Source organism: Phyllobates terribilis, unplaced genomic scaffold (assembly GCF_046119375.1).
Source record: "Phyllobates terribilis strain yellow unplaced genomic scaffold, ASM4611937v1 Scaffold_5__5_contigs__length_657084704, whole genome shotgun sequence".
In the NCBI taxonomy this organism is placed as follows: Eukaryota; Metazoa; Chordata; class Amphibia; order Anura; family Dendrobatidae; genus Phyllobates; species Phyllobates terribilis.
The window spans coordinates 524,186,060-524,762,775 of record NW_027362765.1 but is presented as its reverse complement, the minus strand read 5'-3'; the positions used below and the strand labels follow the sequence as shown (position 1 = coordinate 524,762,775).

The following is a 576,716-nucleotide window of genomic DNA, read 5'->3' as shown; positions in this document are numbered from 1 at the left end:
GTAGCCTATCTGTGTTGCAAGATATACCACCTGTGTATAGAATACCAATTTTTTTACTGCACCTAGTGAAGTAAAATCTTTTGGGCATAGCATCATTCTATTAGTCCATCTATACTGACCTCCATCAGGTTACAAATTGAATATAATTTTTTTCTGCATCTAGCTCAGAAAAAATATTTGGGCTTCTAGCAGTGTGTGGGACTTGTTCTATTAGTCCATCTATACTGACCTCCATCAGGTTGCAAACTGAATATAATTTTTTTCTGCATCTAGCTCTGAAAAAATATTTGGCCTTCTAGCAGTGTGTGGGACTTGTTCTATTAGTCCATCTATACTGACCTCCATCACGCTGCAAATTCAAAATAATTTTTTGTCTGCATCTAGCTCTGAAAAAATATTTGGCCTTCTAGCAGTGTGTGGGACTTTCTCTATTAGTCCATCTATACTGACCTCCATCAGGTTGCAAATTAAAAATAATTTTTATCTGCATCTACCTCTGAAAAAATATTTGGGCTTCTAGCTGTGTATGGGACTTGTTCTATTAGTCCATCTATACTGACCTCCATCAGGTTGCAAACTGAATATAATTTTTTTCTGCATCTAGCTCTGAAAAAATATTTGGCCTTCTAGCAGTGTGTGGGACTTTCTCTATTAGTCCATCTATACTGACCTCCATCAGGTTGCAAATTAAAAATAATTTTTATCTGCATCTAGCTCTGAAAAAATATTTGGCCTTCTAGCAGTGTGTGGGACTTTCTCTATTAGTCCATCTATACTGACCTCCATCAGGTTGCAAATTAAAAATAATTTTTTGTCTGCATCTAGCTCTGAAAAAATATTTGGCCTTCTAGCAGTGTGTGGGACTTTCTCTATTAGTCCATCTATACTGACCTCCATCAGGTTGCAAACTGAATATATTTTTTTTCTGCATCTACCTATGAAAAAATATTGGGCTTCTAGCTGTGTGTGGGACTTGTTCTATTAATCCATCTATACAGACCTCCATCAGGTTGCAAACTGAATATAATTTTTTTCTGCATCTACCTATGAAAAAATATTTGGGCTTCTAGCTGTGTGTGGGACTTGCTCTATTAGTCCATCTATACTGACCTCCATCAGGTTGCAAACTGAATATAATTTTTTTCTGCATCTAGCTCTGAAAAAATATTTGGCCTTCTAGCAGTGTGTGGGACTTTCTCTTTTAGTCCATCTATACTGACCTCCATCAGGTTGCAAATTAAAAATAATTTTTTGTCTGCATCTAGCTCTGAAAAAATATTTGGCCTTCTAGCAGTGTGTGGGACTTTCTCTATTAGTCCATCTATACTGACCTAAATCAGGTTGCAAACTGAATATATTTTTTTTCTGCATCTACCTCTGAAAAAATATTGAGCTTCTAGCTGTGTGTGGGACTTGTTCTATTAATCCATCTATACAGACCTCCATCAGGTTGCAAACTGAATATAATTTTTTTCTGCATCTACCTCTGAAAAAATATTTGGGCTTCTAGCTGTGTGTGGGACTTGTTCTATTAGTCCATCTATACTGACCTCCATCAGGTTGCAAACTGAATATAATTTTTTTCTGCATCTAGCTCTGAAAAAATATTTGGCCTTCTAGCAGTGTGTGGGACTTTCTCTATTAGTCCATCTATACTGACCTCCATCAGGTTGCAAACTGAATATAATTTTTTTATGCATCTAGCTCTGAAAAAATATTTGGCCTTCTAGCAGTGTGTGGGACTTTCTCTATTAGTCCATCTATACTGACCTCCATCAGGCTGCAAATTAAAAATAATTTTTATCTGCATCTACCTCTGAAGAAATATTTGGCCTTCTAGCTGTGTGTGGGACTTGTTCTATTAGTCCATCTATACTGACCTCCATCAGGATGCAAACTGAATATAATTTTTTTCTGCATCTAGCTCTGAAAAAATATTTGGCCTTCTAGCAGTGTGTGGGACTTTCTCTATTAGTCCATCTATACTGACCTCCATCAGGTTGCAAATTAAAAATAATTTATATCTGCATCTAGCTCTGAAAAAATATTTGGCCTTCTAGCAGTGTGTGGGACTTTCTCTATTAGTCCATCTATACTGACCTCCATCAGGTTGCAAATTAAAAATAATTTTTTGTCTGCATCTAGCTCTGAAAAAATATTTGGCCTTCTAGCAGTGTGTGGGACTTTCTCTATTAGTCCATCTATACTGACCTCCATCAGGTTGCAAACTGAATATATTTTTTTTCTGCATCTACCTCTGAAAAAATATTGGGCTTCTAGCTGTGTGTGGGACTTGTTCTATTAATCCATCTATACAGACCTCCATCAGGTTGCAAACTGAATATAATTTTTTTCTGCATCTACCTCTGAAAAAATATTTGGGCTTCTAGCAGTGTGTGGGACTTTCTCTATTAGTCCATCTATACTGACCTCCATCAGGCTGCAAATTAAAAATAATTTTTATCTGCATCTACCTCTGAAAAAATATTTGGCCTTCTAGCTGTGTGTGGGACTTGTTCTATTAGTCCATCCATACTGACCTCCATCAGGTTGCAAACTGAATATAATTTTTTTCTGCATCTAGCTCTGAAAAAATATTTGGCCTTCTAGCAGTGTGTGGGACTTTCTCTATTAGTCCATCTATACTGACCTCCATCAGGTTGCAAGCTGAATATAATTTTTTTATGCATCTAGCTCTGAAAAAATATTTGGCCTTCTAGCAGTGTGTGGGACTTTCTCTATTAGTCCATCTATACTGACCTCCATCAGGTTGCAAATTAAAAATAATTTATATCTTTATCTAGCTCTGAAAAAATATTTGGCCTTCTAGCAGTGTGTGGGACTTTCTCTATTAGTCCATCTATACTGACCTCCATCAGGTTGCAAACTGAATATATTTTTTTTCTGCATCTACCTCTGAAAAAATATTTGGGCTTCTAGCTGTGTGTAGGACTTGTTCTATTAGTCCATCTATACTGACCTCCATCAGGTTGCAAACTGAATACAATTTTTTTCTGCATCTACCTCTGAAAAAATATTTGGGCTTCTAGCTGTGTGTGGGACTTGTTCTATTAGTCCATCTATACTGACCTCCATCAGGTTGCAAATTGAATATAATTTTTTTCTGCATCTAACCCAGCCAATAGTTTTGGCCTAATACCACAGTTTGGCCACTCAGCTCTGCTCGGTTCCCATCCATTGTTTTTTTTTGCAAACAACTCCAGAGTTGTGAATTAGTTAACCACCAAAATGAGTGGAAAAAGGCCTGCTGCTGGTGGAAAGGGGAATAGGCGTGTTGGGAAGGGGAAAAAAGGTTGTGTCCGTGGGGTAGGTGTTAAAGCAACAGTAACATCTGCAGAAGAAAGACCATCTTCCAGCCAAACTAAAATGTCTACTTCTTTTAGCGTACAATGTGATAAGATCCCTTTCTTACGGCCACGCCAATCGCTACAAATTCCAGATGAGGCACAAAAACAGCAGGTGCTTCAACGGATATCAAGTGCTCCTCTAAGTGGGCTCTCCTCCACATCAACTTCAACGTCACAAATACTCCAGTCCTCAAAGGTGTCACCCCAATCGCACTTGCTTCCTCACAGCTCCCAAATCTCCAGCTGCCCGTCTGAGTATGAGGTAGAACAGATGGTTGAGTCTGCAGAGCTGTTTACTCATACTATAGCCTGGGAATCAGAGGTCGACTCCAGCGCTTCTGTGAATCCAGATGAGGAAATGATCTGCACTGATGCCCAGAATCTTTATGAGTCGGATCCAGGACCAGACGCAGAAGGTTCTGACCATAATGTAGACCCTCATTCCCAAACTGTAACTCCTGTTGGTGGAGACAATGAGGAAGACGATGATGAGACTCAAATACCTGATTGGAGCGACAACTTTAGTTTTTTGTCAGGGCAGGAACAGGTTGGCTCTGAGGACGACGGGTGTGATAACGCACAGGGTGATGATGATGAGGTTGGAGATCCCACTTACTGTCAACCCACAGTCAGCCAAGAGATGAGGTCAGCAGAGGAGGTGGAGGAAGATGCTAGTGACGACGAGGTCAGGTTGCGCCTTCCTGGACAGAGACGTAGTACTGGAAGCACGTCAACAACTGCATCCTCAAACACAACTCTGCCTCTCACCACAAGTCGTGGTGGCTCTTCAGGTCGCATGGGTGCTAAGCCTTGCATAGCCTGGGCATTTTTTCAGATCGATAAAGATGACCCAACTCGTGTTATCTGTAACATTTGTCAGCAAAAGCTAAGTAGAGGTCAAAAAATACATAGTTTGAGTACTTCATGCATGAACCGGCACATGGACATGAAGCATAAGTTGCAGTGGGAAGCTCAGTGTGCTACAATGCGGCCTAGCCGGCCGGGCCAACCACCGTCTGCCATATCTTGTGCATCCGCGGCCTCTTCATCCTCTGTGACTGGCGGGACAGCAGTCACACCTGTTTTGGGGCGCAGACCTGCCACCTCTTTACCCGCAACAGCCAGCGTGATTGGCAGGTCATCATTTTCTTTGGAGGTGGTAACACCAGCTGGTCTTGAGCGCTGTCCGACATCGATAGCACCACCTTTGGATCAAGGCAACCTAACATGTCCGCCTGCATCTTCCTCACAGACCGGCAGTTTGCCGGGGACACCCTTATCAACCCCGTCTAAGCACAATAGCCAGCCCTCGGTCCCTCAGATGTGGACAAGTAAAAGACCATTTCCTCCTAGCCATGAGAAAGCTAAGAGGTTGAATTTCACCATCTGCAAGCTCTTGGCTACAGAAATGCTGCCTTTCCGCCTGGTGGACACAGAGGATTTTCGAGACCTTATGTCCGTCGCAGTGCCCCAGTACCAGATGCCCAGTCGGCACTACTTCTCAAAGAAAGGTGTGCCTGCGCTCCACCAGCATGTCGCACACAACATCACCGCTTCTTTGAGAAACTCTGTGTGTGACAGGGTGCATTTCACCACAGACACTTGGACGAGTAGGCATGGACAGGGGCGTTACATGTCGCTGACTGGGCACTGGGTAACTATGGTGACAGCAGGACAAGGGGCTGCTGTCCAAGTCTTGCCGTCCCCACGAGTTGTGCGTCAATCCTCTTTATGTCAAAGTTCCTCCACTGCTTCTGCCTCCTCAACCTCCTCTCGGTCTTCCACCTGCACCCAAAGCCTGTCTGGTCATGCCACAAGCTTTCTAACTGCGCAGAAGGGATCCTGCACACCTCCTTACTATGCTGGCAGTAGGGCTCAACGTCATCAGGCGGTTTTTACTTTGAAATGTCTGGGAAATGTGAGTCACACAGCTGAGGAGTTGTGGTCAGCTCTGGAGAACCAATTTCATGAATGGTTGTCTCCACAGGACCTGAAACCAGGGAAGGCCGTGTGCGACAATGCTGCAAACCTGGGTGCGGCCCTTCGCCGGGGCAATGTCACACACGTGCCTTGTATGGCTCACGTGTTGAACCTGGTTGTCCAGCAATTTTTAGCCCACTATCCCAGACTAGATGCCCTTCTGCAGAGGGCACGGTCGCTGTGTGCTCACTTCCGCCGTTCGCACCCCGCAGCTCAGCGACTTACATCTCTACAGAAGTCGTTGGGCCTGCCACTTCACCGGCTAAAATGCGATGTGCCTATGTAGCACCCCGAGGACTCGGCTGCTACAGGAGTATTGCACCTCAAACCAGAGGTGTGGTATTCCACTCCCGGGTAAGGATGGAGTGTGGGACAGAGCTCAGATAGCTGCATGCACTACACTCACCCCATTTCCGGGGGACAGAACAACGGTACTCCCACCAGATAGATGTGCAGGTACGACAGCGTCTGTCCCTGGCTGGAGTGTGGGGGGGGGAGGAACATCCCAGTAGTGTAGGAGCAGACAGGGGAGGGACTCTGGGCATAGGTAGGAGCCCATTGGGTGCTAGTCACCTGGGCTCGGGTGTCAGAGGGAGTATATAAGGTGGGCACCATCTTTAGACAGAGTCCTGTTCAGCCTGGAGGAGTGGAGAAAGGAGCTCAGCCAGAGAGGGCTGAGGGGGAGCTGTGGCTCCGTCTGGGCCCAGCTCCAGAGCCAGGCCTGAAGCAAAGAGAGGGAAGGAAGAAGAGGAACACTAGGAAAGGCCCAGAGACGCAAGCAGAAGGAACCCTGAGATCCCATGAGTGAACTAAAACGGGTGAAGGGTTGGCAGAGAAGGGTACCGGATCCCAAACTGGTGGAGGTCAATCATCCTTAGCCAGGAACCGGAGGTCGTGGTCAAGCTTTGGCACGACCCCTCGCCACATCCACCAGGAAGGCACGCCACATAGGGTCAGGAAAGCCGGAGAGAGGTTTTGCCCCATAAGGCCCGAGGAAGCCGGACATAGGTGGGTCCCTGGTGAGGACGGCCAGTAGGAAGGAAGAAAGGGGAGCTCTGGACCACGCTCTGGAATCGCCTGGGAGTTGGCCGAGTCCCTGACCTGGTGGACGCAGCACGGCTCGGGTGGTCCTACTGTGCACAAGGATCTGATAAAGAACTGTGAGTAAAGCTTTTGAAACTGCACTTCCCGCCTCTGTGTTCCTGCCGTCACACCTGCACCCTCAGCACTGGGACACCCGCACCATCACTCCCATCATCATCTCTAACAGATCTGCCCTGAGGCCATACTCCTCCCGTGGGGAGTCATCTCATTCTCAGCTGCACAAACAACACCGGCCTCAGCGGACTGCCGTGCAGCGGCGGTTCCGTGACCGCAATCCATGGGTGGCGTAGTCGAACATTCTAACATCTACTGCTAAATACTGCCGCTCAGTTTGACTCCCTGGGCACGGACCGGGTCACCGCCACGAGACTACTACCCCCATCTGATCCGGCTCCGGGTAAGCCCCCGTGCGCGCAATGCCGCACGACACAGCAGGCCCAGGGGCGCGTCAACTTTGGCGTAGTCGGCAGGATCACATGCCCGCAACCGACGGGTACTGCGTGCCTGAAGAAAAGTTCACATTTACCGTAAAAAGGAGTCTCCCGCCAATTCCGGAGGGTCCCCGCCATCGGACGCCATCTCGGATCGTTTCCCGCCGTTTGCCCGCCATCTGCAGCCTTTTCCCGCCACCCACGGAGTTTCCCGCCATAAGGAGATGATTCCCGCTAACTGAGACGATTTCCCGCCCTGGCAGAGCGGACTCCATTATGGGCGTGCCAGAGGGTGGCAAGAGGCCACCTCCCATCGTGGGCCAGGTCCAGGAATGGCGCCAAAAGCGGAAACCGCCCCCACCAGCAGAGACTGCAATGATAGAAATGTCCATCAGCGTGAGAGGGCTGCCCCTGGAACTGACAATCACTAAGTTGCCACGGGACCACCCTCAATGGGGGCGGACACAGAACAAAACAGAGAAGATGGGTGCGGCCTGGAGGAGTCTGGACAGATCGCACCCGGAGATGGAGGAACAGTCAATCAGCACCGACCCTGTGGTCCGGAACCTGTTGCAGGCTGCCACCCCAGAAGGCCTGGTGGAGATCCTGGCACAGCTCCCCAGAAATCGGGAGCGTGCACAGACCGCGCTGGAGGCCTTGGCCCGGAAGATGGCCCGAGTGCAGCAAGAAGCACTGGCCGAGTGGAGGAGAGAGATGGTCCAGCAGGCTGGAACCCGCCAGCAGAGGATGCCACCCGCAACGTGGAGCGTGTCTGCCCCTGAGGATGGTGCAGGAGGAACGGAGGCCGGAGACGACGCCGCGGAGGGAGCCGCAGAGATGGAAGCAGGTAATGGGGACGTCATCACCCCGAGCTCCGTAGCCGTAAGCCTGCCCCAGCTCCCCGTCGCAGAGCCCGAAGTTCCACTCACCGCGCCCGTTGCCGCACCACCGCTGCTTCCAACTAGGCCTCAAGCGGCAGGAGCCGCGGTCGCGCCCTCTGTTACGCCACGCCCCTTGACTCTGAGCGCGGCAAAAGAGGAAGTGCCCCCGGCCTGGTCGCAGGGCCGAGTACCTCCGGGCGCCGCTGCCCCCACCGCGCCCTCAACCTCCACAGTGCTGCCCCTGGGCGAAGATCTGTTTGCGCAGCATACTAGCCCGGACGGGCTGCCCTTCGTGTGGCCACCGGAGTACATCAACCCCCGACTCCGGAGGGAACGGCCCCTGTGTGAGCCTCTAATCCCGGCTCCGGCGCCCGCCAAAATTGTTCCGCTCCCGCTGGAGGAGGCTCAATTTGCATGGGACCCCACCGGTGAAAACCTCATGGGGTTCACCCAAGAGACCCGGGCGGCCGCAGCCCAACGTGAGGAGTGTTGCCGACAACAACTGGAAGTCTTTCAGAGGGAACGGCGAGAGAGGCGGGTCCGCGAGGAACGGCTGCAGGTCCAAAGCGCGGAGCAGAAAAGCCGGACCCGACGAAACCGCCGTGCGGCCCACGGTCCCCGCGCCACCGAGACTGTAATAAAGTTTCAAATGGAGCACGGCTGGGGCTTTATCCGGGATCACCGAACCCCCGGCGACGTCTTTGTCACCCGCAGGGATGTCGAGTCTCACCTGCCGGAGGGACACCGAGGACGTGACCTTTACTCAGGTGATGAGGTCACCTTCACCCGGCACCAGTGTGCCAAAGGACCATACGCCCTTCACGTGCACCGGTTGACGGAGGAGGAGATACAGGATGAGGAAGATCAAGAGGACCCGGACGGGTCTGAAGACTACCCTCAGGAGGGGACAAGGAGAGGACATCGCTACTAAAGGGGAGTAGAATAAGCAAAGTACTGTAAATAAGTTACCCGTATGGGTATTCGATAAGCTGCTAAGTGAAGTGTGGTCCCCGTTGGGACTAGTGTGGAACTGTTTAAAGGAACTGTTTCCTGTGTGCCCCTATCCCTTACCAGGCTGAGGACTGTGAGCAGCCATTTCCTTATTTCCCACTGGCCGAGGACTGAGAGCGGCCATACCCTGTAAATAGTTGCGCTTCCTAAGGCGCCCCCTACTGGTTTTATAAGGAACTGTTTTTTTTTCTATTAGTGACTGTTGCACTTTACCCGGTCACAAGTTGCACCGTGGCCGGAAGAACAAGAACGTTTTATATAAAAGAGTTTTATATTGAAAGTTTATACTGCTAAAATGATAATATAAGAAGTTACCTGTAACGTTATATTTTCTGATAATGTTTTTTATAATGTTTTATATGTTAGTGTGTACTTTAAAAAAAAAAATTTTGTATGTTTTATAATGTTATGCTCTTTTCCAGCCCGAGGACGTGCTGTGGTTTACCAGGGGGGAATGTAGCACCCCGAGGACTCGGCTGCTACAGGAGTATTGCACCTCAAACCAGAGGTGTGGTATTCCACTCCCGGGTAAGGATGGAGTGTGGGACAGAGCTCAGATAGCTGCATGCACTACGCTCACCCCATTTCCGGGGGACAGAACAACGGTACTCCCACCAGATAGATGTGCAGGTATGACAGCGTCTGTCCCTGGCTGGAGTGGGGGGGGGGGAGGAACATCCCAGTAGTGTAGGAGCAGACAGGGGAGCGACTCTGGGCATAGGTAGGAGCCCATTGGGTGCTAGTCACCTGGGCTCGGGTGTCAGAGGGAGTATATAAGGTGGGCACCATCTTTAGACAGAGTCCTGTTCAGCCTGGAGGAGTGGAGAAAGGAGCTCAGCCAGAGAGGGCTGAGGGGGAGCTGTGGCTCCGTCTGGGCCCAGCTCCAGAGCCAGGCCTCAAGCAAAGAGAGGGAAGGAAGAAGAGGAACACTAGAAAAGGCCCAGAGACGCAAGCAGAAGGAACCCTGAGATCCCATGAGTGAACTAAAACGGGTGAAGGGTTGGCAGAGAAGGGTACCGGATCCCAAACTGGTGGAGGTCAATCATCCTTAGCCAGGAACCGGAGGTCGTGGTCAAGCTTTGGCACGACCCCTCGCCACATCCACCAGGAAGGCACGCCACATAGGGTCAGGAAAGCCGGAGAGAGGTTTTGCCCCATAAGGCCCGAGGAAGCCGGACATAGGTGGGTCCCTGGTGAGGACGGCCAGTAGGAAGGAAGAGAGGGGAGCTCTGGACCACGCTCTGGAATCGCCTGGGAGTTGGCCGAGTCCCTGACCTGGTGGACGCAGCACGGCTCGGGTGGTCCTACTGTGCACAAGGATCTGATAAAGAACTGTGAGTAAAGCTTTTGAAACTGCACTTCCCGCCTCTGTGTTCCTGCCGTCACACCTGCACCCTCAGCACTGGGACACCCGCACCATCACTCCCATCATCATCTCTAACAGATCTGCCCTGAGGCCATACTCCTCCCGTGGGGAGTCATCTCATTCTCAGCTGCACAAACAACACCGGCCTCAGCGGACTGCCGTGCAGCGGCGGTTCCGTGACCGCAATCCACGGGTGGCGTAGTCGAACATTCTAACATCTACTGCTAAATACTGCCGCTCAGTTTGACTCCCTGGGCACGGACCGGGTCACCGCCACGAGACTACTACCCCCATCTGATCCGGCTCCGGGTAAGCCCCCGTGCGCGCGATGCCGCACGACACAGCAGGCCCAGGGGCGCGTCACCTACCCGGTGGAATTCAACTCTGCACATGTTGCAGCGACTGTGGCAGCACCGACAAGCCCTGGTGCAATACGTTCTGACGTATAGCCTGGGCCAACGAGATCCAGAGGTGGGGCAAATCACGCTGGAGGAGTGGTCTCAGATCAGGGACCTATGCAACCTTCTGCACAGTTTTGAAATGGCGACGAAGATGTTTAGTGCTGACGATGCCATTATCAGCATGACTATTCCGGTGATTTACATGCTGGAGCACATGTTAAACAGAATTCGGAGTCAGGTGGTGGCACAAGAGGAGGTGGAGGAAGTAGAGGAGGAGGAGTTGTATGCGGAAGGGCTAACATCTGCAAGGTCCAGACGGTCGGCAGCACCAAGGCGGCAGGCATGTGAGGGTGGGGGAGATGGTTTTACCAGGGCGCATGGTAGCAGCCAAACTAGTGAGGAAGGTGCAGGAGCCCAGGAAGAAGTGGAGGACGAACTGATGGAAGACTCATCAGATGAGGGAGACCTTGATCACATTTCTGTGGTGCGAGGTTGGGGGGAGAGGACAGAGGAAGGAAGCATGATTGTTACCTCGCCACCAACACAACAGGGACTTGGTGCTCCTGGATGCGCAACACACATGAGTGCCTTCTTGCTGCACTACCTGCAACATGACCCTCGAATTGTGAGAATTAGAAATAATCCTGACTATTGGGTTGCCACACTGTTAGATCCCCGGTACAAAAGTAAATTTGCAGAAATTATTCCTGCCATAGAAAGGGATGCACGCATGCAGGAGTATCAGCAGAGACTGTTGCAGAATCTTACATGTGCTTTTCCACAAAACACCAGTGGTGCACGTAGTGAATCTCACAGTTCCAACTTGCCAACCGTGGGACCGTCAAGTGTTCAGCACTCAAACCGTAACAGAACCACAGTATCTGCTGGTAACATCAATTTTGAGGAATCATTTCACCACTTTTTTAGCCCATCCTTTGCAAGGCCACAGGAGACAAGAAGTCTGACACATAGTCAACGCCTAGAGACGATGGTACAGGAGTATCTCCAAGTAAACATTGAAGCCATGACTCTGTCACTGTACCCTTGCTCTTTTTGGGCTTCCAATCTGGATAAATGGCCGGAGCTAGCCACTTACGCCTTGGAGATCTTGTCATGCCCCGCAGCCAGCGTTCTGTCTGAACGTGTGTTCAGCGCTGCTGGTGGTGTGCTGACAGATAAGCGCACGCGGCTCTCCACTGATAATGTAGACAGACTCACGTTCATAAAGATGAACAAATCATGGATCCGAAACGACTTTTCTACCCCTGTGTCATCCTGGGGAGAGTAAAAGCTTGATGATTGGTTAAAATCACCCTACCAACCGTTTTAAGCTTTCAAATTACTAATCATGTTTATCTGTATCTTGGCTGGAAAATAATTTGGGCTTTGTAGCAGTGTGCAGCACTGATTCTATTAGGCCATCTATAATAAGCTCCACCAGATTTAAAATTACTAATCATGTTTATCTGTATCTTGACTGGAAAATAATTTGGGCTTTGTAGCAGTGTGCAGCACTGATCCTATTAGGCCATCTATACTAAGCTCCACCAGATTTAAAATTAATAATAATTTTTAGCTGCATCTAGCCCGGAAAATAATTTTGGGGCTCCGAGATGCGCAAGACACATAAGTGCCTTCTTGCTGCACTAACTGCAACATGACCCTCATATTGTCAGAATTCGAAGTAATCATGACTACTGGGTTGCCACACTCTTAGATCCCCCAAACTTTTCGATCAACCTTTTCATTTTAATAAAGACCAAAAAATGGTCATTTTTGAAATTATAAGCATTAGCAGGTTATTACAAACTGAAATCAAACAATTTTCAACTCAAAACTTTATTCTAGGTGATGTTACATTTTCACATAGGACCCCTTGTTCGAAAGGAGCTTCTGAACTCTCTCGTCCATTGAATTTGTCAGGTTTTGGATGGTTTCTGCTTCAATTGTTTTGCATGAGGACAGAATACCCTCCCAGAGCTGTTGCTTAGATGTGAACTGCCTCCCGCCATCATAGACACTCCTTTTGATGATGCTCCAGAGGTTCTGAATGGGGTAGAGGTCAGGGGAGCATGGGGGTCACACCATAAGTTTGTCACCTTTTATGCCCATATCAGCCAGAGATGCAGATGTTTTATGTGCAGCATGAGATGGTGCATTATCATGCAAAAAAATGATCTTGCTGTGAAATACACGGTTCTTCTTCTTGAACCATGGCAGGAAGTGCTGTTTGAGAAAATCCACATACATTATGGAGTTCATCTTTAGCGCCTTCAGGGATCCTAAAGGGGCCGACAATCTCTCTCCCCATGATTCCAGCCCAAAACATTACTCCACCTCCTCCTTGTTGGCGCTGTAGCCGTGTTTGCGTGGGGTGTCCATCAACCAGCCATCCTCCACTCCATCCATCTGGACCATCGAGCGCTGCACGGCACTCATTCGTGAACAAAACAGTTTTGAAATCATTCTTCATGTAATGTTTGGCCCACTGGAGCCATTTCTGCTTGTGTGAAGTGGATAGAGGAGGTCGACAGGATGGCGTATGCATAGCTGCAAACCTCTGAAGGACCCTGCATCTTGTTGTTCGGGGGACGTTGGAGGCACCAGCAGCTTCAAAAACTTGTCTGCTGCTATGACAAGGCTTTTTTGCCGCTGCTCTTTTAACCTGACGTAATTGCCTGTAGGAAAGAGTCCTCAATTTGCCCTTATCAGCATGCACACATGTGTACTGTGAATCAGCTACATACTTCTTGATTGTGCGATGATCAGGATGAAGTGTCTTGGCAATGTTGATTGTAGTCATGCCTTGACCTAAACACTCCACAATTTGTTGCTTCTCAGCAGCCGACACATCCTTTTTCTTTCCCATTTTGGCAGAAAATGTAGGCTGCTTAATAATGTGAGACAGCCTTCTTAAGTAGTCTTGCCTTTCATTGGACACACCTGCCAAACTAATTATCACAGGTGTCTGCAATTGCTTACAGTGATATAAAGAGCCCTGACACACATCGCCATCAATGAGTTTAACTGACAAACAAACAAATTCTTCCCTTATCACTCCTAAACACTTTTTTGCATAATAATTTGGAACACAGTGTACATGTGCTTTTCCACAAAACACCAGTGGTTCACGTAGTGAATCTTACAGTTCTAACTTGCCAACCGTGGTCTGTATGGAGTTGTTCAATAAAGGGCCCAAAATTAAGATAACATAGATGGGAGAGGTCTCTATGAATAGGAATTCCTAAGTATTTGATACCCTGTGAGGGCCAGGCAAAGGGAAAGTTGGACTGGATGGAATCCTATATGGATTTGGGGAGGGAGACATCGAGGGCCTCAGACTTCGCTGCATTGATTTTAAAATTTGACCATGTAACAAAGTGATCTATTTCAGCCATAACAGCATGGATGGATATATGTGATTGAGTGATATATACTAGGACATCATCAGCAAATAGAGAGCACTTGTACTCGGTGCCTCCCACCTCAATCCACCTAATATTGGGGTTATGGCGAATTGATGAGAGCAGGTGCTCCGTCACTAGGATGTATAAGAGAGGGGACAGAGGACATCCCTGCCTTGTCCCATTGGTGATTGTGAAAGGTGATGAAAATGTTCTGATGCACCCCCTGGGCCTTGGGACACCCGGAGCCGGACCCTTTTTGGTGGATGCTGGTGGTTGTAGTCTTCGTGGCGGCGACCCGGTTCCGTGGCTCTGGGTGGTCAAACCAGTGGCGGAACTATTTATGTGGTTTTGATGTTTAAATGTCCGACTACGCCACCCGTGGATTGCGGTCAGAGTGAACCGCCGCTGCAGGGCAGACCGCTGAGGCTGCTGTTGTGGGTGCAGCAGAGCGTAGCATAACTCCCCACGGGAGGAGTATAGCCTCAGGGCAGTGTATGCGGAGGATGGGGGTGATGGTGCAGGGCAGCAGCAGTAACGACACGGAGTCAGTGATGCAGTCCAGGGCCTTTACTCACAGTTCTTATTATCCAGACCACGTCTGCAGGTAACGGCTGCCCACGTCGTACTGTGCTCACCAGGTGAGGGGCTCAGACAACTCCCAGATAACTTTGGAGCACTTCACAGGACCCCCTTTGTGTGTCCTTTGTCTGGCCTTTCTTACCAACCCTTCTGTCCGGCTGCCTCGGGCCTCCTCTTGGTAAACTTGGCGCCAGTTTCCCTGACCCTATGTGGTGCCTTCCTAGTGGGTGTAGCGAGGGGCTGCGCCACATAAAATGTCACAGCCTCCGGTTTCTAGCTGAGGGTCGTTTCCTGCCTCAACTAGTTTCGGGGACCGGTCTCCCCCTTTGGCCTGACCCCTCCACGCAGGTGGATTCGGGCGTGCGGTGGCGACTCGCCCGTCCGCACCCCTGGGATCCCTTCATTCCTCGTTCCTGGAGCCTTCTCCGCTCCTCTTCCTTCCTTCTCCCTTTTCCAGGCCTGGGCCTCTGTTACTAGGCCCGCCTCCGGAGCAGAACTCATGCAGAGCCCCTGCTCCCTGCCACTTCTGCTCAGACTTCTCTGCACTGAACTAAGATTGTGCCCACCTTTTATACTCCCTTCTCAATGCACCCAGGAACTGCTTCCTCCCTGCTCCTGCACTACAGGGTTCCCCTTCCTCAGTGTTCCCTCCCCCCACTCCAGCCAGGGACAGAGACTGTCGTGCCCATCTCAGAGGCATATTGGTCGCTCTGCCCCACGGCAATGTGGTGTAATGCATGCAGGTGTCGGGTCCTGATCCACACTCCATCCTTACCTGAGAGTGAGATATCACACCTCTGGGTGAGGTGCAATACCTCTGTAGCAACCGAGCCCTCAGGGTGCTACAGTTCCATTTATCTTCAGCCTAGGTGACGTATTGTGATACAGGGCCGTGATTTTGGCTATAAAAGGGTCCCCTAGACCCCTACCCCAAGCTTTTTAAGAGAATCATATATGGCGTGCCAGGAGACTCTATGGAATGCTTTCTCAGCATCCAACGAGAGTATCTAATTACAAATTTTTAACTGCATCTAGCCCAGGAAATACTTTGTGCCTAGTAGCAGTGTCTGCTAGTCAGCGGATTATCCCGGCTGTTAAGCAAGCTACACCACCTGTAGTTTGGACACTTAATTTTTTCAAAGCAAATGCTTCGGGACCACGGGATACTCAGTGAAGAGCATCAGGAGGCACCCCAAGGCATAGGGGCTGGGACTGGCACTAGGATGCCTTGCGGTGGACAGCCGAGCTCGATCCTTATAAAAGCTTTTTAACTGCAGCAGCTTTAGTGGACGCTACTGGAGCTGGAATTACGCGGCTGCTGGCATGAGACTTGCCCTCCAATAGATCCTTGTAAATGGATTTAAAGTGTATTCATTCAAATTAGAGCGACAATTTAAATTAAAAAGCTTAGAGCTGCCTCCACCACAGGGGGGCTCGCTCGACCCACCAGCGGACAGGCACCAGTATTGGGAGAGGGGGGCTGGCCGTCAGGGTTCACCGCGGCTCTGGCACAAACCCGGCGACACGGAGGTGGCACGGGCAGGAGCGGACTGAACGTGTCGGCTTCTCACTTTTTGGATTTTAGAAGGGCATGACATGCCTATATCTGTGTCTCCCCCTCCTTTTACTCCTCCACCTCTTTTCTTTTCGCATGACTATATGTACTTGTCACTTTTCCATGTGTTAGTTGTGTCTTCTGAGCAGTTTGTCAGCTTTTGGACACCTTTGAAGGTGTTTTCTATGTGTTTCTATGTGTTTTTGTTTGCCTGCCATTGGTTTTAACGGTGTTCGAAGGTGTTCGACGAACAGTTCGACGAACAGTTCGGCGAACACACGGGTGTTCGACGAACCGAACCGAACTCGAACACTACGGGGGTGGCCCAACACTACTTTTCACACAAAACTAAATAAAATTTAGAAAAAAATTATATTTAAAAAAAAAAAAAAGCTGCTGGAATGGGTCTCCATTGGAAAAGATTAGTGCCACAGGTACTATAACATATCAAAATTTATTTATTTATTTTTTTTGGAGTTACGCTTTAAATATATTGTTCTGCAATGTTGGTTGGTTTGACCATTTGTTAATATTTTTCTGTCTGTAAAGTTTCTTATCTAGAAAATTTACAGTTTTGGAATTAAAAAAAAATGTAACTTGACCACATTTATACATCTTAGACCCACAATATGATTAGTGAGAAGTGAACCTGCTAAAGTTCAGTTCGGGCAGTTCCGTCCCAAACACACAAGAAAATCCGGGTTTGGGTTCAGCACCCCCAAACTATCATCTCCATTGAACTCAATGGGTATGGAGACTCAGAGGAGTGGAGGATCTGTCCACCACATCCTCATCACTGACCAGATAGTAAAAAGAAAATATATATATTGCTACTTACCCCCTTGCTGAGGTACCGGCAGACGCGGAGGGTCCTCTTCCATGCACTTCCACATTGTGTGAATATGTCATCGTACCCGAGGGAATCCCTTTCAGGATTCCTAGCAAGGGATCCCCTTGATCAAGAAGACTCTCCATGCAGGTCGGGACCTCAGTGAAGGGGAGAGAAGCGATTTTTATTTTCTGATGAGCAAACTCTGAACATTGCCTGTTTGGGGTAGGTGTGGTTGAACCCGAGCAGATAATGTTTGATACGAACCCTGAACTTTCCAGATCGGGTTTGCTCATCACTAGATACAGTATGATATGTAATGGATGACAAAAAGAAGCCATTAAATGTAACACCAGATCTCATCGCGGCACTGCGCATGCGCAGCAGTGTCTTGGTGAGAGGAGAGGCATCCTGCCCCCGGGATTGACTGATAAATGGGGCAGGAGTGACATCATGTCAGTGAGCAGCCGGGAGACATTCAGCCTCACTGCCACGGCATTCATCATGCTTCATGGATCAGTGATCCAGGCAAGATGAAAAGACAGCCGGAAGCAGGAGAAGACGTCACGGGGAACCGCTAGACTGCACTCCGGGACCCAAGGAGCTGCAGCTGCGACAGGTAAGTATGTCAGTTTTTTTGTGTTCTAGGGTGATAATACTCCTTTATGGCCAGCCAGAAGAGACACTGGGTGAGCTGCTGAAAAGGCAGCCACAGGTTCCACTGGAGCACAATTCTACAGCCTGCCACTGCTACTCACCGAGCCCAGGTTTTAGAAAGTTTCTTACCCAGCAATTGTGGTCCTGTATATTTTACCCCCAGGTAAGTTCAGCCCTAGATGTTTTGTTCCATGCATGTTGACCTCAAAAGCTTAGGGTGAAACATCTGGGGTCAAAATGCTAGGGGCGAAACATCAGATGGCGACACATCCATCGACAAAATGCTGTATGTGAAACATCCGTGACGAAAAGTGCAGAGTGAAACGTGCGGGAGGGAAACATACGAGGGCGAAACATCCAGGGGCGAAATGTGCAGGGGCGAATCTTCCTGGGGGGAAATGATAGGGGCGAAAAGTGCGGGGGCGAAATGTGTGGGGGCGAAATGTACCTGGGGGCAAACTGATGGGGGCAAACTGCTGTGGCAAATTGCTGGGGGCGAACTGCTGGGGGCGAAACTTCCTATAACCATACATTACATCATACTGAAGAATAACCCAGAGTTTCACACCAGGAACATGTTTTCAGCCTGAAGAACTTGTTGCCATAATACATAACAATGTTTATGAAACTCATATAGCATGAAAAAAGTCTAATATAATAAGAGCCTGCAGTGCGGTTCTTTCTCTCTATGCTTTCAAAGACCATGGGCACTGTGGACCAGAATTCGCACCCAGCAGCACGCTACTATTGTTCCAAAAACAATCATTGAATACTATTGGGAGAGCACAGTTATTCTTTGTGGGAGCAGATTTTCATGATCAGAGGGAGATTTTTCGTGCAGCCATGTTGCCTCAAAGCTTAGAGGCGATGTCCAGTATTAGGAAACCATGGTTAGTTTCTTTTAACCCCTTTACAACATCCATCGCACATGTACAGAGCAAGTCAAAAGCGGGTGTATAGAGTGGGCACACGGGGTGAGCTCATCCCATACTAGGTGTGTGGTCTGCGCCTAATATACAGGTGCATGTCTCCAGAAGCACGAGCTGGGCATAATGTACTGGTCACTACAATGGCAGTTTGCAATTTTCACTCAGCTGCATCCACTGCTGCTTGTTTCTGGAAAACACCCATATAGTTAAAGTCCTCACCACACCTGTAGATAAATTCCCAAAGGGGTATAATTTCCAAAATGGGGTCACTTGAGAGGGAATTCTGCTCTTCTAGCACTTAGGAGCTGTGTATGTGGAGTTTGCATACTATTCTAGGAAAATATGCGCTCCAGGAGGCAAATAGCACTTCTGAGTGTCGCGGTATGGCTAAGCAGTACTGCACAGCCACATATGGGGTATTTCTACACTCAGCAAAAATTGTATGACAAATTTTGGTGCCATTTTTATCCATTTCCCAGTGTGAAAATGTAAAATCTATGGCTAAAACAAAACAAAACTTTCGTGGTAAAAATGTAATTATTTTTTCTTCACCGCCCGATGGTGTAAAATTCTGTGAGGCACATGTGGTGTCAACATGCTCACTGCACCACTAGATGAATTCATTGAGAGGTGTAGTTTGTAAAATGGTTTCTCTTATGGGGGTTCTGCTTTTCTGGCAGCTTAGGGGCTCTGTCAATGTGACATGGCACCGAGAAACCAGCCCAGCAAAATATGAACTCCAATATGGCACTTCCCTTCTGAGCTTTGCACTGTGCCTCAAAAGTAGTTTTTGACCACATATGGGGTATCTGTGTCTGTTTTTTTAGATTTTCAAAAGTCAACGTTATCATTTTCTGTGAAGCACCTGGGGATTCAAGGTGCTCACCACACATCTAGATAAATTCATTGGGGGGTTTTGTTTCCAAAAAGGGGCACCTGTTGGGCATTTCCACTGTTTAGGCACATCATGGGCTCTGCAAACACGACATGACGCCCGCAGACCATTCCAAGGTCTGCATTCCAAAGCATCACTCCTTCCCCTCCAAGCCCTTCCATGTGCCCAAACAATTTCTTCTGTTACCCTTGTGAAAATAAAAAATTGGGGCTAAAAGATCATTTTTGTGGAAAAAAAGTGATTTTTTTATTTTCATGGCTCTACGTTATAAACTTTTGTGAAACACTTGGGGGTTCAAAGTGCTCAACACACATCTAAATAAGTTCCTTAAGGGGTCTAATTTCCAAAATGGTGTCACTTGTGGGGGTTTGTCACTGTTTTAGGGCTCCCCAAACTCGACATGGCGTCCGCTAATTATTCAAGCAAATTTTACATTCAAAAAGTCAAATGGTGCGTCTTCACTTCCAAGCCAATGCCGTGCGCCCAAGCAGTGGTTTTCCCCCACAAATGGGGTATCAGCATGCTCAGGAGAAATTGCACAACACATTTCCGGGTCCATTTTTTCCTGTTACCCTTCCAAAAATAAAAAAAATTGAGTCTAAAGTAAAATATTTGTGAAAAAAAGCTAAATGTTCATTGTTTTCTTGCACATTCCAAAATTTCCTGTGAAACACCTGAAGGGTTAATAAACTTCATGAATGTGGTTTTGAGCACCTTCAGGGGTGTAGTATTAGAATGGTGTCACTTTTGGGTATTTTCTGTCATAAAGGCCCTTCAAAGTGACTTCAAATGTGATGTGGTCCCTAAAAAAATGGTTTTGTCAATTTTGTTGTAAAAATGAGAAATCGCTGGTCAACTTTTAATCCTTATAACTTCCTAAAAAAAAAATTGGGGGTTTCAAAATTGTGCTGATGTAAATAGACATGAGGGAAATGTTATTTATTGACTATTTTGTTTGACATTTCTCTCTGATTTAAGGCCATGAAAATTCAAAGTTTGAAAATTGCAACATTTTCAAAATTTTCGCCAAATTTCAAATTTTCTCACAAATAACGCCAGTCATATCAAATAAATTTTACCACAATCTTGAAGTACAATATGTCACGGAAAAAACATTCTCAGAACCAGTGGGATCCGTTGAAACGTTCTAGAGTTATTACCTCATAAAATAACACTGGTCTGAATTGAAAAAATTGGCCTGGTCATTAATGTGCAAACAGCCTTCGGGGGTAAAGGGGTTAAACTGCACCAGTTGTGGGTTATAAACATACAGCCAGACTTGGTCAAAGAACAAGTGCTGTTCGAAACGCGTATGGTAACCAGCATTGTATCCCAAGTTTTCCTAATATCAGATATGGATTTCTGATTGTTCACACTATCAAGATGAATTTTTTAATATAAATAAAATAAAATATTTTGAATTTTAAATTTTGGACGTTTGATGAGCTGGATCTATTTCTCCTATACCTCTGTATCCTAGCGCTGGCAGAGCACTTGATTGTGTGCTCCTGGACGGACTGAAGTCACTGGAGGGTGAGCCAGTTAAACTCCTTTTTTTCTGTATGCTACTGCAGTGTAACAAGTCCATCTGAGGTGGAAAATTTTTCTGCCGATACTATTCCTGCAAAGTTTTTGAAACATCGAAATATTATACGCCATTTAAACTGTGCCAGTTCTACGTTAGAAACATACAGCCAGACTTGGTCGGTTACCAAGAGCATCACTATATTGCTACTGCAGTGTAACAAGTCGATCTGAGGTGGCCAAATTTTCCTGTGATAATAATCCTGTAAAGTTTTTGAAGCATCAAAATATTATATACCATTTAAACTGTGCCAGTTCTACGTTAAAAACATACAGCCAGACTTGGTCGGTTACCAAGAGCATCACTATATTGCTACTGCAGTGTAACAAATCCATCTGAGGTGGGCACATTTTCCTGTGATAATAATCCTGCAAAGTTTTTGAAGCATCAAAATATTATATGCCATTTAAATTGTGCCAGTTCTACGTTAAAAACATACAGCCAGACTTGGTCGGTTACCAAGAGCATGGCTATATTGCTACTGCTATGTATCAAAGCTATCTGAGGTGGGCAAATTTTCCTGCCATAATAATCCTGCAAAGTTTTGCAGCATCAAAATATTATATTTAATTTAAACTGCGCCTGTTGTGCGTTAAAAACATACAGCCAGACTTTGTCGGCTACTAATAGCATCGCTATATTGCTACTGCAGTGTAACAAGTCCATCTGAGGTGGGCAAATTTTCCTGCGATAATAATCCTGCAAAGTTTTTGAAGCATCAAACTATTGTGCGTCATTTATACTGCACCAGTTGTGCGTTAAAAACATAAAGCCAGACTGGGTCGGTTGCCAATATCATCGCTATATTGCTACTACAGTGTAACAAGTCCATTTAAGGTGGGCATTTTTCCTGCGTTAATAATCCTGCAAAGTTTTTGAAGTTTTTGAAGCAGGGAAATATCATATGTAATTTAAAATGGGCAAGGCGCGTGATAAGGGACGGGGAAGTGGACTTCATGCTAATGGTGAACGCAGAGGCAGAGGCCGTGAGCAAAGTGAAACTGCGCTTGCTGCATGAGCACAACAAACACACACATCATGTCGATCTAGCTTCCTGTCACGCTTTTTAGGGGGGAGCGGAACACCACTCTTGAAGCCTGACCAATTTAAAAGGTTGTTGGTTGGATAGCAGATAATGCTTCCAGTCTTCCACATGGTCCAGTCTCAGTAGACGTGATTGTGGACCACACCCTGATCCTCCTTCTTCCCACCGTGCCTGGAGACAAGTGATCCCACACTTGGACACTCCAAAGTGCTATTCACTTTTCCATTTATAGATTATGGCCTCTCACCATGCCCGTTTCAAATGGGACATGAGTTGATCGCAGGTAGTGATGCCCAAATATTTGAGCAGCCACGCTCATAAGCAAGCTACGGTGGGAAACTGCGATTACTATCGCAAGAGGTGGATGATGATCAGACACAATTGCCAACAAGTGATGTTGCTAAGTCAGCAAGTCAGAGGAGGACCAGGGTGCGGAAGTGGAAAACCAGGTGGTGGGTGATGAAGTCACTGACCCAACCTGGGAAAATGAAATGCAGAGCAAGGACAGCAGCGCAGAGGGGGAGAGATCCGCAGCACCATAACAGGCAGGAAGAGGCAGTGAGGAGGCCTGAAACACAAGGCAGGCAACTGTTCCCCGGAACACAAACATGGTGGAAGTTGCCAGGCCAAGGGTTAGGTCACGGTGTTCCCGAGTCTGGCACTTTTTTAAAGACCATCCAGTTAACCCAAAAAAGGCAATTTGCAATATCCAGCAAAAGCAGGTGCAGCACAACTACCAGCCTGACCACCACCAGCATGCTCAGGTGCATGACAGAAAAGCACCCAACTAGTTGGGCTGAATGTCAGGGTCCAGAAACAGTGTCTGCGGGTGACACCACTGCCTTGTTCTACGTGCACTTCAATCCCCAGTACATGACAGGGGCAAAGATGCCTTCTACACTGCACCTGTAATTGCACAAAAGCATCCACCATCAGCAACCAAGTCCACATCCTTGTCCACATCCTTGTCCAAGCACAGAGTTCAATTGTTTCTACCTCAGTCCTTGGAACGCAAGCGTAATTACGTAGCTACCCACCCACAGGCTACAATACTAAACTGCCACATTTCCAGACTGCTTGTACTGGAAAAGGTTTGGGGTCATTGTCTTGCTGAAAGACTCATGACCTAGGATGCAAACCCAGCTTTCTAACACTGGGCACTACATTGCCACCCAAAATCCTTTGGGAATCTTCACATTTCATTATGCCTTGCACAGAGTCAAGGTAACCAGTGCCTTTATTTGCAGGCCTCACTCGATATACAGTAAACAGTTGACTGATGTGTTTTAACAAAAAGCTCTATCTTGGTCTCATCTGTCCACAGAGAAGCAAACTCCTAGTGGTAGGCGGTGCTCAAGTAGGGTTCAAAGCCTTTTGAATATATAGAAAAACTTGGCACTCAGCAAAACATTGCAAATCTTGAACACTTTTAATAATGATACAGTAGTACAATGAGACATGTCTCATTGTACTACTGCATAACTATTAAAAGTGTTCAAGATTTGCAAAGTTTTCCTGAGTGGCATATTTTTCTTTATATTCACCTGTCCACAAGACGCCTGCTGGCCGTCTAAAAATAGTGGAGGCAGCCTGCAGGCTCTTTATAAATTGCGAGGGCCGTCTGCTGGCACTCCAAGTTTCAAACTTTACAGAATATATATGAAAAAGAAAATCTGACCACCTCAGATGGATATATTATATTGAAGTAGCAACAAACAGCTGTACAAAGCATAGCCGGCAGCTGGCCCTCCAAAAATGCTTAGTGAGGGCTGGCTGCTGGCCCTCTAAAAATGTTAAGTGAGGGACGGCTGCTGAACTTCCAAGTTTCAAACTTTACAGAATATATACGAAAAAGAAAATTTGACCACCTCAGATGGATACATTATATTGCATCAGCAATATACGGCTATACAAAGCATAGCCGGCAGCTGGCCCTTCCAAAACGCTTAGTGAGGGCAGTCTTCTGGCCCTCTAAAATAAGAGTGAGGGCTGCCAAATGGCCCTGTGACAATAGTGAGAGCCACCTGCTGGACCTCTAACAATAGTGAGGGCCGACTGCTGGCCCTCTAACAATAGTAAGGGACACCTGATGGCTTTCTACGAATAGTGAGGGCTGCCTGATGGCCCTGAAAAAAAATTGGACTTTCAGAGTCCTTGCTTCATAAATGAAACAGGATGTGTCTGTTCATGTCTCACAGACCACATGGCCAGATAAAGTATTAAAATGTTAAAATAGCATTTACTGGTAAATGTTTTCTTTTACTGTTGAAAGCAAGGCGAACATTTAAAAATGCAGCAAAAACACTACTTGTGAACATAGCCCAAGGTGTGAAGGAGTATTTTTTTTCACTTATTTATTTTGCCTCATATGCAAGTCATTATCCTGGAAAGAATGTTCCTTAACATTCTTTCCAGTAAAATCCATTTTAGCTTCGGTTTTGTTTGTTTTAATATCAGTCCATGAAAATGGCATAATACTCTGACAACATTGTTCCCAGCAGTGACCTGGGAATCATAGAGTTTAGTGATGATCGAGCACTAAAATGCTCGGGTGCTCGATGCTCAGGGTGAGCACATTGGAATACTCGGGTGCTAAGACCCGAGCAACGAGCCCCATGTAAGTCTATGGGTAACTCGAGTATTTTTCAGGCGGCTCCCCCCGGCGGTCTGCAGAGGGCCTAAAAATTGCCCAAATCGATGGGAACAGTGCTCAAATGACATGGGGACAGCATGGGGAAGACCCCTGGAAGCATTTCTGACTCCCAGGTCACTTCTGTCAACAACGTTGTCAGTGTATTACGCCACTTTTACGGACTCACAATAAAACATACCAAAACGAAACCAAAATGGATTTTCCTGGGAAATATGTTAAGGAATATCATTCCAGGGTAATGACTTGTATATAAAGCAAAATAAATAACCAAAAACAAAAATGCTCCTTCACACCTTGGGCTATGTTCACATGTAGCGTTTTTGATGCATTTTTTTCACTGTTGCATTCAACCATGACAAATGCATTCACCAGGAAATGTCATTTTAACATTTTACAACCTTATCTGCCCATGTGGTGTGTGAGATATCATCAGACACATTGTGTTTCATTTATGAAGGAGGGACAGAAAGTCACAAAGCCTATTTTTATAGGGCCATCAAGAGGCCTTTACTATTCTTAAAGGACCAGCAGTCGGCCCTCACTATTCTTAGAGAGCCATCAGCCGGCTATGTTTTATTGTTCCCATTACTAAAGAGTGGGTCTCCTATACTGTAAATGCGCATGCAGTGAGTGCCAGGGCTGCCCAAAATTTGGACGCACTCCAATACCACTTTGAAAATTTGGATGCAACCCAATACCCCTTTGAAGTGACTTAGAGGAGGGCCTCTTGAAAACAATGTTCCCATTATTAGGAAGTGGGTCTCCCATTGTGTATGCCTATGCAGTGAATGCAAGGGTTGCCAAAATTTTGGCGGCACTTCAATGCCCCTTGTAAGAGACATAGAGGTCAGAGGGCCTCCTCAAAACAATGTTCCCATTATTAGGAAGTGGGTCTCCCATAGTGCTGGCCTGTGCAGTGAATGCAAGGGTTGCCAAAAATTTGAAGGCACTCCAATGCCCCATGGAAGAGAAGTGGAGGAGGGCCTCATAAAAAAATGTTCCCATTAGAAAGGAGAGGGCCTCCTATACTTGTAATTAGAGATGAGCGTTGTTCTACTCGAACTGTTCGCCAATCTCAAATTCGAGCTGTTTTGGGCGGTGTTCGAGCCGGTCGGCGAACACGAACAATTTGAGAAAAATTCGGCTGTTCGAGGTTATGTTCGATAACTGTTCGTGCACCAAAATCATAACTGGATTTTTTCTCAGTAATGATGAAAATTAATGTTAATACGCAGTTTGAGTGTACAGCGGGACGGGGGGAGGGGCAGGGGATGGATCTCTGCAGGAACAATGAAGATCTCCATTTTTTTTTCTCTTTCCCGCATTTGCAGTGGGGAGGTGCAATCTGTCAGCCTATCAGCAGCGCACACACGGAGCGAAGTGCTTTTTTTCACACAAGCAAGGGCATGTGTGATTGGCAGTGTATGTCACATGTCCTTGCCCTATAAGACCAAGCCATTTTCCCCGTCGCCACCATTTTCTCACTGCTGCAGCTGCGTGTTAGACGGCACCGCTGTTGCTGTGTGCGCTATACCTTGTTAATTTCAAGCCAATTTTCGCACAAATATACAGATAGCTTGGGAGTAGGGAATAGTTGTGATTGCAGTCCTTTTAAGGACTAGGTTACAGCATTTCCTACGACTTTTATCAAGCAGGTCTGTGCTCTTAAATAGATAGATTGTGGGAGTAAAGACTAATTGTAATTGGAGTCCTTTTCAGGACTAGGTTACATCAGTTCCTATCAGTTTTTGCCAGGCAGGTCTGTGCCAGTGCTGTGCAAGTTTTTTTCACAGCATTTGGCTGAATCTAGCAAACCTAATCCTTTTTGGCCTATTGCAGAGTGTGTTAGTCAGTGGAGTAGCCTATCTGTGTTGCAAGATATACCACCTGTGTATAGAATACCAATTTTTTTACTGCACCTAGTGAAGTAAAATCTTTTGGGCATAGCATCATTCTATTAGTCCATCTATACTGACCTCCATCAGGTTGCAAACTGAATATAATTTTTTTCTGCATCTAGCTCTGAAAAAATATTTGGGCTTCTAGCAGTGTGTGGGACTTGGTCTATTAGTCCATCTATACTGACCTCCATCAGGTTGCAAATTAAAAATATTTTTTTTCTTCATTTAGCTCTGAAAAAATATTTGGGCTTCTAGCAGTGTGTGGGACTTGTTCTATTAGTCCTTCTATACTGACCTCCAGCAGGTTGCAAATTGAATATAATTTTTTTCTGCATCTAGCTCTGAAAAAATATTTGGGCTTCTAGCGGTGTGTGGGACTTGGTCTATTAGTCCATCTATACTGACCTCCATCAGGTTGCAAATTAAAAATAATTTTTTTCTGCATCTAGCTCTGAAAAAATATTTGGGCTTCTAGCAGTGTGTGGGACTTGGTCTATTAGTCCATCTATACTGACCTCCATCAGGTTGCAAATTAAAAATAATTTTTTTCTTCATTTATCTCTGAAAAAATATTTGGGCTTCTAGCAGCGTGTGGGACTTGTTCTATTAGTCCATCTATACTGACCTCCATCAGGTTGCAAATTAAAAATAATTTTTTTCTGCATCTAGCTCTGAAAAAATATTTGGGCTTCTAGCAGTGTGTGGGACTTGGTCTATTAGTCCATCTATACTGACCTCCATCAGGTTGCAAATTAAAAATAATTTTTTTCTGCATCTAGCTCTGAAAAAATATTTGGGCTTCTAGCAGTGTGTGGGACTTGGTCTATTAGTCCATCTATACTGACCTCCATCAGGTTGCAAATTGAATAAAAAAAATTTCTGCATCTAGCTCTGAAAAAATATTTGGGCTTCTAGCGGGGTGTGGGACTTGGTCTATTAGTCCATCTATACTGACCTCCATCAGGTTGCAAATTAAAAATAATTTTTTTCTGCATCTAGCTCTGAAAAAATATTTGGGCTTCTAGCAGTGTGTGGGACTTGGTCTATTAGTCCATCTATACTGACCTCCATCAGGTTGCAAATTAAAAATAATTTTTTTCTTCATTTAGCTCTGAAAAAATATTTGGGCTTCTAGCAGTGTGTGGGACTTGTTCTATTAGTCCTTCTATACTGACCTCCAGCAGGTTGCAAATTGAATATAATTTTTTTCTGCATCTAGCTCTGAAAAAATATTTGGGCTTCTAGCGGTGTGTGGGACTTGGTCTATTAGTCCATCTATACTGACCTCCATCAGGTTGCAAATTAAAAATAATTTTTTTCTGCATCTAGCTCTGAAAAAATATTTGGGCTTCTAGCAGTGTGTGGGACTTGGTCTATTAGTCCATCTATACTGACCTCCATCAGGTTGCAAATTAAAAATAATTTTTTTCTGCATCTAGCTCTGAAAAAATATTTGGGCTTCTAGCAGTGTGTGGGACTTGGTCTATTAGTCCATCTATACTGACCTCCATCAGGTTGCAAATTGAATAAAAAAAATTTCTGCATCTAGCTCTGAAAAAATATTTGGGCTTCTAGCGGTGTGTGGGACTTGGTCTATTAGTCCATCTATACTGACCTCCATCAGGTTGCAAATTAAAAATAATTTTTTTCTGCATCTAGCTCTGAAAAACTATTTGGGCTTCTAGCAGTGTGTGGGACTTGGTCTATTAGTCCATCTATACTGACCTCCATCAGGTTGCAAATTAAAAATAATTTTTTTCTTCATTTAGCTCTGAAAAAATATTTGGGCTTCTAGCAGTGTGTGGGACTTGTTCTATTAGTCCTTCTATACTGACCTCCAGCAGGTTGCAAATTGAATATAATTTTTTTCTGCATCTAGCTCTGAAAAAATATTTGGGCTTCTAGCGGTGTGTGGGACTTGGTCTATTAGTCCATCTATACTGACCTCCATCAGGTTGCAAATTAAAAATAATTTTTTTCTGCATCTAGCTCTGAAAAAATATTTGGGCTTCTAGCAGTGTGTGGGACTTGGTCTATTAGTCCATCTATACTGACCTCCATCAGGTTGCAAATTGAATAAAAACATTTTCTGCATCTAGCTCTGAAAAAATATTTGGGCTTCTAGCGGTGTGTGGGACTTGGTCTATTAGTCCATCTATACTGACCTCCATCAGGTTGCAAATTAAAAATAATTTTTTTCTGCATCTAACCCAGCCAATAGTTTTGGCCTAATACCACAGTTTGGCCACTCAGCTCTGCTCGGTTACCATCCATTGTTTTTTTGTGCAAACAACTCCAGAGTTGTGAATTAGTTAACCACCAAAATGAGTGGAAAAAGGCCTGCTGCTGGTGGAAAGGGGAATAGGCGTGTTGGGAAGGGGAAAAAAGGTTGTGTCCGTGGGGTAGGTGCAGAAGAAAGACCATCTTCCAGCCAAACTAAAATGTCTACTTCTTTTAGCGGACAATGTGATAAGATCCCTTTCTTACGGCCACGCCAATCGCTACAAATTCCAGATGAGGCACAAAAACAGCAGGTGCTTCAACGGATATCAAGTGCTCCTTTAAGTGGGCTCTCCTCCACATCAACTTCAACATCACAAATACTCCAGTCCTCAAAGGTGTCACCCAAATCGCACTTGCTTCCTCACAGCTCCCAAATCTCCAGCTGCCCGTCTGAGTATGAGGTAGAACAGATGGTTGAGTCTGCAGAGCTGTTTACTCATACTATAGCCTGGGAATCAGAGGTCGACTCCAGCGCTTCTGTGAATCCAGACGAGGAAATGATCTGCACTGATGCCCAGAATCTTTATGAGTCGGATCCAGGACCAGACGCAGAAGGTTCTGACCATAATGTAGACCCTCATTCCCAAACTGTAACTCCTGTTGGTGGAGACAATGAGGAAGACGATGATAAGACTCAAATACCTGATTGGAGCGACAACTTTAGTTTTTTGTCAGGGCAGGAACAGGTTGGCTCTGAGGACGACGGGTGTGATAACGCACAGGGTGATGATGATGAGGTCGGAGATCCCACTTACTGTGAACCCACAGTCAGCCAAGAGATGAGGTCAGCAGAGGAGGTGGAGGAAGATGCTAGTGACGACGAGGTCAGGTTGCGCCTTCCTGGACAGAGACGTAGTACTGGAAGCACGTCAACAACTGCATCCTCAAACACAACTCTGCCTCTCACCACAAGTCGTGGTGGCTCTTCAGGTCGCATGGGTGCTAAGCCTTGCATAGCCTGGGCATTTTTTCAGATCGATAAAGATGACCCAACTCGTGTTATCTGTAACATTTGTCAGCAAAAGCTAAGTAGAGGCCAAAAAATACATAGTTTGAGTACTTCATGCATGAACCGGCACATGGACATGAAGCATAAGTTGCAGTGGGAAGCTCAGTGTGCTACAATGCGGCCTAGCCGGCCGGGCCAACCACCGTCTGCCATATCTTGTGCATCCGCGGCCTCTTCATCCTCTGTGACTGGGGGGACAGCAGTCACACCTGTTTTGGGGCGCAGACCTGCCACCTCTTTACCCGCAACAGCCAGCGTGATTGGCAGGTCATCATTTTCTTTGGAGGTGGTAACACCAGCTGGTGTTGAGCGCTGTCCGACATCGATAGCACCACCTTTGGATCAAGGCAACCTAACATGTCCGCCTGCATCTTCCTCACAGACCGGCAGTTTGCCGGGGACACCCTTATCAACCCCGTCTAAGCACAATAGCCAGCCCTCGGTCCCTCAGATGTGGACAAGTAAAAGACCATTTCCTCCTAGCCATGAGAAAGCTAAGAGGTTGAATTTCACCATCTGCAAGCTCTTGGCTACAGAAATGCTGCCTTTCCGCCTGGTGGACACAGAGGATTTTCGAGACCTTATGTCCGTCGCAGTGCCCCAGTACCAGATGCCCAGTCGGCACTACTTCTCAAAGAAAGGTGTGCCTGCGCTCCACCAGCATGTCGCACACAACATCACCGCTTCTTTGAGAAACTCTGTGTGTGACAGGGTGCATTTCACCACAGACACTTGGACGAGTAGGCATGGACAGGGGCGTTACATGTCGCTGACTGGGCACTGGGTAACTATGGTGACAGCAGGACAAGGGGCTGCTGTCCAAGTCTTGCCGTCCCCACGAGTTGTGCGTCAATCCTCTTTATGTCAAAGTTCCTCCACTGCTTCTGCCTCCTCAACCTCCTCTCGGTCTTCCACCTGCACCCAAAGCCTGTCTGGTCATGCCACAAGCTTTCTAACTGCGCAGAAGGGATCCTGCACACCTCCTTACTATGCTGGCAGTAGGGCTCAACGTCATCAGGCGGTTTTTACATTGAAATGTCTGGGAAATGTGAGTCACACAGCTGAGGAGTTGTGGTCAGCTCTGGAGAACCAATTTCATGAATGGTTGTCTCCACTGGACCTGAAACCAGGGAAGGCCGTGTGCGACAATGCTGCAAACCTGGGTGCGGCCCTTCGCCGGGGCAATGTCACACACGTGCCTTGTATGGCTCACGTGTTGAACCTGGTTGTCCAGCAATTTTTAGCCCACTATCCCAGACTAGATGGCCTTCTGCAGAGGGCACGGTCGCTGTGTGCTCACTTCCGCCGTTCGCATCCCGCAGCTCAGCGACTTACATCTCTACAGAAGTCGTTGGGCCTGCCACTTCACCGGCTAAAATGCGATGTGCCTACCCGGTGGAATTCAACTCTGCACATGTTGCAGCGACTGTGGCAGCACCGACAAGCCCTGGTGCAATACGTTCTGACGTATAGCCTGGGCCAACGAGATTCAGAGGTGGGGCAAATCACGCTGGAGGAGTGGTCTCAGATCAGGGACCTATGCACCCTTCTGCACAGTTTTGAAATGGCGACGAAGATGTTTAGTGCTGACGATGCCATTATCAGCATGACTATTCCGGTGATTTACATGCTGGAGCACATGTTAAACAGAATTCGGAGTCAGGTGGTGGCACAAGAGGAGGTGGAGGAAGTAGAGGAGGAGTTGTATGCGGAAGGGCTAACATCTGCAAGGTCCAGACGGTCGGCAGCACCAAGGCGGCAGGCATGTGAGGGTGGGGGAGATGATTTTACCAGGGCGCATGGTAGCAGCCAAACTAGTGAGGAAGGTGCAAGAGCCCAGGAAGAAGTGGAGGACGAACTGATGGAAGACTCATCAGATGAGGGAGACCTTGATCACATTTCTGTTGTGCGAGGTTGGGGGGAGAGGACAGAGGAAGGAAGCATGATTGTTACCTCGCCACCAACACAACAGGGACTTGGTGCTCCTGGATGCGCAACACACATGAGTGCCTTCTTGCTGCACTACCTGCAACATGACCCTCGAATTGTGAGAATTAGAAATAATCCTGACTACTGGGTTGCCACACTGTTAGATCCCCGGTACAAAAGTAAATTTGCAGAAATTATTCCTGCCATAGAAAGGGATGCACGCATGCAGGAGTATCAGCAGAGACTGTTGCAGAATCTTACATGTGCTTTTCCACAAAATACCAGTGGTGCACGTAGTGAATCTCACAGTTCCAACTTGCCAACCGTGGGACCGTCAAGTGTTCAGCACTCAAACCGTAACAGAACCACAGTATCTGCTGGTAACATCAATTTTGCGGAATCATTTCACCACTTTTTTAGCCCATCCTTTGCAAGGCCACAGGAGACAAGAAGTCTGACACATAGTCAACGCCTAGAGACGATGGTACAGGAGTATCTCCAAGTAAACATTGAAGCCACGACTGTGTCACTGGACCCTTGCTCTTTTTGGGCTTCCAATCTGGATAAATGGCCGGAGCTAGCCACTTACGCCTTGGAGATCTTGTCATGCCCCGCAGCCAGCGTTCTGTCTGAACGTGTGTTCAGCGCTGCTGGTGGTGTGCTGACAGATAAGCGCACGCGGCTCTCCACTGATAATGTAGACAGACTCACGTTCATAAAGATGAACAAATCATGGATCCGAAACGACTTTTCTACCCCTGTGTCATCCTGGGGAGAGTAAAAGCTTGATGATTGGTTAAAATCACCCTACCAACCGTTTTAAGCTTTCAAATTACTAATCATGTTTATCTGTATCTTGACTGGAAAATAATTTGGGCTTTGTAGCAGTGTGCAGCACTGATCCTATTAGGCCATCTATAATAAGCTTCACCAGATTTAAAATTAAAAATAATTTTTAGCTGCATCTAGCCCGGAAAATAATTTTGGGGCTCCGAGATGCGCAAGACACATAAGTGCCTTCTTGCTGCACTACCTGCAGCATGACCCTCATATTGTCAGAATTCGAAGTAATCATGACTACTGGGTTGCCACACTCTTAGATCCCCCAAACTTTTCGATCAACCTTTTCATTTTAATAAAGACCAAAAAAATGGTCATTTTTGAAATTATAAGCATTAGCAGGTTGTTAGAAACTGAAATCAAACAGTTTTCAACTCAAAACTTTATTCTAGGTGATGTTACATTTTCACATAGGACCCCTTGTTCGAAAGGAGCTTCTGAACTCTCTCGTCCATTGAATTTGTCAGGTTTTGGATGGTTTCTGCTTCAATTGTTTTGCATGAGGACAGAATACCCTCCCAGAGCTGTTGCTTAGATGTGAACTGCCTCCCGCCATCATAGACACTCCTTTTAATGATGCTCCAAAGGTTCTGAATGGGGTAGAGGTCAGGGGAGCATGGGGGTCACACCATAAGTTTGTCCCCTTTTATGCCCATATCAGCCAGAGATGCAGATGTTTTATGTGCAGCATGAGATGGTGCATTATCATGCAGAAAAATGATCTTGCTGTGAAATACACGGTTCTTCTTCTTGAACCATGGCAGGAAGTGCTGTTTGAGAAAATCCACATACATTATGGAGTTCATCTTTAGCGCCTTCAGGTATCCTAAAGGGGCCGACAATCTCTCTCCCCATGATTCCAGCCCAAAACATTACTCCACCTCCTCCTTGTTGGCGCTGTAGCCGTGTTTGCGTGGGGTGTCCATCAACCAGCCATCCTCCACTCCATTCATCTGGACCATCGAGCGCTGCACGGCACTCATCCGTGAACAAAACAGTTTTGAAATCAGTCTTCATGTAATGTTTGGCCCACTGGAGCCGTTTCTGCTTGTGTGAAGTGGATAGAGGAGGTCGACAGGATGGCGTATGCACAGCTGCAAACCTCTGAAGGACCCTGCATCTTGTTGTTCGGGGGACGTTGGAGGCACAAGCAGCTTCAAAAACTTGTCTGCTGCTATGACAAGGCTTTTTTGCCGCTGCTCTTTCAACCTGACGTAATTGCCTGTAGGAAAGAGTCCTCAATTTGCCCTTATCAGCACGCACACGTGTGTACTGTGAATCAGCTACATACTTCTTGATTGCCAAGACACTTCATCCTGATCATCGCACAATGTTAATTGTAGTCATGCCTTGACCTAAACACTCCACAATTTGTTGCTTCTCAGCAGCCGACACATCCTTTTTCTTTCCCATTTTGGCAGAAAATGTAGGCTGCTTAATAATGTGAGAGAGCCTTCTTAAGTAGTCTTGCCTTTCATTGGACACACCTGCCAAACTAATTAGCACAGGTGTCTGCAATTGCTTACAGTGATATAAAGAGCCCTGACACACATCACCATCAATGAGTTTAACTGACAAACAAACAAATTCTTCCCTTATCACTCCTAAACACTTTTTGCATAATAATTTGGAACGCGGTGTACATGTGCTTTTCCACAAAACACCAGTGGTTCACGTAGTGAATCTTACAGTTCTAACTTGCCAACCGTGGTCTGTATGGAATTGTTCAATAAAGGGCCCAAAATTAAGATAACATAGATGGGAGAGGTCTCTATGAATAGGAATTCCTAAGTATTTGATACCCTGTGAGGGCCAGGCAAAGGGAAAGTTGGACTGGATGGAATCCTATATGGATTTAGGGAGGGAGACATCGAGGGCCTCAGACTTCGCTGCATTGATTTTAAAATTTTACCATGTAACAAAGTGATCTATTTCAGCCATAACAGCAGGGATGGATATATCTGATTGAGTGATATATACTAGGACATCATCAGCAAATAGAGAGCACTTGTACTCGGTGCCTCCCACCTCAATCCACCTAATATTGGGGTTATGGCGAATTGATGAGAGCAGGTGCTCCGTCACTAGGATGTATAAGAGAGGGGACAGAGGACATCCCTGCCTTGTCCCATTGGTGATTGTGAAAGGTGATGAAAATGTTCTGACGCACCCCCTGGGCCTTGGGACACCCGGAGCCGGACCCTTTTTGGTGGATGCTGGTGGTTGTAGTCTTCGTGGCGGCGATCCGGTTCCGAGGCTCAGGGCGGTCAAACCAGTGGCGGAACTATTTATGTGGTTTTGATGTTTAAATGTCCGACTACGCCACCCGTGGATTGCGGTCAGAGTGAACCGCCGCTACAGGGCAGACCGCTAAGGCTGGTGTTGTGGGTGCAGCAGAGCGTAGCATAACTCCCCACGGGAGGAGTATAGCCTCAGGGCAGTGTATGCGGAGGATGGGGGTGATGGTGCAGGGCAGCAGCAGTAACGACACGGAGTCAGTGATGCAGTTCAGGGCCTTTACTCACAGTTCTTATTATCCAGACCACGTCTGCAGGTAACGGCTGCCCACGTCGTACTGTGCTCACCAGGTGAGGGGCTCAGACAACTCCCAGATAACTTTGGAGCACTTCACAGGACCCCCTTTGTGTGTCCTTTGTCTGACCTTTCTTACCAACACTTCTGTCCGGCTGCCTCGGGCCTCCTCTTGGTAAACTTGGCGCCAGTTTCCCTGACCCTATGTGGTGCCTTCCTAGCGGGTGGAGCAAGGGGCTGCGCCACATAAAATGTCAGAGCCTCCGGTTTCTAGCTGAGGGTCGTTTCCTGCCTCCACTAGTTCGGGGACCGGTCTCCCCCTTTGGCCTGACCCCTCCACGCAGGTGGATTCGGGCGTGCGGTGGCGACTCGCCCGTCCGCACCCCTGGGATCCCTTCATTCCTCGTTCCTGGAGCCTTCTCCGCTCCTCTTCCTTCCTTCTCCCTCTTGCAGGCCTGGGCCTCTGTTACTAGGCCCGCCTCCGGAGCAGAGCTCATGCAGAGCCCCTGCTCCCTGCCACTTCTGCTCAGACTTCTCTGCACTGAACTAAGATGGTGCCCACCTTTTATACTCCCTTCTCAATGCACCCAGGAACTGCTTCCTCCCTGCTCCTGCACTGCAGGGTTCCCCTTCCTCAGTGTTCCCTCCCCCCACTCCAGCCAGGGACAGGGACTGTCGTGCCCATCTCAGGGGCATATTGGTCGCCCTGCCCCACGGCAATGTGGTGTAATGCATGCAGGTGTCGGGTCCTGATCCACACTCCATCCTTATCTGAGAGTGAGATATCACACCTCTGGGTGAGGTGCAATACGTCTGTAGCAACCGAGCCCTCGGTGCTACAGTTCCATTTATCTTCAGCCTAGGCGACGTATTGTGATACAGGGCCGTGATTTTGGCTATAAAAGGGTCCCCTAGACCCCTACCCCAAGCTTTTTAAGAGAATCATATATGGCGTGCCAGGAGACTCTATGGAATGCTTTCTCAGCATCCAACGAGAGTATCTACTTACAAATTTTTAACTGCATCTAGCCCAGGAAATACTTTGTGCCTAGTAGCAGTGTCTGCTAGTCAGCGGATTATCCCGGCTGTTAAGCAAGCTACACCACCTGTAGTTTGGACACTTAATTTTTTCAAAGGAAATGCTTCGGGACCACGGGATACTCAGTGAAGAGCATCAGGAGGCACCCCAAGGCATAGGGGCTGGGACTGGCACTAGGATGCCTTGCGGTGGACAGCCGAGCTTGATCCTTATAAAAGCTTTTTAACTGCAGCAGCTTTAGTGGACGCTACTGGAGCTGGAATTACGCGGCTGCTGGCATGAGACTTGCCCTCCAATAGATCCTTGTAAATGGATTTAAAGTGTATTCATTCAAATTAGAGGGACAATTTAAATTAAAAAGCTTAGAGCTGCCTCCACCACAGGGGGGCTCTCTCGACCCACCAGCGGACAGGCACCAGTATTGGGAGAGGGGGGCTGGCCGTCAGGGTTCACCGCGGCTCTGGCACAAACCCGGCGACACGGAGGTGGCACGGGCAGGAGCGGACTGGCCGACTAGGCTTCTCACTTTTTGGATTTTAGAAGGGCATGACATGCCTATATCTGTGTCTCCCCCTCCTTTTACTCCTCCACCTCTTTTCTTTTCGCATGACTATATGTACTTGTCACTTTTCCATGTGTTAGTTGTGTCTTCTGAGCAGTTTGTCAGCTTTTGGACACCTTTGAAGGTGTTTTCTATGTGTTTCTATGTGTTTTTGTTTGCCTGCCATTGGTTTTAACGGTGTTCGAAGGTGTTCGACGAACAGTTCGACGAACAGTTCGGCGAACACACGGGTGTTCGACGAACCGAACCGAACTCGAACACTACGGGGGTGGCTCAACACTACTTGTAATGCCCATACTGTTATGATCTGCTACAAGCACTAAGGAAAGACAGGAGATCTGTCCCTACAATAGAACTAAGCTGAATCCCTATGATGTAATGGGGAACCTGATCCTGCGATCAGACCCGCTAAAGTCCGCGGCAAGTCTGAACGAAGACCTATAGATGTGAGGAAGGAATCCCTACCAGAACTAGGGACTGGGAGAAAGATAGACACCTCCTAGCAGAAATTGTAGCAGAAATAAGACAAACAAACAACATAGAACATAGAGGTCCGAAGACCTAGCAAAACTGACTGAGAAAGGTAACAGAGCACCAAGCTAGCTCAAGAGTATAAATTACAATGAAGTCCAGCAAGGCCAGGAGGGCGGAACAGGATTAAATAGGCAAAAAAGGTCATGTGACCAGCAAACTAGAAAAAACCTAACAGGAGAGTTCTAACAGTACCCCCTCTTCTAAGAGGATCCTCCGGATCCCCAAGGCCCGGGCTTATCAGGAAACCTCCTGTGAAACGCTCTGACAAGTCTGGAAGCAGAAACATCATCCGCCCTCATCCATGAGTTATCCTCGGGTCTGAAACCCTTCCAAGCGACGAGATACTGCAAACTCCCTCTATACTGTCTAGAATTTAGGATGCGGGAAATTTCATATTCCCCGTCCTCCACCACCAGAGGAACAGTGGCAGAATCGTCACCATCCGACACATCAGCTCTTTTCAACAGAGAAACATGAAACACCGGATTAATCTTCCAGGAGGTAGGAACCTCCAACCTAACAGCAGATTGGTTAACTATCTGAAGCACCTTAAAGGGTATTACAAACTTGGGACCCAATTTTTTAGAAGGAATCCTCAATCGCAGATTCTTAGAGGACAACCAAACCATGTCACCAATAGCAAACAAAACCTCTTGCCGTTTCCTATCAAAGTACCTCTTAGATTATTTGTTAGCCTCCTGAAGATTACCACGCACATCCGTCCAAACTCTCTCCAAATCACAGGAAAAACTCTCCTCCTCAGGCACAGCCGATACCAATTTGGAGAATGACCCAAAAGACGGATGTCTCCCAGAACAACAAAAAAAAGGCGAACACCCAGCAGAAGAGGATGTATGGTTGTTAAGAGCAAATTCAGCAAGTGGCAGAAACTCAGACCACCCCTCTTGATTGTCTGCCACAAAACAACGCAAGAACTGCTCAACATCCTGGTTCTTTCTTTCTGTCTGGCCATTAGACTCAGGATGATATCCGGATGAAAACGACAAATGAACTCCCAACCTGTCACAAAAGGCACGCCAAAAACGAGCCACGAACTGAGGTCCCCTATCAGAAACAATGTCAGTAGGAATGCCATGTAGTCTGACAATTTCCTTGACAAAGGCCTTAGCGAGTGTCTTAGCGCAGGGCAGTTTGATGAAGGGAACCAAGTGACACATCTTGCTAAAATGGTCCACGACCACCCAGATGACCGTGAAACCCTCAGAGGGGGGAAGGTAAGTAATAAAGTCCATAGCCAGATGTGTCCAAGGTGCACTAGGAACCTCCAGAGGGCAAAGCAACCCCGCAGCAGGAGCATGCAAAGACTTAGATCTAGCACACACAATACATTGACGCACCCACTTAATGACTTCCTTCTGCCATCCAGGCCACCAAAAACTGCGACCCACAAGTCTCTTGGTCTCAGAAATTCCTGGATGACCTGCCAACCGAGACTCATGACACTCAATAAACAAATCTCTCCTAAAGGTCCTAGGCACAAACAACTTCCCATGGGGAGTGTTTGATAGGGCATTCTCCTGCGCTTTAAGAATCTCATCCTCCAAAATGGAGTCCAAAGCAGCAATCACAACACCTTCTTGTAAAATGCTCTCCTCCTCCTCAGCACCGACCATGGGAGCAAAGCTGCGAGACAAACCATCAGCTTTAACATTCTTGGTACCCAGGATGTAAGTAACGGAAAAATTAAACCGCGAGAAAAAAAGTGCCCACCTAGCCTGACGGGCATTCAAGCGCTTGGCAGCATCAAGATAGATCAGATTTTTATGATCAGTGAAAACCTGAATGGGAAATTCAGCACCTTCCAAGAGATGACGCCAGTGTTCAAATGTGAGTTTAATAGCCAGAAATTCCCGATTACCAATATCGTAATTAAGTTCAGTCTCAGAAAATTTTTTTGAAAAAAAGGCACAGGGATGTACTCCATCCTTGTTTTCCTGAGACAACACCGCACCGACCCCCACAGAAAAAGCATCAACCTCAACCAAAAACGGCTTAGTCACATCAGGCTGCATAAGGATGGGAGCAGAGGTGAACCTCTCCTTTAGAAACACAAAAGCTTCAATGACCTCAGAAGTCCACTGAACCGTATTAGCACCTTTCCTGGTGAGATCGGTCAGTGGTTTGACAATAATAGAAATTTTTTTAATGAATTTTCTGTAATAATTGGCGAAACCCAAAAACCTCTGTATCGATTTCAAACCAATAGGCCTAGGCCATTCCTGTACAGCTTGAACTTTCACCGGGTCCATATCAAAGCCCTCGCTGGAGATAATGTAGCCCAAAAAACGAATTCTCTGAACAGCGAACTCACATTTCTCCAGCTTAGCAAAAAGCGAATTGTCAATCAATAACTGCAATACCTCACGTACGCTCCGCCAATGAGACTCCAGATCCGGCGAATAAATCAAAATGTCATCCAAATACACAACCACATTTTTGCCGATCAAAGGTCTAAGGATGTCATTAATAAGATTCTGAAAAAATGCTGGAGCATTGGTAAGACCAAAAGGCATAACCAGATTCTCAAAATGACCCACAGGAGTGTTAAAAGCAGTCTTCCATTCATCACCCTCCTTCATGCGCAACAAATTGTATGCCGCCCGGAGATCAATTTTAGAGAACCACCTGGCCCCCACTAACTGGTTAAACAAATCAGGAATCAATGGCAGTGGGTAAGGATTGCGTACAGTAATTTTATTAATCTCGCGAAAGTCCAGACAAGGACGTAAACCGCCGTCCTTTTTTTTAACAAAAAAAAATCCAACAGCCACAGGAGACTTGGAAGGCCTAATGTGACCAGCGGCCAAGCTTGTCTGTATGTATTCCTCCAAAGCCTTTCTCTCAGGAATAGTAAGATTAAATAAACGACTTTTAGGAAGAGTCGCTCCAGGGACAAATTCAATGGTACAATCATAGTCTCTATGGGGAGGCATAATTTGCGATTCCTTCTCATAAAAAACTTTCCAAAAATCCTGAATAGGTACAGGTAATTCCCCTTTATCCACAGCAGCAATGCGCCCGTTACAACACTTGTCATAACACTTAGGGCTCCAGGACTTAATTTCATTGGTAGACCAATCCAGTACAGGATTGTGCAATTTTAACCAGGGTAACCCCAACACTACTGGAGAAGGCAAATTATTTAATACTAGCAAATCCAAATTCTCTTGGTGAATACCATTAATAGTGAGGGGAAATTCACAGACCTTGTGAGTAACACTCTTTAAGGGAGAGCCATCGACAGAAACCACGGCAATAGGGGATGACAAAGGTTTGGGTTTTAATTTAAGTTTTTCCAAGAATCCCCCATCAATCACATTCAGAGTAGAACCACAATCCACAAATACCCGAAATTCAATTAATTCTTCCTGAGCAGTAGTAGTAGCAGAAAGAAATACACCCTTAGTATTTAAACAGGCTATACGGGCGTAACTGACCTTTTTTTTGTCTTTGTTCATACGAAGCACACAGTTCTTAATGAAATGGTTAGATCAACCGCAATAAAAGCACAAACCTTCTTTTTCCTGAGAGCGGGGTGACATCGCCCCAATCTCTATCGGCTCTCCAATGTCAGTACAGACCCTCTCAAGACTCGGAGCTGACATGGCAGAGGATTTACTCTCATTAACCCTTGCACGCAGTCTCCTGTCCACCCGTATAGCTAATTGCATTGCCTCCTGCAAGTTTCCAGGTGAAGGATAAGCAATCAGCAGATCCTTAACCCTTTCACCTAGCCCCGCAAGAAACAAACTTTTCAAAGCTGAATCGTTCCACCCCACCTGAGCAGACCACCGACGGAAGTGAGTACAATAATTTTCCACATTGCCTGATCCCTGCCTCAAACGTCTTAATTCAGACTCAGCAGATGAGACACGATCAGGATCATCATACAACAACCCCAAAGCAGAAAAAAAACGATCCACTGATCTAAAGCACGGATCACTAGGTTGGAGAGAAAAGGCACATCCCTGAGGTTCTTTGCGCAAAAGTGACATTATGAACCCTATGCGCTGTGATTCATCACCAGAGGATCTGGGCCTCAAACGAAAATACAGCAAACAAGCATTTTTAAAGGAAAAAAAATCTTGTTGTTCACCAAAAAATAGATCAGGCAGACGTACCTTTGGCTCCACAAAATGCGCTCCAGAACAGCTACTCTCGTGTTGTTGGAGCTCGGCCACCTCCAGAGAGAGTCCCTGCAAGCTTTGAGCCAAATCCTGAACCGAGACCATGATGGAAACTGGAGGTCTTTCCTTAGAGAAATTTTTTGGGCTGGACTTACTGTTATGATCTACTACAAGCACTAAGGAAAGACAGGAGATCTGTCCCTACAATAGAACTAAGCTGAATCCCTACGATGTAACGTGGAACCTGATCCTGCGATCAGACCCGCTAAAGTCCTCAGCAAGTCTGAACGAAGACCAATAGATGTGAGGAAGGGATCCCTACCAGAACTAGGGACTGGGAGAAAGATGGACACCTCCTAGCAGAAATTGTAGCAGAAATAAGACAAACAAACAACATAGAACATAGAGGTCTGAAGACCTAGCAAAACTGACTGAGAAAGGTAACAGAGCACCAAGCTAGCTCAAGAGTAGAAATTACAATGAAGTCCAGCAAGGCCAGGAGGGCGGAGCAGGATTAAATAGGCAAAAAAGGTCATGTGACCAGCAAACTAGAAAAAACCTAACAGGAGAGTTCTAACACATACACTAAGTGTATGGGCTGACAAACATTTACCCCTGGGGGGTATACATGAACATAATGTATAAAATGTCTTTTTAGGGGCATCATAAACACCCTTTAAAAAAATGATGTGGGTGTTGTATTACGGACCACGGTCACCCTGCTGATATGGTGGTGGAGGATGAGGAGAATGAGGAGGACAAGAGCAAATAGCCAAAATCAGGAAGCGTATACCCATGTCTGGGTGTGAAAAGGTGCATGGGAATGCACCTTCCAAGAAAAGACACTGGATTTGAGTTTATGTTACGCTGCTATCATTCAGTGGTGTTAAGAAGTCTGGCCCAATCCAGCCCTTGTTCATTTTTATAAGAGTCAGCCTGTCAGCATTTTCAGTTGACAGGCGGATGCGCTTATCAGTTATAATTCCAGCAGAGGCACTAACACCCCGCTCTGATAAACGCTGGCGGCAGGGCAGGCCAGGACCTCCAAGGCATAGAGAGCCAGTTCATTCCACGTATCCAGCTTGGATACCCAATAATTATAAGGCACAGAAGAATCATGGAGGACGTTGGTACGGTTGGCAAGGTACTCCCTCAGCATCTTCCCAAACTTTGCACTCCTTCTGAGAGTACCCCACGCCTCAGGGCCTGTGCGATGGGAAGGGCTGAGAAAACTCTCCCAGAACTTTGACAGTGTTCCCCTGCCTCTGCTGGATAGAAGTTGTGTCTCTCTTGCCTGTACTCCTTAGTTGTCCAACGAAGTTTGCCCTCTGCCGCCAGCATTTTCAGATGGGAATTTTTTTAATAGTTCCACAACAAGGGCCTTCTGGTACAGCCCCATTTTTGTAGACCTGTCCGCCTCAAGAATAAGAGATATAAAGTTCTCCTTGTAGAGTGGGTCTAGAAGTGTCACCAACCAGTAATGACTGTCATCCAAAATTTTGAGAACCTAAGGGTCATGGGAAAGGCAGCGTAACATAAACTCAGCCATGCGTGCCAGACTACTAACAGGCAAGATTTCTGTGTCCTCACCAAGAGGATGACTGACCATGCTCTCCTCCTCCTCCTCCTCTCTGTACTCTGGCCATCCACGCTGAACAGACGGTATTGACAGATGTGCAGGTAGTACCGTCTATAGCGCATGAAACTAGCTCCTGTCCTTCCTCCTCCTCCTCCTCCTCTTCCTCACTGTCACCCAAACCACGTTGGGATGAGATGAGGCTGGGCTGTGTGTAATCACCCTTTATGGATCCTTGCTCCATCTCATCGTGCTCCGCCTGCAATGCATCTTCTTTGATTGTGAGCAGAGAGCATTTCAGAAGACAGAGAAGCAGGATGGTGACACTAATTATGGTGTCATCGCCGCTCACCATCTTGGTGGAGTCCTCAAAGTTTTGGAGGATGATACATATGTCTGACATCCTTGTCCACTCCTGAGGTCTTATGTGTGGAGTCTTAACTGAATACCGATGGCCCTGTTGATGCTGGTACTCAACAACTGCCCTCTTCTGCTCAAAAATCCTTCCCAACACGTGAGGACATGACACACCAGTCTGTGAGCCGGAAGCTGCAAACGCTGCTGAAATACAGCAAGGGAGGCGGAAGCTGTAGGTGACTTTCTAAAATGGGCACACAGGCGGCGTACTTTAATAAGCAGATCCAGCAGCTCCGGGTAGGATTTGAGAAACCGCTGAACCACGAGGTTAAGCACATGGGCAAGGCATGGTACGTGTGTGAGCTCACCTTGCCTCAGAGCCGCCACAAGGTTCTGGCCATTGTCACACATGACCATGCCTGGCTGTAGGTTCAGCGGTGTGAGCCACAGATCTGCCTGCTCTTTCAGAGCTGTCCATAACTCTTCAGCATTGTGTGGTTTGTCACCTAAGCATATTAGCTTCAGCACAGCCTGTTGCCGATTGGCCGAGGCAGTGCTGCAGTGCTTCCAGCTTCTGACTGATGTGGTCATTTCGGAGATGGAGGCTGAAGAGGAGGAGGATGCTGAGGAGGATGAGGTGCAGGAGCTGTAGACCGTGGGGGCAACCCTGATTGACCTAGGGCCCACAATCCTTGGCATCGGGAGGACGTGTTCCGTCTCAAGGTCCGACTGGGTCCCGGCTTCCACTATGTTAACCCAGTGTGCCATCAGCAAGATGTACCATCCTTGCCCACAAGCACTTGTCCACGTGTCTGTGGTTAGGTGGACTTTCCCGGTAACTGCGTTGTTGAGGGCACGGCTAATCTTTTGGGACACGTGCTTGTGTAATGTGGGGACGGCACACCAGGAGAGATAGTGGCAGCTGGGGACCGATTACCAAGGGACGGCCGCCGAAACCAGGTTGCGGAATGCTTCCGTCTCCCCGAGCCTAAAAGGCAACATTTAGAACGCAAGCAGTCGTGAAATGTGAGAATTTAGTAGTGTGGCCTGTGGGGCGTTGGCTGCATATTTGCACTTGTGTTCCAAGGACTGGGGTATGGACAACTGAACGCTGCGCTGGGACAAGGACGTGAACGTGCTTCCTGATGCTGCTACTTGAGAGTGTGCAACAACAGGTGCAGGGCAGGAGGCATCTTCACATGCACCATGGACAGGGGATTGGCTTGCATGCACAACAGCAGAAGAAGCAATGGTGCCACCCGCAGACACTGTTCCTGGACCCTGGGGTTCGGCCCACAAAGTCAGGTGCTTTGCTGCCATGTGCTTGTGACGCGCCCCTGGGCCTGTGTCGCGCTGCGTTGCGCACGCGGGAGCTTACCCGGAGCCGGATCTCTTGAGGGTTGTAGTCTCGTGGCGGTGATCCGGTCCGTGCCCAGGGAGTCAGACTAAGTGGCGCTGTATTAGCGGTAGATGTTGGACGACTACGCCACCCGTTGAGTACAGCTAAGGAGCTGCTGCTGCAGGGCAGACCGCTGAGGCCGGTGGTAGGATTGTGCAGCGTGATAGTATAACCCCCAACGGGAGGGGTATGGCCTCAGGGCAGCCGACGTGGATGATGGGGGTAGCAGGAACCACTCGGAGACGGTACGGTGTAGTTCAGGGTCTTTACTGGTGACAAAGATAGACCCTCCCGGAGTACTGGCTAGCGATTGGGGCCTGGTCAGTCCTTAAGCAGATGGGATCTCCCCTGGCCAGGCGGAGTTGTAGGCCTCCCAAACTAACGATACTCTTCCGGCTACCTTGCTAGAGGCGGGTATAAGTAGCCCACGTCCCTGAGTGTACCGTGTGGTGCTCACCCGTATGGCCGGTGACTCGGGGCCTTCTAGTAGCTTCCGCTCCACGACAGCGGTGCTGGTCCCACGCGTGTGACCGTGCCTTCGGGTTTCTGGGCCAGAGGACCTGCAATCCCCTGCCGGTCGGTTTCTGCTGCTGGATAGGAGTTAGTCCCCACAGCCTCGGACTCCGGGTCCGGTGATAACTTCTCAGTCAGGGCGAGCTCTGCAGCTGCCAGCCCCTGACTCCTTGTAGCACTGCTCCCACAGAGCTCCTGATGTTCTTTTCCTATATCTGCTTCTCTGTCTCTACTTCTTCTCTACTCCCTAACCCTGCCTCAGCCCTAGGTTTATATAGGGGAAGTTCTTCCCCTCCCAGGACTGGGCAGGAGGTGTGGCATGCATAGGATCCCTGACCAAGAGACCTCCCACCTGCTCTCAGACATAACATTGCTGTTACTGTGGAAACCAGACCCCTGGGGTGCCACATTCCCCCCTAGTGAAATTTAGTACTCCGGGACTAAACATATTTTTAGAAAAACATAACAAGGTATAAACAATAATAATACAACAAGAAAAACACATAAGGATGGTCACGGCGTGTCCGCAACCGGGTGCAGTTTTTGAAGAAAAGCAAGGTGTCCATTTCACCAAAACAGGGAGACGTAACCAGGTAGGGGTCTGTCCTGCCCCGAGTCCTTAACAGTCTTTAGTCCATTCCTAGGTTACGCTCCAACCAATTGTACAAGGATTCCCGGTAAATCCACCAAGGACTCCTAAAAATAACTAGAAACACATAATTATACACAAGCAACAAGAAAAACAGGTAACCATAAATAAAACAACTTATACACTTCAAATCCTCCAACGTGCGGGTAACTGGCCTCTAGTGGCCCTAGTGGACCTACGGAGCTGACTGTCTAGCCCCGAACTACAGGGTGTAGGAACTGTCAAGGGTAAACTGGGCAGCTGTCCACGGGCCCTTTGGCTCACTAGAGGCATGGCAGGTTCACTATAAGCAGAGGGTTGATCCTCCTGGTCTGCTGGTGTGGGGTCTTCTGCCTCCTGGACCGGCTGTTCTTCCAGCTCTACCTGTTGCTCCGTAGGTGCTTGGGATGCTGGTTGGAGGAAGGTGAGTACGGGTACCACAACTGCGCCATTGACTTGAGTCCAAGACCGAGGGAAGTCTCCGAGCACAGTACTAACCATATCTTCCCTTTCCTCTACGGGTCGAGGGTCTTCTTGTTCCTCTTCAGGGTTCCGTAGCTGTTCGGGACACTTCTTCAGGTGATCCCGGGATACAATGGTTGTGGTTTCCCCTCCGTCTTTACTGATGGTACAGACCTTTGGGTTGTCGTGGCTTGAGGGCAGTACGATGTACGGGTCCTTCTCCCACTGGTCGTCCAACTTGTGGAGCCGCCTTTTCCTCTTCAAGACCTGCTCTCCGGGTACCAGGGGAACAGCGGGAGCATACTGGTTGTAAGTTTTCTCTTGTCTTTCCCTAGCTTGACAGAGACTTCGCTCCACGCTCTCCTGTACTTTCCGGTACTGCTGCTGCCTCTCTGTGTCCCAGTCTGCTTCTGGTGAAGTGTCCTCGGGTGTCAGGACTCCCATCTCCAGGTCAACAGGTAGCTTACCAGGTCTTGCCCTCATCAGGTAAGCCGGGGTACAGTTGGTGGAACCTACCGGGATGTGGTTGTATAGGTCCACTAGGTCGGGCAGCCTCTCAGGCCACAGACTGCGTTCTTCCAGGGGCAATGTTTTCAGAAGATCTATCACCACCTGGTTCATTTTCTCACAAAGTCCATTAGTTTGCGGATGATAGGGTGTCGTCCTTATCTTCCGGCAGCCATACAGAGTGCAGAATTCTTGGAAGACCTCCGCTTCAAAGGCAGGTCCCTGGTCTGTCAACACTTGGTCCGGGTACCCGTGTGAACGGCAGAAATGCTGCTGGAAGGCTCTAGCTGCTGTTCGAGCGGTTAAGTCCTTGACGGGGACGACAACCAAGAACCGGGAGTAGTGATCCACGATGGTTAGTGCGTAGACGTAGCCACTTCTGCTTGGGGTCAGTTTTACATGATCCAAGGCTACTGTTATGCACACGCCCGGGCTGAGCGGCGTGTGCGTGTGATTGTAGTGATTCCACTGGACCATGAACCGGAGAGTGCCTGGAGGGGCGTGACTAAGTATCTGGCCGATCCGACCAAGATGGCACGACGGCATACGACGCCAGTGCACCAGGGAGAAACCGGGCAGAGGGACCAGGTGCTACTCCAGGTCAAACTCCGGACACGGGGGTTGACCCACACAGGGATTACTGGATCAGGCTGGTTAGGCTGGCGCACAGACTGGAGGGTATAGGCAGGCACGACTGGTATGCAGGCAGGCGGGTAAAGGCAAGCGCAGCTAGAGTGCAGACAGGGAGGCACTAGCAGGTAGGAACACAGGCGGGATAGGACCCAGTACACACTGGGACTCAGGAACAATACAGGTAGAGGGGTACAGGCAAGCACAGCTAGAGTGCAGACAGGGAGGCACTAGCAGGTAGGAACACAGGCGGGATAGGACCCAGTACACACTGGGACTCAGGAACAGGCAGGTTAGGCTGGCACAGACTGGTGGATATAAGCAAACACGGCAGGTATGCAGATGGGTGGATACAGGCGAGTATGCAGGCAGGGAGGTACTGGCCGAAAGGACGGGCTGGAGCACAGAAAGGTTAAGACCCAGTACAGACTGGGTCACAGAACCGCAGATGCGGTAGACAACCACAGCAGAGAGGGAACGCCCGAAGCGGTGGGCAAGAACAGAGCAAGACAGGGCTGCAGGAGCAGCGGGCACAAGCAGGGCAGGACAGGACTGCCGAAGCAGCGGGCAGAAGCAGGGCAGGACAGGACTGCCGGAGCAGCGGGCAGAAGCAGGGCAGGACAGGACTGCCGGAGCAGCGGGCAGAAGCAGGGCAGGACAGGACTGCCGGAGCAGCGGGCAGAAGCAGGGCAGGACAGGACTGCCGGAGCAGCGGGCAGAAGCAGGGCAGGACAGGACTGCCGGAGCAGTGAGCAAGGAGTCAGAGCAGACTAGAACCGCCGGAGCGGTGAGCAAAGGAGTCAGAGCAGGCTAGAACCGCCGGAGCGGTGAGCAAAGGAGTCAGAGCAGGCTAGAACCGCCGGAGCGGTGAGCAAAGGAGTCAGAGCAGGCTAGGCTGAGTAGGGGGGACAGGGCTCTGTTCACACGGAACAGACAGGAAGGGAAAGGCAGAGCCAGACACCCACAGGGTACTTGCAGTGAAGTAGCGAGTGGACCACAAACTCACAAACGGGAGTACAGAGACAACAAGCAGGAGTTAGGTACGAGTTCAGACTCTGCAGAAAAAGGAAGGGAACGGACATAGAGGCAAAACAGGTAAAGGATAGGAGAGAGTTCAGACTGGAACTGAGTGTACGGAGGAGACCGACACTGCAGCGGGATACAGGAGCGGGTCTGGGAATACGGCCCCCAGAGAGGCAGGACGAACAGGCAAGGAGCGTGTTCAGACAGGACAGACAAGATACAGGAGCGGGTCTAGGTAATCAGCCCCTAGAAGGCGAGAGGAACAGGCTAGGAGCGTGTTCAGACAGGTCAGACAAGATACAGGAACAGGTCTAGGTAATCGGCCCCTAGAAGGCAGGAGGAACAGGCTAGGAGCGTGTTCAGACAGGTCAGACAAGATACAGGAACAGGTCTAGGTAATCGGCCCCTAGAAGGCAGGAGGAACAGGCTAGGAGCGTGTTCGGACAGGCCTGGAAATACAGCCTCCAGGATAGGCAGACAAGAGAACACAGAACGGGACCTGGCACCTTCAGAGTGCAAGCACACACTGAAAGAAACACTATGCTCAGGCAGGGATAGATGGGCGCAGCTGAGCTATATACCAGGTGACAGACAGCAATAGGCTGAGGACGCACAAGAGGTGTGACCCACAGCAGGTACAAAAAGCAGGAAGTGATCGGGCGCCGCCCTTAAGCAGCAGAAACAGACACAAACAGACAGCATGGAGGGAAGCCAGAGAGACATTCTGGACAGGAGATCAAGTGCGCGCTCTTGCACAGTGGGAGATGGACCACTATGCAAGGACGCCGCCAGGTATGTTACAGTACCCCCCCCCTTACGCCCCCTCTTCTTCAGGCCTGCCAGAATCTTCCGCAGGGAATTCGAGGGCCAATTCTTCACTTCGAAGAGATCACTTCCACTGTCCACCGGAAAAACTGGTCTCCTCTGGGTAGCTAGGATGCTACCTCCCATCCAGCCACCCTTAGCAACAGACGAAACGGGTGGAGTACCAGGAACAGCACACAAGGAAGTCTCTCTCCACATATTTTCAGGTGGCACCCCAGAGGGTACAGGAGACAACTGGAAGTCCTCCACCGGGTTGGAGGGGGACAGAGACTTGGGGGTAATCTCTGCTTCGAGGTACATCTTGTCAAGCTCACAGGAAGAAATAGACGGGTTATCAGGTACATAGTGAGGAAAAGTCACTGTCTCTTTGTTTTCTGGTGGTACCCCGGAGGACTCAGGAAACAACTGGAGGTCCTCCGCCGGGTCAGAAGAGTGCAGAGGCTCAGAGAAAACATCTGCTTCAGAGTACACTAGGTCGGACTCACTGGACGAAGCAGGCGAGGTATCGGGTACCGAGTATAGGAAAGTCTCTGTCCATTCTCCACCAGGTGGCACCCCGAAGGGTTCTGGAGACAACTGGCGGTCCTCCGCCTGGTCAGAGGGGTGTAGAGACTCACGGGTAACCTCTGCTTCAGAGTACACTAGGTCGGACTCACTGGACGAAGCAAGCGAGGTATCAGATCCAGGATATAGGAAAGTCTCTGTCCATTTACCACCAGGTGGCACCCCGAAGGGTTCTGGAGACAACTGGAGGTCCTCCGCCTGGTCAGAGGAGTGTAGAGACTCGGGAGTAACCACTGCTTCAGAGTACACTAGGTTGGACTCACTGGACGAAGCGAGCGAGGTATCAGGTACAGAGTATAGGAGAGTCTCTGTCCTTTCGCTACCAGGTAGCACCCCGAAGGGTTCAGGAGACAACTGGAGGTCCTCCGCCTGGTTGGAGGGGTGTAGAGACTCGGGAGTAACCTCTGCTTCGGAGTACACTAGGTTGGACTCACTGGACGAAGCGAGCGAGGTATCAGGTACAGAGTATAGGAGAGTCTCTGTCCTTTCGCTACCAGGTAGCACCCCGAAGGGTTCAGGAGACAACTGGAGGTCCTCCGCCTGGTCGGAGGGGTGTAGAGACTCGGGGGTAACTACCACTTTGGGGTACCCATTGTCAGGCTCACAGGACGAAGCGGACAAAGTATCGAGTACCGGGTGTAGAGAATTCTCTCTCCATTTGTCATCGAGTGGTATCCCGGAGGATTCAGGAGGCAACAGGGGGTCCTCCGCCAGGTAGTAGAGGTGCACAGACTCTGAGGTAACCACAGCTTTGGAGCATCCTTGGACATGCACACCGGTTAAAGTGGGTGAAGCATCTGATGCCGGGTGCAGGAAGTTCTCCTGTGTGGAGTCTGGATGGGCAAAAGTCTCTTCGGGCAGGAGAACTGGTGCACTACCCACACACATTACCCGTTGGGGCTTCTCCGGGATACAGGGAGATGAAGCTTCAGTAGGGACTTCAAGGTTGGGGTCAGAAGGTCTCAGGGAGGACAGACCCTGGCGTGACGGCTTGCCTCTACGTCTAGCACGTCTGGACTGCCTCTTGAGGTTGGGAGAAGTATTCCAGTAAGCGTAGTCACCCTGTGAGGATTCTGGGTGGGCAGTAGTCTCATTGGGCTGGAGGACTATTGCGCTACCCACACACATTACCCATTGGGGCTGCTCCGGGATATTGGGAAGTGAAGCTTCAGCAGGAGCCTCCGGGTTAGGATCATCGAAGACCATTAGAAAGGCCACCAGGAAGGCCATTAGGTCCAGGAGGATCGGATCCTGTGTTTCATATAGGGGGTTGATCCATTCCAAGGCATCACCCGCCAGGTAAGACATAATGAATGCCACCTTAACCCGATCGGTGGGAAAACATAGAGGGTAGAACTTGAAGTGTAGCATGCATTGCTCCACAAATGCACGACTTTGTCTAGGATCCCCATAATAACGTAGCGGATCCGCGGGAACGAGAGCAGATAGATCCATCTGGACGGGTGCGTAATTCGCCTGGAACTCAGCTAAAGGAAAAAAAAAAAAAAATTTATTTATTTATTTTAATGCATGTATTCGCTGGAAAACTTCTCAGAGAGCGAAGGCCGTGGGGCTCAAGGGGAACCATGGCCTGAGCATGCTGTTATGCACACGCCCGGGCTGAGCGGCGTGTGCGTGTGATTGTAGTGATTCCACTGGACCATGAACCGGAGAGTGCCTGGAGGGGCGTGACTAAGTATCTGGCCGATCCGACCAAGATGGCACGACGGCATACGACGCCAGTGCACCAGGGAGAAACCGGGCAGAGGGACCAGGTGCTACTCCAGGTCAAACTCCGGACACGGGGGTTGACCCACACAGGGATTACTGGATCAGGCTGGTTAGGCTGGCGCACAGACTGGAGGGTATAGGCAGGCACGACTGGTATGCAGGCAGGCGGGTAAAGGCAAGCGCAGCTAGAGTGCAGACAGGGAGGCACTAGCAGGTAGGAACACAGGCGGGATAGGACCCAGTACACACTGGGACTCAGGAACAATACAGGTAGAGGGGTACAGGCAAGCACAGCTAGAGTGCAGACAGGGAGGCACTAGCAGGTAGGAACACAGGCGGGATAGGACCCAGTACACACTGGGACTCAGGAACAGGCAGGTTAGGCTGGCACAGACTGGTGGATATAAGCAAACACGGCAGGTATGCAGATGGGTGGATACAGGCGAGTATGCAGGCAGGGAGGTACTGGCCGAAAGGACGGGCTGGAGCACAGAAAGGTTAAGACCCAGTACAGACTGGGTCACAGAACCGCAGATGCGGTAGACAACCACAGCAGAGAGGGAACGCCCGAAGCGGTGGGCAAGAACAGAGCAGGACAGGGCTGCAGGAGCAGCGGGCACAAGCAGGGCAGGACAGGACTGCCGAAGCAGCGGGCAGAAGCAGGGCAGGACAGGACTGCCGGAGCAGCGGGCAGAAGCAGGGCAGGACAGGACTGCCGGAGCAGCGGGCAGAAGCAGGGCAGGACAGGACTGCCGGAGCAGCGGGCAGAAGCAGGGCAGGACAGGACTGCCGGAGCAGCGGGCAGAAGCAGGGCAGGACAGGACTGCCGGAGCAGTGAGCAAGGAGTCAGAGCAGACTAGAACCGCCGGAGCGGTGAGCAAAGGAGTCAGAGCAGGCTAGAACCGCCGGAGCGGTGAGCAAAGGAGTTAGAGCAGGCTAGAACCGCCGGAGCGGTGAGCAAAGGAGTCAGAGCAGGCTAGGCTGAGTAGGGGGGACAGGGCTCTGTTCACACGGAACAGACAGGAAGGGAAAGGCAGAGCCAGACACCCACAGGGTACTTGCAGTGAAGTAGCGAGTGGACCACAAACTCACAAACGGGAGTACAGAGACAACAAGCAGGAGTTAGGTACGAGTTCAGACTCTGCAGAAAAAGGAAGGGAACGGACATAGAGGCAAAACAGGTAAAGGATAGGAGAGAGTTCAGACTGGAACTGAGTGTACGGAGGAGACCGACACTGCAGCGGGATACAGGAGCGGGTCTGGGAATACGGCCCCCAGAGAGGCAGGACGAACAGGCAAGGAGCGTGTTCAGACAGGACAGACAAGATACAGGAACAGGTCTAGGTAATCGGCCCCTAGAAGGCAGGAGGAACAGGCTAGGAGCGTGTTCAGACAGGTCAGACAAGATACAGGAACAGGTCTAGGTAATCGGCCCCTAGAAGGCAGGAGGAACAGGCTAGGAGCGTGTTCAGACAGGTCAGACAAGATACAGGAACAGGTCTAGGTAATCGGCCCCTAGAAGGCAGGAGGAACAGGCTAGGAGCGTGTTCAGACAGGTCAGACAAGATACAGGAACAGGTCTAGGTAATCGGCCCCTAGAAGGCAGGAGGAACAGGCTAGGAGCGTGTTCAGACAGGCCTGGAAATACAGCCTCCAGGATAGGCAGACAAGAGAACACAGAACGGGACCTGGCACCTTCAGAGTGCAAGCACACACTGAAAGAAACACTATGCTCAGGCAGGGATAGATGGGCGCAGCTGAGCTATATACCAGGTGACAGACAGCAATAGGCTGAGGACGCACAAGAGGTGTGACCCACAGCAGGTACAAAAAGCAGGAAGTGATCGGGCGCCGCCCTTAAGCAGCAGAAACAGACACAAACAGACAGCATGGAGGGAAGCCAGAGAGACATTCTGGACAGGAGATCAAGTGCGCGCTCTTGCACAGTGGGAGATGGACCACTATGCAAGGACGCCGCCAGGTATGTTACAGCTACCAGTTCCAACGGCTGCCGGGTGACGATGGACTGCAGGGGAGTCTTCTGGCTGGCACGGTCCTTCCTTCTTAGGTTGCACGGGCCACAGTCTCTGCACCACCTCTCGATGGTTCCCCTCATGCCTACCCAGTGGAACCGCCCGCGCAGCAGGAACTCCAGCTTCTTCCATCCGAAGTGTCCAGCCCCGTCGTGGTATGCCTCCATCACCACGGCTGCGTCTCTTCGTGGCACCACTACTTGCCAGATTAGTTCATGCGTCCGGGAGTTAACCATTCGGCGGCACAACTTCCCCTTATAAAGGAACAGTCGACTCTTCTCAGCCCACAGTTGCTTGGCTTCCTCCGGAGCGTCTGGGTCAAGGCGAGCCTCTGGCCGAGTCAGCATCTCCTTCACCAGTCGGACGGCAGGGTCACTGTCTTGCGTTTCCGCCCAGTTGTAGTGAGGCAAGGGATTAAACGTAGCAGCTTGCTTACTCCTTACCCGGTGGGAATACTGGATAGTCCCATGACGGTGGAACGCGGGGAGTTCGACTTCTTCCAGTCCCTCTGGATCTTCTCCTATGTCCGGTAGGTTTGGCATCCTGGACAGGGCGTCCGCGTTGGTATTGGAGCGTCCTGCCCGGTATTTGATTGTGAACTCGTAGTTGGACAGACGGGCCATCCATCTCTGCTCTAGGGCACCGAGTCTTGCTGTGTCCAGGTGTGTCAACGGGTTGTTATCCGTGTACACGGTGAACCGGGAGGAAGCGAGGTAGTGCTTAAAGCGTTCGGTGACTGCCCACACCACTGCCAGGAACTCTAGCTTAAATGAGCTGTAATTCTCAGGGTTTCTCTCGGTGGGTCGCAGTTTTCGGCTGGCGTAAGCGATTACTCGTTCTTTCCCCTGCTGGATCTGGGACAGCACGGCTCCTAGCCCGATGTTACTTGCGTCGGTGTAGAGGATAAAGGGCTGGCTGTAATCAGGGTACGCCAGGATTTCATCCCCCGTGAGGGCCATCTTCAGCTGGCGGAAGGACTCTTCTTCTAACTTCTCCCATCTGAAGGGTGGCTTCTGGTTCTTGGCCTTCCGGGACTGGCCTATCAGGAGGTCCTGCATAGGAGCTGCCTTTTTGGTGAAACCGGGGATGAATCTGCGGTAATAGCCTACCAACCCGAGGAACTGCCGCACTTCCTTTACACTGGAGGGACTTGGCCATTCCTTAATTGCGGTGATCTTATCAGGGTCGGGAGCCACTCCATCAGCGCTCACCACGTGTCCCAGGTACTGCACCTTTGGTTTCAGGAGGTGACACTTGGAGGGTTTCACCTTTAGGCCGTAGCTTGCCAGAGCTTCGAACACTTCCGCCAGGTGTTTCAGGTGGTCCTCATACGTCTTGGAATATACGATGACATCGTCCAGGTACAGCAGGACCGTCTCGAAGTTTCTGTGGCCCAGACAGCACTCCATTAAACGTTGGAAGGTTCCTGGTGCGTTGCAGAGTCCGAACGGCATGCAGGTAAACTCGCTAAGTCCCATCGGGGTGGTGAATGCGGTCTTCTCCCGGTCCGCCTCTGCTACAGGAACCTGCCAGTACCCACTAGTGAGATCCAAGGTAGAGAAGAAGTTAGCAGATCTTAAAGCAGCCAAAGACTCCTCTATCCTTGGTAAGGGGTACGCATCCTTGTGTGTGATACGGTTGATTTTCCGGTAATCTACACACATCCTCATGGTGTTGTCTTTCTTTTTGACTAAGACTAGTGGAGCTGCCCAGGGGCTACAGCTATCCCTGATCACCCCAGCCTCCTTCATGTCTCTAAGCATCCCCTTGGCGTGTTGGTAGTGTGCAGGGGGTACGGGTCGATACCTCTCTTTTATGGGAGGATGGTCTCCCGTGGGGATGTGGTGTTCTACCCCCTTGACTCGCCCGAAGTCTAACGGGTGTTTACTAAACACTCTCTCGTACTCTTGAACCACCCGATAGACTCCCTGTTTCTGGTGTGAGGGAGTGGAGTCAGTACCCAAATGTAGTTGCTGACACCAGTCCTCCATTGTTTTCTGAGAGCCGTTACCTTCCTCCGGGGAAGATGGAGGCAAGGGTTCTACGGACTGTATGGAATCTTGATTGATGGTATACAATTTGGCTAGCGTGGCATACCGGGGCAGGTACACTTCCCTCTTCCCGATATTTATTATGCGAACGGGCACCCTCCCATGGCGTACATTGACCACCCCCCGTGCTGTCAAAATGGTGGGCCTACTGTCTGAGTAAACTGGTTCTACCATTGCCTGGTAATCTCTACCTCTCAGACCAATAGCTGCCCGGCACCAAATCATCATTTCACTTTTCGGGGGCATGGCAATAGGGAAAGGGTCACACATTCGCACGCTACCAATCTCACCACCGGAGAGTTCTAGCTGTTGCCGTCGCATCAGTGCCCGGATCTCTTTCTGGAGCACTCGCTGCTGGCCGGAGCTGGCGTTCTTGGCAACCTGCTGTAAAAGGAAAATCACCTCTGCAAGACAATTTTCAATTACATTAGTTCCTAGAGTTATCTTTGGGTGACTCTCGTGTTTGTCAATGTCTACAATGATCAGTCCCTGTGCTGCCAGTTCGACTCTACCGATTTTAATGGTCACCTCTTTAAATCCAATCTGTGGCACGGGCTGACCATTGCTGGCGATGATACTCAAGTCGTCGTCAGGGTAGCGGGTGATATCCAAGTCATTCCAGTACTGCTTGAAGAGCACGTACGGGATGGTGGTGACCTGTGACCCGGTGTCCAGTAGGGCACTCATAGGAATGCCATCCAGTACCATGGGTAAGACTGGACGTCCTCCCACATATTTGTCGCGCCAGTTCGATGGGCCTGGTGATCTTTTTCCTGGGGGTTGGCCCTCTACCCCAGGTTGTGCCAGTTTAAAGGACAGTACCTTGCCATATGTCCGGGTTGATTGCAGCGGCGGCAGATGGGTCGTCCGTCCTCGTTGTATCGGTCACTGGGTCTTCCTCTGGCCGGTGGGGTCCTCCTTGGTCGACGCCACGGGATGTCCTCCGGTCCGGATGCCAGCTGGATCTTCCCTGGAGTGGAAACCTGTAAAGACTGCACAGTTCGGGTTAGCGCAGCAACGCTTTTAGCTAGCTCTTGGACCTGATGGTGCAGGTCTGGAGCCGGGTCATTGTTCAAAGCCTGCGCACCAGCTCCCACAGGCCCTGCCGACAAGGGCGCCGCCTCCTGGTGGTAAGTGGTAGTGGGGCGTCTGGGGGTCACAACGCCACCTGGTGCCGGTTCTCGAAGCACCCGGATGGCTCTGTCCTTGAACTGTGCAAATCCCAGATGAGGGTCCTGTAAGGCCATTGCCCGCAACTGGGTTCGGTGGGCATTGCAATATAAACCCTCTATAAATTGTTCAGTCAACAGCCTGTCCTCGTCTCCCACGCCGTCAGGGTCGGTCTGCTTAATGGCTCTCAGGGCCTCTTGTAGGTTCAGGGCATAGTCCCTTATACTCTCATGTGCCCGCTGTTTGCACCCGTAGAATCTAAGCTTGATCTCGGCTGAGGTGCGGGTATCAAAGGTGTCCCTCAGCCGGGTTAGTATCCCTGCGACAGTCCTCCCCCCAGGTGGCCAGGACTTTACCTCCCTTTGGGCTGCCCCGGTTAATTGGGCCACCAGGATGCTCACTTTTTGCTCCTCTGTGAGGGGGTACACCTGGAAGAGGCTATCCAGCTTTTCTCTAAAGTCATGCAGGGTATGTGACTCCCCTGAGTACTGGGGTAGCCAGGCTGCCCCCGGGATATAGGGCATGGTGAAAGGCATGACCGCAACAGCGGTGGCGCTGGCGGGGGTTGAAGCGGTGAAGCTCTCCTCCGTATCCGACATCCTTCTCCCCCCTAGTGGACCGTGGCCTACCTTGCGATGATCCTCTTCCGTAGGCCGCGGCTCCGCAGTGGATCGTCAGGGTTGAGGACCTTCCGTCGCGCTCCTGTGACGTCGGCGTCTGCTGGGCTCCTTCCAGGACCTTACGCAACGTCCGGACGTGAGGCGGGGCTTCAGTTCTCGCGCGCTTTCGGAGTCCACGCCCCTCTTCTTCCCGCGCGGCGTCCTCAAGATGGCGTCCAATGGCGGGAAAACTCCACGTATGGCGGGAAGAAGGCCGAAGATGGCGCCGGATGGCGGGAAAACTCCACCGATGGCGGGAAGGAAGCGGAAGATGGCGCCGGATGGCGGGAATCTTCACCACAGGTAAGTTTGAACAGTCTTTTTCAGGCACGCAGTACCCGGTGGTTGCGGGCACGAAATCCTGCCGACCACGCCAAAAGTTGACGCGCCCCTGGGCCTGTGTCGCGCTGCGTTGCGCACGCGGGAGCTTACCCGGAGCCGGATCTCTTGAGGGTTGTAGTCTCGTGGCGGTGATCCGGTCCGTGCCCAGGGAGTCAGACTAAGTGGCGCTGTATTAGCGGTAGATGTTGGACGACTACGCCACCCGTTGAGTACAGCTAAGGAGCTGCTGCTGCAGGGCAGACCGCTGAGGCCGGTGGTAGGATTGTGCAGCGTGATAGTATAACCCCCAACGGGAGGGGTATGGCCTCAGGGCAGCCGACGTGGATGATGGGGGTAGCAGGAACCACTCGGAGACGGTACGGTGTAGTTCAGGGTCTTTACTGGTGACAAAGATAGACCCCCCCGGAGTGCTGGCTAGCGATTGGGGCCTGGTCAGTCCTTGAGCAGATGGGATCTCCCCTGGCCAGGCGGAGTTGTAGGCCTCCCAAACTAACGATACTCTTCCGGCTACCTTGCTAGAGGCGGGTATAAGTAGCCCACGTCCCTGAGTGTACCGTGTGGTGCTCACCCGTATGGCCGGTGACTCGGGGCCTTCTAGTAGCTTCCGCTCCACGACGGCGGTGCTGGTCCCACGCGTGTGACCGTGCCTTCGGGTTTCTGGGCCAGAGGACCTGCAATTCCCTGCCGGTCGGTTTCTGCTGCTGGATAGGAGTTAGTCCCCACAGCCTCGGACTCCGGGTCCGGTGATAACTTCTCAGTCAGGGCGAGCTCTGCAGCTGCCAGCCCCTGACTCCTTGTAGCACTGCTCCCACAGAGCTCCTGATGTTCTTTTCCTATATCTGCTTCTCTGTCTCTACTTCTTCTCTACTCCCTAACCCTGCCTCAGCCCTAGGTTTATATAGGGGAAGTTCTTCCCCTCCCAGGACTGGGCAGGAGGTGTGGCATGCATAGGATCCCTGACCAAGAGACCTCCCACCTGCTCTCAGACATAACATTGCTGTTACTGTGGAAACCAGACCCCTGGGGTGCCACACTTGATCTTGCTGGTGGTGGTCAGGCTGGTCGTTTTGCCACCCCTGATTATTCAGGCCTGGCAGGTGGTGCAAATGGCCTTTTTGGGGTTAACAGCAGAGTCTTTAAAAAACAACCAGACTCGGGAAGACCTAACAGTTGTACTGGCAACTTCCTTTGTGTTGGTGTTACAGGGAACGGTTGCCTGCCTTCTGTCTGCAGCCACCACACTGCTTCTTCCTGCCTGTTGGGGTGCTCTGCCTCCCTCCCCCTGTGTGCTGCTGTTCTCGCTCTGCATGTCCTCTTTCCAGGTTGGGTCAGTTACTATATCATCCACCACCTCGTCTTCCACTTCTGCATCCTGGTCCTCCTCCTCACTTTCTGGCAATTGTGTCTCATCATCGTCCACCTCTTGTGACACTTTCCCACCATTGGCTTCGTGTGACCGTGGCTGCTCAAATATTTGGGCATCGCTACATGCGATCTCCTCTTGCCCCGCTTCAAGTGGACCGGGCGAGAGGCCCGAATCTATAAATCGAAAAGTGAACAGCTCTTCAGAGTGTCCAAGTGTGGAATCGGTTGTCCCATCAGTTGGTGGGAGGAAGGAGGATCAGGGTGAGGAACATGCGGTCCAGACTCACAGCTACTGAGACTTGACCGTGTGGAAGAAAGGGTGGTGGCTAAGTGACTGGAAGCATTGTCCGCTATTCAACCAACAACCTTTTGACACTGCTCTGCGTTCAATAGTGGTGTGCTGCGGTCCCCTAGGAATTGGGACAGAAAGGTCGGACAAGAAGATGTGGGTGTTTGTTGTGGCACAATTTCAGCCTTGTCCTCGGCCTCTGCATGCACCATCACCATCATGTCCAGTTCCCCGTCCCTAGCCATGACCCTTGCCCATTTTAAATGGAGGACAGTATCTTCCACGCTCACTACAAATGACTGAGTTTGGAGCGAACTTATATGTGATCCGTGTGATGGAGAAAACAGAGTTTTAAATACCTGGCCTGTAGGTAACTAGTTTGAATAGCAAACTGGTGTGAATTGCTTCACTGACACACTGAAAGAATTTTTTAATGCAGGCCAGAAATGGAAGTATTTTCTGACAATGTATATGAGATCCATGTGACGGAGAAAACAGAGTTTTAAATACCTGGCCTGTAGGTAACTAGTTTGAACAGCAAACCGGTGTCAAAAACTTCACTGACACAGTGAAAAAAAATGGAATGGAGGCCAGAAATGGCAGTATTTTCTGACAACGTATATGTGATCCGTGTGATGGAGAAAACACAGTTTTAAATAGCTAGATTTCTAGTGCTGTAATATGGAAAGGACCTGGCTGTATTCTTCAGTGCCAACAAGCAAATGGCGCAGAAAAAAGGACCTGAGCCTTTGTACAGAAATGTCTAACAGCAGCAGAAGGCAGAATTTGAATGGAGCCTCTTGTGCTATATGACCTGCAGTCTGCTATATATCCTGCGTGCCTGCCTATATACACTGCCTGCCTGATATCTCTGCAGATGGATTAGTTAGTCCTCAAAAGGACTGTTTGTTAATATGGATATGTGTAATGTACGTTTTTTATCCCTACACTACCTAATACACAAGCAAATCTCTCCCTGACGAAGCAGCACCTCTCCTTACTCTGCCTGATTACGGAGTGACTGTAACGAGCACAGTGGCGCCATGTCTGATATAGACCTGATGACGCTGTGCGGCCATCCAGTCACTGTAATGCCACAACCACCATGGCTGCGGCATTACAATGAGTGGTAGGCAATCCCTGCATGTTGATTGGCGCTCTAAAGAGCGCCAAACATGAAGGGAGGGGACCCGAGCATCCCCCCGAGCATCTCGCAAGTACTCAGCGAGCTCCGAGCATCTCAAGTTCTGAGATGCTCTGGCGAGTACTGAGTACTTGCGAGTATGCTCGCTCATCACTAATAGAGATGCTTCAAGGGGTCTTCCCCATGCTTTTCTCGGGTCATTTCAGCGCTGTTTCCATAGATTTGAGCAATTTTTAGACCCCTCCAGACCCAGAGGGGGGGCGCCGTAAATTGTTTGAGTTTCCTTTTGTCTTCCATTATGCTTCTTTTTCAAGTTGAGCACCCGAGCGTTACAATTTGCTCGACCCGAGTAATGAGTACCCGAGCATTTTAGTGCTCGCTCATCACTAGTGTCGTTTTATTTTTACCTTTTTATATTTAACTTAAAATCTTTAATAAGTTTGATTCTTGTATGCTCTAAATAGCCTATAGCCTTTAAGAGAGTGTGTGACCTTTTGATTGTCTGACAGTAACATAGATTTCGGGGACTCATCACCCCGTGAGTTTGATGAGTGGTGGCAGCGTAAGAATTCGGGTGTGCTCAATGTGTTGGGGTGTTATTCATGCTCACTTTATAGCCTAAAACAGAGGTTGAGAGTTGGATTGAGTGAGAGGAGATAAATTAACCCGTGCAGGCGCACTCCACATCACATGCTGAGAAGTGTGTACGTGACTCTAGGTACGAGTTTTATCTATAAAAAGCAGATAAAATTCATGCGCAAAAAATAGACATTTTAATGAGAATTTAGAATAAGTGGTTGGTGCATGAGGTGCAAAACAGGTACTTTTTTCAGGTTAAATTAATAGTACACTCTCCTTGTTGAAATATGTGGAACAAGTTTCACAGGGAAAGATGTTGGAGCTCTCATTTGGGAACTGGGATGCCAAGAGCCCACCAGAAATGTTGATTCTTGGGAGCATACTCATCATCTACATGCAAGGGGCCCTCTTAACTGTATCAGGAATGGACACTGACAGCTTGGGGCTCCTGTGCAAGAAGTGTGTCAGAGCCCCTCTAATTTTATGGTGACAAATCTACAGATTATATATGCTGTGTGTGTATATACATTCTATAGTATCCTCTGTTATGTATAACACCATCTCTTGTTACATAGCATCCTCTCTAGTTTTGTCAGCACCATCCCTTATTACAAAGCATTCTCTTTAGCTATGTATGGCATCATCCATTATTCCATAGTGTACTCTCTTGATAACATAGTGGTGTTCCATTATTAAATAGTATCATCTCTTGTTTTGCAAATCACCATCCCTTAGCATAATCTCTTCTTATTTGTGTTATTCATAGAGACCTTTTCTATTTGTTAGGATTTATTAGGATTCTTAGCATAACAAGAAAGCATACTATATACTAAGGGACGGTGCTAAACATAACAAAATGGTAAACTCTATACTAATACATATCAAGAGAGTACACTATATGCCAAGAGATGGTGCTATACATAATAAGGCTGGATTCACAAATTCGCGTTTAGTGTCAGTGTTTTCTCTCGGACAAAACAAAGACTCCTTGAGAATATCTTCAAAATCAGATCAAAATATTATATGCTCTGGGTTAGAGATGAGCGTTGTTCTACTCGAACTGTTCGCCAATCTCAAATTCGAGCTGTTTTGGGCGGTGTTCGAGCCGTTCGGCGAACACGAACGATTTGAGAAAAATTCTGCTGTTCGAGGTTATGTTCGATAACTGTTCGTGCACTAAAATCATAACTGGATTTTTTCTCAGTAATGATGAAAATTAATGTTAATACGCAGTTTGAGTGTACAGCGGGGTGGGGGGAGGGGCAGGGGATGGATCCCTGCAGGAATAATGAAGAACTCCATTTTTTTTCTCTTTCCCGCATTTACAGTGGGGAGGTGCAATCTGTCAGCCTATCAGCAGCGCACACACGGAGCGAAGTGCTTTTTTTCACACAAGCAAGGGCATGTGTCATTGGCAGTGTATGTCACATGTCCTTGCCCTATAAAACCCAGCCATTTTCCCTGTCGCCACCATTTTCTCACTGCTGCAGCTGCGTGTTAGACGGCACCGCTGTTGCTGTGTGCGCTATACCTTGTTAATTTCAAGCCAATTTTCGCACAAATCTACAGATAGCTTGGGAGTAGGGAATAGTTGTGATTGCAGTCCTTTTAAGGACTAGGTTACAGCATTTCCTACGACTTTTATCAGGCAGGTCTGTGCTCTTAAATAGATAGATTGTGGGAGTAAAGACTAATTGTAATTGCAGTCCTTTTCAGGACTAGGTTACATCAGTTCTATTAGTCCATCTATACTGACCTCCATCAGGTTGCAAATCGAATATAATTTTTTTCTGCATCTAGCTCTGAAAAAATATTTGGGCTTCTAGCAGTGTGTGGGACTTGTTCTATTAGTCCATCTATACTGACCTCCATCAGGTTGCAAACTGAATATAATTTTTATCTGCATCTAGCTCTGAAAAAGTATTTGGGCTTCTAGCAGTGTGTGGGACTTGGTCTATTAATCCATCTATACTGACCTCCATCAGGTTGCAAATTGAATATCATTTTTTTCTGCATCTAGCTCTGAAAAAATATTTGGGCTTCTAGCAGTGTGTGGGACTTGTTCTATTAGTCCATCTATACTAACCTACACCAGGTTGCAAATTCAATTTAATTTTATTCTGCATCTAGCTCTGAAAAAATATTTGGGCTTCTAGCAGTGTGTGGGACTTGTTCTATTAGTCCATCTATACTGACCTCCATCAGGTTGCAAATTGAATATAATTTTTTTCTGCATCTACTTCTGAAAAAATGTTTGGGCTTCTAGCAGTGTGTGGGACTTGGTCTATTAGTCCATCTATACTGATCTCCATCAGGTTGCAAATTAAAAATAATTTTTATCTGCATCTAGCTCTGAAAAAATATTTGGGCTTCTAGCTGTGTGTGTGACTTGTTCTATTAGTCCATCTATACTGACCTCCATCAGGTTGCAAACTGAATATAATTTTTTCTGCATCTACTTCAGAAAAAAAAATTGGTCTTCTAGCAGTGTGTGGGACTTGTTCTATTAGTCCATCTATACTGACCTCCATCAGGTTGCAAATTGAATATAATTTTTTTCTGCATCTACTTTTGAAAAAATATTTGGGCTTCTAGCAGTGTGTGGGATTTGGTCTATTAGTCCATCTACACTGATCTCCATCAGGTTGCAAATTAAAAATAATTTTTATCTGCATCTAGCTCTGAAAAAATATTTGGGCTTCTAGCAGTGTGTGGGACTTGGTCTATTAGTCCATCTATACTGATCTCCATCAGGTTGCAAATTAAAAATAATTTTTATCTGCATCTAGCTCTGAAAAAGTATTTGGGCTTCTAGCAGTGTGTGGGACTCGGTCTATTAGTCCATCTATACTGACCTCCATCAGGTTGCAAATTGAATATCATTTTTTTCTGCATCTAGCTCTGAAAAAATATTTGGGCTTCTAGCAGTGAGTGGGACTTGTTCTATTAGTCCATCTATACTGACCTCCATCAGGCTGCAAATTGAATATAATTTTTTTCTGCATCTAGCTCTGAAAAAATATTTGGGCTTCTAGCAGTGTGTGGGACTGGGTCTATTATTTCATCTATACTGACCTCCATCAGGTTGCAAATTAAAAATAATTTTTATCTGCATCTAGCTCTGAAAAAATATTTGGGCTTCTAGCAGTGTGTGGGACTCATTGTATTAGGCCATCTATACCAAGCTCCACCAGCTTTGAAATTAATAATAATTTTTAGCTGCATCTATCCCTGAATATAATTTTTCCCAATAGTGGTAGCAATAGAAATATGGGGTGCGCGCCTGGCTAACAATAATATACGCTTCATAACACAAAACACCAGCCTAGCGCACTGCATTAATAAGATGGCATCATCGTCTCTCCCAGTGCTAGGCCTACTACGCAGGCTAGCATTCCTGTGCCTAAAACACAATGTATGGGTCCGCGCTAGCCACTATGCTGAGGGGTATAAAGCTGCTGCTAACGCTTTATAACAATTCAATTTGCAGATTTTCACAGAGCTCTTCCACAACGCCCACCCATCGGGCAACAGTTGCCCACCCTCCCTATGGGATCTAGTGGCGAATAGTTGATGCCATTAATCAGAGCGTCAGAGTGGAACAAGCGTTAAGAGTGATGGGTGGGGGTCAGAGTCCTGCATACGAGTACGCTGGATCCTCCGTGGCCTGGAAATAGAAAGGACATGTTGGAGAGTTACACTTGTTGGCCAACTTGCCGGAGTGGGGACCCAGGGCATGCTGCAACAAGCTGAATTATTTTAGAAATAAAATGCCTTTCTAATGGAATGAGTATAAAGAGTTAATAAAGCTGTGACCGATCCTCACCCATCCAGTTGTAAGAGTTACATTATTGTATTGTCCATGAAAGGGGGGCGGTAGGGGGGCTGAGCGTCTGGGTTTGGTTGGGGGTCCCCACAGTCTGCCTAGGCTAGATTCATTTAAAAATTCTTATTAGATACACAGGCGGTGCAGCTTGCTTCGCAGCTGGGCTACTACGCCCAAAGTATTGCCTAGACTAGATGCAGTTAAAAATTCTACGCTGACTAGCAGACACTGAAGATTTGGAGCAGACCTCTGAGTAAACAGCTCTTCAGACTCAACCATCTGTGTTACCCCCAGCCATAGTGTATGTAGTTTCTTACAGTTAAAAGGGGGGGGTGCGACCCAACCCACCTGGAATTGACGATGCCAACGTCACGTAAGATACAGCAAGGGGACTCCCAAAATTGTGGCACAGACACCACTTAACCCTAGAACGCATACCTGTGGCCTTGCAGGCCCGCCCAGTTAATTGTTTTCTATTTTCTGCAAGATTACTTTAGTTAGAATTTTGAAACTCTAGGTATTCTTCATGTATATAGTTGTTTGTCATTTGAGTTTGAGTTATTCCATGTTATTTGCACACGGGCCTAAAGGGCCCCAGGTATGTGAAAGTGTAGATTTTTATGGTCATGCGTTCTAGGGTTAAGTGGCATCAATTGCCCCACTGTTGCTTAAAACGGTTGGTGAGGTGATTTTACCAAATCCCCAAGCTTTTAGTCTCCCAAGGATGACACAGGGGTAGAAATGTCCTTGCGAATCCATGATTTGTTCATCTTTATGAACGTGAGTCTGTCTACATTCTCAGTGGACAGCCGCGTGCGCTTATCTGTCAGCACACCACCAGCAGCGCTGAACACACGTTCAGAGAGAACGCTGGCTGCATGGCATGACAAGATCTCCAAGGCGTGAGTGGCGAGCTCCGGCGATTATTCCAGATTGGAATACCAAAATGAGCAAGGGTCCAGTGACACAGTCATGGCTTCGATGTTCACTTGGAGATTCTCCTGTACCATCCTCTCTAGGCATTGACTTGTCTCCTGTGGCCTTGCAAAGGATGGTCTAAAAAAGTGGTGAAACGATTCCACAAAATTGCTGTTACCAGCAGATACTGTGTTACTGTTACTGTTTGAGTGATGAAGACTCGACAGTCCCACCGTTGGCAAGTTAGAACTGTGAGATTCACTACGTGCACCACTGGTGTTTTGTGGAAAAGCACATGTAAGATTCTGCAACAGCGTCTGCAGATACTCCTGCATTCGTCAATACCTTTTTATGGCAGGAATTATTTCGGCAAATGTACTTTTGTACCGGGGATCTAAGAGTGTGGCAACCCAGTAGTCGGGATTACTTCGAATTCTGACAATCCGGGGGTCATGTTGCAGGTAGTGCAGCAAGAAGGCACTCATGTGTCTTGCGCATCCAGAAGTACCAAGTCCTTGTTGTGTTGGTAGCGAGGTAAGAATCATGCTTCCTTCCTCTGCCCTCTCCCTCCAACCTCGCACAACAGAAATGTGATCAAGGTCTCCCTCATCTGATGAGTCTTCCATGCCCATCGCCAGTTCGTCCTCCACTTCTTCCTCGGCTCCTGCACCTTCCTCAACAGTTTGGCTGCTACCATGCGCCCTGGTTAATCCCTCTCCCCCACCCTCCCATGCCTGCCGCCTTGGTGCTGCCAACCGTCTGGACCTTGGAGATGTTATCCCTTCCGCATACGACTCCTCCTCTACTTCCTCCGCCTCCTCTTGTCCCACCACCTGACTCTGAATTCTGTTTAATGTGTGCTCCAGCATGTAAATCACCGGAATAGTCATGCTGATAATGGCATCGTCGTCAGCACTAAACATCTTCGTCGCCATTTCAAAACTGTGCAGAAGGGTGTGTGGCGCCCCTGAGGGTTCAGTCGCCACAGAGTTACTGCATCTCACCCAGAGGTGTGGTATCTCACCCTCAGGTAAGGAAGGCGTATGGCTCGGGACCCTGACTCCTGCATCCAACACATACCCGCAGTGGGGGTAGGGCGAGATTGCTCCTAAGGGAGAGCACAGTCCCAGGTCCCTAGCTGGTTTGAGGGTCCTATGTAGTGGGTGCTTAGGGGAGCAGCTTAGGGGAGCACATGACAAGGAGAGTATAAATAGGAAGCCATCTTAGAAAGAGCAAGCCAGACAGAGGAGGAAATGTGACAGGAGCAGAGACTAGGCATGAGCTCTGCTCCGGAGGCGGGCCTAGCTTGGGAGGCCCAGGACTGAAGGAGAGAAGAGAGGAGTGGGAGCTGGAAGGCTCCAGGAACCGAAGGGACCCTACGGCTAAGGGCCGTGCAGAAGGCCACCCGTACTCCCGCTGCTACCAGGAGGTAGAGGGGTCAGGCCAGATAAGGGGAACCGGTCCCTCAACTAGCGGAGAAACAGCAAGGCTCAACTAGAAACCGGAGGCTGCTGCATTTCATGTACTGCAGGCCAAAGTCCACACCAGTCTCACTAAGAAGGTAGCCACATAGGACCCAGGGGACGGAACACACGTCACCCGCCAAGGCCCGAGGATACCGGATAGAAGTGTCACTGGGTGTGAGGTGCAGGGAGAAGGCCAGAGAAAGGACACACAGAAGGGGGTCCTGCTAAGTACTCCGGAGCTATCTGGGGGTGGACTGAGCCCCTCACTGAGTATGCACAGCACGACGGGGGAGATTGCTCTGGTACCTGTAATCTGGACTACAACAACTGTGAGTAATATCTTGAGACGGCATCACACGGACTCTGTGTTCATTACTGACTCCCTGCACTACAACCACCATCATCCACCCACACTGCCCTGAAGCTACACTCTTCCTGTGGTGAGTAATAATACCGTTGCTGCAAAACCACCAGCTTCAGAGGACTGTTCCGCAGCGACGGCCCCTTTGGCCGCACTCCACAGGTGGCGTAGTCAGACATTATAAAATCCATATATACAAATTACCCTTGGATTGACCGCCCTGGGTCACGGACTGGGTCACCGCCACAGTGACTACAACCCCCAGCGTCTACCGGCCCGGCTCAGGGTACCCCATGGCCCAGGGGGCGCGTCAACTTCATAGGTCCCTGATCTGAGACCACTCCTGCAGCGTGATTTGCCCCACCTCTGGATCTCGTTGGCCCAGGCTATACGTCAGAACGTATTGCACCAGGGCTTGTCGGTGCTGCCACAGTCGCTGCAACATGTGCAGAGTTGAATTCCACTGTGTCGGCACATCGCATTTCAGCCAGTGAACTGGCAGGCCCAACGACTTCTGTAGAGATGTAAGTCGTTGAACTGCGGGATGCGAACGGCGGAAGTGAGCACACAGCGACCGTGCCCTCTGCAGAAGGCCATCTAGTCCGGGATAGTAGGCTAAAAATTGCTGGACAACCAGGTTCAACACGTGAGCCATACAAGGCACGTGTGTGACATTGCCCCGGCGAAGTGCCGCACCCAGGTTTGCAGCATTGTCGCACATGGCCTTCCCTGGTTGCAGGTCCAGTGGAGACAACCTTTCATGAAACTGGGTCTCCAGAGCTGACCACAACTCCTCAGCTGTGTGACTCACATTTTCCAGACATTTCAAAGTAAACACTGATGCCGTTGAGCCCTGCTGCCAGCATAGTAAGGAGGTGTGCAGGATTCCTTCTGCGCAGTTAGAAAGCAGGTGGCATTACCAGACAGGCTTTGGGTGCAGGTGGAGGACCGAGAGGAGGTTGAGGAGGCAGAAGCAGTGGAGGAACTTCGAGATAAAGAGGATTGACGCACAACTCGTGGGGACGGTAAGACTTGGACAGCAGCCCCTTGTCCTGCTGTCACCATAGTTACCCAGTGCCCAGTCAGCGACATGTAACGCCCCTGTCCATGCCTTCACGTCCAAGTGTCTGTGGTGAAGTGCACCCTGTCACACACAGAGTTTCTCAACGAAGCGGTGATGTTGTGTGCGACATGCTAGTGGAGCGCAGGCACACCTTTCTTTGAGAAGTAGTGCCGACTGGGCATCTGGTACTGGGGCACTGTGACGGACATAAGGTCTTGAAAATCCTCTGTATCCTCCAGGTGGAAAGGCAGCATTTCTGTAGCCAACAGCTTGCAGATGGTGAAATTCAACCTCTTAGCTTTCTCATGGCTAGGAGGAAATGGTCTTTTACTTTTCCACATCTGAGGGACCGAGGGCTGGCTGTTGTGCTTAGACAGTGTTGAGTAGGGTGTCCCCGGCAAACTGCCGGTCTGTGAGGAAGATGCAGGCGGACATGTTAGGTTGCCTTGATCCAAAGGTGGTGCGCTCGATGTCGGAGAGCGCTCAACTCTAGCAGGTGTTTCCACTTCCCAATGAACTGACGACCTGCCAATCACACTGGCTGTTGCGGGTAAAGAGGTGGCAGGTCTGCGTCCAAAAACATGTGTGACTGCTGTCCCCCCAGTCACAGAGGATGAAGAGGCTGCGGATGCACAAGATGGGGCAGACGGTGGTTGGCCCAGCCGGCTAGGCCGCATTGTAGCACAGTGAGCTTCCCACTGCAACTTATGCTTCATATCCATGTGACGGTACATGCATGAAGTACTCAAACTATGGATTTTTCCCAGGCTATAGTATGAGTAAACAGCTGTGCAGACTCAACCATCTGTGCTACCCCATACTCAGACGGGCAGCTGGAGACTTGGGAGCTTTGAGGAAGCAAGTGCGATTGGGGTGACACCTCTGAGGACTGGAGTATTTGTGATGTTGAAATTGAGGTGATGGAGAGCCCACTTGAAGGAGCACTTGATATCCGTTGAAGCACCTGCTGTTTTTGTGCCTCATTTAGAATTTGTAGCGATGGGCGTGTCCGTAAGAATGGGATCGTATCACATTGTCCACAAAAAGAAGTCGACATCTTAGTTTGGCTGGAAGATGGTCTTTCTTCTGCAGATGTTACTCCCCCCCCATCGTGGGGGGCCTCGACCCACCGGCGGACAGGCACCAGTATTGGGATAGGGGGGCTGGCCGTCAGGGTCCACCGCGGCTCTGGCACAAACCCGGCGACACAGAGGTGGCACGGGCAGGAACGGACTGGCCGTGTCGGCTTCTCACTTTTTGGATTTTAGAAGGGCATGACATGCCTATATCTGTGTCTCCCCCTCCTTTTACTCCTCCACCTCTTTTCTTTTCGCATGACTATATGTACTTGTCACTTTTCCATATGTTAGTTGTGTCTTTTGAGCAGTTTGTCAGCTTTTGGACACCTTTGAAGGTGTTTTCTTTGTGTTTCTATGTGTTTTTGTTTGCCTGCCATTGGTTTTAACGGTGTTCGAAGGTGTTCGACGAACAGTTCGACGAACAGTTCGGCGAACACACGGGTGTTCGACGAACCGAACTCGAACACTACGGGGGTGGCTCAACACTACTCTGGGTATCACGGATCTCATTTTTGGATCTATGATTTTCATGGATGTGCGAATGTATCTATGAAACTCTATGGTTCTGTGCTGACTGATTAAAAAAAAATCAAGCAAAAGGGAGGTTGTTTTACAAACAAGAGTATTACTGCAAGTCATACAGTACAGATACAGAATAAATATTTACATCAGGTGATTTACCAGGGACAACTCATCTGATCAGAGTCTTTCTATTTTGTTTCTTCTTCAACTGGTCTGACCTTCATGTCGACATCTTCCAGCCACAACTTGTCTTGACACACTAATCACCACAGCACTGAAAATAACAAGGGAATATATACATTTGCTTCCTGAATAAAAAATCCAACATACTGAGCCCTTGTATACAAATATACCACACCTTTACTATACAATTAGCCAATATTACAAAATTCAATACAATACAATATTCAAAATTCCAATTCATTTTAAGTTTTTATAGTGCTCTCCACATCTCCCAATTTATTATAAGCCCCTGATAGTGTCCGCCCCCCTCCTTAATTAATTTTAAGTCCTTCTATTGCATCCTCTCCATCCCTGATAGCATTCTCCCCACCCCCCCAATTCATTATATGTCCCTTATGTGTCCTCCCTCACCTTGCCTGCATCATATAGAAACTGCCAGACAGGAAGCTGAGGATAGTTTCCTGCAGCTCTGCTGCCATTTTCTACCTTTCGCAGAGAAGCTCATCATGAGGGTAATCTGTACATGGGCTCTAATTGAGAGGCCAAATTGCCCTCATTATAAGCCCTCCACCTGTGGGCCCCAGTGCAGCTGCACCAGCAGTGTGACCGCCACTGAACTGTATCCTACATGCTCACACAATGGCATTCCACAGGTAACAGCAGGTCTTAAGCAACAGCAATGAGTTGCAGGATAAAGGGGCACCTGTAGGTCCCGATGATGGCGTATATTATATATCTTGTTACTCCTCTCGTCCTATGGTTCTTTATAATAATAAACTGGGTGGATTGTTGAAGAAATGCGATCCTTCCTTTGTCTGTTTATAGTGAATTAAGTGTATTGTGCCAAGCATGTTGACAGGTGGAGGCCGCTTTTGCACAACAGCCCACCAGAGGATTCACTTGTTCTCTTCTGCATCAGTCTAGAAGTGTTGCTCTCCTTATATTCTCTAATAACCCTTTTTTATGATGGACTATTTTAATATACAAATGGTTAAGCAGAGTGATTGTTTCCTCAGGCAAGCGCCTTATATTTTAGCTGAGCAGATTTAATTTCAGATTACTCTCCAGGTAAAGACTGTTTTCTAGGCTTCATTTAGACTTATTTCTTCTAATTGTGAGTTAGATTTTATGTACTATAAAAGCATACAAATAAAAATATAAAATTATAAAATTTTTCACAAATTTACAAATTCTGTTTTAAATAGTCCAATTTTGCTTATATATCAACCAGGATGCAGAAGTTTAGTTTACTCGCATTAGTCAGATTGCAATTTTGTCATTGATTTCTTTTTACATAGTTTTTCTGTTATTTATCATGCTGTGCTAATACCATGCAATGAATGTTTCTTTTATTCTACAGGTTCATCAATGGTTATGAATCAGGCAAAAATATGTTATTTTTTATGTTTTATTAGTTTTGCACTATATACATTTTTTTAATAGAAAAATATAATGTTTGTGTTCTTTATTTTTCTTCTTTTTGTAGTGATTATTTCCAGTAATAATAGTTGCTATAAAGGACATAATGCATTCCATACTGTACTTAAGGACATGTACTGTATGAGGTTTTTGGAGCCCTTAGATTCCTTTTCATTGTCCCATCTCCAAGAAAAGTTCAATATTCATTTTAGACTTAATTAAATGAAACATTTTATGCTGGCTGCATGAGTGCTACTTTCCCAAAGATCCTACTTTTACAAATGTATGTTATATCCTTCCATGCGTGTGAAAACAAACGATATTTTTAAGCTGAAATATTGACACAGCAGCTGGTTATGGTCTGTCGAAGCATCGCTCTCAATTACTACGTCCCTTGAACAGATGCTAAGAAAACACTGGCATGTGGATTGATTTTTACAGAATTATTGCAATACACAATTTTCTCAAGCTATACCTTTAATAGCTAGTTTTCTAACAAAGCACAACCATGACTTTGATGTCTTGAACAAAAGGATTCTTGTTGAAAAGGCTGAAATATAGTCGTGTTTTTATGGTGCATTGGGTCTTATTACTAGGTCATAGAGTGATTTTCCCACGAACAAAAATTCATTTTAAAAATTGGCTGTGTCTGCCCGTGTACAGAACATACCACATCTCCTGAGCAGGGGAGGAAGCAAAAGAGTATACAGACATTACAGCAGGGGATCACAGAGGATTCATTTTGTAAGGTAAAACATTTCATTGCCTGTTTTTAAACAATATTTTACCTCTCAAAATGCATCTTCTGCGATCCCCAGCTGTAATGTCTGCATACTCTTTTGCTTCCTCTCCTGCCCAGGAGCTGTGGTATGTTCCGTACATGGTCAGACACAGACAATTTTTTAAATGAACTTTTGTTCGTGGGAAAATCACTGTAATGGCACAGCCCCACCTTCCCAGTTGTACTGACTGAGCAATGATTTTGGAACACTGCAGAAAGTAAAACATGTTGAATACCTGTTAAATGATGTGTTTTTCTCTACTCAATGTGGCAAATTTCAATAAATATTTGAAATATTTCAAATCTATCAGGATAGGCATAGGCTTTGTTGTTCACGGAGTCTTGAATTAATCCAGTAATCTTTGACACTCCCCAAACTTTGCTACATATCTTTCACAAGTTACAACTTGCAAGAATCTATGAAAGCAGATGCTTTAAGGGCATTGATAAGCAATATATTTTTAAAGAAGCCCTCACATGAAGTTGTTCATTCACTAAATCTACGCATATGAATATGTACTGTATTGTGGGTGTGTTAATATACTCACCCAGCTCCTACTTCTCTGGGATCCAGCGCCTTCTGCTTGTCTTTTCAGTGACATCACCAATCTTCAGACTCTCCGGGGGATACTGCATGACGCAGAAGTGACTTTTACAACTTAAGACTATGGAGCAACAGAACAAGGCTCCGTAGGCTTACACTCAGGGCCGGCATCACCATCCGGTGTACCCAGGCAAGTGCCGGGGCCCTGGACCATCAGAGGTGCCCACTCGCTGTCGGGGCCCAGACCGCTTCCCCGGCACCTGTTCAGGACCACCGGAGCTGCTTGAGTGCACGGCTGGCACTTCACCAGACATGGCCATGCTCAGTGAATGACACATAGCGTCATCAGGTCTATATAAGACCTGGTGCCGGTATGCTCGTCACAGTCTACCCCGGAAACAAGCAGAGTAGGGAGAGCTGCTGCTGAGTCAGGGAGAGATTTGCTTGTTTATAGTTAGTATAGGTATTCCACAGCATATCTATATATCCATCTGAACTAACAGTCCTTCTGAGGACTAATCTAGCTGCATATATTCAGTGATAAATGGTGATAGCAGGATATAATACAGGGGCATGACAGGGTAGAAAGTCTGACCTGGTGAATCAACAGTAACGAAGTGGATCCCCCTGAAACACGACTCCATTGCGGTGAGGAATGGGTGAGATCCATACATGTCTTGTCTGTAAATGCACTATGTCACTTTTTTGCATTTAGCTGTTTATTGGGATTCTTCACTATATGATGTAAGTAAATTTGTGATAATGCTTTATGGGCTTAATTTTGCCTGTGTAGAATGTTTATAAGTGGTATGGGGTTCCCATTGGTTAATTATTAGTGATGAGTGAACGTGCTCGCCACTACTCGGTACTCGTCCGAGCATCAAGATATTTCCGGGTTGCTCGGGCATGTCCCCGCCCTGCATGTTTGGTGCTCTTTAGAGAGCCAATGAACATGCAGGGATGGCTTGCCACGCACTGTAATGCCATAGCCATGTTGTTAGTGGGCATTACAGTGATTGGCTGGCCGCATAGCGTCATCGGGTCTATATAAGACCTGGTGCCGCTATGCACAGGTATTCCACAGCATATCTATATATCCATCTGAACTAACAGTCCTTCTGAGGACTAATCCAGCTGCATATATTCAGTGGTGAATGATGATAGCAGGAGTTAGGCATGCAGGGTTTGTGGCAGACTGCAGTGCATATAGCACAAGGGGGTCCATTGCACGTTCTGTCTGCTTCTGCTGTTGTTACAGATATTTGTAGACATAGCCCCAGATATCAGGGGCCATAGCTATTTTTTTTATCTCAATCCTGGTTATTTGCTTAAAAATCAAGACAGGCAGTATATGTGGCAAACTGCAGTGCATACTGCACAAGAGGGTCCATTGCATGTTCTGACTGATCCTGCTATTACAGATATTTGTAGACATAGCCCCAGATATCAGGGGCCAGAGCGAATTTTTTTCTATCTTAATCCGGATTATTTGCTTAAAAAGCAATCCAGAGTACACAATTTTTCTGCTCCATTTGCTTGTTAGCACTGCAGAATAAAGCCAGATCTTTTCCATATTACAGCGATTAAAATCCAGAAATTTATACTGATCGTGAAAATATTGGCTTCCATTTTTTTGCAGTGTGTCGGTCAAGCTATTCACACGAGGTCGATGTGAAGAATAGTACTAGTACACTACAGGCCCGCTTTTTAAAACCGTGGTTCTCTGTCAGATGTATCACATGTAACTGCATTCCAAAATCAGCCATTTGTAGCGAACGTGGAATATATTCTTCTCCATTTATAGTTTGTAGCAGTGTGTCAGTGTACACCATTTTACAGCTCCATTTGCTTGTTCACAGAATATAGCCAGAATTTTTTAGTTTTATTCATATTACTGTATTATGGATGCAGAGGAACTTTTTTCAATTATCAAACACACGTGATCCATACGACTGCTGTAATAATACAAACATTTTGTGGAGTGTGCCAAATATTTCTCTCTATTTAAAGTCAGACAGCTGTGTTTTGTTGAACCAATTGACACTTGGTCGCTGACAAATACCATACTATTAGGAGACTGCCTGAAACCGTGGCCATCAGACGTGATCCCATTTGACTGCCCTAATAATCCAGCAAATTTTGTGAGCGTGTCAAATTTTACACTCCATTTAAAGTATTGCAGTTGTGGGTTCAAACCTACTCACAGTTGGCCGCTAAAAAATAGCATATCTGTGAACAACGTTGTCAGATTATTATGCCACTTTTACGGACTGACAAAAAAAAAACATACAAAAACAAGCTAAAATGGAAAAAAAACTTAAGAAACATTCTTTCCAAAAATAAAGTTATGGACTGTGGAAGACATTTATGCGACCAGAATGAACACTCATCTGTAGCTGGTGATGATACCACCTAGCAGCACCTGTCTCTATTGTAAATGCATCTAACAGCATTATCGATAGTAAATAGAATAGGTTTGACATTATTTTGGGCAGCACGCAGTAAGAGACAATAATACCTGGCTGGATCGGTGTAATACACTATCCATACTGCGATACGTCACCTGTAAAAGAATTTCAGATAAGACAGTTAATATTCTAGAATATACTGTAGAATATATTTGAATTGTCCTTCCCATTATTAAGGAGTGTTTCTCCTATACTGTTATTGCATATGCAGCAATTTCAAGGGCTGACAAAAATTAGGACGAACTCCAATACACATTTGAAGAGACGTAAATAAATAAATAAATAAATAAATAAAAACACAGTAGGATCTTTCTTTAGTATAAAAACCAGACTCGCCAATGTAACCTCAATGTAATCACATTGTTCAGCTCCTGGACCTCCTCCTCTTGTTCGGCCTCCATCTCTGAAATAGCCACATCAGTCACAAGCTGAAAACACTGCAGCACTGCCTTGGCCAAGCGGCAACAGGCTGTGCTGAAGATAATATGCTTAATGCTTAGGTGACAAACTGCCCACCGCTGTAGAGTTGTTGAAAGCTGTAACACAGCAGCATGATCTGTGGCTCTCACCGCTGAACATATAGTCAGGCATTGTCGTGTGTAACAATGGCCGAATCCTGGTGGCGGAGAAATGACAGCCTGAGTAGATACGGTTTCCCTCTATGCCAGTCCTTTTACCGAGCTAAAGAATGTGGCTGTGGTGAAATACAACTCTCACCGAGAAGCAGTGTCAGACTGAAGAACATTGGGCCCACCAGAGGATTTGATTCTGAAGGCCCACCTTTCTCCCCCACTCAAGAGCCCCATAGCAGCTGCAAAGTTTGCGCTATCATGAACCCTCCTGATGGAGAAGCCAGGGCCCACCGGAGGAGTCTCCGGTTCTCTGGTGGGCATGTCCAACCCTGCCGAGAAGCAGCCCTGGCTAAGAAAAGTCTGTGGGAAGGTTCCCGAACACTCTATGGCTGCTTTTTTTTTTTTACTGTGGACTGGCTCCAGCAATCTATAAGATTGCAATCTATAAGATCCCTTCCTTGGCTTCCCATTGGCCAGAGACTTCAGTTCAAAACCGTAACCAGGATATGGAAAGCCATCCACCATCTGTCTCCTCCATATATCTGTGACCTTGTCTACGGTACATACCTGCATGCAACCTCCGATCCTTACAAGATCTCCTTCTAGTCCCGTCTTATGTCCTTTTCCCACAATCACATACAAGATTTTTCCTGTGCATCCCTTCTACTCTTGAACTCTGTACCTCAACATATCAGACTCTCGCCAACTATTGAAAACTTTAAAAAGAAGCTGAGGACCCACCTCTTCTGACAAGCCTACAACCTGCTGTAAACCTCGCTCCACCATACCACTGCACGACCAGCTGTACTCTCACCTACTGTATCCTCACCCATCCCTTATAGACTGTTTGTGCACCCTCACGGGCAGGGTCGTCTCTGCTCTTGTACCAGTCAGTGACCTCTTTTCACATGTAAAGCACAATGGAATAAATGGCGCTATAATAATAAATAATAATAATTATACTACTTGTACTCTGGGTCAATTGATTGCACTTTCCTGGTGACTGCCTCTAAATTGATGTATTTTGGCAGCTTTTGTCCCGTTTGAAAGTGTTGTGTATGCATTTGGTTTTGGCACCCATTGAATCCAATGGCGTTCAGCAATGTTTGGCGAATATTCAACAATTACATTGGTGAATATTGCAAAAACGGCAATTGTAATCCGAAACAAACATTTAAATATTCGCTCGTCTCTAATCAGAAATGCCCTTAAAAATTATGTGGGTGTTGCATCAGAAGTCACCCTGGTGATATGCTGGTGGAGGATGAGGAGAAGGAGGAGGGCAACATAAAATAGAACAATTCCTGAAGGGTAGACCCATGTCTGGGTGTGAAGGGGTGCAAAGGAATAGACCCCCCAAAAAATAACCACTGGATTTGAGTTTATGTTTGATGCTATCATCTGGTGGTGTTGAGAAGTCTGGCCCAATCCAGCCCTTGTTCATTTTTATAAGAGTCAGCCTGTCAGTATTTTCAGTTGACACGCATATGGATGCGTCTATCAGTTTTATCAGTTATGCCCCCGGTGGAACTATAAACCATCTCTGACAAAACGCTAGGGGCCAGGACCTCCAAGGCATAGAGAGATAGTTGATGCCACGTGTCCAGCTTGGATACCCAACAGTTGTAAGACACAGAGACAGAGAGGAATCATGGAGGACGCTGGTATGGTCACCAAGGTAGTCCTTTAGCATCTTCCAACACTATTCCCTCCTTGTCAGAGTACCCCATGTATCAGGGCCTGGGTCCTGGGAGGGTCTGAGAAAACTGCCCAGACTTTTGATATTGTTCTCCTGCCTCTGCCGCATCTGGTTTATGTCTCCCTCGCTTGTACTCCTTGGTTGTCCAATGAACTGTCTGACTGTGACCACCGCCACCAGCGTTGTCAGATGGGAATTTTATTTTGTTATAATTCTTCAACAAGAGCCTGAACTTAATATCTCCAAAAATGAACTCCTTCATTTTTCTCCCTCTACTAACCTACCTATACCTGACTTTGCAATTTCCTTTAGGTGGTGCCACCATAACGACCCACTCAGCACGCCTGCTGTCTTGGAGTAATATTTGACACACAAATTTTCTTTATTCATCGTGGAAAATCACGTTAAGGTGCTCATGTCACCTGCACCTTAAAAACATCTCTAGAATTAGACCTTATCTCACCTTGGATACTGCAAAAACTCTTACTGTCACTGTTATTCACTACTGCAACTCTCTTCTAAACGGTCTCACTCTAAACAAACTGTCTCCTCTCCAATCCCTTCTGAATGCAGCAGCCAGGGTCATATTTCTATCAAGCCACTTCACCGATGCCTCTATCCTGTGCCAGTCATTGCACTGGTTAGGTTAAACAATCAATCACTACAGAATACAATACAAACTCATCTCTCTCACCCACCAAACTCTCCACAGTTCTGCACTGCCCTATATCTCATCCCTCATTTCTGAGTATCACTCCTCCCATGCCCTCCGTTCTGCAACTGATCTAAGGCTGACATCCTCCTTAATCAGAACCTCACACCTCCGTCTCCAAGAATTTTCTCATGCTGTGCCAGTTTTCTGTAATGCCCAAAATGTGTACAGCACGATGGTCATGGTAAAGGCAGCCATATGTGCCAGACTGCCAACAGCCAAGACTTCCTGTTCTCACCAAGAGGATGACTGTCTATGTTCTTTTCCTCCTCCGCCTCCTCATTATCACCCAATCCGTGTTGAGATGAGATGAGGCTGGGCTGAAAAGCATTACCCTGTATAGTTCCTTGCTCCGTGTGCAATGCCTCCTATTTAATTGTGAGAAAGGAGCATTTCAGTAGACAGAGAAGCGGGATGGTGACGCTTATTATGGCATCATCGCCACTCACCATCTTAGTGGAGTCCTCAAAGTTGTGGAAGATGACACAGATGTCAGACATCCATGCCAACTCATCAGCTCTTATGTGTGGAGGCTGGCCTGAATGCCGACGGACGTGTTGAAGCTGGTACTCAACAACTGCTCTCTGCTGCTCAAAATCATTCCAAACATCTGCAACATTGATTTCCAATGCGTAGTCACATCGCACAACAGTCGGTGAGCCGGAAGCTGCAAACGCTGCTGAAGCACTGCCAGGGTGGTGGAAGCTGTAGCTGACTTTCCGAAATGGGCGCACACGGCGTACTTTCACAAGGCGTTCTGGCAAATCTGGATATGTTTTGAGAAATCGCAGAACCACTAAGTTGAGCATATGAGCCAGGCATGGTATGTGTGCAAGCTTGCCTAGCTTCAGAGCCTCCAACAGGTTCTCTGATACAGCTTTCAACAACTCTGCAACGGTGTGCGGTTTGTCACCTAAGCATACAGTCCTGCATATTGTTATTGGCACACACGAAGTTTAAGTAAATAATCTAGAATATTTCCTGAAAAAATGAATCAAGTGGTGGAGATGAAGGCTGATGAGGAGGAGGAGGAGGTGGTGCAGGAGCTATAGAATGTAGGGGCAACCCTGATTGACCCAGGGCTCGCAATCCTCTGCATCGGGAGGACGTATTCCATCCCACGGTCCTGGCTTCCACAACATTAACACAGTGGAATGTGTCAGTGAGATAAACCATCCCTGGCCATATTCACTTGTCCACATGTTTGTGGTTAAGTGGTCCTTACCACTTAAGTGCACTGGGGAGGGCACGGGTAATGTTCTTTGACCCATGCTTGTGGAAGGCAGAGATGATACCGGGAGAAATAGTGGCGGCTGGGCACAGAGTATTGACACCTGGCTGCCGCCACCATGAGGTTGTGGAAAGCTTCCGCCTCCACGAGCTTAAAAGGCAACATTTCAAGTGTAAGCAGACCAGAAATGTGGCAGTTTAGTATTGCAGCCTGTGGGTGGGTGGTTGGCTGCATACTTGCGCTTGCTTTCCAAGGACTGTGGTAGGGACAACTGAACGCTGCGAACGGACAAGGACGTGGACGGTTACGGTTGCAAGTCTGCAACGACAGGTGCAGGGCGGGAGGCATATTTGCATGCACCATGGACAGGGGATTGGCGTGCATGCACAACAGTGGAAGAGGCAGTTGTGTTACCCGCAGACACTGTTTCTGGACCTTGGCGTTCGGCCCAGCTAGTCGGGTGATTTGCTGTCATGTGCCTGAGCATGCTGGTGTTGGTCAGGCTGGTAGTTTTGGTGCTCTTGCTGAAGCTGGCCTGGAAGATGTTGAAAATGGCCTTTTTGGGGTTATCTGAACAGTCTTTAAAAAAGAACCAAACTCTGGAAGACCTAACAGTTGTACTGGCAACTTCCGTCTTGTTGGTGTTCCGGGAAGCAGTTGCCCCCCTTGTTTCTGTGGCCACCACACTGCTTGTTCCTGCCTGTTGTGGTGCTACGCCTCCCTCCACCTGTGTGCTGCTGTCCTCTCTCTGCATGTCCCCTTGCCAGGATGTGGGTCAGTGACTTCATCGTCTACCGCTTCGTCTTCCACTTCCACACCCTGGTCCTCCTCCTGACTTTCTGTCCATTGTGTCTCATAATTTTCCACCTCTTGCGACAGAAATATCACTTTCCCATCATCACCTTCGGGTGACCGTGGCTGCTCAAATCGCTACATGCGATCTTCTTTTGCCCTGCTCGAAGTTGGCCAGCCAAGAGGCCCGAATCTATCGATGGAAAAGTGAACAGCTCTTGGTGCAACCCTGGACTCTAATCTCTCATTCAAATCACATATCCAAGCTCTTCCCACGTCCAAGTGGACCGAGCGAGAGGCCAGAATCTATAAATGGAAAGATGAACAAAACAGCTCTACCGAGAGTCCAAGTGTGGGATCAGTTGTCTCAGGGCACTCGGAATGGTGGGAGGAAGGAGGAGCAGGGTGAGGAAGATACCGACTCTAAGTAAAAAAAATCTCCCAGATCTGCACATTCCTCAACCACGAATCTACAAAAACACTAGTGCATGCATTCATCATCTCCCTTCTTGACAACTGCAACCTCTTGCTCTGTGGCCTCCCTTCTAACACTCTCGCATTCCTCCAATCTATTATAAACTTTGTTGCCTTATTAATCTACCCTTACCCTCGCTATTCCCTGGCTTCTCCTCTCTGTCAATCCCTTCACTGGCTCCCCATTGCCCAAAGACTCCAGTTCAAAACCCTAACCTTGGCATGCAAAGCCATCCACAACCAGTCTCCTCCATACATCTGTGACCTATTCTCCCGGTACTTACCTGCACGCAACCTCCAATCCTCACAAGATCTCCTTCTCTACTCCACTCTTATCTCCTCTTCCCACAATCGCATACAAGATTTCTCCCATGCATCCCCCCTTCTCTGGAACTCTCTACCCCACCATTTCTGACTCTCGCCTACTATTGAAACCTTCAAAAAGCACCTGAAGACCCACCTCTTCTGACATGCGTACAGCCTGCAGTAACCCTCGCTTCACCATACCGCTGCACAACCAGCTCTATCCTCACCTACTGTATCCTCACCCATCCCTTGTAGACTATGAGCCCTCGCAGGCAGGGTCCTCTCCTCTCCTGTACCAGTCGCTGTCACATTTTTGTTCAAGATTATTGTAATTGTTTTTGCGATGAATACCCCTTTTTCACATGTAAAGCGCCATGGAATAAATGGCGATAAAGTAATAATAATAATGTGGTCCAGACTCACATCTACTGAGACTGGACCATGTGGAACACAGGGTGGTGGTGGTGGCAAACTTAGTGGAAGCTTTATCTACTATCCAACCAATAACCTTTTCACACTGCTCTGGCTTCAATAGTGGCGTTGCGTGGCCCCCTAGAAATTAGGACAGGAAGGTAGTTCGACATGATGTGGGTGTTTGTGGAGATCCCTCAGCAGGCAAAGTTTCATCTTGCCCACAGTCTCTGCATGTACTATCACCATCACCAGTACGTCCACTTCCCCGTCCCTTGCCACACACCTTGCCCATTTTAAATGGAGTTTAATATTTGTCACTTTGCCAAAAGTGTCTGTATTTTTACCACAGTAATATAGGGTCACGTCTGATGAGATGACTACAGTTTTAGGCAGTGACCTGGGAGTCAGAAATGCTTCCAGTGGTCTTCCCCATGCTGTTCTCATGTCTTCTCAGCACTGTATGAATGTGTCTGATCATGTCTCACACACCACATGGCCAGATAAGATAGTAAATAGTGATGGGCGAGCACTAAAATGCACGGGTGCTCGATGCACGGGTCGAGCAAATTGGAATACTCGGGTGCTTGACCCAAGCAACGAGCCCAATGTAAGTCTATGGGAAACTCAAGAATCTTTCAGGCGGCTCTCCCCGGTCGTCTGCAGAGGGCCTAAAATTGCCCAAATCGATGGGAACCGTGCTCAAATGACATGGGAACAGCATGAGAAGACCCCTGGAAGCATTTCTGACTCCCATGTCACTGCTGTCAACAATGTTGTCAGAGTATTACGCCACTTTTACGGACTCACAATAAAACATACAAAAACGAAACCAAAATGGATTTTCCTGGGAAATATGTTAAGGAATATACTTTCCAGGGTAATGACTTGTATATAAGGCAAAATAAATAACCAAATCCAAAAATACTCCTCCACACCTTGGGCTATGTTCACACGTAGTGTTTTTGATGCGTTTTTGCACTTTTGCATTGCTTTCAAACAAGACAATGCATTCACTGGGAAATCTCATTTTAACATTTTACAACATTATCTGGCCATGTGGTGTGTGACACATCATCAGACACATGCATACAGTGCTGAAAAGACATGGGAACAGCATGGGAAAGACCTCTGGAAGCATCTCTGACTCCCAGGTCACTGCCTAAAAGTGTGCCCATCATAAGTGATCCTTGGCGCATGCAAAGATGCCTCCTGCCATGCACCTGTTGTTGCAAACTTGCAACAATCACTGTCCACGTCCTGGTCCCAGTGCAGCGTTCAGTTGTCCCTACCCCATTCCTTGGAATGCAAGTGCAAGTATGCAGCCAGACACCCACCCACCCACAGGCTGCAATACTGTACTGCCAAATTTTTGACAGCTGCTTGCACTTGAAATGTGGACTTTTAGGCTCGTGGAGGCGGAAGCTGTCCACAATCTTATGGCGGCGGCGACCGGGTGTCCATACTCGGTCCCCAGCTGCCACTATTTGTCCCGGTGTCGTCTCCGCCTTCCACAAGCACGGGTCCCACAACATTACCCGTGCCCTTCCCAGTACACTTACTGGGAAGGACCACCTAACAACAAACACGTGGACAGGTGAATGTGGCCAAGGACGGTACGGAGCCAGTCCACAGCTTTTTTTGCTGAGTTGTATTTCACCACAGCCATATTCTTTAGCTTGGTGAAAGAACTTGGGAAACCATATCTACCCAGCTGTAATTTCTCCTAGAAAGTCCTCTAAAGCTGCTTTCACTTGAAATGTAGCCTTTTAGGCTCGTGGAGGCGGAAGCTTTTCATAACCTCATGCAGGAGGCGGCCAGGTGTCCATACTCGGTCCCCAGCCGCCACTGTTTCTCGCGGTATTGTCTTCGCCTTCCACAAGCACGGATCCCACCACTTTACTCCTGCCCTCCCCAGTAGTAATGAGCGAGTATGTTTTGTTAACCCTTTCGCTGAGCATACTCGGCCGAGCACCAAGTAGTTACAGCTGCTCGGTGATATGTTTGAATCACTCCTGTGTGCATGATTTGTGACTGTTACCACCGAGCAGCTGTAACTACTTGGTGCTCGGCTGAGCATACTCGGCAAAAGGGTTAACAAAACATATTCGCTCATCACTACTCACAGTGCACTTACTGAGAAGGACCTCAAAACCACAAACACGTGGTCAAGTGAAAGTGGCCAGGGACGGTACGGAGCCAGTCCACAGCTTTTTTTGCTGAGAGTTGTATTTCACCACACCATATTCTTTAGCTCGGTGAAAGGACTGGCATAGAGGGAAACCGTATCCACTCAGGGTGTCATTTCTCACAGGAAGTCCTCTAATGCAGCTTGTTGCAGAAGCAATGGCAGCCCAGCCAACATCAACTCGCACTTGTCAATGGTGCTTTAACACACAAACATCTTTCTTTGCGCATTTAATTTCATGACTACAGAGTTGGGCAATGGCCTGATCTGCAATGCAGTTTGAGAAATAACATGCATAAGCACGTCCAATCCACATTAAAAAAGCAGCCATAGAGTGTCCGGGAACCTTCCCCGACACTTTCTTAGCCAGGGCTGCTTCTCGGCAGGGTTGGAAAACCGGAGACTCCTCCCATGGGCCCTGGCTTCTCCTTCAGGAGAGTTCATAGTGCCGAGGTGAGGCCATGATGATGATAGAGGCAACCATCTGATTAGTTTTCTGTTACTTGAAATGCAAACGCAAGTATGCAACCAGCCACCCACCCACTTACTGCTGGTACTCTTCTGTAGGAATTTGCTTGCCTTCTACCAGCCTGGAATATTTCCAGCAAACGATGGTACGACTCCATGGTATTAGCACTGCCCCCAGTACCAGTAGCGAAGCCATCCCCAATTTTCGTCTCAGTAATTTTATTTAGTAGACTGAGTGGCTGCCCAAATACATTAGTTTCTCACAAAGGAGCTGAAGATAGAGTGGCAGTAGGTGCAAGTTTCTCCAGCCTGTTAGATATTACAGGGTGAACGGCAGCACATTGGATCAGTGGTTAGCACTGAAGCCTTCCAGCGCTGGGATCCTGGTTTCAAATCCCAGCAAGGACAACATCTGCAAGGATTTTGTATGTTCTCCCCGTGTTTGCATGGGTTTCCACCTCAGTAAGAAAGCAGCCATAGAATGTCCAGGAACCTTCCCACACACTTTTCTTATCCAGGACTGCTTCTCGGCAGGGTTGGACGGTTCCACCAGAGAATCCTCTGGTGTGTCCTGGCTTCTACATCAGGAGAGTTCATGATAGCGCTAACTTTGCAGCTGCTATGGGGCTCTTGAGCAGGGGAGAAAGATGAGCCCTCAGAATCAAATCCTCTGGTGGGCACAATGTTTTTCTATCTGAAACACCTTCTTAGTGGGAGTTGTATTTCACCACAGCCATATTCTTTAGCTCGGTAAAAGGACTGGCATAGAGGGAAACCATATCTAGTCCAGCTGTCATTTCTCCGTCATCAGGTTCCGCCCATTGTCACACACGACCATGCCTAGCTGTATGTTCAGCGGTGAAAGCCACAGATCAGGCTGCTGTGTTACAGCTTTCAACAACTCTGCAGCTCTGGGTGGTTTGTCACCTAAGCATTAAGCGTGTTATCTTCAGCACAGCCTCTTGCCGCTTGGCAAAGGCAGTGCTGCAATGCTTTCAGCTTGTGACTGATGTGGTCATTTTGGAGATGGAGGAGGAAGTGCAGGAGCTGAACAATGTGATTACATTGAGGTTACATTGGCAACTCTGCTTTTTATACTAAAGAAAGATCCTACTTTTTTTTTTACGTTATTTTTTAAGACAAATGTTTTCATCGGGAAATGTCATTTTAACATTTTACAACCTTATCTGGCAATGTGGTGTGTGACACATCATCAGACACATCCTGTTTCATTTATATAAAAGTTTCCCAAAATCATATTAAACTAGGGCACATCAACATGCATAAGTAAGAGTGTGCCCATGCAACTCCAAAAGTATGAAAAAAAACAGAGGAACTAGGAGATTCTTATGCAAAAATATGACAAAATCTTTATTAAATACACATGTATACATATTAGTAAAAAGACAATATAGATAAAAACAGTGTGCATAAGGGCCAGTGTCAGAATCCCCCCCTCCCCAGGGGAAAGCCAGTCAGAGATGCCCTACTTGCCCTATATAGATTACCTGGGTCAACCTGTTACCACTAGCCTAAAAACACTCCATTTTTCCCGGCCTATACCTTGCATAGAGTTACATACTATCTCTGACTGGCTTTCCCCTAGGGAGGGGGGTTTCTGACACTGGCCCTTATGCACACTGTTTTTATCTATATTGTCTTTTTACTAATATGTATACATGTGTATTTAATAAAGATTTTGTCATATTTTTGCATAAGAAACTCCTAGTTCCTCTGTTTTTTTACATCCTGTTTCATTTATGATGGAGGGACTCTGAAAGTCACAAAGCCTATTTTTATAGGGCCATCAGGCAGCCGTTACTATTCTTAAAAGGTCAGCAGTCGGCCCTCGCTATTGTTAGAGTCATCAGCTGGCTATGTTTTGTTGTTCCCATTATTAAGGAGTGGGTCTCCTATACTGCCAAAAATTTGGACGCAACCCAATACCCCTTTGAAGAGACATAGAAGAGGGTCTCAGTAAAAAAAAATGTTCCCATTATAAAGGAGCGGGTCTCGTATAGTGGTAGTGCCCATGCTGTGACTGCAAGGGCTGCCAAAATTTGGGAAAAACCCACTAACAATTTAAAGACACATAGAGCAGGGCCACAGTAACAAGCATGACATGTTCCCATTAGAAAGGAGAGGTTTTGCTATACAGTTATAGGGTATTCAGTGAGTCCAATGGCTGACAAAATTTAGGAAAAACCCCACTAAGATTTTAAAAACAGAAAGTGCAGGGCCACAGTAACGATAAATTTCTATTGGAAAGGAAAGAGTCTGCTATACAGTTATAGAGTATGCAGTGAGTCCAACGGCTGACCAAATTTAGGAAAAACCATACTAACAATTTAAAGACATAAAGAGCAGGGCCACAATAATGACAAATTCCTATTAAAAAGGAGAGGGTCTCCCATAATGTTGGCCTATGCAGCGAATGCAAGGGCTGCCAAAAATTGGGAGGCACTCCAATGCCCCTTGGAAGAGACTTAGAGGGCCTCATAAAAAAAAGTTCCCATTAGAAAGGAGCGGGTCTCCTACACTTGTAATGCCCATGCACTAAGTGTATGGGCTGACAAACATTTACCCCTGGGGGATATACATGAACATACTGTATACATTTTTTTTTACGGGCATCATAAACACCCTTTAAAAAATTATGTGGGTGTTGCATCACGAACCACGGTCACCCTGGTGATATGGTGGTGGAGGTTGAGGATGAGGAGAAGGAGGGGGACAAGAGCAAATAGCCAAAATCAGGAAGCGTATACCCATGTGTGGGTATAAAGAGGTGCATAGGAATACACCTCCCAATAAAAGACACTGGATTTGAGTTTATGTTATGCTGCTATCATTTGGTGGTGTTGAGAAGTCTGACCCAATCCCACCCTTGTTCATTTTTATAAGAGTCAGCCTGGCAGCATTTTCAGTTGACAGGCGGATGCGCTTGTCAGTTATAATTCCACCAGCGGCACTAAAATCCTGCTCTAATAAAACGCTAGCGGCAGGGCAAGCCAGGACCTCCAAGGCGCAGAGAGCCAGTTCATTCCACATATCCAGCTTGGTTACCCAATAATTATAAGTCACAGAGGAATCACGGAGGACGTTGGTACGGTCAACAAGGTTCTTCCTCAGCATCTTCCTAAACTTTACACTCCTAGTGAGAGTACCCCACGCTTCAGGGACTGTGCAATGGGAGGGGCTGAGAAAATTGTCCCAGAACTTTGACAGTGTTCCCCTGCCTCTGCTGGATTGAAGTTGTGTCTCTCTCGCCTGTACTCCTTGGTTGTCCAATGAACTGTGACCTCTGCAGCCAGCGTTTTCAGATGGGAATTTTTTTAATAGTTCCTCAACAAGGGCCTTCTGGTACTGCCCCATTTTTGTAGACCTGTCTGCCTCAGGAATAAGAGATATAAAGTTCTTCTTGTAGCGTGGGTCTAGAAGTGTCACCAACCAGTAATGACTGTCACCCAAAATTTTGAGAACGCGGTGGTCATGGTAAAGGCAACGTAACATAAACTCAGCCATGAGTGCCAGACTACTAACAGGCAAGACTTCCGTGTCCTCACGAAGAGGATGACTGACCATGCTTTCCTCCTCCTCCTCCTCTCTGTCCTCTGGCCATCCACGCTGAACAGACGGTATGACAGCTGTGCAGGTAGTACCGTCTATAGCGCATGAAACTAGCTCCTGTTCTTCGACCTCCTCCTCTTCCTCATTGTCACCCAATCCACATTGGGATGAGATGAGGCTGGGCTGTGTGTAATCACCCTGTATGGTTCCTTGCTCCATCTGATCGTGCTCCGCCTGCAACGCATCCTCTTTGATTGTGAGCAGAGAGCATTTCAGAAGACAGAGAAGCAGGATGGTGACGCAAGTTATGGCGTCATTGCCGCCCACCATCTTGGTGGAGTCCTCAAAGTTTTGGAGGATGGTACATATGTCCACTCCGGAGGTCTTATGTGTGGAGTCTGACCTGAATATTGACGGCCTTGTTGATGCTGGTACTCAACAACTGCCCTCTTCTGCTCACAAATCCTTCCCAACATCTGCAGTGTAGAGTTCCAACGTGTGGGGACATCACATACCAGTCTGTGAGCGCTAAGCTGAAAAAGCTGCTGAAACTCGGCAAGGGCGGCGGAAGCTGTAGGTGACTTTCTAAAATGGGCACACAGGCGGCGTACTTTAACAAGCAAATCCGGCAGCTCCAGGTAGGATTTGAAAAAACACTTAACCACTGTAGCATCGGCGTCTCTGCCCCGTACTAGGCAGAGACGCCGTCCCTCTCACCTCCCCGCTCCTGGCGCGGCGTCCTCCAGCACTTCTCTCCCCGCTGCTTCCGGCACGCGCTCCTTCCCCGGCAGTGTGCTTAGGGCGCGCGCGCACGCGCTCCCCTTCTCTTAATGGGACCGCACGCGCCGTCCTAAGGAGTCCCCGGCCAATTGCCGGAGGACCTCCCATATATAAGGCACCTCCTCCAAAATGGAGGTGCCCGAGCAATGTTGTTGCAAAGCCTTCACTCTGCTTCAGCCCTCAGGTCCCGTTACCAGTTACCTGCCAGTCACCTGCCAGATTCCTGCTTGTTACCTGCCAGTCACCTGCCTGATTCCTGCCTGTTACCTGCCAGTCATCTGCCAGATTCCTGCTTGATACCTGCCTGATATCCGCTTACCAGCTTGCAAGCCTGCGGTCCAACGGTCTGCTCTCCGACACCTGTCAGTCTGTCTATGGACCAGCCTGCCCGCTCACCTGGGAGCGCTCACCTGTTACTTGCCTGCTAGCCTACCTGGAGGCTCTGCCGTCACTTGCCGTGACCACCAGCCTGTCCAGAGACTCTTTCCCGCTCACCTGGGAGCGCTCACCTGCTACCTGCCTGCTAGCCTACCTGGAGGCTCTGCCGTCACTTGCCGTGATCACCAGCCTGTCCAGAGACTCTTGCCCGCTCATCCTAGGAGCGCTCACCAGCCACCAGCCCGCTGCCCTTCTACCCAGAGACTGTCCCTGTCACTTGCCGTGACTGCCTGCCCATCTTCCCTGGGAGCCACCTGCTTCCTCACAAGGACTGCCCCCTTGTATAGTTGCACAGAGGTTCCACCTCCCAGACCCGTTACAACCACGAGGTTAAGCACATGGGCCAGGCATGGTGCGTGTGTGAGCTCGCCTCACCTCACCTCACAGCCGCTACCACGTTCCGGCCATTGTCACACACAGCCATGCCTGGCTGTAGGTTCAGCGGTGAAATCCATAGATCTGCCTGCTCTTTCAGAGCTGTCCACAACTCTTCAGCATTGTGCGGTTTGTCACCTAAGCATATTAGCTTCAGCACAGCCTGTTGCCGCTTGGCCGAGGCAGTGCTGCAGTGCTTCCAGCTTGTGACTGATGTGGTTATTTCGGAGATGGAGGCTGAAGAGGAGGAGGAGGCTGAGGAGGAGGAGGTGCAGGAGCTGTAGAGTGTGGGGGCAACCCTGATTGACCTACGGCCCGCAATCCTTGGCAACGGGAGGACGTGTTTCGTCCCAAGGTCCGACTGGGTCCAGGCTTCCACTATGTTAACCCAGTGTGCCGTCAGTGAGATGTACCGTCCCTGCCCATAAGCACTTGTCTACGTGTTCGTGGTTAGGTGGGCTTTTCCGGTAACTGCATTGTTGAGGGAACGGCTAATGTTTTGGGACACGTGCTTGTGTAATGCGGAGACGGCACACTAGGAGAAATAGTGGCGGCTGGGGACCGAGTACCGATGAATGGCTGCCGCCATCAGGTTGCGGAATGCTTCCGTCTCCACGAGCCTAAAAGGCAACATTTCTAGCGCAAGCAGTTGCGAATTGTGAGAATTTAGTAGTGTGGCCTGTGGGGCGTTGGCTGCGTATTTGCGCTTGCATTCCAAGGACTGGGGTATGGACAACTGAACGCTGCGCTGGGACAAGGACGTCCATCCTGATGCTGCTACTTGAGAGTGTGCAATGACAGGAGGCATCTTCGAATGCACCATGGACAGGGGATTGCCTTGCACAACAGAGGAAGAAGCAGTAGTGCCACCCGTAGACACTGTTCCTGGACCCTCGGGTTCGGCCCACAAAGTCGGGTGCTTCGCTGCCATGTGCCTGATCATGCTGGTAGTGGTCAGGCTGGTCATTTTGCCACCCCTGCTGATGCTGGCCTCGCAGGTGGTGAAAATGGCCTTTTTGGAGTTATCGGCAGAGTCTTTAAAAAACAACCAGACTCGGGAAGACCTAACAGTTGTACTGGCAACTTCCTTTGTGTTGGTGTTCTTTCTGCAGCCACCACACTGCTTCTTTCTGCCTGTTGGGGTGCTCTGCCTTCCACCTCCTGTGTGCTGCTGTCCTCGCTCTGCATGTCCTCCTGCCTGGTTGGGTCAGTTACTATATCCGTCCACCACCTCGTCTTCCACTTCCGCACTCTGTCCTCTTACTGACTTTCAGGCAATTGTGTCTCATCATCATCCACCTCTTGTGACACTTTCCCACCATCACCTTCATGTAACTGTGGCTGCTCAAATATTTGGGCATTGCTACATGGGATCTCCTCTTGCCCCACTTAAAGTGGACCGGGCGAGAGGCCCGAATCTATAAATGGAAAAGTGAACAGCTATTCGGAGTGTCCAAGTGTCGGATCGGTTGTCTCTGGGCACTCTGCATGATGGTAGGAAGGTGGTTCAGGGTGAGGAATATCCAGTCCAGACTCACAGCTACTGAGACTTGACCGTGTGGAAGACAAGGTGGTGGTGGTGACTAAGTGACTGGAAGCATTATCTGCTATCCAACCAATAACCTTTTCACACTGCTCTGTGTTCAATAGTGGTGTTCTGCGGTCCTCTATTAATTGGGACAGGAAGGTCGAGCAAGAAGATGTGGGTGTTTGTTGTGGCATAATTTCAGCTTGCCCACGGCCTCGGCCTCTGCATGCACCACCATCACCATCACGTCCATTTCTCCTTCCCTTGCCACGTGCATTGCCCATTTTATCTTCCATTTTATGACTGAATTTGAAGAGAACATATATGTGATCCGCGTGACTGACAAACCACAGTTTTAAATACCTGGCTTGTAGGTAACTATTTTGAACAGCAAACTGGTGTCAATTGCTTCACTGACACACTGAAACAAATCTTTAATAGAGGTCCGAAATGGCAGTATTTTCAGAAAATGTATATGTGATCCATGTGATGGAGAAAACACAGTTTTAAATACCTAGCTTGTAGGTAACTATTTTGAACAGCAAACAGGTGTCAATTGCTTCACTGACACACTGAAACAAATTTTTAATGGAGGTCAGAAATGGCTAAATTTTCTGAAAATGTATATATGTGATCCATGTGATGGAGAAAACACAGTTTTAAATACCTGGCCTATAGGTAACTATTTTGAATAGCAAACTGGTGTCAATTGCTTCACTGACACACTGAAAAAAATTTTAATGGAGGCCAGAAATGGCAGTATTTTCTGAAAACGTATATGTGATCCGTGTGATGGACAAACCACAGTTTTAAATAGCTGGATTTTTAGCGCTGTAATATGGAAAGGACCTGGCTGTATTCTACAGTGCCAACAAGCAAATGGCGTAGAAAAACTGTGTTCTCTGGATTGCTTTTTAAGCAAATAATGAGGATTAAGATCCAAAAAAAATTATTCCTGGCCTCTGAGACCTTGGCGTATTTCTAGAAATATCTAACAGCAGCAGCAGACAGAACTGGAATGGAGCCTCTTGTGCTATATGCACTGCAGTCTGCTATATACCCTGCCTGCCTATATACACTGCCTTCCTGATATCTCTGCAGATGGATTAGTCCTCAGAAGAACTGTTTGTGGAGATGGATATGTGTCTCTAATATAGTTTGGTATACCTACACTAACTAAAAACAAGCAAATCTCTCCATAGCTCAGCAGCACCTCTCCCTACACGGTTTGATTCCGGAGTGACTGTGATGAGCATGGCGGCGCCAGGTCTGATATAGACCTGATGACGCTGTGCGGCCAGCCAATCACTGTAATGCCACAACCAACATGGCTGCGGCATTACAGTGAGTGGCATGCAATCCCTGCATGTTCATTGGTGCTCTAAAGAGCGCCAAACATGCAGGGAGGAGACCCGAGCTCCCGCCGAGCAACCCCGGAAATACTCGGCAAGCGCCGAGCATCTCGAGCAGTTAGATGCTCGGGCGAGCACCGAGCAGTAGCGAGCATGCTCGCTCATCACTAATAGTAAAATGTTAAAACTACATTTCCTGGTGAATGCATTTTTAACAGTTGAAAGCAATGCAAAAGTGCAAAAACACATCAAAAATGCTACGTGTGGACATAGCCCAAGATGTGGAGTAGCAATTTTGTTTTTGTATATTTATTTTGCCTTATATACAAGACATTACCCTTGAAATGATGTTCCTTAACATTTTTCCAGGGAAAATCCATTATGGTTTTGTTTTTATATGTTTTATTGTGAGTCCGTAAAAGTGGCATAATACCTCTGACAACATTGTTGACAGCATTGACCAGGGAGTCAGAAATGCTTCCAGGGGTCTTCCCCATGCTGTTCCCATGTCATTTGAGCACTTTTCCAAATGATTTGGGCAATTTTGAGGCCCTCTGCAGACCGCCGGGGTGGGAGGGGGCCGCCGGAAAAATGCTTGAGTTTTCCATAGACTTACATTGGGCTCGTTGCTCGGATTTAGCACCCGAGTATTCCAATTTGCTCGACTCGAGCAACGAGTTCCCGAGCATTTTAGTGGTCGCTCATCACTAGCAATTAATGTTGCATTAGGGCGCATATATAAGGTAACATGTTAAGAATATAGATACATCCTCCTATGCTCCCTGAAGAGAATTTTATTAATGTAATTAAGAGTTATATTTTATAGAAGTTTCCTTAAATGCTTGTTGGTTGCATATTCTTAAGGTTGTGTATCCAGTTTTTCTAAATGGATTGTGGTGCTTATTTTTATTTTATGATCCACCATACAACTTGCGCCTGTGAGTCTAAAACTCCATGCACAGCAGTCACGTCACTACATCGCGTCTATAGTGTGGAGCCTCAGTACTCACACTGCACAAACTGGAGCAGTGCACAGGGGTAACAGGGAGAGTTGAGTAGTGCTTTTTTTTTAAAAAAAACAAAACAATGTCAGTAATTGTGAGGGCCATCATACTGAATAAAGGGTTGGAGGGGGGAAACCATACTCAAAGAGTGGCTAGTGGGGACCAATCATACTAATTGGGGGAGTTGGTGGGGGCCATAATACTGAGTTGAGGAGTTGGTGAAGACCATAATAATGAGTGAGGGGCTCGAGGGGGACAATCATACTGATTGGGAGGCTGGTGGGGGCCATAATACTACGTGGGGGGCTGGAAGGGACCATAATACTTAGTGGGGAGGCTGGTGGGGGCCATTATACTGACTGAGGAGGCTGGTGGGAGCCATTATACTAAATGGAGTGCTCTGGAGGCCATAATACAGTATGAAGTGCTATGGGGAACTGTGAGGGTTCCCATACTGGGTGGGAGCAATCATACTGAGTGGGTGAGCTGTGGGAGTCCTCATTCGTTACGGAGGTTCTCATTCTATGTGTGTGTGTGTGTGGGGGGGGGGGTTCATGGCCCTAAAATGTGTGAGGGGCTGTGGGGGCCATCATACTGAGTAGGGAGTTGTAGGTGCCATCATATTAGGTGAGGGGTTGTGGGGGCCATTAAACCAAGTGGGGGGATGAAGGAGGTCCTATACTAAGTGGGGGGCTCCCATACTGCATGGATGTTGTAGGGGCTAACATACTGAGTGGGGAGCTGTGAGGGCTCTCATTCTGTGGGGGGATGTGGGAGTTATCATGCTGTGGGGACCCTCATTCTGTGGGAGGGGAGCTGTGTGGACCCTCATTCTGTGGGGCGACGGTCTATTTGAAACCTCATTCTGTGTGGGGACCCTTAAACTAAGTAGTGAGCTGTTGGGCCATCATGCTGATTTGGGGGCTCTGGGGGCCCTCATGCTGAGTAGAGGGCTGTGGGGGCCCTCATATTGAGTGGGGGCATCATACTGAGAAGTATGACACTGTAAATGTGGGGTGAAACTGTGTAGAGTGGAGGATTCACTGTGGGGATACCGGTCATAAAAGTGGTATTGCTGGTGAGTAGTGTTGAGCATTCCGATACTGAAATATCGGGTATCGGCCGATATTCGCGATATCGGAATTCCGATACTTAATTCCGATACTTTTGCAATATCGTATACCGGAATTGGAAGTTCCCATAATGCAATGAGCCATTTTCATTTTATTCAGCCAATGAGGATCCTAAGAAGTGTGGGCACATCTTGTTAGGCATCTTAACTAATGGCATGGCTGTGATTGGCTGCTGAAATGATGTCATGATGCACTATAAAAGCCGCCGCCGCCATTTTGAGCTCACTCTGCTGTGAATTCAGTTAGGGATAGGACGCTGTTGTTCTGAGGGACAGTTTTAGCTACCTATTTGGTCTATTCTGCTTTACCCAAGCTACTTTATAAATCGCTGTGCCTTGCAGTGCTAGTGCACAGTTCTCTGTGCTGTTCACCGCTTTCTGCAAGGTCTCTGTGTGTGAGTGCAGCTCACCCTGTTGTGTGTGCTTCAGCCACGTCTGGTTATAGTGCACTCAGTGTGTGTCACTGCCTCATACATTGTCCTTTTTTGCCAATTCATAATTTTTCCTGATATCTCCTATTAGTGTGGTGGTTCCATCCGTATTCAGCTAAATTGGTTCCAAACACACTATATAGGAGTAGATAGCGAAATTTTTTTGGTCTTGCAGCACTAGTGCACAGTGCTCTGCATCTGTACTGTTCACCGCTGTCTGCAAGGTCTGGTGTGTGAGTGCAGCTCACCCTGTAGTGTGTGCTTCAACCACGTCTGGTTGTAGTGCACTCAGTGTGTGTCACTGCCTCATACATTGTCCTTTTTTGCCAATTCATAATTTTTCCTGATATCTCCTATTAGTGTGGTGGTTCCATCCGTATTCAGCTAAATTGGTTCCAAACACACTATATAGGAGTAGATAGAGAATTTTTTTTGGTCTTGCAGCGCTAGTGCACAGTGCTCTGCATCTGTACTGTTCACCGGTGTCTGCAAGGTCTGGTGTGTGAGTGCAGCTCACCCTGTAGTGTGTGCTTCAGCCACGTCTGGTTGTAGTGCGCTCAGCGTGCGTCACTGCCTCATACATTGTCCTTTTTTGCCAATTCATAATTTTTCCTGATATCTCCTATTAGTGTGGTGGTTCCATCCGTATTCAGCTAAATTGGTTCCAAACACACTATATAGGAGTAGATAGAGAAATTTTTTTGGTCTTGCAGCGCTAGTGCACAGTGCTCTGCATCTGTACTGTTCACCGCTGTCTGCAAGGTCTGGTGTGTGAGTGCAGCTCACCCTGTAGTGTGTGCTTCAACCACGTCTGGTTGTAGTGCACTCAGTGTGTGTCACTGCCTCATACATTGTCCTTTTTTGCCAATTCATAATTTTTCCTGATATCTCCTATTAGTGTGGTGGTTCCATCCGTATTCAGCTAAATTGGTTCCAAACACACTATATAGGAGTAGATAGAGAAATTTTTTTGGTCTTGCAGCGCTAGTGCACAGTGCTCTGCATCTGTACTGTTCACCGCTGTCTGCAAGGTCTGGTGTGTGAGTGCAGCTCACCCTGTAGTGTGTGCTTCAACCACGTCTGGTTGTAGTGCACTCAGTGTGTGTCACTGCCTCATACATTGTCCTTTTTTGCCAATTCATAATTTTTCCTGATATCTCCTATTAGTGTGGTGGTTCCATCCGTATTCAGCTAAATTGGTTCCAAACACACTATATAGGAGTAGATAGAGAATTTTTTTTGGTCTTGCAGCGCTAGTGCACAGTGCTCTGCATCTGTACTGTTCACCGGTGTCTGCAAGGTCTGGTGTGTGAGTGCAGCTCACCCTGTAGTGTGTGCTTCAGCCACGTCTGGTTGTAGTGCGCTCAGCGTGCGTCACTGCCTCATACATTGTCCTTTTTTGCCAATTCATAATTTTTCCTGATATCTCCTATTAGTGTGGTGGTTCCATCCGTATTCAGCTAAATTGGTTCCAAACACACTATATAGGAGTAGATAGAGAAATTTTTTTGGTCTTGCAGCGCTAGTGCACAGTGCTCTGCATCTGTACTGTTCACCGCTGTCTGCAAGGTCTGGTGTGTGAGTGCAGCTCACCCTGTAGTGTGTGCTTCAACCACGTCTGGTTGTAGTGCACTCAGTGTGTGTCACTGCCTCATACATTGTCCTTTTTTGCCAATTCATAATTTTTCCTGATATCTCCTATTAGTGTGGTGGTTCCATCCGTATTCAGCTAAATTGGTTCCAAACACACTATATAGGAGTAGATAGAGAAATTTTTTTGGTCTTGCAGCGCTAGTGCACAGTGCTCTGCATCTGTACTGTTCACCGCTGTCTGCAAGGTCTGGTGTGTGAGTGCAGCTCACCCTGTAGTGTGTGCTTCAACCACGTCTGGTTGTAGTGCACTCAGTGTGTGTCACTGCCTCATACATTGTCCTTTTTTGCCAATTCATAATTTTTCCTGATATCTCCTATTAGTGTGGTGGTTCCATCCGTATTCAGCTAAATTGGTTCCAAACACACTATATAGGAGTAGTTAGAGGAGCCTTTCTGCAGCATTGGGCCCTGCAGCCCCAGCCAGATTAGTATTAGCCTATTTTTTGTAGCCTCATCTATTGCATTGTAGGTTACCTTCCTACATTGTAATAGCTACAAAAAGTTTGTGATACTATCGTTATTACATCTTTAGGCACATCCAGTGTCTTTTTGTGACAAAAAAACCTAAATAAAGTTCACCAAACACTCCACTTTACAGTTGTGTAGGCCACATTAGCTCATATTAAAGTCTAGTCCACACTTTATAAAATTAGTGTTTCTTATACCTGTTAGCAGCTGTTCAGGAATAAGCACACTAAGCCCTTAGTACTTTTCTGCCTATCTTTATCAATCTACCAAGATGAAGAAGGCAGGGAGTAAGGCATGTGGTCGTGGGCGTGGGCGTGGAGTTTCTGCAGGGAGAGGACGTGAGGATTCTGTGCCTGCAGGGAGAGGACGTGGGGATTCTGTGCCTGCTGCGGGCACCAGTGACTCAGCATCCCCCAGTTTTACCAGGGAACAGTCCTTTATGCGCAGCTTTGTAGGAGCGAGCCGTACCCCACTGCTGCGGGAGGACCAAATTGAAGCCGTTGTCGGATGGATGGCAGCTAACGCATCGACTTCAATTAGTTCCAGATCCTCTCAGGTCCTGAGCACTGAAGAGCACCCATCTGTCTCTTCACCACCTGCCAAATTGCCCAGGCAGTCAGAGAGCCCTGGACAGGAGCCATCTCTACTTCTGTTCTCTGAATCTCTTGGCTTGGAAAGAGGGGGCCAGCCAAGCAGAATTCGAGAATTTGAAGAAGAGGTAGTATGCAGTGATGCGCAACCGTTTTGTCTCTCTGAATCTGAAGAGGCGGGTGGGCCAGTGCCTATGGTCAGCAGCACACCTCAGTACGCATCTGATGATGAGACTCAGGTGCCACTTTCTGGTGTGTACTGTGCTGTCGAGACTACCCAGGAGAAGCAGTTGTTTGAAGAGGGTGGTGTAGATGATGAGGTCCTTGACCCATCATGGCGTGAGGGACAGGAAGGTGGTGGGAGCAGCTCTGAGGAAGAGATTCCCCGAACAGCCCAAAAAGGAGGGAGAGGGAGGGGGCAGACTTGGTTGCCTGTAGCCTCCACTTCGGCACCCATTAGGAGCATGGCTCTTCCAAAATCTAAAGCGGGCGCTCCCAAGACTTGCAGTGCCTGGTCCTTTTTTGACACAGTTGCAGATGACATTTGCTTGTCAAATGCAAGCTGTGTAATCAGAAGGTGAAAAGAGGGAAAAGTGTCAGCAACCTCAATACCACAAATATGTGGAAACATGTGCGGACCAAGCACGTGGTGGAGTTACAAAAACACACTGAAGACCTAGGCCAACCTACAGCGCCACCTACCACCTCTTCAGCTCGTGTTGTAGCCTCTTCCTCCAGCTCACACACAGCTGGTTCGGCTTCCTCACAGAATCGCCATGGAAGAATCTCTGGCACTGTTGTACAGAGACACAGTGTAATTCCACCCACAGCACCACTTTCCCAGTCATCCTCACACTCCCAGGCCAGTCTACAGCCATCGTTAGCACAGGCATGGGAGAAAAGGCGCCCATACTCGGCAAACCACCCCCGAGCACAGGCTCTGAATGCTGGCATTGCTAAACTACTGGCCCTTGAAATGCTATCATTCAGGCTGGTGGAGACTGACACATTCCGTAACTTTATGGCATTGGCAGTCCCACAATACAACGTGCCCAGCCGCTTTTATTTCAGCAGGCAAGCCGTCCCTGCCCTGCAACATCATGTGGAGGGAAAAATTAAACATGCGCTACAAAACGCCGTCAGTAGCAAGGTCCACCTGACCACCGATGCGTGGACCAGTAAGCATGGACAGGGACGATACCTTTCCCTCACTGCCCATTGGGTAAATGTTGTGGAGCCGGGTACAGATCTTGAGAGTGGCGCTGTACGTGTTCTGCCAACTCCAAGGATTGCAGGAATCCAGTCTGTACACATTGACTCCTCCTCATACTCCAGTTCCTCTGAATCAGCGCTGCAGGAGCCGTCACGGTCTACCTCCACATCGACCCGTGAACGGTTACCTGTTATGGTGACCAATATGAGCACAGCCGTGGCCAAACGTCAACAGGCCGTATTAAAATTAATTTCTTTGGGGAATCGAAGCCACACAGCGCAGGAGCTCTGGAATGCCATCAAGCAGCAGAGCGATGTGTGGTTTGTGCCAGCAAATCTCCAGCCAGGCATGGTAGTGTGTGACAATGGCCGAAATCTGGTGGCAGCTCTGGGCCTAGGCAACCTCACTCACATCCCATGTCTGGCACATGTGCTCAACTTGGTCGTGCAGAGTTTTTTGAGGGACTATCCGGATCTTGATGCACTGCTTCACAAGGTCCGCATAGAGTGCGCTCACTTGCGGCGTTCCAGCAAAGCAAGATCACGCATTGCAGCTCTGCAGCGCCGATTACGTCTTCTGGAACATCGCATCATATGTGACCTACCCACCAGGTGGAATTCAACGTTACATATGTTGGAGAGGTTGTGTGAGCAGCAGGCAGCAGTAATGGAGTACCAGCTGCAGCAGGCGCAAACAAGTCGCAGTGCGCGCCATTCACACTTCACCGCCACTGAGTGGGCCTCTATGAAGGACATTTGCCACGTTTTGCGTGCCTTCGATTATTCCACGCGGATGGCGAGTGCAGATGATGCACTAGTCAGCATGACTATCCCCCTTATCTGCCTGCTTGAAAAAACACTGCAAGCACTAAGGGACGAGGTTTTGGAAGAGGTGGAGGATGAGGAGTCACAAATGCCATCTGCTTCTCTACAGTCTGCGCAACGTGGTTCCTCACAAAGGCCTAGGCAGGGGACACTTTGTGAGGAGGATGAGGAGGAGTCAATGGATGAGGAAGACATCTGTCCAGAGGAGGGAGGTACACAATGCTCTAGTAGTCAGTATCTAGAGCGAGGGTGGGGTGATGCAGAGCAGGCAGAGATCACGCCTCAAGCAGGGGACAGCGTTTCTTGGCCAGTTGGCAGTCTGCAGCACATGGTTGATTTCATGCTGCAGTGCCTGAGAAACGACCGCCGCATCGCCCACATTCTCAACACAGCTGATTATTGGGTGTCCACCCTCCTAGATCCTCGCTACCGGGACAACTTACAAAGCCTCATAACACCGAGTACCAAGACGCACTGGTGCATTCCATCATGTTCTCCATTCCAACCGAGAGCAGTGCTGCTAGTGCTTTACAAAGCAGCTCAGTGCGTCGAGGCAGTGGAGGAAGCTCTGCACAAAGAGGGAGCAGAAGCAGCGCCTCAGCACAAGGCAAGACCAGTATGGCCGAAATGTGGCAAAGTTTTGTGTCCCTGCCGCCACAAATGTCTACACCATCACAGACGGCTCCAGTCAGCAGGAGGCAACGTTTCCGTCAGATGGTGACAGACTACATGTCTTGTCCTCTTAGTGTACTCCCAGACGGCTCTTCTCCCTTCAAGTTTTGGGTATGTAAGCTGGATACATGGCCAGAGCTTAGTCAGTATGCATTGGAGGTGCTAGCTTGCCCTGCTGCTAGTGTATTATCGGAACGCGTCTTTAGTGCCGCAGGTGGTGTACTAACAGACCGTCGCATGCGACTATCCTCCGATAACGTTGACCGGCTTACTTTTCTCAAAATGAACAAGGCCTGGATCTCTCATGAATTTGCCAGTCCTCTTCCAGAATAAATAATTGGTTGGCAACAGTATCCAGGTCTCCTGTTCTGTTCATGTTTCTACCACCTGAACTGTAATCCCTGAGCTCCAACACCGCCAGTTGGCGCTCGGAAGTGCCGTCTGCACAGTCAACACTTGCTGCCGTGTCATTGGGGTTCAGTAACGTCAGCTGTTCCCCGGCTGTGCGGACGGCAATTTCTCCTGCTCAGTCCACATTCTCACTACTACAGATTTTAAAGTTGCTTCAATTACACCTCTGGCTCCTCTGTTTTCAGTATTATCCCTGAGCTCCAACACAGCCAGTTGGCGCTCGGAAGTGCCGTCTGCACAGTCAACACTTGCTGCCGTGTTATTGGGGTTCAGTAACGTCAGATGTTCCCCTGCTGTGCGGACGGCAATTTCTCCTGCTCTGTCCACATTCTCACTACTACAGATTTTAAAGTTGCTCCAATTACACCTCTGGCTCCTCTGTTTTCAGTATTATCCCTGAGCTTCAACACCGCCAGTTGGCGCTCAAAAGTGCCGTCTGCACAGTCAACACTTGCTGCCGTGTTATTGGGGTTCAGTAACGTCAGCTGTTCCCCTGCTGTGCGGACGGCAATTTCTCCTGCTCTGTCCACATTCTCACTACTACAGATTTTAAAGTTGCTCCAATTACACCTCTGGCTCCTCTGTTTTCAGTATTATCCCTGAGCTCCAACACCACCAGTTGGCGCTCGGAAGTGCCGTCTGCACAGTCAACACTTGCTGCCGTGTTATTGGGGTTCAGTAACGTCAGCTGTTCCCCTGCTGTGCGGACGGCAATTTCTCCTGCTCTGTCCACATCCACTGTACTACTGATTTAAAACCTCCTCCAAATACACCTCTGGCTCCTCTGTTTTCAATATTATCCCTGAGCTCCAACACCGACAGTTGGCGCTCAGAAGTGCCGTCTGCACAGTCAACACTTGCTGCCATGTTATTGGGGTTCAGTAACGTCAGCTGTTCCCCTGCTGTGCGGACGGCAATTTCTCCTGCTCTGTCCACATTCTCACTACTACAGATTTTAAAGTTGCTCCAATTACACCTCTGGCTCCTCTGTTTTCAGTATTATCCCTGAGCTCCAACACCGCCAGTTGGCGCTCGGAAGTGCCGTCTGCACAGTCAACACTTGCTGCCGTGTTATTGGGGTTCAGTAACGTCAGCTGTTCCCCTGCTGTGCGGACGGCAATTTCTCCTGCTGTGTCCACATCCACTGTACTACTGATTTAAAACCTCCTCCAAATACACCTCTGGCTCCTCTGTTTTCAGTATTATCCCTGAGCTCCAACACCGCCAGTTGGCGCTCGGAAGTGCCGTCTGCACAGTCAACACTTGCTGCCATGTTATTGGGGTTCAGTAACGTCAGCTGTTCCCCTGCTGTGCGGACGGCAATTTCTCCTGCTCTGTCCACATTCTCACTACTACAGATTTTAAAGTTGCTCCAATTACACCTCTGGCTCCTCTGTTTTCAGCATTATCCCTGAGCTCCAACACCACCAGTTGGCGCTCGGAAGTGCCGTCTGCACAGTCAACACTTGCTGCCGTGTTATTGGGGTTCAGTAACGTCAGCTGTTCCCCTGCTATGCGGACGGCAATTTCTCCTGCTTTGTCCACATCCACTGTACTACTGATTTAAAACCTCCTCCAAATGCACCTCTGGCTCCTCTGTTTTCAGTATTATCCCTGAGCTCCAACACCGCCAGTTGGCGCTCGGAAGTGCCGTCTGCACAGTCAACACTTGCTGCCATGTTATTGGGGTTCAGTAACGTCAGCTGTTCCCCTGCTGTGCGGACGGCAATTTCTCCTGCTCTGTCCACATTCTCACTACTACAGATTTTAAAGTTGCTCCAATTACACCTCTGGCTCCTCTGTTTTCAGTATTATCCCTGAGCTCCAACACCGCCAGTTGGCGCTCGGAAGTGCCGTCTGCACAGTCAACACTTGCTGTCGTGTTATTGGGGTTCGGTAACATCAGCTGTTCCCCTGCTGTGCGGACGGCAATTTCTCCTGCTTTGTCCACATCCACTGTACTACTGATTTAAAACCTCCTCCAAATACACCTCTGGCTCCTCTGTTTTTAGTATTTACCCTGGGCTCCATTACCGCTACTTGCTGCTCAGAAGTGCCGTCTGCACAGTCAACGCTTGCTGCCGTGTTATTGGGGTTCAGTAACGTCAGCTGTTCCCCTGCTGTGTGTCCGGCAAATTCTCCTGCTTTGTCCACATCCACTGTACTACTGATTTAAAACTTGCTCCAATTACACCTCTGGCTCCACTCTGTTTTTAGTATTTACCCTGGGTTCCAGCACCGCCAGCTGGTTCTCGGTAGTTCCATTTGCTCTTGTACCTTCTACTACCCATCCGGGTTCCAGTACCGTCAGCTGGTTCTCGGCAGTGCCTTTGGATTAGGTGCCTCCTTCTCGGTATCCAAGTTCCACCAACGTCTGCTGGTCCTTGGTAGTGCTTTCTGGCACAGGTACCTCCTGCTTAGTAACCGAGTTCCAGTACCGTCAGCTTGTCTTCGGCAGTTCCATTGGCTCTTGTACCTTCTGCTACCCATCCGGGTTCCAGTACCGTCAGCTGGTCCTCGGTAGTTCCATTTGCTCTTGTACCTTCTACTACCCATCCGGGTTCCAGTACCGTCAGCTGGTTCTCAGCAGTGACTTTGGCATGGGTCCTCCCTCCTGCCCAGCCTGGTTCCAGCACGCCAGCTGTTTCCGGGTAGTGTCAACGTCACTTTGCCTCCAATGCGTTGTCCTGTCGTGTTGCGGTCGGGTTAGCCGACTCTATGGTGCCTGCAGTTTAGGTGACTCCTATGTGGGCTGCGGGATCTGGCAATGAAGGCTGGTTCCATAGTGCCAATAGGACAAGCACCCCCTGTAGGACTGTAGGTTTTGGTAACTGCGGCCGGCTCGCGGCCTTGAACTTTTTTTTACATGGGTACCTTCTGCTACCCATCCGGGTTCCAGTACCGTCAGCTGGTTCTCGGCAGTGCCTTTGGATTAGGTGCCTCCTTCTCGGTATCCAAGTTCCACCAACATCTGCTGGTCCTTGGTAGTGCTTTCTGGCACAGGTACCTCCTGCTTAGTAACCGAGTTCCAGTACCGTCAGCTTGTCTTCGGCAGTTCCATTGGCTCTTGTACCTTCTGTTACCCATCCAGGTTCCAGTACCGTCAGCTGGTCCTCGGTAGTTCCATTTGCTCTTGTACCTTCTACTACCCATCTGGGTTCCAGTACCGTCAGCTGGTTCTTGGCAGTGACTTTGGCACGGGTCCTCCCTCCTGTCCAGCCTGGTTCCAGCATGCCAGCTGTTTCCGGGTAGTGTCAACGTCACTTTGCCTCCAATGCGTTGTCCTGTCGTGTTGCGGTCGGGTTAGCCGACTCTATGGTGCCTGCAGTTTAGGTGACTCCTATGTGGGCTGCGGGATCTGGCAATGAAGGCTGGTTCCATAGTGCCAATAGGACAAGCACCCCCTGTAGGACTGTGGGTTTTGGTAACTGCGGCCGGCTCGCGGCCTTGAACTTTTTTTTACATGGGTACCTTCTGCTACCCATCCGGGTTCCAGTACCGTCAGCTGGTTCTCGGCAGTGCCTTTGGATTAGGTGCCTCCTTCTCGGTATCCAAGTTCCACCAACGTCTGCTGGTCCTTGGTAGTGCTTTCTGGCACAGGTACCTCCTGCTTAGTAACCGAGTTCCAGTACCGTCAGCTGGTCTTCGGCAGTTCCATTGGCTCTTGTACCTTCTGCTACCCATCCGGGTTCCAGTACCGTCAGCTGGTCCTCGGTAGTTCCATTTGCTCTTGTACCTTCTACTACCCATCCGGGTTCCAGTACCGTCAGCTGGTTCTCGGCAGTGACTTTGGCATGGGTCCTCCCTCCGGTCCAGCCTGGTTCCAGCACGCCAGCTGTTTCCGGGTAGTGTCAACGTCACTTTGCCTCCAATGCGTTGTCCTGTCGTGTTGCGGTCGGGTTAGCCGACTCTATGGTGCCTGCAGTTTAGGTGACTCCTATGTGGGCTGCGGGATCTGGCAATGAAGGCTGGTTCCATAGTGCCAATAGGACAAGCACCCCCTGTAGGACTGTGGGTTTTGGTAACTGCGGCCGGCTCGCGGTCTTGAACTTTTTTTACATGGGTACCTTCTGCTACCCATCCGGGTTCCAGTACCGTCAGCTGGTTCTCGGCAGTGCCTTTGGATTAGGTGCCTCCTTCTCGGTATCCAAGTTCCACCAACGTCTGCTGGTCCTTGGTAGTGCTTTCTGGCACAGGTACCTCCTGCTTAGTAACCGAGTTCCAGTACCGTCAGCTGGTCTTCGGCAGTTCCATTGGCTCTTGTACCTTCTGCTACCCATCCGGGTTCCAGTACAGTCAGCTGGTCCTCGGTAGTTCCTCATCTTTCTTGTACCTTCTGCTACATTTCCAAGTTCAAGCTTTTTGAAATGGTTCTTGGTGATCACTCTGGATCTCCCTGACGAGGACCCTGAAGACGAGGACCCTGAAGACCAACCCTAAGAAGACGAGGACCCCGAAGACGACGACCCTGAAGATGAGGACCCTGAAGACCACCCCGAAGAAGACGAGGACCCTGAAGACCACCCCGAAGAAGACGAGGACCCTGAAGACCACCCCGAAGAAGACGAGGACCCCGAAGACGAGGACCCAGAAGACCAACCCGAAGAAGACGAGGATCCCGAAGACGAGGACCCCCGAAGACAACGACCCTGAAGACCACCCCGAAGAAGACCAAGAAGATGACCATGAAGAAGTTGACCAAGAGGACAAAGAAGAGAAGACAAGCACCAAGATACAGAAGAACAAGAGACAGAAAACCAAGAAGCAGAAATACAAGAAGCTGCAAAACAAAAAGCGGAAGAACATTAAGCATAAGACTAAAAATCAGAGCAAAAGATAATATCTAAATTATAAGCAGAAGATGACTAAGCAGTGTATGGGGGTGAGTCCGTTCCTCCTCGTGGTGCCCCTGGAAAAGACCTGCTGCTGCAGGCCAAACTGAACGCGGACAAATCCTGTTGTAAATCTTTTGTGACGGGCAGAACGAAAGGTGTAATGTCCAACCTTTTATAGATAACAACTACAGGAATGCCTGTCACAAATAAGAATATGATGAAGAAGAAGAATATGAAGAAGATGAAGAAGTAGAATATGAAGAATGAAAAAAAAAGAATAATATGAAGAAGGTGAAGAAGAAGAAGATGAAGAAGGTGAAGAAGAAGTGGATGAAAAAGATGCTGAGGATGATGAAGGAGAAAGTGTGGGAGAAGTAAAAAAGAAGGTGAAGAGCATGGAAGTAGTGAAACATAAATATCTGACAAAATATAAAAATACTTAACATAGTCAATATTTCCGTAACTCAGAACGTCTTAAAAAAAATATTAATTCCTGCTATTCCATTTGATTGGGCTAAACCTCTATGCCTTTATTGTCTCCCCCACCTCCCCCAATACATTCTACATTATTCTTAGTTGTTTTCCTTCATGTAGAATTAACCTACAAGGAAAGAAAGGGTTTATTTTCATTCCGATATTTCTGTCCCATTGACTTGCATTGGTTTCCGGTATCGGAATCGGCGATATCCGATACTTTTTCGGTATCGGTCCGATCCAATCCAATCCGATATTTCCCGATATCGGAAGGTATCGCTCAACACTACTGGTGAGAACTCTAAGGGTCTTCAAGAGTGATAGATATCTAAAATACTTTTTTTGTATGCCACTGCAGAAGATCCACTACAGAATCTATACAACCCTGAATTAATGTCGGCCATATAATCTAAGGAGGCCTTGAATAAACTGTCAGCTTATAAAAAATTTATTGTTAGTTATTTGTTTAAATCATGTAGTTTGTTGTTCCCAAGACAAATCTTGCATTAGTTCAGCTAAACACTGTATTTATATTATTTACAGTACAGACCAAAAGTTTGGACACACCTTCTCATTTAAAGATTTTTCTGTATTTTCATGACTATGAAAATTGTACATTCACACTGAAGGCATCAAAACTATGAATTAACACATGTGGAATTATATACTAACAAAAAAGTGTGAAACAACTGAAAATATGTCTTATATTCTAGGTTCTTCAAAGTAGCCACCTTTTGCTTTGATGACTGCTTTGCACACTCTTGGCATTCTCTTGATGAGCTTCAAGAGGTAGTCACCGGAAATGGTCTTCCAACAATCTTGAAGGAGTTCCCAGAGATACTTAGCACTTGTTGGCCCTTTTGCCTTCACTCTGCGGTCCAGCTCACCCAAAACCATCTCGATTGGGTTCAGGTCTGGTGACTGTGGAGGGCAGGTCATCTGGCGTAACACCCCACTGGGTACCCACCTGTCTGACTAGTCTTCCATGCTGCTTGGTCCTTGGCGGCTATTAAAGGGAATCTGTCAGCAGTTTTTGTTATGTAATCCGAGGACAGCATTGGAAAGGGGTTAAACACTGAATTCAATGATGTGTCACTTATCAAGCTGTGTGCTGTTTACTTACACTGAAGATTTTATCACCAGGAGATTATCATTACCAGGTCTGATGTGCACACGATTGCTGGTCCATCTCTGCCTCTCCTGTGATAAGTGACTCACTGTCAATAGACAATGTACATACAGAGACTGGTGTGGGCGGGGTTAGCTTTCCCAGCTCTGCTGCATTCTACATCTAAAAACTCTGATTGTGTCAGAACTGCTTCACCCAGTAAACTGATACATCTCTGGATTCAGGGTCTCTTTGTCTACATCATGCAACTCTCAGATGAGAAAGCAACAACCTGCTGAGAGATTCCCTTTAAACTATGTTTTTCTCTGAAACATCAAAGCATTTCAGAGTCAAATATACCTGGCTGAGATCAAACAGTCAGTGTCTGATACATGCTGCCCGTGGATTCACTGTCAGGTTCCCTTTAACTATTTTAACAATATAATGTATTTATGCACAGGTCTTGCTGCAAAACTGGTTAAATGATCTCAAATGGAAACACAAAAAAACATTGTCTGAAGGGGCAAAGTTAAACAGCTCTGCCACACAATGATATAATTTGCTTCACTTTCCTTTCTATTTGTGATAGTGAATTACCACTTGTAATATGTTGCTGAATATTAATTTATAGCAATCGGTAAGTAATTTACTGTATGAACAATACAACACATATAGTAATGAGGACCCGCAATCTATAGTCGCACTTGGTCAGTGCACTCTGCTGCTCTCTAGTGTCAGAAAATTATAACTACAGATTCGTCTAAAGTCAAACATTAGCTAGGACATGAATCTTTGGGGTATAACTACTCAAAAGATATGGATTCTGTAGATACATGCTACATATCTGGTGGCACTATTGCACGCTAACTTTGTTATAGAGGTCCCATGGCTATCACTGTAATGGAGACTATGTGATGTACTCTGTTATGGGACGAAGGTACTGAATCTAATGAGGATACTGCAGCTGATTTTGGTATGGAGACAGTATGGCATCTTAAACTATATGAATATCTGTACAGCGCTTTGCATATCTATGTTCCTCTTTTTCACTTCTAGAAGTTAGAGATATACAGTACAATCACCACTTCATGCTTCAGCAATGTTTTAAGACGCTATGTAACTTAAGAAGGCACTGACCTCTTTAATGCAAGAATCAAGGCAAGCCACCAGTTACTAACAGCACCTCTGTCTTACAATTAAAGATAATTAATGTTACTTTTACGTGGTGGCATTTGTGCACTTATAGTAAAGTGTTCGCAGCCATACGATATTTATAACAACAGGTGTATGTAAGCAATATATTTAATTTTAGTATTCATCAATGAATGGTTACATGGTGATGACCTTGTTACAATACTTTCCTAATACCATAGTATTCAAGTGGTTGTACTCTACCTGGACAACCCTTATTTAAATAAAGTGGTCCCCCTTAGAAATCACATCTTGAGAATGTTTTTGTCTCCAGATTCTTTAGCACACTTGCATTCATTCATGGTCGTGAACTAAATTACAGCTCATATAGTCTATTTCCAATTGTTTTAGTACACTACCTAGTCAACCACTTTTTAAATAAAGGAGCACCCCTTATGAAATAAAAATAACATATGGTCATCTTCCTCACTGGCACCGCTCCAGCGATATCGGCGCCGTGTTTCTCGGGGGTTGTATGACATTATTATGTCATGTGAGCCCTGTAGCCAATCAGAGACCATTATTGGGCTGCTGCATGCTCAGTTCCTTCATCCAGACAAGCGGAAGTAGTGAGAATGCAGCAGCCTAAAAGCTGATTGGCTGCAGGGCTCACGTGACATAACAATGTCACACAAGCGCAAGGAGGCCTGGCGCCAGCATCGCTAGAATGATGCCAGTATGGGAGGTGATGGTGAGTGTATGTTACTTTTATTATTGTAAGGGGGGTACTTTATTTAAAAAGGGGGTGTCCAAGTGGTGTACTAAAATAATCGGAAACATACTTGATGAGCTGTAAAGAAAAAAAGGAATCATAGCTTACCACGCTGTGTGAGTTGAAATCCATGGGAGGAAAACCGGTGGGTGCCATGACTTCAGATGGTGTGGCTGAGCAACAATGGAAAAGTGAAAAGAGCGGCACTTCCACAGGTAAAATAAAAACACTGTTTTATTTCTTTTTACCATAAAACCCGACATACAAAGATAAAAAAAAACTGACGTGTTTCCGACGTCCTAGACGCCCTTAATCAGAGCATGATTGGAAACATACTAGATGAGCTGTAGTTTAGCTCATACAAATGAATGAATCTGGCTGCAGGCATAAGTAGTGGGAAAAAAGTGTACTAAAATCTGGAGGCAAAAACGTTCTCAAGATGTGATTTGCAGAGAAAAACATGAATGGGCTTACATGAAAATAACACATTTGGTTTTATTTATTTTTTTCAATGGTTTCAAAACAATAAAGCTCCATCACAAGTATTGATGGGAAAGCATGAATTTACTGTGAACCCAGCCTCATTGTTGTCAAGTGTGATTGTCAGAAATGCCATCAATATACAGTATATTAATCACATTTAATATGTATTCCAGGAAAAATAATTCCCATTTTTCTATTCTATCAATGCTAATTGTACACTCTTGTTTTGATAAAGAACAATGAACGTTGGTCTAATACCTGAAAAGATATTGTAAACTTATATTAGACTAGCAGACACACAATGGATCAAATCTCTTTTTTCCTCACATTATTCTCCACTATTAAAATCGCATGAATCAGTATTGTGCAGATTTCACAAAAGGTTTAACATAGGAAGCAGGATGCAGGTTTAGAGAGGAGGGGGATCAGACTTTCTTATTCTTTGTGGGGTGATGAGATGATTGATAATACAAGATGCTTTTGGGAAACTTAACTGCAATTAAGGACATGAGTTATTAGATAGGACCCCAATACCAACAATGAGAGGTTAGCTGCAAATAGGGGCTTCTATAGTATATGTATCCATAGCAATGGGAAGCATGCAGCAGCAGCAGCTAGTCTGCAGACCCCTGTCTCTTTAGGGAGGTAGCAGCACGCTCTGCATTGACGTTGGTGAGTCAGACAGCTTAATGAAGGGAGGAAATTTGGTGCTGTGAATAAGATGGGGAGGAGATCCCTCGGCTCAGACCGCTAGCTTCCTCCTCAGTATCTCTAGAAGGTATAGAGAGGACCAGGACCACTTCTTTGGTATTCTTTACAGCATCTGCTCCTTTTCCAGGGTTCATATGCATCTAATGGAATAAAAAGAACTGGGGAGTGAATGTTAAAGTTTATGGATATATTAACAAGCAGATATTTTAGTAGTGCCGGCATTATCTACCATAAAGTAACAAGAAACTTTGCAAGATTTGGAAAAGAGGGGAGCCAACAGGGAAAGGGATCCTAAAAGCATCATCTATGATCAGTCTTCTGGATCCCAGAGATTGACTGCAGACAAGGAGATGTGTGGATATGTTACAGTGTGATCACTAAAGACACCAGCAGCACAAAGCACTTCTTATATTGGTGACTGCAGGACTGCAGGGAGACAGCAGTTCAGCACTGTAAGAGTGGACAGCTCTCTCAGCCAAAGCAGCAAAGCAACCAGTGGACTCTCCACAGCACAATGGAAGGTGAGAGCATGAGACTGTATTCGAAACCCAGAATAGATTCATGTTAATGATTTTTCTTATAGTAGCTATTTCTTGCAGAGATGGAACAGGAGAAAACACTGTAGGGCTTTAATTAATCATAGACCGCTCATGAGCTGCAGTAGCATTTATTACTAAGACTTGTGTTATAGACCCTTATCGGGCATAGCAGTACCTCTCCCTACACAGGAGGTGGGATTAGACCTGTTGTCACACTGCCTGTGCCCATACCTGATGTGGATTGAAAGTCCATTTCATCTGTAAAACTTCAGATTTTCTTACCTTTTTTTTTAATTAAAGGGGTTGTCCACTACTTTGTATGATCCCCCAATGTATTCCCCCGGGGCCATAAGTGTTTCTCTAAATACCTTGTGGTGCCTTTTCTGCCTGTGAGCGGCGCTATCACTGGCCAATCACAGGCATCCCGTGACCCACGGCTGCAGCCGGCTCTGACATCCGCTGACGTCACAGCAAGTCCAGGCTGCAGCAGAGGGTCCCTCTTCTGTGTTTCACCGGTGGATGCTGGGTTGTGGCCGGGGTTATTCCCCTGCGTCACACCTGGCATCCACCGCGCGCTCTCCCTCTCCTCATTCACTTTGAAATCGCGCGGTGGATGCCGGGTGTGACACGCAGGGTAACTCCGCCCAGCAGGCAGCGCGGGGAGCGTGTCACTGATGTCATGCCTCACTTGACGTGACATCAGTGACAGGTCACGTGATGCCTCTGAGCGGCCAGCCATAGCGCTGCTCAGAGGCAGAAAAGGTACCGCAAGGTATTTACAAAAACACTTCTGGGCCCCGGGGGATACATTGAGGGGTTCATATAAAGTAGTGGACAACTTCTTTAAGGAATTAATGCGAAATGGGTAAATGGTTAATATTTGTACTAATAATGCATTCTTCTGAGAATTAATCATTGAAAAGTAAGGCTGAGGTCCTGTCATTTTTTAAAGACATTTTCACATTTCTCACTGCAGAGATAGACGGGTCTGTGGACTACGTCCAATATTCTTGATCTTGCTGTTAGCAAATCAGGTTTACTTAAAATAAGAATAAACACCAGTATAGCAATATTGATATTTTTATTATAAGAATACTAAGCCAAATGTTGCTGTTAGAAGGCTACATATATGAAGAAAATGAATGATGTTAGTGTACGTAGAGAGAAGAAATGCACCTTACCTTACCTACAGCTTACTAGACTTCGGTGGAAAATCAGAAATAACAGTGATGTCAGAAAGAGCAGTGCCAAACTGCAAACACAGCTCAGCTGCATCTGTACTGAAAATCTGGTAAAAATTCTTTACTTTGGTTGAAATGAGTTGGCGCTGTAGGGCAATTGAAAGGATATACAAAGTTCATAAGAGATATTGTTGCATGTTTTCTTGTGATGTGGCACATTTATTGATCTCTAGACCTCTTAGGGTCAAATATTCTTATAATTTGCACTATAAGTATGCATGTGTAATGGAAAAAAAGGAATGGATATCCTACAGGTGTGTATTTGTACACTAGTATAATACCAAATATTTAAATTAATACCAAATTGACAAGAAATGATGTTTTTCAACTGCTTGAATATGAAAATCTCCTTTAAGAATCTTGGTGGCAGCATTTTTTGGAAATATAAAGCAAAGGAAAGGAAAACACATACTTGGGTTAATAATTCAACACAGCCATATGACTGCAGCTTTCAAGATAGATCTAGGCAATATTAGGATTATTACCTTATCTATGGCATTCCAACAGTAGCATTGGATTAAGATACTACTATTTTCATTGCCTGAAAGGGGTGTTATGGGCTGAGAAGAAAAGTCTGCAATTTTTCTGCCATGTCAGAAAATGATTTATTATTTTAATCAGGTTTTTGTAGGTTTTTTTTTTTTAATTAGCAATTTTTTCCATATCACAGTATATATTAAAAATATAATTCTTGCTATTGGCCACTGAGGGTTTTTAGACTTCTACTTAATGGGGTATTTTCAGGTTGTGTGTTCAGCGGCACAGAGTTCTGCAGTCTCTTTTCTTCCTGGTTGCTGGCTGGTGGGTGTGATTGGGGGGAAAGCACTCCTCCTTGAGTGACAGTTTTGTTTATGTAGTCCTGCCACTGAGTTTATGTTACTCTGATGCATTAATGGTCTGTCTCTGCATATTCTAAAGTGCACACTGTTATCACTATATGTAAACGCCAATGGTGGGATTTTTGTTATGCATAACTGATACCGTTAGCTCCAGCTCAAAAGTCGAGAAAGAGGGAGAGGAAAGCGAGCAACTAACTGTTGTATAGAAATGAATGGGCTAGAGAGAGCTGACTGGGATTTCACAAGATAACTCCTCATCTTTGGATACAACTACTGTGCATACTTGGCCAGGCTCTGCTTGATGATCTCCTTTGCAACAAGCTGCACAGTATGTAAGATAATAGCTATTTCAGCAGAAGAATAAAAGGAAATAGAAAAAGAAAGTCAATTGCAAACTTGCTTATTTTCATACTAACTAAAGTAATTTAAAGATGAGAATACTCATGTAATGTTGTTACAAGGAATACACATATACATTAGCAGCAGTAGATGGCCTCATACCCTATGTTTTGTATTGAAGCATCTAATGAGCATGTGCATACAGTGGTGGCCAAAAGTATTGGCACCCCTGCAATTCTGCCAGATAATACTCAGTTTCTTCCTGAAAATGATTGCAATCACAAATTCTTTGTATTATTATCTTCATTTAATTTGTCTTCAATGAAAAAACACAAAAAGAATTGTCCTAAAGCCAAATTGGATATAATTCCACACCAAACCTAAAATAGGGGGTGGACAAAAGTATTGGCACTGTTTCAAAAATCATGTGATGCTTCTCTAATTCGTGTAATTAACTGCACCTGTAACTTACCAGTGGCACCTAACAGGTGTTGGCAATAACTAAATCACACTTGCAGCCAGTTAACATGGATTAAAGTTGACTCAACCTCTGTCCTGTGTCCTTGTGTGTACCACATTGAGCATGGAGAAAAGAAAGAAGACCAAAAGGACTGTCTGAGGACTTGAGAAACCAAATTGTGAGGAAGCATGAGCAATCTCAAGGCTACAAGTCCATCTCCAAAGACCTGAATGTTCCTGTGTCTTCCGTGCGCAGTGTCATCAAGAAGTTTAAAGCCCATGGCACTGTGGCTAACCTCCCTAGATGTGGACGGAAAAGGAAAATTGACGAGAGATTTCAACGCAAGATTGTGCAGATGGTGGATAAAGAACCTCAACTAACATCCAAACAAGTTCAAGCTGCCCTGCCGTCCGAGGGTGCAACAGTGTCAACCCGTACTATCTGTCGGCGTCTGAATGAAAAGGGACTGTATGGTAGCATACCCAGGAAGACCCCACTTCTTACCCCGAGACATAAAAAAGCCAGGCTGGAGTTTGCAAAAACTTACCTGAGAAAGCCTAAAACGTTTTGGAAGAATGTTCTCTGGTCAGATGAGACAAAAGTAGAGCTTTTTGGGAAACAGCATCAACATAGAGTGTACAGGAAAAAAAAGAGGCATTCAAAGAAAAGAACACGGTCCCTACAGTCAAACATGGCGGAGGTTCCCTGATGTTTTGGGGTTGCTTTGCTGCCTCTGGCACTGGACTGCTTGACCGTGTGCATGGCATTATGAAGTCTGAAGACTACCAACAAATTTTGCAGCATAATGTAGGGCCCAGTGTGAGAAAGCTGGGTCTCCCTCAGAGGTCATGGGTCTTCCAGCAGGACAATGACCCAAAACACACTTCCAAAAGCACTATAAAATGGTTTGAGAGAAAGCACTGGAGACTTCTAAGGTCCCACCAATGAGTCCAGACCTGAATCCCATAGAACACCTGTGGAAAGATCTCAAAATGACAGTTTGGAGAAGGCACCCTTCAAATATCAGGGACCTGGAGCAGTTTGCCAAAGAAGAATAGTCTACAATTCCAGCAGAGCATTGTAAGAAACTCATTGATGGTTACCGGAAGCGGTTGTTCGCAGTTATTTTGGCTAAAGGTTGTGCAACCAAGTATTAGGCTGAGGGTGCCAATACTTTTGTCTGGCCCATTTTTGCAGTTTTGTGTGAAATGATCAATGATTTGATTTTTGCTTCATTCTCTTTTGTGTTTTTTCCTTGCAAGCAAATTAAATGAAGATAATAATACCAAAGAATTTGTGATTGCAATCATTTTCAGGAAGAAACTGAGTATTATCTGACAGAATTGCAGGGGTGCCAATACTTTTGGCCACCACTGTAGGTCTTTATGAAGGGAGGGGGGAGCCATGACACCACCTATTGTGAAAGCTGAATCCTTTGTTATAAACTCTTTATAGAGGTGTTATCTGTCATTGAAATCCTGCTACTGATGATAAGGAGCCTGCTGAAAACTTTTCCTGAATGAACAGGAAGAATCAGTTCAAAATAAGCCTAGTGGACAGTGTGAAAAATACTAGATTAATAATTTTGCTTTTAATACAGATCATGATATGAAATAATAGTTTTTTTTTATTTTTATACATACTTGTAAGCATTATCAAGCTATTTTATAATTAATGGCATGGACAAGAAAAGCCATATAGTGAAAAAGTTGTTCCTTCACATCAAGCAGCAAATGTCCTGCTCCCCATCAGTAGTCAGCGACAATGTCGAGGACATTTTGCCTGCACTACATTTGGACAAAGTGATAGATACTTCCTGAATGGTGCACTGCACATCTTAAATTTGACTGAGTAAAATTGTAAAAGAAATATACCTGCTTGAAGAAGATGGGGCCTATGATCATTGGAGTGTCTGGGCATTTCAATTGTTTTTATGTGGTGTAGGAAAGCAGGAGGTAAGGTCCTGGATAGTAGATATGTGTAGATAATGTAAGCTGTACCAGTAACACTAAGTTACTGAGAGGGTTTAATGTGACTGGTTATTGAGTCGGGGTTTTTGGAGTAACCAAAAGAATCTTACTGGGAAAAATCGATCATATGATCCAGTCCGGGATTTATAGGCTATTAACAGCAGCTGGGTTAGCTCAGCAGAGTGGAGTATGTTGAGAATGGAGAAAGGCAAAGCTGCTGGTTAACCTGCTCTGCAAAGATAAGTGTGTCTTAGCCAAACAGAATTGTTTGGTGATTGCGTTGAATACAAATGTGAGCTGCTGCTGGGAATACCGAGGTTGATAAGGATGCTACATTTCTGGTGTTTCATTCTGCCTGAAGAAAAGGACTGTTTATGTTATTCATTGATACTGAAGGAAGGCTATTTTTGTTTTGAAGCTATAAAGTTTATGATAATAAACTACATGCTGTTTTGATATAAAACCCTGTGCCACATGAATCCAAGTTGATACACAAGGAGAGTGTGAACCTCTACAATGGGGAAGCATGCCCTTCAGGCTTTGCAGAAGCAAAATGCACTGCCTCATCTCTGCCTGATTTGTGAAGTTGCAATTGCTATGGATTTCATTGCTGCATATACTGGCATATCTGTAGAAGAAAAATAAAGCAGTGCTGATTATATCTTGATGCAAACAAACTGGAGCTTGTGTAACCTTGAAATCTTGCACTTACAACATATTTGTTTATGGCTGGCAATCCACAAGCTGTTTGGAAGCCTCAGGGACATTGTCTTATGTGAAGGAGGAAAAGGAGGAGGAGCAGGTGGATTGGGAGGGGAACATAGAGATATCTGTAGCACCCTGAGGATTCGGCTGCTACAGGGGTATTGCACCTCAAGCCAGAGGTGTGATATTCCACTCCCGGGTAAGGATGGAGTGTGGAACTGAGCTCAGTTAGCTGCATGCACTACACACATCCCATTTCCGGAGGACAGACCAATGGTACTCCCACTTAATAATGTGCAGGTACGACCGAGCCTGTCCTTGGCTGGAGTGGGAGGGGGGTGGTACATCCCAGTAGTGTAGGGGCAGATAGGGGGAGCAGCCTGGGTAAAGTTAGGAGCTCATTGGGTGCTGGTCACCTGAGCTCACACATAGAGGGAGTATTTAAGGTGGGCACCATCTAAGATCAGGGTCAGTCAGTCTGTGAGAAGTCAGTCAGTAAGTCTTTGCAGAGCGGTGGAAGAGAGCAGAGGAGCAGAGCAGCCCCAGAGCCAAGAGTGAGAGAGGAGAAAGAAAGACCCAGAGGGGGAGAAAGAAGGAACTCTGAGAGCCCAAATTAAATCAAAGGGTGAAGAGTTGGCAACAGGGTACCGGATCCCAAGCTGGCAGAGGCTACAGCACACCTTAGCCAGGAACCGGAGGCCGTGGGCAGAATCTGCCACGGCCACCCACTATATCCACCCGGAAGGCAGACCACGCATAGGGTCAGGGAACCCAGAGGCAAGGGTTCACCAACAAGAGGCCCGAGGGAGCCGGACTTAGGTGGATCCCTGGTGGGGAAGGCCAGAGACGAGGACAGGACAGAAAGGGAGCTCAGAACCACGCTCCAGAACTACTTGGGGGTTGGCCGAGTCCAGGACCTGGTGGACGCAGCACGGCTCGGGTGGTCACTCAAGGCCGGAGTGACCGGTACAAGAACAGCAGTAAGTAAAGAACCCTGAACTGCACAACCCGACTCTGACTCTCATTACCATCTTCCCTGCCCTTCCACAACCACCATCCTCTGCACCTGACCCCCTGAGGCTATACCCCTCCCGTTGGGGGTTATACTACCTAAGCTGCACAAACACCATCAGCCTCAGCGGACCCTGCTGCAGCGGCGGCCGTAGTGACCGCAATTCAACGGGTGGCGTAGTCGACATAAAGAACTTTAGTAACATCAGTAAGGACTGCCACACACTGAGCTTGACACCCTGGGCACGGACCGGGTCACAGCCACTCGGAGACTACAACCCCCATCTGATCCGGCTCCGGGTATCCCCAAACAACACTGGCCCAGGGGGCGCGTCAACTTTGGCGTAGTCGGCAGGATTACGTGCCCGCAACAACCGGGTACTGCGTGCCTGAAGAAAAGAACGAGTTTACCTCAAAAAGAAGTCTCCCGCCGATCCCGGAGGGTCCCCGCCATCGGACCCCATCACAGGTCGTTTCCCGCCGGTTGTCCGCCATTAACAGCTTTTTCCCGCCATCTGCAGAGTTTCCCGCCACTGGGAGACGATTCCCGCCATTTCCAAAGGTTTCCCACCTTGGAAGAGCGGACGCCATTATGGGCGTGCCAGAGGGTGGCAAGAGGCCGCCTCCCATCGTGGGCCAGGACCGAAAATGGCGCCAAAAGTGGAAACCGCCCCCACCAACAGAGACTGTGATGCTAGAGGTGTCTGTCAGCGTGAAAGAACTGCCCCTGGAGCTGACAATCACCAAGTGGCCCCGGGACCGCCCTCGAAGTGGGAGGACTGAGAACAAGAGAGCAAAGATGGGTGTCGCCTGGAGCAGTCTGGAGAGAGCGCACCCGGAGACAAGAAGCCTGGAGCAGAGTCCAGAAAGAGCCTACCCGGAGATGGAGGGAGAGCCAGGCAGCACCGACCCAGTGGTCAGGAGCCTGATGCGGGCCGCCACTCCAGGCAGCACCGACCCAGTGGTCAGGAGCCTGTTGCCGGTCGCCACTCCAGAAGACCTGCTGGAGACAACGGAAGGAGAGCAGAGCAGCACCGACCCGTTGGTCAGGAGCCTGCTAGAAGCAACGACCCCACTAGGCTTAGTGGAGGTCTTGGCACAGCTCCCCCGAGATCGGGAGTGTGCACAGACCGCGCTGGAGGGTCTCGCACGGAGGATGGCCCGGGTGCAGCGAGAGACGTTGGCGGCGTGGAGCCGAGAGATGGCCCAGCAGACCAAGACTCGTCAGCGGAGCACGCCACCCGAGACGAGGAGACAGACCGCCTCTGAGGATGGCGCAGGAGGACTGAAGGCCGGAGACGGCGCCGAGAAGGGAGCCGAACGAAAGGAGGCAGGTAAAGGGGACGTCTCTACCCCAAACCGGGAAACCGCGTACCTGCCCCAGCTCCCCGTCGCAGAGCCCGAAGTACCCCCTGCCGTGCCCGTAACCGCAACGTCACCGCCACAGATTAGGCCTCAACCGGAAGCCGCAGCCGCGACCCCTGTGACGTCACACGCCTCGACCCCGAGCGTGACCAAGCAGGAAGTACCACCAGCCTGGTCGCAAGGCCTAGTACCCCCGGGCGCCGCAATACCAACAGCGCCCCCTACCTCCGCGGAGCCACCGGCCTGGTCGCAGGGCCAAGTAGCCCAGGGCGCCGCCGTCCTTACGGTGCCCTTCACTTTCCAGGTGCCCCAGGCCTGGCCGCAAGGCCTGGGCAACCCGGGCGCCACCACCACCGCGCCCATAAAACCAAGAGTGCCGCATCTGGGAGAAGATCTGTTCGCCCAACATACGTGCCCGGATGGGCAGCCCTTTATATGGCCACCGGAGTTTCACCATCCCCGACTCCGGAAAGAGAGACCCCTAGACGAACCCCTGATTCCGGTTCCAAAGCCCGTAAAAAGGACCTCGCCCCCGCTAGAGGAGGCACAGTTTGAGTGGGACCCCACCGGAGAAGATCTCATGGGGTTCACTCAGGAGACCCGGGCAGCTGCAGCGGAGCGTGCAGAGTGCTGCCGCCAGCAACTCGAGGTCTTCGAGAGGGAGCGGAGAGAGAGGCGGGTCCGGGAACAACAAGCCCAAATAAAGAGCGCGGAGCAGAAGAGCCGGGCCAGGAGGAGTCCCCGTGCAGCTCATGGTCCCCCTTCCACCGGGACTGTGATCAAGTTTAATATGCAGCACGGGTGGGGCTTCATCCGAGATCACCGCACCCCAGGCGACGTCTTCGTGACCAGGAGAGACGTTGAGTCCCACCTACCGGAGGGACACAGAGGTCGTGACCTGTATTTAGGGGACGAGGTCACCTTCACCCGGCACAAGTGTGCCAAAGGACCCTACGCCCTCCATGTGCATCGCCTGACGGAGGAGGAGCTGCGGTGTGAAGAGGAGCAAGAGGACCCGGACGGGTCTGAAGCTAAAGTTAATCACAAAGAAAGAGCAGGAGGACGCCGTCGTTGAGTACGGTAGTGAAGAGACTGTATAAAGTTACCCGTTAGGGTATATGCCATGCTGCTAATTTAAATATGGTCCCCGTTGGGACAAGTGTGAACTGTTCCAGTGTGTCCCATTTCCCCACTGACCGAGGACTGAGAGCGGTCATCCCTTTCCTAATACCTGCCCGAGGACTGAGAGCGGCCATAATTCCCTTGTATATAGTTGCGCTTCCTAAAGCGCCCCCTACCGGTTTTATAGGAAACCGTGTTTCTTCAAGAGACTGTCGCACTTTACCCGGTCACAAGTTGCACCGTGACCGGAGGTACCAGAAGACAAGAATGTTTTTATGAAAAGTTTTTATGAAAAGTTTTATATGATAGTTTATTATGTTGTTTATGAAAAATAATTGTATGTTTGTGGATGTTTATATCTTACAGCCCGAGGACGTGCTGTGATTTACCAGGGGGGAATGTAGCACCCTGAGGATTCGGCTGCTACAGGGGTATTGCACCTCAAGCCAGAGGTGTGATATTCCACTCCCGGGTAAGGATGGAGTGTGGAACTGAGCTCAGTTAGCTGCATGCACTACACACATCCCATTTCCGGAGGACAGACCAATGGTACTCCCACTTAATAATGTGCAGGTACGACCGAGTCTGTCCTTGGCTGGAGTGGGAGGGGGGTGGTACATCCCAGTAGTGTAGGGGCAGATAGGGGGAGCAGCCTGGGTAAAGTTAGGAGCTCATTGGGTGCTGGTCACCTGAGCTCACACATAGAGGGAGTATTTAAGGTGGGCACCATCTAAGATCAGGGTCAGTCAGTCTGTGAGAAGTCAGTCAGTAAGTCTTTGCAGAGCGGTGGAAGAGAGCAGAGGAGCAGAGCAGCCCCAGAGCCAAGAGTGAGAGAGGAGAAAGAAAGACCCAGAGGGGGAGAAAGAAGGAACTCTGAGAGCCCAAATTAAATCAAAGGGTGAAGAGTTGGCAACAGGGTACCGGATCCCAAGCTGGCAGAGGCTACAGCACACCTTAGCCAGGAACCGGAGGCCGTGGGCAGAATCTGCCACGGCCACCCACTATATCCACCCGGAAGGCAGACCACGCATAGGGTCAGGGAACCCAGAGGCAAGGGTTCACCAACAAGAGGCCCGAGGGAGCCGGACTTAGGTGGATCCCTGGTGGGGAAGGCCAGAGACGAGGACAGGACAGAAAGGGAGCTCAGAACCACGCTCCAGAACTACTTGGGGGTTGGCCGAGTCCAGGACCTGGTGGACGCAGCACGGCTCGGGTGGTCACTCAAGGCCGGAGTGACCGGTACAAGAACAGCAGTAAGTAAAGAACCCTGAACTGCACAACCCGACTCTGACTCTCATTACCATCTTCCCTGCACTTCCACAACCACCATCCTCTGCACCTGACCCCCTGAGGCTATACCCCTCCCGTTGGGGGTTATACTACCTAAGCTGCACAAACACCATCAGCCTCAGCGGACCCTGCTGCAGCGGCGGCCGTAGTGACCGCAATTCAACGGGTGGCGTAGTCGACATAAAGAACTTTAGTAACATCAGTAAGGACTGCCACACACTGAGCTTGACACCCTGGGCACGGACCGGGTCACAGCCACTCGGAGACTACAACCCCCATCTGATCCGGCTCCGGGTATCCCCAAACAACACTGGCCCAGGGGGCGCGTCATATCCAAGGCACAGTCAGGTGATGAGGCTGTCAGTCACTGTGAAATTTATAATGACATTAGCTATAATTACTAATTGTCACAGCAAAGGGATGGAAAGTGAAAAAACAGGGACTTTGGTTGTGTTGGAGAGGGTTGCAAACTGCATGCCTGATTAACAGGAATATTGCTAACATCAAGCAAACGTATGAGTATTGAATATTGGATAGCCTATGCTTTTAAACCCTTTCAGTCAAAGAAAATGGGGGATTAAAAGGAAGATCACTCTCTGCATCCCGCAGAGTCAATGCTCCCATAACTGTGCTTATGGACATTAGAAAACAGAGATTCACTGTCTGATCAACCAGTCCTTTCTCCCAGAGATGCCATGAACCCTGACCCCCATGAACTTCTAGGTGAGAAAATTGGACCAAGAACTGGCCCAATTTTCCATGGGTGTCCAAAATTCAATGTCAGAGAGGGCATTTAGCACAGCTGGAGACTGGAGGACCAGATTGTCTTCCAAGTGTAGAAAACCCTACATTTGTAAAAATGAATGAGGCATAGATCAGTGAGTATTTTCATTCTTCCTTGAATGATGCCAATGATTAGATAAACCAAAGAATCTGCCTGCCTAGGCCACTTCAAAGTATTAATTTTGTTTTTCTTAAGCCATTCAGAGGTGTACTTGCTGGTGTGTTTTGCATCATTGTCCTGCTGCATAACCCAAGTGCACTTCAAGCTTGAGGTCATGAACAGATGGCCGGACATTCTCCTTCAGGATTTTTTGGTAGACAGCAGAATTTATGGTTCCATTTACCACAGCAAGTCTTCCAGGTCTTGAAGCCGCAAAACAGCCCCAGACCATCAAACTACCATCCCCATATTTTACTGTTGGTATGATGTTCTTTTTCTGAAATGCTGTGTTACTTCTACACAAAATGTAGCTTATTATTCCCTTTATTTTGGGATGTATGCACTGCTTGTACACATTTTTTGTGAGCTCAATACACCTTGAGCACACATCCTGTACTTTCCCACTCACTTTGTTATTTATTATTTATTTATCTACACACACTCACTCACCCATTCACTTACTTGCTCACTCCTTCTTTCTTTTTTATTTACAAATTCACTTTATTTTATTTGTATTTCTACACTACTCACATACACCTTGCTTTATATTTACACAGGTACACTCTACTGCATTTATAATAACAATTTTTTATACTTTAGTATAATAATCTTTTTATATACATATCTTGTAATAACTGTCGTGGAAGTGTGATATTTGTGATATACAATAGGAAATTTATGATATTCGCTACATCCTTTTATATAGATGTATACATGGAAACATGATTTTTCTATATGTAGGAATCTAATTACACTCTTGACTCTATTTATATTTCAGTATGCACTAATGTGTGTCACATCGGTCATATGACAGCTATTGTCACCATGGTTCTTTTTATTTATACAATCTCTCCCTCCTTGATGTATTTACTTTGTTTGAGCCTCGTCAGAAACTTGCAGGACTTCCATTCTTTCTTTACCTTATTAGTTTCTATTATTCCTATTTGTATAGTCACGTCTCCCCTCTCGTCACTATGACATGATAACCACCTGATCAAATAGTGTGCTTGGGATAACTTTCTGGTATCAACTCCACTTGCCGTGTTTGGAGGAAGAAGAAGGATGAGTACAACCCTAGAAACACTGTCTCAACCGTGTTGCATGGTGGGAAAAACATCATACTTTGGGGGTGCGTTTCTGCAAAGGTGACAGGACGACTGCACCATATTGAATGGAGGATGGATGGGGTCATGAATCGCAAGATTTTGGCCAACAACCTCCTTCCCTCAGTAAGAGCATTGAAGATGGGTCGTGGGTGGGTCTTCCAGCATGACAATGACCTGAAACACACAGCCAGGGCAACTAAGGAGTGGCTCCGTAAAAAGCATTTCAAAGTCCTGGAGTGGCCTAGCCAGTCTTCAGACCTGAACCCAATAGAAAATCTTTGGAGGGAGCTGAAACTCATTGTTGTCCAGCGACAGCCCCGAAACCTGAAAGATCTTTAGAAGATCTGTATAGAGGAGTGGGCCAAAATCCCTGCTGCAGTGTGTGCAAACTTGGTCAAGAACTACATGAAACATCTGACCTCTGTAATTGCAAACAAAGGTTTCTGTGCCAAATATTAAGTTCTGTTTTTCTATTGTATCAAATACTTACTTCATGCAATAAAATGCCAATTAAGTAAAAATCATATAATGTGATTTTCTGGATTTTTTTTTAAGATTCTGTCTCTCACAGTTGAAGTGTATCTACGATAAAAATTACAGACCTCTCAATTCTTTGTAGGTGGGAAAACTTGTAAAATTGTCAGTGTATCAAATACTTATTTTCCCTATTGTACATGAAGACACACACACTTTACACAGATATGTGTTTATATAAATAAATACCTGCATTATACCTGTATATATTTATCTCAAAGTACACATTCATTTTGTATGTGATATGTATTTTTAAATAATTAAACTATTTGACATTACACATTCCTACCAATAGACCTCAAACTGAGCAACTTTAGATCTTGTAAACGTACCCAGCATGCCATAGTAGTCAGTATCTTTCATGCTATGTTAGAAAAGCAGGAGAACCACATATTGAGGAACTCATAAATAATTAAATCATAAAGTTTCCTATTTGTAGTATTATGCACTAGGTTAAAATTTGAACACAAAAAAGGAATTATGCTAGTCTATATGTACTAAATGCCCAAACAACATAAAGCCTTGAGATAATCCCTTTTCAAACAATAGAATGGGTGGGAGACAGATGAATTTTTGAACTGCAAGACTTCATGTACAGTCATGGCCAAAAGTTTTGAGAATGACACCAAAATTATATTTTCACATGATCTGCTGGCCTCTGGTTTTTATTAGTGTTTGTCTGATGTTTATATCACATACAGAAATATAATTGCAATCATATTATGAGTACCAATAGGTTATATTGACAGTTATAATGAGTTAATGCAGCAAGTCAATATTTGCAGTTTTGCCCCTTCTTCTTCAAGACCTCTGTAATTCTCCCTGGCATGCTCTCAATCAACTTTTGGACCAAATCCTGACTGATAGCAGTCCATTCTTGCATAATCAATGCTTGCATTTTGCCAGAATTTGTTGGTTTTTGTTTGTCCACCCGTCTCTTGATGATTGACCACAAGTTCTCAATGGGATTAAGATCTGGGGAGTTTCCAGGCCAAGGACCCAAAATCTCTATGTTTTGTTCCATGAGCCATTTAGTTATCACCTTTGCTTTATGGCAAGGTGCTCCATCATGCTGGAAAAGGCATTGTTGGTCGCCAAACTGCTCTTGGACGGTTGGGAGAAGTTGCTCTTGGAGGACATTCTGGTACCATTCTTTATTCATGGCAGTGTTTGTAGGCAAGACTGTGAGTGAGCCAATTCCCTTGGCTGAGAAGCAACCCCACACATGAATGGTTTCAGGATGCTTTACAGTTGGCATGAGACAAGACAGGTGGTAGCGCTCACCTCTTCTTCTCCGAATAAGCTGTTTTCCAGATGTCTCAAACAATTGAAAAGGGGATTCATCAGAGAAAATGACTTTGCCCCAGTCCTCAGCAGTCCACTCCCTGTACCTTTTGCAGAATATCAGTCGGTCCCTGATGTTTTTTCTGGAGAGAAGTGGCTTCCTTGCTGCCCTCCTTGAAACCAGCCCTTGCTCAAAGAGTCTCCGCCTCACAGTGCGTGCAGAAGCACTCACACCAGCCTGCTGCCATTCCTGAGCAAGCTCGGCACTGCTGGTAGTCCGATCCCGCAGCTGAAACAGTTTTAAGATACGGTCCTGGCGCTTGCTGGTCTTTCTTGGGCGCCCTGGAGCCTTTTTGACACCAATGGAAGCTCTCTCCTTGAAGTTCTTGATGATACGATAGATTGTTGACTGAGGTGCAATCTTTGTAGCTGCGATACTCTTCCCTGTTAGGCCATTTTTGTGCAGTGCAATGATGGCTGCACGTGTTTCTTTAGAGATAACCATGGTTAACTGAAGAGAAGCAATGATACCAAGAACCAGCCTCCTTTTAAAGTGTCCAGTGATGTCATTCTTACTTAATCATGACTGATTGATCGCCAGCCCTATCCTCATCAACATCCACACCTGTGTTAATGGATCAATCACTAAAACGATGTTAGCTGCTCCTTTTAAGGCAGGACTGCAATGATGTTGAAATGTGTTTTGGGGGTTAAAGTGCATTTTCTGGGCAAATATTGACTTTGCAAGTACAGTAATTGCTGTTAAGCTGATCACTCTTTGACATTCAGGAGTATATGCAAATTGCCATTACAAAAAATGAAGCAGTAAACTTTGGAAAAATTACTATTTGTCTCATTCTCAATACTTTTGGCCATGACTGTAGCTATTGAACAAAATTTAGATTTTTTTTTGCCTAATGAAATAAGCTGCTGTTTATGGATTTGTGTTTTTGCTGAAGAGATGAATATTATGTAAATATAATTTACATAGGTTTATGTAAACGAGTGAATGCAAGAGCTGCAATTCCTATATGTATGGGGCAGCAAAATAGTTTGTCCCTGAGTCCCTCACTGCGGTGGACACCACTTGTTCACTTTCATTTGAATTGAGGCAGTCTCTCCCTGGCAATCTGTATACTGAGGAAGGTCTACATAGACCGAAACATCTGTTTATTTCTGGATTGCTGTCAGCAATAAAAGAAAATCATCTCTTCACTATATCTGAGTGCCAAGTTTTGTGTCTTCTGTCTCCATCAGCACATGAAGCACCATCACCTGCTCATGTGCCAAAAGCAAGCTGGACAGCAATATGAGCAATTCTCAAACTGTCCGCCTACCCTTTCTCCTTACACTCATCTTTCTGGTAGTCAGGCTGCATCCTCAAGTAGTACCTGCAGAGGTGGGCAATTCATTTTCCTGAGGGACCACAAGGGAGATTCTGACTGTTGTGGGGGGCCGAGCCAATAGGCTAAAATGAATTCTGCTCAATATTAATATTAACATATTAATTATAATTATTTTATAAATATTAATTGCATCACTTAATATTGAGCTGAATTAAGTATGCTGACATTCCCCTAAATACCATTTGAGGCCGCACACAGTCCTCTATATATCATAAGAGCCCCCACACAGCCCCCTATATACTGTAAGAGCCCCCACCTAGCCTCCTATATACAGCATGAGCCCCCACATAACCTCCTATATACAGTATGCACCCAAACATAGCCTCCTATATACCGCATGAGCCCCTACATAGCCTGCCTGTGTACAGCATTAGCCTCCACATAGCCTCCCTGTATACAGCATGAGCCCCCACATAGCCTCCCAGTGTACAGCATGAGCCCCCACATTGCCTCCCTGTATACAGCATGAGCCCCTACCTAGCCTCCCTATATACAGCATGTGCCCCACAAAGCATCCCTATATACACATGTTCCCCACATAGCCTCCCTATAGACAGCATGAGCCTCACTTAGCCTCCCTATATACAGCATGAGCCCCACTTAGCCTTATGTCCAGCGTGAGCCCCACATAGCCTCCGCATGTCCAGTTTGAGCCCCACATAGCCTCCCTATGTCCAGCATGAGCCCCCCACAGCCGCCCCATGTCCAGCATGAGACCACATGGCCTCCCTGTGTCCAGCATGAGACCTCTATAGTTTCCCAATGTCCAGTATGAGACCCTCATAGCCTCCCCATGTCCAGCATGAGGTCCCCATAGCCTCCCCATGTCCAGCATGAGACCCCCATAGCCTCCCCATGTCCAGTATGAGACCCCCATAACCTCCCCATATCCAGCATGAGACCATTATAGCCTCCCCATGTCCAGCATGAGACCACCACAGTCTCCCAATGTCCATCAAGAGACCCACACAGCCTCCTCATGTCCAGCATGAGACCCCCACAGCCTCCCCATGTCCAGCATGAGACCCACACTGTCTCCCCATGTCCATAATGAGACCCACATAGCCTCCCCATGTCCAACCAAACATCCCATACACATGAAAAAAAAAACACTACATACTCACTACGCTCCTGTTCCTCCGGCGCTCTGCTCCTGTGTCCGGTGCACAGTTGACGTGATGAAATGACGTCTTCGCGTAAGCTGTTTCACATACTGACTGGTGGAAAAAGGGTCCGGCAGCCCCTCATCCATCGAAGCATTCACCGCTGTCTGCATCCTGAGGATGCAGACAGCGGACGGGCAGGAGAGGCCATGGTGCGGCCCGTGGGCCAATGTTTTCAGCCTCTCGGCTGTCTCGGCCCGCGGTCTGCACTTTGCCCAGGTCTAAGTTAGTATCATCATCTACTGCTTATCAAACTCCAATGTATTCTTCTCTATTACAACAGCAGATATCTATACCTTACCCACATAAATAAAAACTAGTATGAGTGCGCTTTTATACAGCATGCTAGAACTGTAGTTTCAGATAAGGGCACTTATTTGTTCCCAAAATATTGTCATATTTGGATATCTACACATTATAAAACTCCAATAAAAATGAGTTGCTCGTACTGTCAAAGAGTCCTCCTTGTAGTGGTGTTTCCATCTTGAGTGCAAAAAATAAACATATCTAAAAAAAAAAAAAGGGAAAAAATCTTTGAAATTGCTGTTGAATATGTCCTTTAGTGTTTTGACGCTGTAAAGTCCCATTTAATCAATTACTGAAACAGTCTGCCTCGCCCCAGCCGGTGGAGCCAAGTAAACTGTGTACTGGTCAGGTTGCCACTCTTTGGTTGTAATGTCACAATCTACGGAAAGACCTGCTAGTCAAAATTCAAATAATGCATTTCAGAGAAAACATCTTTCTTCTTAAGGGAGTATGGTTGGTCAGACACATTTGGTTTATTTAGATCCGTGGTGAGAGTAATTCATGGCATTATGGGATCTGTTGTGCACAAATGAAAGGTAAGTATAGGTCAGTTCATAAATTTAAACAATTCAATTTAGCTGTTTAATCCAACTGTTTTAAAATATTTAAACTGAACATCCATCAGGTTTTGACTTTTGACAATTGTAAATAATCCCCCCCCCCACCCACCATCATTTATTTTTCAACAGGACAATGACCTCAAACACATCTCCAGGCTGTGTAAGGGCTATTTGACCAAGAAGGAGAGTGATGGGGTGCTACGCCCGATGACCTGGCCTCCACAGTCACCAAACCTGAACCCAATCGAGATGGTTTGGGGTGAGCTGGACCATAGAGTGAAGGCAAAAGGGCCAACAAGTGCTAAGCACCTCTGGGAACTCCTTCAAGATTGTTGGAAGACCATTTCCGGTGACTACCTCTTGAAGCTCATCAAGAGAATGCCAAGAGTGTGCAAAGCAGTCATCAAAGCAAAAGGTGGCTACTTTGAAGAACCTAGAATATAAGACATATTTTCAGTTGTTTCACACTTTTTTGTATATAATTCCACATGTGTTAATTCATAGTTTTGATGCCTTCAGTGTGAATGTACAATTTTCATAGTCATGAAAATACAGAAAAATCTTTAAATGAGAAGGTGTGTCCAAACTTTTGGTCTGTACTGTATATATGCTGTTCCCCCCCCCATTCCATGTATATATGCTGTTCCCCCCCATTCCATGTATATATACTGACCCCCCCATTCCATGTATATATACTGACCCCCCCCCATTCCATGTATATATGCTGTCCCACCATGCTGCTGGCACTGCTGTTCATATAAAAAAAAAACCATAATAAACACTCCTACTCACCTTCCTTCCTGTCCCGCGCCGCATCCTCTCCTATAGCCGGCAGCTGACTCCAGCGTTCTAGCGACAGGGGCGCATGACATCACTGCCCTGCGCCCAGTCGCGTGTACGCTGACGTCAGCTGCTGGCCTCTGATTGGCCAGCAGCATGTATTGAGGCGCACGGGCCTGGCAACTCATGCGCTGCAATACACTTCAGCTAGATGTGTTTCAGAGAACGCACATCTAGCTGAAGTAGGGGCTGGCGTCGGCGGACTCTGAGTGCGCACTCGCCAGGCGAGTCCAGGAGCGCGAGTGCTGCGGTGATGGCGCGCGTGCCCTTAGGGAGGTCTCTGCGTGCCCCCTCTGACACTTGTGCCATAGGTTCGCCAGCACTGTTCTATACTGTGCAGTTGCTGCCAGTGCCAGTTCATAGCCACAGATTTCCTGCCTTTCCATTGTGCTTTATAGTTATACTGTACTGCTGCTGAGAATATTACCCTACACATGGTAAATAAACGTGAACTGCTTCCAAAAAAAAGGAAACATTTTGAATGGATTTTTAAAAAGCCATTGCTTTTTTATTTTCCAAACAACAAACCTATTGCTGCTCCCAAAATAAGGGATACTTTTTGCAAGGCTTGTTAAAAAAAACTATTGTTTTTTTCATTTTCCAACCAAAAGCCTGTTGCTACATCCCAAATGGAATCATTTTTGGAACACAACATGTTAAAAAGCTATGTCTTCTTCTGTGTACATTGCCTGTGTAAAACAGCATCACATCAAGCATCTAATCCCAAGGTGGAATACATGTTGAACCTTTTTTCCATTTTAAAAAACATGAAAAGTCGGTCACTACAATGTGTTATTAAACAGGTTGCTGGTACCATCGGTTACCATAATTTTACCCATAGCCAGATTTATTAAGGTTATTTTAACATTGCATTAAAGAGCTTCAAAAGGGTTGACATAGTTTTAGGAGACCTCTGAATATTATTCACATCTTTTCAGGGCAATCAGAGACTTTTCAATACTCATAATTTGCCGCAAATCAAACTTTTTGAAGAAATTTGTTGAAACTGGTGTATGTGAATTTCAAAAGATGTGCTCGGCTCTAGTATTTAGTACACTGTTTGAATTGTGCCAATGACAAGGCAACACCTGTACATGGGAATGTACACTAACAGACTTACCTCTCCTGGGCTTAGGCCTACAAATTTAAAAGATAGGTATGATCCAACTCTAATTTAAGAAAGTCTTGGGCAGATTATGGTTGTATTTGTTTGTTTGTGTGCTGCTGTTTCATGTTTTCTTCATTTTATTAGGGGATGTTTGTCAATTTTGTTTTTTACAGTGTGCAATTTCGATGTAAGTGACTATCCAAGGGTCGATTCTTAATGACCACCCAATAAATGGGTCAAATTTCAGAGTGTGCCAATTTTCTACCCGTTTTATTGATTTGATCTATAAGTATTCTAAATTTAGTCATACATGCAAACTTAAAGGGAACCTGTCAGCTGATATATGCCGCCCAAACCATAGGCAGCATGTATCAGCCACTGGCTGTGTGATCACAGCCACATATGTTTGTCTCTGAAACGCTGCAGTGTTTCAAAGACCAACATGCTTTTAATGGCCGCTGGGGACTGAGACGCTCTGTGCACTAATCATAGAGGCGGGTTCATGCCGGTTTCTCCTCCCCTCTCCCTGACCCTGACTGGCAAGCCTCGGCCTATAAGAGCTTGTAGGCAGAGGCTTGTCAGTCACTGTCAGTGGGTAAGAAGCTGCCGGTGACCCGCCTGTATGACTAGTCACCAGCTTGGTCCCCGCTGTCTATCAAAACGCCGCAGTGTTTCAGAGAAAAACATATATGGCTGTGATCACACAGCCAGTGGCTGATACATGCTGCCTATGGTTTGGGCAGCATGTATCTGACGCGCCCCCTGGGCCATATTCTTTTAGGGAGAATATCCGGAGCCGGATCAGATGGGGGTTGTAGTCTTCCGAGTGGCTGTGACCCGGTCCGTGCCCAGGGTGTCAAACTGAGTTGTATGTGGCAGTCATACAGATGTTATAAGTTCTTTATTGTCGACTACGCCACCCGTTGTGTTGCGGTCACTGTGGCCGCCGCTGCAGCAGGGTCCGCTGAGGCTGGTGGTGTAGGTGCAGCTTTGGTGATATAACCCCCAACGGGTGGGGTATAGCCTCAGGGGGATCAGGTGCAGAGGATGGGAGTTGTGGTGATGCAGTGTAGACGGCAATCAGAGACAGAGTCGGGTTATGCAGTTTAGGATGTTTACTCACTGCTGATGTTCTGGTCACTCCAGCTTCGAGTGACCTCCCGAGCCGTGCTGCGTCCACCAGGTTCTGGATCCAGCCAACTCCCAAATAAGTCCGGAGCGTGACCCTGAGCTCTCCTTCTGTCCTTTCTCTGGCCGTCCCCACTATTGATCCACCCAGGTCCAGCTCCCTCGGGCCTTCTGTTGGGAGACCCTTGGCCTTGGGTTCCCTGACCCTCCTCGTGGTATGCCTTCGTGGTGGATGTGGTGGGTGACCGTGGCAAACGCTGCCCACGGTCTCCGGTCTCTGGCTGGGGAGTGTTTTTGCCCCCACCAGCTTGGGTTCCGGTACCCTGATGCCGACTCTTCACCCGGGGATTTAATTTGGGGTCTTAGAGTCCTTTCTTCTGCTTTCCCCTCTGGGTCTCTCTTTCTCCTCTCTCACTCTGGGTCTCTCTTCTCCTCCGCTCGCTGACTTTCTCTCTGCAACTGACCCTGTTCTTAGTTGGTGCCCACCTTATATACACCCTCTATGTGTGAGCTCAGGTGACCAGCACCCAATGAGCTCCTATCTTTACCCAGGCTGCTCCCCCTATCTGCCCCTACACTACTTGGGATGTACCACCCCCCTCCCACTCCAGCCAGGAACAGACTCGGTCGTACCTGCACATTTCTAAGTGGGAGTACCGTCGGTCTGCTCCTCGGAAATGGGATGTATGTAGTGTATGCAGCCTACCGAGCTCAGATCCACACTCCATCCTTACCCGGGAGTGGAATATCACACCTCTGGGTTGAGGTGCAATACCCCTGTAGCAGCCGAATCCTCAGGGTGCTACATTCCCCCCTGGTAAATCACAGCACGTCCTCGGGCTGTAAGACATAACACCAAAACATACAAATTTTTGCATAACATATAAAACATATAAAACAATATATATATATATATATCAATATAAAACATTCTCGTCGCCTCTGGCTCCTCCTCCGGTCACTGTGCAACGTGTGACCGGGTAAAGTGCGACAGTCTCTCTGGAAAACTGGTTTTCCTATAAAACCGGTAGGGGGCGCTTTAGGACGCGCAACTATATACAGGGGATATGGCCGCTCTCAGTCCTCGGCCAGGTATTGGGGAGGAATGACCGTTCTCAGTCCTCGGTCAGTGGGATTTAGGGGTTAAACGGGTAACAGTTCACACTTGCTGGTCCCAACGGGGACTATTTTTAGCAACAGCAACAGTTTCAGTTTCAGTTTATGGTGCCCCGACGGGCAACTATATACAGCTCCTGCTTCGCTGTACTTAACGACGGCGTCCTCCTGCTCTTGCTTTATGGTTACCTTTGGCTTCAGACCCGTCCGGGCACGTATGCTGGGCGAACAGGTCCTCTCCCAGATGCGGCACTCTTGGTCTTATGGGCGCGGTGGTGTTAGCGCCCGGGTTGCCCGGGCCTTGCGGCCAGGCCTGGGGCACCTGTAAGGTGAAGGGCACCGTCAGGACGGCGGCGCCCTGGGCTACCTGGCCTTGCGGCCAGGCCGGAGGCTCCGCGGAGGTAGGGGGCGCTGTTGGTGATGCGACGCCCGGGAATTCTAGGCCCTGCGACCAGGCTGGTGTTACTTCCTGTTTTGCCACGCTCGGGGTCGGTGCGCATGGCGTCACAGGGGTCGCGGCGGCGGCTTCCGGTTGGGGCCTAGTCTGCGTCGGTGACATGGCGTTTTCGGGCACAGCAGGGGGACTTTCGGGCTCTGCGACGGGGAGCTGGGGCAGGTAAGCGGTGTCCTGGCTTGGGGTATAGACGTCCCCTTTACCTGCCTCCATGCGTTCGGCTCCCTTCTCGGCGCCGTCTCCGGCCTTGGGTCCTCCCGCGCCATCCTCAGAGGCGGTCTGTCTCCTCATCTTGGCTGGCGTGCTCCGGGTCTTGGTTTGCTGGGCCATCTCTCGGCTCCACTCCGCCAATGTCTCTCGCTGTACCCGGGCCATCCTCCGTGCGAGGCCCTCCAGGGCAGTCTGTGCACACTCCCGGTCTCGGGGGAGCTGTGCGAGGACCTCCACTAGGCCTAGTGGGGTCGTGGTTTCCAGCAGGCTCCTGACCAACGGGTCGGTGCTGCTCTGCTCTTCTTCCAGCAGGCTCCTGGCCAGCGGGCCGGTTCTGCTCTGCTCTCTGGCCATCTCCGGGTGAGCTTCTTCGCTACTCCTCTCCAGGCTTCTTGCCTCCGGGTGCGCTCACTCCAGACTGCTCCAAGCGACACCCATCTTTGCTCTCTCCTTTCGTCTCCTCCCCCTTCGAGGGCGGTCCCGGGGCCACTTGGTGACTGTCAGCTCCAGGGGCTGTTCTTTCACGCTGACAGACACCTCTAGCATCACAGTCTCTGTTGGTGGGGGCGGTTTCCACTTTTGGCGCCATTTTCGGTCCTGGCCCACGATGGGAGGTGGCCTCTTGCCACCCTCTGGCACGCCCATAATGGCGTCCGCTCTTCCAAGGCGGGAAACCTTTGGAAATGGCGGGAACCGCTTCCCAGTGGCGGGAAACTCTGCAGATGGCGGGAAAAAGCTGTTAATGGCGGACAACCGGCGGGAATCGACTGGTGATGGGGTCCGATGGCGGGGACCCTCCGGAACCGGCAGGAGACTTCTTTTTGAGGTAAACTCGCACTTTTCTTCAGGCACGCAGTACCCGGGTGTTGCGGGCACGTAATCCTGCCGACTACGCCAAAGTTGACGCGCCCCCTGGGCCATATTCTTTTAGGGAGAATATCCGGAGCCGGATCAGATGGGGGTTGTAGTCTTCCGAGTGGCTGTGACCCGGTCCGTGCCCAGGGTGTCAAACTGAGTTGTATGTGGCAGTCATACAGATGTTATAAGTTCTTTATTGTCGACTACGCCACCCGTTGTGTTGCGGTCACTGTGGCCGCCGCTGCAGCAGGGTCCGCTGAGGCTGGTGGTGTAGGTGCAGCTTTGGTGATATAACCCCCAACGGGTGGGGTATAGCCTCAGGGGGATCAGGTGCAGAGGATGGGAGTTGTGGTGATGCAGTGTAGACGGCAATCAGAGACAGAGTCGGGTTATGCAGTTTAGGATGTTTACTCACTGCTGATGTTCTGGTCACTCCAGCTTCGAGTGACCTCCCGAGCTGTGCTGCGTCCACCAGGTTCTGGATCCAGCCAACTCCCAAATAAGTCCGGAGCGTGACCCTGAGCTCTCCTTCTGTCCTTTCTCTGGCCGTCCCCACTATTGATCCACCCAGGTCCAGCTCCCTCGGGCCTTCTGTTGGGAGACCCTTGGCCTTGGGTTCCCTGACCCTCCTCGTGGTATGCCTTCGTGGTGGATGTGGTGGGTGACCGTGGCAAACGCTGCCCACGGTCTCCGGTCTCTGGCTGGGGAGTGTTTTTGCCCCCACCAGCTTGGGTTCCGGTACCCTGATGCCGACTCTTCACCCGGGGATTTAATTTGGGGTCTTAGAGTCCTTTCTTCTGCTTTCCCCTCTGGGTCTCTCTTTCTCCTCTCTCACTCTGGGTCTCTCTTCTCCTCCGCTCGCTGACTTTCTCTCTGCAACTGACCCTGTTCTTAGTTGGTGCCCACCTTATATACACCCTCTATGTGTGAGCTCAGGTGACCAGCACCCAATGAGCTCCTATCTTTACCCAGGCTGCTCCCCCTATCTGCCCCTACACTACTTGGGATGTACCACCCCCCTCCCACTCCAGCCAGGAACAGACTCGGTCGTACCTGCACATTTCTAAGTGGGAGTACCGTCGGTCTGCTCCTCGGAAATGGGATGTATGTAGTGCATGCAGCCTACCGAGCTCAGATCCACACTCCATCCTTACCCGGGAGTGGAATATCACACCTCTGGGTTGAGGTGCAATACCCCTGTAGCAGCCGAATCCTCAGGGTGCTACATATCCATTGACAGGTTCCCTTTAAACCTCAGATTTTTTTCTTTCTTTTCAATTATTTCAGATTATTCCATTGTTGCTAACATCATTAATAGCTTTAGCTATAAAATCTGCCTCATATAACTTTTCTACAAATCTATTTTTAATATTTCACTCTGCATTCTATAATCCTCTACCCTAGAACAATTTGATGCTAGAATTTATCTTTTAGCACTTTCTTAATCCAAATCTGGTGATGGCAACTAGAGACATCAACTCACAGTATGAGTTATCAGTGCTTCAAAAATATGTTCATGTATATTCTGTTATTTTTAATGAAAATAAGGATCTAAAAAATGTCACTCATGAAACTAATTTCTTCATTTAACACTAGATATTATTCATTCCTTTAAGGTGCAGTACTAGTCAAAGGTTTTGAAACAACTGTTCATGAGATGGTTTGCCTTGTTCTAATTACAATGTGTATATTGTAGATTCAGACTGGAAGCAGCAAAACTACAAAGGAACACATTTGGAAACATGGAGTAAAGAAACGTGTGAAACAAAGCAGAATGTGTATTAAACCTTAGATTCCTCAAAGTAGCCCTCTTGTTATTCAATGTCAGCTTTACATACCTTTAGCAGTCTCTCTCTATTAGCGTCATCAAGTAGTTTACCTAGAATGGCTTTAGAACAGTCTTGAAGGAGTTCCCAGAGATGCTGAGCACTTGTTGGCTGCTTTTCCTTAACTCAACGGTCCAATTCATTTCAACCCATCTTCAATTAGGTTGAGGACAGGTGACAGTGGAGGCCATGTAATCAGACGCAGAACTCCATCATTGTTGCTTAGTGATGAGCGAGTGTGCTCACTGCTGCTTGATACTCGGGTACGCTCGTTAATCAATTGAGTATCGCAGGTGCTCGAGTCCCGCCCCACATGTTTTGCAGCTGCTATACAGCCAATAAACGTGGGGATTGCCTGCCATACACGGTAATACCGTTGGCTACTGGCATTACTGTGATTGGCCGATCTCATAGCATCATCGGGTTTTATATAAGTCCAGGTGATGCAATACTCAACACATTCTTCTCTGGAACCAGTTCAGGGAGAGTTGATCTAGGAGGGAGAGCTTAGATTAGAGCAGGCATATAGGCAGTTTTTAATTGCTATTGCAGGGCTTGTATACCGCTGCTGCACCATTAAAACAAAAGTCCTTTTCAGGGCTACATACATTCTTCACCAAACTGTGGAACTGAGTACTACTACTGCCTCTGCAAAACACACCCGATGGTCGCAAAAAGAAAAGGACAGTGTTTTGCCACAAATAAATTCTTAATAAAGGATACCTGTTCTTTGGTAGTTATTCCAGGTAAATACTTATTAAAGCTGCCTTAATTTAACTTGGGAGAGAGAATGAATAAATTAATAGCAGTTCAAAAAAATGTTTATTTTTTCCGTTTTTGACACCAGTCACTATCTGGCATAAGTTGTTTATTCGTTGAGTAACTACAATTACAGTGATACCTGATTTTATAGGTTTTCTTTGATGTTTTCACAAAAAATAATTTTAAGAGCTGTAATTTTTTTACTTTTGTGCTGACAGCGTTGTATGAGAGCTTGTTTTTTGAGTTATGATTTGAAGTCTTTATCGGTACTATTTTTGGATACATAGCATTTTTTGATTGTTTTCTATTTCAATTTTTGGGAGGCAGAATGAATACAAAATAGCAATTCATGTTTTTTTACATCATTCACCGTGTGGTAAAAGTGATAAAACAGATTTATTCTTCAGGTGTGTACAATTACAGTGATACTAGATTTATACAGGTTTTGTTTGTGTTTTCCTACTTTTGCACAAAAAGAACAATTTTGTAGGAAAAAAATTGTTTATACAAAGCCATATTCTGAGAGCTATAACTTTTCTATATTTTTACTGACAGGAATGACGGATAGCCTGTTTTTTCAAGTGAAGATGACATTTTTAATTCTACTACTTTAATTTAGATGCAACTTTTTATCACAGTTTATTCCACTTTTTGTTATGATGAAAAAAAATCAGAATTTTTGCTTTGTTTTATTTTTTTAAGTTTGTTAAATATAAGGGTTAAATAGTGCTTACATAAAGAATGCTTATTTATTGGCAAAACATTTTTCTATGATTTTTACGCTGTTTATTTTGTGTTTTTTTATATTATTCTCACAATTTTTAGAGACTTTTTTTTATTCATTTTTTACTTAGTCTCTATATGGGACTTCAACTTTCATTTGTCTAATACCTGGCCTAATACCATGCAAAACATATATACTGCAGGGTATTAGATCAGTCATATTGACAGGAGGACTGTTATACTCTGCATATGGTAGTGTCTAAGAGGGACCGTGCCATGGAGACCTGGAGGTCAGCGCCAAGACAACCATCAGCTACCTGCGAACATGTCAATGGCGTGAGATAGGGAGCCCCATCTCACGACCATACTGATGCTGCTATTACTTTGCAGCATCTAGAAGGTTAAACAGCTAGAGAAGGTGTTGGTACCTACCCTGGCTCTTGCTAAACAAGCTTGGCTGTAGGTTAAGCTCTTGTGCCTCCATAATTACCATGACATAACTGTAGGTCATAACTCTAGATCATAATTCAGGAACAACTTTCTCATTATGACATGCATTTAAATGCCGGGAAGTGGTTAATCGTATAGTTAACACCCTGCACTACATATGTAGTATGGTGTATTATCCCAGCATATCAATGTTGTAATAACAGGCAGCCTATTGGACCCCACCTCTGAAAGGCTCAAGTAGGCATTTCGACATGTCACACGGTGGCATTGCTTGATCTCCAGTTGCCATAGCAGCCCATTAGTACCCCGTATTTGTGTTGAGTTGGGAAATTCTTTTGTCAGCCTCCTGAGTTAACATAGTCTATGGGACAGTCTTCTCAAACGAGAAAGATGTATGCTTGATGCTGTAGATGAATAAACGTGATTTAAAGATGATATAGAGAACACACAGCCCATCTATTATCTGATGTTTATTAGGTTTACAATATAGAATTGTAAACCTAATAAACATTAGGTTTACTTATAATTATTTAATTTCTAACGTACCCAGCCAAATAGGCATTTCTTGGACCATAAATCCAATCTCTTCAACTGCTGTCCATAGTGCTGAAAAGCTGCAACTCAGAAAATTAAATCAAACTAAATGTCACTCTTGTGGATCATGGACCCACTGCGCCATGGACCGGGAAGAGCCTGGAGGGCATAACTAATCAATCACCTGGGTTTTCACTAGAGCCCCTGATGATATGGTTAGACTTGAGCCACAGGTCAACACCAGATAGTACTCCAGGATAGATCCCGGTACCACAGCAGCTGACCCAAAGGGTCAGAATAGCAGACACAGACATGTAGTCCAAGCAGGACCAGATTCTTGTAGAACAGATATTAGAGCTGGCTTAGACAGAGAAGAGTTTCAAGTACAGGCACTGGATCAGGTACCGCCGAAGTGGTTACAGGTGCAGGTACCGTCAGAGCGGTTTCAGGTTCACGTACTGCTGGAGCGATTTTAGGTTCGGGTACCGCTGGATTGGTTTCAGGTTCAGGTACTGCCGGAGTGGTTTCAGGTTCAGGTAATGCCGGGGGTAATCTGAGACAAGTTCATCTGAGCCACAGTCACCATCCTAGAGGGTAAGAGAAATAAAGGATTTAGACTACGCATCTGCCTTGACTTTCTTGTTGGCTGGACAAAAATGTAGAACAAAGTCAAAGCGGACAAAGAACAATGACCACCTAGCTTGGGGCGGATTCAGCCTTTGTGCAGACTATAGGTAGGCCAAGCTTTTATGGTTGGTGTATATAACGACCAGAGGGACTTCCCCTTCAAATAAATAACGCCTTTCCTCTAGGGCCATCTTGATAGCTAGCAACTCTCTGTTTCCAATTGAGTAGTTTTGTTCAGGAGCAGAGAAGGTCTTGGAGAAAAAAACACAAGTTACCATTTGACCAGAGGTAGACTTCTGTGTGAGAACTGCCCCTGCTCCAGAGGATGAAGTATTCGCTTCCAATAAGAGCTGTTTGCTGATTTCGGGTCTATATAGCACAGGAGAAAAAGCAAAGGCTTGTTGTAGGGTCAGAAATGCGTTCTCAACTTCCAGAGTCCATACCTTAGGATTAGCGCACTTACAGATCAGCGCCAAAATGGAGGCAGTAAGAGAGGAAAACTGGGGAATAAACTGGCGGTAATAGTTGGCAACTCCTAGGAACCGCTGAATTGCCTTAATGCCATCAAGATGAGGTCATTTGAAAATTTAAGACACCTTCTCCGGATCCACCTTCAACCCCATTTGCAAGATGATATATCCTAGAAAAGGCAGAGAGATCTGCTCAAAAACGCATTTCTCATACTAAGCATACAGGCAATTCTCTCTAAGTCTTTGCAGGACTGGATGGACATTTCTCCCATGCGATGGCAGGACTGGAGAGGAAACCAGGATATCGTCCAGGAACACACTACGCATGAGTAAAGGATATCTTGGAAGATGTTATTCACAAATTCTTGGAAGACTGCTGGAGCATTAATGAGCCCAAAACGGCATAACATGGTACTCATAGTGGCCATCTCAGGTACAGTGGGTACGGAAAGTATTCAGACCCCATTACATTTTTTCACTCTTTCTTTCATTGCAGCTATTGGGTAAATTCTAAAAAGTTCATTTTTTTCTCATTAAAGTACACTCTGCACCCCAACTTGACTGAAAAAAAAAACAGAAATGTAGAAATTTTTGCAAATTTATTAAAAAAGAAAAACTGAAATATCACATGGTCATAAGTATGCAGACCCTTTGCTCAGATACTCATATTTAAGTCACATGCTGTCCATTTCCTTGTGATCCTGTTTTTTTTCAGTCAAGATGGTGTGCAGAGTGTACTTTAATGAGAAAAAAAATTTACTTTTTAGAATTTACCAAATGGCTGAAATGAAACAAAAAGTGAAAAATTTAAAGGGATCTGAATACTTTCCGTACCCACTATATTGAAAGTAGTCTTCCACTCATCTCCTTGGCGGATGCGGACTAAATTATAGGCTCCTCTCAGATCCAACTTGGTGAAGATAATGTACCCTGTTAGGCAATCAAACAATTCTGGGATTAGGGGCAGAGGATATTTGTTTTTGATCGTAATCTGGTTGATACCCCTATTGTTGATACAGGGTTGTAGAGTACATTCTTCTTTTTAATAAAAAAGAATTCAGCTCTAGCCAGTGAGGAAGACTTCAGGATGAATCCCCTAGCCAGATTCTCCTTTATATACTCAGACATAGCTAGGGTCTCCGCTTTTGAAGCTCACAGAATTAGTACCTATAGCTTATAAACCATTTAAAAATTAACTTTTAATATATATCTTTAAAATAAAACAACAAACCACGTTATCAGTGCACAATAAAAACGAAGGGAGAATGCCTTACTCTGTTACGACAATACCTGACCCTACCTTGCTGTGGAGGTTGGCACCTTATATCCTGCGCAATGGGGCCCCCGCTCACCGACGACTCACCCTCCTCACCCTATAGTGACAAAAATAGAGGGTCCCAAAAGTGTAAAGTGCAAAAATTGAGGTAGAGACGAAAAAATTCTGTAGCATATGGTAGGAAAAATTGTTTATCAGCAGCTCTGATCAGTTCAATTTAGAAGCAGACATAGTGCAAATAGTAGCAAAAGAAAGAGTTAATCTATGTTGGGAGTCTCAATATCTTTTGATAAGTCTTATGTATGATTCAAAGATATAACATGATCAATTAACATATGTGAATTTCATGATTATTTATGATTATTAATTCCATCATGATAATATTGATAAATTAATTAAAGAGGACCTATCGCCTTCAGACATACTATGGTATATTACAGTAAGGAGACTGTAGATATAAATAAATTACCTTTAGAAGAATAATGACTATAATTACGTAAATTAAGTTATGAGAAAATCAGTTTATGGGAGCCACCATCTTGGGATTGGCAGCTCAGAAGCAGTGTAGCAACCCTAACAGCTCTTTTAGCAAATTGTACCATTATAGAAACACAGAAAGTTTATATAAAGGGTCTACATTGGAGGGTTGTGGTGGGACTGAGTGCCAAATAGAAATACAGAGAGGTGTAGAGAAACCTCCACAGGTGTTCAGTATTGGCTGCATAAAACACTGCATGCGTATCAGCACATACAGTATATGTACACACATACATACATTGTATGTATATATACACACAACGTCTGTGTATGTGTATATGTGCACACATATATACACACACTGTGCGTGTAGATGTGTATAATATATGTACATACACACACCTTCTGTGTGTATATGTGCACACATTTATATATATATATATATATATATATATATATATATATATATATACAGTCTGTGCGCAGCATGTGTGTATGTATGTGTATATACACAGCTCAAAAAAATAAAGGGAACACTTAAACAACAAAATATAACTCCAAGTAAATCAAACTTCTGTGAAATCAAACTGTCCACTTAGGAAGCAACACTGATTGACAATCAATTTCACATGCTGTTGTACAAATGTAATAGGCAATAGATGGAAATTACTGGCAATTATCAAGACACCCTCAATAAAGGAGTGGTTCTGCAGGTGGGGACCACAGACCACATCTCAGTACCAATGCTTTCTGGCTGATGTTTTGGTCACTTTTGAATGTTGGTTGTGCTTTCACACTCGTGGTAGCATGAGACGGACTCTACAACCCACAGAAGTTGCTTAGGTAGTGCAGCTCATCCAGGATGGCACATCAATGCGAGCTGTGGCAAGAAGGTTTGCTGTGTCTGTCAGCGTAGTGTTCAGAGGCTGGAGGCGCTACCAGGAGACAGGTCAGTACACCAGGAGACGTGGAGGGGGCCATAGGAGGGCAACAACCCAGCAGCAGGACCGCTACCTCCGCCTTTGTGCAAGGAGGAACAGGAGGAGCACTTCCAGAACCCTGCAAAATGCCCTTCAGCAGGCCACAAATGTGCATGTGTCTGCATAAACGGTTAGAAACTGACTCCATGAGGGTGGTATGGGGGCCCAACGTCCACAGATGGGGGTTGTGCTCACAGCTCAACATCGTGCAGGACGCTTGGCATTTGCCACAGAACACCAGGACTGGCAAAGTCGCCACTGGCGCCCTGTGCTCTTCACAGATGAAAGCAGGTTCACACTGAGCACATGTGACAGACGTCACAGAGTCTGGAGACGCCATGGAGAGCGATCTGCTGCCTGCAACAACCTTCAGCATGACCGGTTTGGCAGTGGGTCAGTAATGGTGTAGGGTGGCATTTCTTTGGAGGGCCGCACAGCCCTCCATGTGCTCCCCAGAGGTAGGTATTCGAGCAAGTATAGTGGTGCTACAAAAGGTAAAACTTAACATTTATTAGAAATGAATAAAACATGATAAACAAGTCGCAAGGACCTAAAAGCAAGTATATGCCTGCCTGTGGTGGTGAGTAGCCATAATAGTCAGTAACTCATTATGTCCAGGGATGCGAAAATATGTTAAACAGACATAGTCTACCCGTAACATAACACAGATAAAATGGCAAAAAATGTGGAGCTCTCAAGACAATGTCTCAGCATATAGTGTCTCAGCATATAGGAACCTTCGTACATTTGAACAGATTATGGTGAGCATTTAAACCTTACATATACTATCGGAACAGCCTCACCAAATAAAATGTCGGTTCTTGCTCTCTGGCTTTAAGACAGCTCCATGTGGTGGGGCATTTAAACCTTTTCAGCCTCCAACAGACCACAGCACACCGCTCCCGACGCGTTTCATTGCCTCAGCTAATCATCAGGGGAGAAGAGGGTGTCACACAGTATGGAAGCTGGCATCAATCGCTCAGCCTCTCCATTAGACAGCGCAAAAGAACAAACAAATAAGTCCTCCTTTTGAATATGCCCGCGCTGACACACGAGCGCGTCACTTCCGGTTACGGCGGACTCTCGTCCGGTATGTGGAACGCAAGTGCCGGCCGTGACACGCAAACGTCACTTCCGGTGCGCGCGTCCTAAAGAAAACTGACGCGCTGACCAGGTGACGACATATCGGGGGAATGAACGCAGAGTGCCCACACGTAACACACTGCAGTGGGTGGTAACAAACCCCCACCCAAAATCACCCTGGCCCGGAGGAGTGTCCAAAACAGAACAGTATAGGACACTGCTCTGGCTACATACCATATACCGCGCAGTATCCAATAACCACGCGCAGCACACCCCAATGGTCAATAAACCGGAAAAAACTTCACGGGTCAAGTCAAACCAATGGTACTGGGGTAGAGGCAAAGAGCACACATAATACCCAAAAAGAAGCAAAAGTACAGAGAAGTTGAAGCAAAACAATCTCTTAAAGTACAAAAAACGGGGAGGAGACTGGGGAGGACCGCACCTCCAACTACAGGGGGAACAAAGGGGGGGGGAGGAGCGGAGGAGAAGAGAGAAAGAAGTGGGGGAAGAGGGTGGATGACAGGGTATGTTGCAGGAGTAGATATTAGTCATAAACAAAAAATGAGACAAAGATATAAATAGGGGAGGAGGGAAATAACGAGGGGACTATAAGGCCCTATTAATGGACTAGTTAGAACTATCCCTACCTATCAGTGGAGGTTGGCACCCTAAAACCTGCGCAAGTGGCGCCCCCACTCCGCGGCGGCTGCCCCTACTCTCTTCACCCTAACTCACCCTGCACTCATAGAAAAGACCTAAAAGACAACTGTTCATTAAGGCCGTGAGGGGCCATAGTCTGCAACTTAAAAATCCACTTGGTCTCCCTTTGGAGGATCAACTTGTCCCAGTCACCTCCTCTTGGCAGGGCAGTCACTTTATCGATTCCCATGAATTGTATAATATCCGTGCCATTAGGATGCACGTTGTTCACATGCCTTGCCAGGGGGGTGTCCCTTTTCAGGGCGATGTCACGTTGATGTTCCCCCACTCTTCTGCTCAGTTCTCTTTTAGTTTTCCCCACATACTCCACCCCGCACACACATGTGGCCATATAGATTATCCCCTTGGATCTGCAATTGATGAAATGCTTTATGACGAAGGTTTCTCCGGTGACATTACTCTTAAAGTCCTTTCCTTGTACCATTACTTGACATGATGCACATCCACTACATCTGAAACTGCCATTGATCGAGCTTTTTAACCAATTGTTCCCCAGGTGGCCTGTGTAGTGACTGTGGACCAATCTGTCCCTAAGGGATCTGCCCCTTTTATAAGTAATCAGGGGTCTTAAGTCAACCAAATCACCTATGTCTTCATCCATTTGGAGGATCGGCCAATGTTTTTGTAGTATCTCACGAACTGTGTGTGCCTGATTGGAAAAAGTAGTAATAAGCCTAAAGTAGTAATAAGCCTAAATGGAGTACTATCCTTGTTTACTTTGGGAGGTGGGTGTAGTAAGGAGGTGCGGTCACTAGCCATAATCTCACCATAAGCCTCAGCCACCACCCTCCTCGGATAACCCCTCTCATGGAAACGCCAACAAAGGTCACTGGCCTGAGCTCTGAAGGTAACTTCATCGGAACAATTTCTTCGGATCCTCATGAACTGCCCCTTAGGAATACCCCTCTTGAGGGGGACAGGATGGTTACTCTCCCACCTGAGAAGGGAATTCGAAGCAGTCGTTTTTCTATACGTGCTTGTCCCTATCTCGCCATCCATCCCTAACTGAATGAGGACATCAAGAAAAGGCAGTTCATGAGGACCAAACTCGAAGGTAAAGTGTAAGTTGAGGTCGTTGTGGTTCAGTACATCAACGGAGGTCCCCGAAGGATTTTTTGTCTCCCTTCCACAATACCAGGATGTCGTCGATGTACCGAACCCACAACAGGATGTTTTCAGCACCCATGATGGGGATATCCCCAAAAACGACAGTTTCTTCCCACCAGCCCAGGTAAAGATTGGCATACGAAGGGGCACAGGGACTCCCCATCGCGGTGCCCCTGAGCTGGTGGAAGTACTTCCCGCCGAAAAGGAAAACATTTTTCGTCATACAGAATTGAAGGGCCTCCATGACAAATAGATTATGTCTCTCGAATTGCTTGCCCCTCCCGCTGAGAAAAAACCGAATCGCTTCCAAACCCCTATCATGAGGTATTGAAGAGTACAATGACTCGACATCGATACTGGCTAATGTCACATCTTTGTCTACCGTCATACCTTCCAATTTGCGGAGCAGGTCGTTGGTGTCGCCAATGAATGAGTTGAGGCTTAATACAAAAGGTCTGAGTACCTTCTCAAGGTATACTCCCAGATTTTGGGTCAGGTTATTAACCCCCGATACGATTGGGCGTCCTTTAAGTGGACTCAAACCCTTATGCACCTTTGGCAAGCTGTAAAAGGTTGCCATCACTGGGTGAACTGGGCAACTGAAGTCCCTCTCCTGTTTGTTCAAAACACCATCATTTAGGGCCCCATTTGCCAGTTCCACCAACTGTCGAGAAAATCCCTTAGTGGGATCCGCATTCAATATATGGTAACATTCACTGACATTCAGTATTACCGTACACATCGAGTGATACTGATTGGTGTCCATGATCACCACATTACCGCCTTTGTCCAACGGTTTAATAGTGATAGAATGATCATTTTCCAAGGAACTCAGTGCCTGCATCTCACGATGTGTAAGATTATACTTGGCCCATCCTTGATGGCTCTCAGGGTCTCTAAGATCTTTAGTCACCATGCTCAAAAACACATCAATTGGACTCAAATCATTTTGTGGTGGTGGCATTTTAGTACTCTTCAATTTAAGATTGGTAAACGGGCCCTTGCCTTCCCAGTTAGGATCCGAATCACTGAGGTGAAAAAGGGTCCTAATATCGGGCAAAAGTTCCTCACGTACCCCAAGCTCAGCACAGGCCTGTTTATCGTTCCTAATGAAGTGCTTTCGCCACTTCAACTTACGCACGAACAGGTTTACGTCCTTGATGGCATCAAAGGAATTATAGTCCGTTGTCGGTACAAAAGTCAGGCCCTTTCCCAGAACCTCCAATTCTGGAGGATTAAGTCTCCTAGAGGATAGGTTGATGATCTGGGGACTCATTGTGCCAGTGGGGGGTTGCTTACGTTGAGGCGGTTGCGCAGCGGATAACCCTCCTCTAAAAAATGAGTCCTAGGGGGGGGGGGATCTCCTATTACTATTGTTGCTGCCGCGACCCCTTCCGCCCCCTCTCCCCTTCTGTCTACCTCGATGTGATTTGGATCTACCCTCAGACTCAGATAGATCCGTGTCAGTAGACGAGAGGTCTGTGTCTGGATGCCTCAAACCCCTACTGGTAAGAAAGTTGTAAGCCTTATTCTCCTTGAAATCCTGTAAATCCTTAATAAAGAATTTGTGCTTACGTTCCTTCAGGTGATATTGAAATCTTTCTATTGTATTCTGAAGTAGTGTTTCTTTAGTACTAAATTCAGGTTCAAGAGATAATTTTTTTGTTAATTCCACTTGTGTTTTCAGTGATTCATTCAAAGTGGCCAGTGTAATTTTTTCCTCATCCAGGAGAAATTTCATAAGCCTAAGGGAGCTCGCAGTCGCTTCCTTTTCCCAAAGATTTAACAGGGCCTGACTTTTGTACCGAAATGAAGGTAGCAATGTTATCTGAAGATTTCTAGGGACGATACCCGCCCTAAGATAGTTGTCAAGTGTTTGCACTTCCCACCAAGATGTAATCTGCTGTTTGTAGATTTTTGTCAGTTCCTTGAAGGCAGCCGAGAAGGTGGGGGTGTACTTTTTTTGGGCAAAAGTGTGCTCAGAAAAAACCTCTTTAGCCTCAGTGGCCCACTGGCTGGTGTCTATTCCCACTGACAGAAATCCAGCCATACCACTTCTAATTCAAATAACAAAATACAGCAATAGGGTTTCAGAGGTAACCACAAAATAGAGTAGGTATTCGAGCAAGTATAGTGGTGCTACAAAAGGTAAAACTTAACATTTATTAGAAATGAATAAAACATGATAAACAAGTCGCAAGGACCTAAAAGCAAGTATATGCCTGCCTGTGGTGGTGAGTAGCCATAATAGTCAGTAACTCATTATGTCCAGGGATGCGAAAATATGTTAAACAGACATAGTCTACCCGTAACATAACACAGATAAAATGGCAAAAAATGTGGAGCTCTCAAGACAATGTCTCAGCATATAGTGTCTCAGCATATAGGAACCTTCGTACATTTGAACAGATTATGGTGAGCATTTAAACCTTATATATACTATCGGAACAGCCTCACCAAATAAAATGTCGGTTCTTGCTCTCTGGCTTTAAGACAGCTCCATGTGGTGGGGCATTTAAACCTTTTCAGCCTCCAACAGACCACAGCACACCGCTCCCGACGCGTTTCATTGCCTCAGCTAATCATCAGGGGAGAAGAGGGTGTCACACAGCATGGAAGCTGGCATCAATCGCTCAGCCTCTCCATTAGACAGCGCAAAAGAACAAACAAATATGTCCTCCTTTTGAATATGCCCGCGCTGACACGCGAGCGCGTCACTTCCGGTTCCGGCGGACTCACGTCCGGTATGTGGAACGCAAGTGCCGGCCGTGACGCGCAAACGTCACTTCCGGTGCGCGCGTCCTAAAGAAAACTGACGCGCTGACCAGGTGACGACATATCGGGGGAATGAACGCAGAGTGCCCACACGTAACACACTGCAGTGGGTGGTAACAAACCCCCACCCAAAATCACCCCGGCCCGGAGGAGTGTCCAAAACAGAAAAGTATAGGACACTGCTCTGGCTACATACCATATACCGCGCAGTATCCAATAACCACGCGCAGCACACCCCAATGGTAAATAAACCGGAAAAAACTTCACGGGTCAAGTCAAACCAATGGTACTGGGGTAGAGGCAAAGAGCACACATAATACCCAAAAAGAAGCAAAAGTACAGAGAAGTTGAAGCAAAACAATCTCTTAAAGTACAAAAAACGGGGAGGAGACTGGGGAGGACCGCACCTCCAACTACAGGGGGAACAAAGGGGGGGGGGGGAGCGGAGGAGAAGAGAGAAAGAAGTGGGGGAAGAGGGTGGATGACAGGGTATGTTGCAGGAGTAGATATTAGTCATAAACAAAAAATGAGACAAAGATATAAATAGGGGAGGAGGGAAATAACGAGGGGACTATAAGGCCCTATTAATGGACTAGTTAGAACTATCCCTACCTATCAGTGGAGGTTGGCACCCTAAAACCTGCGCAAGTGGCGCCCCCACTCCGCGGCTGCTGCCCCTACTCTCCTCACCCTAACTCACCCTGCACTCATAGAAAAAACCTAAAAGACAACTGTTCATTAATGCCGTGAGGGGCCATAGTCTGCAACTTAAAAATCCACTTGGTCTCCCTTTGGAGGATTAACTTGTCCCAGTCACCTCCTCTTGGCGGGGCAGTCACTTTATCGATTCCCATGAATTGTATAATATTCGAGAGACATAATCTATTTGTCATGGAGGCCCTTCAATTCTGTCTGACGAAAAATGTTTTCCTTTTCGGCGGGAAGTACTTCCACCAGCTCAGGGGCACCGCGATGGGGAGTCCCTGTGCCCCTTCGTATGCCAATCTTTACCTGGGCTGGTGGGAAGAAACTGTCGTTTTTGGGGATATCCCCATCATGGGTGCTGAAAACATCCTTTTGTGGGTTTGGTACATCGACGACGTCCTGGTATTGTGGAAGGGAGACAAAAAATCCTTCGGGGACCTCGTTGATGTACTGAACCACAACGACCTCAACTTACACTTTACCTTCGAGTTTGGTCCTCATGAACTGCCTTTTCTTGATGTCCTCATTCAGTTAGGGATGGATGGCGAGATAGGGACAAGCACGTATAGAAAAACGACTGCTTCAAAATCCCTTCTCAGGTGGGAGAGTAACCATCCTGTCCCCCTCAAGAGGGGTATTCCTAAGGGGCAGTTCATGAGGATCCGAAGAAATTGTTCCGATGACATTACCTTCAGAGCTCAGGCCAGTGACCTTTGTCGGCGTTTCCATGAGAGGGGTTATCCGAGGAGGGTGGTGGCTGAGGCTTATGGTGAGATTATGGCTAGTGACCGCACCTCCTTACTACACCCACCTCCCAAAGTAAACAAGGATAGTACTCCATTTAGGCTTATTACTACTTTTTCCAATCAGGCACACACAGTTCGTGAGATACTACAAAAACATTGGCCGATCCTCCAAATGGATGAAGACATAGGTGATTTGGTTGACTTAAGACCCCTGATTACTTATAAAAGGGGCAGATCCCTTAGGGACAGATTGGTCCACAGTCACTACACAGGCCACCTGGGGAACAATTGGTTAAAAAGCTCGATCAATGGCAGTTTCAGATGTAGTGGATGTGCATCATGTCAAGTAATGGTACAAGGAAAGGACTTTAAGAGTAATGTCACCGGAGAAACCTTCGTCATAAAGCATTTCATCAATTGCAGATCCAAGGGGATAATCTATATGGCCACATGTGTGTGCGGGGTGGAGTATGTGGGGAAAACTAAAAGAGAACTAAGAAGAAGAGTGGGGGAACATCAACGTGACATCGCCCTGAAAAGGGACACCCCCCTGGCAAGGCATGTGAGCAACGTGCATCCTAATGTCACGGATATTATACAATTCATGGGAATCGATAAAGTGACTGCCCTGCCAAGAGGAGGTGACTGGGACAAGTTGATCCTCCAAAGGGAGACCAAGTGGATTTTTAAGTTGCAGACTATGGCCCCTCACGGCCTTAATGAACAGTTGTCTTTTAGGTCTTTTCTATGAGTAAAACCTACAAAAGACAAAAATATATCTCATACCCTACCATCATTATATATAAATGTAAAGCAAAGTTGCATAATAAATATAGGGTACTTAGTGAACTATTTTTGATCAAAAAAAGTATACAAGCCGTCCCACCAGCGGCAAGGTGACCCTAAATTGGGACGGTACCTATACTGCCTATATTAAAAACCTTACTGTATATCAAAGTTGAAGTAATGCATATAAAAGGGTAGACAAATAGGACCGGGTCCCAACTCCAGACCACCTAGGCCCGTGGTAAGCTACATATATACTAATCAGCTCAACAAAGGGGATGCCACACCCTTAAATTGCACAGAATGCAAACAAGACAAAAAACCAAGCAATGTGAACTGAGGTCTAAGATGGTAGACATGCAAGAAATAGGAGCATGTTCACACTAGCAAAAAGAAGCAAAACCTACAAAAGACAAAAATATATCTCATACCCTACCATCATTATATATAAATGTAAAGCAAAGTTGCATAATAAATATAGGGTACTTAGTGAACTATTTTTGATCAAAAAAAGTATACAAGCCGTCCCACCAGCGGCAAGGTGACCCTAAATTGGGACGGTACCTATACTGCCTATATTAAAAACCTTACTGTATATCAAAGTTGAAGTAATGCATATAAAAGGGTAGACAAATAGGACCGGGTCCCAACTCCAGACCACCTAGGCCCGTGGTAAGCTACATATATACTAATCAGCTCAACAAAGGGGATGCCACACCCTTAAATTGCACAGAATGCAAACAAGACAAAAAACCAAGCAATGTGAACTGAGGTCTAAGATGGTAGACATGCAAGAAATAGGAGCATGTTCACACTAGCAAAAAGAAGCAAAACCTACAAAAGACAAAAATATATCTCATACCCTACCATCATTATATATAAATGTAAAGCAAAGTTGCATAATAAATATAGGGTACTTAGTGAACTATTTTTGATCAAAAAAAGTATACAAGCCGTTCCACCAGCGGCAAGGTGACCCTAAATTGGGACGGTACCTATACTGCCTATATTAAAAACCTTACTGTATATCAAAGTTGAAGTAATGCATATAAAAGGGTAGACAAATAGGACCGGGTCCCAACTCCAGACCACCTAGGCCCGTGGTAAGCTACATATATACTAATCAGCTCAACAAAGGGGATGCCACACCCTTAAATTGCACAGAATGCAAACAAGACAAAAAACCAAGCAATGTGAACTGAGGTCTAAGATGGTAGACATGCAAGAAATAGGAGCATGTTCACACTAGCAAAAAGAAGCAAAACCTACAAAAGACAAAAATATATCTCATACCCTACCATCATTATATATAAATGTAAAGCAAAGTTGCATAATAAATATAGGGTACTTAGTGAACGATTTTTGATCAAAAAAAGTATACAAGCCGTCCCACCAGCGGCAAGGTGACCCTAAATTGGGACGGTACCTATACTGCCTATATTAAAAACCTTACTGTATATCAAAGTTGAAGTAATGCATATAAAAGGGTAGACAAATAGGACCGGGTCCCAACTCCAGACCACCTAGGCCCGTGGTAAGCTACATATATACTAATCAGCTCAACAAAGGGGATGCCACACCCTTAAATTCCACAGAATGCAAACAAGACAAAAAACCAAGCAATGTGAACTGAGGTCTAAGATGGTAGACATGCAAGAAATAGGAGCATGTTCACACTAGCAAAAAGAAGCAAAACCTACAAAAGACAAAAATATATCTCATACCCTACCATCATTATATATAAATGTAAAGCAAAGTTGCATAATAAATATAGGGTACTTAGTGAACTATTTTTGATCAAAAAAAGTATACAAGCCGTCCCACCAGCGGCAAGGTGACCCTAAATTGGGATGGTACCTATACTGCCTATATTAAAAACCTTACTGTATATCAAAGTTGAAGTAATGCATATAAAAGGGTAGACAAATAGGACCGGGTCCCAACTCCAGACCACCTAGGCCCGTGGTAAGCTACATATATACTAATCAGCTCAACAAAGGGGATGTCACACCCTTAAATTGCACAGAATGCAAACAAGACAAAAAACCAAGCAATGTGAACTGAGGTCTAAGATGGTAGACATGCAAGAAATAGGAGCATGTTCACACTAGCAAAAAGAAGCAAAACCTACAAAAGACAAAAATATATCTCATACCCTACCATCATTATATATAAATGTAAAGCAAAGTTGCATAATAAATATAGGGTACTTAGTGAACTATTTTTGATCAAAAAAAGTATACAAGCCGTCCCACCAGCGGCAAGGTGACCCTAAATTGGGACGGTACCTATACTGCCTATATTAAAAACCTTACTGTATATCAAAGTGTTACTGACTATTATGGCTACTCACCACCACAGGCAGGCATATACTTGCTTTTAGGTCCTTGCGACTTGTTTATAATGTTTTATTCATTTCTAATAAATATTAAGTTTTACCTTTTGTAGCACCACTATACTTGCTCGAATACCTACTCTATTTTGTGGTTACCTCTGAAACCCTATTGCTGTATTTTGCTCCCCAGAGGTAGCCTGACTGCCATTAGGTACCGAGATGAGATCCTCAGATCCCTTGTGAGACCATATGCTGGTGCGGTTGACCCTGGGTTCCTCCTAATGCAGGACAATGCCAGACGTCATGTGGCTGGAGTGTGTCAGCAGTTTCTGCAAGATAAAGGCATTGAAGCTATGTACTGGCCCGCCCGTTCCCCAGACCTGAATCCGATTGAGCACATCTGGGACATCATGTCTCGCTCCGTCCACCAACGTCACGTTGCACCACAGACTGTCCAGGAGTTGGCGGATGCTTTAGTCCAGGTCTGGGACGAGATCCCACAGGAGACCATCCGCAACCTCATCAGGAGCATGCCCATGGAGTTGTAGGGAGGTGATACAGGCATGTGGAGGCCACACACAATACTGAGCCTCATTTTGACTTGTTTTAAGGACATTACATCAGTTGGATCAGCCTGTAGTGTGTTTTTTTACTTAAATTTTGGGGGTGACTCCAAATCTAGGCCTCCATTGGTTAATAATTTTGATTTCCACTGATGATTTTTGTGAGGTTTTGTTGTCAGCACATTCAACTTTGTACAGAACAAAGTATTCAATGAGAATATTTCATTCATTCAGATCTAGGATGTGTTATTTGAGTGTTCCCTTTATTTTTTTGAGCAGTGTATATATACATATACACACATACACGCGGTGACAGTGTGTGTGTCTATATATATATACATATATATATGTATATATATATATATACAGTGGCATGTAAAAGTTTGGGCACCCCTGGTCAAAGTTAGTGTTATTGTGAATAGTGTTGAGCCACCCCCGTAGTGTTCGAGTTCGGTTCGGTTCGTCGAACACCCGTGTGTTCGCCGAACTGTTCGTCGAACTGTTCGTCGAACACCTTCGAACACCGTTAAAACCAATGGCAGGCAAACAAAAACACATAGAAAACACCTTCAAAGGTGTCCAAAAGCTGACAAACTGCTCAGAAGACACAACTAACACATGGAAAAGTGACAAGTACATATAGTCATGCGAAAAGAAAAGAGGTGGAGGAGTAAAAGGAGGGGGAGACACAGATATAGGCATGTCATGCCCTTCTAAAATCCAAAAAGTGAGAAGCCGAGACGGCCAGTCCGCTCCTGCCCGTGCCACCTCCGTGTCGCCGGGTTTGTGCCAGAGCCGCGGTGAACCCTGACGGCCAGCCCCCCTCTCCCAATACTGGTGCCTGTCCGCTGGTGGGTCGAGAGAGCCCCCCTGTGGTGGAGGCAGCTCTAAGCTTTTTAATTTAAATTGTCCCTCTAATTTGAATGAATACACTTTAAATCCATTTACAAGGATCTATTGGAGGGCAAGTCTCATGCCAGCAGCCGCGTAATTCCAGCTCCAGTAGCGTCCACTAAAGCTGCTGCAGTTAAAAAGCTTTTATAAGGATCGAGCTCGGCTGTCCACCGCAAGGCATCCTAGTGCCAGTCCCAGCCCCTATGCCTTGGGGTGCCTCCTGATGCTCTTCACTGAGTATCCCGTGGTCCCGAAGCATTTCCTTTGAAAAAATTAAGTGTCCAAACTACAGGTGGTGTAGCTTGCTTAACAGCCGGGATAATCCGCTGACTAGCAGACACTGCTACTAGGCACAAAGTATTTCCTGGGCTAGATGCAGTTAAAAATTTGTAAGTAGATACTCTCGTTGGATGCTGAGAAAGCATTCCATAGAGTCTCCTGGCACGCCATATATGATTCTCTTAAAAAGCTTGGGGTAGGGGTCTAGGGGACCCTTTTATAGCCAAAATCACGGCCCTGTATCACAATACGTCACCTAGGCTGAAGATAAATGGAACTGTAGCACCGAGGGCTCGGTTGCTACAGACGTATTGCACCTCACCCAGAGGTGTGATATCTCACTCTCAGATAAGGATGGAGTGTGGATCAGGACCCGACACCTGCATGCATTACACCACATTGCCGTGGGGCAGGGCGACCAATATGCCCCTGAGATGGGCACGACAGTCCCTGTCCCTGGCTGGAGTGGGGGGAGGGAACACTGAGGAAGGGGAACCCTGCAGTGCAGGAGCAGGGAGGAAGCAGTTCCTGGGTGCATTGAGAAGGGAGTATAAAAGGTGGGCACCATCTTAGTTCAGTGCAGAGAAGTCTGAGCAGAAGTGGCAGGGAGCAGGGGCTCTGCATGAGCTCTGCTCCGGAGGCGGGCCTAGTAACAGAGGCCCAGGCCTGCAAGAGGGAGAAGGAAGGAAGAGGAGCGGAGAAGGCTCCAGGAACGAGGAATGAAGGGATCCCAGGGGTGCGGACGGGCGAGTCGCCACCGCACGCCCGAATCCACCTGCGTGGAGGGGTCAGGCCAAAGGGGGAGACCGGTCCCCGAACTAGTGGAGGCAGGAAACGACCCTCAGCTAGAAGCCAGAGGCTCTGACATTTTATGTGGCGCAGCCCCTTGCTCCACCCGCTAGGAAGGCACCACATAGGGTCAGGGAAACTGGCGCCAAGTTTACCAAGAGGAGGCCCGAGGCAGCCGGACAGAAGTGTTGGTAAGAAAGGCCAGACAAAGGACACACAAAGGGGGTCCTGTGAAGCGCTCCAAAGTTATCTGGGAGTTGTCTGAGCCCCTCACCTGGTGAGCACAGTACGACGTGGGCAGCCGTTACCTGCAGACGTGGTCTGGATAATAAGAACTGTGAGTAAAGGCCCTGAACTGCATCACTGACTCCGTGTCGTTACTGCTGCTGCCCTGCACCATCACCCCCATCCTCCGCATACACTGCCCTGAGGCTATACTCCTCCCGTGGGGAGTTATGCTACGCTCTGCTGCACCCACAACACCAGCCTTAGCGGTCTGCCCTGTAGCGGCGGTTCACTCTGACCGCAATCCACGGGTGGCGTAGTCGGACATTTAAACATCAAAACCACATAAATAGTTCCGCCACTGGTTTGACCGCCCTGAGCCACGGAACCGGATCGCCGCCACGAAGACTACAACCACCAGCATCCACCAAAAAGGGTCCGGCTCCGGGTGTCCCAAGGCCCAGGGGGTGCGTCAGAACATTTTCATCACCTTTCACAATCACCAATGGGACAAGGCAGGGATGTCCTCTGTCCCCTCTCTTATACATCCTAGTGACGGAGCACCTGCTCTCATCAATTCGCCATAACCCCAATATTAGGTGGATTGAGGTGGGAGGCACCGAGTACAAGTGCTCTCTATTTGCTGATGATGTCCTAGTATATATCACTCAATCACATATATCCATCCCTGCTGTTATGGCTGAAATAGATCACTTTGTTACATGGTAAAATTTTAAAATCAATGCAGCGAAGTCTGAGGCCCTCGATGTCTCCCTCCCTAAATCCATATAGGATTCCATCCAGTCCAACTTTCCCTTTGCCTGGCCCTCACAGGGTATCAAATACTTAGGAATTCCTATTCATAGAGACCTCTCCCATCTATGTTATCTTAATTTTGGGCCCTTTATTGAACAATTCCATACAGACCACGGTTGGCAAGTTAGAACTGTAAGATTCACTACGTGAACCACTGGTGTTTTGTGGAAAAGCACATGTACACCGCGTTCCAAATTATTATGCAAAAAGTGTTTAGGAGTGATAAGGGAAGAATTTGTTTGTTTGTCAGTTAAACTCATTGATGGTGATGTGTGTCAGGGCTCTTTATATCACTGTAAGCAATTGCAGACACCTGTGCTAATTAGTTTGGCAGGTGTGTCCAATGAAAGGCAAGACTACTTAAGAAGGCTCTCTCACATTATTAAGCAGCCTACATTTTCTGCCAAAATGGGAAAGAAAAAGGATGTGTCGGCTGCTGAGAAGCAACAAATTGTGGAGTGTTTAGGTCAAGGCATGACTACAATCAACATTGTGCGATGATCAGGATGAAGTGTCTTGGCAATCAAGAAGTATGTAGCTGATTCACAGTACACACGTGTGCGTGCTGATAAGGGCAAATTGAGGACTCTTTCCTACAGGCAATTACGTCAGGTTGAAAGAGCAGCGGCAAAAAAGCCTTGTCATAGCAGCAGACAAGTTTTTGAAGCTGCTTGTGCCTCCAACGTCCCCCGAACAACAAGATGCAGGGTCCTTCAGAGGTTTGCAGCTGTGCATACGCCATCCTGTCGACCTCCTCTATCCAGTTCACACAAGCAGAAACGGCTCCAGTGGGCCAAACATTACATGAAGACTGATTTCAAAACTGTTTTGTTCACGGATGAGTGCCGTGCAGCGCTCGATGGTCCAGATGAATGGAGTGGAGGATGGCTGGTTGATGGACACCCCACGCAAACACGGCTACAGCGCCAACAAGGAGGAGGTGGAGTAATGTTTTGGGCTGGAATCATGGGGAGAGAGATTGTCGGCCCCTTTAGGATCCCTGAAGGCGCTAAAGATGAACTCCATAATGTATGTGGATTTTCTCAAACAGCACTTCCTGCCATGGTTCAAGAAGAAGAACCGTGTATTTCACAGCAAGATCATTTTTTTGCATGATAATGCACCATCTCATGCTGCACATAAAACATCTGCATCTCTGGCTGATATGGGCATAAAAGGGGACAAACTTATGGTGTGACCCCCATGCTCCCCTGACCTCTACCCCATTCAGAACCTTTGGAGCATCATTAAAAGGAGTGTCTATGATGGCGGGAGGCAGTTCACATCTAAGCAACAGCTCTGGGAGGGTATTCTGTCCTCATGCAAAACAATTGAAGCAGAAACCATCCAAAACCTGACAAATTCAATGGACGAGAGAGTTCAGAAGCTCCTTTCGAACAAGGGGTCCTATGTGAAAATGTAACATCACCTAGAATAAAGTTTTGAGTTGAAAACTGTTTGATTTCAGTTTCTAACAACCTGCTAATGCTTATAATTTCAAAAATGACCATTTTTTTGGTATTTATTAAAATGAAAAGGTTGATCGAAAAGTTTGGGGGATCTAAGAGTGTGGCAACCCAGTAGTCATGATTACTTCGAATTCTGACAATATGAGGGTCATGCTGCAGGTAGTGCAGCAAGAAGGCACTTATGTGTCTTGCGCATCTCGGAGCCCCAAAATTATTTTCCGGGCTAGATGCAGCTAAAAATTATTTTTAATTTTAAATCTGGTGAAGCTTATTATAGATGGCCTAATAGGATCAGTGCTGCACACTGCTACAAAGCCCAAATTATTTTCCAGTCAAGATACAGATAAACATGATTAGTAATTTGAAAGCTTAAAACGGTTGGTAGGGTGATTTTAACCAATCATCAAGCTTTTACTCTCCCCAGGATGACACAGGGGTAGAAAAGTCGTTTCGGATCCATGATTTGTTCATCTTTATGAACGTGAGTCTGTCTACATTATCAGTGGAGAGCCGCGTGCGCTTATCTGTCAGCACACCACCAGCAGCGCTGAACACACGTTCAGACAGAACGCTGGCTGCGGGGCGTAAGCGGCTAGCTCCGGCCATTTATCCAGATTGGAAGCCCAAAAAGAGCAAGGGTCCAGTGACACAGTCGTGGCTTCAATGTTTACTTGGAGATACTCCTGTACCATCGTCTCTAGGCGTTGACTATGTGTCAGACTTCTTGTCTCCTGTGGCCTTGCAAAGGATGGGCTAAAAAAGTGGTGAAATGATTCCGCAAAATTGATGTTACCAGCAGATACTGTGGTTCTGTTACGGTTTGAGTGCTGAACACTTGACGGTCCCACGGTTGGCAAGTTGGAACTGTGAGATTCACTACGTGCACCACTGGTATTTTGTGGAAAAGCACATGTAAGATTCTGCAACAGTCTCTGCTGATACTCCTGCATGCGTGCATCCCTTTCTATGGCAGGAATAATTTCTGCAAATTTACTTTTGTACCGGGGATCTAACAGTGTGGCAACCCAGTAGTCAGGATTATTTCTAATTCTCACAATTCGAGGGTCATGTTGCAGGTAGTGCAGCAAGAAGGCACTCATGTGTGTTGCGCATCCAGGAGCACCAAGTCCCTGTTGTGTTGGTGGCGAGGTAACAATCATGCTTCCTTCCTCTGTCCTCTCCCCCCAACCTCGCACAACAGAAATGTGATCAAGGTCTCCCTCATCTGATGAGTCTTCCATCAGTTCGTCCTCCACTTCTTCCTGGGCTCCTGCACCTTCCTCACTAGTTTGGCTGCTACCATGCGCCCTGGTAAAATCATCTCCCCCACCCTCACATGCCTGCCGCCTTGGTGCTGCCGACCGTCTGGACCTTGCAGATGTTAGCCCTTCCGCATACAACTCCTCCTCCTCTACTTCCTCCACCTCCTCTTGTGCCACCACCTGACTCCGAATTCTGTTTAACATGTGCTCCAGCATGTAAATCACCGGAATAGTCATGCTGATAATGGCATCGTCAGCACTAAACATCTTCGTCGCCATTTCAAAACTGTGCAGAAGGGTGCATAGGTCCCTGATCTGAGACCACTCCTCCAGCGTGATTTGCCCCACCTCTGAATCTCGTTGGCCCAGGCTATACGTCAGAACGTATTGCACCAGGGCTTGTCGGTGCTGCCACAGTCGCTGCAACATGTGCAGAGTTGAATTCCACCGGGTAGGCACATCGCATTTTAGCCGGTGAAGTGGCAGGCCCAACGACTTCTGTAGAGATGTAAGTCGCTGAGCTGCGGGATGCGAACGGCGGAAGTGAGCACACAGCGACCGTGCCCTCTGCAGAAGGCCATCTAGTCTGGGATAGTGGGCTAAAAATTGCTGGACAACCAGGTTCAACACGTGAGCCATACAAGGCACGTGTGTGACATTGCCCCGGCGAAGGGCCGCACCCAGGTTTGCAGCATTGTCGCACACGGCCTTCCCTGGTTTCAGGTCCAGTGGAGACAACCATTCATGAAATTGGTTCTCCAGAGCTGACCACAACTCCTCAGCTGTGTGACTCACATTTCCCAGACATTTCAATGTAAAAACCGCCTGATGACGTTGAGCCCTACTGCCAGCATAGTAAGGAGGTGTGCAGGATCCCTTCTGCGCAGTTAGAAAGCTTGTGGCATGACCAGACAGGCTTTGGGTGCAGGTGGAAGACCGAGAGGAGGTTGAGGAGGCAGAAGCAGTGGAGGAACTTTGACATAAAGAGGATTGACGCACAACTCGTGGGGACGGCAAGACTTGGACAGCAGCCCCTTGTCCTGCTGTCACCATAGTTACCCAGTGCCCAGTCAGCGACATGTAACGCCCCTGTCCATGCCTACTCGTCCAAGTGTCTGTGGTGAAATGCACTCTGTCACACACAGAGTTTCTCAAAGAAGCGGTGATGTTGTGTGCGACATGCTGGTGGAGCGCAGGCACACCTTTCTTTGAGAAGTAGTGCCGACTGGGCATCTGGTACTGGGGCACTGCGACGGACATAAGGTCTCGAAAATCCTCTGTGTCCACCAGGCAGAAAGGCAGCATTTCTGTAGCCAAGAGCTTGCAGATGGTGAAATTCAACCTCTTAGCTTTCTCATGGCTAGGAGGAAATGGTCTTTTACTTGTCCACATCTGAGGGACCGAGGGCTGGCTATTGTGCTTAGACGGGGTTGATAAGGGTGTCCCCGGCAAACTGCCGGTCTGTGAGGAAGATGCAGGCGGACATGTTAGGTTGCCTTGATCCAAAGGTGGTGCTATCGATGTCGGACAGCGCTCAAGACCAGCTGGTGTTACCACCTCCAAAGAAAATGATGACCTGCCAATCACGCTGGCTGTTGCGGGTAAAGAGGTGGCAGGTCTGCGCCCCAAAACAGGTGTGACTACTGTCCCCCCAGTCACAGAGGATGAAGAGGCCGCGGATGCACAAGATATGGCAGACGGTGGTTGGCCCGGCCGGCTAGGCCGCATTGTAGCACACTGAGCTTCCCACTGCAACTTATGCTTCATGTCCATGTGCCGGTTCATGCATGAAGTACTCAAACTATGTATTTTTTGGCCTCTACTTAGCTTTTGCTGACAAATGTTACAGATAACACGAGTTGGGTCATCTTTATCGATCTGAAAAAATGCCCAGGCTATGCAAGGCTTAGCACCCATATGACCTGAAGAGCCACCACGACTTGTGGTGAGAGGCAGAGTTGTGTTTGAGGATGCAGTTGTTGACGTGCTTCCAGTACTACGTCTCTGTCCAGGAAGGCGCAACCTGACCTCGTCGTCACTAGCATCTTCCTCCACCTCCTCTGCTGACCTCATCTCTTGGCTGACTGTGGGTTGACAGTAAGTGGGATCTCCGACCTCATCATCATCACCCTGTGCGTTATCACACCCGTCGTCCTCAGAGCCAACCTGTTCCTGCCCTGACAAAAAACTAAAGTTGTCGCTCCAATCAGGTATTTGAGTCTTATCATCGTCTTCCTCATTGTCTCCACCAACAGGAGTTACAGTTTGGGAATGAGGGTCTACATTATGGTCAGAACCTTCTGCGTCTGGTCCTGGATCCGACTCATAAAGATTCTGGGCATCAGTGCAGATCATTTCCTCGTCTGGATTCACAGAAGCGCTGGAGTCGACCTCTGATTCCCAGGCTATAGTATGAGTAAACAGCTCTGCAGACTCAACCATCTGTTCTACCTCATACTCAGACGGGCAGCTGGAGATTTGGGAGCTGTGAGGAAGCAAGTGCGATTTGGGTGACACCTTTGAGGACTGGAGTATTTGTGATGTTGAAGTTGATGTGGAGGAGAGCCCACTTAAAGGAGCACTTGATATCCGTTGAAGCACCTGCTGTTTTTGTGCCTCATCTGGAATTTGTAGCGATTGGCGTGGCCGTAAGAAAGGGATCTTATCACATTGTCCGCTAAAAGAAGTAGACATTTTAGTTTGGCTGGAAGATGGTCTTTCTTCTGCACCTACCCCACGGACACAACCTTTTTTCCCCTTCCCAACACGCCTATTCCCCTTTCCACCAGCAGCAGGCCTTTTTCCACTCATTTTGGTGGTTAACTAATTCACAACTCTGGAGTTGTTTGCACAAAAAAACAATGGATGGTAACCGAGCAGAGCTGAGTGGCCAAACTGTGGTATTAGGCCAAAACTATTGGCTGGGTTAGATGCAGAAAAAAATTATTTTTAATTTGCAACCTGATGGAGGTCAGTATAGATGGACTAATAGACCAAGTCCCACACACCGCTAGAAGCCCAAATATTTTTTCAGAGCTAGATGCAGAAAATTTTTTTATTCAATTTGAAACCTGATGGAGGTCAGTATAGATGGACTAATAGACCAAGTCCCACACACTGCTAGAAGCCCAAATATTTTTTCAGAGCTAGATGCAGAAAAAAATTATTTTTAATTTGCAACCTGATGGAGGTCAGTATAGATGGACTAATAGACCAAGTCCCACACACTGCTAGAAGCCCAAATATTTTTTCAGAGCTAAATGAAGAAAAAAATTATTTTTAATTTGCAACCTGATGGAGGTCAGTATAGATGGACTAATAGACCAAGTCCCACACACTGCTAGAAGCCCAAATATTTTTTCAGAGCTAGATGCAGAAAAAAATTATTTTTAATTTGCAACCTGATGGAGGTCAGTATAGATGGACTAATAGAACAAGTCCCACATGCTGCTAGAAGCCCAAATATTTTTTCAGAGATAAATGAAGAAAAAAATTATTTTTAATTTGCAACCTGATGGAGGTCAGTATAGATGGACTAATAGACCAAGTCCCACACACTGCTAGAAGCCCAAATATTTTTTCAGAGCTAGATGCAGAAAAAAATTATTTTTAATTTGCAACCTGATGGAGGTCAGTATAGATGGACTAATAGACCAAGTCCCACACACTGCTAGAAGCCCAAATATTTTTTCAGAGCTAAATGAAGAAAAAAATTATTTTTAATTTGCAACCTGATGGAGGTCAGTATAGATGGACTAATAGACCAAGTCCCACACACTGCTAGAAGCCCAAATATTTTTTCAGAGCTAGATGCAGAAAAAAATTATTTTTAATTTGCAACCTGATGGAGGTCAGTATAGATGGACTAATAGAACAAGTCCCACACTCTGCTAGAAGCCCAAATATTTTTTCAGAGATAAATGAAGAAAAAAATTATTTTTAATTTGCAACCTGATGGAGGTCAGTATAGATGGACTAATAGACCAAGTCCCACACACTGCTAGAAGCCCAAATATTTTTTCAGAGCTAGATGCAGAAAAAAATTATTTTTAATTTGCAACCTGATGGAGGTCAGTATAGATGGACTAATAGACCAAGTCCCACACACCGCTAGAAGCCCAAATATTTTTTCAGAGCTAGATGCAGAAATTTTTTTTATTCAATTTGCAACCTGATGGAGGTCAGTATAGATGGACTAATAGACCAAGTCCCACACACTGCTAGAAGCCCAAATATTTTTTCAGAGCTAGATGCAGAAAAAAATTATTTTTAATTTGCAACCTGATGGAGGTCAGTATAGATGGACTAATAGACCAAGTCCCACACACTGCTAGAAGCCCAAATATTTTTTCAGAGCTAGATGCAGAAAAAAAATATTTTTAATTTGCAACCTGATGGAGGTCAGTATAGATGGACTAATAGACCAAGTCCCACACACCGCTAGAAGCCCAAATATTTTTTCAGAGCTAGATGCAGAAAAAAATTATATTCAATTTGCAACCTGCTGGAGGTCAGTATAGAAGGACTAATAGAACAAGTCCCACACACTGCTAGAAGCCCAAATATTTTTTCAGAGCTAAATGAAGAAAAAAATTATTTTTAATTTGCAACCTGATGGAGGTCAGTATAGATGGACTAATAGACCAAGTCCCACACACTGCTAGAAGCCCAAATATTTTTTCAGAGCTAGATGCAGAAAAAAATTATTTTTAATTTGCAACCTGATGGAGGTCAGTATAGATGGACTAATAGACCAAGTCCCACACACCGCTAGAAGCCCAGATATTTTTTCAGAGCTAGATGCAGAAAATTTTTTTATTCAATTTGCAACCTGATGGAGGTCAGTATAGATGGACTAATAGACCAAGTCCCACACACTGCTAGAAGCCCAAATATTTTTTCAGAGCTAGATGCAGAAAAAAATTATTTTTAATTTGCAACCTGATGGAGGTCAGTATAGATGGACTAATAGACCAAGTCCCACACACTGCTAGAAGCCCAAATATTTTTTCAGAGCTAGATGCAGAAAAAAATTATTTTTAATTTGCAACCTGATGGAGGTCAGTATAGATGGACTAATAGAACAAGTCCCACACGCTGCTAGAAGCCCAAATATTTTTTCAGAGATAAATGAAGAAAAAAATTATTTTTAATTTGCAACCTGATGGAGGTCAGTATAGATGGACTAATAGACCAAGTCCCACACACTGCTAGAAGCCCAAATATTTTTTCAGAGCTAGATGCAGAAAAAAATTATTTTTAATTTGCAACCTGATGGAGGTCAGTATAGATGGACTAATAGACCAAGTCCCACACACCGCTAGAAGCCCAAATATTTTTTCAGAGCTAGATGCAGAAAAAAATTATATTCAATTTGCAACCTGCTGGAGGTCAGTATAGAAGGACTAATAGAACAAGTCCCACACACTGCTAGAAGCCCAAATATTTTTTCAGAGCTAAATGAAGAAAAAAATTATTCTTAATTTGCAACCTGATGGAGGTCAGTATAGATGGACTAATAGACCAAGTCCCACACACTGCTAGAAGCCCAAATATTTTTTCAGAGCTAGATGCAGAAAAAAATTATATTCAGTTTGCAACCTGATGGAGGTCAGTATAGATGGACTAATAGAATGATGCTATGCCCAAAAGATTTTACTTCACTAGGTGCAGTAAAAAAATTGGTATTCTATACACAGGTGGTATATCTTGCAACACAGATAGGCTACTCCACTGACTAACACACTCTGCAATAGGCCAAAAAGGATTAGCTTTGCTAGATTCAGCCAAATGCTGTGAAAAAAACTTGCACAGCACTGGCACAGACCTGCCTGGCAAAAACTGATAGGAACTGATGTAACCTAGTCCTGAAAAGGACTCCAATTACAATTAGTCTTTACTCCCACAATCTATCTATTTAAGAGCACAGACCTGCTTGATAAAAGTCGTAGGAAATGCTGTAACCTAGTCCTTAAAAGGACTGCAATCACAACTATTCCCTACTCCCAAGCTATCTGTATATTTGTGCGAAAATTGGCTTGAAATTAACAAGGTATAGCGCACACAGCAACAGCGGTGCCGTCTAACACGCAGCTGCAGCAGTGAGAAAATGGTGGCGACGGGGAAAATGGCTTGGTCTTATAGGGCAAGGACATGTGACATACACTGCCAATCACACATGCCCTTGCTTGTGTGAAAAAAAGCACTTCGCTCCGTGTGTGCGCTGCTGATAGGCTGACAGATTGCACCTCCCCACTGCAAATGCGGGAAAGAGAAAAAAAAATGGAGATCTTCATTGTTCCTGCAGAGATCCATCCCCTGCCCCTCCCCCCGCCCCGCTGTACACTCAAACTGCGTATTAACATTAATTTTCATCATTACTGAGAAAAAATCCAGTTATGATTTTGGTGCACGAACAGTTATCGAACATAACCTCGAACAGCCGAATTTTTCTCAAATTGTTCGTGTTCGCCGACTGGCTCGAACACCGCCCAAAACAGCTCGAATTTGAGATTGGCGAACAGTTCGAGTAGAACAACGCTCATCTCTAATTGTGAACAGTTAAGCAAGTTGAAGATGAAATGATCTCTAAAAGGCCTGAAGTTAAAGATAACAGATTTCCTTTGTATTTTAGGCAAAAAATATATATTTTTTAATCTTTTACATTTTAAAAATGACAAAAAAGGAAAATTGACCAATGCAAAAGTTTGGGCATCCTGCATGGTTAGTACCTAGTAGCACCCCCTTTTGAAAGTATCACAGCTTGTAAAAGCTTTTTGTAGCAAGACAAGAGTCTTTCAATTTTTGTTTGAGGGATTTTCATCCATTCTTCCTTGGAAAATCCTTCCAGTTCTGTGAGATTCCTTGGTCATCTTGCATGCACTGCTATTTTGAGGTCTAGCCACAGATTTTCATTGATGTTCAGAAGAGGGGACTGTGAGGGCCATTGTAAAACCTTCAGCCTGCTCCTTTTGAGGTAGCCTATTGTGTATTTTGATGTTTGTTTAGCATCATTAACCTTTTGTAGAAGCCATCCTCTTTTCAACTTCAGCTTTTTTACAGATGGTGTTATGTTTGCATCAAGAATTTGTTGAAATTTCATTGAATCCATTGTTCCCTCTACCCGTGAAATGTCCCCTGTACCATTGGCTGCAACACAACCCCAGAGCATGACTGATCCACCCCCATGCTTAATAGTTGGGGAGATGTTATTTTCCTGAAATTTGGTGGCCTTTTTTCTCCACACATACCTTTGATCATTGTGGCCAAAGACTTCTATTTTAACCTTTTCGGTCGACAGAACTTGTTTCCAAAATGTATCAGGCTTGTTTAGATGTTCTTTTGCATACTTCTGATGCTGAATTTTATGGTGAGGCTGCAGGAGAGGTTTTCTTCTGATGTCTCTTCCATGAAGGTCATATTTGTGCAGGTGTCTCTGAACAGTAGAACAATGAACCACAAAGCTAGAGTCAGTTAAATCTTTCTGTAGGTCTCTTGAGGTCAAGCAGGGGTTCTGATTTGCCTCTCTAGCAATCGTACGAACAGCTCTCACTGAAATTTTGCTTGCTCTTCCAGACCTTATCTTGACCTTCACTGTTCCTGTTAACTGCCATTTCTTAATTACATTTCAAACTGAGGAAAGGGCAACTTGAAAACACTTTGCTATTTTCTTATAGCCTTCTCCTGTTTTATGGGCCTCCACCATTTTCATTTTCAGAGTGCTAGGCAGCTGCTTAGGGGAACCCATGGCTGCTGTTTTTTGGGCATAAAGTTAGAGGAGGTTTGGTTTTTATAAAGCTGGGAAATTTTCATCACCTGGCATTTCCTAAAGATGGTAGTGAACAAGCCATAACCCTAACAGGTTAATTAAGGTCAGAAACCTTGGTCAAAATTATCAAAGCACACAAATCTCCAAGGGTGCCCAAACTTTTGCATAGGCCCATTTCCCTTATTGTAATTTTTTAAAATGAAAAAAAAAAGACCATCTATATACTTATTTGCCTAAAATACAACTGAAATATGTCATCTTTAACAATATGCCTTTTAGAGATCATTTCATCTTCAACTTGCTTAACTGTTCACAATAACAGTGATTTTGACCAGGGGTGCCCAAACTTTTACATGCCACTATATAGACACACATTATACACATCTACACACACGCAAGCAGGCAGTGACAGTATGTATATATACAAATACAGTACAGACCAAAAGTTTGGACACACCTTCTCATTTAAAGATTTTTCTGTATTTTCATGACTTTGAAAATTGTACATTCACACTGAAGGCATCAAAACTATGAATTAACACATGTGGAATTATATACTTAACAAAAAAGTGTGAAACAACTGAAAATATGTCTTATATTCTAGGTTCTTCAAAGTAGCCACCTTTTGCTTTGATGACTGCTTTGCACACTCATGGCATTCTCTTGATGAGCTTTAAGAGGTAGTCACCGGAAATGGTTTTCACTTCACAGGTGTGCCCTGTCAGGTTTAATAATTGGGATTTCTTGCCTTATAAATGGGGTTGGGACCATCAGTTGTGTTGTGCAGAAGTCAGGTGGATACACAGCTGATAGTACTACTGAATAGACTGTTAGAATTTGTATTATGGCAAGATAAAAGCAGCTAAGTAAAGAAAAACGAGTGGCCATCATTACTTTAAGAAAAGAAGGTCAGTCAGTCCAAAAAATTGGGCAAACTTTGAATGTGTCCCCAAGTTCAGTTGCAAAAACCATCAAGCGCTACAAAGAAACTGGCTCACATGAGGACCGCCCCAGGAAAGGAAGACCAAGAGTCACCTCTGCTTCTGAGGATAAGTTTATCAAAGTCACCAGCCTCAGAAATCGCAGGTTAATAGCAGCTCAGATTAGAGACCAGGTCAATGCCACACAGAGTTCTAGCAGCAGACACATCTCTACAACAACTGTTAAGAGGAGACTTTGTGCAGCAGGCCTTCATGGTAAAATAGCTGCTAGGAAACCACTGCTAAGGACAGGCAACAAGCAGAAGAGACTTGTTTGGGCTAAAGAACACAAGGAATGGACATTAGACCAGTGGAAATCTGTGCTTTGGTCTGATGAGTCCAAATTTGAGATCTTTGGTTCCAACCACCGTGTCTTTGTGCAACGCAGAAAAGGTGAACGGATGGACTCTACATGCCTGGCTCCCACCGTGAAGCATGGAGGAGGAGGTGTTATGGTGTGGGGGTGCTTTGCTGGTGACACTGTTGGGGATTTATTCAAAATTGAAGGCATACTGAACCAGCATGGCTACCACAGCATCTTGCAGTGGCATGCTATTCCATCCGGTTTGCGTTTAGTTGGACAATCATTTATTTTTCAACAGGACAATGACCCCAAACACACCTCCAGGCTGTATAAGGGCTATTTGACCAAAATAGAGAGTGATGGGGTGCTACGCCAGATGACCTGGCCTCCACAGTCACCAGACCTGAACCCAATCGAGATGGTTTGGGGTGAGCTGGACCGCAGAGTGAAGGCAAAAGGGCCAACAAGTGCTAAGCATCTCTGGGAACTCCTTCAAGATTGTTGGAAGACCATTTCCGGTGACTACCTCTTGAAGCTCATGAAGAGAATGCCAAGAGTGTGCAAAGCAGTCATCAAAGCAAAAGGTGGCTAAGAACCTAGAATATAAGACATATTTTCAGTTGTTTCACACTTTTTTGTTAAGTATATAATTCCACATGTGTTAATTCATAGTTTTGATGCCTTAAGTGTGAATGTACAATTTTCAAAGTCATGAAAATACAGAAAAATCTTTAAATGAGACGGTGTGTCCAAACTTTTGGTCTGTACTGTATACACCCACAAAGTGTGTATATTATATATATATATATATATATATATATATATATATATATATATATATATATACATACATAGGCTGCAGTGTGTGTGTGTGTGTGTATGTGTATATATATAAATATGTATGTGTGCGTGTGTATATACATATACACAAACACAGGCTGCGCAGACAGAGTATGTGTGTGTATATACTATATACAGTCATGGCCAAAAGTTTTGAGAATGACACCAAAATTATATTTTCACATGATCTGCTGGCCTCTGGTTTTTATTAGTGTTTGTCTGATGTTTATATCACATACAGAAATATAATTGCAATCATATTATGAGTATCAATAGGTTATATTGACAGTTAGAATGAGTTAATGCAGCAAGTCAATATTTGCAGTGTTGCCCCTTCTTCTTCAAGACCTCTGTAATTCTCCCTGGCATGCTCTCAATCAACTTTTGGACCAAATCCTGACTGATAGCAGTCCATTCTTGCATAATCAATGCTTGCATTTTGCCAGAATTTGTTGGTTTTTGTTTGTCCACCCGTCTCTAGATGATTGACCACAAGTTCTCAATGGGATTAAGATCTGGGGAGTTTCCAGGCCATGGACCCAAAATCTCTATGGTTTGTTCCATGAGCCATTTAGTTATCACCTTTGCTTTATGGCAAGGTGCTCCATCATGCTGGAAAAGGCATTGTTGGGCGCCAAACTGCTCTTGGACGGTTGGGAGAAGTTGCTCTTGGAGGACATTCTGGTACCATTCTTTATTCATGGCTGTGTTTTTAGGCAAGACTGTGAGTGAGCCGATTCCCTTGGCTGAGAAGCAACCCCACACATGAATGGTTTCAGGATGCTTTACAGTTGGCATGAGACAAGACTGGTGGTAGCGCTCACCTCTTCTTCTCCGAATAAGCTGTTTTCCAGATGTCCCAAACAATCGAAAAGGGGATTCATCAGAGAAAATGACTTTGCCCCAGTCCTCAGCAGTACACTCCATGTAACTTTTGCAGAATATCAGTCAGTCCCTGATGTTTTTTCTGGAGAGAAGTGGCTTCTTTGCTGCCCTCCTTGAAACCAGCCCTTGCTCAAAGAGTCTCCGCCTCACAGTGCGTGCAGAAGCACTCACACCAGCCTGCTGCCATTCCTGAGCAAGCTCGGCACTGCTGGTAGTCCGATCCCGCAGCTGAAACAGTTTTAAGATACGGTCCTGGCGCTTGCTGGTCTTTCTTGGGCACCCTGGAGCCTTTTTGACAACAATGGAAGCTCTCTCCTTGAAGTTCTTGATGATGCGATAGATTGTTGACTGAGGTGCAATCTTTGTAGCTGCGATACTCTTCCCTGTTAGGCCATTTTTGTGCAGTGCAATGATGGCTGCACGTGTTTCTTTAGAGATAACCATGGTTAACTGAAGAGAAACAATGATACCAAGAACCAGCCTCCTTTTAAAGTGTCCAGTGATGTCATTCTTACTTAATCATGACTGATTGATCGCCAGCCCTGTCCTCATCAACACCCACACCTGTGTTAATGGATCAATCACTAAAGCGATGTTAGCTGCTCCTTTTAAGGCAGGACTGCAATGATGTTGAAATGTGTTTTGGGGGTTAAAGTTCATTTTCCGGGCAAATATTGACTTTGCAAGTACAGTAATTGCTGTTAAGCTGATCACTCTTTGACATTCAGGAGTATATGCAAATTGCCATTACAAAAAATTAAGCAGTAAACTTTGCAAAAATTACTATTTGTCTCATTCTCAATATTTTTGGCCATGACTGTATATATAGACATACACGCGCGCTGCGCAGAGTATAATCTATATGCACACATACTAGCTGTGCATACAGTTTATATATGTCTATACACAAGCTGCACGCAGACAGCATATATACACACGCTGCACGCAGACGTGCACATGTTTACATACAGCCCTTGTATACACTTTACACTCACGCATGCACTTTACACATATGCAAACATTTCACAGATGTGTATACTGTATATACACACACAGGCATATACACTGCCCATATACAGGTATTGGAAATAAATAAATCCCATCTTGTCCTGCATGTCACTTCTTTGAGTAGATAGTTTAGTTGCCAGCAACTCACCTCTCACCCCTGTTGGTTGTGCCACAGAGGGGGTGCACAATGAGTACACTGGCAAACTGGAGTCTTTCAGTGGAGGATGGTGTGTGAGGAGGAGGAGGGAGGTAATAGTAGCCCACAAAAAGGACATAAAGAAGGGCTTTACAGAAAAGGGAGGTATAAGGCAGAAACGCAGAGGCAGCAATTAGATTCTTTACAGACACAGAGCTGCGCCCTGATTGATCCACCCAGCAGCTGCAGAGCAGGATCGCTGGGTTACTGCTGATTCACAGCACAATGGCTGCCTTTATATACACCAACCGAGTGACCCTGCTCTGCATCTGGACTAGCACTGCTTACCCTTCACAAAGATGTCAGCAACACTGAGCACAACCAGTATCATCACAGTGCCTGAGCACAGCCCAGCAGACTGCGACTCATTTTCCTTGATGCTATGCTGTTAGGTGTTGGCTAGTGTTGAGCGAGCACTAAAATGCTCGGGTGCTCGAAGCTCGGGCCGAGCTCGCCGTGATACTCGGGTGCTCGACCCGAGCAACGAGCCCAATGTTAGTCTATGGGAGACTCGAGCATTTTTGCGGCGGCTCCCCCGGCAGTCTTTTAAAAGCCTAACAAGTGCCCAAAACGATAGTGACAGTGCTCAAATGACATGAGGACAGCATGGGGATCGCCCCAGGAAGCATTTCTGACCCCCAGGTCACTGCTGTCAACAACGTGGTCAGAGGTATTAAGCCACTTTAACAGGCTCAAAATAAAACGTTCAAAAACGAAAGTGAAAGTGCTTTCCTGTGAAATATGTTAAGGATAGTGTTGAGCGATACCTTCCGATATCAGGAAATATCGTATCGGATTGGATCGGACCGATACCCAAAAAGTATCGGATATCGCAGATTCCGATACCGGAAACCAATGCAAGTCAATGGGACACAAATATCGGAATGAAAATAAACCCTTTCTTTCCTTGTAGGTTAATTCTACATGAAGTAAAACATGAACTCAGCTCACCTCATGCACGTCACTGACAGCGTGGGAGAATTCTCCTGCACTCAGAGCTTCAGCGTGAGAATTTTCCCACGCTGTCAGTGACGTGCATGAGGTGAGCCGAGTTCATTGGACATGACCTCGGCTCATCTTTATGCCGTCACAGAGAGACACTGAGGAGCGCAAGCATGCCTGCGCTTCTCAGTGTCTGTGGGATGACAGGCTGGATGGCAGCGTTCTGCTGCGGTCCAGCCTGTCATCTCGATGTAGCAGAGCTGAAGCTGTCGTGGGAACCATGGAAAGGTATGGATGAGGTTGCTTTATTATTTTTCTTTTATTGCAGGAGATCGTTGGCTTCAGCTGGAATGAGCGTGATGGTAAGTATGGTTTAATTTAGAACAATAAAGAATTGTGTATTTATTTCAATTAAAGGACTTTTTTCTGGGTGTTGTGTTTTTTTTAAATACTTTACTAGAAATTCATGGTGGTCATGTCTAATATTGGCGTGACCCCATGAATTTCGGGCTTAGGGCCAGCTGATAATGCCAAGCTGGCCTTAACCCCTTTATTACCCAGTGAGCCACCGCACCAGGGCCCTGGATGAGTTGGGTACAGCGCCAGAAGATGGCGCTTCTATGAATGTGCCATTTTCCGGGGTGGCTGCGGACTGCAATTTGCAGCGGGTGGGGCCCAGAAAGCTTGGGCCTCCCTGCGCTGCGGATTCCAGCCCCCAGCTGCCTAGTTGTACCTGGCTGGACACAAAAATAGGGCGAAGCCCCACGTATTTTTTTTTTTAATTATTTCATGAAATTCATGAAATAATTAAGAAAAAAAGGGATTCCCTATATTGTTGTGTCCAACCAGGTATAAATAGGCAGCTGGTGGTTGGGGGCAGCCCATTCCTGCCTGCTGTACCTGGCTGGACACAAATATAGTACGAAGCCCCACGTCAATTTTTTTTAAATTATTTCATGAAATAATTTTTTTAAAAAAGGGCTTCCCTATATTGTTGTGTCCAGCCAGGTACAAATAGGCAGCTGGTGGTTGGGCGCAGCCCGTTCCTGCCTGCCTGGCTGGACGCAAATATAGGGCGAAGCCCCACATCAATTTTTTTTAATTATTTCATGAATTTCCTGAAATAATTTAAAAAAAATTGACGTGGGGCTTCGCACTCATGACGGGCTGATCGTCTGGGAGGTGATGCTGTGCGGCCAGCCAATCACTGTAATGCCCACAAACAACATGGCTGTGGCATTACAGTGACTGGCTGGCAATCCCTGCATGTTCCTGCATGTTCATTGGCTCTGTAAAGAGCACCAAACATGCAGGGCAGAGACCCGAGCTCCCGCCCGAGTAACCTGGAAATGCTCGGTGCTTGCTGAACATCCCAAGTAGCGTGATGCTCGGGTGAGTACTGAGCAGTGTTGAGCATGTTTGCTCAACACTAGTGTTGGCTGGATTTGAAATGGGTCCAGAACCTTCTGTGGTTTCCCATTCCAGTCCAGCCAGGGCTGATGCTGCTCAGCATCATCATCAGTCCCAATGCCTAGCTGGTCCACGAGATGTACAGGTTGTCTCTTGGATCTTTGTTCCTAGCAACATGAAGGATAGGTTGCGGAGGGAGACAGGGCTGCTAAAGCCTAAGTCCAGGATTCTCTGTACTGAGCATGCCCGTGACATGGCGGACCGTGATTGGTGGTTTGGGAGTCAGCTGATCCGGTGACCTGGCACCGCTTGAATTGTCGCGGGTGACGTTACCAATGGTGCGACGGTGAGCAGGGCTTAATCTTTAAAAAGCCCGCCCACAAACATGGCGGCGCGCTCTGATCATTGAGCTGTGATGGTGTTGTGTGGACGCTTGGTCTCTTGGGCTCCACGTGTGCTTTAGTTTCTGGCAGGCAGGTTTAGTGGAAATAGGCAGGCTTAGATGAAATAGGCAGGTAGCTTCATCTGACAGTCTGGCTCTGACAAAGGGGGTCGCCTTACAACCTGAGCTGTCTGCAGACACCCTATTTCAGGTACCACCTGTAAAGCCACGTGGAGTGATACTCCTCAGTCCGGTAGCACACCGGCTGGGAGCACGTATTCGCCGGCGTGAGTCACACACGCATCCTAGAGCCAACTGGGTAGTCCCTGTGCTGCAACAGGACTACAGATACATTATTTATTGCACATCTCTCGTGCAGTTAACGGAGATAGTGCGAATCCTTATTCCCGTTCCGGTGTGCTGTAACACGGAGGGGATTGTTATTTAAGTTGGTTGTTTTACCTTCTCACCCGGAAGGTGTTCGGCCGCAGTCCACCCGGCTGCATCGCGGACCCCGGGTTCGGTTGCTTTCCATTATTTAATAAAGTTGTTTGCAACCGTCCCCTTAACATATGCATTATGGGAGAGTGACGTCAGCACTGCAGGGGAAAGTGGGGATTTCCCTGGTGGCGACTTCAGCTGAAGTTGGCTGATCTGAATGAGAGGCTCATTCCAAGAAGAGGAGTTTTTCTCACACTTGGTATATGCCTTGTTTACAATTTTTCTGTCAAATCATAAATCTAATTACTTCTACTTTTAAGTTAAATCATAAAAATTTAATGATAGGTGCACTTTAAATATAGTCAGCTAAACCCAAGCAAAAATTCATTGCATCTAGACTATAGCCTAACTAGCCCATGTATTAACTTGATGCATTTCTCCTTTCATCAGTAGTTAATCAGGCACACATAAATAATATATATATATATATATATATATATATATATATCTCATAGGCTACTTATCTGATTTCATTGTCCAGATAAAGAAAGGTAAAGAAGGACCCAGCCATATGGTGAGGCATTTCACAAATGGTCCAAGGATAATCTCCCCACAGTTTCAATGTCCTGGTGATAGGGCTTCCTTATTATCATGATGGAATTAATAATCAAAAATAATCATGAAATTCATATATGTTAATAGATACATAGAAGTCAATCTTCTCTGTGTGCAGCATTCCTATCTGAAGCTCTAACTCCTCTGTGACAACATGGACGACTTTGAATTGGACCCTCCCATCGACAGATGACACCGTCAAAGGACTCTGGAGGTGTCGAACGGGAATCTGGTAACAATCTAACGCTGCTTGCTGCATGAAGTTTCCAGCCACACCAGAATCCAGGTAAGCCATCTCAACAAACTGCGAACCTCCACATGATATGGATACAGTCTGAATCAATAATGGAGACGAATCACTCTCATCCAGGGAAGCCTCTCCTACCGACACTAAGCTTTGGAGTTTTCCAAATTCTTGGGATCAGATGTTGCATGCTACCATAGTAGTAGCACAGTCCACTTGGCGCGATGATGTTCCTGCCATTGTTCAGCCAGCTTAAGGCGGTTGACCTGCAAGGGTTCAGAGGGCACAGCTGGTGCAGATGGCTGAGTAATAAGCGACCTTTGGAAAGACACAGCTAGACGAAGCGGTTTCTTTTTACGCACCAATTCTCTGGAACGTCCCTCGAGCCTGAGGTCGATAAGAATAGTCAGGGAAATTAGGTCATCGAGAGTAGCAGGGATGTCTCAACCAGGCAGTTCTTCTTTAATCCTTCCGAACAATCCCTTACAGAATGCCGCTACCAGCGTCTCATTGTTCCAGCCGAGTTTGGAAAACTGGGTGCAAAACTGGGCTGCATATTGGCCTATAGTCAGAATTCCTAGATGCAGCCTGAGGAGAGAAGATGCTGCACAAGTGACATGACCCGGCTCCTTGAAGACCTTGTGGAATGCCTCTAAGAAGACCTGCAAATCCGAGGTCACAAGATCACTTCTCTCCCATAGAGGATTGCGCCATGCCAGGGTCTCTCTTCCCAAGTGAGACATAAGGAACACCAATTTAGCCCAATCTGAGGGGAACTGGTGGACCAGCAGTTTAGAGTGCAGAGTACACTGGTTAATAAACCCATGGCACTGTTTGGAATCCCCGTCAAAATGTGACGGTGCAGACAGACGAGGAACAGGTCCAGATGCATGAGTTGAAGGCTTAGTAGTCACTGCCACGGCTGCTGCTACTTGGACTGGGGAGGCTAATGTCAAGACGTCCAAATGAGTATCCACTGTCTCCAGATAGGACAGAATTTTGTTCTGCTGATCACGTTGCTGAAGCATCTCTTGGAACAACACTGAGAGTGGAGAAGTCTTTCGATCAGCGGGGTCAATGGCCTGAGCAAACTGATCGTGGACTCATTGCGCCATGGACCACTGAGACCCTGGAGGGGCGTAACTAAGCCATCACCTGGGTTTTCACTAGAGCCCCTGATAGTGTGATTAGACTTGAGCCAAAGGTGGACGCCAGGTGCTGCTCCAAGACAGATTCCGATACTGCAGCAGCTGACCCCAAAGGTCAGGACAGCAGACACAGAAACCAAGTCCAATGCAGGATCGGGTTCTGGTAGAACAGATATTAGAGCGGGTTCAGACAGAACGGGGTTACATGCACAGTTACTGGATCAGGTACCGCTGGAGCAGATTCAACTTAAGGTACTGCCAAAGTGGTTTCAGATTCAGATACCGCCGGAGCGGTTTCTGGTCCCGCAGGAGCGGTTCCAGATTCAGGTACCGCTTGAGGCTCAAGGTTCAGATTCAGACCAGGCTGGTTCAGATACATAGGACTGGTACAGGTACAGGTTTAACTGGACAGATACAGTGACCTGATAGCAGCTTGCAGACTAAATAAACAATATTGTTCCTCAGGCTCCTCACAACAGGTGGAGCTGCCTTAAGTACTAAGTGCCTCCCAGCTATTGGCTAGGAACACATTAGGAGGGTGAGCGCTATCTCTTTAAGAATCGGGAGCATGCGGACCATAAGCACGCTGCCAGGGACCTGCAGGGTGTGCGCAGGCTCTGGTGCACAAAACCCAGAGCAGGGGACACACTAGGGTAGTCAGTAAGTCATCGTCCCTGCCAGGAGCGATGGACAAAGACATGCAGGAACGTCGATGTTACAGTAAATTAGAGACAAAGTCAAATGTACATAAGGAGTTACTACATTAACATAGTAAATTAGGACACAATTAACTTTTTGTGACCCTAGACATATCCTTATATTTGTTGGTATTAAAATATAATTTAACTAGATTAGATGGTGGCCCGATTCTAACACATCGGTTATTCTAGAATAGGTATGCGGCCGACCGGGCGCAATCAGCAGAGCGGTGTTTAAATTTGGCGCCAAAATCGCTGATTGGTCGAGGCCGGCAACCGCGACCAATCAGCAAAGCAGTGTTAAAATTTGGCGCCTATATCGCAGATTGGTTACGGCCGGCGGTCGCGACTAATCAGCAGAGTGGGGTTTAAATTTGGCACCAATAATGCTGATTGGTCGCGTTCACTGGCCGCGACCAATCAGCAGAGCGGGGTTTAAATTTGGCGGCAATAATGCTGATTGGTTGCGGCTGGCGGTCGCTACCCATCAGCAGAGCGGTATTCAAATTTGTCGCCAATAATGGTGATTGGTCACGGCCGCGACTAATCAGCAGAGAGGTGTTTAAATTTGTCGCCAATAATGCTGGTTATTCGTGACCGGTAACCGCGACCAATGAGCAGAGCGGTGTTTAAATATGGCGCCAATATCGCTGATTGGTCGTGGCCGGCGACCGCGACCAATCAGGGAAGCGGTGTTTAAATTTGTCGCCAATATCGCTGATTGGTCACGGCCGGTGGTTGCGACTAATCAGCAGAGCGGTGTTTAAATTTGGCGCAAATACTGGTCATTGGTCGCGGCCGGCGACCGCGACCAATCAGCAGAGCGGTGTTTAACTTTTGGTCCAAGATCAGTGATTGGTCGCGGTGAGAGATCGCGACCAATCATCGAATCGTATTGCTGAGGACCGGGGAGCGGAATCGTATTGGTGAGGACCGGGGAGCGCCGCTGCCTGTGTGGCTACTTCCGCTGCGAGAACCCGGGACATGAGCGGGCGCTCGCAGCAGAAGTATCCCGCCCCACAGCGCCGCTCCCCGGTCCTCCCTTCACACCCTAGCCGCATGGATGTCAGCGCCGCTGCCTGTGCGGCTACTTCCGCTGCGAGAACCCGGGACATGAGCGGGCGCTCGCAGCAGAAGTATCCCGACCCGCAGCGGCGCTCCCCGGTCCTCCCTTCACACCCTAGCCGCATGGATGTCAGCGCCGCTGCCTGTGCGGCTACTTCCGCTGCGAGAACCCGGGACATGAGCGGGCACTCGCAGCAGAAGTATCCCGACCCGCAGCGCCGCTCCCCGGTTCTCCCTTCACACCCTAGCTGCATGGAGGTCAGCGTCACCGGCGGTCGGGAGATGAGCGCCTCGCGCCGGTCATCTCCCGGCTGCATCGCCGCTGAGCTCCGTCCCGCAGATGAGCCGCTAACGGCCGCCATCTTTTTTCAGAAATCCCGCGGCGCTGATTGGCCGCTGCCGGACCAATGAGCGACGCGGGATTTCCAGGACAGACAGACAGAAAGACAGACAGACAGACAGACAGACAGACGGGATAAGACGATTATATATATAGATAAGATTAACTAATAAATTTAAAGTTTAATTTTGAAAGCTGCACCCTCATCACAATATCAGGGTCCTGGGATCTCAAAACCTCCGCACAGGGGTGTAACTATAGTTCAGTTGACCTCAGGGCATCTATTAGACCTGAGACCTCACCACAACTGCCAGTTTGAAGCTCTGATGAGTGAATCCTTGTGAATTTGCTTGGATTTATAAAGATATGGCCTAAACCACAATGATAAATTCTTCTTGCTTGTGAAGAATGTAACAAACAGAAATCTTTGTCTCATCACTTTTCCAGTACGCTTCTCAGATTTACCCACTTCTAAGTGAACCCCATAGTGCCTGATAATGGCGTAAATAGAGTCCTATGGCCGCCATTTTTTTGAATAGTAATGGGCCATCAAAAGAATAAAAAATAAAAAAAATCCGTAAACTCATCTCTCCGCTCATCTCTTCGGCTCCTTACCATCACCCGTCCAGTCTTTGCAGCAACTTCTTATTCTTCTTAAAGGAAAGGAAGTTGCCTAATAATTAAGCACACCTTATATAGGGTGTTGATGTCATTAGTCAACACCCCTCCTCATTACAGAGATGCACATCACCAGATTTACTTAATTGGTAGTTGGCTCTCAAGCCTATGCAGCTTGGAGAAGGACAACATGTATAAAAAGTATCATGTGATCAAAATATTCATTTGCCTAATAATTCTGCACACAGTGTAAATGAATTTGAATTCTGCCTGATCTGCTCATCTCTAATAATTACGCTATATTAGTAATTCGTATTAAGGCCATGGCCCCATTATCAGTATTTGATCAATTTAGGCCAGGTGAGGAAGAATCAGACAAGAGGTTTAATAGAAACAAGTCACCAATTCTGCATTTATCACCCACTCCTGGTTGTGGCTCCCACTCCTGAGAAAAAATACTGACCGAATACTGACCAAATACTGATAATGGGACCGTGGCCTAAATTACCTTTACAAACCAACAAAAAACTCTGTGGACAAGCCCCCTAGCTATAACTATTACTTCTCTCAGTGATGAGTACCTCCAAACCCTTCAAATGTTATATTCGGAAAAAAAAGGACAAGTTCAGGTTTACCAATTTATTACATTCATTTAACAACTTTTGCTCATGCACCAATTTGTGCATATTTCTGGTATTAATGGTATGTTGAGAACCAGCCAATAATCCATTTGCTTTCTATTAAATATCCCCAGGATATGATCAACAGTTATTGAACAGTCTAATGATCTGATAGAGTTAATTAACTCAGTTCAAAGGAAATAGAAAAATAATAAATTTAACATTGTGCTCAGGAAACTCAAATACCATTTAAAGTTTATAACCTGCTGGCAAATCAGAAGGTCATTCTGTGAGCTGACAAAAAATTGATTTACTAGCAACTTTTGCCTTGTGGATATAACATGTCTGGTTGACATTTGTCAAACAATAACTCATTGATTTTATTGAAGCCTCTCAGCATATTATTGGCTGTATATTAACATCACAAAAAAAATCTGATTTCACTGCTTTGTGTGGTAAACAGGTCTTCTTTCACTGTCTAATGACCACTAATACTCCATTTTACTGCAGTCTATAAGGGTCCTTATTCTAGACAGTTTTAATGACACTTAAGAAAAGACAAACTCAAAATGTGTTCTCATTCTCCACTATTGGGTAAAAATAGTGATTGGCTACATGACCAAGTTGATCATATTATCAGGGATCTTTTCCCTTGTAATTGTGTTTTTTTTCTTTATAGTGATTTCAGTTGCAGTAGAAAAATGTTGAATTAAAAAATACATTAAAGGTGTATTCTTCTTTCAGCCACTCATGGCTGAGATGGAAACTTCTGGCAACTTCTTGCTTGCAACTAGTGTGGCACCCCAGGGGTCTGGTCTCCACAATAATAGCAATATTATGTCTGAGAGCAGGTGGGAGGTCTCTTGGTCAGGGATCCTATGCATGCCACACCTCCTGCCCAGTCCTGGGAGGGGAAGAACTTCCCCTATATAAACCTGGGGCTGAGGCAGGGTTAGGGAGTTCAGAGGGAGAGTGCAGCCAGGAGGGCTGACAGGGAGCTGTGGCTCCGGCTGGGCCCAGCTCCTGGCCCATGCCAGAAGTAGAGACAGAGAAGAGAAGCAGCATAGGAAGAAACAACAGGAGCTCTGTGGGAGCAGTGCTACAAGGAGTCAGGGGCTGGCAGCTGCAGAGCTCGCCCTGACTGAGAAGAGTTATCACCGGACCCGGAGTCCGAGGCTGTGGGGACTAACTCCTACCCAGCAGCAGAATCCGTCAGGCAGGGGATTTCAGGTCCTCTGGCCAAGAAGCCCGAAGGCACGGTCACACGCATGGGACCAGCACCGCCGTCGTGGAGCGGAAGCTACTAGAAGGCCCCGAGTCACCGGCCATACGGGTGAGCACCACACGGTACACTCAGGGACGTGGGCTACTTATACCCGCCTCTAGCAAGGTAGCCAGAAGAGTACAGTTAGTTTGGGAGGCCTACAACTCCGCCTGGCCAGGGGAGATCCCATCTGCTCAAGGACTGACCAGGCCCCAATCGCTAGCCAGTACTCCGGGAGGGTCTATCGTTGTCACCAGTAAAGACCCTGAACTACACCGTACCGTCTCTGAGTGGTTCCTGCTACCCCCATCATCCACGTCGGCTGCCCTGAGGCCATACCCCTCCCGTTGGGGGTTATACTATCACGCTGCACAATCCTACCACCGGCCTCAGCGGTCTGCCCTGCAGCGGCAGCTCCATAGCTGCATTCAACGGGTGGCGTAGTCGTCCTACATCTACTGCTAGTACAGCGCCACTTAGTCTGACTCCCTGGGCACGGACTGGATCACCGCCACGAGACTACAACCCTCAAGAGATCCGGCTCCGGGTAAGCTCCCGCATGCGCAACGCAGCGCGACACAGGCCCAGGGGCGCGTCAACTTTTGGCGTAGTCGGCAGGATTTCGTGCCCGCAACCACCGGGTACTGCGTGCTTAAAAAAGACTGTTCAAACTTACCAGTGGTGAAGATTCCCGCCATCCGGCGCCATCTTCTGTCTTCTTCCCGCCATCCGCGAAGTTTTCCCGCCATCCGGCGCCATCTTCTGCCTTCTTCCCGCCATCCGTGGAGTTTTCCCGCCGTTGGACGCCATCTTGAAGACGCCGCGCGGGAAGAAGAGGGGCGTGGACTCCGAAAACGCGCGAGAACTGAAGCCCCGCCTCACGTCCGGACGTTGCGTAAGGTCCTGGAAGGAGCCCAGCAGACGCCGACGTCACAGGAGCGCGACGGAAGGTCCTCAACCCTGACGATTCACTGCGGAGCCGCAGCCTACGGAAGAGGATCATCGCAAGGTAGGCCACGGTCCACTAGGGGGGAGAAGGATGCCGGATACGGAGGAGAGCTTCACCGCTTCAACCCCCGCCAGCGCCACCGCTGTTGCGGCCATGCCTTTCACCATGCCCTATATCCCGGGGGCAGCCTGGCTACCCCAGTACTCAGGGGAGTCACATACCCTGCATGACTTTAGAGAAAAGCTGGATAGCCTCTTCCAGGTGTATCCCCTCACAGAGGAGCAAAAAGTGAGCATCCTGGTGGCCCAATTAACCGGGGCAGCCCAAAGGGAGGTAAAGTCCTGGCCACCTGGGAGGAGGACTGTCGCAGAGATACTAACCCAGCTAACCGAGGAGGAGCTGCAGTACTACCAATACGAGGAAAGCCAAGAGGACCCGGACGGGTCTGAGGACTACCCTCAGGAGGGAGCACAAAGAGGACATAGCTACTGAAGGGAAGTAGCGTGAATAAAGAGCTGTAAATAGTTACCCGTAAGGGTACAAGGACTGCTGCTAATTAAAATATGGTCCCCGTTGGGATTAGTGAATTGTTCCCCATGTGCCCCTATCTTAAACCAGGCTGAGGACTGTGAGCAGCCATTCCTTATCCCCACTGGCCGAGGACTGAGAGCGGCCATATCCTGTAAATAATTATGTGTTTCTAGTTAATTGTAAGAGTCTTTGGTGGATTTACCGGGAATCCTTTGTGTATATAGTTGGAGCGTAACCCAGGACGGACTGAAAGACTGTTAAGGACTCGGGGCAGGACAGACCCCTACCTGGTTACGTCTCCCTGTTTTTGGTGAAATGGACACCTTTGTTTTCTTCAAAGACTGCACCCGGTTGCGGACACACCGTGACCATCTTTATGTGTTTCCTTATTGTATTTTATTGTTGTTGTAATACCCTGTTATGTTTTTGTAAAATATGTTTAGTCCTGGAGTACTAAATTTCACTAGGGGGGAATGTGGCACCCCAGGGGTCTGGTCTCCACAATAATAGCAATATTATGTCTGAGAGCAGGTGGGAGGTCTCTTGGTCAGGGATCCTATGCATGCCACACCTCCTGCCCAGTCCTGGGAGGGGAAGAACTTCCCCTATATAAACCTGGGGCTGAGGCAGGGTTAGGGAGTTCAGAGGGAGAGTGCAGCCAGGGGGGCTGACAGGGAGCTGTGGCTCCGGCTGGGCCCAGCTCCTGGCCCATGCCAGAAGTAGAGACAGAGAAGAGAAGCAGCATAGGAAGAAACAACAGGAGCTCTGTGGGAGCAGTGCTACAAGGAGTCAGGGGCTGGCAGCTGCAGAGCTCGCCCTGACTGAGAAGAGTTATCACCGGACCCGGAGTCCGAGGCTGTGGGGACTAACTCCTACCCAGCAGCAGAATCCGTCAGGCAGGGGATTTCAGGTCCTCTGGCCAAGAAGCCCGAAGGCACGGTCACACGCATGGGACCAGCACCGCCGTCGTGGAGCGGAAGCTACTAGAAGGCCCCGAGTCACCGGCCATACGGGTGAGCACCACACGGTACACTCAGGGACGTGGGCTACTTATACCCGCCTCTAGCAAGGTAGCCAGAAGAGTACAGTTAGTTTGGGAGGCCTACAACTCCGCCTGGCCAGGGGAGATCCCATCTGCTCAAGGACTGACCAGGCCCCAATCGCTAGCCAGTACTCCGGGAGGGTCTATCGTTGTCACCAGTAAAGACCCTGAACTACACCGTACCGTCTCTGAGTGGTTCCTGCTACCCCCATCATCCACGTCGGCTGCCCTGAGGCCATACCCCTCCCGTTGGGGGTTATACTATCACGCTGCACAATCCTACCACCGGCCTCAGCGGTCTGCCCTGCAGCGGCAGCTCCATAGCTGCATTCAACGGGTGGCGTAGTCGTCCTACATCTACTGCTAGTACAGCGCCACTTAGTCTGACTCCCTGGGCACGGACCGGATCACCGCCACGAGACTACAACCCTCAAGAGATCCGGCTCCGGGTAAGCTCCCGCATGCGCAACGCAGCGCGACACAGGCCCAGGGGCGCGTCACTAGCAGTGAGAGCTATGTAACCAGCTAAGTGAGCTGTCCTACATAGTGATGGGCAAGCAATAAAATGCTCACGTGCTCGATGTTTGGGTTGAGCAAATTGGAATGCTTGGGTGCTCGACCCGAGCAACAAGCCCAATGTAAGTCTATGGGAAACTCAAGCATTTTTCAGGAGGCTCCCCCCGGCGGTCTGCAGAGGGCCTAAAAATTGTCCAAATCGATGGGAACCGTGCTCAAATGACATGGGAACAGCATGGGGAAGACCACTGAAAGCATTTCTGACTCCCAGGTCACTGCTGTCAACAACGTTGTCAGAGGTATTACGCCACTTTTACGGACTCACAATAAAACATACAAAAACAAAACCAAAATGGATTTTCCTGGGAAATATGTTATGGAACATCTTTTCCAGGGTAATGACTTGTATATAAGGCAAAATAAATATACAAAAACAAAAATGCTCCTCCACACCTTGGGCTATGTTCACACGTAGCGTTTTTGATGCGTTTTTGCACTTTTGCATTGCTTTCAACCAAGACAAATGCATTCACTGGGAAATGTCATTTTAATATTTTACAACCTTATCTGGCCATGTGGTGTGTGACACATCATCAGACACATCCTGTTTCATTTATGATGGAGGGACTCTGAAAGTCACAAAGCCTATTTTTATAGGGCCATCAGGTGGCCCTTACTATTCTAAAAGGGCCAGCAGTCGGTCTTCACTATTGTTAGAGAGCCATAATCCGGCTATGCTTTGTTGTTCCCATTATTTATGAGTGGGTCTCCTATACTGTTATTGCGTATGCAGAGACTGCAAGGGCTGCCAAAAATTTGGAGCAACTCCAATGCCCCTTGCGAGAGATGTAGAGATCGGAGAGCCTCCTAAAAACAATGTTCCCATTATTAGGAAGTGGGTCTCCCATAGTGTTTACCTATGCAGTGAAGCAATGACTGCCACAAATTTGGAGGCACTCCAATGCCCCTTGCAAGAGATGTAGAGGTCAGAGAGCCTCCTTAAAACAATGTTCCCATTATTAAGAAGTGGGTCTCCCATAGTGTTTGCCTATGCAGTGAAGCAACGGCTGCCAAAAATTTGGAGGAACTCAAATGCCCCTTGCAAGACATGTAGAGGTCAGAGAGCCTCCTAAAAACAATGTTACCATTATTAGGAAGTGAGTCTTCCAAAGTGTTTACCTATGCAGTGAAGCAACGGCTACCAAAAATTTGGAGGAACTCAAATGCCCCTTGCAAGACACGTAGAGGTCAGAGAGCCTCCTAAAAACAATGTTACCATTATTAGGAAGTGGGTTTCCCATAGGGAAGCATATACCCATGTGTGGGTGTGAATAGGTGCATGGGAATAGACCTCCCAAAAAAGACACTGGATTTGAGTTTATGTTACGCTGCTATCATTCGGTGGTGTTGAGAAGTCTGGTCCAATCCAGCCCTTGTTCATTTTTATAAGAGTCAGCCTGTCAGCATTTTCAGTTGACAGGCGGATGCACTTATCAGTTATAATTCCACCTGCGGCACTAAAAACCCGCTCTGACAAAACGCTAGCGGCAGTGCAGGCCAAGACCTCCAAGGCGTAGAGAGCCAGTTCATGCCACGTGTCCAGCTTGAATACCCAATAATTATAAGGCACAGAGGAATCACGGAGGACGTTGGTACGGTCTGTGTTGTACTCCCTAAGGATCTTCCCAAACTTTGCACTCCTCAGGGCCTGTGCGATGGAAGGGACTGAGAAAACTGTCCCAGAACTTTTACAGCATTCTCCTGCCTCTGCTGGATTGGAGTTATGTTTCTCTCGCCTGTACTCCTTGGTTGTCCAATGAACTGTGACCTCTGCTGCCAGCGTTTTCAGATGGGAATTTTTTTAATAATTCCGCAACAAGGGCTTTGTGGAACTGCACTATTTTAGTAGACCTGTCCTCCTCGGGAATAAGAGATATAAAGTTCTTCTTGTAGCGTGGTTCTAGAAGTGTCACCAACCGGTAATGACTGTCACCAAAAATCTTGAGAATGCGAGGGTCATGGGAAAGGCAGCGTCACATAAACTCAGCCTTGCGTGCCAGACTGCTAACAGGCAAGACTTCCGTGTCCTCACCAAGAGGACGACTGACCATGCTCTCCTCCTCCTCTTCCCTGTCCTCAGGCCATCCACGCTGAACAGACGGTATGACAGTTGTGCAGGTAGTACAGTCTATGGCGCATGAAACTAGCTCCTGTTCTTCCTCCTCTTCCTCCTTTTCTTCATTGTCAGCCAATCCACATTGGGATGAGATGAGACTGGGCTGTGTGTAATCACCCTGTATGGTTCCTTGCTCCATCTCATCGTGCTCCGCAGGCAATGCATCCTCTTTGATTGTGAGAAGAGAGTGTTTCAGAAGACAGAGAAGCAGGATGGTGAGGCTAATTATGGCGTCATCGCTGCTCACCATCTGGGTGGAGTCCTCAAAGTTTTGGAGGATGGTACATATGTCTGACATCCATGTCCACTCTTGAGGTCTTATGTGTGTAGTCTGAACTAAATACCGATGGCCTTGTTGATGCTGGTAGTCAACAACTGCCCTCTTCTCACAAATCCTTCCCAACATCTGCAATGTAGAGTTCCAACATGTGGGGACATCACACACCAGTCAGTGAGCCGGAAGCTGCAAACGCTGCTGAAACACAGCAAGGGCGGCGGAATCTGTCAGTGACTTTCTAAAATGGGCACACAGTCGGCGTACTTTGACAAGCAGATCCGGCAGCTCTGGGTAGGTTTTGAAAAACCGCTGAACCACGAGATTAAGCACATGGGCCAGGCATGGTACGTGTGTTTGCCTTGCCTCAGAGCCGCCACCAGGTTCCGGCCATTGTCACACACGACCATGCCTGGCTGTAGGTTCAGCGGCGTAAGCCACAGATCTGCCTGCTCTTTCAGAGCTGTCCACAACTCTTTAGCATTGTGTGGTTTGTCACCTAAGCATATTAGCTTCAGCACAGCCTGTTGCCGCTTGGCTGAGGTAGTGCAGCAGTGCTTCCAGCTTGTGACTGATATGATCATTTCTGAGATGGAGGCTGAAGAGGAGGAGGAGGATGAGGTGCAGGAGCTGTAGACTGTGGAGGCAACCCTGATTGACCTAGGGCCCGCAATCCTCAGCGTATGGAGGACGTGTTCTGTCCCAAGGTCCGACTGGGTCCCGTCTTCCACTACGTTAACCCAGTGTGCCGTCAGCGAGATGTAACGTCTCTGCCCCCAAGCACTTGTCCACGTGTCCGTGGTTAGGTCGACTCTCCCAGTAACTGCATTGTTGAGGGCACAGCTAAGGTTGTGGGACATGTGCTTGTGTAATGCGGAGATGGCACACTGGGAGAAATAGTGACGACTGGAGACCGAGTACCAAGAAATGGCAGCTTCCATCAGGTTGCAGAAAGCTTTCATCTCCACGAGCTTAAAAGGCAACATTTCGAGCGCAAGCAATCGCGAAATGTGGGAATTTAGTAGTGTGGCCTGTGGGGCGTTGGCTGCGTATTTGCACTTGCGTTCCAAGGACTGGGGTAGGGACAACGAAACACTGCGCTGGGACAAGGACGTGGACGTGCTTGTTGATGGTGCTAGTTGAAAGTGTGCAACGACAGGTGTAGGGCAGGAGGCATCTTCACATGCGCCATGGGCAGGGAATTGGCTTGCACGCACAACAGCGGAAGAAGCAGTGGTGCCACCCGCAGACACTGTTCCTGGATGCTGGGATTCAGCCCACTTAGTCGGGTGCTTTGCTGCCATGTGCCTGATCATGCTGGTGGTGGTCAGGCTGGTAGTTTTGCTACCCCTGCTGATGCTGGCCTGGCACATGGTTAAAATGGCCTTTTTGGGGTTATCGGCAGATAAAAAACAATCAGACTCTGGAACACCTAACAGTTGTACTTGCAACTTCCTTTGTGTTGGTGTTACGGGGAACGATTGCCCGCCTTTTGTCTGCAGCCACCACACTGCTTTTTCCTGCCTTTTGTGGTGCTATACCTCCCTCCCTCTGTGTGCTGCTGTCCTCGCTCTGTATGTCCTCTGCCAGGTTGGGTCAGTTACTATATCATCCACCACCTCGTCTTCCACTTCCGCACCCGGGACCTCCTCCTGACTTTCTGGCAGTTGTGTCTCATCATCATCCACCTCTTGTGACAGTTTTCCACCGTCGCCTTCATGTGACCGTGGCTGCTCAAATATTTGGACATCGCTACATGCGATCTCCTCTTGCCCCGCTTCAAGTGGACCGGGCGAGAGGCTCTTCGGAGTGTCCAATTGTGGGATCAGTTGTCTCCGGGCACTCGGCATGGTGGGAGGAAGGAGGATCAGGGTGAGGAATATGCAATCCAGACTCACGGCTATTGAGGCTTGACCGTGTGGAAGACAGGGTGGTGGTGAAGGGTAAGTGACTGGAAGCATTATCTGCTATCCAACCAATAACCTTTTCCCACTGCTCTGTGTTCAATAATGGTGTTCTGCAGTCCCCTATTAATTGGGACAGGAAGGTTGAGCGAGAAGATGTGGGTGTTTGTTGTGGTACAATTTCAGCTAGCCCACGGCCTCGGCCTCTGCATGCACCATCACCATCACATCCAGTTCCCCGTCCCTGCCACGCGCCTTGCCCATTTTAAAATGAGGACAATATTTTCTACATTCACTACAATTTGGAGTGAACTTATATGTGATAAGTGTGACGGAAAACCACAGTGTTAAATATCTGGCCTGCAGATAACTATTTTTAACAGCGAACTGGTGTCAATAAGTTCGCTAACACACTGCAGAAAAATTTTAATGGAGGCCAGAAATGGCAGAATTTTGAACGCACTTATATGTGATCCGTGTGACGGACAAACCATAGTTTTAAATAGCTGGCCTGTAGGTAACTATTTTTAACAGTGAACTGGTCTCAATAAGTTTGCTAACACACTGCAGAAAAATTTTAATGGAGGCCAGAAATGGCAGAATTTTGAACGCACTTATATGTGATCCGTGTGAAGGACAAACCACAGTTTTAAATAGCTGGCCTGTAGGTAACTATTTTTAGCAGCGAACTGGTGCCAATAACTTCGCTAATACACTTCAACAAAATTTAAATGGAGGCCAGAAATAGCAGAATTTTGAACACACTTATATGTGATCCGTGTGATGGACAAACCACAGTTTTACGTAGATGGATTTTTAGCGCTGTAATATGGAAAGGATCTGGCTGTATTCTGCTGTGCCAACAAGCAAATGGAGCAGAAAAACGGTGTTCTCTGGATTGCTTTTTAAGCAAATAATCAGGATTAAGATCCAAAAAAAAATTATTCCTGGCCCCTGATATCTGGGTCCATTTCTAGAAATATCTGTAAAAACACCAGCAGCAGGCAGAACTGGAATGGACCCTCTTGCTATATGCACTGAAGTCTGCCACATACACTTCCTGCCTGCCTAGCACTGATATCTACAGTACAGACCAAAAGTTTGGACACACCTTCTCATTTAAAGATTTTTCTGTATTTTCATGACTATGAAAATTGTATATTCACACTGAAGGCATCAAAACTATGAATTAACACGTGTGAAACAACTGAAAATATGTCTTATATTCTAGGTTCTTCAAAGTAGCCACCTTTTGCTTTGATGACTGCTTTGCACACTCTTGGCATTGTATTGATGAGCTTCAAAAGGTAGTCACCGGAAATGGTTTTCACTTCACAGGTGTGCCCTGTCAGGTTTAATAAGTGGGATTTCTTGCCTTATAAATGGGGTTGGGACCATCAGTTGTGTTGTGCAGAAGTCTGGTGGATACACAGCTGATAGTCCTACTGAATAGACTGTTAGAATTTGTATTATGGCAAGAAAAAAGCAGCTAAGTAAAGAAAAATGAATGGCCATCATTACTTTAAGAAATGAAGGTCAGTCAGTGCGAAAAATTGGGAAAACTTTGAAAGTGTCCCCAAGTGCAGTTGCAAAAACCATCAAGCGCTACAAAGAAACTGGCTCACATGAGGACCGCTCCAGGAAAGGAAGACCAAGAGTCACCTCTCCTTCTGAGGATAAGTTTATCCGAGTCACCAGCCTCAGAAATCGCAGGTTAAGAGCAGCTCAGATTAGAGACCAGGTCAATGCCACACAGAGTTCTAGCAGCAGACACATTTCTTCAACAACTGTTAAGAGGAGACTTTGTGCAGCAGGCCTTCATGGTAAAATAGCTGCTAGGAAACCACTGCTAAGGACAGGCAGCAAGCAGAAGAGACTTGTTTGGGCTAAAGAACACAAGGAATGGACATTAGACCAGTGGAAATCTGTGCTTTGGTCTGATCAGTCCAAATTTGAGATCTTTGGTTCCAACTACCGTGTCTTTGTGCGACTCAAAAAAGGTTAACGGATGGACTCTACATGCCTGGCTCTCACTGACTCACCCCCTGGGCCATGGGGCACTCGAGACCGGACTTCAGGGCAATGCTGGGAGTAGTAGTGGCGGCCCGGTCCCGTGGCTCAGGGTGGTCAGACCAGTGGCAGCCTTTTTATATGTTTTAGGTAATGTCCGACTACGCCACCCGTGGATTGCGGTCAGGGAGGACCGCCGCTGCAAGGCAGACCGCTGAGGCTGGTGTGGGGGATGCAGCAGGAAATAGTACAACTCCCCACGGGAGGAGTGTAGCCTCAGGGCAGTGTAATAGGATGTTGGGGGTGATGGTGCAGGCGCCGCAGTATTCACACAGAGTCCAGTAATGCAGTCCAGGGTCTTTTACTGCAGAACTTATCACAGACCCACCAGGAGTACAGGGTAGGAATGGACCTGGGTGTCTGAGGGCATTCGGGTGAGCTCCACTGGCCAGGGTGAGTGGGTAGGCCTACCGTTCTCTCTCTGCCCTTGCTGACTATCTCCCCCTTTAGTGGTATGATAGCCCACGTCCCTGAGCTTGCCGTGTACTACGCCTGTATGGCTTGCGACTCGGGCCTTAGGTACCTGTAGCTTCTCCGTGCTGTACCGGTCCCTCTGTGTGGCGGAGCCTCCAGGCTTCTTAGGCCAAGGGACCTGAAATCCCTTGCGGGTTGGTTATCTGCTGCAGGACCTGCAACCCTGACAGCCTTGGACCCCAGTGTCCGGTTGTGTAGTCTCTCTCTGCCAGGACCGGCTCTCGTCGCCTCTGTCCCTGGCTTTCTGTTCCTCCTTTGCCTCCTGGACTCCTCAGCTGCGGCTGACCTATCCCTCTCTTCTGGGAACCCTTCTGGATGCTTCAGAAGTGGGTCCTGGTCTCTCTAACCCTGCCCTCAGTACCAGTTTTTATAGGGGCAGCCTGCTCCCCCTACTGGCCTGGGACAGGAGGTGCTGCATGCAAATGGTCCATGACCAGAGAACCTCCCTCCTGCTCTCAGACACAGCCTTACAAGTTTGTGGCATCCAGGCCTGGGGTGACACACCACCGTGAAGCATGGAGGAAGAGGTGTGATGGTGTGGGGTACTTTGCTGGTGACACTGTTGGGGATTTATTCAAAATTGAAGGCATACTGAACCCGCATGGCTACCACAGCATCTTGCAGCGGCATGCTATTCCATCCGGTTTGCATTTAGTTGGACCATCATTTATTTTTCAACAGGACAATAACCCTAAACACACCTGCAGGCTGTGTAAGGGCTTTTTGACCAAGAAGGAGAGTGATGGGGTGCTACAGCAGATGACCTGGCCTCCACAGTCACCAGACCTGAACCCAATCGAGATGGTTTGGGGTGAGCTGGACCGCAGAGTCAAAAGGGCAGAAGGGCCAACAAGTGCTAAGCATCTCTGGGAACTCCTTCAAGATTGTTGGAAGACCATTTCCGGTGACTACCTCTTGAAGCTCATCAAGAGAATGCCAAGAGTGTGCAAAGCAGTCATCAAAGCAAAACTTTTAAGAACCTAGAATATAAGACATATTTTCAGTTGTTTCTTTAAATGAGAAGGTGTGTCCAAACTTTTGGGTTGTACTGTATATCCAACTGAACTAACAGTCCTTCTGAGGACTAATCCAGCTGCATATATTCAGTGGTAATAGCAGGAGTTAGGCAGGCAGGCAGGGTATGTGGCAAACTGCAGTGCATGATACAGCACAAGACGGTCCATTGAACGAACGTCCTGTTAGTATAGGTATTCCACAACATATATATATATATATATATATATATATATATATCCATCTGAACTAACAGTCCTTCTGAGGATTAATCCAGCTGCATATAATCAGTGCTAGGCAATGTATATAGCAGACTGCAGTGTATGATACAGCACAAGAGGGTCCATTGAACGTCCTGTCTGCTGCTGCTGTAATAATTACAGGTATTTGTAGACATAGCCCCAGATATCAGCGGCCAGGGCAATTTTTTTTATCTTAATCATGGTTATTTTCTTAAAAAGAAATCCAGAGTACACCATTTTTCTGCTCCTTTTTCTTGTTCTCACCGCAGAATAAAGCCAGATCTGTTCCATATTTCAGAGATAAAAATCCAGAAATTTAAACTAAACGTGGAAAATATTGGCCTCCTTTTCCATTCTGTTGCAGTGTGTCGTTCAAGCTATTCACACTAGGTGTCTGTGAAGAATAGTATTAGTAAATTACAGGCCTGCTTTTTAAAACCGTGATTCTCTGTCAGACATATCACTTACAAGACTGTTCCAAAATCAGACATTTCTTCCATTTTCATTTCGTTGCAGTGTGTCGGTCAAGCTATTCACACTAGGTCTCTGTGTAGAATAGTATTAGTAAATTACAGGCCTGCTATTTAAAACCGTGGTTCTCTGTCAGACATATCACCTATAAGATTGTTCCAAAATCAGCCATTTCGTCTATTTTAATTTCGTTGCAGTGTGTTGGTCAAGCCATATTGAAGTCAGCCATTTTGGATTCAACTTTATTTTTTTCAATGGGAAGAGGGTCATGTGACACACCAAACTTATGGAGAATTTCATAAGAAAAACAATGGTGTGCTTGGTTTTAACGTAACTTTATTCTTTTATGAGTTTTTTACATGTTTATGACCACTTATAAAATGTGTTCAAAGTGCTGCCCATTGTGTTGGATTGTCAATGCAACCCTCTTCTCCCACTCTTGACTAGTGTTGAGCCACCCCCGTAGTGTTCGAGTTCGGTTCGGTTCGTCGAACAACCGTGTGTTCGACGAACTGTTCGTCAAACTGTTTGTCGAACACCTTCGAAGACCGTTAAAACCAATGGCAGGCAAACAAAAACACATAGAAACACATGGAAAACACCTTCAAAGGTGTCCAAAAGCTGACAAACTGCTCAGAAGACATAACTGACACATGGAAAAGTGACAAGTACATATAGTCATGCGAAAAGAAAAGAGGTGGAGGAGTAAAAGGAGGGGGAGACACAGATATAGGCATGTCATGCCCTTCTAAAATCCAAAAAGTGAGAAGCTGACACGGCCAGTCCGCTCCTGCCCGTGCCACCTCCGTGTCGCCGGGTTTGTGCCAGAGCCACAGTGGACCCTGACCGCCAGCCCCCCTCTCCCCTCTCCCAATACTGGTGCCTGTCCGCTGGTGGGTCGAGCGAGCCCCCCTGTGGTGGAGGCAGCTCTAAGCTTTTTAATTTAAATTGTCTCTCTAATTTGAATGAATACACTTTAAATCCTTTTGCAAGGATCTATTGGAGGGCAAGTCTCATGCCAGCAGCCGCGTAATTCCAGCTCCAGTAGCGTCCACTAAAGCTGCTGCAGTTAAAAAGCTTTTATAAGGATCGAGCTCAGCTGTCCACCGCAAGGCATCCTACCGCCAGTCCCAGCCCCTATGCCTTGGGGTGCCTCCTGATGCTCTTCACCGAGTATCCCGTGGTCCCGAAGCATTTCCTTTGAAAAAATTAAGTGTCCAAACTACAGGTGGTGTAGCTTGCTTAACCGCCGGGATAATCCGCTGACTAGCAGACACTGCTACTAGGCACAAAGTATTTCCTGGGCTAGATGCAGTTAAAAATTTGTAATTAGATACTCTCGTTGGATGCTGAGAAAGCATTCCATAGAGTCTCCTGGCACGCCATATATGATTCTCTTAAAAAGCTTGGGGTAGGGGTCTAGGGGACCCTTTTATAGCCAAAATCACGGCCCTGTATCACAATACGTCACCTAGGCTGAAGATGAATGGAACTGTAGCACCCTGAGGGCTCGGTTGCTACAGAGGTATTGCACCTCACCCAGAGGTGTGATATCTCACTCTCTGGTAAGGATGGAGTGTGGATCAGGACCCGACACCTGCATGTATTACACCACATTGCCGTGGGGCAGGGCGACCAATATGCCCCTGAGATGGGCACGACAGTCCCTGTCCCTGGCTGGAGTGGGGGGAGGGAACACTGAGGAAGGGGAAGGCCTGGAAGAGGGAGAAGGAAGGAAGAGGAGCGGAGAAGGCTCCAGGAGCGAGGAACGAAGGGATCCCAGGGGTGCGGACGGGCGAGTCGCCAAAGCACGCCCGAATCCACCTGCGTGGAGGGGTCAGGCCAAAGGAGGAGACCGGTCCCCGAAAATAGTGGAGGAGGGAAACGACCCTCAGCTAGAAACCGGAGGCTGTGACATTTTATGTTTTACACACGCTAGGAAGGCACCACATAGGGTCAGGGAAACTGGCGCCAAGTTTACCAAGAGGAGGCCCGAGGCAGCCGGACAGAAGGGTTGGTAAGAAAGGCCAGACAAAGGACACACAAAGGGGGTCCTGTGAAGCGCTCCAAGGTTATCTGGGAGTTGTCTGAGCCCCTCACCTGGTGAGCACAGTACGACGTGGGCAGCCGTTACCTACAGAAGTGGTCTGGATAATAAGAACTGTGAGTAAAGGCCCTGGACTGCATCACTGACTCCGTGTCGTTACTGCTGCTGCCCTGCACCATCACCCCCATCCTCCGCATACACTGCCCTGAGGCTATACTCCTCCCGTGGGGAGTTATGCTACGCTCTGCTGCACCCACAACACCAGCCTCAGCGGTCTGCCCTGCAGCGGAGGTTCACTCTGACCGCAATCCTTGGGTGGCGTAGCCGGACATTTAAACATCAAAACCACATAAATAGTTCCGCCACTGGTTTGACCGCCCTGAGCCACGGAACCGGGTCGCCGCCACGGAGACTACAACCACCAGCATCCACCAAAAAGGGTCCGGCTCTGGGTGTCCCAAGGCCCAGGGGGCGCGTCAGAACATTTTCATCACCTTTCATAATCACCAATGGGACAAGGCAGGGATGTCCTCTGTCCCCTCTCTTATACATCCTAGTGACGGGGTACCTGCTCTCATCAATTCGCCATAACCCCAATATTAGGTGGATTGAGGTGGGAGGCACCGAGTACAAGTGCTCTCTATTTGCTGATGATGTCCTAGCATATATCACTCAATCACATATATCCATCCCTCCTGTTATGGCTGAAATAGATCACTTTGTTACATGGTTAAATTTTAAAATCAATGCAGCGAAGTCTGAGGCCCTCGATGTCTCCCTCCCCAAATCCATACAGGATTCCATCCAGTCCAACTTTCTCTTTGCCTGGCTCTCACAGGGTATCAAATACTTAGGAATTCCTATTCATAGAGACCTCTCCCGTCTATGTTATTTTAATTTTGGGCCCTTTATTGAACAACTCCATACAGACCACGGTTGGCAAGTTAGAACTGTAAGATTCACTACGTGAACCACTGGTGTTTTGTGGAAAAGCACATGTACACTGTGTTCCAAATTATTATGCAAAAAGTGTTTAGGAGTGATAAGGGAAGAATTTGTTTGTTTGTCAGTTAAACTCATTGATGGTGATGTGTGTCAGGGCTCTTTATATCACTGTAAGCAATTGCAGACACCTGTGCTAATTAGTTTGGCAGGTGTGTCCAATGAAAGGCAAGACTACTTAAGAAGGCTGTCCCACATTATTATGCAGCCTACATTTTCTGCCAAAATGGGAAAGAAAAAGGATGTGTCGGCTGCTGAGAAGCAACAAATTGTGGAGAGTTTAGGTCAAGGCATGACTACAATCAACATTGTGCGATGATCAGGATGAAGTGTCTTGGCAATCAAGAAGTATGTAGCTGATTCACAGTACACACGTGTGCGTGCTGATAAGGGCAAATTGAGGACTCTTTTCTACAGGCAATTACGTCAGGTTAAAAGAGCAGCGGCAAAAAAGCCTTGTCATAGCAGCAGACAAGTTTTTGAAGCTGCTGGTGCCTCCAACGTCCCCCGAACAACAAGATGCAGGGTCCTTCAGAGGTTTGCAGCTGTGCGTACGCCATCCTGTCGACCTCCTCTATCCACTGCACACAAGCAGAAAAGGCTCCAGTGGGCCAAACAATACATGAAGACTGATTTCAAAACTGTTTTGTTCACGGATGAGTGCCGTGCAATACTCGATGGTCCAGATGGATGGAGTGGAGGATGGCTGGTTGATGGACACCCCACGCAAACACGGCTACAGCGCCAACAAGGAGGAGGTGGAGTAATGTTTTGGGCTGGAATCATGGGGAGAGAGATTGTCGGCCCCTTTAGGATCCCTGAAGGGGTAAAGATGAACTCCATAATGTATGTGGAGTTTCTCAAACAGCACTTCCTGCCATGGTTCAAGAAGAAGAACCGTGTATTCCACGGCAAGATCATTTTCAGGCATTATAATGCACCATCTCATGCTGCACATAACACATCTGCATCTCTGGCTGATATGGGCATAAAAGGGGATAAACTTATGGTGTGACCCCCATGCTCCCCTGGCCTCTACCCCATTCAGAACCTCTGGAGCATCATCAAAAGGAGTGTCTATGATGACGGAAGGCAGTTCACATCTAAACAACAGCTCTGGGAGGGTATTCTGTCCTCATGCAAAACAATTGAAGCAGAAACCATCCAAAACCTGACAAATTCAATGGACGAGAGAGTTCAGAAGCTCCTTTCGAACAAGGGGTCCTATGTGCAAATGTAACATCACCTAGAATAAAGTTTTGAGTTGAAAACTGTTTGATTTCAGTTTCTAATAACCTGCTAATACTTATAATTTCAAAAATGACCATTTTTTTGGTCTTTATTAAAATGAAAAGGTTGATCGAAGAGTGTGGGGTATCTGAGAGTGTGGCAACCCAGTAGTCAGGATTACTTCGAATTCTGACAATCTGAAGGTCATGTTGCAGGTAGTGCAGCAAGAAGGCACTTATGTGTCTTGCGCATCTCGGAGCCCCAAAATTATTTTCCGGACTAGATGCAGCTAAAAATTATTAATTTTAAAGCTGGTGAAGCTTAGTATAGATGGCCTAATAGAATCAGTACTGCATACTGCTACAAAGCCCAAATTATTTTCCAGCCAAGATACAGATAAACATGATTAGTAATTTTAAATCTGGTGGAGCTTAGTATAGATGGCCTAATAGAATCAGTACTGCACACTGCTACAAAGCCCAAATTATTTTCCAGCCAAGATACAGATAAACATGATTAGTAATTTTAAATCTGGTGGAGCTTAGTATAGATGGCCTAATAGAATCAGTACTGCACACTGCTACAAAGCCCAAATTATTTTCCAGCCAAGATACAGATAAACATGATTAGTAATTTTAAATCTGGTGGAGCTTAGTATAGATGGCCTAATAGAATCAGTACTGCACACTGCTACAAAGCCCAAATTATTTTCCAGCCAAGATACAGATAAACATGATTAGTAATTTGAAAGCTTAAAACGGTTGGTGAGGTGATTTTAACCAATCATCAAGCTTTTACTCTCCCCAGGATGACACAGGGGTTAAAAAGTCATTTTGGATCCATGATTTGTTCATCTTTATGAACGCGAGTCTGTCTACATTATCAGTGGAGAGCCGCGTGCGCTTATCTGTCAGCACACCACCAGCAGCGCTGAACACACGTTCAGACAGAACGCTGGCTGCGGGGCATGACAAGATCTCCAAGGCGTAAGTGGCTAGCTCCAACCATTTATCCAGATTGGAAGCCCAAAAAGAGCAAGGGTCCAGTGACACAGTCATGGCTTCAATGTTTACTTGGAGATACTCCTGTACCATCGTCTCCAGGCGTTGACTATGTGTCAGACTTCTTGTCTCCTGTGGCCTTGCAAAGGATGGGCTAAAAAAGTGGTGAAATGATTCCGCAAAATTGATGTTACCAGCAGATACTGTGGTTCTGTTACGGTTTGAGTGCTGAACACTTGACGGTCCCACGGTTGGCAAGTTGGAACTGTGAGATTCACTACGTGCACCACTGGTGTTTTGTGGAAAAGCACATGTAAGATTCTGCAACAGTCTCTGCTGATACTCCTGCATGCGTACATCCCTTTCTATGGCAGGAATAATTTCTGCAAATTTACTTTTGTACCGGGGATCTAACAGTGTGGCAACCCAGTAGTCAGGATTATTTCTAATTCTCACAATTCGAGGGTCATGTTGCAGGTAGTGCAGCAAGAAGGCACTCATGTGTCTTGCGCATCCAGGAGCACTAAGTCCCTGTTGTGTTGGTGGCGAGGTAACAATCATGCTTCCTTCCTCTGTCCTCTCCCCCCAACCTCGCACAACAGAAATGTGATCAAGGTCTCCCTCATCTGATGAGTCTTCCATCAGTTTGTCCTCCACTTCTTCCTGGGCTCCTGCACCTTCCTTACAAGTCAAGTTGTCGCTCCAATCAGGTATTTGAGTCTCATCATAGTCTTCATCATTGTCTCCACCAACAGGAGTTACAGTTTGGGAACGAGGGTCTACATTATGCTCAGAACCTTCTTCATCTGCTCCTGGATCCGGCAACAGTGCAGATCATTTCCTCGTCTGGATTAACAGAAGCTGTGCAGACTCAACCATCTGTGTTACCCCATACTCAGACGGGCAGCTGGAGATTTGGGAGCTGTGAGGAAGCAAGTGCGATTTGGGTGACACCTCTGAGGACTGGAGTATTTGTGATGTTGAAGTTGATGTGGAGGAGAGCCCATTTAAAGGAGCACTTGATATCCGTTGAAGCACCTGCTGTTTTTGTGCCTCATCTGGAATTTGTAGCGATTGGCGTGGCCGTAAGAAAGGGATCTTATCACATTGTCCGCTCAAAGAAGTAGACATTTTAGTTTGGCTGGAAGATGGTCTTTCTTCTGCAGATGCTAATGTTGCTTTAACACCTACCCCACGGACACAATCTTTTTTCCCCTTCCCAACACGCCTTTTTCCCTTTCCACCAGCAGCAGGCCTTTTTCCACTCATTTTGGTGGTTAACTAATTCACAACTCTGGAGTTGTTTGCACAAAAAAACAATGGATGGGAACCGAGCAGAGCTGAGTGGCCAAACTGTGGTATTAGGCCAAAACTATTGGCTGGGTTAGATGCAGAAAAAAATTATATTGAATTTGCAGCCTGATGGAGGTCAGTATAGATGGACTAATAGACCAAGTTCCACACACTGCTAGAAGCCCAAATATTTTTTCAGAGCTAGGTGCAGATAAAAATTATTTTTAATTTGCAACCTGATGGAGGTCAGTATAGGTGGACTAATAGAACAAGTCCCACACACTGCTAGAAGCCCAAATATTTTTTCAGAGCTAGATGCAGAAAAAAATTATATTCAATTTGCAACCTGATGGAGGTCAGTATAGATGGACTAATAGACCAAGTCACACACACTGCTAGAAGCCCAAATATTTTTTCAGAGCTAGATGCAGATAGAAATTATATTGAATTTGCAACCTGATGGAGGTCAGTTTAGATGGACTAATAGACCAAGTCCCACACACTGCTAGAAGCCCAAATATTTTTTCAGAGCTAGATGCAGATAAAAATTATTTTTAATTTGCAACCTGATGGAGGTCAGTATAGATGGACTAATAGACCAAGTCCCACACACTGCTAGAAGCCCAAATATTTTTTCAGAGCTAGATGCAGAAAAAAATTATATTCAATTTGCAACCTGATAGAGGTCAGTATAGATGGACTAATAGAACAAGTCCCACACACTGCTAGAAGCCCAAATATTTTTTCAGAGCTAGATGCAGATAAAAATTATTTTTAATTTGCAACCTGATGGAGGTCAGTATAGATGAACTAATAGACCAAGTCCCACACACTGCTAGAAGCCCAAATATTTTTTCAGAGATAGACGCAGAAAAAAAATTATATTGAATTTGCAACCTGATGGAGGCCAGTATAGATGGACTAATAGACCAAGTCCCACACACTGCTAGAAGCCCAAATATTTTTTCAGAGCTAGATGCAGGAAAAAATTATATTCAATTTGCAACCTGATGGAGGTCAGTATAGATGGACTAATAAACCAAGAACCACACACTGCTAGAAGCCCAAATATTTTTTCAGAGCTAGATGCAGATAAAAATTATTTTTAATTTGCAACCTGATGGAGGTCAGTATAGATGGACTAATAGACCAAGTCCCACACACTGCTAGAAGCCCAAATATTTTTTCAGAGCTAGATGCAGAAAAAAATTATATTCAATTTGCAACCTGGTGGAGGTCAGTATAGATGGACTAATAGAACAAGTCCCACACACTGCTAGAAGCCCAAATATTTTTTCAGCGCTAGATGCAGATAAAAATGATTTTTAATTTGCAACCTGATGGAGGTCAGTATAGATGGACTAATAGACCAAGTCCCACACACTGCTAGAAGCCCAAATATTTTTTCAGAGCTAGATGCAGAAAAAAATTATATTGAATTTGCAACCTGATGGAGGTCAGTATAGATGGACTAATAGACCAAGTCCCACACACTGATAGAAGCCCAAATAGTTTTTCAGAGCTAGATGCAGATAAAAATTATTTTTAATTTGCAACCTGATGGAGGTCAGTATAGATGGACTTATAGAACAAGTCGCACACACTCCTAGAAGCCCAACTATTTTTTCAGAGCTAAATGTAGAAAAAAATTATATTCAATTTGCAACCTGATGGAGGTCAGTATAGATGGACTAATAGACCAAGTCCCACACACTGCTAGAAGCCCAAATATTTTTTCAGAGTTAGATGCAGATAAAAATTATTTTTAATTTTTAACCTGATGGAGGTCAGTATAGATGGACAAATAGACAAAGTCCCACACACTGCTAGAAGCCCAAATATTTTTTCAGAGCTAGATGCAGAAACAAATTATATTCAATTTGCATCCTGGTGGAGGTCAGTATAGATGGACTAATAGAACAAGTCCGACACACTGCTAGAAGCCCAAATATTTTTTCAGAGCTAGATGCACAAAAAAATTATATTTAATTTGCAACCTGATGGAGGTCAGTATAGATGGACTAATAGAATGATGCTATGCCCAGAAGGTTTTACTTCACTAGGTGCAGTAAACAAATTGGTATTCTATACACAGGTGGTGTAGCTTGCAACACAGATAGGCTACTCCACTGACTAACACACTCTGCAATAGGCCAAAAAGGATTAGCTTTGCTAGATTTAGCCAAATGCTGTGAAAAAAACTTGCACAGCACTGGCACAGACCTGCCTGGCAAAAACTGATAGGAACTGATGTAACTTAGTCCTTTAAAGGACTGCAATTACAATTAGTCTTTACTCCCAACCTAGCTATTTAAGAGCACAGACCTGCCTGATAATAGTCGTAGGAAATGCTGTAACCTAGTCCTTAAAATGACTGCAATCACAACTATTCCCTACTCCCAAGCTATCTGTAGATTTGTGCGAAAATTGGCTTGAAATTAACAAGGTATAGCGCACACAGCAACAGCGGTGCCATCTAACACGCAGCTTCAGCAGTGAGAAAATGGTGGCGACGGGGAAAATGGCTGGGTCTTATAGGGCAAGGACATGTGACATACACTGCCAATGACACATGCCCTTGCTTGTGTGAAAAAAAGCACTTCGCTCCTTGTGTGCACTGCTGATAGGCTGACAGATTGCACCTCCCCACTGTAAATGCGGGAAAGAGAAAAAAAATGGAGATCTTCATTATTCCTGCAGAGATCCATCCCCTGCCCCTCCCCCCGCCCCGCTGTACACTCAAACTGCGTATTATTATTAATTTTCATCATTACTGAGAAAAAAATCCAGTTATGATTTTGGTGCACGAACAGTTATCGAACATAACCTCGAACAGCCGAATTTTTTTCAAATCGTTCGTGTTCGCCGAACGGCTCGAACACCGCCCAAAACAGCACGAATTTGAGATTGGCGAACAGTTCGAGTCGAACAACGCTCATCTCTACTCTTGACACACTGATAGCAACACCACAGAAGAAATGCTAGCACAGGTTTCCAGTATCCGTTGTTTCAGATGCTGCACATCTCGTATCTTCACAGCATAGACAATTGCCTTCAGATGACCCCAAAGTCAAAAGTCTAAGGGGGTCAGATCGGGAGACCTTGGTGGCCATTCAACTGACCAATCCACTTTGCAGGAAACTGTTCATGTAGGAATGCTCAAACCTGAAACCCATAATGTGGTGGTGCACCATCTTGTTGGAAAAACTCAGGGAACGTGCCATCTTCAGTGCATAAAGAGGGCAACACATCATCATGTAGCAATTTCAGATATCCAGTGGCATTGAGGTTTCCATTGATGAAGAATGGCCCCACTATCTTTGTACCCCATATACCACACCATACCATCAATTTTTGTGTTACAACAGTCTTGGAGGGATCTATCCACTGTGGGTTAGTGTCAGACCAATAGCGGTGGTTTAGTTTGTTAACTTCACCATTCACAAAAAAAGTTTGCCTCATTGCTGAACATAATGTTCTGTGTAAACTGAGGGTCCTGTTCCAATTTTTGTTTTGCCCATCCTGAAAATTCAGTGCGCCGATCTGGCTCATCATCATTGAGATGCTGCAGCAGCTGGATTTTGTAAGGGTGCCATTTGTGAGCAGCTAATATCCGCCGAATGGATGTTCGACTGATGCCACTCTCCAGTGACATGCGGCAAGTGCTACACTGTGGGCTCTTGCTGAATGAAGCTAGGACAGCCATTGATGTTTTGTCATTAGTGACAGTTTTCTTGCGTCCCCATTTTGGCAAATCCAACACTGAATCTGTTTCACGAAATTTGGCAAGCAGTTTGCTAAATGTAGTGACGCGTCCCCTGGGCCAGTGTTGTTTGGGGGATACCCGGAGCCGGATCAGATGGGGGTTGTAGTCTCCGAGTGGCGGTGACCCGGTCCGTGCCCAGGGTGTCAAGCTCCGTGTGTGGCAGTCCTACAGATGTTGCTGGATGTTCTTTTGTGTCGACTACGCCACCCGTTGATTTGCGGTCAATACGGCCGCCGCTGCAGCAGGGTCCGCTGAGGCTGGTGATGTGTGTGCAGCTCAGGTAGTATAACCCCCAACGGGAGGGGTATAGCCTCAGGGGGTCAGGTGTAGAGGATGGTGGTTGTGGAGGTGCAGTGAGGATGGTAATGAGACTCAGAGTCGGGCTGTGCAGTTCAGGGTCTTTACTTACTGCTGTTATGCTGGTCACTCCGGCCTTGAGTGACCGCCCGAGCCGTGCTGCGTCCACCAGGTCCTGGACTCGGCCAACTCCCAAGTAATTCTGGAGCGTGATCCTGAGCTCCCTTTCTGACTTGTCCTTCTCTCTGGCCTTCCCCACCAGGGATCCACCTAAGTCCGGCTCCCTCGGGCCTCTTGTTGGTAAACCCTTGTCTCTGGGTTCCCTGACCCTATTCTTGGTTTGCCTTCCGGGTGGATTTAGTGGGTGGTCGTGGCAGATCCTGCCCACGACCTCCGGTCTCTGGCTAAGGATTAGTGCCCTCCACCAGCTTGGGATCCGGTACCCTTGTGCCAACTCTTCACCCTCTGATCTAATCTTGGGTTCTTGGAATTCTCTCTTCTCCCCTTCTGGGTCCTTCTTTCTCCTCTCTCTCTTTGGGCCTTGGAGCTGCTCTTCTCCTCTGCTCTCTTCCTCTGACTCTACTCTGACAAAAGACTGACAGACTGACTGACCCTGATCTAAGATGGTTCCCACCTTATATACTCCCTCTATGTGTGAGCTCAGGTGACCAGCACCCAATGAGCTCCTAGCATTACCCAGACTGCTCCCCCTATCTGCCCCTACACTACTGGGATGTTCCACCCCCCTCCCACTCCAGCCAGGGACAGACACTGTCGTACCTGCACATTTCTCTAGTGGGAGTACCATTGATCTGTCCCCCGGAAATGGGATGTATGTAGTGCATGCAGCCTACTGAGCTCAGTTCCACACTCCATCCTTACCCGGGAGTGGAATACCACACCTCTGGGTCGAGGTGCAATACCCCTGTAGCAGCCGAATCCTCAGGGTGCTACATTCCCCCCTGGTAAATCACAGCACGTCCTCGGGCTGTTAAAGATAAAAACATCCAAAACATACAATTATTTTTCATAAACATCAACATATAAACATATAAAACATCATATATATCATCAGCAGCAATAAACTCTTCATATAAAAACTTTTCATTATAAACATTCTTGTTCCTCCGGCCACGGTGCAACTTGTGACCGGGTAAAGTGCGACAGTCTCTTAAAGAAAATGGTTTCCTATAAAACCAGTAGGGGGCGCTTTAAGAAGCGCAACTATGTACAAGGGGAATATGGCCGCTCTCAGTCCTCGGCCAGGTATTAGAAACTAGGGACACACGGGCATCAGTTCACACTTTGTCCCAACGGGGAACATATTTTAAATAAGTAACAGTTCTTGGTACCCCGACGGGCAACTTTATACAGTCTCTCTCTACCGTACTTCAGCGACGGCGTCCTCCTGCTCCTTCTTTGGATTTAGACCCGTCCGGGTCCTCCTGCTCCTCCTCACACCGCAGCTCCTCCTCCGTCAGGCGATGTACATGGAGGGCGTAGGGTCCTTTGGCACACTTGTGCCGGGTGAAGGTGACCTCGTCCCCTACGTACAGGTCACGACCTCTGTGTCCCTCCGGCAGATGGCTTTCTACGTCTCTGCGTGTGACAAAGACGTCGCCGGGGGTATGATGGTCTTTTATGAAGCCCCACCCATGCTGCAGGTTGAATTTAATCACAGTCCCGGTGGTACGGGGACCATGAGCTGCACGGGGGTTCCTCCTGGTCCGGCTCTTCTGCTCCGCGCTCCTTATCTGTGCTTGCTGTTCCCGGACCCGCCTCTCTCTCCGCTCCTTCTCGAAGACCTCGAGCTGCTGGCGGCAGCACTCTGCACGCTCCGCTGCGGCCGCCCGAGTCTCCTGAGTGAACCCCATGAGGTCTCCTCCGGTGGGGTCCCACTCAAACTGTGCCTCCTCTAGCGGGGGCTGGGTCCTCCTGACGGGCTTCGGAACCGGAATCAGGGGTTCATCTAGGGGTCTTTCTTTCCGGAGTCGGGGATGGTGAAACTCCGGTGGCCATATGAAGGGCTGCCCATCCGGGCACGTATGCTGGGCGAACAGGTCCTCACCCAGGTGCGGTACTTTAGGTGTTATGGGCGCTGTGGTGGTAGCGGCGCCCGGGTTGACCAGGCCTTGCGACCAGGCTTGGGGCACGCTAAAGGAAAAGGGCACTGTAAGAACGGCGGCGCCCGTGGTTACTCGGCCCTGCGACCAGGCTGGTGGCTCCGCGGAGGTAGGGGGCGCTGTTGGAATGGCGGCGCCCGGGGGTACTAGGCCTTGCGACCAGGCCGATGGTATTTCCTGCTTTGCCGCGCTCAGGGTCGAAGCGCGTGACGTCACAGGGGTCGCGGCCGCGGTTTCCGGTTGAGGCCTACTTGGCGGCGGTGACGATGCAGCGATGGGCACGGCAGGGGGAACTTCGGGCTCTGCGACGGGGAGCTGGGGCAGGCACGCGGTTTCCCGGCTCGGGGTAGAGACGTCCCCTTTACCTGCCTCCATCCGTTCAGCTCCCTTCTCGGCGCCGTCTCCGGCCTTCAGTCCTCCTGCACCATCCTCAGAGGCGGTCTGTCTCCTCGTCTCGGGTGGCGTGCTCCGCTGACGGGTTTCGGTCTGCTGGGCCATCTCTCGGCTCCACTCCGCCAACGTCTCTCGCTGTACCCGGGCCATCCTCCGTGCGAGGCTCTCCAGCGCAGTCTGTGCACACTCCCGGTCTCGGGGGAGCTGTGCCAGGATCTCCACTAAGCCTAGTGGGGTCGTTGCTTGCAGCAGGCTCCTGACCACTGGGTCGGTGCTGCCTGACTCTCCCTCCATCTCCGGGTAGGCTTTCTCTGGACCCCTCTCCAGACTTCTTGTCTCCGGGTGCGCTCTCTTCAGACTGCTCCAGGCGACACCCATCTTTGCTCTCTTGTTCTGTCTCCGCCCACATTTAGGGTGGTCCCGGGGCAACTTAGTGATTGTCAGTTCCAGGGGCAGTTCTCTTACGCTGATGGACACTTCCAGCATCACAGTCTCTGTTGGTGGGCGCGGTTTCCGCTTTTGGCGCCATTCTTCGACCTGGCCCACGATGGGAGGTGGCCTCTTGCCACCCTCTGGCACGCCCATAATGGCGTCCGCTTTTCCAAGGCGGGAAATCTTTGGAAATGGCGGGAATCGTCTCCCAGTGGCGGGAAACTCCACGGATGGCGGGAAAAAGCTGCAAATGGCGGACAACCGGCGGGAAACGACCTGTGATGGGGTCCGTTGGCGGGGACCCTCCGGAACCGGCGGGAGACTTCTTTTTAAGGTAACGGTGAACTTTTCTTCAGGCACGCAGTACCCGGTTGTTGCGGGCACGTAATCCTGCCGACTACGCCAAAGTTGACGCGCCCCCTGGGCCAGTGTTGTTTGGGGGATACCCGGAGCCGGATCAGATGGGGGTTGTAGTCTCCGAGTGGCGGTGACCCGGTCCGTGCCCAGGGTGTCAAGCTCCGTGTGTGGCAGTCCTACAGATGTTACTGGATGTTCTTTTGTGTCGACTACGCCACCCGTTGATTTGCGGTCAATACGGCCGCCGCTGCAGCAGGGTCCGCTGAGGCTGGTGATGTGTGTGCAGCTCAGGTAGTATAACCCCCAACGGGAGGGGTATAGCCTCAGGGGGTCAGGTGTAGAGGATGGTGGTTGTGGAGGTGCAGTGAGGATGGTAATGAGACTCAGAGTCGGGCTGTGCAGTTCAGGGTCTTTACTTACTGCTGTTATGCTGGTCACTCCGGCCTTGAGTGACCGCCCGAGCCGTGCTGCGTCCACCAGGTCCTGGACTCGGCCACCTCCCAAGTAATTCTGGAGCGTGATCCTGAGCTCCCTTTCTGACTTGTCCTTCTCTCTGGCCTTCCCCACCAGGGATCCACCTAAGTCCGGCTCCCTCGGGCCTCTTGTTGGTAAACCCTTGTCTCTGGGTTCCCTGACCCTATTCTTGGTTTGCCTTCCGGGTGGATTTAGTGGGTGGTCGTGGCAGATCCTGCCCATGACCTCCGGTCTCTGGCTAAGGATTAGTGCCCTCCACCAGCTTGGGATCCGGTACCCTTGTGCCAACTCTTCACCCTCTGATCTAATCTTGGGTTCTTGGAGTTCTCTCTTCTCCCCTTCTGGGTCCTTCTTTCTCCTCTCTCTCTTTGGGCCTTGGAGCTGCTCTTCTCCTCTGCTCTCTTCCTCTGACTCTACTCTGACAAAAGACTGACAGACTGACTGACCCTGATCTAAGATGGTTCCCACCTTATATACTCCCTCTATGTGTGAGCTCAGGTGACCAGCACCCAATGAGCTCCTAGCATTACCCAGACTGCTCCCCCTATCTGCCCCTACACTACTGGGATGTTCCACCCCCCTCCCACTCCAGCCAGGGACAGACACTGTCGTACCTGCACATTTCTCTAGTGGGAGTACCATTGATCTGTCCCCCGGAAATGGGATGTATGTAGTGCATGCAGCCTACTGAGCTCAGTTCCACACTCCATCCTTACCCGGGAGTGGAATACCACACCTCTGGGTCGAGGTGCAATACCCCTGTAGCAGCCGAATCCTCAGGGTGCTACAGTAGCATGGGAGATGGGTGGTCTCATAGGTTGTCTTGCAATGAAATCTGCTGCAATGACCCGGGTACAGCGTTCACCAAACATCAACACAATTTCTATCTGCTCCTCACGTGTTAACCTCTGTGACATGTCAATGGCTGTAAACAAAGAGAAGCTTGTAAATAACTCCTGAAAGAATAAAGTTAAGTTAAAACCAAGCACACTATTGTTTTTCTTATGAAATTCTCAATAAGTTTGATATGTCACATGTCCCTCTTCCCATTGAAAAAAATAAAGTTGGATCCAAAATGGCCAACTTCAAAATGACCACCATGGTCACCACCCATCTGGAAAAGTTTTCCCCCTCCCATATACTAATGTGCCACAAACAGGAAGTTGATATCACCAACCATTCCCATTTTATTTAGGTGTATCCATATAATTGACCCACCCTGTAGTATTAGTAATAGTAAATTAAAGACCTGCTATTTAAAACCGTGGTTCTCTGTCAGACATATCACCTATAAGACTGTTCCGAAATCAGACATTTCTTCCATTTTCATTCTGTTGCAGTGTGTCGATCAAGTTATTCACACTAAGTGTCTGTGAAGAATAGTATTAGTAAATTACAGGCCTTCTATTTAAAATTGTGGTTCTCTGTCAGACGTATCACATACAACTGTGTTCCAAAATCAGCCTTTTCTCGAGAACGTGGAAAATATTGTCTTCCATTAAAAATTGGCAAGGTGCGTGGCAAGGGACGAGGAAGTGGATTGGATGTGATGGTGATGGCGCATGCAGAGGCCGAGGACGTGGCCGTGGGCAAGCTGAAATTGTGCCACAACAAACACCCACATCTTGTCACTTGACCTTCCTGTCCCAATTACTAGGAGACCGCAGAATACCACTATTGAACACAGAGCAGTGTCAAAAGGTTGTTGGTTGGATAGCAGACAATGCTTCCAAGGAACCATACAGGGTCATTCCACACAGCCTAGCCTCATCTCATCCCAACATGGATTGGGTGACAATGAGGAAGAGGAGGAGGAAGAACAGGAGCTAGTTTCCTGCGCTATAGATGGTACTACCTGCACAACTGTCATACCGTCTGTTCAGTGGCCTGATGACAGGGAGGAGGAGGAAGAGGAGGAGGCTGAGGAGGAGAGCATGGTCAGTCGTCCTCTTGGTGAGGATGTGTGCCTCTTTGCAGTCTGGCACACATGCCTGAGTTTATGTTACGCTGCCTTTCCCGTGACCCTCACGTTGTCCAAATTTTGGATGACAGTCATTATTGGTTTGTGACACTTATAGACCCATGCTACAAGGAGAAGTTTCTGTCTCTTATTCCGACGCAGGACAGACCTAATAAAATGGGGCAGTACGAGACGGCCCTTGTTGCGGAATTATTAAAAAAATTCCCATCTGCAAACACTGGCGGCAGAGGTCACAGTTTGTTGGACAACTAAGGAGTACAGGAGAAAGAGACACAAATGCAATCCAGCAGAGGCAGGGGAACACTGTCAAAGTTCTGGGACAGTGTTCTCAGACCCTCCCATTGCACAAGCCCTGATGCGCGGGGTACTCTCCCAAGGAGGGAAAAGTTGCGGAAGATGATGAGGGAGTACCTTGCCGACTGTACCATCGTCCTCCGTGACTCCTCTGTGCCTTATAATTATTGGGTATCCAAGCTGGACACGTGACATGAACTGGTTCTCTACTCCTTGGAGGTCCTGGCCTGCCCTGCCACTAGGGTTTTGTCAGAGCAGGTTTTTAGTGCAGCTGGTGGAATTATAACCGATAGGCCCATCCGCCTGTCAACTGAAAATGCTGACAGGCTGATTTTTATAAAAATGAACAAGGGCTAGATTGGGCCAGACTTCTCAACACCACCGAATGATAGCAGCTTAACATAAACTCAAATCCAGTGTCTTTTTTTTTGTGAGGTCTAATTCTTTTCCCATGCACTTCTGTCTTCACAACCAGACATGGGTATACGCTTCCTGATTGTGTCTGTTTTCCCCTGTCCTCCTCCTTCTCCGCATCCTCATCCTCCACCACCATATTACCACCATATGTACCATATCAACATATCTACGTCTCTTGCAAGGAACATTGGAGTTCCTCCAAATTTTTGGCAGCCGTTGCTTCACTGCATAGGCAAACAGTATGGGAAACCCACTTCCTAATAATGGGAACATTGTTTTCAGGAGGCCCTCCGACCTCTACGTGTCTTGCAAGGGGCATTGGAGTTCCTCCAAATTTTTGGCAGCCGTTGCTTCACTGCATAGGCAAACAGTATGGGAAACCCACTTCCTAATAATGGGAACATTGTTTCCAAGAGGCCCTCCGACCTGTACGTCTTTTGCAAGGGGCATTTCATTGGAGTGCCTCCAAATTTTTGACAGCCATTGCAGTCATTGCATAGGCAAACAGTATGGAAGACCCTCTCCTTTCTAATGGCAATATGTCGTTACTGAGACCCACCTCTATGTGTCTTTAAATTGTTAGTGGGGTTTTTCCTACATTTTGGCAGCCATTGGACTCACTGCATACTCTTTAATTGTATAGCAGACCCTCTCCTTTTTAATGAGAACATGTCATTTCTGTGGACTAGATCTATGTGTCTTTAAATTGTTAGTATAGTTTTTCCTAAATTTTGGAAGCCGTTGCACTCACTGCATACCCTATAACTGAATAGCAGACCCTCTCCTTTCTAATGTGAACATGTCGTACTCGTTACTGTGGCCCAGCTCTTTGTGTCTTTAAATTGTTAGTGGGGTTTTTAATAAATTTTGGCAGCTGTTGGACTCACTGCATACCCTTTAACTGAATAGCTGACCCTTTCCTTTATAATGGGAACATGTCGTACTTGTTACTGTGGCCCAGCTCTATGTGTCTTTAAATTGTTAGTGGGGTTTTTCCTAAATTTTGGCCGCCATTGGATTCCTGCATATGACGCGCCCCCTGGGCCATGTTCTGTAGCGTTGCGCACGCGGGGAATACCCGGAGCCGGATCTGTTGGGGGTGGTAGTCCTCGTGGCGGTGACCCGGTCCGTGCCCAGGGTGGTCAAACTAAGTGGCAGTGCTCGGCATTAAGATGTTATAGAGTTCGACTACGCCACCCGTTGATTGCGGCTATGAAGCCGCCGCTGCAGGGCAGACCGCTGAGGCCGGTGGTACGGTGGTGCAGCGTGGATGGTATAACCCCCAACGGGAGGGGTATAGCCTCAGGGCAGGTAATGAGGCAGGGAGGAATGATGGTGGTAGTGGTGGTGTGACAAGGAATCACTGAGACGTGCGGTTGCAGTTTTCACAGCTTTACTCACAGTTCTTTATCAGGTCACTTGTGCGCAGTAAGGACCACCCGAGCCGTGCCGCGCCCACCAGGTGAGGGACTCGGTTAACTCCCAGGCAATTCCGGAGCGTGGTCCAGAGCTCCCCTCTCTTCCTTCCTACTGGCCGTCCCCACCAGGGACCCACCTTTGTCCGGCTCCCTCGGGCCTTCTGGTGGTGAAACCTTTCCCGGTTTCCCTGACCCTATATGGTATGCCTTCCTGGTGGATGTGGCGAGGGGTCGCGCCAAAACTTGACCACGACCTCCGGTTCCTGGCTAAGGATAATTGGCCTCCACCAGTTTGGGATCCGGCACCCTGTTCTGCCAACCCTTCACCCGGTATCTTGTGGGATCTCAGGGTTCCCTCTGTGCTTGCGTCTCTGGGCCTTTCCTTGTGTTTCTGTTCCTTCTCTCTCTCTGTCTCAGGTCTCACTTCAGGCTTGCCTCTGGAGCTGGGCCCAGACTGAGCCACAGCTCCCCGTCAGCCCTTTCTGGCTGAGCTCCTCTCCTCTTCTCCTCCTGCCTGAACTGAACCCTGATCTAAGATGGTGCCCACCTTATATACCTCCCTCTATGTGTGAGCCCAGGTGACCAGCACCCAATGGGCTCCTACCTATGCCAAGAGTCCCTCCCCTGTCTGCTCCTACACCACAGGGATATTCCTCCCCCCTCCCCACTCCAGCCGGGGACAGACGCTGTCGTACCTGCACATCTATCTGGTGGGAGTACCGTTGATCTGTCCCCCGAAAATGGGGTGAGTGTAGTGTATGCAGCTAACTGAGCTCCGTTCCACACTCCATCCTTACCCGGGAGTGGAATACCACACCTCTGGTTCGAGGTGCAATACCCCTGTAGCAACCGAGTCCTCAGGGTGCTACATTCCCCCCTGGTAAACCACAGCACGTCCTCGGGCTGGAATGGAATAAAACAATTAGACATACAAAAATTTTTAGAGTGCACTCACATACAGTCATATGAAAAAGTTTGGGCACCCCTATTAATCTTAAGCTTAATGTTTTATAAAAATTGGTGTTTTTGCAACAGCTATTTCAGTTTGATATATGTAATAACTGTTGGACACAGTAATGTTTCTGCCTTGAAATGAGGTTTATTGTACTAACAGAAAATGTGCAATCTGCATTCAAACAAAATTTGACAGGTGCATAAGTATGGGCACCCTTATCATTTTCTTGTTTTAAATACTCCTACCTACTTTTTACTGACTTACTAAAGCACTTTTTTTGGTTTTGTAACCTCATTGAGATTTGAACTTCATAGCCAGGTGTATGCAATCATGAGAAAAGCTACTTAAAGTGGCCACTTGCAAGTTGTTCTCCTGTTTGAATCTCCTCTGAAGAGTGGCATCAGGGGCTCCTCAAAACAACTGTCAAATGATCTGAAAACAAAGATTATTCAACATAGTTGTTCAGGGGAAGGATACATAAAGCTGTCTCAGAGATTTAACCTGTCAGTTTCCACTGTGAGGAACATAGTAAGGATATGGAAGAACACCGGGACAGTTCTTGTTAAGGCCAGAAGTGGCAGGCCAAGAAAAACATCAGAAAGGCAGAGAAGAAGAATGGTGAGATCAGTCAAGGACAATCCTCAGACCACCTCCAGAGAGCTGCAGCATCAACTTACTGCAGATGGTGTCACTGTGCATCGGTCAACTATACAACGCACTTTGCACAAGAAGAAGTTGTATGGGAGAGTGAAGCCATTTCTGCAAGCACGCCACAAACCGAGTCGGCTGAGGTATGCAAAAGCACATTTGGAGAAGCCAATTTCTTATTGGAAGAAGGTTGTGTGGACTGATGAAACCAAGATTGAGTTGTTTGGTCACACAAAAAGGCGTTATGCATGGTGGCAAAAAAACACAGCATTCCAAGAAAAACACTTGCTACCCACAGTAAAATTTGGTGGAGGTTCCATCATGCTTTGGAGCTGTGTGGCCAATGCCGGCACCGGGAATCTTGTTAAAGTCGAGGGACGCATGGATTCCACTCAGTATCAGCAGATTCTTGACAACAATGTTCAAGAATCAGTGATAAAGTTGAAGTTACGCATGGGAAGGATCTTTCAGCAAGACAATGATCCAAAACACCGCTCCAAATCTACTCAGGCATTCATGCAGAGGAACAATTACAATGTTCTGGAATGGCCATCCCAGTCCCCAGACCTGAATATCATTGAACATCTGTGGGATCATTTGAAGAGGGCTGTCCATGCTCGGCGACCATCAAACTTAACTGAACTGGAATTGTTTTGTAAAGATGAATGGTCAAAAATACCTTCATCCAGGATCCAGGAACTCATTAAAAGCTACAGGAAGCGACTAGAGGCTGTTATTTTTGCAAAAGGAGGATCTACTAAATATTAATGTCACTTTTCTGGTGAGGTGCCCATACTTATGCACCTGTCAAATTTTGTTTGAATGCAGATTGCACATTTTCTGTTAGCACAATAAACCTAATTTCAAGGCAGAAACATTACTGTGTCCAACAGTTATTACATATATCAAACTGAAATAGCTGTTGCAAAAACACCAATTTTTATAAAACATTAAGCTTAAGATTAATAGGGGTGCCCAAACTTTTTCATATGGCTGTATAAGATATTAACTATGAACTCATCCCTTTATGGGAGGTACTCTTCTCCTAGAACGTTACAGGTATAAAACATTTTCCTATGACATTATAAAATATCTGGCTAATGCCACCGGAACTCTTTTGTAAAACATTATGCAAGATTTTGGCGCTACTGTTTTAGCAGCATAATAAACTTTCTATTATAAGACATGTTCACATACAACGTTTTCAGAACATATTCTTGATTTCTGGCCACGGTGCAACTTGTGACCAGGTAAAGTGCAACAGTCACCAATTCCGTAGTAGAAAAAACAGTTCCTTATAAAACCAGTAGGGGGCGCTTTAAGAAGCGCAACTATTTACAGGGTGTTGACCGCTCTCAGTCCTCGGCCAGTGGGGAATAAGGAAATGGCTGCTCACAATCCTCAGCCTGGTTAGGGATAGGGGCACACAGGAAACAGTTCTTTAACAGTTCCACACTAGTCCCCACGAGGACCACACTCCAATTAGCAGCATGACAGGTACCCTTACGGGTAACTATATACAGTTTCAGTTACCGTTCATTAGTAACGATATCCTCCTGCTCCTTCCTGAGGGTAGTCTTCAGACCCGTCCGGGTCCTCTTGGTCTTCCTCATACTGCATCTCCTCCTCAGTCAGCCGGTGTACGTGAAGGGCGTACGGTCCTTTAGCACACTGATGCCGGGTGAAGGCGACCACATCACCCGGGTAGAGGTCACGTCCGCGGTGTCCCTCCGGCAGGTGGCTCTCGACATCCCTGCAGGTGACAAAGATGTCGCCGGGGGTTCGGTGATCCCGGATAAAGCCCCAGCCGTTCTCCAGTTGAAACTTTATTACGGTCCCGTTGGCGCGGGGACCGTGGGCCGTACGGGGGTTTCGTCAGGCCCGGCATTTCTGCTCCGCACTTTGGGCCTGCAGCTGTTCCTCGCGGATCCGCCTCTCTCGCCGTTCTCTCCCAAAGACCTCTAGCTGTTGACGGCAGCACTCCTCACGCCGGGCTGCGGCCGCCCGGGTCTCCTTGGTGAACCCCATGAGGTCCTCACCGATCGGATCCTATGCGAATTGGGCGTCCTCCAACGGGAGCGGGACAATTTTGGCGGGCGCCGGTGCCGGGATCAGAGGCTCACACAGGGGCCGTTCCCTCCGGAGTCGGGGGTTGATGTACTCCGGTGGCCACACGAAGGGCAGTCCGTCCGGGCTAGTATGCTGCGCGAAGAGATCTTCGCCCAGGGGCAGCACTGTGGAGGTCGAGGGCGCTGTGGGGGCAGTGGTGCCCGGAGGTACTCGGCCTTGCGTCCAGGCCGGAGGCATCCTCTTTGGGTCCAGGTATGGCACCTTTGGGGAGGAGGGCGCTGGAGGGGCAACGGCGCCCGGATGCACCAGGCCTTGCGACAAGGCCGGTGGCACAGTGAAGGTAGAGGGCGCTGTGGAGACCGCGGCGCCCGGGGGTACTCGGCCTTGCGACCAGGCCGGTGGCACTTCCTGTTTTGCCGCGCTCAGGGTCGAGGGGCGTGGCGTAACAGAGGGCGCGACCGCGGCTCCTGCCGCTTGAGGCCTAGTTGGGAGCAGCGGCGGTGCGGCAACGGGCGCGGTGAGTATGACTTCGGGCTCTGCGACGGGGAGCTGGGGCAGGCTTACGGCTACTGGGCACGAGGTGATGACGTCCCCATTACCTGCTTCAATCCATGCGGCTCCCTCCGCGGCGTCGTCTCCGGCCTTCGTCCCTCCTGCACCATCCTCAGGGGCAGACATGCCCCATGTTGCGGGTGGCGTCCTCTGCTGACGGGTTCCAGCCTGCTGGGCCATCTCCCTTCTCCATTCGGCCAGTGCTTCCTGCTGTACTCGGGCCATCTTCCGGGCCAAGGCCTCCAGCGTGGTCTGTGCACGCTCCCGATCTCTGGGGAGCTGTGCCAGGATCTCCACCAGGCCTTCTGGGGTGGCGGCCTGCAGCAGGCCCCGGACCACGGGGTCGGTACCGCTTGTCTCTTCCTCCATCCCCGGGTGCGATCTGTCCAGACTCCTCCAGGCCGCACCCATCTTCTCAACTTTGTTCTCTATCCGCCCCCATTGGGAGTGGCCCCTGGGCAACTTGGCGACTGTCAGTCTCAGGGGCAGCCCCCCCACGCTGATGGACATTTCTATCATTGCAGTCTCTGCTGGTGGGGGCGGTTCCCGCTTTTGGCGCCCTTCTGGGACCACGCCCACGATGGGAGGTGGTCTCTTGTCACCCTCTGGCACGCCCATAATGGCGTCCGCTCTGCTAGGGCGGGAAATCGTCTCAGATGGCGGGAATCGTCTCCCAATGGCGGGAAACTCCGCGGATGGCGGGCAAAGGCTGCAGATGGCGGGCAAACGGCGGGAAACAACCCGAGATGGCGTCCGATGGCGGGGACCCTCTGGAACTGGCGGGAGACTTTTTCTTACGGTACATGTGAACTTTTCTTCAGGCACGCAGTACCCGGTGGTTGCGGGCACGAGATCCTGCCGACTACGCCAAAGTTGACGCGCCCCCTGGGCCATGTTCTGTAGCGTTGCGCACGCGGGGAATACCCGGAGCCGGATCTGTTGGGGGTGGTAGTCCTCGTGGCGGTGACCCGGTCCGTGCCCAGGGTGGTCAAACTAAGTGGCAGTGCTCGGCATTAAGATGTTATAGAGTTCGACTACGCCACCCGTTGATTGCGGCTATGAAGCCGCCGCTGCAGGGCAGACCGCTGAGGCCGGTGGTACGGTGGTGCAGCGTGGATGGTATAACCCCCAACGGGAGGGGTATAGCCTCAGGGCAGGTAATGAGGCAGGGAGGAATGATGGTGGTAGTGGTGGTGTGACAAGGAATCACTGAGACGTGCGGTTGCAGTTTTCACAGCTTTACTCACAGTTCTTTATCAGGTCACTTGTGCGCAGTAAGGACCACCCGAGCCGTGCCGCGCCCACCAGGTGAGGGACTCGGTTAACTCCCAGGCAATTCCGGAGCGTGGTCCAGAGCTCCCCTCTCTTCCTTCCTACTGGCCGTCCCCACCAGGGACCCACCTTTGTCCGGCTCCCTCGGGCCTTCTGGTGGTGAAACCTTTCCCGGTTTCCCTGACCCTATATGGTATGCCTTCCTGGTGGATGTGGCGAGGGGTCGCGCCAAAACTTGACCACGACCTCCGGTTCCTGGCTAAGGATAATTGGCCTCCACCAGTTTGGGATCCGGCACCCTGTTCTGCCAACCCTTCACCCGGTATCTTGTGGGATCTCAGGGTTCCCTCTGTGCTTGCGTCTCTGGGCCTTTCCTTGTGTTTCTGTTCCTTCTCTCTCTCTGTCTCAGGTCTCACTTCAGGCTTGCCTCTGGAGCTGGGCCCAGACTGAGCCACAGCTCCCCGTCAGCCCTCTCTGGCTGAGCTCCTCTCCTCTTCTCCTCCTGCCTGAACTGAACCCTGATCTAAGATGGTGCCCACCTTATATACCTCCCTCTATGTGTGAGCCCAGGTGACCAGCACCCAATGGGCTCCTACCTATGCCCAGAGTCCCTCCCTTGTCTGCTCCTACACCACAGGGATATTCCTCCCCCCTCCCCACTCCAGCCGGGGACAGACGCTGTCGTACCTGCACATCTATCTGGTGGGAGTACCGTTGATCTGTCCCCCGGAAATGGGGTGAGTGTAGTGTATGCAGCTAACTGAGCTCCGTTCCACACTCCATCCTTACCCGGGAGTGGAATACCACACCTCTGGTTCGAGGTGCAATACCCCTGTAGCAACCGAGTCCTCAGGGTGCTACACATACCCAATAACTAAATAGCAGATCCTCTAATGGGAACATGTCATACTCGTTACTGTGGCGCAGCTCTATGTGTCTTTAAATTATTAGTCGGGTTTTTCCCAAATTTTGGCAGGCCTTGCAGTCACAGCATGGGCATTACCACTATAAGAGACCCACTCCTTTATAATGGGAAATTTTTTTTTACTGAGACTCTCCTCTATGTCTCTTCAAAGGGGTATTGGGTTGCGTCCAAATTTTTGGCAGCCCTTGCAGTCACTGCATATGCAATAACAGTATAGGAGACGCACTTGTTAATAATGGCAACACTAAAGCATAGCCGGCTGATGGCTCTCTAACAATAGCGAGGTCCAACTGCTGGCCCTATAAAAATAGGCTTTGTGACTTTCAGAGCCCTCCATCATAAATGAAACAGGATGTGTGTGATGATGTGTCACACACGACATGGCCAGATAAGGTTGTAAAATGTTAAAATGACATTTCCTGGGGAATGCATTTGTCTGGGTTGAAAGCAATGCAAAAATGCATCAAAAACGCTACGTGTTAACATAGCCCAAGGTGTGGAGGAGCATTTTGATTTTTGTATATGTTACACGCACGCCGCTAGGTTCAGATAGGGGCGAGACAGGTTACATGAATTCTTTGGAATCCTGGGGAAACCGTTACTCAGGGCGACCATAGACCATGTGCTCCAGCTTCTCTCAGGCACACAGGGGTATTGACCCTCAGACACAGACACGTAGGTTGTTTCACTTGCTGACCAGACACACTTGACAAGAGTCCTCATAAATGGTAGAACAGTAGCATTTAATAAGAAGCCACACAGCCAGTGCAAGTTAAGTCTTATGAGCAACAGGCTCCAGTGACAAAAAATACAGTTTCCTTAGCAGCACAGCAGTTCACAGTCTTCACAGTAGTACAGGACAGCAGAGTTCTAATGCCAAGGCACATTAATGAACCCAGCATTCTTTGCATCACAGTGAGATGGAGGAGGGGGGGAGGGTTTGCTGAGGGAGATGATCCCTGTGACACCATTTCTTCCAGTCCTTATATTTCTGCCTGTCAATACTCTGCACCAGGGCTGGCATCAGCACCCTGCGCACCTGTGCAAGTGCCGGGGCCCTGAGCAGGCAGGGGGGCCCACTCACCGTCGGGCACCCCGGCGCGCTATGGGACCCATGAGCGGTGCGGTGCCGGTGTCAGCGCCCGCTCCCCACCCCCCCGCTTGCTCAGGGCCCCGGCACAATACTTACCCCTTTCCGTGCCTCCGCAGCAGCTTGGGTCTCTTCCGCGGCTGCTGCACTGAGCCGTGTCAGGCAGCGCAGAGCAGAAAGACGCCGGCACGGGTGAGGGGTCCGGAGCAGCGACAGCAGGTGAGAAGTGAGGTGAGTATTTGATTTTTTTTTTATATGTATGGATGCATGAGGCATTATATGGTGGGGCGGAAACAAGTGACATCCTGCATGGGGTATTATATGTGGGGGAGGGAACAAGTGACATCCTGCATGGGGCACTATATGGGGGCGTGACATCCTTCATGGGGCATTATATGGGGGGGGAACAAGTGACATCCTGCATGGGGCATTACATGGGGGGGAGGTGACATCCTGCATGGGGCATTATATGGGGAGGAGAGGTGACATCCTGCATGGGGCATTATATGGGGGGAGAGGTGACATCTTGCATGGAGCATTATATGGGGGGGAGGGGTGACATCCTGCATAGGGCATTATATGGGGGGAGAGGTGACATCCTGTATGGGGCATTATATGGGGGGGAGAGGTGACATCCTGCATGGGGCATTGTATGGGAGGGAGAGGTGACATCCTGCATGGGGCATTATATGGGGGGGGAGGTGACATCCTGCATGGGGCATTATATGGGGGGGAGAGGTGACATCCTGCATGGGGCATTATATTGGGGGAGAGGTGACATCCTGCATGGGGCATTATATGGGGGAAAGAGGTGACATCCTGCATGGGGCATTATATGGGGGGGAGAGGTGACATCCTGCATAAGGCATGATATGGTGGCGAGAAGTGACATCCTGCATGGGGCATTATATGGGGGGGAGAGGTGACATCCTGCATGGGGCATTATATGGGGGGAGAGGTGACATCCTGCATGAGGCATTATATGGAGGAAAGAGGTGACATCCTGCATGGGGCATTATATTGGGGGGAAAGGTGACATCCTGTATGGGGCATTATATGGGGGGAGAGGTGACATCCTGTATGGGGCATTATATGGGGGGGAGAGGTGACATCCTGCATGGGGCATTGTATGGGAGGGAGAGGTGACATCCTGCATGGGGCATTATATGGGGGGGTGACATCCTGCATGGGGCATTATATGGGGGGGGAGAGGTGACATCCTGCATGGGGCATTATATTGGGGGGAGAGGTGACATCCTGCATAAGGCATTATATGGGGCAAGAAGTGACATCCTGCATGGGGCATTATATGTGAGGCAGAGGTGACATCCTGTTAGGAGGGCGGTTGCAGACAACTTTAATATAATGGAACGCAACCGACCCCGGGGTCCGCGATGCAGCCTGGTGGACTGCTGCCGAACACTTTCCGGGTGGAAAGGAAAGCAACCAACTTAAATGTAAAACCCTTCCGTGTTTCTGCACACTGGAGTGGGTATAGCAATTCGCACCATCTCCGTTAGCTGCACGAGAGATAGGCAGAGAAAAACTATCTGTAGTCCTGTTACAGCACAGGGACTAGAGTGGCGGCGCTAGGATGCGTGTATGACTACGCCAACGGGTACACGTGCCTCCAGCCAGCATGCTACCGGACTGAAGGGTTCAACTCCACGTGGCTGACAGGCGTTAGCCGTGAACAGGACGCCTGCAGGCTGCTCGGAGTGATAGGTGACCCCTTTGGCTGAGCCAGACTGCTAGACGAAGCTACCTGCCTCTATGAAGCTAACCTGCCTCTATGGAGCTAACCTGCCTAAGCGACCTGTGCTAATTAGCCGAGCGAACTCTGGCATCAGCAGGTCACGGAGTGAACAGCTAGGGAGCACGTGGAACAGAGTTGTCGACACAACAGCATCACTTACTCAAATGATCAGAGCGCGTCGCCATGTTTGTGGGCGGGCCTTTTAAAGACTAAGCCTTGCCCACCGACGCTCCATTGGTGACGTTACCCGTGGACCAATCAGGCGGTGCCAGGTCACCGGGTCAGGTGGGTGCCAACCCACCAATCAAGATCCGCCAGGTCACGGACATGCTCAGTACGGCAAATCCTGGACTTAGATTCCACAAGCCCTGTCTCCCTCTGCAACCCAGGCTTAACATTGCTAGGCACAACTACCTGGGAGACAAACAGTGCTCGCGGACCAGCTAGGCGTTGAGGCTGATGGTGATGCTGAGCAGCATCAGCCCTGGCTGGACCAAAATGGGAGACCATAGAAGGTCCTGGACCCATTTCAAATCCAGCACCAGACTGACACCTAACACATCCTGCATAAGGCATTATAAGGGGAGGAGAGGTGACATCCTGCATGGGGCATTATATGGGGAGGAGAGGTGACATCTTGCATGGGGCATTATATGGGGGCCATAATACTGTATGGAGGTCTGGTCTGGTCTGGTTGTTGAGAGAATTTGCCAGTTTCTGAGCTGTTGTAGAATTTACAATAGATATTGCTCATGTAATGTAAGAGGTGAAATATTTGGCATTGTACTATATATATTTCTGTGCATCATGAATAGTGGTATGTGTTAAAGGGGCCCACTGAGACCTGGAGCTGGCCCTGCTCTGCACTGTTAGTTAAGGAACTCTATCTCACCTGTGCTTAGCTTCACTCCTGACTTGAATACTTTTCACTTGCAGGGGTGCTTTTGTGAGACACAGAATGCACACACCACCTTTCTCTTGGGCTCCAGCCAGACAGTAAACAACTTGCCCACAATCCCACTGGGACTCTGCTAAAACACTCCCTTTCTCCTGTGACTGTGTTGACTCTAGTTGCTGGATGCTTCTGGAGCACAACACTTCCTGTCTCCTGTGCTTGTGTTACTTCTAATAGTTGCTGAATGCTTTTAAAGCAACAGCACTACTTCTGCATGTCACACTCTGCAGCAGCACTACTTCTTTCTGCATGTCACATATATTTATTTTGCCTTATATACAAGTCATTACCCTGGAAAGGATGTTCCTTAACATATTTCCCAAGAAAATCTATTTTGGTTTCGCTTTCGCATTTTTTATTGTGAGTCCGTAAAAGTGGCATAATATCTCTGTCAACATTGTTGACAGCATTGACCTGGGAGTCAGAAATGTTTCCAGGGGTCTTCCCCATGCTGTTCCCATGTCATTTGAGCACTGTTCCCAACGATTTGGGCAATTTTTAGGCCCTCTGCAGACCACCGGAAAAATGCTAGCGTTTCCCATAGACTTACATTGGGCTCGTTACTCGGACCGAGCACTTGAGCATCCCAATTTGCTTGACTCGAACGAGTACCTTAGCATTTTAGTGCTTGCTCATCACTAGTCACTATATATAACTGTACTGTAATCACTTGTATGTTCTGCAGGACTGGTATCTACCACTATATGTCACCATATGGCAGTAATATCAGTGCGCCACCATATTTGTTATCGGGGTTACCGGTTAGAGGCCCACTCAGATGGTTTGCACCCCCTGAGCTGACCCCACCAGCTACTCCTCTTTTTTGGTGATACTGATTATTCATTTTAGCAGCTTTTTGCAGTTTAAACACATTATTTTTGTAGCTTTCTTATATTTCTAATGGTATTATACGATCATGCAACATTGTATATCTTTCTTACCTGTATTATGTATGCGATGGGAACAGTGATTTTTTTTATTCTTTGCTCTAAATATCAATTATGCAAATGTATCCACACTTGCCTTATTTTAATGCACTTGTAACAAAATATGATGGCTTGAAAAAGGTTCCAGGAGGAAATGAAATTTTGCGGTAACCACATGGCTTAAAGGGAATTTGTCACCACATTTGACCTATCTAAACTATTAATATGGGCATACAGGTTATAGACTGCTGAAAAAAAGTCCTGCCTGTATGTCTGATATCATATGTCTTATTGCTGATAAATCATCATTTATCACTTTATATAAATTACCTCTTTCACGCTATGAGGTGGACGCTGTCTGGAAGATAAGTCTGCCTCCAGAGATTATTTTACATGAAGTTGGAGTGATGGATTCCCTATAATAATGGCACATTTTTTCTTTTTACTTGAATCTTGCAGTGCTACAATTTCTTGCATCATATCTACATGTGGATTTTATTGAAATCCCTGGACTTGCATCCTTTGCTACCACGGTGCGAAATGGCTTACCACAGGTCAATTTTCCCTCTAGATTATCCACTTCAATTTATACTTAGCTTCACACTAGTAACAGAAATTTATCGCAGATAACATAAATCAAAGCTTGGATGCCACATCTGTAGATTGCATTTTACTGTTCTCCATTGAGCTGTTAGACTAATAAATACTGCGGGTCACCTATAGTACACTACTGGACACATATAAATGATAGAAAACAAATAGCCTCTGCTTCACTGATATTGTTTAAAGACACACGGACAATAAAATGTTATTTATAGAAATGGATGATGGCAGCATTTTGAAAGCCTTGCCTTGGGCTGCAATTTCCTTTAGCGTATAGAAAGGATGTACACTTACCTACTGTTATTAGTTGTAATCACACAAGAATCACTTGTATGTATGGTTTACCAAAAGTCCACATTGCACTTATTTGCAACAACATACAGTGCTGCTCACCATTATTGGCACCTCTTCATTTTTTTCATAGACTGTACAATATCTTCAGAAATAAATGGAAATGTACCAAAGTTATATCCTCAGGATTTTTTAATTAGTGGCCCAAAGTAATACAACAATAAAGTTTTTCAACTTCCATGTTGTAATTTCAAAGATGAAACAATAAACTGCATGCGCAGCAATAAAGGCACCCCTAATTAATAGAAAATGACTGAAGGAAAAAAATCCAGCTTGATAAAAAGTTCAAAATTTATTTCCAAAGCAGCTTAAAAGATATTAAAATCCATAGTAGGTATAGCATACGCGTTTCGAACGCTCATGGCGTTCTTTATCAGAGCCCTAATTCATAGCTGGTTGCACACTGTGACGGCACAGAATTTATTCCAGTGGTCTATTTCCAGTAGGTCAGGAGACTTTGTCATATTGTCTGATTGTTGCCACTTAAGTTGATATTTACTGCAACTTATTGTCTGTTAATTTTGTAAAACAGAGACGCATGGTCTTTGAGCAATGGATGTTTGCTAATTTTGCTAAATATGTTGATTAACCATTGTGTGGGCCTTGTGGTTTGTTGTCTTAAGAAACAGAGAAGTAAAAACTATGCAAATTGATTAAATACTCAAACAGTGAGACATGAGCCCCTTCCACCTTGCCCCCTGATCTGTGAATGATGATCTGAGCTACAGATGTAAATATAAAAAAGGATTTCTATCAGTCTTCAAGAAAAATCAGAGAGACTCTTCAGAACAGCAGTTAGGACACATGGCTCAATAAAGAGGGATACGGATTTGACTTTACAGGATGTCAGCTAAGGGGACGTCGACCCCAGCTGAAGGGATACAGATCTGCTCCATTGACCATCACTGACCCCATGGAGACGTTTGGGGAAGCCAGGATTGTGACCCTCCAGTCACCTGGTCTCATGGATATTTTCTGAGAAGCCAGGATGGGACCGTCCTGTTGCCTGGCCCATGGAGTAGTTTGGGAAAGCCAGGATTGTGATACTCCAGTCACCTGGTCCCATGGATATGTCCGGAGAAGCCAGGTTGGGACCATCTGGTCACCTGGCCCCGTGGAGATGTTTGGGGAAGCCAGGATTGTGACCCTCCAGTCACCTGATTCCATGAATATGTTCAGAGAAGCCAGGTTGGGATCCTCCGGTCACCTAGAACCCATGGATACACTCGGAGAAAGCCAGGTTGGGTCCATTCGGTCACCTGGTTCCATGGATATGTTCGGAGAAGCCAGGGTGGGACCCTGGGGTCTACTGGCCTTGTACCTCAATGGACTGTCAGCTTCCTAAGCCTGCTGCTACTCTTCTCTGTGGCTGTCCATCCAAAGCGGGGTGCCACTGGTTGAGGTAGTTGGCCCTGGATGTCCCAAAGTCGCAGCTGCTTTATTCCCAATAGGCCAGCGGAAGGGTGAGACTCTGTAATTTTGCACCATCTTGGGTATTTGCTGGGACTGTTCTATATGTTTATTTTCTGTTTGATGGTTCAATAAAGTATTGCCGCACTTTTTTACCCTCACCCTATGTTGTCTGAGTAGTATTATGGCCACAGAAGACCCTGTGTCTTCACACACACCCTTTGGCATTTCTGGCAGCCTCCAAATGTTTCTGGTAGCCATCTAGAACCCCTGGCAAAAATTATGGAATCACCGGGCTCGGAGGATGTTCATTCAGTTGTTTAATGTTGTTGAAAAAAAGCAGATCACAGACATGGCACAAAACTAAAGTAATTTTAAATGGCAACTTTAGGGCTTTAAGAAACACTAAAAGAAATCAAAATAAAAAATGTGGTACTCAGTAAGGGTAATTTTTTTCAGACCAAGCAGAGGGAATCACTCAATTCTGAGGAAAACATTATGAAATCACCCTGTAAATTTTCACTTCCAAAACTAACACCTGTATTAAATTAGATCTGCTTGTTAGTCTGCATCTAAAAAGGAGTGATCACACCTTGGAGAGCTGTTGCATCAAGTGGACTGACATGAATCATGGCTCCAACAAGGAGAGGATTATCAAACTCTTAAAAGAAGGTAAATCATCACGCAATGTTGCAAAAGATGTTGGTTGTTCACAGAGAGCTGTGTCTAAAATCTGGACCAAATGCAAACAACATGGGATGGTTGTTAAAGGCAAACATACTGGTAGACCAAGGAATACATCAAAGTGTCAATACCGGAAACTTAAAGCAATAATGTCTCCAAAACAGGAAATGCCCAACAAAACAAATGAGGAACGAATGGGAGGAAACTGGAGTCAATGTCTGTGACCAAACTATAAGAAACCGTCTAAAGTAAATGGGATTTACATACAGAAAAGCTAAACAAAAGCCATCATTAACACCTAAACAGAAAAAAACAAGGATACAATGGGCTAAGGAAAAGCAATCGTGGACTCTGGATCACTGGATGAAAGTCATATTCAGTGATGAATCGCGAATCTGCATTGGGCAAGGTGATGATGCTGGAACTTTTGTTTGGTGCCGTTCCAATGAGATTTATAAAGATGACTGCATGAAGAGAACATGCAAATTTCTACAGTCATTGATAATATGGGGCTGCATGTCAGTTAAAGGCACTGGGGAGATGGCTGTCATTACATCTTCAATAAATGCCCAAGTTTACATTGATATTTTCGACAGTTTTCTTATCCCATCAATTGAAGGGATGTTTGGGGATGATGACATCATTTTTCAAGATGATAATGCATCCTGCCATAGAGCAAAAATTGTGAAAACATTCCTTGAAAGAAGACACATAAGGTCAATGTCATGGCCTGCAAATAGTCCGGATCTCAATCCAATTGAAAATCTTTGGTGGAAGTTGAAGAAAATTATCCATGACAAGGCTCCAACCTGCAAAGCTGATCTGGCAACAGCAATCAGAGAAAGTTGGAGCAAGATTGATGAAGAGTACTGTTTGTCACTCATTTGTCACTCAAGTCCATGCCTCAGAGACTGCAAGCTGTTATTAAAGCCAGAGGTGGTGCAATAAAATACTAGTGATGTATTGGAGTGTTCTTTTGTGTGTTTGTTTTTCATGATTCCATAATTTTTTTCCTCAGAATTGAGTGATTCCATAATTTTTTCCCTCTGCTTGGTCTGAAAAAAATTACCCTTACTGAGTACCACATTTTTTATCTTGATTTCTTTTAGTGTTTCTTAAAGCCCTAAAGTTGTCATTTGAAATGACTTTAGTTTTGTGCCATGTCTGTGATCTGCTTTTTTCCAACAACATTAAACAACTGAATGAACATCCTCCGAGCCCGGTGATTCCATACTTTTTCCCAGGGGTTGTATAAGCTTCTTGCACTTCTCAGCTGGAATTTTATCCCACTCTTCCTTTACATTTTGTTCAAGCTCTTGAATGTTTGCAGGGTTTTTTTCCCAATGCCAGATTTCAGCTGACCCCAAAGATTTTCAATGGGATTGAGGTCAGGACTCATTGCTGGCCATTTAAAAACAGTCCATTTTTTATTTTTCAACCATTCCTGTGTACTTTTGGATGTGTGCTTTGTATCATTGTCTTGCTGGAGGTCCCATGATCTTCGACTCATACCAAGTTTTCTTACACTGGGTAGGACATTTCACTCTAAAATCTCTTGATAATTCTCTGATTTCATGATTCCTGTGATACGGTCAAGGCCTTAAATACCAGACACAGAAAAACTGTTGCTTTGCATTGCCAAAAAGCTCTATTTTTGTTTCATCTGTCCACAGAACATTTTCCCAGAAGGATTGTGGTTTGTCAAGGTACTCTTTAGCAAAGATCAGTTATTCCTTTTTATTTCTTTTGTTCAGCAGTGGTTTCTTCCTTGGCCTTTGCCAACTCAACATTCAGATAAAAGAGCCATCTTTTTTTTCTTCAACTGATTTATTTTTATATATCCCTTACTATTGAAGACAGTTTTAGTTTTTGTGCTTTTATATTTTTCCTGATCTTTTTCTTGTTCTAAAAACTGCATAGCACTCGGACCAGTGTTATTCTATGGGGTAGCTCAGATCTGTGATTATTTTCTCATGCCGATTCAGCATAAGAGAGCAATTGCAGCATGCTGCGAGTGTATCTGAGAATCGAATCGCACTCACCCATACGAGTCTATGGGTGCGACGGACACATCGAATTGCATTTGGATATCATTTGAGTGCAGTGCGATTACCGTGGATGCCAACAATGAACGAGATGGAGAAAATACTTCCTCTGCACCTGTGCTGCAATTCTGTCATGCGAGAGGATCAGAGCACAGAACACTGACACTCGGATCACTCTCGCAGCAGAGCAGGAGCCGAGTGTCATTAGCATATCACATCCAATACTCTCGCCTAAGAGTGATAACTTTTTTTCTTTCATTATTTTGGTTTTGCCATGCGCACAGACTCCATGGCTGTGTGTCAGAATTTTTATTTAAGTACTGTACCCTTTAGGGGGCAAGCCAGACCTTTATCACTATAGCATTAAGTCTCCGCCCACATATTTCTTGTATCTCTTATCTTTATTTATCCCTTTTTAACTTGTTTTTAATTGTAAATCTTATTTTAAATAAATACAATTTTTATTGCAATCACCTGTAAAGATTAGATCTTTGCTAGAAGGGCAAATTTCCATATAAATTGCGATTTCCTGAGATCCTGCTTTATTTTTCCGGGTACGAAACTGTAAGAGGATTTGTTTGTTGAGTGGTGACTTGTACTTTTTATTGGTATCATATTGTAGTACATACTACATTTGAATCACATTTTATATTTTAATGGGAATGGGTAATGATGACGCGGAAATATTAATTCTGGTATTTCAATTTTATTTACTTACTGTGTTTACCATATAGGTTAACTCATTTTACATTTTGATAAACTGGATTTTTCCAGATATGAGGACACCATATTTCTTATTATTTATTTATTTTCTTATTTTCAGATTGGGAAAAGAAGATGATTCAAACTTTCATGTAAATTTATTTCATATATAATTTTTTTTTCAAGGGAACCTGTCATCAGATTCATGCTGAAGAAAAATATCCAGCTTCATAAAATGCAAACTTTTACTGGAAAATAGGTTAAAAGGATTATGCTATGATTGTCACCAGCAATGCACTTTGAATGCATGCTCCGTTCTTTATCAAAGCTACAAAACTTCAACTCCCATGGTACATTTATGTAGTGAAGCACCAATAAATATGGAAATAAAAATCACATGACAACATTCACTGAAAGCAAATTGCAAATCACAACAATAACATAAAATCAAATACAAAAATGGAAAACACCAAGGGAAGGAATGGTTAGTAATAAAACATCATTTCTTTACGTATATTGAGACCATTAGGACTACAAGTACCAAGATTGTATATCCAGAACAACTACTTGATTCAGGTTGCTCAATTATAGCTAAAAAAGCTAGGACCATAGGCAGCACACTCTCACCAAGTCTATTTAATTCTGATAGACTCAGTCACATCTGGCTAGATTGTGAGGGATTTTATAGATGCGGTACTAATCGATGTAATACATGTCAACATGCATGCGCTACTAAAAATTATACGAACTTTGATGGATCACAACATTTCAAAATCAAACATTACATAAATTGTAATCGGTGGCGTAACTAGAGTCTGATGGGCCCCAGTGCAAGATTTGGATCGCCCCCCCCATCCTGAATAAATTTTATATATGCGCCCTCCATCGTGGTATATATGTCCCTCATCCTGGTATATACAGTACAGACCAAAAGTTTGGACACACCTCATTTAAAGAATGCCAAGAGTGTGCAAAGCAGTCATCAAAGCAAAAGGTGGCTACTTTGAAGAACCTAGAATATAAGACATATTTTCAGTTGTTTCACACTTTTTTGTTAAGTATATAATTCCACATGTGTTAATTCATAGTTTTGATGCCTTCAGTGTGAATGTACAATTTTCATAGTCATGAAAATGCAGAAAAATCTTTAAATGAGAAGGTGTGTCCAAACTTTTGGTCTTTACTATATATATATATATATATATATATATATATATATATATATATACTGTATATATATATATATATATGTACATATAGCCCATTCTGATATATGTCCCTTATCAGGGCCGACTCCAGGTTTTTCTGGGCCCCGGGCGAAAGAGTCTCAGTGGACCCCTATAATACATACCACGATTCATGATGCACAGATACCGCAGAGATATATATATATATATAGTACAGTGCCGAAGATTTCACTTCTTACATTACATGAGTGATATCTATTGTAAATTCTACAATAGCTCAGAAACCGGCGAATCGCTCCATACAGAATACTGGCCCCCATATATCGCTCCATACAGGATACCGGCCCCCATATAACGCTCCATACAGGATACTGGCCCCCATATAACGCTCCACACAGAATACTGGCCACCATAAAATGCTCCATACAGGAGACTGGCCCCCATAAAATGCTCCACACAGAATACTCAGTGAATATGAATAGCGGTACCAGAGCGCCAATAACAGGGCAAAAATATTAAAAGGACTGATTTATTAATACACACACAACGCGTTTCGGTGGACACAGCCACCTACACCTGATGAAGGTGGCTGTGTCCACCGAAACGCGTTGTGTGTGTATTAATAAATCAGTCCTTTTAATATTTTTGCCCTGTTATTGGCGCTCTGGTACTGCTATTCATATTCACTGATTGTCCTTTTCCCCCTGTTGGGGTGCGGTAGAGCTGCCTTTAATCTATTGTTTTTTCACCTGTGGGAGCAATTTAATTAAAATTACTACCCTGGTTTTCCAAGCTGCGCTGCCTTAACCCCTCCGGAATGCTGCCGGGGGAGTTGGTGAAGCTGGGCGTCTATCTCGGCATTACATGCTACTAACCTGACCACGTGATATACCACCAAGAGATCAGGATCTGTGAACGCCGCTGGAAATAGATGACAGCCACCAACAGAGCGGAGCTTGTGGAGCTTTACACTGGGGTTGTGCAGAGGTGCACAACTTCATAAGGTTAGTAGCCATTCCCACACCCCTCTAACAATTGCAATACTGAGTCACCCATTGCGCCTTGTTCTCTCCTCTCTTTCCACACAGAATACTGGCCCCCATAAAATGCTCCATACAGGAGACTGGCCCCCATATAACGCCCCATACGGAATACTGGCCCCCATATAAGGCCCCATACGAAATACTGGCCCCCATATAAGGCCCCATACGGAATACTGGCCCCCATATAAGGCCCCATACGGAATACTGGCCCCCATATAAGGCCCCATACGGAATACTGGCCCTCATATGAGGCTCCATACGGAATACTGGCCCCCATATAAGTCCCCATACGGAATACTGGCCCCCATATAAGGCTCCATACGGAATACTGGCCCCCATATAAGGCTCCATACGGAATACTGGCCCCCATATAAGGCTCCATACGGAATACTGGCCCCCATATAAGGCTCCATACGGAAAACTGGCCCCCATATAAGGCTCCATACAGAATACTGGCCCCCATATAACGCTCCATACAGGATACTGGTCCCCTTATAAAGCTCCATACAGGATACTGGCCCCCATATAACGCTCCATACAGGATACTGGTCCCCTTATAACGCTCCATACAGGATACTGGCCCCCATATAATGCTCCATGCAGGCTGTTACCCCCCACATAATGCCCCATACAGGCTGTCCCCCCCTTATAATGCTCCATGCAGGCTGTTACCCCCCACATAATGCCCCATACAGGCTGTCCCCCCCCCCTTTATAATGCTCCATGCAGGCTGTTCCCCCCACATAAAGCACTATGCAGGCTGTCCCCCCCCCCTTATAATGCCCCATGCAGGCTGTTCCCCCCTTATAATGCCCCATGCAGGCTGTCACCCCTCCTCTTTATAATGCCCCATGCAGGATGTCACCCCCCCTCTTTATAATGCCCCATGCAGGATGTCACCCCCCTCTCTTTATAATGCCCCATGCAGGATGTCACCTCCTCTCTTTATAATGCCCCATGCAGGATGTCACCCCCTCTCTTTATAATGCCCCATGCAGGATGTCACCCCCCTCTCTTTAAAATGCCCCATGCAGGACGTCACCCCCCCTCTCTTTATAATGCTCCATGCAGGATGTACCCCCCCTCTTTATAAGGCCCCATGCAGGCTGTCACCCCCTCTCTCTATAATGCCCCATGCAGGATGTCACCCCCTCTCTCTATAATGCCCCATGCAGGATGTCACCCCCCGTCTCTTTATAATGCCCCATGCAGGATGTCACCCCCTCTCTTTATAAGGCCCCATGCAGGATGTCACCCCCCTTTATAAGGCCCCATGCAGGATGTCACCCCCCCTCTCTTTATAATGCCCCATGCAGGATGTCACCCCCTCTCTTTATAAGGCCCCATGCTGGATGTCACCCCCCCTTTATAAGGTCCCATGCAGGATGTCACCCCCCCCTTTATAATGCCACATGCAGGATGTCACCCCCCCCATATTATGCCCCATGCAGGACGTCACTTGTCCCCCCCCCATATTATGCCCCGTGCCTCCATACATTAAAAAAAAAAATCAAATACTCACCTCCCTCCTCCTCACCTGCTGCCCGCTGCTCGGGTCCGGACTCCAGCGTCGCCAGTATCTTCCCGCTCTGCGCTCCCTGGGACGGCTCAGGGGAGCGCGCGGTGGAAAGACGTCACCGCACCCTCTGACCTGAGAAGTCACAGGGAGCGCAGAGCAGGAAGACAGCGGATCTGCGGAGGCACGGGGAGAGGTAAGTATCCGGCTGCCGGGGCCTTGAGTAAACGGGGGAAGAAGGGCGGGCGCTGACACCGCTCTCCTCCGCCCATAGCCTGGCGGGGTGCGCGACCGCCAGTGGGCCCCTCTGCCTGCTCAGGGCCCCGGCACTTGCCCGAGTGCTGACGCCGGCCCTGTCCCTTATCCTGGGCCCCAACCTGGTATATATATCCCCCATCTTGGTATATGTCCCCCGTTCTGCCACTGTTTTTTAATGTATAGAAAAAAATAAATGATTATACTCACCAGGGGCATACATAGAAGTCAATGCGCTCCATAGCAGAAGTATAATGCACCTCCCATAGTCCTCCATATAGTATAATGCATCCATAGTCCTCCATATAATATATTGCACAGCCCATATCTTTCATATAATGCACAGCCCATAGTCCTCCATATAGTATAATGCACCCCCATAGTCATCCATATAGTATAATGCACCCCATAGTCATCCATAGAGTATAATGCACCCCCACAGTCATCCATAAAGTATAATGCTCAGCCCATAGTCATTTATAAAGTATAATGCAGCCCCATAATCATCCATAAAGTGTAATGCACTTCATAGTCATCAATAAATTATAATGCACCCCACAGTCATCCATAAAGTATAATGCTCAGCCCATAGTCATTTATAAAGTATAATGCAGCCCCATAATCATCCATAAAGTGTAATGCACTTCATAGTCATCAATAAATTATAATGCGCCCCCATAGTCATCCATAAAATATAATGCACCCCATAGTGCACTCCATAGTCATCCATAAAGTATAACGCACCCCCATAGTCATCCATAAAGTATAATGCATATATAGTCATCCAAGTACTAGTGTGGCCACTGATTTAAATATATATATATATATATAAATACTCACCTTCCCTTCGCTCCCCCCACTGCACGTCGTCTTCTTGTGAGTTGTGAAGCTGGCTGCTGACTTCGGCGTGTGATGGGAACAGCACTTCCATGCGCTCCCAGTCATGCCAACGTCAGTTGCTGGAGTTTGATTGGCCGGCAACGTGTATTGCGGCACACAGACCCGATGGGACTGTGCGCCGCAAAACACTTCAACTGGATATGCATCTAGTTGAAGTTTCTGCTGGTGTCGGCAAGCCCCTGACCCGCCGAGCCCGGTCATGGAAGCTGAAGTCAGCTGCCGGCTTCAGAGGAGGATGCCACTTGGCAGATTGCGGATGAGAGGTGAGTACATATATATTTTTTAAATCAGTGAGTACACGGTGGCCATACTACTACATGGATGACTATGGGTTGTGCATTATACTGTATAGATGACTATGGGCTGTGCATTATACTATATGGATGTCTATGGGATGTGCATTATACTACATGGATGACTATGGGCCGTGCATTATACTACATGGAGGACTATGGGCTGTGCATTATAGTACATGTATGACTATGGGCTGTGTATTATAATACATGGATGACTATGGGTTGTGCATTATACTACATGGAGGACTATGGGCTGTGCATTATAGTACATCTATGACTATGGGCTGTGCATTATACTACATGGATGACTATGGGCTGTGCATTATATATGGAGGTTCATTATACTATATGAAGGGCTATGGGCCATGCATTATATTATATGAAGGATATGGGCTGTGTATTATACTAATATGGAGGACTACGGGCTGTGCATTATATATGGAGGTGCATTATACTATACAGAGGACTATGGGCGTGCGTTATATGATATGGAGGACTATGGGCTGTGCATTATACTATATGGAGGACCATGGGCTGTGCAGTATACCATATGGAGGACTATAGGCTGTGCATTATGCTATATGGAGGACTATGGGATGCATTATACTAAATGTATGGTATTGTAGAACTTACAATAGATATCACTCATGTAATGTAAGAAGTTAAATCTTTGGCATCATCACTATACCTATATTTCTCTGCCGTATCTGTGCATCATAAATCATGGTATGTGTTAAAGGGGTTCAGTGAGACTCTTTCGTCTGAGGCCCACGAAAACCTGGAGCCGGCCCTGTCCAAGCACCTCTCTGATATTAACAATATGTCTAATATTCACCATGCTTTTTTACATGCGTCTAGACACTTAATTTACCAGCATCACCGACAAACATCAACTTTGTGAGTGTTTGGAATGAAAAGGGTCAACACAGCAATTAAAGGCAGAGATACCAGGAGACGCCTACTCACTCCTGAGGCGCTCTGGATATACAATCTTGGTACTTGTAATCCTAATGATCTCAATATACGTAAAGAAATGATGTTTCATTACTAACCAGTCCTTCCCTTGGTATTTTCCATTTTTGTACTTGTTTTTAAGTTATTACTGTGATTTGCAATTTGCTTTTAGTGAATGTTGTCATGTTATTTTTATTTCCATTTTTATTGGTACTTAGGTACATAAATATATCATGGGAGTTGAAGTTTTGTAGCTTTGATAAAGAATGGAGAATGAGTTTGAAGGGTTCAAAGCATCTGAAGGGTTAATAAACTTCTTGAATGTGGTTTTGAGGACTTTGAGGGGTGCAGTTTTTAGAATGGTGTCACTTTTTGGTATTTTCTGTCAAATAGGCCCTCCAAAGTCACTTCAAATGTGATGTGGTCCCTAAAAAAATGGTTTTGCACATTTCGTTGGAAAAATGAGAACTCGCTGGTCAACTTTTAACTCTTCTAACTTCCAAACAAAAAAAAATTGTTTCAAAAATTGTGCTGATGTAAAGTAGACATGTGGGAAATGTTATTTATTAACTATTTTGTCTGCCATAACTCTCTGGTTTAAAAGCATAAAATTAAAGGTTTGAAAATTGCAACATTTTCAAAATTTCCTATATTTTCACAAATAAACGCAAGTTGTATCAAAGAAATTTAACTACTGTCATGAAGTACAATATGTCACTAAAAAACAATCTCAGAATAACTGAGTTCCGTTGAAGCATTACAGAGTTATTACCTCATATATTGACACTGGCCAGAATTATAAAATTTGGCTTCGTCATTAAGGTCAAAATTGGCTCTGACACTAAGGGGTTAAAATGATTATCAAGGACTATTTTTTTTTACTATCACTTAAAAACTAACATACAGGAAATTGCTAAAAGAGTCAACTACTGCCTGTTCCTTCTACCCGGTGCAGGACTCAGAGCAGTCACTGACAGCTCCTGCTGGCGATTCAGCTGCTCTTCTTCTTCCTGGCTGCTCTGTCAACAGGGCATGACTGCCGACATCATTCTGATTGGCAACAGGCTCCCCACAATTAGGTAAATGTCCTGAGGAAGAAGTCATTCCAAACTTCTTCCTCAGGACACAAACTGTATATCTTACATATACGGTTTGTGTCCTGAGTAAGAAGTCTGGAATGAATTTGAAACACGTTGACTAAAGAACCTGAAATAAAAATCCTTTATTATACTTCCATTTGGATCTTCATTGCCTACCAGCAGCGCGGATAAACCACATTTGGCTCTTTTTTTTAACAACGGGATGATGTCAGTAGAAGTCGCTGAATCACCGCAAGAGCAGTCAGTGGCAGGGAGTTAGAAATTTAGAGTTAGTACGACACTTAGTTAAACAAATTAAATAGTTCTGGATAACTTCATTGAGTGGTAAAGCAGCAGTTAGAACTAGCTCTGATCATTGTTGTTATATATAGATTCTGGCTGTATAACACAGCTGGCTCTTGCCTTGTATGATGTGGGTTACCTCCTAATCCCACGCACAGTAGGCCTGCACCCAATGTGTAACATAAATCATAAAGAAAAATGTACTCAATGACCAAGTATCCAAAAGTACTACATTTTATTAAGTCCTAACAATACAAAAATAGTATAAAAACAAATAGAAATAGTGGGAAACCACAAAGTGGAGCTACAGTTATGACTTAATGAAATTTAATACTTTTGGATATTCGGTTTTTACGTCCATTTTTCTATGTGATCTATGTTTCCATATATCCTAAACCCATTACCTTGTTCATGCAGAAATCCTAGTCTGGCACATTATATATTATAATATAAATGTATGATTGTATTGTGTTTGTGGACACATTTGCTAACCAACGTGTAACATATTCGGAAGGGGACCCCCAAAATCTCTCAATCCACAGGGCAGAGACAATCAGTTTACTAGGCAGAATCCTCAGCATGTGCTCATGCAGGAGCTGAGTTATCCTGTCTAATGCATTGAATTCTTCTGCCCAGTGGTTTTACCGATTGGGGGGTGCTCAGCTCTGCATCCAACCCAACCAATTTAGAGAACTTAGAAGAAGCACAAATATATAAAGATATTAACAAAAGTTTGTTCAATTTTTAAATATTTCATCTATAATGCCTGTTCTTGCAACACAAAATAATTAAACATTAATTAACTTTCAGCTATTAACATCAAACTGTTAACATTGGAACACAGGTTACATAACAGATTGTAGTTGAAGAACATTTGATGTTCAGGCCATATTGCAATCATTTCAAGTGATTTTAAAGTACCGTATTTGTAGCATGTGGAGGCACAATATTAATAGAAAACAAGCATAATGATAAAAAATAATATAATATTGAGAACCAAAATGGCAAGCAAACAGATTGTTTTTAAGCTCCTGATTGATCGCCTGTTGTTCAGCCTGACTCAAGATTTTTAATTACACAAATCATTTTGCAATTTGCCATTTGAATCAGTTTGCCAGGTTTTTGAATTTAAGAATATAGGGGGTTAAAGGATTAAATCAGCTTTCAGACAATCATGCGATTTATTTCTACAACATTGTTATTCTTTTTATAGGTATTAAAAAAAAAAAAATTAAATTTTCTGATTATTCTAATTTCTGACCGTTTTGCAGCAACCCAGTAGAAGTCTACACCCATATAGGTAATGTCAGAGATGATGTTCTGTATAGTCAGCAACAAAGTACCTGTGATAGACAGAACATCATCAGAAGTAGAGCTCAACTTCACATGTGACATCAAGTGAGGCCTTTTGAGGTGCATTGTAGATTGAAAGTTCAGTAGTTTCAAAAAACCCCTTCAGCCCACTAATTTCAATTGACTGGCCAATCAGCAAATGAGGTTTCTCTAACTATCAGTTCATCTCCCAAATCATTTTAGTCAGTCTAAGCGTACATCTTATGCTCAGCTAGGCAGTCCACAGGTGATGTGGAGGTCAGCTGAAATGAATAAGTGCTGTTCGAAATTATAGTCTGTGAAGATCTCATTTCTTTTCCGGTGTGAAACTCAATAAAGTGGGCGTATGGAGAGTTTTCCACCAGACAATGTTACATCAAAATTTTGACATTCATCTTTAACCTCTTGATTCTGCAGCAATTTTTGTTTAATTCTATTTTATTTGGTTTTCCCACTTTCCAAGATACAGAGAACTCAAAGCAAAGCCACAATAAAAAGAATTAAAATTCCCCCAAGATTCGAGAAAAAAAACACAGCAAAAAATGCAAGAGTGTTTACCTGCCAGATCTCAGAACTAGTGCACTACCAGGATGCAGCAAGCCCATGTAATAAAGATGGCGGCAACACAGGTGCAAAATACTGATGAGACAATCACTCACAGCCTACCATTTCATGGAGGGGGTGACTGCTTAGCATTAGAATTGCACACAAACTTCTAACATCGCTATGTATACATCTGTTCTATATGGTTCCATGGTTTTAGATTTGTTGGCAGTGACATCAGTTATTACATTTCATGAGATAAAAAGCAGAAAAGTGTTTTAGATTGGAATTTTGATTAACATTTTAAAATAAATTGACTGGATTCTAGAGATGAACAAATTGATTCGCAGGACCCAGGTCTAACAGCTAGGTTGGTACTCCATGGCCACTAGCCGCGCAAACTGCCTCATACCTGCTGTCATCCATGACTCCTCTTTTGATTAGCCAATCTGGCTTGACATCGTCATTGAGGTGTAATGCACACATCATTGAGCCAAGCCAGCTAATCAAAAGAGGAGCCACGAATGCTGGCAAGCAAGAGGCCGTCCACAGAGATCTCGTCCAGCGACCACAGAATACTAACCTGCCTAATGGACCAGGGTCCTAAAAATTATTAGGCTCATCTTTATTAGAGTCTCACACGTACTACATGTAAGCACAGTCTCTGAAGAACGCATTGTAAGATCAATGAAAAGAAACATGACAAGGCCATCATTTTCAGACTGGCCACTGGGCTATTTTAGACTCATACTTTCTGATCATGACAGAAGATTTTTTTAGAAATCTCATTATCATCACAGGCAGGATTGACAGATAACACCTCTATACATAGTTAATAACTTTCATTAGACATCCATGTGAAGTTCTTGAAAGAACAGAAAGTATGAGTCTAGAATAGTCCCATTTGCCAGTATGAACATTGGAAGATTTCTATTTTTTTTTCAATACAGATCATGATATGAAAAATAATATAACACAAAAAGCATTATCAAAGTTAAAAAAAATACATTTAACATAAAAACCTGAGTTAAACAGTAGGTTATTTTCTGATGAAACAATCCCTTTAAGTTAATAAGGTGAGAATTTTTTTTTTTTTTAAACTTGGGTGGAGAATAAAGTACTGAACTGCAGAGTAAGCTGTAATAGGTGATAAATATGCTAGAAACATAAAAATACATTTCAAAGTATGGTAGATGTGAAAACAATTACAGGCTCCGCACAGTTGAACTGTTGTGATGCCAGAAGTATTTTTTGCCTAACACTTGTTAAATGCCCGGGATTAGATCTCAGTACAAAGGATGGTGCCAGCTTTGATGTGTTTGTGGGAATATTATCTTCTCTACATATCCTTAAAGAAGTTGTCCACGCTTGGCCTGGATAAAATAAAAAAGTTTATACTCACCTTCTGTGCTGGTGCTGTTCCCACGGTGTCGGCACTCGCTCTCCTGGGGCGCCCGTGCTGTTGTTGTGACACCTGACCCCGGCGCCCAATTAGGGCCGGCGTCACTGTTCCCGCCTGGCCCGCCTGCTTTCGAATTGAACATGAAGAGGAAGTCAGAGATCAGCTGATTTCCTCTTCATGTTTGATTTGTCCGAAGACGGAGACAGTGACGACAGCACTGATTGGTCATTGGCGTCACGTATCATAACAAGTGCACAACAGCTCCGGAACCGCGAATGCTGATACCGCTGGAACAGCGCCGGCACGGGAGGTGAGTATAGACTTTTTTATTTTATCAGGGCCAAACATTTCGATCAAGAAGGGGTTGTCCAAGTAGTGGACAATCCCTTTAAGGTAAACTTTTTCAAAACAGTGTAGTATTAAATTGTTGCTTATAACATAGAGCTAGCTTACCCAAATATTACATTTTGTAAGCTCATAAAAGTAGTAGACGTTAGTGGATCACATCAAATGTGTCAGATTGAAACCATCTCCTCTAAAGCCATCCAAATCTGAATTTGGGCAGAATTGCTCAACTATAAATAAGACCATTCTCCTTCAAAGCTTTCCATCATAAATATGGGATCTGTAAAGGGGATGTCTTACATGTCACATATCATCAGAGATGCAGGGTCTGTCTCACCAAACATATTATAAAATGTGCTGGGTCTGTCTCTCAGGGTGCAGTCATATTTTGTCAGACACGCGGAGCCCGGATCAACAGAAGCAGTCACATATTCGCGGAGGTGCAGCCTGTGTCTCAGCTGCTGCAGCCACATAGTATCAGAGACTGCTTCCCTGAATGACATCACACTGGCTGCATTACTATGCTGGCCGAGCTACAGAATCAATGGAAAGGCAGTCAAATATGTGGAAAGCCATTACATCAAAGGGGTCTGTGAACACGTTCAATATTTGCAACAGAAATGTCTGCACCAAACCTCTGCAACAAAACATTGCAGTTCATGATCCCAGCAAAATGAATGAGATTTCTGAAATGTCATGCACGGTGCATGTCAATTTTGTTCAGCGTGCTCTGAGTGTTTTTCACTCATTTAAATGAATAGGAAAAGAACGCATTCAAAAAAATGCATCAAAAATGCACATATTTTATGCAATGTTTTTACTGCCTAGAAATGCATTTTTGGTGCAGAAATTTATGCTGAAAATACTTTCTGTGTATACATATTCCAAAGGGGATAACAATGTCCTGCTAAAGCAATCATTGGGGGTCCCAGTGGTTGGACACTCACTGATCTAAAGTATATCACCTATCCTGTGGATAAATGATAACTTGTTTCAATTAAATGACCCTTTTAAGACTAAGACCACTTTCATACAGCAGTATTTTGGTCAGTATTTCACAAAAATATTTGAACAAAACCAGAAATGGGTGAAAAATGCGAAAGTGTTGCACATGTTTCTATTATACTTTTCCTGTGATTAGTCCACTCCTGATTTTGGTTTACAAATACTGATGTAAAATACTGACCAAATACTGATCGTGTGCACGTGGCCTTAAAGGGAACCTGTCACCACCAGAGAAAACACTATTAGTCTGAATATATGAGGTTAATCTGCAGGTTAATAGTGTTAATAACCTGCCCGGTGCCCGCACTTAGCCGAACACTGCAGGGCGAGAATCCCCATATCTGCAGGTTAATAGCATTTTTTTCTGGCAACAGGTTCTCTTTAAGGTGAGTTCACAAAAAACTATTTTGCTGCCGGTCAATTCAAAAGGATAATAAACCTGAAACCTGATTATCTAACAAAGTAAAAGTGAGGTTTTGTCTTTCTTAGGAGAATATTTGAGTGCAGAATTATTGGACATCTATTAGTGTTCAGAATTACTATGCAACTAAAAATTTTTACATCTTAATTGTTTATTTTCATCTGTTAAAGTGAGATTAGCAGAGTGAATGATCAAACAAATAGTTGATGGCTCCCTTTTCTATCATTGCTTTCAACTATATTTTCATTCAGGATGCAAATACCATTTAAAGTGTGATGCCGGGCAAGTCTGCACTAAGCCCCATGGACTCAAGGGCCCCATAGCAGCACACCACTGCATGCAGCGGGAAGTGCAGGGTGTACAAGGGGGAGGAGGAAGAGGTGGAGGAGTAGCAGCAGGCGGATATAGAGGGGGACATTGAGTTTGTTTAGGCAGGAAATGAGGCTGACAGAGTGAACATATCAACGACCATGATGACGCTGGTTATGATGACCATCTGTCACGATGTACTCAGAGAGGGTATTCGGTGCAGCTGGTGGCTTTCTCATACCAAAGTGGAACAACTTATCTTCATGGAAAACTTTAACATTTGTCAAAATAATTCAAGCATGGATCAGTGGCTAACTTACCATTCACCTTCGGCTGATGCCAATGATTAAATTGACCATACCTAATGCCTGCCTGTACATTTTCTTCTACACTGTTTTGCTGCCACCAATGCCAAAGACCAACACCGAGCTCGCATCTAAGCTCTGTCTATTTTGTCATCTGTAGTGAACTACTACTACTAATAATCTTTATTTATATAGCGCCAACATATTCCGCAGCGCTTAACAATTCCCAGGTTCATATACAACAGTCATAAGTAACATAGCTATAGATAATACAATAATTACAGCAAAAATAATGACGACCCTGCTCGTAAGAGCTTACAATCTACAATGAGGTGTGGGTGACACAAAGTACAATGGCTTATTTACAAGGATGGTCCAGCCATCTTGAGGGGATGAGGGATAGATAAAGGCTGCATGAGCTCATCACCAGCCAGTATCTGTAGTGCTTTTTGGTTCGGTGTAGAGTTATGTTTAGAGAAATAAGGGATGAGTTATAAGATGATAAAAGGACTTTGATTAGGGAAGGTGATAGGCTGCCCTAAACAGGTGTGTTTTTAGGGAGCGCCTAAAACTGTGTAAGTTATGGGTCATCCTAATTTTTTGGGGTAGAGCATTCCAAAGAATGGCTGCAGCTTGGGAGAAGTCTTGAAGCCGGGAGTGGGAGGTACGAATTAGTGCGGATGTTAGTCGAAAGTCGCTTGCTGAGCATAGAGAATGGGTAGGCCGATAAACAGAAATGAGGGAAGAGATGTAGGGGGTGCCACACTGTGGAGAGCTTTGTGGGTGTGAACAAGCATTTAAATTGGATCCTATAATTCATGGGCAGCCAGTGCAATGACTGGCACAGAGCGGAGGAGTCTGAGTAACGGTTAGCCAAGTAGATGACACTGGCTGCAGCATTAAGGATGGACTGGAGGGGGGAAAGTCGAGTGAGGGGGAGGCCAATTAAAAGAGAGTTAGAGTAGTCAAGGCGGGAGTGGATCAGGGCAACATTGAGGGTTTTTGTTGTTTCCAGGGTGAGAAAGGGGCGGATTCTAGAGATGTTCTTCAGGTGCAAGCGACAAGAGCGGGCAAGAGATTGTATATGGAAGGTGAAGGAAAGATTGGTGTCAAACACAATGCCCAGACAGCGCGCCTGCTGGCTCAGAGTTATTGTGGTGCCACACACAGAGAGAGAGATGTCAGATTTAGAGAGGTGAGTAGATGGCGGGAGCAGAAGAAGTTCAGTTTTGGAAAGGTTGAGTTTCAGGTAGAGAGCAGAAATGATGTTAGAACCTGCGCCAGACAGTCACTGGTGTTCTGTACTACAGCAGGGGTAAGGTCAGGGGATGAGGTGTATAGTTGTGTGTCATCAGCATAAAGATGGTACTGCAAACCAAATTTGCTGATGGTCTGTCCAATTGGGGCTGTGTAGAGAGAGAAGAGAAGAGGGCCAAGGACTGAACCCTGAGGAACCCCAATAGTGAGAGGAAGAGGGGAAGAAGTGGAGCCAGCGAACGATACACTGAAACAGCGGTCAGATAGGTAGGAGGAGAACCAGGAGAGAGCAGTCCTTTATGCCGATTGAGTGGAGCATAGAGAGTAGGAGGTGGTGGTCAATGGTGTTAAAGGCTGCAGAGAGGTCAAGAAGAATGAGCAGAGAGTGGTCACCATTACGTTTTGCTGTCAGAAGGTCATTGGTTACTTTGATGAGTGCAGTTTCTGTAGAATGTAGGGGGCGGAAGCCGGACTGTGATGGGTCTAGAAGAGAGTGAGTGGAGAGGTAACTGGTAAGGCGGGAGTAGATGAGGCGCTCCAAGAGTTTAGAGATGGAGGGAAGATTAGAGACTGGTCTGTAGTTGTTTGTGCAGGAAGGGTCAAGAGAGGGCTTTTTTATTAATGGAGTAATGATGGAGTGTTTGAAGGAGGAGGGGAAGATACCAGAAGAGAGAGAGATGTTGAAGATTTTAGTTAGGTGAGTAGTGACGACTGAAGAAAGAGACTGGAGTAGATGTGAGGGGATGGGGTCAGTGGTGCATGTAGTGGGATGAGAAGAAGAGAGGAGCATGGAGACTTTGTCTTCTGTGACTGGGTCAAATGTGGAGAGTGATCCAGAGGGGATGTGGGGGGGGATGGGAGACACGGCACTTGGTGGCTGGGAGCCGATTTCCTGACGGATGGTGTCTATTAACTACTACTACTGGGGCTACCTTTGCTGGCCCTACACTGCCAGACATCTCCTTGTCTACCACATATTTTTGGACTTAGCAGCTTCCGCAACTTTCACTGAAAGGTCATGCCACTCACATATCTCCTGGCATTTTATTTTATTGTGCTAAACTGCATGAGGTTGGGGCTGCTATTGCAGGCCCTACATTGCCAGAAATCTACTTAACTACTCAGTCATGTTTTTTTACCATGCAGCTTCTGTTGCTGCCATTGCCACTGCTCAACCACACCAGCCACACATCTCCTGGCTGCCAACTGTGTTTTATAATGCCATACTCTACTGCTGATGCTGGGGCTGATGTTGCTGGTCCTACATGGCTAGACGTTTCCTTGCCTACCCTGTCATATTTTTACACAGTGTGGCTTCTGCTATCGCTGCCATCGCACAGCCATGCAAGTCAAACAACTTTTGCTGGCCCATTTCGTTTTATAGTGTGGTATTGTATTGGTGTTGCCAGAGTTAAAATTGCTTTCCGTAAACTGCCAGACATCTCCTTGCATGCCCCATCCAATTCTGTACAGTGCATTTGCTGCTGCTGCTGCCGCTAGATACCCATGAACATCTCCTGTGCTTCTTCATTATGATGTGTATGTATTGCAGCTATCATGTCCACCCACTTCAGGGATACAATCATGTTTGTTAACAAGCCATTGTTTTTTCACTTTCAAAAAAGCTAACCTGTTCCCTAAACTGATGAATAATTTTGGCTGTGAAGCCATTCTTTTTCACTTTTAAAACAGCACATACGTATGTTTCTGCTCCCTAAATATTGGATTAATTTTTGGACAGCTTGAGAAAAAGGTATTACTTCCTCATTTGACAAAGAATGAAGATCTTGAAAATACCCTACAGGGATAATTTTTTCACCACCTCTTATGAAAAACCCACTGCTTTTTTTCCATTTTCAGTAACTGTGTAGAAATGACATCTGTATTTACCTATTTAGATGATTATCATATTTTAGTGGTCATAAATTACACTTATAAATTGTATTTTCCTTTTCCAGTTTATTTGTACTTACTGTATAAACATTTTTGTCTTTTTTTAGTGACCTTGAGATGAATGCTAGGGAGGATGCGAAAAGTCACAATAAGCTTTAAATAAATGAAATATTATTTGTTGTCTTGCCAATAGAATACTCTTCATTACCAAGAATCCTTAATAGGAAAGTGCTGTTTTCCTAAAGTATTGTCAGAGTTAATTCTCCTAAAAAGTATCTCCGCAACTGCTACACTGAGCGCTGACCATTTACTAGCTATTGAACTCGCTCTACGCCCGGGTGGCGAGCATTTTTATTGGTATATGTTCCCCCATCCTGTTATGTGCTGCCCCCATCCTGTTATGTGCTGTCCCCATCCTGCGCCCCCATCCTGTTATGTGCTGTCCCCATCCTGGTATTTGTGCTGCCCCCATCCTGGTATTTGTGCTGCCCCCATCCTGGTATTTGTGCTACCCCCATCCTGGTATTTGTGGCCCTCCATCCTGGTATTTGTGATACCCAATCCTGTTCCCCCATCCTGTTATGTGCTGCCCCCATCCCATCCTGGTATGCATGGCACCCCCTCATATCAATCCTGATATGCATGGCTCCCTCATCCCCAATCCTGGTATGTATGGCCCCCTCAGCCTTATGCTGGTATGCATGGTACCCCTCATCCCCATCCTGGTATGCATGGTACCCCTCATCCCCCAATCCTGGTATGCATGGCACCCCTCATCCCTCAATCCTGGTATGCATGGCACCCCTCATCCCTATCCTGGAATGTATAGTACCCCTCATCCCCAATCCTGGTATGTATGGTACCCCTCATCCCTATCCTGGAATGTATAGTACCCCTCATCCCCAATCCTGGTATGTATGGTACCCCTCATCCCTATCCTGGTATGTATGGTATCACCTCATCCCTAGCCTGGTATGCATGGTATCCCTCATCCATATCACGCTGCACACACAAAAAAATAAACACTTATACTCACCTTTCTTCCCTGTGCTCCAGCGCTGCATTCCGTTCTTCCAGAGGCCGGGGGAGGAGTGTGGTGCCAGAGTACGCGCGTGCTCACACCACGCTGTCCGGCACCATTTTGCTGAAGACACACTGCAAATATGTCTTCAGTAAAATGGCGCCGGATACAGGGGCATACATAGGAATCATGGGGCCCCATAGCAGAAGCTCTAATTGGGCCCCCCACCAAAAAAAAATTTAAATAATTTCCGGGGCCACCAAAGATCAGATCTCACAACTTTCCATCCTTTACATAGTAATTTTCCTCCTGCTGAAGTCCTAGATCTCTCTTTCATTGCCCCATAAAGTGTGATGCCAATAAAAGGGCCCCCAAACACAGTATGATACCCCCATGGTGAATTCCTCCACATGCACAGTATAATGACCCCCATCCTGTTATGTGCTGCCCCCATCCTATCCTGGTATGCATGGCACCCCTCATATCAATCCTGATATGCATGGTTCCCTCATCCCCAATCCTGGTATGTATGGCCCCCTCAGCCTTATGCTGGTATGCATGGTACCCCTCATCTCCATCCTGGTATGCATGGTACCCCTCATCCCCCAATCCTGGTATGCATGGCACCCCTCATCCCTATCCTGGAATGTATAGTACCCCTCATCCCCAATCCTGGTATGTATGGTACCCCTCATCCCTATCCTGGTATGTATGGCACCCCTCATCCCCAATCCTGGTATGCATGGCACCCCTCATCCCCAATCCTGGTATGTATGGTACTCCTCATCCCTATCTTGGTATGCATGCCACCCCTCATCCCAATCATGGTATGCATGGCAACCCTTATCCCTCAGTCCTGGTATGCATGACACCCCCTCATCCCTATCCTGGTATGCATGGTACCCTATCCCTCATCCTAGTATGCATGGTACACCCTCATCTCTATCCTGGTATGCATGGTGCCCCCTCATCCCTATCCTGGTATGCATGGCCCCTCATCCTGGTATGCATGGCACTCCTTATCCCTATCCTGGTATGCATGGTACCCCATCCCTCACCCTGGTATGTATGGTACCCCTCATCCCTATCCTGGTATGCATGGTACCCCATCCCTATCCTTTTATGCATGGTGCCCCCTCATCCCTATCCTGGTATGCATGGTACCTCATCCCTATCCTGGTATGCATGGTATCCCCTCATCCCTATCCTGGTATGCATGGTGCCCCCTCATCCCTATCCTGGTATGCATGGTACCTCATCCCTATCCTGGTATGCATGGTATCACCTCATCCCTAGCCTGGTATGCATGGTATCCCTCATCCGTATCACGCTGCACACACAAAAAAATAAACACTTATACTCACCTTTCTTCCCTGTGCTCCAGCGCTGCATGCCGTTCTTCCAGAGGCCGGGGGAGGAGTGTGGTGCCAGAGTACGCGCGTGCTCACACCACGCTGTCCGGCGCCATTTTGCTGAAGACACACTGCAAATATGTCTCCAGTAAAATGGCGCCGGATACAGGGGCGTACATAGGAATCATGGGGCCCCATAGCAGAAGCTCTAATTGGGCCCCCCCCAAAAAAAAATGTAAATAATTTTCGGGGTCACCAAAGATCAGATCTCACAACTTTCCATCCTTTACATAGTAATTTTCCTCCTGCTGAAGTCCTAGATCTCTCTTTCATTGCCCCAGAAAGTGTGATGCCAATAAAAGGGCCCCTAAACACAGTATGATACCCCCATGGTGAATTCCTCCACATGCACAGTATAATGACCCTACTGTACCCCACCTCAACACCCAGGGTAAAGTATGCTGACCGCAACACAGTATGATCCCCCAACTGTGAGCCGCTAGAGAGGATGGTACATAATAATGGAGGGTGTTATACATAATAAAAGAGGAAACTATATAACTAAGGATGGCGCTATACATAATAAGTGAGTACACTATACACTAAGGGACTGTGCTATACATAATAAGACTACATTCCTGCATCTGTGTGCAGTGTCGGTGTGCTGCCCTGTTTTACTGACGCATTGAGCATATCCTATTCTAATCCTCAAAATCGGATCAGAACAGGACATTCTCTGACCCTCTTAGATCTCATTCTCAGATCCGTGATTTTCATGGATGTGTGAATGGATCTATAAAACTGTACGAGTCCGTGGACCATCCGATAAAAAGATCTGGCAGCACACGGACATTTCACACAAATGTGAGAATGTGGCCTAAGGGATTTTACAGATAACATTATCACTCCAAGTCATACAGCGCAGATACAGAATAATATTTACATCCAGGCACTTACCGCAGACGTGTCATCTGATCAGAGCCGGTTTCTGCTGCTTCTTCTCCATCTGGTCAGACCTTCATGTCGACATCTGCCAGCCACGACTCATCTTGTCACGATGATCTCCAGCCTAGAAAATAACAAGGTCACATATTGTATGTATACATGTGTCTCCCCGCCTCTGCGTCCTTGAATACAGATATGTAACCCCCCCATTAATATACTATTAGCCACTTAGTAATCAAAATATGAAGTGATAAGCAGCACTGTGCCCCCCATTTACTATAATCTGCACCGGCCAATAATATAAATTATTCAGTCTCTGTGACTCTCCCCAATTAACTGTAAGGCTATGTGCACACGGAAAACATACAAGGCTTCACAGTACAAGCAAAGTGAAACCCCCATAATTGCTCTCTCCCAGCACCCCCATCATTGCTCTCTCCCAGCACCTCGTCATTGCTCTCTCCCAGCACCCCCATCATTACTCTCTCCCAGCACCCCCATCATTACTCTCTCCCAGCACCCCCATCATTGCTTCTCCCAGCACTCCCATCATTGCTCTCTCCCAGCACCCCAATCATTGCGCTCTCCCAGCACCCCCATCATTTCCTCTCAGCACCCCCATCATTACTCTGTCCCAGCACCTCCATCATTGCTCTCTCCCAGCCCCACATCATTGCTCTCTCCCAGGCCCCCACCATTGCTCTGTCCCAGCACCCCCATCATTTCTCTCTCCCAGCAACACGTCATTGCTCTCCCCTTCCCCACCATCCCCATCATTGCTCTCCCCAGCCCTATCAGCCCCATTATTGCTCTCCCCAGCCCCATCAACTCCATTATTCCTCTCCCCAGCCCCATCAGCCCCATTATTGCTCACCCCAGCCCCACCATCTTATCATTGCTCTCCCCAGCCCCATCAACCCCATTATTCCTCTCCCCAGTCCCATCATTCCTCTCCTCAGCCCCATTATTTCTCTTCCCAGCCCCATTAGTCCCATTATTCCTATCTCAAGCCCCATCATTCCTCTCCCCAGCCCCATCAGCCCCATTATTGCTCTCCCCAGCCCCATCAACCCCATTATTCCTCTCACCAGCCCCATCAGCCCCATTATTGCTCTCCCCAGCCCCATCAACCCCATTATTCCTTTCCCCAGCCCCATCAGCCCTCTCCCCAGCCCCATCATTGCTCTCCCCAGTCCCATCAGCCCCATTATTGCTCTTCCCAGCCCCATCATTCCTCTCCCCAGCCCCACCATCCCACCATTGCTCTCCCCCCACCTCCCCTCCCCAGCATTTCAGTAAAAAACAAACAAAAAGAAAACAACAACTTACCTCAGCTCGCTGGTTGCCGGCAGCTTTCTTCCTGAACCAGGCGCGCGCTGCATGATGATGTCATCAAGCTGCGCGCGCCTGGGTCAGGGAGGAAGCTGAGGACGAACCCTCCAGCTCCGCTGCTATTCTCCTCCTGACAGCAGCGGAGCTGTAGGGATCGCTCAATGATCGCAGCGTGCAGGGAGCAGCTGCACCTTGCAGGCCCCTTTGTGCAGCTGCATGGTGGGGACCCGGCGCAGCTGCAGTGGCGGCGGTATGTCCACCCCGGGACTGCTATGGGGCCCCCCCGACTCACGGGCCCCATAGCAGTTGCGTGGTCTGCCGCCATTGGCAGTACGCCACTGGCCGGATAGCACACTATGTGCATGCATCGATTACGACACCTCACTCCTGCCCCGGTTTCCGGCCAGAACAGAAGCGCCACGGTAACACTCCTCTCGGTCAGGTAAGTATGTAAGTATGTCACCGGAGATCGCGATATGCGTTCAGTGTCTACGCATACCGCGATCTTTGGCGCCATACACTCCTCTTACCTGTAACGGATCGATGCGTTCTTCTGTCTGGAGCCAGACTGTGCAGGTGCGTTGCACTTGGCAGTCTATAAAGCCTTTGGACAGAGGGACGCATCTACGATTATATTATAGATTTTTCAACCATCTTTACAATTTAAGTAGCTTACAAATCCTGTCAATGCAGTGTGTTATTAAGCTACCTAATGGTTACTTCTAGTTACCATAAATTTACTTATAATTGGCTATGTTTGCATTAACCGCTTCACGCCAGGGCTATTTTCCGTTTTTTAGTTTTCATTTTTCTTCACCTTCTTCCAAAAGCCATAACTTTTTTAGATTTTCGTCAATATGGCCGTATGAGGGCTTGTTTTTTGTAGAGAAAGCAGAAAAATCCAGCTCACAAAGTCCAAAAAAGTGCATTTTTTTTTCCAAGGTACATGAAAAGGTTCACAAAAAAGAGAATACAGGCGTCTTTCGATGCGTTTCGAGCAACAAGCGCTCTTTGTCAAGATACCATCCAAGTGAACTTGCAAGATTTAAAAACAATTTGAACATGTGCACACACCAATTTCCTGATTGCCAAACAAATCAATTAAATCACAGGTGGAAAACCTCTGCAGCTAAACATATATTAGAATTTCCCATGCGTTGCTACAAAAGATTTAAATGTGTTCATTTCTGTGATACAGAATAACATTATACCCAGGGACATTATGATAATAGTTTATATAACCTCTATATTTTACTCTACAACACAAGGAATCAGTATGGAATACATTCCATGACAAGTACCTATTTTTTCAGATAACATGATAAATAACATATAATAATTCTTTCTGACTCTTCTATTTATCTTGGTGTGATGGTTCATTTTCTAGATATATTAGATTACTTTCCTTTCACCAGATATTTATCCCAATTATATATATCAAAGTCAGTGAGATCTCAAAGTGTTTTCCACTAGATTTTATAGAAAAGAGAAAAACAAAGGGTTAACACATGCAGGATTTACACATACTTAAAAATCAGCACTTGCAGAATTTTCACATGCTTATAGTTCAACACCTTCGATTTAAGTATCACATTGCACCAGTACCTCTTTAGAGGAGGAAAAACCTCTCCCTGTAGTGCTTTATTCACACTACAATATCCCCAAATGGTTGTTTGGATTGGGACGTCTATGGAGAAGAAAAACCTCCACCTGTAGTGCTTTGTTCACACTACGCTATCCTCAGCTAGTCCATTTGGATTGGGACATCACAAAAAAGATAATGAGTGCTCTGTTCACACTTCGCTATTTATTTGCACTGAGAATGTCATGGGAGAACAATATTCATACCACATTTAAGCTAGAATAGCATAAAAGGGCAATGTTCACACTATACTTTTAGATGTATTAAATTATTTCTCTCTTACAAGATATTTATCCAGATTATATTCTTACAACCCAGTACGCTCCAAAAAGTTTCCCCCCTGGATTTTGTAGGAAGGAGAAAAAAAAGGGGAACAGGTTAACACCTGCAACATTTTCACATGTTTGTAAACAGCAAATGCAAATTTTTGCAGATTTTTCACATGCTTGTTGATCAACACTTTCAGTTTAAATATCACATTGTACCATTGCCTCTATAGAAAAGTGCTTTATTCACACTACAGTATCAGTATCTCCAACTAGTCACTGGGAGAGACCTCTACCTATAGTGCTTTATTCACACTACCAGTATCCCCAACTAGCCATTTGGACAGGGACATCATAAAAGAGAAACAAGTGCTATGTTCACACTACGATGTCCCTCGCTATTTATTTGCACTGGTATGTCATGAGGAAACAATGATCACACAGCATTTTAACTGGGGTATCATGAAAGGGCAGTGTTCACACTACAATGTCCCCCACTGATCATTTAAGCTGCGATGTAATGGAAAGACAATATTCAAACCACAATACTCCTTGCTAGTCATTTGACCAGGGACGTCACAAGAGGGCAATATTAACACTACAATATCCGTCACCCATCATTAGGGGGGAAAAAAAAAAGAAAACACACCCCAAACAGTGCTATATAATGAAACAGAGAGAAGCTCAGGGACAAGGAGGGCGGAAAACTAATAATGAAACATAATATCTTTCCTGAGATTGAGACCTAGGGGTAATCTGGTGTTTAATTTAAAAATCCACCACGCCTCCTTGTCCCTGAGCTTCTTCACTCAGTGCCCCCCCCCCTCCCTGTGATCTTGAAAACCTTCTTTATAGCATACGTTCTCAGACTTGCAGTATCTCCTAGATGTTTATCCCATTAATTAGTGATGAGCGAGCACTAAAATGCTTGGGCACTCGTTGCTCGGGTTGAGCAAATTGGAATACTCGGGTGCTCGACCCAAGCAACGAGCCCAATGTAAGTCTATGAGAAACTCGAGCATTTTTCAGGTGCTCCCCCCGGCGGTCTGCAGAGGGCCTAAAAATTGCACAAATCGATGGGAATGTAGCGCCCCGAGGGTTCAGCCGCTACAGGGGTATTGCACCTCTGCCAGAGGTGTGGTATTCCACTCCCAGGTAAGGATAGAGTATAGACCAGGGCTCAGTTAGCTGCATACAGCACACACACCCCATTTCCGAGGGACAGCTCAACGGTGCTCCCACTAGACAGAAGTGCAGGCACGACTGACTATGTCCCTGGCTGGAGTGGGGAGGGGGGTGGAACACCCAGTGCTGTAGGGGCAGATAGGGGTTGGTTCCTGAGCGTAGGAAGGAGCCCATTGGTTGCTGGTCACCTGGGCTCATGGTCAGAGGGAGGTATATAAGGTGGGCACCATCTTAGCTCTGGAGAAGTTCAGTCTGTTCAGTCAGTGAGAGGAGAAGACCGGGAGTGGAGGCTCTGTAGGAGCTCCACTCAGGAGCGGGCCTAGAGAGAGGCCGAGGAAGAGAGAGTGGAGGAGAGAGAGAGAGGAGGTGAAAGGGGAGCTGTGATTAAGTCTCATCCCAGCTCCACGAGAAAGGAACAGAAAGGAACAGAGAAGAAGAGAAAGAAACAGAAGGGCTCAGGAATAAGAAGGTGGAAGGGACCCTAAGAACCCACGAGAATACAGGGTGAAGGGTCAGGCAGATTAAGGGTGCCGGATCCTAAGTTGGTGGAGGAGAAACTACCCTCAGCCAAAGACCGGACGTCGTGATCATTTATTGGTGCACCACCTCATCAAACCTGCTAGGAAGGCACCATATAGGACAGCGGAGAACGGGGCCCACGTTTACTCGCACAAGTCCGCGGCAGCTGGACAAAAGTGGGTCACTGGTGAGGCAGGCCAGAGAAAGGAAAGAAGGGGGTCCTGTGCCATATTCCTGAGCTGCCTGGAAGTTGACCGTGCCCCTCACCTGGTGGACGCAGCACGGCTCGGGCGGTCACTACCTGTACAGAAGTGACCCGGAGTACCTGAACTGTGAGTAAAAGACATTGGACTGCAGTACGTTGTCTGTGTGCTCTTTCGCTCCTCCAGCACTAACGGTACTGGGACTCTCACCACCATCACTTCCACCATCCACTACACTGCCCTGGGGCCGCACTCTTCCCGTGGGGAGTCACACCATCCCAGCTGCATACATCATCGGCCCCAGCGGTCTGCCTTGCAGCGGCGGTTCCTAATAACCGCAATCCACGAGTGGCGTAGTTGGACATTATCTAAAACATCTAAGAGACTGCCACTGGTCTGACCACCCTGAGCCATGGGACCGGATCGCCACTACTACCCCCATCGTCTCCCTATTGCCCGGTTCCGAGTGCCCCACGGCCCAGGGGGCGAGTCAGGAACAGTGCTCAAATGACATGGGGACAGCATGGGGAAGACCCCTGGAAGCATTTCTGACTCCCAGGTCACTGCTGTTAACAAAGTTGTCAGAGTATTATGCCACTTTTACGGACTCACAATAAAACAAAAACGAAACCAAAATGGATTTTCCTGGGAAATATGTTAAGGAACATCCTTTCCAGGGTAATGACTTGTATATAAGGCATAATAAATAACCAAAACCAACAATACTCCTCCACAACTTGGGCTATGTTCACACGTAGCGTTTTTGATGCGTTTTTGCACTTTTGCATTGCTTTCAACCAAGACAAATGCATTCACCAGGAAATGTAATTTTAACATTTTACAACCTTATCTGGCCATGTGGTGTGTGACACATCATCAGACACATGCATACAGTGCTGAAAAGACATGGGAACAGCATGAAGAAGACCTCTGGAAGCATCTCTGACTTCCAGGTCACTGCCTAAAAGTGTGCCCATCAAAAGTGATCCTTGGCGCATGCGAAGATGCCTCCAACCATGCACCTGTCATTGCAGACTTGCAACAATCACCATCCACGTCCTTGTCCCACTGCAGTGTTCAGTTGTCCCTACCCCATTCCTTGGAATGTAAGCGCAAGTATGCAGGCAGCCAGCCACCCACCCACCCACAGGCTGCAATACTATACTGCCAAATTTTTGACAGCTGCTTGCACTTGAAATGTGGCCTATTAAGCTCGTGGAGGCGGAAGCTTTTCACAACCTCATGCCGGCAGCGGCCGGGTGTCCATACTCGGTCCCCAGCCTCCACTATATTTCCCGTTATCGCCTCCGCCTTCCACAAGCACGGGTCCCACAACATTACCCTTGCCCTCCCCAGTGCACTTACTGGGAAGGACTGCCTAACAACAAACACGTGGACAGGTGAATGTGGCCAGAGACGGTATGGAGCCAGTCCACAACTTTTTTTGCTGACAGTTGTATTTAGCTCGGTGAAAGGACTGGCATAGAGGGAAACCCTATCTACCCTGCATGTCATTTCTCACAGGAAGTCCTGTAATGCAGCTTGTTGCAGAAGCAATGGCAGCCCGTCCAACATCAACTCGCTCTTGTCGGTGGTGCTTTGACACACACACACATCTTTCTTTGCGCATTTAATTTCTTGAATACAGAGTTGGACAATGGCCTGATCTGTAATGTGGTTTGAGAAATAACATGCATAAGCATGGCCGATCCACATTAAAAAAGCAGCCATAGAGTGTCCGGGAACCTTCCCCCACACTTTTTTTAGCCAGGGCTGCTTTTCGGCAGGGTTGGACGGGCCCACCAGAGAACCAGAGACTCCTCCGGCGGGCCCTGGCTTCTCTTTCAGGAGAGTTCATAGTGCCAAGGTGAGGCCATGATGATGATAGAGGCCACCATCTGCTTAGTTTTCTGTTACTTGGAATGCAAGTGCAAGTATGCAGCCAGCCACCTACCCACCCACAGGCCGCAACTCTAAACTGACAGATTTCTGGGCAGCTTTTTGCACTTGAAATATGGCCTTTTAAGCTCGTGGAGGCTGAAGCTTTTCACAGACTCATGCCGGCGGCGGCCGGGTGTCCATACTCGGTCCCCAGCCGCCACTATATTTCCCGGTATCGCCTCCGCCTTCCACAAGCACGGGTCCCACAACATTACCCGTGCCCTCCCCAGTGCACTTACTGGGTATGACTGCCTAACCACAAACACTTGGACAGGTGAATGTGGCCAGGGACGGTACAGAGCCAGTCCACAACTTTTTTTGCTGACAGTTGTATTTAGCTCGGTGAAAGGACTGGCATAGAGGGAAACCCTATCTAGCCTGCATGTCATTTCTCACAGGAAGTCCTGTAAAGCTGCTTGCACTTGAAATGTGGCCCTTTAGGCTCGTGGAGGTGGAAGCTTTTCACAACCACATGCCTCTTGCCTCGGGTCCATACTCGGTCCCCAGCCGTCACTATTTCTCCCGGTGTTGTCTCCGTCTTCTCAAAGCGCGGGTCCCTGAACATTACTGCTGGTACTTTTCTGTGGGAATTTGCTTGCCTCCTACCAGCCTGGAATATTTCCAGCAAACTATGGTACGACGCCATGGTATTAGCACTGCCCCCAGTACCAGTAGCGAAGCCATCCACACTTTCCTTCTCAGGAATTTTATTTGGTAGACTGAGTGGCTGCCCAAATACATTTTCTCACAAAGGAGCTGAAGATAGAGTGGCAGCAGGTGCAAGTTTCTCCAGCCTGTTTGATATTAGAGGGTGAACGGCAGAACATTGGATCAGTGGTTAGCACTGAAGACTTGCAGCGCTGGGGTCCAGGGTTCAAATCCCAGCAAGGACAACATCTGCAAGGACTTTGTATGTTCTCCCCATGTTTGCGTGGGTTTCCACCTCAGTAAAAACGCAGCCATAGAGTGTCTGGGAACGTTTCCACACACTTGTCTTAGCCAGGACTGCTTCTCGGCAAGGTTGGACAGTCCCACCAGAGAATCCTCTGGTGTGCCTTGGCTTCTACCTCAGGAGAGTTCATGATATCGCTAACTTTGCAGCTGCTATGGGGCTCTTGAGTGGGGGAGAAAGGTGAGCACTCAGAATCAAGTCCTCTGGTGGGCCCAATGTTTTTCAATCTGAAACAGCTTCTCAGTGGGAGTTGTATTTCACCACAGCCATATTATTTAGCTCGGTGAAAGGACTGGCATAGATGGAAACCGTATCTACCCCGGCTGTCATTTCTCCGTCACCAGGTTCCGCCCATTGTCACACACGACCATGCCTGGCTGTATGTTCAGCGGTGAGAGCCACAGATCAGGCTGCTGTGTTACAGCTTTCAACAACTCTGCAGCGCTGGGCGGTTTGTCAATTAAGCATTAAGCATATTATCTTCTGCACAGCCTGTTGCCGCTTGGCCAAGGCAGTGCTGTAGTGCTGTCAGCTTGTGACTGATGTAGTCATTTCGGAGATGGAGGAGGAGGTGCATGAGCTGAACAATGTGATTACATTGTTGTTAAATTGGTGACGCTGTTTTTTATACTAAAGAAAGATCCTATAGTTTTGTTTTTTTAAGGTTTTTTTAAGACAAATCCATTCACCGGGAAATGTCATTTTAACATTTTACAACCTTGGCTGGCAATGTGGTGTGTGACACATCATCAGACACTTCCTGTTTTATTTATGATGGAGGGACTCTGAAAGTCATAAAGCCTATTTTTATAGGGACATCAGACGGCCCTTACTATTCTTAAAAGGCCAGCTGTCGGCTCTTGCTATTGTTAGAGAGCCATCAGCCGTCTATGCTTTGTTGTTCCCATTATTAACAAGTGGGTCTCCTATACTGTTATTGCGTATCCAGTGACTGCAAGGGCTGCCAAAAATTTGGACGCAACCCAATACCCCTTTGAAGAGACATAGAGGAGGGTCTCAGTAAAGAAAATGTTCCCATTATAAAGGAGCGGGTCTCCTATAGTGGTAATGCCCATCCTGTGACTGCAAGGGCTGGCAAAATTTGGGAAAAACCCCACTAAGAATTTAAAGACACACGGCGCAGGGCCACAGTAACAAGGTACGACATGTTCCCATTAGAAAGGAGAGGGTCTGCTATACAGTTATAAGGTATGCAGTGAGTCCAACAGCTGACTAATTTTAGGAAAAACCCCACTAAGTATTCAAAGACACATGGAGCAGGGCCACAGTAACAAGGTACGACATGTTCCCATTAGAAAGGAGAGGGTCTGCTATACAGTTATAGGGTATGCAGTGAGTCCAACGGCTGACCAATTTTAGGAAAAACCCCACTAAGAATTTAAAGACACATAGAGCAGGGCCACAGTAACGACAAATTCCCATTAGAAAGGAGAGAGTCTCCCACAGTGTTGGCCTATGCAGTGAATGCAAGGGCTGCCAAAAATTTGGAGGCACTCAAATGCCCCTTGTAAGAGACGTGGAGGAGGGCCTCATAAAAAAATGTTCCCATTAGAAAGGAGCGGGCCTCCTATACTTGTAATGCCCATGCACTAAGTGTATGGGCTGACAAACATTTACCCCTGGGTGGTATACATGAACATACTGTATCAAAAATTTTTTTTACGGGCATCATAAGCACACTTTAAAAAAATTATGTGGGTATTGCTTCACGGACCACAGTCACCCTGGTGATATGGTGGTGGAGGATGAGGAGAAGGAGGAGGACAAGAGCAAATAGCCAAAATCAGGAAGCATATACCCATGTGTGGGTGTGAAAAAGTGCATGGGAATACACCTCCCAAGAAAAGACACTGAATTGGAGTTTATGTTACGATGCTATTGACGCGCCCCCCTGGGCCATGTTGTGTAGCGTTGCGCACGCGGGGGATACCCGGAGCCGGATCCGATAGGGGTAGTAGTCCTCATGGCGGTGACCCGGTCCGTGCCCAGGGTGTCAAACTAAGTGGCGTTATTGGTATGATGGTATTAGTGTCCGACTACGCCACCCGTTGAATGCGGCTATGAAGCCGCCGCTGCAGGGCAGTCCGCTGAGGCCGGTGGTACGGATGTGCAGCGTGGATGGTATAACCCCCAACGGGAGGGGTATGGCCTCAGGGCAGAGGATGAGAATGATGTTGGGAGAGATGGTGTGTATGTCCCAGCACTGATGGTGCCGGTGCGACGAGGAATCACTGAGACGTGCAATTGCAGTTTTCACAGCTTTACTCACAGTTCTTTATCAGGTCCCTTGTGCACAGTTAGGACCACCCGAGCCGTGCTGCGTCCACCAGGTGCGGGACTCGGCCAACTCCCAGGCAGTTCCAGAGCGTGGTCCTGAGCTCCCCTCTCTTCCTTCCTACTGGCCGTCCCCACCAGGGACCCACCTTTGTCCAGCTCCCTCGGGCCTTCTGGTGGTGAAACCTTTCCCGGTTTCCCTGACCCTATATGGTATGCCTTCCTGGTGGATGTGGTGAGGGGTCGCACCAAAACTTGACCACGACCTCCGGTTCCTGGCTAAGGATGATTTGTCACCACCAGTTTGGGATCCGGTACCCTGTTCTGCCAACCCTTCACCCGATATTCCGTGGGATCTTAGGGTTCCCTCTTTTCTTGCATCTCTGGGCCTTTCCTGGTGTTTCTGTTCCTTTTTCCTCTTACTTCTCTCTCTCCCTCTCTCTGCTTCAGGCCTCCACTCCAGGCCTGGCTCTGGAGCTGGGCCCAGACTGAGCCACAGCTCCCTGTCAGCCCTCTCTGGCTGAGCTCCTCTCTTCTCCTCCTCTCTGAACTGAACCCTGATCTAAGATGGTGCCCACCTTATATACCTCCTTCTGACACCCGAGCCCAGGTGACCAGCACCCAATGGGCTCCTACCTATGCCCAGAGTCCCTCCCCTGTCTGCTCCTACACCACTGGGATGTTCCTCCCCCCCCCCCCACTCCAGCCAGGGACAGACGCTGTCGTACCTGCACATCTATCTGGTGGGAGTACCGTTGGTCTGTCCCCCGGAAATGGGGTGAGTGTAGTGCATGCAGCTAACTGAGCTCCGTTCCACACTCCATCCTTACCCGGGAGTGGAATACCACACCTCTGGTTCGAGGTGCAATACCCCTGTAGCAGCCGAGTCCTCGGGGTGCTACATTCCCCCCTGGTAAACCACAGCACGTCCTCGGGCTGGAATAGAGCAAAAGCAAATTACAACATACAATATTTTCAAAGTGCACTCATATATAAGACGTTAACCAACAACTCATCCCTTTATGGGAGGTACTCTTTTCTTCTTTCTCTTAATGTTACAGGTATAAAACATTTCTATAAAACATTATATAAAACTTTTGGCATTCTTATCTTAGTAGCATTTTAAACTTTCCATATTAAGACATTTTCAAATAAACATTTTCAAAACACATCCTTGATTTCTGGCCACGGTGCAACTTGTGACCAGGTAAAGTGCAACAGTCACTAATTCCAAGGTAGAAAAGTAGTTCTTCTATAAAACCAATAGGGGGCGCTTTAAGAAGCGCAACTATTTACAGGGTGGCCGCTCTCAGTCCTCGGCCAGTGGGAATAGGGGAATGGCTGCTCACAGTCCTCAGCCTGGTAAGGGATTAGGGGCACACAGGTAACAGTTCTTTAATAGTTCCATACTAGTCCCAACGGGAACCACACTCTGATCAGCAGCAACTTAGGTACCCCGACGGGTAACTATATACAGTTCCTTGTTCATGCTACTTCCCTTCAGTAGCTATGTCCTCTCCGTGCTCCCTCCTGAGGGTAGTCTTAAGACCCGTCCGGGTCCTCTTGGCTTTCCTCATACTGCAACTCCTCCTCAGTTAGCCGGTGTACGTGAAGGGCGTACGGTCCTTTAGCACACTGATGCCGGGTGAAGGCGACCACATCACCCGGGTAGAGGTCACGTCCGCGGCGTCCCTCCGGCAGGTGGCTCTCGACATCCCTGCGGGTGACAAAGACGTCGCCGGGGGTTCGGTGATCCCGGATAAAGCCCCAGCCGTTCTCCAGTTGAAACTTTATTACGGTCCCGTTGGCGTGGGGACCGTGGGCCGTACGGGGGTTTCGTCGGGCCCGGCGTTTCTGCTCCGCGCTTTGGGCCTGCAGCTGTTCCTCTCGGATCCGCCTCTCTCGCCGTTCTCTTCCAAAGACCTCCAGCTGTTGACGGCAGCACTCCTCACGCCGGGCTGCATCCGCCCGGGTCTCCTGGGTGAACCCCATGAGATTCTCACCGGTGGGATCCCATGCGAATTGAGTGTCCTCCAGCGGGAGCGGAGCGATTTTGGCGGGCTCCGGAGCCGGGATCAGAGGCTCACACAGGGGCCGTTCCTTCCGGAGTCGGGGGTTGACGTACTCCGGTGGCCACACGAAAGGCAGCCCGTCTGGGCTGGTGTGTTGCGCGAAGAGATCCGCGCCCAGGGGTGGCACTGTTGAGGTAGAGGGCGCTGTGAGGGCCGCGGCGCCCGGGGGTACTCGGCCCTGCGACCAGGCCGGGGGAATCCTATCTGGGTCCAGGGATGGCACCGTTGAGGAGGAGGGCGCTGTAGGGGCAACGGCGCCCGGGTTCACTAGGCCTTGCGACCAGGCCGGTGGCACTTCCTGTTTTGCCGCGCTCAGGGTCGAGGGGCGTGGCGTAACAGAGGGCGCGACCGCGGCTCCTGCCGCTTGAGGCCTAGTTGGGAGCAGCGGCGGTGAGGCAACGGGCGCGGTGAGTATGACTTCGGGCTCTGCGACGGGGAGCTGGGGCAGGCTTACGGCTACTGGGCACGAGGTGATGACGTCCCCATTACCTGCTTCCATCCCTGCGGCTCCCTCCGCGGCGTCGTCTCCGGCCTTCGTCCCTCCTGCACCATCCTCAGGGGCAGACATGCCCCATGTTGCGGGTGGCGTCCTCTGCTGGCGGGTTCCAGCCTGCTGGGCCATCTCCCTTCTCCATTCGGCCAGTGCTTCCTGCTGTACTCGGGCCATCTTCCGGGCCAAGGCCTCCAGCGCGGTCTGTGCACGCTCCCGATCTCTGGGGAGCTGTGCCAGGATCTCCACCAGGCCTTCTGGGGTGGCGGCCTGCAGCAGGCCCCGGACCACGGGGTCGGTACCGCTTGTCTCTTCCTCCATCCCCGGGTGCGATCTGTCCAGACTCCTCCAGGCCGCACCCATCTTCTCAACTTTGTTCTCTATCCGCCCCCATTGGGAGTGGCCCCGGGGCAACTCGGCGACTGTCAGTCTCAGGGGCAGCCCCCCCACGCTGATGGACATTTCTATCATTGCAGTCCCTGCTGGTGGGGGCGGTTCCCGCTTTTGGCGCCCTTCTGGGACCACGCCCACGATGGGAGGTGGTCTCTTGTCACCCTCTGGCACGCCCATAATGGCGTCCGCTCTGCTAGGGCGGGAAATCGTCTCAGATGGCGGGAATCGTCTCCCAATGGCGGAAAACTCCGCGGATGGCGGGAAAAGGCTGCAGATGGCGGGCAAACGGCGGGAAACAACCCGAGATGGCGTCCGATGGCGGGGACCCTCTGGAACTGGCGGGAGACTTCTTCTTACGGTACATGTGAACTTTTCTTCAGGCACGCAGTACCCGGTGGTTGCGGGCACGAGATCCTGCCGACTACGCCAAAGTTGACGCGCCCCCTGGGCCATGTTGTGTAGCGTTGCGCACGCGGGGGATACCCGGAGCCGGATCCGATAGGGGTAGTAGTCCTCGTGGCGGTGACCCGGTCCGTGCCCAGGGTGTCAAACTAAGTGGCGTTATTGGTATGATGGTATTAGTGTCCGACTACGCCACCCGTTGAATGCGGCTATGAAGCCGCCGCTGCAGGGCAGTCCGCTGAGGCCGGTGGTACGGATGTGCAGCGTGGATGGTATAACCCCCAACGGGAGGGGTATGGCCTCAGGGCAGAGGATGAGAATGATGTTGGGAGAGATGGTGTGTATGTCCCAGCACTGATGGTGCCGGTGCGACGAGGAATCACTGAGACGTGCAATTGCAGTTTTCACAGCTTTACTCACAGTTCTTTATCAGGTCCCTTGTGCACAGTTAGGACCACCCGAGCCGTGCTGCGTCCACCAGGTGCGGGACTCGGCCAACTCCCAGGCAGTTCCAGAGCGTGGTCCTGAGCTCCCCTCTCTTCCTTCCTACTGGCCGTCCCCACCAGGGACCCACCTTTGTCCAGCTCCCTCGGGCCTTCTGGTGGTGAAACCTTTCCCGGTTTCCCTGACCCTATATGGTATGCCTTCCTGGTGGATGTGGTGAGGGGTCGCACCAAAACTTGACCATGACCTCCGGTTCCTGGCTAAGGATGATTTGCCTCCACCAGTTTGGGATCCGGTACCCTGTTCTGCCAACCCTTCACCCGATATTCCGTGGGATCTTAGGGTTCCCTCTTTTCTTGCGTCTCTGGGCCTTTCCTGGTGTTTCTGTTCCTTTTTCCTCTTACTTCTCTCTCTCCCTCTCTCTGCTTCAGGCCTCCACTCCAGGCCTGGCTCTGGAGCTGGGCCCAGACTGAGCCACAGCTCCCTGTCAGCCCTCTCTGGCTGAGCTCCTCTCTTCTTCTCCTCCTCTCTGAACTGAACCCTGATCTAAGATGGTGCCCACCTTATATACCTCCTTCTGACACCCGAGCCCAGGTGACCAGCACCCAATGGGCTCCTACCTATGCCCAGAGTCCCTCCCCTGTCTGCTCCTACACCACTGGGATGTTCCTCCCCCCCCCCACTCCAGCCAGGGACAGACGCTGTCATACCTGCACATCTATCTGGTGGGAGTACCGTTGGTCTGTCCCCCGGAAATGGGGTGAGTGTAGTGCATGCAGCTAACTGAGCTCCGTTCCACACTCCATCCTTACCCGGGAGTGGAATACCACACCTCTGTTTCGAGGTGCAATACCCCTGTAGCAGCCGAGTCCTCGGGGTGCTACATTATCATTCGGTGGTGTTGAGAACTCTAGCCCAATCCAGCCCTTGTTTATTTTTATAATGCAAGGGCGGCGGAAGCTGTAGGTGACTTTCTAAAATGGGCACACAGGCGGCGTACTTTAACAAGCAGATCCAGCAGCTCCGGATAGCATTTGAGAAACCGCTGAACCACGAGGTTAAGCACATGGGCCAGGCATGGTACGTGTGTGAGCTTGCCTCGCCTCAGAGCCGCCACCAGGTTCCGGCCATTGTCACACACGACCATGCTTGGCTGTAGGTTCAGCGGTGAGAGCCACAGATCTGCCTGCTCTTTCAGAGATGTCCACAACTCTTCAGCATTGTGTGGTTTGTCACCTAAGCATATTAGCTTCAGCACAGCCTGTTGCCGCTTGACCGAGGCAGTGCTGCAGTGCTTCCAGCTTGTGACTGATGTGGTCATTTCTGAGTTGGAGGCTGAAGAGGAGGAGGAGGCTGAGGAGGATGAGGTGCAGGAGCTGTAGACCATGGGGGCAACCCTGATTGACCTAGGGCTCACAATTCGTGGTGTCGGGAGGACATGTTCCGTCCCAAGGTCCGACTGGGTCCCACCTTCCACTATGTTAACCCAATGTGCCGTCAGTGAGATGTACCGTCCCTGCCCACAATCACTTGTCCACTTGTCCGTGGTTAGGTGGACTTTCCCAGTAACTGCATTGTTGAGGGCACGGCTAATGTTTTGGGACACGTGCTTGTGTAATGCGGGGACGGCACACTGGGAGAAATAGTGGGGGCTAGGGACTGAATACCTAAGGACGGCCACCGCCATCAGGTTGCGGAATGCTTCCATCTCCACGAGCCTAAAAGGCAACATTTCAAGCGCAAGCAGTCGTGAAATGTGAGAATTTAGTAGTGTGGCCTGTGGGGCGTTGGCTGCATATTTGCGCTTGCGTTCCAAGGACTGGGGTATGGACAACTGAACGCTGCGCTGGGACAAGGACGTGAACGTGCTTCCTGATGCTGTTACTTGAGAGTGTGCAACGACAGGCGCAGGGCAGGAGGGATCTTCGCATGCACCATGGACAGGGGATTGGCTTGCATGCAGAACAGCGGAAGAAGCAATGGTGCCACCAGCAGGCACTGTTCCTGGACCCTGGGGTTCGGCCCACAAAGTCGGGTGCTTTGCTGCCATATGCCTGATCATGCTGGTGGTGGTCAGGCTGCTAGTTTTGCCACCCCTGCTGATGCTGGCCTGGCAAGTGGTGCAAATGGCCTTTTTGGGGTTATCGGCATAATCTTTAAAAAACAACCAGACTCTGGAAAACCTAACAGTTGTACTGGCAACTTCCTTCGTGTTGGTGTTACGGGGAATGGTTGCCTACCTTCTGTCTGCGGCCACCACACTGCTTCTTCCTGCCTGTTGGGCTGCCTAACTCCCCCTGTGTGCTGCTGTCATCGCTCTGCATGTCCTCCTCCCAGGTTGAGTCAGTTACTATATCATCCACAATATCGTCTTCCACTTCCGCACCCTGGTCTTCCTCCTGACTTTCTGGCAATTGTGTCTCATTATTGTCCACCTCTTGTGACACTTTCCCACCGTCGCCTTGTTGTGACCGTGGCTGCTCAAATATTTGGGCATCGCTACATGCGATCTCCTCTTGCCCAGCTTCAAGTGTAGATGGAAAAGTGAACAGCTCTTCAGAGTGTCCAAGTGTGGGATCATTTGTCTCCGGGCACTCGGCATGGTGGGAGGAAGGAGGATCAGGCTACTGAGACTTGACCGTGTGGAAGACAGGGTGGTGGTGGTGGTGGCTAAGTGACTGGAAGCATTATCCGCTATCCAACCAACAACCTTTTGACACTGCTCTGGGTTCAATAGTGGTGTGCTGTAGTCCCCTAAGAATTTGGACAGGAAGGTCGGGCGAGAAGATGTGGGTGTTTGTTGTGGCACAATTTCAGCTTGTCAACGGCCTCGGCCTCGGCCTTTGCATGCACCATCACCATCACGTCCAGTTCCCCATCCCTTGCCACGCGCCTTGCCCATTTTAAATGGAGAACAATATCTTCCACGCTCACTACAAGTGACTGAATTTGGAGCGAAGTTATATGTAATCCGTATGATGGAGAAACCACAGTTTTAAATACCTGAACTATTTTGAACAGCAAACCGGTGTCAAAAACTTTGCTGACACACTGAAAAAAAATTTGAATGGAGGCCAAAAATGGCAGTATTTTCAGCGCAATCATATGTGAATGTGATCCGTGTGATGGAGAAACCACAGTTTTAAATACCTGGCCTGTAGGTAAATAGTTTGAACAGCAAACCGGCATCAAAAAATGTTTTGAATGGAGGCCAAAAATGGCAAATTTTTTAGAAAACGTATATGTGATCCGTGTGACGGACAAACCACAGTTCTAAATACCTGGCCTGTAGGTGACTATTTTGAACAGTAAACCAGTGCCAAAAACTTTGCTGACACACTGAAAAAAAATTTGAATGGGGGCCAAAAATGGCAGTATTTTCAGCGTAATTATATGTGAATGTGATCCATGTGACGGAGCAACCACAGTTTTAAATACCTGGCCTGTAGGTAACTATTTTGAACAGCAAACCCGTGTCAAAAACTATGCTGACACACTGAAAAAAAAATTTGAATTGAGGCCAAAAATGGTAGCATTTTCAGCGCAATTATATGTGATCCATGTGACGGACAAACCACAGTTTTAAATAGCTGGATTTTTAGCGCTGTAATATTGAAAGGACTTGGCTGTATTCTGCAGTGCCAACAAGCAAATGGCGCAGAAAAACAGTGTTCTCTGGATTGCTTTTTAAGCAAATAATGAGGATTAAGATCCAGAAAAAATTATTCCTGGCCCGTGGGACCTGGGCCTTTGTCTAGAAATATCTAACAGCAGCAGAAGGCAGAACTGGAATGGAGCCTCTTGTGCTATATGCACTGCAGTCTGCTATATACACTGCCTGCCTGCCTATATACACTGCCTGACTGATATCTCTGCAGAGGGATTAGTCCCCAGAAGGACTGTTTGTTGAGATGGATATGTGTAATGTACTTGTTTTCTCCCTACACTACCTAATACACAACCAAATCTCTCCCTAGCTCAGCAGCACCTCTCCCTACACTGCCTGATTGCGGAGTAGACTGACTAGCACAGCGGCGCCAGGTCTGATAGACCTGGTGACGCTGTTCGACCAGCCAATCACTGTAATGCCACAACCTACATGGCTGCGGCCAAACATGCAGGGAGGGGACCCGAGCATCCGCCCGAGCATCGCGCAAGTACTCGGCGAGCTCCGAGCATCTCGAGTACTGAGATGCTCGGGTGAGTACCGAGTACTTGCGAGTATGTTCGCTCATCACTAGTCTTTATCTGTGAGCTGGATTTTTCTGCTTTCTCTATTGGATGTTGTGCCCTGCCCAGGTGCTATCCGTGCTCCAGAAGTGTGGAACTGCAGGTGGTGAGCTGGATTTACTTCTGTGACTTGTTTTTTGTTGGACAAGTTATACACTGCTCAAAAAAATAAAGAGAACACTCAAATAACACATCCTAGATCTGAATGAATGAAAAATTCTTATTGAATACTTTGTTCTGTACAAAGCTGAATGTGCTGACTATAAAATCACACAAAAATCATCAATGGAAATCAAATTTATTAACCAATGGAGGCCTGGATTTGGAGTCACCCCCAAAATTTAAGTGGAAAAACACACTACAGCCTGATCCAACTTTGATGTAATGTCCTTAAAACAAGTCAAAATGAGGCTTAGTATTGTGTGTGGCCTCCACGTGCCTGTATGATCTCTCTACAATGCCTGGGCATTGTCCTGATGAGGTTGCGGATGGTCTCCTGTGGGATCTCCTCCTAGACCTGGACTAAAGCATCCGCCAACTCCTGGACAGTCTGTGGTGCAACGTGACGTTGGTGGATGGAGCGAGACATGATGTCCCAGATGTGCTCAATCGGATTCAGGTCTGGGGAACGGGCGGGCCAGTCCATAGTTTCAATGCCTTCATCTTGCAGGAACTGCTGACACACTCCAGCCACATGAGGTCTGTCATTGTCCTGCATTAGGAGTAGCCCAGGGCCAACCGCACCAGCATATGGTCTCACAAGGGGTCTGAGGATCTCATTTCGGTACCTAATGGCAGTCAGGCTACCTCTGGCGAGCACATGGAGGGCTGTGCGGCCCTCCAAAGAAATGCCACCACACACCATTACTGACCCACTGCCAAACTGGTCATGCTGAAGGATGTTGCAGGCAGCAGATCACTCTCCATGGCGTCTCCAGACTCTGTCACGTCTGTCACATGTGCTCAGTGTGAACCTGCTTTCATCTGTGAAGAGCCCAGGGCGCCAGTGCGACTTTGCCAATCCTGGTGTTCTGTGGCAAATGCCAAGTGTCCTGCTTGGTGTTGGGCTGTGAGCACAACCCCCATCTGTGGATGTCGGGCCCCCATACCATCCTCATGGAGTCGGTTTCTAACCATTTGTACAGACACATGCACATTTGTGGCCTGCTGGAGGTCATTTTGCAGGGCTCTGGCAGTGCTCCTCCTGTTCCTCCTTGCACAAAGGCGGAGGTAGCGGTCCTGCTGCTGGCTTGTTGCCTTCCTACGGCCCCCTCCACGTCTCCTGGTGTAGTGACCTATCTCCTGGTAGTACCTCCAGCCTCTGGACACTACGCTGACAGACACAGCAAACCTTCTTGCCACAGCTCTCATTGATGTGCCATCCTGGATGAGCTGCACTACCTGAGCAACTTCTGTGGGTTGTAGAGTCCGTCTCATGCTACCACGAGTGTGAAAGCACAACCAACATTCAAAAGTGACCAAAACATCAGCCAGAAAGCATTGGTACTGAGATGTGGTCTGTGGTCCCCACCTGCAGAACCACTCCTTTATTGAGGGTGTCTTGATAATTGCCAATAATTTCCATCTATTGTCTATTCCATTTGCACAACAGCATGTGAAATTGATTGTCAATCAGTGTTGCTTTCTAAGTGGACAGTTTGATTTCAAAGAAGTTTGATTTACTTGGAGTTATGTTCTCTTGTTTAAGTGTTTCCTTTATTTTTTTGAGCAGTGTACTTTTGAATAGCACCTTTGATTTTACCATATAGTTTACTGGAAAATGGGAAAAATTCCAAATGCGGTGAAACTGCAAAAAAAGTGCAATTCCACGATTGTTTTTTTTTTTTTTTTATTTACCATGTTCACTATATGGTAAAACTGACCTAGTAATATGATTCCCTAGGTCAGTATGATTATATAGATGCCAAACATGTATAGTTTATTTTTTATATAAGTGGTGAAAAAAATTCAGGAATTTGTATGTAATAAAGTTTTTGCATTTGTGAACATTTTCCGAGATCCATAGAGTTTTAATTTTTGAGATTTGGGGCTGGGAGATGGCTTATTTTTTGCACCCCGAGATAATGTTTTTTGATACGATTTTAGGTAAGATACAACATTTCAATTGCCTCATATTGCATTTTATTGCAATGTTGCGGCGCCCATAAAAAACGCAATTCTGGCGTTTTGATTTTTTTTCTTGTTATGCTGTTTATTAATCTGATTAATTTACCGTATTTTTCGGACTATAAGATGCACTTTTTTCCTCCAAAATTCTGGAGGAAAGTGGGGAATGCATCTTATAGTCTGAATGTGGTAGATATACAGTACAGATTAAAAGTTTGGACACACATTCTCATTTAAAGATTTTTCTGTATTTTCATGACTATGAAAATTGTACATTCACACTGAAGTCATCAAAACTATGAACACATGTGGAATTATATACTTAACAAAAAAAGTGTGAAACAACTTAAAATATGTATTATATTCTAGGTTGATGCCTTCAGTGTGAATGTAGAATTTTCAAAGTCATGAAAATACAGAAAAATCTTTAAATGAGAAGGTGTGTCCAAACTTTTGGTCTGTACTGTATATACTATGGCTGTGGATAATGGGAGGTGTGGGAGGAGTGGCAGCGACGGACAAACCACCTGCTGCAGCCCACACGTTGCCCACTGCTAAAGAAAGTGAATATTCACTGCTCCCCACGGCCATATGCGTGGGGCGCAGTGAATTTTCATTTTACTTAATAGTGTGCACAGTGTGGAGTGGGGAGTAGTGAATATTCATGCTCTTTAATAGCGGGCACATGTGACTGCCAAGCCGCAGCAGGAGCCGCGGCAACACAGTGCGCGCTATTAATTAGAGTGAATAGTCACTGCTTCCCCTGTCCATAGTCCCGGCATGGAGAGCAGTGACTATTCCAGCAGATCATCTCACCATGTGAGGGCGCATGGCAGTGACATCATGCACGGCTCACACGGTGAGATCAGTGCTGGCAGCAGAGCAGGACGCAGCGTTGGAGCAGAGGGAAGGAAGGTGAGTAGAATTGTTTATTTTTTTGTGTGCAGCGTAATGGGGATGGAGGTGTCATGCATACCAGTATGGAGGGGTGCTATGCATACCAGGAAGAGGGATGAAGGGTGCCATGCACACCAGGAAGATGGATGAGAGGGGCCATGCATGCCGGGATGTGGGGTGCCATGCATACCAAGATGAGGGGTGCCATGCATACCAGGAAGAGGCATGAGGGGTGCCATGCACACCAGGAAGAGGGATAAGGGGGGCTTTGCATACCAGGATGAGGGGTGCCATGCATACCAGGATGAGGGAGGCCATGTATACCAGGAAGAGGGATGAGGGGTGCCATGCATACCAGGATGAGGGGTGCCATGCATACCAGAATGAGAGGGGCCATGCATACCAGGATGATTGATGAGGGGGGCCATGCATACCAGGATGATGGGTGCCATGCATACCAGGATGAGGGGGGCCATGCATACCAGAATGAGGGTTGAGGGATGCCATGCATACCAGGATGAGGGGTGCCATGCATACCAGGATGAGGGGTGCCATGAATACCAGGATGAGGGGGGGCATGCATACCAGAATGAGGGATGAGGTGGGGCCATGCATACCAGGATGAGGGGTGCCATGCATACCAGAATGGGGGGGGCCATACATACCAGGATGATTGATGAGGAGGGCCATGCATACCAGGAAGAGGGATGAGGGGTGCCATGCATACCATGATAGGAGTTGCCATGCATACCAGGATGTGGGGTACCATGCATACCAGGATGAGGGGGGGCATGCTTACCAGGATGAGGGGTGCCATGCATGCCAGAATGAGGGGTACCATGCATACCAGGATGAGAGTGCCATGTATACCAAGATGAGGGGGGCCATGCATACCACGAAGAGAGATGAGGGGTGCCATGCATACCAGGATGAGGGTTCCATGCATACCAGGATGAGAGATGAGGGGTGCCATGCATACCAGGATGAGGGGTGCCATGCATACCAGGATGAGGGGTGCCATGCATACCAGGATGGGGATCAGGGGTGCCATGCATACCAGGATGGGAATCAGGGGGTGCCATGCATACCAGAATGATGGGTGCCTTGCATACCAGGATCGGGATCAGGGGTGTCATGCATACTAGCATGGGGATCAGGGGGTGTCATGCACACCATTATGGAGGGGTGCCATGCATACCAGGATGGGGGATTGGGGTGCCATGCATACCAGGATGGGGAATTGGGGTGACATGCATACCAGGATGGGGAATTGGGGTGCCATGCATACCAAAATGGGGATGGGGGCCACGTATAACAGGAAGGAATGGGCCATATATACCAGGATGGGGGATATTAAAAGAATTGGGGGACATTACCCCTATAACAGTGTCAACAGCAGACCCCCTCCCCCTTAACAGTGCATCATGACCACAATTTTTGCTAAAATTATTTTTTCTATTTTCCTCCTCTAAAACCTAGGTGCATCTTATGGTCCGGTGCATCTTATAGTCTGAAAAATACGGTAATTTATGTTTTGATAGATTGGATAATTCTGAATGCAGCGATACCAAATATGTGTTTTTTATTTTAGTTTTATTTTCAATTAGGCAAAAGTGGGATGATTTGAACTTTTAGTTTTAGTTTTTTTCTTCATATTTTTTTTTTTAAAAAATTCAGTCCCTTAGGAGACTTTAAGCTGTGGTTGTCCAATCACCTGCGCTATACATAACCGTGCTTCAACACTGCTACGTATAGCAGAAATGATGATCTCCTCTGAACGATGGTCACAAGCTGGCATTCACAGGAGTATCATAATGACAGGCATGGGGCTCTTCTGCAGACCCCAGGCTGTCATGACAACCCATAGGTGCCCCACGATCACAAGCTTCCAGTTGGAGCGTGTTAAATCCCACTGTCAGAGATTGACAGCAGGGTTTAACTGATTAACAGCTTCGATCCACCCAAGGCTGTTAAAGGCACATGACTAAATGATTAAATCAGCTGTCATAGATGCGGGCTTAGCGTCGGAGCCTGCATTAAAGTAAATATACGTGATATGTCATGAAGGGGTTAAATATAGTTAGAGGAAACCTCAGAATGTTACACTTATTTTTTCTGGGTAATTTAGAATTTTTGCAGTATTGAGATTTGTGGTCAATTGATTTAGTGTAATTTGAATTTTATTGGACAATTTTTTGAACCCTGCGATTTCGAATTTCAAAAGGTTCATTCTTCTTTAGTAGCTATGTATTTTATCAATTTCACATCAAAAATAAATTACCATAAGATTATTTACATGTCATAAAAAGGATTCAGTTGTACATTACCACATAATCTTGACATAAATTAGGATTATCGCAATGAACTGTATCACTTACATTTTAGAACACTGCAGAAAACAGAAATTATAATCTCTTTTGCTTTCTGAAAAAAATGCTGAAATTAAGAACAAAGCGAACATTAGTAAAGGATGCAAAAGAAAAAAATACACATGTTTATATGTGATCTGAACATTTTATTTAATATGGTAAATAATAGAAAGTAGCAGAAATATATATATAAGTATGGTGCACCAACCTACCCGATTTGCAGCTCTCTTGTAGAACAAAAATATAGAGAATGTGTTGCCTTATTCACACATTTCTTATTAATGGAGTATTCCAGTATAAATATATTGGCTTAACACTGTTAGATTGATTTGTGCATGTCATAAAATGGGTCCCTTGTTCCCAATAGTTGCGAGACCACAGCCATGAGCCGAGCACTGGTCATGCATGTATTCTGCTGCTCCAAAAGTCTAGTGGTTGCCATCATTTGAATCCACATGATTGAACCCTTTTTTTCAATACAAAATGAACCAATTAATATATTCAATTTGTCCAGCAAAAACAAGCTCTCACATTACTATATTGATGAGAAAAAAAGGTTGGATGCAAAAATAAAAAAAATGCCGGCTCCTTAAAGAGGACTTGTCACCACTTTTTTGCATGTTAAACTAGCTACTTCATGATAAAGTGGCTGAAGAGCTAACTACAATGTACTTGTCCTTTTATTATTTCTCCTCTCTGTGCCTAATATGCTAATTTCCCCTTCAACAATGGGGCGATAACAGACATTCTTCTGTAGTCAAATTTACTTTTTCCCCTGTATGACGTTGCCCAATCATTAGATGGTAGTGTCATACAGGGGGGGAAAGTAAATGTCTCCAGAGAAAGTCAAAAACTGCTTTGCCTATGTGAACTGATAAACTGGTGTGTCTTACCTTATCACACTGAGATCTCCTCACTCCCGGTGCTTATTATCATTAAAAGCTCTGGCATTGAGGAGATCTCAATATTAGGTGCCCTAAACTTTAGACACCAATATCTCCTCTTTACCGTGAAGTAGCCAGTTTAACATACAAAAATTGATGAAAGGTCCTCTTACAGTAAGTACTAAACTAGGCACTACCTTTAGGGGTTAAAATAATAATCTGATCATTGTGATGTATATAAAACTATTTTCACTCATTTTGATAATATGGCATATTTAATCGGTAAACTGTAATAATCTTTAATGGGAAAGTACTTTATGAATAAACAAAAAAGTTGCACAAACCAAATCATAAAATAGGGTAACCTGATTCACAGAAACGCAATGGACATCAAAATATTGCTACTCTCCATTATAGTGAAGACTGAAGCGAAATGGTGGCAAGAAAATTTGCACATATCTCTACCACATCCAATTGGCATACCAAAAGTGTCTCTGCTTAGAAAACATTTTAAACTATAAGGAAAATGAAAAGCCATAAAAAGAAACACAAAACCTTAAATGAGATTATCAAAATGCATCAGTTAATGATTCTCAGATTCTAAAATCCATTACAATAAAATAGTAGTGGAACACAAAAGCCATATGAACTGTCAGGTTTGAAAGACAGAAAGTAATTGATTTGTGGAACATTTATCTTATTTTTTAATACAGTATTTGTTCATTTTCAATATCAATAACTAGACATGAGCAAATTTTCCAAGATTCGAATTCTGAAAATCACGTGGATTTTACCTGGAAATTCGATTTGCATCGATCTTATTCTCTGCAAATTGAATCTTCCTTATTATGCTCTGGAGTCTGTCTGTTCCCGCAGTCCACCATCCTGTCCTCCACGCCTTTTCTTTTATCCTTCCCCATCTCATGGATCTTCTCTGGGCTCTTCATTCTAGTCCAGGACTTCCAGAATAACTAAGCCTTTAACGTCACAGTGCGCCATGCTGTCACTTCGGCGATGCGTGATATAATATTGGGACATCATGATGTCATGGCACACAGCCATGTCAAAGGCTTGGTCGTGCAGGAATCCAGGTTGGATTGGTGAGTGGTGAGTAGTTTTTTTTTAACCATTTGCATTGCCCTCTACAGTTAAGCAAACTGGTGGTTGCAGTTAGATGCCATTTTGTTGAATTCGCATGGAGGAAATTACAAAAAAAATAATTTTTTGGGGGAATACATATTTTTGTACAATTTCAGGAGAATTCAATTACACTCAAATAAATTTGCTCATCTCTAATGACCTTAATTGTGTCCAGTTCTATTAAGATTTGCTGTAAATAATAATAAATGATACATCATGGTAATAGAAATAGACAATGAGTAAACAAAGTACCTAAGCAAAAGTTACTTGATGTTAACAAAAGAGTTTATTTTACCTCTTTCCAAGATTCATACATACTTTTTTGTTCAAGAGTTTAGATCTTTGTCAGCTGTTGCAAATCTGATCTCATTAACAAGAATAAGAATAAATTAAAGTGACTAGATTGAGCATTGCACAAAAACAATCTGTCATCCTAATTACATACCTAGCTCTTACTGAGATCCATGAAAATGTGCAAATAAAACTACAGAAGACGCTTATAGTTTCTGTTTGCCATTTTCTGAGGTACATAAATTCTTTAAATGGTGTCATAGTGCCCAGTGTCAACTACTGCTCAATATTTAGGGCTCAGTCCTAGTTTCACCAATAATTTTTCATCAGAACCTCGCCCTAGTTTCGTCCTAGTTTCATCTGTTTTTCTATCTTCTCTACTTCCTCATATCTAGCATATCTGACACATACGCAAATGTATAACGCATGCGGTACACACAAAAGAAGAGCCAAGACAGTTACACACAATGCTCAAATAAATTATACAATGTAGTATCCTAATAAATAGAGTACACATGGTGCAAAATGACTATTTCCTTTCAGTTCTAAATCCCCTTCTCAAAGGGAACTTATCAGCAGGTTTTTGCTATGTAAGCTGAGAACAGCATGAGGTAGGGGTTAAAACACTTAATTCAAAGATGTGTCACTTTTCAGGCAGTGTGCTGTTTACTTACAATGAAGGTTTTATCAATAGGACATTATCAAAGACCAGACTAGCTGCCTCATGCCAAGTCATCTGTTCATGCCCCCTCCTGTGATAAGCAGCTCACTGTCAATAGACAATATACATAGAGAGCCTGGTGTGGACGGGGTTATCTTTCTGATCTCTGCTACATGCAAAAACTCTGATTATGTCACAACTGCTGCACCCAGTAAACTAAATGATACATCGTCAGAATCAGGGTCTTTGCCTACATTATGCTGCTCTCAGGTGAGGTAGGAAAAACCTGGTGACAAATTCCTTTTAATACAAGTAAACCTAATGTTTCTGTAACAGAAGTAGGACAAAAAGTTCATAATCAAACCCTGCAGGCTAATGTAGAGGTCTGAAACTTGGGGGTGAATAATATTATTACAATCTTCATTAAATAGGGGCCAAATTTCAGGCAAATTCATTGATTTCTTTAAATTTTATATACCCCAAAATTGAGTGACGTGACGTAAATCTTTAGAAATGGAGGAAATGGAACTGTGCGGCGCAGTGTTAAATTATCTGTACCTAAAAATGAATCCCTAGAAGAGATCCGCAACAACATGGTGCAGACATGCTTTATTCATCTGTAGTGAAGTGGGGGCAGTTCTCTCCTAGCAGGCAACTGACTCGCCCCCTGGGCCTGTGTTGTGCGTGCACGTGTGTGCGGGGAATGCACGGAGCCGGATCGCTGGGGGGTTGTAGACTCTGTGGCGATGACCCGGTCTGTGCCCAGGGTGGTCAAACCAGTGGCAGACTTAGTAGTATTATAATTGTCCGACTACGCCACCCGTGGATTGCGGTCAGTGGGGACCGCCGCTGCGATGCAGACCACTGAGGCTGATGTTGTATGCGCAGCCAAGTATGGGATGACTCCCCACGGGAGAAGTATAGCCTCAGGGCAGTTAGTGCGGATGATGGGAGTGATGGTGCACGAGCGTCCCAGCACTGGTGGTGCTGGTGCGGTGAAGAAGCACAGAGACGTGTGGTTCCAGTTTCCAATGATTTACTCACAGTTCTTTACTGGTCCTAGTCACCTCGGCACCGGCGGTGACTGCCCAAGCCGTGCTGCGTCCACCAGGCAAGGGGCTCGACCAACTCCCAGGCAATTCCAGAGAGTGGCACAGGGCTCCCTTCTCTTCCCTTCTCTGGCCGTGTCCCACCAGTGACTCTACGTTTATCCGGCTGCCTCGGGCCTTCTCTTGGTATGCTGATTTCTGTGTCCCTGACCCTATGTGGTGTGCCTTCCTGGTAGGTGTAGTGAGGGGTCGCACCGAGATATAGTCACGACCGCCGGTCTTTGGCTGAGGATTAGTCGCCTCCACCAATTTGGGATCCGGTACCCTGTTCTGCCAACCCGTCACCCGCAATCTCCTGGGCCTATGGGGTTCCTTCTTTTCTCGTGTCTCTGGGTCTCTCTTAATGTTCTGTTCCTTGTTTCCTTTCTCTTCTGTTCCTGTTCTCTCTGCTGTTTCTGGCCTCCACTCCAGGCCTGTCTCGTGGAGCTGGGCCCAGACTGAGCCACAGCTCCCTGTCAGCCCTCTCTGGCTGAACTCCTTCTCTCACTCCTCTCCTCTGACTGTCTGAACTTCTAAGATGGTGCCCACCTTATATACCTCCCTCTCTGTGTGAGCCCAGGTGACTAGCAACCAATGGGCTCCTACCTATGCCCAGAGACCCACCCCTATCTGTTCCTACACCACTGGGTTTTCCTTCCCCTCCCTACTACAGCCAGGGACAGATGCTGTCGTGCCTGCACTTCTGTCTAGTGGGAGCACCGTTGAGCTGTCCCTTGGAAATGGGGTGTGTGTGGTGCATGCAGCTTACTGAGTCCTGGTCCACACTCCATCCTTACCCGGGAGTGGAATATCACACCTCTGGTTTGAGGTGCAATACTCCTGTAGCGGCCGAGCCCTCGGGGTGCTACACAACCACTGTTGTCTATTTCCAAGCTTGGTTTGCCAGAAGTGATAGGAACTTTTTGTACCACCCTTGTACTCACCTTCTGTTACTTCCCTGTTTCATGGATGAATGACATCATAAATGAATCTCATTCTTACAGTTGTGTTCACACATTGCGGTCATGTTGTTTTGTTGTTGTTATTTTTTTTGCCATGATTACTGCAGTATGTGAAAGGAGCCTGAAAGTTGGCCCTGGGGCAGCTTCTCCAAGTTCACGCATGGCAGATACTGTATGTTACAAAAAATTTTTGGACTATCTCAGACATCTAAGTAGGTTTGTAAAGTGTGTGAGAAAAAAACTATTCACCAGTATTTAGAGGTGTAGAAATAACATTTACAAAAATGAAGGGAGAAATGATCCAGCTGAAATAGAGACTTTCTTCTAAAAATAAAACTTAACATTTATTCAAGTATAAGAAACTCCAGGTATACAGACAACGTAGTATACAATACCGTTAACAGTACATACTAGTTTCGACACTCTGTCTTACTCATGGTATGTCTTGTCTGCTGGTGTGATATAAACAGCGTAATTCAGACAGAAACCCCATAGGAAGATTCCTTATAATGAGGAAGATGGGGACACTAGACGCAGTCTGGCTTTTGATCCAGCGGTGTCCTTCTTTTTAGGCATGCATAAAAGCATGGTCCGCCACAGTTTTGTGCACCTCTGAAAAGAAGGAAAACCCTGAACAGAGGCCAGACATAGTCAAAAGTAACTCTGTTGCCTCATTATAGTGAATGAATCCCTCGGGGGTTTCATCTGAATCATGTCTCTCGTAGATTTAGATGGAAAACCCAAAGTAAATGCTCAGCATAGAGCGCCGGATAAATGTGATCCCAAATGTTATGTAAAATGTCCCCAATAAAAGCTTCAACTCAATGCACAAAAAAAGCCCCCACTCAGGTCCGTCATCTGTTATCAGAAATATAGGGGGCTTCCACATTACTAGTAGTAGAAAGACACTAGAAAAGCACTATGGCTCCTTGCTCCCCAAAAGAAATCCAGTGAATTCTGTGCTCCCAAATCCAAATGCCCCTCCCTTCTGAGCCCCAGTGTGTCTAAACCACATTTAGTATCCACATGTTTGTAGCGATGAGAGCCCGCCTAATTTATGTGTGCGTGTCTCCAGAAACATTAGTTAGGCACAAAGTACAGGCACTACAATGTACTAGTCACTGCAAATGTACTGGTCCCTATAACAGCAGCATGAAATTTTCACTCACCAACATCCACTGCTGCTTGTCTCTGGAAAACACCCATGGAATCAAAATCGTCATTACACCTGTAGATAAGTTCCCAAAGGGGTATAATTTCTAAAATGTGGTAATTTGAGGGGGGATTCTGCTTTTCTAGCACTTAGGGGCTCTGTATATGGTGTCTGCAAACTATTCTAGGAAAATCTGTGCTCCAGGAGGCAGATAGCGCTCCGTCCCTCCTGAGTCTAGCCGTATGGCTAAGCAGTACTGTACAGCCATATATGGGATATTTCTACATTCAGCAGAAATTTGGGGACAAAATTTGGTACAATTTTTACCCATTTCTCAGTGTGAAAATGTAAAATATGGGGCTAAAACAAAATTTTGGTGGTAAAAATGTTATTATTTTTTCTTCACTGCCCAGTGGTATAAAATGCTGTGACACATCTGTGGTGTCAATATGATCACTGCATCTTTAGATGAATTCACTATGAGATGTAGTTTGTAAAATGGGGTCACTTATTTGGGGTTTGGCTGTTCTGGCACCTCAGGGGCTTTACTAATGTGACATGACACCCTCAAACCAGTCCAGCAAAATCTGAACTCCAATATGGCGCTTCTTCTCTTCTGAGCTTTGCACTGTGCCTCAAAAAAAGTTTTTGACTACATATGGGGTATCGGCATACTCAGGAGAAATTGCACAACAAATTTTGGGGTCCATTTTCTATCCTTGTGAAAATGAAAAGATTTGGGGCTAAAGCAACATTTTTGTGGAAAAAATGTTTTTCTTCGTTTTCACAGATCAACGTTGTGAAATTCTGTGAAGCACCTGTGGGTTCAAGGTGCTCACCACACATCTAGATAAATTCCTTTAGGGGTCTAGTTTCCAAAATGGGGTCACTTGTGGGGGTTTTCCACTTTTTAGGCACATCAGGGGCTCTCCAAAAGTAACATGACACCAGTAGACCATTCCATCAAAATGTGCATTCCAAAACATCACTCCTTCCTTTTTGAGCCCTGCTGTGCGCCCAAACAGTAGTTTTCAGCCACATATGGGGTATCTGCGTGCTTAGAAAAAATTGCACAACAAATTTTGGGTCCATTTTCTCTTGTTACCCTTGTAAAAATGCAAAATGTTTGGCTAAAAAACATTTTTGTGGGAAAAATGTGATTTTTTTATTTTCACTTCTCAACGTTATAAACTTCTGTGAAGCACTTGGGGGTTAAAGGTGCTCACCACACATCTATATAAGTTCCCTGAGGGGTTTAGTTTGCAAAATGGTGTCACTTGTAGGGCGTTGTCACTGTTTAGGCACATCAAGGGCTTTCCAAACCCGACATAGTGTCCGCTAATTATACCAGCAAATTTTGCTTTCAAAAAGTCAAATGGCGCTCCTTCCCTTCTGAACCCTGCTGTATGCCCAAACAGTGGTTTTCCCCCACATATGGGGTATTGGTGTGCTTAGGAGAAATTGCACAACAAATCTTGGGGTCCATTTTCTCCTGTTACCCTTGTGTAAGTAAAAAAAAATGGGTCTAAAGGAAAATTTGTGTGAAAAAAGTTAAATGTTTATTTTTTCCTTCCACATTCCATTAATTTCCGTGAAGCACCTGAATGGTTAATAAACTTCTTGAATATGGTTTTGAGCACCTTGAGGGGTACAGTTTTTAGAATGGTGTCACTTTTGGGTATTTTCTGTCATATAGACCACTCAAAGTCACTTCAAATGTGATGTGGTCTCTAAAAAAATGGTTTGGTAAATTTTGTTGTAAAAATGAGAAATCACTGGTCAACTTTTAATCCTTCTAACTTCCTAACAAAAAAAATTATGTTTCAAAAATTGTGCTGATGTAAAGTAAACTTGTGGGAAATGGTATTTATTAACTATTTTGTGTGACATATCTCTCTGATTTAAGGGCATAAAAATTAAAAGTTTGAAAATTGCAAACGTATCAAAGAAATTTTACCACTATCATGAAGTACAATATGTCACAAAAAAAACTGAGAATCAGTAGGATCCGTTGAAGAATTCCAGAGTTATTACCTTATAAAGTGACACTGGTCAAAATTCAAAAAAATGGCCTTGTCAATAAGATGAAAACAGGCTTCAGGGTGAATGAGTTAAGGTAAAGCATTTTTCATGCTCATAATCAAAATAGAACTAAGACATTCTCCCCACTAATTAGGATATATGCACATGCTGATGAAAGCCTGGGATGGGCTGAAACACGTCCTTATTGGATTTATGTGTTTATTGGATTAAAAGCCTGATTTATCAGTATGTGAGTGCTGGAACCTCTTTGAATTCTATAGTTTATCCTATATGCTGCTGTCTCTCCTATATGGGTGGGAACAGGCAGTGAGAAATGAAAATACAAGTGTTTTTCTCTTCAGAAGACAGGCTTAGCGTCCAGCGACAGTCCAGTTGGGGAGATCATAATGTAGGGTGGCACATTAAGGATTCAATGGTGGAAAGAACCAGAGAGAACTAGAATGGGGATAAAGATTCTCACCAGTTTTGCAAAAGGAAGTCATTTTATTAACAGGTCGGCTGAAATGTGAAGAACAAGTTGAATCCTAACCTTAACTTAGTATTGTCATCTAGTGGGTTTGAACGAAAGACGGGGCACCCTCTTTCATCACTTTTACCCCCTGCAACATAATCGTGGATGGCTGATGCTTTCCTATGGAAGCCATGAACGTAACAATGCATCCCCTTCTGCCATAGTCATGGCCTAATACTGTAGTTTGCTATGCATATAATAAGAGTTTGAATAAATCTAAAAGTGGGAGACAGAGCACACAAGAGGGTGGTACCTTATGGAGGGAGAGAGGGTAAGTTCTGGTTAAGCTCACCTGATAGAGTTGTGAGAGGCACAACTCCAATGTAGACATGAAGAAAAACAGCTGCTGCCCCATGGCTGATGGATAAATCCTCCAGGAGGTATTGGATCCAGTTTTATTGAAAATGTAGGTGGGCTGTTTCAACGTTGTACACGTCTTTATTAAATGAAAAAAATAAATGACTTTTGTTTTATTCACTTGATAGTACAGAGTTGAAATGCGTTGTGAATAAAAAACCTTATTCTCATCATCATTTCTGAAGAATTGATTTACTCCAACAGCACAGTCCACCTATGTGTACAGTAAAACTGGATCCTATAATAAGATTTTCATATACATCATATTTCAGGGCATTATAGAAGTGATTAAAAGTTCATTGCTTCAAGTCCCCTAGCGAGACAAAAGAAACAAAGTAAATGTAATAAAGAAAAACTTCTTCCGCTCATAGTGAAATGTTTAAAAAATATATATTTATGGTCACAATCATAATAACCTGTAGTATAAGATTAACCCCTTTACAACCCAAGGTGGTTTGCACGTTAACAACCAGGCCAATTTTTACAATTCTGACCACTGTCACTTTATGAGGTAATTACTCTGGAACGCTTCAACGGATCCCCCTGATTCTGAGATTGTTTTTTTTGTGACATATTGTACTTCATGATAGTGGTAAAATTTCTTCGATATCACTTGCACTTATTTGTGAAAAAATCGTAAATTTGGCGAAAATTTTGAAAATTTAGCAATTTTCAAAATTTGAATTTTTATGCCCTTAAATCAGAGAGATATGTGTGGCACCCCAGGGGTCTGGTTCCCACAGTAATAGCAATATTACGTCTGTGAGCAGGTGGGAAGTTTCCTGGTCAGACATCCTATGCATGCCACACCTCCTGCCCAGTCCTGGGAGGGGAAGAACTTCCCCTATATAAAGCTGGGGCTGAGGCAGGGTTAGGGAGAAAGAGCAGAGAACACAGACAGAGACACAGTCTGGTCTGGAGTGGAGCAGCTTTAGGAAAAAGAAAGATCAGGAGCTCAGTGGGTGCAGTGCTAAAAAGAGATCAGGGGCTGGAAGCTGTAGAGCTCGCCCTGATTGAAGAGTTCTTACCGGACCCGGAGTCCGAGGCTGTGGGGACTAATCCTTACCCCGCAGCAGAAACCGCCCGGCAGGGGATTTCAGGTCCTCTGGCCAAGAAACCCGAAGGCACGGTCACACGCAAGGGACCAGCACCACGACGTGGAGCGGAAGCTACCAAAAGGCCCCGAGTCACCGGCCATACGGGTGAGCACCACACGGTACACTCAGGGACGTGGGCTACTTTTACCAGCCTCTAGCAAGGTAGCCAGAAGAGTACGATTAGTTGGGGAGGCCTACAACTCCGCCTGGCCAGGGGAGATCCCATCTGCTCGCGGACTGACCAGGCCCCGATCGCTAGCCAGTACTCCGGGAGGGTCTACCTTTGCCACCAGTAAAGACCCTGAACTACACCGCACCGTCTCCGAGTGTTTTTTCATCCACGTCCGCTGCCCTGAGGCCATACCCCTCCCGTTGGGGGTTATACCATCCCCGCTGCACAACCGTATCACCGGCCTCAGCGGTCTGCCCTGCAGCGGCGGTCTCATGACCGCATTCAACGGGTGGCGTAGTCGAACATTCTAACATCTACTGCTAAATACTGCCGCTCAGTTTGACTCCCTGGGCACGGACCGGGTCACCGCCACGAAACTACTACCCCTCTCAGATCCGGCTCCGGGTAGGCCCCCGCGTGCGCAACGCTACTCAGCACAGGCCCAGGGGCGCGTCAACTTTGGCGTAGTCGGCAGGATTTCGTGCCCGCAACCACCGGGTACTGCGTGCCTGAAAAAGAGACTTTTCAACTTACCTGTGGTGAAGATTCCCACCATCCGACGCCATCTTCTACCTTCTTCCCGCCATCCGTGGAGTTTTCCCGCCGTTGGACGCCATCTTCTGCCTTCTTCCCGCCATCCGTGGAGTTTTCCCGCCGTTGGACGCCATCTTGAAGACGCCGCGCGGGAAGAAGAGGGGCGTGGACTCCGAAAAGCCCGCGAGAACTGAAGCCCCGCCTCACGTCCGGACGTTGCGTAAGGTCCTGGAAGGAGCCCAGCAGACGCCGACGTCATAGGAGCGCGACGGAAGGTCCTCGACCCTGACGATCCACTGCGGAGCCGCGGCCTACGGAAGAGGATCATCGCAAGGTAGGCCACGGTCCACTAGGGGGGAGGAAGATGTCGGATATGGAGGAGAGCTTCACTGCCGCAGCCACCGCCAGCGCCACCGCTGCTGCGGTCATGCCTTTCACTATGCCCTATATCCCGGGGGCAGCCTGGCTACCCCAGTACTCAGGGGAGTCACATACCCTGAATGACTTTAGAGAAAAGCTGGATAGCCTCTTCCAGGTGTACCCCCTCACAGAAGAGCAAAAAGTGAGCATCCTGGTGGCCCAACTAACCGGGGCAGCCCAAAGGGAGGTAAAGTCCTGGCCACCTGGGAGGAGGACTGTCGCAGGGATATTAACCCGGCTGAAGGACACCTTTGATACCCGCACCTCAGCTGAGATTAGGCTTAGATTCTACGGGTGCAAACAGCGAGCACATGAGAATATAGAGGGACTATATTGCAATGCCCACCGAACCCAGTTGCGGGCAATGGCCTTACAGGATCCTCATCTGGACTTTGCACAGTTCAAGGACAGAGCCATCCGGGTGCTCCGAGAACCGGCACCGGGTGGCGTTGTGACCCACAGGCGCCCTACTACCGCTTACCACCAGGAGGCGGCGCCCTTGTCGGCAGGGCCTGTGGGGGCTGATGCGCAGGCTTTGAACAATGACCCGGCTCCAGACCTGCACCATCAGGTCCAAGAGCTAGCTAAAAGCGTTGCTGCGCTAACCCGAACTGTGCAGTCGTTACAGGTTTCTGCTCCAGGGAAGATCCAGCTGGCATCCGGACCGGAGGACATCCCGTGGCGTCGACCAAGGAGGACCCCACCGGCCAGAGGAAGACCCAGCGACCGATACAACGAGGACGGACAACCCATCTGCCGCCGCTGCAATCAACCCGGACATATGGCAAGGTACTGTCCTTTAAACTGGCACAACCTGGGGTAGAGGGCCGACCCCTAGGAATAAGATCACCAGGCCCATCGAACTGGCGTGACAAATATGTGGGAGGACGTCCAGTCTTGCCTGTGGTACTGGATGGCATTCCTATGAGTGCCCTACTTGACACCGGGTCACAGGTCACCACCATCCCGTACGTGCTCTTCAAGCAGTACTGGAATGACTCGGATAAAACCCGCTACCCTGACGACGACTTGAGTATCATCGCCAGCAATGGTCAACCCGTGCCACAGATCGGATTCAAAGAGATGACCATTAAAATCGGTAGAGTCGAACTGGCAGCACAGGGACTGATCATTGTAGACATTGACAAGCGCGAGAGTCACCCAAAGATAACGCTAGGAACTAATGTGATTGAAAATTGTCTTGCAGAGGTGATTTTCATTTTACAGCAGGTTGCCAAGAACGCCAGCTCCGGCCAGCAGCGAGTGCTCCAAAAAGAGATCCGGGCACTGATGCGACGGCAACAGGTGGTGAGATTGGAAGCGTGAGAATGTGTGACCCTTTCCCTATTGCCATGCCCCCAAAAAGTGAAATGATGATTTGGTGCCGGGCAGCTATTGGTCTAAGAGGTAGAGACTACCAAGCAATGGTAGAACCCGTCTACTCAGACAGTAGGCCCACCATTTTGACAGCACGGGGGGTGGTTGATGTACGCCATGGGAGGGTGCCCGTTCGCATAATAAACATCGGGAAGAGAGAAGTACACCTGCCCCGGTATGCCACGCTAGCTAAATTGTTCACCATAAACCAGAATTCTGTACAGGCCGTGGAACCCTTGCCTCCACCTCAACCAGAGGAAGGTAACGGCTCTAAGAAAACAATAGAGGACTGGTGTCAGCAACTACATTTGGGTACTGACTCCACTCCCTCACACCAGAAACAGGGAGTCTATCGGGTGGTTCAAGAGTACGAGAGAGTGTTTAGTAAACACCCGTTAGACTTCGGGCGAGTAAAGGGGGTAGAACACCACATCCCCACGGGAGACCATCCTCCCATAAAGGAGAGATACCGACCCGTACCCCCTGCACACTACCAACACGCCAAGGGGATGCTTAGAGACATGAAGGAGGCTGGGGTAATCAGGGATAGCTGTAGCCCCTGGGCAGCTCTACTAGTCTTGGTTAAAAAGAAAGACAACACTATGAGAATGTGTGTAGATTACCGGAAAATCAACCGTATCACACACAAAGATGCGTACCCCTTACCAAGGATAGAGGAGTCTTTGGCTGCTTTAAAATCTGCTAACTTCTTCTCTACTTTGGATCTCACTAGCGGGTACTGGCAGGTTCCTGTAGCAGAGGCGGACCGGGAGAAGACCGCATTCACCACCCCGATGGGACTTAGCGAGTTTACCTGCATGCCGTTCGGACTCTGCAACGCACCAGGAACCTTCCAACGGTTGATGGAATGCTGTCTGGGACACCGAAACTTCGAGACGGTCCTGTTATACCTGGACGATGTCATCGTCTACTCCAAGACCTACGAGGACCACCTGAAACACCTGGCAGAAGTGTTCGAAGCCCTGGCAAACTACGGCCTAAAGGTGAAACCCTCCAAGTGTCACCTCCTGAAACCAAAGTGCAGTACCTGGGACACGTGGTGAGTGCTGACGGAGTGGCTCCCGACCCTGATAAGATCACCGCAATTAAGGAATGGCCAAGCCCCTCCAGCGTAAAGGAAGTGCGGCAGTTCCTCGGGTTGGTAGGCTACTACCGAAGATTCATTCCCGGTTTCACCAAAAAGGCAGCTCCTATGCAGGACCTCCTGATAGGCCAGTCCAGGAAGGCCAAGAACCAGAAGCCACCCTTCAGATGGGAGAAGCTGGAAGAAGAGTCCTTCCGCCAGCTGAAGATGGCCCTCACGGGGGATGAAATCCTGGCGTACCCTGATTACAGCCAGCCCTTTATCCTCTACACCGACGCAAGTAACATCGGGCTAGGAGCCGTACTGTCCCAGATCCAGCAGGGGAAGGAACGGGTAATTGCTTACGCCAGCCGAAAACTGCGACCCACCGAAAGAAACCCTGAGAATTACAGCTCATTCAAGTTAGAATTCCTGGCAGTGGTGTGGGCAGTCACCGAACGCTTTAAGCACTACCTCGCCTCTTCCCGGTTCACCGTGTACACGGATAACAACCTGTTGACACACCTGGATACGGCAAGACTCGGTGCCCTGGAGCAGAGATGGATGGCCCGCCTGTCCAACTATGAGTTCACGATCAAATACCGGGCAGGACGCTCCAATACCAACGCGGATGCCCTGTCCAGAATGCCAAACCTACCGGACGTAGGGGATGATCAAGAGGAATTGGAAGAAGTTGAACTCCCCGCGTTCCTCCGTCATGGGACTATCCAGTATTCCCACCGTGTAAGGGGTAAGCAATCCGCTACGTACCCCTTACCTCATTACAACTGGGCGGAAACGCAAGACAGTGACCCCGCCGTCAGACTGGTGAAGGAGATGCTGACTCAGCCAGATGCCCGCCTTGACCCAGACGCTCCGGAAGAGACCAAGCAACTGTGAGCTGAGAAGAGTCGACTGTTCCTTTACAAGGGGAAGTTGTGCCGCAGAATGGTTAACTCCCGGACGCATGAACTGATCTGGCAAGTAGTGGTGCCAAGAAGAGACGCGGCTATGGTACTGGAGGCATACCACGACGGAGCTGGGCACTTCGGGTGGAAGAAGCTGGAGTTCCTGCTGCGTGGGCGGTTCCACTGGGTAGGCATGAGGGGAACCATCGAGAGGTGGTGCAGAGACTGTGGACCGTGCCACCTAAGAAGGAAGGACCGTGCCAGCCAGAAGACTCCCTTGCAGCCCATCATCACCCGACAGCCACTGGAACTGGTAGCCCTGGACCATGTGAAACTGGCTCCAAGCAGATCTGGGTATGTCTACGCCCTCACAATCGTAGATCATTACTCCCGGTTCCTGGTGGTGGTCCCGGTCAAGGACTTAACGGCTCAAACAGCAGCTAGAGCCTTCCAGCAGCACTTCTGCCATCCACACGGATACCCGGAGCAGGTGCTGACGGACCAGGGACCTGCCTTTGAAGCGGAAGTCTTCCAGGAGTTCTGTACTCTGTATGGCTGCCGGAAGATAAGAACAACACCCTATCATCCGCAAACCAATGGGCTCTGCGAGAAAATGAACCAGGTGGTGATAGATGTTCTGAAAACATTGCCCCTGGAGGAACGCAGTCTGTGGCCTGAGAAACTGCCTGATCTGGTGGACCTATACAACCACATCCCGGTAGGTTCTACCAACTGTACCCCGGCTTACCTAATGAGAGCAAGACCTGGTAAGCTTCCTGTTGATCTGGAGATGGGAGTCCTGACACCCGAGGACACTTCACCAGAAGCAGACTGGGACACAGAAAGGCAGCAGCAGTACCGGAAAGTACAGGAGAGCGTGGAGCGAAGTCTCTGTCAAGCTAGAGAAAGACAGGAGAAGACTTACAACCAGTATGCTCCCGCTGTTCCCCTGGTACCTGGAGAGCAGGTCTTGAAGAGGAAGAGACGCCTCCACAAGTTGGACGACCAGTGGGAGAAGGACCCGTACACCATACTGCCCTCAAGCCATGAGAACCCGAAAGTCTGCATAATCAGTAAGGATGGAGGAGAAACCACAGCCATTGTATCCCGAGATCACCTGAAGAAGTGTCCCGAACAGCTACGAAGCCCTGAAGAAGAACAAGAAGACCCTCGACCCGCAGAGGAAAGGGAAGATATGGTTAGTACTGTGCTCGGAGACTTCCCTCGGTCTTGGACTCAAGTCAATGGCGCAGTTGTGGTACCCGTCCTCACCTTCCTCCAACCAGCATCTCAAGTACCTACGGAGAAACAGGTAGAGCTGGAAGAGCAGCCGGTCCAGGAGGCAGAAGACCCCACACAAGCAGACCAGGAGGATCAACCCTCTGCTTATAGTGAGCCTGCCGTACCCCTAGTGAGCCAAAGAGCCCGTAGACAGCTGCCCAGTTTATCTTTGACAGCTCCTACACCCCGTAGCTCAGGACCAGTCAGTCAGCTCCGTAGGTCCACTAGAGCCACTAGAGGCCAGTTACCCGTACGTTGGAGGATCTAAGTGTTTAGACTGCTTTATTTGTATTTACCTGTTTATTGTTGCCTGTAAATAATTGTGTATTTCTAGTTAGTTTATAGGTGTCGTTTATGGATTATCCGGAATCCTTTGTACATATGTTTGGAGCGTAACCCAGGAATGGACTAAAGACTGTTAAGGACTCGGGGCAGGACAGACCCCTACCTGGTTACGGCTCCCTGTCTCTTGGTGAAATGGACACCTTTGTTTTCTTCAAAGACTGCACCCGGTTGCGGACATGCTGTGACCATCCTAATGTGTTTTTCTTTATTGTACTGTTTCTGTTTTTTTACTTGTTATGTTTTACAAAAATATGTTTAGTCCCGGAGTACTAAATTTCACTAGGGGGGAATGTGGCACCCCAGGGGTCTGGTTCCCACAGTAATAGCAATATTACGTCTGTGAGCAGGTGGGAGGTTTTCTGGTCAGACATCCTATGCATGCCACACCTCCTGCCCAGTCCTGGGAGGGGAAGAACTTCCCCTATATAAAGCTGGGGCTGAGGCAGGGTTAGGGAGAAAGAGCAGAGAACACAGACAGAGACACAGTCTGGTCTGGAGTGGAGCAGCTTTAGGAAAAAGAAAGATCAGGAGCTCAGTGGGAGCAGTGCTAAAAAGAGATCAGGGACTGGAAGCTGTAGAGCTCGCCCTGATTGAAGAGTTCTTACCGGACCCGGAGTCCGAGGCTGTGGGGACTAATCCTTACCCCGCAGCAGAAACCGCCCGGCAGGGGATTTCAGGTCCTCTGGCCAAGAAACCCGAAGGCACGGTCACACGCAAGGGACCAGCACCGCGACGTGGAGCGGAAGCTACCAAAAGGCCCCGAGTCACCGGCCATACGGGTGAGCACCACACGGTACACTCAGGGACGTGGGCTACTTTTACCAGCCTCTAGCAAGGTAGCCAGAAGAGTACGATTAGTTGGGGAGGCCTACAACTCCGCCTGGCCAGGGGAGATCCCATCTGCTCGCAGACTGACCAGGCCCCGATCGCTAGCCAGTACTCCGGGAGGGTCTACCTTTGCCACCAGTAAAGACCCTGAACTACACCGCACCGTCTCCGAGTGTTTCATCATCCACGTCCGCTGCCCTGAGGCCATACCCCTCCCGTTGGGGGTTATACCATCCCCGCTGCACAACCGTATCACCGGCCTCAGCGGTCTGCCCTGCAGCGGCGGTCTCATGACCGCATTCAACGGGTGGCGTAGTCGAACATTCTAACATCTACTGCTAAATACTGCCGCTCAGTTTGACTCCCTGGGCACGGACCGGGTCACCGCCACGAAACTACTACCCCTCTCAGATCCGGCTCCGGGTAAGCCCCCGCGTGCGCAACGCTACTCAGCACAGGCCCAGGGGCGCGTCATATGTAGAGATGAGCGTTGTTCTACTCGAACTGTTCGCCAATCTCAAATTCGAGCTGTTTTGGGCGGTGTTCGAGCCGTTCGGCGAACACGAACAATTTGAGAAAAATTCGGCTGTTCGAGGTTATGTTCGATAACTGTTCGTGCACCAAAATCATAACTGGATTTTTTCTCAGTAATGATGAAAATTAATGTTAATACGCAGTTTGAGTGTACAGCGGGGCGGGGGGAGGGGCAGGGGATGGATCTCTGCAGGAACAATGAAGATCTCCATTTTTTTTTCTCTTTCCCGCATTTGCAGTGGGGAGGTGCAATCTGTCAGCCTATCAGCAGCGCACACACGGAGCGAAGTGCATTTTTTCACACAAGCAAGGGCATGTGTCATTGGCAGTGTATGTCACATGTCCTTGCCCTATAAGACCAAGCCATTTTCCCCGTCGCCACCATTTTCTCACTGCTGCAGCTGCGTGTTAGACGGCACCGCTGTTGCTGTGTGCGCTATACCTTGTTAATTTCAAGCCAATTTTCGCACAAATATACAGATAGCTTGGGAGTAGGGAATAGTTGTGATTGCAGTCCTTTTAAGGACTAGGTTACAGCATTTCCTACGACTTTTATCAGGGAGGTCTGTGCTCTTAAATAGATAGGTTGTGGGAGTAAAGACTAATTGTAATTGGAGTCCTTTTCAGGACTAGGTTACATGAGTTCCTATCAGTTTTTGCCAGGCAGGTCTGTGCCAGTGCTGTGCAAGTTTTTTTCACAGCATTTGGCTGAATCTAGCAAAGCTAATCCTTTTTGGCCTATTGCAGAGTTTGTTAGTCAGTGGAGTAGCCTATCTGTGTTGCAAGATATAACACCTGTGTATAGAATACCAATTTTTTTACTGCACCTAGTGAAGTAAAATCTTTTGGGCATAGCATCATTCTATTAGTCCATCTATACTGACCTCCATCAGGTTGCAAACTGAATATAATTTTTTTCTGCATCTAGCTCTGAAAAAATATTTGGGCTTCTAGCAGTGTGTGGGACTTGGTCTATTAGTCCATCTATACTGACCTCCATCAGGTTGCAAATTAAAAATAATTTTTTTCTTCATTTAGCTCTGAAAAAATATTTGGGCTTCTAGCAGTGTGTGGGACTTGTTCTATTAGTCCTTCTATACTGACCTCCAGCAGGTTGCAAATTGAATATAATTTTTTTCTGCATCTAGCTCTGAAAAAATAGTTGGGCTTCTAGCGGTGTGTGGGACTTGGTCTATTAGTCCATCTATACTGACCTCCATCAGGTTGCAAATTAAAAATAATTTTTTTCTGCATCTAGCTCTGAAAAAATATTTGGGCTTCTAGCAGTGTGTGGGACTTGGTCTATTAGTCCATCTATACTGACCTCCATCAGGTTGCAAATTAAAAATAATTTTTTTCTGCATCTAGCTCTGAAAAAATATTTGGGCTTCTAGCAGTGTGTGGGACTTGGTCTATTAGTCCATCTATACTGACCTCCATCAGGTTGCAAATTAAAAATAATTTTTTTCTGCATCTAGCTCTGAAAAAATATTTGGGCTTCTAGCAGTGTGTGGGACTTGGTCTATTAGTCCATCTATACTGACCTCCATCAGGTTGCAAATTAAAAATAATTTTTTTCTTCATTTAGCTCTGAAAAAATATTTGGGCTTCTAGCAGTGTGTGGGACTTGTTCTATTAGTCCTTCTATACTGACCTCCAGCAGGTTGCAAATTGAATATAATTTTTTTCTGCATCTAGCTCTGAAAAAATATTTGGGCTTCTAGCGGTGTGTGGGACTTGGTCTATTAGTCCATCTATACTGACCTCCATCAGGTTGCAAATTAAAAATAATTTTTTTCTGCATCTAGCTCTGAAAAAATATTTGGGCTTTTAGCAGTGTGTGGGACTTGGTCTATTAGTCCATCTATACTGACCTCCATCAGGTTGCAAATTAAAAATAATTTTTTTCTGCATCTAGCTCTGAAAAAATATTTGGGCTTCTAGCAGTGTGTGGGACTTGTTCTATTAGTCCTTCTATACTGACCTCCAGCAGGTTGCAAATTGAATATAATTTTTTTCTGCATCTAGCTCTGAAAAAATAGTTGGGCTTCTAGCGGTGTGTGGGACTTGGTCTATTAGTCCATCTATACTGACCTCCATCAGGTTGCAAATTAAAAATAATTTTTATCTGCATCTACAGTACCTCTGAAAAAATATTTGGGCTTCTAGCAGTGTGTGGGACTATTTGTATTAGTCCATCTATACTGACCTCCATCAGGTTGCAAATTCAAAATAATTTTTTTCTGCATCTAACCCAGCCAATAGTTTTGGCCTAATACCACAGTTTGGCCACTCAGCTCTGCTCGGTTACCATCCATTGTTTTTTTGTGCAAACAACTCCAGAGTTGTGAATTAGTTAACCACCAAAATGAGTGGAAAAAGGCCTGCTGCTGGTGGAAAGGGGAATAGGTGTGTTGGGAAGGGGAAAAAAGGTTGTGTCCGTGGGGTAGGTGTTAAAGCAACAGTAACATCTGCAGAAGAAAGACCATCTTCCAGCCAAACTAAAATGTCTACTTCTTTTAGCGGGCAATGTGATAAGATCCCTTTCTTACGGCCACGCCAATCGCTACAAATTCCAGATGAGGCACAAAAACAGCAGGTGCTTCAACGGATATCAAGTGCTCCTTTAAGTGGGCTCTCCTCCACATCAACTTCAACATCACAAATACTCCAGTCCTCAAAGGTGTCACCCAAATCGCACTTGCTTCCTCACAGCTCCCAAATCTCCAGCTGCCCGTCTGAGTATGAGGTAGAACAGATGGTTGAGTCTGCAGAGCTGTTTACTCATACTATAGCCTGGGAATCAGAGGTCGACTCCAGCGCTTCTGTGAATCCAGACGAGGAAATGATCTGCACTGATGCCCAGAATCTTTATGAGTCGGATCCAGGACCAGACGCAGAAGGTTCTGACCATAATGTAGACCCTCATTCCCAAACTGTAACTCCTGTTGGTGGAGACAATGAGGAAGACGATGATAAGACTCAAATACCTGATTGGAGCGACAACTTTAGTTTTTTGTCAGGGCAGGAACAGGTTGGCTCTGAGGACGACGGGTGTGATAACGCACAGGGTGATGATGATGAGGTCGGAGATCCCACTTACTGTCAACCCACAGTCAGCCAAGAGATGAGGTCAGCAGAGGAGGTGGAGGAAGATGCTAGTGACGACGAGGTCAGGTTGCGCCTTCCTGGACAGAGACGTAGTACTGGAAGCACGTCAACAACTGCATCCTCAAACACAACTCTGCCTCTCACCACAAGTCGTGGTGGCTCTTCAGGTCGCATGGGTGCTAAGCCTTGCATAGCCTGGGCATTTTTTCAGATCGATAAAGATGACCCAACTCGTGTTATCTGTAACATTTGTCAGCAAAAGCTAAGTAGAGGCCAAAAAATACATAGTTTGAGTACTTCATGCATGAACCGGCACATGGACATGAAGCATAAGTTGCAGTGGGAAGCTCAGTGTGCTACAATGCGGCCTAGCCGGCCGGGCCAACCACCGTCTGCCATATCTTGTGCATCCGCGGCCTCTTCATCCTCTGTGACTGGGGGGACAGCAGTCACACCTGTTTTGGGGCGCAGACCTGCCACCTCTTTACCCGCAACAGCCAGCGTGATTGGCAGGTCATCATTTTCTTTGGAGGTGGTAACACCAGCTGGTCTTGAGCGCTGTCCGACATCGATAGCACCACCTTTGGATCAAGGCAACCTAACATGTCCGCCTGCATCTTCCTCACAGACCGGCAGTTTGCCGGGGACACCCTTATCAACCCCGTCTAAGCACAATAGCCAGCCCTCGGTCCCTCAGATGTGGACAAGTAAAAGACCATTTCCTCCTAGCCATGAGAAAGCTAAGAGGTTGAATTTCACCATCTGCAAGCTCTTGGCTACAGAAATGCTGCCTTTCCGCCTGGTGGACACAGAGGATTTTCGAGACCTTATGTCCGTCGCAGTGCCCCAGTACCAGATGCCCAGTCGGCACTACTTCTCAAAGAAAGGTGTGCCTGCGCTCCACCAGCATGTCGCACACAACATCACCGCTTCTTTGAGAAACTCTGTGTGTGACAGGGTGCATTTCACCACAGACACTTGGACGAGTAGGCATGGACAGGGGCGTTACATGTCGCTGACTGGGCACTGGGTAACTATGGTGACAGCAGGACAAGGGGCTGCTGTCCAAGTCTTGCCGTCCCCACGAGTTGTGCGTCAATCCTCTTTATGTCAAAGTTCCTCCACTGCTTCTGCCTCCTCAACCTCCTCTCGGTCTTCCACCTGCACCCAAAGCCTGTCTGGTCATGCCACAAGCTTTCTAACTGCGCAGAAGGGATCCTGCACACCTCCTTACTATGCTGGCAGTAGGGCTCAACGTCATCAGGCGGTTTTTACATTGAAATGTCTGGGAAATGTGAGTCACACAGCTGAGGAGTTGTGGTCAGCTCTGGAGAACCAATTTCATGAATGGTTGTCTCCACTGGACCTGAAACCAGGGAAGGCCGTGTGCGACAATGCTGCAAACCTGGGTGCGGCCCTTCGCCGGGGCAATGTCACACACGTGCCTTGTATGGCTCACGTGTTGAACCTGGTTGTCCAGCAATTTTTAGCCCACTATCCCAGACTAGATGGCCTTCTGCAGAGGGCACGGTCGCTGTGTGCTCACTTCCGCCGTTCGCATCCCGCAGCTCAGCGACTTACATCTCTACAGACGTCGTTGGGCCTGCCACTTCACCGGCTAAAATGCGATGTGCCTACCCGGTGGAATTCAACTCTGCACATGTTGCAGCGACTGTGGCAGCACCGACAAGCCCTGGTGCAATACGTTCTGACGTATAGCCTGGGCCAACGAGATTCAGAGGTGGGGCAAATCACGCTGGAGGAGTGGTCTCAGATCAGGGACCTATGCACCCTTCTGCACAGTTTTGAAATGGCGACGAAGATGTTTAGTGCTGACGATGCCATTATCAGCATGACTATTCCGGTGATTTACATGCTGGAGCACATGTTAAACAGAATTCGGAGTCAGGTGGTGGCACAAGAGGAGGTGGAGGAAGTAGAGGAGGAGGAGTTGTATGCGGAAGGGCTAACATCTGCAAGGTCCAGACGGTCGGCAGCACCAAGGCGGCAGGCATGTGAGGGTGGGGGAGATGGTTTTACCAGGGCGCATGGTAGCAGCCAAACTAGTGAGGAAGGTGCAGGAGCCCAGGAAGAAGTGGAGGACGAACTGATGGAAGACTCATCAGATGAGGGAGACCTTGATCACATTTCTGTTGTGCGAGGTTGGGGGGAGAGGACAGAGGAAGGAAGCATGATTGTTACCTCGCCACCAACACAACAGGGACTTGGTGCTCCTGGATGCGCAACACACATGAGTGCCTTCTTGCTGCACTACCTGCAACATGACCCTCGAATTGTGAGAATTAGAAATAATCCTGACTACTGGGTTGCCACACTGTTAGATCCCCGGTACAAAAGTAAATTTGCAGAAATTATTCCTGCCATAGAAAGGGATGCACGCATGCAGGAGTATCAGCAGAGACTGTTGCAGAATCTTACATGTGCTTTTCCACAAAATACCAGTGGTGCACGTAGTGAATCTCACAGTTCCAACTTGCCAACCGTGGGACCGTCAAGTGTTCAGCACTCAAACCGTAACAGAACCACAGTATCTGCTGGTAACATCAATTTTGCGGAATCATTTCACCACTTTTTTAGCCCATCCTTTGCAAGGCCACAGGAGACAAGAAGTCTGACACATAGTCAACGCCTAGAGACGATGGTACAGGAGTATCTCCAAGTAAACATTGAAGCCACGACTGTGTCACTGGACCCTTGCTCTTTTTGGGCTTCCAATCTGGATAAATGGCCGGAGCTAGCCACTTACGCCTTGGAGATCTTGTCATGCCCCGCAGCCAGCGTTCTGTCTGAACGTGTGTTCAGCGCTGCTGGTGGTGTGCTGACAGATAAGCGCACGCGGCTCTCCACTGATAATGTAGACAGACTCACGTTCATAAAGATGAACAAATCATGGATCCGAAACGACTTTTCTACCCCTGTGTCATCCTGGGGAGAGTAAAAGCTTGATGATTGGTTAAAATCACCCTACCAACCGTTTTAAGCTTTCAAATTACTAATCATGTTTATCTGTATCTTGACTGGAAAATAATTTGGGCTTTGTAGCAGTGTGCAGCACTGATCCTATTAGGCCATCTATACTAAAGCTTCACCAGATTTAAAATTAAAAATAATTTTTAGCTGCATCTAGCCCGGAAAATAATTTTGGGGCTCCGAGATGCGCAAGGCACATAAGTGCCTTCTTGCTGCACTACCTGCAGCATGACCCTCATATTGTCAGAATTCGAAGTAATCATGACTACTGGGTTGCCACACTCTTAGATCCCCCAAACTTTTCGATCAACCTTTTCATTTTAATAAAGACCAAAAAAATGGTCATTTTTGAAATTATAAGCATTAGCAGGTTGTTAGAAACTGAAATCAAACAGTTTTCAACTCAAAACTTTATTCTAGGTGATGTTACATTTTCACATAGGACCCCTTGTTCGAAAGGAGCTTCTGAACTCTCTCGTCCATTGAATTTGTCAGGTTTTGGATGGTTTCTGCTTCAATTGTTTTGCATGAGGACAGAATACCCTCCCAGAGCTGTTGCTTAGATGTGAACTGCCTCCCGCCATCATAGACACTCCTTTTAATGATGCTCCAAAGGTTCTGAATGGGGTAGAGGTCAGGGGAGCATGGGGGTCACACCATAAGTTTGTCCCCTTTTATGCCCATATCAGCCAGAGATGCAGATGTTTTATGTGCAGCATGAGATGGTGCATTATCATGCAGAAAAATGATCTTGCTGTGAAATACACGGTTCTTCTTCTTGAACCATGGCAGGAAGTGCTGTTTGAGAAAATCCACATACATTATGGAGTTCATCTTTAGCGCCTTCAGGGATCCTAAAGGGGCCGACAATCTCTCTCCCCATGATTCCAGCCCAAAACATTACTCCACCTCCTCCTTGTTGGCGCTGTAGCCGTGTTTGCGTGGGGTGTCCATCAACCAGCCATCCTCCACTCCATCCATCTGGACCATCGAGCGCTGCACGGCACTCATCCGTGAACAAAACAGTTTTGAAATCAGTCTTCATGTAATGTTTGGCCCACTGGAGCCGTTTCTGCTTGTGTGAAGTGGATAGAGGAGGTCGACAGGATGGCGCATGCACAGCTGCAAACCTCTGAAGGACCCTGCATCTTGTTGTTCGGGGGACGTTGGAGGCACAAGCAGCTTCAAAAACTTGTCTGCTGCTATGACAAGGCTTTTTTGCCGCTGCTCTTTCAACCTGACGTAATTGCCTGTAGGAAAGAGTCCTCAATTTGCCCTTATCAGCACGCACACGTGTGTACTGTGAATCAGCTACATACTTCTTGATTGCCAAGACACTTCATCCTGATCATCGTACAATGTTGATTGTAGTCATGCCTTGACCTAAACACTCCACAATTTGTTGCTTCTCAGCAGCCGACACATCCTTTTTCTTTCCCATTTTGGCAGAAAATGTAGGCTGCTTAATAATGTGAGAGAGCCTTCTTAAGTAGTCTTGCCTTTCATTGGACACACCTGCCAAACTAATTAGCACAGGTGTCTGCAATTGCTTACAGTGATATAAAGATCCCTGACACACATCACCATCAATGAGTTTAACTGACAAACAAACAAATTCTTCCCTTATCACTCCTAAACACTTTTTGTATAATAATTTGGAACGCAGTGTACATGTGCTTTTCCACAAAACACCAGTGGTTCACGTAGTGAATCTTACAGTTCTAACTTGCCAACCGTGGTCTGTATGGAGTTGTTCAATAAAGGGCCCAAAATTAAGATAACATAGATGGGAGAGGTCTCTATGAATAGGAATTCCTAAGTATTTGATACCCTGTGAGGGCCAGGCAAAGGGAAAGTTGGACTGGATGGAATCCTATATGGATTTGGGGAGGGAGACATCGAGGGCCTCAGACTTCGCTGCATTGATTTTAAAATTTAACCATGTAACAAAGTGATCTATTTCAGCCATAACAGCATGGATGGATATATGTGATTGAGTGATATATACTAGGACATCATCAGCAAATAGAGAGCACTTGTACTCGGTGCCTCCCACCTCAATCCACCTAATATTGGGGTTATGGCGAATTGATGAGAGCAGGTGCTCCGTCACTAGGATGTATAAGAGAGGGGACAGAGGACATCACTGCCTTGTCCCATTGGTGATTGTGAAAGGTGATGAAAATGTTCTGACGCACCCCCTGGGCCTTGGGTCACCCGGAGCCGGACCCTTTTTGGTGGATGCTGGTGGTTGTAGTCTTCGTGGCGGCGACCCAGTTCCGTGGCTCAGGGCGGTCAAACCAGTGGCGGAACTATTTATGTGGTTTTCATGTTTAAATGTCCGACTACGCCACCAGTGGATTGCGGTCAGAGTGAACCGCCGCTACAGGGCAGACCACTGAGGCTGGTGTTGTGGGTGCAGCAGAGCGTAGCATAACTCCCCACGGGAGGAGTATAGCCTCAGGGCAGTGTATGCGGAGGATGGGGGTGATGGTGCAGGGCAGCAGCAGTAACGACACGGAGTCAGTGATGCAGTTCAGGGCCTTTACTCACAGTTCTTATTATCCAGACCACGTCTGCAGGTAACGGCTGCCCACGTCGTACTGTGCTCACCAGGTAAGGGGCTCAGACAACTCCCAGATAACTTTGGAGCACTTCACAGGACCCCCTTTGTGTGTCCTTTGTCTGGCCTTTCTTACCAACACTTCTGTCCGGCTGCCTCGGGCCTCCTCTTGGTAAACTTGGCGCCAGTTTCCCTGACCCTATGTGGTGCCTTCCTAGCGGGTGTAGCGAGGGGCTGCGCCACATAAAATGTCAGAGCCTCCGGTTTCTAGCTGAGGGTCGTTTCCTGCCTCCACTAGTTCGGGGACCGGTCTCCCCCTTTGGCCTGACCCCTCCACGCAGGTGGATTCGGGCGTGCGGTGGCGACTCGCCCGTCCGCACCCCTGGGATCCCTTCATTCCTCGTTCCTGGAGCCTTCTCCGCTCCTCTTCCTTCCTTCTCCCTCTTCCAGGCCTGGGCCTCTGTTACTAGGCCCGCCTCCGGAGCAGAGCTCATGCAGAGCCCCTGCTCCCTGCCACTTCTGCTCAGACTTCTCTGCACTGAACTAAGATGGTGCCCACCTTTTATACTCCCTTCTCAATGCACCCAGGAACTGCTTCCTCCCTGCTCCTGCACTACAGGGTTCCCCTTCCTCAGTGTTCCCTCCCCCCACTCCAGCCAGGGACAGGGACTGTCGTGCCCATCTCAGGGGCATATTGGTCGCCCTGCCCCACGGCAATGTGGTGTAATGCATGCAGGTGTCGGGTCCTGATCCACACTCCATCCTTACCTGAGAGTGAGATATCACACCTCTGGGTGAGGTGCAATACGTCTGTAGCAACCGAGCCATCAGGGTGCTACAGTTCCATTTATCTTCAGCCTAGGTGACGTATTGCGATACAGGGCCGTGATTTTGGCTATAAAAGGGTCCCCTAGACCCCTACCCCAAGCTTTTTAAGAGAATCATATATGGCGTGCCAGGAGACTCTATGGAATGCTTTCTCAGCATCCAACGAGAGTATCTAATTACAAATTTTTAACTGCATCTAGCCCAGGAAATACTTTGTGCCTAGTAGCAGTGTCTGCTAGTGAGCGGATTATCCCGGCTGTTAAGCAAGCTGCACCACCTGTAGTTTAGACACTTAATTTTTTCAAAGGAAATGCTTCGGGACCATGGGATACTTAGTGAAGAGCATCAGGAGGCACCCCAAGGCATAGGGGCTGGGACTGGCAGTAGGATGCCTTGCGGTGGACAGCCGAGCTCGATCCTTATAAAAGCTTTTTAACTGCAGCAGCTTTAGTGGACGCTACTGGAGCTGGAATTACCGCGGCTGCTGACATGAGACTTGCCCTCCAATAGATCCTTGTAAATGGATTTAAAGTGTATTCATTCAAATTAGAGAGACAATTTAAATTAAAAAGCTTAGAGCTGCCTCCACCACAGGGGGGCTCGCTCGACCCACCAGCGGACAGGCACCAGTATTGGGAGAGGGGGGCTGGCCGTCAGGGTTCACCGCGGCTCTGGCACAAACCCGGCGACACGGAGGTGGCACGGGCAGGAGCGGACTGGCCGTGTCGGCTTCTCACTTTTTGGATTTTAGAAGGGCATGACATGCCTATATCTGTGTCTCCCCCTCCTTTTACTCCTCCACCTCTTTTATTTTCGCATGACTATATGTACTTGTCACTTTTCCATGTGTTAGTTATGTCTTCTGAGCAGTTTGTCAGCTTTTGGACACCTTTGAAGGTGTTTTCTATGTGTTTCTATGTGTTTTTGTTTGCCTGCCATTGGTTTTAACGGTGTTCGACGAACAGTTCGACGAACAGTTCGGCGAACACACGGGTGTTCGACGAACCGAACCGAACTCGAACACTACGGGGGTGGCTCAACACTAGTCATATGTCACACAAAATAGTTAAGAAATAACATTTCCCATATGTCTACTTTACATCAGCACAATTTTGGAACCCAAATTTTTTTTTATTGGGGAGCTATAAGGGTTATAATTTGACCAGCGATTTCTAATTTTTCCAACAAAATTTACAAAACCATTTTTTAGGGACCACATCATATTTGAAGTCACTTTGAGTGGTCTTTATGACAGAAAATACCCAAAAGTGACACCATTCTAAAAACTGCACCCCTCAAGGTGCTCAAAACCACATTCAAGAACTTTATTAACCCTTCAGGTGCTTCACAGGAATTTTTGGAATGTGGAAGAAAAAAATGAACATTTAACTTTTTTCACAAAAATGTTAATTTAGACCCAATTTTTTTTATTTTTGCAGAGTAACAGGAAAAAATGGACCTCAAAATTTGTTGTACAATTTCCCCTGAGCACGCAGATACCCCATATGTTGGGAAAAAACACTGTTTGGGCGCACAGCAGGGTTGGAAGGGAAGGAGCGCCATTTGACTTTTTGAATGTAAAATTTGCTTGAATAATTAGCGGATGCCATGTTGCATTTGGGGAGCCCCTGATGTGCCTAAACAGTGGAAACCCCCCACAAGTGACACCATTTTGGAAACTAGACCCCTCAGGGAACTTATCTAGATGTGTAGTGAGCACCTTGAACCCCCAGGTGCTTCACAGAAGTTTATAACATTGAGCCGTAAAAATAAAATTTTCACATTTTTCCCACAAAAATGTTTTTCAGCCCCCACTTTTGCATTTTCATAAGGGTAATAGGAGAAATTGCACCATGAAGTTTGTTGTGCAATTTCTCTTGAGTAAGCAGATACCCCATATGTGGGGGAAAACCACTGTTTGGGCGCACGGCAGGGTTCGGAAGGGAAGGAGCGCCATTTGACTTTTTGATTGTAAAATTTGCTTGAATAATTAGCGGACGCCATGTTGCATTTGGGGAGCCCCTGATGTGCCTAAACAGTGGAAACCCCCCACAAGTGACCCCATTTTGGAAACTACACCCCTCAAGGATTTTATCAAGGGGTATAGTGAACATTTTGAACCAGAGGTACGACACAGAATTTGATAACATTAGGTCATCATATTGAATAAGTTGTCATTAGTCTTGAGCGCAAGTGCTCGCTACTTGAGTTTGCATCGGGTACTCAGGTATGCACCATGTATCAAGGGTGCTCGAGTGACATGCTCGAGTCCCCACCCACATGTTTCTTGGTTATTAGACGCCCCAAAAAAAACATGCGGGGATCGCTCGTGCATGGCAGGCAATCTCCGTGAGGTTTTTCTGGCCGCGAAGCATATGGGGCGGAGACTCGAGCTTGTCACTCGAGCACCCACGATACTCAATGCATACCCAAGCACCCGATGCAAACTCAAATAACGAGCACTTGCACTCAACCCTAGTCGCCATATCGTCATCTTTTCTTTTTTTTTTACTTTTGAAAGAAAAACCCAACCCTAACCCTAGCACAACCCTAACCCCAACCCTAAACCCAACCCCAGCCCTAGCGTTTATTTTTTACGCCGTTCCTAGTGCGTTATAAGTGATTAGACGACTTTATTCTTCGGGTCGGTGCGACTACAGAGATACCAGAATCATATCGGGTTTTTATGATTGACAGCTGTCACACACTAAAAGACGCATTTTTTTGTAAAAACTAGTTTTTGCATCTCCATATTTTGAGAGCTAGAATTTTTCCATATTTTGGCCGACAGAGTCATGTGACAGCTTGTTTTTTGCGGGATGAGTTGACGTTTTTATTGGTACCATTTTCAGGCACGTGACATTTTTTGATCACTTTCTATTCCGATTTTTGGGAGGCAGAATAAACAAAAACCAACAATTCAGGAATTGTGTTTTTTTAAATTTTTTTATTCTGCTCCGCGTGTGGTAAAATTGATAAGGCAGCTTTATTCAGTATGTTTACAGCGGTACCACATTTATATCGTTTTTCTATGTTTTGGCGCTTTTACACAATAAAAGCTATTTGATAGAAAAAATTATTTTTTTGCATCGCTTTATTCTGAGAGCTATAACTTTTTTATTTTTCGGCGGTTGGAGCTGTATGGCAGCTTGTTTTTTGCGGGACAAGATGACGTTTTCAGTGGTACCATTTTTATTCATATTCGTCTTTTTGATCGCATGTTATTCCATTTTTTGTTTGGCAGTATGATGATAAAGCATTGTTTTTTGCTTCGTTTTTTTTTTTTTTTTACCGTGTTCACTGAAGGGGTTAACCAGTGGGATAATTTTTTACTGTGTACATTTTGTGATAAAAATAACCTAGCAATATGATTCTGTTCATCAGTATGATAACAGCGATACCCAATATGTCCAGTTCATTTATTATTTTAGTTGTGAAAAAAAATCAAAAGTTAGCAAAAAAAAATTTTGGGGGGTTGTGTTGCCATTTTCCGAGACCCGTAACGTTTTCATTTTTTTGTCGTTTCTGAAAGCAGCAAAACCACATATGTGTATTTTTTTTTTTTTTATTATTATTATTATCTTTATTTTTTATCGGGTAAAACAGGGGTGATTTGAACTTTTATGAGTCTTCTTTTTCATATTTTTTAAAACTTTTTTTTTACTTTTCACTGTTCTTGTTAGTCTTCTTAGGGGACTTGAAACTGCAATTGTCTGATCGCTTGTGCTGTATACGGCAATGCCACAGCATTGCTGCATATAGTAAAAATTCCAATCTCTTTTGAAGCCCGGCCACAAGCTTGGTTTCAAAGAAGTGCCGTAATGACAAGCCAAGAGGTCCTCAATATTCCTCCGGCTATCATAGCAACCCATCGGCGACCTGCGATCACTTCAAGGGCGCACCGATGGGAGCATGGAATGATTTGCCTCCATGCTGTCACGTGTTAAATGACACTTTCAGAGTTTGACAGTGGAATTTAATAGGTTAACAATAATGAGCAGAGCTCCGCTCCACCCGCAGTTGTTAGAGGCAGGGCCAGGCTGTAACACACAGTCATGACCTGCAGGGTATGGGCGAGCTCATCCCGTGAACCTGCTCCATACACCTGCTTCCAACTTGCACCATACATGTACGGCACATGTCGTGAAGGGGTTAAACATTAAAAACTATACTCATTTTGCATCACTCTATTTCTACCACATGATAGAATGAAGGTAACTTTTTTCACAGCATCATACAGCAAAAGAAAAAATGTGAATTGCTGTTTCCTACAGTATGCCATTCTCAATAAATAATAAAAAATAATAATCACTTAACTATACGTACCCCAAAACATCATCATTGAAAAATATACATTGACTACCAGAAAACATATACATCTACAGAAAAATAAAAATGTTATACTTCGTTATGCGGTTCCGAAGAAGCTGTTGAAAACAAAGGAAGAAAAAAAAATGGAACAAAAACAATTATTTTTTACGTTTTTGTTTTTTTTCTACTTTACAAAATGTAAATGTAAATTATATAGTAATGTATATGCTTACCTTCAAATCACATGAGAAGAACTATCATACTTCAGAAAACAAAACCTTTTATGGGTATATCAATGAAAACAGTAAATGTTATGGCTGACAAAATACAGAATAACAAAATGCTGTGTAAGTAGGAGTGTGCTCTACACAAGAGAATTGATATAATGCTTTCATGTAGGGTGTGTTTGCCACGGGTTTGTTCCTTGAGCATAAAAAAAAATATTAAACTAAACCTATAAAATTAAAAGAAAATGTAGTTACACTAATACATGGCTGAGGATAAAAGCATCAATTGAAAATTAAGACTCTATAAAAGCGCTTTTATTAATATAATCAGTCTGTAAGAATCAATGCATTGACTTTTGTATTTCTTTCCTTAGGTCCAATTGTTCCACCTTTCAACATCAGTTCCTTAGGATTTGGCAACCAGACACACATATCCAGGGAAAATCTGACATTCTCATTCTACTACCAGCATTCTTCAACAATTGCAGCAATGTTTATCTTGGCATACACTTTCATCTTTCTTATGTGTATGATTGGCAATATGTTGGTGTGCTTCATTGTACTAAAGAATCGACAGATGCGAACAGTAACCAACATGTTCATTCTGAACTTAGCCATAAGCGATTTACTGGTGGGGATCTTCTGCATGCCAACTACATTGGTGGACAATCTTATCACTGGTGAGTCACTTCAATGGCACTTTTTGTTAACAGTCAAAGCTTTCAAGTGTTCATCTGTACATATTTACAGTGCCTTGTGAAAAAATGAACTTCTCCACATTTTTTCATGCTACATCCACAAACTTCAATGTATTTTATTGGGATTTTATGTGGTATACCAACAAAAAGTAGTATTTGTGAAGTGTAAAGGAAATGATACATGGTTTTCTAAATATTTTAAAAATATAAATCTGAATTATGTATTCAGCCCCCTGTAGTCTGATACCTCTAAATAAAATCCTGAGTGACCAATTACCTTCAGAAATCACTTACAGTGGGGAAAAAAAGTATTTAGTCAGCCACCAATTGTGCAAGTTCTCCCACTTAAAAAGATGAGAGAGGCCTGTAATTGACATCATAGGTAGACCTCAACTATGAGAGACAAAATGTGAAAACAAATCCTGAAAATCACATTGTCTGATTTGGAAACATTTTTTTCAAATTTTGGTGGAAAATAAGTATTTAGTCACCTACAAAAGTTCATCTCAATACTTTGTTATATATCCTTTATTGGCAATGACAGAGGTGAAACATTTTCTGTAATTCTTCACAAGGTTGGCACACACTGTTGCTGGTATGTTGGCCCATTCCTCCATGCAGATCTCCTCTACAGCAGTGATGTTTTGGGGCTGTCGCTGGGCAACACAGACTTTCAACTCCCTCCAAAGGTTTTCTATAGGGTTTAGATCTGGAGACTGGCTAGGCCACTCCAGGACCTTCAAATGCTTCTTAAGAAGCCACTCCTTCGCTGCCCTGGCGGTGTGCTTGGGATCATTGTCATCCTGAAAGACCCAGCCACATTTCATTTTCAATGCCCTTGCAGATGGAAAGAGGTTTGGACTCAAAATCTCACGATACATGGCCCCATTTATTCTTTCATGTACACGGATCAGTCGTCCTGGTCCCTTGGCAGAGAAACAGCCCCAAAGGATGATGTTGCCACCCCCATGCTTCACAGTAGGTATGGTGTTCTTTGGATGCAACTCAGCATTCTTTCTCCTCCAAACACAACTAGTCTACCAAACAGTTCTACTTTGGTTTCATCTGACCATATGACATTCCCCCAATACTCTTCTGGATCATCCAAATGCTCTCTAGCAAACTTCAGATGGGCCCGGACATGTAATGGCTTAAGCAGGGGGACACGTCTGGTACTGCAGGATCTGAGTCCCTGGCGGAGTAGTGTGTTACTGATGGTAGCCTGTGTAACGTTGGTCCCAGCTCTCTGCAGGTCATTCACTAGGTCCCCCGTGTGGTTCTGGGATTTTTGCTCACCGTTCTTGAGATCATTTTGAGCCCATGGGGTGAGATCTTGTGTGGAGCCCCAGATCGAGGGAGATTATCAGTGGTCTTGTATGTTTACCATTTTCTAATTATTGCTCCCACAGTTGATTTCTTCACACCAAGCTGCTTGCCTACTGCAGATTCAGTCTTCCCAGCCTGGTGCAGGGCTACAATTTTGTTTCTGGTGTCCTTCGACAGCTCTTTGGTCTTCACCATAGTGGAGTTTGGAGGGTGACTGTTTGGGGTTGCGGACAGGTGTCTTTTGTAATGACCGAGGGTCCGAGAGAGATCCAGTGAGTCACAAACTGAGACAGAGACAGAAATAAACAACACTTTCTTTACTAAAACAGGGATTGAACTAAAATTCAGTATTGCATGAATCAGTCTCAGGTTCTACCTGGGACATTGTCTCTAATAAATACACACAATCAGCAAAAGCTGAAATCAATGTGCCAATCTCAAGGTTTCCTGTTTATCTGAATTATTCTAAAGATCTGGAACAATTTTACCTAAACACTGTGTCAATCTAGTGAGGGTGTTCTATAGGGACCCCTGAGATGGCCCACTGAGTACAGTCCTACCACTATTAACAATAACAATGCATGAAACTATACCAATTGCTCTTATTCCCCTAGTATAGGGATACCCGGGTATCTTAAAGTTACGGTACCGTTAACCTCAGATGTAGTCTATCACAGGTCTGTGAATCGCGGTGGCTGCTGCTAGTCCCTGAAAACTTTGGCGCCAAAACAAAAGCAACGTTCACAAAAACAGCAAAGGTTCCTTGTCTTGTCGGCCGATGCAAAGCCCACACGCCGGAGGCATTAGTCCTGTAGCCTCAGGTTAAGGTCTGGGAAGATCTCTTCACAAGGCTTGTCAGTATCCTCTCAATGTGAATGGCACCGGACCCCGTCTCTCCTCTCGCAGTCACTCACTGTTTTCTGGACCACCGACCACGCGCTCCGTCACAGAGATGATATCCTCAGTCTCTTTCCCTTCTCACTCGACACTTGGCTCCTTCAGCACAAAGTCTCTAGTCCACTCAGCATTGACTTCCACAAAACTCCAAAGAGCCACACAGCTTTCCCCAGCTCAGCACTTGTTCTTAAGCAGGGACACAGCTTCACCAGGGCCAGGGGTTATCAACCCCCACAGGAAAGCTTGTAAAGAGAGAGTCTTATTGCAGTTCAGTCATTACAGTTCTCCTCAGATGCCCTGTCCAGCTTCTCACACAGCAGACACCCTCAGAACACACAGGGTCTCCTGCTCTGCCCCTGCTCTGATCTCAGCCAGGCAAAAGTCACAGGGTCCTAATGCTCTCCTGCTGCTATCACAGTTCACACTCTCACATGTCACCCCTCTAGAGGGTGGCATCCTCGACACACCTCCCCACTCAAAATCGTCTTGTGCATAGCGCTGTGGAGGTATACCTGCCGTAGCTCGAGTAGTTCTCCTGGGACCCACCCCAACAGGCTCGGCTCCCGAGGGGGCAGAAGTCTCTTCAACGGGAGCCAATGAGGCTGCTCCCTCCTGAGGTGTGGTGCCCTATGCCACATCATTCGGGGCAGGTAACTGACCTGATTCTCCATTCTCTGAAGGACATACCACATTCTCAATACTCTCTCCACACGGGGACAGATTGATCGCAGGGGGCAAGTAAGCAGGCGTGGAGGCAGACCCACCATCAAATTCAAGAGCATTAGGGATGCCCACCCCTTGGGACATGGCCTGTGGTTCCGTGGAAACGGGGACGGCATCTTTAATCCAGCACCGTTGTAGCATGTTACGATGAAGATTATGGAATGGTCCCCCTGTCCCCACTGGCTCGACCTCGTAGACTAGAATCTCAGGGCTCACCCGTTTTTTTACCAGGTACGGAGTCGCCTCCCACCGTTCACTCAGCATTCTGAACCGTCGTTTGATTCTCAGCAACACTCTATCCCCCGGGGAGAAAGGCGCGGTTTGCACGGGACGCATGTCCCTATGAGTCACCTGACCGAGTCGATCACCCACCACCTGATACACCACCCTCAATCGCCGCCGGTGTTCCCGAACCCATTCTGATGCGGTCTGAGGGGGATTGGAGGAGGGATCTGGCATGCTCAAATCCTCAATGTCCTGCCCTGGCCTCCCAAACATCAACATGTGTGGTGAGTAGCCAGTAGTGCCGTGCACTCTATTATTGTAGGCCCACATCAATTTGGGGAGATACTCAGGCCAGCGTACCCATTGTTTACCCTTTAACATCCTCAACATCTGCAACAGAGTCCGATTAAAGCGCTCACAAGCTCCGTTACCTTGGGGATGGTAAGGTGTCGTTCTCGACTGTGCGACACCATACAGCTGGTACAGCTCGTTCATCAATTCCCCCTGAAAACATGCCCCCTGATGCGAGTGTATTCTTTGCAGACACCCAAACACCTGGATGAAATGTCAACACACGGCTTCAGCCGCCGACTCCGCCATCTGATCTCTTGTCGGCACTGCTACAGCATACTTGGTGAAGTGGTCTGTCATTACCAAGCAATATTAATACCCAGACGTTGAGTATCCTATCAAGACATAGTCAATCATGAGCAGCTCTAAAGGAGCGGAAGTCTTAATAGATAGCGTGGGCGCCCGCTGCTCAGGGCTCTTACTGAGCCCACAGACCCGACACTGCCGACATGCCTCTGTCACATCCCCCCCCCCAATTCAGCACAATAGAGGACTCGCTGTAGCCACTGGAGTGTCTTTTCACTCCCAAAGTGGGCCCCCTTCTCATGCGCTTCGCGAGCGACCACCGGACCCATCCCCATAGGGATTACTAGCTGGTACCGGTGCTGCAGCTCAGATGGCAGGTACACCTTACGGTACAAGAGGCCCTGTTCCTCACACAACTTATCCCACTGTCGCAGTAGTTTCATTCCTTCCGCGGACAGCTGGGCCTTTTCCTCTGCACGCGGCCAGACCCCTTTTTGTACCCAATTGCGCACTAGTGCAATGTCAGGGCAATCATTCTGGTCCTTCGCCCAATCCGAGGGTGTTTTTCCCAGAACACACGGCATCCTTGACGCCACCCCACTTGAATGTACCACTCTTCGGAAGATAGGTACCTGCCCCAAGTCAGGGGTTTCAGTGTCCTCAAGCTGGTCATCAACATTTTCCCCCGAGGACCCAAGGGGTACCTTTGAGAGTGCATCCGCATTTCCGTTTTCCCGCCCAGAGCGAAACTTAATTTGGTAGTTAAACTTAGCAAGCGAGCGACCCACCGCTGCTCCAACGCTCCCAGCTTTGCGTTTTCTAGGTGAGCCAGAGGGTTATTTTCAGTCATGACTAGCACCTCAGCTCCCGTTAAATACTCAGCAAAGCGTTCTGTCATCGCCCACACCAGGGCCGGTAGCTCTAGGCGAAACGAGCTGTAGTTAGCTGGGTTGTGTTCAGTGTCTCTTAAAGACCTGCTGCCATAGGCGATTACTCGCTCCTGACCATCCTGCACTTGTGCTAGTATCGCCCCCAGCCCATGCACACTGCCATCGGTGTATAACAGGAAAGGGGTATCAAACTAGGCATACGCTAACAACGGAGCACTCGTTAGGGCGGCCTTCACCTCCTCAAATGCCTTTTGCTGCTGGGGTCCCCATGGGATGGGGTGATTTTGGGGGCCTTGTGCCATCCCTCTTAAAAGCTCATTCAGGGGACTCACTGCTTGTGAAAACTTAGGTACAAATCGCCAATAGGACCCCGCTAAACCTAAGAAGGCCCGAACCTATCGCAGGGTACGGGGGGGGTGGCCACTCCTGCACGACCATGACCTTACTGGTCGTGGGCAGAACCCCGTCCGGAGTCACCACGTGACCTAAATACTCAATCTGACTCTGTAACAGTTGGCACTTCTTTGGTTTTATTTTTAGGCCATAACAACTGAGCCGCCGGAGAACTTGACATAACTTCTCAAGATGGTCTTCAAATGAGACACCACAATGTCATCTAGATATATCAGAACTGATTCAAAATTCAGATCGCCTAAGCAATGTTCCATCAGGCGTTGAAAAGTTCCCGGGGCGTTAGTGAGCCCGAAGGGCATCTGGTTGAATTCATAGAGCCCCATTGGTAGGACAAACGCCGTCTTGGCCCGATCTTTTTCGGCCATTGGTACCTGCCAATAGCCACTTGCTAAATCCAACGTCGAGAAATATTTGGCCCGACCCAGTGCTGACAGAGACTCTTTTATGCGAGGTAATGGATATGTGTCCCTCACCGTGTGAGCATTCAATTTGCGATAGTCCACACAAAACCAAAGGGTCCCATCCTTCTTCCACACCAAGACCACAGGGGCCGCCCAGGGGCTCTGGCTCTCTCGGATCACTTGGTTATCAAGCATACTGGCCACCATGTGCTTCACCTCTTGATAGAGCGTTGGGGGAATTTAACGATAACGTTCCATAATAGGAGGAGTATCCCCCATGGGAATCTCATGCTCAATCATTCAGGAACAACCGAAATCCTCCGCATGTCGTGAAAAGGTCTCTTGATGTTCCCACAAGACCTTCTCCAGCTGCTCCAATTGCACGGGGGTCAGTTCCTCCCGATCCAATCCCATCTGGTCCATGATCACACGACCATTCCATTCTTCGGTAGGAGGTTCGGTCCGGCCTACTTTGACCGCGAATGTCCAGGAAGACTGTTCATCTGGGCGAAGTTCGAACACTGTCTTGTCAGGCACCTTCCCTGCTGGCACAAACAGTTCAGCCAGAATGGTCCCAGCAGGAATTGTAACAGCCTCATCTAGAACGTTGATACATCTGACTGGCACCCGTCCATTCTTCACAATCGCCAGAGACCGGGCCACATGTGCCTTGGCGAATGAGGACTTCTCTGGGGCTGGCTCGATGAGTACTTCAAGCCCATTCAGTCTCTGCGCAGCCCCCACCGGTACCATTAAGAGTTCTTCATGCCGGGGTGCTAGCAAGATCATGGTCCGCGATGGCACTCGGACCAGGCCCACCCGACCCCCAGGGACAGCACTCTTCAGGAGATCGCAACTCAGCACTAGACGGTGTAACATTCTCTGGGTGGGTCGATGGTGGGAAGCACGCGCCCAGTATCGGGGTCCCTCACTGGCATACATCTGATGATTTAAATCTTGCAGAACATTCATTCCGAGCGTCACCTCAATCCCTCTTCTAGGAGGGTGGTCCACCAGCACTATCCCTTTCTGACCCAGCTCTTGACCAAACATTTTCAGTTGCATCCACACGATCCCCTTCAGTTGGCCATTGTTAGCGGCTATAAGCCTTATCACTCGGCCGTCCTCAGGAACCATGAGTTGACTGAAGTGCCTTTCGTACACCTCTAAGGGCATTATGGTACATTCGAATCCTGTGTCAACCAAGCATCTCATCTTCCGCCCTTCAAACTCTACTTCCAGCACTGGACTGCATGCGAACAAATCTTGTTCTTTCCGTTGAGGGCTTTGTGGGGGGTGGGCCGCTGCTGCTCGACCTCTCATGGCAGCAGCTGGGAGTTTAACGCCGGCGAAGGAGGCTCCGGGGCTGCAGACATCCGGCAGTATCGGGAGATGTGTCCCCGATGCCCACACCTCCAGCAGGTGACTGCTCCTCGTGGATGAGAACTTGGATCATTCGAGGAGGGCGACCTGGCAGACTGTGGAACCACCATTCCAGAGGACAGGGTGGGTGGCCCTTCCGTGGGAGTAGGGACCGGCCCAGCTCTGAGTTTAGACACCTCCAGCTTTAGCTCCTTCAGTTCGGCACGCAGAGCCTGTACAACGTTTACCAGTCCTCCCCCTCCTGAAACTGGCGCCGGACCTCACTCCAGCTGTGCACTGTCAACTGCCCCCTCGGTCACCAGAGTGGACTCCTCCTCCCTTTCCACCGAGGCCCGATAAATCTGCCAGAAGGATAATTCCGGGGTAGCTCGGGACATCTCCATCAGTTTTTCTCAAAGGAATCTATTGGCTAACCCCGTTATGAATTGATCCCGGAGCAAGCGGTCTACCTCTCAGAATGCCCCCATAGCCCCTGAGTCTAGTCGCTGCACCTCATTCAACGTTTCCTGTAAAGTATTCGAGTACTGCATCAAAATCTCACATTCCCTTTGGGGCCGATTGAAAAACAAGGAACAAAGTTGGGCCACACGAGCCTGGCCTCCTGAACTCCCCTCTAACAGCTCCAAGATTTTCTCTAACTTGCTCCTCTCTGACTCTGGACGTACCATCACCATCCGCCTAGCGTCGCCCTTTAGTGCATTTAATGCCAACTCTGCTCGTAATGCGGGGGCCAGATTACACATCCGCAGAACACTCCGGACCCTCTCAGCCCAATCCTGCAATGGCATGTTACGCCCGTCGTATTTCGGCATGTGCTGGAGTAAAGCTCCTACCGGCACATATCCTCCCACAGTCGTCGCGGCTGCCAGGGGTTCCGCTACCAGCGGGGGGCTGCTAGTGCGGCAGAGTCATTTCTTCCCTCGCCTCCGTCCATGACAAGCACTGGATCCTGCTGACTACGCCAAACATGCAATGACCGAGGGTCCGAGAGAGATCCAGTGAGTCACAAACTGAGACAGAGACAGAAATAAACACTTTCTTTACTAAAACAGGGATTGGACTAAAATTCAGTATTGCATGAATCAGTCTCAGGTTCTACCTGGGACACTGTCTCTAATAAATACACACAATCAGCAAAAGCTGAAATCAATGTGCCAATCTCAAGGTTTCCTGTTTATGTGAATTATTCTAAAGATCTGGAACAATTTTACCTAAACACTGTGTCAATCTAGTGAGGGTGTTCTATAGGGACCCCTGAGATGGCCCACTGAGTACAGTCCTACCACTATTAACAATAACAATGCATGAAACTATACCAATTGCTCTTATTCCCCTAGTATAGGGATACCCGGGTATCTTAAAGTTACGGTACCGTTAACCTCAGATGTAGTCTATCACAGGCCTGTGAATCGCGGTGGCTGCAGCTACAGTGCTGGCCAAAAGTATTGGCACCCCTGCAATTCTGTCAGATAATACTCAGTTTCTTCCTGAAAATGATTGCAATCACAAATTCTTTGGTATTATTATCTTCATTTAATTTGTCTTCAATGAAAAAAACACAAAAAGAATTGTCCTAAAGCCAAATTGGATATAATTTCACACCAAACCTAAAAAAGGGGGTGGACAAAAGTATTGGCACCATTTGAAAAATCATGTGATGCTTCTCTAATTCGTGTAATTATCAGCACCTGTAACTTACCTGTGGCACCTAACAGGTGTTGGCAATAACTAAATCACACTTGCAGCCAGTTAACATGGATTAAAGTTGACTCAACCTCTGTCCTATGTCCTTGTGTGTACCACATTGAGCATGGAGAAAAGAAAGAAGACCAAAGAACTGTCTGAGGACTTGAGAAACCAAATTGTGAGGAAGCATGAGCAATATCAAGGCTACAAGTCCATCTCCAAAGACCTGAAAGTTCCTGTGTCTTCATTGCGCAGTGTCATCAAGAAGTTTAAAGCCCATGGCATTGTGGCTAACCTCCCTAGATGTGGATGGAAAATAAAAATTGACGAGAGATTTCAACGCAAGATTGTGCGGATGGTGGATAAAGAACCTTGACTAACATCCAAACAAGTTCAAGCTGCCCTGCAGTCCGAGGGTACAACAGTGTCAACCCGTACTATCCGTCGGCGTCTGAATGAAAAGGGACTGTATGGTAGGATACCCAGGAAGACCCCACTTCTTACCCCGAGACATAAAAAAGCCAGGCTGGAGTTTGCCAAAACTTACCTGAGAAAGCCTAAAATGTTTTGGAAGAATGTTCTCTGGTCAGATGAGACAAAAGTAGAGCTTTTTGGCAAAAAGCATCAACATAGAGTGTACAGGAAAAAAAAGAGGCATTCAAAGAAAAGAACACGGTCCCTACAGTCAAACATGGCGGAGGTTCCCTGATGTTTTGGGGTTGCTTTGCTGCCTCTGGCACTGGACTGCTTGACCGTGTGCATGGCATTATGAAGTCTGAAGACTACCAACAAATTTTGCAGAATAATGTAGGGGCCAGTGTGAGAAAGCTGGGTCTCCCTCAGAGGTCATGGGTCTTCCAGCAGGACAATGACGCAAAACACACTTCCAAAAGCACTATAAAATGGTTTTAGAGAAAGCACTGGAGACTTCTAAGGTGGCCAGCAATGAGATCAGACCTGAATCCCATAGAACACCTGTGGAGAGATCTCAAAATGGCAGTTTGGAGAAGGCACCCTTCAAATATCAGGGACCTGGAGCAGTTTGCCAAAGAAGAATGGTCTACAATTCCAGCAGAGCATTGATGGTTACCGGAAGCGGTTGTTCGCAGTTATTTTGGCTAAAGGTTGTGCAACCAAGTATTAGGCTGAGGGTGCCAATACTTTTGTCCGGCCCTTTTTTGGAGTTTTGTGTGAAATGATCAATGATTTGATTTTAGCTTCATTCTCTTTTGTGTTTTTTCCTTGTAAGCAAATTAAATGAAGATAATAATACCAAAGAATTTGTGATTGCAATCATTTTCAGGAAGAAACTGAGTATTATCTGACAGAATTGCAGGGGTGCCAATACTTTTGGCCAGCACTGTAGTCCCGGAAAACTTTGGCGCCAAAACAAAAGCAACATTCACAAAAACAGCAAAGGTTCCTTGTCTTGTCGGCCAATGCCGAGGCCACACGCCGGGGGCTTTAGTCCTGTAGCCTCAGGTTAAGGTCTGGGAAGATCTCTTCACAAGACTTGTCAGTATCCTCTCAATGTGAATGGCACCGGACCCCGTCTCTCCTCTCGCAGTCTCTCACTGTTTTCCGGACCACTGACCACGCGCTCCATTACAGAGATGATATCCTCAGTCTCTTTCCCTTCTCACTCGACACTTGGCTCCTTCAGCACAAAGTCTCTAGTCCACTCAGCATTGACTTCCACAAAACTCCAAAGAGACACACAGCTTTCCCCAGCTCAGCACTTGTTCTTAAGCAGGGATACAGCTTCACCAGGGCCAGGGGTTATCAACCCCCACAGGAAAGCTTGTAAAGAGAGAGTCTTATTGCAGTTCAGTCCTTGCAGTTCTCCTCAGATGCTCTGTCCAGCTTCTCACACAGCAGACACCCTCAGAACACACAGGGTTTCCTGCTCTGCCCCTGCTCTGAGCTCAGCCAGGCAAAAGTCACAGGGTCCTAATGCTCTCCTGCTGCTATCACAGTTCACACTCTCACATCTTTTATACTGATATCTAGTTCATTCAGGTGCCAGTACTACAGGTAATGAGTGGAGGACAGAAGCTCTCTTAAAGAAGAAGTTGCAGGTCTGTGAGAGCCAGAAATCTTGCTTGTTTGCAGGTGACCAAATACTTATTTTCCACCAAAATTTTAAAAAAATTCTTTCCAAATCAGACAATGTAATTTTCATGATTTCTTTTCTCATTTTGTCTCTCATAGTTGAGGTATACCTATGATGTCAATTACAGGCCTCTCTCATATTTTTAAGTGGGAGAACTTGCACAATTGGTGGCTGACTAAATACTTTTATTCTCCACTGTAATTAATAAATTGAGTTCACCTGTGTGTAATTTGTTGTAAGTTTAACTACAGCTGTTCTGTGAAGACCTCAGAGGTTTGTTTGAGAATATCAGGAATCAAACAGTATCATGAAAACCAAGGAACACACCAGACAGGTCAGGGATAAAGTTGTGGACAAGAGTAATTCCCTATATATAAATGCTCACTCGCTCATGTTACCTGCATCTTAAAAACTACTCCAGAATCTGACCTTTTTTCACCTTTGAAACTGCAAAAACTGTTACTATTGCTCTTATTTATTCTCGTCTGGCCTACTGCAACTCTCTACTGATCGTTCTCCCTCTAACCAAACTTTCTCCCCTCCAATCCTTCCTGAATTTAGCAGCCAGTGTTGTATTTCTATCCAGCTACTATACCGATGTTTCTACCCTTTGCCAGTCATTTCACTGGTTGCCCATTTGCTACAGAATACAATACAAACTTATCTCTCTCACCAACAAAGCCCTACACATTTCTGCACCACCTATATCTCCTCCCTTATCAATGTCTATCACCCTACCTGTGCTCTCCACTCCACAAATGATCTAAGACTAACACCCCCCATAATCCAAACCTCTCACCTCTGTCTCCAAGACTTCTCTCATGCTGAGCCAGTTTTCTGGAATGCACTATATAAATAAAACTGATGATGATGATGATGATGATGATTATTAAAGCAGGGTGAGGTTATAAAATAACAGCCCAAGCTCTGAACATCTCACAGATCACTGTTCAATCCATCATCCAAAAATGGAAGGAGTATGGCACAACTGCAAACCTACCAAGACATGGCCGTCCACCTAAACCGACATCCCAATCAAGGAGAGCACTAATTAGAGAAGCAGCCAAAGACGAATGGTCACTCTGGAGAAACTGCAGAGATCCACAGTTCACTTGGGAAAATCTGTCCACAGGACAACTATTAATCATATATTCCACAAATCTAGCCTTTATCAAAGAGCGGCAAGGAGAAAGCCACATTTTAAAGTAAGCCATAAGAAATCTGGTTTGTAGTTTGCAAAAAGCCATGTAGGAGACCCAGCTGGCATGTATAAGAAGGTGCTCTGGTCAGATGAGACCAAAGTATAACTTTTTGGGCTAAATGCAAAACGCTATTTGTAGCAGAACACTAACACTGCACGTCACCCTGAAAACAGAATCTCCACTATTAAATATGGTGGTGGCAGCATTATGCTGTGCGGATGCTTTTCTTCAGCAGGGACAGGGAAGCTGGTCAGAGTTGATGAGAAGAAAGTTGAAATAAGAAAGCTAAATACAGGGCAATCCTGGAGGAAAACCTGTTAGAGGCGGGAAAAGACTTTAGACCCGAGGCGAACATATCGCGGGTGCAGCCAGTGCAGCTGCACCGGGGCCCCGAGGTGAATGGAGGCTCCCGCAGGCACCGGCGACTATTTCAGTTGAATGTACATCCGAGGACGCACATTCAGATGAAATGAATTGTGGCACAAGGCAGCCGCCGGCTCCCTACGCTGCAATACACACTGCTGGCCAATCAGAGGCTGGCAGCTGCCGATTCCTGTGCCGACTAAAGAAGAAGTCATGGGAACCAGGGAAAGGTGAGCATAATCATTTTTTTATGTGTTAAAAAAGAAAAGAACAGGACCCAGGATGTGGCACATTACCCCAGAGAGGTGCTCAGGTTGTGGCACATTACCCCAGGAAGTTGACCAGGATGGGTCACATTACCTCAGGAAAGGGACCAGGGTGGAGAACATTACCCCAGGAAGTGTCCCAGGATGGGGCACATTATCCCGGGATGAGGCTCATTACCCCTGGGGGGATCAGGATGGGTCACATTACTCCAGGAAGGGGCCCAAGTTGGGGCCTATTACCCCAGGAAGGGGCACATTACACCAGGAAGATGACCAGGATGGGGAAAATTACCCCAGGAAGGGGACCAGGATGGGGCATATTTTCCCAGGATTGATCCTATTATACTAGGAAATGGATCAGGATGGGGCACATTACCCCAGGAAGGGGGCCAGGACGGTGCACATTATCTCAGAAAGGGGCCCAGTATGGGGAACATTATTACTGGAAACTTGATTATCTGATAGCATCCTCTCGCACACCCCCATTTCATTGTGAGACCCTGATAACATCTTCGCCCACCCCTTAATTCATTATGACGCTATCAGGGATGTATAATGAATTTGTATGTGTGGGGGGAGGACACTGGACAGGGACTAAGGCTATGTGCACATGTTCAGGATTTACAGCAGAAAATTCAGCTTCTAATCCTGATGTGTTTGCAGGAAAACCGTTGTGTAAAATATGTGGTTTTGACATGTTTTTTTACACAAATTTCTTCTATATTTTCCCCACTCATTAGTCTGGGTGAAAAACACTGCAAGAAATGACATTATATAGATTTTAATCTGCTGCAAATCTGCAAGGAAAAAATAAGCAATGTGTGCTTGAGACTTCAGGGATCGCATTCACTTTGCTTGTACTGTAAAACGTTGCATGTTTTACACAACAAATCCATGTGGCAAAAAAGCAACAAACGTGAGCACATAGTCTTCAAATGAATTGGGGGAGAGTCACAGATACCAATTAATTTATATTTATTGGATGCAGAAATTATAGTTAATGGGGGGCACAGTGCTGTCTTATCAGTTTATATTTTGAATGGTGCGTGACTAATAGTATATTAATGGTGGGGTACATATTTGCATTCAGGGGCGCAGTGCGAGAATTTTTTTATTCAGGAGAAAAATATGTATGCATACAATAAATGTGACCTTGTTATTTTTAGGGCTGTGGTGATCATTGTGAAAAGACGAGTAGTGGCTTTGAGATATCGACATTTGGTCCGACCAGATGGAGAAGAAACAACAGAAAACGACACTAATCAAACGAGACATCAGCATTCACTGAATGTAAGTATTTATTTTTTATACTGTATCACTTGAAGTATCTGATGACGGTGGGTGTAGGTCCACTGTGCCACTGGCCAGGCTTTCCATGGAAGAGCATAACTAAGTGACTACCTGGTCTTCACTAGAGCCTCTCTAGCCTCTCTGATGGTAAGAATAAGCTTGGGCCGTTATGGTAGTAGCTGCAGCAGCTGATCAGCGGTCAAAGGCACAAATGCAAGGCACAGAGGGCGAAGAAAGAGACATGGTCAGACAGTCCAAGGACGAGACAGGCAACACAGGTTAAAAACACGAAGCCAGGGTCAGGAGATCAGATTAAACAAGCCGGGTCATTAACTGGAGAGTCAAACCAGAAATGCACCTAGACAGGGAACTAGTGATTAGCTTCAGCCTTCTTAGACTACATTCTCACATTCGTGTGAATCGTCTGTGTGCTGCCAGATTTTTTTATCGGATGGCACACAAACGAAATCTGCGAGACTCAGAGCATGTCTATTTCTGATTTAATTTTGAGGATCTGAGTAGGACATACTCAATGGGCCTGTGTGCTGTCCGAGAAAAAAAATCGGGCAGCAGACCAACACTTCACATGGATACAGGAATGTAGCCTTATTATGTATAGTGTGGTCCCTTAGTATATAGAGTACATTCTTGTTTTATATAGCGACATTCTTAATTACATAGTTTCCTCTTTTATTAAATATAACACTGTCCCTTATTACGTAGAGTTCTCTCCAGTTACATATAGGGTGGCCTCTTATTACATAGTGCCCTATGTTGTTATGTACAGCTCTGTTTATTATTACACAGTATTATCTAGTTATGTACAGCACCGTCCCTTACATAACATATTCCTTTTATTTTTGTTATTCACTGCACCCTGTCTTTCTTATATACTCCTCTCTTATTAGATATAAAATGACTGCTGATGGAGCAGCATCTGACCAGCAGACGAGTCCATCAGCCTCCATTAGAAAATAAGCTTTCCCTTGTTTCATCAGCAATTATTTCATTAAATATCTAACAAGAGAGGATGCTATGAAATATATGCAGGGCACTATAAATATCAAAAATTATCCGATACGTAAGGAATGGTGCTGTACATAACAAGAGAGGGCACTATGAAACAAGGGGCGGCAACATACATAATGAGAGGAGACTATGCAAAATATATATCTGTAGCTTGGTCACCATAAAAGGAGGGGGCCCAAACACATTTCTTGCACAGGGGTCCCAAGTTGTCAGTGTCCACCTCTGCTTGAGACTGAGGCGTTGGTTCAGATTCCAGCATGACAAAGACCCCAAACATACTGCCAAAGCTACAATGAAATTGTTTATATCAAAGCATATTCATGTGTGTGAATGGCTCAGTCATAATCAGGACCTAAATCCCATTGAAAATCCTTGGCAAGACATGAAAATTGCTGTTCACAGATGCTCTCCACCCAATCTCACTTAGCTTCAGCTACTTTGCAAAAAAGAATGGGCAATATTTGCATCCTATACTGTAGATATGTATACCTGGTAGAAACATACCCCAAAAGCCTTGCAGAAGTAATTGCAGCAAAAGGTGGTCCTACAAAGTATTGAATCAGGGGTTGCTGAATACAAATCCACGTCACAATTTTCAGATTGATATTTTTAAAATATTTAGAAAACTATGTATCATTTCCTTTACACTTCACAAATACTTGCTACTTTGTATTGGTATATCACATAAAATCCCAATAAAATACAGTATATTAAAGTATCTGGGTGTGATGTGAGAAATGTGGAAAAGTTCCTGAGGTGTCAACATGTTTTCAAGGCACTGTAGCTAAGCGACATGTAATACTCTAGGGATCTCAGGCTAAGATATGTCCATATTCTCAATTACTGCATAATTTTATAGGGAAGAAGAAACTATAATGTTTATAATGGAAGAAGAAACTGGTGCGACTTCTGCTTCTGTCGGCAGGTGCCGCCGTATTCACTCTGCGGGTGGCGCTGGTGATAGAAATGTCAGAACCAGAAGCTCTGGATAGCAGGCTCTGTCCAGCCACTAATGCTATAGAGGCTGAGACCTGTAGTGCCGGCAGTCTGGCAGTATGGGTGTGTGCTTCCAGCTGAAGTTATCAGCTCCCTGCTCCAGCCAATTGGAGAGCACCACACCCTACTAAGGCTTCCAGCTTGCTGCTGGAAGCTGCCAGATATAGCTTGGTGTTTACTTAGCTCTTGTGCGGCTTCTGCTCCTGTTTTGTTTGTTGTGTTCCTGTTTTGACCCCGGCTTGTTTCTGACTATTCTTACGGATCCTCATTTTTTTCTTTGACATGAACTCTCAGCTTTGACCCTGCTTGGCAACCATTCCTACCTCTGGACGGCAGCCCTTCCATCGTAGCATTCCACTGGGACCTATTGTAAAACCAGATCTCTGTACAGGGGTTAAAGGATACTTGGATTTCTCTGGAGTCTGGCAGACAAATTGGCTTGTGCCAAGTCTGTCTGAGGCAACCTTTTGAGCCAGTGGACTCAGGCAGATGTTACAGGCATGATGGGATAGAACATTGGAAAATAATTTTAAATTTGCTCCCCCAAGTGTTTTTGGGTGTGTTCCAAGTCCTATTTTCTGTTATTTATTGGCCAATCTGCTTGTTAGATAGATGTGATGTATTCAAGAGCTGCAGTTCAAGGCTTTGCTCATAAGCATAACTGGAAAGTATGAATCCATAACCAAATGGAAACCATATCTGGAAAGTATGAAGTCATAACCATATGGAAATCATAGCTGAAAATTATTAACCCATAAACGAGAAAGGGATTTTTATTAAAGAGTTTGAAGTTGAACAACTTTCCCCAACCCCATTGACATCATATTTACTTATTATTTACTAGAGAAAGCAAAACCAATCTTATCTTCTTCCATGCATGTATCACATGGAACCTTGTAGCAAGCAACCCATTAAAACAACAATTGTCAATTTAGTAAAATATTTTTTGAAGTAGTTATACTCTTTGCTGAAAACATAAAAGAAAAGCAAATTTAATTTAATGAGATGCTCTCAAGTTTACAAGTGAATACAATTGGATTTAATTGGATTTTGTTTTGAGCCGAAATACCACTGCATTACTTGAATATACAAAGACACAAGGGTGGGGCCACAGAGTGTGTCAATGTGTTTCTCGGTTTATTAAACTGGACATTTTCTTTAAAGGCTTAAAGAGACACTGTCACCATGTTTTTGCCACGCAATCTAAGAACAGCATAATTTATCATCGAATCATAGAATCACAGAATGTTAGAGTTGGAAGGGACCTCCAGGGTCATCGTATCCAACCGCCCTGCTCAATGCAGGATTCACTAATCCATCTGAGACAGATGTCTGTCCAGCCTCTGTTTGAAGTTTTACATTGAAGGAGAATTCACCACCTCTCGTGGCAGCCTGTTCCACTCATTGATCACCCTCACTGTCAGAAAGTTTTTTCTAATATCTAATCTGTATCTTCTCCCTTTCAGTTTCATTCCATTGCTTCTTGTGTTTCCATTTGCACATGAGAATAAGGATGATCCCTCTACACTGACATCCCTTTAGATATTTGTAGACAGCTGTTAAGTCTCCTCTTAGGCTTTTTTTTTTCAAGCTAAACATTCCCAGATCCTTTAACCGTTCCTCATAGGACTTAGTTTGCAGTCCACTCACCATCCTGGTAGCTCTTCTCTGAACTTCCTCCAGTTTTTCTATGTTTTTTTTTTAAATATGGTGCCCAGAACTGGACACAGTATTCCAGTTTAGGTCTGACAAAGTAGAAGTACAGGGGGGATAATTACTGTACTTAACGTTATCTAGACTCTATGCTTCTCTTAATAAATTCCAGAACTGTGTTTGCCTTTTTTTCTGCTGCATCACACTGTTGACTCATGTGTAGTCTGTGATCTATTAGTATACCCAAGTCTTTTTCACACATGCTGTTGCTTAGTTCTATTCCTCCAATTGTGTAGATGTCATTTTTATTTTTCTTTCTCAGATGTAGAATCTTTCTTTTCTGGCTGTAAGCCATAATCATCAGCATTAACAGAAATAAACACTTGAAATAGATCACTCTGTTTATAATGACTCTGTATAATATATGAGTTTTACTTTTTGTATTGAAGAACTGAAATAAATTAACTTTTTGATGATATTCTAATTTAGCGAGATGCACCTGTACAGTATATGGACATCAGCTATCGATCAACTAATTCTTCTTTACATAACACAAATCTCATCACATTCAACAAATAACCAGGGCTGATTTTAGACAAAGTGGTGCCTTGGGCAAAAGTTTAAAGTAGGGCCCAAAATGTTAACATATTGCACCATCACACTCAAACATTTAGGATACATTTACATGCTCTGAGTTCAGACCATTAAATGAGAGCGATCGACAATATTGAAGTTGTTCGGTGCTTGGTTCCCTGCTTCTTTACACAGGATGGTGAAGAATGATGGGCACAGAACAATCACTAGTAGATCAATCTGTCCCCATACAGTATCATGTTATCAGCAGCACATCTGCAATTTGCACAGGGCGATGTGCTGCTGAGAAAAATAATTTTTGTTACACCATAAACAATCCAATCACCAAATGAATTTAGCTTGTTGGGAGATTGCTGACATGTTTACACCTATGACCTTTCGTCTGCACTGCCAGGATTTGTAAATGCTATTATAAGGATTTTAAACCCTTTATCCCAAGGCTCATGGAAAGGGATAGGGAAGTGGACATAATGGTTATGGTGCACGCAGAGACAGAGGCTGTGGGCAAGATGAAACTGTGCCTGCTGAGGGAGCACAACAAACACCCACATCATGTCGAACTACTGTACCTTCCTGTCCCAATTTCTATGGGGCCGTGGGACACAACTATTGAAGCCAGAGCAGTGTGAAAAGGTTGTTGGTTGGATAGCAGATTATGCTTCCAGTCAGATTGACACCACAACCACCCTATACATGGTCCAGTCTTAGTAGGCATGAATCTGGACCATATTATTATTATTATTTTAGCACCATTTATTCCATGGCGCTTTACATGTGAAAAAGGGGCATACATCGCAAAAACAATTACAATAATCTTGAACAAAAAGGTGACGGTGACTGGTACAGGAAAGGAGAGGACCCTGTCCGCGAGGAATGGGTGAGGATACAGAGGGTGAGGGTAGAGCTAGTGGTATAGTGGTATGGTAGAGCGTGGGTTACTGCAGGTTGTACGATTGTCGGAAGAGGTGGGTCTTCAGGTTCCTTTTGAAGGTTTCAACAGTAGGCGAGAGTTTGATATGTTGGGGTACAGTGTTCCAGAGTAGGGGGGATGCACGGGAGAAATCTTGTATGCGATTGTGGGAAGAGGAGATAAGAGGGGAGTAGAGAAGGAGATCTTGTGAGGATCGGAGGTTGAGTGCAGGAAAGTACAGGGAGACTAGGTCACAGATGTATGAAGGAGACAGGTTGGGGATGGCTTTGCATGCCAAGCTTAGGGTTTTGAACTGGAGTCTCTGGGCAATAGGGAGCCAGTGAAGGGATTGACAGAGAGGAGAGGCCGGGGAATAGAGAGGGGACAGGTGGATTAGTTGGGCAGCTTAGTTTAGGATAGATTGGAGGCGTGTGAGAGTGTTAGAAGGAAGGCCACAGAGCAGGAGGTTGCAGTAATCGAGGTGAGAGATGATGAGGGCATGCACTAGTGTTTTTGCAGATTCTTGTTTGAGGAATGTGTGGATCCGGGAGATTCTTTTAACTTGGAGTCAGCATTTTCCTCACCCTGATCCTCCTTCCTCCCACCATTCTGAGTGCCCTGAAACAACTGATCCCACACTTGGACACTCCAAAGAGCTGTTTTGTTCATCTTTCATTTATAGATTCTGGCCTCTCGCTCGGTCCGCTTCAATCCGGGAAACTGGAGATCGCATGTAGTGATGCCTAAATATTTTAGAAGCCATAGTCAGATGAAGGTGATGGTGGGAAAGTGCAATTACTCTCGCAAAAGGTGAATGATGATGAGACACAATGGACAGAAAGTAAAGAGGAGAACCAGGGTGTGGATGTGTAAGACTAGGTGGTGGACGATGAAGTCACTAACCCAACCTGGCAAAGTGACATGCATAGCAAGGACAGCAGCGCAGAAGGGGAGGGAGGCATAACACCACAACAGGCAGGTACAAGCAGTGGGGTGGCCACAGACATAAGATGGACAACTGTTCCCCAAAACATTAATGCCAGCGAAGTTGCCAGTCCAACTGTTAGGTCTTCCAGAGTTTGGCTCTTTTTTAAAGACTGTCCAGTTAACTCCAAAAAGGCCATTTGCAACATATGCCATGACAGCATCAGCAGGGGCAGCAAAACTACTAGCCTTACCACCACCAGCATGCTCAGGTACTTGACAGCAAAGCACCCGACTAGTTTGACCGAACGCCAGGGTCTAGACACAGTGTCTGCAGGTGACACCACTGCTTGTTCTGCTGTTGTGCATGCACACCAATCCCCTGTCCTTGGGGCAGGCGAAGATGCCTACCACCGTGCAGCTGTCGTTGCACACTTCCAACCATCAGTGTCCACATCCTTGTCCCAGGGCAGCGTTCAGTTGTCCCTACCCCAGTCCTTGGAATGCAAGCACAAATATGCAGCCAGCCACCCACAGGTCACAATACTAAACTGCCACATTTCTCCACTGCTTGCACTAGAAATTTAGCCTTTTAGGCTCGTGGAGGTGGAAGTTTTCCGCAACCTCATGGCCCTTGGTCTCCAGCCGCCACTATTTCTCCCGGTGTTGTCCCCGCCTTATGCAAGCACGGGTCCCAGAACATTACTTGTACCCTCACCAGCGTAGTTCGCTGGAAGGACCACCTAACCACAGACACATGGACAATTGCTTGTGACCAGGGACGGTACATCTCACTGAGGCATCACTGGGTTAAAATTGTGGAAGCCAGGACCTAGTCAGACCCTGGGATGGAACACATCTTCCCGATGCATAGGATTGCGGGCCCTGGGTCAATCAAGCTTCAACACAATATTCACAAGGTAGACAGCAGCAGTGATCGGTCTCCTAAACAACGAGCAAATTATTCATGATGATAGAGGCCACCATCTCCTTAGCTTTCTGGTACTTTTCTGTGGGAATGAACTTATCTCCAATCAGCCAGGAATATTTACAGTGAATTATGGCATGCCATGGTATTAGCAGTGCACCCAGTACCAGAAGCGAAGCCACGCACAATTTCCTTCTCAGAAATTTTATTTGGTAGACTGAATGGCTGCCCAAACAATAGTTTCTCACAAAGGAGCTGAAACCTTGCAGCTGCTATGTGGCTCTTGAGTGGGGGAGAAAGGTGGGCCCTCAGAATCAAATCCTCTGGTGGGCCCAATGTTCTTTAGTCTGACACTGCTTCTCAGTGAGAGTTGTATTTCACCACAGCCATATTCTTTAGCTTGGTGAAAGGACTGGCATAGAGGGAAACCGTATCTACTCTGGCTGTCATTTCTCCCAGGAAGTCCTCTAATGCAGCTTGTTGCATAAGCAATGGCAGCCAGTCCAACATCAGCTTACACTTCTCGGTGGTGCTTCGACACAAAAAGATCTTTCTTTACGCCTTGAATTCCATGACTACAGAGTTGGGCAATGGCCTGATCTGCAATGCGTTTTGAGAAATAACGTGCATAAGCAAGTCCAATCCACAGTAAAAAGCAGTCATAGAATTTCTCCACCACCAGGTCCGGACATTGTCACACACGACCATGCCTGGCTGTATGTTCAGCAGTGAGAGCCACAGATTTTCCTGCTTTGTTACAGCTTTCAACAACTGTGCAGCGGTGTGTGGTTTGTCACCTAAGCATTAAGCATATTATCTTCAGCACAGCCTGTTGCCGCTTGGCCAAGGCAGTGCTGCAGTGCTTCCAGCTTGTGACTGATGTGGTCCTTCCAGAGATGGAAGCCAAAGAGGAGGAGATGCAGGAGCTGTACAATGTGATTACATTGAGGTTACATTGACGAGTCTGGTTTTTATACTAAGGATCCTGCTGTGTTATTTTTTATTTTATTTTTTTTACGTCTCTTTAAATGCGTATTGGAGTTCGTCCTAATTTTTGCCAGCCCTTCTTGAATTCTATAATATTACCTGCCTTATCTGAAAGTCATCTACGGGTGAGGTTTTCCAGAAAGGATAGCGTGTTACACCGATCCAGCCAGGTATTATTGCCTTATACTGCGTGTTGCTGGTGCTGCTGAAAAAAAAAATCTATTCTATTCCCTATTGATAACGCTGTTAGATGCATTTACAGTAGGGACAGGTGCTAGGTGGTATCATAAGCTCAAGATGAGTGTTCATTCTGGTTGCTGAAATCTCTTCCACAGTCCATAACTTTTTTTTTAATTATTTATTTGGCCTTATATGCAAGTCATTACCATGGAAAGAATGTTTCTTAACATTTTTTCCAGAAGAATCCATTTTAGCTTGGTTTTTGTATGTTTTATTGCCAGTCCATAAAACTGGCATAATCCTCTGACAACGTTGTTCACAGATATGCTATTTGACAGTGACCAATTGTGAATAGGTTTGAACACACACCAGGCAGACTTTAAATGTAGTGTAATATCTGATACATTCCCAAAAATTTCTGTATTATTACGGCAGTATTATGGGATCACGTCTGATGGCCACGGTTTCAGTCTGTTGCCTAATAGTATGGTATTTGTCAGCTACCAAGTGTGAATAGGTTCAACAAAACACAGCTGGCTGACTTTAAATGTAGTGTAATATCTGATACGTTCCCAAAAATTTCTGTATTATTACGGCAGTATTAAGGGATCACGTCTGATGGCCACGGTTTCAGTCTGTTGCCTAATACAGTAGTATGGTATTTGTCAGCGACCAAGTGTGAATAGGTTCAACAAAACACAACTGGCTGACTTTAAATAGAGTGGAATATTTGGCACGCTCCACAAAATGTCTGTATTAGTTTATTACCACAGTAATATGGCATCACGTGTGATCATGGAAAAGTTTCTCTGCTTCCACAATACAGTAATGCGAATCTAATCTAAAAAATCTGTATTCTGCTAACAAGCAAATGGAGCAGTAAAATGGTGTACTCTGGATTGCTTTTTAAGCAAATAATCAGGATTAAGAGCAAAAAATACAGCACAATTATGTAGGGCTATATGGATATCTGTAACAGCAGCAGTAGCAGACAGAATGTGTAATGGACCCTATTGTGCTGTATACACTGCCACAAACCCAGCCTGCCTAACTCCTGTGATCAGGATTAATATATGCAGCTGGATTAGTCCTCAGGAGGACAGTTAGTTCAGATGGATATATATCTTGCTGTGGAATACCTATACCTAACTAATAAACCGCCAATTCTCTCCCTAGCTCAGCAGCATCTCTCCCTACTCTGCCTGTTTCTGGGTTAGACTGTCACAAGCATAGCGTCACCAGGTCTTATATAGACCCGATGACGCTATGCGGCCAGCCAATGACTGTAATGCCACAGCCAACATGGCTATGGCATTACAGTGCATGGCAAGCAATCCCTGAATGTTAATTGGCTGTTTAAAGAGCGCCAAACATGCAGGGAGGGGACCCGAGCTCCCGCCCGAGCATCCCGGAAATACTTGAGGAGCGCCGAGCATGTAGAGCAGTGAGATGCTCGGGTGAGTACCGAGCAGTGACGAGCACGCTCGCTCATCACTAGATATTAGAAACATATCTCTGATTTAAGGGCATAAAAATTCAAATTTTGAAAATTGCTAAATTTTCAACATTTTCGCCAAATTTCCATTTTTTTCACAAATAAACGCAAGTGATATCGAAGAAATTTTACCACAATCATGAAGTACAATATGTCACGAAAAAACAGTCTCAGAATCAGCGGGATCCGTTGAAGCGTTCCAGAGTAATTACCTCATAAAGTGACAGTGGTCAGAATTGTAAAAATCTGCCTTGTCATTAACGTGCAAACCACCTTGGCATGAAAAGGGGTTAAGGACTAAAAATATGGTGTAAGGTAAAAAAAAAAAAGTACCAAAAAGATAAATATTCAAACTAACTCCCTTTTCCACAGTTAAAAATGAAGAGAAACAAAGCAAATTCAGTATTGCTGAATCCATAAAATCTGATGTATAAAAATATGAAACTGGTTAAATAGGACATTTCACCAAATGTTTCATATCGTTCTGGACACAAAATGTAATAGTGCCTGCAGAGCAGAAGAAAATTATTTTTTAACTTTGCCTCTCCATTGTGAAAATATTTGCAATGAAAGTATTTGACACCTAATGAGTTTAACATTTGTTAAAGGGAATCTGTTATTAGGATGAACCCCCCTAAGCCATCTACATGGGCATGCAGGTTATAGAAAGTTGAATAAAATGATATATTGATATCTGTGATCCGATGTCTTATTTCAAAGAAATCCACATTTTCTTAATATGTAAATGAGCTGATAAGATCTAGCAATGGCACAAAAATTTCCCTGTGAATCTTCCTACAAAGCTTATTTTAAATGAAAGGAGGCATTACCAGTGTGAGACATGTAATGACTGAGTCTGCTCTCCTGATCTACATGTCTCACACATGCTCATTTAAAATAAGCTCTGGAGGTAGATAATCGAGATGATCTGTGTCTGGCCCATAGATCTTAACAGTTCCTCTACATATTACAAAAAGCACAGATTTCTCTGGACTAAGACATCATATCGCAGATATCAACTTATTATTTTACTCAATTTTCTATGATCTGCATCCTCACAGATTCCCTTTGAGTCCAAGTGGGTTTTATCACATAGTTCTATGGGGTCATGTACTTATTCTCCCTGTATGAGTTGTCCAATCATAAGCATGCAACAATACTCAGGAAAAAGAACATGCCCCTACATCTCAGTGTGTGAGATGTAATAATACAACTCTGATCTTCTGGACTAACCTCTTGCATAACTAGGAAGTGCTGGCTGGGTAGATTAGATTAGAGCACAGATGACTCACACCTTTCAGATAAGGTCCCTCCTCTCATAGCACTGTCACATCTTCTGTATTGCCCCTCCCCCACACTTACTGTCTGATGAAGGGTCACATTTATACCTGTTATGCTCCAAACAACTTTAGAACACAACAGACATAAGTGTTACTCATCTCTGTACAGGCAATGTGGAAGAGGAATGGGCAGGTGACAGGTCCTCTTTAACCCATTAGCTAAATGTCATATACATATGTACATACAGTATACAGCCTTGTACAGTTGAAACCAGAAGTTTACATACACTATATAAAAAGACACATATGAATGTTTTTCTCAATATCTGACATGAAATCAGAATAAACCTTTCCAGTTTTAGGTCAATTAGGATTACCATCATTTTTAATATTTGTCAAATGCCGGAATAATGAGAGAGAGAATGTTTTAAGTCATTTTTATTACTTACTGCAAAGTCAAAAGTTTACATACATTTCATTAGTATTTGGTACCATTGCCCTTAAACTGAATGGGTCAAACATTTCACGTTGGATTGCTCCCAATCAAATGCAATTTATACTCCCTGCATTGTGCACATCCAGACTTTGCAACAAACAAAATAGTCGGCCTCAGTGACACCTGATTTGCTATTGAACACTGTATATGTTGGAATGTCTTTACAAGTAGCATAAAGTGGTGACTAAATGTATCATGTAGCAGGCAAACTGGAGCCTGGATTAATTTAAAATCTGTTATTGGTAGCTGATGAGAGACTCTTGCAGGCTACTGAAGTCCTTCAAAGAGGCTAATAAATTTGTCAGTAAGGCGGACTGTCATTAATGATGTAATCCCCATCATACTTATATTGCAGAAATACTCATAAGAATGCAACAAAGGATGAAAGAAGAATAGCCACTTTTACATGTACATTGTCACCCTGGGGCTGTTGGAGACCCTCAAGGTCAATTTTGCATGTAGCAGGATATGGAGGAGGAAATGGAAGAGTAGGAAGAATAGGAGCAGCATCAGATGGATGTGTAGGGGAGATTTGAGTTAACCCAGACACAGGCAGGGAAGAAGGCTGACAGTCAGTGTTAATATAGATTATGATGATGATGCTAGCCATGATGACCAACCATTGTAGCTGGATGCAGAAAGCAAACCAACGGGGCCCTCCATCTAACTTGCAAGCAATGTAAGCTGTATGCTTTATTGCTTGTTGGCTGACAAGCATATGCTTATCATCAAGCAAAGAAAAGTCTGTAAGTGCAATGTGTTGTTACACAGGCTGTTGCTTACCACCGATTATCATCTATTTACCCATAGCCATATATGTTGAGATCACTTGGACATTAGTAAGGCTGTTTTAGCATAATATCCTTAAAGGGGATTGACACAGACCAAGGAGAGCTCAAAGTGCCATACATGTATTTTCATGGTGCTTTGATGCTTTTCAGAATTTGTGATTCATAGCTAATCAAAATTTTTGAAAAAATGTGAAAAAACTGGCAAATTTGAATAAAAAAAATCTCTTATTTCTAGTAAAAGCACATGATATTTTAGAGGTACTATAGATAAGCAACTGGCACTTCACCACAGGTTTAATTCATAGCTCATGATTTCATTAACATAAATGTGCATTAAAGAGTAGAAAGTAGAAATAGCTAGCCAGTTTTGTGTATGCTTTTTTGTTTACTCTAGGAAATTAAGACATTATTTAAAGTAATAAAGATTCATGAAACGGTAAGAGGCTTTTAATTGCCAGACCTCCCCAAAACTGGGCTAAGCTTCACAGGTGACTTTGTAGCAGCAACATAGTTGGAAATAGTTGCAGCAACAAAATCGCTTGTATAGTTGGCCTGTGTGCAGCTTCAAGTGAACCCATATATATACGTATTTTATTGTGATAGAATAAGACCATAATAATGGCTTGAATGACATACAGTATGTGAAAGGGTTCCATTGAAATGTATGGAACCCTAAAATAGCATTGTTGAGAAAATGTATGCCACAAATCTTTTCTCGACATGACTTACATTTTATTACAATTTTAGAGCCACATACTTTTAAAGCATAAAGGCACAAAATACATTCTGGTTTCTGCAATCAGTATTAAAAACAATGAAGTGAAGTTCCAGTTGCACATAATCTATGAGCAGCTTAGCTATTACTGTATTTTTCGGACTATAAGACAAACTTTTTTCCTCAAAAATTTTGGAGGAAAGCGGGGGGTGCGTCTTATAATCCAGATGTGAGTAGGTGTTGTGGGGGGAGTGGTAGTGGCATAGGAGCAGGTCACAGGAGGCAGGAGCTGCCTGCTGCAGCTAATACTGTGCCCGCTGTTAAATAAAGTGAATATTCACTGCTCCCCACGCCCATGGGACTGGAGTAGTGAATATTCATTCTCCTTAATATGGGATACACTGTTAGCCGCAGCCACCGACTTCCTGCAGTGGCTGGGTGGTCACGGGTGCCCGCTATTAAAGAGCATGAATATTTACTGCTCTCCACTCCCATGGGCGTAGGAAGTAGTGAATATTCATTTTCTTTAATAGTGGGCACACATGATTGCCGAGCTTCTGCAGGAGCCAGCAGCTGCGGCTAACACCTTGCCCTCTATTAAGGAGAATGAATATTCACTGCTCCCCACACCCATAGTCCAGGCGGGCTGAGCAGTGAATATTCCGGCACCTGACCTCAGTGTGTGAGGGATGGGGGTGCCATGCATACCAGGATGGGGGTGCCATGCATACCAGGATGGGGGTGCCATGCATACCAGGATTGGGGTGCCATGCATACCAGGATGGGGGACAGTTATACCAGGATGGAGATGGGGCCACGTATAACATGAATGGGGGCCATATATACCAGGATGGGGGCATACATATATCAGGATGGGGGATATTAGTACAGAATTGGGGGATATTACCCATATAATTGTGTCAGCAGCAAACCCCCTCCCCCATAACAGTGCACCATGACCACATTTTTTTCAATTTGTTTTTATTTTCTTCCTCTAAAACCTAGGTGCATCTTATGGTCCAGTGCGTCTTATAGTCCAAAAAATATGGTATATCTTCTTCTCTTTTCACATACCGTGGGGAAATTAAGTATTTGATACAATGCCGATTTTGCTAATTTTCCCACTTACAAAGAATGGAGAGGTCTTTACTTTTTTATAGTAGGTAAACTTCAACTGTGAGAAACAGAATCTTGAAAAAAAAATCCAGAAAATCACATTATATGATTTTTACATAATTAATTTGCATCTTATTGCATGAAATAAGTAATCAATACAACAGAAAAATAGAACTTAATATTTGGTACAGAAACCTTTGTTTGCAATTACAGAGATCAGATGTTTTCTGTAGTTCTTGACCAAGTTTGCACACACTGCAGCAGGGATTTTGGCCCACTCCTCCATACAGATCTTCTCCAGATCTTTCAGGTTTCGGGGCTGTTGCTGGGCAACATTGAGTTTCAGCTCCCTCCAAAGATTTTCTATTGGGCTCAGGTCTGGAGATTGGCTAGGCCACTCCAGGACCTTGAAATGCTTCTTACAGAGCCACTCCTTAGTTGCCCTGGCTGTGTGTTTTGGGTCCTTGTCATGATTGAACACCCAGCCACAACCCATCTTCAATGCTCTTATGGAGGGAAGAAGTGTCGCGATTCATGACCCCATCCAGCCTCCCTTCAATACAGTACAGTCATGCTGTCCCCTTTGCAGAAAAGCACCCCCAAAGTATGATGTTTCCCCCATCATGCTTCACGGTTGGGACAGTGTTATTGAGGTTGTACTCATCCTTTGTCTTCCTCCAAACACGGCGAATGGAGTTGATACCAAAAAGTTCTATTTTGGTCTCATCTGACCACATGACCTTCTCCCACCCTCCTCTGGATTATCCGGATGGTCATTGGCAAATTTCAAATGGGCCTGGACATGTGCTGGTGTGAGCAGGGGGACCTTGCTTGCCCTGCTCACACACCATTTTGCTTCAGTCATAGGGATGGCGCTTTTTATGGTTTCAGTCATGGATGTCAGTGTCCTGTTCAAATTATGCATATCCACAGCATTGCGATTGAGTGCCGTCGCTGGCCTGACATCAAGGCAACCACCTAGCAAATCCCGCGCATGCGGACTGCCCATCTGGTCCCCGAGCATGCGCACTGACTCTGGGTGTACAGCCCCAGCTCCTTATCAGATGTGTGCATGCTCCGGAGTGCAAAGTGGAGGGGACACAGTGGCACGCATAGTGTGCGCTCACACTTCATATAGCCACTGACTTACAGCAGCTCCGGAGCATGCGCACATCTGATAAGAAGCTGGGGCTGTACACCCAGAGTCAGTGCGCATGCCCGGGGAGCAGATGGGCAGTGCGCATGCATGGGATTTGCTATGTGGTTGCTGTGGTGACAGGCCAGTCACGACAATCAATCGCAATGCTGTGGGCGTACATAATTTGAACATGACACTGAAAGATCTGTGACTGAAGCGATAAAAAGCTCCACCCCTGTAACTGAAACAAAAGGTATGTGAGGCAATCACCCAATAATAAAGTATTTTTTAAACATAATGCTTGGAGCTTTCCTTTGAAAAAAACATGTTAGTGATGCACATTACATCACTAATAACATACAAGGGCCAGTATAATAGCTAAAAACGATGTGACAGGTTCCCTTTAATTTGAGGGTATTCACATCCTAATTGGAGTAAAGGTTTAAGAATTACAGCTTTTTAATATGTAGCCTTTTTTTAAAGGGACCAAAAGTAATTGGACAGTTATTTCAAAAGGTCTTTAATGGGCTGTATGGACTATTCACCCATTAATCCACCATTAATTAAGCAGGTAAAAGACCTGTAGCTAATTTAATTTGTTGCATTTGCATTTAGAAGCTATTGCTGTGAACCCACAACATGAGGTCAAAAGAGCTCTCAATGGAAAATAAACAGACCATCATTAGACTGAAAAAAAGAAGAAATCTACCAGACAGATATCAGAAATGTTAGGAGTGGCCAAATCAATAATTTGGTACATTCTACAAAAAAAGGTACACTGATGAGCCTGGGAACTCAAAAAGACCTGGACGTCCACAGAAGTCAACAGTGGTGGATGATCGCAAAATCCTTTACATGGTGAAGAAAAACCCCTTCATATCATCCACCCAAATGAAGAACACTCTCCAGAAAGCTGGTGCAAATACAGAGGGTTCACCACAAGGTACAAACCAGATAGAGATACTTTGAGCTTCTTGTGGTCTTTGTTCTGGGGGTGACCCATTTATTTAGTCATGACAGAACGGCTTCATACCTTGTTTTCTGCACCTCAAAAAAGACAACGGATAACACCGAATGGAGGCCAGACCGAATCCAGAGTAACACTGCCTACCTCATTATAGTGAATGGATTCATCGAGGGTTCCAGCTGAATCCTGTCTTTTGCATCTTTAAGTGGAAATCCCAACATCGTAGAGCACAGGATATTATGTCAACCTAACCTTAAGGGTACGCTCACACTAGCGTATAGCATCCGATGATTGTCTAATCCGAGAAAATCGGATGCTATATGCAAATGATCCTCGACTGATATTCTGCTGCGAGCTTGAGCCGAGTGTCATTTTACATGCGAGAATCGGATCACATGTGCGGAGAAAATGGAGAACTTAATTTCTCCATCCTGTGAGTCTGCGTATAACGGACTGCACTCAGATGACATCCAAGTTAACCCTCCGTCACAGACAATATCGGTTCTAACGAGTTCACATACAATGTGACTGTCAGGCGCAGGCTAGAAAAATACCTATAATATCTAATGTTTGCAATTTCAGTGCTCTAAAAGTGATCCGTGACCTTCATAGGGATGTAATAAAAGAGACTACACATAATCAGGTGCAAAAAAAAACCATTTACTTAACATAAAACTAATAACTCTGAAATACAAACATTTCAAAACTCCCGCCAAATAGTCCCCAGTTCGACTCTGTCAAAAAACTCTACAAAGAAAATTTATGGAAACAAACTTAATTTTAAGGTACCTTAACTACTATTAAACACATATTCAATCAGAATTAGATCCTGAAGTTTCCCCAGAAAAATTACACTAGCAGAGCAAAGAGCAAGAATTACACATCATTTTTGCATGTGTCAGGCAGATTGCATTATGACATTTGTGACATTCATAATTAGAAAGCCTTCTGATTCCGCTTTCCGTGGTGCAGGTGGTGCATCTCCTTCTTTTGGGAGGTGGTGCAGGTGGTGAATTTTCACTATCATCTTCTGGGCGGAATCTTTTGAGCTGAACTTGAAGGCGAGAGGGGATACCGATTGTTTTCATACTTCTCCTGCGTAGCTCTCCAAGCACTAGTTCCTGGGCCAATTTTTTCAGATAGAATCGTCTACGGAGTGGTTCAAGCTTGTTTTCAAGGTAAATGACTTGTGAATTTATACCACCCAAATTCAACATAGCAAAAAATATGACCATTGGCCAGTGCTTGGTGTTTCTGCTGACGTTGAAAGTTGAGCACATCTGATTAGCTGTATCAACACCCCCTTTGGTTGCATTATAAAATGTAATTATCTCCGGGTTTTTTTGTGCCTCAGTCCCAGGATCGATGGCATCATCATCATGAAGTGTTGATAGAAGAAGTACAATTTTTTTTGCTTGTGGTACATAGGAAACCAATACCTTTCCATTATGGAATGCAAACATACTGCTGTACTGTTGTCTCCCTTTCACACTTACAAACTGTGTAGGCAATTCTTTTTTATTTTTTTCTTACAGTTCCGACATATGAAAGCTTCTGCATTTTCAGATAATCAATCAGATCACAATTTGAAAACCAATTGTCAGCTGTTATATTGCGACCCGATCCAAATAAGGGCTCAGCCAGTCTTTTTACAACATCACTGGGTTTGTTGCTGACACAGTAAGGACCTTCTGGTTGTTTTCCTGCATAAACTTCCAGGTTGTAAGTGTAGGTCTTACTGGCATCAACAAGGGCATACATTTTTATTCCATATTTGTTAGGCTTTGATGGAATATATTGACGAAAGGCACATTTACCACGAAAACCAGGGAGCATTTCATCAATAGTGAGATTCTCCCCAGGGCAATAGCTTTTTTTACAGTTTTCAACAAATTTTTGGAATATATCACGAATTGGAGCAAGTCGGTCATGTGTTTTACGTTCGGTTCGGGTAGTTCTGTCGTCAAACCGAAGGCAACAAATTAGAAGCTTGAATCTGTTTATGGACATAACAAGGCCAAATTTTTCAACTCCATCCCCATCTTTACTCCAAAGTTCTTCCAAACTTTGTCTATTTGCCCTATAAGCTCCTGCAAGGTATAATAATCCAAAAAAAGCACGCAGTTCTATTTCATCTGTGGCCTTGATGGTTCTGTTGCAGATGAACTTGTCCTTTATAATGTCTATATATTGGTTGGTATATGTGACAATAGAGTCCAGAATGTCATCTGTGAATAAACTATTTCAGCATTCAACTGCAGTTTTTGCATTACTTGCAGTTCCTATAACTGCAGGAAGATGAGTAATAATGTTTTGAGGTTCCCTACGTTTTTTCTGGAGTGGCTTCTTGTTCCATTGTTTTTTTTTATCTTTTCCCATATAATAAGATTCTACATCTTCATCCTCATCACTGTCACCATCTTGCTCTGTTTCAGAATCCACTTCACATACTTCCACCTCATCATGAGAATCAATCTCACTTTCCTCTCCTAAATCCTCATTCAATGTGGGGTCTGCATCATCTAACAGCATGTTTGTTACTTCCTCAACATCAAGGTTTTTTGATAAATTGTACATTTTCCTCTCCATTTCAGCAGATAATCTGAAGCAAGAGAAGGAATATGTGTTAGGGAACTACTGTATATGCCTGAGCAGCACACTTTCTTTTTTAATCTGCCTTATTTCTATGAAATATCCTCACACTTTGTGCTATACATTCATAAAACAAGCTAAATAAACAATAGTGATGAATAAAAACATAAAATACCAACCTTATTGAGTGTGACGTGTTCACATAAAATGAGCCTGAGAGATTAGCGCAGTTATATCTGTCCTCCTGAAGCTCTGCAATCCAACTGTGGTATGAGGTTTCACAGAGCTGCTAGAGACAGGAGACTACCTGGAGGGAGGGGATTTCCTCACAATCTGGTGAGGAAGGAGAAATGAAAGTAAAAGAGATGTGCCTGTCAGGCCTATTGTATGTGACGGAGGGTTAAGTCCCATGTTTTGCACACCAATAGACTTGTATGGGTGCGCGCCATCTGATATACACTGCCAATTGCACCGTGCAGCGATTTTATTTTTATAATGCCGGCTCAGCATGGGAAAAAAAACGCTAGTCGGCACTACTCCATAGTATAACATTGGAGTTACACACTGGCTACTTGCCAGTGTGAGCATACCCTAAAAGTGATCCAAAATGTTATGTATCCAAAAAAGGTAGCAATAAAAATTTCAACTCAACCCACCAAAAATAAGCCTGCGTTCAGTTCCGTCATCAATAGAAAAATAGAGGTTTTAACATTACTGATAGCTCTAAGGCTCTGAAAAATTTACATCCCTCACTAATAGGCCATAAAACTTAACTTTTAATTAGGGTATAGAAAGTGAATATTTAAAAGACATATGCCTCTAGTTTGCTATTGTATTGCATGGACATTGAGCCATTACTTCTATTGATCAATTGCTAGCACCCTGGGGTGCCATCATTCACAGGCAAAACAGGGCATTCAATTTAAAATAGCAAGTCCCCCCAACATGTTTCACCATTTACATGGCATCATCAGGGGGAGTGGGAGAACAGAGAGGATAAGGTTGTAGATCCCACTTGCTGTGATCCCAGAGGCAAGCAGCTGAGTAGCTCAGCAGAGGAGGTGGACGAGGAGGAAGACGAGGAGATTACGTTGTGGCCTCCCGCAGAGACACAGAGTGATGTAACCATGACAAGCACTGCATCCTGAGCCACAATTTTAGCTGTGGCCAGCAGCAGTTGCGGGTCTGCAGTTTGCAGAGATGGAAAGGGTTGCCTAACCTGGGCCTTTTTTTAGACCGCAAAGGATGACCACGTTATCTGCCAATTTTGCAAGTATTGCCTAGCCTGGGCCTTTTTTGAGACCGAAAAGGATGATCATGTTATCTGCCAACTATAAAAAGACTCAATAGAGACAAAAGTTGCAATAATTTGACTACTATATGCATGAACCGGCACATGCGCAATCAATATGCATGAGTTTGGGAATCTCACTGCGCTAAAATGCAGACTAGTGGGCCTCGCCAACCACCGGCCACCCCATCAACCTGTATCTGCTGCTTCTTCCTCCTCCGTCATCGTGGCAAGTGTTTTCACACAGGTTTTCAGCTGTAGAACCTCCACTTGTTTACCCGCTACAGTCGGGGTGAGTGAGAGTGCGTCAGCTGTTATGGAAGTGGACATGCCTGCTTTTTTTGTTTTACAGAGCACAGCACATCTTTCCCAATCCAACATAACATCTCCGCCTGCACCTCACTCACAGTCCAGCAGTTTGTCATGTTCACCCTACTCCACCTTCTCTCAGCACAGCAGCCAGCCCTCGGTCCCGCAGTTGTGGTTACGTAAAAGATTGTTTCCTCCTACACATAACAAAGCTAAGAGGTTGAACTCCACCATCTTCAATCTGTTGGCCACGTAAATGCTGCCTTTCCGCCTGGTGGATACATACGGCTTCCGAAAGCTCATGGCCGTCGCCGTCCCCCAGTACCAGTTACCCACTCAACATTACTTCTCTAAGAAAGCTGTGCCTGCACTACACCAGCATGCCGCAGACAACATCACCTGTTCCTTGAAAAAATCTATGTCTGCCAAGGTACATTTCACCACAGACACTTGGACGAGCAAGCATGGCCAGGGGCATTACATGTTGCTGACTGGGCACTGGGTGACTCTGGTGGCTGTGGGGGCAGGCGGAGAAGGGGCTGCTCCACAAGTCTTGGAACCCCCAATCCTCTGTATCGAACACTTCCTCCACTGCTTCTGCCTCCCCCACCTCCTCTAGTGCCTCCAACTGTGCCTTCAACCTCTGCCTAAATGCGATATCTGTTCCAACAATGCAGAGAGAATCCCCCCTACCTCCGTACTGCGCAGCCAGGGCTCACCGCAATCAGGCAGTGTAAAATTAATATGCCTTGGAGATCGCAGTCACACAGCTCAAGAGTTGTGGACAGCTATCCAGGCCGAGTTTGAGGAATGCCTGTCTCCACTGAACCTGGAGCCAGGGAAGGCCGTGTGCGATAATGGCACAAACCTCGTGGTAGCCCTACACCAGGGCAACCTCACACATGTGCCTTGCAAGGCTCACATCCTTAAACCCGTGATACAGCAATTTCTCCGCCACTATCCTGGCCTGGATGTGCTGCTGCAGAAAGCACGGCCGCTGTGTGCTCACTTCTGCCGTTCACACCCCACGGATCATCGGCTTGCATTGCTACAGAGTTCTTTGGCCCTACTGGTTAACTGGTTGATATGTGATGTGCTGACACAGTGGAATTCCCCTCTGCACATGTTGCAACAACTGTGGCAGCAGCGTTGAGCCCAGGCGCAGTATCTCACTTTGCATAGCCTGGGCCAACACAGTACGGATGTGGTACAAATCACATTTGTGGAGCACTGATTAAGGGCCTCTGCACCCTTCTGCACAGTTTTGAAATGGCTACTAAGATGGTTAGCGCTGAAGATGCCATCATCAGCATCACTATTCCGGTCATCTATATGGTGGAGCACACTTTGAATAGTCTGCGGGAAGACATGGTGGTCCCAGAGGAATAGGAGGATGTGGAAGGGATAACAATCTCTCTAAGTTCCAGAATGTCGTCGCACAGGCGCACAAGGGAGGGTGGATTACAGCAATCGAGGGGGGCTCATGGTACCAGACAAACTGTTAGTGAAGTTTCAGGAGCCGAGAAACAAATTGAGGAGGAAGATGTGATTGGCAAGCAACAGTCAAAATATGAAGAGGATAATGATCCCTTCTCTGTTGTCTGTGGTTGACTGGAGGGGATGGAGTAAGCAAGCTTCAGTGTTACGCAGCCACCAACATATCATGGACTTGGACCTCATGGAAGAATCTGACAAATGAGCGCCCTCTTGCTGCACTATCTGCAACATGATGCTCGATTTGTTAGGATTCGAAATAGTGCTTACTACTGGGTTGCCACTCTGTTAGATCCACAGTACAAGAATACATTTTGACAGATGCTTCCCGCCCTGGAAAGGGACGCTCGCATGTGGGAGTATCAAAACACACTTGTAGACAATCTTAAGAGTGGTTTTCCCCAAGACAGTAGTGAGGCACACAATGTGCATCGCAGTTGTAGACTTCCAACCATGGGAGCATCGAGTCGTCAACGCAAAAACATTAGCAGCAGCAGAATCAGTGTAAGTTGCAGACGCAATTTCTGTAAGTCGTTTCACACATTTTTTTACACCATCCTGTGGACCAGCAGAACAGAGTACAAGTCTGACACGTAGTGAACGACTGGAGAGGATGGTGCATAAGTATCTCGAGCTCAATATCAATGCCATCAGGGAAGGTTTGGACCCTTTTGCATTTTGGTCTTCAAAAATGGAAGAGTGCCCTGAGCTCGCCTGTCACGCCTTGGAGGTTTTATCATGCCCGGCAGCCAGCGTTCTCTCAGAACGTGTTTTCAGTGCTGCTGGTGGAGTCCTGATGGATAAGTGCATCTGGCTGTCCGCTGAAAGTGTAGACCACCTAACTTTCATCAAGATGAACAAGTCATGGATCTCCAAGGACTTTTGCACCCCAATCGCAGACTGTGCAGACTAAGCGATGGTGTAGTTTTTAGTCTGCTGCATTGATCTCACGCTATTGCAAACTGTGACATCTTTCTCATGGCTTCTGTGCCTGCAGTTGCTACTGCTGCTGATGTCATCAATCATTTTTTGAAATGTAGAGACTCCTAGTTGGGTCTCCATCTGGTGGGTTGTCTGTAGTGGAAGGGGTGTCAGTGCCCCATTATGCTATTTCTGCTCTGGTGAAATTGATGCTACTTTAGTGGTGTGTGGCAATAATTTTTTGAAATATAGATACTCTTAGTTGGGTCTTCATCTGGTGTACTGCCAGTAGTGGAAGGGGTGTCAGTGCCCCATTATACTATTTATACTCTGGTAAAATTAATGCTATTTCTACTCTGAGAAAATTGAAGCCACTTTAGTGGTGCCTGCCCCTAATTTTTGGAAATGTTTGCATTCCAACTTGGGTCTCATTTATGTGTGTTGCCTGTAGCAGTGGGGCTCCCAGACCGGCAGGCCTGCACTTACTTTCAATCAACTATCTGTGTTACTCTCCTGACATTTTTCTAGCAATAGTCCACAAAACTGATATATGTGCCACCTGAGTGTGGCTGAGCTGAAAAGCAACTTGAGCTGTTCCATGTGGTATCAGGGCTCCCAGCACAGCAGGCCTACACCGGTCCCTCACCCACCTCATCTTAATTTGAAGTTAAATTCAAAGCTGTAAATGCTGGTCCAAAGCCTGATACCTCATGCATGGCCCAGGGATGACTGCTGCTGTGCCATTATAAAATTTGTACTGTGGGTCAATTGATGCCACTCTTCCTGGTGCTGCCCCTAGTTTGAGCTGTTTTGGCAGCTTTTGCCACCCCCCCCCACCCCCGCTGAAGCTGTTGTCTATGCGTTTGATTTTGCCTCCCATTGAATTCAATGGGTTTCGGATATGTTCGACAAACTGTTTAGCAAACATTGGGAAGTTCGCAGTTCAGAACCGAACCTTGAAAGGTTTGCTCATCTCTACTGATGAGCAAGCAAATCTCTAATAAATCAATATGATCAACGTAACCGGTGCTCCGTGCTGGAAAAAGTCTGCATCCCTTAGAGCAGTGGACTCCACTTTATATCCATTGGTCCAATGGTCTTTAGTCCGTGGCCAGCTCCTCACAGGGACTATCAGTGAAAGCCACAGATAGTACTTGTATGAGAAAATCGGGTGACTGAAAGAGCCCTAAGAAACTAGACACTGCAAATAGACTCATCAGATGTATATTAGGTACTGAATTTAGGCAAAAATCATCACTCCATTAATAAAGGAGCTGGTGAGCAGAGATGAACAAATAAAATTAAATTATACTCGAATTTACAAAAATCGGCATTCTCCAAAGTGCAAATTTATTGTAATTTGCTTATGCGCGTATTTAGTAAAGTGAAGGTTGTGGACAACCATTTTTCTTAACCATATTGGGTCAACAAAAGGTTAAAAACAAAAATCCTTATACTTACCTCACTGTTCACCTCTCTGGTCCCTCCGCTACTTACTCTCACCCAACCTGTCCTCGGCGCATCTTCTAATCTGCCGCTGCTAGTGATGGAATCCTCAGCCCTCTCACAAAATCACAGACTTCCAGCTGTTATAGTGCCTGGGAAGGTTCTATGCAAGTGCACGGGAGGTCAATGCCGTCATGACATCACTGGTAGGGTTGATTAGCAGAGGGACTGGAGGGTGAATATAAGTTTTTTTTTTTTACATTTTATGTTTATTATGCTTTCGAATCTTGAGAGACCCCAAAGCACAATAAGGTGCAATAAATTTACAGAGAATAACTTGTGCACAAATCAAATTTCCTGGTAAAAGCCACACGAACAAAGGAATATGAATTTTGCCTGATCTGCTCCTCTTTACTGATGAGCATAACAATACATTAAACTACTTATTCCTTTTTTTATTGTATGATATGATATTGTGATACAGAAAAGGCAAAGGGGGCAATTACCAAGGGCCCTCTACTTCATAGTTCTGCAAACCTGTTAACGAAATGTTTGCCTTTCATATTTCTTCAGTCACCATACTAGATTCATTTCTGCATCAAGTAAAGAATAAATGCTAATGGCCTTCACAAAGCTTTCCAAAAATTTTCATTTTTCATATTTTTTATAGCTTCATTTCTCAATGGTACAATATTATCTAAAATAAACTAGGCATTACAATAGACTGAGTTGTAGCTTTACTAATTACAGCATTCACTAAGAACAATTAACAGATGTTCAAGAACAAATATCTGCAATTTCAAACAGTTTTACCACGCATGAACTAAGCAGCTTAGGCTTGTTTCTTAGAAATTTCACACTTTTATGTTATGCTTGAAAAACCTAATTTGAACTTTGATTCTAAAAATATGAAAAGTAACTCTCTCCTAAATGAAAATAAATCTTGTTAGTACTGCCTAGTTAAGGTAGGTACCCTAAAAGTCAATGTCTAACCCTTTAAAGGGAATCTGTCAGTAGGATCAATCTTCCTAAGTTGTCTATATGGGCATGTAGGTCATAGAAAGCTAAATAAAATGATACCTTGATATCTGTAATCCAATGTCTTATTCTAGGGAAATCCACGTTTTTCTTATACGTACAGTACAGACCAAAAGTTTGGACACACCTTCTCATTTAAAGATTTTTCTGTATTTTCATGACTATGAAAATTGTTCATTCACACTGAAGGCATCAAAACTATGAATTAACACATGTGGAATTATATACTTAACAAAAAAGTGTGAAACAACTGAAAATATGTCTTATATTCTAGGTTCTTCAAAGTAGCCACCTTTTGCTTTGATGACTGCTTTGCACACTCTTGGCATTCTCTTGATGAGCTTCAAGAGGTAGTCACCGGAAATGGTCTTCCAACAATCTTGAAGGAGTTCCCAGAGATGCTTAGCACTTGTTGGCCCTTTTGCCTTCACTCTGCGGTCCAGCTCACCCCAAACCATCTCAATTGGGTTCAGGTCTGGTGACTGTGGAGGCCAGGTCATCTGGCGTAGCACCCCATCACTCTCCCCCTTGGTCAAATAGCCCTTACACAGCCTGGAGGTGTGTTTGGGGTCATTGTCCTGTTGAAAAATAAATGATGGTCCAACTAAACGCAAACCGGATGGAATAGCATGCCGCGCAAGATGCTGTGGTAGCCATGCTGGTTCAGTATGCCTTCAATTTTGAATAAATCCCCAACAGTGTCACCAGTAAAGCACCCCCACACCATCACACCTCCTCCTCCATGCTTCACGGTGGGAACCAGGCATGTAGAGTCCATCTGTTCACCTTTTCTGCGTCGCACAAAGACACGGTGGTTGGAACCAAAGATCTCAAATTTGGACTCATCAGACCAAAGCACAGATTTCCACTGGTCTTATGTCCATTCCTTGTGTTCTTTAGCCCAAACAAGTCTCTTCTGCTTGTTGCCTGTCCTTAGCAGTGGTTTCCTAGCAGCTATTTTACCATGAAGGCCTGCTGTACAAAGTCTCCTCTTAACAGTTGTTGAAGAGATGTGTCTGCTGCTAGAACTCAGTGTGGCATTGACCTGGTCTCTAATCTGAGTTGCTGTTAACCTGTGATTTCTGAGGCCGGTGACTCAGATAAACTTATCCTCAGAAGCAGAGGTGACTCTTGGTCTTCCTTTCCTGGCGTGGTCCTCATGTGAACCAGTTTCTTTGTAGCGCTTGATGTTTTTTGCAACTGCACTTGGGGACACTTTCAAAGTTTGCCCAATTTTTCGGACTGACTGACCTTCATTTCTTAAAGTAATGATGGCCACTCGTTTTTCTTTACTTAGCTGCTTTTTTCTTGCCATAATACAAATTCTAACAGTCTATTCAGTAGGACTATCAGCTGTATATCCACCTGACTTCTGCACAACACAACTGATGGTCCCAACCCCATTTATAAGGCAAGAAATCCCACTTATTAAACCTGACAGGGCACACCTGTGAAGTGACTACCTCTCGAAGCTCATCAAGAGAATGCCAAGAGTGTGCAAAGCAGTCATCAAAGCAAAAGGTGGCTACTTTGAAGAACCTAGAATATAAGACATATTTTCAGTTGTTTCACACTTTTTTGTTAAGTATATATTTCCACATGTGTTAATTCATAGTTTTGATGCCTTCAGTGTGAATGTACAATTTTCATAGTCATAAAAATACAGAAAAATCTTTAAATGAGAAGGTGTGTCCAAACTTTTGGTCTGTACTGTAAATGAGCTGTTGAGGATTATGGGCTGGACACTGTTCTGCATGAGAATCTGCCTCCAGAGATTATTTTTAATAAAAGGAGGTGTTACCAGTGTGAGACATGTAACTAACATACAATAGTAGAACTGAACTTTGTCTTCCTAGGCTGCGTGTACACGATGCGTTTTTCATGCGTTTATGCTGCGGAATTTACGCAGCGGAAACGCATAAAAAACGCATGGTAATCCGCACCCCATGGTCCCCAATGGCATTCCGCAATGTCAATGCATATGCTGCAGATTTTTCCGCAGCGCTTCTGCAGCGCTCATAAATCCGCAGCATGTTCATTAATTTTGCGGAAGCGCCGCCATTGACTTGCATTGAAACGCATAGAATCCGTGTCTGTACATTTGTACAAGCGGATTATATGCGGTTCAATGTGCGGATGGTACCCAGTTCTGGAAGAGAGGAGACTCTCATCCAGACCTGGGTACCATGGTACCTGTAAAAAAAAGAATAAAATAAAAAATAAAGTTTATATTCACCTGTCCAGCGGCCCCTGCAGCGCTTCTCCTTCCAGGACCTGAGATGACGTCGCGGTCATGTGACCACAGCCTGTCTCGCGAGATGCCGGCAAGCCAGGAAGGAACCAGGAAGGAGCGCGACGGCACACGCGGCGGCATCGGAGGTAAGTATAGCTTTTATTTTTTTATTTTTACGGTCACACTGTATAAATGCATGCTGTTTGCATGGATTTATACAGTGTGACCTAGTTGTCAAGCACTTTCCAAGTGATGCTATCGCCTGGAAAGTGCTTGTCAGTCCGCATGCGGAAACACATGCGTTAACGCATGTGGATACGCATGTGAATCCGCATGTATTCTGCAGGAAAAACGCATGCACAATCTGTATGCGTTTTTTCTGCCAGGGAGATGCAGAAATGCTGCAGAAATTTTCTGCTTCATTTCTGCATCGTGGGCACATAGCCTTACAAACACATTTGCTGCAGCTCTCACAGCTCTCCAGTACTGCAACACTATTACAACCCTGTGTGCCTACGGATGGAAGCTGAAGCTCTGATAGGAGCCTGCAGACGTGTTAGTTTTAATCACCTACAATAGCTCTGCAGTGACATAAGGAGATCAGAGAACAGCCTATACACATCACACTTGTAACATATCCTTTAATTTAAAATAATCTCTGGAGGCAGATTCTAATGCAGATCAGTTGCTGGCTCAGCGTTCTTAACAGCTCATTTACATATAAGAAAAACATAGATTTCTCTGGAATAAGACATTTGATCGCAGATATCATTTTATTCCACTTTTATGACCTATACGCCCATATAAATGGCTCAGAAAGGTTGACCCTACTGACAGATTCCTTTAAAAGTAAGCCACCACCCCTGCCCCAAAGCTACATAAAGGCCATCCTATTTATCCACCCAAACACAGAAATGCCAGCTGGGAAAAAAGCAGAGACACAAATTGTAGCCCTTCTCCAGAAATTTAGCAAAATCTAACATTTTTTGACAATAAATGTCAATAAATGTTTAAAGAGCATATGCATGAATTTGGTAGATCCAGTCATGAGAACTTCCACAGAGTACATTAGCGTGTTGTAGATACATACAGCACTGTTATGAAGGTGACACACTCACACACAGGTAACAGGAATAAGGAAGGCCTATTATGTAGAGAAGCTGCACACACAACCCGCTGATCCCTGGTACTGACTAGACAATCCCTAGCCGAACAACTAAAATCACCACCTCGCACCTGACTCCCTAAAAGGCCATTCAGGGGTTTCTCATACCTCCTGATGAACCAGAGGGGAGACCACTACACACTGCTAATAAAAGAAGAGCAAAGCTGACTCGCCCCCTGGGCCGTGGGGCACTCGGATCCGGGCAATAGGGAAACGGTGGGAGTAGTAGTGGCCACCCGGTTCCGTGGCTCAGGGTGGTCAGGCCAGTGGTAGTCCGTTATGTGCTGATGATTATGTCCGACTACGCCACCCGTGGATTGCGGCTATTAGGAACCGCCGCTGCATGCAGACCGCTGGGGCTGATGAGGTGTGCAGCTAGGGTAGTGTGACTCCCCACGGGAAGAGTGCGGCCCCAGGGCAGTATAATGGATGGTGGGAGTGATGGTGGTGAGAGTCCCAGTGCTGATAGTGCTGGAGGAGCAAGGAGCACGCAGACAACAGGTTGCAGTCCAGGGTCTTTACTAGAACAGGTAAATTGACCCACAAACAGTCCCGGCTAGGAGGAGACCTGGATGTCTGAGAGCAACGGGGAAATTGGCCCTGGTCAGGGTGTAGGCCTACCGTGCTTTCTGTGCTCCTTCTGGCTATCACCTCCTTATAGGGTAACAGCCCACGTTTCCGAGCTCTCCGTGTATTCTCGCCTGTATGGCCTGCGACGTGGGTTCCTTTCTGCTCCCAGCCTTGTACGGCTTTGCTGGTCCCTTCTGTTGTGGCAGGGCCTCCAGGCTTCTTAGGCCAAGGAATATACAGTCCCCTGCGGACTGGTTATCTGCTGGGGGATGTGGAATCCTCCCAGCCTCAGACACCAAAGTCTGGTAGATTAAGTCCTCTATCTGCCAAGACAGGCTCACTTCGCCTCTTGTCTCTGGCTTGTGGCTCTCCTCCTGCCACACTTCCTCTTAGGTGCAATACAACTTTCTGTCCCTGCTCTGCTCCGGGACACGTCTCAGTGCTGAGACAGGCCATCCAGTTCTCCCTAACCCTGCCCCCAGCACCAGCTTTTATAGGGGCAGCCTGCTCCCCCTACTGGCCTGAGACAGGAGGTACTGCATGCTAATGTTCCCCTGACTAGAGAACCTCCCCCTTGCTCTCAGACACAGCTTTATTACATTTTATGGCATCCAGGCCAGGGTGACACATTCCCCCCTAGTAAAATTTAGTACTCCGGGACTAAACAATAAACAAAGACAATATGCATACCATAAAACAATAACAGACAGATGACGCACAGATTGAGTTCTTAAGGTCACAGTGTGGTCTGTGACCGGGTGTCCATATCACCAGCACAATGGGGAGCCTTAACCAGGTGGGGGTCTGTCCTACCCCAAGTCCTTTACAGTTAGTTCATTCCTTGGTTAGGCTCCGAACGCAGTCCATACAAGATTCCGGTTATAAAAAGTCCATAACCTTCATGTCTGTACGGCAACTGTAAGGAACTGAAACACACAATTACTAATCACGCAGGTAACATGGCAAACAATTCAACATTTGGCAACAGGGTTATTTACAATTTTAGTGCACCCTATATTCTCCAGCGAGCGGGTATCTGCCCCTTTGTGCTCCTGGTTGACCTCCTTAACCCACTGTCTGGTGGTGGACCGACCTGGCTTTCCCCACTAGCATTAGGGGTACAGCTACCAGTTGGGTGTACAGGTAGGGCAGGCAGCTGTCTGCGGGTCCTTTGGCTTACCGCAGGCATGGCAGGCTCACTGTCAGCAGAGGGTTGACTCTCCTGGGCTGCTGGTACAGGCTCTTCTGCCTCTGGAACTGCTTGCTCCTCTTCACCTTCCGGCTCTGGTGTTGGTTGTTGCTGTGCCGGTTGCAGGAAATGCAGGACGGGTACCACTATGGCATCATTTATGCGAGTCCAGGACTGAGGGAACTCTCCGAGAACGGTGCTGATCATTTCTTCCTTGTCCTCTGCGGGTTCAAGGTCACTCTGATCCTCTTCTGCAATACGGAGTTGCTCGGGGCACCTTTTGAGGTGGTCTCTGGAGACGGTACTAGTGGTTTCTCCTCCGTCCTTGGTGATCACGCACACCTTCGGGTTGTCGTGGTCAGACTGCAGTACGGTGTAGGGTTCCCTTTCCCACTGGTCGTCCAACTTATGTAGCCTTCTCTTCCGCTTCAGGACCTGCTCACCAGGTTCCAGGGGACCAGCAGGGGCGTGTTGGTTGAAGAGTTTTTCTTGCCTCTCTCTCACTTGGGCCAGGCTCTTCTCCACACTCTCCTGTACCTTCTTGTACTGCAGTTGCCTTTCCGTATCCCAGTCCGCATCCGGGGAGGTGTCCTCAGGCGTTAGGACTCCCATCTCCAGGTCTACGGGCAGCTTACCTGGTCTGGCTCGCATCAGGTAAGCCGGGGTGCAGTTTGTAGCATTCACCGGGATATGGTTGTATAGGTCTATCAGATCCGGCAGTTTTTCTGGCCACAGGCTGCGTTCCTCCACGGGCAACGTCTTTAGGAGATCAATGACTATGTTGTTCATTTTCTCACACATCCCGTTGGTTTGTGGGTGGTAAGGCGTTGTACGAATCTTCTTACAGCCATAGAGGTTGCAGAACTCCTGGAAGATTTCAGCTTCGAACGCTGGACCCTGGTCTGTCAGGACCTGTTCCGGATACCCGTGTGGACGGCAGAAGTATTGCTGGAAGGCTCTGGCCGCTGTTTGGGCTGTCAAGTCTTTTACCAGGACCACCACTAGAAAACGGGAATAGTGGTCCACGATTGTCAGGGCATAGATGTATTCTGACCGGCTTGGAGCCAATTTGACGTGGTCCAGAGCTACCATCTCAAGAGGCTGCGTGGTGACGATGGGCCTCAAGGGTGTCTTCTGGCTGGCACGGTCCTTCCTCCTTAGGTGACAAGGGCCGCAGTCTCTGCACCACTTCTCTACAGCCCCTCTCATGCCGACCCAAAAGAACCGTCCTCTTAGCAGGAACTCCAGTTTCTTCCAACCAAAGTGCCCCGCTCTGTCATGGTAAGCCCCCAGGACCATAGCTGCATCCCGCCTTGGGACCACGACTTGCCAGGTCAGCTCGTGCGTCCGGTGGTTGACAATCCTTCTGCACAGCTTGCCTTCGTAGAGGAACAGCTTGCTCTTCTCCTTCCACAGCTGCTTGGCTTCCTCTGGAGCATCCGGATTCATGCGGGCGTCTTCCTGGGTCAGCAGATCTTTCACCAGGCGGATGGCAGGGTCACTATCTTGGGTCTCGGCCCAGCTGTGGTGAGGTAGGGGATTGATCATCACGGTTGTTAGATCCTCCTCCTTCACGCGGTGGGAGTATTGAGCGGCTCCATACCGGTGAAACGCGGGGAGTTCTACCTCCTCCAGCTCTTCTGGGTCTTCGTCACCTTCAGGTAAGTGAGGCATCCTCGATAGGGCGTCAGCGTTGGCATTGGTTTTGCCGGCCCGGTACTTGATCACGAAGTCATAGTTGGAGAGACGGGCCATCCACCGCTGTTCTAGGGCACCCAGTCTTGCATTGTCCAGGTGTGTCAACGGGTTGTTGTCCGTGTACACGGTGAACTTTGCAGAGACCAGGCAATGCTTGAAGCGTTCTGTCATGGCCCACACCACTGCCAAGAATTCTAGCTTAAAGGAGCTGTAATTCTCCGGGTTCCTCTCGGTGGGCCTCAGCTTCCGGCTGGCGTACGCGATCACCCTTTCTCTGCCCTGTTGGTTTTGGGACAGTACGGCTCCCAGTCCCACATTACTGGCATCTGTGTGAAGAATAAAAGGCTGGCCATAGTCAGGGTAGGCCAGGATCTCATCCCCCGTGAGGGCCATCTTCAACTGGTGGAAGGACTCCTCTTCCGGTTTATCCCACTTGAAGGGTGGCTTTTGACTTCGGGACTTAGACTGTCCAATCAGGAGGTCCTGCATAGGAGCTGCCATCTTAGTGAACCCGGGGATGAACCTTCGGTAGTAGCCTACCAACCCGAGGAACTGTCTCACCTCTTTGATGTTCGAGGGGCTTGGCCAGCTCTTGATTGCCGTGACCTTGTCAGGGTTGGGGGATACTCCTTCCGCACTTACCACGTGCCCTAGGTACTGGACCTTTGGTTTCAGCAGGTGACACTTCGATGGTTTCACCTTCAGGCCGTAGCCTGCCAGGGCTTCGAACACCTCGGCCAGATGCTTTAGATGGTCCTCGTAGGTCTTCGAATAGACGATCACGTCGTCCAGGTAAAGGAGGACCGTCTCGAAGTTTCGGTGCCCTAGACAGCATTCCATCAGCCTCTGGAAGGTCCCTGGTGCATTGCAGAGCCCGAAGGGCATACAGTTGAACTCACTCAGTCCCATCGGGGTGGTGAAGGCGATCTTCTCCTTGTCAGCCTCTGCCACAGGAACCTGCCAGTACCCGCTAGTAAGGTCCAAAGTAGAAAAGAAGTTAGCTGATTTTAGTGCGGCTAAAGACTCCTCTATTCTAGGCAGCGGATATGCGTCTTTGTGGGTGATACGGTTGATTTGTCTATAGTCCACGCACATTCTCCTGGTGCCATCCTTCTTTTTCGCCAGAACCAAGGGGGCTGCCCAGGGGCTACAGCTATCTCTAATGACCCCAGCTTCTTTCATTTCTTTTAGCATGCCCTTTGCGGTCTGATAATGTGCAGGGGGTACAGGTCTGTGTCTTTCTTTTATCGGTGGGTGGCTCCCTGTGGGGATGTGGTGTTCTATCCCCTTTACTCTGCCGAAGTCTAGCGGGTGCTTACTAAAGACTCTCTCGTACTCCTGTACCACCCGGTAGACTCCTTGTTTTTGGTGCAGGGGAGTTGAGTCAGCACCCACATGGAGTTTCTGGCACCAGTCCTCCTTTTGTTTCTGGGAGCCATTACCCTCCGCCTGTGGAGATGGAGGCAAGGGTTCCACGGCCCTGATAGCTTTGTGTTCGACAACAAACAGTTTGGCGAGTGTAGCGTACCAAGGTAAGTGTACCTCCCTCTCCCCAATGTTGAGAATGCAAACGGGCACCCTCCCATGGCGGACATCAACCACCCCCCGGGCTGTCAAAATGGTGGGCCTGCTGTCTGAGTACAATGGCTTGGTAGTCTCTACCTCTCAACCCGATTGCAGTCCGACACCAGATCATCATTTCACTTTTGGGAGGCATGGAAATGGGGAATGGGTCACTCAGTCTTACGCTACCTATCTCACCACCAGACAGTTCTACCTGCTGCCGTCTCATCAAGGCTTTTATCTCCTTGTTGAGGACTCTCTGTTGGCTGGAACTAGCATTCACCACCACCTGTTGTAGAATTACAATTACCTCTGAAAGACAATTTTCAATCACGTTAGTACCCACAGTTATTTTAGGGTGACTTTCACGACGGTCAATGTCCACGATAATCACTCCCTGTGCCGGTAGTTCAACTTTACCAATTTTAATGGTCATCTCCTTGAACCCCATCTGCGGCACGGGTAAGCCATTACTGGCGATGATGCTCAAGTTACTCTCTGGATACCGTGTGATATCAGCATCAGTCCAATACTGCTTAAAAAGTACATAAGGGATAGTGGTTACTTGTGACCCAGTATCCAGCAAGGCGCTCATGGGGATACCGTCCAGCACCACGGGTAAAACCGGGCGCCCCCCAACGTACTTATCACGCCAATTATAAGGGCCTGGTGATCTTATGCCTGGGGGTTGGCCCTCTGCCCCAGGTTGGACCCGTTTAAATTACAGTACCTGGAAATGTGTCTGGGCTGGTTGCATCGACGGCAAATGGGCTGTCCATCCTCTGCGTAGCGGTCTGTGGGCCTCCCTCGGAACGACGGGATCCTCCTCTGTCGACGCCACGGGACATCCTTCGGACTTGAAGCCAGCTCGATGGGTCTTGACGGGTCCACTTGCAATGCCTGGACGGTCCTGGTCAACGCCGCGACGCTCCTGGTCAGCTCCTGGACTTGGTGGTGCAGGTCTTTCGACGGGGCTTGGTTCAGGGCCTGTGCATCAGCCCCCACGAGGTCCATAGAGGAGGGCGCCGCCTCCTGGTGGTAGGTGAGAGCAGGGCGCCGGGGGTTTATAGCGCCACTGGTTGCAGATTCACGGAGCACCCTTATGGCCCTGTCCTTAAATTGGGCAAAGCTCAGATCAGGGTTCTGAAAGAACATGAGGCGCAGCTGGGTCCTGTGGGCGCTAGACAGCAGACCCTCTATGAACTGTTCTGTTAGGAGCTTATCCGTATCCTGCACGCTGCCTGGGTCAGCTTGCTGGATGGCCCTCAGGGCTTCCTGCAAATTTAGGGCATAGTCTCTGATGCTGTCCTGTGCCCGCTGCTTACATCCATAGAACCTCATTTTAATCTCAGCGGAGGTACGTGTGTCAAAGGTACTCCGCAGCTGGGCCAGAATACCCTTCACAGTCCTTTTCTCCTCAGTGGGCCATGATTTTACCTCCCTTTGGGCTGCGCCAGTTAACTGCCCTGTTAGTATGCTGACCTTCTGTTCCTCTGTCAGGGGGTAGACTTGGAACAAACTGTACAGCCTTTCCTTAAAGTCAGTTAGGGCATGGGGCTCCCCTGAGTACTTGGGCAGCCAGGCCGCTGCAGGGATGTAGGGCAGGGAAAATGGCATCAACGCTGCTGCAGCTGCGCTGGTGGTAGTGGGCGCCTCTGTGTCCGACATCTTCCTCCCCCCTAGTTAACCGTGGCCTACCTTCCGACGATCCTCTTCTGTAGGCCACGGCTCTGCTGCTGCTGCTCTGGACGAGGACCTTGCGTCGCGTCCTGGTGACGTCAGCGTCGCTCTCTCTCCCTTCCAGGACCTTGCGCAGCGTCGGTGCGTGGGGCGGAGCTTCGAGGCTCGCGCGGTTTGGACGTCCACGCCCCTCTTCTTCCCGCGCGGCGTCCTGAAGATGGCGTCCGATGGCGGGAAAACGGCTTAAGATGGCGGGAACCAATGGAAGATGGCGGGAGACGGCTGGAAATGGCGGAAAACGGCTCCGGACGGCGGGAAACCTTACATCCATAGAACCTTATTTTAATCTCAGCGGAGGTACGTGTGTCAAAGGTACCCCGCAGCCGGGCCAGAATACCCTTCACAGTCCTTTTCTCCTCAGTGGGCCATGATTTTACCTCCCTTTGGGCTGCGGCAGTTAACTGCCCTGTTAGTATGCTGACCTTCTGTTCCTCTGTCAGGGGGTAGACTTGGAACAAACTGTACAGCCTTTCCTTAAAGTCAGTTAGGGCATGGGGCTCCCCTGAGTACTTGGGCAGCCAGGCCGCTGCAGGGATGTAGGGCAGGGAAAATGGCATCACCGCTGCTGCAGCTGCGCTGGTGGTAGTGGGCGCCTCTGTGTCCGACATCTTCCTCCCCCCTAGTTAACCGTGGCCTACCTTCCGACGATCCTCTTCTGTAGGCCGCGGCTCCGCTGCTGCTGCTCTGGACGAGGACCTTGCGTCGCGTCCTGGTGACGTCAGCGTCGCTCTCTCTCCCTTCCAGGACCTTGCGCAGCGTCGGTGCGTGGGGTGGAGCTTCGGGGCTCGCGCGGTTTGGACGTCCACGCCCCTCTTCATCCCGCGCGGCGTCCTGAAGATGGCGTCCGATGGCGGGAAAACGGCTGAAGATGGCGGGAACCGATGGAAGATGGCGGGAGACGGCTGGAAATGGCGGGAAACGGCTCCGGACGGCGGGAAACCTCTTTTCAGGTAAGTGCAAAGTCTTTTTCAGGCACGCAATACCCGTTTGTGGCGGGTTGGTTGCAATCCTGCCGACTACGCCAAAGCTGACTCGCCCCCTGGGCCGTGGGGCACTCGGATCCGGACAATAGGGAAACAGTGGGAGTAGTAGTGGCAACCCGGTTCCGTGGCTCAGGGTGGTCAGGCCAGTGGTAGTCCGTTATGTGCTGATGATTATGTCCGACTACGCCACCCGTGGATTGCGGCTATTAGGAACCGCCGCTGCATGCAGACCGCTGGGGCTGATGAGGTGTGCAGCTAGGGTAGTGTGACTCCCCCAGAGTCAGCATGGGTTTGTAACTAACAAGTCATGTCAGACTAACTTAATTTCCTTCTATGACAGAATCACTGACTGGGTGGATCAGGGAAATGCTGTAGATATAGTATATCTTGACTTCAGCAAAGCATTTGACAAAGTATCTCACACCATCCTTATTGAAAAAATGACCAAGTATGCAATGGACCAGGCAACTGTTAGGTGGATTCATAACTGGCTTAGTGATCGGACTCAAAGGGTGGTTGTAAATGGCTTCACATCCAGCTGGATGAATGTCTCAAGTGGGGTACCATAGGGCTCCGTCCTGGGACCTGTATTGTTCAACATCTTTATCAATGATTTAGATGAAGGAATTGAGGGTAAACTGATTAAATTTGCTGATGACACAAAGCTAGGAGGGATAGCTAATACTAGAGAAGAGAGAGAGAGGAATCAAAAAGACCTAAATAAACTGGAGCAGTGGGCAGCAACCAACAGAATGGTTTTTAACAGGTAAAAATGCAAAGTACTACATCTGGGCAATAAAAATGAAAAAAGCATATACAGAATGGGAGGAATAGAGCTAAGCAACAGTACATGTGAAAAAGACTTAGGTATACTAATAGATCATAGACTGAACATGAGTCAACAGTGTGATGCAGCAGCAAAAAAGGCAAATACAATTCTGGGATGTATTAACGGAAGCATACAGTCTAGATCACGTAAAGTCATTATCGGTCTTTACTCCTCTTTGGTCAGACCTCATCTGGAATACTGTGTACAGTTTTGGGCACCACATTTTAAAAAAGACATAGACAAACTGGAGCAAGTTCAGAGAAGAGCGACCAGAATGGTGACTGGTCAGCAAAGCATGTCCTATGAGGAACGGTTGCAGGATTTGGGAATGTTTAGCTTGCAAAAAAGAAGACTGAGAGGAGACTTAATAGGTGTCTACAAATATGTCAAGGGCTGTCACATTGTAGAAGGATCATCTTTATTCTCATTTGCACAAGGAAAGACTAGAAGCAATGGGATGAAACTAAATGGGAGGAGACACAGATTAGATATTAGAAAAAACTTTTTGACAGTTAGGGTGATTAATGAGTGGAACAGGCTGCCACGAGAGGTGGTGAGTTCCCCTTCAATGGACGTCTTCAAACAGAGGCTGGACAGACATCTGTCTGAGATGATCTAGTGAATCCTGCTTTGAGCAGGGGGTTGGACCAGATGACCCAGGAGGTCCCTTCCAACTCTACCATTCTATGATTCTATGATTCTAAGAGTGCGGCCCCAGGGCAGTATAATGGATGGTGGGAGTGATGGTGGTGAGAGTCCCAGTGCTAATAGTGCTGGAGGAGCATGGAGCACGCAGACAACAGGTTGCAGTCCAGGGTCTTTACTAGAACAAGTAAATTGACCCACAAACAGTCCCGGCTAGGAGGGGACCTGGATGTCTGAGTGCAACGGGGAAATTGGCCCTGGTCAGGGTGAGGGTGTAGGCCTACCGTGCTTTCTGTGCTCCTTCTGGCTATCTCCTCCTTATAGGGTAACAGCCCACGTTTCCGAGCTCTCCGTGTATTCTCGCCTGTATGGCCTGCGACGTGGGTTCCTTTCTGCTCCTAGCCTTGTACGGCTTTGCTGGTCCCTTCTGTTGTGGCAGTGTCTCCAGGCTTCTTAGGCCAAGGAATATACAGTCCCCTGCGGACTGGTTATCTGCTGGGGGATGTGGAATCCTCCCAGCCTCAGACACCAAAGTCTGGTAGATTAAGTCCTCTATCTGCCAAGACAGGCTCACTTCGCCTCTTGTCTCTGGCTTGTGGCTCTCCTCCTGCCACGCTTCCTCTTAGGTGCAATACAACTTTCTGTCCCTGCTCTGCTCCGGGACACGTCTCAGTGCTGAGACAGGCCATCCAGTTCTCCCTAACCCTGCCCCCAGCACCAGGTTTTATAGGGGCAGTTTGCTCCCCCTACTGGCCTGAGACAGGAGGTACTGCATGCAAATGTTCCCCTGACTAGAGAACCTCCCCCTTGCTCTCAGACACAGCTTTGTTACATTTTGTGGCATGCAGGCCAGGGTGACACAAAAGTGTGCAGGTGGACACTAAGACCCAGGGTAAGAAACCTTAAAGCACGTTCATAAAGGGGAGAGAGGGAACATTAAGGAGAACCAAAAATAAATGAAACAAGTATAAACTCCAAGAACCCTAACTGTGGTCAAAGGAAAAGGGTCTGGGATGATAGACAAACAGACACTCAGTAGGAATACATTTACTGTTTGCCAAGCAGGGAAAATCCCGTAACTAAAGGGCTGGGACACCTTAGCACAAAACCACCTAAAAGTATAGCCAGAAAGGAAGTGCAGTGAAGGGTGGACAGATAAAACCCCACAAAGAATGTGATAGGGCAAACCACAAAATAAGAAACACCTGCAAAGGAGCAAACCAAGAAGGGAAAACAAAGATAATAGAAGCCATCAGCATCTGGACAGGGAAGAATGGGCAATAGCTCAGCAGACAGGGGAACTGACCACGTTGCAACAGTGTAATAGAAGTTAAAAAGCCTTATGGTCATCTGCTGGTTGACCGCAATCAAACGGAACCAAGATGCCTTAGGAATGTTGAAGGGGGAACAGATTTGAACTTGATACCCGGTCAGGTGACGTCCAGTGAGGAGTTTTTAAATATAACTGTCGAGCGCGCCAAACCTGAGGTGATTTCGGCGATGATAACTCCTAAACACTTCATCCAATTTTAATGTGGATACCCTCAAATGAAAGCTTAAAGTCTGAACTTCAACTGCCTCTGAATTGTTTTGTTTAAAATTCATTGTGGTAATGTCTAGAACCAAAATTAGAAAAATGTTGTCTCTGTCCAAATATATATGGACCTAACTGTATATATACACTGCTTAAAAAAATAAAGGGAACACTTAACACAATGTAACTCCAAGTCAATAACACTTCTGTGAAATCTACCTGTCCAGTTATGAAGCAACACTGATTGTGAATCAATTTCTCCTGCTGTTGTGCAAATGGAACAGACAACTGGTAGAAATGATAGACTATTGGAAAGATACCCCCTATAAAGGGTTCTGCAGGTGGTGACTACAAATCATTTATTTGTTCTCATCCCTTTTGGCTGTTGTTTTGGTCACTTTTTCATTTTGCCATTGCTCTCACCCCTAGAGGTACACTAGCATGAGGCGGTGTCTACAGTACAACCCACAGAAGTTGCTCAGGTAGTGCAGTTCATCCAGGATGGCACATCAGTGCGAGCTGTGGCAAGAGGGGTAGCTGTGTCTGTCAGCACAGTGTCCAGAGAATGGAGCAGATACCAGGAGATGTGGAGGGAGCCATATGAGGGCAACAACCCAGCAGCAGGATCGTTACCTCCTCCTTTGTGCAAGGAGGAACAGGAGGAGCACTACCAGAGCCCTGCAAAATGATCTCCAGCAGGCCACAAATGTGCATGTGTCTGCACAAACGGTTAGAAACCGACTCCATTAGGGTGGTATGAGGGCCCGACATCCACAGATGGGAGTTGTGCTCACAGCCCAAGACCATGCAGGATGCTTGGCATTTGCCACAGAACACCAGGATTGGCAAAGTCTCCACTGGCGCCCTGTGCTCTTCACAGATGAAAGCAGGTTCACACTGAGCACATGTGACAGAGGTGACAGGGTTTGGGGACGCAGTGGAGAGCGATCTGCTGACTGCAACATCCTTCAGCATGACCAGTTTGGCAGTGGGTCAGTAATGGTGTGGGGTGGCATTTCTTTGGAGGGCCGCACAGCCCTCCATGTGCTCGCCAGAGGTAGCCTGACTTCCATTAGGTACAGAGATGAGATCCTCAGACCCCTTGTGAGACCATATGCTGGTGCGCTTTGCCCTGGGTTCCTCCTAATGCAAGACAATGCCAGACCTCATGTGGCTGGAGTGTGTCAGCAGTTCCTGCAAAATGATGGCATTGAAGCTATGGACTGGCCCGCCCATTCCCCAGACCTGAATCCGATTGAGCACATCTGGGACATCATGTCTCGCTCCATCCACTAACGTCACGTTGCACCACAGACTGTCCAGGAGTTGGCGGATATCCCACAGGAGACCATCTGCAACCTCATCAGGAGCATGCCCAGGCAATGTAGGGAGGTCATACAGGCACGTGGAGGCCACACACAATACTGAGCCTCATTTTGACTTGTTTTAGGGACATTACATCAAAGTTGGATCAGGCTGTAGTGTGTTTTTACACTTTAATTTTGGGGGTGACTCCAAATCCAGGCCTCCATTGGATAATAAATTGTATTTCCATTGATGATTTTTGTGTGATTTTGTTGTCAGCACATTCAACTTTGTATAGAAAAAAGTATTCAGTGAGAATATTTCACTCATTCAGATCTAGGATGTGTTATTTGAGTGCTCCCTTTATTTTTTTGAGCAGTGTATATATAAATTGTTTTTAGACATCTCTGACTGCCCTCACTTTATGTCTCTGCTAGTGTTGAGCGATACCTTCCGATATCAGGAAATATCGTATCGGATTGGATCGGGCCGATACCCAAAAAGTATCGGATATCGCCGATTCTGATACCGGAAACCAATGCAAGTCAATGGGACACAAATATCGGAATGAAAATAAACCCTTTCTTTCCTTGTAGGTTAATTCTACATGAAGTAAAACAACTAAGAATAATGTAGAATGACATGAAAAGCCGGCAATTCATCAGCGGCATACACCGGTACCCGACAATTTACAACAGAAAGAATAGAGCTTCACACATAGATTAGATAGATAGAAACATGTCAGTCACATATATATGAAGTACAGTGACAGTGTTGCTTACTGTACTTGTCATTTAGTGTAAAGGATTTATTAAAAAAAATATTAGTGTTTTCGTGCACCGTCTCTTTAAAAAAGCCGGCCGGCAATTCAGCAGCGGTACCCGACAATTTATAACAGAAAGAATAGAGCTTCACACATAGATTAGATAGATAGAAACATGTCAGTCACATATATATGAAGTACAGTGACAGTGTTGCTTACTGTACTTGTCATTTAGTGTAAAGGATTTATTTAAAAAAATAATAGTGTTTTCATGCACCGTCTCTTTAAGAAAGCCGGCCGGCAATTCAGCATCTGTACCCGACAATTTAGAACAGAAAGAATAGAGAATCACACATAGATTAGATAGATAGAAACATGTCAGTCACATATATATGAAGTACAGTGACAGTGTTGATTACTGTACTTGTCATTTAGTGTTAAAATAAAGGATTTATTTAAAAAAAAAATGGCGTGGGGTTCCCCTTAATTTTAGGCTCTAGCGGAGGTTAAGCAGACAGCTGGGGCAAATGTTTGAAGCCTGGGAAGGGGGTAATACCCACGGAGCTTCCCAGGCTACTAATATCAGCCCCCAGCTGAATACCTAGCCTTTACTAGCTATTAAAATGGGGGAACCCCCCCAAAAAAATAACGTGGGGTCCCCCCTAATTTAATAGCTAGCACAGGCTAGGCAGACAGCTGGGGGCTGATATTAATAGCCCAGGAAGGGTGCCATGAATATTGGCCCCCTCCCAGGCTAGAAACACCAGCCGTCAGCCGCCCCAGAAATGGCGCATCCATAGGATGCGCCAATTCTGGCACTTAGCCTCGCTCTTCCACGCTGCCCTGGTGCGGTGGCAGGGGGTAATAGGGTTGGGGTTGATGTCAGCTTATAATGCCAGCTGACATCAAGCCCAGGTTAGTAATGGAGAGGCGTCTATAAGACACCCCCATTACTAACCCCATAGTCAAAGTTAAAAGAAAACACAAACACCCAGAGTAAAGTCCTTTAATTGAAATAAAGACACAATTCTTTATTGTTCTAAATTAAACCATACTTACCATCACGCCCATTCCAGCTGAAGCCAACGATCTCCTGCAATAAAAGAAAAATAATAAAGCAACCTCATCCTTACCTTTCGATGGTTCCCAGGACAGCTCCAGCTCTGCTACATCGAGATGACAGGCTGGACCGCAGCAGAAAGCTGCCATCCAGCCTGTCATCCCGCAGACACTGAGAAGCGCAGGCATGCTTGCGCTCCTCAGTGTCTCTCTGTGACGTCATCCAGATGAGCCGAGTTCATGTCCAATGAACTCAGCTCACCTCATGCACGTCACTGACAGCGTGGGAAAATTCTCCTGCACTCAGCGCTTCAGCGTGAGAATTCTCCCACGCTGTCAGTGACATACATGAGGTGAGGTCATGTCCAATGAACTCAGCTCACCTCATGCACGTCACTGACAGTGTGGGAAAATTCTCACGCTGAAGTGCTGAGTGCAGGAGAATTTTCCCACGCTGTCAGTGACGTACATGAGGTGAGCTGAGTTCATTGGACATGACCTCGGCTCATCTGGATGCCGTCACAGCCAGACACTGAGGAGTGGAAGTATGCCTGCGCTTCTCAGTGTCTGCGGGATGACAGGATGGATGGCAGCGTTCTGCTGCGGTCCAGCCTGTCATCTCGATGTAGCAGAGCTGAAGCTGTCGTGGGAGCCATGGAAAGGTAAGGATGATGTTGCTTTATTATTTTACATTTATTGCAGGAGATCGTTGGCTTCAGCTGGAATGGGCGTGACGGTAAGTATGGTTTATTTTAGAACAATAAAGAATTGTGTGTTTATTTCAATTAAAGGACTTTTTTCTGGGTGTTGTGTTTTTTTAAATACTTTACTAGAAATTCATGGTGGTCATGTCTAATATTGGCGTGACCCCATGAATTTTGGGCTTAGGGCCAGCTGATAATGCCAAGCTGGCCTTAACCCCTTTATTACCCAGTGAGCCACCGCACCAGGGCCCTGGATGAGTTGGGTACAGCGCCAGAAGATGGCGCTTCAATGAACGCGCCATTTTCTGGGGCGGCTGCGGACTGCAATTTGCAGCGGGGGTGGCCCAGAAAGCTTGGGTCTCCCTGCGCTGCGGATTCCAGCCCCCAGCTGCCTAGTTGTATCTGGCTGGGCACAAAAATAGGGCGAAGCCCCACGCATTTTTTTTTTTAATTATTTCATGAAATTCATGGAATAATTAAGAAAAAAAGGGCTTCCCTATATTGTTGTGTCCGGCTAGGTACAAATAGGCAGCTGGTGGTTGGGGGCAGCCCGTTCCTGCCTGCTGTACCTGGCTGGACACAAATATAGTGCGAAGCCCCACGTCAATTTTTTTTTAATTATTTCATGAAATAATTTAAAAAAAAAGGGCTTCCCTATATTGTTGTGTCCGGCCAGGTACAAATAGGCAGCTGGTGGTTGGGGGCAGCCCGTTCCTGCCTGCTGTACCTGACTGGACTCAAATATAGGGCGAAGCCCCACATAATTTTTTTTTAATTATTTCATGAATTTCCTGAAATAATTAAAAAAAAATTGACGTGGGGCTTCACACTATATTTGTGTCCAGCCAGGTACAGCAGGCAGGAACGGGCTGCCCCCAACCACCAGCTGCCTATTTGTACCTGGCCAGACACAACAATATAGGGAAGCCCTTTTTTTCTTAATTATTCCATGAATTTCATGAAATAATTAAAAAAAAAAAAACGTGGAGCTTCTCCCTATTTTTGTGTCCAGCCAGGTACAACTAGGCAGCTGGGGGATGGAATCTGCAGCGCAGGGAGGCCCAAGCTTTCTGCCCCCCCCCCCCCCCCCCGCTGAAAATTGCAGTCCGCGGCCGCCCCGGAAAATGGCGCGTTCATAGAAGCTGGATGCTGTACCTGGCTGGCATACAAAAATATGGCGAAGCCCACGTCAAAAGTTTTGGGAAAAATTTATTAAAAAATAAATAATAATTTAGGGACTGCATCTTTATTAAGTCCTCAAATGTCATTTAGTGTTAAAATAAAGGATTTATTTAAAAAAAAAATGGCGTGGGATCCCCCATAATTTTAGTCTCTAGCGGAGGTTAAGCAGACGGGTGGGGCAGATGTTTGAAGCCTGGGAAGGGGGTAAAACCCACGGAGCTTCCCAGGCTACTAATATCAGCCCCCAGCTGAATACCTAGCCTTTACTAGCTATTAAAATGGGGGACCCCCCCCAAAAAAATGACGTGGGGTCCCCCCTATTTTAATAGCTAGCAAAGGCTAGGCAGACAGCTGGGGGCTGATATTAATAGCTCAGGAAGGGTGCCATGAATATTGGCCCCCTCCCAGGCTAGAAACACCAGCCGTCAGCCGCCCCAGAAATGGCGCATCCATAGGATGCGCCAATTCTGGCACTTAGCCTCGCTCTTCCACGCTGCCCTGGTGCGGTGGCAGGGGGTAATAGTGGTGGGGTTCATGTCAGCGCCAGCTGCCATGAAGCCCAGGTTAGTAATGATGGGCGTCTATAAGACACCCCCATTACTAACCTACAAAGTGTTAAAAAGAAAAAACACACTACACCCAGAAAAAAATAATTTATTTGAAATAAAACACCATTTTATTTATTTCTTAGTTTACTAAAAAAAAAATAGTTACCTGTCCACGTTCCTGCGCTGATCTCCCATGCACAGCTGTCACATCTGGAGATGGTGACAGCTGTGCATGGCTGCTGTAAGCTCACGCTGCCGGGAACACGTCCGCTCCCGGCAGCGGGAGCCACTGACTGAGGTTACCGGAGTGCATTCAGGCAGCGCAGCTCCGGAGACCTCCTTTACGGCAGTGCTGTACCGTGGGAATTTCTCACGATACAGCAGTGCCGTAAAGGAGCTAACCGGAGCAGCGCTGCCTGAACTCCGGTGAACCCTTACGGCCCCGTCATTCTAGCGGCGGCAGCGGTTCAGAGCGGTCACATTCTATGTGGCTGCTCTGAACTGGAGATCTTCGTGGGACACTCGTGGACTGCTACGGAGGGGTAAGGATAAGGTTGTGGTTTATTATTTTATATTTTATTACAGGAGATCGATGGCTTCGGGGAATTAGGTGTCTAGGTGAGTATAGGTGTAGTTTTTTATTTTTTACTTTATTTTAGGTGGCGATCGGCGGGGACAGGTAATGTATGAACTAATTTCTTTTAGGTAACCACTGGCCACCAATGACATGTATCTAACATTTATTGGGGACACAGTAGGGCAATTTATATAGCAGGATCAGTCTGATGGGAACTACTGCTCCCATCAAGCTGATCCTGCTGGCACGAGTGGACGGGGGACAGACATAGGCCGATGGGAGTAGTAGTGTCACATCGGCCTATGTCTGCCTGCACGCACACACACCCCGCACACACCCCGCACACACACACACCCCGCGCACACACACACCCCGCGCACACACACCCCGCACACACTAATCATGACGGGTCTGGGAGGTGAGGCTGACCTGTGCGGCCGTGGGAAAGTTGATGTGAGTTCATGCAGTCAAGCATGAACTCACATGAACCCTCTGAGGGCACCGCGGCGACTTCAAATGAACAGCTGATCGGCATCACCTGATACCTCAGCTGTTCATTTGAAATAACCGGCGGGAAAGCGCAGCACAGAACGGGAAAGCCGGCGGTGAAGTCTTTTCACTGCCGGCTTCCCCGCCCGGGTCCTTCGCTCCTTGGTGCTGCGCTCCCCGCCCGGTCCTAATTTACGATTGGGATTGGAGGTGGCGAGGGGAGCGGAGGATCGGGGTGGGAGGCTGCGGGGAAGCAGTATGGGGCTGTGTGATTGTTTAAAAGCCGGCGGCTTTTTACCACCCGCCGGCTTTTAAACAATCAGGAGAATTCTCCCACGCTGGGATGGCATTCTGATGACAAGCTGGATCGCAGCTGAGCGCTGCCATCCAGCTTGTCATCCTTCACAGACACTGCAGAGCGCAGGCATTATGGGAACTTCTGATTCCGGTATTCGATATTATAAAAGTATCGGAATTAAGTATCGGAATTCCGATACAGTGAATATCGGCCGATACCCGATATTTCAGTATCGGAATGCTCAACACTAGTCTCTGCACGTTGCATTTCGGACACGTGCTTTACATTTGGCATAGTTATGCATGTATCCCCTCAATCCCCTAGCTCAGGCTGAGTTGGCTCTCCTAACCCTTGAAGGAGAAGCCCGGCAAACTGTAATGTATCGTCCACCTGGGGACTGTGACACCGTGGACAAAGTGATAAAAATTATGGAGGACATGCACGGTGATACCACAGATCTGGGGCATTTACACCGGCGGTTATTTCAGAGGGTTCAAGGGGAAAATGAAACCATAAATCAATACATTAATACATTACAGGAAGTGACGGCCCATATCATCAAAAAGGCTCGAGATGGGAACCAAGGACTGGGATCATTGGATGAAGTGTTGCATGACCAACTGATTGCTGGCTTGAAGGACCCCTCCCTGAGGCAGATCTTAAAGGAGCGGCTGCGTTTGAGGCCCGGTCTGGGTTTTCTGGAGGTTGGGGCTGAAGCTAGAGTTTTAGAGGAGGAAGTTCCTGTTCTCAAAGCCACCGTCTGAAGTCATGAAGCAACGACTCATTCTCCACTCACTTCCCAGCACGCTGTTTTTCGCCAACTGCCCGACTTGGCACGAGAGATACGTCCGGAAATTTGAGATCTTTGAGATGAGCTGAGCATTATTAGGGAGGCCCCTGTTGACCCCTTGCTAATGGACCGCTCCGCCCCATGTGGACGGAGGCCGAAGCGAGAAAGACGTTCCTATCAGGCTCTAACGAGTCATACACCCAGTCCATCGGTGGAGCGAGGACCAGCGTGTTGGACCTGCGGCGGTAGGGGGCATATCTCCAAAGACTGTCCAATTCGAGAAAAGAGAAAGCAGGGGCAGCCGTTATACTAAGACACCCCACGATTGTGGAGCATACCGTGTGGTTTCAAACTTCAGGGCGTGGAAGAAGGAGCTCTGAAGAAATTGTCTCCAAGAGGCCTATTATTTGGGCTGAATTTAACAGACTGAGGTTGTTTAATGGACACTGGGTCTCAGGTGACTACTATGCCTGAGACATATTTTCAAAGTCACTTTCCAGAAGTTGCTTGCTCCTGGAAGGAACCTACTGTCAAGTTGGTAGCGGCTAACCAATTACCTATCCCAGTAGCGGAAGTGGTATGGATGTCGGTTCAGGCATGCAGAAAGAACCTCGGTCGAAAAGAGATAGTGCTGACCACAGGACCTGGGGGCGATGGGCCCATTGTGACCCTGGGCATGAATGTGCTTAAACAGGTCGAACAGTTCCTGGCTGAGGGTTCTGACAGAAATAACTTGACTCGTGCCACTCGTGACCCAGCCAGCAAGAGGGTGTTTCAGCACCTCGTGCAAGTCAGTCAAATTCAAAAATTGCCTGCTACCTCTCAGTATCTGGGTAAAGTGACAATGCCCCCTGAAGCTACAGTGACCCTGCCAGTGGGACAGACTGTATTCACTTTGCCAGTACAGTCACATGTGTCCTTAGAGGGTATGGACATTCAGATTGAACCAATAGAGGGAGAGGAAGCACCCTCTGGGCTTCTGGTGGCACACACACTGGCCACCGTGCGACAGGGTAGGTTACCCGTACGTTGCATTAATCTAAGTGGCGCAAGTTTGCAGTTATTGCCCCATCTTGATGGGGCGAGTTTGCATAATGCCAGAGGATCTCACCAGAGCTGATGCTATAGGGTTGGCACCCGCAGATGGGGTACCAGGACCCTGGAGGTATCCCTCAACAGACAATAAACCGAAAGAGAACCGTTAACAGGGCGTCACCACTTAGAGCAAATGGAGGCTAATCTTACTGAGTTCTCTGCTGGGCAAGTTAGACAGATTGAACAGCTTCTACAGCGTTATCAAGGGGTGTTTACACAACATGAAGACGATTTTAGCTGCACTCGGGACATTCAACATGAAATACCCACAGGAAATACGGCTCAGATTTGAGAGAAGTATCACCAGATTCCACTTCAAATGTACCAGGAGGTGAAAGAACTCTTGGCTCATATGTTGCGGAACGGTGTGATCCACAAAAGTGAGAGTCCCTGGGCAGCTCCTATTGTACTGGTTCGGAAAAAAAGATGGTACCCTGAGATTCTGTGTAGACAATCGGAAGTTGAATGCATGTACAATACGGGACTCTTATCCATTACTCCGAATTGAAAAGTCTTTATCTGCGTTAGGAGGAAGTGCTAAATTCTTCACTTCTCTCGACCTAGCCAGTGGCTACTGGCAGGTCCCAGTGGCTGAGAAAAAATTGTCTTTGTCCTTCCTATGGGTCTGTTTGAGTTCAACCGGATGCCATTTGGACTGAAAAATGCACCAGGGATTTTCCAAAGATTGATGGAGAGATGCTTGGGGGGACCTCAACTTCAAGGCTACTTTAATATATCTAGACAAAATAATTATCTATTCCACCACATTTGAAGATCATCTCCGACGACTGGAACAAGTGTTGGAATGACTTCAGAGGCATGGATTGAAAATAAGCCCCGCAAGTGTCATCTCTGCAAGCGAGAGATTGAATATTTGGGGCACACTGTGTCTAGTGCGGGAGTGTACCCCACCGTGGAGAAAGTAGCGGCAGTGCAGAAGTGGACCACACCAGTCAACCTAAGGGAGCTGAGGGCATTTCTAGGACTCTCTGGATACTATCGCAGATTCATAAAAGACTTTGCTAAGACTGCAGTCCCGCTTAATGAATTGCTGAGAGGAACGGCTAAGGGAGCCAAGCTACAGCCTATTTAGTGGGGTCTACGACAGGAAGAAGCATTTCGGGCATTGAAATTGGCGCTATCAAATGCCCCAATTCTGGCCTACGCTGATATTTCACAGCCTTTTGTGTTGTACACTGATGGAAGCTTATATGGACAGGGAGCAGTGCTGGCTCAAGTGCAGGAAGGATAAAAGCGGGTGATTGCGCATGCCAGTCAGTCTCTCCGGGATACTGAGAAGAATCATGACAACTACTGTACAGTTCATTCAAGTTGGAGTTACTGGCAATGGTGTGGGCCACGACCGAGAAGTTTACAGAGTACTTGTCAGGTCCAGAAGTACAAGTGCGGACGGACAATAACCCTTTGGCTCATTTGGAGAACGCAAAGCTGGGCGCATTGGAGCAACGGTGGGTCGCAAGGATGTCCAAATATCAGTACAAAATCGCTTATAGGTCCAAGGCCCTGAACACTCATGCAGATGCCCTGTCCCGGGTCACTCAGATGGGGCCGAAGATAGATATAGATGAAGAACTAGAAGGTGACGAGATTCCGGATTTTCGTCAATTCGCTGCAGCTGTAGTCGATGCTCAGGAGTCCAAAGAAAAGGCAAGGCCCACTCAAATCCTGGGCCGCTCAAGAGATGAGTGGATACAGTTGCAACAGTCCGACCCAGAGTTGGCAAAGCTTAGGGAATGGGTCGCTCTAGGTCAGAGACCCAACCAGGAGTCCAGAGCTGCTTCACTCCCAACTACCTTACAAATCTTAGGCCAGTGGGATAGTCTGTTCCTGAAGGATGGCTTGCTATGCCGGAAAGTCCAGCTACCTCGAGAGTTTGACGTGACCTGGCAGGTATTAGTCCCAGGAGCATTAGTAGCACAGTTAGCCCAGGAGGCTCATGGAAGGGGTATCCACTTCGGCGTGGAGAAGACCTTTCAGTGGTTACAATGACTGGTATATTGGCCCCAACTGCGGCAACAAATAGAAGAAGTTTGCCAAAAGTGTTGCCTATGTGAGTTGAGCAAGCCCCCTGAACAAAAAGCTCCCATTCAGACCATCCGAACTTCAGCACCATTAGAGGTTCTGATGATCGATTATCTGATGATCGGAACTTCATACAGAGGCTACGGACACTGCTTGGTAATGATCGATCACTTCACCAAGTTTGCAGTGGTGACACCTACCTGGGATCAGACAGCAGAAGACGCAGCCAAGGCCATTTGTCAAGATTTCATTCTGATTCATGGGTGCCCGAAGCGGATACATTCTGACCAAGGGGCCTGCTTCCAGGGGCGAGTCATGGATGAGTTATACCATATCTATGGGATCGACAAATTTTGCACAACGCCGTATCACCCCCAAGGAAATGGGGCATGTGAGCGCTTCAACCAAACCTTGTTGCAGATGTTACGGATGTTGGAAGAGGACAAGAAAATGAAATGGCCCGAGTTGGTGTGGGTGTATAATAATCGCGTTCATGAGATTACTGGCTACACACCTTATATGCTGCTGTTTGGAAGGAACGGATGAGAAATTACTGAACTGGAGCTAGACTCAGAAGATCCCAGTCCGAGTACCTGGATTCGAGAACACGGACGGCGGCTTCATATAGTGAGAAAGTTGGTTGCGCAGAAGTTTCAGGAAGAAGAGTATACATGGCAGCCCTCGATTTCGGTGGGCTCACTCCGACCAGGGGTCGGGTTTGTGAGGGCTAAACCGGTTGTGAGTAAGCTACACCATCATTGGGAGGCGGTACCATATCGAGTAGTGAAGCAGATCCACCCAAAGAATTCAGTCTACAAGGTTAGGCCTGAAGGGGATGAAACCACGACATCTAGGGTGTTGCACCATAATATGCTACGGCCCTGTTTGTCCGAAGCTGAGGGCTGTAACAGAGTTGAGCCTGCGGAAAAATTAACTGAAGTGCCACACATAGTGACTGGAAGAGGGAGAAGGTTGGGCTACAATGCAATTGAGCCCTTCAGTCCAGAGTGGGGTACAAAATGGATCAGGAGGCGATTTACAATCTCCACTGGTTGATTTATCAGATACCCCGGAATCATCTATGCGGGAGGAACCCCGCAGTACTGAACAGGCTAATGCCAGAATCCCTCCTAACCGGTATACTCAAGAGGACTTTATCTGCTCTCAGATTCAACAGAAAACAGAGGAGTGTGCTCAACTCTTGTCTTAACTTACGCTGCCTCGAAGGAGGACTGGCGAGCAAAAAGGAGGGAGGAATGTAATAGAAGTCAAAAAGCCTTATTGTCATCTGCTAGTTGACCGCAATCAAACGGAACCAAGATGCCTTAGGGATGTTGAAGGGGGAACAGATTTGAACGTGAGACCCGGTCAGGTGATGTCCAGTGAGAAGTTTTTAAATATAACGGACAAGCGCTTGTTTAAAGCCTGTTTTTTTATATATATATAAAGTACAGACCAAAAGTTTGGACACACCTTCTCATTTAGAGATTTTTCTGTATTTTATGACTATGAAAATTGTACATTCACACTGAAGGCATCAAAACTATGAATTAACACGTGTGGAATTATATACTTATCAAAAAAGTGTGAAACAACTGAAAATATGTCTTATATTCTAGGTTCTTCAAAGTAGCTACCTTTTCCTTTGATGACTGCTTTGCACACTCTTGGCATTCTCTTGATAAGCTTCAAGAGATAGTCACCGGAAATGGTCTTCCAACAATCTTGAAGGAGTTCCCAGAGATGCTAAGCACTTGTTGGCCCTTTTGCCTTCACTCTGCGGTCCAGCTCAACCCAAACCATCTCAATTGGGTTCAGGTCTGCTGACTGTGGAGGCCAGGTCATCTGGCCTAGTACCCCATCACTCTCCTTCTTGGTCACACTCTCCTGGAGGTGTGTTTGGGGTCATTGTCCTGTTGAAAAATAAATGATGGTCCAACTAAACGCAAACCGGATGGAATAGCATGCCGCTGCAAGATGCTGTGGTAGCCATGCTGGTTTAGTATGCCTTCAATTTTGAATAAATCCCCAACAGTGTCACCAGCAAAGCACCCCCACACCATCACACTTCCTCCTCCATGCTTCACGGTGGGAACCAGGCATGTAGAGTCCATCCGTTCACCTTTTCTGCGTCGCACAAAGACACGGTGGTTGGAACCAAAGATCTCAAATTTGGACTCATCAGACCAAAGCACAGATTTCCACTGGTCTAATGTCCATTCCTTGTGTTCTTTATCCCAAACAAGTCTCTTCTGCTTCTTGCCTGTCCTTAGCAGTGGTTTCCTAGCAGCTATTTTACCTTGAAGGCCTGCTGCACAAAGTCTCCTCTTAACAGTTGTTGTAGAGATGTGTCTGCTGCTAGAACTCTGTGTGGCATTGACCTGGTCTCTAATCTGAGCTGCTGTTAACCTGCGATTTCTGAGGCTGGTGACTCGGATAAACTTATCCTCAGAAGCAGAGATGCCTCTTGGTCTTCCTTTTCTGGGGCGATCCTCATGTGAGCCAGTTTCTTTGTAGCGCTTGATGGTTTTTGCAACTGAACTTGGGGACACTTTCAAAGTTTTCCCAATTTTTCGCACTGACTGACCTTCATTTCTTAAAGTAATGATGGCCACTCGTTTTTCTTTACTTAGAATTTGTATTATGGCAAGAAAAAAGCAGCTAACAGTCTATTCAGTAGGACTATCAGCTGTGTATCAACCAGACTTCTGCACGACACAACTGATGGTCCCAACCCCATTTATAAGGCTAGAAATCCCACTTATTAAACCTGAGAGGGCACACCTGTGAAGTGAAAACCATTTCCGGTGACTACCTCTTGAAGCTCATCAAGAGAATGTCAAGAGTGTGCAAAGCAGTCATCAAATGAAAAGGTAACTACTTTGAAGAACCTAGAATATAAGACATATTTTCAGTTGTTTCACACTTTTTTGTTAAGTATATAATTCCACATGTGTTAATTCATAGTTTTGATGCCTTCAGTGTGAATGTACAATTTTCATAGTCATGAAAATACAGAAAAATCTTTAAATGAGAAGGTGTGTCCAAACTTTTGGTCTGTACTGTATATATATATATATATATATATATATATATATATATATAAATTGTTTTTACACATCTCTGACTGCCCTCACTTCGTGTCTCTGCGCGTTGCGTTTCTGACACCTGCTTTACAACAGGTCACCGGATTGAATCCCCAAATCGAGTCATAATAAACGCACTCTTTAAATTCTGCTTCCTTATGCTCCAGTTTGTGATATTTAAGGTGATATACTGTACATGACTTCTATTTTTGTGATTGGTATTTATTATGAAGTTGCATTTTGTTAGAATACCACCATTGAGAAATCCTCAGGAAATATCTTGCTCTGTCTAGTATACTACAACTTTTAAATAAAGTATCCAGTATATAAGGTCCCGTCCCAATATTCAGTAAAGTATTCAGTTTAACACAACGGTTTCCAAATGATCTGCTCTATATGTTTATTATTATTTATTTATTATGCTTTCCTTATATTGCTAAACTGCCTAACTACTACCTCATTAAACCAATGCAGCTACTCACAGCCCATGTCAGCAATTAAATCAGCAACTTATATAATATTGCTGCTAACACTATAGCAACAAAGAGTTTTTGTACTTTGATATACAGTAGAAACATAATGAACATATACCCTGCTGAAAGTAAGTAAAAAAAGCAACAGTGCATATAAATTAAATATGGTACTTATTAAACACTGTGGTCTCTCTTTCTTTAAGCTGGGCATTATGTTTATATAGCTTCCCATTGCTGGGTGTCCATGGTCGGGCCCCAGTTCTGCTCGGCCCGTATTCACATTGAGGTCATTTTTGGTAAGGTTTCAATACCAGAGGTTAAGACTGTCCCGATTGGGTACACCTTCACACTGGTGGGATGGTTTTTATGCTTTTTTGATCAAAAACAGTGTTTGCTAAGTGCCCTATGTTATTTATATGCACTATTGCTGTTTGCTTACTTACAGCAGGGCATATGTTCATTTTGTTTCTATCTTAGGTTTTGTTTGTTTAATAGCCAATGTGAACATGCTCCTATACATTGCATGTATACCAACTTATACTCCAGTTCATTTCTTTCAGTTTTACTTTAATCAAAAGATACAGGACAAATAGCTCAGCCTGCAAATACATACAGATCAAATTGTTATATGTTATATACAAGACAACATATTCAGGAAAATTTGCAATTCCTCAAAATAGGATAACAAAACTACTAGTGTTGAGCCACCCCCGTAGTGTTCGAGTTCGGTTCGGTTCGTCGAACACCCGTGTGTTCGCCGAACTGTTCGTCGAACTGTTCGTCGAACACCTTCGAACACCGTTAAAACCAATGGCAGGCAAACAAAAACACATAGAAACACATAGAAAACACCTTCAAAGGTGTCCAAAAGCTGACAAACTGCTCAGAAGACACAACTAACACATGGAAAAGTGACAAGTACATATAGTCATGCGAAAAGAAAAGAGGTGGAGGAGTAAAAGGAGGGGGAGACACAGATATAGGCATGTCATGCCCTTCTAAAATCCAAAAAGTGAGAAGCCGAGACGGCCAGTCCGCTCCTGCCCGTGCCACCTCCGTGTCGCCGGGTTTGTGCCAGAGCCGCGGTGAACCCTGACGGCCAGCCCCCCTCTCCCAATACTGGTGCCTGTCCGCTGGTGGGTCGAGAGAGCCCCCCTGTGGTGGAGGCAGCTCTAAGCTTTTTAATTTAAATTGTCCCTCTAATTTGAATGAATACACTTTAAATCCATTTACAAGGATCTATTGGAGGGCAAGTCTCATGCCAGCAGCCGCGTAATTCCAGCTCCAGTAGCGTCCACTAAAGCTGCTGCAGTTAAAAAGCTTTTATAAGGATCGAGCTCGGCTGTCCACCGCAAGGCATCCTAGTGCCAGTCCCAGCCCCTATGCCTTGGGGTGCCTCCTGATGCTCTTCACTAAGTATCCCGTGGTCCCGAAGCATTTCCTTTGAAAAAATTAAGTGTCCAAACTACAGGTGGTGTAGCTTGCTTAACAGCCGGGATAATCCGCTGACTAGCAGACACTGCTACTAGGCACAAAGTATTTCCTGGGCTAGATGCAGTTAAAAATTTGTAAGTAGATACTCTCGTTGGATGCTGAGAAAGCATTCCATAGAATCTCCTGGCACGCCATATATGATTCTCTTAAAAAGCTTGGGGTAGGGGTCTAGGGGACCCTTTTATAGCCAAAATCACGGCCCTGTATCACAATACGTCACCTAGGCTGAAGATAAATGGAACTGTAGCACCGAGGGCTCGGTTGCTACAGACGTATTGCACCTCACCCAGAGGTGTGATATCTCACTCTCAGATAAGGATGGAGTGTGGATCAGGACCCGACACCTGCATGCATTACACCACATTGCCGTGGGGCAGGGCGACCAATATGCCCCTGAGATGGGCACGACAGTCCCTGTCCCTGGCTGGAGTGGGGGGAGGGAACACTGAGGAAGGGAACCCTGCAGTGCAGGAGCAGGGAGGAAGCAGTTCCTGGGTGCATTGAGAAGGGAGTATAAAAGGTGGGCACCATCTTAGTTCAGTGCAGAGAAGTCTGAGCAGAAGTGGCAGGGAGCAGGGGCTCTGCATGAGCTCTGCTCCGGAGGCGGGCCTAGTAACAGAGGCCCAGGCCTGCAAGAGGGAGAAGGAAGGAAGAGGAGCGGAGAAGGCTCCAGGAACGAGGAATGAAGGGATCCCAGGGGTGCGGACGGGCGAGTCGCCACCGCACGCCCGAATCCACCTGCGTGGAGGGGTCAGGCCAAAGGGGGAGACCGGTCCCCGAACTAGTGGAGGCAGGAAACGACCCTCAGCTAGAAACCGGAGGCTCTGACATTTTATGTGGCGCAGCCCCTTGCTCCACCCGCTAGGAAGGCACCACATAGGGTCAGGGAAACTGGCGCCAAGTTTACCAAGAGGAGGCCCGAGGCAGCCGGACAGAAGTGTTGGTAAGAAAGGCCAGACAAAGGACACACAAAGGGGGTCCTGTGAAGCGCTCCAAAGTTATCTGGGAGTTGTCTGAGCCCCTCACCTGGTGAGCACAGTACGACGTGGGCAGCCGTTACCTGCAGACGTGGTCTGGATAATAAGAACTGTGAGTAAAGGCCCTGAACTGCATCACTGACTCCGTGTCGTTACTGCTGCTGCCCTGCACCATCACCCCCATCCTCCGCATACACTGCCCTGAGGCTATACTCCTCCCGTGGGGAGTTATGCTACGCTCTGCTGCACCCACAACACCAGCCTTAGCGGTCTGCCCTGTAGCGGCGGTTCACTCTGACCGCAATCCACGGGTGGCGTAGTCGGACATTTAAACATCAAAACCACATAAATAGTTCCGCCACTGGTTTGACCGCCCTGAGCCACGGAACCGGATCGCCGCCACGAAGACTACAACCACCAGCATCCACCAAAAAGGGTCCGGCTCCGGGTGTCCCAAGGCCCAGGGGGTGCGTCAGAACATTTTCATCACCTTTCACAATCACCAATGGGACAAGGCAGGGATGTCCTCTGTCCCCTCTCTTATACATCCTAGTGACGGAGCACCTGCTCTCATCAATTCGCCATAACCCCAATATTAGGTGGATTGAGGTGGGAGGCACCGAGTATACGTGCTCTCTATTTGCTGATGATGTCCTAGTATATATCACTCAATCACATATATCCATCCCTGCTGTTATGGCTGAAATAGATCACTTTGTTACATGGTAAAATTTTAAAATCAATGCAGCGAAGTCTGAGGCCCTCGATGTCTCCCTCCCTAAATCCATATAGGATTCCATCCAGTCCAACTTTCCCTTTGCCTGGCCCTCACAGGGTATCAAATACTTAGGAATTCCTATTCATAGAGACCTCTCCCATCTATGTTATCTTAATTTTGGGCCCTTTATTGAACAATTCCATACAGACCACGGTTGGCAAGTTGGAACTGTGAGATTCACTACGTGCACCACTGGTATTTTGTGGAAAAGCACATGTAAGATTCTGCAACAGTCTCTGCTGATACTCCTGCATGCGTGCATCCCTTTCTATGGCAGGAATAATTTCTGCAAATTTACTTTTGTACCGGGGATCTAACAGTGTGGCAACCCAGTAGTCAGGATTATTTCTAATTCTCACAATTCGAGGGTCATGTTGCAGGTAGTGCAGCAAGAAGGCACTCATGTGTGTTGCGCATCCAGGAGCACCAAGTCCCTGTTGTGTTGGTGGCGAGGTAACAATCATGCTTCCTTCCTCTGTCCTCTCCCCCCAACCTCGCACAACAGAAATGTGATCAAGGTCTCCCTCATCTGATGAGTCTTCCATCAGTTCGTCCTCCACTTCTTCCTGGGCTCCTGCACCTTCCTCACTAGTTTGGCTGCTACCATGCGCCCTGGTAAAATCATCTCCCCCACCCTCACATGCCTGCCGCCCTGGTGCTGCCGACCGTCTGGACCTTGCAGATGTTAGCCCTTCCGCATACAACTCCTCCTCCTCTACTTCCTCCACCTCCTCTTGTGCCACCACCTGACTCCGAATTCTGTTTAACATGTGCTCCAGCATGTAAATCACCGGAATAGTCATGCTGATAATGGCATCGTCAGCACTAAACATCTTCGTCGCCATTTCAAAACTGTGCAGAAGGGTGCATAGGTCCCTGATCTGAGACCACTCCTCCAGCGTGATTTGCCCCACCTCTGAATCTCGTTGGCCCAGGCTATACGTCAGAACGTATTGCACCAGGGCTTGTCGGTGCTGCCACAGTCGCTGCAACATGTGCAGAGTTGAATTCCACCGGGTAGGCACATCGCATTTTAGCCGGTGAAGTGGCAGGCCCAACGACTTCTGTAGAGATGTAAGTCGCTGAGCTGCGGGATGCGAACGGCGGAAGTGAGCACACAGCGACCGTGCCCTCTGCAGAAGGCCATCTAGTCTGGGATAGTGGGCTAAAAATTGCTGGACAACCAGGTTCAACACGTGAGCCATACAAGGCACGTGTGTGACATTGCCCCGGCGAAGGGCCGCACCCAGGTTTGCAGCATTGTCGCACACGGCCTTCCCTGGTTTCAGGTCCAGTGGAGACAACCATTCATGAAATTGGTTCTCCAGAGCTGACCACAACTCCTCAGCTGTGTGACTCACATTTCCCAGACATTTCAATGTAAAAACCGCCTGATGACGTTGAGCCCTACTGCCAGCATAGTAAGGAGGTGTGCAGGATCCCTTCTGCGCAGTTAGAAAGCTTGTGGCATGACCAGACAGGCTTTGGGTGCAGGTGGAAGACCGAGAGGAGGTTGAGGAGGCAGAAGCAGTGGAGGAAAAATGACATAAAGAGGATTGACGCACAACTCGTGGGGACGGCAAGACTTGGACAGCAGCTCCTTGTCCTGCTGTCACCATAGTTACCCAGTGCCCAGTCAGCGACATGTAATGCCCCTGTCCATGCCTACTCGTCCAAGTGTCTGTGGTGAAATGCACCCTGTCACACACAGAGTTTCTCAAAGAAGCGGTGATGTTGTGTGCGACATGCTGGTGGAGCGCAGGCACACCTTTCTTTGAGAAGTAGTGCCGACTGGGCATCTGGTACTGGGGCACTGCGACGGACATAAGGGCTCGAAAATCCTCTGTGTCCACCAGGCGGAAAGGCAGCATTTCTGTAGCCAAGAGCTTGCAGATGGTGAAATTCAACCTCTTAGCTTTCTCATGGCTAGGAGGAAATGGTCTTTTACTTGTCCACATCTGAGGGACCGAGGGCTGGCTATTGTGCTTAGACGGGGTTGATAAGGGTGTCCCCGGCAAACTGCCGGTCTGTGAGGAAGATGCAGGCGGACATGTTAGGTTGCCTTGATCCAAAGGTGGTGCTATCGATGTCGGACAGCGCTCAAGACCAGCTGGTGTTACCACCTCCAAAGAAAATGATGACCTGCCAATCACGCTGGCTGTTGCGGGTAAAGAGGTGGCAGGTCTGCGCCCCAAAACAGGTGTGACTGCTGTCCCCCCAGTCACAGAGGATGAAGAGGCCGCGGATGCACAAGATATGGCAGACGGTGGTTGGCCCGGCCGGCTAGACCGCATTGTAGCACACTGAGCTTCCCACTGCAACTTATGCTTCATGTCCATGTGCCGGTTCATGCATGAAGTACTCAAACTATGTATTTTTTGGCCTCTACTTAGCTTTTGCTGACAAATGTTACAGATAACACGAGTTGGGTCATCTTTATCGATCTGAAAAAATGCCCAGGCTATGCAAGGCTTAGCACCCATGCGACCTGAAGAGCCACCACGACTTGTGGTGAGAGGCAGAGTTGTGTTTGAGGATGCAGTTGTTGACGTGCTTCCAGTACTATGTCTCTGTCCAGGAAGGCGCAACCTGACCTCGTCGTCACTAGCATCTTCCTCCACCTCCTCTGCTGACCTCATCTCTTGGCTGACTGTGGGTTGACAGTAAGTGGGATCTCCGACCTCATCATCATCACCCTGTGCGTTATCACACCCGTCGTCCTCAGAGCCAACCTGTTCCTGCCCTGACAAAAAACTAAAGTTGTCGCTCCAATCAGGTATTTGAGTCTTATCATCGTCTTCCTCATTGTCTCCACCAACAGGAGTTACAGTTTGGGAATGAGGGTCTACATTATGGTCAGAACCTTCTGCGTCTGGTCCTGGATCTGACTCATAAAGATTCTGGGCATCAGTGCAGATCATTTCCTCGTCTGGATTCACAGAAGCACTGGAGTCGACCTCTGATTCCCAGGCTATAGTATGAGTAAACAGCTCTGCAGACTCAACCATCTGTTCTACCTCATACTCAGACGGGCAGCTGGAGATTTGGGAGCTGTGAGGAAGCAAGTGCGATTTGGGTGACACCTTTGAGGACTGGAGTATTTGTGATGTTGAAGTTGATGTGGAGGAGAGCCCACTTAAAGGAGCACTTGATATCCGTTGAAGCACCTGCTGTTTTTGTGCCTCATCTGGAATTTGTAGCGATTGGCGTGGCCGTAAGAAAGGGATCTTATCACATTGTCCGCTAAAAGAAGTAGACATTTTAGTTTGGCTGGAAGATGGTCTTTCTTCTGCACCTACCCCACGGACACAACCTTTTTTCCCCTTCCCAACACGCCTATTCCCCTTTCCACCAGCAGCAGGCCTTTTTCCACTCATTTTGGTGGTTAACTAATTCACAACTCTGGAGTTGTTTGCACAAAAAAACAATGGATGGTAACCGAGCAGAGCTGAGTGGCCAAACTGTGGTATTAGGCCAAAACTATTGGCTGGGTTAGATGCAGAAAAAAATTATTTTTAATTTGCAACCTGATGGAGGTCAGTATAGATGGACTAATAGACCAAGTCCCACACACCGCTAGAAGCCCAAATATTTTTTCAGAGCTAGATGCAGAAAATTTTTTTATTCAATTTGCAACCTGATGGAGGTCAGTATAGATGGACTAATAGACCAAGTCCCACACACTGCTAGAAGCCCAAATATTTTTTCAGAGCTAGATGCAGAAAAAAATTATTTTTAATTTGCAACCTGATGGAGGTCAGTATAGATGGACTAATAGACCAAGTCCCACACACTGCTAGAAGCCCAAATATTTTTTCAGAGCTAGATGCAGAAAAAAATTATTTTTAATTTGCAACCTGATGGAGGTCAGTATAGATGGACTAATAGAACAAGTCCCACACGCTGCTAGAAGCCCAAATATTTTTTCAGAGATAAATGAAGAAAAAAATTATTTTTAATTTGCAACCTGATGGAGGTCAGTATAGATGGACTAATATACCAAGTCCCACACACTGCTAGAAGCCCAAATATTTTTTCAGAGCTAGATGCAGAAAAAAATTATTTTTAATTTGCAACCTGATGGAGGTCAGTATAGATGGACTAATAGACCAAGTCCCACACACCGCTAGAAGCCCAAATATTTTTTCAGAGCTAGATGCAGAAAAAAATTATATTCAATTTGCAACCTGCTGGAGGTCAGTATAGAAGGACTAATAGAACAAGTCCCACACACTGCTAGAAGCCCAAATATTTTTTCAGAGCTAAATGAAGAAAAAAATTATTTTTAATTTGCAACCTGATGGAGGTCAGTATAGATGGACTAATAGACCAAGTCCCACACACTGCTAGAAGCCCAAATATTTTTTCAGAGCTCGATGCAGAAAAAAATTATATTCAGTTTGCAACCTGATGGAGGTCAGTATAGATGGACTAATAGAATGATGCTATGCCCAAAAGATTTTACTTCACTAGGTGCAGTAAAAAAATTGGTATTCTATACACAGGTGGTATATCTTGCAACACAGATAGGCTACTCCACTGACTAACACACTCTGCAATAGGCCAAAAAGGATTAGCTTTGCTAGATTCAGCCAAATGCTGTGAAAAAAACTTGCACAGCACTGGCACAGACCTGCCTGGCAAAAACTGATAGGAACTGATGTAACCTAGTCCTGAAAAGGACTCCAATTACAATTAGTCTTTACTCCCACAATCTATCTATTTAAGAGCACAGACCTGCCTGATAAAAGTCGTAGGAAATGCTGTAACCTAGTCCTTAAAAGGACTGCAATCACAACTATTCCCTACTCCCAAGCTATCTGTATATTTGTGCGAAAATTGGCTTGAAATTAACAAGGTATAGCGCACACAGCAACAGCGGTGCCGTCTAACACGCAGCTGCAGCAGTGAGAAAATGGTGGCGACGGGGAAAATGGCTTGGTCTTATAGGGCAAGGACATGTGACATACACTGCCAATCACACATGCCCTTGCTTGTGTGAAAAAAAGCACTTCGCTCCGTGTGTGCGCTGCTGATAGGCTGACAGATTGCACCTCCCCACTGCAAATGCGGGAAAGAGAAAAAATTGGAGATCTTCATTGTTCCTGCAGAGATCCATCCCCTGCCCCTCCCCCCGCCCCGCTGTACACTCAAACTGCGTATTAACATTAATTTTCATCATTACTGAGAAAAAATCCAGTTATGATTTTGGTGCACGAACAGTTATCGAACATAACCTCGAACAGCCGAATTTTTCTCAAATTGTTCGTGTTCGCCGACCGGCTCGAACACCGCCCAAAACAGCTCGAATTTGAGATTGGCGAACAGTTCGAGTAGAACAACGCTCATCTCTAAAAACTACATTTCACATTTGCAATACATGTACTGGTCAACAGCTATTGAAAACAGAATTATAAGACTAAGCCTCTCTCATGTACAAAGATACAAGGCCTGTTCAGCTTTATGTTTTAATTTTGTAGAACCATATCTTATGTTCTTTGTCTTTCTCTACTCACCTTTGCCATTTCATATTCTCTTACTGTACACAGTGCCCCCTACCAAGTAATTCTCTTTTAACCTGTTAAATATTCTTCTTGATTTCATTCACCTACAGTATGCCCAACTTTTTTTATTATCTCCAACCTTCTCGCTAATCCTTCCATCTTTTACCTCTCCTTGTCTGCCATTCACCCATCCTCAATACGAGCTGTTATCCAATGCTTCTTCTTTACCTTGTGAATTCACGTGTACGGAAAATAAGAAAACATGAAAAAAATGAAGGGTTGTACTATATTTTACATTTTTAGCTGTTTTTTTTTACAATTTTTCAGCAGTCTTTCTAAGCCACCATCATTCTTTCTTCCATAGATTCAGAACTCAGAAACATATTGTTACTTACCTGTTGTGGCACAAGCACTGGGTCTGGCTCCCTTTTTACTTATTCCCACCTACCTTTGCAGTAGTCCACGCCAAGTTCCTCAGGTAACTCGGTGAACTCTAATGACATCATCACCCTCAGCATTTTAAGGCCAATTCTTTCCTGAGGCCAGGTGGTTGGGTGTTAAGTAGCATTGCCCACAATTGACCAAAGTTGTGCAAGAGATTTTGTGTAAATATTTGGCTCCAGCCAGCTGTCTGTCATCTTCTTTACTTCCCCTGACTTGCATGCTACAATCAGCATTATTTTGAAGCTCATCTTCAAGTCCATCTTACCAGATGTTATTCAAACCAACCTCTTAGCATACAAGTTACCAACTACTCACAGCAGTTCTCAGTTCTGTTTATACCTGGTCTCTCCAATCAATGTAACAAATCTCTTAAAGTATGTTTCCAGTTTCCATTTACTTCTCTGTTATATTACGGCAATTAACTTTTGCCTTGCTAGAAGATACCAGTTTGCATTTACTTGTTTGCTATAATGCTACTATTAACCATTGCCTTGCTGAAAGATACTAGACTGCATTTACTTCTCTGTTGCATCGTTGCTATTAACCATTGCTCTGCTGGAATATACCCAGACTGACAGTATGGTGCCATTTTGCTGGATTGTTGAGGACAAGAAAAGAGGTTAAAAATAAAAGAGATAATGTGCTCAACTTGTACTCACCTGTCCCACCAATGCAGGTACCCTCCGTGAGCCCCTCTGACTCCAGTGTCTTTTCAGGTCATCATGAGTTCATGTGTTCTTTCACTCTACTCTGGCACTTCCAACACTAAGTAGGCTTCAGTAGACCCACATTGTGACGTCAAAATGTCAGGACATCACAACATGCCTTGCCTGAGGTCTAGTCAGTGTTTTTCATTATGCATATCTTGAAATTGCGACAACATAGTGACATGCATACCCTGAGGCCTACTCAGCACAGTAAAAGCCAGCATGGAGTGAAGGTAGTAGTGGAAGAGGATGTTGCCTGCCATGAAGAACAGAAGAGACTGGAGTCGAAGGGAACCAGTCGATGACTGGATAAGGAGCTATGGTGGTGAGATAGATGAGCATATATACTACTTTTTTATTTTTCAATCCCTACATTTATTATGCTCTGAAGTCTGGAGAGACCCCAAAGCAAGAGCATAACAGGGCACAATCAATTTGCATCAAATAAATTCCATGTTGATCGATTTTCCTGGCCAAATTTGAGCAAACTAACAAATAAAATTTTTTAGCAGATTTGCTCATCACTAGTACTGAACATATCTCTGTGGAAATTATATATGGAAAATGTAATAAAAGATGACAGGTTTATATCAATAAAGTATTATATTGACTGAAACACTATATAGATCTCTAATTGATGTGTTCTTCAAAGAGTGCTGAATCTCGCTTACATGGTTATAAGAACAGTATTCATTAAATGTAGGGGAGTATGATATTTCAAGGACCAACTTTAATTACTTTAACTAGATATTTTCAGTGCAAATTAGCAGCTTTCTCACTAGAATCTTTAGCAATTAAGAATTAATTTACCTCAAGTGTATACAAGTAAAGGAAGTTGCATGAACACAGCACAGCAACATGAAATGAACCTTCACATACTGTGCAAGAGTAAATCCAGATTTTACAATGTCAGACCCGCTTCTCGTTCTAAAATTATTTTTTTTATACACCTTATATAAAGTTTTATATTTTTAGTGTGATTACTTCTGTCTGGCTGTTGTGATGCCATTTTCCTGGTGATGAATTGAAAGTGAATGAAGTTGTCATCATGAAAGACCTTAATTTTAACCAAAATGCTTTTGAATATAGGTATGGTCATTTAATTAAAGAAAACTGACTTCCAAAAGTTTTGCATATACTATTTATTAATCACAACATACAGAGTAATTCATTGTTTGCAATGCCATAACTTAGTATTTTGTAGCATAATCTCTTGCTGTAATTACTGCACCACACCGACGGGACATTGAAGCCACTAGGGTATTCAAGACATCTGAGGGATCTTGCTCTATTCTATTTGCAAATCTGCAAACAATTCATCTTTATTGTTATGGGTATGGGCCCCAACTCATCGTCCTGAGTCATTACAAAGGTGCTCTATAGGGTGTAAATCAGGTGATTGGTTTGGCCATTGCAACAGGCAAATATTTTTCTTTGCTAACCAATTTTTGACTAAATTGGAAGTGTGCTTAGGATCATTGTCTTGATGGACTTTCCATCCCCTGCCTTCTTTGGTTTTACCATGTGGCAGCATTATATTCTCCATTATATCCTTATACATGGTAGCATTCATATTTCCATCAATTCTATGCAGATGGCCAATGGCAGATGCAGAAAAGCAGACCCAAACCATGACATTGCCACCACCATGTTTCACTGTAGGTGTTTGGTACCTTACCTTATTACGTTTTCCAATTGGGCAGTATATATAGTGCTTGCCATCACTTGCCAAACATACTGAACTTGGATTCATCCGACCACAACACCTTGGACCAATCTGTCTCTTTCCATTGCCTGTGTTCTTTGGCAAACTCAAGTCGAACTTACCGGTTCTTTGCAGAGATGAAAGGCTTCTTGACTGGAACTCGTGACTCACTATGACTCCATATTCTTTGTTCATTTAATGCGAAATCTGTACAGCACTTTTACAGACATCAGATACTGACTTTTTCTTAATAATGTGATCAACTCTGGAGGAAGTTTTCCGTGGTTGTCCTCTTCTAGGTTTGTTAGCTGTTCTATAGCCTTCTTTTTCTTTCTTTAATATACGTAACACTTGACTCTGAGAACAGTTGAATTCCATAGCTACCTCTTTTTTGCTTTATCCTGACTTCAATCTCAGAATAATAAACTTCCTGACATCTGGTGATAAATTTGGCTTTGTCTTTACCATGTTTTAACCTAAAAACACACATAAAAAAAAAATTAGGCAAACCTCGACTACGCATGACAAAATATGAAAAACATTTGGCCCAGAAAATGTTGAAAACTAACACACAGAGGGATAAAACAATGTCAAACACAATTTTTATGATTATAGCTGACAACCATTTGCTTCCGGTTTACTAAAAACACCAGGAAAATGGCATCTCAAGAACCAGAGAGAAGTAATCACACTTGAAAAAAAAATCCTAAAATTTTGGTCGCCACTGTAAATATGCATAAGCAATGCAGATGGTTCCTTATTATGAATTATGGTGACATGATTGTATATTTAAAACCAAAAATGAAAAACACATGTAAAGAAGGGAAGAGGCTGTTGACACCCTTCCTTAAGTTCTCATAGTAACATAATGCACTTTGACCTGTATTGTATGTTGTTTTATCTATTTTGTGGCCTGCAGCTCTTAGCTAGCCTGCAGACAGGGTTAACTATAGGGCCAGCCAATGGTGGGAGGAGATAAGGGCATAGGAACTCTTTTCCTGTTTGTTAAGGAGTTGTTGGAAAGTACTGAAAGAAGAAAGAACTATTGTTAGCAGACCAGCATTGCTTAAGGGAGTTGTGTGTGAAGGCAAGAGAGGACTATAATCAGGAAGCAAGTTCTGAAGTAACCAAGTATCAAGTGGCAGAAGAAGTCCTTTATAACTGTCTAGTGGGGTGCCTACAGAAAGCACTATCTATACTAGATAAGAAGGTCAAGAGTAGCCATATCTGAAGGTCATAGTGAAAACTGGCCAAGTTGGGACACATTTTGTCCTAAGGAGTTGTAGCAAGTGTGACCAGGTGTGAAGTTACAGCTGCACACCTGGATGCAGGTGGCCCATATGAAGTGGAAGTTGAGAATAGTTATGAGGGACTGTAGCGACACTCCTCGACCCATGCAGTTTCTCATACTAACTTGCTCTTTCAACATAATCAGTATTATCAGAAATGTGCCACCAGATGTAACCATCAAGCTTATGCCTCTGAATTGTGCAGTACATGTATTCTCTAAGTGCCATTCCTGCTACCAGATGTATATATGTTTTACCAGTTCGTTTAGTAAAGAAATGTTTATTTTCTTACTCTGATCTCTCTTATTAATCACTGTTTAATCGGGACCTGGTCTATCATTTCAAGTGGCAGTATGCAGTCCGCAGTTGCGTGTACACACACGTCCAGCCAGGTACCCTTTTCTATAGTGTTTAGGGACACTAAAGTAACCCTCAACCAGAGTGGTCCCAAACAATGCACACACACAGGAGATTTGCATTTCAAGGCTGTCGCTCAAAGAGTACCCCTGTCTATGTGCACTATTAGGCTAGAGTGAGTATTTGGTGAGTTTTTTCATCATTTTGGTGCCTATTAGTTAAATTAGGTTACTTGGGTTTTTTTCATTGAGTTTTTATTGCATTTTTGTCACTAGTTGGAATGTCATGTTTTAAACTAAGCTGCTTTGTTTTTGATTCTTCTTAGTATTTGCCTTTGATAAAACTTTATTGATGTAATCCACACATGACTACATCTGTTTTAAATGAGCTTCTGAAACAGAAATGCACTAAATGCATTTTTTACCTGCGGATATCTGCATCTAATGCAATTACTTTTGTGCGGAAAATCTACACATAAAACTCAGCGCATCCACAAAAGGAATTAACGTGCTGTGGATTTCAAGTAATGCGCCCCCCTGGGGCTGTGGGGTCCGTGGCCCAGGGCGGTCAAATAAAGAAAAGGGAAAGTTGGGGAATAAAGTGTTTGGGGATAAAGTTTGTGACGCCACCCGTGGTATGCGGCTATATGGGGCCGCCGCTGCAGTGCAGATCCACTGGGGCTGATGGTGACGCAGCAAAGATAGTGCAGCTCTCCAGAGGCAGAGCTAAGCTCCCTGACACTCTTTGTTTAGAATCCATCGTCCTACATGATAATGTGACTTTCATGTTGTTATTATATGACCATAATGGTCAATAAATCGTGGAAGATGTAACATAACTGTGGTCAGCTTTCATTCAAAAGAGAAATATATTACAATATTTAAAGGGAATCTGTCTCTAGGTCTATGCTATGTAATCTGAGACTAGCATAATGTAGGGACAAAGAGTCTGTTTCCGGCGATATGTCACTTACTGGGCTGCTGGCTGTCATTTTGATAAAATCACTATATTCTCTGCTGCAGATCTAGCAGTTCTCTGAATGCTGAGCTCTGTATAACCCCGCCCACACCACTGATTGGCAGCTCCCTATTTACACTGTGGTGGGGGCGGGCTCACAAAGAGCAGGAGGACTACATGGTACAAGACAACAAGTCCTCTCGTAATAATTTCCTGCCGATAAAACACTGATTTTATTGAAACTGAAACAAATATAAATAAAGTAAATATGGATAAAAAGTGAACCGAAGTAGAATATGTTACATCTTTCAACAGTGCAACATTTTCACACTTTTACATGTAAAAAAATTAGTTCTGTAGATGTTACAATAGATCCACTGCAATCCAGCCTATGGATATTTATGGAGGATTTTGATGGGTTTTGCTGCAGATTTCACCCTAATTGTGCAATTATGCAGAATATTCATTTATTAAAAAGCACAAAACAATTTCTGTTGTGAATCTCTTCTGCAGTGTGAGAATGATATTTTATCAAATCTATTATGTAGATTTTCTGACCCCAAATAAGTATGAAAAAATCTGACGTGTATGTGTGAACATACTTACAATAGTGGAATGGAAATATTAGGCTGATGAAAAATGAGTAACTTACTTGAGCCACTCCTTGTCATCCCCCATGCTTGGTCCCGATAAAATAAAAAAGCTTACACTCATCTCCTGTGCTGACGCCGTTCCCGAGATGTTGGCACTCGCTCTCCCCGGGGCTCCCATGAGGTTGTTGTGACATGTGACCCTGGTGGCCAATCAGTGCTAGCGTCACTGTCCCCGCCTCCTGTTGAATTGAACATTGAACTTCCTCTTTATGTTTAGTTCGACAGAAGGTGGAGACAGTGACGCCAGCGCTGATTGGGCTCAAGGCTCGTGTGTCATAAAAATCACATGAGAGCCCCGGGACCGCGAGTGCTGACACCACTGGAACGGCACCAGCATGGTAGGTGAGTATAAACTTTTTTATTTTATCTGGGCAAAGCATTTAGTTCAAAAAGGGGTTGTCCTAGTAGTGGACAATCCTTTAAAGTAATTTTACAAAAATTCAAGCAGTATTCCAGCTGAAGCCAGTTATCACCTATCCACACGAAAAGTGACCGCTTTTAGATCATTGGGAGTCTGACAACTGGGATCCCTGATGATCGCCAAAAAAGGCACTTTTAGCACAATTTAGAATAGAGCATCAGAGCACATGCACCTCCACTACATTTATTATGGGATGCTCGGAGAAAGCCAAATACAGCACTCCGGCAGTCTCATGGAGAATGAATGGAGTGACAATTGAGCATGCCTAGTACTGCCACTGATCAAGTTTCCATGATGAGTTTAGGGTAAGCTTTTGATACTGTGCATTCATTCTGCAGTTGGATGTACTGGAAAATGGAAAAGAAATCCAAACGTGGAGAAATGGCGAAAAAAAAATCACAATTGTTTTTTGAGTTTTGTTTTTGCACTTTTTGCGGTATTCGTTTTTTCCTAAAGATGATTTGTAAACGTGATTTTCCAGGTCAATACAATTACAGCGATATCAAACTTGTATAAAAATGTTTTGCTTATGTAACCATTTTCTGAGACCTGAAATATTTGCATTTTTTGGTCAATGAAGCTGTGAGAGGGCTTGTTTTTCACATGAGGAGTTGATGTTTTACTTTACACTATTTTGATTTTCTTCTCAATACAGCACTTATGGACACAGCAATACCACATATGTGTAGTTTTCATTTTTTTTATTTCTTAATTTTTTATTGGGTAGAAGGAGAGTGAATTGAACGTTTATGTTATTATGTTATGTTTTTGGAAACTTTTTTTTTACTTTATTTGTTGGCACCCTTATGGGACTTGTACCTACGATTGTCCATATTACATACTGCAATATTACACTATTGCACTGTTATGACTAGAGATGAGCGGTGTTCGACTAGAACTGTTCGCCAATCTCAAATTCGAGCTGTTTTGGGCGGTGTTCGAGTTGTTCGACGAACCCGAACGATTTGCAAAAAATTCGGCTGTTCGAGGTTATGTTCGATAACTGTTCGTGCACCAAAAGCGTGTCCTGCATGTCTGGCGCTATTTAGAGCACCAATCATGCAGGGATTGTCTGCCACTCACTGTAATGCCACAGCCATGGTGGTTGTGGCATTACAGTGATTGCCCAAATCGATGGGAACAGTGCCAACAGTGAAACATGAAAAGCCGGCAATTCAGCAGCGGCATACACCGGTACCCGACAATTTAGAACCGAAAGAATAGAGCTTCACACATAGATTAGATAGATATAAACATGTCAGCCACATATATACGAAGTACAGTGAAAGTGCTGCTTACTGTACTTGTCATTTAGCGTAAAGGATTTATCCAAAAAAATAATAGTGTTTTCATGCACCGTCTCTTTAAAAAAGCCGGCCGGCAATTCAGCATCGGTACCCAACAATTTAGAATAGAAGGAATAGAGAATCACACATAGGTTAGATAGATAGAAACATGTCAGTCACATATATATGAAGTACAGTGACAGTGTTGATTACTGTACTTGTCATTTAGTGTAAAGGATTTATCAAAAAAAATAATAGTGTTTTCATGCACCGTCTCTTTAAAAAAGCCGGCCGGCAATTCAGCATCTGTACCCAACAATTTAGAATAGAAGGAACAGAGAATCACACACAGATTAGATAGATAGAAACATGTCAGTCACATATATATGAAGTACAGTGACAGTGTTGCTTACTGTACTTGTCATTTAGTGTAAAGGATTTATTAAAAAAAATAATAGTGTTTTCATGCACCGTCTCTTTAAGAAAGCCGGCCGGCATTTCAGCATCTGTACCCGACAATTTATAACAGACAGAATAGAGCTTCACACATAGATTAGATAGATAGAAACATGTCAGTCACATATATATGAAGTACAGTGATAGTGTTGGTTACTGTACTTGTCATTTAGTATTAAAATAAAGGATTTATTATTAAAAAAATTGGCGTGGGGTTCCCCTTAATTTTTTTTAAGAAAAAAAGGCCTTCCCTATATTGTTGTGTCCGGCCAGGTACAAATAGTCAGCTGGTGGTTGGGGGCAGCCCGTTCCTGCCTGCTGTACCTGGCTGGACACAAATATAGTGCGAAGCCCCACTTCAATTTTTTTAATTATTTCATGAAATAATTAAGAAAAAAAGGCCTTCCCTATATTGTTGTGTCCGGCCAGGTACAAATAGGCAGCTGGTGGTTGGGGGCAGCCCATTCCTGCCTGCTGTACCTGGCTGGACACAAATATAGTGCGAAGCCCCACGTCAATTTTTATAAATTATTTCAGGAAATTTATGAAATAATTAAAAAAAAATTGACGTGGGGCTTCGCACTATATTTGTGTCCAGTCAGGTGCAGCAGGTAGGAACGGGCTGCCCCCAACCACCAGCTGCCTATTTGTACCTGGCCGGACACAACAATATAGGGAAGGCCTTTTTTTCTTAATTATTTCATGAATTTCATGAAATAATTAAAAAAAATTGAAGTGGGGCTTCGCACTATATTTGTGTCCAGTCAGGTGCAGCAGGCAGGAACGGGCTGCCCCCAACCACCAGCTGCCTATTTGTACCTGGCCGGACACAACAATATAGGGAAGCCCTTTTTTTCTTAATTATTTCATGAAATAATTTAAAGAAAATTGACGTGGGGCTTCGCCCTGTTTTTGTGTCCAGCCAGGTACAACTAGGCAGCTGGGGGCTGGAATCCGCAGCGCAGGGAGGCCCAAGCTTTCTGGGCCACCCCCGCTGCAAATTGCAGTCCGCAGCCACCCCGGAAAATGGCGCGTTCATAGAAGCGCCATCTTCTGGCGCTGTACCCAACTCATCCAGGGCCCTGATGCGGTGGCTCACTGGGTAATAAAGGGGTTAGGGCCAGTTTGGCATTATCAGCTGGCCCTAAGCCCAAAATTCATGGGGTCACGCCAATATTAGACACGACCACCATGAATTTCTAGTAAAGTATTTAAAAAAAACACAACACCCAGAAAAAAGTCCTTTAATTGAAATAAACACACAATTCTTTATTGTTCTAAATTAAACCATACTTACCGTCACGCCCATTCCAGCTGAAGCCAACGATCTCCTGAAATAAAAGAAAAATAATAAAGCAACATCATCCTTACCTTTCCATGGTTCCCATGACAGCTTCAGCTCTGCTACATCGAGATGACAGGCTGGACCGCAGCAGAACGCTGCCATCCAGCCTGTCATCCCGCAGACACTGAGAAGCGCAGGCTTGCTTGCGCTCCACAGTGTCTCTCTGTGAGGGCATCCAGATGAGCCGAGTTAATGTCCAATGAACTCGGCTCACCTCATGCACGTCACTGACAGCGTGGGAAAATTCTCCTGCACTCAGCGCTTCAGCGTGGGAGAATTCTCACACTGAAGCGCTGAGTGCAGGAGAATTCTCCCACGCTGTCAGTGACGTGCAGGAGGTGAGCTGAGTTCACTGGACATGAGCTCACCTTATGCACGTCACTGACAGCGTGGGAAAATTCTCCTGCACTCAGCGCTTCAGCGTGGGAGAATTCTCACGCTGAAGCGCTGAGTGCAGGAGAATTCTCCCACGCTGTCAGTGACGTGCAGGAGGTGAGCTGAGTTCATTGGACATGAGCTCACCTTATGCACGTCACTGACAGCGTGGGAGAATTCTCCTGCACTCAGCGCTTCAGCGTGAGAATTTTCCCACGCTGTCAGTGACGTGCATGAGGTGCGCCGAGTTCATTGGACATGAACTCGTCTCATCTTTATGCCGTCACAGCCAGACACTGCAGAGCGCAAGCATGCCTGCGCTTCTCAGTGTCTGCGGGATGACAGGCTGGATGGCAGAGTTCTGCTGCGGTCCAGCCTGTCATCTCGATGTAGCAGAGCTGAAGCTGTCGTGGGAACCATGGAAAGGTAAGGATGATGTTGCTTTATTATTTTTCTTTTATTGCAGGAGATCGTTGGCTTCAGCTGGAATGGGCGTGATGGTAAGTATGGTTTAATTTAGAACAATAAAGGATTGTGTCTTTATTTCAATTAAAGGACTTTATTCTGGGTGTTTGTGTTTTCTTTTAACTTTGACTATGGGGTTAGTAATGGGGGTGTCTTATAGACGCCTCTCCATTACTAACCTGGGCTTGATGTCAGCTGGCATTATAAGCTGACATCAACCCCAGCCCTATTACCCCCTGCCACCGCACCAGGGCAGCGTGGAAGAGCGAGGCTAAGTGCCAGAATTGGCGCATCCTATGAATGCGCCATTTCTGGGGCGGCTGACGGCTGGTGTTTCTAGCCTGGGAGGGGGCCAATATTCATGGCTCCCTTCCTGGGCTATTAATATCAGCCCCCAGCTGTCTGCCTAGCCTTTGCTAGCTATTAAATTAGGGGGGACCCCACGTCATTTTTTGGGGGGGGTCCCCCATTTTAATAGCTAGTAAAGGCTATGTATTCAGCTGGGGGCTGATATTAGTAGCCTGGGAAGCTCCGTGGCTATTACCCCCTTCCCAGGCTTCAAACATCTGCCCCAGCTGTCTGCTTAACCTCCGCTAGAGACTAAAATTAAGGGGAACCCCACGCCAATTTTTTTTAATAATAAGTCCTTTATTTTAATACTAAATGACAAGTACAGTAACCAACACTATCACTGTACTTCATATATATGTGACTGACATGTTTCTATCTATCTAATCTATGTGTGAAGCTCTATTCTGTCTGTTATAAATTGTCGGGTACAGATGCTGAATTGCCGGCCGGCTTTTTTAAAGAGACAGTGCATGAAAACACTATTATATTTTTTAATAAATCCTTTACACTAAATGACAAGTACAGTAAGCAACACTGTCACTGTACTTCATATATATATGTGACTGACATGTTTCTATCTATCTAATCTATGTGTGAGGCTCTATTCCTTCTTGTCTAAATTGTCGGGTACCGGTGTATGCTGCTGCTGAATTGCCGGCCGGCTTTTTTAAAGAAAGCGTCTTCTGAGCAGTTTGTCAGCTTTTGGACACCTTTGAAGGTGTTTTCTATGTGTTTCTATGTGTTTTTGTTTGCCTGCCATTGGTTTTAACGGTGTTCGACGGTGTTCTAAGGTGTTCGACGAACAGTTCGACGAACAGTTCCTCGAACATCCCGGTGTTCGACAAACCGAACTGAACCCGAACACTACGGGGGTGGCTCAACACTAGTTATGACAGGCAAATAGGTCTTCAAAAGATCCATAGCGGTTATTTTAACCCATCAGCACCCTACAATCATGGCGCAGCGTAGCAGGGTCAATGAACGCATAGAACAGCACACCCATCGATCTGTGCACTTTAAATAGTGTTCCACTGGCTGCTGTTAGAGACAGATCCAGACTGTGTATCACAGCCATCATCTCAACTGGTCTCTCCCTTCGCAGTTGTGCTCCAATGTCTTCACTCTAGGGCAGGACTTCCTCCAGCGATCAGGCCTCGGAGGTTATGTCGCATCATAGCAACTTGATGTGCCCTGACCTCAAAAACCATACTCTTCTTGAACTCCAGCAGGATAGTCCTTCAAACATCTATACATTTATTTTTTATTTTATTTTTTTATTTTACTCACTTATATAGAGCCATTAAAGGGGTTGTCCATTACTTTTACATTGATGCCCTATCCGCATGCGGCACCCCTGCCGATCAGCTGTTATCGTTGCCGCCGGCGGCCGCCGGCCGGAATCGCTCGCCTGCGGGGCTCCGCCGTCAAGTGGTAGTGGCCACCGCGGTGTACTGCACATCTGCCTCCTGTTCAATTGAATGGGTAGTGGTAGCAGCCGCCGCGGTGCACTGCACATCCTCCTGCCATTTAATTGAATGGGAGGCGGATGTGCAGTACATCGTGGTGACCACTACGACTTGACGGCGAAGCCCCGCAGGTGAGCACTTCTGGCCGGCGACCGCTGCCGCCGGCACCGATAACAGCTGATCGGCGGGGGTGCTTCATGCAGCAGGACCCCGGCCGATCATACATTGATGCTCTATCCTACGGATAGGGCATCAATGTAAAACTAATGGACAACTTCTTTAATTCCTCAGCGCTTTACAGAACTGTCTGTTTAGAAAGTCGGGACAAAAAAACAACGCAGCTACAACGTGCAAACTTGACCTTACATTATTTTTATTACTTAATGATTGATTGTATATTTAACAATTTACAGGTTGTTACAAATGTAACAAGAGCAGCTTCAAGCAGACAAATCTGCAACATGCTCTATACTGCAACTAAAATACCCATTTAGCAGTAAAGCTGTCACTTTCTAAGATTGCACATCAATCTTCAGCCTCAAGTGAATGCTAAACTTGACAGGTAATGAAAGAATTTAAAAGAAGATAAAGTACAAGGTCCAGTAACTACATCCTAACAAACATTCGTTGCTTACTTGAAATAATTCATTAGTGTATGAGAAATGAAGCATACATTATGGATTTTTGTACCATATAGTGATCTCAAGAGGTTGAGTGACTCAAAGAATTGGAATATAATTTTTTTCTTAATAATATTCTGAATAAAACAATTACTTCACCTTTACTGTAATATATATATATGTATATATATATATATATATATATATATATATATATATATATATATATATATATATATATATATATATACACTGCTGAAGAAAATAAAGGAAGCACTTAAACAACAGAATATAATTCCAAGTAAATCATACTTCTGTGAAATCAAACTGTCCAGTTAGGAAGCAACACTGAATGACAATCAATTTCACATTCTGTTGTGCAAATGGAATAGACAATAGATGGAAATTGTTGGCAATTATCAAGACACCCTCAATAAAGGAGTGGTTCTGCAGGTGGGAACCACAGACCACATCTCAGTACCAATGCTTTCTGGCTGATATTTTGGTCACTTTTGAATGTTGGTTGTGCTTTCACACTCGTGGTAGCATGAGATGGACTCTACAACCCCCAGAAGTTGCTCAGGTAGTGCAGCTCATCCAGGATGGCACAACAATGCGAGCTGTGGCAAGAAGATTTGCTATGTCTGTCAGCGTAGTGTCCAGAGGCTGGAGGTGCTACCAGGAGACAGGCCAGTACACCAGGAGACGTGGAGGGGGCCGTAGGGGGGCAACAACCCTGCAGCAGGACCGCTACCTCCGCCTTTGTGCAAGAAGGAACAGGAGGAGCACTGCCAGCGCCCTGCAAAATTACCACCAGCAGGCCACAAATGTGCATGTGTCTGCACAAACGGTTAGAAACCAACTCCATGAGGGTGGTATGAGGGCCCGACATCCACAAGTGGAGGTTGTGCACATAGTCCAACACCGTGCAGGACGCTTGGCATTTGCTACAGAACACCAGGATTGGCAAAGTCGCCACTGGCGCCCTGTGCTCTTCACAGATGAAAGCAGGTAAACACTGAGCACATGTGACAGATGTGACAGAGTCTGGAGACAACGTGGAGAGCGATCTGCTGCCTGCAACATCCTTCAGCATGATCGGTTTGGCAGTGGGTCAGTAATGGTGTGGGGTGGCATTTCTTTGGAGGGCCGCACAGCCTTCCATGTGCTCGACAGAGGTAGCCTGACTGCCATTAGGTACCGAGGTGAGATCCTCAGACCCCTTGTGAGACTATATGATGGTGCGGTTGGCCCTGGGTTCCTCCTAATGCAGGACAATACCAAACCTCATGTGGCGGGAGTGTGTCAGCAGTTCCTGCAAGATGAAGGCATTGAAGCTATGGACTGGCCCGCCCGTTCCCCAGACCTGAATCTGATTGAGCACATCTGGGACATAATGTCTCGCTCCATCCACCAACGTCATGTTGCACCACAGACTGACCAGGAGTTGGCGGATGCTTTAGTCCAGGTCTGGGAGGAGATCCCACAGGAGACCATCCGTAACCTCATCAGTAGCATGTCCAGGCATTGTAGGGAGGTCATACAGACACGTGGAGGCCACACACAATACTGAGCCTCATTTTGACTTGTTTTAAGGACATTACATCAAAGTTGGATCAGCCTGTAGCGTGTTTTTACACTTTAATTTTGAGGGTGACTCCAAATCCAGGCCTCCATTGGTTAATAAATTTGATTTCCATTGATGATTTTTGTGTGATTTTGTTGTCAGCACATTCAACTTTGTACAGAACAAAGTATTCAATGAGAATATTTCATTCATTCAGATCTAGGATGTGTTATTTAAGTGTTCCCTTTATTTACTTGAGCAGTGTATATATATATATATATATATATATATATATATACTACCGTTCAAAAGTTTGGGGTCATTTAGAAATGTCATTATTTTTGAAAGAAAAGCACATTTTTTGAATGAAGCTAACATTACATGAATCAGAAATACATTCTATACATTGTTAATGTGGTAAATGACTATTCTAGCTGCAAACGTCTTGTTTTTATTGCGATATCTACATAAGTGTATAGAGGGCCATTTCCAACAACCACCACTCCAGTGTTTTAATGGTACATTGTGTTTGCTAACTGTGTAAGAAGGCTAATGGTTGTTTAGAAAACCCTAGAAAACCCTTGCACAAGTATGTTAGCCCAGCTGAAAACGGTTTAGCTGATTTGAGAAACTATAAAATTGACCTTCCTTTGAGCTAGTTTAGAATCTGGAGCATTACATTTGTTTGTTCCTTGAAACTCTCAAAATGGCCAGAAAAAGAGAACTTTCATATGAAACTCGACAGTCTATTCTTGTTCTTAGAAATGAAGGCTATTCCATGCGAGAAGTGGCCAAGAAACTGAAAATTCCCTACAACGGTGTGTACTACTCCCTTCAGAGGAGAGCACAAACAGGCTCTAACCAGAGTAGAAAGAGAAGTGGGAGGCCCCGCTGCACAACTGAGCAACAAGACAAGTACATTAGAGTCTCTAGTTTGAGAAATCGACTCCTCACAGCTCCTCAACTGGCAGCTTCATTAAATAGTACACACAAAACGCCAGTGTCAACGTCTACAGTGATGAGTCGACTCTGGGATGCTGGCCTTCAGGGCAAAGTAGCAAAGAAAAAGCCATATCTGAGACTGGCTAATAAAAGGAAAAGATTAATATGGGCAAAAGAAAACAGACATTGGACAGAGGAAGATTGGAAAAAAGTTTTATGGACAGACGAATCAAAGTTTGAGGTGTTTGGATAACACAGAAGAACATTTGTGAGACGCAAAACAACTGAAAATATGCTGGAAGAATGCCTGACGCCATCTGTCAAGCATGGTGGAGGTAATGTGATGGTCTGGGGTTGCTTTGGTGCTGGTAAAGTGGGAGATTTGTACAAAGTAAATGGGATTTTGAATAAGGAAGGCTATCACTCCATCTTGTAACACCATGCCATACTCTGTGGACAGCGCTTGATTGGAGCCAATTTCATCCTACAACAGGACAATGACCCAAAGCACACCTCCAAATTATGCATGAACTATTTAGGGAAGAAGCAGGCAGCTGGTATTCTACCTGTAATGGAGTGGCCAGCGCTGTCACCAGATCTCAACCCCATTGAGCTGTTGTGGGAGCAGATGGACCGTATGGTACGCAAAAAGTGCCCATCAAGCCATCCCAACTTGTGGGAGGGGCTTCACGAAGCATGGGGTGAAATTTCTCAAGATTACCTCAGCAAATTAACAGCCAGAATGCCAAAGGTCTGAAATGCTGTAATTGCTGCAAAGGGGGCATTCTTTGACGAAAGTAAAGTTTGAAGGAGAAAATTATTCTTTCAAATAAAAATAATTATTTCTAACCTTGTCAATATCTGGACTATATTTTCTATTCATTTTGCAACTTATTTGACATATAAAAGTATGAGTTTTTATGGAAAACACAAAATTGTCTGGGTGACCCCAAACTTTTGAACGGTAGTGTATATATATATATATATATATATGTATATATATATATATATATATATATATATATATATATATATATATATATATACACACGTGGTCAAAATTGTTGGTACCCCTCGTTTAATGAAAGAAAAACCCACAATGGTCACAGAAATAACTTGAATCTGACAAAAGTAATATTAAATTAAAAATCTATCAAAATGAACAAATGAAAGTCAGACATTGCTTTTCAACCCTGATTCCATAGAATTTTTAAAAATATTAAACTCATGAAATAGGCCTGGACAGAAATGATGCTACCCCTGAAAATAATGTGACAAAAGGGACTTGTTTAATCAAGTTGTGTCCACTAGTTAGCATCACAGGTGTCTACAATCTTGTAATCAGTCAGTGGGCCTGTATATAGGGCTGCAGATACTCACTGTGCTATTTGGTGACATGTTGTGTACCACACTCAACATGGACCAAAGGAAGCAAAGAAAAGATTTGTCTCAGGAGAGTAGAAAGAAAATTATAGACAAGCATGTTAAAGGTAAAGGTTATAAGACCATCTCCAAGCAGCTTGATGTTCCTGTGACTACAGTTGCACATATTATTCAGAAATTTAAGATCCATGGGATTGTAGCCAACCTCCCTGGACGTGGCCGCAGGAGGAAAATTGATGACAAATCAAAGAGACGGATAATACGAATGGTAACAAAAGAGCCCAGGATAACTTCTAAGTGTGAACTTCAAGCTCAAGGAACATCAGTGTCAGATTGCACCATCCGTCATTGTTTGATCCAAAGTGGACTTCATGGGAGACGACCAAAGAGAACACCATTGCTTAAAGAAAATCATAAAAAAAGCCAGACTGGAATTTGCCAAACTACATGTTGACAAGCAACAAAGCTTCTGGGAGAATGTCCTATGGACAGATGAGACAAAAATGGAAGTTTTTGGCAAGGCACATCAGCTCTATGTTCACAGATGGAAAAATGAAGCATATCAAGATAAGAACACTGTTCCTACTGTGAAACATGGAGGAGGCTCGGTTATGTTCTGGGGCTGCTTTGATGCATCTGGCACAGGGTGTCTTAAATCTGTGCAGGGTACAATGAAATCTCAAGACTATCAAGGGATTCTAGAGAGAAATGTGATGCCCAGTGTCAGAAAGCTTGGACTCAGTCATGCCTGCAGTGTCTATGAATGATGGCATGCTGGATGGCAGCGCTCAGCTGTGATCCAGCCTGTCATCTCAATGCCATCCCAGCGTGGGAGAATTCTCCTGCTCAAGCGCTGAGCGCTGAGAATTTTCCCACGCTGTCAGTGACGTGCATGAGGTGAGCCAAGTTCATTGGACATGAGCTCACCTCATGCACGTCACTGACAGCGTGGGAAAATTCTCCTGCACTCACCGCATGCGCAGGAGAATTTTCCCACGCTGTCAGTGACGTGCATGAGGTGAGCTGAGTTCATTGGACATGAACTCGGCTCATCTGGATGCCGTCACAGCCCGACACTGAGGAGCGCAAGCATGCCTGCGCTTCTCAGTGTCTGCGGCATGGCAAGCTGGATGGCAGCGTTCTGCTGCGGTCCAGCCTGTCATGTGAATGTAGCAGAGCTGAAGCTGTCGTGGGAACCATGGAAAGGTAAGGATGATGTTGCTTTATTATTTTACTTTTATTGCAGGAGATCGTTGGCTTCAGCTGGAATGGGCGTGATGGTAAGTATGGTTTAATTTAGAACAATAAAGAATTGTGTCTTTATTTCAATTAAAGGACTTTATTCTGGGTGTTTGTGTTTTTTTGTAACTTTGACTATGGGGTTAGTAATGGGGGTGTCATATAGACGCCTCTCCATTACTAACCTGGGCTTGATGTCAGCTGGCATTATAAACTGACATCAACCCCAACCCTATTACCCCACTGCCACCGCTACAGGGCAGTGGGAAGAGCGAGGCTAAGTGCCAGAATTGGCGCATCCTATGGATGCGCCATTTCTGGGGCAGCTGACGGCTGGTGTTTCTAGCATGGGAGGGGGCCAATATTCATGGCACCCTTCCTGGGCTATTAATATCAGGCCCCAGCTGTCTGCCTAGCCTTTGCTAGCTATTAAAATAGGGGGGACCCCACGTCATTTTTTTTGGAGTCCCCCATTTTAATAGCTAGTAAAGGCTAGGTATTCAGCTGGGGGCTGATATTAGTAGCCTGGGAAGCTCCGTGGGTGTTACCCCCTTCTCAGGCTTCAAACATCTGCCCCAGCCGTCTGCTTAACCTCCGCTAGAGACTAAAATTACGGGGAACCCCACGCAAATTTTTTTTTTAATAAATCCTTTATTTTAACACTAAATGACAAGTACAGTAATCAACACTATCACTGTACTTCTTATATATGTGACTGACATGTTTCTATGTATCTAATCTATGTGTGATGCTCTATTCTTTCTGTTATAAATTGTCGGGTACCGATGCTGAATTGCCGGCCGGCTTTTTTAAAGAGACGGTGCATGAAAACACTAATATTTTTTTTAATAAATCCTTTAACACTAAATGACAAGTACAGTAACCAACACTATCACTGTACTTCTTATATATGTGACTGACATGTTTCTATCTATCTAATCTATGTGTGATGCTCTATTACTTCTTGTCTAAATTGTCGGGTACTGGTGTATGCCGCTGCTGAATTGCCGGCCGGCTTTTTTAAAGAGAGTGTCTTCTGAGCAGTTTGTCAGCTTTTGGACACCTTTGAAGGTGTTTTCTATGTGTTTATATGTGTTTTTGTTTGCCTGCCATTGGTTTTAACGGTGTTCGACGGTGTTCTAAGGTGTTCGACGAACACTTCCTCGAACATCCCGGTGTTCGACGAACCGAACCGAACCCGAACACTACGGGGGTGGCTCAACACTAATAATGAGGAAGTGAAAGAGCAGCCGCAGCTCTCACTTCTTGCAGATGTCAGTTACGTCCATAGGAGAGGAGAATGAAGCCAGCTCTGGATGGCCTCTGGGATCGTGTGACATAACAATGTTCTGTAATCCCTTGGAGAGCCACTGCCAACACCACAAGAATGGCACCAGCTAAAGAGGTGAGCATAAGTGTTATTATTTTACTAGGAAAAACATTGGGAATCAGAATGGGTTATCTGAGTAGTGGAAAACACCTTTAATACTTTTGAACAATTCTGAAATACCCCTGCAAAGTTGCATTTTCCATAAATACAATACAGGTTTTCTTTAAAATGAACATGCATTGCCAATTTTTATTGTTTGTACTTTTAAAGAGGCTGCCAGAATTTTCCATTTCTGTTGTTTCAGGGAAAGAATAATATAAATTAGGGCGTTTGTATAATACTATTTCAAGAGCAACCCATCTGGTATACATACTTGATTCATAGAAGATCACATTTAAAAAAGCATTATCTGTCAATAGCTGATTAATGTAGAGATTGTAATAAAAAAAAAGACATTAAAGAGATTAAAGGGAACCTGTCAGGTCCGATAATGCTATTAACATGCAGATATAATGGTAATCTGCAGGTTAATAGTGTTAGGAAGTTGCCCAACCACTGTACTGAATTTGCGGCAAGCAGGAGAAAATTAACTTTATTTCTCCCCGGAGCTTCTTCCTTTCAGTCATGCAGGCGTGCCCCAGCAGCTTCAGTCATAACTCATGATATTGTGAGGGGCAGCTGTAATCAGGGGCAGCACTTTGACAGCCGACTCTGTACTGATTCACTGCTGAGCAAGCTGTCAGTCAAAGTCTTACAGGTGCCGCTCACAGTATAGTGAGCAATAACTGAAGTTACACCTGTATTACTGAAAGCCGGCGAATCCTAGAAGGAATAAAGTTCGTTTTTTCAGGGTACCACACTTTCAGCACAGCGGCCGGGAACTTATTAACCCTATGTGCAGGCTAATAGTAATATCCCGTGGGGGTCTCAGCGGTCTGAACCCCAGCCATTGGGAAGTATAACGCTGGGGGTCAGATCACTGAAACTGACGCGCCCCCTGGGCCATGTTGTTAGGGATACCCAGAGCCGGATCAGATGGGGGTTGTAGTCTCCGAGTGGCTGTGACCCGGTCCGTGCCCAGGGTGTCAAGCTCAGTGTGTGGCAGTCCTTATGATGTTACTAGATGTTCTTTGTGTCGACTACGCCACCCGTTGATTTGCGGTCAAAAGGCCGCCGCTGCAGCAGGGTCCACGGAGGCTGATGATGTGAGTGCAGCTTAGGTAGTATAACCCCCAACGGGAGGGGTATAGCCTCAGGGGGTCAGCCGTGGAGGATGGTGGTTGTGAAGGTGCAGCAAGGAGACTCAGAGGCATAAAATGCAGTTCCAGGGTTTTACTTACTGGTGTTGCTCGGGTCACTGTGTACAGCAGTGACCACCCAAGCCGTGCTGCGTCCACCAGGTCCTGGACTCGGTCAACTCCCAGGCAACTCCGGAGTGTGGTCCTGAGCTCCTTTCTGTCTCTCCCTTCTTCTGGCCGTTCCCACCAGGGATCCACCTAAGTCCGGCTCCCTCGGGCCTCTTGTTGGTCAAGCCTCCTCTGGGCTCCCTGAACCCAATTCTTGGTCTGCCTTCCGGGTGGATTTAGTGGGTGATCGTGGCAGATCCTGCCCACGACCTCCGGTTCCTGGCTAAGGTGTGCTGTAGCCTCTGCCAGCTTGGGATCCGGTACCCTGTTGCCGACCCTTCACCCTATTAGCTCTCTTATGGGCTCTTGGGGTCCCCTCTGCGCCTCTGGGTCTCTCTCTCTTCTCCTCTGCTCTGCTTCTCAGGCTCTCAGACAGACTGTCTGACTGACGTCTCACAGACTGACAACTGACTGACTGACTGACCCTGATCTAAGATGGTGCCCACCTTAAATACTCCCTCTATGTGTGAGCTCAGGTGACCAGCACCCAATGAGCTCCTAACTTTACCCAGGCTGCTCCCCCTATCTGCCCCTACACTACTGGGATGTTCCACCCCCCTCCCACTCCAGCCAGGAACAGACACTGTCGTACCTGCACATTTCTCTAGTGGGAGTACCATCGGTCTGTTCCCCGGAAATGGGATGTGTGTAGTGCATGCAGCCTACTAGCTCAGTTCCACACTCCATCCTTACCCGGGAGTGGAATATCACACCTCTGGGTTGAGGTGCAATACCCCTGTAGCAGCCGAATCCTCAGGGTGCTACATTCCCCCCTGGTAAATCACAGCACGTCCTCGGGCTGTAAAATATAAACATCCAAAACATACAAAATTTTTTTTCATAAACATATAAAACATAGAAAACATCATATAGATATCATCAGCAATAAACTTTTCATATATAACATTCTTGTTTCTGGTTCCTTCGGTCACGGTGCAACTTGTGACCGGGTAAAGTGCTACAGTCTCTTGAAGAAAACAGTTTCCTATAAAACCGGTAGGGGGCGCTTTAGGAAGCGCAACTATATACAAGGGAATATGGCCGCTCTTAGTCCTCGGTCAGTGGGAATAGGGACACACGGGCATCAGTTCAATTGGCTGGTCCCAACAGGGACTATATTTTAACTAGAACAGTTCTTATACCCTGACGGGTAACTATGTACAGTCTCTCTCTACCGTACTTCAACGACGGCGTCCTCCTGCTCTTTCTTGTTGGTTGGTTTCAGTTTCAGACCCGTCCGGGTCCTCTTGCTCTTCCTCCGTCAGGCGATGCACATGGAGGGCGTAGGGTCCTTTGGCACACTTGTGCCGGGTGAAGGTGACCTCGTCCCCTACATACAGGTCACGACCTCTGTGTCCCTCCGGCAGATGGCTTTCTACGTCTCTGCGGGTGACAAAGACGTCGCCGGGGGTGTGATGATCCCTGATGAAACCCCAACCGTGCTGCAGTTGGAATTTAATTACAGTCCCGGTGGCACGGGGACCGTGGGCTGCACGGGGGTTCCTCCGGGTCCGGCTCTTCTGCTCCGCGCTCCTTATCTGCGCTTGCTGTTCCCGGACCCGCCTCTCTCTCCGCTCCCTCTCGAAGACCTCGAGCTGCTGCCGGCAGCACTCTGCACGCTCCGCTGCGGCCGCCCGAGTCTCCTGAGTGAACCCCATGAGGTCTTCTCCAGTGGGGTCCCACTCGAACTGTGCCTCCTCCAGCGGGGGCGAGGTCCTCCTTGCTGGCTTCGGAACCGGAATCAGGGGTTCATCCAGGGGTCTCTCTTTCCGGAGTCGGGGATGGTGAAACTCCGGTGGCCATATGAAGGGCTGCCCATCCGGGCACGTATGCTGGGCGAACAGGTCCTCACCCAGGTGCGGTACTTTAGGTGCTATGGGCGCTGTGGTGGTAGCGGCGCCCGGGTTGACCAGGCCTTGCGACCAGGCTTGGGGCACGCTAAAGGAAAAGGGCACCGTAAGAACGGCGGCGCCCGTGGTTACTCGGCCCTGCGGCCAGGCCGGTGGGGGCGCTGTTGGAATAGCGGCGCCCGGGGGTACTAGGCCTTGCGACCAGGCCGATGGTATTTCCTGTTTGGTCGCGCTCAGGGTCGAGGCGTGTGACGTCACAGGGGTCGCGGCCGCGGTTTCCGGTTGAGGCCTAGTCGGCGGCGGTGACGATGCAGCGACGGGCACGGCAGGGGGAATTTCGGGCTCTGCGACGGGGAGCTGGGGCAGGCACGCGGTTTCCCGGCTCGGGGTAGAGACGTCCCCTTTACCTGCCTCCGTCCGTTCAGCTCCCTTCTCGGCGCCGTCTCCTGCCTTCATTCCTCCTGCGCCATCCTCAGAGGCGGTCTGTCTCCTCGTCTCGGGTGGCGTGCTCCGCTGACGGGTTCCGGTCTGCTGGGCCATCTCTCGGCTCCACTCCGCCAACGTCTCTCGCTGCACCCGGGCCATCCTCCGTGCGAGGCCCTCCAACGCGGTCTGTGCACACTCCCGGTCTCGGGGGAGCTGTGCTAGGATCTCCAGCAGGCCTTCTGGAGTGGCGACCTGCAACAGGCTCCTGACCACTGGGTCGGTGCTGCCTGACTCTCCCTCCATCTCCGGGTAGGCTCTCTCTGGACTCTCTTCCAGACGTCTTGTCTCCGGGTGCGCTCTCTCCAGACTGCTCCAGGCGACACCCATCTTTGTTCTCTTGTTCTGTCTCCGCCCACATCGAGGGTGGTCCCGGGGCAACTTCAGTTCCAGGGGCAGTTCTCTTACGCTGATGGACACTTCCAGCATCACAGTCTCTGTTGGTGGGCGCGGTTTCCGCTTTTGGCGCCATTCTTCGACCTGGCCCACGATGGGAGGTGGCCTCTTGCCACCCTCTGGCACGCCCATAATGGCGTCCGCTCTTCCAAGGCGGGAAATCTTTGGAAATGGCGGGAATCGTCTCCCAGTGGCGGGAAACTCCATGGATGGCGGGAAAAAGCTGCAAATGGCGGACAACCGGCGGGAAACGACCTGTGATGGGGTCCGTTGGCGGGGACCCTCTGGAACCGGCGGTAGACTTCTTTTTAAGGTAACGGTGAACTTTTCTTCAGGCACGCAGTACCCGGTTGTTGCGGGCACGAGATCCTGCCGACTACGCCAAAGTTGACGCGCCCCCTGGTCCATGTTGTTAGGGATACCCGGAGCCGGATCAGATGGGGGTTGTAGTCTCCGAGTGGCTGTGACCCGGTCCGTGCCCAGGGTGTCAAGCTCAGTGTGTGGCAGTCCTTATGATGTTACTAGATGTTCTTTGTGTCGACTACGCCACCCGTTGATTTGCGGTCAAAAGGCCGCCGCTGCAGCAGGGTCCACGGAGGCTGATGATGTGAGTGCAGCTTAGGTAGTATAACCCCCAACGGGAGGGGTATAGCCTCAGGGGGTCAGCCGTGGAGGATGGTGGTTGTGAAGGTGCAGCAAGGAGACTCATAGGCATAAAATGCAGTTCCAGGGTTTTACTTACTGGTGTTGCTCGGGTCACTGTGTACAGCAGTGACCACCCAAGCCGTGCTGCGTCCACCAGGTCCTGGACTCGGTCAACTCCCAGGCAACTCCGGAGTGTGGTCCTGAGCTCCTTTCTGTCTCTCCCTTCTTCTGGCCGTTCCCACCAGGGATCCACCTAAGTCCGGCTCCCTCGGGCCTCTTGTTGGTCAAGCCTCCTCTGGGCTCCCTGAACCCAATTCTTGGTCTGCCTTCCGGGTGGATTTAGTGGGTGATCGTGGCAGATCCTGCCCACGACCTCCGGTTCCTGGCTAAGGTGTGCTGTAGCCTCTGCCAGCTTGGGATCCGGTACCCTGTTGCCGACCCTTCACCCTATTAGCTCTCTTATGGGCTCTTGGGGTCCCCTCTGCGCCTCTGGGTCTCTCTCTCTTCTCCTCTGCTCTGCTTCTCAGGCAGACTGTCTGACTGACGTCTCACAGACTGACAACTGACTGACTGACTGACCCTGATCTAAGATGGTGCCCACCTTAAATACTCCCTCTATGTATGAGCTCAGGTGACCAGCACCCAATGAGCTCCTAACTTTACCCAGGCTGCTCCCCCTATCTGCCCCTACACTACTGGGATGTTCCACCCCCCTCCCACTCCAGCCAGGAACAGACACTGTCGTACCTGCACATTTCTCTAGTGGGAGTACCATCGGTCTGTTCCCCGGAAATGGGATGTGTGTAGTGCATGCAGCCTACTAGCTCAGTTCCACACTCCATCCTTACCCGGGAGTGGAATATCACACCTCTGGGTTGAGGTGCAATACCCCTGTAGCAGCCGAATCCTCAGGGTGCTACAAAACCCCAACTGAACCCGAGAACCTAAAGAGCCTCAGATGAATGGTGCAAATTGATTCATAGCTCCAAACCATTCCGGATTCAGCGGGACTGTCCCATCACTGTGCAGCTGTTCTCCTAGCTTATACTCACCTCTCCAATCTTTTCATCGCTCCTCCTCCTCAGAGGTCGCTCATCTCTTCTCAGTACATAAATAAATTATACATGCACCACTTCTCACTCCTGCTATCAAGTCTCTCCCAGGACTCAATCGCACATCAGACCAGTTCACAGGCTGTTGCTCTAACCACTGAGCTGCAGCCCATAATGACAGAGATAGGAGAATTTGGTTATCTTGACCTCTATATCGCAGGCAATGAATCCAGAAGCAGAGTATACATCTCCACAGAAATACATTGTATATAACAATGTATTTTTATGGTGCCTGTATACTGAGGTGAAGAAAAAGATTTATTTTGTTCCTATAAGGCTATGAGTCTACAATCAGGAAGAGCAGCGTTTTGGACGCACCTAACCTGTGCTGCGTCCAAAACGCTGCATTCTACAATACAAGCAGAATGGATGGGATTTATAGAAATCCTAAGATTACTGTGCTTCTATTTGATGCTTTTAAACTCACCTGTGGCACGGCTTTACGAGCTGTAGCATGTCAATTTCTGTAGCAGAGACGCTAGTCTCTGCTACAGAAATTTCCACAATAGAATGTCATTAGATGCGGTAAATCCACATGGTTCACTGAACACATGCGGATGTACCTGAGTGATCGGACGTAGAGACAATACGGCGCATCCAAAGTGCTGCTGTTCCTGATCATGGAACCACAGCCTAAAAGTAGTAAAAATAATAAGCAATTACAATTGTTTTTTTTTAAGGAGTCTACTCAGGCCTTGAACCCACAACCTTCACATTACAGATAGACAGGAGCTTTTTTTGTGCTGAGCCACAAGCGCTAGTGAAGTCACAGGCAGAATTTTATGTACAGTACTTGATCTGTACTGCAGGATCTGACTATAGCCTGATTGTACTGATAGAAATACACTGCTATGTACAATGTATTGTATTTTTATTCTACAGGGAGAATAAGAGATTTTTTCATCTTATAAAATTACAAAAAAAAATAATAATGAAAAACGCTTGATAATGATAATGTAATTTTTAATGTGTTTATTTATAAATAATGAGCATCACAAATCAGCACATAACAGGGACATATTTGGTGTCATAGTAATCGTAACTAATGTTGAGCGAATTTGTTCGGCGTTTGAAATGTGTGTTCGGAATTCTGGCTTGTTTGCGCCAAAAAATCTGTTATCAGCGTGGCAAATCAGGGATGTTCATGGGCAGAGACGATTTTTTGGCGCGAACAAGCCAGAATCCCGAACACGAACCCAAATTTGAAATGCCGAACAAATTCGCTTAACACTAATTGTATCGACCCGCATAACACAGCGATCAGATTATTTACGGTGATCGGTAAATGAAGTAAAAAAAAATGGCGTCATTTATCTTTTTCTCTAAACCCATAAAAAATGTAATAAAACTGTAATGCTGAGGCCATGTTTACGCATAGCGTAAATGCTGCGCTCTTCCTGCTACTTTTTTTCTGCAGGTGTCCTCACGCAGTAACAATCTTCTCTGACTATTGTTTGCTGCATTTCTTTTATGCGTTTTCCCCCTTATTTGATGCGTTTTTGGGGCAGATATGAAACAGAGTTTTTAATACTTTTTTAATAGTACAGAAAAGCTTTGATTCTGCACTTAAAAATACAACAGCATTATTTTCTTCATGCATTTCTTTCAGAAGAAGCTTATAGAGAAAAAAAAGCACCAAAACCGTAGAGTTCAGCAGCGTCTCCAAACTACAGAGAGCACATATTTAGTGGAATCACATCCACTTTGCTTCAAAATTAGACCGTGTTCACATGTAGCATAAATGCTGCGTATTTTCTGCTCCTTTTTGGGACAAAAATTCTGCTGTGTTTAACTGTCCAAGCAAAGTGGATGTGATTTCATGAGAACAGCGGCCGCTATTAGAATTCAAGAAACAGTATTTTACATTGTTTAAAAGTTAGTATTTATCTATTTGCTTGTCTTTCCACCTGTTTTGACAGGTATTCTTCATTTATTTTCTTTCCTTGCCTGTGCTATTCCTTTTCTTCCGCTCCTACCTCTTAAATGTTTTATATATAAGGCATCTTATATGTGTATCATAAGCTCTTTCCCTTGCCTATCCTGTATCCTGTAATCTTTTTCATTTTCCTTCTATCCCTTTAATTTTTTCTTTTTCCTTTTGTCCCATTTTCCTTAATAACCATATTTTTCCTTCCCCTTCTCATCCTTAACCCTTTATTTTGTCTATATCTTTCATCTTTCATCCTTTCAGCTTTTATGCTTTTATTTTGCTATTTTGCTCTTGTTTGCTTCTATATTACTGTGTATTTATAATATGACTTCCCCCTATTTCTTTACCCCATTTATGTAAAAAATCCTTAATAAAAACCATCTTAGGCTATGTTTACACATCATGTTTTTTTCAGCGTTTTTTTATGCAGTTTTTTATGCAAATTTCCAGCTGCTTTTTGCAGTACCAGAAAAATCTATGAGAAACCAGAATTCTCTGTTCATACAACATGTTTTTTTTTTTTGTTCAGGATTTTGTGCATGTTTTTTTTGGAAAATAGAGCATGTCACTTCTTTCAGCATTTTTTCACCCATAGGAAGTAATGGGTGGTGAAAAAAATGAAATTTTCAGCGTTTTTGAAGCCAAAATAGAATGGGGTTCTTTTTTTTAGCAGAACTTTATGTACATGCATAAGAAGAGACAGAAGGACAGTGAAAAAAAATGCTGAAAAAATGCACCAATAATGCATAAAAAAGCAGCAAAACTGCAAAAAAAAATCCTGAACAAAATGCCCTTGAAGATCAGGTTTTGCTGCAGAAAATTGACACCAAAAACCATGATGTGTGAACATAGCCTTAACAAAAAAGGCACCCACTGAAAAAAAAAAGGCACCCCCAAGGACTCTGCTGAGCTGTGTGGTTTTGGTGTTTTTTTTTCCTCTAGATGCTGCTATGTGGAGTCTAAAAAGCGCAGATACATTATTAAGTGCAGAATCAAAGCGGACATCTGCAGAAAACAAAAAACACAGTATTTCTGCAACGTGTGAACACGGCCTTACAGACACAAAAAAACCAGATATCATAAAGTGACGCTAGATAAAGATGAGACAGTTCTGGCGGCTCTGACTGTGAATGAAGGAACAAAAAATAATCCACAACTAGAGATGAGCAGGATGCACAGGTCTCGCTGCCCTGGATGATCAAAAGCCGCACCCAGGATGCCGGAAGGCAAGAGATTCACGTCCTCCCATCCAGCCGCCAGGTAGCACTGACCTGAACTAGAGACCCATGAATCGATCCGCTCATCTCTAGTCCCAACCTTCCCGGATACAATGGACAGTCCCGGATTTGGATGTTCACCCTGCAGTCTCCGGTGTCTGCTGAATGTCTCTCATTACCAGCGCCCCTCTGACATCTCCTGGGGAGAAAGATAATGGTAAATGGGTGTGGATTGGGGCATGACCAAAATTTGCCACAGCGCGCTATGCACGCCCAATGATTTGTCCCTCTTCTTGTTCTTCAAAAGTTGGGAGGTATGGTTGATCATATGTACCTAGCACCTACCATTCTAAATAGGAGTGATCTCCATCAATCATATAATGGAAATGTAGTCTTATTAACAGACTGAAATACACAAGTAATAAAGTCTTAGCACTTTTCAGGAATACATATCAGCACATGGTAAGTGTCTGTCATCAGATGATCTTCAGATGTTGAGATATTGTTTTAGGGCAGGGACACACGGCCATACAAATCGTATGATGATCGCATCACACTGAACGGACTGATGGGCACCTCTCCTGACATGAGTGTGACAGCATGATGGATTTCTATGCAGCTGTCAAGCTCAGGTCAGGAGAGGTGCCGGCCAGTACGAGGTTTACCATGCGATCCTCGCATGAGAAATATGGCAGTGTGTCCCTGCGCTTAATGTCAAACTTTTTTGCAGCCCTTTTTGAAAAAAAATAAGATGCTTATTGTTTCTCCTCCAGCTTTATCTTTTCCCATCCATGTTCTCAAAGGAGCTGATCGCTCGCAAGAGCCAAATTTGCTGCAGGCACTATCTGAGAAGGAGAGTTGTTTTTCCAAAAGACCAATTATTCTATGTATTTTCAGCTGAAAACTTTCAACTGCAGTGTAATGTGGAATACACTGTAACTTTGATTCTAAGCCCATTTACAACTTAACATATTATTCATGGGTTCAAGCCTCCAAAAAGCTGTAAAAGAAGAGGATGCAATTGCTGCAGTACACACTTTCAGAAAACTCATTGATTCCAGTACATCTACAAAATGTTATAATATACTGCAGTGTTGCTACATTTCTTAAGTATGTAGAACAAGTAGTAATAGTATGGCATGGTAAAGGAGCAACATTAAAATGGAACTGTATTTTCAAGAAACTTTGCATAAATCAATAGTACAGGCAATTATGTGAAACTGTAATATATCTTATTTGAGAAATCAGCTTCCTTCAATGCTTATCGTTGTGGAGAGTGACACACCTGACATGCTAGTGTAAGGAGACTTATAGGCCATGCAATGCTCCTCTGGGAAATTAAATATGCAAATTGCCTCTTCATAGAGGAAGATGACTTGAATTCCATTTTCCATTGCCACCTATTGGAAGTAGCAATCCTAAAAGCCAATATTGACTATTTAAAGAGCCTTTTCACAGGACTTAGGATAAAAGCCAAACCATAATCCCCAAGGAGAAAGTGTTACCCCTTAGATCCCAGTTAGATGCCTCTTATACAGGCAAACCAGATCTCATGCTTTGCACTGTGTTGGGCAATACCCCAAAACACTTGTATGCAAATTGAGAATCTGCTTTGGCTTTAATCCAAAGTCATGTGGCAAAGGCTCATTAACCTCTAACTTTTTTATTTTTCCGTCCACTTAGCTGTATGAGGGCTTGTTTTTTGCAGGATGAATTAAACTTTTAAATGACCCCATTCATTTTACCATGTGATGCACTGGAAAGTGGAAAATAAATTCTAAGTGCGTTGAAATTGCAAAAAAGAAGTGTAATTCACAAATTGTTTTTTATTTACAGTGTTTACTAAATGGTAAAACCAACCTGGCAGTACAATTAGGCAGATGCCAAACATGCATAATTTTTTGTTGTAAAAGAAAACAACTTTACTTGTGTCGCCATATTCCGAGACCTGTAACGTTTTCAGTTTTCGGGTTCTGGGGCTGTGTGTTGGCTTATTTTTTGCATCCTGTGCTGACGTTTTTACTGATACCAACATTTTCAGGTAGATATGATGTTTTCATCGCCACTTATTGCAAAGTTGCTGCTTCTAAAAATCCGTAATTCTGGCGTTTTGTTTTTTTACTTCTTAATGCCGTTTAACGACTGGATTAATTATTTTTAGATTTTGATAGATCGCACTCTTACAAACGCACTGATACCAAATATGTGTATTTTTAATTTTTTTTTTTTTTTTTATTTCTTCATATTTTCAAAAACTTTTTTTTTTCACTTTTTACCATAATAGTTTTTAATAGTTCCCTTAGGGGACTTGAAGCTACAGTCTGCTGATTGCTTGTGCTATACGTAGCATGAGCACTGCTATGTATAGTGAAAATCACAATCTCCTATGAACGCCAGCTGCAGGCTGGCTTTTACAGGAGAATCATCATGTCAAGCACGGTGGTCTTCAGCAGACCTCCGGCTGTCGTGGCAACCCGATCATGTCACAGGCGCACCAATAGGTGCATGGAATGGTACACCTCCCAGCCACAGGTGGAGCTCCACTCCACCCACGACTGTTAAAGGCAAATGATGGCTTATTAATCAGCCATCATTTGCTGGGAAAGATGCAGGCTCGGACGCAGCGACAAAGGCAGGGACATGACATATCACGTAAATGTAAGTCCTATGTTGTAAAGGGGTAAAAGGGTCAATATTGACTTTTAGGATTGCTACTTCCAATAGAGTTCAAGTCCTCTTCCTCTCTGAAGAAGCAATTTGCATATCTACCTTCCCCACTTATCAATCACTTCTTACCCTCCACTTCGAAAAAGCAGCTGACGCCCATCTTGCTCAGAGAAGACGGACTGCAAGTGTCACGTCACACAGCCCATTGTACTCTATGGGGAAAACGCTATTCATATAAGATATATAGACCCAAGAAATAGTAACAAAATGTAATTTTATTAAGACAAAACATCATATAAAAGATTAAAAACAGAGTAAGACATACAGGGTACAGCACCATTCTTGTAGGAGGAGATGAATATGGGTAATTTTTACTTTTTGTTTATTAATCATTTAACTTTGTGATGCTATTTTGTTACCTGCTTTGTCTGCGATATTGTCATGTATACATTCATCTATACTAAATATCACTATGATGTCTATAAACTAAACTCATTTGATTGACATATACAACCGTATGCATCTCATCTCCTCCTATGTGCCTCATTCTGTTTTTAATCCTTTATATGATCCTTGGTCATAATAATATTATGTTTTGTTACTATATCTTGTGGCTATATATCTTCTGTGAATAGGTTTTCTTAAAAATTTTGGTCTATAGCCACTATTTACTACCCATGTACTGTATATTATGGTGCTATTACATTTTGCTCTGTACTCGTATACTAACCAAATATTTAGAGCCCCTCTGTTTGGCTGAAAGTATGTTTATCTACGGAAAGGGGAGCAGCAGGGAAGGGAACAGAGAGAGGCAGACCAAAACTACTGTATTGTGCAGAGCTTTTTGTGCACTCCCCTTTCTGTGCTGTTTTTGGGAGAGACCATTGCAGCTCATCTCTTCCCCCAGAAAACTGCGGATTTAAGTTACAGATACAGTATGGGGAGGGGAAAACTGGTGAGAATGCAAGATACTTGTAAGTCACATAATGGCCAGAAATTAAGTAATTCACTGGCGGACACAGCAAATAGACAAAATGAGGAAGCGTATACCCTTGTCTGGGTGTGAAGACCGAGGTGCACAGGAATAGAGTTAGACCTCCCAAAAAAAAGACACTGTATTTGAGTTTATGTTACTCCGCTATCATTCAGTGGTGTTGAGAAGTCTGGCCCAATTCAGCCCTTGTTCATTTTTATGAATCAGCCTGTCAGCATTTTCAGTTGACAGGCGGATGCGCCTATCAGTTATAATTCCACCAGCGGCACTAAAAACCTGCTCTGACAAACCGCTAGCGAAAGGGCAGGCCAGGACCTCCAAGCCGTAGCGTGCCAGTTCATGCCACGTGTCCAGCTTGGATACCCAATAATTATAAGGGAAAAACCCTAATAACAATTTAAAGACACATAGAGCTGGGCCTTAGTAATGACATGTTCCCATTAGAAAGGAGCAGGTCCGCTATCCAGTTATAGGGTATGCAGTGAGTCCAACGGCTGCCAAAATTTAGGAAAACCCCCAATACCAATTTAAAGACACAGAGCTGGGCCACAGTAACGACATGTACCCATTAGAAAGGAGCGGGTCTGCTATACAGTTATAGGGTATACAGTGAGTCCAATGGCTGCCAAAATTTAGGAAATACCCCAATAAAAAATTTAAAGACACATAGAGCTGGGCCACAGTAATGACATCTTCCCATTAGAAAGGAGTGGGTCTCCCATACTGTTCTTGCTTATGCACTGACTGCAACGGCTGCCAAAAATTTGGTGGAACTCCAATGCCCCTTGCAAGAGATGTAGAGGTCGGAGTGCCACCTGAAAATAATGTTCCCATTATTAGGAAGTGGTTCTCCCATACTGTTTGCCTATGCAGTGAATGCAACGGCTGCCAAAAATTTGGAGGAACTTCAATGCCCCTTGCAAGAGACGTAGAGGTCAGAGGGCCTCCTGAAAACATTGTTCCCATTATTAGGAAGTGGTTCTCCCATAATGTTTGCCTATCCAGTCAATGCAACTGCTGCCAAAAATTTTGAGGAACTCCAATGCCCCTTGCAAGAGACGTAGATATGGTGATATGGTAGATATGGTGGTGATATGGTGGTGGAGGATGAGGATGAGGAGAAGGAGGAGGACAAGAGCAAATAGACAAAATCACGAAGCGTATACCCATGTCTGGGTGTGAAGACCGAGGTGCATGGGAATAGAGTTAGACCTCCCAAAAAAAAGACACTGTATTTGAGTTTATGTTACTCTGCTATCATTCAGTGGTGTTGAGAAGTCTGGCCCAATCCAGCCCTTGTTCATTTTTATAAGAGTCAGCATGTCATCATTTTCAGTTGACAGCCAGATGCACCTATCAGTTATAATTCCACCAGCGGCACTAAAAACATGCTCTGACAAAACGCTAGCGGCAGGGCAGGTCAGGACCTCCAAGGCGTAGAGAGCCAGTTCATGCCACGTGTCCAGCTTGGATACCCAATAATTATAAGGCACAGAGAAATCATGGAGGACGTTGGTACGGTCAGCAAGGTACTCCCTCAGCATCTTCCGAAACTTTTCCCTCCTTGGGAGAGTACCCCGCGCCTCAGGGCCTGTGCGATGGGAGGGTCTGAGAAAAATCTCCCAGAACTTTGACAGTGTTCTCCTGCCTCTGCTGGATTGCATTTGTGTCTCTCTCGCCTGTACTCCTTGGTTGTCCAAAGAACTGTGACCTCTGCCGCCAGCGTTTTCAAATGGGAATTTTTTTAATAATTCTGCAACAAGGGCATTCTGGTACTGCCCCATTTTATTAAACCTGTCCGGCGTGGGAATAAGAGAAAGAAAGTTCTCCTTGTAGCATGGGTCTAGAAGTGTCACCAACCAGTAATGACTGTCACCCAAAATTTGGATAATGCAAGGGTCACGGGAAAAGCAGCACAACGTAAACTCAGCCATGTGTGCGAGACTGCTAACAGGCAAGACTTCTGTGTCCTCACCAAGAGGACGACTGACCATGCTATCCTCCTCATCCTCCTCATCCTCCTCCTCCTCCCTGTCCTCAGGCCATCCACGCTAAACAGACGGTATGACAGTTGTGCAGGTAGTACCGTCTATAGCACAGGAAACTAGCTCCTTCTTCTTAGTTCTCTTCCTCATTGTCACACAATCCACGTTGGGATGAGATGAGATTGGACTGAGTGGAATCACATTGTATGGTTCCTTGCTCCATCTCATCGTGCTCCGCCTGCAATGCATCCGCTTTAATTGTGAGCATAGAGCGTTTCAGAAGACTGAGAAGCAGGATGGTGATGCTAACTATGGCATCATCGCCGCTCACCATCTTGGTGGAGTCCTCAAGTTTTGGAGGATGGTACAGATGTCTGACATCCATGTCCACTCCTGAGGTCTTATGTGTGGAGTCTGACCTGAATACCGACGGCTTTGTTGATGCTGGTAGTCAACAACTGCCCTCTTATGCTCACAAATCCTTCCCAACATCTGCAATGAAGAGTTCCAATGCGTGGGGACCTCACACACCAGTTGGTAAGCTGGAAGCTGCAAACGCTGCTGAAGCACAGCAAGGGCAGTGGAAGATGTAGCTGACTTTCTAAAATGGGCACACATGCGGAGTACTTTGACAGTCAGATCCAGAAGATCCGGGTAGGTTTTGAGAAACCGTTGAACCACGAGGTTAAGCACATGGGCCAGGCATGGTACGTGTGTGAGCTCGCCTCAGAGCCGCCACCAGGTTCCAGCCATTGTCACACACAACCATGCCTGACTGTAGGTTCTTCGGTGTCAGCCACAGATCAGCCTGCTCTTTCAGCGCTGTCCACAACTCTTCAGCATTGTGCGGTTTGTCACCTAAGCATATTAGCTTCAGCACAGCCTGTTGCCGCTTGGCCGCGGCAGTGCTGCAGTGCTTCCAGCTTCTGACTGATGTGGTCATTTCAGAGATGGAGGCTGAAGAGGATTAGGAGGTGCAGGAGCTGTAGAATGTGGAGGCAACCCTGATTCATCTAGGGCCCACAATCCTCGGCGTTGCGAGGATGTGTTCCATCCTAAGGTCCAACTGGGTCCCGGCTTCCACTATGTTAACCCAGTGGGCCATCAGCGAGATGTACCGTCCCTGCCCGCAAGCACTTGTCCATGTGTTTGTGGTTAGGTGGACTTTCCCAGTAACTGCATTGTTGAGGGCTAATGTTGTGGGACATATGCTTGTGTAATGCTAGTATGGCACACCGGGAGAAATAGTGGTGGCTGAGGACCAAGTATCCAGGGATGGCCGCCGCCATCAGGTTGCAGAAAACTTCTGTCTCCACAAGCCTAAAAGGCAACATTTCGAGTGCAAGCAGTCACGAAATGTGGGAATTTAGTAATGTGGCCTGTCTACAGCTCCAGCACCTCATCCTCCTCAGCCTCCTCCTCTTCAGCCTCCATCTCCAAAATGACCACATCAGTCACAAGCTGGAAGCAGTGCAGCACTGCCTCAGCCAAGCGGCAACAAGCAGTGCAGCACTGCCTCAGCCAAGCGGCAACAGGCTGTGCTGAAGCTAATATGCTTAGGTGACAAACCGCACAATGCTGAAGAGTTATGGACATTTCTAAAAGAGCAGGCAGATCTGTGGCTGACACCACTGAAGCTACAGCCAGGCATGGTCATGTGTGACAATGGCCGGAACCTGGTGGTGGCTCTGAGGCGAGGCAAGCTCACACATTTACCATGCCTGGCCCATGTGCTTAACGTTGTGGTTCAGCGGTTTCTCAAAACCTACCCGAATCTGCCGGATCTGCTTGTCAAAGTAGGCCGCCTGTGTGCCCATTTTAGAAAGTCAGCTACAGCTCCCGCTGCCCTTACCGTGCTTCAGCAGCGTTTGCAGCTTCCTGCTCACCATTTGTTGTGTGATGTCCCAAGCGTTGGAACTCTACACTGCATATGTTGGGAAGGATTTGTGAGCAGTAGAGGGCAGTTGTTGACTACCAGCATCAACAAGGCCGTCGGTATTCAGTTCAGACTCCACACATAAGAACTCAGGAGTGGACATGGATGTCAGACATCTGTACCATCCTCCAAAACTTTGGGGACTTCACCAAGATGGTGAGCATTGATGACACCATAATTAGCATCACAATCCCGCTTCTCTGTTTTCTGAAATGCTCTCTGGTCACAATCAAAGAGGATGCATTGCAGGCGGAGCATGATGATATGGAGCAAAAAACCATACAGGGTTATTACACACAGCCCAGCCTCATCTCATCCCAAAGTGGATTTGGTGACAATGAGTCACTCCCTCCCCCTGTGTGCTGCTGTCCTCGCTCTGCATGCCCCCCTGCCAGGTTGTGTCAGTTACTATATCATCCACCACTCGTCTTCCACTTCCGCACCCTGGTCGTCCTCCTGACTTTCTGGCAATTGTGTCTCATCATCCACTTCTTGTGACAGTAATTGCACTTTCCCACCGTTGCCTTCATGTGACCGTGGCTGCTCAAATATTTGGGCTTCGCTACACGCATTCTACTCTTGACCCGCTGGCCGGATGAGAGGCCCGAATCTACAAATGGAAAAGTGAGCAGCTCTTCTGAGTGTCCAAGTGTAGAATTAGTTGTCTCTGGGCACTCAGCATGGTGGGAGGAAGGAGGATCAGGGTGAGGAATATTCGGTCCAGACTCACGGCTACTGAGACTTGACCGTGTGGAAGACAGGGTGGTGGTGGTGACAAAGTGACTGGAAGCATTATCTGCTATCCAACCAATAACCTTTTCATACTGCTCTGTGTTCAATAGTGGTGTTGTGCGGTCCCCTAGTAATTGGGACAGGAAGGTCAAGCGACAAGATGTGGGTGTTTGTTGTGGCACAATTTCAGCTTGCCCACGGCCACGGCCTCGGCCTCTGCATGCACCATCACCATCACGTTCACTTCCCCGTGCCTTGCCACTCACCTTGTCCATTTTAAAAGGAGGACAATATTTTCCATGTTCACGAGAAATGGCTGATTTTGGAACGTAGTTATATGTGGTATGTCTGACAGAGAACCAAAGTTTTAAATAGCTGGCCTGTAGTTTACTAATACTGTTCTTCACAGAGACCTAGTGTGAATAGCTTGCAGCTCTCCCTACTCTGTCTGTTTCCTGGGTAGACTGTGACGAGCATAACGGCGCCAGGTCTAATAAAGACCTGATGACGCTATGCGGCCAGCAAATCACTGTAATGCCCACAACCAACATGGCTACGGCATTACAGTGCGTGGCAAGCAATCCCTGCATGTTCATTGGTTAAAGAGCGCCAAACATGCAGGACGGGGACCCGAGTTCCCGCCCAAGCAACCCGGAAATACTCACTGAGCGCCGAGCTTGTCGAGCACCGTGATGCTCGGGCGAGTACCGAGTAGCGGTGAGCACGTTCGCTCATCACTAGACACAACCCATGTACAGATGTGGCTCTCTGGAAGAAAGCAGTCAAATTTTTCTAACACTGTACAACCCCATTAAGCCACCATGGAAATAAGCCGATACTCATAGATCTTGAATCCCTACCTTCCTGCTATAAGCAGTTATTGCTAGACTATTTGTCGAGCCATTCACTGTCGCATTGAATTTTAATGGTTGTTCATGTAATACACAATAGTACACAGGAGGTCCTGAACAGGAAACTCTCACCCATATATGAGATTTCCATGAATACTGAAAGGAATTGTCTAATATTAGTAAGAAAGAAAAGTCTTCCCTTTAACTGGAAACCGTATCACCTAATATCACCCCTAAACTGTGACTGATACTGCAGCTTAGATTGGACTGAGCTGCAATAATAGACAAAGTCTATGGACATGTTTGTTATGGTTTTGAGCCAAAGTCGAGAGGATTTAAAAGGAATAAGAAATATAAGGAAAATATGTATACTTCATCATTCTAGGTCCACTTTAATCTTTGGCTCTAAAAGCTGCATAAAATTTTTTTCCTCAAACTACAAGAAAAAACGTGTATGTGTTTCTAGCCTGAAACTCCCAAATATTACTAAAAACACAGAAAATTGAAAAAAAAAAAAAAATCTGACAGAACAACACATCGTAAGGGATTTTGACATTTATATAAACTTCCTTAGATCTTTAATTTTAGCAGCTTTATAAATGACTAACACAGCTGTTCATCCAAATACAAATATTATTTTCTTATTTTGACAAGTTCTTTTCATATCAGAAGCAATCTTACCAGCCATTCCACCAAGGGATTGTTCACTTGCCACTACCAAGCGCATTATTCTAAGATGAATATAAAATATATTAACCCATCGGTATTCAGCCCAGATGAATGTGAACTACGAGCCTCAAGAGAGAAGTGATCAGATTTTGAGCCCTGAGCTTCTAATAACAAAGAATTTAAAGATGTAACAAAAAAAAATCATATTTACAATAACCAAACAAATGTTTGCCCAGGAAAGTTGGCAAACCATATTATTTTTAATATGCCTAAAAAAGACGAATACTGCCAGGACAGAGATCAGACAGAGGTTTTAATACTAGAGATCGGACCCTTCCGATTGGGTACACCTTGTCACGGTGGGAAGGCTGTTATGTTTTTTTTTAATCAAAATAGCGTTAATTAAGTTATGTTATTTACATGTACCATTACTGTATATTTATATATTGCCGGGTATATGCTTATTTTGTTTTTATCTTAGGTGTTGTCTGTTAGTATGAACTTTCTCCTTCACATTGCACTTATACTAACTTATATCCCGGCTCATTTCTTTGGTTTTGCAGAAGTCAGACAGTGTCCACAGTGACCCGTCAGCTTCAGTGCATGATTCCGTCTGGGCTCTGTTGTTGTTCCCGTCGGATTCCTATTTTTCAGCAGAGAGCACTACATCAATATGAAACTAGTATAACACCATTAAATACAGATGTATTAATGCTGCTGTTGTTTCTATGTGTGAGAGAAAGAGAGAGGAACAGGATTTTCTCTTCTCTCTAGTCTCTGCCCACTATTGAGTTCAAAGAGCACTGTCAATTAAAACTATAGCCTGCAAAGGAGTAAAACTGCTAATAAATATAGGATAATCATCATTAAACTGGCAGTAATAATGTAATTCTTCATTTGTACTCACAACAGCATAAAAGATATATGCACAATTTTCTTTCTACTAAAATGTATTTTGTGTTTGGGCTAAAAAATAATTTTTTCAATTGAGTTTCATCAATAATGTTATGCCACTTGCCTTCTATAGCCTCTGTGTTGTACTGTTGATTGCTAGCTACACAATGACTTAATTGAGTATCCATCAGGGTACGAGCTTATTCTGATGAGAGAGTTTATGCATAAAGCTGGTGCGTGAGGACCTACGCTGACACAGACCGGGCTTACCCTGGAGGGTTGTGACTAAGCGACTACCTGGTGTTTTTTAGAGCCTCAGATGATGATGAGGATAGGCTTGACCGCAGGTAGTTGCCAGGAACCATTCCAGGGCAGTCCCCGGGACTGCAGCAGCTGACCGGAGGGTCAGAGGTATGTGTGCGTGGTACAAAGGAGTGAAGCAGAGGCGATGTCAGACGGTCCAAGGTCAGGGCAGGCAGCATAAGATCAGTAAATGTAACCGAGGTCAAGCAGGTCGGGTAAACAGGATGGGTCGTTAATGGGAAACTGAATACAGGAAGATGCATGCACATTGGCCTACAGAGCAGGAAACACGTTCGAGCAAGGAGTGCTGGGTGGAGCTGCCTAAAATAGGACCTGCTGGCAAGAGATAGGCCAGGGAACCAAATCTCTGCAAGACACAGCAGAGTTAAATTCCTGCATAGGCCGGCCAGGCCCCGCTAAGGCTAGATGGATTCCACATGCAGCAGCAACACAGAGGCGTACAGGAAGAAACAAGTTCAGTGGCACGGCCTTCCGCAAGGAGAAACCACACGGTGAGTGGGGCGGAGCTGAGGATACATGGTAGTTGCTGCTGTGACATTATAACACTTATCTCTCTTCTTCTGAGCTCCTCTCCGTTGCTTTATGACCACAGGAAGGTTGAGTTGAGTGTTGTGGTCATAAAACAGCTGACAGGAACTGGGAAGCATATAGATAAGAGTGAATAACTATTCCCAGTCAGAATGACCTCACTGATACAGGGAAGGCAATGGATGTCTGAAGCGAAACTCTTCCCCACCACAGACATTCTTAACATCTTAAATACCATTGTCACAAATCAGTGGCCTCTAAGAGGCTAAACTGTTGCAAACAGAGCTTGCTCCAATTGCACCCAGGCAGCATCCTTGCTGTATGGTGTGGGCTCAGCTCCTAAGTCCACTTTATACAGAAATTGTGCACATCCATCATAAATGTACATTACATGTTGCCAAGGAGTTAAGGTGAGACCTTTCACTAAACAGATTCATCTTTTTTAGGGCATTTTTAGGCCTACACACATTGATCAAATTATATGATACGCTATATTTTTATGTGTGAGCCATTAAGGCTATTCATGTAATCAGCATTTGCAGAATGCTGAAGAATTTGTTTTGGTATTATTTACGTTTGTACTGTAGCCATATGACTGGGAAGTGACAATTAGTTTAATTTTTTTATAACTGTTCACATCACGTCTTGATAGCATTAATCAGAATGAAAGGCTTTTGTTCCAATTCATTGCACACTGAATGGACTTGCGGGCTCCGCTGTGCAAGGAAGAAGCTGTTAGTGCCTCTGCTTGGAGTTCACAGAGGTTGTACCCCCAACAATCAGAATGATATAACCTATGCCAACAATATCTATAAGATATCTATTAGCTGTTAAAGTATGGGAGCAGAGACAACCTCTAACGATCATACTCCAGTAATACTAAGTTTGATTCTATTGCCCAAGTTTCGGTTGGGATTTTGGGCAGGAGGTGACAGTGAGTAAACCATAAACACAAGATTGAAGAAACTAGTTGAACTGTTTAGTTTCCATTTGACAGCTACCAGTTAATACAGTTGTGTCATCCTGTTCAAAGAGGTGGCATTGCTGCGGAAACTTCCAGCTCTGCTCTCCATGCTATGCACAGCTCCAGACACAAGATTGAGACCTGCCACCATGTCTGACATTCGCTCCAGAACCCTCAACTAGACTCTCTCTATTAATTCGATTGCATGCTTATCAGTCATAGTGTGGAGTGTGGAGTGGAGCTTGGCAGACCCTTCATGACAGGGCCTCTCTAAATAAGAGACAAGAGGAAATGATGAGACTGCAGAGAGGAGAGCAGAGGGGCTGTCAAGTACCTGTAATTGGTGAGGTTACACTGATTCTGGAATTGTTGGGTTAGGTGCTAGTTGTGCCACATTACAAGAAAGGAAAAATTTAGTGTCCCTAGGTAAAAAAAGTGATCAAGAATACTGACTCATGGATTCCCAGAGTCATCACAGTGATAAGACTTTTGTTGCCAGAGATGTCCATTGTTGACAGAGGTTGTCAGTACATAAAAGTCTAGAATGTCAAGGACAATATTTGTTAAGATTCTACTATGAGTTACCCTGTTCCAATGGAGATATCACCTGGTTACCAATGCGCTATTCATGCAGACTTGTATTGTGCTATTCCCACCTGCGTATCTATCATCAGGTTATGTTTCTGCACAGTATTGTGTCTTTTCCAGCTTTTGGATACATAAGAATGCCTATTACAGTTAGGTATATTTGTAATGTCCATTGTATATATCCTATCATATAGTAAATTACTGCATGTCTCCGGTTGTTGAAGGAGCTAGGGCTGCACTGTCTGCATGTAAGAGGTATTACACTAAGTTGCTGATGGCATAGTTGGGTCAGTGGTCAACATGGGCATTATAATGGCTCTGGCAATGCAACAGAGTTCTGATTCCCCCCAATGGAAGTCACACACATGAAAATAAACAGCATTGTAGAAGGATGAAGAGCTGTAGAGTTCACCAGTTTGTGCATTTGCTACAAAATGAGGGTGAGGATGACTTGCTACATATGAGACGCTAAGCAAGGGCTCTAGTAGGGGCTACAGAGGAGCAAAAGTGGAAGTTGAAACAGGTAAAACAAGGCCACAAGCAAAATACAGAAAAGCCAGGGCTGTACACAGATGGCTTAGAACATCTGTGCAAGAAAGGTGTCTGGGTCCTTCTCCTTTTATGGCGACAAAACTACAGATTATACATACTGTGTGTCTGTGTATATTACATAGTTTCCTCTCTTATTATGTATAGTGTTGTCTCTTACTACATAGCATCCTCTCTAGTTATGTGCAGCACCATCCCTTATAATGTAGCATCCTCTCTTGTTATATATGGCGCTGTCCATTATTACATAGTGTCCTCTCTTGTTATGCTTGTTATGTATAGCAACATCCCATTATTTCATAGTATCGTCTCTTGTTATGTATATCACCATTCCTTACATAGTGTATTCTCATGTTATTTTTGTTTTTATTATTGCCCTCTTTTTATTTCATAGCATCATTCCATGTTTGATATAAAATAAAATGAATGCTGATGGAATATGGGAAATCTTCTTTTATAATAGAGGAGGCTGATGGACTAGTCTTCTGGTCAGATGTTGCTCCATCAGCAGTCATTTTATTTTATATCTAATAAGAGAGGACACTATTTAACAAAGAGAAAGCACTGTGAATAACAAAACTAAGGCGAATACGCTATGTAAAGACATACATAGACAAGACATAACAATAGGTGATACTATGTAATAATGAGATGGCGCTTTACATAACAAGAGAGGGCATTAAAACGAATCCCAAACTGTTCTTTAACTATATAAACAGTAAAAGGATTAAAACTGATGGAGTTGGCCCATTGAAAAATAACCTGGGTAAAATCATAGAGGGCGATGAGGGTAAAGCAAACCTACTCAATAGCTTCTTCTCCACTGTTTTCACAAAAGAAAACAATTTATCGGAGGAAATGCAAAGTGATAAAGTAAACCCTCCGCTAAATATCACCCACCTAACTCAGGAGGAAGTTCAGAAACGCCTAAATAATATCAAAATAGACAAGTCACCAGGCCCAGATGGCATACACCCCCGGGTACTAAAAGAATTAAGTAATGTGATAGACAGACCGCTGTATCTTATATTCAAGCACTCTTTATGGACAGGGACTGTCCCACTAGACTGGCGCCAAGCAAATGTGGTACCAATATTCAAAAAGGGGTCTAAAAGTGACCCTGGGAACTATAGACCAGTCAGCTTAACGTCTGTTGTGGGTAAATTGTTTGAAGGATTTCTTAGAGATGCTATTGTAGAATATCTTAATGATAATAACTGTCTAACTCCATATCAACATGGATTCATGAGAGATCGCTCCTGCCAAAGAAACCTGATCGCCTTCTACGAGGAGGTGAGCTCACAGCTGGACCGGGGAGAGTCAGTGGATGTTGTATACCTTGACTTCTCCAAAGCGTTTGATACCGTGCCACACAAAAGGTTGGTATATAAAATGAGAATGCTTGGTCTGGGGGATAATGTGTGCAAGTGGGTAAATAGCTGGCTGAGTGATAGAAAGCAGAGAGTGGTTATCAATGGAGTAAGCTCAGGGTGTGTCAGGGTTACTAGCGGGGTGCCTCAAGGGTCTGTCTTGGGTCCTATATTATTTAATATATTTATTAATGATCTAGTGGAAGGGTTGCATAGTAAAATAGCAATATTTGCAGATGATACTAAACTTTGTAAAGTAGTTAACACAGATGAGGATAGGGCACAGCTACAGGAGGATTTAGATAAATTGGGGAGTTGGGCCAAAAAATGGCAAATGTGGTTCAATGCCGATAAATGTAAGGTCATGCACATGGGAAAGAAAAACAGCAGTCACCCATACATATTAAATGGGAAAACGTTGGGGAAATCTGACATGGAGAAGGACCTGGGCGTCTTGGTTAATAGCAAATTAAATTGGAGTACCCAGTGTCAGGCAGCAGCTGCGAAGGCAAATAGAGTCATGGCATGCATCAGAAGAGGAATAGGGGCATATGATGAGAACATTGTTCTTCCTCTGTATAAAGCGCTGGTAAGGCCGCACTTAGAATATTGTGCACAGTTCTGGGCTCCGGTGCTCAGGAAAGACATATTGGAGTTAGAGAGGCTACAAAGGAGGGCGACTAAGGTAATAAAGGGAATGGAGGGACTAGAATACCCAGAGAGGTTGTCAAAATTAGGCCTATTTACGTTGGAAAAGAGAAGGCTTAGGGGAGACCTCATAAACATGTATAAATACATCAGGGGGCAGTACAGAGATCTCTCCCATGACCTGTTTATACCAAGGATGGTGACAAAGACGAGGGGGCACACTATGCGTCTGGAGGAAAGGAGGTTCCTGCACCAGCATAGAAGGGGATTCTTTACGGTCAGAGCCGTGAGACTCTGGAACTCTCTGGGAGAGGAAGTGGTGATGTCCAACTCACTTAATGAGTTCAAGAGAGGCCTGGACGCCTTTCTTGAGAACAATAAAATTACATCTTATGCTTAGTGATAGTTAATTAATCCAGATTGGTGTCGGGAAGTGAATTTTTTCCTCAATGATGTCAATTGGCCTATACCGCATGTTTTGTTTTTTTTTGTTTTGTTTTTTTTTGCGTTCCCCTGGATCAACGCTGCGGAATAGCTGCAGTGCACAAGAAATAGGCTGAACTGGATGGACGCTTGTCTTTTTTCGGCCTTATAAACTATGTAACTATGTAATAAGGGACAGCACCAAAACAATTAGAGAAGACGCTAAGTTATGAGGGATAGTGCTGTACATGAGGAAAATGCTATGTAATGAGGAATGCTGCTGTACAAAACAAGAGAAGAAATTTTAATAAGGAACGGTGCTATACACAGCAAGAATGTACACTAAAACACTATGTAAAAACCTAAGATTGAAACAAAATGAGCAAAAAAACGTGCTGTAAGTAAGTAAAAACTAAATAACATATATACCGTATTTTTCGGACTATAAGACACACCAGACCATAAGATGCACCCCAATTTTAGGGTGGAAGATAGGAAAAAAATTATTTTTTATAAGATGGGGGTCCGTCTTATAGTCTGAATAGGTATCTTACCTGGGAGGGGGCGGTGGAGCTGGGGTCACAGGAGGCGGGTCCTTCAGGAAGCCGGCTGAAGTGGAGGCATGCTGGTACCTGGTGGCTGGGGGCCTGGCGCTGGGGGCCTGGTGCCCAGGTACCTGGGGTGCTGGGGGCCTGGTGCTGGTGGCCTGGCCTGGGGTGCTGGTGGCCTGGCCTGGGGTGCTGGTGGCCTGGCCTGGGGTGCTGGGGTCCTGACCTGGGGTGCTGGGAGCCTGGCCTGGGGTGCTGGTGGCCTGGACTAGGGTGCTGGTGGCCTGGGGTGCTGGGGGCCTGGCTTGGGGTGCTGGGGGCTTGGTGCCGGTGTATTGCTGTGGTGGAGCGGGATTGCAGGGCGGCAGCGGAAAAAGAGGTGAGGCGGGCGGGTTTCTGGCTGGGGGCTGGGCCTGGCTGGGTACCAGGGCCGGTGTATTGCTGTGAACGGAGTTTGCAGAGCAGAGTGAGCGGCTTCCGGTGGCCGCGGCCATGTTCCTGAAGCTGTGCTCTACAGGACAATGGCGGCCAACTCGGCAGAGCTCATGCGCCGGCTTCGGCGGCCATTTTCCTGTAGAGCACAGCTTCAGGAACATGGCCGCGGCCACCGGAAGCCGCTCACTCTGCTCTGCAAACTCCTCTCACAGCAATACACCGGCCCCGGTACCCACCTAGGCCCGGCCCCCAGCCAGATACCGGCCTGCCTCACCTCTTCTTCCGCCGCTGCCCTGCGATCTCGCTCCACCACCACCGGTTGTGTTCGGACAATAAGACGCACCCCCCATTTTCCTCCCAAATTTTGGTGGAAAAAAGTGCGTCTTATGGTCCGAAAAATACGGTAAATAACATAGACTGCTTAGTAAACCTCCCACCACGACAAGGTGTACCCAAGTCAGGATGATGCTATACTATCTCTAATATTAAAACCTTACCATGTGTCAAAAACTATCTCATTGTAAATAAGGGCAAAGCAGAATTGGAGCCCAACTGTAGACCCCCAGCCATGGGAAGCTATATAAATGTAATCCCCAGCTAAAAGAAAGTGAGGCCACACCCTTGTTTACGAAGTAACCTATGTTATTTATATGTACTACTACTTTTTATTTACGGCAGGTATTTGGCTCATTTTGTTTGTATCTTAGGTTTTGGCTATTTAATGGCCAGTGTGAACATGCTCCTATTCATTGTATGCAAACCAGCTTATACTTTGGACAAAATAAATAACAAAATAAAGTAGCATTCTGCAGCGCTATAGTATGCAAACATGAAATTTGAATTGTATTACTGCTCTAGAAAATAGAAATAATTGAGAATACCTAGCGCATAAATTGGCCAATTCATGTGTACCCGGGAGCCACGGTAAGGCGACTCTTGTTGTTGGGAACCTGTCTAGTGTGAATCCTCTCTTAGGCTAAAGCCTACTTGTATATGGGAAGGTATGATCCTGCTATAATTAAAACTGTCTTAGGCTTAGGGGTGGAGTGCTCAGTCAGAGAGCCTATGTATACAAATATCAAAAGACCGACCATCACTTCCAAAACAGAAACCAGGTATGTACAGATGCTTACTAAGAGTAGCCATCTCCATATATAACTAACAAAATAAGATAGCACTCTATAGCGCTATAGTATGCAAACATGAAATATGTGAAATTTGAATTGCATTACTGCTCTAGAAAATAGGAATAATTGAGAATGCTAAGCACATAAATTGGCCAATTCATGTGTACCCGGCAGCCACGGTAAGGCGACTCTCGTTGCTGGGAACCTATCTAGTGTGAATTTTCTCTTAGGCCTCTTTCACAAGTCCGGAGATATCTGTGTCCGTGTGTGTGATACTTTTGGCACACGTATAAGTATCACACTTACTGGTGCCTGGGAATCAGTTAGCGCTGTTCCCAAGCATCGGGTGCTGAATGCTGCCTTCATCGCTGTACCCTGCTTGCGCTGTGATCATAGCTAGCAAGGGACAATGATGAGAGTCGTATTCTGCTCCCGCTGCGTCCTGGTGTAAAACTAAGAATAACATAAAAAAATCCTTATACTCACCTGTCCGAAGATGACCCCCACTGTAATCCACCTGACCACTCACGCCGAGGAGCAGGGGAAGATGCATTTCCACAGCGGCAAAAACGCTGCAGAAACGCTTAAAAAACGCATGGTAGAAGGCCTGCCATGTTCCCCAATGATAATCCGCGTGCTGTGCACATGCTGTGGAAATTTCCACTGCGGATTATCATTGCGGAAAAAAACGCAGCACTACCAATTATTTTGCGGAAGCGCTGCTTTTTCGCCGCCATTGACTTGCATTAGAACGCATGTATTCTGCTTCACTAGATAAGCACATGCGGAATACATGCGTTCAATGTGCGGATGGTACCAAGGTCTAGAGGAGAGGAGACTCTCCTCCGGACCCGGGTACCATAGAAAACTGTAAAAAAAAAAAGAATAAAATAAAAAATAAATGTTATACTTACCTTCTGATGGCCCCTGGTGCGCTCGTCCTCCCTTGCCGGCAGATCGCGATGGACTGGAGGACCAGCGCTGACGTCATAGTCATGTGATGGGTCACGCGACGCTGACGTCGGCAGGTCTTTCAGTGTACCGCGAGCTGCCGACAAGTGGGAACGGAGCGAAGCAAGACACCGGGGGCCATCAGAAGGTAAGTATAGATTTATTTTTTATTTTTAAACATTCTTTCGGTCACAGTATGTAAATCCATGCCGGTTGCATGGATTTATATAGTGTGACCAAGTTGACAAGCACTTTCCAAGTGATACTAAAATCGCTTGGAAAGTGCTTGTCAACCTGCATGCGCAAATGCAAGTGAAGAACGCTTCACTTCCGCTTGTCCCTGGCAGGAAAAACGCATGTACAATCCGCATGTACAATCCGCATGCATTTTTTCTGCCAGGGAGATGCAGAAACGCTCAGGAAAAATCCGGAGCATTTCTGCATCGTGGGCACATAGCCTCAGGGAAGCTGTTTTACAAACACGAGTGTTACTGCAAGTCAATACAAAATAAATATTTACATCCAGCAACATACTGGAGATGTCTCATCTGATGAGTCATTTTCTTTTGTTTCTTCTTCATCTGGTCAGACTTTCTTGTCAACATCTTCAAGCTATGACTTGGATTGCCGCACTGATCACTGTGGCCCCTGCGTCCTCTACCACCCAATTCAATACAAGTCCCTGATGGGGTCCTCCCCTTCACCCCAATTCATTATAAGTCCCTGATAGCATCCTCACCCATCTCCCATTCCATTATAAGTCTCTGATAGCATCCTCCCTCACTGCAGTCCTGTGTATACGATCCTCTCCCAGTCCCCAATTAATTGTAAGTCCCTTAAGTGTCCTCCCCCACCACCAATTCATTATAATTCATTATAATCCTGTATATTGCATCCTCTCCCCTCCCCAATTCATTATAAGTCCCTGCATAGCATCCTCTCCACTACCAATTAATTATAAGTCCTGTGTATAGCATCTTCTTCCACTCCCCAATTCATTATAAGTCTCTGTATAGCATCCTCTCCTGCCGCCAAATTTTACATGAGTCCCTGATAGTGTCCTCCCGATCCCCAAATTCATTATAAATCCCTAAATAGCATCCTCTCTTACCCTCCAATTCATTATAAGTCTCTATATAGTATTGTTCCCAATCCCCAATTTATTATAAGTCCCTGATGGCATTCTTCCACTCCCCAATTCCTTAGAAATTACTGATAACATCTTCTCTCACCCTCCAATTCCTCATAAGTCCTTGTATACTGTTTTCCCCAAATTCATTATTTGTGCCTGATAGCATCCTCATCCACCCACCAATTCATTATAAGTTCCTAATACAGTCCTTGGTCTAAATTCAGTATAAATCCCTGATAGCTTCCTCTCCCAGCATTATTCTTTGTGAGGCAACTCAGTGATCCTCATTGTGTGTGTGATGGACACTATGGGGGCCATGAAAGCGTTATTTTATTGTGTGGGAACACTAATGAGCTTTACTGTGAGCATATGTAAAGGACTGGCTGAGTTTAGGGTTGTGGCTTAGTATAAAATAAAAATTGCCACATCATAGTATGTGTCCCTTTTTCCTAACTTTAAAGTTGGGCATTATGAACTAATGTTGAAGATTAGCTGCAGCACAGGGAAGATTGCCTCACCAAAGAAGTGTGTGATGCTCAAAAGCCCTACCCTGGGAGATGGGGGACTCGGAGCCGGGTCCTGTGTGGTAGATGGGGTGCAGCCGTGGCCCGGACCCGCTCCGTGTCCAGGGCCGTCGCACTAAAAAGGATGGTATGGGCTTATCCGGGTTGAGTGGCTGATCTTGACTACGCCACCTGTGGCACCTGGTGAAGGCCACCAGCGCTGCTGCAGTCCGCTGAGGCATGGTGTTATTGCAGCCATGGTTGCTACTACTCCCCACAGGCGGAGCAGGGCCTCAGGGCAGAGGGACAGGATGGAGGGAGTAGTAGTCTAGGAGGTCTGGTGCTGCGTAGTACGGTGTGATGCAGAATAAAGAGTCTGGAGGCCATAGGGATTAACTTCCAGGGTTTTTACTCACGATGGAGATGGCAGTAGGAAGGCGTCTCCCTGCTCCTCGAGGAGTTCTGCGGTCACCAGAGACGAGGGGGTCCGACAACCTCTGAGTAAGTCCAGTGTTCAATCAGGACCCCACACCAGAGTGTTCCTAGACTTCAGACTGAGTCCTTTCCTGTCTGTGTGTGTGTAGATAGGCCAGGTCTCCCTCTGAACTTCACTCAGAATAAGGGTGCGGGTGGCAGCTCCGCTCTTTCCGTTACCCGGTGGGATCCTCGGGGCCTACCGGGCTTCCCTGACCAGGACATAGAGTAGTAAGGTCAGGTGTCGGGGGCCGGTACCCCTCTTGCAGCCAGAATCCCTCTGAATAGATCAGATTGGCGAGGACAGGTGGCATATACCGCTCCGTCTGCATCCTCCACGGGATCCATTTGCGGTGGAGCTACACTCCTGAGCTCCGGGCCTTCTTGGTCATGGTCCTTGACCGGGTTGAGACATTGCTTATCTGCAACCTGCCCCTCGACCCAAGGCCAGGGTACGAGGGCTGTGTCTCCATCCTCTGCAGGTCCACACAGGATCCACGTTCAGGGAGGGAGATCACAATCAAAAGACCCAGAACCAAGATGGCTGTGTATTAAATATGAAATTTAAAGTGTCACTAAAATGTGAATCCTCCACCCTCACCCACTAATTTGGTTCCCCTATCTCTTGGTTCCCAAGTCTCCCGAGTGCCAGTAGGGGCAGCACCTAGTGCCTTCTAGCCCCCTCTGGTGGGAGAAGTGTGGTGTTGGATGTGGAAGTGGGGTCCTGACCATCACACTGTTCTTACCTCAGAGCAGGAACACCACACTCCATTAAAAAAGTGCAGCATCCCTGTGGCGGTCGAACTGTCAGAGGCGCCACATTCCCCCCTGGTGAAACACAGTACGTCCGCGGGCTGCAAAAGAGCAATACCTGGTACAGTTTTTTTTTTTTTTTTTTTTTTTTTTTTTATATAACAGTAAACAATCTTCCCTTTATGGGAGGCACTTCTTCTTAAACGTTTCAAACAGCATATAATGTAAAAGTACAAAGGTATAAAAATATAAAAGTGCTAGAATCATCCAGAGACATTTATGCACAGACAGACGGGTTAAAGTGCTAGGACTTAAAGGCAGTTCAGAAGTACGAGGGACCTGTCCCAAACCCGCAACGTGGGCCCTGGGGTGGCTGCAGGGCATGAAGATCCCGAGTTGGACCTCCAGGAGAGCCACTCCAGACAGGTTTTCTTCTGAGGTCTGAGGTAGAAATATCCGCGGTTTTACATAAAACCAATAAGGAGCACCTAAAGAGATGCAAACTATTTACAGGGTAGGAGTCTGTCTGCTGCAAGTCCGCAGGGACCAATGTCTCTAGAAACCGGGGATGTAAATTAAACATAAACACAAACATAATAAGTTTTAAACAAGTTACAGCCGCAGGGGCTGCTTAATTCTCGGATCCCCTCCGGAGAAAAGGCTCATTCCTTCCGACGGAGGCTGACCGGTCCTCTAAGGCCGAGCGCGAGGGGGCGTCGCTCCCGGACACCTTGTGGACATCCAGGGAGTACCACCCTCACACCCCGTGGTGGCGGGTGTATGTAACTATGTCACCCGGGAAGAGGTTCCGGCCAGGGTGTCCCTTTTTCAGCCGCGGCTCGACGTCCCACCGTCTGACGAAGACGTCGTGCTCTTGCTGGGAACTCCGAATGAATCCCCATCCCGCCTCATCGTGGAAGCGGACAACTTGCCCTTCTACACGGGGGCTTGGACGGGTCGCCTCCTCCTGGCGGGCCCGGGACTTTGCAGCCTTGGCACGCACCTCGTGGCGCTCACAGCGGATCTCCCTCTGGCGTTGCTCCCGGCTGAGTTGAAGGATCTGCTGATGGCACAGCTCGCTCCTCCTGCGCGCTTCAGCCCGGGTCTCCCGGGGGAAGCCCATCAGGTCCCCCCCCTGGTTGTCCCAGGCCCACTCCTCAGCCCCCAGCCAGGTAACTGTCGGTGCGGGCAGCGGTGTCAGCAGGGGCTGCTGCGGGTCCTCTGCAAGTGCGGACCAGTCCAGGTTGCGGTCGGTGGATACCCCAGCAGCCTCAGGTGCTTCCAAATCAGGAGTTGGGCGGCAGTGCAGGTCTCCACCTATAGCTGAAGCTTGCAGCTCCGGGGCAAAGACCTGCTCCCAGGTGACCGCGCCGGGCAGGAGATACTTGGCCATGAGGTCCAGTATGGGTACGATAGGTTCAGCAGCCAGGGTAGGGGCAGCACACTCACCCGCCTCTGGGCCGCTCACAACCTCTGTCATCGCTTGTCCCTGAGCTTCAGCTCCTTGGCGGCGGGTCAGGACTGGGATATAGTTGGACACCTCCTAGCAGAAATTGTAGCAGAGCAAAGACAAACAAACAAAAAGTACTAGTGGTCCAAAGACCAAGCAAACTACAGAGTTAGGTACAAGGCACTTGGCTAGCTTAAGAGTAAATGTAACACTGAAGTCCAGCAAGGCCAGAAGGGCGGAGCTGGATTATATAGGCAGAAAGTCATGTGACCAACAAAATAGAAAAAGAACTAACAGGAGGGTTCTAACAGTACCCCCTCTTCTATGAGGATCCTCCAGATCCTCCAGGCCCAGGTCTATCAGGAAACCTCCTGTGAAACGCTCCGACAAGTCTAGGAGCAGAGACATCATCCGCCTTTACCCAGGAGTTATCCTCGGGACCGAAACCTTTCCAAGCGACGAGATACTGCAATCTCCCTCTATGCCATCTAGAATTAAGAATGCGAGAAATTTCATATTCACCGTCTTCCACCACCGGAGGAACAGAGACAGTGGCGTCCCTATCCGAAACCTCAGCTTTTTTCAATAAGGAAACATGAAACACCGGATTAATCTTCCAGGAGGTGGGAACCTCCAACCTAACAGCAGATTGGTTAACTACCTGAAGTACCTTAAACGGCCCTACAAATTTCGGGCCCAATTTCTTAGAAGGAATCCTCAACCGCAGATTCTTAGAGGACAACCAAACCATGTAACCAACCGTAAACAAAACCTCTTGACATTTCCTGTCAAAGTACCTCTTAGATTTTTCGTTAGCATCTTGAAGGTTACAACGTACATCAGTCCAAACTCTCTCCAAATCACCGGAAAAATTCTCCTCCGGGAGGGAGATCACAATCAAAAGACCCAGAACCAAGATGGCTGTGTATTAAATATGAAATTTAAAGTGTCACTAAAATGTGAATCCTCCACCCTCACCCACTAATTTGGTTCCCCTATCTACTTGGTTCCCCAGTCTCCCGAGTGCCAGTAGGGGCAGCACCTCGTGCCTTCTAGCCCCCTCTGGTGGGAGAAGTGTGGTGTTGGATGTGGAGGTGGGGTCCTGACCATCACACTGTTCTTACCTCAGAGGAGGAACACTACACTCTATTAAAGAAATGCAGCATCCCTGTGGCGGTCGAACCCTCAGGGGCGCCACAGAAGTTTGAATGCTGTTGCTTGAGTGTGAAAAGCTTTGCCACACCAGAGACTGCTGGAGATTTGTGCCTGAGTATGAAGAGTTGTGTGAATAAACTGCAGGAGTGATCAAGATTGCCAGAAATGTTATTGCAACTAATTTGTAGTCACCACAAGTGACAAAGAGAAAAGGCTGTACTAGGCAGTGACAGAAAGTGTGCTGTGTTGTATCCTTCCAAACTACCATTCTTGCACTCCTCCAATCTGTCCTTAACTCTGCTGCCCGATTAATCCATGTCTCCCCTCACTACTCATAGAAACATAGAGGTGTAGAGTTGGAAGGGACCTCCAGGGTCATCTAGTCCAACCACCTGCTCAATGCAGGATTCACTAAATCATTTCAGACAGATGTCTGTCCAGCCTCTGTTTGAAGACGTCCATTGAAGGAGAACTCACCACCTCTCGTGACAGCTTGTTCCCCTCATTGATCACCCTCACTGTCAAAAAAAATGGTTCTAGTATCTAATCAGTATCTTCTCCCATTCAGTTTTATCCCATTGCTTCTAGTCTTACTTTGTGCAAATGAGAATAAAGCTGATCCCTCTAAAGTGTGACAGCCCTTGAGATATTTGTAGACAGCTATTAAGTCTCCTCTCAGTCTTCTCTTTTGCAAGCTAAACATTCCCAAATCCTCTAACTGTTCCTCATAGAACATTGTTTGCAAACCGGTCACCATACTGGACGCTCTTCTATGAACTTGCTCCAGTTTCTTCATGTCTTTTTTAAAATGTGGTGCCCAGAACTGAAAATAGTATTACAAATGAGGTCTGACCAAAGAGGAGTAAAGTGCGATAATGAATTCACGTGATCTAGACTGTATGCTTCTGTTACTGCAACCCAGAATTGTGTTTGTCTTTTTTGCTGCTGCATCACATTGTTGACTCATGTTGAGTATATGATCTATTAGTATACCCAAGTCTTTTTCACATATGCTGCTGCTTAGCCCTATTCCTCCCATTATGTATATGCTTTTTTCATTTTTCTTGCCCAGATGTAGGACTTTGCATTTCTCCCTGTTAAAAGCCATTCTGTTAGTTGCTGTCCATAGTTCAAGTTTGTTTAGATCTTTTTGAATCCTCTCTCTTCTCTAGTATTAGCTCCGCCTTTGCCCTCTATCAATCCTTTCACTGGCACCAATTCCCCACCGAATCCAGTTTAACTTACTAACAATGACTTACAAGGTTGTCATAATTTATCTCTTCCTCCATGCATGATTTAACAAATTTCCCAATACCTTCCCACGCATAATCTCTGATCCTCACAAGAGCTCCTTTTTTCTTGCACTCTCAAACATTCCTCACCCAAACACCTACAAGATTTTTCCCAAGCACCCCCCACCTTCTGGAATTACAGTGCCTCAGCAAGTCCAAATGTCTTCCACAATTGACACCTTCAAATGCAACCTGAAATCTCATCTCATCAGAAAAGCCTGCAACCTGCAATAACCTCACTACCAACAGGGCTGCAGGAACCCCCGACCCAAAGTCTCTTTCCCCTATACTCTGTAGATTGTAAGCCAGTGAGGTCAGCATCCTCTCCCCCTCTAAGCAACTCTATCACTGCTAGTTTGTTCACTCTAATATACAGTACAGACCAAAAGTTTGGACACACCTTCTCATTTAAAGATTTTTCTGTATTTTCATGACTGAAAATTGTACCTTCACACTGAAGGCATCAAAACTATGAATTAACACATGTGGAATTATATACTTAACAAAAAAGTGTGAAACAGCTGAAAATATGTCTTATATTCTAGGTTCTTCAAAGTAGCCACCTTTTGCTTTGATGGCTGCTTTGCACACTCTTGGCATTCTCTTGATGAGCTTTAAGAGGTAGTCACAGGAAATGGTTTTTACTTCACAGGTGTGCCCTGTCAGGTTTAATAAGTGGGATTTCTTGCCTCATAAATGGGGTTGGGACCATCAGTTGTGTTGTGCAGAAGTCTGGTGGATACACAGCTGATAGTCCTACTGAATAGACTGTTAGAATTTATATTATGGCAAGAAAAAAGCAGCTAAGTAAAGAAAAACGGGTGGCCATCATTACTTTAAGAAATGAAGGTCAGTCAGTGTGAAAAATTGGACAAACTTTGAAAGTGTCCCCAAGTGCAGTTGCAAAAACCATCAAGCGCTACAAAGAAACTGACTCACATGAGGGCCGCCCCAGGAAAGGAAGACCAAGAGTCACCTCTGCTTCTGAGGATAAGTTTATCCGAGTCACTAGCCTCAGAAATCGCAGGTTAACAGCAACTCAGATTAGAGACCAGGTCAATGCCACACAGAGTTCTAGCAGCAGACACATCTTTTCAACAACTGTTAAGAGGAAACTTTGTGCAGCAGGCCTTCATGGTAAAATAGCTGCTAGGAAGCCACTGCTAAGGACAGGCAACAATCAGAAGAGACTTGTTTGGGCTAAAGAACACAAGGATTAGACATTACACCAGTGGAAATCTGTGCTTTGGTCTGATGAGTCCAAATTTGAGATCTTGGTTCCAACCACCGTGTCTTTGTGCGACGCAGAAAAGGTGAACGGATGGACTCTACATGCCTGGTTCCCACCGTGAAGCATGGAGGAGGAGGTGTGATGGTGTTGGGGATTTATTCAAAACTGAAGGCATACTGAACCAGCATGGCTACCACAGCATATCGCAGCGGCATGCTATTCCATCCGGTTTGCGTTTAGTTGGACCATCATTTATTTTTCAACAGGACAATGACTCCAAACACACCTCCAGGCTGTGTAAGGGCTATTTGACCAAGAAGGAGAGTGATGGGGTGCTACGCCAGATGACCTGGCCTCCACAGTCACCAGACCTGAACCCAATCGAGATGGTTTGGGGTGAGCTGGACCGCAGAGTGAAGGCAAAAGGGCCAACAAGTGCTAAGCATCTCTGGGAACTCCTTCAAGATTGTTGGAAGACCATTTCCAGTGACTACCTCTTGAAGCTGATCAAGAGAATGCCAAGAGTGTGCAAAGCAGTCATCAAAGCAAAAGGTGGCTACTTTGAAGAACCCAGAATATAAGACATATTTTCAGTTGTTTAACACTTTTTTTTGTTAAGTATATAATTCCACATGTGTTAATTCATAGTTTTGATGCCTTCAGTGTGAATGTACAATTTTCATAGTCATGAAAATACAGAAAAATCTTTAAATGAGAAGGTGTGTCCAAACTTTTGATCTGTACTGTATATATATATATATATATATATATATATATATATATATACATATATATATATACAGTATATACAGTTATATGAAAAAGTTTGGACACAGTAATGTTTCTGCCTTGAAATGAGGTTTATTGTACTAACAGAAAATGTGCAATCTGCATTCAAGCAAAATTAGACAGATGCACAAGTATGGGCACCCTTATCATTTTCTTGTTTTAAATACTCCTACCTACTTTTTACTGACTTACGAAAGCACTTTTTTTGGTTTTATAACCTCATTGAGCTTTGAACTTCATAGCCAGGTGTATGCAATCATGAGAAAAGCTACTTAAAGGGCCACTTGCAAGTTGTTCTCCTGTTTGAATCTCCTCTGAAGAGTGGCATCATGGGCTCCTCAAAACAACTGCCAAATAATCTGAAAACAAAGATTATTCAACATAGTTGCTCAGGGGAAGGATACAAAAAGCTGTCTCAGAGATTTAACCTGTCAGTTTCCACTGTGAGGAACATAGTAAGGAAATGGAATAACACAGGGACAGTTCTTGTTAAGGCCAGAAGTGGCAGGCCAAGAAAAACATCAGAAAGGCAGAGAAGAAGAATGGTGAGGTCAGTCTAGGACAATCCTCAGACCACCTCCAGAGAGCTGCAGCATCAACTTGCTGCAGATGGTGTCAACTATACAATGCACTTTGCACAAGGAGAAGCTGTATGGGAGAGTGATGCGAAAGAAGCCGTTTCTGCAAGCATGCCACAAACAGAGTCGGCTGAGGTATGCAAAAGCACATTTGGAGAAGCCAATTTATTTTTGGAAGAAGGTCCTGTGGACTGATGAAACCAAGATTGAGTTGTTTGGTCATACAAAAAGGCGTTATGCATGGCGGCAAAAAAACACAGCATTTCAAGAAAAGCACTTGCTACCCACAGTAAAATTTGGTGGAGGTTCCATCAGGCTTTGAGGCTGTGTGGCCAATGCCGGTACCGGGAATCTTGTTAAAGTTGAGGGACGCATGGATTCCACTCAGTATCAGCAGATTCTTGACAATAATGTTCAAGAATCAGTGACAAAGTTCAAGTTACGCAGGGGACGGATCTTTCAGCAAGACAATGATCCAAAACACCGCTCCAAATCTACTCAGGCATTCATGCAGAGGAACAATTACAATGTTCTGGAATGGCCATCCCAGTCCCTAGACCTGAATATCATTGAACATCTGTGGGATCATTTGAAGAGGGCTGTCTATGCTCAGAGACCATCAAACTTAACTGAACTGGAATTGTTTTGTAAAGAGGAATGGTCAAAAATACCTTCATCCAGGATCCAGGAACTCATTAAAAGCTACAGGAAGCGACTAGAGGCTGTTATTTTTGCAAAAGGAGGATCTACTAAATATTAATGTCACTTTTCTGGTGAGGTGCCCATACTTATGCACCTGTCAAATTTTGTTTGAATGCAGATTGCACATTTTCTGTTAGTACAATAAACCTCATTTCAAGGCAGAAACATTACTGTGTCCAACAGTTATTACATATATCAAACTGAAATAGCTGTTGCAAAAACACCAATTTTTATAAAACATTAAGCTTAAGATTAATAGGGGTGCCCAAACTTTTTCATATAACTGTATATTTATTTTGAACGTAAACCCTCTTCACATACTATATAGTACCATGTAATTAATGGTTCTTTAAGAATAAATAATAATAATGACTTGAGAGTGCAACAGAGAGAGTGCTAGAGTCTGCTAGCATTTCATGTAAATGTGTTGCAAGCGCAACAACCACTGTTGATGAATCTGACATCATTTACCTGTGTTCAAATTTTGCGTCTTGTAAGATCATTTGTAATCATTAAGAATGTTGCCCTTGAATACAGCATAACCTTCAAATTTATTGCTTCTTCATGAGTAAGGTTTTTCTGAACTGTCTCGTGTGTGGACCCTCATTCGCTGAGTGGGGACACTACATACCACATACCCCTGAATACTGGCAGACAGGTGTGCTCTTTCACTAGATTTCATAGAACATTACAACAGCTCCTACAGGGAAGAAACAGCTGAAGATCATGCAAAATATCTCTGCTAAGGATGAGTGGACCCGTGGAAGTTTGGGTTTTGGTACTCGACCCGAACTTTATACCAAAGCTCGGTTCGGGTGCCAGAACTGTACCTGAACTTAAACCAGAAACCAAACCCTTTTAAGCTGGAAAATTCTCTCTCTTTCTCCCTCCTTCTCTCTTCCCTCCTGGACTTCCCCCGTAACTCCGAACTTTTCAACACTAACTGTCCGGTACGAACCCCGAACTTTTACATTCAGGTTCATTCATCTCTAATCTCTGCTTTTCACCAGCAATGTGAATGAGTCAAGAGATTACAGAGATACATGAGTATGGTTAGTGTACTTAGAAATTACCACTGATGCTTGAGAGAATTATCGAGTCTCCTCTTTTGCTCTTTTCTATCTACATCCTCAACATGAGATATTGCCAAGTGGAGAGAAGCTCAGGCAAACTTACCAAGACTCTCCAGAAGAGATCCCTTAACCCATCCGATTATCCAGGAAAAAATACACCAGTAATGGATGCTTAGGCAATTTAACCAATCCGTTAGCATGTATAGTCCAACTTCTTTATTATTTTCCTGTCATGCAGTGATAAAATGAACATGGAATAGATTTCCTGAAAAATGCCAGTGGTAGGCAATTGATTTGATCCAATAGTAACTACTAGCCTGGTAACCACATGTTACCATTTTCTTCTAGTTACATGACTTGTGGCTATGTGATTAAAATTTATTGCTTCCAGCGCTCAGATAAATGTGATATGGCATTTTCTGGGTTTATCTCCAGTTTTCATTAGATTAATTTTACGCTTAAATACCAGGAACGCAGGTGCAGACGCATCACTATACACTGCATCAAGCATCTGAATTATTTATTCATATATTCTACAGATTTATTGCTTAGGTGGAAAATAATTTTCATGATGCTTTATTTTCCCTATCACTGAGTAAAAAAAACAACTTATTATAAGTATTTTATTATATACTGTATATTTTTATAGTATTGTGCAAAAGTTTTAGGTAAGTAAGAATGCTTTCACAATAGAAGTGTTAATAGTTTAAAAAAAAAGACTATTGATAAGACATATAAATCTTATAGAAAGCACATCAATAAGATACATTTCCAAGTAATACTTCTAAATAGAAGTCATAGTTACCAAATAAGAAATATCACCATACTGTTACTGAACAAGTCCCCTATACCAAAACTAATATACCAATAATAAACCACATAAAGGGAATAAATACCACCAAACACTGATGATATATTATCACTACACAGTGTCTAGATATAACCGCCTCCTGTCACTTAACAAAATCCACTATACCAAGACCAATATACTAATAATACCGGACCACAAATTACTACCACAATGTAACTGAATAATACCACAATAATGATGATTATGAAAAACCACTGTACTAACATTAATATTACCACCAGTGTCAGTTACACATAGAAGCTCTTTAGATTGTATTATGTACAGTATATGGAAACTCCAGTGATTTACTGGTAATGCCTTCAGGTAAAGTTATTGATTTTCGCTTTTCTTCATCCGGCAAAGACCGCTATGACTTCTTCCATCTGGGATACGTATCTTCAGAGAGTAACACACAGACAGTGTTCAGCATAAATGAGTACACCCTCTTTGAGAAGTAAGATTTTAATCAATAGCTCACTGAATAAAACAATTTCCAAAATTTTGACAAAACTGAGTTTCATAGAACATTTTTTAACTCATAACTAGTGTTGAGTGAGCATGCTCGTTACTCGAGATTTACGAGCATGCTCTGGTGTTTTCCAAGTATCTTCAGGGTCCTCGGGTGTTATGTTTCAGTCACACTGTGCTCATGATTTGCGACTGTTTGACAGCTTTAATACATGTGAGGAATGCCTGTTTCTTAGGCATTCATCACATGTATTAAAGCAATCAAACAGTCGCAAACCATGAGCACAGAGTGAATGAAACATAACAACCGAGCACACTGAAGATACTTGGTGAGCACCCGAGCATGCTCGCCGAAAGGGTTAACAGAACATAATCGCTCATCACTACTCATAACATGAAAGTAAGGTTAATAATATAATTTTCAATTCAAAATATTAAGTTTCACTCAAATTAGTTGATGAAAAATGAAGTCCACATCAAAAACAACTACATTTAGTAGTTTGTATGACTGACATAATTTTTAAGGAATGCACAAAGCCTTCTAGGTATGGAATGAACAGTTGGCGGCATATTGCAACATCTATCCTTTTTTAGAGCAATGGATAGAGACGGAGATGCTCAACTTGTCTCTTAAGAATTCCCCATAGGTCTGACAATGAAATGTAGCTCCCCGACAGCTACAGTAGCAGCACTTATGCAGCCCAACATAAGAACACTGGCACCACTGTAACGGGTCTGGGAGGCGAAACCTCTGAGCAACTATACAAGGGGGCGATCCTTGTAAGGAAGCGGGTGGTGACCAGGGAAGACGGGCAGGTAGTCACAGCAGGTGACCGGGACAGTCTCTGGGTAAACGGGCAGGAGGTCACGGCAAGTGACCGGGACAGTCTCTGGGTAAACGGGCAGGAGGTCACAGCAAGTGACCGGGACAGTCTCTGGGTATAGGGTTGGTACGACCTGTGACGGCTGAACCTCCAGGTAGGCTAGCAGGCGGATGGCAGGTGTGTGCTCCCAGGTGAGCAGGCGAGAGTCTCTGGATAAGCAGGTGGTCACAGCATGTGACGGCGGAGCCTCCAGGTAGGCTAACAGGCGGATGCAGATGAGTGCTCCCAGGTGAGCAGGCGAGAGTCTCTGGATAAGCAGGTGGTCACAGCATGTGACGGCGGAGCCTCCAGGTAGGCTAACTGGCAGGTAGCAGATGAGCGCTCCCAGGTGAGCAGGCAAGAGTCTCTGGACTGGCAGATGGTCACAGCACGTGACGGCGGAGCCTCTAGGTAGGCTAACAGACAGGTAGCAGGTGAGCGCTCCCAGGTGAGCGGGCAAGCTGGTCCATAGACAGACTGACAGGTGTCGGAAGGCAGACCGTCGGACCTCAGGCTAGCAAGCAGGAAAGTGGATGACAGGCAGGAATCAGGCAGCAAACTGGCAGGAAACTGGCAGGTAACTGGCAGGTAACTGGCAGGTAACAGGCAGGTAACAGGCAGGTAACAGGCAACGGGACCTGAGGGCTGAAGCAGAGTAGTGAACAGTGCAACAACATTGCTCGGGCACCTCCATTTTGGAGGAGGTGCCTTATATATGGTGAAGTCCTCCGGCCATTGGCCGGGGACTCCTTAGGACGGCGCGCGCGGCCCCTTTAAGAGGGGGGGAGCGCGTGCGCGCACTCCCTAAGCACCGTGGCCGGGAAGGAGCGCGCGCTGCCAGCAGAACGGGAGGAGGACGCCGGGCTCGGAGCGGAGAGGTGAGGGGAACAGCGTCCCTGCCTAGCAGGGGGCAGGGACGCCGACGCTACAACCACTATGTTTCACTGAAGGCACCATGTGTTTTTATTTGTTGTCTTCACCTTTGCAATGCCATACAGTTTTGCAGCCATCAGTTTCAAAACCATTTATCTTGACCTCATCACTCCAGAGTATAGGGTCCTAGTAATTTTCATATTTTTCAGCATGGGCCCTTGCAAATTGTAGGCAGGCTTTTTGGTGCATGGGTTTTAGGAGAAGCTTAAGTCATGGATGACACCCATGCATGACATTCCTCTGCAGTGTACACCGAATTGTCACAGGCAACACTCACTCACCCTGTTTTGACTTACTAGTTCTTTAGCTAATGGCTGTGAATTTGCATGTCAGTTGTCTTCAAAGCTTCTCATCAGAAGACGCTCTTGTTTAGGTGTTAACTTTTGTGGTCAGCCTGGACATCTCTGTGAGATAGTTGCAGTTCCATCTTTGTTAACTTTTTGGATCACTTTTGCTACAGGATTCTGACTGCTAAGTAAAGCTTTGCTGATATTTTTGTAGCCTTCACCTTTCCAGTGTAAAGAAATAATTTTCTTTCTCAAGTCTTTTGACATTTCTCTTCCATGTGGTGCCATTACTAACGGCATGAAATGAGGAGGTTTGTTTTCTTTGTTAAGTAGCTCCCTTTTATATTCAACTGTCTCCTGGACATCGGTTTAACCCCTTAAGGACTGAGTCACTTTGTAGGTTAATGACCAGGCCTCATTTTTTAAATCTGACCACTGTCAATTTATGAGGTAATAACTCTGGAATGCTTCAACGGATCCCATTGATTCTAAGATTATTTTTTCGTGACATATTGTACTTCATGATAGTGGTAAAACTTCTTTGATATGACTTGCATTTGAAAAATAAATTTGGTGAGTCCCAAGAATAATTAAAATCCTCAATTTATTAGAAAATAATTAAAAGATCATACAGGTTGGGGATACATCTCAACGCGTTTCTGGCAAAAGCCCTGAGGACACGGTGAGGCTGTCTTTTTTGTTTATTTACCTTATGACTTGCATTTATTTGTGAAAAAAATGGAAATTTGGCAAAAATTTAGAAAATGTTCAAACTTTGATTTGTTATGCCCTTAAATCAGAGAGATATGTCATACAAAATAGTTAATAAATAACATTTCCCACATGTCTACTTTACATCAGCACAATTTTGGAAAAAAAAAATTTTGTTGGTAGGTTATGAGGGTTAAAAGTTGACCAGCGATTTCTCATTTTTCCAACAAAATTTACAAAACCATTTTTTTTAGGGACCACATCACATTTGAAGTGACTTTGAGAGCTCTATATGAGAGAAAATGCCCAAAAGTGACACCATTCGAAAAACTGCACCCCTCAAGGTGCTCAAAACCACATTCAATAAGTTTATTAACCCTTCAGGTGCTTCACATGAACTGAAGCAATGAGGAAAAAAACATTGCCATTTAACTTTTTTTCACCAAAAATTTAATTTAGACCCATTTTTTTTTATTTTCACAAGGGTAACAGATAAAAATGGATCCAAAAATGTACTGTGTAATTTCTCCTGAGCATGCTGATACCGAATATGTGGCCGAAAACCACTGTTTGGGCGCACGGCAGGGCTCTGAAGGGACAGAGGGCCATTTGACTTTTTGAATTCAAAATTTGCTGGAATAATTAGCGGACGCCATGTCGCATTTGGAGAGCCACTGATGTGCCTAAACAGTGGAAAGCCCCCAGAAGTGACCCCATTTTGGAAACTAGACCCATATTACAGCATCTCCTGCTCGATTATACTAAGATCGGTCAGTCACATTGACTGACCGAACACAGCGATCTGGATGCTGGGACTGCTGGCATGTGTCCCTGTGCCTCTTCCCAGCTGTCGGCACTTAACTGTCACTGTGTGTTTACACGCAGTGACAGTTCAAAGCTATGATGGACACTGCACGGCAATGAGCAGGAACTTACATCCGCTCATGCCGTGCAGTGTCTGTCATTGAACCTTACGGGGTTAATGAATAATTAGACTTACCTGTGGTTGACTTCTTGTAAATTAGAATTTTGTAATCTATACTTTAGCTTTGGTCCTAAGACTTTCAGGACACTTGGAGTGTACTCACTTTTGCAACTAGGTCTTGAATTAATTTGTTAGGAAAATTATTTTTTTGGGTGTGCAAAATAACATATCTTGTTTGCAATCAATGGCCCACATTTGTGGTAGTATTTTGTAGTATAGTGTCCTATAGAAAATGTTGATTCTGAAAGAAAACTATACGTTTTCTGAAAATCTGCTGGCATGCACTCCTATGTGTTGGGTACTGTATATCTAGGATTGATCACTCCTAGAGTACCCACCTCATTTTTTCTCCTTCTTTTACACGGCACCAGATGAAAACGAAAATTGCAATAGTACTACCCTGGAGCCCTGCACAGTAAGAGTACCTCTCTTTTATTCCTCCCATGATAACAGTATCCCCAATAATAAAATATATTACAGTAATGATGTCACTCCCCCCTCACAGTAGAAATGTCCCCAACAGTGGCCCCACATACAATATTAATTGATACAGTTAGGCCCATATTTTTCTAATTTTGGTTCTAGACATTACCACAATGAATTTTAAACAAAACAATTCAGATGCAGTTGAAGTTCAGACTTTCAGCTTTCATTTGAGGGTATCCACATTAAAATTGGATGAAGGGTTTAGGAGTTTCAGCTCCTTAACATGTGCCACCCTGTTTTTAAAGGGACCAAAAGTAATTGGACAGATTAAATAATTGTAAATAAAATGTTCATTTCTAGTACTTGGTTGAAAACCCTTTGTTGGCAATGACTGCCTGAAGTCTTGAACTCATAGACATCACCAGACGCTGTGTTTCCTCCTTTTTGATGCTCTGCCAGGCCTTCACTGCGGTGGTTTTCAGTTGCTGTTTGTTTGTGGGCCTTTCTGTCTGAAGTTTAGTCTTTAACAAGTGAAATGCATGCTCAATTGGGTTAAGATCAGGTGAATGACTTGGCCATTCTAGAATATTCCACTTCTTTGCTTTAATAAACTCCTTGGTTGCTTTGGCTTTATGTTTTGAGTCATTGTCCATCTGTAGTATGAAACGACGACCAATCAGTTTGGCTGCATTTGGCTGGATCTGAGCACACAGTATGGCTCTGAATACATCAGAATTCATTCGGCTGCTTCTGTCCTGTGTCACATCATCAATAAACACTAGTGACCCAGTGCCACTGGCAGCCATGCATGCCCAAGCCATCACACTGCCTCCGCCGTGTTTTACAGATGATGTGGTATGCTTTGGATCATGAGCTGTACCACGCCTTCGCCATACTTTTCTCTTTCCATCATTCTGGTAGAGGTTGATCTTGGCTTCATCTGTCCAAAGAATGTTCTTCCAGAACTGTGCTGGCTTTTTTAGATGTTTTTTAGCAAAGTTCAGTCTAGCCTTTTTATTCTTGATGCTTATGAGTGGCTTGCACCGTGCAGTGAACCCTCTGTATTTACTTTCATGCAGTCTTCTCTTTATGGTAGATTTGGATATTGTTACGCCTACCTCCTGGAGAGTGTTGTTCACTTGGTTGGCTGTTGTGAAGGGGTTTCTATTCACCATAGAGATTATTCTGCGATCATCCACCACTGTTGTCTTCCGTGGGCGCCCAGGTCTTTTTGCATTGATGAGTTCACCAGTGCTTTCTTTCTTTCTCAGGATTAGAGATGAGCGGTGTTCGACTAGAACTGTTCGCCAATCTCAAATTCGAGCTGTTTTGGGCGGTGTTCGAGTTGTTCGACGAACCCGAACGATTTGCAAAAAATTCGGCTGTTCGAGGTTATGTTCGATAACTGTTCGTGCACCAAAAGCGTGTCCTGCATGTCTGGCGCTATTTAGAGCACCAATCATGCAGGGATTGTCTGCCACTCACTGTAATGCCACAGCCATGGAGGTTGTGGCATTACAGTGATTGCCCAAATCGATGGGAACAGTGCCAACAGTGAAACATGAAAAGCCGGCAATTCAGCAGCGGCATACACCGGTACCCGACAATTTAGAACCGAAAGAATAGAGCTTCACACATAGATTAGATAGATATAAACATGTCAGCCACATATATACGAAGTACAGTGAAAGTGCTGCTTACTGTACTTGTCATTTAGCGTAAAGGATTTATCAAAAAAAATAATAGTATTTTCATGCACCGTCTCTTTAAAAAAGCCGGCCGGCAATTCAGCAGCGGTACCCGACAATTTAGAATAGAAGGAATAGAGAATCACACATAGATTAGATAGATAGAAACATGTCAGTCACATATATATGAAGTACAGTGACAGTGTTGCTTACTGTACTTGTCATTTAGTGTAAAGGATTTATTAAAAAAAATAATAGTGTTTTCATGCACCGTCTCTTTAAGAAAGTCGGCCGGCAATTCAGCATCTGTACCCGACAATTTAGAACAGACAGAATAGAGCTTCACACATAGATTAGATAGATAGAAACATGTCAGTCACATATATATGAAGTACAGTGATAGTGTTGGTTACTGTACTTGTCATTTAGTATTAAAATAAAGGATTTATTATTAAAAAAATTGGCGTGGGGTTCCCCTTAATTTTAGTCTCTAGCGGAGGTTAAGCAGACAGCTGGGGCAGATGTTTGAAGCCTGGGAAGGGGGTAATACCCACGGAGCTTCCCAGGCTACTAATATCAGCCCCCAGCTGAATACATAGCCTTTACTAGCTATTAAAATGGGGGACCCCCCAAAAAAATGACGTGGGGTCCCCCCTAATTTAATAGCTAGCAAAGGCTAGGCAGACAGCTGGGGGCTGATATTAATAGCCCAGGAAGGGAGCCATGAATATTGGCCCCCTCCCAGGCTAGAAACACCAGCCGTCAGCCGCCCCAGAAATGGCGCATTCATAGGATGCGCCAATTCTGGCACTTAGCCTCGCTCTTCCACGCTGCCCTGTAGCGGTGGCAGGGGGTAATAGGGCTGGGGTTGATGTCAGCTTATAATGCCAGCTGACATCAAGCCCAGGTTAGTAATGGAGAGGCGTCTATAAGACACCCCCATTACTAACCCCATAGTCAAAGTTAAAAAAAACACAAACATCCAGAATAAAGTCCTTTAATTGAAATAAAGACACAATTCTTTATTGTTCTAAATTAAACCATACTTACCGTCACGCCCATTCCAGCTGAAGCCAACGATCTCCTGTAATAAAAATAAAATAATAAAGCAACCTCATCCTTACCTTTCCATGGTTCCCACGACAGCTTCAGCTCTGCTACATCGAGATGACAGGCTGGACCGCAGCAGAACGCCGCCATCCAGCCTGTCATCCCGCAGACACTGAGAAGCGCAGGCTTGCTTGCGCTCTACATTGTCTCTCTGTGACGGCATAAAGATGAGCCGAGGTCATGTCCAATGAACTTGGCTCACCTCATGCACGTCACTTACAGCGTGGGAGAATTCTCACGCTGAAGCGCTGAGTGCAGGAGAATTTTCCCACGCTGTCAGTGAGGTGCATGAGGTGAGCTGAGTTCATTGGACATGAGCTCACCTCATGCACGTCACTGACAGCGTGGGAGAATTCTCCTGCACTCAGCGCTTCAGCGTGAGAATTCTCCCACGCTGTCAGTGACGTGCATGAGGTGAGCCGAGTTCATTGGACATGACCTCGGCTCATCTGGATGCCGTCACAGCGAGACACTGAGGAGCGCAAGCATGCCTGCTCTTCTCAGTGTCTGCGGGATGACAGGCTGGATGGCAGCGTTCTGCTGCGGTCCAGCCTGTCATCTCGATGTAGCAGAGCTGAAGCTGTCGTGGGAACCATGGAAAGGTAAGGATGAGGTTGGTTTATTATTTTTCTTTTATTGCAGGAGATCGTTGGCTTCAGCTGGAATGGGCGTGATGGTAAGTATGGTTTAATTTAGAACAATAAAGAATTGTGTGTTTATTTCAATTAAAGGACTTTATTCTGGGTGTTGTGTTTTTTTTAAATACTTTACTAGAAATTCATGGCGGTCATGTCTAATACTGGCGTGACCCCATGAATTTTGGGCTTGGGGCCAGCTGATAATACCAAGCTGGCCCTAACCCCTTTATTACCCAGTGAGCCACCGCACCAGGGCCCTGGATGAGTTGGGTACAGCGCCAGAAGATGGCGCTTCTATGAACGCGCCATTTTCCGGGGTGGCTGCGGACTGCAATTTGCAGCGGGGGGGGCCCAGAAAGCTTGAGCCTCCCTGCGCTGCAGATTCCAGCCCCCAGCTGCCTAGTTGTACCTGGCTGGACACAAAAATAGGGCGAAGCCCCACGTATTTTTTTTTTAATTATTTCATGAAATTCATGAAATAATTAAGAAAAAAAGGCCTTCCCTATATTGTTGTGTCCGGCCAGGTACAAATAGGCAGCTGGTGGTTGGGGGCAGCCCATTCCTGCCTGCTGTACCTGGCTGGACACAAATATAGTGCGAAGCCCCACTTCAATTTTTTTAAATTATTTCAGGAAATTCATGAAATAATTAAAAAAAAATTGACGTGGGGCTTCGCACTATATTTGTGTCCAGTCAGGTGCAGCAGGCAGGAACAGGCTGCCCCCAACCACCAGCTGCCTATTTGTACCTGGCCGGACACAACAATATAGGGAAGCCCTTTTTTCTTAATTATTTCATGAAATAATTTAAAGAAAATTGACGTGGGGCTTCGCCCTGTTTTTGTGTCCAGCCAGGTACAACTAGGCAGCTGGGGGCTGGAATCCGCAGCGCAGGGAGGCCCAAGCTTTCTGGGCCACCCCCGCTGCAAATTGCAGTCCGCAGCCACCCCGGAAAATGGCGCGTTCATAGAAGCGCCATCTTCTGGCGCTGTACCCAACTCATCCAGGGCCCTGATGCGGTGGCTCACTGGGTAATAAAGGGGTTAGGGCCAGCTTGGCATTATCAGCTGGCCCTAAGCCCAAAATTCATGGGGTCACGCCAATATTAGACATGACCACCATGAATTTCTAGTAAAGTATTTAAAAAAAACACAACACCCAGAAAAAAGTCCTTTAATTGAAATAAACACACAATTCATTATTGTTCTAAATTAAACCATACTTACCGTCACGCCCACTCCAGCTGAAGCCAACGATCTCCTGAAATAAAAGAAAAATAATAAAGCAACATCATCCTTACCTTTCCATGGTTCCCATGACAGCTTCAAGCTCTGCTACATCGAGATGACAGGCTGGACCGCAGCAGAACGCTGCCATCCAGCCTGTCATCCCGCAGACACTGAGAAGCGCAGGCTTGCTTGCGCTCCACAGTGTCTCTCTGTGAGGGCATCCAGATGAGCCGAGTTAATGTCCAATGAACTCGGCTCACCTCATGCACGTCACTGACAGCGTGGGAAAATTCTCCTGCACTCAGCGCTTCAGCGTGGGAGAATTCTCACACTGAAGCGCTGAGTGCAGGAGAATTCTCCCACGCTGTCAGTGACGTGCAGGAGGTGAGCTGAGTTCATTGGACATGAGCTCACCTTATGCACGTCACTGACAGCGTGGGAAAATTCTCCTGCACTCAGCGCTTCAGCGTGGGAGAATTCTCATGCTGAAGCGCTGAGTGCAGGAGAATTCTCCCACGCTGTCAGTGACGTGCAGGAGGTGAGCTGAGTTCATTGGACATGAGCTCACCTTATGCACGTCACTGACAGCGTGGGAGAATTATCCTGCACTCAGCGCTTCAGCGTGAGAATTTTCCCACGCTGTCAGTGACGTGCATGAGGTGCGCCGAGTTCATTGGACATGAACTCGTCTCATCTTTATGCCGTCACAGCCAGACACTGCAGAGCGCAAGCATGCCTGCGCTTCTCAGTGTCTGCGGGATGACAGGCAGGATGGCAGCGTTCTGCTGCGGTCCAGCCTGTCATCTCGATGTAGCAGAGCTGAAGCTGTCGTGGGAACCATGGAAAGGTAAGGATGAGGTTGCTTTATTATTTTTCTTTTATTGCAGGAGATCGTTGGCTTCAGCTGGAATGGGCGTGATGGTAAGTATGGTTTAATTTAGAACAATAAAGGATTGTGTCTTTATTTCAATTAAAGGACTTTATTCTGGGTGTTTGTGTTTTCTTTTAACTTTGACTATGGGGTTAGTAATGGGGGTGTCTTATAGACGCCTCTCCATTACTAACCTGGGCTTGATGTCAGCTGGCATTATAAGCTGACATCAACCCCAGCCCTATTACCCCCTGCCACCGCTACAGGACAGCGTGGAAGAGCGAGGCTAAGTGCCAGAATTGGCGCATCCTATGAATGCGCCATTTCTGGGGCGGCTGACGGCTGGTGTTTCTAGCCTGGGAGGGGGCCAATATTCATGGCTCCCTTCCTGGGCTATTAATATCAGCCCCCAGCTGTCTGCCTAGCCTTTGCTAGCTATTAAATTAGGGGGGACCCCACGTCATTTTTTTGGGGGGGTCCCCCATTTTAATAGCTAGTAAAGGCTATGTATTCAGCTGGGGGCTCATATTAGTAGCCTGGGAAGCTCCGTGGGTATTACCCCCTTCCCAGGCTTCAAACATCTGCCCCAGCTGTCTGCTTAACCTCCGCTAGAGACTAAAATTAAGGGGAACCCCACGCCAATTTTTTTTAATAATAAATCCTTTATTTTAATACTAAATGACAAGTACGGTAACCAACACTATCACTGTACTTCATATATATGTGACTGACATGTTTCTATCTATCTAATCTATGTGTGAAGCTCTATTCTGTCTGTTATAAATTGTCGGGTACAGATGCTGAATTGCCGGCCGGCTTTTTTAAAGAGACGGTGCATGAAAACACTATTATTTTTTTTAATAAATCCTTTACACTAAATGACAAGTACAGTAAGCAACATTGTCACTGTACTTCATATATATGTGACTGACATGTTTCTATCTATCTAATCTATGTGTGAAGCTTTATTCTGTCTGTTATAAATTGTCGGGTACAGATGCTGAATTGCCGGCCGGCTTTTTTAAAGAGACAGTGCATGAAAACACTATTATATTTTTTAATAAATCCTTTACACTAAATGACAAGTACAGTAAGCAACACTGTCACTGTACTTCATATATATGTGACTGACATGTTTCTATCTATCTAATCTATGTGTGAGGCTCTATTCCTTCTTGTCTAAATTGTCGGGTACCGGTGTATGCCGCTGCTGAATTGCCGGCCGGCTTTTTTAAAGAAAGCGTCTTCTGAGCAGTTTGTCAGCTTTTGGACACCTTTGAAGGTGTTTTCTATGTGTTTCTATGTGTTTTTGTTTGCCTGCCATTGGTTTTAACGGTGTTCGACGGTGTTCTAAGCTGTTCGACGAACAGTTCGACGAACAGTTCCTCGAACATCCCGTTGTTCGACGAACCGAACCGAACCCGAACACTACGGGGGTGGCTCAACACTACTCAGGATGTACCAAACTGTAGATTTTGCCACTCCTAATAGTGGAGCAATTTCTCGGATGGGTTTTTTCTGTTTTTGCAGCTTAAGGATGGCTTGTTTCACCTGCATGGAGAGCTCCTTTGACCGCATGTTTACTTCACAGCAAAACCTTCCAAATGCAAGCACCACCCCTCAAATCAACTCCAGGCCTTTTATCTGCTTAATTGAGAATGACATAACGAAGGGATTGCCCACACCTGTCCATGAAATAGCCTTGGAGTCAATTGTCCAATTACTTTTGGTCCCTTTAAAAACAGGGTGGCACATGTTAAGGAGCTGAAACTCCTAAACCCTTCATCCAATTTTAATGTGGATACCCTCAAATGAAAGCTGAAAGTCTGAACTTCAACTGCATCTGAATGATTTTGTTTAAAATTCATTGTGGTAATGTCAAGAAACAAAATTAGAAAAATGTTGTCTCTGTCCAAATATATATGGACCTAACTGTATTTCCTTTTTTGTGGTTTCAGTGCAATAATAAAATTTGCCTTTATGCCCCCATACTGAAGTAAAGTCTGTCTTTGTGCTCAACTACAACAGTAATGCCCCCTCCCCAGTGCTAACAATATAGTAGTAATGTACACATTTTATGCCCCCCATATATCAATATCATCCACTTATTTTGTCTTGATACAGTTTCAACATCCCATAATGTGGCTCTACAAAGTAATAATGTATGGGTCTCAATGGGAAATATTTTTAGTGTTCCACATTGTGGAGTAATTGTGCAGCCCATTCTGGCTCCAATGCAGTATTATAGTCCCCCAATTGGCTTCAAATAGTAATTATGTCCCCCAGTTGGCCTCCTACAGTAATTATATTCCCCACTTGCTACCATAAACTAATAATGTATGTTCCTTGTTCTGGCCTTCATACAGTAATTATGTCACCATTTTTGTTATAATGTCTCCCATCCTAATCCCTTTCATGCAATAATGTCCCTCATCCTGTAATAATGTTCCCTATCCTGACCCCCATAATGTAATAATGTCCCGAATCCTGGCCCTTTTCCTGGAATAACGTCCCCCATCCTGCTCCTATCCTATAATAATGTCCTCCAGCCTGGCCTAATTTCTTTAATAATGTCACCATTCTTATCCCTTTCTTTAATAATGTACCCCATCCTGGCCTCCATTTTTAAAGGGGTTGTCCAGTCAAAACCGATAAGTCTGTAGTCAATCTGTGTGATTGCAGACTTATGAATCCCCTCAGCGCACTCACTGAGCGCTGCGGGGATTCGCCAGTTTCAGACCCGGTAACAAAGGGTATGTATAAGTTATACATACCTCCAGCCAGTAGGCGCCACCTCGCTCTCCATAAACTTGTATGGAGCGAGACCGTGCCCTCTAGTTGGACACGCCCACTGGATGACCCTGTCACCAGACGGGGCACGGCCTCGACTCAATACAAGTGTATGGAGAGTGTGGAGTGTAACTCATACATACCCTCCATTCCCGGGTCAGAAACTGGTGAATCCCCACAGCTCACAGTGCGTGTGTTAGGGGGATTCATAAGTCTGCAGTCACACAGGGTGACTGCAGACTTATCGGTTTTGACCGGACAACCGTTTTAATTATGTCCCTCATCCTGACCCCTTTCTTTAATAATGTCCCCTATCCTGGAACCCATCCTGGCCTCATTCTTTAATAATGTCCCCCATATTGTAATAATGTCCTCCATCCTGACGGCCATCCTTTCATAATGTCCCCCATCCTGGTCCCTTTCTTTAAAAATACCCCCCATCCTGGCCCCCATCCTGTAATAATTTCCTCTGTCCTGCCTCCATTCCATTAATAATGTACTCCATCCTGTCCCCTTTTTTTAATTATGTCATCTGCCCTGGTCCCTTTCTTTAATAATGTGCCCAATCTTTTAAAAATTCCCCCTATCCTGGCTTCTTTTTTAATAATATCCTACTTCCTGACCCGTTTCTTTAATAATGTTTCTATTCCTGGCCTCTTTCTTTAATAATGTCCTGATTCTCTTCTCCAACACATAAAAAAAAAATATTCTCCCCATTTGTCTCTGCTGCCATAACGTGCATTGTCCTCCTCCACCTTAGCCTCCACAGGAGGGCGAAAGTGATGCAATACAGTGATTTCAAGTATACACATCCAGCTGAAATAGCCATCGGCATGTCCTGCTCCTCCATGTGACTGGTCGTGGTTGTTTTATCCCTAGTAGTTGTGCTGCGTCACAAGGGTTTCTCCCTGAAAAGATTTCAAATCAACCTGGGGTTTTAATATGTGCTTTTTAAGCCCTTTTGAATAAGCACCAAGAAATGATCCACGTTGAGGACAGAAGACACTGTGGTCAACCAAGGAAACTTGATGCAGTAGATGAAAGACCCATCATGCAAACTTCCTTTCGAAATTGAAAAATGTTCAGGAATGCCATCAACTCAGAAGTTATGATAACAAACTCTGCACTTCCGGGTATACTTCGGTGTAAAGTAGGACCCCAATCTTTTAAACAATGTAAGAAAGACTTGGCACTCACTTCTTCCCTTAGACTGAATTATTTTATTGTTCATATAAATTCCAGATTCAATAAAGACGTTTCGGTCAGTAAGACATTCATCAGTCATCTGGGAGTTGATTACACTGCAGCAGGCAGCACTGAAAAGGTGTTTGCAGTATCCACTGCTCAGACAAGTGAAGAAGCGAGTGCCAAGTCTTTCTTACATCAACTCAGAAGTGGCAGCAACCAGTGGATTGAAAGATACACCCATCTACTGTTTAGAGAAGCCTGGCCAGAAGTGGTGTTCATTGAAAAATTCTGGCCAAAATGCTGAACCTTACAAAGTGAAACAAGGTCCATCAACTCCACTTTGCATGAAAATATATAAACCAAGATGCAGAAACATTTCAGCAGGAACTCTGGACTTATGAGTGAAGAGTTTTAATATTTTGCCATAACAAAAGCAGTTTCTCACCAAAAAGCTGGAGAGCGGTACAATAATGAACATCTGCAGGCAACAGTGAAGCATGGTAGAGATTCCTTACAAGTTTGGGGCTGAATATCAGAACGGAGTTAGGAATTTGGCTTAGATTAATGGCGTCCTCAATGCTGATAAATACAGGCAGATACTTATCCATCATACAATGCTATTAGGGAGGCGTCTGATTGGCTCCAAATTTATTCTGTAGCAGGACAATGACTCTAAACAAACAGCCATTGTCATTAAGAGCTGTCTTCAACATCAAGAAGAACAAGGAGTCCTGGAACTGATGATATGACCCTCATAGAGCCCTGATATCAATATTGTCGAGTCTGTCAGGAATTACATGAAGAGACAGAAGGATTTTTGTAAGATCTCAAGTTGGTTCTCCAAGATGTTTGGACCAACCTGCCTTCTGAGTTCCTTGAAAAACTGAGTGCAAGTGTAATTAGAATAATTGATGGTTTGATGCTGATTTAAAGGTAAAGGGCGGTCACTCCAAATTTTGATTTGATTAAGATTTAGTTTTTGTTCATTCATTTTGCATTTTGTTGATTGATATTAATCAACTATTAACATTTCGATTTTTGAAAGCATTCTTAATTAGCAGCATTTTTTCCACATCTGCCTAAAACTTTTGCACAGTACTATATAAATGCTCCATAGGATTTATTTTTGTGTGGTAATCAAGACAGTAAGAATGTTCTTTTAATTGCATTAAAATATGAGAAATACTATAAATTGTATTCAAAGATTTGGCTTAAAGTTGAAAACAATGCACAAAGCACTTCATTTATCAGTCTCAAAGTCTATAAAGTGATTTACTGAACCAAGCAGAACAGCATAACCAAGACAAAATGTAGGAGTGCGGAACAGTACAGAATCTGAAAGTAGGCTTTTATTAACAGAAAAAAAATAGTAAAAGTAAAAACAAAATAAACAGATATGAAAAATCACATTCAACATAACTAATTATCTGTAGAATATATTAACAACAGTGGCTTCCAGAAATGCTGGCGTTTTAGCGTACTGTATGGATTTACACATTAAAGCCAATAGCTCCTGAATAATTGGAAAAGAGTTTTAATAATGTAATGTATTAGAACTTTACCAGTCTATGACCAGTAATTATTAGAACTTTCATTTATGCATTAAAAAGTTCTATAGGGTTTATTTTTTCTCTGTTGAATACATTTAAAGTGGTTTTTCGATTAGCACTGATTGAAGTTAATGGACTTTATTGAAGTCTATGGATATGACTTAAACCCATATTTTATTATCAGTGTTGGAGGGCCAATAAATCACATTGCAGGAACACTTTTTTTGCAGCTGAAATGATACCCAATGAACAACTGGCTAAGAAAGACATTGCGGGCTGCGAGACTAGCTCACACCTCAACATTAATAGCAAAAGAACATGTCATTATATTAAATACTTTGTCTACATTTCCAACTTTATAAAAGAAGGCTAAAATTTGGATACGGCTAGCAAATATTTTTTTTATATAATTCAGTGTTGAGAAAAGGTATTTAGCATATAATCTGAACAAAAGAAATTTTGCCAGTTATAATAGAAGAAAAACATTGTTGTATGTTTGCAACAGCATTGCAGCTTATTAGAAATAATGTGAGAACAATGTGAAAAGTGGCAAAAAATCACTTTCTCCGTGCCCGCCGAGCAAATTGCTGGAGTGCTACATAGCCCCCTGCAATTATGTCAATTGTTGCCAGCAGTGAAATGTATTTTTCTGAAAATTGGTGTCATTTATCAGTATTACGCATGAATATCATTTCTAAAAAATAATTAAATACAAAAGCATTAATACAAAGTATTATTTATTTTGACAATTTTGTAAATAGAACTGAATCCTATTTTTTTTCCATATATTTCACTGAGTATACTTGGCATTCATGCCCCCAGAGACAGGTCTCTTGACGGGATAGCAAAAGGCTTAACAATGAGCAGAGGTGATTGAGGCGGACATTTGTTGTATGCATGGAATATAAAATAAGCAGAATAACTTTAGATTGAATCAAATGTCATTTAAAGGCACGGATTTTGGTTCTTAATCAAAGCCATAGGCACTCATCCTTCAGTTAACTATTTTACGAGAAGTAATTTGTGTATTACATTTTACTGAATTATTGGCTTATTAACCATATGAATTAAGAGTGACCAATGTCGTTGGCCTTTTTTGATAATTTTTTACAATAGGTATGTAATAGAGCACCTTCTGTTTGCATCTTGACATGATTAACAATGGATCAAAAATGATACGTGAAAGAATTACGTTGGAGGCCTCAGCATAAAATGGTAAAATAAGGTTTAACACTAATAAAAATACAATATTATGCATTCATGAAGGAAAAATATAAGTCACCGTAACATTCCAGTCAAATACTCAATAATATCATGTGAAAGGCCCCATGGATATTAGTTGACAGCTAACTGAGCTGCTGCAATCAATGCCAGGCAGCTGCTGCCAAGGAAAATTTGAATACATAATTTACCAAAACGACAAAGATGTAAATAATTTATGATTTTTTTAGCTTGGAAAAATGATGTATTAAGGCTGACAGTAATAACAATTTATAAACATGTGAAAGGTGAATGCAGAGATGTATAGAGAGAGGTCAGTGATTCAAAGATTTATTCGGATCCCCATATTTGAAGGAACTTTTTTGTCTTCTTTTCAATTAACTGTTTTGCAAGTGCATTTTTTTAACTGAGAATAAGTTATCTAAGTCTTCATGCACTAAACAGAGTCACAGTAGATCCATAACGCAGCAACTAATGGAGCATATCATGTTATATGTCTTTATGTTGTATTCTGTACAAAATGCCCTATTATAGCTTTACAGCCCCAATGCTCTAAGGAAACATGATATGGCCATGTGCATGAGATCTTAGACTGATATTTTTCCAACAGCACTTAGGCATTATTGCATTTGTTACCTTGTATAAGAGCAAAAGTCGAAAGTTTCATTATATGCTTTGCCTTACTTTACCTTTGGAGAAAAAGGTTGGAGTGATGTTTTCATGAGTATCACTAAATTCCTAATCAAGGATATGATCTACAAGACTAAAGTAATGACATTTTTCTGGGCGCTTTGTGCTAGTTGAGGCAAGTTCACCCAATCTATGCATTTTAGGAGATGAGGATTAAAGCAAACACTCCCACTTACAGTTAATAGCTAGGTTTTAGTAAGGATTTGTCAAAACTAGACAACCCTTTTAAAGATAAGAATGACTTTTTCACAGATTGCTTTACTTATTATTCTACATTTTCTAGAACACTTGGTCTATAGAATTTAAGGGTATGTGCACACGATCAGGATTTGAAGCAGAAATTTCCTGAGCGTTTCTGCGTCTCCTTGACAGGAAAAATGCTGGGCGTTTTTTATGTGCTTTTGATGCGGTTTTGAAGGGATTTTGTACATCAATGAATGCTTTTTGGAGCTAAATAAAGTTATTTGGTGGGACATTGCTTAAACCTTGGATTACCGTCAGAACTGGGGTTAGTACATTGGTTCATTTGAATGATTAAAGAATGTGTCTGTTGTATTTCAAATAAAGTGTTTGCTCTCTGTCTGTGTGTTTATTTAACTCTTTACTTTAATTAGTTTTGGTCATGAAAAGGTCTGATTGACACCTTGTTATCACCAAACAAAAGAGCATGGTATCAGCTAGTCCCATTCACCCAATCATCATTATCATTTCTATTCATGTCATTTATGCGGCTGCTGTGAGCTGGTATTTTTAGCTTGGGAAGGTGCCATTTGCAAACATAGACCCTGGCTATTAAATAACATCTCTTAGCTGGTTTGTTAGTCACTACGTCCCCCTGATAAGCACTCAGCAGCGCTTTGCATGCAGCGCATTTTTGTTGCATCCAAAATGTGGTGCTCTAATGCTGTACTTTTGTTGTCAGTACATGTGAATCCACCGCATATAATGATACTTCAATCGGCATGTCCACTACAGAAATTGACATGCTGCGGGTGAGTTTGGGTACGTGGCCATGGTCAGGAGCCACTGCAGGTTTGATGCTGCGTGTTTATACAGCGTCAAACCGGCAGGTTCCAGATGTTACGGTATAGTGGATGAGATCCCATGTCCACTATGCGTGCATCAGAGGCTGTGGATCACCCATGGACACTGACATGCAGCACGTCTTTCAGGACCGCAGCATGTCAAATTTTCTTGCGGAGTCATTAGTCTCCACAACAGAAATGTGACCACTAGAATGTATAGAATGCGGTAAATCCGCATGGTTCAGTGAACACATGTGGATTTACCTGCGTTCAATAGAATGCAACGTTTTGGACGCAGCAAAAGCATCCAAAGCGCTGCTACGTTCGGATCATGTGCACAGAGCCTAAAATTTAAAAAAAAATGGCGTGGGCTCCCGTGTCATTTGTATAACCAGCAGAGGGATAGCCAACTGCTGGGGGCTGATATTAGTAGCTGGGAAAGGGGCCATTAGCTAACAATGTTCCCTGGCTATTAACATCAGCCCACAGCTGTTCGTTTAGCCTTTACTGGCTAGATTACAGGGGGACTCCAGAAAAAAATTGACGTGGGGTCCCCCTATAAAATCTAAACAGCAAAGGCTAAACTAGACAGCTGCGGGCTGATATTAATAGCCAGGGAAGGGGCCATGGATACTAGTCCTCTCCGCGGCTATTAATATCACCCCTCAGCAGTCCCAGAAATGGCGCATCCATAAGATGCGCCAAATCTGGTGCTTAGCCTCCACTCTTCCCACTGCCCTGTAGCAGTAGCAAGCGGGATAAGACGCCACCATTACTAACTGCATAGTAAAATGGTTGCCGCTTTTTCAATAAAAGACACGGCAAGAATAAAGTATTTTAATGAAATAAAAAACACATGGTTCTGCAATTTTTTTTATTACATTCCGTCCACGAAGCCATCGATCTTCTAAACAAAACGTAAAATAACAAACAACCATATCCCTCACCTGTCCGCCGTCAACGACGCAGTCCACGATTACGCCATCGATTGTGCCACGATAATCCGTATCACTTCTACAGCTGGGACATCAGCCATCACTGATGCCACTGCTGTAGAAGACAGCACTGTATACTGACAGGGGTGTAAAATCAGCCCTATCAGTATACATGTTTCAGGAGGTCACTGGGGTTGATCAGCCCCGGTGAGCTTACCGCCCTGGGAAAATTCTTGAAATGTTCCCAGGGTCAGGTGATCATCAGCCGGGGAGAAGGCATCGCAAGGGACCAGGAGGACACTGGAGACCGCCGGACAGGTGAGTATAAGGTTTATTTTTTTATTTTTACTTTTACTCTTTTTTTCTTTGTTTGACCGTGGGCACATGGGCTGGGCAGAGCAGACTACTGCTCCTCCCATCCACGCCGCTCTCTCTTATCAGCGAGAGTGGCGGTCGGATGAGAGGAGATGTGGTCCTCCTCTCTCAACCCACGTACCACCCGCAGCACGTTTCCGCCGCGATTTCGCACTAGTTGACTTTCATTGAAACGCAGCATATCCACAGGTATAGATATTATACCTCCAGGTTTGCTGCAATTTAATGCAAGTCAATGGGCGCAAATTCACAGTGGAAACGTGCAAACAATGATCATGCTGCGGTTTTTACTTTAATGCAGATTTGGATTCACATTGCTATACCTGGCAGACCTATTAAAAACCATTTTTCAGCAAGTCCACGGCGGGAAAACCACAGTGAAAACGCATCAAAAATGCATCGTGTGAACTTAGCTTAAGACAGGTCTTTACAGCTGGTGCCTTCCGAGAGAGGAGACCTATTACAGATTTATGTATATCTTTTTGATCAGATATTTTAGTATTATTTATCTTTTGGTACTGTGTTCATTGGCAATCATTATAACATGTAATATATTTCCTTTACATAATGCACAAACATTTTACTATAAAAAATTTTATTTTGGCTTCCATTTTTTTGTACTGTTTATGCACTTCAGTACGCAATCATGTATTAATATATTTAGCCTTATATTCTCTACTGTGATCTATACCTGTTTTTGATTAAGAATATTCTCTTCCCTCTGGTTGACGCCCCCAAATTTATCATCTGACTGTCACACTCCAGTCAGCGTGTGGCGAGATGGTTTGGAAGGGAAGCACTGCAACTAGAAAAAGATTAAAGGGGCACCCCTGAATTTTTCCCTGTGCAACCCTGAGCTCCCTGACGTCCCTAGACTTGTGCTTTTACTCAGTGTGGTGATCACATTCCCAATCCTTGTTTTGCCTTAAACACAGACCTAGCTAGTGTTTGTGAGGCAGCAGGAACGCTTGTCCTTCTCTTTAATATAGATTCAAAGGGAGACAGTCAAGGGGTAAGAAAACAGCAATCACTCTCAGCGCACCCAGACTAAGCAGTGATAAATAAATGGGTGAGGCAAACCAATAAGAGAGATATGGAGAAGAATAACACCAAACAAACTTCCAAACAGCAATCTCCAGAGATGACTCCTAAATGGCTTCTCTATCCACGGCTCACAGCTCCCAAACCAACTCCAAGGCATAGCAAGCTATCACTGACAACTACTTAAGCTAAGAGGTGAGCAATTAAACCAGAGCAAGTGGAGACATCAGAACAGCTGATATAACTCAGGAAGGAGAGATCTAAGAGACAAACAGAACTATTTAACCCTTGCAACAACATAACAAGGGAAATCACAGCTTAACCCTTGCAACACCAGAACAAGGGAAATCTGCACAGCTAATTGGAAGGCAAAGCAGATCCATCCAGTGCAGATTGACGTGTAGCCAGATGCTGCAATCCTCTGACCCTTGTCTGTCGCGGTATCCCCGTGACTCTGACTAATTTTTAATATTCTGTCTTGAATGTAATAATAAAATGAATGTTTTTGTTACAAAAATGGGCAAAATGCTTCAATTTTTGCAAGTTTTTTTAATTTCTTACCCAAGACAGAAAATACCCAAGTACGTTTCCCACCACTATGATTATGAAATGTATATATTATATAATATCGTTTTGAAAGCTTGTAAGCTCTTGACCAATTACAAATTAAGTTATTCAGTCCGTCAATAAAGAGTATGACAAACATTTTTCTATACAACTGATGTATTCTATTGAAAGTTTCAGTCTCAGCAAGGGGCTGCACTGTAAAACAGATTAAAAATAAATTATATTAAGATTGAACTACAATAAAATAATGTGGGAAGAATTGATTGTAAATTGCATGTTACAGGATAAAGTATACAATCAACATGACAATTGTTCGCCGTTCACATAAGAATCCGACAATGTGTTTTTTATTGGATTATGGGAAACAAAGATAATTAGGTGGAGGAGGAACAAAAAATGCAACTAATGGATCTCATGTAGCTTTAATTAGTTGTATTCATTCTTAAAGACTTAAAGAGTAATTATGGTTTTACTGTAGTTATTCTTTTCATAAATGAATAGTACACATTAAAATAAGTTATTTTATAATATATGTTATTAGAGAAATCTGCTTTTCTCCTCCTGGTTTGATTCGTTCTCAAAATTCTCAATTCACAGGTAAAATCTGTCTTCAGTGAATACAAATTTTCCCATTACGGAGATAGGAGATGGTAATTTTGCACATAGATTTCTATAGAGAGCGGTAACTGTCGTCTCGGGAGAACTTGCAGCAGAATGTCTGAGTCTGCTTCTAGGTCCTCCTCCTTGTCTCCCACCACTCTCCATAGAAATTTAAGAGTACTGTCAACTATTCCAAATTCCAACTGTCCTCAGCAAAATAAAATCTTCAAAATTTTATTAGATCTAGAGCTTGAACATTATTCTACCTACCATCATGATTTTTAACTTCATGTTCTAATAAAATTTTGAAGATTTTATTTTGCTACAGACTGGCACGCCAGGTGTAAGTGTAACACAGAGGGAAAAGGGAAAGAGAGCTCAGACACTAGGGAAAGGGGGAAGTGGATACCTCCTAGTCTGGTCTAACATCACACTGTCTCAACCAATGTCCCTATATAGCCTCCTCAGCTATCGCCGATCGCGTGCCTCGCCCTACATTCCCTGGTGTAAGGCTATGGCTAGGGATGGAAGGAGATGAGCACTAGTCAACTAGTCAACCTCCACTAAAACTCTAAGCCTCCTATCTAAGGAGCTGTCTGCAATGTCAAACGTGGCTGCAACCCACTGCAGGGCGACTGTCGGTCACCTCTGACACACCCGTGACACAGACACTTGGAATTTTTCTTCATATTTTACTGTGGCTCACCGGTTTTCCTTAGAGTAGCAATTCTCTATTGTGAATGGTTGTAGTCATTGGATAAACACGGTGAGACTTTAAACTTTTTTCCATTATACAAATCTGTCAACTCGTATTTCAGCAATGCGATAATCTGTCTTCACTGAATACAGACTTTACCCACGAATTTAGAGTGAAAACTTAAAATGGTTTTCAGGAGTTAATCTACAAGTCTGCAGTCACTTTATGTGATTTGCATACATGCGGTCACGTGCTAACTAGATGGGCGCAGCCTCTCTCCATGCTAGTGTATGGAGCGAGACAGGACACCTTTTGTCAGAATGTGGCCAGAAGAATGCAAATCACATCCTTGTGGTAACATGAGTGTACGTACTAGTACCAACGAAGCCTCACAGGGTGCAGTGTGCGAAATGTGAGAATTCACAAGTCTGCAGTCACATAGAGTGACTGCAGATTTGTAGCCTAAGGCCAGACAACCCCCCTAATCCAGAAAGAAGCAAACTTCTGTGATAAGATATGTTCAAAGTTGCTTATTTTCAGATGTACTATTAAATTATGAATACAAATTGAAATGAGGGTGACACTTTAAATATTATTGACATTTTGAAATAGCTTTGATTCTAAATATCATACTGTTTTGTGTATACTCTCTCAGTCAAGCTTCCATATTTTCCCATCTAGCCCCTTCATTGACCACTAGTTATCAGGCAAGTCCTAATTAGAGTCTGAGCAGCTGCTTGAACACTCCACTCAAGTATTCTACACACACTCACACACCCACTGAAGCAGAAATAACTTACAGTGTATATTCCTGCCATTCTCCTCTCCCAGTGCAGGAAACGTATTGTAATAATGTCCAAACGTCTCTCCTCACTGCTTTGTCACAAACATAGGCGGATTATAATGAGGGCAATCTAGGCTACTGCCCGGGGCCCGGGGCTCCGAGGGGCCCATGGCCCGATTATCCTTATTATAATATGTGCGGCGTGGCGGCGCCAATGCGGCACACCGGCAGGCAGAGGCGGAGGGGCCCCCGGACCGCTCCCCCAGCAGCTGCGCAGGGCCACTGCTTCTTTTTTGGCCGGGCCAGCACTGCACCTGTTAACTTCCCTGTGTGTTGGCCCGGCCGTGTCACAGCTAGGAGACACAGCCCAGTGCGCGGCCGTGTCTGCTAGCATGACGTCATGCAGTGTGCGCCCTGCACTGCTGCACTGGAGAGGGGCTGGAGAACTGGAGCCAAGCCGGGGGATGGTGAGTGAGTGTGTGTGTGTTAGTGAGTGTGTGTGTGTGAGTGAGTGTGTGTGTGTGTGTGCAGGCAGATATCATTGTGTGATGTCTCTTTATATGCATTTTTGTGTTTCAAATGTGTTTATGCGTGTATGTATATGTCTGTATATGTTTGTGTGTGTGCGTGACTGCGTGCGGCCTCCCGCTGTCTCTGGGGGGGCGCCGTGTGGCCTCCCACTGTGTATAGATGGCTACATGCGGCCTCCCTCTGTCTCTGGGGGGGCGGCGTGTGCGGCCTCCCGCTGTATCTAGGGGGCGCCGTGCGGCCTCCTGCTGTGTATAGATGGCTACGTGGGGCCTCCCGCTGTGTATAGATATCTACGTGCGGCCTTCCGCTGTGTATAGATGGCTACGTGCTGCCTCTTGCTGTCTATAAATGACTACATGCGATCTCCTGCTGTGTATAGATGGCACCGTGCGGCCTCCTGCTGTGTATAGATGGTTACGTGGGGCCTCCCGCTGTGTATAGATGGCTACGTGCAGCCTCCCGCTGTGTATAGATGACTACGTGCGGCCTCTCGCTGTGTATAGATGGCTACGTGCGGACTCCTGCTGTGTATAGATGGCTACGTGTGGCCTCCTGCTGTGTATAGATGGCTTCATGCAGCCTCCTGCTGTGTATAGATGGCTATGTGCAGCCTCCTGCTGTGTATAGATGGCTACGTGTGGCCTCCCACTGTGTATAGATGGCTACGTGCGGCCTCCCGATGTTTATAAATTGCTACGTGCGGCCTCCCGCTGTGCATAGATGGCTACATGCGGCCTCCCGCTGTGCATGGATGGCTACGTGCGGCCTCCTGCTGTGTATAGATGGCTACGTGCGGCCTCCTGCTGTGTATAGATGGCTACGTGCAGCCTCCCGCTGTGTATAGGAGGATTGTGGCAGCTCATATTTTATGTAGGGTCTCATACTGTATAGGGGATGCCAGCATACTTAATTGTGTTCAATTTTATGTCATGCAATTAATGTAAAAAAAAAATATTATAATTAATATATAAATATTGTGCCAAATTAATTTCACGTGAACTATCACATGATCTATCACAGGGGATCATGTGACATGTCAAATGATACATCAGGTGTGTGGGGGGGAGGGGCCGCGCCTTCTAAACTGCCCGGGGCCCTTGCTACTCTTAATCCACCCCTGTTCACAAACGACATCATTTTCCCATAAATATAGTGATTGAGTGGATTCCCCTTAGTGCCATCTTCCTGTCATCAGGATCAGGCATTATAAACTAAAGGTATGTGCATAAAGGTGCTGTGCTGTTGATTTAATAGGTACCTTCACTGTAGAAATCTTCAGCCTGGTTATTCTTTAATCACAATTAGATGTTTTGTTGCAATAAGCTGTTCGTGCATCGAGGCGGGTCTGTGGGTTGGGACTGTGGGTAGGGTCTTCATCTCTGCCATGGACCCTCAGCTGCCTTTGGTGTAAGCAGGGGTGGATTAAGAGTAGCCAGGGCCCTGGGCTCTTTAGAAGGTGTTGGACCCCCCAGGTACCCAATGTATCACGTGACATGTCACATGATCCCCTGTGATAAATCATGTGATAGGTCTTGTGAGCAACACACAGTGCAAATTTTTCCCTTGTGTATAGCACTATGCATAACATTGTGCTATATAAAATATAGCAGGAGTGGGAGATTAATTTTCCCAAGGGGCCTCATAAGAGACTTTGAATGTTGTAGAGGCCGAACCAATAGGCTGATATTAATTCTGCTCAATATTAATATTAACATATTAATTATAATATTAATTATAATTATTTTTTACATTAATTGTATGACTTAATATTGAGCACAATTAAGTATACTTATATATAGAGTATGAGCCCACCCATAGCCCCTACATACTATATGAGCCTCCACATAGCCCCCTACATACAGTATGAGCCCCACATAGCCCCTTTTATACAGTATGAGTCCCCATATAGCTCCTTATATGTAGTATAAGCCCCACATAGCTCCCTATAAACAGTATGTGCCCCCACGCAACTCCCTATATACAGTATGAGTCCCCATTTAACTCCCTAGATACATTATGAGGCCACACGTAGCTCCTTATATCAAGTATTTGATCCAATATTTGGCCGCACGTAGCTCCCTATATCCAGTATGAGGCTGCATGTAGCTCCCTATATTCAATAGGAGGCCGCACATAGCTCCCTAAATCCAGTGTTCGTAAGGTAAAATCAGTTTTTATGCAGCTACCCAAAATTATGTTTAAGTTGCATTCAGCAGAAGAATGCATGTTATAGCATCTTTTTTTTGTTTTAGGATGGCCATTCGACAACATCATGTGCAAGATGAGTGGACTTGTGCAAGGAATGTCTGTTTCTGCATCTGTCTTTACCTTAGTGGCCATTGCAGTGGAAAGGTATGTAAAAAAATCTTTGTACTATATATTATTTATTATTATTTATAGTTCATATTAAAATGATGATGACAAATATTTCATTACATTTGGGTGTCAGACGACAATTACTTTATTTTATCTTTTTTAGTTATTATTTTGGCCAATCCTGTCCCTCCAAAAAAATTAGTTTTTAAGTGGAACGTATCATGCATTTAATTCAGTCTGGTTAATTGTTTACAAAGTAGGCATTTAAAAGATATATATCATTCTTATTTTCTTAATGCTGCAGTTATTCATCTTATTCTTTATATCTTTTTTTTAAGTCTTATCTAAGAGAAATCAAACACTTCCATCCTTAATAGACAGTGCAGAAAGTTGGAGGAGGTTAGTTAAATAAGTAGTAGTATATATTCTGTTTGTATAAAATGCGTATTAAGTGTGTATTGTGTGTATTCGTGTCTATGTGGCAGTTGTGCTTTCAATTTAAGGTGATGTGTGGAATCTTGTTTGCCACCTTTCTGTAACGGGTCTGGGAGGCGGAACCTCTGAGCTACTATACATGGGGGCAGTCCTTGTAAGGGAGCGGGTGGCGACCAGGGAAGACGGGCAGGAGGTCACAGCAGGTGACCGGGACAGTCTCTGAGTGAACGGGCTGGAGGTCACGGCAAGTGACCGGGGCAGTCTCTGAATGAACGGGCAGATGGTCACGGCAAGTGACCGGGGCAGTCTCTGGGTGAACGGGCAGATGGTCACGGCAAGTGACCGGGGCAGTCTCTGGGTAAAGGGTTGGTACGACCTGTGGCGGCTGATGGTAGACGTGAGCTCCCAGGTGAGCAGGCGAGAGTCTCTGGGTAAACGGGTGGTCACAGCATGTGACGGCGGAGCTACCAGGAAGACCAACAGACAGGCGGCAGATGAGCGCTCCCAGGTGAGCGGGCAGAAGTCTCTGGACAGGCGGGTGGTCACAGCACGTGACGGCAGAGCCTCCAGGTAGGCTAGCAGACTGGCAACAGATGAGCGCTCCCAGGTGAGCGGGCAGGAGTCACTGGACAGGCAGGTGGTCACAGCACGTGACGGCAGAGCCTCCAGGTAGGCTAGCAGGCAGGTAGCAGATGTGCGCTCCCAGGTGAGCGGGCAAGCTGGTCCATAGACAGACTGACAAGAGTTGGAAGGCAGACCGTCGGACCTCAGGCAAGCAGGCAGGTAGTTGATGTGCGCTCCCAGGTGAGCGGGCAAGCTGGTCCTTAGACAGACTGACAGGAGTAGTAAGGCAGACCGTCGGACCTCAGGCTAGCAGGCAGGTAGTTGAATATCAGGCTGGCAGGAATCAGGCAGGAATCTGGTAAGTATCTGGCAGGTATCTGGCAGGTAACTGGCAACGGGACCTGAGGGCTGAAGCAGAGTAGTGAACAGTGCAACAACATTGCTCGGGCACCTCCATTTTGGAGGAGGTGCCTTATATATGGTGAAGTCCTCCGGCCATTGGCCGGGGACTCCTTAGGACGGCGCGCGCGGCCCCTTTAAGAGGGAGGGAGAGCGCGCGCGCGCGCGCCCTAAGCACAGTGGACGGGAAGCAGCGCGCGCTACCAGCAGAGCGGGAGGAGGACGCCGGGCACGGAGCAGGGAGGTGAGGGGAACAGCGTCCCTGCCTAGCAGAGGGCAGGGACGCCGGCGCTACAGTACCCCCCCCTTTAGGCCCCCCCTTTTTTAGGCCAGACAGAAATTTAGCTAGGATAAGAGGGGCATGGATGTTCTCCCGGGGCTCCCACGTTCTCTCCTCAGGACCAAACCCCCTCCAATCTACTAGAAAAAAGGTCTTTCCTCTTACCCTTTTGGTGGCAAGAATGTTCTCTACCTCAAACTCGTCCTCAGCAGAAACCGGAGCAGGAGGCGTACCTGTAGACTTGGAAAAAGAGTTAAGTACCACAGGTTTGAGGAGAGATACATGGAAGGAGTTAGGGATCCGTAAGTTGGCCGGGAGTTTCAATTTATAGGCTACCGGGTTGATCTGACTGATGACCTCCAGAGGACCGATGAACCGAGGCCCTAACTTATAGGAAGGTATCTTGAGTCGGACATATTTAGACGAGAGCCAGACTTTATCTCCAGGACGAAATTGTGGAGGATCCAGGCGTTTTTTGTCAGCGTGTCTTTTCATCCGTTCGGACGACTGGAGGAGTGCGGATCGGGTACTCTCCCAAATGGTGGAAAATTTGCTAACGAGAGATTCCGCAGCCGGGTTGTCCACAGAGGTGGAGACAGGAAAAGGAATCCGAGGATGCTGACCGAAGACTACAAAAAACGGGGATTTGGAAGAGGATTCGCTCTCGTGATTGTTATAGGAGAACTCGGCCCATGGTAGGAGATCCACCCAGTCAGAATGATGGGCATTAACGAAGTGCCGGAGGTAACTGGTCAGGTTCTGATTGATCCGCTCCACTTGACCATTAGACTGTGGATGGTAAGCGGAAGAGAAGTCCAGGGTGACGTCTAGCAGTTTACAAGTGGCTCTCCAGAAACGTGAGGTGAACTGTACCCCACGATCCGACACGATGTGGAGGGGCAGGCCATGAAGACGGAAGATGTGGCGGATAAAGTCTTTAGCCAGCTCGGGTGCAGACGGGAGACCAGGCAGGGGAATAAAGTGAGCCATCTTGGAAAAGCGGTCAGCGACCACCCAAATGACCGTACAACCGGCAGAGACGGGGAGATCAGTTATGAAGTCCATAGCAATATGCTGCCAGGGGGCAGCAGGCACAGGAAGCGGAAGAAGGCGACCGGCTGGCAGGTGTCTCGGGACTTTGTTGCGGGCGCAGGACACACAGGCAGAAACAAAGTCTATTACGTCCTTGTGCAGGGTAGGCCACCAGTAGTGCCGGGCAATAAGCTGGAGGGTCTTTTTCTGACCGGCGTGGCCAGCTAGTTTAGACGAGTGACCCCAGTGTAGGATCTTCTCCCGATCAGGTACTGATACGAATGTCTTACCGGGAGGGAGACGATTTAGGCTCACGGGAGCCACCTGCATTACTCTGGCGGGATCGATGATATGTTTAGGTTCTTCCTCGAGATCGGACACCAGAAAGGATCGGGACAAGGCATCTGCTTTGACGTTTTTGTCAGCCGGGCGAAAATGAAGAACAAAATCAAAGCGAGCAAAAAACAAGGACCACCGGGCTTGGCGCAGGTTAAGTCTCTGGGCATGCTGGAGGTAAGCCAAGTTCTTGTGGTCAGTGTAAATTATTACCGGGTGAAGAGCCCCCTCGAGTAGGTAACGCCACTCCTCCAATGCCAGTTTGATGGCCAATAACTCTCGGTCTCCTATGGAATAGTTGCGCTCAGAAGAGGAGAAGAGTTTGGAGAAGAAGCCACAAGTTACCATTCTCCCGGAAGATGATTTTTGGGTAAGTACCGCTCCGGCTCCAGAGGAGGAGGCGTCAACTTCCAGGAAGAACTGCTTGTTGCCGTCCGGGCGATGCAGCACCGGGGCGGAAGAGAAGGCCTGTTTTAGGGAAAGAAAGGCCTCCTCTGCTTCGGGCGGCCACTCTTTGGGATTAGTACCCTTACGGGTGAGCGCGGAAATTGGGGCAGTCCGGGAAGAGAAGTGTGGTATGAAGAGGCGGTAGTAGTTGGCGAAGCCCAGGAATCGCTGAATGGCCTTCAACCCCTCCGGTCGAGGCCATTTCTCGATGGCAGACAGTTTCTCTGGATCTATTCGTAGGCCGGTCTGAGAAATAATGTAGCCCAAAAACGGAAGCGAGGTCTACTCAAAGAGGCATTTCTCGAATTTAGCGAAGAGGTGATTCTGCCTGAGCCTGAGCAGGACCTGACGAACGTCCCTCCGGTGAGTCTGGAGATCCGGAGAGAAGACCAAGATGTCGTCCAGGTACACAACTACGCAGGAGTAGAGAAGGTCCCGGAAGATGTCATTGACCAACTCTTGAAAGACGGCAGGAGCGTTACAGAGACCAAAGGGCATTACCAGATATTCATAGTGGCCGTCCCGGGTGTTGAATGCTGTCTTCCATTCATCCCCTTGACGGATACGAACCAGGTTGTACGCCCCACGGAGGTCCAGTTTGGTGAAGATTCTAGCCCCCCTAAGACGATCAAATAACTCCGGAATGAGCGGAAGGGGGTACTTATTCTTCACCGTGATCTGGTTAAGGCCTCTATAGTCTATACAGGGACGGAGAGAGCCGTCCTTCTTTTTGACGAAAAAGAAGCCTGCTCCCGCCGGGGAGGTAGATTTCCGGATGAATCCCCTGGCCAGATTCTCCTCAATATATTCGGACATCGACCGGGTCTCAGCAGCGGATAAAGGATAAATACGCCCACGGGGAGGAGTAGTACCAGGTAACAGGTCGATAGGTCAGTCGTATGGTCTATGAGGAGGTAGTGTCTCTGCTTCCTTTTTATTAAAGACATCAGCATAAGACCAATAAGGAATCAGAAGTCCAGGTAGATTAGCTGGGGTAGGAGAAGGACGGACGGGATGGATGGGAACCAGACAGGTATTATGGCAGTCCTGTCCCCAGCGAAGGACTTCTCCGGTCTGCCAGTCAAGCACGGGTGCATGTCTCTGGAGCCAAGGTAGACCTAGTAAGAGGGCGTGAGAGAGTCCAGGCAGAACATGAAAGGAGATACTCTCAGTATGCAGCATTCCCACCTGCAGAGTAATGGATTCGGTGATGAGTTGGATGGGGCGTGGTAAGAGGCCCCCATCCACGGCAGCAACAGACAAGGGTACAGCCAGAGGTTTGGTGGGGATGCGGTATTTCTCTACCAGGGACTGAGAAATAAGATTCCCGGCTGCTCCAGAGTCAAGTTGGGCTAGTTCGAAATAACGGTTCTCCCCGCAGACGATTGAGACTGACAGCAACAGAGATGGAGAGGATTTATTTTTGTCTAGGTTGACCTCTCTGAGCGAACCTAGACACAGGCGTTTCCCGACCTCTCCGGGCAGGCACGGATCCGGTGCTCCTTACTGCCACAGTAGAAGCAGCTCCCTTCGGCACGGCGTAAATCCTGACGGGTTTTGACCATCTTGGTCTGGTCAACCTGCATAGGCTCAGGAGAGTGTACCTGGGTAGAGACGGAGGGAGTGACGGGTTTCTGAAAAGTAGGAGCTAGACATGGTAACCTCCTCTCACGGGTGACCTCTTTGGCACGCTCCTGGAACCGTAGGTCAATCCGGGTGGCAAGAGTTATTAGGTCATCGAGAGTGGTAGGAATGTCCCGACCGGCAAGTTCATCTTTAATACGGCCAGACAGACCCTCCCAGAAGACGGATACCAGAGCGTCGTTATCCCAGGCCAGCTCCGAGGCAAGGGTACGGAACCGTATGGCATATTGGCCCACGGTGAGACTTCCCTGACGGAGGCGTAGCAGTGATGATGCGGATGAGGTCTTCCGTCCGGGTTCGTCGAAGACTTTCCGGAAAGCCGTGAGAAAAGCAGGCAAGTTGGACACCAGGGGGTCTCCTCTCCCCCATAGAGGATTTAGCCAGGCCAGGGCCTCCCCGGTGAGATGGGACATGATGAATGCAATTTTGGCCCGGTCGGAGTTAAACTGGTGGGACAATAGTTCAAAGTGCAGGGTGCACTGATTTATGAAGCCCCGAGCCTGGGCGGAGTCGCCTCCGAAGCGAGGAGGTGCAGAAAGCCGGGGTCCGGGGTAGGATACCATGGTGTTAGTGGGCAGCGGAGCTGCCGGATTGCGAGACATGGCACTGGCGGAGGTTGCTGGTGGAGCAGTCAGAGTGTCCAGGCGAGTATTGACATTCCGCAGGTGACCCAGGATGGACTCCTGTTGGGACCTTTGATGGGACAGTTCATGACACAGGTCCGAGAGCGAGGGAGCTTGGGTGCCACCGGGTTCCATGGCCCGAGCAAACTGTAACGGGTCTGGGAGGCGGAACCTCTGAGCTACTATACAAGGGGGCAGTCCTTGTAAGGGAGCGGGTGGCGACCAGGGAAGACGGGCAGGAGGTCACAGCAGGTGACCGGGACAGTCTCTGAGTGAACGGGCTGGAGGTCACGGCAAGTGACCGGGGCAGTCTCTGAATGAACGGGCAGATGGTCACGGCAAGTGACCGGGGCAGTCTCTGGGTGAACGGGCAGATGGTCACGGCAAGTGACCGGGGCAGTCTCTGGGTAAAGGGTTGGTACGACCTGTGGCGGCTGATGGTAGACGTGAGCTCCCAGGTGAGCAGGCGAGAGTCTCTGGGTAAACGGGTGGTCACAGCATGTGACGGCGGAGCTCCCAGGAAGACCAACAGACAGGCGGCAGATGAGCGCTCCCAGGTGAGCGGGCAGAAGTCTCTGGACAGGCAGGTGGTCACAGCACGTGACGGCAGAGCCTCCAGGTAGGCTAGCAGACTGGCAACAGATGAGCGCTCCCAGGTGAGCGGGCAGGAGTCACTGGACAGGCAGGTGGTCACAGCACGTGACGGCAGAGCCTCCAGGTAGGCTAGCAGGCAGGTAGCAGATGTGCGCTCCCAGGTGAGCGGGCAAGCTGGTCCATAGACAGACTGACAAGAGTTGGAAGGCAGACCGTCGGACCTCAGGCAAGCAGGCAGGTAGTTGATGTGCGCTCCCAGGTGAGCGGGCAAGCTGGTCCTTAGACAGACTGACAGGAGTAGTAAGGCAGACCGTCGGACCTCAGGCTAGCAGGCAGGTAGTTGAATATCAGGCTGGCAGGAATCAGGCAGGAATCTGGCAAGTATCTGGCAGGTATCTGGCAGGTAACTGGCAACGGGACCTGAGGGCTGAAGCAGAGTAGTGAACAGTGCAACAACATTGCTCGGGCACCTCCATTTTGGAGGAGGTGCCTTATATATGGTGAAGTCCTCCGGCCATTGGCTGGGGACTCCTTAGGACGGCGCGCGCGGCCCCTTTAAGAGGGAGGGAGAGCGCGCGCGCGCGCCCTAAGCACAGTGGACGGGAAGCAGCGCGCGCTACCAGCAGAGCGGGAGGAGGACGCCGGGCACGGAGCAGGGAGGTGAGGGGAACAGCGTCCCTGCCTAGCAGAGGGCAGGGACGCCGGCGCTACACTTTCTATAGTGTCTGTCAGTAAGAAAAAAAATACATGGTCTATAACTTCATTGCAAAAAGGTAGAATCATTGAAAAAGGAGCGGCACTCACCACTGGTATGAGAATTATCAGCACTTTATTCGGTCGTTACATGAGGAGCAGAAATATAGGAAATTAATGAGTGACAGCTGTTTTGCATAAGCTACACTTCTTTTGGTCGAAGAAGCGCAGTTTACGCAAAACAGCTGTTGCTCATTCATTCCCTATATCTCTGCTCCCCAATAAAATGCTGATAATTCCCATACTAGTGGTGAGTGCCGCTCCTCTTTGCATTTTATACACTGTCCTTTTCTGAGCACCACTTGATCTGGTCGCCCGCTTTATCTTCTTGCCCTATGGTGCTTCCTGATTTAATGCCGTATAGGCGTAGTTTAAGTGCTAGCATTTCTACCTCTTTTTTATGTGCTATAACTTCAATGATTTCTGGCTTTCTGTCTGCAAATTTTTGGTCTGATAAAGGACTGAATTCATATTTGGATTTATGAGCGAATAGTTTTGTTTTCAACAAAACAATTATCTATATCCCCCTCCATGCACACCCTCACCTGCTTTTTTTGCTCAAGCACCTCACAACTTCATCTTATGGATGTATTGCTATACTCATTAGACTTCAAGTACATATTTAAAATATATGGTGGGACTTTTGAGTAGCTATATAATGTATATATCTTAAAAATCCTTTTTAGGGCTCCTTCGCAAACATTATTTTAAGTATTTTTAAATTAAAAAAGTCCATCATAAATTTCAATCGTATTTGATAATATTTTTATAATCACTTTAGGCACTGTGACATGCAGGGGAGGGGGGAAACATTATAATTCACACAGGAGGTGGGGATCAAACACACAATAGTACAAAAGCAGGTGTCCGAAATAAAAGAATGTTACAAGAGTCTGAGAGAAAAGAGGTAAGAAATTAAAAGCATACGAGCAGCAGGAAAAGAGAGGGATATGAATATTGCCAACAACTTCATTACTTATTGCCAAATTTGCATCAAATTTTTTTGAATTCATTTGGCACGAATCCGCCAAAATGGCAGCCAGACCGCCACCGTTTTATCTTTGTATAGAGAGTGAGGTAGGGGATAGAAAAATTAAAAAGGTTACAGCGGGTAAAATAAGTATCGAACACATCACCAATTTTCTAAGTAAATATATTTCTAAAGATGCTATTGTCATGAAATTCTCACCAGATGTTCGTAACCATCCAATCCACACAGGCAAAAAAATCAAGCCATAGATGTCCATAAATCAAGTTATGTGTAATAATGAGAAATGACACCGGAAAAAATTATTGATTTTTATGTTCCAATTATGTTTCTTTAATAAGAAGATCAGGTACATACGACATTTCATTATCATAGATATGTACATGTCTGTGTAAAGTATGTGCATAGACTGTCTAAATCTAAAAAAAAAACTGTTGCTCCTTTGCTTGCTGTTCTAGCATAATGAATGATTACTATTTAGTACTGGAGTTCTTTCACATAGGCATATTATAGCTCTGAACAGAGAGAAATGGACACTATATTACAGTGATATTCTCCTATAAAAGCATTACTTTCTGCTTAATGCATTGCCCTACAAAGGCACAATGTGAGAACACAATAAGTGCCTATTCTGCCATGTCCAATGGATAAGGCTTGCTACATTTTAATACAAGCTAATATAAGGTCATATTAGAAGGGTATTTAGTTGTATATATACTGGCTTTTATGCAAATACCATATTTCATTGCTTAATTATTTTACATTCATTTTGACAATAGATTCCACAAACAGAAAATGCTATTAAACCCCTGAGTGATTTTATTAATAGCAACTTGAGAACATGTAAAGAAGCCATTTAAAGGAACAGTTGGAGGCCATATCTTTAATGTAAATTTACTCTGCACTGATACAATGAAAGCTGTGAAGATGGTTATATAATGTGGAAAAGGGTAATTAACATCAAAGAGATTGGAAAAAGTCGTATGTTGCTTACTAAAAAAAAACGGAGAGCTGAAATCATTCAGTAGCTAATATCATCCTGAATTACTGACATTAATGGCGTTACTTCTTGCTTAGAATATTGGTCATACTACTATAAGCCTCTAATACAGTAGCATCCATTTTCCTGTACAAGTGGCTTCTTTTAACTTTCCTAGTATACTGTTCCAGAAAAAAAGCACAAATTGACTACATTATAAGAAACAGACACACCGATTGATTCTTATTATGCTTTACCTATATTTCACCATCATATTCCGCAACGCTTTATAGATATTATTATCTCTGTCACCATTGAGATTCACAATCTAAATTTCCTATCAGTATGCCTCTGCAGTGTGGGAGGAAACCGGAATACCCAGAATAAAACCCACGCAAACACTGGGAGAAACTACAAACTCCTTGCATATGTTGTCTATGGTGAGATTTGATCCCAGAACCCCAGAACTACAAAGCAACAGTGCTAACCTGTCATGCAAAGTGTGGGAAAGACTTAGTGCAACATAAAGGGAAGAGGAAAGGGAAGCCCAGACTCTAGGGAAAGGGAGGAAAGTGGAGACCTCCTAGGTTGATCTAGTGTCACCCTGTCTCCCATAACGTCCCTGTATTGGCTCTTAACCAATCGCCGCATGCGTACCACGCCCTGTCTTTCCCTCGCATTTGGCTCAAGCTGGGGAAGGGAGGAGATGAGCACTAGTCGATCTCCACTAAACACTATAGACAACAACGAAGGACAAACAGGGGAAAACTGCTTAGCTTTAGATGACCTCAGACAAATGCACAAACACGTCCTCAAGCTCCAGAGAGGAAAAGGTACTGCTCTTGCTAAGCCTTCACAAGGAATAATGAATATCACCGGCACCTCCCTCTAGAACACACCAGGTATTTATACACCCAGGCCAGGGAGTTAATTAGCCAGAGGGAGGTAGCCGCTGGATCCTAGAGACAGCCTCTAAGAAGATATCTGTAATGCCAAACGTAGATATCTCCAGCAACCAACTGCAGGGCAACTGTCTGTCACCTCTGACACACCCGTGACATAACCAGTATCATTCTGGGGTGCCAAGGGCCTACCAGTAACATCAACTCCAGGGCCCCACTTTTCAGCTACATGCAAATATGACTTTATCCTCATTCAGAAAATTCCATAACAATAAATTGTGTTAATTGTTAAATAAATAAGATGTTGCCTTTGCCTGTATATGGTGAATTAAGTGTATTGTGCCAAGTACTTCTCATATAAAAGGGTGGTGGCCCATTCCTGAACAGGGGCCCACTGGAGGTTTCTCCTGTTCACCTGTGGGCCAGTCCGAGCCTGGTGCTAGCCACTGATCCACTGTGCTTTTTTATAGATGTATCCTAAGACGGAAACAAAACAAACACATACTCTGCTGTAAGTAAATAAGTAAAAGCAATAGTGCATATAAATAACATAAGGTACTTAGTAAACACAGTTTTTATTAAGAAAAGGGTAAAAGCCATCCCACCAGCGTCAAGGTGTACCCAAATTCGGTATGGTCCAAACCTCTAGTATTAAAACCTTACCATGTGTCATAGTGATGTCTGTGTGAATAAGGGCTGAGCAGGACCTAGTCCCGAACATGGACACACAGCAAATGGGAAGCTATTTAAATGTAATGTCCAACTCAAAGGAAGGGAGGCCACACCCTTACCTACATTAAATGCTGAAACCTTAAACTAAACCAAAAACAAATTAACTGGAGTATAAGTTGGTATGGATGCAAAATAGGAGCATGTTCACACTGGCCATTAACCCCTTAGTGAACGAGCCAATTATGTCCTTAATGACCGAGCCCAATTTTACAATTCTGACCATTTTATGTGGTAATAACTCGAACACTTCAATGGATCCCACTGATTCTGAGACTTTTTTTTCATGACATATTGTAATTCATGATAGTGGTAAAATTTCTTCGATATGACTTGCGTTTTATTTTAGAAAAAAATGGAAATTTGGTAAAAATTGTGAAAATTTTGCAATTTGCAAATTTTTAATTCTTATGTCAGAGAGATCCTTAAATCCTTAAATCAGAGAGATATATCACACAAAATAGTTCATAAATAACATTTCCCACGTGTCTACCTTACATCAGCACAATTTTTGAAACACAATTTTTTTTTGTTAAGAAGTTATAAGGGTTAAAAGTTGACCAGCAATTAGAGATGAGCGGTGTTCGACTAGAACTGTTCGCCAATCTCAAATTCGAGCTGTTTTGGGCGGTGTTCGAGTCGTTCAACGAACGCGAACGATTTGCAAAAAATTCGGCTGTTCGAGGTTATGTTCGATAACTGTTCGTGCACCAAAAGCGTAACTGGATTTTTTCACATCATGCAGAGATTGTCTGCCACTCACTGTAATGCCACAGCCATGCTGGTTGTGGCATTACAGTGGTTGCCCAAATCGATGGGAACAGTGCTCACAGTGAAACATAAAAAGCCGGCAATTCAGCAGCGGCATACACCGGTACCCGACAATTTAGAACAGAAAGAATAGAGCATCACACATAGATTAGATAGATAGAAACATGTCAGTCACATATATAATAAGTACAGTGATAGTGTTGATTACTGTACTTGTCATTTAGTGTTAAAATAAAGGATTTATTAAAAAAAAATTGGCGTGGGGTTCCCCGTAATTTTAGTCTCTAGCGGAGGTTAAGCAGACGGCTGGGGCAGATGTTTGAAGCCTGGGAAGGGGGTGATACCCACGGAGTTTCCTAAGCTACTAATATCAGCCCCCAGCTGAATACCTAGCCTTTACTAGCTATTAAAATGGGGGACTAAAAAAAAAATGACGTGGAGTCCCCCATATTTTAATAGCTACCAAAGGCTAGGCAGACAGCTGGGGCTGATATTAATAGCCCAGGGAGGGTGCCATGAATATTGGCCCCTCCCAGGCTAGAAACACTAGCCGTCAGCCGCCCCAGAAATGGCACATCCATAGGATGCTCCAATTCTGGCACTTAGCCTCGCTCTTCCCACTGCCCTGTAGCGGTGGCAGTGGGGTAATAGGGCTGGGGTTGATGTCAGCTTATAATGCCAGCTGACATCAAGCCAAGGTTAGTAATGGAGAGGCGTCTATAAGACACCCCCATTTCTAACCCCATAGTCAAAGTTAAAAAAAACACAACACCCAGAATAAAGTCCTTTAATTGAAATAAACACACAATTCTTTAATGTTCTAAATTAAACCATACTTACCATCACACCCATTCCAGCTGAAGCTAATGTCTTCTGCAATAAAAGTAAAATAATAAACCAACCTCATCCTTACCTTTCCATGGTTCCCAGGACGGGTTCAGCTCTGCTACATTCACAAGACAGGCCGCTGACACTGAGAAGCGCAGGCATGCTTGCGCTCCTCAGTGTCTCGCTGTGACGGCATCCAGATGAGCTGAGTTCATGTCCAATGAACTCAGATCACCTCATGCACGTCACTGACAGCGTGGGAAAATTCTCCTGCGCTTGCTGTGAGCGCAGGAGAATTCTCTCACGCTCACCGCAAGCGCATGTTTCTATCTATCTAATCTATGTGTGATGCTCTATTCTTTCTGCTCTAAATTGTCGGGTACGGATGCTGAATTGCCAGCCAGCTTTTTTAAAGAGAGTGTCTTCTGAGCAGTTTGTCAGCTTTTGGACACCTTTGAAGGTGTTTTCTATGTGTTTTTGTTTGCCTGCCATTGGTTTTAATGGTGTTCGACGGTGTTCGGCAGTGTTCTAAGGTGTTCGACAAACAGTTCCACGAACATCCCGGTGTTCGACGAACCGAACCGAACCGGAACACTACGGGGGTGGCTCAACACTACCAGAGATTTCTCATTTTTCCAACAAAATTTACAAAACCATATTATTTAGGGACCACATCGCATTCAAGTGACTTTGAGGGGTCTATATGACAGAAAATACACAAGCGACACCATTATAAAAACTGCACCCTCTCAAACTGCTCAACACCACATCCAAGAAGTTTATTAACCCTTCAGGTGCTTCACAGGAACTAAAGCAATGTGTAAGGAAAAAATGAAAGTTTTACTTTTTCCCACAAAAATTTTTCTTTAGACCAAATTTTTTTATTTTACAGGGGTAACAGGAAAAAATGCACCACAACATTTGCTGTGCATTTTCTCCTGAGTATGCCGATACCCCTTATCTAGTGACAAATTACTGTTTGGGAACATGGGCACGTAAGGTAAAGTAAGACGCACCAATGCAAAATTGGCTGGAATCGATAGCGGAAGCCACATGACAAGACTCAGGAGGGATGGAGAGTTATTTGACATGTGTAGAACAAATTATTGTAGAATAGTTTGCGGACTCCATAAACAGTGCCCCTAAGTGCCAGAGGAGCAGAATCTTCCCTCAAGTCACACCATTTTGGAGATTAAACCCCTCTGGAAATTTATCTACAGGTGTAGGTGTTTTCCAGAAAAAAGCAGCAGTGGGTGTTGCAGAGTGAAAATTGCAAATCTTCCGCTGTAGTGCCCAGTACATTGTGCCCAGCTCGTGCTTCTGAAGACATACACCAGTAAATTAGGCGGGCTCTCATCACTAGAGAAATGCCAAACATGTGAATGCTCTATGTGGTTTCGGCACACTGGGGCTCAGAAGGAGGGGGCATTTGGATTTAAGATCGCAGAATTCGTTGGATTTCATTTTGGGGGCGAGGAGCCTCAGCGCTTTTCCAGAGCCTGTGTGCCACCAGGAACGTGGAAGCCTCCTATATTTCCGTTAACAGGTGATGGACCTGAGTGGGGACTTGTTTTTTTGTGGACAGAAATGAAGCTTTTGTTGGGAACATTTTACATAACATTTTGGATCACATTAATCCGGCGCTCCATGCTGACCACTTACATCGGGGTTTCCATCTAAATGTCAGAGTCGTGTGATTCAGATGAAACCCTCGAGGGATCCTTTCACTATAATGAAGCAGCAGAGTTTCTCTGAACTCCGTCTGGCTTCTGTTCAGTGGTGCCCTTCTTTTCAGAAGTGCACAAAACTGTGGCCGACAACACTTTTATGCACGCCTAACAATACAGACACACCCGGATCACAGGTCAGAGACAGCATGCACAGTGCCTCCATCTGGCTTATTATAGGAAATCTTCCGCCAGGAGTTCCGTCTGAATCACGTATTTCAGAGATTTATATGGAAACCCCGGTGTAAGCGCTCAGCGCAGAGCGCAGGATAAATGTGAGCTGGGCCTTACTGCGATCTTTGGGAGGCAGAATGAACAAATAAACAGCATTTGAAGAATTGGTTGGACATTTTTATTGGTACCATTTTCAGGCACATGACATTTTTTGATAGCTTTCTATTCTGATTTTTGGGAGGCAGAATGAACAAAATCCAGCAATTTAGGATTTGTTTTTTGAGGGTTTTTTTAATACTGTTCACTGTGCGGTAAAATTGATAAGGCAAGCTTTATTCTTCGGGTCAGTACGATTATAGCATTACTACTTATATATAAATTTTTTATGTTTTGCTCCTTTTACACAATAGAAACTTATTTTCGTTTTTTCACTGATGGAGCTGGATGGTGGCTTGTTTTTTGTGGGACAAGATGATGTTTTCAGCTGGACCATTTTTATTTACATTCGTCGCTTTGATCACGATTTATTCCACTTTTTTATGGCAGTATGATGAAAAAGCATCGTTTTTTGACACATTTTTTATTTCTTTTTTTTACGGTGTTCATTGAAAGGGTTGACTAGTGTGACAGTTTAATAGATCAGGTTGTTCCAGATGCAGTGATACCAAATATGTGTTTTTTTTGTTTTTAAATAAATATACATATTTATTGGTGTAATATTTTTTCTTTTTTTTTTCTTTATTTTGTGATCTTTTTTTTAAATGGTTTAAAAATATCTTTAAGGCTATGTGCCCACGATGCAGAAATGCTCAGGATTTTTCCTGAGCGTTTCTGCATCTCCCTGGCAGAAAAAAACACATGCGGATTGTACATGCTTTTTCCTGCCAGGGACATGCGGAAATGAAGCGTTCTTTACTTGCATTTCCGCATGCGGGTTGACAAGCGCTTTCCAAGCGATTTTAGCATCACTTGGAAAGTGCTTGACAACTTGGTCACACTATATAAATCCATGCAAACAGCATGGATTTATATAGTGTGACCTGAGAGAATGTCAAAAAATAAAAAAATAAATGTATACTTATCTTCCGATGGCCCCTGGTGTCCTGCTTCACTCCGTTCTCCCTTGCCGGCAGCGGTAACTGAAGGGCCTGCCGACGTCAGAGCCGCGTGACCCGTCACATGACTCTGACGTCAGCGCCGATCCTTCATTCCATCGCAAAGTGCTGGGAAGCAAGGAGAAGCGCAGCGCGGGCCGCCGGAAGGTAAATATATATTTATTTTTATTTTATTCTTTTTTTACAGATTTTTTAATGGTACCTGGGTGTGGATGAGACTCTCCTCTCCTCTACACCCGGGTACCATCCGCACATTAGAACGCGCCAATTACGCAAGTACAGATGCAGTCTTGCGGAATTGGCGTGTTCTAATGCAAGTCAATGGCGGCGAAAATGCAGCACTTCCGCAAAATAATTGGTAGTGCTGCGTTTTTTTCCGCAATGATAATCCGCAGTGGAAATTTCCGCAGCATGTGCAAAGCACATGCGGATTATCATTGGGGAACATTGCTGCCCTTCTACCATGCGTTTTTTAAGCGTTTTTGCCGCTGCGGAAACTCTTAAAAAACGCATCGTGGGCACACAGCCTAACTTTTTTTTTTACTGTTTTACTTAGTCCCTGTTTGGGACTTCAACTTTTATACTGTATGTTTGATTAGTGGTCTCATGCATTGCAAAACACTTGTACCGCAATGTATGAGAACTGTCAGTTTTACTGGCAGATTGCCTGTTCATTTCTATGAATTACATTAATATCAATTATTATAAACGATCATTTATGCTTTGGGACATCTTCATTCCAAACCTCTAGCCATGCTTTCTCAAAAGTGTCTGTTCTAATTCTATTCTAAAGAGGAGTTGTTGTAAAATCTTTGATTGTGAAACAACATCTTCCCGTTTTGTACGATTTCTTTCAATATGTTTACATACTTTTGAATTATGATTTGGCCTCTCCTAAGGGACTGTGGTGATGACTAGAGAAGTTTACATAACAGGTTTAAAATAGTTGTGTATCCCCAGAAAGCTGATCAGCTGGACTATATTTTAGTGTTAATTACAAACGACATTTTTCATTGCCTAGTTATCAGTTTCCCACAACTGGAAAATTTGTTTCTGAAATAAGTATGGCCTGCTTGCATCTATGTCACATTGGCCTTTTTTTCGTCTGAATCTGTTCTTCATATTTCAATCCTACAATAGGGAAAAGCAAGAAATGACTGCAGTTAAATTTTCTTATGCAAACTTAACCACAATCACCTCTGATTTCAGTAGAGAATGTACAAAAAAGTAAAACTCTTTTGCTTACATTTGGTATTCTTACCGCTGTAGAATATTTTAACCTGCTTCCATGCCGAGAACATAACTACAATGAACCGACATAGAGCGATCATCTGCACTTATATCCCCTTATGCTGAGAGTGCTTTTGTGATTGTAAAAATGTTAAATGGCAAATTTACAAATCATATTCACAAAGGGCAAACAGTTTCTTAGAAAAAAAATACTGTTTTTTGTATAGATATAATCAAAGACCCCACCAGATGTTCTATTTGCTCCTGGTGGTGATTAGAAGTGACACAAATTAGTTCAATAAAATAGTTTTTTATTTGAAATATTTTTAAAAAGTTATTATTAAAAAACAGAAAAAGGTGCAGAAAAAAGGTTCAGGAGCTGTCATTCACAGAAAGTGAAAGCGATAATTGTAAATACAACCTCAATTATAGTTCTAAACCATGTTCAAAAATGTATATTTATCTAAGTTTTCATTTGCAAATTGCCCCTTGGCTTAAACTACTAATGCACAGTGCCCTAAAAAATATTGGGTTACTGTTTTATTGCCGACCCTCCAGATAGAAAAATATGCTATATGATTTTGTCCAATACATTCTATTGCATACTGCCCTCGGGCCTCAATAGTTAGTATACATTCCCCAAGGTCTCAGTGCTATATTACTGCAGAACCTTCATGGGGAGTCACATCATTTGAGCTCACAGGTGCATGTGAAAATATATTTCTTTGGATCTTAATCTTCATTATTTGCTTAAAAAGCAATCCAGAGAACATCGTTTTTTCTGCGCCATTTGCTTGTTGGCACTGCAGAATACAGCCAGGTCCTTTCCATATTAGAGCGCTAGAAATCCAGCTATTTAAAACTGTGTTTGTTGTGTCAGTGAAGCAATTCACCGCAATTTGCTGTTCAAACTACTTCCCTACAGGCCAGGTATTTAAAACTCTGTTTTCTCCGTCACACGGATCACATATACGTTGTCAGAAAATACTGCCATTTCTGGCCTCCATTAAAAATTTCTTTCTGTGTGTCAGTGAAACTATTGACCACAGTTTGCTGTTCAAACTACTTACCTACAGGCCAGGTATTTAAAACTCTGTTTTCTCCATCACACGGATCACATATAAGTTCGCTCCAAACTCAGTCATTTGTAGTGAGCGTGGAAGATATTGTCCTCCATTTAAAATGGGCAAGGCACGTGGCAAGGGACGGGGAACTGGACATGATGGTGATGGTGCATGCAGAGACCGAGGACAAGGCCGTGGGCAAGCTGAAATTGTGCCACAACAAACACCCACATCTTCTCGCCCGACCTTCCTGTCCCAATTTCTAGGGGACTGCAGCACACCACTATTGAACCCAGAGCAGTGTCAAAAGGTTGCTGGTTGGATAGTGGATAATGCTTCCAGTCACTTAGCCACCACCACCACCACCCTGTCTTCCACACGGTCAAGTCTCAGTAGCCGTGAGTCTGGACCGCATATTCCTCACCCTGATCCTCCTTCCTCCCACCATGCCGAGTACCCAGAGACAACTGATCTCACACTTGGACACTTTGAAGAGCTATTCACTTTTCCATTTATAGATTCGGGCCTCTCGCTGGTCCACTTGAAGCGGGGCAAGAGAAGATCGCGTGTAGCGATTAGTGTTGAGCGAGCACTAAAATGCTCGGGTGCTCGAAGCTCGGGCTGAGCTCACCGTGATACTCGGGTGCTCGACCCGAGCCATGAGCCCAATGTTAGTCTATGGGAGACCCGAGCATTTTTGCGGCGGCATCCCCGGCAGTCTGTAGAAAGCCTAAAAAGTGCCCAAAACGATAGTGACAGTGCTCAAATGACATGGGGACAGCATGGGGATCGCCCCAGGAAGCATTTCTGACCCTCAGGTCACTGCTGTCAACAACGTGGTCAGTGGTATTAAGCCACTTTTACGGGCTCACAATAAAACGTTCAAAAACTAAACTGAAACTGTTTTCCTGTGAAATATGTTAAGGAACATCCTTTCCAGGGTAAAGACTCGTGTATAAGGTAAAATAACCAAAAACAAAAATACTCCTCCACACCTTGGGCTATGTTCACAAGTAGCATTTTTTATGCGGTTTTGCACTTTTGTATTGCTTTCAACCGTGACAAATGCATTCACCGGAAAATGTCATTTTAACATTTTACAACCTTATCTGGCCATGTGCTGTGTGACACATGCATACAGTGCTGAAAAGACATGGGAACACCATGGGGAAGACCCCTGGAAGCATCTCTGACACCCAGGTCACTGCCTAAAAGTGTGCCCATCAGAAGTGATCCTTGCCACATCAGAAGATGCAGACTTGCAACTATCCCCGTGCAAGTCCTTGTCCCAGGGCAGTGTTCAATTGTACCTCCCCCATTCCTTGCAATGCAAGCGCAAATATGCAGCCAACCACCCACCCACCCACAGGCTGCAATACTATACTGCTAGCTTGCACTTGAATTGGGGCCTTTTAGTTTGGAGGATGCCGAAGCTGGCCACTACCTCATGGCTGCGTCGGTGGCGAGGTCTCCATACTCAGTCCCCAGCTGCCACTATTTCTCCCGGGAAACTTCCCCACACTTTTCTTAGCCTGGCCTGCTTTAGGGCAGCATTGGACCAGCCCACCAGACAACCACAGACTCCTCCGGTGGGCCCTGGCTTCTCCATCAGGGAAGTTGAGAGTGCCAAGGTGAGGAGCATGATGATGATGATAGAAGTTAGCATTTGTTTTCTTGGAATGCAAGCGTAAGGATGCAGCTTGCCACCCACACACGCCCAGGCTACAATACCATACTGCTAGCTTGCTTGCACTTGAAATGAGGAATTTTAGGCTTGTGGAGGCAGACGCCGGCCACCATGTCATGGCTGCGTCGGCGGCCTGGTATCCATACTCAGTCCCCAGACGCCATGTGGCCGGGTGTTCACACTCGGTCCCTAGCTGCCAGGTGGCGGCCGGGTGTCCATACTCCGTCCCCAGCCGCCCTTATTTGTCCCGGTGCGCCTTATACACAAGCGCGCATACCAAAACATTACCTGTGCCCTCCCCAGTGCATTTAGTGGGAAGGACAGCCTATTCCGCTGTAGCATTTGCCCGCCAACCCCCTGTTCCTGGCACATGCGAAGATGCCTCCCACCCTGCACCTGTCGTTGCAGACTTGCAACTATCCCCGTTCAAGTCCTTGTTCCAGGGCAATGTTCAATTGTACCTCCCCAATTCCTTGCAATGCAACCACAAGTATGCAGCCTGCCACCCACCCACCCCCAGGCTGCAATACCATACTGCTTGATTGCACTTGAAATTGGGCCTTTTAGGCATGTGGAGGCGGAATCTGGCTACCACGTCATGGCTGCATCGGCGGCCTGGTATCCATACTCAGTCCCCAGCCGCCCAGCGGCCGGGTGTCCACGCTTGGTCCCCAGCCGCCAGGGGGTGGCCAGGTGTCCATACTCGGTCCCCAGCCACCCAGCGGCTGGGAGCCCACACATGGTCCCCAGCCGCCTGGGGGCGACCGGGTGTTCATAAACGGTCCCCAGCCGCCCCTATTTGTCCCGATGCACCTTATACACAAGCGCGCATACCAAAACATTACCTGTGCCCTCCCCAGTGCATTTAGTGGGAAGGACAGCCTAACCACAAACACGTGGACAAGTGAATGTGGCCAGGGATGGTCCATCTGACTGACGCCTTCACACTGGGTTAATATTGTGGAAGCCAAGCCACAGTTGGACACTGGGATGCAACACGTCCTCCAGACATAGAGGATTGCGGGTCCTGGGTCAATCAGGCTTCAACACAAAGTTCAGAAGGTAGACAGCAGCAGTGGTCGGCTTCCTACACAACGAGTAAATTATTCATGATCATGAGGCCATAGATCTCCTTAGCTTTCTGTTCCTTGGAATGCAAGCGCATGTATGTAGTAGCGGCTAGGCCTGAGGTGGTCAGCGTTTTGGCGCATATCCTACCTCCTCCGAGGATTGCTGGATGTTTTCTTGCTACTATCCCAGTTCTATGACTCCCGTTAAAACAAGACGCAAGGATATGGCCCAGCACCACCATATATCTAAACATACACTCGTGCCAAGGTCCCAAAAGAGACAATGTAGAATGAAAGGAAGTGGAGGGAGAACAGGCACCAAGCGTAATGAATAATCAAGTATAGAGGGAATGTATTGAAAACATAGTGTAAATTTTATTATAGTCAGGACATACAACATCACTTGTTAAAAAACATAGTTAAAAGGACATATAAAACAGAAAAACACACATCTGGACAAAGATGACCCCTTAAAAAGGTTTTAGCATATATCCAAAAAGTACTGAATACACATAAATTCATATATCAAAAAATGCACCACCGATATGGTATAAGAATAAATAATTCTAATAATGTAGACATATGGCTAAAATGTATCCCCCAAATAAATTATACATTATAAAGATATAGAATAAATAGATAATTTAAACAGGAGGAAAGAAGATATGTTTATGTTCTCCCTAAAGCGGACAGTACCCAATAGGTCATAGTGGGAAGGGGAGAATAAGTAAATAGATAAAGTATACCAACCATGTAAGGTCACAGTGGAAAAAAAGGGGGATGTCAACAGTGCATAACCCTACGCGTTACGCCATTAGGTTCTGGCTTCCTCAGGGGTATCACTTTTTTGATATATGAATTTAGGTGTATTCAGTACTTTTTGGATATATGCTAAAACCTTTTTAAGGGGTCATCTTTGTCCAGATGTGTGTTTTTCTGTTTTATATGTCCTTTTAACTATGTTTTTTAACAAGTGGTGTTGAATGTCCTGACTATAATAAAATTTACACTATGTTTTCAATACACTGCCTCTATACTTGATTATTCATTATGCTTGGTGCCTGTTCTCCCTCCACTTCCTTTCTTTCCCGTTAAAACAAAGCTTCAGGTGATGAATGATGGATGAGGTAGTGGCAAAGGAGAAAGAGCAGGAGGAACAGGGACCATTCACATCAATATTAGGCCAGTCAACCACACATGTCTTGTAGGATATGTTTCTGTACCAAAAGGAGCGGTTCGGCTACACAGTTATAGGGCATACAGTGAGTGCAATGCCTACCAAAAATTTAGAGGCACTCCAATGCCCCTTTGAAAAAGTTACATGGAGGTCAGAGGGCCTTAAATAAACCGTTTTTTCCATTTATAGCAACTGGGTCTCCTGTACACTGTTGGCCTAAGCAGTGAATGGAAGGCTTTCCAAAAATTATAAGTAACTGCAATGCCCCTTGAAACAGACGTGGATTACAGCGTACTAAAAACCTTGTACCCATTATTGGGGAGTGGGTCTCCCTTAGTGTTCGACTATGCATTGAAAAGCAAAAGCTGACTAAAATTAGGAGGAAATGCAATGCCCATTGGAAGAGTCATGGAGGTTAGAGGTAATCAAAAACAACATTTCAATGCCCCTTGGAAGAGCTGTGGAGTTCAGAGTGGTTTAACAAGATGGTTTTAATGCCCCTTGGAAGAGACGTGGAGGTCACAGTAGCTTAACAAGACAGTTTTAATGCCCCTTGGAAGAGACGTGGAGTTCAGAGTGGTTTAACAAGATGGTTTTAATGCCCCTTGGAAGAGACGTGGGGGTCCCAGTGGAATAAAAAGACAATATCAATGCCCCTTGGAAGAGTGGTGGAGGTTGTAGTGGAATAAAAAGACAATATCAATGCCTTGGAAGAGTGGTGCAGGTCGCAGTGGAATAAAAAGACAATATCAATGCCCCTTGGAAGAGTGGTGGAGGTCCCAGAGGAATAAAAAGACAATATCAATGACCCTTGGAAGAGACGTGGAGATCACAGTAGCTTAACAATACGATTTTAATGCCCCTTACAAGAGCCATGCAGTACAGCATATTAAAAACATTATTCTCATTATTAGGGAGTAGAGATGAGCATTGTTCTACTCGAACTGTTCGCCAATCTCAAATTCGAGCTGTTTTGGGCGGTGTTCGAGCCGTTCGGCGAACACGAACAATTTGAGAAAAATTCGGCTGTTCGAGGTTATGTTCGATAACTGTTCGTGCACCAAAATCATAACTGGATTTTTTCTCAGTAATGATGAAAATTAATGTTAATACGCAGCTTGAGTGTACAGCGGGGTGGGGGGAGGGGCAGGGGATGGATCTCTGCAGGAACAATGAAGATCTCCATTTTTTTTTTCTCTTTCCCGCATTTACAGTGGGGAGGTGCAATCTGTCAGCCTATCAGCAGCGCACACACGGAGCGAAGTGCTTTTTTTCACACAAGCAAGGGCATGTGTCATTGGCAGTGTATGTCACATGTCCTTGCCCTATAAGACCAAGCCATTTTCCCCGTCGCCACCATTTTCTCACTGCTGCAGCTGCGTGTTAGACGGCACCGCTGTTGCTGTGTGCGCTATACCTTGATAATTTCAAGCCAATTTTCGCACAAATCTACAGATAGCTTGGGAGTAGGGAATAGTTGTGATTGCAGTCCTTTTAAGGACTAGGTTACAGCATTTCCTACGACTTTTATCAGGCAGGTCTGTGCTCTTAAATAGATAGATTGTGGGAGTAAAGACTAATTGTAATTGGAGTCCTTTTCAGGACTAGGTTACATCAGTTCCTATCAGTTTTTGCCAGGCAGGTCTGTGCCAGTGCTGTGCAAGTTTTTTTCACAGCATTTGGCTGAATCTAGCAAAGCTAATCCTTTTTGGCCTATTGCAGAGTGTGTTAGTCAGTGGAGTAGCCTATCTGTGTTGCAAGATATACCACCTGTGTATAGAATACCAATTTTTTTACTGCACCTAGTGAAGTAAAATCTTTTGGGCATAGCATCATTCTATTAGTCCATCTATACTGACCTCCATCAGGTTGCAAATTGAATATAATTTTTTTCTGCATCTAGCTCTGAAAAAATATTGGGCTTCTAGCTGTGTGTGGGACTTGTTGTATTAGTCCATCTATACTGACCTCCATCAGGTTGCAAACTGAATATATTTTTTTCTGCATCTACCTCTGAAAAAATATTGGGCTTCTAGCTGTGTGTGGGACTTGTTCTATTAATCCATCTATACAGACCTCCATCAGGTTGCAAACTGAATATATTTTTTCTGCATCTACCTCTGAAAAAATATTGGGCTTCTAGCTGTGTGTGGGACTTGTTGTATTAGTCCATCTATACTGACCTCCATCAGGTTGCAAAATGAATATATTTTTTTCTGCATCTACCTCTGAAAAAATATTGGGCTTCTAGCTGTGTGTGGGACTTGTTCTATTAATCCATATATACAGACCTCCATCAGGTTGCAAACTGAATATATTTTTTTCTGCATCTACCTCTGAAAAAATATTGGGCTTCTAGCTGTGTGTGGGACTTGTTGTATTAGTCCATCTATACTGACCTCCATCAGGTTGCAAACTGAATATATTTTTTTCTGCATCTACCTCTGAAAAAATATTGGGCTTCTAGCTGTGTGTGGGACTTGTTCTATTAATCCATCTATACAGACCTCCATCAGGTTGCAAACTGAATATATTTTTTTCTGCATCTACCTCTGAAAAAATATGTGGCCTTCTAGTACTGTGTGGGACTTTCTCTATTAGTCCATCTATACTGACCTCCATCAGGTTGCAAACTGAATATATTTTTTTCTGCATCTACCTCTGAAAAAATATGTGGCCTTCTAGCAGTGTGTGGGACTTTCTCTATTAGTCCATCTATACTGACCTCCATCAGGTTGCAAACTGAATATAATTTTTTTCTGCATCTAGCTCTGAAAATATATTTGGCCTTCTAGCAGTGTGTGGGACTTTCTCTATTAGTCCATCTATACTGACCTCCATCAGGTTGCAAATTAAAAATAATTTTTATCTGTATCTACGTACCTCTGAAAAAATATTTGGGCTTCTAGCTGTGTGTGGGACTTGTTCTATTAGTCCATCTATACTGACCTCCATCAGGTTGCAAATTGAATATAATTTTTATCTGCATCTAGTCTGAAAAAATATTTGGCCTTCTAGCAGTGTGTGGGACTTTCTCTATTAGTCCATCTATACTGACCTCCATCAGGTTGCAAATTGAATATAATTTTTATCTGCATCTAGCTCTGAAAAAATATTTGGCCTTTTAGCAGTGTGTGGGACTTTCTCTATTAGTCCATCTATACTGACCTCCATCAGGTTGCAAATTAAAAATAATTTTTATCTGCATCTACCTCTGAAAAAATATTTGGGCTTCTAGCTGTGTGTGGGACTTGTTCTATTACTCCATCTATACTGACCTCCATCAGGTTGCAAACTGAATATATTTTTTTCTGCATCTACCTCTGAAAAAATATTGGGCTTCTAGCTGTGTGTGGGACTTGTTGTATTAGTCCATCTATACTGACCTCCATCAGGTTGCAAATTAAAAATAATTTTTATCTGCATCTACAGTACCTCTGAAAAAAAATTTGGGCTTCTAGCTGTGTGTGGGACTTGTTCTATTAGTCCATCTATACTGACCTCCATCAGGTTGCAAATTGAATATAATTTTTATCTGCATCTAGCTCTGAAAAAATATTTGGCCTTCTAGCAGTGTGTGGGACTTTCTCTATTAGTCCATCTATACTGACCTCCATCAGGTTGCAAATTAAAAATAATTTTTATCTGCATCTAGCTCTGAAAAAATATTTGGCCTTCTAGCAGTGTGTGGGACTTTCTCTATTAGTCCATCTATACTGACCTCCATCAGGTTGCAAATTAAAAATAATTTTTATCTGCATCTACCTCTGAAAAAATATTTGGGCTTCTAGCTGTGTGTGGGACTTGTTCTATTAATCCATCTATACAGACCTCCATCAGGTTGCAAACTGAATATAATTTTTTTCTGCATCTAGCTCTGAAAAAATATTTGGCCTTCTAGCAGTGTGTGGGACTTGTTCTATTAGTCCACCTATACTGACCTCCATCAGGTTGCAAATTCAAAATAATTTTTTGTCTGCATCTAGCTCTGAAAAAATATTTGGCCTTCTAGCAGTGTGTGGGACTTTCTCTATTAGTCCATCTATACTGACCTCCATCAGGTTGCAAACTGAATATATTTTTTTTCTGCATCTACCTCTGAAAAAATATTGGGCTTGTAGCTGTGTGTGGGATTGTTCTATTAATCCATCTATACAGACCTCCATCAGGTTGCAAACTGAATAAAAAAAATTTCTGCATCTACCTCTGAAAAAATATTTGGGCTTCTAGCTGTGTGTGGGACTTGTTCTATTAGTCCATCTATACTGACCTCCATCAGGTTGCAAATTGAATATAATTTTTTTCTGCATCTAACCCAGCCAATAGTTTTGGCCTAATACCACAGTTTGGCCACTCAGCTCTGCTTGGTTCCCATCCATTGTTTTTTTGTGCAAACAACTCCAGAGTTGTGAATTAGCTAACCACCAAAATGAGTGGAAAAAGGCCTGCTGCTGGTGGAAAGGGGAATAGGCGTGTTGGGAAGGGGAAAAAAGGTTGTGTCCGTGGGGTAGGTGTTAAAGCAACAGTAACATCTGCAGAAGAAAGACCATCTTCCAGCCAAACTAAAATGTCTACTTCTTTTAGCGGACAATGTGATAAGATCCCTTTCTTACGGCCACGCCAATCGCTACAAATTCCAGATGAGGCACAAAAACAGCAGGTGCTTCAACGGATATCAAGTGCTCCTTTAAGTGGGCTCTCCTCCACATCAACTTCAACATCACAAATACTCCAGTCCTCAAAGGTGTCACCCCAATCGCACTTGCTTCCTCACAGCTCCCAAATCTCCAGCTGCCCGTCTGAGTATGAGGTAGAACAGATGGTTGAGTCTGCAGAGCTGTTTACTCATGCTATAGCCTGGGAATCAGAGGTCGACTCCAGCGCTTCTGTGAATCCAGACGAGGAAATGATCTGCACTGATGCCCAGAATCTTTATGAGTCGGATCCAGGACCAGACGCAGAAGGTTCTGACCATAATGTAGACCCTCATTCCCAAACTGTAACTCCTGTTGGTGGAGACAATGAGGAAGACGATGATAAGACTCAAATACCTGATTGGAGCGACAACTTTAGTTTTTTGTCAGGGCAGGAACAGGTTGGCTCTGAGGACGACGGGTGTGATAACGCACAGGGTGATGATGATGAGGTTGGAGATCCCACTTACTGTCAACCCACAGTCAGCCAAGAGATGAGGTCAGCAGAGGAGGTGGAGGAAGATGCTAGTGACGACGAGGTCAGGTTGCGCCTTCCTGGACAGAGACGTAGTACTGGAAGCACGTCAACAACTGCATCCTCAAACACAACTCTGCCTCTCACCACAAGTCGTGGTGGCTCTTCAGGTCGCATGGGTGCTAAGCCTTGCATAGCCTGGGCATTTTTTCAGATCGATAAAGATGACCCAACTCGTGTTATCTGTAACATTTGTCAGCAAAAGCTAAGTAGAGGCCAAAAAATACATAGTTTGAGTATTTCATGCATGAACCGGCACATGGACATGAAGCATAAGTTGCAGTGGGAAGCTCAGTGTGCTACAATGCGGCCTAGCCGGCCGGGCCAACCACCGTCTGCCATATCTTGTGCATCCGCGGCCTCTTCATCCTCTGTGACTGGGGGGACAGCAGTCACACCTGTTTTGGGGCGCAGACCTGCCACCTCTTTACCCGCAACAGCCAGCGTGATTGGCAGGTCATCATTTTCTTTGGAGGTGGTAACACCAGCTGGTGTTGAGCGCTGTCCGACATCGATAGCACCACCTTTGGATCAAGGCAACCTAACATGTCCGCCTGCATCTTCCTCACAGACCGGCAGTTTGCCGGGGACACCCTTATCAACCCCGTCTAAGCACAATAGCCAGCCCTCGGTCCCTCAGATGTGGACAAGTAAAAGACCATTTCCTCCTAGCCATGAGAAAGCTAAGAGGTTGAATTTCACCATCTGCAAGCTCTTGGCTACAGAAATGCTGCCTTTCCGCCTGGTGGACACAGAGCATTTTCGAGACCTTATGTCCGTCGCAGTGCCCCAGTACCAGATGCCCAGTCGGCACTACTTCTCAAAGAAAGGTGTGCCTGCGCTCCACCAGCATGTCGCACACAACATCACCGCTTCTTTGAGAAACTCTGTGTGTGACAGGGTGCATTTCACCACAGACACTTGGACGAGTAGGCATGGACAGGGGCGTTACATGTCGCTGACTGGGCACTGAGTAACTATGGTGACAGCAGGACAAGGGGCTGCTGTCCAAGTCTTGCCGTCCCCACGAGTTGTGCGTCAATCCTCTTTATGTCAAAGTTCCTCCACTGCTTCTGCCTCCTCAACCTCCTCTCGGTCTTCCACCTGCACCCAAAGCCTGTCTGGTCATGCCACAAGCTTTCTAACTGCGCAGAAGGGATCCTGCACACCTCCTTACTATGCTGGCAGCAGGGCTCAACGTCATCAGGCGGTTTTTACATTGAAATGTCTGGGAAATGTGAGTCACACAGCTGAGGAGTTGTGGTCAGCTCTGCAGAACCAATTTCATGAATGGTTGTCTCCACTGGACTTGAAACCAGGGAAGGCCGTGTGCGACAATGCTGCAAACCTGGGTGCGGCCCTTCGCCGGGGCAATGTCACACACGTGCCTTGTATGGCTCACGTGTTGAACCTGGTTGTCCAGCAATTTTTAGCCCACTATCCCAGACTAGATGGCCTTCTGCAGAGGGCACGGTCGCTGTGTGCTCACTTCCGCCGTTCGCATCCCGCAGCTCAGCGACTTACATCTCTACAGAAGTCGTTGGGCCTGCCACTTCACCGGCTAAAATGCGATGTGCCTACCCGGTGGAATTCAACTCTGCACATGTTGCAGCGACTGTGGCAGCACCGACAAGCCCTGGTGCAATACGTTCTGACGTATAGCTTGGGCCAACGAGATCCAGAGGTGGGGCAAATCACGCTGGAGGAGTGGTCTCAGATCAGGGACCTATGCACCCTTCTGCACAGTTTTGAAATGGCGACGAAGATGTTTAGTGCTGACGATGCCATTATCAGCATGACTATTCCGGTGATTTACATGCTGGAGCACATGTTAAACAGAATTCGGAGTCAGGTGGTGGCACAAGAGGAGGTGGAGGAAGTAGAGGAGGAGGAGTTGTATGCGGAAGGGCTAACATCTGCAAGGTCCAGACGGTCGGCAGCACCAAGGCGGCAGGCATGTGAGGGTGGGGGAGATGGTTTTACCAGGGCGCATGGTAGCAGCCAAACTAGTGAGGAAGGTGCAGGAGCCCAGGAAGAAGTGGAGGACGAACTGATGGAAGACTCATCAGATGAGGGAGACCTTGATCACATTTCTGTTGTGCGAGGTTGGGGGGAGAGGACAGAGGAAGGAAGCATGATTGTTACCTCGCCACCAACACAACAGGGACTTGGTGCTCCTGGATGCGCAACACACATGAGTGCCTTCTTGCTGCACTACCTGCAACATGACCCTCGAATTGTGAGAATTAGAAATAATCCTGACTACTGGGGTGCCACACTGTTAGATCCCCGGTACAAAAGTAAATTTGCAGAAATTATTCCTGCCATAGAAAGGGATGCACGCATGCAGGAGTATCAGCAGAGACTGTTGCAGAATCTTACATGTGCTTTTCCACAAAATACCAGTGGTGCACGTAGTGAATCTCACAGTTCCAACTTGCCAACCGTGGGACCGTCAAGTGTTCAGCACTCAAACCGTAACAGAACCACAGTATCTGCTGGTAGCATCAATTTTGCGGAATCATTTCACCACTTTTTTAGCCCATCCTTTGCAAGGCCACAGGAGACAAGAAGTCTGACACATAGTCAACGCCTAGAGACGATGGTACAGGAGTATCTCCAAGTAAACATTGAAGCCATGACTGTGTCACTGGACCCTTGCTCTTTTTGGGCTTCCAATCTGGATAAATGGCCGGAGCTAGCCACTTACGCCTTGGAGATCTTGTCATGCCCCGCAGCCAGCGTTCTGTCTGAACGTGTGTTCAGCGCTGCTGGTGGTGTGCTGACAGATAACCGCACGCGGCTCTCCACTGATAATGTAGACAGACTCACGTTCATAAAGATGAACAAATCATGGATCCGAAACGACTTTGCTACCCCTGTGTCATCCTGGGGAGAGTAAAAGCTTGATGATTGGTTAAAATCACCCTACCAACCGTTTTAAGCTTTCAAATTACTAATCATGTTTATCTGTATCTTGGCTGGAAAATAATTTGGGCTTTGTAGCAGTGTGCAGCACTGATTATATTAGGCCATCTATAATAAGCTCCACCAGATTTAAAATTACTAATCATGTTTATCTGTATCTTGACTGGAAAATAATTTGGGCTTTGTAGCCGTGTGCAGCACTGATCCTATTAGGCCATCTATACTAAAGCTTCACCAGATTTAAAATTAATAATAATTTTTAGCTGCATCTAGCCCGGAAAATAATTTCCTTCTTGCTGTACTACCTGCAGCATGACCCTCATATTGTCAGTATTCGAAGTAATCATGACTACTGGGTTGCCACACCCTTAGATCCCCCAAACTTTTCGATCAACCTTTTCATTTTAATAAAGACCAAAAAAATGGTCATTTTTGAAATTATAAGCATTAGCAGGTTGTTAGAAACTGAAATCAAACAGTTTTCAACTCAAAACTTTATTCTAGGTGATGTTACATTTTCACATAGGACCCCTTGTTCGAAAGGAGCTTCTGAACTCTCTCGTCCATTGAATTTGTCAGGTTTTGGATGGTTTCTGCTTCAATTGTTTTGCATGAGGACAGAATACCCTCCCAGAGCTGTTGCTTTGATGTGAACTGCCTCCCGCCATCATAGACACTCCTTTTAATGATGCTCCAAAGGTTCTGAATGGGGTAGAGGTCAGGGGAGCATGGGGGTCACACCATAAGTTTGTCCCCTTTTATGCCCATATCAGCCAGAGATGCAGATGTTTTATGTGCAGCATGAGATGGTGCATTATCATGCAAAAAAATGATCTTGCTGTGAAATACACGGTTCTTCTTCTTGAACCATGGCAGGAAGTGCTGTTTGAGAAAATCCACATACATTATGGAGTTCATCTTTAGCGCCTTCAGGGATCCTAAAGGGGCCGACAATCTCTCTCCCCATGATTCCAGCCCAAAACATTACTCCACCTCCTCCTTGTTGGCGCTGTAGCCGTGTTTGCGTGGGGTGTCCATCAACCAGCCATCCTCCACTCCATCCATCTGGACCATCGAGCGCTGCACGGCACTCATCCGTGAACAAAACAGTTTTGAAATCAGTCTTCATGTAATGTTTGGCCCACTGGAGCCGTTTCTGCTTGTGTGAAGTGGATAGAGGAGGTCGACAGGATGGCGTATGCACAGCTGCAAACCTCTGAAGGACCCTGCATCTTGTTGTTCGGGGGACGTTGGAGGCACCAGCAGCTTCAAAAACTTGTCTGCTGCTATGACAAGGCTTTTTTGCCGCTGCTCTTTCAACCTGACGTAATTGCCTGTAGGAAAGAGTCCTCAATTTGCCCTTATCAGCACGCACACGTGTGTACTGTGAATCAGCTACATACTTCTTGATTGCCAAGACACTTCATCCTGATCATCGCACAATGTTGATTGTAGTCATGCCTTGACCTAAACACTCCACAATTTGTTGCTTCTCAGCAGCCGACACATCCTTTTTATTTCCCATTTTGGCAGAAAATGTAGGCTGCTTAATAATGTGAGACAGCCTTCTTAAGTAGTCTTGCCTTTCATTGGACACACCTGCCAAACTAATTAGCACAGGTGTCTGCAATTGCTTACAGTGATATAAAGAGCCCTGACACACATCACCATCAATGAGTTTAACTGACAAACAAACAAATTCTTCCCTTATCACTCCTAAACACTTTTTGCATAATAATTTGGAACACAGTATACATGTGCTTTTCCACAAAACACCAGTGGTTCACGTAGTGAATCTTACAGTTCTAACTTGCCAACCGTGGTCTGTATGGAGTTGTTCAATAAAGGGCCCAAAATTAAGATAACATAGATGGGAGAGGTCTCTATGAATAGGAATTCCTAAGTATTTGATACCCTGTGAGGGCCAGGCAAAGGGAAAGTTGGACTGGATGGAATCCTATATGGATTTGGGGAGGGAGACATCGAGGGCCTCAGACTTCGCTGCATTGATTTTAAAATTTGACCATGTAACAAAGTGATCTATTTCAGCCATAACAGCATGGATGGATATATGTGATTGAGTGATATATACTAGGACATCATCAGCAAATAGAGAGCACTTGTACTCGGTGCCTCCCACCTCAATCCACCTAATATTGGGGTTATGGCGAATTGATGAGAGCAGGTGCTCCGTCACTAGGATGTATAAGAGAGGGGACAGAGAACATCCCTGCCTTGTCCCATTGGTGATTGTGAAAGGTGATGAAAATGTTCTGACGCACCCCCTGGGCCTTGGGACACCAGGAGCCGGACCCTTTTTGGTGGATGCTGGTGGTTGTAGTCTCCGTGGCGGCGACCCGGTTCCGTGGCTCAGGGCGGTCAAACCAGTGGCGGAACTATTTATGTGGTTTTGATGTTTAAATGTCCGACTACGCCACCCGTGGATTGCGGTCAGAGTGAACCGCCGCTCCAGGGCAGACCGCTGAGGCTGGTGTTGTGGGTGCAGCAGAGCGTAGCATAACTCCCCACGGGAGGAGTATAGCCTCAGGGCAGTGTATGCGGAGGATGGGGGTGATGGTGCAGGGCAGCAGCAGTAACGACACGGAGTCAGTGATGCAGTCCAGGGCCTTTACTCACAGTTCTTATTATCCAGACCACGTCTGCAGGTAACGGCTGCCCACGTCGTACTGTGCTCACCAGGTGAGGGGCTCAGACAACTCCCAGATAACTTTGGAGCGCTTCACAGGACCCCCTTTGTGTGTCCTTTGTCTGGCCTTTCTTACCAACCCTTCTGTCCGGCTGCCTCGGGCCTCCTCTTGGTAAACTTGGCGCCAGTTTCCCTGACCCTATGTGGTGCCTTCCTAGCGGGTGTAGCGAGGGGCTGCGCCACATAAAATGTCACAGCCTCCTGTTTCTAGCTGAGGGTCGTTTCCTGCCTCCACTAGTTTCGGGGACCGGTCTCCCCCTTTGGCCTGACCCCTCCACGCAGGTGGATTCGGGCGTGCGGTGGCGACTTGCCCGTCCGCACCCCTGGGATCCCTTCGTTCCTCGTTCCTGGAGCCTTCTCCGCTCCTCTTCCTTCCTTCTCCCTCTTCCAGGCCTGGGCCTCTGTTACTAGGCCCGCCTCCGGAGCAGAGCTCATGCAGAGCCCCTGCTCCCTGCCACTTCTGCTCAGACTTCTCTCCACTGAACTAAGATGGTGCCCACCTTTTATACTCCCTTCTCAATGCACCCAGGAACTGCTTCCTCCCTGCTCCTGCACTACAGGGTTCCCCTTCCTCAGTGTTCCCTCCCCCCACTCCAGCCAGGGACAGGGACTGTCGTGCCCATCTCAGGGGCATATTGGTCGCCCTGCCCCACGGCAATGTGGTGTAATGCATGCAGGTGTCGGGTCCTGATCCACACTACATCCTTACCTGAGAGTGAGATATCACACCTCTGGGTGAGGTGCAATACCTCTGTAGCAACCGAGCCCTCAGGGTGCTACAGTTCCATTTATCTTCAGCCTAGGTGACGTATTGCGATACAGGGCCGTGATTTTGGCTATAAAAGGGTCCCCTAGACCCCTACCCCAAGCTTTTTAAGAGAATCATATATGGCGTGCGAGGAGACTCTATGGAATGCTTTCTCAGCATCCAACGAGAGTATCTAATTACAAATTTTTAACTGCATCTAGCCCAGGAAATACTTTGTGCCTAGTAGCAGTGTCTGCTAGTCAGCGGATTATCCCGGCTGTTAAGCAAGCTACACCACCTGTAGTTTGGACACTTAATTTTTTCAAAGGAAATGCTTCGGGACCACGGGATACTCAGTGAAGAGCATCAGGAGGCACCCCAAGGCATAGGGGCTGGGACTGGCAGTAGGATGCCTTGCGGTGGACAGCCGAGCTCGATCCTTATAAAAGCTTTTTAACTGCAGCAGCTTTAGTGGACGCTACTGGAGCTGGAATTACGCGGCTGCTGGCATGAGACTTGCCCTCCAATAGATCCTTGTAAATGGATTTAAAGTGTATTCATTCAAATTAGAGAGACAATTTAAATTAAAAAGCTTAGAGCTGCCTCCACCACAGGGGGGCTCGCTCGACCCACCAGCAGACAGGCACCAGTATTGGGAGAGGGGGGCTGGCCGTCAGGGTTCACCGCGGCTCTGGCACAAACCCGGCGACGCGGAGGTGGCACGGGCAGGAGCGGACTGAATGTGTCGGCTTCTCACTTTTTGGATTTTAGAAGGGCATGACATGCCTATATCTGTGTCTCCCCCTCCTTTTACTCCTCCACCTCTTTTCTTTTCGCATGACTATATGTACTTGTCACTTTTCCATGTGTTAGTTGTGTATTCTGAGCAGTTTGTCAGCTTTTGGACACCTTTGAAGGTGTTTTCTATGTGTTTCTATGTGTTTTTGTTTGCCTGCCATTGGCTTTAACGGTGTTCGAAGGTGTTCGACGAACAGTTCGAAGAACAGTTCGGCGAACACACGGGTGTTCGACGAACCGAACCGAACTCGAACACTACGGGGGTGGCTCAACACTATTAGGGAGAGGGTGTCCCATAGTCTTTGCCTATGCCTTTGAAGCAAAAGCTGCCAAAAATTAGAACGGAGGAACTTGCAATGCCCCTTACAAGAGCCCTGCGGTACAGCTTATTAAAAACGTTATTCCCATTATTGGGGAGTGGGTCTCCCATAGTCTTTGCCTATACCTTCCAAGCAAAAGCTGCCAAAAATTAGGATGGAGGAACTTGCAATGCCCCTTACAAGAGCCATGCAGTACAGAATATTAAAAACATTAGGACGGAGGAACTTGCAATGCTGGCAACACGGACCACGGTCACCCTGGTGGTATAGTGGTGGTGGAGGCTGAGGATAAGGAGAAGAGCAAAAAACAGCCGAAATGAGGAAGCGTATACACATGTGTGGGTGTGAAGTGGTGCATGGGAATACACCTCCTCAAATAACACAGTGGATTTGACTTTATGTTACTCTGCTGTCATTTGGCGGTGATGAGAAGTCTGGCCCAATCCAGCCCTTGTTCATTTTGATAAGGGTCAGCTTGTCAGCATCGTCACTTAACAGGTGAGTGCGCTTATCAGTTATAATTCCCCCAGCGGCACTAAAAACACGCTCCGATAACACGCTAGCGGCAGGGCAGGCCAGGACCTCCAAGGCGTACAGAGCAAGTTCATTCCAAGTGTCCAGCTTGGATACCCAATAATTAAAAGGCAGAGGAATTACGGAGGATGCTGGTACGGTCGGCAAGGTACTCCCTCACCATCTTTTGAAACTTTCCACTCCTTGCGAGAGTACCCCGCGCCTCAGGGCATGTAAGCTGGGCGGGTCTCAGAAAACTGTCCCAGAACGTTGACAGTGTTCCCCTGCCTCTGCTGTAATGGAGATGCGTCTCTCTCGCCTGTACGCCTTGGTTGGGCAACGAACTGTGACCTCTGCCGCTAGCGTGTTCAGATGGGAATTTTTTTTAACAGTTCTGCAGCAAGGGCCTTCTGGTACTGCCCCATTTTTGTAGACCTCTCCACCATAGGAATAAGAGAGTGAAAGTTCTCCTTGTAGCGGGGGTCTAAAAGTGTCACCAACCAGTAATGACTGTCACCCAACATTTTGACAACGCAAGGGTCACGGTTAAGGCAGCGTAACATAAAGTCAGCCATGCGTGCCAGACTGGTAATGGGCAAGACTTCCGTATCCTCACCAAGATGACGACTGACCATGCTCTCCTCCTTCTCTTCCTCCTCCTCCCCCCTGTCCTCAGGCCACCAACGCTGAACCGACGGTATGACAGTTGTACAGGTATTACCGTCTACAGCGCATGATACCAGCTCCTGTTCTTCCTACTCCTCCTCCTCTCCCTCATTGTCCCTCAATGCACGTTGGGATGAGATAAGCCTGGGCTGTGTGTAATCGCCCGCTACGGATTCTTGATCCATCTCATCATACTCTGGCTGCAATGCCTCCTCTTTAATTCTCTGCAAAGAGCGTTGCAAAAGACAGACAAGAGGGATGCTGACGCTAATGATGGCATCATCGCCACTCACCATCTTGCTGGACTCCTCAAAGTTTGTCAGGATGGTACATATGTCAGACATCCAGGTCCATTCCTGAGGTCTTATGTGTGGAGTCTGACCTGAATATCAATGGCCTTGTTGCAGCTGGTACTCCACAACTGCTCTCTTCTGCTCACAAATCCTTTGCAACATGTGGAGGGTAAAGTTCCAACATGTGGGGACATCACTCACCAGTCGGTGTCCCGGAAGCTGCAAATGCTGCAACACAGCAAGGGCGGCGGAAGCTGTAGCCGACTTCCGAAAATGAGCTGACAGGCAGCTTACTTTGACGAGCAGATCTGGCAACTCAGGGCACAATTTAAGAAACAGCTGAACCACGAGATTAAGCACATGAGCCAGGCATGGTACGTGTGTGATCTCGCCTCGCCTCAGAGCCACCACCAGGTTACCGCCATTGTCACACACGACCATGCCTGGATGTAGGTTCAGCTCTCTCAGCCACAAATCTGCCTGCTCTTTCACAGCTGTCCACAACTCACAAGCAGTGTGAGGTTTATCACTTAAGCTTATGAGTTTCAGCACAACCTGTTGCCGTTTGGCTGAGGCAGTACTGCAGTGCTTCCAGCTTGTAACTGATGTGGTGATATCTGAGATGGAGGCTGAACATGAGGAGGAGGAGGAGGATGATGCCCAGGAGCTGCACACTGTGGGGGCAACTCTGACTGACATAGGGCCCTCGTTCCTCGGTGTGGGGAGGATGTGTTCCGTCCCAAGGTCTGACTGGGTCCCAGCTTCCACTATGTTTACCCAGTGTGCCGTCAGGGAGATGTACCATCCCTGGCTACAAGCACTTGTACACGTTTCCATAGTCAGGTGGACTCTCCCAGTAACTGCGTTGTTGAGGGCACGGCAGATGTTTTGGGACACGTGCTTGTGTAGTGCGGGGATGGCACACCGGGCAAAATAGTGTCGGCTGGGGACAGAGTACCGAGGGATGGCCACCGCTATAAGGTTGCGGAAGGATTCCGTCTCCACTAGCCTCGTCTCCACTAGCCTAAAAGGCAGCATTTCCAACACAAGCAGTCGTGAAATGTGTGAATTTAGGACTGTGGCCTGTGGGGCGTTGGCTGCGAATTTGCGCTTTCGTTCAAAGGTCTGGGATATGGACAATTGAACGCTGCAGTGGGACGTGGACGTGGACGTTGAGGTTATTTCTTGAGAAACTGCCATAACAAGTGAAGACTGAGAGGAGGGGGCATCTTTGCATGCAGTATGGACAGGGGATTGCCTTGCACGCACAACAGGGGGTTCTCTTACACGCACAACAGCGGAAGAAGCAGTGGCGACACCCACTGACACTGGTCATGGACCCTGGGGTTCGCCCCACAAAGTCGGGTGCTTTGCTGACATGTGCCTGATCATGCTGGTGGTGGTCAGGCTGGTAGTTTTGTCACCCCTGCTGATGCTGGCCTGGCAGGTGGTACAAATGGCCTTTTTGGGGTTATCAGTAGAGTCTTTAAAAAAATTCCAGACTCTGGAAGACCTACCGGTTGTACTGGCAACGTCCCTCGTGTTGGTGTTACGGGGAACAGTTGCCCGCCTTCTGTCTGCGGCCACCACACTGCTTCTTCCTGCCTGTTGGGGTACTCTGCCTTCCTCCCCCTGTGTGCTGCTGGCCTCACTCTGCGTGTCCTCCTGCCACATTGGGTCAGTTACTAGATCATCCACCACCTCCTCCTCTTCCACTTCTGCACCACGGTCCTCCTCCTCACTTCGTGGCAATTGTGTCTCGTCATCGTCCACCTCTTGTGACAAATTGCCAGCGTCGCCTTCCTCTGGCCATGGCTGTTCAAATATTTGGCCATCGCTACATGGGATCTCCTCTTCCACCACTTCAAAAGGAGCAGGCGAGGGGCCCAAATATGGAAATGGACCAGTGAACAGCTCTTCAGAGTGTCCAACTGTGGGATCAGTTGCTGTCTGATGACACTCGGCATGGTGGGAGGAAGGAGCATCAGGGTGAGGAGGAGTATGCAGTCGAGAGTCACGGCTAATAAGACTTGACCGTGTGGAAGACAGACAGGAGGTGGTGGTGCCCAGGTGACTGGAAGTATTATCTGCTGTCCATTTAATCACCTGTTCACACTGATCAGTTCGCAATAGTGGTGTTGTTGTGTGCTTCCCTAGAAATTCGGTCAAGAACTGGGAGCAAGAAGTTATGGTTGTTGGTTTTGGCAAATTTTCACCTTGGCCACGGCCCCGTCCTCTGCACGCACCATCACCAGAACATCCAGTTCCACGTCCCTTGCCACGCACCTTGCCCATTGTAAATGAAGTAAAATAGCTTACACGTGCAGTATCAATGGCAAAAGGGTAATAAAAAGGAGATTAGAACCGTGGAAGAGGAAAACCACAGTTCTAGTTCTCTGGCCTACACCAGAATCTTTTAAACAGATATATTTGTGTCTGAACAGTCAGCGAGACACTCAAACTGTTTTTTTTTATGTAAAAAAGGCAAAAAGGTGGATTACACCCTGATTTGAACCATGGAAGAGGAAAACCACAGTTCTAGTTCTCTGGCCTACACCAGAATCTTTTAAACAGATATATTTGTGTCTGAACAGTCAGCGAGACACTCAAACTGTTTTTTTTGTATGGAAAAAAGGCAAAAAGGTGGATAACACCCAGATTTGAACCGTGGAAGAGGAAAACCACAGTTCTATTTCTCTGGCCTACACCAGAATCTTTTAAACAGATATAATTGTGTCTGAACAGTCAGCGAGACACTCAAACTGTTTTCTTTTATGTAAAAAAGGCAAAAAGGTGGATGACACCCAGATTTGAACCGTGGTAGAGGAAAACCACAGTTCTAATTTCCTGGCATATACCAGACTTTTTTAAATAGATATATTTGTGTCTGAACAGTGAGCGAGACACTCAAACTGTTTTTTTTATGGAAAAAAGGCAAAAAGGTGGATAACACCCAGATTTGAACCGTGGAAGAGGAAAACCACAGTTCTAATTTCCTGCTGTATACCAGACTTTTTAAAATAGATATATTTGTGTCTGAACAGTCAGCGAGACACTCAAACTGTTTTTCTTTATGGAAAAATGGCAAAAAAGTGGATAATACAGAAACTTGAATCGTGAAACTGCAAAACCACAGTTCTAGTTATCTGGCCGAAACCTGACTCTTTTAAACAGATATATTTGTGTCTGAACACTCACAGACACACTCAATTTTTTTTTTTTGGGGGGGGGGGAATACCAGAAGGTTAATAAGATGGGTATTTGTACAGTCTGACTGGGGGAAAAAAAAAGAGGATTTAAATGAAAAAAAAAGGATTTTTCCCGGCCCCTGAGACCTGGGGCTAAGCCTAGCAATTTGAGCATCAGCAGCACACAGGACTGTAATGCAGTGTTTGTTGGTATAACCACTGCATCTCCTATACAGCCTGCCTGCCTGCCTGATATATGGGATGGATATTAGTCCTCAGAAGGACTGTTTGTTTGATTTTGCTGGCTTTAGAGACCCTACACTACCTATTTCGCAGTATAAATCTCTCCCTAGCTCAGCAGCACTCTCCCTACACTGTCTGATCCGGAGCAACTTTGTCCAAGATGGCGGTACCCTGTTTTAAATACTCGAGGTGACGCTGTGCGGTCAGCCAATCACTGTAATGCCCACAACCAACATGGCTGCGGCATTACAGTGACTGGCTGGCAATCCCTGCATGTTCGTTGGCTCTGTAAAGAGCGCCAAACATGCAGGGCGGAGACCCGAGCTCCCACCCGAGTAACCCAAAAATGCTCGGTGCTCGCCGAACATCCCGAGTAGTGAGATGCTCGGGCGAGTACCGAGCAGTGTCGAGCATGCTCACTCAACAATAGTAGCGATGATCAAATATTTGAGCAGCCACGGTCACACGAAGGCGATGGTGGGAAAGTGTCACAAGAGGTGGACGATGTTGAGACACAATTGCCAGAAAGTCAGGAGGAGGACCAGGGTGTGGAAATGGAAGACGAGGTGGTGGATGATATAGTACTGACCCAACCTGGCAGGAGGACATGCAGAGCGAGGACAGCAGCACACAGGGGGAGGGAGGCAGAGCACCTCAACAGGCAGGAAGAAGCCGCGTGATGGCCGCAGACAGAAGGCAGGCAACCATTCCCCGTAACACCAACACGAAGGAAGTTGCCAGTACAACTGTTAGTTCTTCCCGAGTCTGGTTGTTTTTTAAAGACTCTGCTGATAACCCCAAAAAGGCCATTTGCACCACCTGCCTGGCCGGCATCAGCAGGGGTGGCAAAACGACCAGCCTGACCACCACCAGCATGATTAGGCACATGGCAGCAAAGCACCCGACTTTGTGGGCCAAACCCCAGGGTTCAGGAACAGTGTCTGCGGGTGGCACCATTGCTTCTTCCGCTGTTGTGCATGCAAGCCAATCCCGTCCATGGTGCTTGCGAAGATGCCTCCTGCCCTGCACCTGTCGTTGTACACTCTCAAGTAGCAGCATCAGGAAGCACGTCAATATCCTTGTCCCAGCGCAGCGTTCAGTTGTCCATACACCAGTCCTTGGAACGCAAGCGCAAATATGCAGCCAATGTCCCCCAGGCCACACTACTAAATTCTCACATTTCACGACTGCTTGCGCTCGAAATGTTGCCTTTTAGGCTCGTGGAGATGGAAGCATTCCGCAACCTGATGGCAGCAGCCGTCCCTTGGTACTCGGTCCCCAGCCGCCACTATTTCTCCCAGTGTGCCGTCCCCGCATTACACAAGCACATGTCCCAAAACATTAGCTCTCAACAACGCAGTTACCGATAAAGTCCACCTAACCACGGACACGTGGACAAGTGCTTGTGGGCAGGGACGGTACATCTCGCTGACGGCACAATGGGTTAACATAGTGGAAGCCGGGACCCAGCCGGATCTTGGGACGGAACACGTCCTCCCGACGCCAAGGATTGCGGGCCCTAGGTCAATCAGGGTTGCCCCCACGGTCTACAGCTCCTGCACCTCATCCTCCTCAGCCTCCTCCTCCTCTTCAGCCTCCATCTCCGAAATGACCACATCAGTCACAAGCTGGAAGCACTGCAGCACTGCCTCGGCCAAGCGGCAACAGGCTGTACTGAAGCTAATATGCTTAGGTGAAAAACTGCACAATGCTGAAGAGTTGTGGACAGCTCTGAAAGAGCAGGCAGATCTGTGGCTCACACCGCTGAACCTACAGCCAGGCATGGTCGTGTGTGACAATGGCCGGAACCTGTTGGCGACCCTGAGGCGAGGCGAGCTCACACACGTACCATGCCTGGGCCATGTGCTTAGCCTCGTGGTTCAGCGGTTTCTCAAATCCTGCCCGGAGCTGCCGGATCTGCTTGTTAAAGTACGTAGCCTGTGTGCCCATTTTAGAAAGTCAGCTACAGCTTCCGCCGCCCTCACAGACTGGTGTGTGATGTCCCCACGCGTTGGAACTCTACACTGCAGATGTTGGGAAGGATTTGTGAGCAGAAGAGGGCAGTTGTTGAGTACCAGCATCAACAAGGCCGTCGATATTCAGTTCAGACTCCACACATAAGATCTCAGGAGTGGACATGGATGTCAGACATATGTACCATCCTCCAAAACTTTGAGGACTCCACCAAGATGGTGAGCGGCGATGATGCCATAATTAGCGTCACCATCCCGCTTCTCTGTCTTCTGAAACACTCTCTGCTCACAATCAAAGAGGATGCATTGCAGGTGGAGCACGATGAGATGGAGCAAGGAACCATACAGGGTGATTACACACAGCCAAGCCTCATCTCATCCCAACGTGGATTGGGTGACAATGAGGAAGAGGAGGAGGAGGAGGAAGGACAGGAGCTAGTTTCTTGCACTATAGATGGTACTAACTGCACAGCTGTCATACCGTCTGTTCAGCGTGGATGGCCAGAGGACAGAGAGGAGGAGGAGGAGAGCATGGTCTGTCATCCTCTTGGTGAGGACACGGAAGTCTTGCCTGTTAGTAGTCTGGCACGCATGACTGAGTTTGTTACTCTGCCTCTCCCATGACCCTCACGTTCTCAAAATTTTGGGTGACAGTCATTACTGGTTGGTGACACTTCTAGACCCATGCTACAAGGAGAACTTTATATCTCTTATTCCTGAGGCCGAAAGGCCTACAAAAATGGGGCAGTACCAGAAAGCCCTTGTTGCGGAACTATTAAAAAAATTCACATCTGAAAATGCTGGCGGCAGAGGGCACATTTCGTTGGACAACCTAGGAGTACAGGCGAGAGAGACACAACCTCAATTCAGCAGAGGCAGGGGAACACTGTCAAAGTTCTGGGAGAGTTTTCTCAGACTCTCCCATCGCACAGGCCCTGAGGCGCGGGTTACTCTCCCAAGGAGTGCAAGGTTTGAGAAAATGCTGAGGGAGTAACTTGCAGACCGTATCAACGTCCTCTGTGATTCCGCTGTGCCTTATAATTATTGGATATCCAAGCTGGATACGTGGAATGAACTGGCTCTCTATGCCTTGGAGGTCCTTGCCTGCCCTGCCACCAGCGTTTTATCAGAGCGGGTTTTTAGTGCCGCTGGTGGAATTATAACTGATAAGCGCATCCGCCTGTCAACTGAAAATGCTGACAGGCTGACTCTTATAAAAATGAACAAGGGCTGGATTGGGCCAGACTTCTCAACACCACCGAATGATAGCAGCGTAACATAAACTCAAATCCAGTGTCTTTTCTTGGGAGGTGTATTCCCATGCACCTTTTCACACCCACATATGGGTATATGCTTCCTGATTTTGGCTATTTGCTCTTGTCCTCCTCCTTCTCCTCATCCTCCACCACACACCCAACACCCACATAATTTTGTTAAAGGGTGTTTATGATGCCCGTAAAAAAAAAATTGATACAGTGTGTTCATGTATACCCCCCAGGGGTAAATGTTTGTCAGCCCATACACTTATTGCATGGGCATTACAAGTATAGGAGGCCTGCTCCACGTCTCTTCCAAGGGGCATTGAAGTGCCTCCAAATTTTTGGCAGCCCTTGCATTCACTGCATAGGCCAACACAATGGGAGACTCTCTCCTTTCTAATGGGAATTTGTCGCTACTGTGGCCCTGCTCTATGTGTCTTTAAATTCTTAGTGGGGTTTTTCCTAAAATTGGTCAGCTGTTGGACTCACTGCATACCCTATAATTGTATAGCAGACCCTTTCCTTTCTAATGGGAACATGTCGTACCTTGTTACTGTGGCCCTGCTCCATGTGTCTTTAAATTCTTAGTGGGGTTTTTCCTAAAATTGGTCAGCCGTTGGACTCACTGCATACCCTATAACTGTATAGCAGACCCTCTCCTTTCTAATGGGAACATGTCGTACCTTGTTATTGTGGCCCTGCTCCATGTGTCTTTAAATTCTTAGTGGGGTTTTTCCTAAAATTGGTCAGCTGTTGGACTCACTGCATACCCTATAACTGTATAGCAGACCCTCTCCTTTCTAATGGGAACATGTCGTACCTTGTTACTGTGGCCCTGCTCCATGTGTCTTTAAATTCTTAGTGGGGTTTTTACTAAAATTGGTCAGCCATTGGACTCACTGCATACCCTATAACTGTATAGCAGACCCTCTCCTTTCTAATGGGAACATGTCGTACCTTGTTACTGTGGCCCTGCTCTATGTGTCTTTAAATTCTTACTGCGGTTTTTCCCAAATTTTGGCAGCCCTTGCAGTCACAGCATGGGCATTACCACTATAGGAGACCCGCTCCTTTATAATGGGAACATTTTTTTTACTGAGACCCTCCTCTATGTCTCTTCAAAGGGGTATTGGGTTGCGTCCAAATTTTTGGCAGCCCTTGTTGTCACTGGATACGCAATAACAGTATAGGAGACCCACTTGTTAATAATGGGAACAACAAAGCATAGCCGGCTGATGGCTCTCTAACAATAGCTAGCGCCGACTGCTGGCCTTTTAAGAATAGTAAGGGCCGTCAGATGTCCCTGTAAAAATAGGCTTTATGACTTTCAGAGTCCCTCCACCATAAATAAAAAAGGATGTGTCTGACGATGTGTCACACACCACATTGCCAGATAAGGTTGTAAAATGTTAAAATGACATTTCCCAGTGAATGCATTTGTCTTAAAAAATAACGTAAACAAAACAATAGGATCTTTCTTTAGTATAAAAAACAGCATCACCAATTTAACCTCAATGTAATCACATTGTTCAGCTCATGCACCTCCTCCTCCATCTCCAAAATGACCACATCAGTCACAAGCTGACAGCACTGCAGCACTGCCTTGGCCAAGCGGCAACAGGCTGTGCTGAAGATAACATGCTTCATGCTTAATTGACAAACCGGCCAGCGCTGCAGAGTTGTTGAAAGCTGTAACACAGCAGCCTGTTCTGTGGCTCTCACAGCAGAACATACAGCCAGGCATGGTCGTATGTGACAATGGGCGGAACCTGGTGACGGAGAAATGACAGCCGGGGTAGATACGGTTTCCCTCTATGCCAGTCCTTTCACCGAGCTAAAGAATATGGCTGTGGTGAAATACAGCTCCCGCTGAGAAGCTGTTTCAGAATGAAAAACATTGTGCCCACCAGAGGACTTGATTCTTAGGGATTACCTTTCTCACCCACTCAAGAGCCCCATAGCAGCTGCAAAGTTAGCGGTATCATGAACTCTCCTGAGGTAGAAGCCAAGGCACACCAGAGGATTCTCTGGTGGGACCGTCCAACCCTGTCGAGAAACAGTCCTGGCTAAGAAAAGTGTGTGGGAAGGTTCCCGGACACTCTATGGCTGCTTTTTTGCTGAGGAGGAAACACATGCCAACACGGGGAGAACATACAAAGTCCTTGCACATGTTGTCCTTGCTGGGATTTGAACCCAGGATCCCAGCGCTGCAAGGCTTCAGTGCTAACCACTGATTCAATGTGCTGCCGTTCACCCTCTAATATCTAACAGGCTGGAGAAACTTGCACCTACTACCACTCTATCTTCAGCTCCTTTGTGAGAAAATGTATTTGGGCAGCCACTCAGTCTACCAAATAAAATCCCTGAGAAGGAAATTGTGGATGGCTTCGCTACTGGTACTGGGGGCAGTGCTAATACCATGGCGTCGTACCATAGTTTGCTGTAAATATTCCAGGTTGGTAGGGGGCAAGCAAATTCCCACAGAAAAGTACCAGCAGTAATTTTCAGGCCACATTTCAAGTGCAAGCAGCTTTAGAGGACTTCCTGGGAGAAATGACACACAGGGTAGATACGGTTTCCCTCTACGCCAGTCCTTTTTCCGAGCTAAATACAACTCTTAGCAAAAAAAGTTGTGGACTGGCTCCGTACTGTCCCTGGCCACATTCACCTGTCCACGTGTTTGTGGTTAGGCGGTCCTTCCCAGTAAGTGCACTGGGGAGGGCACGGGTAATGTTGTGGGACCCGTGCTTGTGGAAGGCGGAGGCGATACCGGGAAATATAGTGGCGGCTGGGGACCGAGTATGGACACCCGGCCGCCACCGGCATGAGGTTGTGAAAAGCTTCCGCCTCCACGAGCTTAAAAGGCCATACAGTATTTCAAGTGCAAAGAGCTGCCCAGAAATCTGGCAGTTTAGTGTTGCGGCCTGTGGGTGGGTGGGCGGCTGGCTGCATACTTGCACTTGCATTCCAAGTAACAGAAAACTAAGCAGATAGTGGCCTCTATCATCATCATGGCCTCACCTCGGCACTATGAACTCTCCTGAAGGAGAAGCCAGGGCCCGCCGGAGGAGTCTCCGGTTCTCTGGTGGGCCCGTCCAACCCTGCCGAAAAGCAGCCCTGGCTAAGAAATATGTGGGGGAAGGTTCCCGGACACTCTATGGCTGCTTTTTTAATGTGGATCGGCCATGCTTATGCATGTTATTTCTCAAAATGCATTACAGATCAGGCCATTGTCCAACTCTATATTCAAGAAATTAAATGCGCAAAGAAAGATGTGTGTGTGTCAAAGCACCACCGACAAGTGCGAGTTGATGTTGGACGGGCTGCCATTGCTTCTGCAACAAACTCAATTACAGGACTTCCTGGGAGAAATGACACGCAGGGTAGATACGGTTTCCCTCTCTGCCAGTCCTTTCATCGAGCTAAATACAACCCTTAGCAAAAAAAAGTTGTGGACTGGCTCCGTACCGTCCCTGGCCACATTCACCTGTCCACGTGTTTGTGGTTAGGCGGTCCTTCCCAGTAAGTGCACTGGGGAGGGCACGGGTAATGTTGTGGGAACCGTGCTTGTGGAAGGCGGAGGCGATACCGGGAAATATAGTGGCGGCTGGACACCCAACCGCCGCCGGAATGAGGTTATGAAAAGCTTCCGCCTCCACGAGCCTAAAAGGCCACATTTCAAGTGCAAGCAGCTGTCAAAAATTTGGCAGTATAGTATTGCAGCCTGTGGGTGGGTGGGTGGCTGCCTGCATACTTGCACTTGCATTCCAAGGAATGGGGTAGGGACAACTGAACTCTGCACTGGGACAAGGACGTGGACGGTGATTGTTGCAAGTCTGCAACGACAGGTGCATGGCGGGAGGCATCTTCGCATGCGCCAAGGATCACTTATGATGGGCACACTTTTAGGCAGTGACCTGGGAGTCAGAAATGGTTCCAGAGGTCTTCCCCATGCTGTTCCCATGTCTTTTCAGCATTGTATGCATGTGTCTGATGATGTGTCACACACCACATGGCCAGATAAGGTTGTAAAATGTTAAGATGACATTTCCTGGTGAATGCATTTGTCTTGGTTGAAAGCAATTGAAAAGTGCAAAAACGCATCAAAAACGTTACGTGTGAACATAGCCCAAGGTGTGGAAGAGTATTTTTGGTTTTGGTTATTTATTTTGCCTTATATACAAGTCATTACCCTGGAAAGGATGTTCCTTAACATATTTCCCAGGAAAATCCATTTTGGTTTCGTTTTTGTGTGTTTTATTGTGAGTCTGTAAAAGTCGCGTAATGCTCTGACAACGTTGTTGACAGCAGTGATCTGGGAGTCAGATATGCTTCCAGGGGTCTTCACCATGCTGTTCCCATGTCATTTGAGCACTGTTCCCATCTATTTGGGCAATTTTTAGGCCCTCTGCAGACCGCAGGGGGGAGCAGCCTGAAAAATGCTCGAGTTTCCCATAGACTTACATTGGGCTCGTTGCTCGGGTCGAGCACCCGAGTATTCCAATTTGCTCGACCCGAGCATTTTAGTGCTCGCTCATCACTATTTATTTCCTTTTCCTTCATGCATGCAATGTTCAAAAAGATGTAGATTTTATTTCCTACAGGTTCTCCTTGTATATTCAGTATAGTACTGCAATAGAGAAAGGGTCCCAAACCTGTGTCTCATGGGCCAAGATGTGAGGCTCAGGACTGTCTACCAGCTTGGTGCATTGCTGACTAGTCTAGCAAACAATTATGAAGGGAATGTGCCAGATTGTGACTTTTGGAAGTAGCAGAAAAGAGTAGATCTAGTTGCACATAGATTGGGTGCGGAGGTGATAGGGTAGTATTTTAAACAGGAGAATGGATGATTCTACCAGTTAGAGGGTTGCTTGAAGCTAGATGTGATGGTATTCTTGCATCAAGCACTCCCTCTATACTGTATGGAGGCTAGGTGGAAACCCCTAGATATAAGAATACTGACTATAAGGCCACGGCCCCACTATCAGTATTTGGTCAGTATTCTTTCTCAGGAGTGGGAGACAAAACCAGGAGTGGATGATAAATGCAGAATTGGTGAACTTATTTCTATTATACCTTTTCTCTGATTGTTCCTCACCTGGTTTTGGTTCCCACTCCTGAGAAAAAATACTGACCAAATACTAACAGTGGGGCTGTGACCTAAGGGAGGAGAGCACATGGTTTCAGGGTGATTTCTGCTGCTTTGACTGTCATTATACTAATAATAGGGAGCACTGGTTGTCACTACTGCGAGAGGGGGTTAGGATGTCACAACTCAGGGGGCTCTGGATGTGATGTGCAACCATCTCTCAGAGCTGAATGGGGCTCTTAAGGAAAGAAAGGTTGGTGACCATTGCTGTAGAACATAGGTGACCATGTAGTACAGTAGTCACTATTGTTCAGTGCACTGTCCTTTTACATAGAAAAGGATATTTAGGATTGCCTTTCAATTGGCTTCACAATGCTTCCTTTGTCACTTGGGCCATCCTATCAATTTGGATTGTATGTTATAATTCTAACTTTATGCATGTGATGCTATAGAAATGGGTGTACGAACATATAGTGTAGAAGTCACTTTGGGAATGTTGCATTATACTGTAATAACACTACCACACAGTAATAAGGGAAACAGACTAAGCTTTAATTAAAGGCATGCTTTCAACAGTTTTGACCTTGTAAAACTTTTGACAGTTATGGATAAAGTTAAAGACCTGTTTATACATAAGATCCTAACCAGTTTTTCTTGCAGTATGACTGAGGAAATGCAATTTTATTCCATTGTACTCCACTCATACAAATGGTCTGAAGGTCATGGTCTGGATTAAAATGTTCTCCAGTCTTTGCGTTAAGGCCCCGTCACACTTAGCGACGCTGCAACGATCCCGACAACGATACGACCTGTCAGGGATTGTTGCTGCGTCGCTATGTGGTCGCTGGTGAGCTGTCAAACAGGCAGGCTCACCAACGATCAGGGGAGCAGCGACATCGTGGAAAGAATCTTTCCACGATGTCCTGCTCCTGGTTGCCAGCCTGCTGAAGCAGGAGCAGGCTGGTAACCATGGTAAACATCGGGTTACTAGGGGCACACATGCACCTAGTAACCTGTTGTTTATCATGGTTACCACTCTGCTACAGTGAGCGGGAGGTTACCGCTCACTTTAGCAGGCTCGTAACCATGATAAACAACGGGTTACTAGGTGCGCGTGTGCCCCTAGTAACCCGATGTTTATCATGGTTATGAGCCTTCTAAAGTGAGCGGTAACCTCCCGCTCACTGTAGCAGAGTGGTAACCATGATAAACAACGGGTTACTAGGGGCGCGTGCGCCCCTAGTAACCCGATGTTTATCATGGTTACCAGCCTGATCGCTGCTCCCGCTGGTCACACACAGCGATGTGTGCTGACCAGCGGGGGGGGGTAACGACCAAAAAATGGTCCAGGACACTTTGCAGCGATCAGCGACCTCACAGCAGGGGCCTGATCGCTGCAAAGTGTCACACATAGCAACATCGCTGGTGAGGTCGCTGTTGCGTCACCAAAACCGTGACACAGCAGCGATCTCGCTATGTGAGACGGGGGCTTTACAAGCTTCACAACCCTCTTCCCCACCTCTGCTCTTGATTGATAGCGCTAACATCCAACCAGAAGCCAACTACTACGCTAGAACAGAGGAAAGTGGTTGAAGAGCATCCACAGGAACAGCACTACTGAAACTAAAAAGGAATAAAAGAGTACTGATGTTACTAATGTGTTAGTAGGCCTCATGAATTGCTGTTGTTGCTTACCCTGCAAAACTGCTGAGAGACCCCCTTCAAACTGCTCTATCATGTATTCAGTAGATAATTAAAAATATATATTTTTTTTATTTTCTAATTTCTTACCTTGCACAGATAGGCTGAGTCTTCCAAAGTGAGAGTCACTTTTTTACATCCAATAGCTCTTACCAGGTTACCCATTTAAATCTAAAGGAAATTTTTAGATAATATTTGAATGATTTTTAGAAGTAATACTAATTAATATTTTCTTTCCTTGGTAGGTTCCGCTGCATTGTCTATCCTTTCCGGCAGAAGCTGACTCTAAGAAAGGCTATTTTCACAATCATTGTCATATGGGTTTTAGCTGTTATCATAATGTGTCCATCAGCAGTAACCCTGACTGTGACCAAGGATGATTATCACTTCATGGTAGATGATTACAATAATTTCTATCCCCTCTACTCCTGTTGGGAAGCTTGGCCAGACATAGAAATGCGAAAAATTTATACGACGGTCCTGTTTTCACATATATATCTTGCTCCTCTGACCTTGATTGTCATCATGTATGCTCGCATTGCTTTCAAACTTTTCAAATCATCTGCCACCATTCGAGGATCCATTTCTGAAGAACAAGAAGGTCGTAGGGTATCCAAGAGGAAAGTAAGAGTTATCAACATGTTAATTATTGTAGCACTGTTCTTTACGATTTCATGGCTGCCGCTCTGGACTTTAATGCTACTCACAGATTATGGAAATCTTAATGATCATCAGCTCAACCTTATTGCTGTATATATATTCCCTTTTGCTCATTGGTTAGCATTCTTCAACAGTAGCATCAATCCGATTATATATGGCTACTTTAATGAGAACTTCCGTCGAGGTTTTCAGGAAGCATTTAAAGTTCAGTTCTGTTCAATGAAAAGAGAGCACAAGGAAACATATTCAGAAAGGAAAAACAGTGGATTTATGTTTGGACTACGAAACAGGATTTTTGTTGAAGTACAACCCAGTGACTCAGCTCATGGCTCAGACTCATGCAACAGTACCACAGCAAAGGGTGGTATGTTCTCCTTAAGGAGTGGAAAGATCGCCCATCATGGCATGGTAGTCGAAGATCTAGACAACAAAAGCTCCAATAACACTGTCAGCATACCAGCATGGGATATTTAAAACATTTCTCTTTGTGGTGGATATGTGACATTGATGACAGCTGAAATACATAAATTCTGTGTATATCAAACTGATCGTAAAAACTTGGTGAGATGTTTTAGACTTGGTTTTCAAATCAAAATGAAATATCACTCCAACTAATGATGGTTCATTTATAAAGATAATTGAATCTTTTGAAATTCAAATTCACCAGCTTAGCCAAACTTTCTCAGGCAATTGATTGAACCCAAATCGAAAAAGCTGCCGAGCCTCCAATTGTCCTGAAAAGACATGTATTACACTTTGAGGTCTCCTAGGACAGTATTCAACCACTTTCAAGCTCGTTAACGCAAATGCAGCCTTAGTATTGTCAAAGTGACCGCAGCATAAAAGGCTGTGGGTAAACAGATGGTAACCATTTTTCACTGCTGTGCTGTCTGACACTATATGTACAGTTTATTTGGTGTTTTACAGTTTTCTTTTTCCTATCTCTATAACTAAGCTGTGAGTTGTGGCATCCTCTCACTATCCAGATTCACTATAAAATGGCTACTGCATTTCCTGCTTCTGCTTTTATACAGGCTATGATAGTCTCTACTGACTGACTGTGTTATACCATGTGATGTGATAGCTGCAAAACATTGAGGGGAAGCCTGCCCAGCCAAGCCCAGGGTTATTTAACCTCTCTCTAGCTGATACAATATTTTGCAATGTGTAAAATGGTGGTGAATATCAAATAGTTCCAATTCAGCAAATTCCTAAAAATTCAACACAAATTAAATTTGTGTTGAATCAAATTACTCATCTCTATTTATTTATTAACTGACTGAAGTAAGGGAAGAAACACATTCAATTGGCCATCAACATTTAATGAGATTTTCATGTCATAAGTAGGTCATATATGTTGTTATATATATTGTCTGTAAAATTGTTTTTCTATATGATATACAGATTACAGCACATTCTCAGCAGTAAAATGATTAAGTCAAAAAAATGCATCCACCTTTACGAATAATCATCGTATAAAGAAAAGCTCTACAATTTCTTCATCTCTTTTTGATTCTTGAAGATTGAACTCTTCCCTGTTAACAGATCGAGAACCTGTCCTGTTTATGATGTAACACAGGTGCACGCGTTGTTAAATGGGTTGTATGCTTTAGAAAACACATTTTTAAAGGGAATCTGACACCCCCTGGTACTTATCTGACCTAATATGGGCCTACAGGTGATAGAAATGGAAATCTATACCTACCTGTATTCCTCATATTAGAGGTCTTGTTGCTGTGAAATGTCTTTTTATTCCTACAAGTTTCTGATGGGTTCCAGTCCCGGGGCCCGCAAGAAATCCCTGTGTGATTTATAATGTTTCCCCCCTCCTCTGCACATTACAGTGCCTTGTGACATGCATTTGCCATGGCTAAATCCCGTGCCTGCGCACTTTACGTTTTGCGGAAGGTGCACTTCTTCCTACCGTCTATGTTCATTGTAGAGAAAAGATCTTGTGCGCAGGCGCCGGCGAGTCATTGTGACTTCCCGGCGCCTGCGCCCAAGAACCCTGCAGTACAATGAACATAGACGGCAGGAAGAAGTGCACCTTGCGCAAAAAGTGAAGTGCGTAGGCGCAGGATTTGGCCACGGCAACTGCACTTCACAGGACACTGTGACATGCAGGGGAAGTGGGAAACATTATATTTCACACAGGAGGTGGGATTTCTTGCAGGCCCCGGGACGGGAACGCGTCAGAAACTTGTAAGAATGAAAAGACATTTCACAACAACAAGACCTCTAATATGAGGCATACAAGTATGTATAGATTTACATTTCTATCACCTGTAGGCCCATATTAGAGGTCAGATAAGTGCCAGGGGGTGACAGATTCTCTTTAAATACCCTGTTATGAAATTCTGAGGTAAAAAAAAGGAAAATCACATAGTAAGGACCAGAATATTCAAAATTTAATTTCCCAGAGGAGCAGTGCATGTCCTATAAGTTTCCTTGTACTGGCTTGTCAAGCATGTCACTCTCCACAAGGAGCAACATTACCCTTTAGAGTCACAGAAGTAAATCCAGCTGACCACCTGCAGTTCCACACTTCTGGAGCACGGATAGCACCTGGGCAGGGTGCAATATCCAATAGAGAAAGCATTAAAATTGTGTGTTCACAAAAAAGAGAATACAGGCATCTTTTGACGCGTTTCGAGCGCTTGCCGCTCGAAGCGCGTCAAAAGATGCCTGTATTCTCTTTTTTGTGAACACACAATTTTAATCTTTGCTTCATATACCTTGGAAAATAAAATGCACTTTTTTTGGACTTCATCTGTGAGCTGAATTTTTCTGCTTTTTCTATTACCCTTTAAACCCCAGTCAAAAGCCTCTTATACAGTTAAATCAGATCTCTTGCTTTGCACAAAGGAGTGGCAACACCCCAAAACACGTGTTTGCAAATAGAGATTCTAATTTGGCTTTTATTGTAAGTCATGTGGCAAAGCTCGTTAAAGGGTAAACATGAATATTTGCGCAAGAAGTGCAGTTCCATTGTGGACATGTTGTAAGGGCAATTTCTAGGGCTTATTGAGAACTGTAACTTTTCTATGGAAACTGCTGTGTGAACATTTTAGATTTAAGATGGTACCACTTTGTAGGTATAACTATGTCCCTACTACAATTTGGCACAATTCAAGGAATTTTGGCATTATGAAGTGTATATAAACACGGAACAAAGGAACAGAGCATAATTTGAAGTTCCAACCAGAGTTTCTTTTTTTCTTTTCTTTTAAATCAGCTTGCAAAAAGTTTCATGAATTTCATGTGTTTTTAAAAACATATTGCTCTATTTTTTTGTGGTAAATATGTGGAAAATAATCACTAAATTTGCATGGTTTCATTTTTTTTTTTGCTGCAACAGTTTTTGAAAAAGTGTTTGAGTGTGATGCCTTAGAGGTGTAGCCCGGGAATTGAAAATTTATAATACACAAATGATGATTGATGCTCCCAAAAGGCAGTTAATTGTTCACCAATGAATAAATGAAAGCACAACACATACCAAGCAATATTACTTGGACATTTCATAAAGGGTATTTGAAAAAATATACATACAAGTTAATGCTTTGAAAACCAAGTGACACATTTGCCCTATAGTTTTACACTGAAAACAATTTGGTTAAATAAACTACAGCCCTGAAAGGGTAAAATTAAACAGTTCTTAAAGAGGACCTGTCTCTTGCTTAAAAAAATAGTTAAATGCCTTGTAAAAATCCCTGAGCTTCCCTCATTTTGCCACTCTTTTTCCATTTTTCACTGCGTCACTCCATTGCAGAGATATTCACACATTTCTTCTTGTGTGCAGTATGTGAAATTTCTGCTTTGCAGTGCAACTGGGTGTTTCTTTAGAGTCTTTGTGAATATGCACTTTCACCCTCCCAGAAGCTGCCAATCATAGTGACGCGCCCCCTGGGCCATATTCTTTAGGGGGAATATCCGGAGCCGGATCAGATGGGAGTTGTAGTCTTCCGAGTGGCTGTGACCCGGTCCGTGCCCAGGGTGTCAAACTCAGTTGTATGTGGCAGTCCTACAGATGTTAATAAGTTCTTAATGTCGACTACGCCACCCGTTGTATTGCGGTCACTATGGCCGCCGCTGCAGCAGGGTCCGCTGAGGCTGATGGTGTAGGTGCAGCTTTGGTGATATAACCCCCAACGGGTGGGGTATAGCCTCAGGGGGTCAGGTGCAGAGGATGGGGGTTGTGGTGGTGCAGCATAGGTATTTAATGAAGACAGAGTCGGGTTATGCAGTTAAGGGTATTTACTCACTGCTGATGTTCCGGTCACTCCAGCTTCAAGTGACCTCCCGAGCCGTGCTGCATCCACCAGGTCCTGGATCCAGCCAACCCCCAAGCGAGTCTGGAGCGTGACCCTGAGCTCTCCTTCTGTCCTTTCACTGGCCGTCCCCACTATTGATCCACCCAGGTCCAGCTCCCTCGGGCCTTCTGTTGGGAGACCCTTGGCCTTGGGTTCCCTGACCCTCCACGTGGTATGCCTTCGTGGTGGATGTGGTGGGTGGCCGTGGCAGACGCTGCCCACGGCCTCCGGTCTCTGGCTGGGGTGTGTTTTTGCCCCCACCAGCTTGGGTTCCGGTACCCTGATGCCAACTCTTCACCCGCTGATGGACTTTGGGTTCTCAGAGTTCCTTTTCTGTTTCCCCCTCTGGGTCTTTCTTTCTTCTCCTCTCTCACTCTGGCTCAGGCTTCTCTGCTCCTCTGACTTCTCTCTGCAAAGGCTGACAGACTGACTGACCTGCAAAGACTGACCCTGTTCTTTGATGGTGCCCACCTTATATACACCCTCTATGTGTGAGCTCAGGTGACCAGCACCCAATGAGCTCCTATCTTTACCCAGGCTGCTCCCCCTATCTGCCCCTACACTACTTGGGATGTACCACCCCCCTCCCACTCCAGCCAGGAACAGACTCGGTCGTACCTGCACATTTCTAAGTGGGAGTACCGTCGGCCTGTTCCCCGGAAATGGGATGTGTGTAGTGCATGCAGCCTACCGAGCTCAGTTCCACACTCCATCCTTACCCGGGAGTGGAATATCACACCTCTGGGTTGAGGTGCAATACCCCTGTAGCAGCCGAATCCTCAGGGTGCTACATTCCCCCCTGGTAAATCACAGCACGTCCTCGGGCTGTAAGACAAAACACCAAAACTTACAAATTTTTGCATAAACATATAAAACATATAAAACATTATATATATAAAACATTCACGTCGCCTCTGGCTCCTCCTCCGGTCACTGTGCAACGTGTGACCGGGTAAAGTGCGACAGTCTCTCTGGAAAACTGGTTTTCCTATAAAACCGGTAGGGGGCGCTTTAGGACGCGCAACTATATACAGGGATTATGGCCGCTCTCAGTCCTCGGCCAGGTATTGGGGAGGAATGACCGCTCTCAGTCCTCGGTCAGTGGGAATTAAGGGATAAACGGGTAACAGTTCACACTTGCTGGTCCCAACGGGGACTATATTAGCAACAGTAACGGTTTCAGTTTCAGTTCACGGTTTCAGTTTACTGTGCCCCGACGGGCAACTATATACAGCTTCTGCTTCGCTGTCCTTAGCGACGGCGTCCTCCTGTTCTTGCTTTTTGGTTACCTTTGGCTCTAGTTTCAGACCCGTCCGGGTCCTCTTGTTCTTCCTCCCCACACCGCAGCTCCTCCTCCGCCAGGCGATGCACACGGAGGGCGCAGGGACCCCCGGCACACCTGTGCCGGGTGAAGGTGACCTCGTCCCCGATGTAAAGGTCACGACCTCTGTGTCCCTCCGGTAGGTGGGACTCAACGTCTCTCCTGGTTACGAAGACGTCGCCTAGGGTGTGGTGGTCTCGGATGAAGCCCCACCCATGCTGCAGATTAAACTTTATCACGGTCCCGGTGGTGCGGGGACTATGCGCTGCACGGGGGTCTCTCCTGGCCCGGCTCTTCTGCTCCGCGCTCTTTGCTTGAGCTAGCTGTTCCCGGACCCGCCTCTCTCTCCGCTCCCTCTCGAAGTCCTCGAGCTGTTGGCGGCAGCACTCAGCACGCTCCGCTGCAGCTGCCCGAGTCTCTTGAGTGAACCCCATGAGATCTTCTCCGGTGGGGTTCCACTCAAACTGCGCTTCCGCTAGCGGGGGCGAGATCCTCTTTACGGGCTTTGGAGCCGGGATCAGGGGTTCATCCAGGGGTCTCTCTCTCCGGAGTCGGGGATGGTGGAACTCCGGTGGCCATATAAATGGCTGCCCATCCGGGCACGTATGCTGGGCGTACAGGTCCTCTCCCAGATGCGGCACTCTTGGTCTTATGGGCGCGGTGGTGTTAGCGCCCGGGTTGCCCGGGCCTTGCGGCCAGGCCTGGGGTATCTGGAAGGTAAAGGGCACCGTAAGGACGGCGGCGCCCTGGGCTACTTGGCCCTGCGACCAGGCCGGGGGCTCCGCGGAGGTAGGGGGCGCTGTTGGTATTGCGGCGCCCGGGGGTACTAGGCCTTGCGACCAGGCTGGTGGTACTTCCTGCTTGGTCACGCTCGGGGTCGAGGCGTGTGACGTCACAGGGGTCGCGGCTCCCGTTTGAGGCCTAGTCTGCGGCGGTGACGTTGCAGCGACGGGCACGGCAGGATAGACTTCGGGCTCTGCGACGGGGAGCTGGGGCAGGTGCGCGGTTTCCCGGTTTGGGGTATAGACGTCCCCTTTACCTGCCTCCACTCGTTCGGCTCCCTTCTCGGCGCCGTCTCCGGCCTTCAGTCCTCCCGCGCCATCCTCAGAGGCGGTCTGTCTCCTCGTCTCGGGTGGCGTGCTCCGCTGACAGGTCTCGGTCTGCTGGGCCATCTCACGGCTCCACTCCGCCAACGTCTCTCGCTGCACCCGGGCCATCCTCCTTGCGAGGCCCTCCAGAGCGGTCTGTGCACACTCCCGGTCTCGGGGGAGCTGTGCTAGGACCTCCACTAGGCCTAGTGGGGTCGTTGTTTCCAGCAGGCTCCTGACCAACGGGTCGGTGCTGCTCTGCTCTCCTACAGTCGTCTCCAGCAGGCTCCTGGCCAGCGGGCCGGTGCTGCTCTGCTCTCCCTCCTCGGTTTCTAGCAGGCTCCTGGCCAACGGGCCGGTGCTGCTCTGCTTTCTCGCCATCTCCGGGTAAGCTCCTCCGATACTCTTCTCCAGGCTTCTTGCCTCCGGGTGCGCTCGCTCTAGACTGCTCCAGGCGGCACCCATCTTTTCTCTCTCCTTTCGTCTCCTCCCACCTCGAGGGCGGTCCCGGGGCCACTTGGTGACTGTCAGCTCCAGGGGGAGTTCTTTCACGCTGACAGACACCTCTAGCATCACAGTCTCTGTTGGTGGGGGCGGTTTCCACTTTTGGCGCCATTTTCGGTCCTGGCCCACGATGGGAGGTGGCCTCTCGCCACCCTCTGGCACGCCCATAATGGCGTCCGCTCTTCCAAGGCGGGAAACCTTTGGAAATGGCGGGAATCGCTTCCCAGTGGCGGGAAACTCTGCAGATGGCGGGAAAACGCTGTTAATGGCGGACAACCGGCGGGTATCGACTGGTGATGGGGTCCGATGGCGGGGACCCTCCGGAACCGGCAGGAGACTTCTTTTTGAGGTAAACTCGTCCTTTTCTTCAGGCACGCAGTACCCGGTTGTTGTGGGCACGTAATCCTGCCGACTACGCCAAAGTTGACGCGCCCCCTGGGCCATATTCTTTAGGGGGAATATCCGGAGCCGGATCAGATGGGAGTTGTAGTCTTCCGAGTGGCTGTGACCCGGTCCGTGCCCAGGGTGTCAAACTCAGTTGTATGTGGCAGTCCTACAGATGTTAATAAGTTCTTAATGTCGACTACGCCACCCGTTGTATTGCGGTCACTATGGCCGCCGCTGCAGCAGGGTCCGCTGAGGCTGATGGTGTAGGTGCAGCTTTGGTGATATAACCCCCAACGGGTGGGGTATAGCCTCAGGGGGTCAGGTGCAGAGGATGGGGGTTGTGGTGGTGCAGCATAGGTATTTAATGAAGACAGAGTCGGGTTATGCAGTTAAGGGTATTTACTCACTGCTGATGTTCCGGTCACTCCAGCTTCAAGTGACCTCCCGAGCCGTGCTGCATCCACCAGGTCCTGGATCCAGCCAACCCCCAAGCGAGTCTGGAGCGTGACCCTGAGCTCTCCTTCTGTCCTTTCACTGGCCGTCCCCACTATTGATCCACCCAGGTCCAGCTCCCTCGGGCCTTCTGTTGGGAGACCCTTGGCCTTGGGTTCCCTGACCCTCCACGTGGTATGCCTTCGTGGTGGATGTGGTGGGTGGCCGTGGCAGACGCTGCCCACGGCCTCCGGTCTCTGGCTGGGGTGTGTTTTTGCCCCCACCAGCTTGGGTTCCGGTACCCTGATGCCAACTCTTCACCCGCTGATGGACTTTGGGTTCTCAGAGTTCCTTTTCTGTTTCCCCCTCTGGGTCTTTCTTTCTTCTCCTCTCTCACTCTGGCTCAGGCTTCTCTGCTCCTCTGACTTCTCTCTGCAAAGGCTGACAGACTGACTGACCTGCAAAGACTGACCCTGTTCTTTGATGGTGCCCACCTTATATACACCCTCTATGTGTGAGCTCAGGTGACCAGCACCCAATGAGCTCCTATCTTTACCCAGGCTGCTCCCCCTATCTGCCCCTACACTACTTGGGATGTACCACCCCCCTCCCACTCCAGCCAGGAACAGACTCGGTCGTACCTGCACATTTCTAAGTGGGAGTACCGTCGGCCTGTTCCCCGGAAATGGGATGTGTGTAGTGCATGCAGCCTACCGAGCTCAGTTCCACACTCCATCCTTACCCGGGAGTGGAATATCACACCTCTGGGTTGAGGTGCAATACCCCTGTAGCAGCCGAATCCTCAGGGTGCTACAATAGCTTAGCAATTGGTGTATCAGTCTTAGATGCTGCCAAGCTGGGATTGAAAAAGTATCACAAAAAAAGAAACAGCCTTACCAACAGCAGGTCAGATTATCAACATGCTAGCAGGATGCAGTAGATGCCCATGATAAAGACAACATCTGATGCAAGCCTCATCTTTGTGCTTTTTTAATTCAAGGCAAACACCTCCTACATGAATTGGTAGGTTTGTGAGTGGTTGCACCATCAGTATTTTGCACCTGTGTTGCCCCTGCCTTTATCATGTGGGTCTACTGTATCCTGATAGTTCATTGGTAATCTGACCTGTTGTTGTTATGGCTGTTTCGTTTTCTGTGATTTTTTAAATTTTTTTTTTCTTTCTGCCCGCTGTGATTGGCAGCATTTGAGAGGGAGAAGTGAAAGCGCATGCCCCCAGAGAAGAATCAGAATAAACTCCCAGTGGGACTGCAAAGCAGAGATTTCACATATTGCGCTCCAGAAGAAATAAATGTGAACATCTCTGCAATGGAGTGACGCAGTACAAAATGGAAAAGAGCAGCAGAATCAGGGGAGCTCTGGAAATTTTACACGGTATTTAACTCAATTTTGTTTTGAGCAAGTGATAGGAACTCTTTAAATGTGATGTTTCAAGTTCTTATATACAGTTACAGTGGTGACCAAAAGTATTGGCACCCCTGCAATTCTGTCAGATAATACTCAGTTTCTTCCTGAAAATGATTGCAATCACAAATTCTTTGGTATTATTATCTTCATTTAATTTGCTTACAAGGAAAAAACACAAAAGAGAATGAAGCAAAAATCAAATCATTGATCATTTCACACAAAACTCCAAAAATGGGCCAGACAAAAGTATTGGCACCCTCAGCCTAATACTTGGTTGCACAACCTTTAGCCAAAGTAACTGCGAACAACCACTTCCGGTAACCATCAATGAGTTTCTTACAATGCTCTGCTGGAATTGTAGACCATTCTTCTTTGGCAAACTGCTCCAGGTCCCTGATATTTGAAGGGTACCTTCTCCAAACTGCCATTTTGAGATCTCTCCACAGGTGTTCTATGGGATTCAGGTCTGGACTCATTGCTGGCCACCTTAGAAGTCTCCAGTGCTTTCTCTCAAACCATTTTATAGTGCTTTTGGAAGTGTGTTTTGGGTCATTGTCCTGCTGGAATACCCATGACCTCTGAGGGAGACACAGTTTCTCACACTGGGCCCTACATTATGCTGCAAAATTTGTTGGTAGTCTTCAGACTTCATAATGCCATGCACACGGTCAATCACTCCAGTGCCAGAGGCAGCAAAGCAACCCCAAAACATCAGGGAACCTCCGCCATGTTTGACTGTAGGGATCTTGTACTTTTCTTTGAATGCCTCTTTTTTTTTCCTGTACACTCTATGTTGATGCTTTTTCCCAAAAAGCTCTACTTTTGTCTCATCTGACCAGAGAACATTCTTCCAAAACGTTTTAGTCTTTCTCAGGTAAGTTTTGGCAAACTCCAGCTTTTTTATGTCTCGGGGTAAGAAGTGGGGTCTTCCTGGGTATCCTACCATACAGTCCCTTTTCATTCAGACGCCGACGGATAGTACGGGTTGACACTGTTGTACCCTCGGACTGCAGGGCAGCTTGAACTTGTTTGGATGTTAGTCAATGTTCTTTATCCACCATCCGCACAATCTTGCGTTGAAATCTCTCATCAATTTTTCTTTTCCGTCCACATCTAGGGAGGTTAGCCACAGTGCTATGGGCTTTAAACTTCTTGATGACACTGCGCACGGAAGACACAGGAACATTCAGGTCTTTGGAGATGGACTTGTAGCCTTGAGATTGCTCATGCTTCCTCACAATTTGGTTTCTCAAGTCCTCAGACAGTTCTTTGGTCTTCTTTCTTTTCTCCATGCTCAATGTGTTACACACAAGGACACAAGACAGAGGTTGAGTCAACTTTAATCCATGTTATCTGGCTGCAAGTGTGATTTAGTTATTGCCAACACCTGTTAGGTGCCACATGTAAGTTACAGGTGCTGTTAATTACACGAATTAGAGAAGCATCACATGATTTTTCAAACAGTGCCAATACTTTTGTCCACCCCCTTTTTTAGGTTTGGTGTGGAATTGTATCCAATTTGGCTTTAGGACAATGCTTTTTGTGTTTTTTCATTGAAGACAAATTAAATGAAGATAATAATACCAAATAATTTGTGATTGCAATCATTTTCAGGAAGAAACTGAGTATTATCTGACAGAATTGCAGGGGTGCCAATACTTTTGGCCACCACTGTATATATAATTGCAAAGTGATTGTAAAAGCAAGCACCTCTTGATGAAAATCCTCTGTGTTCTCAATAATCAGGAGATTTTTAAGTTTATAATATACAGTTCATTGTTTCAGAGTGGTTATTTACTTAGGTAAGCTGTGCGCCATTTATAGGCTTTAAGCTTTAGGCCTCCCTTCTTTGCCCATGCACTCCTCCCGTGCTGCAGAGGCAAAGCTGACTCTTTAGGAACAAGCAGGGTTCGAACAAGCACTGCAACTATGCCACTGGTAAGAACTGTCAATCTTTAGAACCACATTGCCCTCTGGCAAACAGGAAGCCAGGAGGCAAAGGGGCAGTGCACTCCTAAAAAGGGATCATTAGAAAATTGCTTCTAAATCTTGAATTTAGGGCTGTTCAGAATAATCATAATATATTTTACTTACTTTTTTATCTATCTGATTTTATTTATTTTACAGTGTGTGTGGCACAGAAGGGCTTTCTATTCAGACAAAATGCACTGTTCTGTTATAGATGTCCTTTAAACAATTCCAAATCCAGTTCTTATAAAACAACAGGGTGTAAACTATATAGATAATCATGTTTTTGCTTCAGAGATTGCTTGTAATATCTGTCTGTGTTTTTTTGAAACTCAAATAAAATGTTTCATTTTTTTACACTTAGTATTGTTATTGTTGCCTTAGATCCAATGAATTCTAAGTATTAAAATTAAAATGAATGTGATGACTTTACAAGGAGGCTGCTAGGGACTGGCTGCCCAAAATAAATCTTGAAAGGTTTAGTAAGAGGATAAATACAGTACATGGCTAAAACCTATGTGGCCTTCTCCTTATTAAGTTCATGTGTTTATGACACAATACGTATGAACAGTTGTATAAAATCAAGCAGATGACCATGCAAATGTAATGCAGGTGCCGGAATGCAACGCACAGAGACACAAGGCGAGAACAGTCAGAAATGTTTGTAAACAGTTTTATACAACAGGTATACTGAAACAAGGGATTAGCAACAAGGGTAATGAACAGTGGTTTGAAATATCAGAAAAATACGAAATTTCTCAAAATAAGGCGCAGTCTCTTAAAATAAGGCGCAGTCTCTTAAAGTAAGGCGCAGTCTCTTAAAGTAAGGTGATGCCCTCAAGCATGAGAAGCACCACACAAGTTCTTTAACCGTGAATTTGGCCCTAGCGGGGGTCACCGGTTATTCCCGCTAGGCCGTGAGTCTCTTTCCGGATGAATTCAATTAAATCACGTTGTGCTACTTTAGCCCCAACCGTCCCCCTCCCAACCTGAGTACTTAAACCCAATTGTCCCCGGTACCGTGGGTGAGCAGTGGAAGTGACGGCCCTGCTCACGTATGCAGCTCCTCTCTGCTTGGCTGTTGGGGGCAGTCTCTCGAGCCTTGGATAGGGGGGTCCAGGCCTCGTCTGTCGGCGGCCGACGTCGGGTTCCGCGAACTCACTCAGCACAGCGATCAGGTTCCTAGTATCCTCAGCAGGCACAGCACTCGAGTCACAACTGTGAGGGATCCGGAGCTCTTTTACCGGTGCCCGGCTGGAGCACCTCTCAGGCCTCTGGATTTGGCCTGTCACATGGGGTTTCTCAGGACTCAGGGAGCACGTCTGCTCCTCTCTGCTGCTTGGCGCCAAAGACCCCTCAGGTTTGGCGCGCTGGCCTCTTATCTCTCTGAACTCCTTCCTGGAAGTCACCTGATCGGATCCAGCCTCTGAATCTCCCCTGCCTGCAACTTCCTTTGTGTATTTTGGTTCCGCTTGACTGTCTCTGGCCAGTAGATGGCAGTCTCGCTCCATCCTTGAAACGTCATGTTGAAGTTCTGTTACAAGCTTTTTAGCTCGTTCTACACAATCTCCACAGGCAAACATTAATCGCAGTATGGTTGGTACTTAGGAACTCAGCAATTGAAGGAATGTAACTTTCGGAGGATGACAGTGCCAACTTTGGTACAAGTCAATTTTAGTAAATGCACTAGACAACTGTAAGTGCTTAAGCATCTAAGAATAAGAACAACTGAGCCACAAAGCTGTAAACCACGGAAACTCAGAACAAGGTTATAAGCACTAAAGACATTGGGTGTAAAAAAACACCTGTCCTCTGTTCCATCAATTACTACAGAGATCCAAACTCCCTCTGCAAGTGTCATCAGTACAAGAGCATCAGGAGCTTCATGAAATAATTTCTAATAGTCAAGTAGTGGCACAAAAGCCTAAGAATACCAAGTACAATACCAAATTTCAGCTGGAGTGGAGTAAAGCTTACTTTCACTAGACTCTGAAGAAGTAGAAACATATTCTGGACCAGGTCATTCCGTATAGTTCTGGGCTGATTCCTGACCTTTCTCAGAATCATCCTTACCCCACGATGATGCATGGAGCCCCAGACAGAGGAAGATTGCCAGTCATCTTGTGTTTCTTCCATTTTTTAATAATTGTGCCAACAGTTGTTGCCTTCTCACCAAGCTGCTTGCCTATTGTCCTGTTGCCTATCCCAGCCTTGTGCAGGTCTAAAATTCTGTCCTTGTTGTCCTTAGACTGCTCTTTGGTTTTGGCCATGGTGGAGAGGTTGGAGAGTGATTGAGTGTGGGGGCAGGTGTCTTTTATACAGGTGCAGTTAGTACATGTAATGAGTGCAGAGTAAGAGGGCTTCTTAAAGAAAAACTAACAGGTCTGTGAGAGCCAGAATTCTTGCTGGTTGGTAGGTGATTAAATACTTATTTCATGCAATAAAATGCAATATATTTATTTAAAAATCATACAATGTTATTTTCTGGTTTTTATTTTTAGAGTCTGCCTCTCACAGTTGAAGTGTACCTACGATAAAAATTACAGACCTCTCCATTCTTTGTAGGTGGGAAAACTTGCAAAATCGGCAGTGTATCAAATACTCATTTTCCCCACTGTACATGTGTGCTACTACTATTATTTTGTTTGTATCAGTAGCCGTAAAAGCGCTAATCTGAGTTATACCCAAAGTAATCCAGTCCATGTGTAAGGGAAACTTTGATAAAGAACCCCTGATTGTATATTACGGGTCCAGACGAGAAGAGATCCAGTGTTGTGATACAATTATAGGTATTCAGATAGGGAATTGAGGTGAAGCAATACCCATCATTGGTCACAAAAAGGGGACATGTGAGAGATCAGAATCCATTTTGAGTATGTGGTGTCCATTTTGTCTTGTAACTTCTGTGTAATGATGATCAAGTAACACTGAAGGAAGGGGAAGATTCGTATTTCTATTTACACCCCTAAAATTTCTATTGGCTTATAGTTTAGAGGGAATTTTTTCTTTGTCTGTGACCCTATTTAAAGGGCCTACATGTGCTAATTAACCAGAAATTATGGGTGCACCATACAAGGCTGTGCTGTATTGATTTCCCAAACAAATCTTATTAATTTGGAGTTCGTAAGGCATAGAAAAGAGTGTATTTCACTCACATGGCTGATTTTCAAGTCTAGCCACATTTTTTCCAGTGGAGGGTAATGTTAACACTGCATCAAACAAAGATGTTTCAGATAATTGTATGCTTCAACTTGGTAGCATCAGTTTGCTGAAGGTGATTTCTTGTTTCTGCATGACTTTGAAAATCATAGTCCATAAAAACATGCTTTGACAAATTAGGCGTGGACAATTGACATGCGGTCTGATGTCAACCCTATCAAAAACCTTTGGGATCAGTTATAATTTTGACTGAAAGCTAAACCTTCTCAATCAGCATCAGAAATGCTTTTTTGGCTAAATATCCACAACACACAAACATATTGAAAGCCTCTCAAGAAGGTTCGAAGTTGTGACTGCAAAAGAAGGCCAACTCCAAATTAATGCTCATGTTTTCTTATTGAATGATAAAAAAAAGCTTAGTTATTGTATGCTATCAAGTTATATTTCCTGAGAAAGAGAAAACTGGAAAGCAAGATAAGCGCAAAATAGGGCTTTAACTGATAAAAACTTGATGAAATTAAAAGCGATTTTACGCTCACCTTAAAAAGTTGCAAACTACAACAATATGAAAGCATACACCAGCTGCAGCAAACACCGCAGATCAGTAGACCACATCGAAATGCAATGTGGAGTTTAAGCGGCTTTTCTTTGCGCTGCTGGACAGTCCACGTGGAAAGATTGACTTGAAACTAGAAATTCCAATAAAGGATTTTTTTCATTTATTTTGCAGGTTATAAAATCAACGAGTTTCGAAGTTTATCCAACTTCTTCATCAGGATAGGGTACAACAAATCTTATCAGATCAGATTTTGCATCAAATCCTTGCTGCTAGTGAATGAAGTGTAAAGCCCACCATACACATTAGATGGCTTTCAGCCAAATGATGGTCCGGCCGATGGTTTGGCCAACAGCAATAACGGGCGGCTCTCCCATATGCAGGAGCGATCGATCGCTCTAGCAGTCCTATGTTTTCTATGAAAGAGCCGAGATCAGACACATGGCAGTGGAGACAATATGATAGACAGTCCAAAATTGGATATTCCGGATAGATATTTCCTGCGACTATCAATTGTCCGGGGCTCCCATACACATTGGACTGTCTACCGAATCAGTCAATGCCGACATTAGTCTAAGGTATATGGGGGGCTTTAGAGTTACCGTACAGTTATTACACCTGTGCATTCGTGTGAATTTGATACCCACTGAAGTAGATAATAATGGTTCCTATTAATAAATGCTTTTTCTTTTCTGAAACTGTAATAAACCACATATATTTATATTTGGGTTTTATATATAAAAATCATATTATAATACAATCTATTTTTCTATTTTGCCTACTTTTCCAGTTATATGAATGTAAGCAATATAAACAATTGATGTTTCCTCCTAGCTGCATTGGTTATTCATGAATGTCTCCTCCATGTACTTGATGTAATAAAGTATACATATACCATTATAGTTGAGTTGTGCAAATATCAATGTACAGAGCCATGACAACCAGAATAAAAACATCTATTGCTGATATTGCTGGGTGCATTAAAAAGAATCTGACAAAAAGTGCAAATTATAAAAAAAAAAAAAAAAGGTCACAGAAGTTCATTTTTGTATTCTATGACAAAAGAGCTTTGTTTACAAAACCAAGGTACAAAATGCATTTACGATTGATCATTAGAGGATTTGTATCCAAACGGAAAATTATCACCTGTTCACAGTATATATGATAGAATGCTGATTCCATGGACCCTCTCCAACTATACAAACTGTGGTCATTAGACCTTAGATTAGGGGACTATTGAAGATGCAGTAAATGAGCTCAGTACTCTATCTCCATCAGCCCTACAGACTTTGAATAAAGAGATGGTGGCACCTATGAATGGTGGGACCCCCACAAATAGTAACGTATCACCTATTGTGTCGATAGGTAAACAGTTGTAATTTTGGCACAACCTCATTGTGGATTAGCTGGATCTCACCTGTTTTATTCATTCTCTAAGGAATTGCCAGAGATAAAATACAAAGATTGTCTTCGTTAGAGAATGAATGTTGTTTGCATGCATGGCCATAGCTCCACTCAGATGGGCATTTCTAAGCTTTGTTCTTGGGATCAATGGAACCCATGGCAGTCAGTCCCCAATATTTTGGATAAACTATAATTTTTAATGAAGTGAATAACCCTTTAATTAGAATTGTCATTCATTCACTATGCATTATTTCGTACTTGTTTTTCTACCCTGAACAGTAAAGGTAAATCACAAGATTTGTTCCAGAAATTTTGAGAATGCCTCATTTATTAATTTAAAGAGAATCTGCCAGTAGGGTCAACCCTCCTAAGCTGTCTATATAAGCATGCAGGTCAACAGAAATTTGAATAAAATTCTCCCTTGATATCTGCAATCCTATGTCTTATTCCAGAGAAATCCATGTTTTTCTTAATATGTAAATGAGTCATTAAGATCTGTGGGCCGGACAGGGATCTCCCTGGGAATTGTCTTCCAGAGTTTATTTAACGAGATTAAAATCTTTGGCGGAAGAGGGATTTTTCTTGGGCATTTTATAAAAATAAAAAGAGATTAGTTACTTACCGGTAACGGGATTTCTCGGAAACCATGACAGCACCACGAGAGAGGGAATCCGCCCACCAAGGACAGGAAACCTACAGGCTTAAAAGGGGGCGGCCCTCCCTCTCGCCTCAGTTTGGTTTCCTGTCCTTGATGGAGGAAGCCGGTCGCAGGCATAAAACATGGATGGCGACGGCTGTGATCCTGCGCCCCTGTTAGTAGACATAGCAACATAATCATGAAACAAACAGTATATACATTTTCTTACAACACCAATGTATGAGAATAAAGAATGATAACAGATAAGAAGTGCTCCCAAAAAGGGGTGAAGGGAGGGAATATAAGGGTGCTGTCATGGTCTCCGAGAAATCCCGTTACCGGTAAGTAACGAATCTCTTTATCGGTCGACCATGACAGCACCACGAGAGAATTGCAGAGATGAAGATTCTAGGGAGGGACCACCTCTTGGAGCACCCTTCTCCCAAATGTGAGGTCAGATGAAGCACCCAGATCTAGTCTATAGTGCTAGATGGAGAAGACCAGGTAGCTGCCTTACATATGTCCTCCATCGAGACGCCAGACCTCTCTGCCCATGAGGTTGCCACCGCCCGGGTAGAGTGAGCTTTCAGGCCACGCGGTGCTTCCTCTCCGCTGGATACATAGGCTAGCGTAATGGCCTCCTTAATCCATCTAGCTATGGTGGATCTAGAGACCTTAAGCCCCTTCCTAACCCCCTGATAGGAGATAAATAAGGAACTATCTCTCCTAAAGGGCTGAGTGACAGCAAGGTACCTAACCACACACCTTCTCACATCTAAAGCATGGAAATCTGCTTCTATCTGATTACTAGGGTTCGGACAAAAAGAGGGTAATATTACTTCCTGAAGTCTATGAAACAGGGAAGCTACCTTAGGCAAGTATGCTGGATCTAGTCTAAGAATTATTCTGTCGTCCAGAACCTGGGTGAAGGGAGGGCCAGAGGACAGAGCCTGAATATCACCAATCCTCCTAGCAGATGTTAGGGCTACAAGAAGCGCTGTTTTGAGGGTAATAGATCTCAGGGATACAGAATCTATTGGTTCAAAGGGTGCCCCAGCTAACGCTTTCAGAACCAGGTTTAGGTCCCATGGAATGACATTAGTTTTGGTAACCGGCCTGGACCTACCTACTGCTTTTCTAAAGCGGAAAATCCAATAGTTTTCTGCGAGGACACAGTTATAGAGGGCACCTAGTGCCGACACTTGGACCTTCAAGGTGCTCGTTGCTAACCCCAGCTTGAAGTCCCTTTGTTGGAACTCTAAAATCTTCCCAATTGGCGCTCCCTTATCCACTGAAGATTTAGAAAAAGATAAAAACTTGTTCCAAACTTTTGCATAAGTTTTGGTAGTGACAGGCTTTCTACTACGTAATAAAGTAGATACTAGACCCTGGGAAAAACCTTTTAGTTCTAGCAGGGACCTCTCAAATTCCACGCCATCAAGTGGAGGCCCAGAGCTCGCGGATGGAGCACTGGACCCTGGCTGAGGAGATCCGGAACTTCGGGCAGGACCCAAGAGTCTGAGATGGACATGTTCCTCAGGCATGAGAACCAGGGTCTTTTGGGCGAAAAGGGGGCGATCAAGAGGACCCTTGCCTTGTCCTCTCTGATCTTTCTTAGCACCATAGGCAGAAGGTTTAACGGTGGGAAGGCATAGGCCAGACTGAAGTTCCAAGGGATTTGGAGAGCGTCTACTGTCAGGGGCCTTTCTCTCGGATCTAGGGAGCAAAAAACCTTTGTCTTCCGGTTTTGCTTTGTGGCGAAGAGATCCACCACCGGAAGACCCCATTTCCAGACTAATAGGGAAAAAATGTCCTGTTTTAGTTCCCATTCGCCTTGCCTTAAAAAAATGACGACTTAAGAAGTCTGCCTTTGAATTTTCTTTCCCTTTGATGTGGAGGGCTGTTAAAGAGAGGAGATGGTGTTCCTAGATCACTGTAGAGAGTCAATAGACCGGGGAGATAGGAACATCCGTCTCTCCAAGTGCACATTGTAAGGCAGCGCTCGTCATCATACTGGGGGTAACTCGCTTCGCTGCGTCAATCAATGCACACGTGCAATGTCTTTACGTTTTTCACACAGTGTTGCAGTTTATTATGGCACTTCATAAACCGCTGTTCACACACAGTTCATCTTAGTCCGCCACCGGCAGGTTTACACACATAAACAATTCATGAGCCAAGTGGCACACCGGCCCACTTGCTCCAGGGTACAGCTTACGGCAAGGTAATAAAGTAGCAATGTTCATATCACAATGTCCATATAGCACCGGGTATTACCTTTGCCGGGTATAGCTGTCTCAGTCCGTTACTCTGCCACCACTGTGGCTCTGCGGCTTCCCAGGTAGGGGTCTCCAGCCGTCATTCCCTCAAAGGCCACTGACATCCACACAGGATCCAGGCTCTGCCTTCCAGGACTCTTACTCAAGCCGGCTCTCCCTCAAAGGCCACTGACATCCGCACAGGATCCAGGCTCGACCTTTCAGGTACCAGGCTTCACTTCAAAGCCGCTGCCTTCCAAGGCCACTAGCATCCGCACAGGATCTAGTCTTTGCCTTCAGGCTGCCAGGCTTCACGGTATCACGGTATCCCACACACATGGGGAACAGGCCTCACGCCTCTCACACCGAACACACCTGTCTCAAATTAAGCAGGTTTATATATGCTGTGCACAGACAGCCACATACCGACAGGACCTTGCTGATGTCACAGTCATGTGATCAGTCAGCTGTGTGTATAGGTCCTGTGTGCTGTCCCAGTCATGTATACAGAGCTTTACTGTGCATGCAGGACCTGGGTGATGTCACAGTCATGTGACCAGTCAGATAAAGGGGAAGGTACATGGTCCGGTAAGCACATCCTGGACCATTTACAGTAATGCTAGCAACCTGCTGCATTACATATCCCCCCCCCTCTGTTCAAACTTGTGGGGTTGAACACATAATATACACAATAACATTATAACCCCCAGCTCACATATAGACCATGAACTTTACAATTGTGCTACTCAGCCCCTGGAACCTTAGTCAATGACATTAGCCCATTCCTTAGGGACCTACCATTTGTCACTGTCACTGACTTCGTCAGGTCACCTTTCCGGGTCGTAACTTTGTCAGGTCTCCCCCGCTCCCAGCGGTCAGTTGTAACCTTGTCAGGTCTCCCCCGCTCCCAGCGGTCAATCAAAACCCTGTCAGGTCTTCCCCGCTCCCAGCGGTCAATACAGCAGTGCGACTCACATGCCCTGGTATCTAAGGTCCGGTTCGACTCCGTACTGTCCTGTCCTCTATTGGGTCGTTTGTACGGACTGCTCAAACTTACTTACTAACTTCAGCTGTAGCTGTTCTGTTATTTAGGGGGCCCTTTCTCTGTCGGGTCTCACTATTTCTAGACGGCTTCCATCTTCTGCTGCTCAGATGATGCTGTCTATCTACTCGCAGTCTAGCGAGATTCAATTGTTCTACCTCCTGCAGGTAGGTCACTCGGTACTCAATCAGCATGCGTATATATTCTAGGCTTTCTTCTGTTCCTACAGCGGAGAAGGACACCATGCCGTCTTCGTCTGGTATCCAGTCCTGTTGATCACGTGGACTGCTTACTCTCATCACACCAGACTTTTTGACCATCATCTGCATGGCTCGACCGCTTCTCCCAATGAGCTTTCTCACCAGAACATGAGGCACCCGGATGACCTCTTCACGCATATTGTGAGCTTTCCTCCTAAGCTCCAGTTGTCTAACGGCTTGCTCCGTCTTCAACCGGAGAAACCGCTTCGTGCGAATACATCGCCAGTGCATATCACTTAGGATCGCCACCCTCTTCACTGTGACTTCGGTCGTGGACAGGACCACCAGCTGTTTAGCTTCTGAGGTCAAGTACACCTTACAGGCTCCCACAGCCTTCTTAAACTCTTCATGCACGGACTCACGGGTGCATTCTTCCCTCAAGTCCTCGGGTACATCTACGAGGCACTTGTACCGAGACGTTTCGGTCTCACCAGTGGTTTCCAGACGATCAACCAGCTCAGGTTTCAGGGACAACTGACTTCCAGCTTCTTCACCCTGGACGCTTCCCCTGAGCTGACTCACAGCTACCACTTCACAACTTTTCGTCTTGACCACCTCCACTTCACCTTTATCTTCCAACACCATACTTTTAGCTCTCCTCAGGTCCACCTTCTCAGGGTCTAAGGGAGTAAGTGCAACTTGTTTGCCTTTTCCCTTCTCCAAGGAGACCTCGTTCACCACGTGACACTTTGCTAGGCGACCTTTGAGCTCTAAAACTTCTCCTTCCAGCTCAGTTACTCGCCTCTCAGCGGCCCGTCTCTGAAGCTCTTCCTGCTTCAACTGCTCTTCCAGCAGCAGAGCTCTCTCAGACCTCTCCGTCTCCAATGTGCCCACTCGGCTCTCAATAGCCAGTCTCTCACGCTTCTCTTGCGTCCACTGGGTTTGTAGCAACTCCTTGAGCTCCCTGATCTCGGCTCTTACTTCCACCGAATCATCCAAGCTCGCATCACTCGAGGAGGTATCTGTTTCACACCTCCCCTCACCAGCGGCCAACTCCTGGCCCTGGTCTGTGGCTTCTCTGACGGACTCCTCCATCTTTTCCCGCTCAGCTTCCATCTTGCTGACTGTTTCTTTAAGGCACGTCTCCACCCTCTGGAGAGTATCACAGGACATCTGTAGCTCCTTCACCTGAGCTTCCAGATCTAGGGTCTTTCCCCTGAGACCATCATTCTCCTCACGGGTGCCTTGCAGAGTGGTCTCAACCACTTGGCGCACTTGCTCTGCACCCGCCTTATCCTCCTCTAGTTTTTCCTTCACCTTGAGGAGATCCTCATAATCTCTCTTACTCTGTTGCAGTTCCCTACTGCGTTCACCACACACCTTCTTGGAGTCACACAGCTCCTGGTTGAGCTGTTTGCGCAGTCGTTCTAGGATTTGTTCACGTCCAGAAACACCATCCTGCCGCGCCTCCTTCTCAAGCTTCAACTGCAAAACCTCTTCCTTGATTTTGCGGCGGTCCTCCTTAATTGCGTAGAACATTTCCTTCCAATGGTTAATTTCCGCGTTGCTTCCCTCCACGTCTCGCTGCCAGTTCCTCATAACCTGGTATATTTTCTGCTGTTCAGACTCCAGGTTCAGCTGGTCTGCGGACACGTCACTCTGACACTGTTGCCTGATAGGCTCCAGTTCCTGGTCATGACTGGCCACCTTCTCTTTCGGGGCTGTCAGATCCTGATCCGTCAGTCTCAGTACCGTACCGGAGGTTGCTACTGGAAACGTCACCTCCTCTTCTACCTCTAAAGGAGGATCCACACTTGAAGCATAGGCACACAGTACTACATTCTTTTTATTTTCATTTTCAGCCAAGTCTACAGGAGCAACCTTTTTGTGGCCCTTGCGCCGTCTACGAGATGGGGACTCTCTCACCTCGTCTAGCCCCTCCTGACTGAACTCACTTTTTACTTTCATAGTGTCACAGTCAGCTACGGGGTCTGTGTCACTACCCATGGTGTTGTGGACTAACAGGTCACCTCCCACTTTGACGTCACCCCCTTCTACTGGAGTTACCCCGTTATCAACGGTCACATTGTCATTTTTAGGAGGCACCAACCCACCACCAGTAACAATTTTCAGTTTTCTACACTCCACACTCTTGTGAAAATCCGCCCCTTTTTTAGACTCCGCCCCCTTTTTAACAACCACACCGGCAGGGTAATTTTTACACAAAAAATCAGCAGTAGTCTTAGGACTCAGTTCACAACATCTCTTACCACCTCCCCGGGCACTCTGGGACAACACTGGCGCCCCCGGAGAGTCCATAGAATGGTCCACTGCCGCCATTCCATATGGTGCCCACAGCTCCTGCGGTTCCTGCACCATGTCCAGTAAAAGTTTCCCAAATACCTGCTCTGGTCCCAACCGGCCCTTCAACCGCTCAATAGCTCCAGACAGATCTGCTGCTTTGCTCACAGCCATCGCGGTACACTGTTCACACTAGCACTTCATCGCTCTCCCGGAAAATTTTCGTGGCCTCACCAAGCCACCGCAAAACCGGATTTGAGTGCGATGAGAATCTTCGCAACCCCGCCGAGTTGCCGCAAGATGCTTTATACTTCGTGAGCCCCGCCGAGCCACAGCAAACCAGGTTTGGGTGCGACGCCAATCTTCGCAACCCCGCTGAGTTGCCGCAAGATGCTTTATCCACACTCGTCGTCCTGTGCCGTTGCCCCTAGCAACCAGGGTTGTCATTGCCACTAGCAACCGGGCTGCCGTTGCCCGCATTCTCCACCATATGTAAGGCAGCGCTCGTCATCATACTGGGGGTAACTCGCTTCGCTGCGTCAATCAATGCACACGTGCAATGTCTTTACGTTTTTCACACAGTGTTGCAGTTTATTATGGCACTTCATAAACCGCTGTTCACACATAGTTCATCTTAGTCCGCCACCGGCAGGTTTACACACATAAACAATTCATGAGCCAAGTGGCACACCGGCCCACTTGCTCCAGGGTACAGCTTACGGCAAGGTAATAAAGTAGCAATGTTCATATCACAATGTCCATATAGCACCGGGTATTACCTTTGCCGGGTATAGCTGTCTCAGTCCGTTACTCTGCCACCACTGTGGCTCTGCGGCTTCCCAGGTAGGGGTCTCCAGCCGTCATTCCCTCAAAGGCCACTGACATCCACACAGGATCCAGGCTCTGCCTTCCAGGACTCTTACTCAAGCCGGCTCTCCCTCAAAGGCCACTGACATCCGCACAGGATCCAGGCTCGACCTTTCAGGTACCAGGCTTCACTTCAAAGCCGCTGCCTTCCAAGGCCACTAGCATCCGCACAGGATCTAGTCTTTGCCTTCAGGCTGCCAGGCTTCACGGTATCACGGTATCCCACACACATGGGGAACAGGCCTCACGCCTCTCACACCGAACACACCTGTCTCAAATTAAGCAGGTTTATATATGCTGTGCACAGACAGCCACATACCGACAGGACCTTGCTGATGTCACAGTCATGTGATCAGTCAGCTGTGTGTATAGGTCCTGTGTGCTGTCCCAGTCATGTATACAGAGCTTTACTGTGCATGCAGGACCTGGGTGATGTCACAGTCATGTGACCAGTCAGATAAAGGGGAAGGTACATGGTCCGGTAAGCACATCCTGGACCATTTACAGTAATGCTAGCAACCTGCTGCATTACACCATGTAACGAGACCTCACTCTGTAGGACGTCCCACTGTAAAACTCTGGAGTGGTATTGTGCCCACATTACCCCCGGCAGACAAGATATCAGGGTACCAAGTAAGGACATTGCAGCCCTAAGGGACATGACCAGGTTCGCAAGAGCTCCTTCCACCAGCCTTTTGACCTTCTGTTTTTTGGCTTCTGGAAGGAAACACATCTGGAGGTCTGAGTCTAGCATGATACCTAGGAACTGCTGTACTCTTGAAGGGACTACCCTGGATTTCTCCAGATTTAGGATCCAGCTCAGGCCTTCCAGAATAGAAGAGACCAATTTAAGATGGGAGAGACATTGAGAGGCTGAGTCTCCAATGATCAAAAAATCATCTAAGTAAGGGATAATTAACACATTATGTTCCCGTACATGAGCCATCACCTCCGCTATCACCTTCGTAAATATTCTAGGGGCTATAGCGAGACCGAATGGCAAGGCCGCAAATTGGAAATGTCTGATTTCATCCCCTATGACCAAGGCCACTCTAAGGTATTTTTGGAAGCTTCTGTGTATAGGTATATGGTAATATGCGTCCTTTAGATCCAATACTACCATGTGACAGCCTGAGAACAATAGTTTTATAGTAGACTTAATGGACTCAATTTTAAAGGTGGGAATTAGCAAAAATTTATTCAGGGCCTTAAGGTTAACAATACACCTAAAGGATCCGTCAGGTTTAGTGACCAAAAACAATGGTGAGTAGAACCCCAGTCCCTTCTCTGCTATCGGGACCTCCACTAAGACGACCTTATGGACCAGATTCAGGACCTCCACTTGTAGGGCCATCTGCTCCCGTGTTGAGGACCGGTTTGGGGTCAGGACGAACCTCCCACGAGGGACTCGCTGAAAGTCGAGTCTCAGGCCGGAACCTACCAGACCAAGGATCCAATTATTAGAAGAGATATTTGTCCAGGCAGGTAAGAAGCCCAATAAACTGCCCCCTACCTGGGCCGCAAGTCATTGGCTCGGTTTTCGGGGGCCTTGGCTAGCAGAAGAGGATCCGAACAGGAGCCCTTTACCTTTCGGTCTACGGTCTTCCCATTTATCCTGACCCTTCTGGCGCTTATTACGTAGAAACCTTCTTTTCTGAAAAGGACGTTTGTACGTGGGGGCAGATAGGTTAGGAAAGCCCTTTTTTGTGACACTTGCTCTATCCAGTAGCTCATCCAGAACCGACCTAAAGAGATGTCCCGATTCACAAGGGATAGCGCAGAGTCTTGTCCTCGCATGAATGTCCCCCAGCCAACATTTTAGCCACAAGGCTCTCCGGGCCGAGTTAGACATGGCGGCCGACCTTGCTGCTAATCTGACGGAATCTGCTGATGCGTCCGCCAGAAAGGCTGCCGCCCCCTGAAGAAGAGACATGTCCGCCAAGATTTCCTTCCTGGGGGTATTGTTTTTAAGATGGGCTTCCAGCTGGTCCAGCCAGATCATTAGGGACCCGGCGGTACAAGTAGCTACCACCGCGGGTTTTAAGGCTCCCGCCGAAGACTCCCAGGTCCCTCTAAGGAAAGAATCAGCCTTTCTATCCAGGGGGTCTTTAAGAGCTCCCATATCATCAAACGGAAGGGAGGAACTCTTAGAGGCTTTGGAAATGGCCACATCAATCTTGGGGGCTTTTTCCCAGGAGGAAGAGGCCTATTCCTCAAAGGGGTACTTCCTTTTGAAGAATGGAGGTAGAGCGACCTTCCTTTCCGTTTTTTTCCATTCGCTAAGGATTAAGCCCTGGATTTTTTCGTTCAACGGAAAACTCCTTCTCTTCCTTTGACCCAGCCCCCCGAACATAACGTCCTGGACTGACTTCTCCTGCCTGGCCTCTGTGATGCCCATGGTGGACAGAACCATTTTAATCAATCTGTCCACTTCACCAAGGGGGAAGCAATTTTGTCCCACACCACTATCAGAGGAGGAAGCAGAGGAAAAGTCTGCACTATCTGAATCCGACTCATAGGGAGAGGATAGGGGGTCATCCAAGACTAAGGGGATCTCACAGTCCGAGTTCATTTTCTCTTTAACTCTCTTGGAGAGGACCTTGTGAATCTCAGTTTTAACTAAGGTTTTTAAACCAGAAGCTAGAGCAGGACCCTCTTCTGCCAGTGTCTGGTTTATGCACAACTGACATAGCTTTTTAGGGTATCCGTCAGGAAGAAGAGACTTGCATAGCGCACACTGTATATGCTTTTCCTTGGCGGTACATTTCTTCCCCTGGTAAAATATGGAAGGGGAGAAGGGATACCATATTACTAAGTGAACTTACTCGAAGATCACTTACCCAGGCGGCTCAGGAAGAAAAAACAGCTGGTACCGGATTGGAGGAAGGACCCTTCTCAGCCGGGGGACCTTCCCTAGAGGCTGCAGATTCGTCCGTTCTACCAGAGGTATGGTGACCAGACCTAGCCCCCGAGCTCCGTTTTCCTGAGGACCGGCTACCAGGACCACGTGCGCGATGCGTTTTTTGGGGCTCCCCAGACAGCCGCTGAGATGGTGAAGGTGGCGGCTGCTCAACCTGCTGCTGCTGCAACTGGACACCTTCAGACTCCATAATGAAAGAATGAAGGTTTAGGAAGCACTGAGCCATGTTACCTGATAGGTTAAATTGCGACTGGCTCCTCCCCTCTAGCAGCACCTCAGCACACTCTATTTTATTTATTTATTTTTTTTGAATTTCGCGCTCTTTAGCACATGATCGCCGAGTCGCGGTGACGTCATCGGGCCGCGACTTACCGAAACCCGGAAGTACGAGCCGCACGAGCTTCGCGCGAGGACACATGCTGTCAGCGCTTCCACAGGTAAGCCGCGCTTTCGCGATGTACCGCGCTGCGTTCACCCAGGGCAGGGCGAGGGGACACAATCACCTTGGCCCTCGCCCCCCTCCCCATACTTACGGAGGGTGATGGTGGGCTGTCACCCCCACTTGGAATGCAGACCCCACCGCACTTTTGGGGCTCAGCCAGGGCCTACACTCCCACGGGAGGCGCACCTGGCTGAGGCAGAAAAAAGGGGATGCCACCCCAGACAGAGGCGCAGCCCCACTGCAAACAAAAAAAAGAGAACCCCCAGTGCCTCAGGATGCTGTGCCTCTCCCATATAGGTGCGCATGAGCATCGGCCAACGCTGGAGCTGCCGTCCCCAGACAGGGGCGCAGGATCACAGCCGTCGCCATCCATGTTTTATGCCTGCGACCGGCTTCCTCCATCAAGGACAGGAAACCAAACTGAGGCGAGAGGGAGGGCCGCCCCCTTTTAAGCCTGTAGGTTTCCTGTCCTTGGTGGGCAGATTCCCTCTCTCGTGGTGCTGTCATGGTCGACCGATAAAAGGGGATTTTTTGGCTGTAGACCAAACAGTCAAACCAATATTACATGCCATACCTAAGGTTCACAAAGGTACTAGACTAGTCCATTGCACCTGAGACCCATAGTTTAAGGCACTGGATCTTATAATGAATATTTGGGTGGGTGGTTGGAGTTAATTCTTGCATAAAGAATACCTGGCTACATTGGAGATACTGGCAATGTCATACGAGATTGCTACAATAGAAGATCGTATCACTGATTTTCTTGGTTGAGCTGTGATGTCACTTCTCTTTATACATCCATTCCATAGGACATATCGGTCAGGGCTATAAAAGGGACTCTGAATGACTGCTCAAACCAAGTACAGGCGCTCGGTGCTTCATGGCGGGGCCAATCATTTAAATATACCTTCCCACCTGCTTGATTTCCATCTATTTACACCCTTCTCTGATTATGTAGCCAGAGCTGTCACTCAAAGAAGAGGGGTGGAGATTAAATGGAAAACAAGCAGGTGGGAAGGTGTATTTAAATGATTGGCCGCACCATGAAGCATTGAGTAGTGGGACTTAGCTTGAACAGCTATTCTGTGCTGACATTCCATGTGGACCTATACACTTCTTATAATGGTGATACCTCTGAACATGTCTTACAAGTTATTTTTTTTATGTCACACAGCTATTTTTATTTATTATTTACAAATCAGGGGCTTGCCGATGGCTGCAAATTATTTGCCCTCTTTAGCTGCCTCCAGAGATTTACTTAAAAAGAGGTCTTACCAGTGTAAGGCTTACATCAGGAGCTCAGACTGTCAGTCATTACAAGTCTCACGCGAGAAATGCCTAGTTTCACTTAAAATAAGTTCTGTAGGCAGATTCTCAGGGAGATCTGTGTCCGGCCAATAGATCTTAACAGCTTATTTACATATTAAATAAATATGTATTTATCTGCAATAAGACATCGGATCATTGATATCAAGGTATCATTTTATTCAGCTTCCTATGACCTGCATGACCATATAGACGTCTTAGAATTGTTGATCCTACTGACAGATTTCTTTTAAGTAGGTTTTGCAGAATCTATGTATTTGGTGCATTAAGTATGGCACTGATTTTTACTTGCAGAAATTTCAACAAAAATTCTGTCTCCTATGAATATGCCATTTTTGTATTTCTCTGTTTACATCACAGCTGATTAAAAGGCCACTAACCCTTCAGTCTATCTTACGTCTATTTACTGCATAGTAAAATATTATGATTGAGTGACTATGACCAACTGTAATGAGCTGTGGAGAGTCTGACTATGTGTTACTCAGTGGGATTAGTGACATGACATCAAGAAAATGTCATCCTTTACAACTACCTAATCACAAATATTATATTTCTTTTGGGTTGGCACATACATGTTTAGTTGTCAATGAAGAACATGTATTAGCACATAATCCTTATCTGAATAGCTCTTTAGAAATCCATGTGCATTTCATCTAGATTGCTCTGACTATGCTAGTCACTGAAACATAGGTAAAGTAAGAAAACTGTCATAATACATGTACATGCAAATGTATTTTAACTTTCTAAATCAGGAAAAAAGATAGAAAAAGATTTCCAAAGATGTGAAAATGGCAATCAGTTCTATTCCAACTCTGAACAAGAAGTGGAAAATCATAGATGCTATTAATATCAAGCTACAGTCCAGTAGACCAAGAATGATTTAAGACCTGCCTGCCAGAAAAAAAATGTCAGCATGCAAAGAAAAAGCCACATGCAGCTTTTACTGAAATCTAAGCTTCTCTGAAACAGTTGCTTTTGCATTATACACAATAAGAACATAGCTGAACAAGAACACACTTCAGACAGAAAAGCTTGCAATACACCAAACAGCCACTAAAGTAGCACGCCATCCCTACAGTGAAGAATGAAGATTAGTGTTGAGCCACCCCCGTAGTGTTCGAGTTCGGTTCGGTTCGTCGAACACCCGTGTGTTCGCCGAACTGTTCGTCGAACTGTTCGTCGAACACCTTCGAACACCGTTAAAACCAATGGCAGGCAAACAAAAACACATAGAAACACATAGAAAACACCTTCAAAGGTGTCCAAAAGCTGACAAACTGCTCAGAAGACATAGCTAACACATGGAAAAGTGACAAGTACATATAGTCATGCGAAAATAAAAGAGGTGGAGGAGTAAAAGGAGGGGGAGACACAGATATAGGCATGTCATGCCCTTCTAAAATCCAAAAAGTGAGAAGCCGACACGGCCAGTCCGCTCCTGCCCGTGCCACCTCCATGTCGCCGGGTTTGTGCCAGAGCCGCGGTGAACCCTGACGGTCAGCCCCCCTCTCCCAATACTGGTGCCTGTCCGCTGGTGGGTCGAGCGAGCCCCCCTGTGGTGGAGGCAGCTCTAAGCTTTTTAATTTAAATTGTCTCTCTAATTTGAATGAATACACTTTAAATGCATTTACAAGGATCTATTGGAGGGCAAGTCTCATGCCAGCAGCCGCGGTAATTCCAGCTCCAGTAGCGTCCACTAAAGCTGCTGCAGTTAAAAAGCTTTTATAAGGATCGAGCTCGGCTGTCCACCGCAAGGCATCCTACTGCCAGTCCCAGCCCCTATGCCTTGGGGTGCCTCCTGATGCTCTTCACTAAGTATCCCATGGTCCCGAAGCATTTCCTTTGAAAAAATTAAGTGTCTAAACTACAGGTGGTGCAGCTTGCTTAACAGCCGGGATAATCCGCTGACTAGCAGACACTGCTACTAGGCACAAAGTATTTCCTGGGCTAGATGTAGTTAAAAATTTGTAATTAGATACTCTCGTTGGATGCTGAGAAAGCATTCCATAGAGTCTCCTGGCACGCCATATATGATTCTCTTAAAAAGCTTGGGGTAGGGGTCTAGGGGACCCTTTTATAGCCAAAATCACGGCCCTGTATCGCAATACGTCACCTAGGCTGAAGATAAATGGAACTGTAGCATCCTGAGGGCTCGGTTGCTACAGACATATTGCACCTCACCCAGAGGTGTGATATCTCACTCTCAGGTAAGGATGGAGTGTGGATCAGGACCCGACACCTGCATGCATTACACCACATTGCCGTGGGGCAGGGCGACCAATATGCCCCTGAGATGGGCACGACAGTCCCTGTCCCTGGCTGGAGTGGGGGGAAGGAGCACTGAGGAAGGGGAACCCTGTAGTGCAGGAGCAGGGAGGAAGCAGTTCCTGGGTGCATTGAGAAGGGAGTATAAAAGGTGGGCACCATCTTAGTTCAGTGCAGAGAAGTCTGAGCAGAAGTGGCAGGGAGCAGGGGCTCTGCATGAGCTCTGCTCCGGAGGCGGGCCTAGTAACAGAGGCCCAGGCCTGGAAGAGGGAGAAGGAAGGAAGAGGAGCGGAGAAGGCTCCAGGAACGAGGAATGAAGGGATCCCAGGGGTGCGGACGGGCGAGTCGCCACCGCACGCCCGAATCCACCTGCGTGGAGGGGTCAGGCCAAAGGGGGAGACCGGTCCCCGAACTAGTGGAGGCAGGAAACGACCCTCAGCTAGAAACCGGAGGCTCTGACATTTTATGTGGTGCAGCCCCTCGCTACACCCGCTAGGAAGGCACCACATAGGGTCAGGGAAACTGGCGCCAAGTTTACCAAGAGGAGGCCCGAGGCAGCCGGACAGAAGTGTTGGTAAGAAAGGCCAGACAAAGGACACACAAAGGGGGTCCTGTGAAGTGCTCCAAAGTTATCTGGGAGTTGTCTGAGCCCCTCACCTGGTGAGCACAGTACGACGTGGGCAGCCGTTACCTGCAGACGTGGTCTGGATAATAAGAACTGTGAGTAAAGGCCCTGAACTGCATCACTGACTCCGTGTCGTTACTGCTGCAGCCCTGCACCATCACCCCCATCCTCCGCATACACTGCCCTGAGGCTATACTCCTCCCGTGGGGAGTTATGCTACGCTCTGCTGCACCCACAACACCAGCCTCAGCGGTCTGCCCTGTAGCGGCGGTTCACTCTGACTGCAATCCACGGGTGGCGTAGTCGGACATTTAAACATCAAAACCACATAAATAGTTCTGCCACTGGTTTGACCGCCCTGAGCCACGGAACCGGGTCGCCGCCACGAAGACTACAACCACCAGCATCCACCAAAAAGGGTCCGGCTCCGGGTGTCCCAAGGCCCAGGGGGTGCGTCAGAACATTTTCATCACCTTTCACAATCACCAATGGGACAAGGCAGTGATGTCCTCTGTCCCCTCTCTTATACATCCTAGTGACGGAGCACCTGCTCTCATCAATTCGCCATAACCCCAATATTAGGTGGATTGAGGTGGGAGGCACCGAGTACAAGTGCTCTCTATTTGCTGATGATGTCCTAGTATATATCACTCAATCACATATATCCATCCATGCTGTTATGGCTGAAATAGATCACTTTGTTACATGGTAAAATTTTAAAATCAATGCAGCGAAGTCTGAGGCCCTCGATGTCTCCCTCCCCAAATCCATATAGGATTCCATCCAGTCCAACTTTCCCTTTGCCTGGCCCTCACAGGGTATCAAATACTTAGGAATTCCTATTCATAGAGACCTCTCCCATCTATGTTATCTTAATTTTGGGCCCTTTATTGAACAACTCCATACAGACCACGGTTGGCAAGTTAGAACTGTAAGATTCACTACGTGAACCACTGGTGTTTTGTGGAAAAGCACATGTACACTGCGTTCCAAATTATTATGCAAAAAGTGTTTAGGAGTGATAAGGGAAGAATTTGTTTGTTTGTCAGTTAAACTCATTGATGGTGATGTGTGTCAGGGCTCTTTATATCACTGTAAGCAATTGCAGACACCTGTGCTAATTAGTTTGGCAGGTGTGTCCAATGAAAGGCAAGACTACTTAAGAAGGCTCTCTCACATTATTAAGCAGCCTACATTTTCTGCCAAAATGGGAAAGAAAAAGGATGTGTCGGCTGCTGAGAAGCAACAAATTGTGGAGTGTTTAGGTCAAGGCATGACTACAATCAACATTGTGCGATGATCAGGATGAAGTGTCTTGGCAATCAAGAAGTATGTAGCTGATTCACAGTACACACGTGTGCGTGCTGATAAGGGCAAATTGAGGACTCTTTCCTACAGGCAATTACGTCAGGTTGAAAGAGCAGCGGCAAAAAAGCCTTGTCATAGCAGCAGACAAGTATTTGAAGCTGCTTGTGCCTCCAACGTCCCCCGAACAACAAGATGCAGGGTCCTTCAGAGGTTTGCAGCTGTGCATGCGCCATCCTGTCGACCTCCTCTATCCACTTCACACAAGCAGAAACGGCTCCAGTGGGCCAAACATTACATGAAGACTGATTTCAAAACTGTTTTGTTCACGGATGAGTGCCTTGCAGCGCTCGATGGTCCAGATGGATGGAGTGGAGGATGGCTGGTTGATGGACACCCCACGCAAACACGGCTACAGCGCCAACAAGGAGGAGGTGGAGTAATGTTTTGGGCTGGAATCATGGGGAGAGAGATTGTCGGCCCCTTTAGGATCCCTGAAGGCGCTAAAGATGAACTCCATAATGTATGTGGATTTTCTCAAACAGCACTTCCTGCCATGGTTCAAGAAGAAGAACCGTGTATTTCACAGCAAGATCATTTTTCTGCATGATAATGCACCATCTCATGCTGCACATAAAACATCTGCATCTCTGGCTGATATGGGCATAAAAGGGGACAAACTTATGGTGTGACCCCCATGCTCCCCTGACCTCTACCCCATTCAGAACCTTTGGAGCATCATTAAAAGGAGTGTCTATGATGGCGGGAGGCAGTTCACATCTAAGCAACAGCTCTGGGAGGGTATTCTGTCCTCATGCAAAACAATTGAAGCAGAAACCATCCAAAACCTGACAAATTCAATGGACGAGAGAGTTCAGAAGCTCCTTTCGAACAAGGGGTCCTATGTGAAAATGTAACATCACCTAGAATAAAGTTTTGAGTTGAAAACTGTTTGATTTCAGTTTCTAACAACCTGCTAATGCTTATAATTTCAAAAATGACCATTTTTTTGGTCTTTATTAAAATGAAAAGGTTGATCGAAAAGTTTGGGGGATCTAAGAGTGTGGCAACCCAGTAGTCATGATTACTTCGAATTCTGACAATATGAGGGTCATGCTGCAGGTAGTGCAGCAAGAAGGCACTTATGTGCCTTGCGCATCTCGGAGCCCCAAAATTATTTTCCGGGCTAGATGCAGCTAAAAATTATTTTTAATTTTAAATCTGGTGAAGCTTTAGTATAGATGGCCTAATAGGATCAGTGCTGCACACTGCTACAAAGCCCAAATTATTTTCCAGTCAAGATACAGATAAACATGATTAGTAATTTGAAAGCTTAAAACGGTTGGTAGGGTGATTTTAACCAATCATCAAGCTTTTACTCTCCCCAGGATGACACAGGGGTAGAAAAGTCTTTATGAACGTGAGTCTGTCTACATTATCAGTGGAGAGCCGCGTGCGCTTATCTGTCAGCACACCACCAGTAGCACTGAACACACGTTCAGACAGAACGCTGGCTGCGGGGCATGACAAGATCTCCAAGGCGTAAGTGGCTAGCTCCGGCCATTTATCCAGATTGGAAGCCCAAAAAGAGCAAGGGTCCAGTGACACAGTCGTGGCTTCAATGTTTACTTGGAGATACTCCTGTACCATCGTCTCTAGGCGTTGACTATGTGTCAGACTTCTTGTCTCCTGTGGCCTTGCAAAGGATGGGCTAAAAAAGTGGTGAAATGATTCCGCAAAATTGATGTTACCAGCAGATACTGTGGTTCTGTTATGGTTTGAGTGCTGAACACTTGACGGTCCCACGGTTGGCAAGTTGGAACTGTGAGATTCACTATGTGCACCACTGGTATTTTGTGGAAAAGCACATGTAAGATTCTGCAACAGTCTCTGCTGATACTCCTGCATGCGTGCATCCCTTTCTATGGCAGGAATAATTTCTGCAAATTTACTTTTGTACCGGGGATCTAACAGTGTGGCAACCCAGTAGTCAGGATTATTTCTAATTCTCACAATTCGAGGGTCATGTTGCAGGTAGTGCAGCAAGAAGGCACTCATGTGTGTTGCGCATCCAGGAGCACCAAGTCCCTGTTGTGTTGGTGGCGAGGTAACAATCATGCTTCCTTCCTCTGTCCTCTCCCCCCAACCTCGCACAACAGAAATGTGATCAAGGTCTCCCTCATCTGATGAGTCTTCCATCAGTTCGTCCTCCACTTCTTCCTGGGCTCCTGCACCTTCCTCACTAGTTTGGCTGCTACCATGCGCCCTGGTAAAACCATCTCCCCCACCCTCACATGCCTGCCGCCTTGGTGCTGCCGACCGTCTGGACCTTGCAGATGTTAGCCCTTCCGCATACAACTCCTCCTCCTCTACTTCCTCCACCTCCTCTTGTGCCACCACCTGACTCCGAATTCTGTTTAACATGTGCTCCAGCATGTAAATCACCGGAATAGTCATGCTGATAATGGCATCGTCAGCACTAAACATCTTCGTCGCCATTTCAAAACTGTGCAGAAGGGTGCATAGGTCCCTGATCTGAGACCACTCCTCCAGCGTGACTTGCCCCACCTCTGAATCTCGTTGGCCCAGGCTATACGTCAGAACGTATTGCACCAGGGCTTGTCGGTGCTGCCACAGTCGCTGCAACATGTGCAGAGTTGAATTCCACCGGGTAGGCACATCGCATTTTAGCCAGTGAAGTGGCAGGCCCAACGACTTCTGTAGAGATGTAAGTCGCTGAGCTGCGGGATGCGAACGGCGGAAGTGAGCACACAGCGACCGTGCCCTCTGCAGAAGGCCATCTAGTCTGGGATAGTGGGCTAAAAATTGCTGGACAACCAGGTTCAACACGTGAGCCATACAAGGCACGTGTGTGACATTGCCCCGGCGAAGGGCCGCACCCAGGTTTGCAGCATTGTCGCACACGGCCTTCCCTGGTTTCAGGTCCAGTGGAGACAACCATTCATGAAATTGGTTCTCCAGAGCTGACCACAACTCCTCAGCTGTGTGACTCACATTTCCCAGACATTTCAATGTAAAAACCGCCTGATGACGTTGAGCCCTACTGCCAGCATAGTAAGGAGGTGTGCAGGATCCCTTCTGCGCAGTTAGAAAGCTTGTGGCATGACCAGACAGGCTTTGGGTGCAGGTGGAAGACCGAGAGGAGGTTGAGGAGGCAGAAGCAGTGGAGGAACTTTGACATAAAGAGGATTGACGCACAACTCGTGGGGACGGCAAGACTTGGACAGCAGCCCCTTGTCCTGCTGTCACCATAGTTACCCAGTGCCCAGTCAGCGACATGTAACGCCCCTGTCCATGCCTACTCGTCCAAGTGTCTGTGGTGAAATGCACCCTGTCACACACAGAGTTTCTCAAAGAAGCGGTGATGTTATGTGCGACATGCTGGTGGAGCGCAGGCACACCTTTCTTTGAGAAGTAGTGCCGACTGGGCATCTGGTACTGGGGCACTGCGACGGATATAAGGTCTCGAAAATCCTCTGTGTCCACCAGGCGGAAAGGCAGCATTTCTGTAGCCAAGAGCTTGTAGATGGTGAAATTCAACCTCTTAGCTTTCTCATGGCTAGGAGGAAATGGTCTTTTACTTGTCCACATCTGAGGGACCGAGGGCTGGCTATTGTGCTTAGACGGGGTTGATAAGGGTGTCCCCGGCAAACTGCCGGTCTGTGAGGAAGATGCAGGCGGACATGTTAGGTTGCCTTGATCCAAAGGTGGTGCTATCGATGTCGGACAGCGCTCAACACCAGCTGGTGTTACCACCTCCAAAGAAAATGATGACCTGCCAATCACGCTGGCTGTTGCGGGTAAAGAGGTGGCAGGTCTGCGCCCCAAAACAGGTGTGACTGCTGTCCCCCCAGTCACAGAGGATGAAGAGGCCGCGGATGCACAAGATATGGCAGACGGTGGTTGGCCCGGCCGGCTAGGCCGCATTGTAGCACACTGAGCTTCCCACTGCAACTTATGCTTCATGTCCATGTGCCGGTTCATGCATGAAGTACTCAAACTATGTATTTTTTGGCCTCTACTTAGCTTTTGCTGACAAATGTTACAGATAACACGAGTTGGGTCATCTTTATCGATCTGAAAAAATGCCCAGGCTATGCAAGGCTTAGCACCCATGCGACCTGAAGAGCCACCACGACTTGTGGTGAGAGGCAGAGTTGTGTTTGAGGATGCAGTTGTTGACGTGCTTCCAGTACTACGTCTCTGTCCAGGAAGGCGCAACCTGACCTCGTCGTCACTAGCATCTTCCTCCACCTCCTCTGCTGACCTCATCTCTTGGCTGACTGTGGGTTGACAGTAAGTGGGATCTCCGACCTCATCATCATCACCCTGTGCGTTATCACACCCGTCGTCCTCAGAGCCAACCTGTTCCTGCCCTGACAAAAAACTAAAGTTGTCGCTCCAATCATGTATTTGAGTCTTATCATCGTCTTCCTCATTGTCTCCACCAACAGGAGTTACAGTTTGGGAATGAGGGTCTACATTATGGTCAGAACCTTCTGCGTCTGGTCCTGGATCCGACTCATAAAGATTCTGCGCATCAGTGCAGATCATTTCCTCGTCTGGATTCACAGAAGCGCTGGAGTCGACCTCTGATTCCCAGGCTATAGTATGAGTAAACAGCTCTGCAGACTCAACCATCTGTTCTACCTCATACTCAGACGGGCAGCTGGAGATTTGGGAGCTGTGAGGAAGCAAGTGCAATTTGGGTGACACCTTTGAGGACTGGAGTATTTGTGATGTTGAAGTTGATGTGGAGGAGAGCCCACTTAAAGGAGCACTTGATATCCGTTGAAGCACCTGCTGTTTTTGTGCCTCATCTGGAATTTGTAGCGATTGGCGTGGCCGTAAGAAAGGGATCTTATCACATTGTCCGCTAAAAGAAGTAGACATTTTTGTTTGGCTGGAAGATGGTCTTTCTTCTGCAGATGTTACTGTTGCTTTAACACCTACCCCACGGACACAACCTTTTTTCCCCTTCCCAACACGCCTATTCCCCTTTCCACCAGCAGCAGGCCTTTTTCCACTCATTTTGGTGGTCAACTAATTCACAACTCTGGAGTTGTTTGCACAAAAAAACAATGGATGGTAACCGAGCAGAGCTGAGTGGCCAAACTGTGGTATTAGGCCAAAACTATTGGCTGGGTTAGATGCAGAAAAAAATTATTTTGAATTTGCAACCTGATGGAGGTCAGTATAGATGGATTAATAGAACAAGACCCACACACAGCTAGAAGCCCAATATTTTTTCAGAGGTAGATGCAGGAAAAAAATATATTCAGTTTGCAACCTGATGGAGGCCAGTATAGATGGACTAATACAACAAGTCCCACACACAGCTAGAAGCCCAAATATTTTTTCAGAGGTACTGTAGATGCAGATAAAAATTAGTTTTAATTTGCAACCTGATGGAGGTCAGTATAGATGGACTAATAGAGAAAGTCCGACACACTACTAGAAGGCCAAATATTTTTTCAGAGCTAGATGCAGAAAAAAATTATATTCAGTTTGCAACCTGATGGAGGTCAGTATAGATGGATTAATAGAACAAGACCCACACACAGCTAGAAGCCCAATATTTTTTCAGAGGTAGATGCAGAAAAAAATATATTCAGTTTGCAACCTGATGGAGGTCAGTATAGATGGACTAATACAACAAGTCCCACACACAGCTAGAAGCCCAATATTTTTTCAGAGGTAGATGCAGAAAAAAATATATTCAGTTTGCAACCTGATGGAGGTCAGTATAGATGGACTAATACAACAAGTCCCACACACAGCTAGAAGCCCAAATATTTTTTCAGAGGTACTGTAGATGCAGATAAAAATTAGTTTTAATTTGCAACCTGATGGAGGTCAGTATAGATGGACTAATAGAGAAAGTCCGACACACTACTAGAAGGCCAAATATTTTTTCAGAGCTAGATGCAGAAAAAAATTATATTCAGTTTGCAACCTGATGGAGGTCAGTATAGATGGATTAATAGAACAAGACCCACACACAGCTAGAAGCCCAATATTTTTTCAGAGGTAGATGCAGGAAAAAAATATATTCAGTTTGCAACCTGATGGAGGTCAGTATAGATGGACTAATACAACAAGTCCCACACACAGGTAGAAGCCCAAATATTTTTTCAGAGGTACTGTAGATGCAGATAAAAATTAGTTTTAATTTGCAACCTGATGGAGGTCAGTATAGATGGACTAATAGAATGATGCTATGCCCAAAAGATTTTACTTCACTAGGTGCAGTAAAAAAATTGGTATTCTATACACAGGTGGTATATCTTGCAAAACAGATAGGCTACTCCACTGACTAACACACTCTGCAATAGGCCAAAAAGGATTAGCTTTGCTAGATTCAGCCAAATGCTGTGAAAAAAACTTGCACAGCACTGGCACAGACCTGCCTGGCAAAAACTGATGGGAACTGATGTAACCTAGTCCTGAAAAGGACTCCAATTACAATTAGTCTTTACTCCCACAACCTATCTATTTAAGAGCACAGACCTCCCTGATAAAAGTCGTAGGAAATGCTGTAACCTAGTCCTTAAAAGGACTGCAATCACAACTATTCCCTACTCCCAAGCTATCTGTATATTTGTGCGAAAATTGGCTTGAAATTAACAAGGTATAGCGCACACAGCAACAGCGGTGCCGTCTAACACGCAGCTGCAGCAGTGAGAAAATGGTGGCGACGGGGAAAATGGCTTGGTCTTATAGGGCAAGGACATGTGACATACACTGCCAATGACACATGCCCTTGCTTGTGTGAAAAAAAGCACTTCGCTCCGTGTGTGCGCTGCTGATAGGCTGACAGATTGCAGCTCCCCACTGCAAATGCGGGAAAGAGAAAAAAAAATGGAGATCTTCATTGTTCCTGCAGAGATCCATCCCCTGCCCCTCCCCCCACCCCGCTGTACACTCAAACTGCGTATTAACATTAATTTTCATCATTACTGAGAAAAAATCCAGTTATGATTTTGGTGCACGAACAGTTATCGAACATAACCTCGAACAGCCGAATTTTTCTCAAATTGTTCGTGTTCGCTGAACGGCTCGAACACCGCCCAAAACAGCTCTAATTTGAGATTGGCGAACAGTTCAAGTAGAACAATGCTCATCTCTAATGAAGATGGATCTCTCTTGTTCTGACTTTGTGCATTAAAGTGACAACATTGTTAGTCAAAATCGATGGCAAAATAAATGCTGCATCTATAATATAACCAGGCAGGAATATGTCCTTCTGTCAGAAAGCCTCTATAGACTGAGCATGCTCAGAATGGCGCCATCACGACAATATGTCCTGGACGAGAGAGAGAAAGAAAAAGAGAAAGACAAATTCGTGAGTACACTATATATACAGCGCTATATATACAGCGCTCAGCATAAGTGAGTACACCCCCCTGTATTCTCAGTACATTATATATACAGTTTTCAGCGTAAGTACACCCCCCTGTATTCTCAGCATGTTATACATACAGCGCTCAGTGTAAGTGAGTACACCCCCTGTATTTTCTGTATGTTATATATACAGCGCTCAATGTAAGTGAGTACACCCCCATGTATTCTCAGTACATTATTGTTAAATATTAATTAAGGATATTCATTTTTATTTTAATTCTGAATTTTGTACCATACATTGCATAAGATTGCATCAGCCATCATGCTAGGGTTTCCAGATGACATGCGCTAGTTGTGTATTTTTAGTTCAGTGCCATATGCAGAAGAACAGGTGCTACATGATCGGCCTATATAACCCCATGTTAGAAACAGGGGGCGTGCTCTTGCCATTTCACCAGACACTGGACGACACATGGTGTCATCCTGACACACGTGCTGGACACAGAAAGATGCAATCTACCAGCCAGGATCCCAGGAAAAGATGGGTGAATCTCAACTATTAAGCTAATTATGGATAAATGGACAATCACTTTGTAACTAACTATTTTATGTAACTATTGCAATCATTCTTTTTAATGGACAATATAAGAATAAATCGATACATTTTTTATAAAAATATCATGATATTGATACTTTAATCGATCGCATCTGATAAGAAGTCCTCGATAGAAAAAAATATACGGAAATAAGTATTTTTTTACATTGGCGGGCCTCAGCCAGTCCTAATTTTTCATGTTTTTAAGTGAATTTCCTTCTTGAACAAAGGGGGGAGAGAAGAGACGAGATGAACAGCTGTTGTTCAAGTGTCAGGAAATCCACTAACTTTGTCACAAGAATCAGAAAGAACCTACAGATTGAGGACTGATATATTCTCCAGATGGATTGACAGTCACCAGAAGTACTACAAGGATCAGATCAGATGAGTTGAGGAACATACGTGCTGATCATCAGAAGCTAAGAAATCTGAAGGTAAGCAAAGTATGGATATAATTTCTTCTTTTGCTAAACAAAGTAAGATTAAATTCAAAGTTACTGACGAAACTGACTTAGATGTTTTGTGGCTTAGCTTTTATAGAGCATGTGAATTGGAGAATTTACAGTTAAATTCTAAGTTGGTATCTTTTCATAGAGACAAAGAAAAATTAAGAAATATTGTATAGTTGGTTGATGTATTTCATAGTCTTGTGTTAGAGAAGTCTAAGCAGGACAATTGTGTAGAAATAGTGTCAAATGTTGATACTAATTCTGACTGTAATGTGGAAATTGAGCAAAATGCAAGACACATGTCTGTAACTGAAGGTAACCTTGTGTCTGAGGAAGAGATGGACATGCAAAAAACTGACATGGGAGGAGACATGATTGACATACGAGAAACTGACATTTTAGGTGATTTGGGAAGAGACATGAGTGACGTAGGAGGAGTTGACGTACAAGGGCCACTAAAAATATCAGAAAACTTAGGAGCTACCGAGGCCCAACTCCAAATTAAAGTGAGGAAAAATTTGTGTACAAAATCATGCCAAAATATGATGTCAAAATCCATGTCTGTAGAAATTCAGAGATATTTAAGAGCTTTTATGATAAGTTTGATCTATCCAATGAGGAGAGGAATCAATTATTTAAAATGTGGATTCCAGTCACATTTTCCAGATGTTTAAATGTAATGACCTGTGAAAATGACTCTCCTAATGAATGGAAAATTGATTCGGACAGATTAAAATATTTGATTTATTGTGCCACAAAGGATTTCCCCGACATAAATGATCTGCAGAAATTAAGGATTGGTAGGAAAGAATGTACATATACATTAATGTCCATATTTGAACGGTTGTACAAAGCTCTCATCTAAAATGGAAAATTACAACAAATGATAACAACTTTTGTACAAAAAGTCAAATTCTTAAATCCAGTATCTCGAGTTATTGCATCACAAAAATAATCTCTATTTAAATGTACGCAGTTGCTTGATTTTGTTAGAAAACATGAAAATCGGCAAAAGAAAATAAATCAAGCTAAATTTGGAAAACCAGAAAAGGAAAAATATCAAAAGCCAATGAGTCATCCTCGAAATGAAATCTATGAAATACGCAGAAGATTTCATATATGTTATAAGCCATATGAGATGAAAAGTCAATTTCTCCACAGAAAGAGTTAAAAATTCAAAACTGTGACTGTCTAAAATGGAAAATGGCCGAAATTGACGGACAGAGACAGACGAGACCAGCTCACAGTGACATCATGGAATGTAGACTGAAGAATAGGCAATTATCTGAGTTTTTGAAGGATAGGAAAATGTCTTTTCTAAACACAGCTTTTCTGCAGATATTTGACAGAAACAGAAGATTTGGTTTAGGGAGTGGCTAAGAAAAAAATTTAATTATATGTTGTAAAAGTATTATACAAAGTATCAATAGTTATTTATTATTTTATACAGTAAAATTGTGTAGTTACATAGTATCTACAGTATATATATATATATATATATATACACTTGTCTAAGAAGAGATTGTGTATAATTGTATTTATATATATTTATAGTAATATAATAAAAAATTAATTAATAAATTAGAACCTTATATATAGATTAAAGTAGCAATATTTTGAATAACATTAGAACCAATACATGTATAACATATTTAAATAATTTTGTTTCTGTATGAATTTGATATTTAATATTATCTTTATGTTTCCTTTGAATTTTCATTCCAAAGCAGGATTTGATCAAACAACTCTAAAATGGATTTATTTCTTTATTCACACAGGAAGTTGGAAAAATTGCATGATTTTATGTGTATAACATTTTAAAAGAATAACAATATAACTAGTTGAACTATATTATGTGTAGCACTTATTAATCCTTTTGTGCTGCTAATATTTTCTGTGCATGGCGTGATTTGTGCTTCGTAACTAAAGTAACTTTACTGCATAACGTGTGTGATAGCTGCAGCCTTTGAACTTTGAGCAAATAATCTGGATTTCCATTCATTCTATCTTTAGTTGGTGTAATTTAAACCTGGTAGCCAGTAAAAAAACAATCTAAGTCATTTCTATTTTTGCAAGTCAAGAGCATTTTTTTCAAATGTCTTAAATTTCAGGAAAATCTTATATTATATTATATGTACTTGGGGAATATTCAAAGAAATATTAAGATATTACATTTAATAGTTTACAATGCACATTGATAATTAGGATACAAAAATTTTGGGTTAAATATATATATATATCTATACTTCATATGTGGAATGTTTGAGTTGAACAAATCTGTGAATGTCAGAGTGAAATAGCAGATGTTCATTTACTTCATCTGCTAAGTGTGATTTGTGTGACAGAGGGCTCATGTATGTTTGAGAAAAAAAAGTTTTTTTATGCGAAGGTACAAAAATACATTTAATTCTGAGAAAATTATGATACATAATTACGTATTATCTACATAATATATATATTTCTATATTTCTTTAGTAATTATTATTTCTTGATTTAGCTAAAATAGTGGATAAGGGCAACCACACATCAAAATGGTTTATAAAGTAAATTTACATTTAGAATAATTTTTCCACACGATAATTTGATAAGGATATTATTTTTTAATGGTTACCCAGATGAATACACACATCTTCAGACAAATATATGCTACACATTGATATGAAATGTATGCAAAATATTTATAGAAGTATAATTATTTTTAATTTGGTTCTGATATATAAATTATTTTATATAATAATATTTTTTGGCATTAGGGGGGAAAATGTGTTTTTGATCCTGATTACATAATCACTTTTGATCAATACTTATTTTTCACACATTTTAATGAAGAAGAAATATTAATAAGGTACAATGGTATAATTAAGAAGGGTATTACATGCAAAGTTGCATAATTTAATCATTTTTGGTAATACAAGGTTATGACAAATATGAAATCATCCAGATAATGGAAATGTAAGGGTATTTTTATGGAGAATATAATTACTCTGCATTTGTCATTAACATATAAAAGCCTTATTTTTATTCTTATTTTTAGTCTTAATTTTATTTTGCATTTTTAAAGTTTATTCTTACTTTCTTTTTATTTTTCCATTTTTCATTTTTAATCCTCATTTTTTAATCCTATTTCAGTACAATATCTCAATTGAGAAAACACATTAATATTTAATAAAGTAATGTCTAGTACAAGAATATTGCTTCATTAAATATAATGATATGGTTCCAATATAAGAAGAAAAATGTTTCAATTTTCAGAGTAAACACAAGTCATTCTTGCATTCATTCATTCATTCATTCATTCATATATTTATTCATTTTAGTTCATGAGTCTACATTAATTGGTATTATTGGTTTAATAAAGATATAAACACTTGTTGTTTCAAAACACACTGACACCTATGGGTTAGAAAAGGTAATTAGACCTATGACATAAAAATATTCTATCACATGAAGAGTTTGATTAATAATGAATTACTAACTATTATTGTTTTATTATTCCAAACATAATTTATTTTAATATTTTGATAATAATTAGATGGATATTATTGATTGCTATGGTACACTGTGATATTATAGGTTAGGTAAATTGCCAGATTTGGTATCAGATTAGGGAATGAAGACTTTAATCAAGACATCACAATTATGAATTATTAAAGCTACATTTCATCCATGGACTTTGTTTTCTTATCAATTGACACACATGATCTTTCTAATTAAGAGTACAGTTTATGGACTGAACGATAATGTATACAATTATGGACTGTACAATATCTACACGCTATAATTTATTTCAAAGGAATTTTCATCTAAAGACTGTGTTTTAAAAGAACCAAGAAGACAAGACGAAGACCCGATGACATCAGATGATGACGATTGGACCCAGGATTGCTTCGATTTAGATTTAGGGAAGTATAATTATACATGTTAAATGAATATTAGTCACGGCTTACCATAACATGAATTCACATCATTATGCTATTGAATACATATAACAATAATCCGATATTGATATTATTATTACTACTATTATTATTATTACTAATATTATTATTAAATTAAATGATATTGCCAAGGAAGAAGAAAAAGAAAAAGGATCCTGTTATCCTAATGATGAACCTACTACTTTGAGGATTTCAGTTGATGTCTGTCATTCTCAAAAGGGGGAATTGTTAAATATTAATTACGGATATTCATTTTTATTTTAATTCTGAATTCTGTACCATACATTGCATAAGATTGCATCAGCCATCGTGCTAGGGTTTCTAGATGACATGCGCTATTTGTGTATTTTTAGTTCAGTGCCATATGCAGAAGAACAGGTGCTACATCATCGGCCTACATAACCCCATGTTAGAGACAGGGGGAGCACTCTTGCCATTTCACAGGACACTGGACGACACATGGTGTCATCCTGACACACGTGCTAGACACAGACAGACTCAATCTACCAGTCAGGATCCCAGGAAAAGATGGGTGAATCTCAACTATTAAGCTAATTATGGATAAATGGACAATCACTTTGTAACTAACTATTTTATGTAACTATTGCAATCATTCTTTCTAATGGACAATCCAAGAATAAATTGATACTTTTTTTATAAGAATATCGTGACATTGATACTTTAATCAATCGCATCTGTTAAGATGTCCTCGATAGAAAAAATGTACGGAAATAAGTATTTTTTTACAATTATGCATACAGCACTCAGCGTGAGCACACCCCCCTGTATTCTCAATACGTTATATATACAGCGCTCAGCGTGAGTACATCCCTTTTGTATTGTCAGCACGTTATACATACAGCGCTCAATGTAAGTGAGTACACCCCCATGTATTCTCAGTACATTATGCATACAGCACTCAGCATGAGTACACCCCCCTGCATTCCCAGTTCATTATACATACAGCGCTCAATGTAAGTGAGTACACCCCCCTGTATTCTCAGTACATTATACATACAGCACTCAGCTTGAGTGAGTACACCCCCTGTATTCTCAGTACGTTATATATACAGCGCTCAGCGTAAGTGAGTACACCCCATGTATTCTCAGGACGCTATATATACAGCACTCAGCGTAAGTGAGTACACCCCTCTGTATTCTCAGCATGTTATACATACAGCGCTCAACGTAAGTACACCACCCTGTAATCTCAGTACGATATACATACAGCGCTCAGTGTAAGTGAGTACACCCCTTTATTCTCAGTACGTTATACATACAGCGCTCTGCGTAAGTGACAACACCCCCTTTATTCTCAGTACGTTATATATACAGCGCTCAGCGTAAGTGAGTATACCCCATGTATTCTCAGGACGCTATATATACAGCACTCAGCGTAAGTGAGTACACCCCTCTGTATTCTCAGCATGTTATACATACAGCGCTCAACGTAAGTACACCACCCTGTAATCTCAGTACGATATACATACAGCGCTCAGTGTAAGTGAGTACACCCCTTTATTCTCAGTACGTTATACATACAGCGCTCTGCGTAAGTGACAACACCCCCTTTATTCTCAGTACGTTATACATACAGCGCTCAGCATAAGTGAGTACACCCCCTTTATTCTCAGTACATTATATATACAGAGCTCAGCGTAAGTGAGTACACCACCTACATTCTCAGCACGTTATATACAGTGGGTACGGAAAGTATTCAGACCTCTTTAAATTTTTCACTCTTTGTTTCATTGCAGCCATTTGGTAAATTCTAAAAAGTTCATTTTTTTCTCATTACACTGTGTTCCAAATTATTATGCAAATAATATTTTCTCAGATTTTCCCAAATTAACTATATGAATTGCAGTCATTGTAATTTTCCAGTCAAATAACTATTAGAGTACAATTGAAAGGTTTTTGTACAAACTGCCTATGATAACAGTATATTTTTAAAAAAATAAAAAACTCAAACTGCACTCAAAATGCATGTTCCAAATTATTATGCACAGCAGAGTTTTCAACCTTTTCATTTTAATAAAGAACAAAAAAATGGTCATTTTTGAAATTATAAGCATTAGCAGGTTATTACAAACTGAAATCAAACAGTTTTCAACTCCAAACTTTATTCTAGGTGATGTTACATTTGCACATAGGACCCCTTGTTCGAAAGGAGCTTCTGAACTCTCTCGTCCATTGAATTTGTCAGGTTTTGGATGGTTTCTTCTTTAATTGTTTTGCATGAGGACAGAATACCCTCCCAGAGCTGTTGCTTAGATGTGAACTGCCTCCCGCCATCATAGACACTCCTTTTGATGATGCTCCAGAGGTTCTCAATGGGGTTGAGGTCAGGGGAGCATGGGGGCCACACCATAAGTTTGTCCCCTTTTATGCCCATAGCAGCCAGAGATGCAGATGTGTTATGTGCAGCATGAGACGGGGCATTATCATGCATGAAAATGATCTTGCTGCGGAATGCACGGTTCTTCTTCTTGAACCATGGAAGAAAGCGCTGTTTGAGAAACTCAACATCCATTATGGGGTTCATCTTTACCCCTTCAGGAATCCTAAAAGGGCCGACAATCTCTCTCCCCATGATTCCAGCCCAAAACATTACTCCACCTCCTCCTTGTTAGCGCCGTAGCCGTGTTTGCATGGGGTGTCCATCAACCAGCCATCCTCCACACCATCCATCTGGACCATCGAGATCATTTCATGCATGATAATGCCCCGTCTCATGCTGCACATAACACATCTGCATCTCTGGCTGCTATGGGCATAAAAGGGGACAAACTTATGGTGTGGCACCCAAGCTCCCCTGACCTCAACCCCATTGAGAACCTCTGGAGCATCATCAAAAGGAGTATCTATGATGGCGTGAGGCAGTTCACATCTAAGCAACAGCTCTGGGAGGGTATTCTGTCCTCATGCAAAACAATTAAAGCAGAAACCATCCAAAACCTGACAAATTCAATGGACGAGAGAGTTCAGAAGCTCCTTTCGAACAAGGGGTCCTATGTGCAAATGTAACATCACCTAGAATAAAGTTTGGAGTTGAAAACTGTTTGATTTCAGTTTGTAATAACCTGCTAATTCTTATAATTTCAAAAATTACCATTTTTTTTGTAATTTATTAAAATGAAAAGGATGAAAACTCTCCTGTGCATAATAATTTGGAACATGCATTTTGAGTGCAGTTTGAGTTTTTTATTTTTTAAAAAATATACTGTTATCATAGGCAGTTTGTACAAAAACCTTTGAATTGTACTCTAATAGTTATTTGACTGGAAAATTACAATGACTGCAATTCATATAGGTAATTTGGGAAAATCTGAGAAAATATTATTTGCATAATAATTTGGAACACAGTGTAAAGTACACTCTGCACCCCATCTTGACAGAAAAAAACAGAAATGTAGACATTTTTGCAAATTTATTAAGGCTATGTGCCCACGATGCAGAAATGCTCAGGATTTTTTCCTGAGCGTTTCTGCATCTCCCTGGCAGAAAAAAAACGCATGCGGATTGTACATGCGTTTTCCTGCCAGGGACATGCGGAAGTGAAGCGTTCTTCACTTGCATTTCCGCAAGCGGGTTGACAAGCGCTTTCCAAGCGATTTTAGCATCACTTGGAAAGTGCTAGAGTGAAGGACCTGCCGACGTCAGCATCGCGTGACCCGTCACATGACTCTGACGTCAGCGCAGGTCCTTCATTCCATCGCGAACTGCTGCCAAGCAAGGAGGAGCGCACCGCGGGCCGCCAAAAGGTAAGTATTGGTGTTGAGCGAGTATGTTCTATTAACCCTTTCGCCGAGTATGCTCGGGCCGAGCTCCGAGTATTAACAGCTGCTCGGTGATATGCTTGAATCATTCCCGTGTGCATGGTTTGCGACTGTTTGACAGTTTTATTACATGGGAGGAATGTCTATTTCTTACACATTCCTCACATGTAATAAAGCTGCCAAACAGTTGCAAATCATGCACACAGGAGCGATTCAAGCATATCACCGAGCAGCTATAAATACTCGGAGCTCGGCCCGAGCGTACTCGGACAGAACATACTCGCTCAACACTAGTAAGTATATATTTATTTTTTATTTTAATATTTTTTTTACAGTTTTCAATGGTACCCAGGTCCGGAGGAGAGACCTGGGTACCATCCGCACATTAGAACGCATGGAATGCGCATCTACTTATGCAGTGATGCATAATCCATGCGGTCTAATGCAAGTCAATGGCGGCGAAAACGCAGCACTTCCGCAAAATAATTGGTAGTGCTGCGTTTTTTTCCGCACTGATAATCCGCAGCGGAAATTTCCGCAGCATGTGCACAGCACATGCGGATTATCATTGGGGAACATGGCGGGCCTTCTACCATGCGTTTTTTAAGCGTTTCTGCAGCATTTTTGCCGCTGCGGAAATGCTTAAAAAACGCATCGTGGGCACACAGCCTTAAAAGGAAAAACTGAAATATCTCATGGTCATAAGTATTCAGACCCTTTGCTCGGTATTGAGTAGAAGCATCCTTTTGAGCTAGTACAGCCATGAGTCTTCTTGGGAATGATGCAACAAGTTTTACACACCTGAATTTTGGGATCCTCTGCCATTCTTCCTTGCAGATCCTCTCCAGTTCTGTCGGGGTTGGATGGTGAACATCGGTGGACAGCCATTTTCAGGTCTCTCCAGAGATGCTCAATTGGGTTAAGGTCAGGGCTCTGGCTGGGCCAGTCAAGAATGGTCACAGAGTTGTTGTAAAGTTGTTGTGAAGCCACTCCTTTGTTATTTTAGCTGTGTGCTTAGGGTCATTGTCTTGTTGGAAGGTGAACCTTTGGCCAAGTCTGAGGTCCAGAGCACTCTGGAAGAGGTTTTCACCCAGCATATCTCTGTACTTTGCCGCATTCATGTTTCCTTAAATTGCAACCAGTCGTCCTGTCCCTGCAGCTGAAAAACATCACCATAGCATGATGCTGCCACCACCATGTTTCACTGTTGGGATTGTATTGGGCAGGTGATGAGCAGTGCCTGGTTTTCTCCACACATACCGCTTAGAATTATCACCAAAAAGTTCTATCTTCGTCTCATCAGACCAGAGAATCTTATTTCTCATAGTCTGGGAGTCCTTCATGTGTTTTTGAGCAAACTCTATGTGGGCTTTCATATGTCTTGCACTGAGGAGAGGCTTCCGTCGGGCCACTCTGCCATAAAGGCCCGACTGGTGGGGGGCTGCAGTGATAGTTGACTTTGTGTAACTTTCTCCCACCTCAGTACTGCATCTCTGGAGCTCAGCCACAGTGATCTTGGGGTTCTTTTTTACCTCTCTCACCAAGGCTCATCTCCCACGGTTGCTCAGTTTCGCTAGACATACAGGTCTAGGAAGACTTCTGCTGGTCCCAAACTTCTTCCATTTAAGGATTATTGAGGCCACTGTGCTCTTAGGAACCTTGAGTAATGCAGAAATTCTTTTATAACCTTGGCCAGATCTGTGCCTTGCCACAATTCTGTCTCTGAGCTCCTTGGGCAGTTCCTTTGAGCTCATGATTCTCATTTGGTCTGACATGCACTGTGAGCTGTGAGGTCTTATATAGACAGGTGTGTGCCTTTCCAACTCAAGTCCTATCAGTTTAATGAAACACAGCTGGACTCCAATGAAAGAGCAGAACCATCTCAAGGAGGATTACAAGGAAATGGACAGCATATGACTTAAATATGAGTGTCTGAGCAAAGGGTCTGAATACTTATGACCATGTAATATTTCAGTTTTTCTTTTTCAATAAATTTGCAAAAATTTTTACATTTCTGTTTTTTTAGTCAAGATGGAGTGCAGAGCATACATTAATGAGAAAAAAAAATGAACTTTTTAGAATTTACCAAATGGCTGCAATGAAACAAAGAGAGAAAAATTTAAAAGGGTCTGAATACTTTCCATACCCACTGTATACATTGCTCAGCATAAGTGAGTAGACCCCCCATGTATTCTCAGTACATTATACATACAGTGCTCAGCGTAAGTGAGTACACCCCTCTGTATTCTCAGCATGTTATACATACAGCGCTCAGCGTAAGTGAGTATACCCATTTGTATTCTCAGTACGTTATACATACAGCGCTCAGCGTAAGGAGTACACCCTTTTGTATTCTCAGCATGTTATACATACAGCGCTCAGCGTAAGTGAGTATGTTAAGGGAGGGCAATAACCCTTCACGGTTGACCAAGTGAGTGTCAAATTATTATGTTGATTGCGCAATCCACAGAAAACCAAATGGAGACAATGCGTGCTCTGTATTGGGAGGATTCAAAGAATCTCTGATCCCGTTTGTTTTGCTTAGCATTTTATATTGTTTTGAGTTTATTAATGTCCAATCATCTACAGCCGTACTACAGGCTTGAACCAATGTTAGTACAATTATTACGGAAACACATATATGGTCATTTTAGCATTAGTTCGGAGCACGCTGGAAATTTACAAGGTCAATTCTGGCCTAGACTAGTTAGATAACAGGAGCGGGGTGTCTGACAAAATGTTCTTGAGATAAAAAGTTAGTGTGGGAAAGTTCCATGGGAAGAGAAAGAAAGAAGTATGTTATGCAAGGAGTGATAATAACATGATTTTAAAGCAAGCAGACAAAATGGAGTTGCTCTAGCATGAGTATCAATATGTCCTTTACAAGTACACCCCCTGTATTCTCAGTACGTTATACATACAGCACTCAGCGTGAGTACACCCCTTGTATTCTCAGTACGTTATATTTACAGCCATCAGTGTCAGTACACTCCCCTGTATTCTCAGTATGCTACACATACAGCGCTCAGCGTAAGTGAGCACACCCCTTGTATTCTCAGTACATTATACATACAGCGCTCAGCATGAGTACACCTCCCTGTATTCTCAGTACGTTATACATACAGCAATCTGCGTGAGTACACCCCCCTTTATTCTCAGTACATTATATATACAGCGCTTAGCGTAAGTGAGCACACCCCTCTGTATTCTCAGCACGTTATACATACAGCGCACAACGTAAATGAGTAGTACACCCCCTTCATTCGCAGTACGTATACATACAGCGCTCAATGTGAGTACACCCCTCTGTAATTCTCAGCATGTTATACATACAGCGCTCAACGTGAGTACACCACCCTGTAATCTCAGTACGATATACATACAGCGCTCAGCGTAAGTGAGTACACCCCTTTATTCTCAGTACGTTATACATACAGCACTCAGCATAGGTGAGTACACCCCCTTTATTCTCAGTACGTTATACATACAGCGCTCAGCGTAAGTGAGTACATCCCTCCTGCATATTCAGTACGTTATATAGACAGCGCTCAGCATAAGTGAGTACATCCCCTGTATTCTCAGTACATTATATATACAGAGCTCAGCGTAAGTGAGTACACCCCCTGTATTCTCAGTACGTTATATACAGTGGGTACGGAAAGTATTCAGACCTCTTTACATTTTTCACTCTTTGTTTCATTGCAGCCATTTGGTAAATTCTAAAAAGTTCATTTTTTTTCTCATTAAAGTACACTCTGCACCCCATCTTGACTGAAAAAAAACAGAAATGTAGACATTTTTGCAAATTTATTAAAAAAGAAAAACTGAAATATCACATGGTCATAAGTATTCAGACCCTTTGCTCAGTATTGAGTAGAAGCATCCTTTTGAGCTAGAACAGCCATTAGTCTTCTCAGGAATGATGCAACAAGTTTTTTACACCTGAATTTGGGGATCCTCTGCCATTCTTCCTTTCAGATCCTCTCCAGTTCCGTCAGGTTGGATGGTGAACGTTGGTGGACAGCCATTTTCAGGTCTCTCCAGAGATGCTCAATTGGGTTTAGGCCAGGGCTCTGGCTGGGCCAGTCAAGAATGGTCACAGAGTTGTTGTAAAGTTGTTGTGAAGCCACTCCTTTGTTATTTTAGCTGTGTGCTTAAGGTCATTGTCTTGTTGGAAGGTGAACCTTCGGCCAAGTCTGAGGTCCAGAGCACTCTGGAAGAGGTTTTCATCCAGCATATCTCTGTACTTTGCCGTATTCATGTTGCCTTAAATTGCAACCAGTCGTCCTGTCCCTGCAACTGAAAAACATCACCATAGCATGATGCTGCCACCACCATGTTTCACTGTTGGGATTGTATTGGGCAGGTGATGAGCTGTGCCTGGTTTTCTCCACACATACCGCTTAGAATTATCACCAAAAAGTTCTATCTTTGTCTCATCAGACCAGAGAAACTTATTTCTCATCGTCTGGGAGTCCTTCTTGTGTTTTTGAGCAAACACTATGCAGGCTTTCATATGTCTTGCACTGAGGAGAGGCTTCCGTCGGGCCACTCTGCCATAAAGGCCCGACTGGTGGGGGGCTGCAGTGATAGTTGACTTTGTGGAACTTTCTTCCACCTCAGTACTGCATCTCTGGAGCTCAGCCACAGTGATCTTGGTGTTCTTCTTTACCTCTCTCACCAAGGCTCTTCTCCCACGGTTGCTCAGTTTCGCTAGACATACAGGGCTAGGAAGACTTCTGGTGGTACCAAACTTCTTCCATTTAAGGATTATGGAGGCCACTGTGCTCTTAGGAACCTTGAGTAATGCAGAAATTCTTTTATAACCTTGGCCAGATCTGTGCCTTGCCACAATTCTGTCTCTGAGCTCCTTGGGCAGTTCCTTTGAGCAGTGAGGTCTTATATAGACAGGTATGTGGCTTTCCAACTCAAGTCCTATCAGTTTAATTAAATACAGCTGGACTCCAGTGAAGAAGTAGAACCATCTCAAGGAGGATCACAAGGAAATGGACAGCATGTGACTTAAATATGAGTGTCTGAGCACTTATGACCATATAATATTTCAGTTTTTCTTTTTTTATAAATTTGCAAAAATTTCTGCATTTCTGTTTTTTTAGTCAAGATGGGGTGCAGAGTTTACTTTAATGAGAAAAAAAAATGAACTTTTTAGAATTTACCAAATGGCTGCAATGAAACAAAGAGTGAAAAATTTAAAAGGGTCTGAATACTTTCCGTACCCACTGTATACAGTGCTCAGCGTAAGTGAGTAGACCCCCCATGTATTCTCAGTATATTATACATACATACAGCGCTCAACGCAAGTGAGTACACCCCCCTGTATTCTCAGCATGTTATACATACAGCGCTCAGCGTAAATGAGTACACCCCTTGTATTCTCAGTACGTTATACATACAGCACTCAGCGTAAGTAAGTACACCCCCTGTATTCTCAGTATGTTATATTTACAGCGATCAGTGTGAGCACACTCCCCTGTATTCTCAGTATGCTATACATACAGCGTTCAGCGTAAGTGAGTACACCCCTTGTATTCTCAGTACATTATACATACAGCGCTCAGCGTGAGTACACCCCCCTGTATTCTCAGTACAATAGACATACAGCAATCTGCGTGAGTACACCCCCTTTATTCACAGTACGTTATATATACAGCGCTCACCGTGAGTACACCCCTCTGTATTCTCAGCACATTATACATACAGCGCTCAACGTAAATGAGTACTCCCCCTTCATTCGCAGTACGTTATACATACAGCGCTCAATGTGAGTACATGTCCCTGTATTCTCAGCACGTTATACATACAGAGATCAACGTAAGTGAGCACACCCCCCTGTATTCTCAGTACATTATACATATAGCGCTCAGCGTAAGTGAGTACACCCTTTTGTATTCTCAGCACGTTATACATACAGCCCTCAGCATAAGTATGTACACCCTTTTGTATTCTCAGCATGATATACATACAGCGCTCAGCGTGAGTACACCCCTGTATTCTCAGTACATTATACATACAGCGCTCAGCGTGAGTACACCACCTGCATTCTCAGTACATTATACATACAGCGCTCAGCGTGAGTACACAACCTGTATTCTCAGTACGTTATATAAACAGCGATCAGTGTGAGCACACACCCCTGTATTCTCAGTATGTTATGCATACAGCACTCAGTGTGAGTACACCCCCTGTTTTCTCAGTATGCTATACATACAGCGCTCACCGAAAGTGAGTACACCCCCTGTATTCTCAGTACATTATACATACAGCGCTCCGTGTGAGTACACCCCCCTGTATTCTCAATACATTATACATACAGCACTCAGCATAAGTGAGTAAACCCCCCTCTATTCTCAGTACGTTTTACATATAGCACTGAACATAAGTGAGTACTCCCCCCTGTATTCTCAGTACAATATACATACAGCAATCTGCGTGAGTACACCCCCTTTATTCACAGTACGTTATATATACAGCGTTCAGCGTGAGTACACCCCTCTGTATTCTCAGCACGTTATACATACAGCGCTCAACGTAAATGAGTACACCCCCTTCATTCGCAGTACGTTATACATACAGCGCTCAATGTGAGTACATCTCCCTGTATTCTCAGCACGTTATACATACAGCGATCAACGTAAGTGAGCACACCCCCCTGTATTCTCAGTACATTATACATATAGCGCTCAGCGTAAGTGAGTACACCCTTTTGTATTCTCAGCACGTTATACATACAGCCCTCAGCGTAAGTATTTACACCCTTTTGTATTCTCAGCATGTTATACATACAGCGCTCAGCGTGAGTACACCACCTGCATTCTCAGTACATTATACATACAGCGCTCAGCGTGAGTACACAACCTGTATTCTCAGTATGTTATGCATACAGCACTCAGTGTGAGTGAGTAAACCCCCCTGTATTCTCAGTACATTATACATACAGCGCTCAGTATAAGTGAGTACACCCCCTCTATTCTCAGTACGTTATACACACAACGCTCAGCGTAAGTGAGTACTCCCCCCTGTATTCTCAGTACGTTACACATACAGCGCTCAGCGTAAGTGAGTACACCCACTGTATTCTCAGTACGTTATTTATACAGCGCTCAGCGTCAGTAGACCCGCTGTATTCTCAGTACATTATACATACAGCGCTCAGTGTGAGTGAGTAAACCCCCCTGTATTCTCAGTACATTATACATACAGCGCTCTGAGTAACTGAGTACACCCCCTTTATTCTCAGTACGTTATACACACAACGCTCAGCGTAAGTGAGTACACCCCCTGTATTCTCAGTATGCTATACATACAGCGCTCAGCGAAAGTGAGTACACCCCCTGTATTCTCAGTACATTATACATACAGCACTCAGCGTAAGTGAGTACATCCCCTTTATTCTCAGTACGTTATATATACAGAGCTACGTGTAAGTGAGTACACCCCCTGTATTCTCAGTACGTTATATATACAGCGCTCAGTGTGAGTACACTCCCCCTCTATTCTCAGTACGTTTTACATACAGCACTCAGCGTGAGTACACCCCCTGTATTCTCAGTACGTTATATATACAGTGCTTAGCGTAAGTGAGTACACCCCCTGTATTCTCAGTAGCTCATACATACAGTGCTCAGCGTAAGTGAGTACACCCACTGTATTCTCTGTACGCTATATATACAGCGCTTAGTGTAAGTGAGTACATCCCCCTGTCTTCTCAGTACGTTATACATACAGCACTCAGCGTAAGTGAGTACACCCTCCTTTATTCTCAGTATGTTATACATACAGCGCTCAGCGTAAGTGAGTACATCCCACTGTATTCTTAGTACGTTATGCATACACCGCTCCGTGTAAGTCAGTACACCCCCTGTATTCTCAGTACGTTATACATACAGCGCTCAGCGTAAGTGAGTACACCCCCTGTATTCTCAGTACGTTATATATACAGCGCTCAGTGTGAGTACACTCCCCCTCTATTCTCAGTTCGTTTTACATACAGCACTCAGCGTAAGTGAGTACTCTCCCCTGTATTCTCAGTACGTTATACATACAGCACTCAGCGTGAGTACACCCCCTGTATTCTCAGTACGTTATATATATAGCGCTCTGAGTAACTGAGTACACCCGCTGTATTCTCAGCACGTTATACATACAGAGCTCAGCATAAGTGAGTACACTCCCCCTGTATTCTCAGCACGTTATTGGTACAGCGCTTAACGTAAGTGAGTACACCCCCATGTATTCTCAGTACATTATTCATACAGCACTCAGCGTGAGTAAACCCCCTGTATTCTCAGTACGTTATACATACAGCGCTCTGCGTAAGTGAGAACACCCCCTTTATTCTCAGTACGTTATACATACAGCGCTCAGCATAAGTGAGTACATTCCCAATGTATTCTCAGTACGTTATATATACAGCGCTTAGTGTGAGTACACCCCCCTGTATTCTCAGTACGTTATACATACAGCACTCTGCATGAGTACACCCCCTGTATTATCAGTACGTTATACATACAGCGCTCAGCGTAAGTGAGTACACCCCCTGTATTCTCAGTATGCTATACATACAGCGCTCAGCGAAAGTGAGTACACCCCCTGTATTCTCAGTACATTATACATACAGCACTCAGCGTAAGTGAGTACACCCCCTTTATTCTCAGTACGTTATACATACAGAGCTTCGTGTAAGTGAGTACACCCCCTGTATTCTCAGTACGTTATATATACAGCGCTCAGTGTGAGTACACTCCCCCTCTATTCTCAGTACGTTTTACATACAGCACTCAGCGTGAGTGCACCCCCTGTATTCTCAGTACGTTATGTATACAGTGCTTAGCGTAAGTGAGTACACCCCCTGTATTCTCAGTAGCTCATACATACAGTGCTCAGCGTAAGTGAGTACACCCACTGTATTCTCTGTACGCTATATATACAGCGCTTAGTGTAAGTGAGTACATCCCCCTGTCTTCTCAGTACGTTATACATACAGCACTCAGAGTAAGTGAGTACACCCTCCTTTATTCTCAGTACGTTATACATACAGCGCTCAGCATAAGTGAGTACATTTCCAATGTATTCTCAGTATGTTATATATACAGCGCTTAGTGTGAGAACACCCCCCTGTATTCTCAGTACGTTATACATACAGCACTCTGCATGAGTACACCCCCTGTATTATCAGTACGTTATACATACAGCGCTCAGCGTAAGTGAGTACACCCCCTTTTTTCTCAGTATGTTATACATACAGCGCTCAGCATAAGTGAGTACATCCCAATGCATTCTCAGTATGTTATATATACAGCGCTTATCGTAAGTGAGTACACCCCCCTGTATTCTCAGTACGTTATACATACAGCGCTCAGCGTAAGTGAGTACACACCCCTGTATTCCCAGTACGTTATACATACAGCGCACAGCGTAAGTGAGTACACCCCAATGTATTCTCAGTACGTTATATATACAGTGCTTAGCGTAAGTGAGTACACCCCCCTGTATTCTCAGTACGTTATACATACAGCGCTCTGCGTGAGTTCACCCCCTGTATTATCAGTACGTTATACAAACAGCGCTCAGCGTAAGTGAGTACACCCCCTTTATTCTCAGTATGTTATTGACTCGCCCCCTGGGCCGTGGGGCACACGGATCCGGGCGATAGGGGAATGATGGGGGTAGTAGTGGCGGCCCGGTCCCGCGGCTCAGGGTGGTCAGACCAATGGTAGTCCGTTATGTGCTGATGATTATGTCCGACTACGCCACCCGTGGATTGCGGTTATTAGGAACCGCCGCTGCATGCAGACCGCTGGGGCTGATGAGGTGTGCAGCTAGGGTAGTGTGACTCCCCACGGGAAGAGTGCGGCCCCAGGGCAGTATAGTGGATGGTGGGAGTGATGGGGGCGAGAGTCCCAGTACCGGTAGTGCTGGAGGCGCGAAGGAGCACACAGACAACAAGTCACAGTCCAGGGTCTTTACTCACAGTTCATTTGTTCCGGGTCACTTCTGTACAGGTAGTGACCGCCCGAGCCGTGCTGCGTCAACCCGGTGTGGGGCTCGGTCAACTCCCAAGCAGTCAAGAGCATGGCACAGGACCCCCTTTAATCCTTTCTCTGGCCTGCCTCACCAGTGACCCACTTTTGTCCAGCTGCCGCGGACTTGTGCGGTTAAACGTGGGCCCCGTCCTCCGCTGTCCTATTTCGTGCCTTCCTAGCAGGTTTGATGAGGTGTCGCACCAATAGATGATCACGACGACCAGTCTTTGGCTGAGGGTTGTTTCTCCTCCACCAACTTGGGATCCGGTACCCTTAATCTGCCTGACCCTGCACCCTGGATTCTCGTGGGTTCTTAGGGTCCCTTCCACCTTCTTGTTCCTGAGCCCTTCTGTTTCTCTGTCTCTCCTTCTCTTTCTCTGTTCCTTTCTGTTCCATTCTCTTGGAGCTGAGATGAGCCAAAATCCCAGCTCCCCTTCTCCTCCTCCTCGGCCTCTCACTAGGCCCTCCTGGAGTAGAGCTCCTACAGAGCCTCTACTCCCTGTCTTCTCCTCTGACTGAACGAACCTAGATCTAAGATGGTGCCCACCTTTTATACCTCCCTCTGACCATGAGCCCAGGTGACCAGCAACCAATGGGCTCCTTCCTACGCTCAGGAACCAACCCCTATCTGCCCCTACAGCACTGGGTGTTCCACCCCCCTCCCCACTCCAGGCAGGGACATAGTCGGTCGTGCCTGCACTTCTGTCTAGTGGGAGCACCGTTGAGCTGTCCCTCGGAAATGGGGTGTGTGTGCTGTATGCAGCTAACTGAGCCCTGGTCCATACTCCATCCTTACCTGGGAGTGGAATATCACACCTCTGGTCTGAGGTGCAATACCTCTGTAGCGGCCGAACCCTCGGGGCGCTACATTCCCCCCTGGTAAAGCACAGCACGTCCTCGGGCTGGAAAAGAGCAAAAACAGTTAATTACAGGACATGCAAACTTTTTTTAAAACTTTTCACATCAGAAAACAGGCAACATGGTTCAATTCCCTTTATGGGAAACGCTTTTCTTTTCTTGTCACACTATTATAAAACACATACTAATACTTCTGGAACTCTTTTGACATATAAACACTATTAGAAAACATTTACATTACTATCTAGCAGCATATAAAAACTTTCTCATGTAAAACATTTTTAAGTAAAGCACATTCTTGGATCCTGGCTTCGGTGCAACTTGCGACCAGGTGTTCTTTCTTCTTCTAAGTGCAACAGTCCAGTAAACTTGTAAACTTGATGTAGACGTTGCAGTCTTTTTATAAAACCAGTAGGGGGCGCTTTAGGAAGCGCAACTATATACAAAGGATTGACCGCTCTCAGTCCTCGGCCAGTTTTGGGAAGGGAATGGCTGCTCACAGTCCTCAGCCTGGTAGGGGATGAGGGGCACACAGGTAACAGTTCAATACTTGTCCCAACGGGGACCACACTTTCAAGACGGGAAC

The 576,716-nt window shown here is 46.1% G+C and overlaps 1 protein-coding gene across 1 annotated transcript; it reads left to right on the top strand.

Moving 5' to 3' along the window:
- The first annotated feature begins 110,607 nt into the window (after nt 1–110,607).
- NPFFR1 (neuropeptide FF receptor 1) lies at nt 110,608–518,031 on the top strand. The gene is made up of 4 exons (XM_073681431.1): nt 110,608–111,259; nt 303,715–304,020; nt 466,435–466,534; nt 515,947–518,031. Exons 1-4 carry the CDS (start codon nt 111,253–111,255, stop codon nt 516,833–516,835), a joined length of 1,302 nt encoding a protein of 433 aa, XP_073537532.1. The 5' UTR covers nt 110,608–111,252; the 3' UTR covers nt 516,836–518,031.
- The last annotated feature ends 58,685 nt before the right edge of the window (nt 518,032–576,716 follow it).

What these genes read in the sequence shown, in the direction of transcription:
- NPFFR1 (XM_073681431.1), top strand. An exon ending in GGTGGACAATCTTATCACTG is followed by an intron (nt 304,021 to 466,434) that starts GTGAGTCACTTC and finishes TTTTTGTTTTAG; the next exon opens with GATGGCCATTCGACAACATC. An exon ending in GTGGCCATTGCAGTGGAAAG is followed by an intron (nt 466,535 to 515,946) that starts GTATGTAAAAAA and finishes TTTCCTTGGTAG; the next exon opens with GTTCCGCTGCATTGTCTATC.